This window comes from Artibeus jamaicensis, unplaced genomic scaffold (genome assembly GCF_021234435.1).
Source record: "Artibeus jamaicensis isolate MK-2021 breed Jamaican fruit bat unplaced genomic scaffold, CSHL_Jam_final contig_851, whole genome shotgun sequence".
In the NCBI taxonomy this organism is placed as follows: Eukaryota; Metazoa; Chordata; class Mammalia; order Chiroptera; family Phyllostomidae; genus Artibeus; species Artibeus jamaicensis.
The window spans coordinates 12,960,214-13,512,293 of NW_026521986.1; the positions used below are offsets into that span (position 1 = coordinate 12,960,214).

Below are 552,080 nucleotides of genomic sequence, written 5' to 3' on the forward strand. Positions count from 1 at the left end.
ATTTCCAAACTTTTGTAAAACAGTAATATTCAGTAACTTTTACAGCCAGGCAGACACTAGTGTGTTCATTTTTCCTGTCCTGGCATCATTGACAATGGGCTAATGAAAAGAGTGCTTATGGTTCAAAAATGTCGAGTCATCTCCTGCGAGCAAAAACAAGGCCTGTTTACGTCGATCTCAGACGGTGAAAATCACCCCGAAATAACACAGCGTTCAACTCTGTTTTTAAGACCTTATTTAATAAAAGGTTTAAAGATACAGAACATTCAAAAGTAAATAAGTTACATAGGTACATTACAATCACATCAGCAAGATTTTCTTTAGTGTATTAATTTTTTTTATAAAAAGCACACAAAAAATAAAATCTCCAGTCTGGTCTATCACAACTGTACAGCGAAAGAGGTAATATTTATATATATATGTACACTATTTTAATATGTAACAGTCTTTTTAAAAAAAGGGTGCCACAGGCAGCAAACACACAAAAGGCAGTGTCTGATCATTTTTTCAAAATAAGAGGAATATACTTATTTATATGCTATTAAAATATTTGTACAATAATTACAGACTGCCAAGGCTGTTCCTGTGCTGTTCCCTCCAAGGCCTTCAACTGAGAGACAAATGAGGAAAAGGTGAAACAGCTGCAAATTATCAGAGGCAAATATTAACACGGCAAAACTTGTGGAGGACATACAATTGTTTTATAAAAATAGGCATACTTCCTGTAAACCTAAGGATTTAGGCTTATCAGTCTGGTAATAAATACCATCCAAGAAAAGTGAGCCCCAGTGAAAACATATTTAAACAGCTGGGGCTTGAGTATGTGTTGTATTCCTCCTTCATCTTAACATCTGGCACATGAGAAGAAAGAGGTTAGGTCACTGAGGCAGTTAAAATAGGGGATCCCTTTAGACATAAGCAGCACACGACCTCGGTGCCAGGGGTGGAGGCGGGGTAGCAGAAGGGACAAGTGTGTACCTTAGCTTTGAGGGGGGCTGCTGAAGGCATGGAGGACAGTTCTGAAGCACTGTCTCCTTGGGTGGGTAAGAGACCTCAGAAATGGTCTGGAATACAGGCACTGGGTTAGTTTCATGCCCCTGCTGAGTGCAGATGGAGGCTGGCAGACGGTTATGTAAGATGGTGTGGGGAGGACGTTACAAAGCTGGAGGTGTTTGTCATTGAACTACTTAAAGCTAAGAGCTCTCAGTAGAAGAAACATAAGAAAACCCAAAGATGAGCCTAATGTGTTCACAGGGAGAAAGCACCATAAAGGATATACCTATGCCAGCTTCTACGGTGGTGCCCACTTAATTGGCAGGTCACAGGCCATAATTGCATCTGCTCTCTCAACATTTCAACCTTCACACTGCATTCTAGATATAAACCTGTTCTGGAGCATGAACCCTTCTAAAATACCGTGTCGGTGGGATTAATACAGAGAGGTACCATCTTGATTTTCTCCACCTACATTCACCTGGTCTGGTCTCCATGAACTTAGAAAAGGAGAATCACTCTAGTTGAAGGAGGTTTCTGTTACAACATGTCCATAAAGGGGCCCGCAACTAAATACAATTTAAATAGACAAAACAGTGGGAAACCTAAGTAGCACTTTGGGGCGAAGCTGCAAAGGCACTGATATTACACAAGTGATTTAGAAGAGAGCCTACATTTGATACCTTCCTGTCTCTGGGAGGTATACCAGATTTTTCCAATCTTGGGACACTGAGCTTATAGAAGCTTATGGAGAAAATTAACTGGGAAGTTGGAAATCTGTTAGCTGTCTGAGAGCTGGGGGGAGAATTTTGTTCCTCCCATAGCTGGGGTCCTACAGAACCATATCAATACATAAATGAATGCTGAAAAATACCTGATAGTGCATAGTTTAGAAATAAAACTCCCTCCCCACTCCCAGCTACCAACACGATGCCTTTAGGCTATCTCATAAAGAGCAGCAGAAGGAATACTTTTTGCTCCTTCCTAACATGTTGACCTGTTGTATACTTGCATTCACTTAGAACTTCTTTTGTACAACTGAAGTTGAGTAAGATCAGAAAATAACTCAGCCCTCCTGTGGAACTGGCAAGTGTAGAGGCCTCCAGAACCTTCTAGCCCTTTCACTACAGTGATTCCATGCCAAATATGGCTTCTTCAAGCCAGAAACAGAACCAGAATTCTGGCTTCCAACTAATCTCCTCAGGCAATTTGAAAGTACAGCCAGAGGAGAGGTAGCAACAAGAACAGCCTTTGATCTCCCTTGCTCCTGCCAGTCTCTGTGTGGCTTTGGTGACGCCTTCCACCCTCTATCAGCACTACCAGCATTCCTATTGGCAAGAGCTTCCAGAGCAATGAGGTGAGGGACCTCAGGGTCTTGGGAATGGGGTGGGGGGCACTGGGGCAGATGCCAAGAAGGTGCCTTGTTTTGGGGTAAATGCACTTGGGCCTCTGGAAAGCAGGAGGCCCCTGGTCCCTGAGAGGATGTTAAAAATTAAATATTAAGAATAAATAAATAGCTCCCAAATGACACAAGTCAAGGAATGAAGGCTCCTGTCCGATCTGGGTAGGAGACCTCCCCCTCCCAGGGAAGGATCCAGACATCTCCAGCACGCAGGGCTGGGGGCTGGGCTGTGGACATCAGCCCTAGACTGGGTGGGGTGGCAGCTGCCAAGGGCAGGACAGAGGTCAGCAGAGAACTTGAGCCAAGGAGGGGCAGGCTGGGCCTAGGCTAGGCTCCCTTAGCAGGCTCCAGGGCCCCAAGATTATTTGGCAAAAGGGTGGGAAGCAGGAAGAGCCAGGGCTAATCGGAACTTCCCCCACGCCCAGCCCTCCAGCTTCCAACCTCAGCAGTCCCCTTCCCTCCATTAGGCTGAGCTTGGACAGGAACACTGGCCTTTCCCCACACACGAAAGGAAAGTTTCCAGCCCCAGCAAACTGCTAACAAGTAGTACAGGGATAGGTAGGTACCTGTCCTCCGTCTCTCCCTCTGGGCATCCTGGTGGCTCCCCTCCCAGGGAGAAGGAAGCCTCTAGGAGGACAGGGTCACTGGAGCCACTTAGGCCTGGACATTGTTGTGCAGGGCCAGCACGGGAACAGGCTGAGCTCCCTGTCAGAGGTGGCCACCCCAGTCCCTTTCCCCAGGGCTCAGGGCAGGGCCTTTGAGCTCCTCAGGAGAGGGGGGATAATGCTGCAACGGGATGAGCTTGTGCTTGGCTCTCCATGGTGACCAAGGGGAGCAGAGAGAACAAAGAGGAAGGAAAGAGACTGAGCAGCGTCAGGGAGAGGCAGCAGGGCGGCTGGAGCCCCTCCCACAGGGCAGCCCTAGCCAGCAGGGTCGCTCACAGGTCCGGGAAAACAGGACAACTTCCGACAGACTGAATGCACAGGGAACTGGATCCTGCAGCCCTTAACACTGCCCCTGGGGCCTTTATAAATAAAAGAGCTGTTTATTTTATTGTCTTGTTTTTCTGAAAAAAGTCCACGTGATCTCTCCTCTCTCCCTCTGTAGGTTCCAGGGTGCTAGCTGGTGCGGGGAGCACCCGCCTCCCAGGAAGAGCAGCCGGTCCCGGGTCTGCTGGGGGAGCCTTGCACGTGTCAGCCCCTCTCGCCAGTGCTTTCCTCCCGCAGGGCCGGCTGGTGGGGGGAGGCAGCGGCCGTGGCTGCAGCAGCTGCTGCCTCTTTCTCCCTCTGCCTCAGAGCGGCAGCCTTCTTCTCCTGCTCTGCATGGCTCTTCATATGGGCGCTGCGGCTCTTCACCTTGTAAAACACTCTGCAGCCAAGCAAGAGGGGCTCAAGTAAGAGGTATGTCCCCACCGGACTGGGCCCACCAGACAAAGTATGTGTGGGGACAGGGGTGGAGGCAGGGGGCACGGGGAGGGCCCCTGACACTTCCTGACTTGCAGAGTGCCATGTGGCTTACCCCCACCCTCCAACTGGGGGAGGCATGGGTTCTAGATGCAGTGCCATCATCCCTCTTCCACAAGCTGCCCAGTGACATCACTGCCCTAGCAACCCTCTGAGCCCAGAAGACCAGGCGAAAGCTCAGACTACCTCCTCCTTCCCAACCAACCTCTACTGGAGGTGGGGGCGGGGGGGGGCACCAACCACCGCTGCCCTGCTAGGTCCCTGTGGAGATACATCTTACCTGCCACATTTTTTACAAGGGAAAGTGTTCTCCTGATTCTGGGTCTTATTAAACGTCTCTGGTTTTTTCTTCTTCTCCGTAAAAGGTAGTGCCCTTCGGGACTTCCCTGGCCCCTCCCTCGGCTTCTCCGAGGCCTGGCCGCCAGCAGACCCAGGGGCATTGGATTCATGGCTTCGAAGGATGAGGACATCATTGGCCTGGAGAGGATCAAACAAGAAGTTGAGAGATTTAGGGAGGACAGGGTCCCAAATTCTGGAATTTTAGGGGACAGAGGACTCCTCAAGGCAGTAGCACTTCTGCCGAATGGTCCCCCAGCATTCTCTTGAGTCCTTCTGGGGAGAAGGCACTCACTGCCCTTTCAGCAACCCATTCCATCCTTGGCCAGCTCCATCTGCACAGAGCGGCTGGCGTGGCAATTCCAAGGGACAGCCCTAGCAGCCACAGGACTTCTCGGTGCATCAGACAGGGGATCTGGCGTCTCAGTCAGTGACACATGTTCCTTCGCAGTCACTTGGTCTATTCCTGACTTTATTCCATAAAGGAGATGCAGGTCCATGTGATGCATAGGTGCTGGGGATACACAGGCAACAGATCGGAATTGCTGCCCCCAGAGAGCATGCAGTCTGGTGGAAGGGACAGAGGTGCAGGCATCTAGTTCGTGACAACAGGAGCCACCATGGGAAATGCCAGGCAGGTGGCAGACAGCAGAGGACACCTGGTGCTGCCCTGGAGAGAGCGGTGCTGCCCAGGGCAGGTGCCCAGGGCCTAGGGGAGCCGCAGACGGCCATCAGGAATCCTAAGTATGGGCACTGGACCGACCCTGCGGAGAAGCCAGCAGACAAAGGGCAGCAGAACTGCATGGAGCACGCACGAGGAGCACAGCTCTCACCGCAGGAGCACAGCCAAGGCTCCAAAGAAAGCAAACGGCTGTGTGTCTACCACGTGTGGGGGCTCTCCTGCCAGCATGCAGTGTAGGTCACTCTCAGAGTGGGCCCCCAACAGACCCTTCCCACCCTGCCCTCTCCTGGGGGGACCCTCCCTGACAAGGAGCAGCTCTGGCCGGTATGTCTTTCTCCTTGGCCCGTGATGTGGTGGACAGAGCACTGCCCTAGGAGGATCTGGGGAGGGACCTCAGGCAAGTCACTTAGGACCCCCAAACCCGGTTTCCTCCGTCTGCGAAGTGGGAGTTAACACATTATGGGGTTACTCTGAGGAATCAATGAGGTCAGGGGCAGGAAAGCGTTTTGCTGACAACATGGGTGAGGGGCCTTATTGTTATTCCTATGATCTCAGCTCAGTTTCAGGCACTCTTGTCGGGGTCAGTGCTCCCTCAGGGGAGCCCTGCCCGAGCTACAACTCACCAATGCTTCCCCGACATCCCACACACCACCAGGGTTTCCCTCAAACCATTCTCCCCGAGTCTCCGAACGAAAGCAGTAGGGTGTAAGGTTTAATGGCAGACTGCAGCCAGACTGCCTACTAGCTGTCTCATCCCAGGTCTCACTTTCCTCATTTGTAAAGTGGGAATAATGGCAGTACCTACCACACAGGGTTATGAGGATTCAATGAGTTAAGAGCATAAGGCACTGAGTACATTTCCTGCAATTTTGATGGTGATGATCAGTCATGTTCCTGCTCTGCCCTCCCTCCCTCCCCCAGGCCGAGCTCCAGCCCTTCTCCTGGCCCTGGACTCCCCCAGTAGAGGTCACACTTACCGACTCATTGGCCTGTAGTGTCTGGGTGGCTTTGACAGCCGCTGCCCGCCGGCTTCGCTCTCGCCCCTCTTCCTGCTCTCCCTTCTCCTGGGTCTCTGGCACCTCTTCCTCCCCCTCCTTCCTGGTCTCCTTTACTTCCCTCTTGGGCTCCAGCCTCTCTTCACATGGGGACTCTCTTCTGGGAGCAGGCACCCTGGGGAACTTCTGAGAAGTCTATGGGGCACAAGAACAAGGGCAGTGAGCCTAGCGCTCAGTCATGCAGCCTTAGTGCACCCATCCTGACCCAGCCAGGGGCTCACTCGTCCCTGCCAGTCCTGTCCTGGCCTTCTGTGTTCACCTAGCCTGCCCGGCAAAGAAGAGAGAGCTGTGCACCCTGGGAACCTTCAGGATGAGACGGAACACTTGACATACAGCCGGGACACAGAGGGAGCCTGCCAGGCCCTCCCCGCAGGCCACCTGCCTTCTTGGATGCGTTCGAGAGACACGTCCGCGGGCCAGGAGGTCTAACCAGGCCGCCGCTTGGGCTCCATTCTAAACCATCCTGTAACGCTTTCTGTGATTCTGTCCCCTTCCCGGCTGCACAATGAGGACCAAACCACTTCCCGTCAGCGGCAAGGCGCCATGTGTGGACTGGGACCCCAAAATGACCTAAAGTGATCCTGGAAACAGAATTAAGTAACAATCTCTTTTCAATTCTCTTTCGATCCTGATTATGTTAAGGACAAAGTCTCGCGTTGGCGTCAATGTGTTTTTTATACTCAGACTTTTTTTTTTTTTTTTAATCTTTAGAAGGGAAAGGAAGGGAAGGAGAGAGGGAGAGAAGTATCAATGTATGGTTGCTTCTCATGTGTCCCCTGCTGGGAACTGGCCCCTGCTGGGAACTGGCCTGCCCTGACTGGGAATCAAACCGCGATCTTTTGTTCGCAGGCCCATGCTCAAACCACTGAACTACACCAGCCAGGTATACTCAGACTTTTTTTGTATTCCCCTATTCAATCGCGGCTGCCACAGTCAGACAGTCGGAAAGCGCGAGGACCCTTTCCTGTTGCACCTGCGCTGGAACCGCAGCAGCAGACAGTGGCTGCTCCAGGTCTGTCAACTAGGTGCACACGCTTAGCCTTCAGGGGAGGTCTGGCCTCAGTTTCAGGGCCTCGGCAGGCAACTGCACCTCGACAGAATTTAATACATCATTTGATTTTCATACCCTATATTTTTTACTAGGACCTTTGGAGGCAAGCAATCCTGGCTTACTATTTATGATTGTGATATAAAGCTTTCCTTTAGAGTAAAAAAGGAGTTGACTTTTAAAAAATTAAGAAATGGCACAAGGGGTATGGGGAAATGACAAAAATAGTAGCGGCAACATACGCCAGGTGCAGAAATAGCAGGGCTCACGAAGGTGACGGAAGAACGGCTAACACTTGGGAAACAGTGTTAGAAGCCTCCTGTAAGGAGACAGCAAGCTGGTGCCGGCGCAGACGCTGTGGGAGACGTCCCCCAAGTTCTGTGTCAGCACGAGATGGCACCACTACGACACTGGCCAACAGACAGGGGAGCCAAAAGCCCACGGCCAGCGTCCAGGACATCAACTCCCACGGCTGTCAGGGACACTGCCTTCCTCTCTCAGCTCTCCAGGGACTCCTGGAGGGCGTGGCCTCAGGCCCCCAGCCCCGCCCCAGACCCAGCCCAGCCCTCAGCAGCTGAGGCTGGGAAGGGAATCACCTTAATATCCACTTCGACCTCTTCCTGGGATGCCTTATCGTCACTTGTATCCACATCCCCGAAGGTGAGCGTCCCGTTGCGGCCGATTTTCACCTGCTTCTTGTAGGTATAGTAGAACTCCACACACTGGGCCACGGTCTTGGTCTGGATCTGGTTTGAAGCCAAAACTGAGGTCAGACTTCCAGGTTCAGCTCACCTGCCTGGGGATCCTCCAGCCTTTCTCCCACCTCCCCATGAACACAGCAAACCCTAAACCCACGAACCCCCAGAATATAACCACTTTCTGACATCTGCTCTCCACAAACCACTGACCAATTCAATTGACCAAAGCTTCAGCACATTTTTTTTTAAAGCTAAAAAGGCCCTGGCTGGTGTAGCTCAGTGGATTGCGCGCGGGCCTGATGTAGCTCGGTGGATTGCGCGCCGGCTGTGAACCAAAGGGTGGCCAGTTCGATTCCCAGTCAGGGCGCATGCCTGGGTTGCAGGCCAGGTCTCCAGTGGGGGCCACATGAGAGACCACACATTGATGTTTCTCTAACTCTCTCCCTCCCTTCCCCTCTGTCTAAAAATAAATAAAATCTTTAAAAAAAAGCTAAAAAGGACAACATGAGGCCACTGGGGAAACTTAAAGATGGATTGCAGATTGGAGAGAATTACTGTACCAGTTTAAATTTCTTTGGTGATAATGACACTGTGGATTTATAGAATATCCTTGTTTTTAGAAGATATTTGGGTCATGTTGTCGTGTTTGTAACTTACTATTTAAAAGGTTTTATTTGTGAATTTTTAGACACAGGTAAGGGAGAGAAATAGAGAGAGAAACATCGATGTGAGAGAAACACCAATCAGTTAGTTGCTTCTTGTGCACCCCAACTAGGGACCTGGCCTGCAACCCAGCCCTGTGCCCTGACTGGGAATCGAACCAGCAACCTTATAGTTTGTGGTACAATGTCCAATCCACTGAGCCACATAAGTCAGGGCATTACTTTTAATTATTAATTAAAACAGAGGGGGGGGATAGGTGCATGTTTAAGTTTATATAGAGAAGGAAAGAAAGCAAACATGGCAAATGTTAAAAACTGGAACATCTGAGAGAGGGGCATAGGGGATTCACTATGCTCTTCTTTCAGTTTTTCTATAAGTTTGGAACTTTTAAAAATAAAAAGTTAAAGGGAAAAATGTCCAGGCACCCTCCACCTTCAAAGCCAGGACAGACCTTTTGACTTAAGACTCCCTTCATCGATTCAGACAGACAATTTCATTCCCCTCCAGGGAGCCACAGCTGACCAGTGAGGACAGAGAAATGTCAAATTATCAAGGGAGGCTAATAAGAAAGCCCTGGAAAACCTGAAGAGGATGCAGGAGGCCCAAGTCTTGTTCCTAACTCTGCCACCCAATACCTGTGTGGCCTTCCTTAGTCGAGTCTCCTAGGATGTAAACAGTGGGGTGAGACTGGATGACCTGCAAGGGTCTCCCGAGCTCTGCAGTCCTAGCCCTCCTGTTTCACAAATCTATTTGGCCACTCGATTTCGTGTCTGGGCTACTTTCCCACACACAGAAAACACAGAGCTGTTTTCTCAGACTCTCCTCACTCCTGCGGGCTCCCTGACTGCTCGGCCCACTGCTGAGCGGCACTGAGGTCCTGCCCGCAGAGCCCAAGGGGCCAGCGAGGGTCCTCTGGGCCTGAGGAGAAACAGACTCGCTCCGTCTCATAGGAATGGACAGATCGCAGATTTATTAATTAGATCCTGCTTGCATGTCTACTATCAATTCTCTCTGGTCATCTGTTTGGCTGACTAATGGTCTGTTCTCTTCGTGAAGGCATTAGGGGCACCTCAGTGCATTTCACAGGTATGTACTTTCCGGAAATATTGCCCAGTCAGGAACCCAGCAAATGCCTGCCCTTGTAGGAGAATTCATCAGCGCTCTGTCCAGTCCCCAGAGCCGTCTGTGGCACAGTCGACAATCCCAAGAGGAAAGAGCACATTCTCGGAGGCCGATCCACACAACACACTCTCCCACGGCTCCGATTTTGCCAGACAGGGCTAGTGGGAGGATGCAAGTCCTCAGATTAGCAAAGCCCTTTAGTCTCCCAGAACACAGGGAGAGGACAAGGTAAATCTGGGAAGACTAGGCTCAGCCCTCCTCTGCCTCATCAGCTGAGTTACTGGAGAGAGGCCTTGGTTCTGACAAGTAGGGGGCAGAGGCCCCCACCGAGGTCGGTCACACAGTCACTCGCCTCTCAGTTCGCCTCATCTTAGGGTGATCTCTCCTCCCCTGCACTGACCGCGGCCCTCCAAGCACCCCAGCCCCCTGGGGAATGGCTCATCTCCACCTCAGGCTTCCTTCTCTTCTTGCTCTCCCTTAGGCAAGTCACTATTTTACATGGGCTGCCACTATGTCCGATGCCCATTCAGGCCTCCCCCCTGGATTAAGACCCCAGAGTGTGACCACACTGCCTTAAGGTGAGGGAGGGCGGCTTAGAACCAAGGTGGGAGAGTCCCGATCTTTTTCCCTTCTTCTTTTGTTCACAAGGTTGTCTCTGAGACCACTTAGTGTACTGGATTAAGTGTTTTTTAAGAGGCCTTGGTAAGCGACTGCAGGCGCGGCCACCCCAGCAGAGAGCCCCAGACCCTGCAGGCAGCTCCTGCCCTCACTTGCCCCCAAGACAGAGCTCCAGCTCACCAGCTTCTGCACCAGGAAGAAGTCCTTCTTGTAGATGGCGATGCCCTTGTTGAACAGCTTCCTCTCGGCCATCTTCCACTGGTCCGAGCCTGTGGGGCGCACGTGGGGAGCCAGGGTAGTGGGGTGGGCGGGACTGTGAGGACGGTGGGGGCTGGGGGGGGTTCTGACCAGCTGACAAGTGTGAGGTCACCCATCCGCAGTCTCGGCAGGCTTTCAGAACTGGCTCCACAACCTGCTTCTGCCACTTACTGGCCACGTCACTCAGCCTCTGAACCTCACTCTCCTCACTTGCGAAATGGGAACTAATAGCGGAAGCTGCCCAGTTGTGGCGCAGACTGAATGAGACGATGTTCTCAGTCTCCACCAAGTGGAACACCTGGTGCCCTGCCTGGCACAGGTGTCACACAGCACTCGACAGGGACTGACAACGGTGGCCACAATGATTATGGTCACTTGGTCAACGTCCCTCTGGAAGCATAGGGCCCAGACAGGACATGGCACCCCTGCGGTTGTCTAAGTCCCAGGCACACGGTGCCAGTCTGGATGGCACTGCCTGGGGTCCCGTGCCGGGTGCCGGGTCCTGGGCTTCTTTGCCCGGACGGGCTCCCCTGCCCACGCCCTTCTCTCTTCCTCTCCAGGGCTCAGAAGGCCCCTTGAGAGTCACCCCACTCTGGTGTCAGTTCCCTCACTCCGGCTTTGGGCCTATCCACCCCTCACCGCCCCACCCAGGGCTGTGACTCAGCACTAACGGGGCCCCACCGATGGGAGACCCCTGGAGGCTCCAAGCCCTAGGCCCACCTCCGGCCAGGCCCACCTGTGTAGTGATAAGTTGCCAGTGGGTGGTTGTGGGGCCTCAGGGGCTTCTTTAGTAGCAGCTTATTCAGCGTTTCCTAAAAGGGAAGTGAAGAAAAAGTCAGGGCCCCAGCAGGGGTTTCGGTGAGCAAAACTCAGAGGGCCCCCTCAGGCAGCCACAGATGAAGAAGGCCCTCAGTGACAGCTCTGAGGGTAGGGACCCGGTGACTAGAATCAGGGACTGGGGTAGATGGCAGGACCCTGTGCTGCACAGTCTGGAACTAGGGTTCCCTGGGGCTGAGACCCTACAACTCCCAACTTGGCTACACCCCCCGGCCTGTCTCAAATCAGCACGCCCGCAGGCCTGGCTCCTGGACAGCAGAGGTGGGTCCATGCCAGCCTCCCCGAGGGGCCTTCCCTCCACCGGGCCAGTGTCTCACCAGGATGTCTCCCCTGGACTCGTGCAGACAGTGCAGGGCCAGCTCCTGGTTGGTGCCAGCTCCAGGGAAGATGCTGGAGCAGGCAGCTGTCAGCAGGTCATCCACTAGATTGTGGGAGTAAGGCGGGGAGGGAGCACAGGGAGGGAGAAGAGGAAATCACTGTCAGGGCTGGGTGGGCTGGGGGAGGGGTGGGTAGGACCAGCCGGCCCACCTACCCAGCCACCATCTTTGCTTGCCAGCTCAGGTGCCCTCTCACCTTGCCTCTGCTTTTCACGGCTGCTCTCTAAGTCCTCCCAAGGCTGCCACACCAAGTCAGCCTTGTGGGGGTCTGCAGCTGCCAGGGCACGATCCCTCATTGGGGGGATTTCCGCTTGGAACCGGGAACCTACGTTGATCCGTCTGCCAGGGTGGAAAGGGCAGGGAGTGAGGCTCACCTTGAGGGGGGGTGGATCTGGTTTTCTCCCTGGGGATGGGAGAAGATGCCAAGGGCAGCTGGCAGAGGCTGAGTCAGACAAGGCCTCAGCCGAGTAAGAAACCAGCTTCTGTGAGGGGAGCCTGGCAAGTGGCACCTAGTACCACCAGAAAGGCAAGGCCCAGATGTTGGAACAAGGAGAAGGAGCTCCAGGTTTATAGGCAGGGAAGGGGTCTCTCGGACTCCCCTTCTAATTCCCAGAGGCAAAGGCAAATCAAGCCAGCCCCTGCCTTTCCCTGCGACTTACACACAGTAGCAGGGTGAGGAGAGTAAAGCCCAGGGCGACTGCAGAAGTCCAGTGAGGCCTGCTGAGCGCTCCTCCTCGCACAGGGCCCACCTGAATGCCCCAGACACCACCAGGCCACCCTCATACCCCGGGCCAGAGGCTGCACTTACGGCTCGATGCTCACTGGGGTGGCTTCCCCCATCACAGAGAGGACAGGTGGGGTGACTTCAGCGCTATCTATGGGACAAAAGGCAGGTTGGTACACAGCACCCTGCTTCCTTCAGCAAAGCCCTTTCTCCCTCACTGTAGGTGGCTGTTCTGCATGCCCGAGAACCACAGTGGGAACTGACACAGGTTCATCCTTGGAGATCAGGAGGCACCCTGAGTCTTGGCTCGAAGTCTACAGAGGTGACAACTGTGACTTTACCAAATACGTGGATGCCTCCACTGCTCACACCTGCTAAAAGGGGCTATTCCCACCTGTCTCCTAAGGTCAAGGTGAGGACCGAATGAAATCCCACACAAAGCCCAGCCCCAAGAGCTCCCACACTAGAGTTAACTCCAACCTCACACTGTGGTTACACGGGGAAGAGGCTGAAGCTTCCAGCACACCAGTGAGGTGGTGAAGGAGACCGCTGCTTCGTAATGATCTTATCATTTCCTTGCTGGGTTTTCTGCCTCAGTTTCCCCTGAGCGAAATGATCGAGACATCCCCTTACCCCAAAACAAAGTCTTTGCTGACTCTCCTCTGCCGCGTGAGCCCAAACCTGCACCCTCAGCGGTCCCCTTCCATCTCTGCCTCCCAGCAGCCTCTGGCCGGGGCCCTGGGTCCCAGCAGACTGCTTACACGTGGCACCCCCTTTCCCTGCACACACCTACCTTCAGCCCTTTGCCCCACTCATTTCCTCTGCCTAGTGTGTCCTTCCCACCCCCTTCACAGTTTAAGCTCAGTTCTAGCCCCACCCTCTACCAAACGCTTTCTTCTCTACCCCAGGCTGGCAGTCTCTGCAGGTTTCAGAGCGTAGGGTCTGCTTCACTCGCTGACTGCCTGGGACCTCTGCTCTTCCGCGTCCTAGGCCTCCTGGTCAACTCCCTAATGACCCTGTATTCTCCTTAGAACAAACCATCATGTCCCCATACATTACTGGAGCCCTCACAGGACCCAATTTAAGAAGGCTTTACACTCAAGTGTTTGACAAATACACATACACGGACCGACCTTTTCTTTGCTGCCATTCTGGTATCTACAGTGACTTCTTCCCACACAACCCAGGCAGGGAGAGAACCCTCCAGTCTTGGAGTGGAAGTGCGAGGGCAGACAGCCGGCCAGCCCAGGTGGCTATTTCTCACCCACAGACACCAGGGGGCACCAGAGAGCTAAGCCATGGGTGAGGTCAGGATCAGAAGTTCATCTGTGCTGACGGCAGTGCCTCGCCTTTGTGCTGCCTAGGGCAGTGTTTACTCCCTCTTAAACCTCTCCACCATCCTAAGAGACAGCACTATCACATTATTTTCCTGGGGAAATGGATCCTTTTGTGGAGCGAGCAACGTTTACCAGCAATTCACCACACACACAAGCCAAAATGTCTGCTCTCAGCCAAAAGGAATTAGGAGAAAAGATCTGCCATATAATATTATGGACAAACAGGATGCTTCCGGCCCTGGGTTCCATGCTTGACATGTGTTAATGAATTTGCAGCTAAATACAACCTTGTGAGGCAGCTATTAGGATGAACCATAAAAAAATAGTATTTGTGGATCTAACAATAGTTGAATACTGGCGATTTCAGCATCAACTAAATACTACTAATATTCTCACCTAAACACTAAAGAAATTGTGGCCCAGAGAGTTTAAATGACTTGCACAGGGGATGTAACAGTGAGTGGGGCAACTGCGATTTCAATCCAAGCAGTTAGGCTAACACCCCTCCCCCACCCCCATGTGTCCTTAAACCAGGATCACCTCCCTCTCTCTGACAAAACAGAGTGGAGAGCCCCTCTCCTCACAGCATAGCAGCACCCCCAAAATGACTTTCATCCCTGCCCACTGCCTTCCCCACCACACTCCCTGCCCCATGGCCACGGAAGCAGGGTCACTCACTGGACCGTAGCAGGGTGCGATGGGCACTCTTTGGTGTGATGGGCGGAGGGGCTGGGATGCTGCTCGTGGACATGATGGCATTGAAATAGAGGCCGGAGCCTTCCCGCACGGGGCTGAGGATGGGCGGTGGTGTGTAGGGGGGCAGCTCAAAGCTCCGCTCAGAGGGGTGGTCGGCCAGGCGGACAGGAGAGCGCAGGTGGCTCTGGTATGGGGTGATGTTGGAGTAGACTGGAGGGGCGATAAAAGTGCCCGCCTTGGTGGGGATGATCAGGGGCTCAGGCCGCGGCCGCTGCTTTGGTTTCCGCACGGAAGGTTCCCCCTCCAACTTGACATTCATGTCTTCAGCCTGGAGAAGGAAAGAGAACCGAGATGGCTCAGCCTCCCTATGTCCTTAGAAATTGAAGTCTTGACCACTGCTTGCTGGTCTCACCGTTGGAACCCAGCCTGCCCACCACACCCACCGAGGCCAGAGGTCCCAAAGCCCGTCCTGCTGTCTCCTCCAGGGCAGGGGTCAGCAAGCTGTTTCTGGCAAGGGCCAAACAGTAAATAAATGTAGACTTTGCAGACCACGTGGGGTCCCCGTCATACAGTCTTCTTCCCCAGTTCCCCTCCCCCATCTTCAAAAATAATCCTTATAAATGTAAGAGCCATTCCATGTCCGACTAGCTCCTGCTGTGAAGTGTGCTGCAGGGCAGGAGCTCAGTTGTGTAGCTGAGGGGCAGGCTCTGGAGCTGGACTGCTCCGACTGGGATCCACCTCCTTCACTCACCACTTAAATTACTCAACTCTCTGTGTATCATCATTTTTAACATGGCGATAATGAGTGCCTACCTAATGGGGTAGCCATGAGGGCTAAATGAATTAATACATGGAAACCACTGAGAATAGCACCTGATACTTAGTAATTGCTCAATACATTCTAGCTGCTGTCACTACTTAAACTCTAGGCTCTGCATTAGATGGAAGCCCCTACTGTGGGACAACAACTGAGCTGGGCATGAAACCCATGTCCAACAGAACGAGCAGGACATTCCTGTCCTCGAAGAGCTTTTGTTCCCAAGGGATTAGTCCTGCTATCAGAGGCTAGCCCGCTCATGGCGTCCAAGGTCAGCCTTCCTGGCTTACACCGCTCCCTGCCTGTTATGCCTCATGGGTCACCATGTAAAATAGAAGGCAGAGCTGTGAGGAACAGAGCCAGACGCGGGTGGGCAACATCCTGACCGTCTCCCTGGGTGCACAGTCGGCCAACACGTGAGGTTGGCCCGGGGACAATGGGCTTTTTCCCTTCCCAGGCTCCTGCCCCACAAGGCCTTCCGTGGGGGGCCCCGACTCCCCGTGAGGCCTCAACCGTGTCCTTCAGTCACGAGTGCCCACCCTGCCCTTCTGCAGAATCAGACCAAATGATATTGCTCCTTCTTCCTCCCTCGGAGGAACAGTATGATTGAACAGGCAAAAAAGCAAAGTAGAGCCAAAGGTCCCTGAACTTGCTAGACCAGAAATCCAGCCTGAACTCGAGTAGCTGTGATGATGGGTGAAGGGGCGAAGGGAGGGAAGTCCTTATGTACGATGTACGTCAGATGCAAACCAAAGTCCATACAGAGGCAACAATATGACGTTTGGGGTTTGCTCCCCAAAAAAGCCATCCAGTGGCAAGAGCAAGTGGAGGTACAAATGAAAGGAGGTTGGCTACATTCTGAGGGCTACAAGTTGAGGTTCACTATACCATTCTCTATCCTTTCATGCAAGATTAAAAATGCCTGTACTACCAAGACAAATACTGAATAACTAAGACGAAAAATAAACCTCCCCGCAAAGCCTAATGTGGGAAAAGTACTCAGGGATGGGGACTCAGGAGATCTGAATTCCAGGGCTGGGTCTGCTGTTCCGTGGCCCAATGACCTTAGGTACATTCTTGCCTTTTCTGGATCTCCCTCCTTGTCTTTGAAACGGGCGTGTTGAGCTGTGTAGGTGCTCAGGCTCCTTCCTGTCCACCGCCCACCCCCCCAAGCTTCCCAGGCTTCCAGCCTCCACCACAAACGTCCCCAACCAGAGAATGAGACCCCGGGGAGCGGAGACCGTGCTGCTCACGACAGTCCCGGAGCTCCCCTTCCTGTTACACAGGACAGGCGCGCAAGCCAACTCCAGCGGAGAACAGCTGGAAAAAGAAAACCTGGACTCAACAGAAAAGCCACATTTCCGAAGGTATCAGAGAGCAAATGAGTTGGCAAAGAATTAAAGAGCCGCGATCCAGAAGAGGAGGAGCGTCAAAGAAGCGAACCAGCATTAGGAGTTGTGTTTTCCCTCGAGTGGATGCCAGGACTGGGACAGGCAACGGAGGGGATGAGAAAATGAAGAGAGCGCCGAATAAATTCAAGGAGCTAGCAGAATAAATCTTGGAATCTAGTGCGTGCCAAGGAAGCAGAGCCTAGTCAACCCCCTGGCTGTGGACTGAAGCTCCAAAGGGCGATAGACTCAGAATAAAGGCGAATCTGCCGTACACTGGTCCTCGCACGGAGTAACGCCCAACTTCAAATCATCTCATCTCTGCCACATCCCAGTCTCCGGTGGAATTAAAGTAACCCAGGATATCTGGTGCTCTCTGCTACCTGTGAGATGCAAAGATAAATTCTGTCTGGAAGAGAAGAACATCGTCCAGACTCTAATCGCCTCAATAACACTTCATATACAATGTTCGACATGAACAAAACCCCACCAAATTGACAAGAAACCAAGATGTGGTTTCCTATGGGGATCCTATTAACGAAGTTATCAGCAATGCACTTTATGGGAAAACTATGCAATAAACTAAAAGGTAAGGTTGAGAATTTCGTCAAAGAGCTAGAAACTGTAAGACTGACCCACATGGAAACTTGGTGACTGAAAAACAAAGTAACTAAAAATATGAACTCAGTGAATGGGCTTAACACCAGGTTGAGCACAGCTGAGGGGAACCAGTGACCTGAAAGATAGGTCAGACTTAAAAATAAGGAAAATGTGGGAAACTGCATGACAAACATAGGGGATACGGTGAAGAGCACTAACAATTGTGTAACTAGAGTCCCAGAAAGAGAAAATGGGGCAGAAGAAAAATCCAAGAAGCAATTACAAAGCTCTAAACAGGATAATTCCAAAGAAAACCATACTTAGTATAATGGCAAAACTACTGAAAGTTGACGACAAAAATTAAAAACCCTAAAAGCAACAAGATGAAAAGATACCTTACATTCAAAGGAGCAACAATACAGCTTCTGGGGATTTCTCAACATGAACTACAATGGAAGTCTGAAGACAATGGAATGATACCTTCGAATCTGACCAAAGAAAAAGAAAACTACCAACACAGAATTCTCTACCCAGCAAAATTATCTTTTAAAATTGAGGATGAAATAAACACATTCAGACAACCCAAGAGTAATACAGCTCATCGCCCAGGGACTTGCGCTACAGGGGACACTGGGGACGTTCTCCAGGCTGCACTCAGCGACCTGGGATGGCAACCTGGCGATCTGGGAAGAAATAAAGAGCAAATCAAAAATGAATAACTGAACGAAATAATAACGTTACAATGTCCTGTCAATGTTAAAATATAGAGAGAATGAACATACATGTCAATAATTCTACAAGTTTCAGGTTGGGGGGAAATGGAGTTAAATATATTGTAAGAACTTTGTGTTGTGTAGAAGAGGTAAAATACTAACTTATATTAGATTTCAGTAAGCCAAGAATGCACGTTTTAATCTCTAGTGGCCCTTCTCAACCAGAGAATTAAGCCTGAATGTTATGAGGCGACGTTCACTGTGTGTAATGAGTTAACAATTCTCCCTGTACTCTGGAATTGTAGTAGCTATGTACATTAATGTACGTTACCATCCCCCAGAGAACTGAGAGAATAGCCACTCAACAGTCTTTCTGTAGGGCTTAATTCTCTCACAGAAATCCAGGTAACAAAGGCTGCTAGGGTAATCACTAGGAGAGTAACAAATAAATATACTGTTAATGAGTTAATGAAGAAGGGAAATGAAATTACAAACCCATTCACTCCAAGGGAAAAGAAAAAAAGATGGGGGCACACAGACAGGGCAGGATGGGATAAACGGCAAAGAGTAGATGGTAGATTCAAGCCCAAGCACACCAATAATTACATTAAGTATAAATGGTATCAATGCTCTAGTTCAAAGACAAAGGTTACTACTAGTACAGATAATAACAAACCCCAACTATATGCTCCTTGAAAGATACACCTCAAGTACAAGGATACAGAAGGGCAGAAAGTAAAAGGATGGAAGAGATACATATCCCCCAACGCCAACCAAAGAAAGCTAAACATCCGACAAAGTAGATTTTAAAAGGCAAAAAGATTACCGAAGATAAAAAGAAACATTTCATAGTGGTCAAGCGTCTAATCCAATTCTAATGAATATGCAACTAATAACAATGCATCAAAATGTGTTACACATTTACTGGCAGAACTAAAAGGAGACATGGAAGAAAATCTCAATCTCAGTGGGAGTCTCAACATGCATGTCTGTTCCACAGAACAAGCAAACATCTCCGCCTCTCAGCGCCCAATACAGGGCCGGACCCACATTAGGGGCCCAATCAGAATTTGGTGGCCTGAAATGAAAGAGATCTACGCATGCTCAGTTTTCCTGGACAGTCTCGATTTCAACTATAAAACTGTCTCATCGCCCACAGTGCATTTGCCCAGTTTATTTTGGAAATTGTGTCTTTTCCCCACAGGGTAGCAGGTCCCAGGAGCACTCAGGTACTGGAGGTGTTTGCATGGGGAGCCTCTCATACCTGAGCTGGGGCATCAGTCCCGGGGATGCGGGTGGACCGCCTGCGGGTGACAATGACCGACGGCTTGTGTTCCGCGGGGTTCTGTTCAAGACCCTTCCCGTCGTGGTCACCTGCTCCAGCTTGGGCCGCCTCAGCGGGGTCCACAGTCCGCACGGGCACGGACACCGGGATAACGAGGGGCACCATCCCGCTGTCCTCTCGCACTCGCTTGGCAGCTAAGGAGGGCTCAGAAAACTCCACCCCACACTTGGTGGTTGAAGCCAGCACACTTTTTCGCTTCTCCTCAGAGCCACTGGCATCCTGGAGAAGGGAAGTGGGGGAAGTGGAGGTGAGGTTCAGAAGGTAAGTCCTGATTTGCTGGTCTAGGACCCGTAGGCCCACTTGATTCAGAGATTCAAATACCTATCGTGGTTCCCACTGGGCTTTGATCGCCTGGCCTTTCCCCGACCACCTTTTCTCCCACCACATTCCCAAATATTCTCTATACCCTCCTCTCCTCTCTGCCAGGCTCTGGAGCCTGGAGCAGTCGCCAGATGGCCACGAGTGCCACAGATGTGTTCTTCTTGGCCTGCACAGTGAGTGGCATGTGAAAAAGTATCTAAATATTCAAAATGTATTTCTGTAAAAGAAAGTTAAGGAAGGAACCTGTGGCAAAGTAAGGGCGGTCTATGTAGCTCTCTCCCCACTGGCAACTGGCCCAGGTGAAGTCAAATTCTGCAGCCTCCCCCGTATCAACCTGGCCCTGCAGGCACTGAGGGTGAGACGTCGCGGGAAGGAAGGGGCAAACACTAGTTTGGGGGTCAGATACGAGGCTTCTGTGCTAGCTTTGAGACCTTGGGGAATCCCATCCGGGGCTCAGTTTCTTTAGCAATAAAACAGGATAAAGGACAGCATCCCTCTCAAAGGGTTTAACGATAAATTATTTGCGATCAAGTGTAACTCCAAGGACAATATAGGTGTTCACACTCTGCTCACTCTTCCCCATTGCCACTGTCTTTTCTTTTACATCAACTTTATTGCAGTATAATCTACACAAAAAGTGCACCTATTTTGAATTACAGTTCGATGCATGTTGACAAGCATAATCACCTGTGTAACGACTACCGTAGTCTTGTCCTTTTGCATACTGGATCTGGAAACCGCCTCGCCTCCCACTATTCCCAAGCTGGCTTCAAGCCTCCGAGGCAGAAGCCAGCCCACGAGGGTATATTGCACTTCCTGCCGGCAACCCTGCATGTGTATAAACCTCATCTTCCCCCCAGGTACAGATACGCCTAGGTAGAGATTCTTTGTCTGCAGGGAGTTCAGAACTCCCTGAAATGTGTGGGTTCTTGCGTTTTCATCAATGGCATGAGCGAAGCGCCTTTGTGGACCTGGAGTCAGGTGCCCTCCCCACGCACAGTTCACCCGGCCCCCACCCCGTGCCCCTCTCACCTTTGCATTCTGCAGTGAGGCCAGCTCCACTGCCTTCTGGGCCAGGGTCAGCAGATTGGCTTCCTGGGATGCCCGGCGCCTCCTTCTCGTGCTCTGAATCACCCCGCCCCGTAGCATCTGCCCACAGTCCCCTGCACCCACTGCCCGCATGCCCTCTTCGCAGCCCATGCCAGGAGCCTCCCGCTCCCGGCCATTGGGTGCCAGTCTCTCCCCATCAGACAGCAACTGAGAATCCCTCAACTCCAGCGGGAATCTCAGACCTTCAGCATGAGGCTGTCCCAGGGGACCAGGTGGTGGCTGCTTCGGGGGCCAGTGGTGTAGGAACAGGTTGGTGGCAGGCTCTTGCCCGGGCTGGGTGCCAGCCCCATCCAGGGCCGCGGAAGGCAGGACGCCCTCCTTGGAGAGGCGGCGGGAACGGCGGGGGAAGGCGATCTGGGCCTGAGGTAGCACGGGCTGCGGGGCGGACTCCTGCAGGAGGGCCTTGCGCAGTTCTGGGTTCATGTCAGGGTTGGGGGGGAAGGGGTAGGGCACCATGCCGTGGTGCGCCAGGTGGGACTGCCCCAGCGGTCCGGCAGGCTGCAGGCCAAAGTCCTGGGGCTGCTGGGAGGGCGGCTGCTGCATGGGGTAAAAGTTCTCAAAGAGCTGCATCTGGGGCAGGGCTCCCTGCTGCTGCTGCGGCTGCGGCTGCTTCTGCGGCGGGAAGGCGGCCACGGGATTCGGGGGCGGTGGGCCCTGACGGAAGACCTGCCGGTTCACCTGGTGGCCGAACGCCAGCTGGAAGGGTTGCAGGGGCAGCGTTTGGTTTGGGGGCTTTTTGGCCACATGGTATGAGTTCAGGGGTGCTTGGGCCCTCCCTACCTCCAGCTGTACCTTCTGTGGCATCATTGGCCGCACGGCGTTTTCGTAGCGGTCCAGCGGCAGCCCCCCTCCTTTCTCTCGCTTCAGGGCCTCGGGGTGGTTATAGTAGGGAGAGACCCCCATGCCAGGATGAGGGCTCCCTTTGTGTCCACCGTAGAAGGGCAGGCTGTGGCAGTTCCACGTTGGGTGGGGCGGAGGCTGGCCTGGCTGCTGCTGCCAACCACTGTCGCTGACGCCCCCACCCCCTCCGTGCTCGGGGCCCCGCCCCGGAGCCATCACAGAGTTGGGCCACTTCGAGCCCAACTGCTGGGGCAGCATGGCCGCTGGAGTCCGCTCAGAACCATACACCACAGAGTTCAGCAGGGCCAGGCTGTTGGGGAGTTCCACAGGCTGGGAGGCAGGGGCGGCCCCCGTCGGGCCCTCGTGCCCAAAGTAAGGCTCCTCCTTCACTCTTGTGGACTGTGGAGGGCCCGGGGGCTGCTGTGGGGCCTGCAGGGGTGGGAGCTGCTCCTTGGGAGCTGCTTCCTGGTCCCCAAAGAGGCAACGCTTCCGCTTGTTCTGCCCCTTGGGCTGGGCCTGGAGGTTCATGGTGTGGCCAACGGGGCCAGGCAGTGAGACCTACTTTACCAGTCACCCATCCCCTGGGGGAAGGTCCTGCTGGGAGCCTTGCCCTGGTCCAGGAGCCAGTGGGAGCTGAACAGGGCAGAGAGAAATGCTGGACGCTGCGGTCAGGCACAGGGAGAGAGAACTGCTGGCCGCTCCTTCCTCTTCACGGAGACGCTCTTGAGTGTGTCTACTCTTCCCAGTTCATGGTGCTCCACAGGGGCCTGGAGCCTGCAGACGAAGCACAGTAACAGTGTCAGCCACAGCCCCCAGGATGCCCCAGACTCAGCACAGTGTGAAGGAGGGGCCTCCGAGGCCCTGCAGCGGCGCGTTCGGTTATGTAATTTGTGAAACACAAAGGCGCCTGCCAAGGGAGAGTAGGGGCTGCGATCCAGCCAGGGCTCCTGCAGCCAAGCTGGCAAAGAGGCGACAAAGACCGCGTTGGGTCCCCTTTCCTCTTAAGCCAGGCCTCAGCCCACCGGGCTGCCGGGCCTGGTCCTCTCCCGTCTGTTCAGGCAGTAACCTCCCACCCAGACCCAGAAGAAGCTGTGTTCAGCCAATGCCTTGTCTGACGCTCCAAGCACATCTCGGACACAGAATAGGTGGGGAGAACAGGGGTCATTCCCAATTGTGCCACCCCAGCGTCAGGAGCCCGCCAGGACCTTGCAGAGTCTGGGGCCCAGAGCTAGGCTTCCGTCCTTTGCACGGAGGTTTGCAGGTGAGGCCCCAGAAGGGTGTGTGCCATCCTGGCCCCACCCCTGGGAGGACCTGCTGGGTGGGACTGTGACTGCCAGAGTCTTCCCCAAACTACAGAGGAACCTGTTCTGCAGCCCAGGCCGGCTGGAGGCAGGATGCCACCTGGTAGCTGGCCGGCAGTCCTCACCCACCCGCTCCACTGGGAAAGAGCTCCTGGCAGCCTGAGCAACAGACACGATACTGAAGGGGTGCAGACTGCTAAAACTTCGGTCTAAAGTGTTCCCCTCCGGCAGGGTGAGGCCTTGCTTCAGTGTTTTCTAACTTGATTAAAAACCAACAAAAAAAAACAAAAACCAGGTCCCTCTGTTTATCCTGCTACAGAGCATAGAATCGAGACCAGTATAACTTACATGTATAATTTGCATGCATTTTCAAAGACTTTCTTTCTTCAGAAAGCGTTCTATTTTTCTCCCCGAGAAGCTGGAGAGGGTGGGAGCTGCAAGACCCACCTCTTCCCTGGGCTACTGTTCTGGTCCTGAGCCACTCAGTCTGGGAGGGAACGGGCGGGGGAGCTAAAGAAACCCCGGGGAAATCTGCAAGTCCGGGCCGAGCCTGTCCATGCTGCAGGTCGCTGTTAGCAGCCTGGGAGTTCCCAGGAGACCAGCAGAAAGCAGAGGAGGGCAGGGTCTGGGCGGCACCCGGCAGGCACTGGTACGAAGCCCCGAAGCCCAGGCTACACCCCGAGATGCCCCGGCCCCAGGGAGGCTCCGGTGCTATCACTCCAGTGCAGGCTTCCGCAGCTCCCCAGCCCTGCCCCTCCCAGAGCTGCGTGACTCACTCCAGGCCCCCCTGTCTGCCTTTCACTTTCACCCGGCACCCCCGAAGGGGAGGAACTTCCTCCTCCATTTCCTTCCTCAGCTCTAGCCCTGAAGTGAGTGACTCTCCCCCACTGCACCCGCTTCGTCTTCTCTTGTGCACGTCGGAGAAGGGACAGAGGCAAGGAGGGCACCCAAGTCACTCTGTCCCCAGCACAAGGGGTCAGGATTTGGACAAGCAGAGTGCAGAGGGCCACAGAGAACACCTTTTGAACAAACCCCTTTCTCTTGCTTTAAACTCTCATTCCCTGACAGCTAACCTAGTTCGGAGCAGACACCCAAAGGCTAGCCCCCAGACTGAAAATAATCCTGGGGACCACTGAGAAGCTGCAGAACAGGGCTGTCCCAGCTACAGCAGCTGGGCTCTGCCTCAGCAGCCCGCATGGAAGAACCAGGAGTACGTGTCTGCAGAAGCAAGACAGAGGCAGGAAGAACATGCAAGGGGAAGGGAGGGGAGGGGAAAAGGAAGGGGAGGAGATGGTGCCCAGAGCAGGCTGGAGGTGCACATGTCTTCAGGGGGCCAGGAGCTCCTCAGACACTTACAGGCTTGTCCCAACTCCTGCCTCTCCTCCTGCCCCCCACCCACCCCCACTCCAGCCTCCTCGCCTTGTGAACTACAGCCTGGGCTTGGAGTCTGGGGGAAGGGAAAACCACGTGGCAGATGGGACCTGGTGCACGTGTGAGTGAGTGTGCACCTGGTGGAGGGTACCCAGACACCAGGCACAGGATGGACACCCATCACCTTGGAAAGGCAGGCTCTGCACACTGGGCTGGGGGAGGTAGGGACGGAGCCTGGGAGAGGGGCTCCGGTGCAGGGCTGCTCCTGTCCACCCCCCAGGCTGGATCACCTGCAGCTGTCTGGTCAGGCCCAGAAGGATGAGGTTCAGCTGGTCTGCCTCCCACCACTGACCCTGCCCATCAAGGAGGGCCACTGGGTAAGCTTCCAAAGCTGGGCCAGCAAATCACAAGGAAGCAAGGAGGCCAGTTCTAGGGAGGCTGAACTCCTCCAGAAGCTTCTGAAGAGGCCTCTGTGTCACCCCTCCTGGGTGGGTGGCTAAGAGGGCTGAGCACGGACACCCAGAGCTGGGACCCTCAGAGAAGAAAGGTCATTACTTGGGGAGCTGGAGAGAAATGTGGAAGATGCCTGGGAACCCTGGAGGAAGGAGGGGAGGAAGCACACCAAGGCAGCAGGGCACTAAGAGTAGTAGTAGTTGATAATAATAATAATAATAATAATGTACTTGTTCCAGGCAGGTCCTAAGTGCTTTACATGTGTTTAATTCCCACAACAGCCTTATAAAGCAGCATGAAGCCAAAGCATTACTTTTAACCTCCATTTTACAGGTGAGCTAGATGAGGCTCAGAAGGACAAAGTAACCTGCCAGTGGTCACACATCAATTATGTTGCAGAGCCAAGACTTGAACCTAAGTGTGTCTGACTCCAAGACCGAGCTCTTATCTCTTATCCCCAAGACATGCCACTAAGACGCCAGGTCCCTCTCTGCACACCCTCCTCTCACAGTGCCCTCCCCAACATCTCAGAGCAAAGATTTTCTGGACATAGATGTCCCTCCTCACTGGCCCTGGGAAGCCCCACACCCCTGCCTGCACCCGTGGCAGGCAAATCTCTCCTGTTCTCCCCAGGCCAGCTAAGACCCTCGGTACTACATAAAGGGAGGGAAGGGGGGGGCCTCCTCACTGAGGGGCCAGCGAGCGTGAGGCTCACCTGCTGGTCCCCCCCTCCTCCGGGCCTGCACTCCCCAGCCCCTGCAAGCCCACCCTGCTGCAGGGTGCTGCTGGCAGGCCTTCCAGCTCCCATACCCCACTTGTACTTCACAGCCTGCAGCTCTGGCCAGGGCTGAGCCACATCCTCCCCTTTCTTCTGCCCAGCCCCACTCCTCTGTCTCTCTGTGGAAGTCAGCCTGGCCTTCCTCACAGTGAGGAAGAGGAAGGAAGCCATGCCTGCCAAAGGCTGCTGACCTGTTGGCCACCTCCCCGAAGGTGCAGGGAAGAGGGTGTAATGAGGAATCTTGCAGGCAGCTCACCCTAGTGACCCACTGCAGGGTCTCTGACTACAGAGGCAGGAACACTGTGAAAGGAAACCAACCATCACCCCGGGCCGGCACTGCAACCCACTCTGTCAACCTGTTCCACTGTCTGCCAAGGCTCCATTCACTCCTCCCGTCCTCCAGACACCGGGACTAAGGCAAGTTCAGGACCAGACCCAGGCATACCCCTGGGTAGGGGGCTGGGTCAGAGTCTGGCATCAGGGGCTGGAGCCTGAGAGGCTTTCAGGAGGATCTATGGCGAGAAGCACTTTTTCTCTGCAGGAGAAAGCAATGTGATCAAGAAAAGAAATAATGCTGAACCCACAGTGTTTTGCAGACACGTGGGGAACGTGCTGGAAAGGCCTCTGTGCTGATGGTGACACCATGTCCTCCAGGGCAGCACCATCGACATATACCGCTCCCATGTGCCATCAGCAATCCTGCCTCATGCCCAGTGTGGGCTGGGAGAGTCCAGTGAGCCCTCACCACGGCGCAATGGGGCAAGGCCATCACCATTCAGGGGACCAAGGCCGCTTTCAAGTGTGGCCACCTGAGAGAAAAGACTGTTGTGAGTCAAGGTTACACAGGCCAGGAAGCGGGTGCCCAGCTTGGTCCCAGCAGCCAAGGGCTCACCTCTGATGTGGGGATGAGAACTGACCTCCTGGCCCTCGGAGATAATGTTCCAAGCTCCTGCTATTACAACCTGGGCCACCACCACTACCTGCCCAACAGTCAGCAATAAGAGAAGTGGGCCAGAGCTCATGCATCTCTAAACCAAGGCAAACTAAATCCAAGTACGGCGTCCAACAAGGCCCTGGACCTCAGAGCCAGCCCCATCCCCTGAGCACCAAAGAGGCCGTCTCAGGACAAAGCCTGACCTCCCCTCCTGCCCACGAGTCCCTGCAGGCTCGGGCTCCTGCCACCTCTCCTAGCATGCTGCGCTTCAGCCATCCCTCAGAGCTGCTCCTGCCCCAACGCGCTGTTCTCGCTCTGTTTCCAAGTCTTTGACCAGGCAGTACTGCTGCCTGGGACACCTTCCCACCTTTGTCATCTGGCCAGGTTCTCCTCATCTTTCAGGTCTTCGGCACTGCTCCCCTTGGGACAGCTTCCTTTACCCCAAGGTTGGGCCAGGAATTTCACTATGAGCCCCTAGAAACTCCTGAATGCCCATCGCCACACGCAGCACAGTATATTCCAAGCGCCTACTTCTCTGTCCACAGCTCACGGCCAGCTGCAGAATGCTGTGCTTGGCACTTGGCTTGGATCTCTTGGGATGCTCACTCAAGACTGCACCCAAGGTGAGTCAGAACCATGCCTGGGCAGAGGCCCTACTCATGGCCAGTGGGTCCACCCTGGGCTCCTTCCCAACCCTGATTTCCAGTCTCTCTCCCTGAGCAGAGTTCCCATGATGCTGAGATAAAGTGAGAAGACCCTACCTCCTAACCCCTGGTCCCATCCCACCCCATCAGTGGCACAAAGCCCTCACTAACTTGCCGAAACACAAAGTCTCCTCCAACTGCTGGCCCACAGCCACCTGCCCCTGCCACCTGACTGTCATCTGCTGCCCCACACCACATGCAGGCTGACTGGAAAGTGCCTGGCCCTTGCCTCCCTTTTCATCTCCCGAGGCTTCCCACCTCTGCTGGTCCCCAGAGAGGGACATGATGAGCCTGCAGGTCTCTTCCTGTGTGCCCTGATACGGCTGCACTAGGCCTAAAGACACTAAGGTGTCTGGCTAGGAAGCTAGGGCGTGGTGATGGGGGGGCCCTCCCCAGAGGAGCCCAGCATGGCCCAGCAGGCCCTGCAGCCCAAGCTCGCATCCTGAAAAGCTCTCTCTCAGAGACTCTGGAGCCTCTGACTACAGCCAGCCTGGGCAAGTGGGCTGGGACTGCCATCACGGACCAGCTGGAGTGGCCCAGGCCCTCGATAACCCTTCCCCCTGGACACAGTGCCAGCCTCAGCAATGCTGCACGCCCTCCTCGACTAGAGTTCACTCAGGCTGAAGGGCCCCATTTCTCCAAGCCACTGGATACATAAGCCCTGTCCTCTGGGGGTTTGCAAACCGGTAAGGAAGGAGATGCCAGCAACAAAGAGGAGGACCTGCCTCCTAAAGTGTCACCTCCCCTGAGTATGAAAGAGGAGGCCCTGGGACCTGCCCGCTCCCGCTCAGAGAGACCCCTGGGATTATGACTTCTCTGGCCTGAACTTCAGCTCTGAAGGGCAGAGGCCAGACAGGCCAGGAGTCTCGAGTCCCAGGGGTCTCGGCTGTCATGCCGATCAGGCTCAAAAGGCTTGGCCAAGGATCGAGCCGGCTGAGCTTTCACTACAAAAATGCCAACACCGAGGGGCTTTTAAAGGGACATCTGTGAGAGGGGACTCCTCTGCCTGAAGAGGCTTTCTCAGGGCTTTGCTCAGGCAGCTGCCTTTCCTGTCTCCTCCCCCACTGCCCTGCAAATATCCCCAGGGTGTCCATGTGAAGCCAAGATAGCCAGGTCCGTTTCACTGAGGGGAAGCTGAGGCAGAGAAAACACACAGTCCTGGGCAGAGCCAGGAAAGGATGGAGCCTCCAGCTCAGCTTCCACCCACCCTGGGGTACTGCTTACCTCCCTCCTGGGCAAAGGCCACAGAGGATCACAGGCAGCCCAGAAAAGCCACTCCCAACAGAACTCTGGAATCCAGGGGCAGTGAGGTGGAAGCCGGCAGGTTTAGGCTCCCTCCAAGAGAGATGCAGCAACTGTCCCTGCAGCCAGGTCCTTAGGTGACCTTGCCCTTTGGAGGGGGGCTCACAGGAACCGGTGCGGCCCTTGGTCTCCTCACAACCCTTTCTATGCCCTACCGGGCTCACCCCACCAGAGGCTGCTCCAGTTCCTCCCCCCCTTTCTGGAAAGGCCCAGCTCCCCAGCAGGTCTAGGGCAGGGCTCTCGGGCCCAGTACCAGACTCTGCCCCGGGCCGAGATACAGAGGAGGTCACTCACAGGGGCCTCCCTTTACATGGCCTGGCCCTGTCTACTCCCTCCCACACCCAACACACACACACACACACACACACGTACACACTCTGCAGCCCTTCAGGTTTGCTCATTTCCCCTTCATCCACTCAACAAACATTTGCTGAGCTATAGGTTCCAGGGAGACACAGGAGACAAGGCACAGTCCCCACCTGCACAGAGCTCCCAGTCCAGTGGAGGAGAGACACAGACACACCCAGATTATAATGCAAGGTGGCCCATGCAGGGGCTACAGGTCACAATGGGTCACCCCAGGGAGAGTTCCCTGATTTTGAGCCTTTCCTGGAGCTGCTCCCTCTTCCTGGAACCCCTGCCCTCCCTCTGACAATCTGCCTTTCTTCAAGGCCTACCGCCTCCAGGCAGCCCTCCAGCACAGGCTGTTCTTACTCTTTTTGAATCATCATGCTCTTCTTACTCAGGGTTAACCACTATCTCATAATGCTTCTTCAATTCCCTTCTGTTCTTGCACCAAGGCTGAGAGAAGCAGGGGCCGGAGGAAGTGTGGCCCAATGGAGAGGGCAGTGGACTGGTTGCCAGGTAACTGGATGTCTGGTCCAGGAGCCACCATTCACTGGTGCCTGTCTGTGAGGACCTGAGGAGCCCAGGGTAGGGAAGGAGGGACACAGCCTGTGCCCAGGAATCAAAGAAACACTTTCGTAATGAGCACCTGCCGTGTGAGACAGTGGCCACCAGCACTGCCCACCTGCTCACTGTGTGTGGATACCACTTACTCCTGTAACCATTTACTCCCATCTGGGCACGAGGAGAGGCTGGCTCTGGAAGTGACCTGTTCCAGGTCACGGCCTGAGGTCACGAGTGAAGAGTCAGGAATTGGATCCAGGCCTGACGACTCCAAACGGGGGGGTCTCTCTCTATCACACCCTGCTGCCCGACAGTGTTGAGTGGTGGTTCTCGAGCCCACCTGGAGGGACTGGTTCACGGGTCTGGGGAGGGCCGGGGGCTGGTTCCAGGTGGGAAGTCTGCAGTGCTTCATAAGCAGCCAAGGTGTTGCCCATGGGCGAGGTCAGGAGAACAGCTAGGGGGTCAGGGGCCGGTATAAAGCAGCTTCCAAGGACCCCGGCTCCTCACTCCCTAAAGTAGCCACCTGCCAGACCGTGGTGCCCTGCCCAGGAGACCTGACAGGTCCCTGGAGCCTTGGGTGGACTTTGCCCTAAGCTAGCCCTAGGGCTGACCGAGGCCCTTTCAGTGCCTGAGGCCTGACTGAGTGCCCACACCCACTGAACACTAACCATTGGGTTTGCCAGGCACTGTGCTACGTGTACTGAAGGCAACACCCCATTTAACCCTCACCCTCCTTTGTCTCGTTTTAGGGGTCAGGAAGGGTTTACTCAAAAGTATCTACTTCACACAAACAGGACAGTAACAGGGAAACAAAAGTAAGACATCAGACAGATAGGAATCGACGAGCAGAAGGACATTCATAAATCCTACCTTATCAATAGTTACTTTAAATGTAAATATATTAAAACTCTAATCAAAAGGCAGGGGATGGGAAGATGGGTTAAAGAAACAAGATCTAACTGTATGCTATTTGTAAGAGACACACACTTTATTTATTTTATTTTTTAGAGAGGGGGGAAGGGAGGGAGAGAAACATCAATGTGAAAAACGTCAGTCGGTTGCCTCTTGTACTCGCCCTGACCGGGGACTGAACCCATAACCCAGGCATGTGCCCTGACCAGGAATCGAACAGGCAACCTTTCACTTTGCAGGACAACGCCCAATGCACTGAGTCACGCGTGTCAGGGCTACACACACTTTAAATTTAAAAACGCAAATAGGTGGCAAGTAAAGGGATGGAAAAAGGATACACCATGCAAACAACAGTCAAAAGGGAGCTGAAATGGCTATGTAAATATCACAGAGAACAGACTTCAAGATAAAAGTAAGAATTAGAGACAAGGAAGGACATTTTATAATGATAAAAGTGGCCATCCATCAAGGAGATATTACAATTATAAACATACATGCATCTAACAACAGAGCCCCCAAAATACATGAAGTGAAAACGATCACAAATAAAGGGAGAAACAGACGACTCAACAATAACAGTTGGATACTTCGATACTGCACTTTCAATAACGGACAAAAGGGCTAAACAGAAGATCAGCAAGGAAATAAAGAGCCTTGAACACTATGAAACAACTAGACTTAACAGATGTCTATAGAACACTCCACCCAACAGCAGAATACATTCTCAAGAGCACATGAAATATTCTCTAGGATATAACATAAGTTATGCCATATAACAATTTTCAATAAATTTAAAAGGGTTGAAATTATACAAAATGTGTTCTTCAATCAAAATAAAATACAATTAGAAACCAAGAGCAGAAGGAGATTTGGGTAATTTACAGGAAATGAAGGCTAAATGTAACCTGTCAAGTTCTCACAGCTCGGAAAGGCCACTCCCTCCTGACAGAGACCACTTACTCCCAACTTCTGCACGGCCCCAGGAAGCCACAGGTCTCAGACTTCTGCAAACGCCTGGGTAGCCCCTCTCCCACTCCCACACTGCTGCGCACACACTGAACCCAACTCCCAGCTTGAGGCCAGGATCAAAACAGCCAGGGGAGGGAAAAGCCGTTGGGGCTGTAACAGCTTGTTGTTCTACCCTGCTTCTCCCTGGGAGAATGGCCATAGACAAATATTTTCACTCCCCGATCCAGTCTACCCAGTCTACGGAGTATCCAAAAGTCAGACCCTTTGCAAAAGAAGGAAGCTAACTGACACAGCACTTCCCCTGCGCCGAGCACCTGACGTACCCTGATCCATGCTTACAAACTTCCCATCAAGGTGTGTTACTGTCCCCATCCCACAGAGGGAAACTGAGGCTCTGCTATTAAGGTGGCAGAGGCAAGATTCAAATCCATGTTGTCTGCCTGCAAAGTCCCTGATCTTTCCATCATCCTTCCAGAAAAATTCCACATCTATACACCTTGAGGGCCTCAGAAGGAATGCAACACGTGAGAACCCCACAAAGCCAGCTAGGGACACCCCTTCCTCATGCCCCCTCCCAGAGCCACTGTTTTTCCTGAGCGCATTTCCAAGTAGAGCAAGTATATAACACTCCCCTCTACCCGAGAAATCATCCCACTCCCAGTCCACCAGAAACAGGCTCCCCTCAAGGCTGTAAAAACCCCTGGAAGCTGGGAGAGCCCCCAGGGTCCCCAGGGGAGGGGACAGCAGAGGGGAGTTGGGAGCCGCAGGGTGAGCAGGACCTCACTCTGGAACAGGAGCCTCCACGCCACACGGAGAGAGGTGGCTCGCAGCGCCCTTCAGAACCCACCAGCGAAGCAGGGCCGGACTAAAGAAGCTGAGCAGATGCCAAACACCGAGCGATGTCAGTGTTCACTTAGTCCAATTCCTCACCCCACAGAGCAGCCCGGAGAAGAAAAGGAATTGGCCTGTGGACACATACATCAGCCAGGAGCAAGCAGGGCCCGGAAACGAGGGCTCTAATAACATTGCTTCACGTCTCCATGTAGACAGGCCCCTCTTTGGCTAGACACTGGGCAGGGCTTGGAGCCAAGGTGAAATCCCAACACCACAAAAACAGGACCTTCTACTTCACCATCTTCACCACCTCTAACATCTCTTCAGGGCGCTACTCCACGCCAAGCACACCACACACATGAACTGTTCAGTCCTTAGTGAAAGGCAGGTATCACTACTCTCGCCTTTCTCAGTGAGGGCCCTGAATATCTACGTGGTCAAATCAGTTGCCTGAAGTCACAGGACTACAGAGGCAAGGCCAGGACTAGAACCCAGAACTCTTTCTACAAACTTCCTGCAGGGCTTCAGGTTCAGCCCCCTGCTTGAGGGACCACACCAGGCTGTCCGGGATGGAGGTCAGCGCCTCTGGGCTGCTCACAACTTCTCCCTGAAGCACAGGTTTGGCTGGGTCATAACCTCCATGACGGTCTGGAAGTGTGGCTGGGTCAGGTAAGGTGGGTAAGAGAGGCCTGGGAGGAGAGTGGCTTTGCAGATGAAGAGGCTACCGGCGAACACCACCAGTGGGTCGACCTGTGGAAGGCTCAACATCTGCTCGAGAGGAAGCCACACCCCTCCAACACTTTCCAACCCCACACCCAGGGTTGGCCAACAGCTTTAAAAATAAAGCCGACTCTCCCCTTCTTGTCAGATGCTCCAAATTCCAGTGGGGCCCAGACTCCTGTCCCTTCCCCCAGCACCCTGAAGTCTGGAGCAAGTCAGCTCCATGCCTGGGTTCCCGCTGGTGTCAGTGCCCCTCCCCCAGGGCACGGAGCATCAGTCCTGACCACAGCAACCCCCTCCTCTGCACAGGGCTTTCAAATGGGCACTTACTCAAGAACTTAAGTTCCTAAATAAAAGCTGGTCATTTCGTGCCCTGAATAGAGACAGACAGTACCTGCCTACTCCAGAGGTCATTGGTCCAAATTCTATTTCATGGTTGATGGAACTGAAGCCCTGAGAGGCAGTAACTTGCCCAAGCACAGACACACAGTCACTGGGGTGGAGATGTGGTCCTCCCAGGGATGTCCTCACACTCAGCCCCTCCGACCTGGGTGCTGATGTTTGTCTCATCTCTTTCTTGGAAGGGAGGTGGGCCAGGGGGGTCTCCTAGATGCGGTGTTTTCACCAGCTCAGGTTCTCCTGCCTGACCAGCTCCAGGAGGGACGAAGACCTACTGATGGGTGGAGGTGGAGTGGGGGTTCTTGCTGATTTGGAGCAAAATGGGGACAATATGGTTTCCTGGTCCCTGCTAGTGACCGAGAAGCAAGAAAACCTGCAGCCAGCAGAGGTGGGGGCTGGGCCGCAGCACGGCTGCCCAGGGCCCCCCGAGGGGCTGCAGAGGCGGCACAGGGGCCACCTGCCTCACTTGCCCAGCCATCCAGGCAGAGTCACGCCCGTTCTCAGGCTCCGGTCAAGATCCATGGCCTGTGCCAAATGCTCCAACATTCCTTTCGTTTCTCCAGTCTCTGAGCAGCTGCTGCAGGGCCTTTTCTCCCATGTTGATTTATTCTTCATTGTTCCTGAAATACACCCAGAGGCTGCTGGCACTGGGCACTGGCAGAACATCCAGCCCAAGTCCCAAGTACACACTAACCAGACTCCCCGGGACCTGGGCCAAGCCAGCTGGCATGACGGGCCCCCGGGGTCAGACCCATCAGCCAGCAAGGAAGACCAATAATCCACCTGCCCCCAGCCCACGGTCCCAGAGGTGATCTCGAGACTACAGAGGCCGGGATGTCTGGGGGGAAGAACTGCTTGGAAGGTGTCTGAGAGGCCTCAACTAAGGCTTTCCACGCCCCCGGAGTGTGAGTGACTCTCCAGCAACCCTTCCGCACGAGTGTGTGCTCGCACGTACACACACACACACACACACACACACACACACACACACACACACAGCTGACCCCCACAGCCTGCTGCTCTCCACAGTGGGGCCAGTGCTCAGGCAGGGCTCTGGCTGCCTGTGAAATGTTTGGAGATGACAGCTTTGGAGGGTCTTCCCTTCCCAGCTCCACATACCTCCACCACCAGCCAGTCTAATGGTTCCTGAATTTCTGCCACCGGCACTTCATTCCAAGGGGCACAGCATTGTTCCCTGTGCTCGGGAAAATGGCCCAGAGAAGGATGGGAGCTGCGTGGTACAGAGACAGGGCTTCAGGGCCCGACACGATGTCCCAGCTTCTCTAATCATTAGCCTCTCTGTGGGCCTCAGTTTCCCTATTGGGAAATAGTCCTCGTATTCTCATCTCATAGTTACTGTGGAATTAAGTGAGGTTAATGTGCATACATGAAGTACCCGGCGCAGGCAGGAACCCAGTAAATGTGATTTCCTCTCCCTGCTGCGGGCAGGAGCAGCATCACTGTCAGTCTTGAACATCTGGTGGGTGGGAGAGACTGGACCGTCTGACTTTCCCAGTCCTACAGCTGGCTGAGAGCAGGGCTGGCTGGGGGGGAGCAGGACAGGAGACTAGGGGTCCCAGCAACAGCATCGGGATCTGTGGGCACGTAGGGCAACTGGCCTAGGGACCCAGAACGGGCATGCCCAGCAAAGCCCCGCCCCCCGGACTCAGCTGTACCAGCAGGGCCTGCAGGGACATGGTGGGACAAGAGTCCCCAGATAATACCTGGCAGAACTCCTAGGCCCATAATGGGCTCCCCAGCCTCCTGGGCTCACTCTGAAAAGAACACAAAGGAAAGTGATAGCACCTGAAGGAGGCTGGGGAGGGGGTGGCCACAGGAAGTCTGAACAGGAGCCCAGGAACAGGGGCTGGGGAGCCCCCCCACAGGGAGTGAGCAAGCCTGCCCTGAGGCCAGTGAACGTCCCACAAGTGGAAGTACCCGCCCGGTTATTTTTGGCACCCTTCTGCCCAAAGCCAGCAGGGAAAGGCAGCTGCTAGCAACACGGAAAGGCTGTTTACACTCAAGTGTGCAAGCACTGCCGCAGGGCACCACACAAAAGGGCACCAGCAGCCCCCGAGCAGAGGGGCCTCTGCCCCCCTTTCTTCCCCTCCTGACCATCCTGCAAGGCCAATCTGTGCACTGCATAGTTGACACAGCGTGTCAACTGGCACTTCTGCTTTCACTCAGATCTAGTCTCCCAACCGCAAAACTCACACACACATACATACACACACACACAGCACAAATAAATAACTGTGGAGCCAGCTGAGGACTGAGCCACACCCAGGAGCCCAGACAGTGTTCCTCTGGGCTCTTCCTGCACTGAAGTGGCCCTCCCAACTTGGGAGCTGGGAGGGGCAGGGATCCGGGGCAGGCCACAGAGCGCCTCTTCTTTCCACTCTCCTTCGGTGAAAGTGACAGCCAATGAGAACCTCAGGGAACTCACTGCCTCTCAGCTTCCCCATTTGAAAATGAAACAGTTGGACTAGATGTCCCAAAGGATTTTCCAGCCTGGGGTGACTTCTGGAAGCTGGGGAGCCCAGGGCCATGACCCAGGGCCAGCTGGGGAGAGCAGCCAGAGCAAGGTCAGGTGGGGAAGGGGATCTGAACTGCAGCCACATACATGCAAGAGTGGCCAGCAAGCTGGGAGGAGGAGGGGGGACAAGGAAGAAAGAGGAGGAAGGGGGAGAAAGACCAGCCTACAAGCATTCTCAGCGCTGGGAGTTACCACTTAAGTATTCCTTTAAATTCTTTTTAATGAACAGCTGTCCATTTAAAAAAGTTTTTCAATTTGTTTATTTTATTTTATTTTAAAGATTTTAAATTTATTTTTAGAGAGGGGAAGGGAGGGAGAAAGAGAGGGAAACATCAGTGTGTGATTGCCTCTCATGTGGCCCCCACTGGGGACCTGGCCCCGACTGGGGATCAAACCTGCAACCCTTCGGTTCGCAACCTGCGCTCAATCCACTGAGCTACACCAGCCAGGGCTCAATTTGTTGATTTTAGAGTGAGAGAGACAGTAAGGGGAAGAGACACACTGAGAAACACCAATTTGTTGTTCCATTTATTTATGCACTCATTGGTTGATTCTTGCCTGTGCCCTGCCCTGGGACCAAATGCATCGACCTTGGTGTATCAAGTGATGCTCTAACCAAATGAGCCACCCAGTCAGCGCTTTTCTGAGTTGCTTTCTGAGCTATGGGCCCTTCCCCTCCAATGAGCGGGCAAATTCTGGCAACAGCAGTTCAGACTAGAGCCTCTGTCTGCCCAACTGCTGGAAAAAGCTGAGAATCAAAATCCCCGTCATTTTCCTTCCTCTCCAAACCCCATTTCCCCAGAGAAGGTGGATAGCCTCAGAAGTAACCCCCTTCTGGCTGCAAGCCGGGTGTACCTCTCTCTCTCTAAGCTCTGGCTGGGACAAACCTTGCCCAGGCTGCTCCCTTTCCAGGCTTCCTGAGACTCCTGGAGAAAGAAGCACTGCCTGGAAAAAATAACCAAACGCACACTGACAGCTCCCTGCGGCCGCAGAACAACCCAGAGAAAAGAGGGAGCACCTTCCTTGGCCCCCACGGTACCAGGCTACGTTCCAGGAAAAGGAAGCACAAGAAGCACTGCCAGCCTCAGGCCCCTGGCCCCCTCCTCCCCACAGGCCCCCACGGACAACAGCCAGTAATCGTGTCACTCAGCCAGACCCCCACCCCCACCCCAGCACAACCCCAGCTCTTTCCTAACATGTGGCAACTTTCTTTTTATATAATATCTTGGTGAACAACCCCCCCGCCACCACCACACACACACACCACAAGCTATTTCAATTGGTGAAAAAGCCAAAGTGCTCTTTGGAGGGACAATTCCCACCCCGGGCTCCACCCAAACGTCTCTCCAATGAGGTTACACTGCAAGGCTTTAGTCAGGGGTGTCCAACCCACGGCCCACCGGCTGCATGCAGCCCAGGATGGCTACGAATGGGGCCCAACACAAAATCGTAAATTCTCCTAAAACATTACTTAGTTTTATTACTAAGTCTTATACTAAGTTTTATTACCTAGATATGTATGTTTTCTATAGTAGTGATCACACACTTGGGACCTGCTCGACAATTTTAAGAGATTATCAAAAGGGCTGCTGCAGAATTAGGGTTATGTGAGGACTTTTTTGCTTATCTCTGGTGGCGGATATCAAGAAAATTATGCACAAACCTTTTGTTTGCTCGTTGGTTTTCGTTAGTGTTTGCGGATTTAATGTGTGGCCCAAGACAACTCTTCTTCCAGTGTGGCCCAGAGATGCCGAAAGGCCAGACACCCCTGCTTTGGGTGAAGCAAAGGCAAGGGGACTTTTTCCTTTTTCCTTGGCCGAGAAAGCAGCCTTCCTCCCACCCACGTGAGCAGTTCAGCCTGAGGCCTGGGCGGGGAGGTTCCAGATAGCACAGTCTGATCTCTGGGAAGCTGAGCAGCGACAGAATCACTTGTAAAGATGCACAGGCACTGGGGTCTGAGCTGGTTTAGCTGAGAGTGGATCACACAGTTGTGACCAGGGCCCAGGAAGTTAGAAAACACACTTCATTTGCTTTCCTACCACAAGCAGGACGCCCTTCATTTCCTCCTCCTCCCTGGGAGGAGCAGACGGTGGACAGCTGAACTTCTGGGAACTGGTGAAATGCTAGCCATTACCTGTTGAGTACATACTATGGGGCCAGTCACTTTGCACGCATGATCTTTTTTAACCTTTACAGCAAGCCTATGAAGTATCATTATCATCCTCATCTTACAGATGAGGAAACTGAGGTTCAGGAAATTAAGCAATGCCCAAATCCACCCAGCGAGTAGAGAGAGAGGCTGGAGGATGAGCACAGGTCCACCCAGGCCTTGCTCTCTGCCCCAGCCAGGTTTCCTGCAGTCTCTGCCCAGGTGCTGTCCACACACCATCCAGGAATGACGTTCCGAGTGTGGGGGTGGAAATGGGTGTGGACAAGTTTTGCTGTTATCGTTCCCAAGTGTGTGACTGTGAGAGCCCCTGTGTGTGTGTTGGAGGTGGAGGGAGGGTGATCTGGATTCCAAATAGCAGTTTCTAACCCCGAAGTCATGCTGTAATGCTTCTGATTCATAAAATGAGCTCACAGTCTCACGGTATCCTGGATGTTGCTTTGAATGCAAGTGCAGATCCCTTAAGGAAGAATGGGGAATTTCAGGACACTCCACAAAGCCCCAGCCCAGCACACAGAGTTTGTTTAGTTTAGCCCCACTTAATCAGAGTGCTTCGGTGCTGAAGCAAGCCCTCCGACAGAACGAGACCACTGGCTGCATTTCCTGCAGACTTCGGTGAGTCAGGGAAGAATGGAGCTTCCAGGCTCCTCCTATGCTGATGTGTGCACACACACAGGAAGGGTGCCAACTGGCCTGGCTGAAGGAAATGCCCAGGCTAGCAGATTCCCAGGCAGTAGGCTCTACAGTCTTGGACCCTGAGGTACCACTGGGGTCAGGATGACTCACCAGAAGGCCAGCCACAGGGCAGCGCCAGGAAACTGGGTGCCCCAGGATCACTGGTGCGGTGCATCCCAGCAGCAGGACTCCCTGGGCCCACTACAGGCCAGGTCCACATTCTTTTGATAGAGATCTTTCATTTATCTCTCCAACTAGCACACACAGAAGAGCTACTAGATGCAGGCGTTGTAGGTACAATACAGAGCTTACATGAGAGCAGGGGCTATGACAAGGCTGAAATGTGCTTTCAGTACTTCACGTACGCTAATTCATAAAATCCTCACTGCGGCTCTAGGAAGGAGGTGTCGAGACTCCGGCTCTGAGTGGATGTTTTTGACTGCCGCTCTACAGCATGTACACAGACGACGACATAAAGTGGGAATAAGTGTCGAGAAGAAGACTGGGGCTTCTCCAAAGAAGTGGGTGGCATTTGAAACAGGACCACAGACGTATGAGGGAGAAACTCCCACCTACCTGCAGCCATCCCTACTCTACCCTGAGTGAGGTTTCCTTCTGGGAGACCGAACTAAAGGAGGGGGGTCATCCAGGCCAAAGAGTCCTAGACTGAGCCCATTGCTCTTCCAGGACCCTAGGCCCATGTGCCCTCCAACCTACCCTTCTCCTATTCTTCTCTTCTCTCGCCGGGGACCCACATGCCTTGGCTCACTGGGCAGAACTTCCCTGGGTTCTGTAGCCACAGGAGGCCCTCAGCAGAATCTGTAAGTGTATATTGTCTCCCCGCCCCTCCATTTATTAAAAGCAGTAGCCCACAGAGCTAAAGACTCAGGCTATCTTTATTTTATTTTATTTTATTTTATTTTTTATTTTTCATTGACTTTACTGGGGTCCATTGGTTAATAAACTCCAGCCATTTTTTAAGTCCCACATTTAAAAGGTGAACTCTCATCCCCACCGGCACTCCAGGGCACTGTCCTAAGCTGGGGTGAGGGGCCGACAGGGCCACAGGGAGTGAGGGCTCAGCCTGGTGCTTGGAGAGCCCACACCTGCAGTGGGCAGGCAGTCCCAGAGCAAGCTTCACGGGTGGGGGAGTGGGAGGGCACCCTCCAGCTTCTTCACCGCCTGGTCCTCTGGGACTCCTCAGACTAGAGTAACCAGCCAGAGGCCTATCCAGTTAGAGTGGACTCTGGGCCAGGGCCATTCGAGGAGATGGTTTATCACAGTAATTGAATGTTTACACCCCTGTTATTCAGAGTCCAGAGCAGAAGAAAAAAAGAGGACCCTTGAATTCTCAACCTGGAAAGGCTTCTACTTTCCCCTGAAGCCATGTAAAAGCCTGTGGAAAGGGTGCATTTCTGATTCTAAAGGGGCATGTGCCACACCATCCCTGGGAGGTTCTGGAGCAAGACAGGTGGTTTCCTCCCCGCATCCAGGCCCAAAGGAAGAGAGAGACTTCTCCTCAGAGCTACAGTTCTTCCACCTTCACCAGGCCTCCAATCTCAATCCTGAAGCTGCAGGAACAAGGAGAGGCCAGACCTGCAGGCCGCTACCAGACCAGGCTCCCCCTGCTGGAGCCAAGTCAGACCTCCCCTCCCCCCAACCACAACTGCCAACAGGGATCCCCTGCACACACGTGCCACAGCGGCCTCCATAGTCACCCAGGGCCTGCTGCTGTCCCTTTATCCCGTCGGCTCCTGAGCACGGCTCCACAGCCTGGCACACAGGTCCGACGTGGGATGGTGGAAGCAGGAAGTAGTCAACGGAGTTGTGACCAACAAAGTTTTAAATGGGGCAAGCGACTTCCCCTTTCATCCTTCCAACAGCTCACTCTGGAGGTTGGGCTGGAATACCCGTGGCCTCCCGTCTGAGTGGCAGGTAACTCCTCAACGCCTGCCTTCCTTGGGGCTGAGGCTTGAAAGCCCCACGACGGCACCAGGCCTTTATCCAGAGGCCTAGGTAAGGGCCCACAGAGGGGCGATCTGGTGCACACGCTTCTGTGTGAGTAGGGAGATGGTATGAATCCCTCCATCAAGCCAGCCATATGTAGGGGACAGAAAAAAATCCGGGCTCCCGCGTTCTGGACAGGCACCACCAAACCCAGCATAGGGTGAAGCAGGGAGAGAGCTCGGCAGGCAGCAGCACGCGGGCAAGCGGGGGCGGTGAGAGATGACAGGTCTCAGGCGCGCCCGCAGCGCCGGGTGCGCGGGGCCAGCCAGCCCGCCTAAACACTCCAGCTTAGGCCTCTACCTGTTTCCTGCCAGCCCTGCACCTCTGCCCCAAACTCCCAGCTCAGGCAGTTTCTGTGTCCACTTTCCTGTGCACACTGGAAGGAGAAGGGGCTCCCGCGCCAAGTTCCAGCATTCGAGAGCCCCTCCCCGCGCCTGGCAGGTCTGGGCTCCGTCACGCAAGCTGGTCCCTGCGGACACCACGTTTCGCTCAGGCGGAGGAGGAGCAGCGGTGTTCCTGAGCAGCCGCCGCCACTGGCCCCGCGGATGGGGAGGGTTTTCCTGCCCGGGCCCTGGCCGCGCCCGGGTGGGCGGGGGCCGCGCGCGAGCTGCGTAGCTGCACAAACACGCCGGCGGGTTGGCGCTACACGCAGCTGCGACTGGCCGCGGGGGGTGGGGGAGTGGGGGGGTGCAGGTCACGGAGGAGCGGGTTGCGGAGTGGCCAAGGAAGGTCCACACCCACGCACACAAACACGCACTCTCTCAGCCGCCCAGGCCGCAGAAGTTCACGTGCCGCGCCCCCCGCAGCCCCACGCCCCAGCCCAGGGCCGCGCCTGCAGAGCTGCAGTCCGCGCGCCCTGCCGCCACCGCTTGCAGGCAGCCCGGGGTCCCTCGGCCGCTGTGCCAGGGCGGGCTGCGCCTCGGCTCTTGCAGGCCTCGGCCGCCGACCCGACAGCCCCGCTTACCCGCTCCTGCCCAAGCTCTGGCATTGGTTGTCCCTTTTCCGCCACGGGCCGCCGCCGTCGGTCTCCTCTCAGACTCCAGCCGCCTGCATGCACTCCTCGATTTTAAAAACAAACAGGCGCCGCCGCCTCCCCGCGGCGCTCGCACGGCTTCCACCAGCCGGCGCCTCCGGAGGCTGGGAAGTTTGCTAGCGGGGCCCGGGAGGGACGCGCGGGCTGTCACCTCTCTCTGGCGGCGCAGGAGCTTCAGCGCACCCCGCGCCCGTGGTGTCCGCCTCGCGATCGCTCTCCCTCCCTCGGTGTCACCCCCAGTACTGCGATGCAGTGTCAGGATTGCACTGCTCTGACTCATCGGTTGAGCTCACAGCTTGAAAAAAAAAAAAAAGAGCGAGGGCGAGAGGCAACAGCGCAGGAGGAGGACTCTCTGAGGTGCTACAAAGGATTGCACAACTCGCGGCTGGGAGCGCGGAGCCCCAGCGGCCGAACGGCGCGCGCGGCACGGCGGCGAGCAGGAACCAGCTTTACCACTTCATCAGAACGACTGTCTCGGGTCGGCCTCCCCACTCGCAGGCCCAGCGCCGCCCACTTCCTGCGACCAAATAAGGCCGGCGAAGGCGTCTTTAAACCTCCGGCGGCTGGCCGTGGCTGGGGATTTCCAGCAGACCTCACCTCCACTGTGGAGTCCGTCGCCACCCTCCCTCGGCCCGGGCCCGCGCCCCACGCTGGCTTTGCTGGAACAGGCCACGCGGCTCGTTCCTTTCACACCAAGGTCAGGAGGAGACGGTGACGAAATGTTTGGAAACCCATCAGGCCTGCCAGGAAAGTGTGCGTGTGATGTTGGGGAGGACACAAGTCGCTTTCTTCCACAAAGAATTATTCTCTGGTTTGGGATATGGCAAATCATGCGCAGTTCTCTCCAAGGCACTTTATTAACAGTCTTCCCAAGTTTCACTTTTGGCTCATCAGCATCCTAGTGGTGTAGAGGTTGTTGAGAAACTGGCCCTGGCTCTTATAAATGACCCACGTCTCAATTACTTAGGCGATGAAAAGCTTCTGAGTTTAATTCTAGCAACTGAGGCCAGAGTTGGGGCAGCTTTTCACTGCGGGCCCATATTTCTCTTACCTTCCCCACTGTGCCCCCCACCCCTCCCTGCCTGGCTGCTGGGAAGATGGGAAGCATTTCTGCTACTGTTCTTGCTTGTGGGAGGTTCTTGCTGACCTCCCACACTCAGGGATGTTCCAGAACCAAGAGACAGTCCAGGGGCCGGAGACCTGTTTTTCCTGGTTCCTTCCATTTCTGTTTTTGTTTGTTTTTTCCAAGGAAATGAGTCAGATGGAGATCTACCTTTGAAGTGGGGGGGGGGCTGAAGAATAAACTATGTTCTGGCAACCACTACCCCCTGTGGCCAGTCCTCAGAAGCAAGTGCATCCCTTGCTTTCTTAGGGAGAAGGGGAGGGGCAGCAGAATGAGATTCTCACAGCCCCCCTGAGCCTGCAGGACAAGGGCCTGGCCCCCTCCCTCGAAAAACCCACACTTGCTCCTAAAGGTCACGACCTTCCTGTCTGTCCTCTTCCACCCTTTGCTGGTCTGAGCACCTGCACACATTGACCTCATACCCCACCCAGGAGGAAATGGGCTTATCTGCACCCTGCTATGACCGATATGCCAAAGTAATGACAGTAATGACAAAACAGTCGTATCTGCAAAATACAGTTATACCAGGGGACTGGAGTACATGACCTCTTGAAATGCCTTCCAGTTTAAAACCCATACTTCTGTGGTTATAAAGAGTGAATGGAAGAGCTGGGGTATCACCTCCAGAAGGAAGCTCTCAGATGTAGCATCTGTATGTCAGTATTGTTCCTGACATTCCCGGAGCACATGCCCCACACTGCTTCACAGCCCTGCGTGTTCGAGAGCTTTGTTCCTCCCATGTTATGGATATGAGCACTGGGGTGCAGAGAGGTTACGTGACTACAGGAGCTCACGGGGCAAACCAATTGGCTGTCACATCTCTGCCCTTATTCCCATCAACCCTAAAGAAAGGCAGAGTCTAGCCCCAAGTAGAGGCTAGACTCTCAAGCAGAGAGAGGCTCAATGTAAAACCTTTTATATGTTCTCCACTTGTCACATTTCTTCCTTCTCACTGACACCTCATCATCCAAGGGAAGGGAGCAAAAGCAAAGCCACTTGGTCTCTGGTGCCCACTGCTGCCAGGTTCCTCTGCACGCCTGTGGCTATTGTGACCTTCCTGTAGAGCCTAGTCCCTAAAGCTGACCTTGAGTCTAGCCTCTTGAGCAAGCCCCTAAGAGCCAGTGCAGACCAGCCCAGGGATGTTCCCAAACAACCAGGAAACCCAGCTGGGGAGCACATTCCTAGAAGAGCCTGCCACCATGCAGCCAGGGCCCAGCCTCCAGGGAACAAGTTGGGAGCAACTCCAAAGGGCACTCCCCAGCCTAGTCCCGCCAGGACTTCCTCCCTGTCCCACGCTGGGCTGCTGTGCCTGACCCAGAGAGCATCGCAGGAAGTAGAGATGGGTGGCAGGATGTCTGGGAGCAGAAGTCAGCAACCTGGAGGAGCTCTGCTCATGTTGGAGCAGCTTATCCCTTCGCCCCCACCCCAACTAAACTCCCAAATTCAGGCCACCTCAGAAAGGAAGAGAGGGAAGAAAGAGGGGCTTGTGGGTGTGTGCTGGGGAGGATGGCTCAAGACTGTCCCAGGTGGCCCCTGCCTGGCAGGGGAAGCCTACCTCTCAAAGGCATGCAGACGAAGATGTTTAAAGAAGGCTGCGGCTGTTCCGGGAAAGCCCTGGAGGTCAGTTTTGCTGCAGATATGACAGTGCAGAATCACTGACAATGTGAAGTGAAAGTTTGGTTTTAGAAGCTCCAGCCCTTCCTGCAGGCTTCTGGGGCAACCAAGAAGGGTGCCCTTTGGGGAAGGAGGGAGAGAGATCTTACCCAAGGAGTGAGCTTTCCTCCACCATTGACCTTCATAAACTGCAGAAAAGGGAGGGATACAGAGTCCCAGTTCACAGAGAGCATGTCTGCTGAGAAACACTCCAGGAAGCAAAGCACCCTAGAGAGGATTCCAAACTCTGGGTCCCAGTGAGGGCAGAACATGGCACTGGAGAAGCTTCCTGGGCCTGCCTCAGCTCTCCGGACTCCGCTCAGAGTGATGTACCCGAGTGGCCAGCACCAGTTTCCACTTCTGAGACAGCCTGAGACCATTAAGAAACTTCCAACAGTGAATTTTGTGGTATGTGAATTGTATCCCAAAAAAGAGGGGGATAAAAGCTTCCAAAGAAGCTAGCTCCTCACCACCTATCCACCTCCATTAACTTTCTGATGCTATCACTCACTATTTAAAAGAGGGTTTTCCTTCTTCCCCAGCCTTCCTGTCCCTTTTCCATTGTCCCTTCTCTGTCAGGACCCTTCCATTGAGGCCAGTGCACATGGGGTATTTAAGTGAATGATCAACCTTTACAGAGGTGTGGGGAATTAGGGGTGCAAACCTTTGAGGAAATCACAAGCCCACAATGATGGCCTCTGGGTCCTGCCTTACTAAAGCGAACGAGCTGTGTGATCTTCAGAAGTTGATACCTCCTCTGAGCCCATACCAGATGTACTGCAAAGGATCTGTTAACAAGAACAATGAAAGAATGCCCACCTTCTAGGGACACGGGAGAATCACAGGATAAAACACTGCCTTATGACTGCATCGTGCTTTGTTCATGTAAGAGGTCACAATGATTTTTCTTTCTAAATCCCCTTCTCCCAAAACCAGCTTCTTCTCCCTTTCAAGAACCTCATCCAAGCAAGATTTTTCTTTTCCCTCTGTAAAGAACCGGGGTCCACCCTATCAGCCCTCAGGGTGACCCTCTGCTGGGCTCTTCCCAGAGGGACTCTCCAGAATTGACTCAGCGTCCCTTCCTGGTATCCTTCCAAGGTTTCTCTTAAACTCCCTGTGTTTTGTCATCTTTCCACCAAGCTTTTCCACAGCGCTGCCTACCCAGCCTGCACAGGGACACTCCTCTGATGGCTGTGCCTTCCCTTTTTGCCATGTCCCTTCTGAGTAAGGTAGGGCTCGAAACTTAATGGGTGCAACCATCAAGTCAAGCCGCTACACACTGAGAAGTCCCTGCACTGTCTTTCACCCTCGAAAACCCAGGAGACCCTCCCTCCCTCCTCCTGCTCACTTCGCATTCACTTCACCTGTTCTGGGGTGAGGCCAGGCCCGCCACACCAGCCCACAGCTGTCCGCATCTCTCTGCCGTCCCACCTACACCCCCGACACCTACTTCTCTTGCAGGCTTGGGCCAGGTTCTGAGTGCCTTTGTCAGGCCTAAGAGGGAGCTTCTGCAGACGTCCCCAGTTGCTGCTGTCACTCTGGGAGAGACGTCTGGCTGGGCATAGGGAAAAGGACAAAACAGGTGTGGCTGCCAGGCAGGGCCACGAGGACAGAAACGGCCTTTCTTCACAGAGCCAGAGCTGCCGGCTTCCCAAGGGCCTCGTTTTATTTCAGCACAGTTCCATGCCCGCCCCCCTTGCAGAACCGACCCAGACAGACTTCTCCACTAGCTGCTCTCCGGAGCTCCACTTCCCTACCTGTGGCAGTGGGCCAGGGGGAACCGGACCCCTGAGATCCAATGGACATACTTGAAAGCATTATTTTTAAATGAAAACAAATAGTAGTATGTCATAAACTAGAACCCAAAATTCATATTCACGGGAGTGCACAGGTTTTTAAAGCACAGGCTGAGACCCAAGTCCAAATCTTGGCTCACACTAGCTCGATGACCAAAGTACTTAACCACTTGGTTTTATCATCTGCAAAATGGGGACGATAAGAGCTTAACACAGTATCTGGCACACGTTAGGTCTTTTGTAAGTGTTGGCTATCATTTTGTCTCACCTCCTAACTGCTCTCCCTGCTTCTAGTCTTGCACACTTACCATCCACACTGCCATCAGAGTGATCACATCTCTTTTCAGTAGCTCCTAACAACTACCAAAAAAAAGCTGATAGCAGCAGCCAGCAAGTGAGGTATTTGCACTTCCCACGTCCCAGAGTGGGGCCTGATCCCACTCTGCCCCACTCTCTAGCCTTAGGCCCCCCCCAGCCAAACAGCCTGAAGTTTCCCAAGATGCCTGCATTCCCATGCATGCTCCTCCTCCCTGCACCTCCATCCACAGGTCAAACCCACACCCTGATCTCCCACCAGACTTGAGCTGAACGGCAGCTCTTCCAGGAAGCCTTGCTTGATGCCTCCAAGCAAAGGCAGGGCACTGGAGTGTAGAAGGTGCCATCTCCCTACCAGGATCAGGGCCTCCGAAGGGCACAGCCTAGAGCTTACTCTGTGGCCCCAGCGCCTACGTATGGTAGGTGCTCAGCAAGTACTTACTGACCAGTGCACGGAGAAAATAATGTATGTAAAAACTGGAGGTGAGCAATACAATTTAACTGATTATTATTACTACTCTTATTACTATTCTATTTCTTCCATTCTAAAATGCACCTTTCCCCCCATTTTAAGATCTCTCAAATCAGGATGCATCTTACAACTGAGAGCATGTCGTGGTTTCATTAGCAGCATTGTCTTGTTCACAGCTGCACATAAAATAATGGTGCATCTTACAATCACAGGATTCAGTGGTATATGGCATTTTTACTGCTGCTGCTACTCCTCCCCCTACTACATTGAAGCTTGATCTCCTGGGATCTGGGGCCTGCAGGTCAAAGTCCACAGAGCTGAGAGCCCCCATTACTTGAGCTCAGTACTGTTGCACAATCGAGCTCTCATAAAATGACCTGCAATTTCCCGGGATTAGAAGGTTGCCTGTGTCCAGACACCGCTGGGAACTCCCATGAAAGCAGGCCAATGTGATATGGAACAAGCCCTGGACTGGTAGTCAAAAGAGTAAAGTTCTAATCCTGGTTCTACATGTCATTGTCTGGATGACCCCATGTGGGACCTATCGACACACTTATTGAGCATCTACTAAGTGCCCAACATGCTGCCAGCCCACTGGATCCACCCAGCACCCTGGGAGGAGGCCATTATCTCCATTTTATGGTTAAGGAGGCTAAGGTTCGAAAAGGTTCCACACCTCTTCCAAGGTCATACAGCTGGAATTTGACTGCTGGACCTCCTCCGTCCCCCTGACCGATGATGACACACTCTCTGGGCTTGCGCTCTCTCAAGAAGGAAGTCAAATGGGGAGGAGTCACAGACTGGAGGCTCACAGGCCATTCTCACCCTTCTGGATATATTTTATTTGATTCATATAACATGTTTTTATTTTAACTGCCTGGAATTTATTGTCAACATTTTTTTAAAACCAGGAGATTTAAGCTAAAAGAAAATCAGGGTTTCTGGTTTATCATGAAAGAAAAGCTGGAACACTGGCCACGCAGAGCCCACTTCCTGGGGGCAGAGCGGAGTATCCACGCCACGGGAGCAGCAACGTGGCGCTGCCCACGCTCCCACCAGAGCAGCACTGTAGTGGGACTCACACAACCCAATTTCCCCAGATCCCACCCCTCCTGGGCCCACAGGTCACTGTTGTTGATCATCTCACCTGTGCTCTTTTCATACCCACAGCCAGCCTCCGTTCCCTAGATTCCCCTGGTCCCTACAGGCCTTTGAGTGGGTGCCCCTCAGACCAGATGAACTCCAGTGCCCTCTCCAGCCCTAACGGCCTGTGGCTTCTCCCAGAATCTCTCCAAGGAGTTCGCATTAAGAACCTACTTTGGAACCACTCAGACACGCCCCTGCCTCGAATCTACTTCCTCTCTGGCCTCTCACAGAGCCCCCAGTATCTGCCCCTCACACTCCCTGTGCTGCCCCACCCCCACCCCCCACAGCATCGGGCCCAGCAGTCAGAGGGCTGATGGCCAAGTGGCTGCTTGGTAGGAAACCAGGCAGGTGTGGAGGTGGCCAGGGCCCTCCGTGGGAGGGAGCAGGGAGGAAGCAGGACTGTGTGTTTCCCAACAGAAATGAGGCTCAAGGACATAGATGGAAGTGGGGAGGCACCTCAGTGACAGGAGAGGAGCGTGGTTTGACACATGAGGAAACACGCACCGTAAATCATCTAAGGGAAAATGGACAGAATCAGCAGCGATTTAAGAAATGCAAATTAGAACACCACTAAGGATCCACTGTGGCCAGAGCTGGTGTGAAAATAAGTAAAAATAAATCAAGCAAGCAAGCAAGCTGCTGCCGGCACAGCCATCAGCACACAGCTGCACGTACGCTGCCACACTGCTGGAAACAGCTCAAGTCTTTCCAGAATGAGGTTCGGCGCTGCGTTATAAGAATTTAACAACTGACCAGGTAATTGCGGTCAGGGGACCAGATCACATGAAAACAATCTAAAATACCACCACAAAGGAATTTTCACAAAAGAGGCTCAACCACCGGTTGGAATGCATTCCGATGGTGGCATGGTACGATAACGGAATGAACTAGAGAGGGACTCACACATGGAGACACTCTGATGAAACCGTGTGATGAAGCGTTCACTGACAAAACCGGCACAACGTGGCCACAGACGTAAACAAAGCAACTATGTTAGAACTTCACACACATGCGGGCAGCAATCAGAAGAGAATCTGAACCAGGTAAGTTGCAAGGTGTAATGTTTATTCTGTTAAGTTGGAAAAGATGGTTTAAATCACCACAATGATGATGATATTGATGATAGAAGGGCCACTGAATAGGATTTCCTCATCTGGGGTCAATATACCCCAGCCCAGGTCCTGGAGGACAGGCAGGGCCCAGGCTCCAGACCTGATGAGGAAGGACGGAAAGTAAATCGGGACAGGAGAGGTTATGACTGTGGGCAGGAGGAGGGCCCCAGAGCTTCCCTTATCAGAAGAGCTCTGAGAGGTACCTCTTGCCAAAGAAACAAAGCTACACACGGAAACCCACGCCACCTAACCTTCAACGTCCTGGGTGCCGCCTCTTACTGCTGTATGTGTGCTCTCAATTTTACTAATACCTCATTTCAGCAGCTTCGGAGGTGACACCAGGGCTCTTTGTGGGCTAGCCTAGGAACACAACCACCATTTATAGCATTGTTTCTATGGAAATGTGTTTCAAGCTTCAAGAAATTGAGCTGCTGACAACCCTGGGGCAAGCACGTGGTCTCTAAATTAGGGAACTGAGAAGAACAGTTATTGCTGGGTCCTGGGCTCAGGAAGACAGCTTGTCACTTAGATTCACCAGCAATGATCTCGTTGAAGTAGGCCCGAGATCACGGCAGAAGGCCGGGATGGGATGAGAGTGGCTAGGAAGGAACACGAGCTTCTAGGGAAGCACATGAATATCCCCACCCCAGCCTCCAGACACACACTCAAGCATGCATGTCTTGGAAAATGTGGAACTGGTCTGGGTACCCCTCGTGAGTATCCAGGCGAGCCCTGATCCCACACGCTTTCCAATTTCTCTCTAATCCTGGCAAACCTCCAGCCCCAAGGCCCTATTTCAGTCCGATCTGGGAACAACAACAAAAACAATCTCCAAATCTCTGACAGCTCTGGAATTCAGCCTTAGCAGAGATATGCTCGAGATAACCAAGGCACCAGCAGGACCTGGCCATCTCTCCACACACGCTCTGCTGCAGGGGCTTCGGCTCTGCAGGCTCCAACCTGCCCCCCGCCAGGCCTGCCCAGAGCTCTCCAGCCCTTGGGACTCCAAACAGCACTTCGGAGCATCTCCTGCCCTGACTGGTGCAGGTCACAGGGACGGATGACGTGGGCCTTCCAAACAGACCCCGCACACGTCCAGAAAGTTCCCTGCTGGGAAGAAAAGGCTACACACACAGAGGCACACCCAAGGGGAAGTCGTACGTGTTCTTTGGGTGTCCCAAGGCTCAGATGCAAGAGAGTGGTCAGAAAAGGATCAGCTGCTCAGCCACAAGGCCATAGCTGCAGTTACGAGTCCCAGCAGAGCTCATGGTAAGATGGTAGGTCAGCCAGAGGTAGACTGGATGCATGTAGGGGACTTACCGAGATTAATACTATAGGGCAACTCTAAGTTTCAATGCCATAATAAATATGTGCCACACTGGAAACACCCAGACAGTAATTCACTAGGGCGCCATCTGGGTTAGGCAGGGCTGCAGGAGGTCAGTTTGCAAGGCACATCCTCCCTGCTGCCTGCTGAACAGCAGGAAAAAGAATCCCTCGCCTTCCCCTGTGCCGGTGGCTTGCAGGGCCAAGCAGCCTCAAAGAGAGTGGGCTACTCAGAGCTGAGCCTCAGGGTACACACCGCCCTGGTTCCCTGGAAACCCAGGTGGAAAAAATCATCTGGGGCTCTGAAGCCACTCAGAAGTCGCCTGTACCAGGCAGAGTCCACACTGGGAGCCTGGCAGTTACACACTTTGCTGGCTTGTGAAGTCAGATCTCCAGTTACTAAAAGACCCGAGTTAGCCAATCTGAATTCTCCAACCCCTGCAGTGCAGATGGAGAAGACACAGCAGTTCTGTCTTCGTGGTAACAGATGAGAGACTAGGAGTTCCTCCCCGGCCTCCTTCCTACCCAGATCCAAAGTCTTTGATATTTTAAGGTCTTTTTAAAGTATATATACTATATATATTACTAAAGCAATTTCAAACATACAAATACTCCATTCATAACTGCTTCACCTAAATCCAGTATTTACCTCGTGCCAATTTCTACTCTGGCCAACGCACTCATCAAGTGAACGTACAATTTTGCCCGCTGAAACAGAAGCCACTCTGCCACCAAAATTCTTCAACATTTTCCCATGAATTAGTATCATCTTCATATTACTTTAACAGTGGCACAATATTCATGTCTGAGTCTTGATATCATGAATCATAAGCCACTTGGAACATTTAGGCAATGTACAGCTTTTTGCTATTTTAAACAATGTTGCTATAAATATCTTTATGCTTATATTCTTTCTTTTCCCCTTTAGAATTATTCCCTTGCAATAAATTCCCAAGAATAATACTAATAGGTAAAAGGAAATTAACATTTGTATAGCTTCAAGTTCTACATTTTTAAAAGTATATTGTTTGGGGTGAATGACCTGGACTGTTTCTTTTCCAAAGCAGTTTTCCTGACTACACCTCCCGAGCCTATCCTATCCATCAAGGCTGGCTCTTAAAATCCACATTCCCCACTTCCCAGGGGGCTGGGCAGCTAGAGTGCACACCTTATGATTACGAGACATTGGAGGTAGCTCTGCTGATTTGCTATGGAGGGTGAGAAAGACCAACAGAGCGATGTAGGTAGGGAGGCAGAGGGCTGAGATAGGTAGGAGGGGGGGAGCAGGCCCTGTGGAGCAGAAACAAAGGTAAATCCCACATGCTGTCCCTCTGAAAACAAGCCAACACCTCTCTGGACATCAAACCCACACCCCCTGTGCCCGCCCTTCAGCTTCCCTGAGCTGCTCTTCCATGGACCAAGAACAAAGACATGTTTCAAATTTCTAAAGGCGATTTTAGAAATACTATGTGATTCCAGAGTCTGGAAACATACTTTGCAAATGACATAAGGTATGTACTTACCATTGTGTCAAGCTGGCCCATGCACGTTGTGGGCTCAGCCCTAAGGGCGGCTCCACTTTAAGAAAGTCCTCAGCAGCCTGGTGGGAAAGACGCTGTCCCACCGACGCTCTCTAAGTGGCACGCAGACCCCAGGTAACTAGCTATTCCCACAACGCACCATAAACACACTGCCTGCCAGGACCCCTTCACAGGCTTGTGGACTTTTCAAGCAGGAAAGGACCACATGCAGTCCAAGCTTCTATAAAAACAGACAAACCAAAACCCTGCCCCCGCACTCTGCGGCCACCGTAAGGAGGACCTGTTCCTCCCCCCTCCACAACAAGAGCCACAGCCTGTCCTATCAGCAGACCAAATAGGGCTTTCGGTGTAAAAGTCTGTATTTTGTTTTTCTCGAAATGGCTTTGTGAAAGCACACCCTTTAAAGATTTTATTTATTTATATACTTTTAGAGAGTGGGGAGGGAGGGAGAAAGAGATGGAGAGAAACATCAGTGTGTGAGAGAGATGTGCCCCAACTGCCTCTCACACGCCCCCAGCTGGGGACCTGGCCAGAAACCCAGGCATGTGCCTTGACCAGAATGGAACCGGTGAGCTTTGGATTCACAGGCTGGCACTCAGTCCCCAGAGCCACACCAGCCAGGGCAGGGCTTTCATTTTAAAGAGCCCCAGCCCCTCCTCTCACGGTCTGCTGACTGATTTCCCTAGTTCCTTCTCTGTGCAGAGAAGGCACCAAGCATGAAAACCAAGGAGTCCCCTCAGGGCAACCGACACTTATCCCTTTTTAAGAGTTGAGGTCTATGGGGAGAGGAGTCTCTGCTACCTTTAAACCAACTCCTATCACAGATGCCTCCGCAGAGTCCTCAGAGTGTAGGGGACCCAGGGGCCAGAGTTTCTGTCCCTGAACCCCGTTCCCACCCTCCCCAGGGTCTCCTTGGCAGTGGCTCCACCAGCAAGTGCTAAGGGAGGCCATCACTCGGACGTTCAGCTCACCTACCACACGCGTCCACCCGACCCAAGCCGAGCCCTGGTCCTGCCCACTGCTCCCTCACGTCCCCTCAGGCTGCCCATGGAACACCTACTACGTGCCTGGCACAGGTCCAGGCCAGTGAGGAGCCCGGCACTCCTGCAGCTGATGCCAGGGTCCCACAGTGGCCAAGTTCAACCACAGAGATGCTAAGGTGGAGGCTCAGGAAGGCAGCAGAAAGCAGGTGACTCCCTGGCCGGTCCCTCGGGTGCCTGCCAGGAGGAAAAGGGCAGGGTGGCAAACAACAATACAGGAGGGAGAGAGGACTGAGGGCAGCTCGCTGAGGAGCAGAGAGGATGCACACGGTGCTAGGGAAGAGCAAGTGGCAGGAGGAAAGGCGGGAAAGGGCGCTGGGGCCCCCGCAGGAGCTGCCCCGAGGAACGGAGGTTTCTCCTGCAGAAGCTGCGCAGCTCTTGAATGTGTTTAAGAGGAATGATGTGACCAAAGCTGGGCTTTAGTAACAAAACTCAGGTCTTCCAATATTTCTTTTCTGCTTCAATGCTGATTTCCTTTCATCCAGACAAATATGGGCAAGTCAGTGTAAACTGTGCCAGAGCCAACACTGGCCAGGAACACCCCTACTCTGTCCCTCCCAGGGGCCAACTTGACCCCATCCTGGTGAACAAGCCACAGCCTCAGGACGCACCTCCAGTCGGGCTGCAAGAGCCCAGCCCACGACACGCCCAACTCTGCAGAGGCAGCGGCTTCCCGCTCCCAGGCACCAGGCATCACTAGTGGTTCACCAAGCCAAGAGTCCAGTAAGTTCAAACCTGCAGTTTTTTTCTTTTTCTTTTTAAAGCAAATGAATTCCTCTGTCTGAGATTATTGGAACTGAATTACCAAGATTTCAGCCATCGTGCCCTTGCTTCACAGTGCTGCAACCAAAGCATCTGAGGCCAAGAAGTGAGTGGGGCTCATGTAGCTGACGCCCTCTTATATGAATGAGGAACCTGGACAGGGATGTGACGAAGCCCTCGTTCCTTTAGTTTGCTCGCTCAGGCAGGGTACCGGGCGGAACACCTCAGCTAGGACTGGCAGGGTGGCCAGTCCTGGAGCCTCAGCCAGCTTGGGCACCCGCGATCTCGATCATTCCGAGAACCGAGCCTGAAGCCAAAACTCCGACCTCCCATTTGAAGAGCAAGGTAGCACCTCCCAAATACCTCATGGCCCTGCCGGCCTTGCTCAACCCCACAGGGGAAACAGAATTCAAACTGTAACTCCCTGTTAGGCAGACAGAGCCAAGCCTGGGTTGCTGTCCTTACAAGGCAGTGCCGAAGTTTTCCAAGTGAAATCAAACGTGCAGGGAGGATCCGGATGCTGGGATGACCTCTCTTTTCCAGTGGAACTACTCGGATTCCAGAGGGGAAGACCAGCTGTTCGCGAAATGCTCAGTTCTCCAGAGCGTGTAAGAACCCTGAAGTATATCTAGAAGCTAAAGAGTTCAGAAACACGTCCAAAAAAGATTAAGATCGAGATGTGGATATTTTCAGTGCCCCATCTCCTCCTCCCATGTCCAGCACTGCCCAGCTGCCCCAGTCTGAGGACAGGAATGGGGTCCAGCTTCCCTGGTGGACACTTGTCCATCTGGCGTGTGCACCTGTCCTATGTCTCAGGCACCTGGCACTGCGTCCTGGTGCGTGAGAAGCAGAGTTCCACTTGCCACAGGGGAAGCTGTAACCTCCAGAGCCTCACTCTGCAGGGATCTCCAACAATGACAACATGGGCATGTGACCTAAGCTGACAATCAGATGCAGGGAGAGCTCAGAACTCACCCTGGGGTGGGGGGGGGGGGGGGCAGAGGGGCAGCAGCGGGAGGCCAGCGGCAGCAGTGCCTTGGCTTTGGTTCCAGCTACCTAACTTCCCATCATCAATCTCCGAGCCTTGTTCTCCAGCCTTCCAGGACATTCCATCAGCCACCAGATATCCTTCCAATGCATTCCTTTTCTCCTTCTTTTGGCCGGAGTCAGCTTCTGCTATTTGCAGACCTAAGACCCGGACTTCCTCACCATGCCCTTCAACCTCCACACTGACGCCTGAGTGACACATGTGCTCGCGCCTCGATCTTTTCCTCTGTGGAAAGAGTCTAATTTAAATGCCCACACATAATGATCACAGATATGGACAAATGCCCTAAGTGCTGCATATATCATCCTACCCTGTCGCTGGTTCTGACCAGATGCCCCGATCTGGGGCATTAATATTAGAAATTAAAGTTATCACCACTCCCTCGGACTCATTCGTGTTTCTCCACCAGCTCAGGAAAAGTAGAATTCAGCTCAGAATTCAGGAAACCTGGATTCTGGAACTTGCACATGTCGCTTCAACTCTGTGACAGGTGACACCTGCATTGCCCGTTTCACAGGGAGGTTAAACCAAATGAGAAGCCCCCACAGCAAAGCCCAATCACATCCTAAATCCTAAGTCAACCACTCTTTTCAGTCCTCTTTCTTGACATTCCTCAACGATCAGTTGCAATTCAGTTTAATAACTACTTATGGGGAACTTTCCATGTGACACGTGTGGTACTAGACGCACAGAACTATGGTTTCTGTTTTCATGAAATGCAAACCTCCCTCCTCCTTCAGCTTCTCTGGCATCGTGCTCTCCTGGTCCTCTTCCCTCTTCCCGGGGAGTCAGTTCCTTCTCCGTCTCTGTTGTGCACACACGAACTGTCAGTGGCTCCCCTCTCCTCACTGAGACGTGAGCTCCAAACCTCTTACCTGGCCCCTGCGGGCCCCCCTCAGCAGCACCCCTGCTTGCACTCCCCAAAGCAGACCCTGTTGGATCACACTCCACACCAGGCCTTGCCTGAGCTGCTCCCTGGGCCTAGGATGTCGGCTCCCTTTGACACCTGGTAGACGCCTACTTGTTTCTCAGGATTTAGCTCAAACACCAGCCCTTCCAGAGAGCCTCTCATTCATTAATTCCACAACGCTCACTAAGCACAGGCACCATGCAAGGTGTCGGGGCCACTGCAGGCCTTTCCTAATATTCCTCAGTCCTCTAGCCCAGCAGAAGTGACCAGTCCCTCCTCTGAGCCCAGCAGAGCCCTGAACACATTCACAGTGACACTGTGGCACTAACTGCTCTTGGCTTCTGGGCATGTGTGCCTCACTCACAAGACTACAAGCACCTTGAAGGAGGAGGTGGAATCTTCTTATTCTTTGTATTCTCAGTTCGTAGCACAGAACTCAGCACATAGTAGGGATTCAATAAGTGCATGTAGCATGAGTGAGTGGAGGAGTGAAGGATGTGAGGGAAAGGACCCCGTAAACCACGATGGGCAGGATTATCACTGTTACTGCTATGGGCAGCCTGCTTTTCTCTGTAACGGGGGAGGTCAGATCCTAAATGCCCACTGGACAGTCCAGAACAGCCTCCTTGGAGGGGGCAGAGGGAATCCCAAGCCTTTTACCACCTCTAATAGGAGTGGAAGGTGGGTGGCTGTTGGCTCCTAAGTTGTCCCAGAGCACGTACAATTGGGAGGCCACAGAAGAAACAGACCCAGATTCACATGGAAGATTCCTCGCTGGCCTCTTAGAAAAGCCTGCAACAGGGAGACTGGGGAGGGAAGGCTAGAAAGGAGAAGGAGGAGAGCGGACATAAAGGAGTAGGGCCTCAGAGCAGAGGTACAACTCCACTGCACAGGGGCACTGCGCTTTCCCGGCCCCATATCAATGACAGGTCACCCCAGGTCCAAGTCCTTCCTCCAAAATCCTGGGTGATACAACTACAGTTTAAAACCCACTCCACGGATCTCCTGCTCATCTGCTTAAGAGCTTTCTTGCTTAAATTCATCCCATCATTTCCTAACTTATAACCTGCCATCTATTCAGGGGTGAGCATGGGCTAGGAGCCCTGAGCCTGCTGCCTGCAGTACATGAGATACCTATCTCGGCACGCTTAATGAGATGGCAGCATTTAAACACACACGTGTTTAATACTCCAGAGCTCCCAAATTCAAGCCAACCACTTCATCTGGTGCTCGACCTTAGAAACTGAAAATTCTCCCAGAACTGGAGGAACAGGCTAAGATGAATTTAAGCATTTAGAGCCAGTATGTCTGCCGCCTACCTGCTGTCTTCCTAATGGACTGTGGAGGTTAATCTTGATCAGAGTCCTATTTTCCACCTTACATGCTGACTTTAGAACCTGACCCCTAAAATGTGCAACCCAACCAAATTCCATTCTCCTAGGTGACATATCCACCCTGTGTCCGTTTTTCCCTTTGGGTACAACCTATTGCGGCAGCTGGACTGCCGCTGTCCTGGGGGGAAGGAGCAGGTAGGACCCCACTTTGCACCCCTGACTGTGCCACATGCAGCATCGAGAGCACTGTGGCTGCTCCGTAAATGCCCAGTGAGGACAGTCGGCCCCGCGTTACCTGGGGACGCCAAGTCTGTGTTCCTGGACCTTCCTCTGGGTCCCTCCTGAGATGGCCAGCGTCTCAGGAACTGGGAGGGTTGGTTCCTCCACTTCCTCAGTGTTGCCCAATCCATGTTCTAAGCTTAGAAAACACCAAGTGATCTTACTGGCCAACTGAAGCTGGGTAGGAGGTTTGACGGACTCCAGAGGTTGACAGATATTAAAATCAATGATAAGTTGCCTATTAAAAAAAAATCATCCCACTTTCTTCTTAAAAACCTCCCCTGTGCCCACTGTTATTTTTATTCTTTTTGCTTGTAAGTTTCTTATTTTCTCATCTTTGTGTACTGCCTTAAGGAAACTAAGGCGTGGAATCCTTGGTTCACAAATAGTCACTCAGACACGGCTGATCATGGCAGCTAAGGTGATCAATTGATGCAGGATGGCCACAGGGAACGGAGTGTGGAGTCTGTGCTCTGACTCCTCCATTCAACAGCTGTGTGACCTTGGCAAAGTCACTTATCCTCTCTGAGCCTGAGTTCAAAATGAGAGAGCTATCCCGGCTTCAAATTCTCTTTTTCTTTTTAATTTTTATTTATTTTTGGAGAGCGGGGAAGGGAAAGAGAGGGAGAGAAACACCAATGTGTGGTTGCCTCTTGTTTGCTCCTACTGGGGATCTGACCTGCAACCCAGCCATGTGCCCTGACTGGGAATCAAACCAGCGACCCTTTTGTTCGCAAGCCCATGTTCAACCCATTGAGCTACACCAGCCAGGGCCTGGCTTCAAATTCTTAACTTCAGGGTTCTCTGAGATGGTGTCGCTGCAGTTACCATAAAACAGGGGCCGGGTGAAAATGGTCCCAAATGTCCTACTCAGTTCTCAAAGTTGATTATCTACTGAAACAGTAGGTTCTGGAAAATACTGTTTATTAAATGCAGTTTATGCATAACTTTTCAGAAAGTTTTACATGGAAATCCCAGTTTCCCCTATATATGTTCATCAAGATTTTTCAACTAGAAGTGAATCCAATATATTGACTGCAAACATTGGATATGATAACAGAAGACTAGGAAAAACCCAATGTCCTTTAGTAGGAGACCAGTTAAATGAACTATGGCACCTTCATGAGTGGAGAACAATTGAGCCATTGGAAAAAATGAGGCAGCTTTATGTGCACTGACATAAAACAATCTCCAAGATACATTAAGTGAAAAACACAGAAATCAAAACTCTGTGTGTAATATGCCAGCATTCATTTATTTATTCATATTTTCTTCCATCTGCAGAGGCTACACCCGGGAGCACAGCTAAAAAAGGACAGGTTGCAGTTGCCTAAGACAGGGACACTGAAGGGCTGAATATATGAGACCATAAGTTGACGCAAAATTTATTTTTCAAAGTTTTATGTTATTAAATTTAAGAATATTTTCTCATGGCTTCTCCTTTGCATCTTTCTTAAGATGGTTTTCCTTCCCTCAAGGATAAAACAGATATTTATTTTTCTAATTCTATTGCATTTATATATGTGTGTGCATATGTATGGTAATTTTCTTGTCTATGTTGAAATTACTTTTAAGATTTACTTTACACTGTGAACTTATCTGTTTTGAATTCTGAACTATATACTTGGACTTTCTGAATAGAAAACTGGGGAGAAAAGAATCTATCAGATTTTATTTTATTTTTTAAAGATTTTATTTATTTATCTTTAGAGAGGAAGGGAAGGAGAGAGGGAGAGAAATATCAATGTGTGGTTGCCTCTCATGCGTCCCCTGCTGGGAACTGGCCTGCAACCCAGGCATGTGCCCTGACTGGGAACTGAACCAGGATCCTCCGGTTCCCAGGTCCGCGCTCAATCTACTGAGCTACGCCAGCCAGGTATCAGATTTTATTTTTATTTATTTTTAAAGAGAGGGAATGGGTGGGAGAAAAAAAGGGAGAGAAACATCTGTGTGTGAGGTTGGGAACCTCTTGCAGGCCCCCAGCCAGGGACCAGGCCCACAGCCCAGGCATGTGTCCTGACTGGGAATCAAACCAGCAACCCTTTCAGTTTTCAGGACAACCCTCAACCTGCTGAGCTACACCAGTCAGGGCCAGATTTTATTTTAAATAAAACAAAAAAAAAATTAAAGAAGCTGGCTTATAGGGTACATTTTATGGCATGTAAATTATATCTCAGTTAGAAAAAGAATGAATTTAGCTTATATGGCAAAGTTGAGATTAACAGCATGAAACCTGGGTGGAGACAACAGAATCCTCTTAGTCAAGCCCCATGTTAGGGTTTAGCATCTCTTCAAGACTCAGTTTTATAGTTTGGCCTAGTTTTATAGGTTCGATACCTGTTTGGGCAAAACAAACCTGCAGCCAACCAGAAAGTACCTCTTTGTCTTCCCCACAAGTCTTGCCTGAGAGCTGGCCCTGTCTCTTTCTATCAGTCTGGCTCCCTTGGGAGGCCGGGCCAACCCAGGCAACCAACGCACTTCCCTGAGAGCCAGTGCTCAGGCACTGGACATCAGGGACCAGGTCACCCGGGCCAAAATCAGGACAAGGAGGAGCGAGTGCAGAAGCTGGACAGACCACTGTCTAGCACCCAGAGGGGAGAGGAGCTGGCAATGGAGTGGAACATGAATTGCAAAACCAGGAGGCAGCAGAGAGGGACTAACAGGCAGAAGGAGGCAAGGCTGGGTAAATAAATGTTCAGAATAAAGACTGGGAACACCAGTCCCTGGTGCGTGGCTTGGCTGTGAGAGCCTATGCACACTCAGACAATATTGCTATTTGTATCATTCCCGTCGTCATTTACTGGGACTTGCTAAGAGTGGAGGAGCACCAAGCTCTGGGACACAAAGACAAATAAAACAGGGCCTTCCAGTTTAGTTGAAAAATGATCATACTAATCCACTCAAAGGCACATTGAAGAAGCTGAATTAAGGGGTCTGATTGGAGCCATAGCCCCAAGAAGAAGCTGAAAATCCTTGGACCAAATTTCAAGGTTTTCTTCAGATTGGAGGCCTGATGCACGTTACTGGACTCCGGAGGTGAAGCCCACGGGGTGTGACAGGGGAATTCCTGAGAAGGGGAACATGAACAGGAGGACTGAAAAGGGGGAGCAAGACTGAGCTACATGTGGAAGAGACCAAAGAGAAGACCTCATTCCAGGATTCCAGGGAGGCGTGGGAGGTAGGAATGCTGCCGCCAGCAGTTTGGACAAACACACGGAGTAGGTCACTGGGTCAGAGCAGAGGTTCCCGCAGAAGAGCAGCGGAGGCCAGACCCCTGTGTAGAGGGCCCTGACTGTCAGCCTAGAGGTTTGATCCTTACCGTGCAGACAGTGGGGAGCCATTGAAGGTTGCTGAGCAGGAAGGTGGCTCTTGCAAACAGGCATTTTAAGTGAGATTACAGAGGAGCCCTTTATGCCAGGCTGATTCAAAGCCCTGTGTGTATTTCAAGTGGTACTTGAGACAGAAAGTGGTAAAGCATTGCCCTGTGTCATGTAGACGAGGGGAAAAAAAGGTTTAAGGGTCTCACAAAGAGATGCTTCAGTAAGAACCAGAAATGAAGGGAGGCCCATTTTAAAGAAGGAAACAAATTTGCAGGATAGGACTGCCAGGCGTCTGGAAAACAGCAGCACTTTCTTCACATTCTGGAATGCCCTCTTCTGCCTGGGAGTGTTCTGCCTCCTTTTTTGGAGGTGAGTTGTGATGTCAAAACACCAGATTGTGGTGTAGGGAGTGAGGCAGCTGGGAGGAGGCAGATGAACAGAAATATAAATATTGGGCCTGGAGAGCACAAAAGACCTCCCCTCTAAGACCACCCTCTTGCAGAGGATTTCTCCATCTGCCTCTCTGAGTGGCACCTTGGGGTTTTTGCCAGAGTTGCTGAGCTCCCTAATTGCCTCCAACAGTTTTTCCCCTTAAAGCAAAAAAGTAATTTTTTAAATCTGTCGAGGTTTGATTCGTAATTGTGCACAGCAAGGCAGCAGACAGGGCTGCTCAGGGGCCACGAACTGGGCAGCAACTTCAGGCCATAAATCGGCATTTATGTAAGGTGGGAGAGGAAGTCAGGATTATGTTTCCGGTCTGAAACCACTGCACGGCAAGCTCTGTGAATGCGGAGGCAAAGCTAAGCAAGCCAGGGGCAGGGCCTGAGTTACTACAAACAAACCCTGCCAGGTTGAACTGAAGATACGGGCAGGGCAGGCGACTGCTGCACGTGGCTCAGAGACTCCAGGGAGGCCCTTCCTTCTTTCTCAAGGGGTCCCTCTCCTTTACTACCCTGCCCCTACTCCTGGAGGGCCTTGGGGTACCTTTAGGCTATGCGATTCCACATGAACACAAAGGACTGCAAACTCAAAGCTGTTTTTCCTTTGGAGTCAGAAGGAACTGCTCCCACATCCTGTCCCTCAAGACTATTGCAGCAAGTCCTGGCCTGGTGGTTTAGTTGGTTGGAGCACTGTCTGACTGATGTTTTTTTCTCTCTCTCTTTCTCTCCCCTTCTCTCTAAAATCAATAAGCATATACTCAGGTGAGGATTTAAGGAAAAAAAAAAGACTAATGCTTGGCCCCAGCAGTCCCTTGCTAAAGCAGCCCTGGTCAGTGAGACAGCTAACCAGGACACTGACTGTCAAGTTCAGTAAAACCCCCAATGTACCCAGAATAGACGGTTGTGCAACTCCTGTGGTGCTGTTTTCTCTCTAAACCTCACTTCCCTGTGGAACTGTGTCTGTACATCCTAGAATTTCCAGGAATGTTCTCATTTCACGTGTTTTCCCTCAAGTCTCTGGAAGAATATAGGTGCCTGCCAGGGACTGTGCCTAATGTTTCAGATTGACAAAAGGTCACTGCGTTCATGCCACACAGCTGGCACAAGGCTGCAAGAAAAGCACTTCTTTTCCTTCTGGGTGAAACTCAGTTACTTGATTGGGGAGGAAGCCAGGCAGAAGGAAGCCCTAGGGTGCCAGGGCCATCGCTGCCCACCACTCTGAGCAGAGAGCTGCTGAAGCACTGCAGTGGGTGATGCCACCGAGCCACACAGTGCCCTCAGCAGGGCTGGGTGCTGCCCTGGGAAAGTCCTCCACCTGGGGCAGGGGGAGATCGGGTTGAGATTTGGGGTGTGGATGCCTCTGCATGAACCTGTATGTGCTTTTGTTTAAAATCCCTCTATTACGGTTAGCTGCCTCTGAGGCCCTGGAGGAGGACCTGCTGCCTTCTTTCCACACTGGCAGGGAGCTTCGTGGTTGTGAGGACCCCTGCCCATGGCCTGTGCAGCAGACCTTGCTCAGGGAGTGGGTCCAGGAGCTCCCCTGGAAAGAAATGACGTGAGCCGCTCATCTGACTCCCCCCACACCACCACCCCAGACCTTGTCACAGAAGCAGTCTCAAAGCCCCAGCACTTTTCCCTTTGCTCAGAACACAATAAAGGAATTAGGATCCACCTACCAAGTTTTTGCAGCTGACACCTCAAGGCTCAAAGTCTAGCTGACCAGCCAGCTCAGTCACACTCGTCTGACGTGTCCTCTCTGTAACCAGGCCCCAATCAAGCCACCATGCAATGCTGCTAATTCAAACTGCTTTTCCCGTTTAGGGAGGCTGATAGCCATGTCCTTTTCCTGCTGACGTCATTCCACATTTTCTACAGACACAAATAAGGATACAGCTCCTGGGAGAGTTTTCAGGCTGCCTAAGGTGGTGGCAGTGGTGGGATCCTGCCCGCCCGGGGTCCACTTCACTTCTGGAGCAGTTAGCAAGTTGTCCGAAGTGAAGGGAGAGGCAAGGAAATACATTACCTCGCTAAGGTTAAAAGCCAAAAAGATCTTGGCGACTGCAACTCAGGCCCAGATCTGTCCTGGATATTTGCAATGCAAATCTGCGTTTTGTTCCCTGCCACTGAGGTCTTGCACAATAGCCTGTGTATAAACATGCACGCCAACAATGCCTGACTGTGCAATCGCGCTGTAATTACAGGCCGGCAGGAAGCTGCTGCTAGAAACTGCATCATTCAACCTCTAGCCATCCCGTGTGGAGTCTCCACCGCACGGAGACACATTCCTGCACACACCAACGCGTCCCCGCCGCTGCCGGGCCGCTGCTGCTACTACAGCTGCAGCCTCCCAGCCAGGGAGCCAGGGCGCCAACCAGCACCGGGGTACTTTGCAGAGATGTCAAAAACTCCTCAGCTGTTCTTTAAAAAACCCTGCGCCACGAGGCTACCGAGAGCGGCGGGAACCACCATCAAAGTTCCCCAGCACATTCCTGCAGCCCCAGCAGTTTCAGAAAACAGAAAAGCGCGATATGCCACGGAGTCCACTGGAAGCAAGTTTCGGAGTTTTATATAGAAACCACTCACATATGTACGTGGGCGTGCTAACAGTTTTTATGGCTGAGTTGCAAAGTGTTCGGCCTTAGTGATTACTGTCAGGTTCCGGACGTGGTGTGGGAGGAAAAGCGGGACGATTTGTTTGAAGGGGGCTCGGGGACGATTCTGGCTTTGCTTTTTGGAAATGCGGAGGGTTGTTTTCCCAAACTTGTTCTGGACCGCAGAGCAAAGAAAAGTGGGGGCAAAGTTCCTTTAACTTCCTACCTGCGACCTCACAGAGGGCTGCGAAGAGGAACCGCACGCTTCTCCGGGAAGCACCCGGCAGGGGATCGGGGGTGCGGCGCCCCGCCTGTTGGGCGGGGGACCTGGGGCGGAGGACTGGCCCCAGACGCAGGCCTCTGAAAGCCCCTTCGCTGCACCCCTTCTCTCCCCAACGGCGGCGCCTGCAGCCGCCCGCCAGCAGCCAGGTCCGTCTGAAGTCCCACGACAAACCCAAGACCACAGGGGGGCAGCCTGGCCCAGACCCTGGCCGCCGAGCTCGCTCCCTGCAGCGCCCGCCGCACCCCGGCGCCCTGCGCGGCGGGCCCAACCCGGCCCCACCGCATCCCCGCAGGCGCAGCCAGCCCCGGCCCGGACGGTTTCCGGGCTCCAGGGCGGCGACCCGGCGGCCGAGGGGGCACAGATCCCGTGGCTCACCTGCGCGCTGGATCCCAGGGCCGTTCGGAGGGACGCTGGGCGCTGGCGAGCGCGGCCCGCAGACTCAAAACTTTGTTGCTCTCGGGACAGCGCAGTCGTCACTTCCTCGCGGAGCGGGCGGCGCGGCCGCGACTGTGACCCAGCTGCACGCGCGGTGGCGCGCCGAGCCCTGCAACCGCCCGCCCGCGCGCTCTGGGCCTCCAGCGCCGTCTTCCCGGCTCTGTATCCTCGGCTGCAGGGAGAAGCAGGCGGCCGTCAGCCAAGCCTGCACCCTTGTAGGGAAAGCTCGCTCCAGCCGGGTCGTTGCCGCGCTGAAAAAGTGCAGTCGATCCTGTTCCCGAGCTGGGTGGGGGTAAAAGGTGGTGTTGGGGTTCAGGGACCCCAGAGAGCTGGTGTTTCGGGAGAAAACACACCCAACTCTCAAACAAAGTGGTTGAGGAAGAAGAAGAGAAAGTTTCTCAGTTTGATGTTAAGCTAGAAGGTCATGCCGGAAAGCAAAGTGCTGTGTGTTTTACCAAGTAATGCCTAAACAGGGCCTTAAAAAACACGGGTGTCTTCCTCACATTTCCTCAAAAGGTCTGCCCACTTGTCCCTCATTTCCACTGGTGTTAAGTGTGCAGGACGCTTACCATTTACGACACTTCAGGGGGATATTCAGAGACCAAGTTAGAGCTGCGAAATAGTTTCTGTTCTAATCCTCCCCTGCGATTTCCACCTCTTCCTTTACACTCAACACAGAAGACGTCTGTGCAGCCTGACGCATTCCGTGTTTCATCACGGGCCAAAAGCGACTTAGAGGGTAGTGTGCAGGCCTGAGAAGAGGAGCTTCAGGCAACAGTCATTCTGAAAGTTATCGTTGCCCAAAATAAATTTGCTCACCCCTATTAAAAACTGCAACAATAAACCACCTTTTTGGTTTTTTATAAATTGCAAGAAAGAAATTAAACAGCAGTCTTTAAGAAATTTCTAATCCGGTAAAGCTGGAGAGAAAACGGGGTTAGTCTTTGCTGTGGCTTACAAAAAAAAAAGCAGACATTTGAAACTGCAGTTGGAGGGCTTTCATAACACAGAAACATTAGCTTCATTGTAGCCGGTTGTGGAAAACAAGGACCTTTTTAAAGGTGGTTCAAAAGCATCAGTTAGGGCTCCACAATTTTTTTCTCCCCCAAATACTGCTTCTACAAGCTCGCTGGCCAAATCACAGAACCTCCAGTTCCAATGCTTCATCTTTTTACTAAAGCACAGGCAACCATAGAGTTGAGGGAGGTCTTTGTCCAGAAAGGTGGATGTGAAAGTGATGGAAAGTGACATCTGGGAAATGGTCTGCAAGCCTGCCTTACTGCTCAGTGGGAAGCCACACACGCAGACTCCCAGAAGACTGGGGGTGTGAGAATCAGACCTCTCCTAGCAACATGAAAATCCATTTCCTAGCCTTTTCCAGCTTCCAGAAGCCACCCACATTTCCTGGCTCATGACCCCTTTCCTCCGTCTTCAAAGCCTTGCATCTCTCTGATCATTCTTACATAGTCACAGCTTTCTCTGACTGATTCCTCTCCTGCCTCCCTCTTACACTTTTAAGGATCCTTGGGATGACATTGGTTCACCTTGAAAATCCAGGATAATCTCCGTATTTTCAGATCAGTTAATTAGCAACCTGAAGCCCATCTCAACCTTAATTCCCCTTTGTCATGTAACCTAATATATTCACTGGTTCTAGGGATTAAGACACGGACATTTTGAGGAGGACTGCCATTCTGCTTACCTCAGTCCCCTCCTGAATGACACTGGACAGTCGGAAGTAAGCAAATGTAAAGGTGTGTTCAGTGACCATCTTCCCAAGCTGGTCTCTGTGGAGGGGTCGTGGAGACGCCAGAAAGAAACCAAGCTCTACCAACACCCTGACTATAGCCTGTAAAATAAAAATCTGTTGTTTTAAGCTACCAATTTTGTGGTCATTTGTTACAGGAGCCATAGAAAACTAAGGCAGTGGCATTTTCCAAATATCATGCAGTAAATACATGTGTTATATGGAGTATCATAAACCCCAGTTTCCAGATTACACCTGAGCAGGGAGTCTGACCATGTGGGCCAGGCCGAGTCCCAGGCTGCCAGCTCACCAGGAGGTTCCCAGAGTGACAGGCTGCTAGAAACTCTAAGACAGTACCTTAAAAGTTCAGTCTAGCCCTGGCTGGAGTGGTTGGTTCAGTGGATTGAGCTCGGGCTGCAGACCAAAGGGGTCCCCGGTTTGATTCCCAGTCAGGGTACATGCCTGGGTTGCAGGCCAGGTCCCTGGTAGGGGGTGTGTGAGATGCAACCACACATTGGTGTTTCTCTTCCTCTCTTTCTCCCTCCCCACCTTCTCTAAACAATAATAATAATAAATAAATAAAATATTTTTTTAAGTTCAGTCTGCATACAGTCTCCTGGTTTAGGAGTGAACTCCATTCAATTCACAAACCTTTTCTTGGTGCTTACTCTCAGACTTGGTAACTGTTAATGCTGGCAGGCCACTAAGTGGAGACCAAGTGCAGAAAAGGTCAATGAAAGTAAAGGAGAGTCGACTGTCAAAAGCTGCTGTGGAAGTTCTATGCTTTTCAGTGAGCGCTCTTCCCCAGCAAGGCTGTCCAGACACCCAATGTCTGTAAATGAATCTTTCTTTTCACAATAAATAGAAACACATGGACGGAAGAGTCAGGCCATCTGCACAGCATTCCAGGGATCCAGGCTGGTCCGCAATACTGGAGTTCGATCGCCCTGCACAGGTTGCTTTTTCCTGTTTGAGACAGGTGAGCATTTACTGGTGTGCACAGCTCAAAAGCTGGGCACGTTGCACAGTGGGGAGGAAGTTTTTTCAAAATCACTAATAAATATTGGTGCTGGCACATCAGTTGTAGCATTAATGTGGGAGGTGTCACTGAGTTCATTGGCCAAGAGACTGCTAGACATTCATGAAATGACTTCAGGTCTTATGACTTCTTATGGGAAGAAGGCGGTCTGCCTCTTCTGGGTGTGGTACTCTATGGGATGACAACACAGGGCCATATGCTGAGGCAGTACCAGAGTCCATAAGCAACTATAGCTCTTTGGGAATCTTTGTGAACTAAAATTCTTCACAGTAGCTCCAAGGAGCTATGTACAAAAGCTGTAGTTTGTGCATTGCCTGGACAGGGAAAAAGACCCCTGGGGCCCCCTGACTTATCTCCTTCTACCTCCTAATTCCAAATCGAGTTCTCCAGAAGATAATGAGATGGAAGGACCACTTTGGACAGCAAGCTCTGAATTATGTTTATGTTATATTTATACTTAGAGCAGCCTACCACACCAGCTGGAGCCAATCTGTGGCCACCCATCACTTTCAGAATTACTCTCTGAGGCTATTCCACTCCAATGGCCTTTGCCCTGCAGTGTCGAGCTTTGCCTGGTTTCCTGACATAATTTTTGCCCTTTGCCCCTAGTTGGAAGGTGTGGTCACTGACTTACCTGCCAGGCTCTCACTGCCTGACTCCAGTCCATTGATTAACTCTCATCCAATGTGGTTGCAAAGAGCCTGAGGACCTCTGTAGAATGCCACAGAATTCCTCTGTGGACCATAAAGCAGATCCTGGTATGGTTCTGGCAATATCCATGAGCTCCTGTCCTGAGCTGTACCAGCCTTGCTTTAGCAAAAGAAAAAAGGTAACAGCTTTGCAGTCTCGAGACCTGACAGCTAGAGGCCTGAATGCTAGGCCTTTGTTACAGGTACAAACTAGCTTCCTCAGAGATAGAGCCCATTCAACAAATGAAGCCTGAATTTGTGACCTATCTAGCCCTGGTTTCAGTGAGAGAACAGGTCAAGTTGGGAACCTTAGCGATTGGTGACGGGCAAACCTTGCCATATTCATTACAGCTATTGATGGACATGATGCATGAGATGGGTGTATGTCCCAGGCTAGACTGTGGTGTGTGGCCAGCATGGCTTCTCCCAGCATGCACTGTCTCCAGGAAGCAGATAATGGTGGGAAGGCTATATTCTTCTCCTTCCTGCGGAGTTTTGGAGCTTCTAGAGTTTGCTAACAGGAATAATTTGCATCGTCTAAATCTTGTTAAGGCAGTGAACTGGGGCTACATGAAGCAAAAAGTGAGACATGTACCAAAATCCACCAGCAAGCCTGCACATGCTATTTTCACAATTGAAACCAATAAGAAACAATATACAAAGGACAGGATTAGTCAACCTGTGCTTCGGCTTTCCCACCCCTTGCCTTTCGGTGTAGCCAGAGGACAGTGAGCTCAGTTGCTATATATGTACTCCGCAGTTGTTGGGAGACAATTCCCCACGGGTCTGTCGCATACCTGCATTCCTCGTGAGCAGTGGGTGACTGCCCTTTGTTACTGACTATCTTTATAAGATAGTGTCTTTCTCAGAGCAAAGTGCAGGCATGCTTGCTGTTATTTAAGATCTGGTTTCCTAAGCTTTGGATTCCTCTCTTGTGATGTATCTCACTGTGTGTTCAGGTGTCACCTGGCCCTCTCTGCATTGTTTTTGGAAATTGGGGCTCAGAGAACCAGCATTAGGAAATGTCAACACTCTTGCTACTACTATTGCTGTGAGTCAAGAAGTCCTCTGTTTCCGACCCAGAAGTCTTGAGTGTGCTGCCAGTAACCATAAAACGGTGGCGGGCTAACTCGTTAGTTTGCAAGGAGGGTAAAAATCTCAGAGCATTCATAGTTCTTAACAACCTCATACATTTTTTTCACGTAACATACTTCCTCACCCACCAGCTAATTCCCTCGTGTCTGTGATCCTTAAAGCCACCTTGGTAGTTTGGGCCAAGAAGAAAATGCTCATCAGAGGGTGGGACAGACCAAAGGATCAAATTAATGAGCAAGACTGAAGCTAGGTCAGAACTGAGATATCAGGAAGCTTGGTTTAAGCCCAAGACCAGAAGAGGATCATTTTCATTCTGGGTCGTTTCTAACTGTATTGTTGGTTATATGTTCTAGTCCACGGACTGACAGGCAATTCTAAACATACTCAGGTGAACAAATCCATCGCTTTTCTCACGTGTAAGATGACATGAGTTGGATCAGATTATTTCTGAGGTTCCTTCTAGCTATAAAATATATGCTTTATGAATTTTTAACAGGGCAGCCTATCACACGCATCAGTATCACACCTCACTTACGGTAATGATTGCAAAGAGGACTCTGGAATATAGTGCAAAGGACATAGCATTAGAAGTTTAGAGGCCTGAATCCTGGACCAGTCTGCCACTGCCTCGCTGTGTGACTTTGGACAAGTCACTTTCCTTACCTTAAGGAGCCAAGTACAGGATGTACATACCAGGTGATTCTAGGTAGTTCAGGAACAATGTGGCAATCAATTACACAGTGAAAAAAACAGTAAGTTTCTTTTCAATTCTCTTTTTATTTTTCTGATTATGCTAAAAGGAGGGTCTCTATTTACTGTTAGTGTGTCTTAAACAGCCCTTTAATACCTGCTAATCTCCCATTTTGGCAAAGAGAAAATTCTCAAGCTCAGAAAAGTCCCAGGAAGTGCTGGCTAGAGAGCATTTAATAACATTGCCCAATTGTCATTGCTTTATTTATTTTTGTTTTGACTCCCACTTATGCTAAATAATATAAGTTTTCCTTTTATGGGAACAATACAGTTTCTTTTAAAAATAAATGTGAACAGGTCACCTTTATGAACAGGTGCCTGCTGAACACTTTAGCCTCTTCTCTCTCTGGTCTTCTCTCCATTCACTATGAGCCAGTTCTGTTGACACCTGTTACAGTCTCTGAATGCTTCTAGCTGTCCTTGGCCAACAGTCGGTGTTAACCAAACAGTACTGAATGCACCCGGTCTTTGCACGTGCCATTCCCTCAATCCAAAATGCCTTTTCCTCCCAATTCTCCTTTCGGACTCTGCTTATGTGTCACCTCCTCAAGGAAGCCTTCCATGCCTTCTCACGTTAGGTGTATTTTTATGTGCTGCAGTAGTATCTTGTGCTTCCCTCTACTGTGATGAGGCAGAGCTGTAGTGAAGGAACTGGAAGCGTTGGCCCTAGAGTCAAACTATGTGGATTTAAATTCTAGGTATGCCACTCATCCTAGCTGTGTGATCTTGGGGAAGTCACTTAACCTCTCCATGCCTCTATTTCCTCATCTGCAAGACAGGAGTAATAGTAATACCTACTGATAGGGTTCCTTTGAGCATTACTTGAAACAAGGCATAGTCAATGGCTAAATGCAGTCTGGCGTATAGTGAGCACTCAATAAATATTAGCTAGCATTATCTCAGCACTCATCACAATCTATCGAAAATATCAGTTCCCTGCTTTGTCTTCCTTACTCTACATCCTGAGGGCAAGGAGTGTGTCTCATTCACCATTGACTCTCTGGGTGCCTAGCATAAAAACCAGACACATATGGTACTCAATACATATTTATTGAATAAATGAACACATGAATGAATGAATAATGAATGAATGGATGGATGTCTTGCTTCCCGGTTTAGCTAGGCTGACTTTGCCTAAAGTTCTCTTTGCATTCTCAAAACCAGTTTTCCCTGCTCTGGCCTGGGCAGGCCACAGCCTAAATCTTGTCTATGGCATCGTGGTTTGAGATCTAAATAACTAGTGTCAATGCAAGACAGAAATACCCCCAGGTGGTGTGGAAGGAAAATATCTTTCACACATTTTGTCCTCTCAACACTTCCCTTTGCACTAGTTTGTCATGACTAGGTGTGGGAAGCACCCAAACAGAGCAAGTCATTCACCTCTTCAACAAGGGTTTGCCGGGCCTCGTTGGGTGCTGAGGATGCCAGGGCGCGCAGGGCATGAGCGCTGCTTCCAGGAACTTCCTTAGGGGTGTCTGGGCCCAAATCTGATTGGCCAGGCAAGGAGACAGGTTGTTCCATTGCAAAGTACACTCAGCAGATGATAGGATCTGATCTAGCCCCGTGGCTGGGAGCCAAAGTGTGAATTCAGGACCAAGGAATCTGGTCCTCAGGATCTGGAGCAAGTCAAAGGTCAAGGCAGGAGGTTAGCCGCACTGAGAGGATGCAGAGTAGAGTCCAGCAGCTGAAGCCCAGCACCAGTGTGGGGACCACCGTCTGCTTGCTCTTTTTCTTCTTCTCTCCAGGGAGGAGCCCAGGGCAGAGAGAAAGCCACTCAGGATCTCCCACACCAGAAGGTAGGAACGAACAAAGCAGCAGCAGGGGCCACCGGCCAGTGTTTAAAAGCTTTGGGTCTCCCATCAAGACCTGCCTCAGGCAGACCGTGGCTGTGGGGCTGGGGCTGATCAGCTCCTGGGCCTGCTCGCCCCTGGACCAGCCACTGGCAACAGGACAAGGCCCAGAACCTACCACCAAAGTAGCTGTGTGACCTTGTATAAGTCATTTCACCTCCTGGAACTCCATTTCTCCATTTAGACAATGCTCAGGGTTTCCAACATTGGAATACGAAGACTTCTTTCTCAAAGCAAAACATTTCGAAGACTCCACAGGATGGCAGTGGTAATTTTGGTATCTGTGGACCCCAAAGATGCAAAATGATAAAAACTGCAGCCACTTCTGTGTCTTGTAAAGGAATTTAGATTTTATGAATTTCAGAAGCATTTACTGTCATTTACAAAAATTTGGAGTGCAACACCCTTTAGGGCCCAGAGTCACAGCCTCCATGAAAACTCCGACCCAAATCTAGCCAGTGGAGCTTTCATCTTCCTTCGAACTCACACAGATTAGTCACCTATCTCTCTGACTTGAAAAGTGTAAGAGCCGCCACAGCAAAGGCTGGTAAGTGTTTTTCAAACTTTTACTTATTATGAAGTCCATCAGTGATGCTAATACAATGGAACAAAATTCGAAAGTAGGCATGATGGGGTGGTATTTGTCATGTTTTGGCTGCCCAACCTCAGCATCCCTTCCCAGGTGTGCGGAAGACCCCACCCTATGAGTCTCGGTGGACGTTAGAGCCCACTGCTCACCTCTCACTGGGGAGGCTGCAAATGCCAGACACCTGCCTCCCAGCCTCCTTCATCTGCGGGGCTTGGACATGTGATCTGGACTCGGCCAATCAGGTGGACCATTCTGGTCTCTGAACCAGGGACCACCGAGGGAACTCCTCGAAGAAACTTTTTTTGGCCCTCACTGGTATGACTCAATTGGTTGGGCATCGTTCTGCAAAGCAAAATTCACCAGTTCGATTCCTGGTCGGGCACATGCCTGGGTTGTGGGTTCAGTCCCTGGTTGGGGCGTGTGAAAGAGGCAACAAATCGATGTTTCTCTGTCACACTGATGTTTCTCTCCCTCCCTTACCCTCTCTCTAAAAATAAATAAATAAAACCTAAAAAAAAAAAAAGAAGAAGAACCTTTTTCTGGTACAGATGGCAGCAGCTGTGGTCGCCACCAGCAGGGTCGTCATGCAGGGCCCAGCCCTGGCTGTGGCGCAGGCCTCCCAGGGCTGTGCGGCCAGGGCAGGGCTCTCTAGACAGCTTCCGTGCCCCCTCTGGCCACACTCCTGGCTGCTGCCCAGCATCCTTTGTTCTCATGCCTGCCCTGAGCCTGGCTCTCTGGCCTTCCTAGAGATTCTGTGGGCTACCCAATATCCTTTCTGTAAATTCTTCTTATGCTTAACTCCTCCACGGCCGGTTCCTGTTGCATTTTTAAGTCAGAGCCCTGACCGATTTACTGTCTTATGTCAGTCTCAGCATCCAACTTATTTTTGTATTCTGCTTGGTCACACAGCTCTAAGAAAATTCTGGTCATACCAATGAATGGTGCCTTAGTCTATTCAGACTCCTGCAACAAAACACCACAGACTGGGTGGCTGATGCACAACAGAAATTTCTCTCTCACGGTCCTGGAGGCTGGAAGTGCAAGGTCATGGTCTGATGAGGGTTCTCTCAGGAGTCGCAGACTCGTAGGTGTGCACAGTCTGGCAGAGGTAGCACCTGCTTGAGTGTGGTTGGTAAGGTAATAATATGGGCGTAATAATGTATACTTTTAATTGGAACATTTCACCCAAAATGTCATATGGTGTGCTTGAGTGTGATACCGTTCTATTACAGAATAACATGCTTGTGATTTCCCAATAAAGGTTTTTGTCATTTAAAAAGGGAGTGTTATTTGTGCCAGACCTCTACTTTTCACAGGACAGAAGAGACGAGGGAGACTTGTGGGTCCTCTTTTACAAGGGCACGAATTCCGATCATCAGGGCTCTGCCCTTATGACCTAATCACCCCCAGAGGCCCCGCCTCCTAATGCCATCACCTTGAAGATTAGGATTTCAAGATATTAATTTTGGGGGGATACAAATATTACCATAGGAGGTGGTTATAAATAACAATGATAGACACCATTACGCAGCATCCACTCCATGGCAGGCCCTATCCTACTCATTTGGTGTATATTAACTCATTTAACAAACCTTTGAGGTGGGACTGCCATTAGCACCCCTTTCACAGGTGAGAAAACGGAGTGCAAGGGGTGAAATAATTTGTCTGAGATCGACGATTTAAATGAAGGAAGTCCTGTGGCAGGATTTGTGCTCTTAACGCCTACGAACAGCCTTTCTTTTCTTTTCTTTTTACAATTTGTCTTTTGAGATTAGAATAGTCTTTAGTTAAACCAATCTAAAAGCTAGAAAGAAAAGTAGTGGACATTTCTGTTTCAGAGTTGCATGAGTTATTATCAAAACACCCGACAACTAACTGCTCTTTATCCTCCTCATCAACATTAAGAAATAAACAACTAAAACTTACGGCAAGTACTAAACGAACGAGACAATGTTGTCACTCCAGGTTCCCTGTGACGAGCCCGGTGTTTGCGGAGCCAGAAGGAGCCCCGTGCAGGAAGCACTCGGCCCCTCACTGCTCTGCCCTGTGACGAGCCATCTGCTGACGTGCCCGGGCTGGCACCGCACGGGACCTCGTGGGCACACCCACCGTCGGTGCCAGCCGGTCTCCGAGACGCCAGGGGGAGCTTGCGCCAAAGTCCGCAAAAAGTTGAGTTGATTAAAAAAACAAAACAAAACTCAGAGGAGTCAACAGAAAGCTCCCAATGGCCCAAGCTGAAACAATTTGAGGAACACAATGGATTATATTAGCTTGTAACCCAAAGCATAAATATCTATGAGTCCACACTTACATACATTTTTTTTTTTAGGGGAAACTTCACAGTGGGGAAATCAGACAAACACTACTTCAGCAGGTGATGAAGCTTAACATCCACGGTCATAAATCATGTTGTAGCCTAGGCCGTTGATACGATGTGATTAAAATGGCACTTTGCCTCTGTGATCATCCTCCCCAAACCCACAACTCCAGTCTACTCGTGAGAAAAATAGATAAACCCCAAAAGAGAGACTGCAAGCAGAGGAAGACACGCAACCACTGCTCACAAGGTCATCACAAACAAGGAGAGTCGGGCAACTGTCACAGCCAAGAGAAGCCTAAGGAGACCTGACACCTTAATGTAATGTGGTGTCCTGGGTAGGATCCTGGAACGGAAAAAAAAAGGGCCGTTAGGTAAAAGCTAAAGAAATCTGAGTAAACTATGGGCTTTGGTTAATAATAATGTCTCAACATGGATCCCTCAACTGTGACCAATGTACCATATCAATGAAAGATGTTAATAGGAGAAAGTGGGTGGTAGGGAGGGGGAGGATAATATGGGAATTCTGTGCTATCTGCTCAATATTTTTGTAAATTTAAATTTTTTCCTTAGACCTGGCTGGTGTGGCTCAGTTTGTTGGGCGTCATCCTGCAGACCAGAAAGTCACTGGTTCGATTCCCAGTCAGGGCACAGGCCTGGGTTGCAGGTTCGGTCCCTGGTCCAGGCACATGCAGGAGGCAACTGATTGATGTTTCACTCCCTCTCTTTCTCCCTTCCTTTCCCCCTCTCTAAAATCAATAAAAGAAAAACAATAATTTTTTTCTTAAAAAACAAAGTCTATAAATAAAAAAGAATAGTACAACTGACCGCCATCCCGTGGCGATGCAATTTAAACCACTTGATGGGCTAAAAGTGTTTATGTAATGCATTCATTCAGTTACAAGCTACACACTTTTTAAGAGCAGTTTTTAAAGTACTTAAACATTTTTTAATGAAATTCTGATCTTCACGTTGCATGCCCAAATCACCTCGGAGGAGCTGAGCACAGTCTGAGCCTCGCTGTGAAGGGGAAATCACAAGGGGCGTCCTCTGTCCCTGTCCCTAAACCTCTCCGGATCTCTAAGATGAAGGAAAACCTCCATACCTCAAGGCGAAGCACGTAAAAACACTGCAGTGACTTCCCTTCCCCCACCTCCGAGACACAGTGCGAGCAACTGTTTGAAGCCGAGCCTGCAGTCGTCTTTGTCCTGCATTTGCCTGTCAAGTCCAGTGCTCCCCAACCGCAGGGAAGGCAGAAGGCTGGTATGAAGCAGGGCAACAGATGGCTGGGACATGTCCTCTTACAGCTCAGCTGCCCTGGCCGGTCTGCCAAGCTGTGTACATTTCAAACGTTTGAGGTTCAACCAAAAGAGACGAGTAATGATTTTCAATCACTTACTGAGACACATGGCTAATCCTCGGGTAGCCAGAGAAGAGTGTTCTCAAACTCACTTAAACCCAGTGGGGTAAACAAGGAAGCCCTGTGTGCTTTCTCAGCTTTGTACCCAGATCAGGCCATCCCGGGGGCAGTTGGACATTTGTTCAGAACCCCAGCGTGCATCCTGCTTTCTATGCTTTTGGAAATGGTGTGATGTTTTGGTACACGTGTTCATTTGGGGTGAGGGTGGGAAGGAGAAAGGTGTTTGGTAGGTAGGTTTGGATCCTGAGAAATTATGTACCCTGGCATCGGCTGCCTGGTCTGGAATTGGGAGATCTCAAGGTCAGTCAATTCTATTTCCCTGTCTTGATTCGGGCCCTTCTTATGTCCTGGGCTATGCTAATAGTCTCCTACTATTGCTCCTCAGTCCTGCATCATTAGATCAGGGAAAGGGTATCTCAGGGAGCATATGAACATGTGTTTGTTCCAGGGGGTTGTTAGAGTTTAAACAATGGATTCAGAAATGTTCGGTCTCTAAATATAATTTCCCACTAAAGGAGTTCCTAAGAAAAATGTATTGTTCAGGTCTGGGCTGAAATGTGTGAGATGAATCTGGAACATCTTGTTACACCAGAAGGCAAAGGGACTAACAAAGACTATACTGCAGCGGCATCAGAAGGACTCAGGCCAAGTGCAGGAGGTCCCCGCTGGCCAAAGATGGGACAATGTGAGTGGCTAAGGGAGTAATAATAACAATGGATCAAAAGATATTAATGCCCGAAACCCTCAGTTCATGATACTTTAAAAAATATATTTTAGTTATTTATTTTTAGAGAGAGGGGAAAGGAAGGAGAAAGAGTGGGAGAGAAACATCAATGTGTGGTTGCCTCTCATGTGTCCCCTACTAGGGAACTGGCCTGCAACCCAGGCAGGTGCCCTGACTGGGAATTGAACCAGCGACCCTTTGCTCCACAGGCCCACGCTCAATCCACTGAGCTCCACCAGCCAGGGCCATAATGATACTTTTAAGGGAAAGAACACAATGCATTGGTCACCTCTGGGGGATGCTAGGGAACCAATTATTCTGAAAACTCATAAATAAGAAGGAATTAAGCATGTATCTTGTTTTTCTTATAGGAAAAATGACCAGACAGACCAAATAGTTGATGAGGGAAAGCTTCTCCTTGTAGACATATTCCAGCTTAGAAACAAAGGGAGTGGGGAGGTAGAATTAGATCATAATTTTACAACCTCTAGGGGAATAATCAGCCTAGCCCGTGACCTCCATCACTAGCCACTAACGCCGAAAAAGGAGAAACAGGGAGACAGTAGGTGCCCATGAGGTGTACTTTTCCATGAGATGTTCTTCTACTAAACATTATGCATTGTTTACCTTAAATTCCAATTTAGCTGGGCATCCTGCCTTCATATTCACCAAGCCTTGCAACCATAGAAGTAGTCAAAAAATTAAGGGTAGGTGCCGCCATTGTGAAAAATAATCTGGCAGATGAGGGTCACGTTACTCTGACTCCGTGCTTCCCCTCGGGTCCCATGCTTCCTGCTGACACACTAAGTTCAGCAACGCCAGACGCACTGACCGGAGGCTCCCTAGAAGTGATCTTGAGAGACTCTTGAGATAAGTCTTTTTTTACATCAGTCAGGCTGCAAGTGAAGGGGAGGAAAGAAAAAGCTAAGGTCCTGCCTTTGGGGTGGGATGAGGTGACCGGCAGTGTGGGAAAGGAGCGGAGATGCTTTGCACAGGGGATGACTGCAAGTTTTGTTGATGACGAGTGGTGTATGCCCCTCCTTTGCATGCCTTGAGAGCAGAGTGAGTTGGAAACTGGAATAGGTTTCCAATGTCTAGCAGAGCGGCTCAAGAGGTCCTGGTTACATTCAAGCAATACCACACCACATTTGGTTTATAACTCTCTCCCCATCGTAAGCCCTTCAAGGGTAGAGCTTCCAGCTTTAGGTTTCCCATTGTCTGTCATAGTGCCTGTCACTTCATACCTATTTGATGAATGAATGAGCGGATGAATGAATGAATGGATGAATGAGTATCTCCCTCTTCACACTTTGCAGGAATGGTCTTATTCTGACATAACAAAATTTGGTTATTAGACATGATTGCCTTATGAAACACTGATAACTTTTGTCATTTCCATACATCATAACGAAATATTTTAGAGTTTGAAACACAAGTTGGCTCATGGAGGCAGAACCTCGAAGTCATTCTCCAAGGCATCTTGAGACATTTTCCTCTAGGATGGAAAGCCTAGCAGCCTGCTTCCTGTTTTCACTTGCAGCCTCCACTCTGAGTATCTGCCATATTGTGACGTGTTACAGAAGCTGTGATGGGACTCACATCACAATTAGATGTCGACCTTGGAAGAAGATCCCTGGGCAAGTCAGGAGGAATAGTGAGGACAATCTAGACTCTTGTCCTGGAAAGCCCTGGCTGTTTTGGAAGGTCTGAGCCCCGCGCCAGTCACCATCTCTTTATTCAAGAGTGAGATCAAGAGGAAGGAAGGAAGGAAGGAAGGAAGGAAGGAAGGAAGGAAGGAAGGAAGGAAGGAAGGACCAACCCACTCCTCTACCTGCTTTTCTAGAACAAAGGAGAGACAAAGAAAGAAGATGAGGGAAAGGCTGCTGAGTGAGCACCTTAGGCTTAAGCTAAAAAGATCTCCTGTGACCACGATGTAATAAGGCATTCAAAAATGTCTGAATAACACTGTTCTTTCACATCACCATCTTATGAATTATGAAACTATCCTATTGGTATTGCCATTAAAATATTTTGGGTTTTTTTTCTGAGGTTTTTAGGGGGAAAACAAAAACTTAGATTTTTTCCTTTCAGCTTGACCATACATCTCATCCCACAAACAAGGCTCCGAAGGATTCTGGGTGGTCCAAAGACTCTTCTCCTCCTTCAAAGGTGGAGTAATGGCTGCCTGACTTAGAGCCGGGATAGGCTCTAAGTGAGGCAGCTGTTACTCAGTGAGGAGGCTTGGCAAGGCGTGGAGACAGGCTCAGCCCACTGGAGCAGTGTGGGGCTGCCCCTAGACTGGAGGCTCAGTGAGGCCCGAGGCCGTGTTTGTCTGTCCACCACTGGCACACAGTAGGCATAAGAGCTGAATGAATGGATGAGAAAGACTATCAATGCATATGGAAGTATAAGTTATGCACTATCTCTTAAAAACTAGAAGCCCAATATCTTCATTCAGTCTCAGGTAGGACCTGAAAATGGCATTTCTAGATGCTTTTCAAGGAACCTGAGCCCACTTCAGGGAAGGAAGAGTTATTAGAGCCAGAGCTGGGCTCCATCAGGACGGGCCGGCACCCTGAAGAACATCAGAGCCCTGACTGGTGTGGCTCAGTGGCTTGAGCGCAGGCCTGTGAACCCAAAGGTCACCGGTCCAAGTCCCCATCAGGGCACACGCCTGGGTTGTGTGCTAGGTCCCTCCATTGGAGGCATGTGATAGACAACTGATTGATGTTTCTCTCACACAGCGATGCTTCTCTTCCTCTCTATCTCCCTCCTTTCCCCTCTCTCTAAAAATAAATAAATAAAATCTTTTTTTAAAAAGAACACCAGAATCCCAGGGAATTTGTGAAAATGAAATTTATAAAAACAAATGCTGAAATTACACCCATCACATAAAGACTACAAACTGTTGTTCTGTGCACCTGATAAAACCTCAGTCTTGGGAGGTTGTGTAGGTTTCCCTGGGCTGTTGTGATCCAGCACCTCGAATTCGGTGGCTTAAAACAACAGAACTTTATTGTCTCTCAGTTCTGGACACCTGAAGTCCCAAATCAAGGTTTAATAGATCCACGCTCCCTCCAAAACCTGTGGGAGGATGCTTCCTTGCCTCTTCCTGGCTTCTGGAGGTTTGCTGGCAAACCCCAGCACTCCCTGGCTTATAGCTGCCTGTCTCCAATCTCTGCCTTCACCTTCATGGCCTTCTCCCTGGGTGTCTGTCTTCATATGACTGCCTTCTTACAAAGACACCAGTCATATTGGATTAGGAGCCCTTACTATTCCAGTGTGATCTCATCTTAACTAATCACGTCTGCAAAGACCTAGTTCTAAATGAGGTCAGACTCTGAAGTACTGGGGTTAAGATTTCAACATATCTTTTTGAGGGAAACACAATCCAATTCATAACAGATGCATTTTTGGAACATGTTACAATTAAAACAGGATTCAGTGATCCACCTGACTCAGGGAATCAAATAGTTACCTGCTCAGTCTTTACCTTCTGAAAGCCAGTGAAGCATTGGGCTCCAGCCGACCAAACTTCCCATTGTATTTGCCAGGCCTGACAGGCCCAAACTTGGCTGGCCTGCTGGTTTGTGGAACTCTGCCCCAAGGGTCATGTTACCTATAACTCACTTGTGGGAGACAGTATTCCCCACCCTTTCTTCCTGAGCAGAAACTCTATGATCAAAAAGCTGTATCACTAGGGCAAAAAAAAAGTTATTAACTCATCATTCCTTGGCCCTTCTTGGTAAGAAATAGAGCGCCAGGGCTGGCCATGCCACTGATGCCAGATCAATGCTTTTTTCATTACTTATATCATGGCACAAAGAGGGTAAAAAGGTAGCATTTGCAAAGCACTGGGGGGAAAGGACAAGGCTCCTCTAGCCACCTCTGGCCCGGCCCAGCTTTCTGAATGCTAAAGAGATTGCAATCTCAGGCTGCAGGACACCCACCTACTCGTGGACCCTGGGACAGAAGCCTAGGGCTAGAAGATTGTACAGATGTCGATGTCAACCCAGAGTTAGGCCTGGGATGACCGCCCCACTTCCCCCTTCAGTGGGTCTTCATCGGGTGACACTTGACTTTTTCTTCATATGCACGTACACCTGACTCACCTGTATGAAAGGAAAGAACTGGCCTAAATTATATCACCTCCATGAAGACTGACCACAGTTCTAATTCTTCAGGGAGGACATTGTTTACAAGTAGAATAGATCTAAGGTGTCTAAGATTACAAAGCAGTCCAGAACCTAATCCAGGATCAGAGCTAGAGCCTGCAATCACAGTTTTCTTCTCTAGGTTAGAGTCCTTCCTCATGGAAGATGAAGGTCTCGGCACAGGAAAGATGATTGGCTTGTGAGCCTGGGAGGGGCTCTTCCTTGGATCACCTGAAGAAGCTTAGGCAGCTTCCGTAAGCTGCAGCTTCTCTCCAAAAGCACAGATTCCCCTCAAGTACCTCCTCCTCCAGGCAGCCCTCCTGGACCATGTAACCTGAATCTGGTGACCCTTCTCAGGGTTCTGGCACCTACTTTCCTCATAGCACCTATTGTACTATAGAGTAACATCATCTGCCTTTCTTACCAGGCTGTAAACTCCTGGCTCTTACCTTCCTTTTATTGCCTATGTCTAGTTCCCACAAGCTTAGTGAATAAAATGAATGTTACAAATCACTTTGGGGACAGCGGATGACTACCTCCGCAAGTCAGTTTCTTTGAAAACCACATAATTTCTGCTTGATGCCCTAAACATCTCCGCTTCTGCTCACACCTGGTTCCAGGCAACTGTAAAATTGGCCTGGCCCTCATTTCTATGGTTCTGCTCCTGATTTAGCTGTCCTCTTAGTTTGCTTTTTTTTTTGGGTATGGTTCTTAATAACTGTGAGTTTGCTGTCCTTTCACTGTTCATCTTTTTTATCTTCTTTTTCTTAGGTAAGTCCCTTTAACATTTCATATAATAAGGGCTTGGTGATAATGAACTCCTTGAATTTGATCTTATCTGAGAAGCACTTTATCTGCCCTTCCATTCTAAATTAAAGCTTTGCTGGATAGAGCAATCTTGGATGTAAGTCTTTGGATTTTATGACTTGGAATATTTCTTTCCAGCCCCTTCTTGCCTGTAGGGTCTTTTTTGAGAATAGAAATGAAGATCACATGGAGGGTTAGCAACAGGGGAGTGGGAGAAGGAGAAGGGGGGAGAAGGTACAGAAAATAAGTAGCATAGATGGTAGGTAGAAAATAGATAGGGGGGGAGGGCAAGAATAGTATGGGAAATATAGAATCTAAAGAACTTGAGACACGTGGTCATAAACTAAAGGAGGGGAATGGTGGGGGAGGGGTGTGCAGGGTGGAGGGGAATGAAGGGGGGAAACAGGACAACTGTGATGGCATAATTAATAAAATATATTTTTTAAAAAATAAAAATAATAAAATAAAACTGGCCTGGCCCTTTAACCAGGGAATACCCTGGCTCATCCTCCTCCCTTCCTGTCAATCCCTCTTGCTCCATTCTGGTTTCTTCAGCTCCCCAGAGCTGCCACCTGTTAGGATTGTCCCCCTGAGAAGGGACATCTTAACAAGTACTGGTTACACTTCTACCCCAAGGGCATCCCCTCCTGACTGTCCCTCAATCCGCTCCTGACAGTCACTTGTGGGCCAGGTCAATACCTGGGGCCTGGGGCCTGCTGGTCAAGTGAAGGGGATCAGGACTGTCAGGACTGTTACCTTTTTCCCCCCGCTCTCATCTCCCCCCCACTCCCTTTCCCTCCTAATTTATTTGTGTATCTATTATGAGCTTTACTGAGATATAATCCACATACCATAAAATCCACTCTTTTAAAGTGTACAGTTCCGTGGTTTTAGTATATTCCCAGAAATGTGCAACCAATACTGCTGTCTAATTCCAGAACATGTTCATCACCCCAAAAAGAAGACCCACACTCATCAGCAGTACCTTCTGATTCTCCACCCTCCAGGCCTTGCCAAACACTAATCTTCTTCCCGTCTCTATGGGTTTGCTTATTCTAGTTATGTTGTGTACATGGAATCATACAATATGTGTTTTTTTGTGTCTGGTTTCTTTCATTCAGCATGTTTTCAATGTTCATCAATGTCGTAACATATATCAGTAGTTAATTCCTTTTTAGAGATGAATAATATTCCATTGTATGGATATACCACATTTTATTTATCCGTTCATTATTTGGTGGACACTTGGGTTGTTTCCACTTTTTGGCTATTGAATAATATTGCTACGAACATTCATGTACAAGGTCTTATGTAAACACATGTTTTCAATTCTCTTGGGTATATACCAAAGAGTGGAATTCCTGGATCACAAAGTAACTTTTTGAAAAACTGCCAGAGAGTTTTCTAAATACGCTACACCATTTCACAATCCCATCAACAATGTATGAGGCTCTAATTTCTCCATATCTGCATCAACACTTGTGATTATTTGTCTTAAGTTTAACCATGCCAGTAGGTGTGAAGTTGTGTTTCATTGTGGCTTTGGTTTGCATTTCCCTGCTGGCTGCTGATGTTGAGTAGCTCTTCATGTGCTTATTGACCGACGGCAAGTCTATTCAGTTCCTTTGCCCACTTTACAAATTGAGTTGTATTTTATCATTGAGTTTGTAAGATGTTTTATTTATTCTGGTTGCAAGTTCCTTATCAAATATATAATTTGCAAATATTTTTCTTCCATTCTGTGGGCTTTTTCACTTTCTTAAATTTTTTTTTTGTTTTCAGTTACAATTGGTATTAATTAGTTTCAGGTGTAGGTTTTTCACTTTCTTGATGGTGCTCTTTGAAGTGCAAAAGTTTTAATTTTGATAAAGTCCAATATACATGTATCTATTGTTTCTTTTGTCACCTGTGCTTTTGATGTGATATCTAAAAAACTATTACCTAATCCAAGGCCTTGAAAATATATTCCTCTGTTTTCTTCTAAGAGTTTTATAGTTTTTAGCACTTACATTTAAATTCATGATTCCCTCTCTTCATTCTTGGTTTATCATTACCAAAGACAAATGCATGTTACAGCAGATTTGTTTGGTGTAATATTCTCTGCATCGTCTGTTGCCTTTATACTGGGATGGGACACTTCCTTAATAAAGTTGTTCACATTCAGTTGCTCTGTGAAACAGACATACCTTCAACAAATTGCTCCTTGACCTTTGAGCTAAGGTAACATGTAAACAGGATAGATAATCTCTTATGACCTCAATATTGAGGAAGAAGGAGTTCAGCTGCGGAACTCTTCATCAGGGGGCCTTGATGCTTGGTGAGCTCTCACCTCACTTACTGCATCTGGGCCCTTTCTGAGTCTGGGGCTCATTGTTTCTGTGCTTCTGATGATTTCGTTCAGCCATTGTCTGAGCTATTATCTGACAAGGAGTTTGATCTTGGAAATTCTGCATTACGCTTCTGAGAAAATGATATCACATTTCTCTCTGAATCCTTCATTTGCTGGCCTTTGAGAGCTGGTAACAAAATGAGTCTCATTTGCTCTGACTTTGGTTTCGTATGGTTGTTGATCCTCTCCAAATGGTATGTTTATTCTACTTGTCAGCAAACTCTTCAACTTTCTATCTATCTGAAACTCTTCAGCAACAAGAAACAAGTTCACTGAAAAAATTCAAACTCTATTTTTCATCTGGTTAAGTTTTCTAGGCTTTAGACTTAGTACAACTAGAAGGATAATGCCAGAAAGAAAGATAATTTAAATCTGACATACCTTTCCATCCGAGGCCATCACTTTATCCTTTTGGGAACAAAACCACCCAGAGTGAAGTAATTAGTGAAGGCTACGTTCTAAATTTCTGCAATGAGATAACTGCCTTCCCTGGGGAGAAGCAACTGAAATCTGCCTGTCCGAAGCCTACTTTCTAGTAAGTCATCCCACATAATCTGCAGAGGGACAGCTTGGTCACTCTTCCAAGAGGGATTTTAAAGCTGAGCTGAGATTCTCTCCTGTTATCCAATAAATGGAAATAACATCCATCATCCAGGAAGCTGCCGTGTGGGGAAACCGACAGAACACCAGGGAGCAACATAAGCTCTTGGCTGTCAAAACTCCACACCATTAGAGGTGCGGATCCAAATATGACTTGGCTTCTTCTGCTGCTGACTTGCTCCTAGAAATGTCTGGCCTTCTGGATCAGAACAACATAACCAGACCGGAAAGCCCACACAATGGATTGGGGGTCTTGGTCCATCCCGCTCGGTGTCAGGAAGCTTTTCATGGACATGACTGGATTCATAACATGTATGTAAATTTCACTTAATGCTGAGCTCTTAAAAAAATGCCTAAGAGACCTTGTCGATCCTCTTGAAAAGAAACAGCTATAAAATGGTATGTATAATATGATGGCCCTTTTGGTAAAGTGTTTATATGTGTTTTTTAAAGTCTAGAAAAGGGATACATTAAAAATGTTTTCTCCAAATAATAAAATGATGTTTTCCACTTTATACTTTTAAGAAAGGTACTTAATATATTCAAATTTCATAATAACAAAAATAAACTGGGTCAATTCCATTTTGAAAAAAAAAGTTCTTACCCCCAACTCAAATGCATATTCAGAATTTTTTAAATATGCAGCCAAGAGTACATATTCGAACCTGCTACTCTGCAAGAAAACTTAAAAATAATCATCCTTTAATGGTGGAAAAGCAGGCCAAATGTCTGCTGCTTCAGTAGGCGGGGCCCAGTCCCAAATTCCAGGTCACAGGGCAGTTTGCCAGGGCTGTGGGCTCATGGTGCTTCTGCCCCCTGCTGGAAATATCAGGGAAGTGCTGGCTCTGGCTCCTCAAAAATTCTCCAGGGAGATGACCCTGGCAGAAAAGTGCTTATGAACCCAGTGACTCTTGGAAAAAGTGGACTTATTGCTCAACATTTCTGGAAGGTCTTGCTACAGGGAAACTAGTCATGCTTCCAAACCCCTCTTTCAACACATATATTTATTTTTGAAATGTCCCAGACTTCATTTTAAGTATTTACATATGTGTAGAACAAACAAGTAAAAACAGATTTGTTTTTGTGCCATCCCACATTTTCTAGTATAAATTATATTGTTTTATACTTTTATTCTTTGGCCTGCTTTTGTCACCAACAATATGTCCTGGCAGGGTCAGGACTAGGGTGAGGCAAGGTAGCCCTGCCCAACCCTGAAATTTTTGCGTCTGTTGATAGCACATACAGGTTGGATTCACTCTTTTTTCTCTTAATGCTCTTTATATTCTCTCTTTTTAAAGATTATTTACTTATTAGACAGAGAGGAAGGGAGGGAGAAAGAGAGGGGGAGAAACAGCAATGTGTGGTTGCCTGTTACACACCCCCCACTAGGGACCTGGCCTGCAACCCAGGCACTTACCCTGACTGGGAATCAAACCAGGGACCCTTTGGTTCACAGGCCGGCACTCAGTCCACTGAGCCACACCAGCCAGGCCTAAATTCATTCTTTTAACCCTGCATAGTATTCTATGGTATCAATAGGCCACAGTTAACCATTTCCTTCTGGGTACATTTTTAGGTTATTTCCAGATTTTAGCTATTACTAAAATGTTGTGTTGAGATCTTATAAATGCCTCTTTGTGCATGTAAGTCAAAGTCACAGTTTTTAACTTTGTGGTTTGTATGCTTTTTACCTTGTTTACAAAGCTTTTCCTACACTAAGGTTACAATAGTGACTTCCTATATTTTCTCCTCCTTTCTTTCTTTTTTTTAAATTGTGGACCTCAGGTGCAGAGTTGAGTTCATCATACTCCTTGGCTCCTCAGTTCATCCTCCACACAGCCATCATTGGTCCATATAAGACACATAAAAATTGTCCTTCACCCCCATTTTCTACTCCTATTCTCCCTGTCCACCAGACAATCTTTCTGATTGATAGGTATAATAGCATTGGTATGTTTTCTTATAAAATACACTTATGTCAATATTCCAAGCATATATATGGAATATTTATGTAAATGATATTGTGTCCTAGACCTCATTCTATTTCTTACTGTTCCCATTCAACGCTGTTTTACAAGCTGTCCGCATGGCTGGTGCACTCATCCCTTCCCCGAGTAGGGGTCCCCGGAGCCTTCAACTCCCATTACCACAAGTAACCCTGCAATGAGCAACCTCGTGCACGGTCTGCGTGTGTGAGAAGTTATCCAGGCTTTATTCCCAGATTGCTAACATTTTCTTCTAGCACTTTTATAGTTTGTTTTTTCTTCTACTCATATGCCCATCCACATTTGATTAGTCTGTCTGAGCCACATTTAGCTTTGACTTTGATCTCAAGTTAGTTCTTATCACTTTCTTTTGGCAAAGAAAAAACTCTTAATTTCCATTTTGAATATTGTTTGAGCTAGAGGTTGGGAGGAGGTGGGTTTCTGTTTTGTTACGTTTGAATCTCAGCTCCTGGATTTATGCTACATGATAATAATATAATTTAGCTTTGGTCCTTCCCAAAGCAAAACTGAGACAAGGACTTTGGTGAAAGTAGTTTGTTTAGAAAGCTATCCCAGGAATACAATAAGGAGAAGGGAGGAGTGAAACACGGAAGAAGAGAAAGCCAATGAAAGATGCATTACTGAGCTGCTTAGCACTTCAGACAACTGGCACAGTCTCCCTGGAGACCCTTTGAAGCACCATATGAAAATCACCTAGAATTGTCCCTTGAAAGGATGGGAGGTTGACACATTACCTACAAGCCTTCATCCTCCATTGGCAGAGTTGCTCCCTGAGAGCGCGCGCGCGCACGCGCGCGCGCGCGCACACACACACACACACACACACATTCCTGTGGCTGTTCCTGCAAAATAGATTGAGCAAGCTTCTAAGCTCCAAGCCAGGAGAAAATCCTGAGATGGAAAAGCTGAGTGACTTCCTGGTGCTTGAGTTGGGAAGCCATCATATCAGCTTGCTTAGGAGCCGTTGACTCTCCGCTGCCCTGTGGGTACGCGTATGTCTTTTTCTGCTAACTGCTATCTATCTAGCTTCTTTCTCTGCACCTTGCTATTCTTGTGTTGATGACATCTGACCTCTCTGTCCTGACCCTGTGGGACCTGCTCAAACCTCTCCCCAGGCAGGATCTATTATTACAGCATTCCCTCTGCCTCCCTGGGCCCAGGCCCTCTGCTCACCCCTCTGTTCAATCACTTACCTCTGTAAATTCATTTTCCTCCTGCTTTGCACATGTGCCCCTTTTATTTCTTTCTCCAACTTCACTGTTGCTCCCCCACCTTTTCTCCCACCTACTCACCTTAAGCCTGAGGATAGCTTCAGCAAACCCTGGTCACGTGCTGACCAGAGTCTCACAGAAGTGTCCACACTCAGCTAAAAGAATAAGCAGAATGATACCAAACACTGAGCACCAACTAAGTAGCAGGCACTGTTGTTTATACTGCCAGGAGAACAACCTCATCAAGTAAACGCTATCATCATGCCAATTTCACAGAGGAGGAAAACAGGTGGAGAGGATGACTTAGCTGCCCCATGGAGCTGGGCCTCCAGCTTGGGTGTCTGGCCTGCAGGATTTCCTCTTGACCACTTCAGTAAGCTTAGCCACTAAGTGCTAGCTGACCCTCGGGAAAGGGATTTCCGGTTGTCCCTGGTTTTGCCCTTTCAAATGGCACAGTCTTTATGGTTCCTTTTTCTCATGAGATTATTGAAAGTATGAAGTCAGATTTTTAAAAAATAATAAATAAAACACCTTGGGTATTTTTTCATGTTTGTTTTGCACTGTTTGCTTTGTTTGGGTTTTGGGGTTTTTGTTTGTCTGTTTTTAGTTTTCCTGGTTCATGTGTTACCGCTACGGGATACTTTTTTCTCAGGACCAATCCTAACAGATTTCTCCCCCAGCTTCCAGATATCTGGGATTCTAGAATCAGAAATTAATTCATTTATGTTGGTTCAGCTATATGGGATCGGATGCGTAGTAGTACTTCTCAGCCTTTCCCACTTTAGCATGAGTGAATTCATGACCTTTCCTGAGAGCTGGATTTGAAAGAGGAGCCTGGGCAGAAGCACGAATGCACTAAGCCTAGATTAAAGAAAAGCCACACTAGGTCACTACCCTAGAAAAGCCCTTGCACATGAGCACCAGGATTTAAGTGCAAGAATGTCCTTGGCAGCATTGTGCATAATAGGCTCACACTGGAAATAACACTATCCATCCAGAGTAGAATGGAAAAATGAGTTGTAGCCCATGCATTCATACAATGGAGTACAATACAGCCATGAAAATGAGTGGCCACAACTAACTACAGCCATATACTTCAATCTCACAAACACAGTCTGAAGCAAAGAATGTTGACAACAAAGAAGGTGTTTGGTGGGAATCCATACTGGTAAAGTTCAAAGATAAAGGTGGTAAAATTATAAAGAATAAGAAGGAAATTAATATCATGAATGTCAGGACAATAGCAGTTGATTCTAATGGGCATGGAAGGGATTGTGATTACGCAGGGGACTTTTTGGGTACTGGTAATCACTATTTCTTTACTGGGTGTTGGTTCCACAGAGCGTTGCTTTTCGATGATTTGTTAAGCTGTCCAAATGTGTTCTATGTATTTTTATACATGTATGCTTTATTTCGGTCTTTTGAAAAACTAAAAGGAGGGAAGGAAGGAAGAGAGGGAGGCAGGAATGGACTGGATTGCCCACCTCTCAAACCAGATATCACTTCTTTGTACAGCTGATCCAGGACAGGTTCAGGAGACCTGGGAGACAAGTGGTCAGGTCTGCAACAGGTGACAAAGGACCCTGTGCAGAGCATCTGGGGATATTCAACTGCCAAACAGTCTTCCAAAGTCATCAACCCAATTTATTCCCTCACCAGCAGTGTATAAGAGTTCCCATTGCTTTGTGCTTCACTATCACTTAATATTGTCAAAATTTTAAATCTTTGCTTCTTTTGTAAGATGTGTAAAGGTATCTCATTATTGTTTTAAATTGCTTTATGCTAGTAATTAATGACATTAAGCATCCTTTTAATGTATTTTTTGTCTTTTGTAGGACATCTTTTCAAGTCTTTCACTCATTTTTTTCCTAATGGTTGTCTTTCTCATCACGTTACTTCGGTAGGCATTTATTTGGGATCTTAAGGCTTTGCTAGTTGAAAATATCTTTTCCCATTCCACAGCGTCTTGCCTCTCTTCTGTTCTAGATGGATGGCACAGAGGCAGCAAGGGTTTGCCGCTTCTGAACTCCTTTGTTTACCCCTTGGGTGCCTCAGGGAATTCGCTCAGCCTTGAAGGCTGCCTTTCTCTTGCCTCTCCCAGTTCTGGCCCCACCCCCACAGCCTGCTGCCCCTCCAGAAGCAAGCTGCCCAGGCAGTAAGCGAGCCCCCGTGAGAAAAACAACGTGAGCCCTGTGCAGTTAGGGCCTGTTTTGTGTTTTCTTCTCTCATACCCTCTTCCATCAGCAGAGAAAATAGAGTTTCGGCTGTTTCTCACCATGTAGATGTTTACTGTGCACATCGGTGCTGAAAAGAATAAAATGGAAAAGGACTTAGAGGTCCGCCAGTTTCTGAAGCCCTTTGGACTAGCCTGGGTTTCAGCGTCTGGACAATGGGAGGTGATACCTGAGAGTCGGGAGCTTGACTGGGCCAGGGCAGAAAGAGAAGCTCACCTCTTGCCAAGAGGCAGTGGGCCATGCTCCTTGCATCGGCATTTGAAGCCAACATTAAGGAGGTTACTAATGGGCTGCGAGTCATCAGCCACCCTCCCCCTAATGCCTATCTAAAAACTAGGGACTGGCTTCCAGCGGAAGTGAGAGGTAATTGAGGACTATTATCCCACCCTAATTTTCTTTGCAAAAAGCCCTGACTCTGGTGAGAAGGGCGTGGTGGATCCCAAATTTAGGATCAATTTAAATAATTAAATTTCACACGCATCAGGGACAACATTTGGAAGTGGAGTTAGTCAGACCCTCCTCCTCATTACTTTACTTCCTTCTCCAACTCCAGTCTCTTGAGCATAACTCTTGGTCTGTGTGACATGGAAACGCCTTATGCAGACTTGGGATGGGGGCTAAGACAGTGAGAGACAGCCCACTGCAGTTGGGGGGGGGGCGCTGATGAGAACTAAAGAGTTAAGCAACTGCATTAAGGGTGGAACTCTGGGGCTGAAGAACTTGGATAATGTAACTCTTTCCTCAGCTGCCCACTCTGAGACAAACCAGGAAAGGCTTTGTTACTTTCCAGGATGTCTGGAGTCAGACTTGAGTTTCTCTTGACCGGCAAGCAGGCCCTCAGGCAGGAAGTAGGGGCTCAGTTGTATCTGAGTCACACCCACGTGCTTCTGTTTATCTGCACCAGCGTCATCCTATACGCAAACGACTGGTATTCTCCTTGTGGGGCTGTACAGGATGTAAAATTTCTAAAACTGTGGGGCTCCTGGGACCCCCCAGACTTCCATGGGTGCGATCAGAAACCTCTTCCAGCTCTGAGGCCAGCAGCTGCTCTGGTGGTCCCCACCCTGAACCAGCAATTAGACATTCTATTTCCCTGTACGTGGTTTTTGGAACCTTAAAGCAGATCTTCACATTGAACCTGGTCAGATTCAGTCCAGTGTTCTATCCAATGAGGTCTAGTTTAGGCTGGGTTTTCTCAGAAGCCAAACATAAAATAAGGATTCAAGTGCAAGTCATATATTTGGGAATCGTCCCAGGAAGCCCAGCAGGAGGCAGAGGCATTGTGGGCCCTGCGGCTGCCCAGCAGTAGCGCAGTCACCCGGGAGGTCGGCAGTGACGCGCGAGCACAGCGACACCCAAGCCCTAAGTGGACCTCCAGAGGGCAAGGCTGCTGCTTCTCTCCCGCCTTCCAAACTCACGCAGTTTTTCTCCTGTTACTAGGACTGACGCGTACAGTACAGGGTGGGAATTCTGCTGAGCTATGTCGACAAGTACAAACCCATTCACGATTCTCCCGATGAATGTATCGACGGTGCGATTCTCAGTCCACAAAGTTTGACATGCCGAACAGCACTTTCTTTGCTTTCCATATCCACGTAGTTTCTGCTGCCGAGACCCATTCTGACACACAGGAAAAATGTTTACCTTCGGTCATTCCCGCGTTTCCCACTGTGGAACCAGGTGAGGATTCCTCCATGTCACCCAGTTCCCAGGTGGAGGTACCCTCTGCCACTGGGTCGTCGGTGACTGTTGAAGGTTAACTCGGAGACATTGTCCCTTCAGACCGGGTGGCACCTTTGGGTCCATGCCCCTCTTGGGACATGGGCCTGTTTGCAAGGCTGGGAGCCCTGGTGCCTTTCCTCTCTGGGGTTTTATCATCTCCCTGAGGCCCTGCCAGGAAGCCACGACTGAAGGGAATCTGTCCCCTTCAACTTTTCAAAAGACATTCCACTGTAAAATCTTGAACCTTTTCCTGCCCTCCTCCTTCACAAACTTCCTCCATTCTCCTAAGGGCTTGGTAATCAAGGAACAAAGGACTGCCATCTGCCCTTTGCCATACCTTTCCTGAGGCAATAAAGCATAAAGCTCTCTGCTTGATGAGAAAAAAGAATAAACAGGGAGGAAATAAACATAAATTGACCTTGGAAAATACCATCCAGTACCTGGAGCTGTGATGGTTCGTCCTCTGTGTCCTCCAGAAGACACTAAGTGGTCATGGCCGTGGGAGCTGGACGTCAGCACCCCCCTTGGCTGTCTCCACCCTCTCTGCTCTGCCGGGTGGCTGGGATGCTTCTCCCCAGTTCTGGGTTGTGCTGAGGCAATGCCCTGGGGAGAGAGTGGCACCCTCCTGAGACCTCTGGATAGCCCCAGGGGCTGAGAGACCTGTGCTGCTGAGGGCATAGTGCATCTTTTTGCCAGTAGCACCATCCCAGTTCCTGTGAGCCCGGCCAGCCTGCCTGCCTTCCTGGCCACCCCAGGAGAACTGCTGATCACTTCGGTTTACATTTGCCAAGCAAAGAAAATACAGCCACCCAGTCAGCCACAACTCAGGCCTTGACAGAGTCAAGATCTACTAAATGAAACACACTTGCAGATTGTAAGTGACAGAAGCATAGAGAAAAAAGATGAGTTAAAGGGTAAAAAACATCCCAATGGATTTCATAAGCACAGCCACCTGGGTACCAGACCCACATGGGCTGACCGCTGGGAAACACTAAAGCAACTGGGTTTAAGACGAGTCTAGGTAGACCTTTGGGTCTCAACTTCCAGGTGTTCAGTGATGCCGACATGCATTGATCTGGACCTTGTGCTGTCCTTCCAGTCAGAGGACATGCATTATATGCACATATGTACGTTGTGTGTGGAGCCTGTGCATATGGGGACCTTAGCTACTGGAGCCATGTATGCTCTGTATGCACCACAGAGCGTACTGAGCAAGGCTGGGTGACTATCGCCTATTGAAATCTCCATCGTGTAAAGAGTTACTTACTAAGAGTTTCTTCTGGCTAAGCCTTAAACATAAAGTTCTTTCTTAAAATCTTTTTTTAAGGTTTTATTTATTTTTTAGAGAGGGGAAGTGATGGAGAAAGAGAGGGGAAAAAAACATCAATCTTGCTTTCCCCCAACTGGGGACATGGCCTGTAACCCAGGCAGGTGCCCTGAGTGGGAATCGAACCAGTAACCCTTTGTTTTGCAGGCCAGCATTCAATCCACTGAGCCACACTAGCCAGGGCTAAACAAAAAATTCTTTTTTTAAAAAAATTTTATTGCTGTTTAAGTAGAGTTGTCTGCATTTTTCCCCCCCGCCTCTCTCCCCCACCCCACCCATCCCCCCTCCCTCCCAATTCCATCCCTCTTGGTTTTGTTCATCTGTCCTTTATAGTTTTTCCTGAATCCTTTCCCTCCTTTTCCTCCATTATGCCTTTCCCCCTCCCCTCTGGTTACTGTCAGATTGTTCTTAATTTCAATGTTTCTGGTTATATTTTGCTTGTTTGTTTTGTTGTTTCAATTCCTGTTAAAGGTGAGATTATATGCTATTTGTCTTTCACCGCCTGGCTTATTTCACTTAGCATAATGATGTCCAGTTCCATCCATGCTGTCACAAAGGATAGGAGCTCCTTCTTTCTTTCTGCTGCATAGAATTACATTGTGTAAATGTACCATAGTTTTTTGATCCATTCATTTACTAACAGGCACTTAGGTTGCTTCCAGCACTTGTCTATTGTAAATTGTGATGTTCATAAAATTCTTAATAATTTACTCAAAACCATATGACTTCTAACACAAAAAAATAGTTACATTTATATTCGTATATGTTCGTCTATCCACTTTTACTATGCATCTGTCATTTAGCTATTTCTTAGGATGATGTTCAGCAGTCTGCTGCTTAGCAATCCTTTTGCAAATAGTTTCTGAAAATAGTGTCTTAATTGAACATTCTCCCTGAGACTCATTTCATACTGTTGCCAAGGACTTGGTTGCACGTTGTATTTTAGACTACTTGCACTTGACGCCCCTTTCAGTTTATTTTCATTCCTGATTTATTTATACTTTCCCCTCCCCCTGCTCTTCCCTAGGTACGTCCCCCACCTCCCACCCACCCCAGCACACCCACTTAGTGATGGTGTGCTGTCATAGATATAATTGTAATGCTGGTTTAATGGATTTTGTGTTCAGTTGACGAAATGGTGAAATCAGCTAAAGGAGATAGGTACATAACACTGTTAGTGATATGAGGAAAAAACGGGCAATGGCTATGGTTGTGAATGGGTAACTGATTAAAAACCCAAGTCTGCTGCTCACCTGACACAGGCCATTCAGTATACACTAGTGGGCATCTCCTGGTTCCAGTTGCTTTTCTCCTTGTGAATAAGTACAGGCACCATTCTGAAAAGAAAGACACCTGGGTGGTAACTTGAATACAATCTTCACCTATTTCACTCTGTATCATCCCTCTACACCTTTTTATGAAACGACCTCTTGCCATAATAAACACGGAGGCTGGTCTTGACTGCATCACCACTGAGCCTGGTCCCGATGAGACTGCATCCTGAGGTGTGGATTGGCAGCTCTTAAGCCACAAACTTTTGCCATTATTTCTTCAGTGGCCAAAAGGCAAGGAGTAGCTGGGACCATGTATTAGGAAGTCCTCTCCAGAGTATCAGAGGGTTCAGGGTGGAGCAGCTAGGGGAGAAATGGGAACTATTTAAAAGAAGTGTTTGAGGCTGTATGATGCTGGGTCTTATCTTCTGGCTTTTCACAGATTGAATGTGGAGATAGAAAAGGAAAAGGAAAAGTGTACACATCAGCATTTCAGGCTGTTCCTAGGGCACGGGCCTTTTCTCTGAAGCAATAATTTGCTGAACCCCTATTTTAAGGTTCTTGTGAAATGACAGGATCAGAAGTGAGGGTGTTATTACTGCAATAATGGATGCTTCATTTTTCCATCGCTGAGAGAGAAAACTTTATGGGGAGTGAAATTTGACACTCAATGTAACTACAGCGCTGCATACTAATTCATGCTGAAACGTAAAACCAATCTAGTTAAGGAAACATGAAATGAAATGGGCTTGTATTATGAGGATGAGAATTTTTTTCCTAATTGTCAACTAAGGTTCTCAGTACCTCTGGTGGTAAATATCAAGGCAGTCACTTCATAGGTGAGAAATCAGCACCAGAAGACTCTCTGTGACAGGTCCGGGGATAAGTGAGAAGTCACAGAGATGATACAGATGCTCAGCTCCTGGTTTCAGCTCTTGTCCTCAACTGCGTATCTAATGCTTCAAACTAACCACAGAGCTCAGAGGTTTGACCGAGATGCTGCAGACAACTTGAACTGGGAAAAAAAAAGCCCTTAGTCTTTCCATTAAATCACAAATGTATGTTGCACTATTTATATATGTTAAGGACTGTGGTAGTCACTGGGGCTCTAAAAATGAGTGAGATACAATCCTAGGTTCAAGAAGTTCAAGTCTAACAAGGAGAGAAACATACAAATAATTGTTAAATGGAGCAACAATACACTTGTACAGAACAGAGGCAAGAAATGTATTTATATGTGGCAATAACAAAATAGATGTCAAAAAACTGTAGTGTCATTTTACTCCATTATTGCAATCACCAGTTACCATGTCACTGAAATGTTCTCATCAAAATCACCAGTGAGTTTCCTGTGGTTAAATAATCTGAAGGAGAGGTAAAATAATTTTCCATCCACTCTTCTGAGCTCTTAGCTTAGACCTCTGTAATAAAAGACAGATTAACAAGAGAAAAATAGAAGTTTATTTTTTTAAATAAGTTTATTAAACTTAGCCACCCAGCCAGGGCCAAACAGAAGTTTATTAACATGTATACATCCTGTATGCATGAGAGATATCCAGAAAAACTGAGTAGCTCTTTAGGGTGGCTTCAGATTCAGAATACAATACCATCTTCATAGGGAGATGAGAGGAGGGATGTAGGCCTCCTAGGAGGGTACGTGATTTATAGGAAAGATGGATAGGCCCTTAAAAAGAATAGATGGGAGGTATGTAGCTTGCAACAAAGTTTGTCAACTATCCTGCGATGAGTCAGTCTTTCCTGGCTGATGAAATTCCTGGGGAAGGAATTTATGACGAGTGAGTTCCTTTTGAAGTATCTGTCTTTAGGCAGCTGAGGGAGTTCAGAGAACTCCTGTATTTACTGTTTTTCAAGTGCCTACAGCACAAAATAATCAATACACGCAGCACATTTTGAAGCTGCACATCCTGAAGTCCTAGAGCCATTTGGGGGTGGCATATTCTGCCACCTTTCAAATCCCCCAAATCACAACTCAGTTCTCATTTTCTTGGCCTGTTTTCACATTTTTTTAAACTCTCATCCCTTTCCACTCTCCCCCCTCAAACTTCTTGCCTCAGTTATACTGAACTTTAGTTACTTGAACATGCCTTGCTTTCTCTTACCTCTGGACTTCAAAATACAATGTTCCCGCAGTCTACATGCCATTCTGCCCCTTGTGGTGCACGGGACAATGTTCCAACCAACTGAGCCACCTGGCCAGGGCAGTACTTTCATTTTTTTTATCACCTAGTGGGTGTAGAGATAGCTTTAATCACAGAGAAAACCTTATATATCACCTGCTTAGTAAAGGATATTTGTTATCTGTTCAGTTGCTAAGGGAACAAGGAACCAAGGTTTAAAAATAGATTTTTTTAAAAAGCATTTAACATGGAGGTGCAAGAAGAAAAGAGCAGGAGGGAAATAATAGGACCAAAGAGCCCCCAGGGGCCCGGTCTGCAGCCGGGGAGGAGCCACCTCATCTATTGTGCAATACCTATGGTTTGGCAGGAATGAGACGAAAGTGCACTCTTCCCTTCTGTGAAAAGATAATTATTTTTAAAAAGTTAAAATTATGACATATAATACAAGGCTCACATGTGTCCAAGATTTTATTTAACTCCTTAATTAATTAGTTAAATAATTACAACTGATTCAAAAAAATAACCCAGAGAAGCAGACACCTATATGGACAATCAACAGTGACGAAATTAATTTGATTAATAGACGCTACACTGGTTTCTTGGGTGAAGGAAGAAAGATCAGTTGCACTTCAAGAACAGTCTGCATTTGTGTTTCCTTGGACAAGAATCATTTGCACTGCTACCAGTTTTTTGTTGTTCAAACTTGCAATTCAGTTGTAAAATAGCTCAAAGACAATGAAAGGCAGTGATAATCTGCTGGACTGGGCACCTGGTAATCATTGTTACCCAGTTTAAAGTCATTCGCCATTTTTCCTGACATGAATAGATCCCTCAACTTGTCTTCCAACATAAAAATTCACTGTGTGAATGCTTAGTGTTTCTCCAAAAAGGCTTCAGAAAAATGAAGGGTTTTTGAAGATTGCATTAACCATACAAAGTCTCTGAGCTCCTCAGATAAGACCATGGAGTGGAATAAAAATCTCAGCTCTTTCCAGCTGCTTGTGTGCTCCGAAAGACAACTCAATCCTTTTCTTCAAAATGCAACTCTTTTGTCCTCCTTAAAGTAAAATATCTGGTATTTAATTTTTTATCATGAAATATTTTATGAACACAAAAAGTTTTTGGAATAATGTAAGAAACATTCAGATACTGACCACTCGGTTTTGTCTCCCCTCCCTGATCTTATTTCTTTCCCTCCAGAAGTAACCATTCTCAGTATGGATGGGAGTTTATCATTCCCTTACATGTTTTTATGCTTTTATAACATAAGTTGCATCCATAAACAACATACAATGCTGTTTTTTTTATATTGATTGATTTTAGAGACAGAGAGAAACATAGATTCATTGTTCCCGTTATTTATGCATCCATTGGCTGATTCTTGTATGTGCCCTGACAGAAGATTGAACCCACAACCTTGGTGTACTGGATGACGCCCTGACCAACTAACTGAACTACCCAGCCAGGGCCATATAGTATTATCTTGCATGTTTTTAAATTTGGTATAAATGGAATTATACCGTTGTTTCCTTCTGTAACTTGCTTTTTCTGTTCAATATTATGTTTTTGAGATTTTGGACCTGGTATTATTTTTGTTAAAAATGATGGCTTAGAAACAAGTGCTTGGCCCTGGTCAGGTGGTTCAGGTGGTTAGAGTGTGGTCCCTCACACTGGATGGTTCTCACACTCATGTTTCTCTCTGTCTCTCTGAAATCAGTAAATATACAAACAAACAAGAAGAAACAAGTGCTTGGTTGGTAACAAGAACGGGAGTCGGTCATAATTTTGACCCATAGTCATTACGATAAAACTCCTGCTTCATACCCATAGGAGCAGCACATTAAAGGACATGATATGGGAAGCTTTGAAGAACCTTTGTTAAACCTTTATTTGCCCAGGCCCCAGGCGCCCTGGGGAGAATGATGGGGCTGTCTGGGATAAGTAAACAACGGTGCATTAGCTAGGACTGAGATTAACACCCCAGCTGTTAAAAACTGACCTTCAAATTTAGCCTTTGTACTTTACTTTCGCCTTGTAGCTAGGACTGACTTCCGCATTCCTGCTTCTGTATCTTGCTTTACTACTCCGAAGTCTATATAAACCCCAAGAATCCTTTGTTCGGGGCTCAGAATTTGGAGACTGACTTCTATGGGCTTGTGCATGTTAATAAAACCTCGTACTCCAGAAACCCTCGGTGTCTGGTTGCTTCATTTTCCTGCAACAGACAGAGTGGGTCAACCAACAGCAATAGTTTAAAGAATTTGGAAAAAATGTCCTAGGACAGGTAGCTTCTTTCACCATTATTTAAATAAGTGGTAACTTACTTTACCACGATTTAAAAATTAACAAGTTGTTTTATCTTAAGTAAATCATGTAGCTTTTCTCTTTTCCTTCCTCTGTACCAGCAATTGTTCAACCGGGGTGCTACAAGAAATTTAAAAATGCGCAATACCTGACTTTTAGTCAGGGGCACTGACCTCTTTTCCTTTAGATTGTCAAATGAAAAAAATGACAACAGCCAACACAATAGCTGTCTAGTGTAAATGAATCAAAATTATACCCATTTTTTGTCAGATCAGCAAACAATAAACTTTTTGGTATGTCAAAGAATTTTGGTAATTAGTTTATGTGTGCCCTGAGATGAAAAAGGCTGCAAATTGCTGCTCTGTAAATGAAGGAGTTGCGTTAGATCGGGGTTCTCCAGATTTTTATTTTATTTTATTTTATTTTTAGCCCATGCCTCTTTTAATGCACACAAAAACTCTCAAGTCCTTTTTTAAGATCATTTGGAATTTAAAAATAAACTAAACAGACTTCCAATTATGGACAAGTGAGGAGATTGGCAAATATACTCCCCTAAAAACTGACCATAAAGCTGGATAAAATTAACATAAACAACCATTTTGTGCTCTGGAAATGGACCAAAGGTATACAACAACTTGAGAAGCACTTATGCTTGAAGAACTGCTGAACTGGGTAAGAACATTGGGAACCTGAGGCGCTCTGGCTTGGAGCTATTCCTATTCTACTCTCGAAGCTGCTTGCTGTGCCGACCTCCCCGATCCCTGCAACCTCTCCAGCTCCAGATATGGGTTTTCTAGTAGGATGGGGCTGGCAATGCAGACTGGAAGCCTTTCTGCTCTGATTGAAGGGGGATACTTTACAGCTGGGCTTTACTAGCCTGTGGCTGCTGCTGTGGTTGGGGCAGGCATCTTTGTGGTTGAGGTGGCATATATGTATAGTAGAGACCAAAAAAGCCCAAGCTATTCACACGTTTGGCTGACCCTGGGTTTGCACATATGTGCATAGGAGACTGAAAAAGGCCCTGTAGAGCCCTGGCTAGTATGGCTCAGTTGGTTCGGTGTCAACCCCTAGACCAAAGAGTTGCTGATTGGATTCCTAGAGAGGGCACATGCCTGGGTTGTGGGTTCATCCCTGGTCAGAGTGCATGTGAGAAGCAATCAATCAATGTTTCTCTCTCACACATGGATGTTTCTCTCCCTCTCTTCCTCCTTCCCTTCCTTTCTCTCTAAAATTAATAAGCATGTCAGGTGAGGATTTAAAAAGAAAATAAAACTGGAGGCATACTTGAACACAACCTGAGTACTGTATGTGTTCCCTTAAACATACACTTATCTGTCAACAGAGGAGGAAAGACTTACTGGTTTAAGCTGTTTGACAATACTTGACATTTATCATAAAAGCAAGGTGGATCTTTGTTGTCACAAAAGCCCCTGTACTCTTGGTTGAATCCAGGGTAAGAGGACAGTCAAACAGATTTCTTCTTTAAGAAAGGTGTTAGGGTATACACAGAGAGCATGGAACTTGAATATACAGTTGATCCTTGAACAATGAGGGTTCAAACTGCGCTGGCCCATTTATATGGGTATTATTTTCAATTGACCCATGCAATTCAAACCCGTGTTTTTCAATTGCAGGCAAAAACCCTTCATTCTATCTGGTTTTGGTATAGATTAATGAATTTCTATTTCATAATGTTTATAAATCATTATCATAATTATTTTGGTGCTCAAGTTGTCCCAGAGTTAGCCAGTGGGATCCCCTTCAAGCTGGCTTCTGTGTTCCTATGACGTTCATCATCATTTTTTGGTAAAACTTCCTTAATTTCTAGCAAAAAAGATGTTACAGGATCATCTGGAATAGGGTAATTTCTCCAGAGAGCCCTAATTCTCTTTTCGTGAGCATATTAGCTATCTGTTAATGCATAACCAACTATCCCAAAATTTAGCAGCTTAAAACAACAAATAATTACCAGACACAGTTTCTTCTGAAGTTCAGGAATTCGGGAGAGATTTAGCTAGATAGTTCTGGATCAGTTTCTCTCCTCTCCTAAGGTCACAATTAAGACTCTCACTTCTTGACTTATTGGAATGAAAACTCAATCTGGGAAGAAAAAGCCCACTTGATTCAAGGAGTTCTCAGGCCCTCTAGCATCAAGAGTGCCAAATTTAATATTGCAGCTTCTGTTTTACTCTGAAAGATTGGTTCTTTTAAGATCCATTTCTAGACTACCTTGATTTTATGCTATTATTTTTAGTCTGAGCATTTTCTCTTTCATTACTTGGCTCAAGTTACTACAACAAAGGTTACTGAAAGTCTACTTGTACAAGACTAATAAAAGAGATAAGCTCTGGCCTATAGGAATTTGTGAAGTAATATAATCCTACTTCTTTCCTGAAACTTTCTCAAAGAAGTAAAAATTTCAGCACTGGCCAGGTAGCTCTGTTAGACAAACCTGTCCTGCTAAGCCACGGTTTGGATTTGATTCCTGGTCCAGGTACACAGAGCAGTCAACCAATGAATTAATGGATGAGTGGAACAACAAATCAATGTTTTTCTCTCTCTAAAAATCAATAAATTAAAAAAATTTTTTTCAGAGGTGAAGCTATTAGTAGTTCCAAATTGTTTAATGATTTTTACATCATCTTTCAGCTATTGAATATCAATATTTTTGCTGTGCTATTAGCTCTAACATGAATACAATGTAAAAAGCATTTTTTTCACCAACTCTGGGGTTCCAAAGCTGTCCTAGAAATAAATAAGCCTTGTTCAACTCAGTTCAGCACAAAAGGAAGCAATCAATAATTAATGAAATTTAGAAATCCACACACACTGGGTAATTCCTCTTTGAGGAATTTGGGTGTGTGAAAGAAAAGACAGCCCTGCTTTAAAGACACAGTGCCCTGCCTAGGCCAGCAGTCTCGTTGAGCCGGTTTTAATCACGGCACTGCCCCCAACAGCCAAAAGATGGATGGTCCAATAACATCAGTTCTCCGAGTCTGTTTCCCTAACCATAAAATAAAGGGTAGGCTTGACGGGCCCTCTTTCACTGCAATTTTCCAATCCAAGGCTCAGGGAGAGGTCCATAAAACGAATAAAATTAGTTCAAGCACTACTAGAAGTGAACTTACTGGTCAAGGATAAATGATTTGCTCTTTGGGTACAAGCAGTATGGACGGCCATAGTACAACAGTCCAGGTTACTTTATTAATACACTCCGCCCAGACATGTGACAGTCAAAGTGCAGCACCATCCCCGGCTCTCGCGGAAACAGGAGGATCTAGGAATCGCCCCTAACTTTCAACTCCCTGCCCCGTGAGACAGAAGCAACCTCTAGTCTTACGCCTGCGTGCTGAGGTCCGACGGCCGAAGGCGTACGGTGAGCCCCTTGCAGCCCCGCAAACCACGCGATATTTCCTCCGGGACTCGGCGGCGGTGAGTGACGAGCGGAGGTGCTTGGCCGCGGTCAGTCGCGGACCCTGGGGCTGGGGAACTTCTAGCTGGGTGCAGCGGTCCAGGTGAGGGAGATCTAGGAGCCAGGGTGACCTCTAGGCTTCCTCCTGGAGTTTCTGGCGTTATGCTTAGGATATTAGGGAATGCTGGAGAAGCAGAAGCTGGTGATTTTTGTTTGTTTCTTTGTTTTTGTTTTAGAATTGTTGAGAGTAAGCAACCTCAGGATTGGACATATTTGTTTAAGGGGCCTCTGAGACGTTCGTTTAACACATTTTCTGAGCACTTAACGTGTGCCAGGCATAGGGGGAGGTTATAAATCTGAACGACGGATACGAATCCCTGTCCTCTTGGCGTTTACAATCTGGGAAGGCAGACTTGGTAATTTCCGTATGAGTGGTTGGTAATGGGAGCCATAGGTTTCCACGATTTATAAATAGTCAGTTGTGGCAGAATAATTGAACGAGATCAGGATAGAGAAAAGTTTTATTAAAAGGTGTTAGGAAGCTCATGGTATGTAAATCGTACGCGTTGTGTTCGAGTGTGGATTCCAGGGTCATTAGCGGTTGTGCAACCATGGGCAAGTTATGCTACCCCTCTGCCTCCCTTTCTTGGTCTATAAAATGTGGACGCTGACAGTACCGACCTCATAGGGTTAGTGGGTGGAGGGGTTAAACGCAATGATGATATAAAGTCCCTACCCCAATTCTTGACACTTAGGAAGAGCCAGGCAAGAGGCTGAGAGACCAGAATCCCACCTAATTAAAACGAGCACTGGCACTCTGCTCTTCCTAGTGCTGCGTCCTTTCTCTTACACTAGGCTGCAGGGTAGGCACTCAAATAACAAACTATTTGTGACCTCACCAGAGTGATTTTTTTTCAGCTGATCATTGATCTGGTATTATTTTTTAATTACTTAGCACTAATTAGAAACCAGTTAATATCATACCAGGCAAAGACGGTTTGCTTAATGTCAGTTAATAAAGACTCTCCTCTATCCCCAACACACACACACACGCTTGGGATGAACTTGACACCACCACCACCACCACCCTTCCCTTCCTATCTAGAACTTGGTGTGCCATATCTTTCACTTTAATTTTGTAACTAAATCAAGTTTTTTATATCTTAAATTTTGTGTTTGTTGTGCTACTGAGGGATATTGTGTGGTTATCTGACGTTAGTTAATTGTAGTATTTGACACTTGAAAACTTTCTAATTTAATACAGATGGAGGAAACGTGAAGGTTGTACTTTTCATGCTGATAAGCAGTATTTGGATAAATCCACAGTGTATATTTTAAAGAAATGAAGCAGACATTTGAAAGTAATTAGATAAATATGAAATTTCATTTGAGAAGACTCCTTCAATTGAAAATTTAGCCGTCAGGGGTTTTGATAACCACTTAAAGGCAGTTAGTTATCTTTGGACCCAGCATCAATTTGGAAATTTCTGTTTTTCAGTACTTCCATAATGTACACACAATGTGATTCGACAGAAAACTTCCTTTAAAAAATATATTTAGCTTTATAAGATATTTTGGACTTCTTGATGTGATGAAATAAGCCGCACACAGCACCATTTTACCAGATTCTTATGTAAAAATGTAACCCACATCTAATCACAGCTCTAGATCTAACCACCAGTCAAAGGTACTGGCAGAGATAGAAGAATGAAGTAAATGGCACCATGAGGAAGCAATCCAAGGACATTTTATAGACAAAGGGATGAAGACAATGTTTCTTCAACAGTCAATGTCATGAAATAAAAAAGGAATGGGAGACTCAGTGTAGTATGTGGACCTTAAATTTTGGTTCTAGTGAACACACTGTAAAACATCCCTGAGACAATCAGGGAATTTGAATGCACACTAAGTGTTAGGTAATGTTACGGAATAACCTGTGCTATCAATTCTGTCAGGTTAATGGCATAGCATTTATGTTTCAAACAGTATGTTATCAGAGATGCATAATTGAGGAATTTTTAGGTGAAATAGGTTGATGTCTGGGATTTTTAAAAAGATTTTATTTACTTACTTTCAGAGAGAGAGGAAGGGAGGGAGAAAGGGAGAAAACATCAATGCATGAGAGATACATTGATCTGTTGCCTCCTGCACACCCCAACCTGGGGACCCTGCCTGTAAACCAGGCATGTGCCCTAACTGGGAATTGAACCGGCAACCCTGCAGTTTGCAGACTGACACTCAGCCCAGTGAGCCATGCTAACTATGGCTGGGGTTTATTTTAAGAGGAAATTGGGAAATGCAGTCTTTTAGCTGGGCAACATTGTATTCATAAAGAGAGAATGGACATTGAGGGAAACCAGCCATTAATGACACCACCAGTGAGATTACAGTGAGATAGATACATATAGATACATACATTCCAAAAAGTAAGGAAGCAAGTAGGATGCTTATACATATTCTTCATTCTGCTTTACAGAATGTCACTAACATCAGATACTTAGGTCCTAATTAGGAGCAGAGTTCTCCTCTAGCAGAGGTTACCTACTGGAGAGTTGCGCATCATTGTATGGCTTTAGATGTAAAAACCCTGTTTGGGGATAATAATAATACTTAGTAAGATTGTTAGATAAAATGAGTATATTAAATCTTATTAAATATTAAATTAATATATATATTTTATAGCACTCACAACAGTGTAACACTGTCACACTCACTAAGGCTTGTTCTTATTTTTACTGATGGGTACAGCAGGCAGGACTGTTTCCCCAAAGTCAGATAGTTCCAGCACCGGAACTTCATTTTGCTTTCATTAGCTCAAATTGTAAACCCAGAATAAACTGGTCCTTTATTTATTTAGCTATTCTATATTGCAGAAATTCTTATAAGGTGAGAATTAATAAATGCTTTTGATATATTACTTTTATAATCAGTAAAACTATTAAGACATTTCCATTTTAATAAATGAGTAAGAGAATTTTGGAAAATTTGGTTATATCAAGCAGCTAGGGTTTATATTTTGCTACCAGGCTAACTGCCTGGCTCTGGAGGAATATATGATGCTGTTCTCTTTCAATCAAGCCACAGTAGGAGGCTTAATGCTGATGGTACAAAGGTGAATGTGCTTGAATTGTGTGAGGCCAGGACATTCTGCCCCTCTCAGTCTTCAACAGGCTTGTTCCTATGAATCAAAAATTCTAATTAGACTTGGGCCATACATTTGCTTTAGGAGGTTAACTCTTTGATAGGAGACTATATCTTTTTTGGGTCTAAATATGATTTTTCTTTGTTCAGAAACATAAAGGCACTTCTTAAATTTTAAATTGTTTACTATTTCCAGACTTTCTTGTGACTGAAATTTTTTTCTATCAATAGGAATTACTTTATACAGAAATCTTGTGAGGTCTCTGTGCAAACAAGGTGATGATTGTACAAAGAGTGGTACTGAATTCCCGACCTGGTATGTATCTATCTGTGATGAATGAACAGCTGTGGGCTTTGATAATTATTAATGCACATGGAGGAACAAAAGTATCCAGATCCTGTCATGTGGTAAATTGAGGTAGGAAGATATTAACTCTAGCAGAGATATTAGAAAAAATTCTTTAAATGATACAGTATTCAGTTTTCAAATGATGACTTACCAAGCCCATTGGTTGAAAAAATAAGGTTTTTTAGAATTGTTACACTATTTAAAAGGTTATATTACAAATATGTGGCTTTCATTTTTTTGTAGTAGATAACATCAGTTCTTAAACTTTGCTTATTTTATTTTATGTGAAGAGCACTGACCTATGTCTGTGCTGACCTCTAACCTGAGTGAGTCATAGAAACAGCTGTAGAAGTAACCGGAGAGGCTTGGGCTCCTGCTGCCTTGGGATTATTATCTGTCTGGCACGTGGCCTGGGAAGTCACTTAACCTCTTCTGACCTCAGTTTTAGTAAAGTGAGCAGTTAGATTAAAACCTTTGCATTTTATTCCCACTTTAGAAGTGGGCCGATTCAATGAATAGAAAGTATACTCAGTTACAACCTGAGTAACTGAGTAAGTGTACACTTTTAGTGATGACATTTTCTTATTGATTTTTCTTTTTTAAAAAAACTGTTAACCTTTTTTTCTTCTTAAAAAATCAATTAATTTTTTTTTTTTAGAGAGAGAAAGAAACATCGATTTGTTGTTCTACTAATTTATGCATTTGTTGGTTGATTCTTATATTTGTCCTGACCAGGGATCAAACCCACAACCTTGGCATATCCAGAGGACCCTCTAACCAACTGAGCTACCTGGTCAGGGCTCAGGTTTTTCTTTTCACATTTCAAATTTCTAATTTTTAAGATTTTACTTTTTAGAAAATATGCATTTATTTAAGTTTCTGTTTTCTTCTTATAGTGAAGAAGGAAAGTTTACCTATTTTCTTGGGCTGATGTGTTTCGGCATCCTTATAAATTTTAATTTTTGTGATATTTTCAAAAGCTGGCTGTGATATTTCAGTTTTTTGAAATCCTCCTAAATTTTAAAATGGATGAGATGGTTTACCTGTAGTCATCTTCGAAAAGAAATTTTAAAGTTGACAAGAATATTTCAAAGGATCTCCTTGGAGAAAATGGACAGTCAGAACTATTTAAAGAACTTGTGTTGAGTTACAAAGAAATTATATGGATTTATTCATGCCTAAGTTAGATGAGAGTGCTTTGAACCCTAGATTGGCCTTTTAAAGAATAATAAATAATTGTATAGGAAAGTGAGTTTATTTGACATTTTTACCTAATATTTTAGGGAATAATGGCAATCCAGTGGCAGAAAATTTCCGAGTAGAAGAAGTAAATTTACCGGATAATATCACTGAAGGACAGGTACAAGTCAGAACTCTGTATCTTTCTGTGGATCCTTACATGGTAAGAATTGGGATTTTGTGACTTGGTGAAAATTCATTTTACTTTTTATATTTTTTATGTTGCATCTAAATTTTGTTGTGCCATCTTCATGATTAATAAGTATTTGATCAATTATATCTTAAACCTGTGAATTATAGATTGCCTTTTTTATTTACTAGTGTTATTAAGGAATATTATAGAAGCAAAGATTTTTAATAATTTTTTAAAAATTGATTTTAGAGAGAGGAAGGGAGAGAGAGAAATATTGATTTAGTGTTCCATTTGTTTATGTATTCAGTGGTTGATTCTTGTATGTGCCCTGACCAGGGGGGATCAAACCTTGGCATATTGGTACGATGCTCTAACCAGCTGAGCTACTCGGCCAGGGCAAGGAAAATTTGCATATTAGCACAATAGTGTATGTGATCAATTAGGTTCTTCCAAGTGTCCAGATCATTTCCCAGGAGTAAGTAAAGCTTGAAGATAGTAAATTAGGATTGGGAATTCTCTCAGATCCAGTTTAAAAGATCTTATTTTTATTACTGTATCTACAGGGGCTAGCATGGTGCTTATTAAGTATTAAGAAAATCACTTCTTTCCCCATGTGGCCCTGCATGGTATGGTGTGCCATTCCACTTGGGAATTGTAGCAATCACTTGCTTTCATTAGACATTGTTCTTTTTTTTTAAAAAAAAAAAGAACATTAAGCAACTTAAAAAAGGAATCTAATGGATATTAAATCATTCAAATTTTGTATTATTCCAAATTCACAACTAAATTTAATCACTATGTATATACAGCATTTTGCATGGTTATAGTTAATGTGTATATGCTATTTCGAGTTCTTATTTAAGTGACTTTATTTATATACATAACTTCATATGCAAAACTAGTAGAAATACCAGTATACTGGTGGTCATATAACATTCTATTATGTTGACATCATTCCCTTACCTGTAGAGAATTACTTGTTCTACTTTTTCTCTTATCTTTGTTGGAGTCAGATGCTTGGTCTGGCCAGTATCCAGTAGCTGCTGAGCTAGCAGAAGCATAGCGTATTCCCATAGAAACTTCTGCTTCAGTTTCCCATTTGCTCTTTTCTTCTGCTGAGCTGAACCAAACCGCCCTTGATCAAGCAGCCTTCCATCTTTTCCATCTCCTGGACCACACTGTAGGCCTCTGCATCGTGGCTTCATGAGAGAGGCAAGAGTGAGTCAAAGAGAGGAAGGGAACCTTGACTACTTCTCAGGAAGTCTTTAGCATTAGTCCCACGAGAGAGTGTGGCGCTGCTGCCGCTGCGGCATTGGGTCTTTGCAGAGTAAAAAGCACATCCACCAGAGGGGAGGGGAATGACGTAATGCTCGGTCTGAAGTTTTCCCTGTCCTCAGGCTGTTGTGGGAAATTGAACAGTTGGGAAGAGCTTAGAAATGCCTTGGGAATAGGGATTCGAAATGGAAGAGGAGTTCAGAAGGATGCTGATAAACAAACGTATGAAGTTTTATTATTTTATGTGTTATATCCACTGGCAAACTGGAATTGTGAGGTCAAAAGAAGTAAGTACCTTTATGGTCCATGTTACTAATTTGTTTTCTACAAAGAGTGGGCAGTTTTGTAACATTATCAGTAACATGTAAGTATACCTAATTTGCCACAACCCATTGGAACCACTGGCCCAGTAGTTTGTATTATTTTTGCTAGCATAATAATATGTAATATTACTTAAATTTCTTTAATTGTTTAAAAATTTTAACAGTTTTATTAAAATATAATACACATATAAAAAGATATGGTACATTTACACAATGGAATACTGTGGCTGTAAAAAAGAAGGAACTCTTACCCTTTGTGACAGATTATTATGCTAAGTGAAATAAGCCAGCCAGAGAAAGACAAATACCATATGTGCTCACTCATATGTGGAATCTAATGAACCAAATAAACTGATGAATGAAATAAAACCAGAGGTATGATACATGGAACAGACTGACAGATTTTAGAGGGGTGGAGGGAACTGGAAGAGATTAGCTAAAGAACATATATGCGTAGTCCAGGGACACGGGGACATGGGGTGGGGGACAGCGGGGTGAAGGGGGACAGAGAGGACAGGAAAATGGGGTCATCTGAAATAGTGTCAACAATTAAAATTTTTTAAAAAGAAATAATACACATATTATACAATTCACACTTTTAAATGTACGATTCACGGTTTTTGGCCTATTCACAAAGTTGTGGAACTATCTCCACAATCTAATTTCAGCAAAGGCTTACATTCCTTTTTAAGTGTACTTCATTACTTGTTAGAGAGGGGATATAATTTTTTCAGAATAAAAAATAACTGGAAGGAAGATAAAAGTTAAGATAAATTTTATCTGTTTGACTAACACTTTACTTCAGATTACTTATTATATATGTTTCTTTTAGTCGCTGGGTGAACTAGTAAACTAGTTCAGTATTATTAGACAGAATCATCCCTAATCAAAGTGTCTTCTTTTCAGCGTTGTAAAATGAATGAGGACACGGGGAGTGATTATTTAACACCTTGGCAGCTATCTCAAGTGGTTGATGGTGGAGGCGTTGGGATTATAGAAGAAAGCAAGCACCCGCATCTTACTAAAGGCGATTTTGTGACTTCTTTCTATTGGCCCTGGCAAACCAAGGTTGTTCTGGATGGAAATAGCCTAGAAAAGGTGATGTATTAATATAAAGTATATGATTTCCCCCCCTGAAATTCTTATTTTGTGCCTTTGGCTTTCAGTTCTGTTTGTTGTATCAAGGAAAAAAAAATAAAAGCATACTTTTCTTTTAGATAGTTGCAAAAATGTGGACTTTGTTACTTTTCCACTATTGGCTATAACTTGTATGACATTTCTTAGAGTATCAGTAAATGGTATTTTTTCCATATTTAATTTTTTTTCAAGTTTCACATATATAAAATAAAACCTGAGTTAATAAGCATTGAAAAAATATTTTATACTAAGAACCAGAGACCCATTATAATTGTATGCTTTAAAGTTTCCTGAGAAATTGACACTTTAGAAATTCCTTTGACTTGTGCTTGAAATTCCATCTTGTGTTAGAAATCCTGAGTTTGGTTTCTGTTATGTTAACCATGTGAACTTACCAATATTTGTCTTTTTTTACCTTTAAAAACTGGCAGCTTCATGTAAAGGCAAAAGTAGATTTACAGTTGTGATATGAAAAAAAAATGCAATAATTAGTAAATCATAATCCAAGAATAAACTGTGTTTTCTGTATTCAAAACTGTAAGTCTATTTTGCCCCCAAAATTCAACCTAATATGTGTCATCAAGGAAGTTATTGTATGTCTCCGAACTTCAGTTTCATGGGCAAAATGAAAATGATAGCTATCTTACAAGTGAACGTGAAAATTAAATGCTATGACAAATGTGACTAAGGTTTTATAAAAAGAATTATAAAATTTTAGTGCTTTTTATTATTACAAATTCTTATAATTGGTTAAAAGTAGCTGTTAATAAACAAATGACATGAGGCATTATGCAATCACTTGTCAACTTAATAGTACTAGTAAAATACATTTAATTAGAAATTTCTTAGTTGGAAGTGAAAATGCAGAACGCAGCAGTTGGCAGCTTTCCCTACCATTGTGTCCTTGTGGGGACTGGAGCAGTGGAGGAAACTGGAAAGTGCCCTGGAGTGGGTATTGGGAGTGAGGAGAGTGGGTTCAGGAGGGACAGAGGAATGATATTTGCCGAACACAAATTAACTCACGCTGTTTTTTATACCGGCTTTAATAATAGATATCATCCACAAGAAATATTTCTGCACACTGTAGACCTTTCTGTATAATGTAGGTTTAATGTATCCATTACATTTACCCACACACCGAATTTAACTGATAACCATTTAAAACTGCTTAATACAAACTGCCATTTTATTTCTCTGTGGCGGTTTAACTTCAGATCAAATTAAGGTAGTAAATCTTGATTACTTTCAGTGATTTATTAAATTTTTCCAGGAAAATTGTTATTATTTTTAGAGAGAGGGGAGGGAGAAAGAGCTCTCTGGTGTCTCTTGTCTGCTTATGTAAACATACTCGGATTTGGGCCCACCCTTGAGACCTCATTTAGCCTTAATTATCTCCTGAAAGGCCCTACTCCAAATACTGGGGTGGGCAAAGGTAGGTTTACAGTTGTTCTATGGGAAATAATGTAATAATTAATGAATAATAATACAAGAACAAGCTCTCTGTCTTGTGTGATCGCAACTGTAAAGCTGCTTTGCCACCCCTGTAAAGTCCTGTTAAAGGTTGGGTATCAACAAACGAGTTTTAGCAGTGTGGATGTAAGAAATGTCCAGACCTGTAGAGGGTTTGTGTAAGGATTTATTTGAGCCAAACTGATGACAACGGCTGTGGAGCAAGATTTCAGAAGTTCTAGAGAACAACAGCTTTACATTTTCTTCTATGTATTTTGAAATTGAGAAGTGAACATAATGAAAATTACAAGGAGGGAGAAAGCAAGGCAGTGATTAGATTGCAGGATAGTTAACAAGATTATGTTCTGTCTTCAGGTTGGTAAAGCTTATTTTAAAGGAGTGTTTACTTAGATGGATAAGAACAATGAACAGGGCTTGCTAAAGGCAAAGATAAACATTTCACTAAAGAAGTTACACATCTGGGTGACTACTCACCACAACCTGCCCAGTTAGGTGTTTATGAACTGTCACCCTGTGAGGTTACTTTCCGTCAAGCTGCCTTGTTTTTTCCTGCCCACAGGAAGACACAATTCAGTCTACAACAGGTTGTCTCTACCTTGTTGACATAAAACAGAAATTCCGAATACTATTTTTTAAAGGTATGTATTTCATTTTAGGTAGACCCACAACTTGTGGACGGACACCTTTCATACTTTCTTGGAGCTATTGGTTTATGTGGTTTGACGTCCTTGATTGGAATACAGGAGAAAGGTCATGTAACTGCCGGCTCTAATCAGACAATGGTTGTTAGTGGGGCTGCTGGTGCTTGTGGATCCCTGGCCGGGCAGGTAATGGTTTCTGAGAATTATTTGATTTTCTAAAAAAAAAAAAAAAAGGTATTGATTAAATCTCTGGGTACATGTATATAATTTAAAATAGGAAATTGAACAAATTGATAATATTTTACACATTTCTGGTAGAAATGATGTTATTACCTACTTAGATTCTCTTCATAACAGTATGAAAAATGTTATATTTTATCTTCTCTGTTAACCAAAAATAGACATGGGAAATGCTAGAATAATATAAGGAAGAAAATCAGAGTATCTGTATGGAATTCATGAATTAAAAAATAAAAATCTTCAAATAAAAAAGCAGTTATCAGTTCTAGAAATACAGTAAATATTATGATAGAATTTTATAAAGTGATTATATTTGCGAACAATAACCTTTATAGTATGGAACCACTGCAATAGGACATTTTATCTTAATAGTGATTTTAGTTAATCCCAGGCCTGAAAAATATTCTAGAAACATTTTTTAAAATTAATTTATTGGGGTGACTTTGGTTAATAACATTATATAAACTTCAGGTGTACAACTTTATAATTGACATCTGTGTCCTCCATTGTGTGCTCACCACCTGGTTTCGTCTCCATCTGTCACCGTGTATTTGACCCCCTTTACCCTGTTTGTCCTCCCCTTCCCTCCTTTCCTTCCCCTCCTTCCCTCCCTTCCCTCTCTTTCCTCCCTCACTTCCTTCCCTTCCCTCCCTTCCCTTCCAGTAACCATCATTCTGTTGTCTGTATCTATGAGTTTTTATTTGTCCATTGGTTGCTTTTTGTTTTATATCCCACATGTAAGTGAAAACATACAGTTCTTTGCTGGAAAATACTGAATTGCAGGTTAGTGGTGTTTGGGGTCGGACTATTCCTTTTATGAAATCAGCTTTAAATTGTGAGACTTTAACATTCAAACTAAGTCTAATTATATTCAGTCTTAATGATTTTAAGAATGATGTTGTATGTGTTCTCAGTTCTTTTGATTTCAAATTACTTTTAGATGAAAGCCCTGAAATCTAACCTAAATGTGATGAACACTCTCATATGTGGTACTTGTAATATCTTATATGCTTTCACATTTTAAACTTTAAATGTGACAATAGAAAGTTGTTTAATTTTCAAAAATTTTCCCCCTAGATTGGCCACTTGTTGGGCTGTTCCAGAGTGGTGGGAATTTGTGGAACACATGAGAAGTGCCTCTTTTTGACCTCAGAACTGGGCTTCGATGGTGCAATTAATTATAAAAAGGAGAATGTAGCAGAACAGCTCCGGAACTTATGCCCAGCTGGCGTGGATATTTACTTTGACAATGTTGGCGGTGACATAAGTAATACGGTGATAAGTCAGGTTGTTTGCTGATTTGTTTGTTATAAATTTGAATATTTTATTTGATCTGATATATCTTTACCTGATACTGAGAGAGGGCAAGAAAAACTTTATAAGATTGTAGGGTTTATTGTGGAAAATAACATAATGATCAGTACTGTTAATTCATTGATACAGAAGAATTTGTTTATATATCTCCTTCCATTTGTTTGCAGATTTGTACTGTAAACAATTTCACTTCTTTGCTAGCAATATTATAGTTCTCTACTTTGCTAGCAATATTATATTTCTCACCTGCAATTTATTTTTGTGAAAAATTACAGTCGTATTGTTCAAGTGGTGAAGTTCTGATTCCTAACTCACCATGAACTAAACACACAGCCATTGTCCCTAACTTTGGGTAGGGAAAGGGGTTTCAAAGATTGCAGGTATTTACATATTTTTGTTGACAATCTTACTAAATATAAATACCATCTATTAACACTGTGTTGTCCTTTACTACATGGAAAATTGTTTGCAACTGAGGTTGAATTATTTAAATACAAAGAAATATTCTGCTATGATTACTACTAAAAGTAGCAACAACGACAAGGATGACAACTAATGTAATTCTTTTGCTGATTACCAAATTCTTATTTACTTCCATGTTCATTTGGAGTAGACTTATTTTCTAGTGGATTAAAACTTTTAAATACATTTAATGGGTAAATCTTTAAAATGAAATCAATTGATTGGCACTAAAGGACTAAATACTAGGTCAAGGAGGGTTTCTTTGAGAGAGCCATAAAATCGTGTATAGGAAAGGCATTTACCTTAGGCTATGAGCACCAATTTTATCTGAACAGATGAATCAGAACAGCCACATCATCCTGTGTGGTCAGATTTCTCAGTACAACAAAGATGTGCCTTATCCCCCTCCGCTACCTCCTTCTGTGGAAGCAATCCAGAAAGAAAGAAACATCACAAGGTGTGTTCTGCCCCCTTCCCATTATCACCAGATTCAAGGGGTTGAAATATCATAGATGTCTGTGGAATGTATTATTCTTCATGTATAATTTTTCCTTATTAAATGAAACTTGAAAGTACACAATTTAAGCTGGTTCAGTGTTTAGGTTTTGGTCAACTAGTTCCTTGGCAGGAAATTTTTTAAAAATTGCATCTCTTCTATCAATCTTTTGCAAGTCCTTTTTTATAAGTGATAGAAATTCAGTCACATTGGCTTAAGTACAAAGAGTATTTATTGGCTCACGTATCTGAGAAGTCCGATATTAGTACAGTACTGGCTGAGATTTGGCTAAATAGAGGTTTGCACAGTGGCATCATGACTCAGTTTTTCTCCACCTCTGGGCTGTGTGTTCTTTTGGGTTGTCTGTGCTTGCTCACAGCTCTCCTCTTCCAGCAGCAAGAGAAGGACCGTTGTCTCTAGTCTTGTATTTTACCAGGTTAGCAATCCAAGCAAAAAGAGAACAGCTCTCTCCTTGTAGTTTTATCAAGCCCCAGAGCTAATATTCAGTGACTCACACCGGCCTGGCTTTGGTCACATAAGGGTGGGGAAAAGATGTTACCCACAAAGTAAAATCACAGCGCTATCACCAAATGGGGTTGTAGATGCTGGGCAGACAAAACAATAGCAGTCCACTCACTATACTTGTACTTGTAACTATACTTCTAAATCTGTATCTGACCAGACTCTGTGTGAAGTCTGAATGTTTGAAAGATTAAGAGATTAAATAGAGTTCTGCAGTGATTTCATTTTGGACTCTTTTTATTCCCTCACTGGTCTCTAATCATTATCCTTTTCTTTCCCATTATAGAGAAAGATTTATGGTGCTTAATTATAAGGACAAATTCGAGTCTGGTATTCTACAGCTGAGTCAGTGGTTTAAAGAAGGAAAACTAAAGGTAGAATTTAATTCTGTTTTTATTAATAGCATTCTTCCTGCTAGTTGACATGCTTTTGCATTATCTGAATTTATTATAGCAAATGTACTACTTTCATAATAAAACTTCATATAAAAGGGAAGTAGACTGAATATAGTGCCTCTCAGGTGATATAATCTCCTGGTTAAGAAACCCTTTCTTATTATTTTCTTTATCTAAAATTTTATTAATCTTTCACTTTCCTTAGATTATATTGTAAGATCAGTAAATTCCTTCCTTCAGATTTTAATATTTATTAATTTAACACACATTTACAGAATGCTACAATGTGTTAAAAGCTGTGCTTTCTCAAGTCTTACAAGCACCTCTTAGTACCCCACCTCTCTACCACCGTAATTCTTTCCTGCCCTCCTGGGACGTCCGAGATATCTGTTAGTTCTTGATTGGATATCAGAAGTTACTAATCTGGAATCCTTAGCCCCTGACCTAGCATGTTCCTAAAACTTGCATATGATAGGGAGAGTTGTATATATCTGGCTTATGTACTTTTTTTTTTTAAAGAGAGCATATTATATAGATTGTGCTGTTAACACTAAAAATTAGACAAAGGGAAAGTAGGATTTTATTTTTAAAAATTAATTGATAGGAAACTTTTTTGGGCTACCTACATGAAATAATATGTAATTTTTGCCCTGGCCAAAATGGCTCAGTTGGTTGGAACATCATCTCATTACCAAAAGGTCTCTGGTCTGGTTCGATTCCTGCCCAGGGCACATGCCTAGGTTTTGAATTCGATGCCCAGTTGAAAGAGGCAACTAATCGATGTCTGTCTGTATGTCTGTCTCCCTCTCTCTCCCCCTTCCCCTCTCTTTCAAATAAGAATAAAATAAACCTTAAAAAAGAAAGAATATCTATTTTTAGAAAGTGCCAAATAATTTTATTGCTGCCTTTTGCAAACATGAAAACTATTAAGTAAAAGTATTAAAGTCTAAAGAAGAGTATTAAATATAGTTATTTTGATTTACAGATCAAAGAAACTATGATAAATGGATTAGAAAACATGGGAGGTAAGATGAATGTTGATTTATTTATTACATACATGTGCTCGGCACAGAGAATCTCTTTTCTTTTAATTCTATTTCCATGGTGTTTTAAAAATTCTTTATTTTTCCTGTAAAACTTTCCTATAGTTTTCCTTAAATATCTCAGTGAAACTCCATGGAAGTTCAACTTAGTGTTATTTAAGAGGTACTTTCTTACATTTCAAATTATAAAGTGTTTCTTTGCTTTCATAAACAGCTTATTTAAAAAAAAGAATTGTGAAAGTCATTTATCATCTAGGTAACTTTAAAAAAAATTTTTTTGATTGAAAAGAAAAAGACATCCTAAGATTATATTAAGCAAATGTCAATATTTCAGTTTTGGGAAAGTTTTTTTGGCATAATTTACAGAGAGTCCAACATTCTCTTATATCAGATGTGTATTTCCCTGAGTAAAACTTTATAATTAGATTTCTGATACTTTTAACTGTTATTTAAAAATTTGTTTTGCTGACATTTTATCTTCATACTTATTTGCCTCTAGTCTTCAGACTCTGAAAACTGTGAATGTTAATGTAGGCACCAATTAAACATTTCTAGTTTGGGTAAAAACAGTTATTTAAGATGCTAATTGGGTTCGTTTGTCCTGTAATTTTGCTACTGTTTACATGAAGTTCCTTTTCATGACAGTTTTTCTTCTATACTTAATATTAAAATCACTGAAGTGACTTTTCAAATTAATTGTGTGTCTGACTTACTGATAAACATATATGATAGTGACTTTTCTGTTTTTGGATAACCTAGTTTCTCTTTCTTTTCAGCTGCATTCCAGTCCATGATGACAGGAGGTAATACTGGAAAGCAGATAGTTTGCATTTCAGAAGAAGCCTCTTTGCCATCTTCATAAACGTCTTCATGAAGAAAATACAGATTTCTTTCCATTTTTCACAAAGATTTTCAAGATGTATTAAAAAAAACCTTGGAGTACAGATAGCTTTTGATTTAAAAGTAGGTGATTATTTTCTTAGTTGCAGAACATAATTCTTTCCTATATCTTCAATATTATATATGTACACTATATCCAACATATTACTTATATTAATAAATTGAAGTCAGCATGATCTATTTTTCTTTTATTAAAACTATTAATATGATATTTTAATCATATTCTGAAACCACTAGAGATTTGATACAACTGTTTGTTAATGGATCATACAAACATTTTTAAAATTAACTTTTATTGTAAATGGAATGGTTGAGAAGACTCCTAGTAAATATTTGTAGAACTAGAAATGTTTTACATAATTTTTGAACTGAAACTTGGCATAAGAAGAGAATTAGGATGGCCTTTCCATATTGTAGATGGAAAATGGACTTATTGGCAGGGCGTTTGGGTAGGGGTTTGGGGGAATTCAGAACTATGGACAGTTTTGGGATAGGAGAGCAGATGATTTGTGTTGGAAGAAGTATGAGAAGAAAAGAGAGGTTGGTTAGGTTGATGGAGAGATTACATTTATTGCAGAAGATGATCTGTGTTATGCCAAATAGTGTACTGTCTAGCCTAAAAACCCAAATATTTATTGATAAAAGCATATGTTTATTTTAGGTTAGCAGGCACGTACTGTCAAATACTTGTCAAGATTTCCAGGGCAAATAGATATAACATCACTTGGAGTTTTAGGTGATTAAAAAAGATTGAGGCAATAAAGACAGCTTCAGAAAACATCAGGACTGAATGGGCAAATTAACAAATGGTTGTGAACATGAATGTTCAAGACCTACTAATGTACCTCTACATAAGAGAGTTGGGGATGGGGGAGGTCAAGGAAGGTATGGGGGGATAAATGGTGATGGAAGGAGACTTGACTTGGGGTGGTGAATACACAATATAGTATACAGATGATGTGTTGTGAAACTGTACACCTGAAACCTGTGTAATTTTGTTAACCAGTGTCAGCCCAATAAATTCAATAAAAAGGAAAAAAGAAATCAGTGGTTCTCAAAAAGGAGTTTGTTTTACTAATTGTAATCAACCCTTTAAAACAGTAAAATTGAGGGCAGCTTTCTGTGTCTTGATGGTTATGGTCACCTGTTTACACGCTGCAATATACCTTTGTTGACAGCATTTGTAGAAAGTAGATTTAAAGTATGTTAGTAATTAGTCATTCCAGTTGACCTCAGTGGCCTTCTCTTTCTTGTTTTTTATAGTTTTCCTATACTTTTGCCATTTCATCTCCAGAGAGGGCTTCATCTTTTGTTCGTGGATAATCCTCCAATGTACATCTTTGATTTTGACTTCTTTCTTACTAGAACTCAAGACCTTTTACCTCCATGTAAATATTCACTTAGCAACTGGGATAAACTTGCTTTGTCTGAAGAGGAATTATCTTCCCCTGAACTGTGTTTTTCTTTTGTTTTTTAAATCAACATTGCTTATTCATGTACTCAAACCACCACTACTACTACTAAGCATTTATATGCCTGTATTCAAGGCTTGTCCTCAGTCTTGAAAATGCCTCTCTTAGAGAACTCTTTAATTCCTATTGCCACTGTCTTCGCTGAGATCTTCATGTTTCAGAAATCAGCAGTATCAAAAAATTGAGTAATTTCAAGAAGTCAGTCAAACTCAAAGCTCTAAAAGTGACGGCATCCAGCCTGGAACTCAAGTGTTCTAGCCTCCAATCAGGGAACCCGAGAGCTCTTTAAATCCAAATATGTGGAACCCAGACTGTAGAGAATTAATATTCCAAAAAAAGTTTTACACTGGAGTCTCAGCTCTGTCCCTGTGATATACAAAACAGAACTAGATCCTGCAAGTTCCCTTCTGCGGCAGTGGAGCTTCGAGGTCCTCTTCACTTGAGACCTCGGCTAAATGTCTAAGTGCTGACCTTTTCTTTTGCACTCGCCTCCTCCGCTGTGTTATCACTGATCTCAGCTGACACGAAAAACTACCCCATCCATTGCTGAAGGCAAGCAATGACGTCATGGCTAGAATTAACTGACCCCGTTTTTCTGGCTTCGAGGACCAGGGAGCCCCGAAGGTCGAAAGAGAATGAGTAGGAGGTGGGAGACCACAGTCCTTTCCGTCGGGGGGGTGGGGTAGGGGGGGGCCGGAGCCCTGCGCCGCCTGCCGGCGGAACCAGCACACTGCTGGCAGTACCCGGCCGGGAGGCGAGAAAGTGGGTGTGTGCGTGGGGGGCGGCCAAACTTCCTGTCCCGGGTTCGGGCTGCTTCCGGCAGGAGCCGGAAGACGCTGTGTGTGGACGGAATTCGGGACCGACGGGCGGACGGCTGCCGGCGACTGGCAGGTGAGGTCCGGGGCCGGCCAGATCACGCTTGCTAGACCAGGTGGACCCGGAGAGGGCGGGAGCCGGTACCGGCTCCTCGGGGGCTCGGGCTGAGTTCGCCCCCGGAGAGGATAGGGAAACCGCCCCCCTTGGGCACCCTTGCGGGATCTGGCGGACCCGGGAGTGGCCAGTCTGTAGCCTCAGGGTTTGGACCTTTCCCCTTGTGGGGTTTTGAGGCCAATGTTTCGGCTCCTTTGCTTGGTTTCTGGAGCCGAAGCACGGGAACTAGACCGTCCTGAGAAAGCCGGAGTCATCGGATCCCCTGGGCGGGGGCTCCCGGACTGCGTTCACAGCCGAGGCCTGCCCGCAGACCTGGGGCCTTACACGAAGGCTGTTGTAATCGGGGAATAAGATTCCAAGGGGACTCTGCCCTGCTTATTTCATCCCAGAGCTACTGTCTTCTTTCATATATCCCATTACTTTCTGGGTCTGGAAGAACTGAGGCTGTCCATTTGGAACGGCTGGACTGCGGGTTTCTGCTGCGCCTGCGGGGGGTTGTGGGCTGTGAGTGTTTACAGCTTGTGTGCATTTTGCAGGTTGAATTTAGTCCCAGAAGTTTCTTCACATAAGAGAATCCAGTTTATTAAAGTTTATTTCTCTTGCTCCCGAGGCTCAGAAATACAGTTAAGGCACTATTGAGAAATTAAATGTTATTAACTTGGGACCTAAGAATTTGCACTTCTTCCTCTTTGGCAAAAGGTCAACGCAGCATATTTGCAAAGAGAATAAAAGAAACATTTTGAAATAAAGTCAGGGACATTTTGGTATTAAGGAGGAAATCCACTTCGTGTTATCTTAGGGTGGACAGAGCAAAGTCAACTAAACCAGCAGTCAGGAGATTTAGGTTCTAGTTTTTAAAGTTTTGCATCTTAAGTAGATGCCTAATTTTTTGGTAAATTACTTAATCTCTAGGTTTTGCCGCCCCCCCCCCCCCCGTAAATTAAAGGTTTTATCTATTTATTCAGCGAATGTTTTGCTGAGTGGTTTCTTTGTACACAGTATTGTCCTGGGTTAATGGAAGAAGGGTGAATAAACTCAACAATCCTCACCAGTAAGAAAAATTTCCATGCTGTGAAAACACCTAGGTAAATCTGCCCGGAGGGGAAGGATTAGAGAGTCTTCATGGAGGAGATGACATTTGAGTGGGATTTTAAGGGCTGGGAAGGATTTCACAAGATCAGAACTAGATTGAGGGTGTGTACGACTAGTTGAAGAACTATCCCTAGCAGAAGCCCTTGAGCACTGACAAAGATGAGTGTGTCCATTTAATAGCCAGTCCAGTGTGGGCTGGAGTAACAATTGTGTTAAGGAATACAGTAGATGCTGGTATGGGAACAGTGTTTGAGGACAGGTGAAAATGCTATGCTCAGGAATTTGACTGCCATACTGAGGCACTGAACTTTGAGTAAGCATTTCTGTGTTTTGGAAAGGTAACTGGAGTGGCTGCGTAAAAGACAATTGGCCAGGGGAATTTGAAGGGCTGGGTGACCAGTTAGAAGCCTATTTTAACAGTGTAGTTGAAAGATAATGAGAAACCTAAATAGGACATTACAATAGGAATAAATTTGGGGGAATTAGAACCCCTGGGATTATTTAAATAGGGAAGATGAGAGGGATTGTTAAAGACCTAGAATTTGCAGCTGAATGGGAGGAAGACTGGGCAGCAGAAAGAACAGGTTTGGTGAAGGGGGCGGGTGGGGGGGGGAGTCATCTGGATTTTGGAAATCGTTACATTTGAGTTGCTGTTGGATATCCATGTGGAGATAGTAGCAGGCAGTTAGAAATGCAAGTCTGAAGTTGAGAGGAGAGGTCAGAAATAAAGACAAAAAATTGAATTACAAGGTCATTCATTTATTATACAGATATTTATTCATTGCCTACTAGGTGCTTACAGGGAAGTGTGTATGGAAGCCCTTTAAGCTCGTAGTAAAGACAGCCTTAGAGCTTCACAGTATCAGAAATGACTCTAGAAGACTTAAATTCCTTACAGATTGCATAAAATACTGTACCAGGCAGTGTGCTAGGTGCTGGGAGATGCGGTAGCGAACAAGACTAGTCCTTTCCCTTGTTTATGGAGCCGACAACTTAGGGGGTAGCCAGACAGAAAATGAATATTGTATAAAACCAAGTGAAAGAATTAAAAATTATGATGGGTGGAGACAGATATAGAAAATAAAGGGGGGTATGGAGAACCTTCTTTGGGTGAGGTGTTGGGAAAGCCTTTCTAAATGAGTTAACAGTTAAACTGAACTCAGAAGGATTAAAACAACAAAAGAGCTAACCAACTGGAGAGAGGATGACCTCTCCTTTCCTAGGAGAGGAAATGGGTCATTTACAAATCCCTAACTTGAGAAACAGCTTAATGTGTTCAAGGAGCTAAGGGAGATTCATTGGGCTGGAGCTTGGGGAGCAAGTAAAGGAGGGTGACTGCAAAGTGTGGTTGGAGAGACAGGAATGGCTCGCATAGGTTCTTGCAAGCCAGAATAAGGAGTCTGGATTTTTGTTTAGACACATTGGAAAGCCTAGAGAAGAGTTTCAAGCAGGGAAGTATGTATATGATTGATGTTTGAAGATATTTATTGCTGTGAAGAGACTAGAATGGATGGTGGCAAGAGTAGAAGCAAGGAGATGGTTAGGAGGCAGTACCAGTGCTTTAGGGCAAGAGGTGATGGTGGGCTGGAGTAGGGTGGTGGCTGTAGAAAAAGAAGTAAGTGGACTTGCTGTATTTTCTCTGGTGGAGATAGAATCAATAGGGCTTACAAATGAATTGAGTATTGGGAGCAAAAGAAAGTAAGTAATAAAAATTACTCCTAAATGAGTTAAATGGTGGTCCGTGAGTAGAGGTTTGTGATTGAGAGGGGATGGCAAGAAATGATGGGAGAAAGGCTTGGAGAGAGTTTGGTTTGGATATGTTAAAATCGAGATATCAAGTTAAAGTGTTAGAGACGTTAAGTAAGCAGTCACATGTACAATACAAGTTTGCAGCTCAGGGAGATATCTGGGCTACAGATTAACGTTTGGAGACCATATTTATTTATTTACTTATTTTTCAAGATTTAATTTATTTATCTTTAGAGGGGAAGGGAAGGAGAGAGGGAGAGAAATATCAATGTATGGTTGCCTCTCGTGAGTCCCCTGCTGAGAACTGGCCTGCAACCCAGGCATGTGCCCTGACTGGGAATTGAACTGCGGTTGTTTGGTTTGCAGGCCCGCGCTCAATCCACTAAGCTACACCAGCCAGGGCTGGAGACCATATTGAAAGCCCAGGTACTGGATGAATTCATAAGTGGGAGGGAGTAAAGCAAGAAAAGCGGGCCTGAACACTATCCTGAGAAATATGAACATTTAGGGGCTGAGTGGAGGAGGAGCGTCAGAGTTTTCAAAGGAGACTGGAGAAATGGCCGAGAAGGTAGTGAAATAAGGAACACCTATTTTGGAAGCAAAAAAAGTAGTGTTTGAGGAAGGAGGTCGTGCTTCTGAGAGTCCATGCCAGTTACGCCTCTTTGGTTGCAAGTGACTAAGTTACTTCAGAAGAGAAATTTACAGCAAGGATGTGGGCAATTCACAGGACGGGAGAAAATGCTGAAGGCCCTGGCTTTACAAAGGACAGGAGTATGAGCAGCCCCCGGGGAGGCTGCTGACTGCACTTCTGGAATGGATGGGCTGCTGCCCCAATTTTCAGTCCTTAGTTTCTTCTCTGAGGATTCACGTTGAGGAAAAGTGGTTTGTTCAACATGGGTCACGTGTTCAATAGTTGGCCAGTGTAGAAAAGCACACCTCAGTCTACAGTTCTACCAAGAATGTAATCAATGGGCGAGGGAATAGATCCCCAAACAAAATGTAGATCCTGTCACCAAAGCAGGGGAAATGAATGTAGGACAGTCAAAAACAACAGTTGTCCATTGCAAAAGTCAAGGAAGATGAGGACAGCAAAGTGTCCATTGGATTTGGCCACATGAAGATCATGGGTAATCTTTACAAGAGAGGTTTTGGTGAATTGATGGAGTGGACCGTGATTGGAGGTGAGAAAGTGGAGACGATTCTCTTGATGAATTTGGCTTGTAGAGAATTAGGCTTGTAGAGGATTAGGTGATTGGAATAAAATTCAGGGCTGTGAGAATATAGCACCCAGAAGATCTTGAGAAGACAAGGGGGAAGGCCCAGGGTGAATCCTACAGTTTCTTAAACTTATTCTGGCTTCACAATTCTTCATTCCGAGTTTCTTTTGTTAGTACCTGTTACTACTTCATCATTAGAATTTATGTAATAACTCCCATAATATGCTGGGTTTGCTATGGAAAGTTACCTGATTTTTCTGTTCCCAGCACAACCAAATTTTACACCAAAATTTAAACTTCCTTTAAGATAAGTTTTAAGTTTTGGTCTTTGTAATTCAATATTAAAATTTTTGTTTTAATTTTTTAAGCATGTACAATACAAGTTTGCAGCTCAGGGAGATATCTGGGCTACAGATTAACGTTTGGAGACCATATTTATTTATTTACTTATTTTTCAAGATTTAATTTATTTATCTTTAGAGGGGAAGGGAAGGAGAGAGGGAGAGAAATATCAATGTATGGTTGCCTCTCGTGAGTCCCCTGCTGAGAACTGGCCTGCAACCCAGGCATGTGCCCTGACTGGGAATTGAACTGCGGTTGTTTGGTTTGCAGGCCCGCGCTCAATCCACTAAGTTACACCAGCCAGGGCTGGAGACCATATTACTGACTTGCTTAGGTTTACATCTGTGGTCAGCCACAGGTAGAGACAGAGGGAGCTAAGAATCAGATTGGTTCCTGATAACATGGAGACTAATCCTTTTGGTTGGAATCATGTGGTGACCAGTTGAGGGGAGCACCTCCGCCATGTTTCTCAATTTTTTTTTTTTTAAGATTTTATTTATTTTTAGACAGAGGGGAAGGGAAGGAGAGAGTTAGAGAAACCTCAGTGTGTGGTTGCCCCTCACGTGTCCCTCACTGGGGAGGTGGCCTGCAACCCAGGCATGTGACTTGACTGGGAATCAAACTGGCGACCCTTTGGTTCGTAGCCCGCGCTCAGTCCACTGAGCTACACCAGCCAGGGCTCTTTCCTCTTTTTTTTCTCTACCAATCACCTTGTCCTCCTTTCTAAAACTGGGTCAACGTGAAGGCATTGTTGACCTCCCGTAAATTCCAGCAGTACTGATAGTCTGAGCTTTGTTTTGTAGGGTGGAATCACTTTGCTTTGTAGAGGTTATACAGTGGTGTTCTGTTTCTTTTATGAAGCAAAGTAGTTAAAGCCCCTGGTCATCTTTCCCTTTGGAATACGCTCCCTTCTGTGGAGTAGGCAGGACTGAGGCAAGAGACCTGTGTCATCTCTGTTCCCCTGTTGCTTGTTTAGTTTACTGTAGATTGGTTTTTCTTCCCGGTATTTCCCTGTGTAGCCTGCATTGGTTTTAGGCCATCTCTACCATAGGGAAATGGTGTGACTGTTGAATCCTGTCTGGCATGTAAGTTCTGTGTTGGGGCTTGGGATGTAAGACTTCTTTTCTTTGCTAGTCATGGCCTAGTGTGTAGTGTTTTCCTTTGCAGATCTCATGGGGGGTGGGCAGTGGGGGGAGGGCTGGAGGACAAGATTCAAGTAATCTCAACTTCACCAAAATTCCAGTGATAATTGCTGATTGTAATATATATTGAAAGCAGATTTATGTCTATGGCTTTACACTTTATGGCTGATTCTATGCTTAACATCTGTATTTTAGACATTTCGAAGGTACTTTCATAGTGTTTTTCAGTCTGTGGAAAATAACATGTTAGTAGCTTGTGAGATCAGTTTACTGGGTTCTATCGTTTATAAAAAGACAGTGCATGAGAATAGGAGAGGTTAATATTGCTGTATGAAAATAAGTTATTTGTGTGTGCTTCTGTGTATGTTTTATGTGCTGAGTTACGATGGAAAGTATATCTTACTGTAGGTTGCAGTCAGAAGTTTGAAGACCAGTGCTTTATAGGAAATTCGGTCTCAGTAATAAAAGGCGGAGTGCCTAACCTTTCACAGAGTACTGAGCATTTGATAGGCTTACCTGTTTCTTGAGCACCTGTGCAGAACTTTATTTCTGAAGACTTTTATGATTATTTCTGTTGACTAAAATAAAAATAATCCTAGGGTAGATTTGTTTTATTTCTGCATTTCAGATGACTTTCCTAGGGCCAAGAAGTTGAGTAGCTTGTCCAGGTCTCAACCTAGTCAGAGGCAGAATTTAGATTCCTGCCTTAGAGAATCCTGTCCTTTTGTTTTTAAAAAACATATCTCAGCTTCTTTAACTTGTTTAGCAATTAGTGTTTTAATATGTGATTTGCTGGGTGATGTTGGGTGTGCTGTAGAAAAAGAATGCAGTTTATCAAACTTTACTTCCTAGGACTTGTTTATTTGGCTAAAAAATGGAAGGAGAGTTGTTCTTAGGAAGGTCCTGATAATAGAGATGCTGTTGACCTAAATCTGCTTTGCTATTGTTGAATTCTCTGATTATTTCCAAAACTTTTCAGGGCTCCTTGTTCTTTGCTTTGGTCATTGCAAAGGCTTTATTGCCTGCATTCTTTTTAACCTCTAGGCTGACAGCGGGCTAACATTCAATAATAGCAGCAGCAGGGTCAGTGGATTTCTAAATAACATATGCTAGACCAAGATTTTTTTTTAAAGCAGATTAATATACTTTGGTGGTTGGGGAGCCAGCCACATGGTAAAATGTAGTTGTTAGCAAGGGGAGAGGGAGGTAGGGTCTGGGCAGTGCTGCGTAGACCAGTCCCTGGCTTTCTGAGGCCACTTGGTTTTGTAGTAACCCTTCATCTAGAGCCAAGACGCCTTATTTATGATTTGTGGAAAATATGATTTGATGGGTCTAACCTTGGTTGCTGATGATTAAATGTCATTATCTCTTCTATTATTTAAGGAGCTAAATTAGTACATTTTTTATTTAAAAGGAAATGGGGATAAACATTTTGCCTGTCCACCAGCTACAGATACATAATAAAAATGAATAGCCTTGGCTGGATATCTCAGTTGGTTAGGGCATCTCCCCCTTTTGCCAAGGTTCTGAGTTGGATCTCCGGTCAGGGCACATACAAGAATCAACCAATGAATGCCTCAGTAAGCAGAACGACAAATCGATGTTTCTCTCTCTTGGCCTCGCCCCCACCCCTCACACACACACCTCTCTCTGTCTCTTTCAAAATCAATACATTTTAAAAAGGAACATATATTAACTGTCCATCTTAAACAACTGTGGGTGCTTCGGTGACTACTCTGTACACTGCAGTTCTGATCTCTTCATGGCATGAGGAAGCCTGGGAAGAAGTTTCCTGAGACCCATAATTTTATTGAAAATAGCTTCCCTTCTAGTAAGAGCAGTGCCTTTCACTACAGTGTCATGTAAATTGCATTTAAAGGAACAACATTGATGGGGACCCATTCCCCCATTCTGGCAAATTATTTTTATTATAAATACTCTAAATAAACATAAAGCTAGGTGATACTTATACCTCCTATGCTGAACTTTTATAGCTCTTCACTGTAACATCAAACCAAATTTACAAATCAATAATAGCAGTGTGAGGGTCAGTGGATTTCTAAAATATATATGCTAAACAAAGATTGTTGAAGCAGTCTAACTTGTTTGGCTGGTCATAGGGAACCATGTATGTCATAAAAGTCAGGCTATCAGGATATATCAATTGTCTCCATGGATTTATATCTTTATGAGTAAATATACAGATGTAGACAACATCATAAAATGAAAATTCAAATTAACATTCATATTATATGGTAGAGTTGTTTTGCTAAAATGAAATACATACTTGATGTTGAGTTTAACAGTGGAAAGATTTAGCCTTGGATTCAGTAATATATTTCATCTGTTTCTACATTTTAAACTAAGTAATACTAATGCAGAGGCTATCACACAAGGTAGTATTAATAATGTCAGGGCATTATTACACAGTTTATGATGATCAGATCTTATATTGAACCAGAGGTGACTGAGAGGTCCTCAGATGTCAATTTTAATGTGGTATTTATGATAACTTTGTAGAGTTAGAGTTGCCTCGTTCAATTGAAGATAAGATTTGCTTTGTGCCCTGACTGGTGTGGCTCAATGGGTTGGGTGTTGTATCACAGACTGAAAGATCACTGGTTTGATTCTGGGTCAGGGCACATGCCTGGGCTGTGGGCCAGGTCCCCAGTTGGGGGTGTGCAAGAAGCAACTGATCGATGTTTCTTTCCCTCTCTTTCCCTTCCCTTCCCTATACAAATAAATAAAATTAAAAGAAAAGATATGCTTTGCAAGTGAAAAGATAACACAGAATGGAAGTTTGTGTAAATCATCTATCTGATAGGGGACGTATATCTAGAATATATAAAGAACTCTTAGAATGCAATAATAAAAAGATGAACCATTTAAAAGTGAGCCACCAACCTGTTGAAGTATTTCACCAAAGAATTTGTACAAATGCCCAATAAGCACAGGAAAAGATGCTCAGCATCATTAGCCATCAGGTGATGCAACTGAAAACCACAGTGAGTCACCACTTCACCCGGATGGGTGTGATGAATGAGGCAGACACTAACAGGAGTTGGTGAGGCTGTGGAGAAATTGGATCCCCTTCATACACTACTGGTGGGATTTAAGGTGACACAACCACTTTGGAAAAACAGCCTGGTATTCCTCGAGAGATGAAACGTAGAGTTACTATATGATCTAGCAGTTTCACCCCCTAGACACATACAGAAAATATATGTCCACACAAAAACTTGTACTTGAATGTTCATAGCAGCATTATGCATAATAGCCAAACTGGAGACAACTGAAGTGTAGAAACAACCCAAATAACCGTCAACTGATAATTTGATAGATAAATGTATACCCATACAATGGAATATTACTTGGCGACAAAAAAGAAATGAAGTACTGATGCACTACAACAAGGACAAACCTTGGAGACGTCATGCTAAGTGCAAGCAGCCAGGGGTAAAAGACCACATGTATAATGCCCTTTGTAAGAAATGTTCAGGGTAGGTGAATCTACATGGATGGTAAGTAGATTAATAATTGCCCAGGCCTGGTCAGTGGAGGGTTTGAGAGAAAGTGGGTATGGGCTTGCTTTTTTGGGGTGATGAAAATTTTCTAAATTGTGGTTATGGTTGCACAACTTGAACTCTTTAAATGAGTAAATTGTGTGGTATGTGAACTCTATCTCAGTGTAGCTGTTATTTAAAGCAGATTTGCATTGCATTTTTTAAAATCTGTTAAATGGGTAACCGGAACTGGGAATACAATTAGATTTGCCACCTCACTTAGCCAGTGCTGGGTTAAAGATGAGATCCACACAGTACATTTGCCGTGGTTCCGAGTGCTTTAGTACAGATTCTTCTGAGGGTAGTCTTCCTGCTCTACCGCATCCTACTATTCTCTTCTGTTTATACGGCACACGTACAAACCTCAGATTTGGACACCAAAATTGTGTGGCTGCACTCAGTTATAGTATGGGTACCCATTTACCCAGAAAATGCTTGTGCTGGTTTTTAAGATTATCACTGAAACAAAAGCAGTCTTAGGGTGTCCAGCCTTTTGGCATCTCTGGGCCACACTGGGAGAAGAGTTGTCTTGGGCCACATATTAAATACATTGTGACATGTAATCACACACATTAAAAAATCTCGTAGTGTTTTAAGTAAATTTATGATTTTGTGTTGGACTGAAGTCATAGCCATCCTGAGCCACATGTGGCCCATGGGCCACAGGTTGGACACCCTGAAGGGTGTCATAGATAACCGAGGACCCTTGAGGGATGGTGATCCAGAGGTGGCTCTTAAACTACGAGAGCGGTGTAGCTCCCTTCTCTAAGTAGTTATCACAGCTTTGCAAAAATGTCTAAGATCTGCTCTACCTGATTTTCCCCTTGTTCAGGGCACGTGTTCATATGCTTCTATTTTTTTTTCATTAGGTAAGAAAATAAACCATTCCTGGAGCCAGCACCATTAGTTTCTAAAAAACCTAACAAATATAAAGACAGTGAATAATTGTCTAGTTTCTTAGAGATTTTACAATCCTAGAATCTCAAAATTGGAGGAAGCTTAAGGATAACCTAAGTAAACATTTGGTAATTTCTTGGCTTCTTGAGATGAGCTAGAATCAGGGGAAAGGAATTCTGAAACTGTGATTCCAGATCAAACTTAGAGAGATGTAGTCACTGTTATGCCAACTACTCATGACAGCTTGCTCTGTGGGTGGGAATCTGGCTCTGTAGTTTAATAACTTGGGCAAGTGATATATGGGGCCTTAGTCCCTCCTCTGTAAAGAGAGGGATGGATAAACCACATTGAGCTATTTATAGTGCTTGACTAAGAAAAGTGTATGTGAAAGGAAAAGTTGGGGATTTATGGTACTTTATGTGGAAACCTTAAAGATTTTTTTACAAAATCTTGTAATTTTTTTATGCTGGAAAATACGGATTTCTGGCAGCTAACAAGAGGGAGAGGGAGGAACTATTAGAGCGGTAACATTTACTCAGGTACTTCTCAGTGCTCCCTTTATAGAGTGAGCCTGTCTTATTCTAACTTTTCGCTTTACCTTGGTGTTAATTGAAAATTCCCGACCTGGGTACATTTTACACTGTATGGCCATTTTGTGTTTAATAGTGCTTACAATTTCAGCAACAATTGTACGAAATAAAGTTAAATCATTTTGCCAAGATCCTGGGGGGGAAAAAGCTATAAGAAAGTAAGAATTTAAATTATGGGGAGAAAACAGTTCAATCAGGGTCCCGAGAGTACTGGTTTTAGGAAACACTGTTCAAATTTTGACTGACTGTACAACCATTTTTTAAAAAATTCAGAAATTGAGAAAAGAAAAATAAGTCATACTAGCCTGCCACCCAAACTATCACAGCTGTGTGAATTTCTCTTACTTTTTCCTTCGTGTATTTTAACTAGTTTTAACATTGGCAGATGTGTGACTTTGTATTTTGCTTTTGTAATTTGTCATTGGCATTTTTCTTTGTTGTTGCATTGTTTTCATAACTGTATTTTCAAGTGACATAATTTAATGAACATTTCTAATTGCTGGGTATAATTTAATCAGTGGTCCCTGATTGTTGAATATATATGCATATTTACATGTTGCTTGCAGTTACTTATTATTGCAGATGATAAGATAAAATTCTTTGGACATATAAATTTTCCCATGTTTGAGACCTTTTCTTTGGACAGATTAGTAGAAGTAGAAATTCTACATCAATGTATCACTTCTTAGGCGTTTTGATACCCTTTGGGCTTGTTCTGTTTCCAAACAAATGCTTTAGGTCACATTCTTTCTTTGCTTGCTTGTTGTGGATATACGGGCATGGGCAAACGTAGGTTTACAGTGGCTTGTGTGGGAAAAGACATGCAGGTAATGATTATTAAAGTAGCTTTATTAACTCAAAGAAGGTTGCAACTGTAAACCTACTTTTGCCACACCTGCATAAAGAAGGCTTTGTTTATTTAGCTACATTTTTCCTCTATCTTAATTCTGTCTCCCTTTTTCCCCTTATTTTAGGCTACATTGATTACCCACCCACCCAGCACAGCACCTTATAGGAAAAGTGTAGCATTTCCTAGAGGAATATGAGCATAAACAGGAAGGTGTCGTTGACTCTGAATTAAAATTTGAACCTGTGCCCCGAACAGCTACAGGATTTGGAAGCTGAATCAATGTTATCAGATGAGTTAGAGTCCAAACCAGAGGTGAGCCCCTCAGCCTGTGTCTTTCCCTGTGGCGGGCCGTGTTCTGGGGTTTGTCCTGCTTAGTCTGGGGTCAGCTTTTCTGTAATAGGCCAGAGAGTAAAATTTAGTCTTTGTGGGATGTGTTATTTTGAATTTAAGTACTGGTTTATTATTTTTCTGTTACTAAGTACTTTTTCGAAGATTTCCATTTTTGCCTCTTATGACTTAATATTTGTTATTTAAATAAATGTAAAATTATATGTCTAGATAATTATATGACAAACTTCTTGTGGCATATATATGTAATGTGTGTATACGTATGTAAATATTTACTACCACAAGCCATCTTCTTATTAATTTTGCAGATATCTGAAAGTATTTTTTAATGTAATTAGAGGACTTAACTATTTTTAATTTTTAAAATTTTAAGTATATCTGTATTACATAATGGAAAGGTCACTGAGTTTGGAATCAAATTACTTAAGTCTGAAGACTGACACTGCTTCTAACTAGTCTTGTGACTGTAGAAAAACCATTTAGTGTCTTCAGCTTGATTCCTGGTCTTTAAAGCACATGTCTGAGCTTCCTGAGTTACAGCGAGGGTTAGAGGAGCCGGTACACAGAAAGTGCTTTATAAAAATGTAATTGGTACAACACGGTTGAATTTTCAATAGCCATCATTTAAAAACAATTATTTTTTATTATTTCTTTGTTTGGTAGAAGATAACAGAGGTTAAATTAATTATGTAATTCAACCTTTCTCTAGAGTAGATGTCTTGATAAAAATAACTTTAAATTCTATTTGTCTTTAATCTAATTTTTAAATGAATATGGCTGGGACTAGTGAACGATTAAGACTTAATCACATCATCAACTTTTGGTAAATGCAGGGGTTTATATCCACTTCTAACAACTTGTGTTTCTCAACGTTGTTTCCCCTCCCTCCCCGCCCAGCTCCTGGTACAGTTTGTTCAGAATACGTCCATCCCATTGGGACAGGGACTAGTAGAATCAGAAGCTAAAGATATTACTTGCTTGTCCCTCCTTCCGGTGACTGAGGCTTCAGAATGCAGTCAGCTGATATTACCAGGTAACACTTAAGATCACTACAGGTAAAATAAATGAGTCCTAAGAACTTAGCCTATTCTGTGGTACCGGGGGCACAGGATAACGGATTTTATAACTGCCTGGTGGAAACCAAACATTGGAATCATGGAGAAAAAAGAGCCCTGGGAGCCCTAAGTGCATTGGTAGTTTATGCCATACGAGTGGGTATGATAACCGTAGAGTGTGAGCCTGAGAAGAAAAGAAGGCTCAGGTACAGTGCCTGGGAGCTCCCTGTTCCAGGTACAGGGTAAGGCAGGAGAGCCTGGAAGGAGGGGAAGGGGGGAGAAGGAGGGAGGAGTAGAGGAACTCTTCAAGTAAGAACCCAAGCCAAGTATCATCGAGAAGGTCAACAAGGCCATTGTTGACCTTCGTGGGGCCTGTTCCGTGGAAAGGGGGTAGAAGGCCAGGCGGCAGTGGTTGAGATACTAGTGTAAGATAAGTATAGGTAAGTATCTACACTTTGTAAAGACTCTGCTGCTATGGGAAGGAAAAGGAGAAGGACGTAAGATAGATGGGAGATTCTCTTCTCAGATTTAAAAAACTTAAGGGTGGCTTAATTCTGGAAGGAAAGAGCCAGTCAGAGAAGCCGAAGATCTGCAGAGCGGGTAGTTGCTGGGGGGGCTTCGGGAGAAGGTGCCGGCTGTGGAGCGCCTCGGGTGGGGAAAGGGGAGCCCTGTCCCTCAACTGCCATCAGAGAGAATGCTGCTTTTAGATGCAGGGTTTTCTCTCTGGTCCTTGGTTTAAAATTTGGAATATTAATGTTAAATCTGAGGGGGCGGATTAGTATCAATCTGATGGTGACAAATAGTTATTTATTGTAAAGTCTTTTGGTTACTGTCTTCTAGTGGCCTTTTTTGAAGGCCTGTTTTCAAGTGACTTTAAAATTTGTTTAAATGTGTAAAGATTCAAGAAGGGCAGATGATATGAACCAACGAATGTCGACTGAAGGCTTCCCTGAGTAGCTCCTTGTTTTTCCACACTTTCCCCTCTGAATTCCCATTTTTTTTACTAGTGTATTGGGAGTCTTTCCAGGTACTTAGGGTTTTTAGTATGAGAAAATTTCCATGTGCCAATAAATTTTTATCTCCGTTAGGTTTTTTCCATGCCTTTTCTTTCCCAATGTTAATTCATTGAATAAATATTTAATAATAATAAAGGAAATAAAAACAGATACAAAAGCGTCTGTCTTCCTTTTCACATTACCTTCTTTTAGTTTTAATTTTGATTTAAAACATTTTGAGAACCAATAGATAATAACTCTATGTACTCACCTCCCAGCTCATAAAATACAGTATTACAATAGCAAATGTGTCTGCACATACATCCCTAATCTCATTCCCCTCCCTCTTAAGTGTGTGTGTATCGTTCCACGCATGGCCTGGGTGTTTTCTTCCCTTGGGGTATGTGGTAGATACAGAGAAGTACAAAACCATATGGATACACATGGGAGAGTTACTACTGCAAAGGGGACACCCGCCACTTACTTAATCAAGAAGTAGAACACTGCCAGCTCCTAAGCCCTCCATTGGCTCCTCCCTGATAACGACAAGCTCCGTTGTCCGTAGATCCCCACCGTCCTTAACTTTTGAGACAATGTTTTTTTGTTTGCAAGTTTCCAGGAACCGCCCAAGTCTGAGTAATACAGTTCAATTTTAGCTGGTTTTGGACTTTAAGTTAGTGGAATTGTGTGCATGTATGTGGTTGTACCTTTTTTCCACTCTGTTTTTGTGAGGTTCATCCTTGTGGATAGCTGTGGTTTGTTTGGTTTCATGAGCGCACCACAGTTTTATGCTGCTGTTGATGGATATTTGGTTATTTTTCCAGTGTTGTTCTGTGATAAACTGTGTCTCTATGAACTTTATTTAAAAAAATTTTTTTTGCAGTAAAATATACATAAAATTTATCATTTTAATGAGTTAAAATCTAACTAGTTCTATAGCATTAAGTACATTTACATTGTTGCATAACTTCATTGGGCTCTGAAATGGCCACTGTCCTTAGGCTTCCACTTTTATTCCTATAATCTTGTCTATTATCTTCTTAAAATAGGAAAGAAAGGTTGTCTGTATTTGATAAAGATGAGCTTCTGGAAACACTGGGTGTAGTGCAGTTCCTCGTCATGTTGCAGCCAAAACCTCTGTAAACCGATGTCCTCCCTTAAAGTAAAATTAGAGAGAGAATCTGATTATTTCTTTGCCTCCAATGTAAACCCAGACTGCAATGAAATGGATCGATGATTCCATAAAATTTCGTTTTTTTCCCAGGCTGTGTTTTCCTTTTTCCTTTAATGACTCACCAGAACCGTTCCGTGCATAATGTGAAAATTAAAGGAAGTGATCTCTCCCCAAGGAACATAAGTTAAAATACAGATCGTGACTTCCGCTAAGATGGAGGCCTAGGTGGAAGCACTGCACCTTCTCACACAACCAAGTTTAAAAACAACAAAGTTTTAGCAACAAAAACGCAGCCAAACCACAGAAAATTGAACTACACGGAAGTCTGACAACAACAAACCCTTCAGCCAAACTGGCAGGAGGGGCAGAGCCAGCAGCAGAGCAGGGTCGGGCAGGAAAGATTCACCGGACCGACCAGGGCGTGCAACCCAGGCGCGCCAGCAGCTGTAGGCGGATCCCAGGTGTGGAGTAGCAGCAGGCAGACCCACTGAGGGCACAAGGCGGTGGACTCACTGAGGGCTGACCAAAGTCACACAGTCGAGCAGATAAACTGGTGAGGGAGCCAAGCGGTGAGACGGACCGTGCAGGCCCCAGTGGTGGAAAGTGGCAGAGGGGACCACCATTGTCCCTCTCTGACCCTGCTCCCACATATAGCATCACAAACCAGGGACCTGGGTGGCCCCACCCTGGTGAACACCTCCGCATATGTAACAGGCACGAACAGATCAAAACATGGCTCAAGAACAACTCAGAGCCCCAGAGCCGATAAATCTAAGCAGCGAAGAAATAGCCAAACTTTCAGACGCACAGTTCAAAACACCGGTGATCAGGATGCTCACAGAACTGGTTAATTATAGTCACAAATTAGAGGAACATATGAAGGCTAAACTAATTGAAATGAATGGAAATGTACAGGAAACCAATAGTAATGGAAAGGAAACTGGGACTCCAATCAAAGAAGTGGACCAGAAAGAGGGAAAAAATGACCAAGCAGAAAAGGATGACGAAACAAGAATTCAAAAAAAATGAGGAGAGGCTTAGGAACCTCCAGGACATCTTTAAACATTCCAACATCCGAATTATAGGGGTACCAGAAGGGGGAAAGACACAGCCACCAGTGGAAAACTTATTTGAACAAATAAAGGAGAACTTCCCCATTCTGGCAAAGGAAATAGACTTCCAGGAAATCCAGGAAGCTCAGAGAGTCCCAAAGAAATTGGACCCAAAAAGGAACACACCAAGGCACGTCATCATTACATTAGCCAAGATTCAAATGAAAGAATCCTAGAAGCAGCAAGAGATAAGGGGACAGTCACCTACAAAGGAGCACCCATCAGACTGTCAGCAGATTTCTCAAAAGAGACCTTACAGGCAAGAAGGGGCTGGAAAGAAGTATTCCAAGTCATGAAATCCAAAGACCTACATCCAAGATTGCTCTATCCAGCAAAGCTTTCATTTAGAATGGAAGGGCAGATAAAGTGCTTCTCAGATAAGATCAAGTTCAAGGAGTTCATCATCACCAAGCCCTTATTATATGAAATGTTAAAAGGACTTACCTAAGAAAAAGAATATAAAAAATATCAACAGTGAAAGGACAGCAAACTCACAGTTACTAACAACCACACCTAAAACAAAAATAAACTAAGAGGACAGCTAGATCAGGAGCAAAACCATAGAAATGAAGATCACATGGAGGGTTAGCAACAGGGGAGTGGAAGAAGGAGAAGGGGGGAGAAGGTACAGAAAATAAGCAGCATAGACGGTAGGTAGAAAATAGAGAGGGGGGAGGGCAAGAATAGTATGGGAAATACAGAATCTAAAGAACTTGAGACACGTAGTCATAAACTAAAGAGGATAATGGTGGGGGAGGGGTGTGCAGGGTGGAGGGGAATGAAGGGGGAAATAGAACTGTAATGGCATAATCAATAAAATATATTTAAAAAAATACAGATCGTGTTCTTAAGTTCGTGTTCACTGTGTAACTACACTTTTCAATCAGAAAGTGCTCACTGCCGGCCTTGCCAGGACAGAGGTCTGTAGGTGCAAATGCGGATTTGGGCCTTCTTCCTGTTAGAACTTCTCTGTGTTCTTTTCTGAGGCAGATTTTGTGTTTATAAAATGAAAATGCTGTCTGTTCTTGTAAGGATGTTAGGTGCTAAGGGATGTTTAAGGGTACCAGGTGAGATCTTTGGAGGTAGGTGCTTCCTAAGTCTGTGGTGTTTTCTATTTACTAGATGATTCTCCAAATCATACTAACTCCTCCAAGGAGGTCCCTTCTTCAGCTGTGCTGAGAAGCCTGCAGGTGAATGTGGGCCCAGACGGAGAGGAGACGAGGGCTCAGACTGTCCAGAAGTCCCCGGAGTTCTTATCCACCCCCGAGTCTCCTAGCTTGTTGCAAGATCTACAACCAAGTGATAGCACTTCCTTTATTCTCCTTAACCTAACAAGAGCAGGTAATTTTTATCCTTTTCTGAACTCTGCTCTGCTCATGCCTAAAATGAAGTGAAGCTTTATTATTATATTATTTTGGAGAATTGATGTAGTCTAGGGACCAGTTCAGTGTGGAGAGAGAGAGAACGGGTGGACTCCAGGATGACTCAGAAGTCTCTTGTTTGGGAAATGAGGTGGTGTTGGTCACTGGGATAGTGAACGCAGGAGGAACAGAGCTGGGGGGGATGATTAGTTCCTGTGATGTTGAAATGCGGGAGGGACATGGAGGAGAAGGTGTCCTTTAGAGATAGAAACAGAATTCTGGGGTTCTAGAGAGGTCTGGTGGGAAATAAGTAGTTTTGGTGCTAATCAGCATTTAGAAGATGTACGAAACAGTGAGTAAGATTCTTTGTTTCAGGAATACTCTAGAATAGCGGTCCCTACCTTTTTGGCACCAGGGTTTGGTTTTGTGAAAGACAGTTCTTCCATGGACCGGAGTTGGGGGATAGTTTTCGGGATGGTTCAGGTGCATTACACTCAAGCTCACCTCCTGCTGTGCAGTGGGTTCCTAACAGGCCCGAAGGGGTACCAGTCTGTGGCCTGTAACCAGGGTACCTCCTGGTTGGGGGACCCTGGTCTAGAACATAAACAGAAAAGTAGGCAAATCTGGGACCCTGAAAAAAAAAGCCAAACATTTATGAGAGTAACAGAAAAACAGGAAGGAGTTGCTAGAGAGGGATGAAGAAACCAGAATGAGAATGATGGGTACTGGACGGAAGGGGGTGGGGAGGAGGTAGTAAAGGGTAGAGGGGTCAATGCATAGTGATGGAAGGACTCGGGGAACACACAGTGCAACACACAGATGACATTTTCCAGAACTGTGTACTTGAAACCTTTAGAATTTTATTAACCAGTGTCACCCTAATAAATTTAATAAAGAACAATGTGAGTGATGTGGGGCGAACCAAGGGAGAAAAACATTTTAAAGAAGAAAAGTTACTGAATCATACCAAATCCTTCAGAACGGGCTGGTGAGGTGAGGACTGGGAAGTGTATGTCTGGTGGCCTTGGTGAGTGCAGCGGTTTTGCAGCAGCTGAGGTGGAGGCCGGGGTTAGAGAGATGGGGAGTAGATGGCAGGGGAGAAGGTGGGTATGCGAGGTAGACGTTCCACTTGTTCAAGAAAGTTGACTTTGAAGGGACAGCTAGAGAAGTACTTGGGACTTTCTAGTCTTTAAAAAAATAAGCAAAGATGGCAGACACTTGAGCGTGATAGATTTAAAGGCTATAAGGGAGGCTGTAAGCAGCCAGTAGAGAGGAGACAGCTGAAGGAGAGGTGCAGGGATAATGGGAGGATAGGATGGGGTGATGGTTCAGGTTCACCTGGTTGCCAGGAAGGACGGCTGTGCCTGTGAAAAAGAAGGAGGTAAGATAAAGACAAGCTGGTGGGCTGGGAGTAGAAAGGTGGTAACCTAGTCTGGTGTGAGAACTGAAACTTGAGGTAAGAGGGGAAGGTCTGGGATAGCCAGAGCAGGACACACAGGGTTTCTGTACCAGGGCCAATGAAAGGGTTACTTGATGTCTAACTTTCTTATATCCTCTTGTTCTTCCAGGCCTGAGCTCGTCAGCTGAGCATCTAGTATTTGTGCAAGATGAGGCTGAGGATTCAGGGAATGATTTCCTCTCCGGTGAAAACGCGGACAGTAGCATTCCCTGGTTCCTCCGGGTTCAGGAGTTGGCCCATGACAGTTTGATCGCTGCTACTCGTGCACAGCTGGCAAAGAACGCAAAAACCAGCAGCAATGGTGAGAGCCCTGGGGTGTTTTCCAGTATTCTGTGCAGGGATTTTGGTAATGCAGTGGTTATATTTTGAATTCTGTTTTTCTGAAACTAAATTGCTCCTTGTGACAGTTTAGCACTTAGCCATGAGGTCTGTGGTGTTGTTTGAGTTCAGCATGTCTGTACTACCTCCTCTCCTACTTTCCTCCATCCAGAGATTTTCAAAGTGTGGTCCTGGATTGTTGCATCACGGAAGAACTTAGCAATGCAGGTGCTCAGGCCCTGTCCTGAATCAGACACTTGCCATCTTTTAGGAAGAAGCCCTTTTGATGGTTGTGATGGATGTTAGGGCTTGAGGGCCATGGCTTTGTGTAGCCACTCCCAGACCTCTGCAGAGCCCTTGCTGTGTAGCATGCCTGTAACTTTCTTTTGTAAATAAGATAAAGTTTAAAAGTTACAGAGGCAAAAGAAAGGCCCTTGGAGCTTAGGAGAGAGAAAGGGAAAGGTACAAATCACCTGGGGGGAGGAGAAGGGGGGGAGCAAGGCACAGGCTTGCTCCCAGCAGGAGAGTGCCTGCTGTAATACTTTGTTTTAGATTTCCCACTGTATTTTCTCATTAACCTGTAACGATTAAGGTTATTGTGTTGATCAAAAAGTTAGTTTTTTTCTGTACTGTGGCTCTAGCAGTGCTTAGTTGTCTTTAACTTCATTTGAAACAATTTTGTTAGATTGTATTGTGACAGCTGTCATATCAGCATGTGTTTAAAAAAACTTAGGAAATTGGTGGATTTTTGTGCAGCCATTTTAATGTTAAAGATGGAATAAGATACAGAGCATTTCAGTGTGTTATGTTTATTATTTCAAAAAAGGCAACTGAAATGCAAAAAAGAAAGAATTGTGCAGTGGACGGAGAAGGTGCTGTGACAGATCGAATGTGTCAGAAGTGGTTTGCAAAGTTTCCTGGTACCGTTGACATTTTAGCCAAGTAATTCTTTGCTGTGGGTCTGTCTTATACCTTGGAAGATGTTTAGCAGCACCCTGGTCTCTACCCACTAGAAGCCAATAGCAGGAGATAGCTGACATACTCAAAATATCCAAATCAATAAAGTTACTGATGAAAGTGTTATGTCTTTTATTTTATGGGAAAAAAACTGACCAGACTTTTTGGCCAGTCCAGTAGTACTGTATTTGCCCATGAGAAACAGTGTAGGGAGGGGACTTGGGATTTAGATTCCAGGGGCCTGAGATCTGTCTCTGGTGCCATCTTTTACTGGCTCCCTGCCTGGGGAATATAACCTCCCTTAGCTTCAGTTTTCTCATGTTCATAGCAAAGAGATCAGATGCTTACCTGATTGGGTTGTTACTGAGGTTGAATAAGATTCTGTCTGTGAAATGTCTTATAATCAGCAAAGCATTGTATGGGTGTTTTTGTTACTCTCAAAATAATGTTTGCTACCTAACAACTACCTGAGCACTTGAGTATAAGGTGAGTCCATATATATGATAATCTTCCATTTCTCAGTGAAATGATTTCCTAAAAGCTTTTTGGGGGGCTGTGATTTATAAACTTTTAGGCATGTAGATGAAGTTGAACATTGTAAATTGCTATGTGAGAATTTTGTTTTGGTTACACATTTTAAATTATATGGAACATATTAATTTGATGTTGCTTTTTACATACTAACATGTCATAAAATGGTTTTACTCAGTATTTTAATACATTTAAACAAATATCTTTATCATTACTAAAGCCACTTTGTGAGTCCTGTAGCACAGTTCATTAAGGCAAATTACCTTGCCCTGGCTGTGTGGCTCAGTTGGTGGAGTGTTGTCCCTATACCAAAAGGTTGTGGGTTTACTTCCCAATTAGGGCACATACCTAGGTTGTGAGTTCAATCCCCAGTCAGAGCATGTGCAGGACGCAAACCCGTTGATGTTTCTCTCACGCTATCTCTCTCTCTCTGTCGTTGTCCTCCCCCTCTCTAAGATCAGTAAGCCTATCCTCGGGTAAGGATTTAATAATTTTTTAATGCAAATCAGCTTTACATCCAAGTTTATTGAGATATAAAAATATTTTAACTTTGCATTCGGTGCTTGTATCAGGGGTCAGCAAAGGTCCGTGGACCAAGTACACACCTGTGTTTGTAAATTGCAGTTTTACTAGAACACTAGCATGCCAATTAGTTCTGTAAATTGTCTATTATGGCAACTACCGTGGCAAAGTTCAGTAGTTGAGGCGGACCATGGAGCCCTCAGAGTAAAAAATATTTACTGTGTGGCCTTCACAGAAGATGTTTACTGATTCCTGCTGTGTATGACACCCAGATGCAAAAAGTCCCCCCATAACTGTAAGACCTTTGAGGTGTTTATAGTTGTTATTCAACTTCTGCAGTATTTCACCTTCTGCAGTTTCTTCGTCTCTGGTTTTTTAATGTTTGGACCAGTTGATTCGGTGACCTGGATATCCAAAACTATCATTGGTTGAATTCATTTTAAAGCTAATTTGTCTTCTGCAAGCAATACCTTTTTTCCAAAAGCACAGTAGTTGAGGGAGCACTCCTTTAGTGATTTTATAAGGACTCAAACACAAGACCACTTGCTCTTTTCTGAGGGATTTTCTTCTGCTTCAGATATTATCAGTGTTCTCATTGTATCTGTGGAATTGAATGCGTAAAGCCCCCCTGTCTCTAGTTAGATCTCAGATTAGCGAAGGATTTCTACAGATTTTTCAGTAGAAATTAATTTGGTGGAACTTTAGAATTTGGAAATTTCCTTTACGGTACATGGTGTTTAAATTTTGCCTATGTACAGATACTACTTTTTCAATTAAACAGAAAAACTGTGGAACAATTATTTTTAAAAAAGCATATCAACTAACAGAAGGCATCTCAAATTTTACTTGGACCTTGGAGCAATTAGTTTTATGACTAATGTGTAAGCACAGCGAGGAGGATGCAGGGCCGCGGCAGGAAGACGGCCGCATTCGTAGACGGGACAGGCGCTGCTCAGCTGTCGGTTCTGGGGAGTGTGGCGGCTACACCTTAATATGCCTCAGTCTTGGCTTTTGAGGGAAAGTTGGGAGTTAAATCTTATTCCCAAGGTATAAGAAAGATAAACTATACATGCCCAGCGCAGAATTAAATGAATGCTTTTCTGTATCGACGTCCCACTGTGTCAGAAACAAAATGAAAGAAAAGGAGCACCACCTGCTACTTTGGAATTTATATAAATTTTTAATTAGCTGATTTATTTAAATTTAAGGGAGGTGCTGCACTGATGCTTCTCTCCTTTTATTTTATTGAACAGAAAACTTCAGTAGGTGTTCTCTCTCGCGTTTTACAGTGTGGTTAGAAATTTAAAGGTCTGCTGAGTGTTTACATTCTTTATTTTGTAACTGAAGAGGGGGGTGGCACAGGACATTGGAAGGTGGTTCGTACGCTTTAGAATGACAGACACACTCAAATTGGCTTCAGGAGATAGAAATCTAAGGATCCCATCTACAAAAGAAATTAACAGCTGTGAGCCCTGAACTAAGCCAGAATGACTCTTTCTGCTCTAAATACAAGATTCGATTACCTGGAACTTTAAGTCGTCTTCTCTAGTGCTCTACTCTGGGTGTTGATATACTTGTTCTCCCACCAATCTGTAATGCAAAATAGGTTTAACTCTGCTTTTTGATATGAAACCCGAGAACGGACATTTGTACTCTTGCCAAAGGAGGCCTAGTGTTGTGCAACAAAGCATGATGGCTTTGGGGCTTCACTGGAGTAAAAAAGGGATGGACTGTAGAGCACTCTCCTTTCTTTTGGTCAGTGGGTCAGAGATTTGGGGGAGATGAAGATGGATATTTGATCATTGGTCACTAGGAATAAAATAGAGGAGCTTTTATTGTTTGAACCAAAGTACCTGAGCAGGGTCATTTCCTGGATTACAAATACGTGACTCTCTCATAGGAGAAAACGTCCACCTTGGTTCTGGTGATGGGCAGCCCAAAGATTCCGGGCCCCTTCCTCAAGTGGAAAAGAGGCTCAAGTGCACAGTGGAAGGCTGCAACCGGACGTTCGTGTGGCCAGCGCACTTTAAGTACCACCTCAAAACCCACCGGTGAGCAAATTTGGGGTTGCGGCACACCGATGCTTCCAGAGGGACTCATACCCACGATTTGACAAACTGAAGGCCAGCAGGGGCTGCCGCTCTTTTGTGGTTAAGATGTCTTTTGTTCTCTAGTAGGAAGATCTCCATTGTCTCATTTCATTCTTGACATACATTTAATAAGACATTTGCACCTAAGTGAGCTGCAGCAAGAGTTCCCAAATCGCATTATAATTATAATTTCTTAGAGAACGTAAAAGAATAATTCATAAACTTGGGCCCCACCCTAAACTTATGGAATCCATACTGTATTTTGAGAAGAAGGGCCAGGGCATCTGTACTTTAACAAACCTCAGGTAATTTCAGTATATACAGGTTGGGGGTTTACTGACTGCCTCAGGAGCCAGTAGGAGCTTTGTGACTCGTCCTCTCTAGCAGTAAATGTGTTCAAGTATTGTTGCTCACACAGTTTTTTTCCCCAGGAATGACCGCTCCTTCATATGCCCTGCAGAAGGTTGTGGGAAAAGTTTCTATGTGCTGCAGAGGCTGAAGGTGCACATGAGGACCCACAACGGAGAGAAGCCCTTTATGTGCCCTGAGTCCAGCTGTGGTAAGCAGTTCACCACAGCTGGGAATCTGAAGAACCACCTGCGGATCCACACAGGTGTGTGCGACCCCAGCATTGACGTGATGAGATATTGACCACATAAGCCTTTCCGAATGCCTTCGAACGCCGCACGGTTTGGGGCAGTAACACTGAGTCACAGAAGCCTTACAGAGCCCATGCTAGGCACTGAATAGGGTAAAATGGGGGGAGATACAAAAGCTGAGATATAATACCTGACTTTGAGGAGTTTGCTTTCTTGTTAAAACTTCACAACATGAGAAACAGTAGAAAAGTGACTTGTTCTGGGTCAAACAGCATGTTAATATTAAAGCAGCAGAATAAAAACACCCCGACTCATAGTCTGAGAAGGAGACGTGAGCGGACAACTGAAGGGGAGGGCGACCTTCCAAGCCACCTGGCCCTGTACATGCTGAGTCTCTTGCCAGAGCTTAATCAGACCCCTGCCTCAGCATATGTAACTGTTCTCTGCTTTCTCACCACTTCCTTTGTCTCTGCCTTGTTCATTCTTGCATAGCTAAAATGACAGCAGGTACAATTCAAGGACATTTAAAAAGTAAAATCCAAACCACGTTTGTTCCAGGCTCGATTTCTTCTAGATTGACATTACCACTGGCTGTGTTTTAGGATGGAGTAGCGGTATTCTCACCTCCTCCTTTTGATGAATTAACTTGTTTATTGACTGATTGATTATTTAGAGAGAGAGTCATTGACTTCTTGTTCCACTCATTTATGCATTCAGTTTGTTTCTTGTATGTGCCCTGACCGGATATCGAGCCTGCAGTCTCAGTGTATCAGGACAGTGCTCCAACTGAATTACCTGGTCAAGGGGCTCAGCTGTTTCTTAAAAGAGTAAACTATACTTGCTTCAAGAAAGCAGTTTGAATAAAAGAACAAGTAAAACATCTAACTGACCAGATTAAGAAAGAAGTAGAGCTCAGCATGCCTTATTGTCAAATGCAGTGATCTTTTCACCTTGTGCCGATCATCATCTTTGTAGCATTTTATAACACCGAACATCTCAAAATGCTTTCTTTTACTTTGGAGGATAACCTGACTTTCTCTCTTCATTCTAAGTCTTACTAGTTGTCCCTTGCTAATCTTCTCATTGTTCATCAATTTCACCTGGCTTGTGTGGCTCAGTGGATTGAGACTTGGCCTGTAAACTGAAGAGTCCCCAGTTTGATTCCCAGACAGGGCACATGCCTGGGTTGTGGACCAGGTCCCCAGTAGGGGGCGCATGAGAGGCAAGCACACATTAAAGTTTATCTCCCTCTCTTCCTCCCTTCCCTTCTTTCAAAAAATAAATATTTTTTTAAAAAATAAAAATAAATGTTAAGACAAAAGATTCTACTTCCACCCCTATTTACAAGGACCTTAGGAGCTCTCTGTCAAGAACCAGGAAAAGAGACATAGCTCTCATTATTTCACTCTTGTCATTTCTGCACTGACCTCAGGCACTCTTGAGTAACAAGGCTCTGCTTGTGCCTGAAATTTTCTTCCATCCTTGTCATCTTTTAAGACCAGCTTAAATTAAGCTTCTTTAAAAAAAAGATCATAGAGTCCCTCCCCCTTCTAAATGCTAAAACCCCCTTTTGTACAAGACTTTATGTTAAATTATTTACATTTACCTTTCTCACACTAGTCTTGTGACCCTTAGAGGACAGACACTGCATCTGATTATTTTCACTTTCTATTTTGAAATAATTACAGACATACAGGAAGTTGCAAAAATAGTACAAGGAGTTCAGTGTGTGCTTTACCCAGTCTCCCCAGAGAGCAACGTCTTATGCAGTCAGCACAATATCAGACCCCCGGCGGGCCCTCTCAGTTTTTACCGTGCATGTTTGATAACAGTAATATTGTAGGAAAAAGTATAGAAAAGCAAAAAGAGGAAAATATAGTACTATTGTTAGTATATCTACTTTTAATATACCGTTACAGATATTTTTGTGTACCTCTGACTAAATACGTTTTCATTTGTTTTATGAAATGAGAATATATATAATATCTACTTTATAACCTTTAAAATGTATATTTTTAAATGGATCTAGAAACTGCTTCTTAAAGAGAATTTATATAAGGTAAAAACTCTGGCAGCATAAATTACACACTGTTAATCTTGGTACCCCAGAGGGGTCCCTGAGAAAGGTAGGTCAGTGCAGTTAGGGGTCAGCTCTCAAGCCAGGAGGGAGGCGGAAGTATGATGTCCAGAAGCAGCTGCTGTTAGAGGAAAGGGCAGCACTTTCCACCTGGTGGGTGTATACTGGGAGGTCGTGGAGAGGTGACATTGGGCAGATAGCCCAGATGAAATTATATAGTGTGGATTTATAAAATCAGAGTAAGTCACTGGAAACAGGAAATGATTGATGGGAAAAGAAAGTGACAGTTCCTCAGAAGGCTGAGTCTTTATCTCATGTTCTCCTTCTAGGAGAGAAGCCTTTTCTTTGTGAAGCACAGGGATGTGGTCGTTCCTTTGCTGAATATTCTAGCCTCCGAAAGCATTTGGTGGTTCACTCAGGTACTCAGGCCATGGTGCAGAAGAACTTCAAGTGAGAATGGTGAAGACTGTGAGAATGGTAGCAGGAAATAGGATAAGGGGATATTATGAACTTGGGGCTGGAGTCCTTGAGTATGGTATGTATCTTAGAGGTCCAGGGAAGGCTGATCTGAATGCGGAAGCAAATATTCTGTGTGGCTGCCATGGTCTTACACCAAAGATGTTTTGTGAAGGCAGCGGTGCAGTGGGTCTAGAACGGTTGGGGGGCTGGGAACAGTGAGTGTGCTGAGCCATTCTGGTGACTTTTCTGGCTTCTTCCATGTACTGAAGATTGAAAGGTGGGGGAAAGGTGGTGAGTGGGAGAAGGAGCAGCCTCTTACGATTAATTTAACGTTCCATGGGCTTCTCCATCTAGGTTGAGTCCATTTTCTTGTCAGAAACGTGCTTGTCTTTTTGGCTCTCCTGTCTTAATGTGGCCTGTTTCAGGAGAGAAGCCTCATCAGTGTCAAGTCTGTGGGAAGACCTTCTCTCAAAGTGGGAGCAGGAATGTGCACATGAGAAAGCATCACTTGCAGCTGGGAGCAGCTGGGAGTCAAGAGCAGGAGCAAACTGGTGAGGAGAGAGGGCCCGGTGGAGGGCTGTGTCTTCCTGCCAGGTAACGGGGCTGCCTGGTTGTCTGGAAACTTTCTGATTCTGTTTTGGGTAGAGACCTGGTGTCATTTGATGGGCTAGTGGTTTCCAAATGTAACTGTACAGTAAAGTCCTCTGCAGGCTTTTCAAACATGTTTTTTCATATTGCTTGTCCACTCTTCCCCCCCAAACAGAACAAAACAAAACCTGATAAATGAGATTATTTGGAAGTAAGATCCCAGAACCTGTTGTTTTAAAAGCTCCCTCAGTGAGCTGGGGGGTGACTAGTGCTGGTCCACACGCCAGCATCTGAGTGTCACTGCGATACAGACTTTGCATGACAGGAGTTTCGGTGTTTTTACACATCAGGCATGCCTCCCTTTTTACCCTAACTTAAATTCGATAGCACTTTTTATTATTGCACCTTTTCTGTGTCTTTCCTTAACCAATGATTTCATTTCAAACTATTATTTCTCAGGAACCATCCACATCATTTTATATGCTTATTATCCAGATGCTGATCACAAGCAAGGATGTTTATCCATAAGGCCCAACCCTCCCCTTCTAGGCTTACTCTTCTTTCCAAAAGTAGGTGAAATAGGAGGTGGTATCCAAGATACAGGTTAATTTTTAGTTCTGAAAGAAAAGGCCAGCTTCCTGTCAAAGAAAATGGGGACCAGGCACAGCCTGGACTGCTGTATGTCTCTCACATCCTTTCTCTGTGCAGCCGAGTCACTTATGGGCAGTGGTTTGCTTGAAGAGGCTTCAGTACCCAGTAAAAGCCTGGTGTCGGTGAACTCCCAGCCCAGCCTTGGTGGAGAGTCACTGAACCTACCAAATACCAATTCTATCCTAGGAGTTGATGATGGTAAGAGTTTTAACTCTCCTTTATTTGGGGAAAATGGGCTGCAACTAGAGACTAAGGAATGGGGTTGTCTCCAGAATGGAGGTTTTAATTTCATTTCTTGTGAGTAGCTGTGCTATGATTTAGCAGCATCAGTGTTCTTTGTCTCTGGGGCGGATAAGTAAATTTGTTAAAAAAAAGAAATCATTGAGAAGATGATGTAACAATAAAATAAAGATTTTAAAAAAATTATGCATAATCCTAGCATATTAGCCCAACTATTTCTATCTTTCCTATTGCAGTTATGGAAGAACTTAACTTTTAAAACATTTAAACAGAACATAACCAGGTTTTACAGAGGAGATATAAAGCAATTTCTCCATACCTTCAAAAGCCATATCTTCTGGAGAAAAGAAAGGGCTCTCTAGGAAACAGTTGCTCCTCTCTGGTATAGAAATGTCACCCAAGTTACACAGGCCAGGCCCTCTTCTCTGAAAAACCTAACAGGTGAGGTCAGCATGCATTTATTCAGTGCCTACTCTGTGCCTGGCACCGTGGGAAAGACGAAAGTAGAAGACAGGGCCCTTAAAATCTCATTGAGAAGTTAAAACTTTAACAAACGGGTAACAAGATTGAGTGAACAGAAGGTAGTATAGAAGCAAACATTAAATTACCTGGTATAGTTTGGAAGAGCAATTTAAGCTGAAGAGCCCCTAAAAGAAATTTAAATTTATTTGAGGGCTAAGTGGCTTATATAGAAACTGTTGTCAAAAGATCTTCACGGTGATCCCACTAATGAACATTTAATAAGTATGAGGTCTACATTTTAGTTACTCATGTCCTGCTCAGTCAGTTTGGGGCATAAGGGACCACATTTGTGTACCTTCTGCATGAAGCCAACAGAGCCCAGCTCTACAACTGAAGGCCCCTCTGTTCTGTGAATGACACTAGTGGCCGACTGAAGCGTGAGGCGCAGAAATTGCCTGGCGGTCCTCTGCCAGTCAGAAGGAATAAAGTGGCAAGGAAGGAGGGGACTCTGAGTAGGAACTTTGTAGCGAGGTTTAGTGCTTGACCTGCACAGAGCGTGCCGCTGGTGTCACTGGTGGCTGCTTTCGGGGTCGGCTCTGGTTTTCTGATGTGCCCATCCAAGCAGCTTGCACCCTGTTTCAATCCAGTTAACAGTGATGAAGCCGCATTACTCTCAAGTGGTATATTGAAAAGTGATCAGCTCCTGTATCAAGATTTTTTGCCGGTTCTTCCCATCCCCTTTTTTAAATACTTTCGAAATTCACTAATAGTGATTATCAGATAAATATTAATTTGGACTTAATATAGGAACACGGGATTCAGTTTTTCAGGGAGCAATTTTAAAATTATTAATAAGAGACTTGGTAATTCAAGTAGGTATAGGCCTGGATTCACTTTTCATTGAAACAGTTTTTCTGTTGCTTCACAGAGGTGCTTGCTGAAGGATCCCCACGCCCCCTGTCCTCAGTGCCTGATGTGACACACCACTTGGTGACCATGCAGCCAGGGAGGCAGTCATATGAGGTTTCTGTCCTAACGGCCGTAAATCCACAGGAGGTAAGACACTCTCTCTGGCCCTTACTTTGTCCTGTGGACACTAATGTGGAGAGTGATTGGGAATCTAGTTCAGGGGATTTGCAAAATTCTTCAATTCAGTTTCCTGGAAATTTGGAATAGAATATGTTCTTTTAAGCTCAGTACAAGTCTAGCTTTGAAAGGAGCTTAAGTGATGGGATTTCCTGAATTGTGGGCCTGGTCAGTTACAGGTGAGACCCTTAGCTTCAACTTTTTGTATTCACATGTTGTAGTGAATTTCTGCTCCTGCTGTTTCCTGTCTTGCTATGAGATGAGTTTGCTTTCATTTTTATGAAGGAAATAACATCCTGAGACTAAGTGGTTCTTAAGTAAAAAGGTAGTAACAAAATCATTTTGAAAAATTATTGTTCATTTTTATAGGGTTATATATATGTCCAGGAGATACCAGGCTGACCCAGCTGGGCATATAGAAATGTGTTCATTGACTTACTGAATGAGAACCATCATCTAAAATAAAGAGTGGTTTTAAGAGTAGAGATGTGTTATTAGAGACCAAAGCTGAGATCATCCACATTCTTGTATTTCCAATTACTATGAACAGATGCAAAAATGGGACAGTGAAGAAGGCTGACGGGGGGGAGGGAGGGATTGATTCCTTTGAAATACATTGTTGGAGAAAAGCTCTTGTGGATACCCTGGACCATTAGAAAGATAAGCAAGAGGGCCCCAGAGCAAATTAAGCCTGAAACATTGACAAAACTGAAGCTGTCCTACCTCACACACATCATGGGAAGACAGGGCTCATTGGGAAAGACATTAATGCTGGGGAAATAGAAGGCGGGAGGAAAATATGACACGGACTGACTGCATGAAAGAAGCCATGGACACGAGGCTGCGGGAGCTGAGCAGGGCTGGTGAGGACAGGAGGTCATGGACCTCGCTCATTCATAGGGCCACCAGGAGTTGGAGCTGACTCACTGGTATGTGACACACGTTCCTTTGGTTCCTTTCTAAGTTACTTTCTCCTGACTATTGCTCTGAAGCATGTCCCCAGTTTCTCTTGAACCTAGGCAGGTAGGTCATGGAATTGACTTCAGAGTGTCCTTGTCTAGATGATACCCGTTCACACCCTCAGGCAGACACGGGAACACGGGCCACCAAAACACCAAAACTCAGCCTTCATTCACCCCAGGAGGACACTAAGGACCCATCTAGGGCCCTAAGTAACTGTTTCATAGTGGGAGCCCCAGACACGTAATAGAAGAATATTATCAACTCAAAGTGGAAAGTGCTGCCCTTAGATGTAGCTAAAAATATTATCCTGTTGTTTTTCCTCATGGGTCCTTGTATATTTATAAACACACCTTCTGTCTTTTCTTTACTATTACCATTATTATCTTCCTCTTATAACGGGCATTTCCACTGCTCACCCCCTCCTTTTCCTTGTTAAGGTGGGCTAATCACATTCCATGATACTGGGTTGGCCCAAAAGTTTGTTTCGTTTTTTTCCGCAAGATGCCTGTAGTAGCACTTTGTCTTTAACTTCATACGAAACAGTTTTGTTAGATTGTATTGTGGCAGCTGTCATATCAGTGTGCATTTTAAAAACACATCAAAATTAGTGAATTTGGGGGTAGCCATTTTAATATTAAACGTAGAAGAAAATAAGCAACATTTTCAGCATATGCTTTATTATTTCAAGAAAGGTAAAAACAAAGTGAAATGCAGAAAAGGATTTGTGCAGTGTTATCAAGAGGTGTTGTAATTGACTGAAGGTGTCATAGTGGTTTGTGAAGTTTTGCGCTGAAGATTTCTCACTGGATGATGCTTCATCTGGTTGGGTAGACCATTTTAAGTTGATAGCAATCAAATTGGGACATTAATCACAACAGTCAACATTATACCATGTGTAGATAGCCAGTATACTCAAAATATCCAAATCAATAAGGTTATTGGTAAAAATGAAAAATGTGCTTTTTTATTTTAGGGGAAAAAAACCACATGAACTCTTTGGCCAATCCAGTACCTTCATTGTTTTCAAGCTGTAAGCCCCTCAGGGCTCCACCCTTAGTCCTCTTCCTCATCCAGGGTCTAGGTGCCAACTGATCGTTCCTCCAGTGAGTGAGGAGTGTTGGTTCCCTGGGGACTCACAGATGCTGGAGAAGGATCAGGGGATTTGCAGCCCTTAAAATGACACATGCCCATTCCAAATTCTGGCTTTGGAGGTCCCCACGCATTATATATTGACCTGTAAGAATCTACTGATGCACTGATCAGACGCCTGTAAATTTGCTCTAAAACTAAAAGTAACATGAAGACTATCACAGAATAACCAAATCAAGTATAAGACATTTTCATGGAAAATATATCAGAACTACATCTGACTCAGATGGTTCAAACTGGACAGGTCCCATTTTCCCTCCGTGTTGCTAGGTCTCCCAAGAGTCAGAGGACTCTTCTTGTGCAGGCCCACTGGGGCGTTTGGACCTCCTGCCCACTGAAGGTCATCCCAGCTGGGGTCCCATGTCATCTTGAGTTCACATTCGAGAATTTGAGAAGCAGTATGAGTGATTGCCAGCTAACTTGACTATATCTTAGAATGTTTCCCAGATAAAACAAAGAGAAACACAAATGACAAGTTCTATAACATTTCTCAGAAAGCGCCATTGCTAAGTTTGAGTTCAAACATCTGGCTTGGCCTAGATTAAAAACACCATTCTTACATCCCTAGCACACAGCATCAAATGAAACCTGTGGTTTCCTTAAATTTTTTTAAATGTCTTTAAATTCTATACTGTTAACTTCTGCTTAAATTACCTTCATCCAAATTGAAATAAAAATATATACATCTCCTGCTCAAGAATTTATCTGATTAGACTTTAATAAGTGCAATTTGTATTCTGAATTTCACTGTATGATTCCTATCTCATTTTCTTTTCATAATAAAGTGGAACCCAAGTTCATTTATTATTACACAAAACCACCTTTCAGCAGACCACCTTAAGTGTGGAGGAGATCATCTAGCTGCCACCCTGCTGCAGTCCCCCAGGCTCATCTCCCTTCATCACAGGAAGGGTGTTCCTTTAGGCCAGGCTGTCAGACTCCTTTTCACCAGGGGCCACATCAGCCTCATGGTTGCCTTCATTAATGTAATGTAATGAAGGCAATACATTAATGTAGTACACCGAGTCGAATGTAATTTTCGGACTGTGTATGTGTGACTACTCCTTAGCAGTTAAGCGAGAGCTCAGCACTGCCTCCAGGTAAAAGCAAGGTGCCAGGATGGATAAAACAGGTGGAGGGTTGGATTCGGCCAGCAGGCCTGTGTTTGCCCCCTGTGCTGTAAGCCCAGGGACTCCCTGAATTTGTTCTGAGTGGGGTCTAGTTCTCACGTAGAACTCTTTGGGAATAGCCTTCTAAGTCCTTTCACTTCTTCTTGAACTTGTAGTCTGTGCTTGGTTTAAGACTGACTGACAGGATTCTTGGTTTTACCATTTCTGATTGCCCTGCAAGTTAGATTCCCCCATCACTGACCAGTAAGTACACGACTGCACACACCATGGTTTGGTTTATAGACTTAGAGTATTTCATTGCCATAGTGAAAATGACAGCATCGAGAAGCGTCCACAGTGCTGTCTCAAGGCCGGTATATGCCTGTCTCTCAAGACGTCCTTGACTTAACCCCTGCAGTGTGTCCCCTACTCCCACTCATAAACTTTCTACTTAGTATGAATTATTTTTCTTTTATTTAGTGGTGGCCCATTCCAGATTTCTCTTGCTCTTTTTCAGTTACTAAGCCAAGGAGATTTAACTGAGAGACGGACATGAGCCTGGGTGCTGAATCCTGGAAGAGCAGCTGTACCTGATCCCAGAGTACACACCGTGGCGACGGCTGCTTCGGGCTCACCGTCCGCCAGAACCCAAGTGAACCTGCGAATGACGAGACCCCACTTCCTCCTCTGGCATCTTCCCTGGCGTAGAAGGTGAATACAGGAGAGCTGCTCTTCGGACTCATCTGGTCCAGGAAAGGGAGAGAGCCGTGGGTGTGGGCCGGTAACTGTACCTGCCTGTCCTCCCACTGCAAAATTTGGGGATGGACTTCTCCCGGAAATGAACTTGATGAAATGTTGGTTGACGTTTCCCTGTATAACTGTTGAGAGGTTTTCCAGTGAAGAGCTTTCACCCCAGACTAAGCTGTGTTTTCACATGGATGAACTGAGTCCTGCCACCAACCGTAAAACTTCACCAAGAAGTTGAGCTTTCCAGATGCCTTGTTGCTTTGGAGAAGGGAGTGGTGTCGGTTCTGTTGTGACACCCTTCCTTTAGCAACCTGAGTAAGAGACTCTCGCCACTGGGCTGCAAAAAAAATAAATAAATTACTTGAATCAATCCCTACTTGGCCCAGCTGAGGTGCCGTCATGTCCCATACCCCTCTACGTGCTCACTTTCCTTTCTTTGTTTATGGAACATACAGTAGCATGTTTAAAAGGGTTTTTTGGGGTTTTGTTTTTAAGTTAAAAAATCATGATTCAGGGCTTCAGTTGCTTTCCCTTTAATAAACAAAACAGCCCAGTCAGTTCTTTGGCTTCTCGTTTCAGACAGTTTGTTTTGTTAGTGAGGAGATTGAGAAATGGTTCTGTCTTCCCCTTTAGGGTGAGGTAGTGATGTGCCCTCAGGATCCCATGCCGATGACCCTGAGCTCAGGGGTCTTAAGGAGCGTGACGTGAACGTCTTCATCTCTAACTAGCAGACCCAGAGTGCAGTCCGCAGAGCCCCTCTGTCATCACAGGGAGGACTGTGTCTGAGTCTGGAAAGTGGGCAATAACAGATACTTTGGAATTTTTCTAGGAAGACAGAGAGAGAGAGAGAAACTTGTTCCCATTAGAGTGGGCACTCTGCTATTATCCTGTCTCTTCAGCTGCTGAGAGAGAATATCTAATTACAGTTGGTGAGAAGAAAAGTTTTCCAAGGACCCAGTACCAGTAGAAAGTCATGCCTTCAGAGGAGTTTCAGATTTAAGATGGGCCTCATGCTGACACATGCACACACGCGCACAGATCACATTCCCAATAGAGAGCGGGAAAGAACCGTTTTAAATGACACGTATAGTCATCCTGGGATGATAATGTAGATTGAGTTCATGTCCATTACTTGTAGTCTTAAAATGCCGTTTTTACTTGTTACAGCCTTTTATACTGTAACAGTTGTCTCAGCTGGGGACATTTTGCTCCCCCTTCCCCCCCCTGGGACCTTTGGCAGTGTCTAGAGACGCTTTTGGTTGTCACAACTGGAGGAGTGTTACTGGCGTCTAGTGAGTAGAGGCCAGGGATGCTGCTAATCTCCCTACACCTGGCAAAGACTCATCAGGCCCAAACTGTCAACAGTGCTGAGGCTGACAAGCCCTGGACTAGAAGTTGCAAACCTATCGACCCCCAAGTATTTTATTTTGCCCATACAATAGTCCTAGGTAATATTATTTTCAGATTTTATTTATTCACTTTTAGAAGGGAAGGGAGGGAGGGAGAAACATCAGTGTGTGAGATAGGCATCGATCAGCTGGCTGCCTTGCCCCTAACGTGCCCTGGCCCGCAACCCAGGCATGGGCCCTGACCAGGAAGCAAACTGGTGAAATTTCCGTTTGCAGGCCGGCACTCAGTCCACAGAGCCACACCAGCCAGGGCATTTTTTAAATATATTTTCTTTCTTTATTTTCTGAGAGAGGGGAAGGGAAGGAGAAAGAGAAGGAGAGAAACATCAATGTGTGGTTGCCTCTCTTATGTCCCCTGCCGGGAACTGGCCCACAACCCAGGCATGTGCCCTGACTGGGAATCGAACCTCGATACTCTGGTTCGCAGGCCCGCGCTCAATCCACTGAGCTACACCAGCCAGGGCATCCAGGGCATTTTTAAATTAGTTGCCAATGTGTGGGTTTCTGGCATCTGTTGAAAATGCAGTTGATCTAGGTCCGTATTCCAGCAGAGGCTCCTGCTGTTGTCTCACAGCTGGCCCACCTGACCCACTTACTTTCTGACCAGCCCTTGGGGGCGTTGAGGCTTGCGCCCTTCTGTCCGCACATCTGAGTGCGAGGCACAAAGTAAGGACACAACTCGGCTCTGCTCCTTCCACCCTGAGCTGCTCCACGTGGATTTACTGATCGAACCCCACACTGGCTGCTTCATAGTACTGGACAGCAGTAATTTTAAGAGCGCTGGTTAGGCAAGTGATTTCAGATTATCTAGCAATTCATAAGACAGCTCCTCCTGTTCTTTCTTGGGGCTTGTAGGCTGCTCTAGAGATTCTTCCAAATCCTGCTGTGGACCTCTGATGCCTCGTTTTGTAGTTTCATGGGTGCTGCAGAATAAATCAAAACATTATGAAAATGTTTTTAATTAAAGCATTATGTAAAGCTTACGGATGGTCTCAACATTTTCATTATGTATGATGTAAAAGGAAATTTCTAAGTGGAAAATGGGGATAGGAAGTACGGGAAGGGGCCATTAGGATTTTAAGAAACAAAACAATATTGGAGATAGTATGTTTTCTCCCTTTGACTGGTATGATCTCAGTGGTGGAGGTGGTGCTAATGACTTATTTTGAAAGAGTGCTAGAAAGGCAGTTTTATCATTTTATGGGAAGTAAAAAAATATACATGGTTTTTCTTTTTTAAAAAATATGTCTAGCCCTGGCTGGTGTGGCTCAGTAGACTGAGTGCCAGCCCGCAAACCAAAGGGTCACCAGTTCAATTCCCAGTCAGGGCACATGCCTGGGTTGCAGGCCAAGTCCCTAGTAGAGGGCGTACAAAAGGCAACCACACATCGATGTTTCTCTCCCTCTTTTTCTCCTTTCCCCTCTCCAAAAAAATAAAATCTTTTTTAAAAAATGTTTATTGATTTTAAAGAGAGAGGAAGCAGGAGAGAGAGAGAAACATCGATCAGTTGCCTTTGGTAAGCACCCTGACCAGGGATTAGACTGCAACCTAAGTTTGTGACCTGACCAGGAATCGAACACCCAACTACTGGACAACACTCGAACCAACTGAGCTACACTGCCCAAGGCTATGTGACTTTTCAAAAATGGAGTGGAAACACTTTTGACTGATGGCATTGGAACTGGAATGGAAAAAAGATGTTTCAAATTTTAGGAATCTAGTTCTTATATACAACGATGATATTTTATTCACAGCTGCACTGATCTCCAAATTCAAATGTGCTATCTGGAGCTCTCTGGATGGTATTCTGTAGTTACAGGATAGTAACTCAAAATGTGCACTGCTGTTCCGAAGGTTCCTGCTGGGGCATTAGCAGGAGTGTCGCCTGAGAGAGCTGCAGAGTGACAGCAGCAACACTGCATTACAGCACCTGCGGTAATCGTGGACTTCTGACTGCTCCTTCCGTTGCACAGCCCTGGTGCCCCGCACCTTGTTCCTCACAAAGTCTTCGTCCAGCCCCGCCTGCCTCAGGGTGTCTCGATACCGTTGTTCTGCTTCTTTCCTGGCAAGGTCCTGTGGAATGGAAATCAGTCTTCCGGAGCTGTCTTGTGAATTATTTGATATCCTTACAGTACTGCTCACACCCCCCTCAGTATCCTTACAGTACTGCTCACACCCCCCTCCCAATTAGTGGACACATATTTGCATAGAAACTACCTGGACATTTTGTTAAAGACGTAGACTTATTTGGTAGGTCTCGGAAGGGACCCACAATTCTGTATTTCTAACAGTCCCAGGAGATGCCAGATATTTATTAGAGAGCCACACCTTTGAGAAGCAAGACTTTTTGGTTTTTAGAAGACCAAGTGAGACCGAGATGAAAATGATGAACTGAAAACTGAAGATTTACAAGGAACCAAACATCATCAGGAACATTAAAATATTAACAAAATAAGCTGCACTAACAGGATAGGTGGTCTGCATGTGGACCAGAAAAGGGTTTTCACTTGTTCTAAGTGTTTGAGAGTAAAATCCTATCAAGTACTTTGCATTTTTTCTAGAGTTGTGTAAAAAACCTGTTGAGCTCTGAGCATGAGCTTGCTTAAAAAAATTAACATGAAGAGAGAGGTCAGCATGGGAATCCTTGAGCAATGCAAGCGGCTAAGTAAATCCTAGACAGTCCAGTGTGTGACAGGCACATGGGTGGGAAGGAGTGGACCCAGGAAAGGCCTAGATGGTACACTGCCTGTAAGATGGAGACAATACCCAGCATTTGGAACCAGGTCACTAGGGAACCCCAACTTCTGTCAAACTCTGGAGAGGAGAGTGATCCTCAGAATCTGATGTAGCCCAAAGCTGCCCGGGATGGTGGCCTTTCAAAGACTGTTCAGGCAGCTCCAGAGCTTCCGTAGGGGGATCGCAACTGAGTCCGACTTCCCTAAAAGTCTAGAGAACATGTTAAAATGATTCTTCCAGCCTGAAAGGCACCTACTCTGGAAAGGGCCTTGCAGGGTGCTTGTGAGCATCCCAGTCCTTGGAGACCTAGAAATGTGCCACGGATCTTGGGGCTGTGGATGCCCGGGGCACCAGCACCGCAGGAGGAGAGCCGTCTTCCCAGCACGGTGGGCAGTGGCTCCAGACAGCAGAAAAGACTGGATTTCCAGTCACACCAGTAAGTGAAAGGTGCGCCCACCAGCATAGCAAAACTATCCCCGTGTGTCTGGGATCTAACCCCTGCTCTGAGTCAAACCGAAAGCCAGACGTGAGTGAAAACTCCAGGAAGCGAAATACCCCATTATAGATGCCTTGGAGTCCAGTCTTGGGTGAAATTAGCCCAACGACATTCACTATTACACTACTCACTTTGGGGAAAGATGGTAGTAATGGGCCCAATTTAGAATTTTGCTGAGCCTCAAGGAAATGTTTAATGCTCAGAGAGTAAACTTCATAATTTCTAAGAGCCCTTTCACCAAAGACAGAAAATGAATGGTGGTTTATTCTTACCTTGGTAACTTGTTCGAAGAGATAGGGCCTTGTTTGTATTCTCTTTTTCATTTCCTCCAATTCTTTCTTATACTCTCTTACTCTTTTACGGTCATTGTTCCTGGGATTAACAAGATTTTTAAAATCGGTCTTTTTCCAATCCAGAATACCCTTCCTTCTAATTAAGCAGAATGAGACCCATGGACACTGTAAATTCCTCACTGTGCCTGGCAAAACCCAGGACGGTGCAACTGGAGGAGCTCACCCTAATAACCCCATTTTGCCGATTTCAAGGTCAATGATATGCTGGATCCCAAGACAGTCCACCCTGGACACATAGAGGACACTGACCGGTTTTCCTTCAGCTTTGCTTTGAACACCTCCTCCAGGCTCTTGTGGGGGTCCATGGCTTTCGCACGCAAGGCCACAGACTTAGACATGGCTTGACGCTGCTTTTTGTGAGCCTCCAGCCACTGAGTGCTCTCATCTGCTTTGTCCCTTTTTTCAAGTGAACTTCTGCAGGGAGGAGGCAAACAAAGAATACAGATGACTGACTTGGGTATATTTAAACGCAGTCTCAACTACTCTCTGGAGAGTAAGTGTTTACTGTGAGTGTGGTGGGTAATTCACCTCCCTGGCATTTAGGAAAGATAAAGATTCTGGCATGAAATGCTGGGGTACATGACACCTTCGCAGCACTCTGGATACAGTAATATTCTAGCCCAGAAGTTCACTCACTGAAGGGAAAAACCAGTTAAAATATCCATACTTAAACAGCCAAACGTTCCGGCTCGTTGCCTATCCTGAAGCAAAATGCAAATAGCTACCTACCACTTGCTGAGCTACCTGCCCTGAACTAATGCAGATGACCTGCACGTGCTTTATAGCCATCATCTTGTGTAACCCTGGCTGCCCTAGAAACTAGGAACCATGACTATTCTTTTTATAAGGGAGGAGACATGGCCTCAGAGCAAGGCAAGCCGCTTGCTCAGAGCCACCCAGCGTTCCAGTGGGAAAGCCGATTAGAGCCAGGATGTCTGGCTCCTGCGCCTCTGCCCCCGGTGTATAAACTGTGCTATAACCAGGTGGCTGGACGGTGCTTGGATGCATGGTCCTGTGGGAATACAAATCTGCATCTCTACAGAAAAGTGGAAATGGACCTCTTTTGATGCACAGTTTGGGGTCAACTTGTAGCAGGTGGTTTCTGTGAATATTTGATGTGGTACCATGGAGAGTTCCACCAAAAGAAAAAAACGGTCAGGACTCCTGCATTTGGGTGTTTACACTCAAATGGACAGATTAGGAAGGAGGACATTGAGGTTTAATCTGGTAATATGGCAAACTCCCTATTTTCAAGGATGTCTGTGGACATCCTCCATAGGTGGGCCAGCCTCTGGCTCCTGGCGCCTATCTCACCGGGACCTCAGGATATTGAGGCATTCAGTAGCTCTACGAAATTTGAGGAAAGGGGAAATATCCCTTGGATTCTAAGTACATTTCTACAATCTCTCGTGGGTCTTAAAGGGCCAAGCTGGATCCATGGGCTCCTGTGAGCGAGTTGGGGAAGCACTGAGATGCTGGTCCTCTCAGAGGCCTAGTGGGGGAGCCCTAGCGATCTCTATGAGAATAACACCTGGACACAGTGCAGTCAGAGTTCAAAAGGAGGAGGCACCTGGACCCGGCTGCTGTAGCTCAGTGGACTGAGCACGGGCCTGTGAACCAAAGGATCACGGTTCGATTCCCAGTCATGGCACATGCCTGGATTGCAGGCCAGTTTCCAGCAGGGGTTGCACAAGAGGCAACCAAACATTGACATTTCTATCCCTCTCTCCTTCCCTTCCCCTCTAAAGATAAATAAGCTCTCTTAAGAAATTATTTTTTAAAAAAAGAGGTGCCTGATTCTCAACTGACTTCTGATGGTTCTCCAAGATGAGCCTCAGAGAATCTCAAATACGCACAACGGGTGCCACGTCTCTGGGGCAGGGTCAGCCTCCCACCCTCAGGCTTCTCTGAACTGCTAATGGCTTCCTTCCTCTTTCATCTGTGGGTCTTCACCCATGTAGTTCTCTCCATCTGGAACCTTCTTTCTTTCCAGGCTTGGGCTTATGCCTCTTTCTCCAGCTTTCACCTTAAACATCTATTACGAGAGACCCCTGCCCCAGGTTTCCCACTGCCCCCGAGTCCCCTGTGCTCCCTCTCACTGTACTACACCGAATATGGCAGTTGCTTCTTTGCTCTTCTGTATTTCAGACTAGATATTAAACTACAGATTCCACAAGGCATCTCCAGCCTTAACAGTATGCCTGGCACAGAGTAAGCCCCTGTGGGTATTTTTTGAATGACGGCTAGGTGTTTTCCAGCACTAAGTGTGGGGGACCATGTGTATTTCTGTCCTGACCAGAGGATTTCCTTCCACCCTTTTGGGCCTTTCTGATAACAGGAGAGGAGGCCCAGCAGCAGGGTAACTTCCATCATGTGGGCCACAATCTGAGTATTCTGCTCTGTAGCCTGACCACTCACCTGACTGCAGACTCCCTCTTCCTGGTGGCATCTGTGATGTGCACGGGCAGGGTGTTGGCGGAGAGGGAAGTGAGGCCACTCAGGGAACGACTCCTTGGCCGGGGTGTGGCAGGTATCTGTGGAGAGTCCTAGAGGGAACGAAGGCTGGTGTTGGTGGGAGAGCGTGTGGGATTAGTTCGTACCTTACCTGGAATCAATTTCAGTGAAGGACTAGTCAGACAAGAATCCTTTTTCTTGGGATTAAAGCAAAGGGTAATGAGATCTCAAGTTTAGTGACTGGGACAGACCTGGATATCAATCCTGAAGTTTTTAATCAAGTGAGGAGAGTTCTTTGCAGTGGGTATAGGGGCACCACAGCTGATCCCAACTCCTTGCCTTCCACACTTGCTCGAACTTATTTCTGCAACTTCTCTAGAGAGGGGGAAGCAAAAGAAGTATTCTTGTGGTCTTAAGTTTATAGGAATTGTGGGTCTGAGGATCTGGTTACGCCTGAACTGGTGTTTTAAAAAAAATTAGAAAAATGCCTTGAGATGTGGCCCTCCTTGGATTCTGGGCCTCAGAACCCCCCACCCCCCCACACCTCCACAACTGCCTGGGCTCTCACCTCCCTCCCTCCAGTGGTGGCAGAATCACAGGTCCGCCTAGTGCGACACAGGCTGGCGGTTCTCAGCAAGAAGGGCTTGTTGCGAGTCACCTCTCGGGTGTCCCTTCCCTTGGCAGCTCTTCTCTGGAAGGCCTTGTAAAGGGCCTCATAGTCAGGGACAGCAGGATTCACCCGAGGCTGGAATTCAAAGTCAGTGTGCAGAAACGCAAGCTTTTCCTCCTGTGTTCGCGTGGCCGTGCGGGGCCGAGGGTTAGCTGTGCCACTGGGGGTGGCGAGGGGGGAGGAGGCCACCTGGAGCATGTCTAGCGCCCTCATCTGGATGCGGATTTTCCTGAGGAGCTCGGCTTCTGTGGAGAAAAACCAGGCCATTGATGAATGAGAAGGGACTGAGACTCATACCAAAAGGTTTGGGGAACGTTCTGTCTTTCAGACACTAGTGGCGATGTGCTGGAACCAATGGTTACCTTCCTAGGAATTTTGTGAGCCAGTCGACATCATGTGGGAAGCCTAAAATTGGCCACGATTGGCATATTTATGCCATGGGAAATGGCAATTGCTACAAATCAGCCTGCTTCCCCCCCCCCCCCCCCAGAGAGATGGTTAATAATCGTTGACCAGAACAGCACTGCTAAGGGCCAATCAGGTGGCAGAGTCAGCTACCATCACACTCACCGAGTGCTTTCTACAGTTCCTCCTTCAGAGACGAGCAGGATGGGTCAGTCACCTGCTCCTCTCCTGGGAATCCGGATCTCAGAGAAAGCCCCGCCACCCACCCAAATGCCCAAGCCCACTGCCCCAATCATTCTGGTCTCCGCCCTCCCTCATCTCATCCCACCTGTTCTGCCGTCTCATACTTCTTTAACCTGTCTTCAGTCCCGTCTCTTTTCATCATCCCTGCTCTTAATTTCATCATTTCTTAACTAAAAGGTTGAAATAGCCTCCTGTTAGATCCATGTCCCTCCAGTCTTGCGCCTCCCCCTCTCAGCATCTCTACAGCAACCAGAGCGATCTTCCTGAGCTGCAAATCTGGTCGTGCCCACCCTGCTGAAACCCCCAATGGCTCCTCTGGGTCCTTGGGTAAAGTCCAAACTCCCTCCCATGGCCTGCAAGGCCCCTCCCCTCCCCACGCTCCCTCCTCTCTATCCCCGCTACCTTTCCATCCCCCAGAGGGGCTCAGCTTTCTCTTCCCTCCACACTATAGCTGTGCCTGGTGCACTCTTCCTATTTGCCACATTTACACAGCTCGTCCTGCAGGGTCAGCCTCAGTGCTCACTCTCTCTAGGGCCCTAAATGCCCACTCCTCACCATGCCCTAGGTTAGGTCCCTCTGTTATGTGGAACCCCCTGGCTTCCTCCTATAATCCTTGCAAATGGCTTGTCACGGTTGTGATTACGTGTCTATAATGTCTCCGAGACACAAGTCCATTCAGTCCAGAACAGTGCCTGGGGCACGGCACATGTTACTGAACAAGCAAGCAAGCCTGAGTCTCTTCTTTGAGCTACGCTTCTTGAAATGAGCACCTTGCCAGGGTGAAGGAGGGGTGGGGGCTCTCCTCAGGGGCAGCTGCTGGTGGCTGTCTCATTGGCTCTCTGCTCTCACGTGTGTGCCGCTGCGAAGGCTTTGCATTTACTCACTCAGGGAGAGGTCAGCAGGACAAAGCTGGGGGGCCCTGCAGGACCTCTCCTCGTTCCTTGCTCCTTGTAGGGCTCCCCCTTAGATAGACAGACCCAACCCTATGCCCACGCCTGCACTGAGTGTGGGCTCTAGCAAGTCCACCTAAACAGTTCATCTCCAAGTCAGGCTGACCCCCAAGCCTGACTAAATCCCCAGGGCACCCCCAGGCAGGCAGCAGCAAGGGGGCAAAGATGTCTTTACCCTGGAGTTTGTCCCCAAGGGCTGGCTCCAGAATGGACTTGGGAATCCTTCTAGTAGCTTTCTGTTTGGAGACCTCGGCCTTAGCAGTGGCAGTGAATTCCTTCTGTCGAGCAGCTTTTCGTTGCTCCTCCTTCTCCAGGAAGCTGAAGGGTTTTAAAGAGGAGAGGAGCAGTTCCTTCCTCTTCTGGATCCCTTCCCGCCTTCGGGCCTCATTACGCTCCATGATTTCCTGGTAAAGGGGCAGGTAGACATGCGCAGGCACCGGTTGTGCCCGGAACTGCCGGTGGCACTCAGCCTCCTCCTGGCCCTGCCTCTGGGCCTGCTGCCTCTCAGGCTCGAAGGAGGCAGGTGAGGCCAGCCACCGGGCCTTTCTCCGGGCCTCGCGCACCGTCATATGGAATGGCTGAGGGACGGTGATGGAAGATGCCCAGGAGCTGATGCTTCTGTGCTGGGCAGGAGGCCTGGAGCCTGCAGGCGACTGGGACTGAAACTTGGGAATGTCGGAGGGTACGTTGCTCAGGGAGCTGCAGCGTCGTGTGGAGCCACACCTGGAGGGAGAAAGCAGCTGCCCTGTGCTTGGAGGGCAGGGCAGCCCCCTAGGGGGCCCGGCTCCTCCCAGAGCCCCCTGCCTGCTCCGCCCTAGTCCTCCCTTCCAGCAGGCTGCCTCCAGCTTCTTGGCCTAACATCACAGACCCATGGGCCTCGAAGCCTGTGCCTTTGTCAACCTGTCCACCCTCCTTCCCACAGGCCATCTAGTAGCTTTAGTAAGTAGTCTCTTCTCAAAAGTGATCCAAGGATTGCCACTCAGCACTCAAATTTATTTATTTTTATATATGGGGGACAGTGCAATGGTGCAGAGCAGGGCTTAGGAGTCAGACAGAGCCAGGTTCGAATCTTGCTCCAAAACATTACCAGCTGTGTGACCTTGAGCAAGGTTCTTTCGGAACCTCAATTCCTTGTCTGCAGAATGGCAAAAATGACAGCTACTTAAAGGGTTAGTGGGAGGAGAAAATAAATATTTAATGAGATAAAGTGTGCATACATTTAACAGGGGTTGGCCAAGGTCAATGTACCTCACTGTCACTCTCAGGAAGGTAGTGTGTTTGAGAAAGGCATCACTTAAGCAGTTCCCATACTTCAGATAACTAAGTGTTACCCAAAGTGATGGAGAACTGCTGGGTAGGAATCAGAACACATGGTTGGACCTGAAAGCTGATTCTGCTGCAGCCTGGGTAAGTGGCCACTTTCGGAAACAGTCTTGGCTTTACTGAGGAAGAGGAACGTGACTTGGGCAGAGCTGGACAGCGAGGCAGCTGTTGAACCTCAGTGCCTTACCTCGGAGCCGCGGGGTCCCGGGCCTGTGGCTTCCCCCTGCCTTTGTCTCGGAAGAAACTCTCCAGGTCCTCATCATCTTCAGAGAGGCTCTCATCACTGTCTGGCTCAGACTCGTGAGAGGATTCTGACAGGCACCACCTGCCTTTCTGCTTTAGCACTTTCAGGGTCTCATAAAAGCTCCCAGGTGAGTCAGGAGAAGTAGAATCTGTCTCCTCTAGGCTGAGGAACTCATCAAGTTTGCCAGCCCTCGACAAAACCAGCCCATTCCCAGACAGCTCCTCTTCTGCCTCTCTGTCTGAGGGGGATTTCGGGGGAAATATCTAAAATGAAAGAATAGACTGGGGTCAAACTATAATTTCAAATGCATTCAAAACAGAACCATTAATTTCACCTTGAATGAGCCTGTATATTAGGGACTTGGGAGAAACAAAGTAAAATAAGATGTGTTTGTTGCTCTAAAGAAATTTCTCAAGTTGGTGTATGGAGTACGCTTGGTTGGAGGTATCAACCCCAAGAAAGAATGTAACAGCCGAGAAGGGCTCCTTGTGGTGAACTGGGATCAAATTCATAACCAGAGTGCAGCAGCCACTGTTTACAGAGATGCACACTGAGTATCAAGGAACAGCTGCAGGCCGAGCTGCCTGCACTGTTTCTGCCATCTGAGCTGACCCTTTATCATAAGGGTCTTTATTACAGTGCTTCTAGGGCTGTAATTCAACCAATGGGCTGAAGACCTACCCTATCCAACTGGAGCTGTGCAACTATACCCTTATTTGCATATTTACTGACCCATCATAACAGGTGAAATCTATGGACTAATCAAACCGTGTACATTTGGATTCCTCATTTGCACAGTCAGGGACCAGGGAGAAGACCCTCCTCTATATAAGGCGGCATCATGCCATGGCTGTGTCACCCAGGTTTGCAAACTGAGCTGCAACACTTGAGCTGTTTTACTGAATGAAATCTCTCCTGTACTGCACCCCAGATTGGGAACTTCTGTTGGCACTGAATTGTGGCAGTGACCTTCGATTGACAAAGGACAGGAAAGAGAGAAGCGAAGAGCTAAAGTTGGGCCCCTGCTTCTTGCAGTGTGATGAGCATTTACAGAGCACCTACCTACTCTGCACCATGCATTCTGCCCCTCATACTCCAGTCCGACCCACGATGCTGGCCACACTTCGGGCCTTGTCCAACTTGGGTTTCACCAACTTTTGCCATCCTTCTTTTCCTGCTTCCCCCATCTACACCTCTGCTTTCCTCATATTCTAGCTGATTTCCACTGTGTCACTAGGAGTGGATAATTAACACTAGGCAAGACAATGTGGCATAGCTGAATGAGCAATGTCCTAGAATGTGGGAAACCCAACTGGGTTCAAATATTCCATCCATTCAGAAAATATGTATCAGGTGATTACTATGTACTAGGCATTATGCAGAGAACAAGACAAAGTCCCTACTTTCAAGAAGCTTACATTTTAGTGAAAGGAGACAGATGCTATAAGTGAAAGCCATAAAACTGAGATTACAGAGCGACAGAGTGGCTATGGGAAGCTTTCTTTATATGATGGGCTACAAAAGCCCATCAGATAGAGACTACATATATCTATGTAGAGATAGACATATATTGTGATATATGTGTATACTTGTACTATAATCAGAGTTGAGTTTATTAATTTGCTGCAGTAAACCATGGAAAATGATAGACAACATTGGGAGGGGGTAGCTTTCAGTAAGAGAGTGGGAGAGGGGCTTCTCCTAGGGTTAGACTGTCCTGGATAATTCTAATGAAAGTTAGGGGAAGCAGGGATCAACTCTGGATCAATGCTGCCATGAAGAGGCCATAGTTTAGTAAGCGGACGATTTAGCAATTTTTATTTGAAAGGTCACAAGAACAAAGTGGGACCAGTTAAACAACTGATAAGGGGTCTTAGGCATCTTATAGATCCTTGTGGTCCGATGAGAAACACTGTTTTCTGCTGATCTTGCCGCTGGCCTCATCTGTGTCTATTACAGATTGAGTTGTCCTTTCTCAGCCCCAGGATGATTTTTACTTTCTCACTGTGGAGGAGTTTTGGACTAACACCTGACTGATGAAAAGGAGCCATCCTTGATCAGATCTGGTGTGAGTGGTTTCTGGGTTCAAGGAACCTCAAAGGCCTCGAGGCAGAGACCTGAGGCAGGAACAAACTTGACTCTTGAAAGAGGACTAGGGTGGCTGGAGGACTGTGGCACGAGACACCCTCAGATGGGCTGGCATGGTGTGCCAGAACGGGACTAGAGGCTGACTGACTGCAGCTGGAAACCAGCTGGAGCAGGCTACTGCAGGCTTCCAGGTGACCTTGGTGATGAAAAGAGCACTGGACTCTGCGTCAAAGGTATGTGCTAGCCCTCACTCCACTACTGAAGAGCTTATGATCTTAGGAAAACTTCCTTTTTTTAAATGACATTGAGATATAATTCACATAGCATGAAATTCATGTAACTCACTTATTTAAAGTTGTGCAACGGGTTTTAGTACATTCACAGAGTTGTGCAGCCATCAGCACAACTTTAGCACATTTTAATCACCCCCAAAGAAACCCTACACCACGTAGCAATCGCTCCGTTTTCCCAATCCTCCCAACCCCTCCCCACCTCACCTTCCTCCTCATCCCGACACTCCCTGGCCAGCCCTGAACAATCATCACTCTACTTTCTGTTTCTATGGGTTTGGGGGCAAATTTCTTAATTTCTCTTAGCCACAGTTTTCTCTTTTACAAAATGGAGACAACAATCGTACTATTAGACCTAGGGTAGTCGAGAAGATAAGCGAAAACTGAGAGGGCCATTGATTGCTATGGTTCTACAAAGAACCTGACGTGAGGCTCAAGGGGTTCGGGTCAAGAGTTCCTAAACACTGTCAAAGCTAATCCCACGCCCCTCCGGGGCACGCCCCTGCCGTCTGTCTCCAAGGCAACATCAAACAGTCTCCTCTCAGGAATCCCTTTCCGCGGCGCATACCTGATTCCTCCCCTCTTCCTTCCCTCCTCACCTGAAGGCTCCGAGCACCGCCGGAGACTCCCGCAGGCCTCCCCACAGTCATCTCCTTGGGTACAGACACACACACAAGCTAAGGTGACAGCAGTAACTGCAGTGGCTGCGGTAGCTGTACGCATTAAGCCCCGCCCGCTTTTTAGCTTTGGGTTCTGATTGGCTCCCAGGCGGATGCATTAGCCAGTCCCCTGCCCAGGGAGCTCCAACCCATCCCGCCCAAGAAGGCAAGGATCGCTTTCCGATTGGCCTATTCTCCTTGCCTGTTCTGTTTCTGGTCTGAGTCCCCGGGTCTGGGGCGGCCAGTGATTGGAGGGCTTTGCTCTGGAAGTGCTACCAAAGGCGGAGCAGCGGGGTGCCAAGTGCGGTTGGAGTCAGCACTATGGCGGCTCTCTTGGCCATTAGCCGGTCGGGGGCTGCACCTGCAGCTACCTGGAGAGGCCCTCTAGTCTCTTGTAGGAGGTGGACGGGCGCCCTGGCAGACACCGTGTACGATGTGGTGGTGTCGGGTGGAGGCCTGGTGGGCGCCGCCATGGCCTGTGCCTTGGGTAAGTGCATCCAAGGCCAGTAGGGTTGGGGACCGGGGCCGTGGAGGAGCGGTGAGGATCGTCGGGACCCTGGCACTGAACCCAAAGTATGAGCGTTGTGGATTTTGTGCCCCATTCCCTCCAGAGACGCTCCAGGCCCCAGGGCAAGCTTTTGGTTCTTAGGCGTTCTGAAGGGTCAATAGTGGGAGGGACCTCAGGACCTTCCACCTTCTAAGGAAACAGACCTGAGGGTTATTTAGTTATGGAAGCAATAAGGCATTGTTGCGTTGGGTTAGGTGCTTTTTGTTTTTTAACAGCTTCATTGAAATATAATTTGCATACCATAAAGTTCACCCACGTGCCACTATTTTTGTAATGTTGATTTTTAGAGAGAGAGATGGGAAGAGGGAGAGAAACATCGATTTGTTGTCACTTAGTGATGCATTTATTTGTTGGTTCTTGTGTGCCCTGACCGGAGATAAAACCTGCAATCTTTATGGTGTACAGGACACTCTAAATCAACTGAGCCACCTGGACAGGGCCAGGTGGAGCCTATTACTAACAAATACCTCCTGGGATGGGGATCTGAAGACCACACTTTGAAAGTGAAAACCACTGGAAAGAGTTTAAGTGTCTTGTAATGACTTTACCTATTTTTATACCATCTTATACATATACACTTTTCATAGGCAGTCATGGTGTGTGTGTGTGTGTGGTGTGGAGCAGAATCTGGTAATCCTATCACATTTTTTCCTCCTTTTTTGACAGCAGCAACTTACTGCTTATTTTTTCACCCATATCCTCTGAGACACTGTGGAGGGACTATAATGTGCTGCAGACACCAGTAATGGACTCCCCGAGTCTCCTTTTTCCTTCTGTATACAATGTTTTAGGACCAGACTTGTAGGCACAATTGTCTTATTTTTTGCCCCCCTTTTCTTTTATAGACTCTAATTCTTTATCCTTGGTTCAATCTTGAGGCCACAGGGATTTTGCTTTTTAACTGTATTGTTCTGTTGAATAAGATTTGCAACTCTCAGCGATGTAATACTTTGGAGATTTGACATACCTGATTTCTGAATACTACAGTTTTTCTTTTTTTACTTCATTCTTCCTTTCTAGGCAATTCTGTTGGCTCATTACGGGTTTTGCCATAATTTGCTTCTTTGCAGACAGCAGATGTTGGACTGTCTGCAGAAGCCTTACATGGTTGCCAGTGTGATTTGCGTGTTGAAATGGTGGTACAGTATATGTTGTTGCTTAGGGCTCTGCATAGTGTTTCCTTTTTGTGTGCCATGTAAGAAATTTGTATCCAGTTTATTGCTTCTCTTGGAAATGAAAAAAAATTAAAATTTTGATTTTCCCAAAATGATACAAAATTTTTCTTCTTTTTTTAGGATGTGATATTCACTTTCATGATAAGAAAATCTTGTTGCTAGAAGCAGGTCCTAAGAAAGTATTGGAGAAATTGCCAGAAACATACAGCAATAGGGTCAGCTCCATTTCCCCTGGCTCGGCAACCCTTCTCAGCAGTGAGTAGCACCTCCTCTCTCATAGAACCAATCTCTCTTGGCTTTCCAGTGTGCCCCATAGGGCGGAGTCACCAGAGCATCTGCTGAGGAGGGAGCGCACTGAGAGGGCTGGGAGAGAGTGGTGGGGGTGTGTGTCTGGTGCATAGTTGAAGATGAGGGCCTCTGAAATTGTTAATGTGCCAACTCCCAGTCTAAGGAAAACATCTCTGGGATTTGTGGGTCCATCATGATGACTTCATTTGTAATGTTGGGTCATTATGAATCGGTGGATCTAAAACTGTGTGAACTAATTATGACCATTCACTTCCAGTAGCAGCACTCTCTTCATTCCCAAAGTTGGCCCTCTAGGGCGCTAGAGAGCCTGCGTAATAAATGCTTTTGGCGGGGGTGGGGGGTGTCCAACCTTTTGGAGTCTCTGGGCCACCCTGGAAGAAGGAGAGTTGTCTTGGGCCACACATTAAGTACACTGCAACATGTAATCACAAAAAAAATCTCATCATGTTTTAAGTAAATTTACTATTTTGCGTTGGGCCGCATTCAAGCCATCCTGGGCCGCAGGCAGCCCAAGGGCCGTGGGGTGGATGCCCCCGGAGATGCAGATGCACGTGTGCATGCAGACCATTGTTAGCCCATTGTCTCAGGTCTCTGCCAAGTTTCCTGCCCCAGGGTGTCCAGTCTTAGAGCCACCCTATCTAAAATGTATCACTCTAGCCCCTTATACCACTTTATTTTTCTTCATAACACCTACTGCTACCTGACATTGTATTATGTATTTGTTTCTTATTACAAACAATAAACTACATTATCCGCTACAGAAGGGAGGGGGACTTTGTCCATTTGGTTTTCCACTTTTAGCCCAGTACCTAGAATTGTATCTGGCACATTGAAGGGGCTCCATAAACACTTCCTCAGTGAATGAATCTCCTCAGTGCCATGAAGTTCAACAAAAAAATAGTCTCTATCCATAGAATTTGTAACTTCAATAGGGTGATAAAGAAAAAAGAACAGTATGGCTTTAGTTTTTCTGTTTATTTCCCCTATTTTATTTATTTGTTTTTAAAGATTTTATTTATTTTTAGAGAGAGGGAACAGAGGGAGACAGACAGGGAGAGAAACATCAGTGTGTGGTTGTTCTCACGTGTCCCCTCCTGGAGACCTGGCCCATAACCCAGGCATGCGCCCTGGCTGGGAATCCAACCGATGACCCTTTGTTTCACAGGCCAGCACTCAATTTCCTGAGCCACACCAGCCAGGCCTATTTCCCCCACCTTAATGGGATTTGACCTATTGATCATGAAAGCTGGGTCTTTTTTCATACTGTATAACCTGAACTGGGGAACAGAGTAGCTTAGCTTCAACCATCAAACAGGGCAGAAGTGGAGAGTATTTCTCTGTTACAGAGAACACGGAAAACAACCTCTAACTTAACAAGATGGAGGGACAAGGGGGGCGGGCCCTGGCAGGATGCTGTGGCCTCTATATAGATCCTTTCTTTTGTAGGTTTTGGTGCCTGGGACCACATCTGCAACATGAGATACAGAGCGTTCCGGCGAATGCAGGTGCCCCCATGTCCCTATTGGCGAGATAGCTTGGTCTGTCGTGTGAAAATACTGGAGTCCACTTCTCCAGGCTTTCTGTGAATGTGAGAAGAATCAGACAAAGTTCACACTCGGTCTAAGGAAGTGGAGGGGAGCACTCCCAAGAGAATTTTCTTCTCACCTTACATCCTGCCTGATGGACTGACAGACTGTGATTTTCCTGCTTCCGTCCCTTGGGAACGCGGTCCTCTGTTTCTCGTTGGGGTGCTGTGTCCTTTCCGTGGGTCGTAACACAGACCCCCCCTCTGTGTTTCCAGGTGTGGGATGCCTGCTCAGAGGCCCTGATCATGTTCGATAAGGATGACTTAGATGACATGGGCTACATCGTGGAGAACGACGTCATCATGCACGCGCTCACTAAGCAGCTGGAGGCCATGTCAGGTGAGCCCACCCCTCCCATCTTCCTTTCCTTCTCTGGAGGGTGAACCGCTTTGGGGTTATTCTTGGACTTACTGGAAGAAAGATCCCTGTTACAGATACTGAATGTCCACCACAAGGAAACATTCTGGTACTTCTGTCAGGGATTTTCTTTTTTCTTGTTTTTCTTTTACAGAATTTACATGCCATAACATTCACCCATTGTAGGTGTTCCACGTTGTTTATTACATGTGTAGAGTGGGGCCCCCATCACCTTTAGGACACTTCCGTTACCTCGGCAGGAAACTGCGCGCCTGATTCTGATGCTCCCCACCCCACCCCTGGTCCATGGCCCCACCTGTCCACTTTCTGTCTGTCAGGGCTCGTTTGCTCTGGACGGTCACAGAGACAGGCTCATTCTGTTTGTGTTCCTCTGTGTCTGAGTTCTCGCACAGACTGTGTGTTTGTGACTCACTCCTGTCGTAGCACGTGTCGGTGCTCCATTCTTTGTCACTGTCGAATGTGTTCCCTAGTGTGGGTAGACCGCGTCTGTTTGTCCGTCCAGTGGCTGGTGGACATTCAGGTTGCTTCCACTCCTCGGTGATTGTGAATAGAGCTGTGAACATTTGTGTACAAGTTTTTGTATGGACGTAAACTTTCATTTCTTCTGAGTGAATACTTAGTAGTGGAATTGCTGGTTATATAATAATGCTGTTTAACATTTTCATAAGCTCTGAAACTATTTCAAAGAGCCTGCACCATTTCACTTTCTCACAGGGTGGGCAGAAGTAGGTTTACAGTTGTATATGAAACAGTTTATTCTTGTATTACTAATAATTATATTATTTTCCATGTGAACAGCTATATACCTACTTTTGCCCTCCTCTATATAAGGGTTCCAATTTCTTCATATACTCACCAATATTTACTTTCCCTGCCCTTAAAATTGTTTTTAAAAATTGATTTTATGGAGAGAGAGGAAGGAAGAGGGGAAAGGAGAGGGAGAAGGAGAGACATCGATTTGTTGTTCCACTTACTCATGCGTTCATTGGTTGATTCTTGTATGTGCCCTGACTGGGGATTGAACCCACAACCCTGGCCTATTGGGATGACGCTCTAACAACGGAGCTACTTGGCCAGGGCCCTCCCCCTTCTTAAAAAAAATTATAGCTATGTTGGTAGCTGTGGACTGGTATCTCATTGTAGTTTTTATTGTATTTCCCTTATAACTGGTAATTTTTTTAAATATATAATTTATTGATCATGCCATTACGGTTGTTCTATTTCCCCCCTTCATTCCCTTCCATCCTGCACACCCCCTGTCACCACCATTCCCCCCTTTAGTCCATGTGTCTCAAGTTCTTTAGATTCTATATTTCCCATACTATTCTTGCCCTCCCCCTCTATTTTTTACCCACCATCAGTGCTACTTATTTTCTGTACCTTCTCCCTCTTTCTCCTCCTCCCACTCCCCTGTTGCTAACCCTCCATGAGATCTTCATTTCTATGGTTCTGCTCCTGATCTAGCTGTCCTCTTAGTTTGCTTTTGTTTTAGGTGTGGTTGTTACTAACTGTGAGTTTGCTGACCTTTCACTGTTCATATTTTTTATCTTCTTTTTCTTAGATAAGTCCCTTTAACATTTCATATGATAAGGGCTTGGTGATGATGAACTCCTTGAATTTGATCTTATCTGAGAAGCACTTTATCTGCCCTTCCATTCTAAATGAAAGTTTTGCTGGATAGAGCAGTCTTGGTTGTGGGTCTTTGGATTTCGTGACTTGGAATACTTCTTTCCAGCCCCTTCTTGCCTATAAGATCTCTTTTGAGAAATCCTCTGACAGTCTGATGGGGAACTCTTTGTAGGTGACTGTCCCCTTATCTCTTGCTGCTTCTAGGATTCTGTCCTTCATTTGAATCTTGGCTAATGTAATGATGATGTGCCTTGGTGTGTTCCTTCTTGGGTTCAACTTCTTTGGGACTCTCTGAGCTTCCTGGATTTCCTGGAAGTCTATTGCCTTTGCCAGATTGGGGAAGTTCTCCTTTATTATTTGTTCAAATAAATTTTCCACTGGTGGCTGTTCTTCTTCCCCTTTTGGTATCCCTATAATTTGGATGTTGGAATGTTTAAAGATGTCCTGGAGGTTCCTAAGCCTCTCCTCATTTTTTAAAATTCTTGTCTCTTCATCCTTTTCTGCTTGGTCATTATTTTCCTCTTTCTGGTCCACTCCTTTGATTTGAGTCCCAGTTTCCTTCTCATTACTATTGGTTTCCTGTGCATTTGCCTTAATTTCAATTAGTTAGCCTTCATTTGTTCCTCTAATTTGTGACTAAAATCAACCAGTTTTGTGAGCATCCTGATCACCAGTGTTTTGAACTGTGCATCTGATAGGTTGGCAATTTTTTGTTCACTTAGAGTTATGGGCTCTGGGGCTTTGAGTTCTTGAGCCATGTTTTGGTCTGTTCGTGCCTGTTATGTATGAGGAGGGGAGCCTTAGGTGTTCAGCAGGGCCGGGCCACCCAGGTTGCTGGGTTGTGACACTGTATGTGGGGGTGGGGTCAGAGAGGGACAATGGCAGTCCCCTCTGCTTCTTCCCGTTGCTGAGGCCTGCGCAGTCCGTCTCACTGCTTGCTCCTTCGCCGGTTTATCTGGGCATGAATGTGTGGCTGGGGGCAGCCTGCCGCCTTGCGCCCTCAGTGGGTCCACCCGTTGCTACTCCACACCTGGGATCTGCCCACAGCTGCCTGTGTGCCTGGGTTGTGCGCCTGGGTCAGTCCGGTGGATCTTTCCTGCCCGACCCTACTCGGCTGCTGGCTCTGCCCCTCTTACCAGTCTGGCTGAACGGTTCGTTGTTGTTGGACTTCAGTATAGTTCAATTTTCTGTGGTTTGGCTGCGTTTTTGTTGCTAAAACTTTGTTGTTTTTAAACTTGGTTGTGTGAGAAGGCATAATGTTTGCACCTACGCCTCCATCTTGGCAGAAGTCTATGAGTGATAATGTTGAGTATCTTTCATGTGCTTATTAGCCATGTGTATAAGTATGTCTTTGGAGAAAGGTGTATTCAGAATCTTTTGACCACTTTAAAACTGGATTATGTGTCTATTTTTGAGTTGTAAAAGTTTTTTGTATTTCTGGATATGAATTCTTTCTTCGATATATAATTTGCAAATATTTCAAGGTTCTAGAGAGAAAAATATCACAAGCAAATGAAATGCTTCTTGCTGTGAGACAGCAGTTCTCACCCATGTGGTGAACTTCTGAGGGGTCCCCACCAGACTTGGGGACCCCTCAGGTGGCCTGTAGTGTGTGGGTTCTTGACTTTGAGTGGGGAAGATTTCACAGCACGAGAATGGATGATAGAGAGAGGATGTTTATGGAAGCTGGGGACGGTGGAACAAGGAAGGGCTTAGGGCAGGAGAAGCAACAGGAGAGGGACTAGGCGGGGCTGCTTTGGCTCAGAGAAGTCAGGAAAAGGGGGCCCTGGGGACAGGCCCTGGGGTGAGCCTGCGAGGAGAGGCTGGTGCCCATTGCTCCCCTGCCTGCAAGTCTGGTGGGGACCCCTCAGAGTCTGTGCAGCTTTTCAAGATAATTTAGATCTAATATTTAGTCTTTTAGAAACGTGTCCCATAATATATTGGTGAAAAATAGCATGTGTCACATGCTCCCATTCGTGTGTGTGAGGGTGTGTGTGTACTTGTACGCCCCTGGGAAATTGCTTGGAAAGCTGTAGCGGCACAGCTTTAATTGGAGTTGTCTCTGAGTGGTATGATTGGGTTGTACCACTCAGAGACAACTGAGTGGTACAGTTGTCTCTGTTGTCAGTTGCCATTTGAGCTAGACCCCTGTTTTAAACCTGTGTGCAGACTTTCACAGTGAGTGCGTCTTTTTTATGATCAGGTAAGTGGGAAGAAAAATCTCATGAAACTGATTGAGCCTGTGGTGTTTCCCCGCTGTTTTTGCCAAGAGCAAGAGCACACGTGGCCTCCCTGAGGGTGGAGTGAGCTGGAGGGGCCGGAGCGGGCAGTGCCTGGGCAAGGCTGGCAGTGCATCGAGAGCTTGCTTTCTGTTTGACACTGGTTTGTCCGTCTGGGTTTTGTCACTTACCAGCTTTCAGACTGTAGCACTGATCACGAGGGGATTTTTTTGGTTTGGTTTGGTTTGGTTTGGTTTGACATCTTACTTTCTTGTTTAGGAGTAAACGACAAGAGATAGCTGCCCTGGGACCATGCTTCAGTTTGGTTAAGGTTTTTCCTCAGCCTGTGTGGACCACCTTTCTAATGCTTTGTTTTCTCTCTTCTGACCTTCCTAGACCGAGTGACTGTTCTCTACAGGAGCAGAGCCACCAGCTATACCTGGCCCGACCCCTTGTCCACGGCAGGCTCCAGCCCTTGGGTCCATGTTACCCTAGGTGATGGCAGCACCCTCCAGACCAAACTGTTGGTAGTTGAAGATTCTTATTTCACCAGGGGTCTTGCATGTCCACACCTTATCCTCAATTCTGGGACCTCTAGTTTTATACCTAAGCCAAAGTTGATGTTAATTTTAGGCAAAGCTTTTGGTTATAAGGACCAGTACCCACTAAGCCAGCTCAAGTTAAGATGGTCTTGTTGTAAATCCTGTACAGGACGCATTCTCCTGGACCATCTTAGGTCATGAAATAAAGGACAGCTGGCCTCACAGGGACAGGAACCAGAGTGTCAGAAATTGAGGCTGTTCTCTCCCTCTCGGGAGTCCTGTAAGTTCCTCATCTCCTTGCCTCTTCCATGTTTTCCTTTCCTCATCAGCTTCCCCCTTCCCCGGCAGCCATTCCTCACCTCCCAACAGGACTGTTCAGCTCTAAGCCTGCCTGTTGCTTTCTAGCTCAAATGGCAAGAGGACTTGGCTGAGTTTCTTTAACCTGTGGCTGGTACCTCATGGATCAGATGTCCAGCTGCAGTCCATTGGCTGAGGCTGGGGTCCCGTGTGTAGGGCTCCCTTTCAGGGGCTGTCAGTGAGGCAGGCATGGTAAAAAGTGGCCGGCCACAGACGGGCTTGCCCGCAGTTGGAGAAATCTTTAGGAGGCAGAAGCAAACTTCTGGAACAGTTACAGCTATTGAAAGATTGTCGGACTTAGCAGGCTCTCCTCTTCACGCAGATCGGTGCAGATGGTCACAACTCAGCAGTGCGGCAAGCTGCTGGAATCCAGAACGTTAGCTGGAACTACGATCAGTCTGCTGTGGTGGCTACTCTGCACCTGTCAGAGGTGAGGTCCTGAGCCCACCGTCTGGGGCCCTGCGGTGTTTAACGTGTACTTCTCACCAGCCCTGTTCTCTCCATGACAGGCCACAGAGAACAATGTAGCCTGGCAGAGATTTCTTCCCTCTGGGCCCATCGCTCTGCTCCCGGTAAGAAGTCCTTTCTGGCTAGTCTGCTTAAACACCTCCGGCCTTCCTCTTTTTAGGACTTCATTTTCTCTCTGTCTTGTTTGGGTTTCAAGCAAATTGCCCTATGCTAGCTTTATTTCCCCTTCATACCTTTAGGCCTGAGAGTGCGCAGGAACAAAATTTCAGCCCTTAGTGTTGGTGTTTTTCTTTTGAGGCAGCTCACAGACACCTTGAGTTCCTTGGTTTGGTCCACGTCCCATGAACACGCAGCAGAGCTGGTCTGCATGGATGAGGAAGCCTTCGTGGATGCCATCAACTCCGCCTTCGTGAGTGTCAGCTTGTCTACCTGGTGATGTGTTGCAGGGGTAGGCACAGGAAGGTGGTCTTGAGTAGGAAGAAGAACTAGCCAGCCAGCTGCCCTTTTGTCATTGGAGGGCTGGGTCTGGATTCCATGGAGGATCAGTGCCTTGTGTGCTCTTTTGAGGGTCATGCGTTGCTGTTACGCCAATTGAAACGGCTACTCTGGCGGTAGCATTGGCCTTTTTTGAAGCTGTAATACTTGGATAATCTTGATCAGCTCTTAAGTCTCAGGTACCTGAACTCTTGAAGCCGAATTCATCAGAAGGGTTTTGGAGACAGGCTGAGCACATTTCACTAGGGAGCTTGAAAGTAAGCTTTAGATAGACATGGGTTTATTACTGGTACTAACAGTAATCCAAACAATGGAAATACTCTCATCGCCCTCTCAGGGGTCAATAATAATAATTAAAGTCTAAAGACTTGAGATGAGAGACTTGGTACAGTGTTTGCAATGTACCTTGTATATTATAGGTGCTCAACAAACAATGATTATTCTCTGGTAATATGGTTTTTACATAATATGGCACAGTATTTTTGGAGTTTGCTATATTTATCTAAATTTACTATCAGTAGTAAATTGGTAACATTTATTGAGCACGTAATATGTGTCCGGCACCGGTGAAGAGTTTCACTTGTGTTTTTGTATTTAAGTCTGTGACCCTTTGAGGTAGGTACTATTAACGTCGCTCATTCAGAGATAGGTAACTTGCCCCAGGTCACACATCTAGTGCAAAGCTGGGATCTGAGATGAGGCTGGCCCTGAAGCCTGTGGTTTGAACCAGCAAACTCTGCCACCTCACTCATGACTTCACACTGAAGAGCTTCACTGCTCGGTAGTAGCAATAATGAAAGGGACTGAACGCACTGCTGTGGCTTCCAAGATAAATGGTACCCTCCTGTGGGTCACTCAGCATATAACCCTGGCACAGGCCTTTGCAGTACATTCATTTAGCAATAATTATGAATGCCTTCTATGCAAACGGGTCTAGAGATAGACAAGACACAGTCCCCACTTTTAAGAAGCGTGTAGTCACGAGGAGAAGAGTACGTGCTGATTTCGGTACAGTGGTAGAAGTGTGAGGTGAACACCCACAGGAGTTCAGAGGGGGCTTTACAAAAAGAGCTGACAGCCTCTGGTGAGATGCTGGTGAAGTAGAAGTGGGAGGACATTCTAAGCAGAGGAGTGTGTCGGAGGTTAGAGGATGTCATAGGATGAGCTATACATACACTGTGGCTAGTGCAGGTTGGCGGTGGGGACTAGTGAAAGGTCAAGCTCAGAGGCAGGCAGGGGCAGCTCAGGAGCAGTTTGACTTGACCCACGTGGAGTGCTGGGAAGCTGTGTTTTGCATGTATTTGAGGCATTTGTCACTTGTGGTTCAGATCATTTTAGGCACGTTAGGTGCCATTACCCTTGTTGAATCTTTAATTCCCTGCCAGTCACTGACAGTTTCCCATTGTTTTGTGGCTGACACTACTCAGTGGAGTGATGCTAACCACACGGACCTCATCGACTCGGCCAGCACCGTGCTGCAGTATGCTGTTGCTTTTCTGAAGCCCACCAAGGTCTCAGCTCGTCAGCTGCCTCCTAGTGTAGCCAGGGTGGACGCCAAAAGCCGAGTACAGTTTCCTCTTGGGCTGGGACATGCTGCTGAGTACGTCCGGCCTCGGCTGGCACTCATTGGGTAAGATCAGAGCAGGGCAGGGCTACTCCCCCTCACTCAGTTGCCGGAAGCCACACCTAAACTCTGATTTGTTCTTAGGGATGCAGCCCACAGAGTCCATCCACTTGCAGGACAAGGTGTCAACATGGGCTTTGGGGATGTCTCTAGCTTGGTCCATCACCTCAGTATTGCCGCCTTCAATGGGAAAGACTTAGGTAAGGATTCAGGCACTTCAGGGAAGTATCCACAGGTCATGTAGTTAGGGAGGATCAGGGCCCTGAAGTGCCCCTCAGTAGCCAGAAGTGGAGGACATAAATGGATGTGGTTTTCTAGAAGAAAAAAAACTTCACTACTGGATTACGGATGGAACCTTCCTCTTTCCTCCAGGCTCCATGAGCCACCTCACAGGTTATGAGACGGACAGACAGCGTCACAACACTGCTCTTCTAGCTGCTACTGACCTGCTAAAGAGGCTCTATTCCACCAGTGCCGCTCCGCTTGTGCTGCTCAGGACCTGGGGCTTGCAGGCCACGAATGCAGTGGCGCCACTCAAAGTAAGCGGTCAAGCACGGCTCCCTGAGAGGCTGAGTCACTCACTGAGGATGACTTCGCCGAGACCTGATTTGGTTTCTTGGCTATAAAGTTCTTGTATCTTCCCCAGTGGTTATGAGCAAAAAAGTCTCTGGTGGGCCTGTCGGTGGGAGGGCCCATCTAAGTAGTAACTTTATGTAGTATAAGGAAGGGTTTAAAATAATACATAGACACTTTCAAAGGTAAAGATGTTTCAACCCCTTTGGCTGCTTGGTCAGCCTTTTTCCCCCGGAGAAATACCCATTTAAAGACATTTTGGAGGGACTCTCAGGAAAAGCATCTACCTGGGACTTGTACTGACTTTACCACTTTGGACACTTGCAAGTGTTTTCTCCTCCTGCCCGCACACCTTCCAGTGCCAGAGGATCACTCACTTCCTTTCATTTCCCTTTAGGAGCAGATTATGGCCTTTGCAAGCAGATGAATGCTCCTCTCCTGGACGTTATGTTGAAGAGCAATGAATACTTTTCCCAAAGGCATCACATAGTTTCAAGATTTAATTTAATAAATTTACTTTTTATTATTAGTATTCTCTAGTCTCTTTTTCTCCCTTATTTCACGGGCCCATGGAGTCCCAGCAATGAGTGGTAGTTTGCTGTGAGGAGGGCATATAAAATCAAGCCAAGAAAAACTATTATGATTTTTGTTGAAAAGAGCTTTTTATTACTAAAACAAATTGTTATGGTGCTATATCATTCATTTTTATTTGTTAACAATCTAAAGATTTATACAGTTTTTTTGAAAATGCTGGTCACAAATTTATACAATTCTTTTCATAAAGAGTTAGAAATATTCAATTTATGCATGTTTGTGAGAATTGCTGTTTTAAAATTAACAAATTGCTTTAACCTTTATTATAGGCGCACTGGACTTTCTGAAAAGAAAACCAGATCTTACTAATGCTCATTATTACTTCCGTATCCCGGCACCAGATCTGTTTTATTTGTGGTTCCTCTCTGGGACTCCGTCTGTCAAGTAATAAAACAGTAATTTCACTGCACAGTTTGAAGACTGGAGTCAGGAACCACATCAAAAGGGAAAATCTACTTAGCAGCAGAATTTGTTCATTTGCTTTCAGACTGGGGGCTGCTGGGGGCGCCAGGGTATTTGAGAAGGCCTGCTTCACAGTACCAGAGAGGCCTCTTGAAGAGATGTTTAGATCCATTAGCTTCCTATACAGTAAAGAACATTTTGCCCAAAAGTCTGCTTTGATGATGAAATGAGAAGAAACAGTTTACAGGGGAGTTTTTCAGACAAATGTAGAAAATTTATAAGATACTAGAGTAAAAAAGTGACAATGTCACAAACATTCCTGGAGTCTCAGGAAAAATATTCCTAGAATCGAAGGTGGCAACTGCTGTGAAAGTCCCGTGACTACTAGTAGAGTCTAGACAGGTCATCTACAGGGGGAAAAAGGGCCATCTTCCAAAAAAACTGAAAGGTTACCCAGGTAAGGAGAACATGAACTCTCCAAAAGTATGCTAATAAAATCAGGCAAGATAGGAAGAACTGTAAGGCACACCTTGCAAGGACCTCCATAACCTACACAGGATGCCCTTCACATGAGGACGACGAAAAACACATCTACGTGCCAGGCCACGTCCTAAGGACCCGAAACACATAAACACACAGAAAAACTTAACCAGCAATATCGGACACGACAGGATTACTTAGTAAGAGGTCCAAAAGGTACATTAAGGGGCAGAAAGGACATAGAGAAGTCATTTTCTCTTAAGAAATAAAAATTCTTATTCTAAATTGGTTCTAAAATGGATAAACTGGTTAATTCTCCAAGTGCTCTACTCAAGGCTTCAGAATATATGTAGATACATTTCTGAAGTTAATGCATCTGTCCAAGAATTCTGAAAGTACCTGGAATGACCAAAGAAGTCTAAGCAGCCTGTGTTGATGAGACAAGCTTCAGAGGAAAAAAAATGTGACGACGACCAGGGACTCACCAAGCTGCAGGTGTTTTTGGTGAACACAGCTGACCTCTTGGGAAAACAGCTCGGTTTCCATTAGAGAAACTGGTCGCTCCCTACTCATGGGGAACAGTATGTAGCATGTAACTGGTTCTAGCCCTCTGCCTTTGTGACAAAAAAGGTAAGGGGTCTAGGAGCCATGTGTTAAATCAAAGAGGCCACAAAGTACTTGGAGAAATTTTCTTCAAAAGATTCAACAGCTGTGAAAGGAGGGATTCGAGAAGACCACTGAGAAGGCAAGTCCAGCTCAGTGTAGGGGGGTTTTTGTACCACCAGTGTGGTGCCAGATGGACTGAGCTGCTCCAAAATACACCTAACCAGAAGCTGAACCAGCTAGAGATGTTACAGGAATTCTGCAATACTTAGAATACTGGATTGTATCTTGAGGCTGTTTCCAACTCTAAAGATTCTATTTCATTATGTATTAACATTTTTTGAGGAAGACAATAGGTATAAAGGGGACCTTGGTATAATGAAAGTGTGAAAAGTGAAGAAATTCCACATTGAATTTTAAAAACTAAAATTTGGGGGAGGAGGATACAGAAATTTGCCTAGTTAGTTGCACATCAGATGTTAAATATTTGTTGACTCAGTGGAAAAACTTAAAAAATAAGGTTCCCAGCAACTCGTGTGAAGGCCAGGTACTGAGCATCCTGTGAGAGGGGAGGACGGGCGCTGCGGAGGCTCCAAGTGTGGGAGATCCAGTGCCCGCCGGGAAGCGGCTGCGGGTAAAGGGCCACGATGAATGAGCCAGTCCCCAGGAAGATCTTTAAAGCCCAAGAGCACTCAGGTGGGTAGGCGAGCAGGTGATGGTCATGTGGGGAAGTACAAGATAATGGATTTTGTGGAAAATAATTCACAAAATGAAGAGCTCAGAGCATTCAAACTGAAATGGCCAACCAAACCAAATGTTAGGTTATCACTGAGAAAGGGTATCAGAAACCCTGGAACTAGAGAAATAATTTAGATGTTAACTAAAACGACCCAGGGCCAGGCAGGAGGAGATACTGCTATAAGCAGAATAAAAAAACTGAAAGGAGCTGTAATCAAAATACAGATCCCTGAACGGCACAGCCAGAGGCCTCTGACCACAGACCAAAGCTAGGGTATAGATGTATTTCTTAGAAATACAAAAAAAAAAGTCTAGGATGACAAACACAGCCTGGAAGGAGGCTCTGGCACTGAACACATACTCCTGTAAGGCTGGGTGTGTTCATTAATCCCACAGTTAACTTATAAAAAACCGATTAAAAGAAGGTGGCCTCTGCCAGGCAGCCACACCCTCTGAAACCGTCCTCAGAGACTGGGTGGCCTCCTTTCTTAAGGCTGGAATCCAAGCAGGCAGAAGTTGCTTTCCATCCTCCAAAGAGTCAGGATGGCTCTCAGCTGGCTGATTGGAACTAGTACAAAGCAGGACCACACAACCTCAGAGGTGGTAACTTACTTTCCCCTTGAATTAACATGAAAAGCCAAGCCAGATTTTTCTCCTCTCGTAGGAAGGGGGTGTGATAAGGGTGGGACAGGGCAATGTGCAGGGAGGGAAAAAATACTGGTGTTGATAGGCCATGGGAATGCAATCAGTCAGCTGAGTTCAGCATGTAAGAGGAAAATGAAAATGTTCAAAGAAATGAGGCACTCAAAGGGTTGAAGTGAGTCCCTGGTTTCTCCAAGGTTAAGTTCCAAAGCTACTCATTTTGGCTCTCTGGGAAGCACAAGCATGCTCAAAGATTTAGACTCTGGTACCAGCCGTACAAGCAGAATGGTTACATAACAATTCATAGTAGATGTGTAAAATTAATTAAGCTCAAATCTCGAGACCTGTCCATAAAAGCTCCCTCCTCCTGATGTAGCCAGCTGCTGGGTTTCAATCCAGGTGGTTTCCAGATTACCTCGGAACACAACGGAGTCTTCTCTCCTTCTCCCTTTGAAGAGGTGGTTGGCAAAGGCTTGGCCTCAGTGGGAAATACCCAGAGACTGCAGCAAGTGAAAGGTGGCACCCAAGGCCCAGCCGGTCTCTATGTCATTCACTTTCTTTGTGAGCTGTTAGGGAGAGAAAAAAAAGTCTTCACATTTTCATTCAAGTTCAATTCTAGCAAGCACAACACGGGCAGAGAACTGTGCAAAGACCATCCACATGGCCAAATCAAGGCAGCATTGGGCGCAGCCAATGTTGGCTTCCCGACCACCCATCTCCGCCAGTTTCCCTCCTGCTGCCCTATAACTGCCAAGCTGACCCCCGAATCTTAGGGCCCAGGCAAGTGGTCTCACTCAGGCCTTCCAGACAGGACCTTCTGAACTCTTTCCCTAATCTTGAAACTAAATATAACAGGAGTTGGGAACAGATTTAGGGGGACAAAGGAACATACTCTGTAAGTAACTGCATCTTCTTAAACACTAATTTTTTTATTGTTGTTCAAGTAGTTTTCTGTTTAAGTATGAATTATTAATCGAACAAGGTACCTAAGGCATTCTAGGCCATGATGAGCCTCAGTTCAGTAACCCATTTTAGATCCCATTTCCTAAACTACGTAAGAAGGGAATTCGATTAGCATTTATCAAATTGTTTTCTTCAGAATCCTGGGGGTTCCTTGGAAGTGCTTCAAAGAGAGTGGGTGCCAATGGTGAAGGAATTCCAGGCCCCCACCTATGTTTCAACCAGACAGTGCCGCTTCTATTAGTTTCACTGACATTCTGCACAAGCTTCTGCAGCGTAAGGATACTAACACATGCGCGCACGCGCGCACACACACACACTTGGAAACCAGTGAACTGGTTTCCATCTTTCTAGTAACAAGTTTTTACAACACAATACTTTGTGGACCTGAGGAAATCCAGTAGAGTCTCTGTGCCAAAACCTGGGGAGAATGGCACCTTGAGGTTTGTCTGAGACACCTGCATCAGACGGGGAGTGCTCCCCACCAAATGCTCTCCGAGGCTGGGCTGACGGCCTAGGGCTGCAGATCACTGTGAAGCTATCTCAGGGACAGGGCAGTACCCACCCCAGATTTAAATTTTGCAGCCACTGAAATCAAAGAATAATAGGATGCCGGCACTGGAAATGCCAGAAACCTGTCCTTCAATGACTTGGTTACGGTTGATGCTTAAGCAGAGAATGTTGTTAACTTAGTACTATGTACTGAAGACTCAGGATAACCTCTCTAATCCACAAATCTATCCCCAATTCAGGAGGTATGCCTACACTGCTAACAATACCAATGTTAAGAACTTTTACTATTACCAGGTATTGTGCTTTGCAGGGATTACCTCAATTCATAACAGCCCTGTAAAATAGATATTATGGCAATACCTGTGTTTGGCTGAGGGACCTAAAAGTTAGAGAGGGGCAGTAAACTACCCAAGGTCCCCGAGCCAGTAAGCTTGCAGAATCAGACCCTGAACCCAGGTCCAATGGGCAACAAAGCCCACGCTCTAAATACTGCTGTGCTAGTGTGCTGGCATTAACTCTCTGAGCCGTAAATGCTGGTGTTCTTGGCAGGTAAGACACATTAAGTCCAAATACAAATGAGTTTATGAAATCTGTAGAACACAAGAAATTGGGTAATTTGAGCTCATCCGGAACTGAAGAAACAGGAAGGGGAAGTGGCACCAAGAAAGGTGGGGGAGGCGCTCAAAACCAGTCCAGTCTACTTACTCGATCACAAAGTCAGCACTGCCTCGTGCCGTTGCCTTCTAATAGACTACGTGATGTTTGAGGACAAATATTACATCTTACTCACCTCTGCGACTGCGGGTGAAAAAGGGTCACATAAACCCCGATGAGCTCAGAGGAGGCCCGCATGGCATGATGGGCCCAGAGATGGAAAGTAACCCCACAGGGAAGTCTGAACATAAACATTCCTAACTAAAAGTGGGTCATGGTGGGTAGTCATGTCCTAGGCCTACAGCTTCCTTGTCAGAGGTCAATCTTTACTTTTGAAATTGTCTTTGTGCATCTAAGGTAACATATCTTTGAAATGTCAGGGTAACTTTCTTTTCCAGACCCCTCCAAGAGACAACCGCCGGCAGCAGACCAGACCGCACAGCTGTCTTGTTGCCTGCGTGCCATTTTGATGTGCTGTAGATGTTCACTGTTCTGTACCCACCGCTGGCAAAGATGTGTCTGTCTTACTTTTATCCAATCTCAGAGAGCCCGCCACTTTGCTTTCTCCTGCCTCCCTAATCTCCCACCAATGGCTCTCATGTAACTTTCACGTCTCCTTTGATTCTAATGAATAAAATAAGCTGCAAACTTCCACCCTCCAGAGCATCTTCTCAGTCTGTTGAGATTTTGCTTCCCGGTAATTGTCAGTTTGGCTCAAATAAACTCTTGTAAGACTTTTTCTAATGCTAGACATTCTTTCATTGATGACCATAATATACGATTATTCGATTATGGCACTGAAGACAAGATAAGTTAGATGGATGAAATAGATGTTAGAATAGAAAAATAAGTTACTACAGATAAGGTTGAGCCTTCATGTTCTAGAACAGATGGACAGAGAAAGACAAAATTCAAGAGACAATCAGTATGTGAAGCACATAAAAAACATATGACACTACATATACAAAAGGCACTCAACATTCATGAGGTCTTACATAAGCCACTCATTGGTGACATCGTCTGGTCCCTCGTGTCCTCTGCCAAGTAAAACCAGCTAGCGGGCTGAGTGGGGGAACACTACCAGACATTACACCTGGCCCTGTGTCTCTCCAAACGGGGAATTTGTGTGGTGGCTGCAGGCTCCTCCTGCCCTTGTGCCCCTTAATTAAACTCTAGTTCTAGGACTTGAGACCACACTGCTGGCAGCAGCAGAGGGAGGCAGGACATTCTGTTCACCTATTCCATTGCTTCCTCATGGCTTCTTGCCATGAGTTTTGAAATTGAGTTAATAATCCATGGGACCTGGGCATCTTAATTGGGGCTGCAAGCCTTCTGCTCTATGACCTCTGGGACGGCATGCCGGGTAGTATACTCGGAAGCTCCCAGTGCGTCAAGGTAATTCCCTGCGTTCATAGCGCCTTGCATAGTGCTTGTCCGCAGCCCAAATAAAAATACTCATAATTCCACCAAAGCCACTCAGATTACCCAGCAAGTTCTTAACTCTTCCTTCCCAACTCCCAAATAAGAAGTCAGTTACGAGACTCCGCTGTACTCTCTTGCCTGTAATACGGTGCTGTCTGCAAAGCCGAAGCCATCCTTCAGCAAGGCTGTGATGTAACTGAGATCCATGCACAGGAAAGGACTGCCTGAGGTGAAGTTTTCTAAGTTGTCGCACACTGAAGGGGAGAGTGAAGAGTGAATTCAAGTTTGCAGCCAACTGAGAGGTGTATAATTTTCTCTAAACACAGACTTGGAATAAGCAAAGCAGAATGCTCCATTTGTTTGATGCCTGGGAGTCTTGGAGGCTAGAACTGTGCACTGATGGCCTCTACAAGACCACAGCTTCTTAAGAACTTGCACATTTCTGATATTATATCTTATCGACTCAAATTTACATGGGCCCTAGTTTATGTATTAAATTTCTATGACCTATTTTTCAGGCATAATTCAACCATGTCCCTTGTATATTATTAATGCTGAGGCCCAGGGGACAGGGAAATACCAGTTAGCATTACTCTGGAATCACTGGATAAGATCATTCATTTATATTTTCAATGAACTCTCTCCAGGAAGCCTCTCTAGCTATTTCCCATGTATTTTGGTGCTTGGTATTTCATTAACATTGATAACACTATTTCAATTAAAAAAACAAAAACAAAAGAGAAATGTAGAACACATGGGTTTTCACCATTTTCCTAACACCTCTTCTCTTCTATTTCTCTATGCCACTTAACGCTTTCAGCTCCTGGCAAAGACAGGAACCAGCCTCCTGGGAGGCCTTCTACTGGCTGAGGTGTGTGAGGTCACATTACGGTCACTGGACTTGGCAGGCACAGCCTTGCAGACTCTCCTTCAAGGCCTGCCACTGACACTTACCTTCCTGTGCTTTTCTTCTAAAATCTTCAACTTTTAAAACACCCCCCTTTTCATAGTCTGCAACAAAACAAAAGAGCAGCTGATGTCAAAACACGTTAAAGAAACCTGAGGCAATTAATCGTAGTGATATTTGTAGTAAAGAGAAACAGGAAATAAATGACCAGCCTTAAAGAATGGGATAAACAAATATGATATTCATATAATCTATGCAGTCTATTTATTTGCATTCTATTTTATTTATTTAACCACAGTAAATAATTTGACCCATTAAAAAATACATTAGAAAATAGAAAATAAGTTCATATCTCAGGCCATGTCAGATCACTGACATACATTTTTACAGCTCAACAAAAACATTACTATTGCAAAAAAAAGTTATAAAGGAGGAGGAGGAAACTTTGGGGTGATACATATGGTTTTAAATATAGAATTTGGTAATGATTCCATGGGTGTATACTTATGTCAAAACTTAGCAAACTGTCCACTTTAAATATGTACATTTTTATGCTAAATGAAATAAGTCAGAGGACAAATACTACATGAATTCACTTGTATGTGGAATCTAAAAAACAAAACAGAAAGACTCACAGATATAAGACATAAACTGACGGTTACGAGAGAGAGGGAGGTGGAAGGATGGGCGGTGAAGGTGAAGGGGACGGAGGCACAAACGCCCGGTTATGGAACGAATGGGCGTAGGGTGGAGTGTGCAGCACGGGAACAGAGTCAACGACACTGTGAGAACTTTGTACGGTGACATGGGTCCTAGACTCACTGTGATCACTTTGTAAGGTATACGAACATTGAATTACTATTCTGTACACCTGAGACTAACATAATATTGCATGCCAACTATACTTTAATAAAAAAAAGTATGTGCATTTTATTTTATGCAAAATTATACCTCAATAAAAAAAAAGTAAGGGGAAAAAAAGATACGTCAACTTTTTGGCCATTTTCTAGCTCTGAAAGGTCCCCAATCATATGTGCCCTTCCATTCACTCAACACCCAGGACGGAAAGGGGGTCACCTCTAAGAAGCATTTCAGATACTCCCTCTCCCCTTCCCAACACAGCCTTGCCCAGTGCCCTCCCTGAACTGACACCTGGAATGAACTTACCAATCAAGTGTGTGTCAACAGCTCGATCATAATAGTAAGAGAAGGCATAGAAGGCGCTTCTCTGGATCTCATCTGGCTGGTGAAGTTTTCCTCGGACCACCCTCAGCACTTCTGAGTAGCAGGGCTCAAAGCCCACCTCCCCTGCCAGGGCAAAGGTGCACAGGGACAGTGAGAAAAATAAGGGGAAGCGACCCCTCTCTGAGGCAAGCTCCTGGAGCCAATGAGGAAGGTGCAGGAGATCAAGGAGAGCTGAGGCCGAGACTCGGGACAAAGGGCTTACACAGCTGAGCAGGCTCCCACGGCCTCACCGTCCTGGAGGAGAGGACCTGCTTCTCTATGGCAGCTCCCTCCCTAATCTGTGTCCACCAAGAATGGCCACAGTCAGACCTCAAGTTGCTGCCTCACATTCTGTTTCATGGTACTTATGAGAAGTAGCTAGAAGGTTTGCCTGCTTCCTTTACTGGAAGAATCAAGTTTCCTTGATTTTAAGGTCTGTGACTTTTATAATACTGAAGCGAATTATTCTTTCTATCATCTCAAATTTAGGTTTTACTATAATTTAAACAGCTAAACATTTACCGGTAACTGAACCTGAAAGGTTCACCCTGCTGAGGATGCAGGTTGAATGCATTAGACCCAGGGTAAGAATGGGTCTGCTGCCACCGGACCAGGGAAAGAACGGGACACAGACTGACGGCCACCTGGTTCTCTGTCACTTCGTGTTATTTCTTGGAGGCATACCAAGATCTATTTGTAATGAGTCCCTGCAATATGAAAGTTTCTCTCGAGCTCTGGAAAAAGTTTCCCGGGGAACTTTTGCAGACTTCCAACTGTAAAAATAATCTCAATCAGTGAAAAAAATGTTACTTGCCTTCTTGGTTGCCACCATACTGGTATTTCACGCCCCCAAAAATCCAGTCTGCTTCTAACCATCTTGGTAGACAGGCACTTCGGAAAGTGTGTCCCTCAGTCTCTGAAAAATAAACAGACCACAAAACAAGAGGCAAGAGTGTGAGACAGAGGCAAGTAAGAAGCCAGTAAAGCTACAAAGAATCCCCAAGGTGACTGGGCCTTAAAAATCACATGAAATTAGTTTCCATGACTATTCTATGATGAGAATTCTTAATGAGGTTCATACAGGGACTTTGTGGGGCTGGCGAAGCCCTGAAATTGTGAGCAAATTTTTGTGCACATGTGCATTTGGTGGAGGGGTCCGTGGCTTTCGTCATATCCTAAAGAAATCCAAACCGTGGATAAGTCCCCTCCTTTCTAAAGAAAGGGGAAAACTACTGTTCTACTTTTCTCATGGTTGTTGTGAGGCTTAAATGAAACACACTTGAAGATGTTTTATAAACTCAGAAATGCTATACAATCATCATCACAATAACAGTTTACTGTGAGCCAGGTGCCATATTAAGTGCCTCAAATGCAAAAAATCCTAAAGGTGAGGAAAGGGGTATAGCTCACTTGCCCCAAATCACAAAACTGAAACTGAACCCAGTTCTGCCTGACCTCAGAAGCTGAACTCCTAATCCTTCTACCATCTGTGAAGAGATGAATGGAGTTGCTCAGCTATTCCACTTGCAAGAGGACTTTGCTGCATCTTGCCAAGACATTGAGCAAAGTCTGCCAAATTCACTCTTTGAGCCTTGAATTTCTGCAGGTTCTTTAGCCTCCTGGCCACAGACTGTTCCCCCATGCAAATAAACCTCTCTAGAAATGGCTAATCATGTACACCAAAACATCTGAACTTATAAAGGAGGAAAGGAATTTGCTGTTTTTACACCAATTGCACAACATGTGCTTCCTAGTTCGTGTAACTCTTTCCTCCCGAGCAGCACTGCCAAGGGAGGGAAAAGGCCGGCTGAGTGCTGGTTCCACTCTCACCACACCCCAACCACACAGGTACCCAGACGAACCTTCCGTCTCCAGGGCTCCCAGAGTTGCTAGTCTCGCAGCTTTCAATCCAAATCCCAGGTAACTGTAAAATACAGGATTGACTAATTCTATGCTGGTCCTAAAATTCTCCAGCCTCCAGCCACCTCTTTCAAAAATAACATGGTTTCTCTGTTTCCTTCTAGAGGGAGGAAAACTTTGTTCTCTGTGACATCCTCACCTAGTAGGGACAGTAAGTGGTAATTTCTGCACGGTTTAGATCAAGGCCATGCAGTAAGAACTCTTCACAGCTATGACTAAAGGCCAGCAGAGATAGCCCTGACTGGTGATGGCTCAGTGCGCTGGGCACAGCACCGCAGACCAAAAGGTCATGGTTTAGATTCCTGGTCAGGGCACAGGCCTGGGCTGTTGGCCAGGTCCCTGGTTAGGGTACATGAGAGAGGCAACCGATAGATGTTTCTCTCACACAGTGATGTTTCTCTCCCTTCCTTGCTCTCTAAAAATAAATAAATAAAAACCAGAGAGAGTGAAGGGTCCTCAGAAAAGCTCTCATTATCTCACCTCCCAGCCTCACTGCGATCAAATGCTAGGCTGGATTTTGAACATCTGAAGGCAAGCTCAATGGAGTTGGCACAGAGTTCGGCTGAAACTTTCTGAGTAACCTCTTTATAGAGAAAATTTTTTACTCTTTAAGTCGTATATTTGGAGGCCAGGAATGGAGAAATCCTTGAGTCCCTTGACACTGAGTGAGTGGTCTGGGTTTCAGACAATAGGCTTTCGGGGACTGGCAGACGATGCAAGGCTTGTCAGGTGCAGTAACAGACATAAAAATGCTTTGAACAGTTAGGAGACTCACATTACACAAAATATTATTCCTCCCTGCCCCTCTTCTCACCTATGTGTGTAGAGCTTATAAGTTCTGTTAAACATCTCAAAGGAAGTGAGATAGCCCCTAGGAGTTTGTTCCAGGGTTTTCTGCAAATCAGAAAAAGCAAAAAGGCTATTTAGGATCTGTGATCATCTAAGGATGTCACCACCGTCATCCGTGCCCCTCCTCCCAAACACCAGAGATGAAGGACACAGATTAAACTGCTAACCTCGTATGGCCTGGGGAACCAAAGGGACTCTGAACCATGGCAAAGAAGAGTTCACACTGTTATTAACTGACTCTACTCAGCCTATCTGTGGTGTAGCTGTTGTTTAAAAATAGAGCACCATTTTCTTAGCACCAGGCCTGCCAAGTGAGTTGCTAACAAAATCTTCCTGCTTTAATGACTCACCTGAAACTGGGGTAGGAACGTGATTTGAGTGGAGGCCCCCCCCAGGTCCAGGGTCCCGACAGTGTCCTGGCTGTGACCATGCAGCTGACCTGTGAAGGAAAGCCAGTTTGAACATCTTCTGCTTCCTGCACAGCTCAACGCGCCTCTGCCCACAGCGTCCCTCCTGCTCTGGAGGAGCTCCATGAACACTGCCCTGCTCTCCACCCCCGGACTGCAGGGGGCGCTAACCTGGAAGGGCTCTTGCTGCAGCTGAGGCCTTAAAGGCAGGTCACAAACACTAACTTCCTGTCTCTCCACTTTTCACAGAAGAAAAGAACAATACAGGAAAAAAGAAAGATAATTTTGCTCTCTGACCATGTGTATAACCTAGTCAAGAGCTTACGAAAAACTTGAGAATGTATTATTACCTGTTAGAAAATTCACAGTGATCCAAGCTAAGATGCCTAAAAAAGAGAGAAACAAGGATTACATCCCAGAGCATCTCCCGCCTCTTCCCGGCCCCATCTTTGTTCTTTTTCTCTCTAAATTTCATGCATAAAGCACACACATCCCTTCTCTCCCTCCTTCCACTTCCTGCTGCTTCAGTCCTCTGCGCTTGCTTGCTTACTCGCTCCTCCGCAGCTCCTCTTTCTTCAGCACCCCCACCCTCGGTCCCAGTTCCTGCAGTCAGACCTTTTATGAACCCTGGCCTTCTCCCCCTAGAGCATATATCAACACCTCTCCACCTTCATAGGATCCGTCCATGATGCTAACACTGTCATCTGGTACCAGGAAAGGAGACTTCTTGAAGATCTCTTTTACCTAGAGAAAAAGAGAAAAAATATGAATTCCCCAAGGCAGTTAAATAGATTTCCATATTTTAGCTGTATCCTAAAAGGCTTAGAAAATACTCTCTTTATTTTCCCTAAATAAAATCTTAGCAGAACTCATTCCTTTTCCCTGAAGAAACTAGAGAAGGAACTATGCAAGTTATTGTTGGTTTCTTTTTTTTTAAGATTTTATATTTTTATTTTTAGAGGGGAAGGGGAGGAGAGAAGGAGAGAAATATCAATGTATGGTTGCCTTTCAGGAGTCCCCTACTGGGAACTGGCCTGCAACCCAGATATGCGCCCTGACTGGGAATCAAACCACGATCATGTGGTTCACAGGCCCGCGCTCAATCCACTGAGCTACACCAGCCAGGGCAATTGCTGGTTTCTTGTAAAAACAAAATACAGGGATTCCCTTGACTTTAAATAAATCACGACCAAACCACCTACATTTACAGGTGAACTGGACCTAGGAAAGGGCATACATTCGACCCTGCCAGCTCGATCAGGATCCTGCAATTTTTAAAAACACCCGATTAATTCTACCTGGATAATTCTAGGAGGACCCCTTCTCATTGCATTTCTCCGATGAGCTGATAAAATAGGAGAGTAGAGAAGAGTTCGGCCTGGGTGGGTCTTGAGGCTACAGAGAAGTTTCTGCTCTCCTGCCAAATTCTACAGCTTTTTTCCTTCCTAGTAAAGGATCTCAGGTCCCCAGGCTTCAGTCCTCTGCGGTCAGCCCCTGTCAAATCCTGGCACACAGCTGGGGCCTCAAAAGAGTTTAGACAGACCCCAGATTTAGATTTATTTACCCTATTTTAGAACATGAAAATGAAGATCCTACACAAATGCTCTTGGCTCTCCGTAAATACAGGTCAATGGTATGGGCGTTATGTCTCATTTTTATATGATTATCTTGTGGGGCAGGGCCATTTCCAAACAGGAATAAGAAAAATTCTAGTCTGCTGGCTGTTTTCAATTCTGATAGGACAAAACACTTCATGCCGTGACCTCTGGACCCTCTTGGATTCCTGTTTTAAACAGGAACAGTCAGTTAAGTGATCCATAAACAAACATTTAAAACAATAAGTAAGCAAACAGGAATAAACATAGAGTTTCTGCTCTTGCCCTCTCCACTCCATGCCTTTGCCACAGCTTATTCTCAATACAGCAGCCAGAGGGATGCTTTAAAAACAGATATCGGATCATGTCTCTCCATAGCTCAACACCCTCAAGCGGCTTCTTAGAGAAAAAGCCAAAGTTCTTACGCTGGCCTTTGACATCCTACATGATAAACCCTTCCCACCTCTCTGACCTCATCTCTTACTTCCTCCCTCCCATAAATTCACTCTCCTCCTGCCACATTAACCTGGGTGCTGTTCCTCGAACACACCAAGGACACTCCTGCTTTAGGCCTTTGCACCTGTTTCTTTAGCCTGGAATATTCTACCCACAAACGTTTTACATGGCTTGTTTCTGCATTCCCTTCAGATCTCTGACCAAAGGCATCTCATCAATGAGGTCTTCCCTGACCACTCTATTTAAAACAGCACTTCCCCCACTCTCCCACCAGCATTCCCTATCTGCCTCACTCTGCTTTTATTTTTCTAAAGAACCTGACATACTTTGTATGGACTGTTGCTTGTCTTGGCATCCAGAATGTTAGTTCCATGAGGTATCATTTTCATTCCCTGATCTATGTTCCCAGGAACTTCACCAGTGCCCAGTACACAGTGAAGCACTCGTATAATGAATAAACGTGTGAATAAATGAATGAATGAGGAATTGAGATTCAGAATCTCATGAAGAGATTCTGGGCAGTTTGCCCTTGGACTTCAGCCCTCTGTGCTGTCAGTCAAAGAAGAATGGAGTTACAAGATTTAACACACCTGTAATAAAAAACCTTTTACTGTGATAATGGGATTCCACACATATTCTTCACAATATTAAATCTTACTAACTGTATTAATTTACATATTTTTGCATAATAAAAAGCACAATGTTAAAAATATTGAATTTTTAAAATCTGAAGTTATTTTGTACTTAGTTTTGACCTGAGAGATAGATTATCTTTAAAAAATCATTCATACTTCACAATTCCATGATTCTTCTCAATCCTTTATACTGAGAAAAAAAGTCAGACACACAAAAAAGAGAATATAAACCATATTATTCCACTTGTATGAAATGTACCAATCAGCAAAACCAATCCACAATGACATAAAGCAGATCGCTGGTTGCCTGGTTCTATGGGAGAAGAAACCGACTACAAAGGGGCACAAGGGAATGTCTGTATTTGTCAACACTCATTTAACTGTGCGCTTAAAATGGATACATTCAATTGTATGCAAGACATTCTCTACACAAGAGCCCAGGGTCACCATAATGCTTCAGCCATGGCGGAATAGTACTGGTCACGTAAGACTCCAGAGGGCTTTAAATCTACAAAAAAATATATCTGTATAGGGGAAAAGAATTATTTAAGATGAAGATTTCAAAAATTACCTCAAAGAGCAGAGCCTGGGCTTTCTCTTCTGGCAGTAAGCGCAGTCCCGCTGTTGCCTTCAAGACCACTGGGGTCCTTTTCCAGTGACTTCGGGGGACTGAGTCTTTGGCCACCTCTAAGAGTTCTTGAACAGTCGCAGCACCCTTCAAAAAGAGACGAGCCACTCATCCAGTGAACGGGCCATAGGGGGCACTGTGCACGCCCTCATCGCACTCTGGGGGAGGAACAGGAGTGAGGGGGCAGAGGGCTACCTCTCTGCTCTGCAGAGACCTAGAGAAGGGGGCTTCTTTGAAGGAGAATCCATTTCACTTTGGTTAATAATACAAATGATTCTTTTACAGTGTGGTCACTTTAATTGATTGTTATTTTGTGTTTCATATAAATTAGCATCAGGCCAGAAAGTTGAGTATAGTGAAGGAAAGGCAGGATTAGGAGTTAGCAGACTTGCTTGCTAACTCTGTGGCCCAGCACAGGGGCTTCCTGAGGCTGGGCTCCCTCAGCTGTGAGATGGGAGATAGGCCCTGTACCACCACAAACTGCAGTGTGCATTAGATGAGGCGGACTGTGTGCAGTTTCCACACAAATGCCAGCTGTAGTTGTTATTATGCCACATTTTTTATGATTTCCATAAGGACAGAATATGAGTTTCATTTTTGCATCACCAGCACCTACACGAATGGTACACAGTAAATGTTCAATTTACAATTAATTCAAAACCATTATTTTAAATCCAGTTTCCCTGAGTAAACACTTATTCTGACAACATGCTGTCTCTTGATCATTATAATTAATAACAGCAACCATAAGACAATCTTCTCCTCTAAATGGCAAATCAGTTCCCGATAATGCAGTTGCTTGCTGCTAGTTTTCTAGCACATTTGCCATTTTAAAACAGTGAGCAGAGAAAATAAACATCCTCTCAGTTCTTCAAGTTCAACCCATTTTTAACATCGGGTTTTCCTTTGGTTAATGAACAGTACCTTACACCTGCTACCAAAGATCAACATTCTGCTGTATTCTATTTTAATGTGGTCTCTGACACTTGAGCATTGTATGCTGTGGGTGCTCCAGTGTGAAACGCAGTCAAGGTGAACTCTCCATCCTCTATTGCCAAAAATTTCCCCCTCATGTGTTCTTGCCCAATTTCTTGAGTACAGGAATGGTTCTGTCCTACAGCAAGGCACCTTGAAATGGAGTTCACTGGGTCAACATTCCCTCAATGGTTTACACCTCACACCCTGGAGAACTTTGTGACCATCTCCTGCACCTGCATTAATCAATGCAGCTGAAGGCTTCAGCTCAAAATCTTGGAACAGTAAATGCGAAGAGAGCAATCTCAAGAGATGGTGTCACCCCTGCATGGCCACCATCTATTCTAGCCTCCTTCCACCAATGCCCTACTGAGAGCAGGGCACGTGGGTACTGTCGTCCAGATGAGCAAAGGGGAGAAAACCGATCTCACACCTAACCTCAGTATCAGTAGTGAACAGCATGAGATATTTAACAACAGTGGTGTGGTGAAGTTATCAAGGCACTGAGAACATGAACATCCAACTGTAACTGTAAACACTTACCTGTTTAGGTTGATCTACAAAAGCAGAAAGGCCTGGCTTCACAGAATCAAAAATTTCTCCTTCCAGAACTGGAAGTTGTCCTATTTTGTCCATAGATTAAAACAGAAGAGAGATGGCTGATTACCAAGTTAGGCTGCTTCTGATACCAGGCTCTGTCGTTTGACCTACTAGGACTGACCTGCTATTCCCCGAGCTATTCCAGGTGCTCCTGCCTCTGAGGAATGGCCTGTGGGAGTATTGAGCAAGAGGACAGAGGGTGACAGACAACCCTCGAGCGTCCCCTCTCATTTCTCTGGTGGACGCCTACTTCCTACTCCTTCCCCTAGGCTCTCTATATAACTTGAAGAGAGAACACAGGACATTAAAAAAAATTAATCTTCAAGGTCCCTCCCTCCCCTTCTCCAAGGATGGTAGTGATCCTTCTCATCAAGGCTACTCCCAATACCCTCAATATTCTGCACCCTGAAGTACAACCACCTTTAGAGAAAAGGAAAGACAAATTACAGCTATGCTTCTTGGACATGTGGGTTTCAAACCACAGGCAGCCCAGATTTCCTAATTCCACACTGAATTGAACCATATGTACTCAGTTACATTCCAAAATGTCCTCTTAAGAAAGACATTCAGTAGCTATAAGACTCTGTAATTCACATCACACACCCTCAGCATATTTGTTTCTGGGAGGAGATGCAAGAATATGGACTTATCTCCTCTGATGAGGGTACCAGTTTTACTTACCTGGTATTTTCTGCACAAAGGTGTAAACATGAATTCGTGTTCCAGTGCTGCCTGCATCAAACATAATCCCATAAAAGGTGCTGGCACTGACATTGAGGGGGCACATGGAAGACAGGAAGACACCTTCAAACCAAGTCGGCTGGCCTCCGTGGAAGACGGTGCTGCACACACAGGATGCCACCAGCATGAAAAAGGCTGCCCCCCGGGAAGTGGCCATTCTCGTCCCAAGATGTGGTGAGTCTAGGCTTTTGTTGCAGAAGCAGAGCTGCTCAAACACCTGCAGTGGCTTATAGGACAAAGACACACAAGGTCAGATCCACTTGCCTTTCTGCTTACACTTGTAAACACTGTAGAAACCCCACCCCTTTCTCTAAGGTGCTCCTTCTTCTCTAATAACCAGCACAACAAGCCAGACCAGGGCTCTTAGCACCTTTTCTGAATGCTATCTGGTTGCAAAAGGAAAATGGGATTTAAAAAATATTTTTCCATACTCTGTTTTTAAAACAAGATTTTATTTATTTATTTACTTATTTATTTTTAGAGAGGGGGAAGGGAGGGAGAAAAACAGGGAGAGAAACATCCAGGTCTGAGAGAAATATTGATTGGTTCCTCTCCCACACCCTGAACTGGGGAGCCTGGCCTGTGCCCAATCCAGGCATGTGCTCTAAGCAGGAATCGAACTGGCCACTTTTCAGTTTTGGGGACAACACTCAACCCACTGAGCCACACTAGTCAGGGATCATGCTGTGTTTTTGATTGTAGGGTGGATCTCACATATTCAAAGGCTCTCTTTTGCCACCCTGTTCCTATTATTGAATCTAATTTTCTTTTCTTTTTAAAAAGATTTTATTTATTTATTTAGACAGAAAGGGAGAGAGGAAGAGAAACATCAATGTGTGGCTTCCTCTTGCACACCCCCTACTGGGGGCCTGGCCTGCAACCCAGGCAGGCATGAGCCCTGGCTGGGAATTGAACCAATGACCCTTTGGTTTGCAGGCCGGAGCTCAATCCATTGAGCCACACCAGCCAAGACTGTGTCTAATTTTCTTCTTTCCATTTTGACAATTTTGTCTTTAGATCGTATCGAACCCCTCTTACCCATCTCCGTTTCTTCTTTTTGATACAATAAGGAGCTTCAATTTCTGAGTTAGAGTTGTTTACGGCCTTCAAAAATCAGGTCACGGAACTGCCCCGTGACCAACAACGCTGCCAATGGTTTGGACATACCACATTTTAAGGAAATAATCAACTTAATTTAAAAACACTTAAAGAGGCCACTGTGGTTTTTAAACATCCTTCACAGGTTTCAAGCCATGTATCACCATAAGAACTTTGGGCAGATGGGCAAATTACGAGAGAGGTTCAATGACTAGCTCAAGGTCATGAAGCAGGTCAGCGGTGAGATGCTGATCAGAAAACAGTCTCCGATTCAGAACTGCCTCCCTTGTGGCAAGCTACTGCCTGTATTTCCTTTTTTTTATTTTAAGTCAACATCCAATCATTATTTTATTTATCTATTTCCTTATTTAATCCTCAGCCAAGGACATGATTAGAGAGGGGAAGGGAGGGGGAGAGAGAGAGAGGGAGAGAAACGTCCATGTGAGAGAAACACTGATTGACTGCCTATTGTATGCACTGACCAGGGATCGAACCTGCAATCTAGGTATGTGCCCTGGCCAGGAATCAAACCCTGTGACCTTCTGTTTACAGGATAATGCTCCAACCAACTGGGCTACACTGGCCAGGGCTACATACAGACTCTATTTCTTTATGTGTCCTTATCAAAGGCATAAAACTTAGCACTAGTGTTCAGCATTATTTGTTTTGAATTTGTGTATTTTGGTAGGTTGGATACAAATGCTGATGAAAACCTAGAGTAAGGTGACATGGGAAAATGTCTCCTGGATAGGCTGTACCTGGAATGAATGAAGAATGCGGTACCTACCCTCTACAACACTTAAGGCTTCCTTAATTCCCCTTATGTACATTGCTCAAAACAGTTACTAAAATCATTTTTAGTTTTTCAATTACAATTGACATACAATACTAGTTTCAGGTGTACACCCCACTGATTAGACCTTATGTTACCTAGAAATCTTGTATCTATGTGAGATGATACATAATTAGAATAGTATTAACTATATTCCCTATGTTGCACTTTACATACCCATGACGTAACAACCAATTTATACTTGTTTTTTTAAAGATTTTATTTATTTATTTTTAGAGAGGGGAAGGGAGGGAGAGAGAGAAGAGAAATATCAATGTGTGGTTGCTCCTCCCACGCCCCTAGCTGGGTACTTAGCCCGCAACCCAGGCATGTGCCTTTGACTCGGAATCGAACCAGGAACCCTCTGGCTCACAGGCCTGCACTCAATCCACTGAGCTACACCAGCCATGGCCAAGTTATACTTCTTAATCCCTTCACCCTTCACACCCATCTCCCCAACCCAACTCCCATTTGGCAACTGTCAAAATGTTCTCTGCATCTATGAGTCCGTTTCTGTTTTGCTTTTTCCTTTGTTTTTTGACTCAATTGTTGACGAATATGTATTTTCACTATTTTATCGTTTGTATTTTTATCTCTTCTTGTCTTCTTAAAAAGACTCTTTAACATTTCATGTAATGCTGGTATGGTGTTGATGAACTCCTTTAGCTTTTTCTTGTCTGGGAAGCTCTGTATCTGTCCTTCAATTCTAAATGATAGCTTTCCTGGGTAATCTTGGTTGTAGGTCCTTTCTTTTCATCACTTTGGGTATTTCTTGTCAATCCCTTCTGCTCTGCAAAGTTTCTGTTGAGAAATCAGCTGAGAGTCTTTGGGAATCCCCTTGTAGGTAACTACCATATTTTTTCAACTATAAGACGCACCCCCCTCCCCCAATTTGGGAGGAATAATGGTTGTTAATGCTGCTGTTGAGTTCTGTTTATATTTACATTGGTGAAATATTATGTTATTTATGTTATTAAATATTTTACCACATTTTTTGCTTCAAAATTTTTTTCCCTATTTTCCTCCTCTAAAACCTAGATGGTCTGAAAACATACAATGATTGCTTTTCTCTTGATGCTTTTAAGATTCTTTTTGTCTTTGACCTTTTGCATTTTAATTCTCACGTGTCTTGGTGTGGGCCTTCTTGGGTTTCTCTTGAGACTGTGGTTCCTGAACCTGCATGTCTATTTCCCTCACCAGGTTAAAAAAAAGCTTTCTGTCATTGTTTTTTCAAATAGGTTTTCAATTTCTTGCTCTGTGTGTTCTCCTTCCGGCACCCCCATGATTATGAAGTTGATTACTTGAAGTGGTCCTGGATGCTCCTTACATTATCATTTTTGGGGGATTGGATTCTTTTTTCTTTTCTAATTGGGTGTTTTTTGCTTCCTTATATTCCAAATCTCTGATTTGACCCTCTGGTTCACTTACTCCATTGTTTATTCTTTGTATCTTTCACTTAAGGTATTCTTCATTTATGACTGGTTCTTTTTTGTGTTTTCTATATCCATTTTTATGTTTCCTACATCTTTGTTGAAGTTCTAAGTCACTGAGCATACCCATAACTAATGTTTTGAACTCTGCATCTAGTAGATTGCTTGTCTCCATTTGTTTGGCTCTTTTTAAAAAAATTATATTTTATTGATCATGCTATTAAAGTTGTCCCAATTTTTCCCCCTTTGCCTCCTTCCACCCAGCACCTCCCACTCCCTCAGGCAATCCTTGCACCATTGTTCACCTCCAAGGGTCATGTGTGTGAGTTCTTTGGTTACTCCATTTCCTGTACTGTACTTTACATCCCCATGGCTACTCTGTAATTACCTATCTGTACTTAATCCATTCACCTCTTCACCAACCCCCCACGACCCCTCCCATCTGGCAACCATCAAAATGTCCATATCCACAATTCTGTCTCTGTTCTTCTTATTTGCTTAGTTGGTTTTTTAGACTCAACTATTGATAAATATGTATTGTTCATAGTTTCAATCATTTTTTAAAGATTTTATTGATTTATTTTTAGAGAGAGGGGAAGGGAGGGAGAAAGAGAGAAAGAGAAACATCAATGTGTGGCTGCCTCTCATGTGGCCCCCCCACTGGGAATCAAACTGGGAACCCTTTGGTTCACAGCCCACGCTCAATCCACTGAGCTACACCAGCCAGGGCCATCTTCTTTTTCTTAAATAAGTCCCTTTAACATTTCATATAATAACAGTTTGGTGATGATGAACTCCTTTTGTTTTTTTCTTGTCTGGGAAGCTCTTTATCTGCCCTTCAAATCCAAATGCTGAGTAGAGCAACCTAGTCTGTAGGTACCTGCTTTTCATGATTTTGAGTATTTCTTGCCAGTCCCTTCTGCCTGCAAAGTTTCTTTTCAGAAATCAGCTGACAGTCTTATGGGAACTCCCCTGTTGGTAAACAAATGCTTTTCTCTTGTTGTGTTTAAGATTCTCTCTTTATCTTTCACCTGTGGCATTTTACTGATGATGTGTCTTGGAGTGGTCCTCTTTCTATCCATCTTGTTTGGGGCTCTCTGTGTTCCCTGGACTTTCATGTCTATTTCTTCACCAAATTAGGGAAGGTTTCTTTATTTTTTTCATATAGATTTCCAATTTCTTGCTCTTTCTCTTCTCCTTCTGGCACCCCTATGAGGTGAATGTTGGAATGCTTGAAGTTATCCCAGAGGATGCTTACACTATCCTCATTTTTTGTTTTTTCTTCTTGGTGTTCTGATTGGTTGTTTTTTGCTTCCTATATTTCAAACCAGTTGATTTGATTTCAGCGTCATCAATTCTACTATTGTTCCCTGTAAACTGTTTTTTTAATTTTAGTGTATCCTTCATTTCTGAGTAGATCTTTTTATGCTGTTGAGGTTCTAAGTTCCTTATAACCAGTGTTTTGAATTCTGCATCTGATAGATTGCTTATTTCCATTTTGTTTAGCTCTTTTTCTGGAGTTGTGATCTGCTCTTTCATTTGGGCCATGTTGCTTTGTCTTCTCATTCTGGCAGCCTCCTTGTGTTTGTTTTTAAGTTTTAGACAGAGCTGCTATGACTCCCTGTCTTGGTAGTGTGTGGCTTATTGTAGTAGGTGTCCTGTAGGGTCCAGTGGCACAGTCTCCCATGTCACCCAAGCTGGGTACTCAAGGTGCACCTTTTGTGCAGGCTGAGTACCCCCTCCTCTTTCAGTTGGGTCTTGAATGCTGTTGGCAGGTCAATGGGAGGCATTTACCCAGGCCCGTCAGCTGCAAGGACTGGCTGTGACCACTGACCAACCTCCACCCTCTGTGGAAGATCAGCTGAGCAGGGGCAAAGTGGTGGTGCTCTGACGTAGTCTGTAGCTGTCCACTGGGTATACAGGTTTTGGGGTTTCCCAGGTGGTACAGGCCAAGGTCAGTCCTCACCTGTGTTTTGCCCAGGGCCACCCTACCTGAGCTATAAAGCAATCTGAGATGGCTACTTGTGCTGGGATTGGGATTCCCAGAAGCCAAGCTATGAATCTAGTCTGGCTGCTGCTAGTGCTGGGCTTGGGGCCCACTTAGGAAGAAGTACAGAGGCCAGGTGCTCACTGAGGCCAGCTGTTTCTTGTTTGATAGGATTTAGGAAGTTGTAGGGCACAAGCCAAGACCAGCCATTCATTTAGAAAAGTCAAGGTTAACTGCTGGGATTGGGCCCATAAGTTGGGTGGGATGAAGTCTCAGGGGATCTTCCAGGTGCAGCACACAGTTAGCCATGTTGATGGAATCTCAGATATGGACCCTTGCCTGCTAGCTCTGTGGCTCTGTCATGCAAGGGCACAGAAAAGAGAGGATGGCCTCTGCCTGCCTTTCTGTCTGGGAGAAACCTGTCCCTGAGCTTCCATTTTGATGCCAGACACTTCAGTTCTTCCTTATATGCCACTGGTGCCTTTAAAGCTGCTACCCCAGTGCTGATGCTCAGAGGAGTGAGTTGAGTAAGTCTGTGTGTGGGTTCCTTAATGGGAACTGCTTGGGACTCCAGAAGTTTCTACCACAGACTTAATCTTTGCTGGGTTTTGTAGCCAGAAGTTTTGGGGACTTATCCTCCTGGCACTGGAACCCTGGGTTTGGGGGCCTGTTATGGGGCTAGGACTCCTTGCTCCCAAGATATCCCTCCCAAATTTTTACCCACCACATGTGGATATAGGACCAGGCCCATCTACTAGTCTGGATAAATGTGAGTCCTTTAATTCCATAGCTGTCAGACTTTGACTTGATTTATGGGAGTTCTGAGTGATGGTTGCACTATATTTTAGATGTAATTCTGATGTGATTGTGTGAGGCAGTGAGCCGTGTTTACCTAAGCTGCCACCTTGACTAGAAGTCAAGTTTAGTTCTTTTCTTTCCTTTGGGACACGTTTCTTTGTCTCCTCATTTTGGCTGCCTCCCTGTGTTTGTTTCTACGTATTATGTAGAGTTGCTACATCACCTGGGCTTGTTAGAGTAGCCTTCTGTAGTAGGTGTTCCGTAGGGTCTAGTGGCACAGCCTCCCCATTCTCCATGTATAGACAATGTACACCCTCCTGTTGTAGTTGAGCCTTGACTGCTGTTGGCATGTCAATGGGAAGGATTTACACCCCCAGGCTGATCAGCTACAAGGACTGGCTGTGACCACCAACCATGGAGGATCAGCTGTCCAGGGATCCATCCCACAGAGCAAGATTGACTTTGGCAGGGCTGTGGTGTCTGCTGAGTCCACCCTGGGAGTGTATTGCTTGTGGAGGTAGTTGGGTGGTATGAAGTTGTCCACTGGGTGTGCCGGCTCTGAGTCCCCCCAGGAGGTACAGGTCAAGGTCAGCCACTGCCTGTGTTGCCACCCAACATGAGCTGCAAAGCAACGTGCAGATGGCTGCTGCTTGTGCTGAGCTTGGATATGTCCCCAGTGAGACTAAGCTGAGAACCAGCTTAGTGCCAGGCTTGGGGCCTCTAGTGAGAGGCATGGGGCACACTAAGGCCAGATGCTGCTTATTTGAGACTTTAGGAAAATATGAAGCCTGAGCCAAGACAGGCCATTTGCATGGAAACAACTTGGGTGCACCCACAAGTTGGGTGGGGCGTGGTCTCAGGGAACTGTCAGTGTGGTGTAAACAGTGTGAGCCAGGTTGAAAGATCTGAAGGTCAGATCTGGTATGCAGCTGCCAGCTCTTTGGGGGAAGGGATGTCTCATTAAAGGAATAATGGCCTCTGCCAGCACTTTCGTCTGCCAGAAAGCTATCCCTCTAGGTCTCTCCATGATCCAGACAATTCAGTTCCTTCCCATATGTCCCTGGTTCTTTTCAAGCCGCTGCCCAGTTCTGAAGCTCACAAGGTTATAAGTCCGAGCATGGCCCCTTTAAGAACTGCCTGGGACTCCAAAGTCCTCCATCTCACTCAGCCACAATCCCCACTGGTTTTTATAGACAGAAGTTATAGGAACTTCCCTTCCCAGCACTGGAATTCTGGGCTGGAGGGCCTGGTGTGGGGCTGGGAAGTCATCCTCTGCAGCTGAGATATCCCTCCCTATTTTAACCCATCACATGTGGGCGAGGAACCAGTGCATCTTGCATCTCACCCCTCCTACCAGTCTCAATATAGCTTCTTCTTTAAATTCCTAGTTGTAGGACTTCCATCCAGTTAGATTTCAGGTGCTAAATGATGGCCATTCTGTAGTTTAGTTGTAATTTTGATGTGCCAAAACAGTTTTTTGGGGTCTTCTGATACCGCTTTCATCTCTGGATTTCACCTTGTGCAAGCCATAGTTACTGGTTACATAAGATCTAGTTCCAAAGTCCTCATTTCCCGGTCTCCTTATCTCTAACAAAATACTCAGTGTATTTGGAGTATTGATTGAGGATTTTCAATCATTAATAACTTTGTTGACCTCCTAGGGTTTCTTTTAATCAAAATGTATCACTTTCCCATAGATGACATATCACAAAAATAAAAGCAAATTAAAATTGCATTTGGAATTCAAACTATTTACAATAGAATTGTTCTGAGGTACTACAAAGGCAGAGTTAGAATTATCAGTTTGAATACTGTTTGAGGCTGAAATTCTGTTTTGAAGTTAAGAATGAGAACTACTGGTTAGAAAAGGAAAATTTTTAGAATCTTACACAAAGGTAAGTTCATCCCAGAAAACCAACCACTGAAACCAGGACGGCTGCCTGGCCAGATTCATACTCACATCTCAAATTACACCCTTTGGCTGATTCTTCTCTTACAACAAATAGGCTGGTCATGCAGAGGAAGTTAAATAACTGAAAACAAAAACCACCTTTAAGATTCTCTGAGCATTAATACATAATTTGCTACTTATTTATGCTAACTCTCGTCTCACAGTGGATAAGATCCTTGCCTTCTCCAGAGCTTAAACCATGTTCAACGCTTGGTCCCTTTTCTCCTTCAAGAAGTGTACTGTCCAGTCATCAACCCACCCACCTCTCTGTGACTGATGCCACAGCAGCTTCTTCATGGCTTATTCATGTTTTGTTTATTATTGTGGTTTCTGAAAAAACCTCTCCAGCTTCTATTTCTTTTTTTTTTTTTAAAGATTTTTTTTATTTATCTCTAGAGGGAAAGGGAAGGAGAGAGGGAGAGAAACATCAATGTATGGTTGCCTTTCGTGTATCCCCTGCTGGGAATTGGCCTGCAGGGAACTGGCCTGCAACCCAGACATGTGCCCTAACTGTGAATCAAACCTCGATTGTCTGGTTCGCAGGCCCATGCTCAACCTGCTGAGCTACACCAGCCAGGGCTTCCAGCTTCTATTTCCATTAAGCAAACATTTGTTTTGATTCCAAAAAAACAAAAGATTTCAAAGGGAAAAATGCATACTAGGTATCCACTTCATGGAGTGAAAACCACAGTCATTCCAGTTGTTCCGTGTAAAACTAAACAGATTTTAAAGGAAGAAAAGGATGAATATATAAAATGCTCCTTTTGCTCTCCCCCCACCTTCTAACACCACTTCTAATCTCATCTTTCTTTAAGATTAGCTACTTTAAGCAGGTGTTTGGTTTACAGTTTAGTTTATAGAATGGCATCCTGTTTACATAACACCAGCCTGCACAGCTTGCTCATTCACTTCGTTAGTCTTTGCCCAAATGTTATTTGATTCTCAGTGAGACCTTCCTTGTTCACTCTATCGAAAACTGCAACCTACCTAGTCACATACACATCTTCTACCTTCCTTCCCTATTATATTTCTCCACAGCACGTGTTACTTTCTAATGTGGTATACCATTTCCTGTTTTTTCCAAACTCTCTGCTCCCCATCCTCCACCCCTTTCCCAATGTGAGTTATACATAGGCAGGAGTTTGTCTGTTTTTGTTCAATGATGTGTTCCTGGTGCTGAAACAGAGCTAGCACTCGGTAGGTGCTGAATAAATACTCTGAAGGAATGAACAGTGATCCAACAGCTCAGGTACTGAATCCCACCCATTTAACAAGAATGCATAGCTGACTTCTTTCCAAAGGAAGATTACCTACCCATTGGAAGATTAATATTCCAAAACTTCCAAGGAAAGACTGTTTCTCCAAATGTGTCAATTATATAAAAAGTTTTATATGCATAATAATGTATACATTATGTATAATGTATACAGATTATAATGTATAATGTATACAGATTTACTTTGTATAAACTGCAGAGTATACAGAACTGTATTTAAATCCATTACTTTCTGAATTGTTCTCCTCAATGTTTTTTGCTATCTCCTATTCACCCCCAACAAAGCCCCATCTTCAATTCCTTTCATTGAGACTTTGGTGCCAGCCAGTGTTTGTCACTATGCACATCTCCTCCTACAGCCTTTTTCAGCTTATCTTTGTCTCTATAGGAAACACTCTTCCTCCCTACTCGGCCTCCCCAGAGCTTCACATTCTAGACTCCTACCTTCCTTGTCACCCAGAGCCCGAGAGACCACAATACCATAGGACCTGTGCCCCATCCAGGTGCTCACCTGCTTGAGCCTGTTCCCGGTGAATCCTGCTTCCACTGTGGTTTGCCTTTTGCTCTTTGCTCCTCTTTCAGCCCTTCTGAGTCAAGCTCATGAACAGCATTCACCTTTGTGCTAGTTTGCAACCAACTGTATGGCATTTTGCTATTCTCTGCCTTCTTTATCCTTCACTCCTTCCTTATATATCTTTTTTCTAGGTACACAGTAACCTGGTTCATCTGTTTTTATGGTAGTTAAGTGCTAACTAGTAGATTATTACTTGCAGGGCAGAAGTTACTCAGAAATTGAATTCTGTATTATTTTTACACAGGATATAAATTGCCTACTAATTAGTGTTTTACTGCATTATTTAATAATTTTATATTTAAAATTGCAAATATGTAACTATGTAATAGTGTTATTAATTCCGTAGGAGCTCATGTTTTTACAACATTAGCCCAATAGGAGAGAATTTAACAGTACTCCTTGATGGCTTCCATCCTTGAAATTAGTTTAGGAAGCTGGGCATTGAATCATCTAATTAATAAGCATTTACTGACTGTCTAATATATAACAGACACTGGGCTCACTTCTAGATACAAAAGAGGAATTGGATAGAGGCCCATTTGTTGGGGAGACTTCAGCTTACTAGAAGAAACAGATAAGTAAACTAACAGCTATAATGTATTATGCTAAGTTCTCCAACAGAAATAGGCACAGGATGTGACAGAGATGGACATAAAGGGCAAGTAACTCATCTTAGAAGGAGAAGGATGAAGGTGGAAGGGAGTGGTACATTCTTATGGGGTAAGAGGCCTAAGCTGAGTCCTGAAGCAGAGGCAAAAATTAATTCTTGTCGCTGGTGAAGTGAAACAAAAAGAATTCTGAGACTTTAAGTATTAGAAGAGTTCAGTATGGCTGGAATATAAAGGTGTACCAGAATAAAGAGGGCAGGTTGAGAAAGCATGGTTCCGGAGGCACCAGAACAGATTTCAAAATGAAGTGACTTACTTTTCTTGTATGTACGATTTCACAGTGCCACCTTTATTTTATGTCTATTTCCTCCCTCAGCATATATCCGTATTGGCTGACTTAAATAAAGTGACACAGTATTTCCCAACAGTGGAAAATAATGAAATGGGGAAGGGGACTAGAAAGGTCCACCCAAAAGTCTAAAAACAGTGAAAGTAACAGTACCCAGTGCCAATTCTTCTGAGCTACACAGCAAAGTTGGCTTTTATGGAGTTAAAAATTAAACACAAAGCCAGTTTAAAATGTAACTAGAATAAAATTTTCAAACAGTAAGATAAACCATGGGAATAGATTACTCAAGCCACCTAGAGCATAAGTTAGCCACGCCAAGCAAAACCAAGGTAGGTCCAATAAGGTGTGTCAGGGACTGATTTCAGCACAGTGAGCAATGACTCACTTTGGGGGTATAACTTGGGACTCACACCCAACACCAAGGGCCAGAGCCCTGGAACATCTTGCTATCGATCTGAAGGATGTCTAAGGTGAAGGTACGTGATATCTTTTATATTTATCAAGCCAAGTATTGAACCTGGAATGTGTTAAGACATCATCAGTACGTGTGTTTTGAATGGACTTGGTACAACTGGACTAATGGTATCTGCAGGAGCATTGGGTCAGAGAGTACCGCCCTTCCTCATGTCTTACTACAGCTATGTATCACACCCTCAAATCCCCATTACCCTCCGGACCAACCCATGGATAGGAGTGCTATTCTATTGCAGGAAGCCTATTTTCTGGAATAGGAACGTGCATAATAATTCAATAACTTAGCCATTCCAGAATTTATCAGTTGCTTAATGCTGCTCACAAGTACAGCACACAACAGTGAATCATCTTAGACCTGCACTTTAAGAGACTAAACAGGAAAAATAAAATACATGTTGAGTAATTACCTCTATAAACTTAAAATGTGACAAGTAGCAGTTACCATGTTCTCAGACTTGGAAGCAGGGAGAGATTACTTCCAGCTGGGATGATCACAGAATCCTTTATAAAAGAGGTGGCATTTGAGGAGCGTCCTAAGGAGGGGAGTTAGGATGGGAGAGGAGTGCTTTTCAGTAGAAAGAAACAATATGGCTCTGACTGGTGTGGCTCAGTAGACTGGGAGCCAGCCTGTGACCCAAAAAGGTCATGGGTTTGATTCCCAGTCAGGTCACGTGCCTGGGCTGCAAGCCAAGTTCCCAGCTGGGGGTGTGCAAGAGGCAACCAATCAATGTATCTCTCACACATACATGTTTCTCTACCTCTCTTTCTCTCTTCCTTTCCCCTCTCTAAAAATAAATAAGTAAAAAATTTAAAAAACAATATGAATCAAGACATGGATAAAAAGAAGGGAGAGCTGGGGGGCCCTGGGAATAGTAAACAGAGTTTGCCTAATTATAGTAGGAAATAAAGTTGGAAAGGTCAGTGCCCCTAACTAAATAGTCAGGTACAGCGTGTTTTAAAAATTCTTGCGGCACACCAGTGTGACTCTTGTGGCACATCGGCTGAAGATCACTAGATTAATGAATACCTAATCTAGTCATATTGTTTCAGGAGAAACTGTAATTTTATTTTTCTGAATCTATTAGCTCTGCAGTTAAACTGAAGTTCTTTAACTACTTTCGAAGTGTTAAATTTGTGATAAACTTTAAAAAATCTACAGGATATAAAGGATACTAAACATTGTTTACATTGTCCAAATTCTTTTCTATTCATTAAACCAATAAATATTTTAGAAGGCTGTACATTAGTTATCTACTGTTGCACAACAAATAACCTGAAAATTTAGTGGTTAAGACAATAAACACTTATTATCTCACAACTTCTTGTAGTTCTGGAATTTGGGAGTGGCTTTATTGGACAATTCTGGCTCAGGGTCTCTTAAGATACTGCACTCATCTGAGGGCTTCATCCGGGCTATGAACCCACCTCTGAGAGGGCTCGCTCAATGGTTGGCAAGCTGCCGGCTGGATGTTGAAAGGAAGCCTCACCTGCTTCTCATTCAAACTCTCCACAGGGCCTTGAATGCCTTCACAACATGGTGGCTAGCTTCCGCCACAGTGGACAATCCAAGAGAGAGCAAGGTAGAAGGAGCAATTTTTTAAAGACTTGACCTTGCTTATACGCTCTTGTTCACTCTGTATTCCATTGGTCATACAGACCAACCCTGATGAAATGGATGAGAGGAATACACCAGGGTATGAAAACTGGGAGGGGAGGGTCACTGGGGGCCCTCTTGGAGACTGGCCTACTCCAGGTTATATACAGTATTTGTATATTTTGTGTTCAGCTTTCTTTGCAGTTTACATATGTGCTGTTAACACTACTTACGTACTTCTTGCTTTAGAAAGTATGTGTTACTGCAAATATATTAACTCTTAAAAATTAAAAACAATATGAAATTTTAACTTCTCTAAAAATAATGTCTCATCACTTGAAACCTTCCATTTTTTTCTATTAGTCTCAATGTTTTACTTACTGAAAAGAATTAAAATCAGAAAAACTACAACTCATGCAATGTCCTATTTGTTCCTATGGGTAAAAATGAATTTAAATACTTCAAAGTCAAATATTTTTAGGAATGAGTTAAGAATATGAATCATTATCTCAATAACGAACCTAACAGTGAAATTAAATACTAAAGATAGAGTGAAAATATTTATATTAACAGAGTAATAACTTCCTTCATGCTACAAAACACACAGAAAAAAATTTCCAATCATACAATGGTAGCATTAACACTTAGGTACTGAAGAAATATTTGGTAGAAAGAGACAAGACTACCAACTGGCACAGATTTGAAGTAGTACTGGTCCTCAGAAAACACCTTTAAGCATTTGAGTTTATATACTACCTTCCATTCTCTCAGAAAGAGAAAGTTAAACTTACCTCTGCAACATAAATCTGAAAATTATACATTCAAGAGAGAATCTGAACAATGTTATACATTCTAACTATACAGCAACCATTTTTCAAGAAAGGTCTCCTTACATTTTGTTGACTACAACTTAAACACTTCTCCAGGGGACTTCTAGTGAAGATAGCAGAATAGGTAAATGCTGTGCTTGCCTCCTCCCAAGACCACATAAAAATTACAACTAAACTACAGAACAGCCATCACTGAGAACCGCCAGAAACTAGCCGAACAGCAATCCTCTAATTAAGGGATATACAGAAGAAGCCACACCAAGAATGATAGGAGGGACACAAAGCAAAATGGGTTGGTCCCACACCTACATGTGGCAGATAAAAATCAGGAGGGATATCTTGGCTGCCGGAGGTTCCCCCTGAGGAGCAAGGAATCCTAGCCCCAAACCAGGACCCCCAGGTCAGGGTTCCAGAGCTGGAAAGAGAAGTCCCCATAACTTCTGGCTGTGAAAACCAGGGAATCACGGCTGAGCGAGATGGAGGACTTCTAGAGTTCCAAGCATTCCTCTTAAAGGGCCTACACATGGACTTACGGGCTAATGAACTCCCTCACTCTGAGCTCCAGCACTGAGACAGCTCAAGAAGCATCAGGGACATACATGGTCGAACTGAATTTTCTGGCTTCATGGTAAGGTCTAAAGGATTAGCTTTCTCCCAGACGGAAGTGCTAGCAGAGTTCATCACTTCCTCTGTTGAGCCCACCTCCAATCTAGCCTGTAGGTGTAGGCGGGTACCAAGTCTGAGTCTCCATCCACAGGGCTTACACTGTTTGTCCCACCCTGGTAATTCCCTGAGGCCCCACATCATCAAACTTGTGGGCCTACCAAAGTGGCTTCCAGTGGCTGTTCCATACAAATAGCCTGGCTTGGCTCATGCTGTGGACTCTACTAAAATCTCTCAAAGGTTCACAAACCCCAAACAAGCAGCATCTGGCCTTAGCATGCCCCATACCTCTTGCTAAGTAGTCTGAAACCCAGCACGAGTGGCAGCTGGCCTCAGTTCGCAGTTTAGCCTCTCCCAGGTACCTCCGAACTCAGCACAGGTAGCAACCATCTGCAGATCACTTTGTAGTTCATACCAGGTGGTTCTGGGCAGGGCACAGGCAGCAGTTGACCTTGTTCCACACAAGAGCCCTTCCCAAAAGTCACCAGAATCAACACACCCAGTGGCCAGCTTCAGACCATACCAGAGCACCTGTACAAATGACACACCTGAAGGGTGGACTCGGCAGGGACCAGAGCCTGGCTAGAGCAAATCCTGCTCTGTGGGGTCAGTCCCTGCACAACAGTTTTTCCACTGTGGTCACAGCTGGTCTTTCAGCCTGAAGATCAATGTCTCCCAATGACATGCCAACAGCAATCAAAGCTCAACTATAATAGGAGGGCCACACAATCCACACAAGGCATACACATGGAGCACCATCTCAGCGGACCAGGGAGACTGCGCCACACAGGACACCTGCTACATAAGGCCACTCTACCAAAACTGGGAGATGCGGCAGCTCTACCTAATACATAGAAACAAACACAGGGAAGTTGCCAAAATGAAGAGACAATAGATATATGTCCCAAATTAAAGAACAGAACTCCAGAGAACTACACAAAATGGAGACAAGCAGTTCTACCAGATGCAGAGTTCAAAATGCTGTTTATAAGAATGCTCAGTGAATTTAGGGGAAGAGTAGATGAACTCAGAGCTTTAACAAAGAGAAAAGAAACTAAAAATGGAGATAGAAAACATAAAAAAGAACCAGTCAGAAACAAAGAATACATAAAAGGTACTCAATAGAGGATTAGATGGAGCAGAGAACTGAATTGGCAATTAGGAAGACAAAGCAGTGGAAAACACTCAATTAGAACAGCAAAAAGAAAGAAGCCCCAAAAAAAAGGATAATTTAAGGGGCCTCTTGAACAACATAAAGCATCCCAACATTCACATCATAGGGGTACCAGAAAGAGAAGAGAGAGAGCAAAGAATTGGAAACATATTTGAAAAAATAATGACTGAAAACTCCCCTAACCTGCTAAAGGAAATAGACAAGTCCAGGAAGTTCAGAGAGTTTCAAATAAAATGAACCCAAAGAGGCCAGCACCAAGATACATCATAATTAAAATGCTGAAGGTTAAAGACAGGGAATCTTAACAAACAGCAAAACAGTTAGGCCCCATCTTCGTAGCTCAGTTGGTTAGAACATTGTCCCCACATGCCCCAGTTGTGGGTTTGATCCCCAGTCAGGGCACATGCAATGAACTAGAACAACAAATTGACGTTTCTTTCTCTCTCTCTCTCTCTCTCCATTCCTCTATTTCTCTCTCCCTTCCTTTCTCTCTCTAAAATCAATAAATTAAAAAAATTTAAAAACAAGAGAAAAACAGTTAGTTGCCTACAAGGGAGCTCCTATATGACTGCCAATTAATTTCTCAACAGAAACTTTGCAGGCCAGAAGGAAATGACAAATATTCAAAGTGATAAAAAGCAAGGACCTAAAACCAGAAAAGCTATCATTCAGAACTGAAGGACATAAAAACAGCTTTCCAGACGAGAAAAAGTTGGAGGAGCTCATCATTACCAAATCAGTATTACAAGAAATGTTAAAGGGACTTCTTTAAGAGGAAGAAAAAGTTAAAAATTTCAAAAATATAAATAATAAAATGGCAGTAACTACATACCTATCAACACTCCCTTTAATGTAAATGAATTAAATGCTCCAATCAGAAGACATAGGTTGGTTGCCCAGACTGGTGTGGCTCAGTTGGCTGGAGCATCATTTTATAGACTGAAAGGTCACAGGTTTGGTTCCTAGTCAGGGCACATACCCAGGTGGATCCCTGGTCAGGAAGTGTACAAGAAGGCAACCAGTTGATATCTATCTATTTATATCTCTCTCTCTCTCTCTCTCACTCTTCCCCTGAAAGCAATGAAATAACATGTCTTGGGGTGAGGATAAATTTAAAAAAAAAAAAAGACAGAGTAGTTGAAAGGATAAGAAAATAAGACTCATACATACGCTGCCTACAAAAGACCCAATTCAGATTGAAAGACACACACAGGCTGAAAGTAAAGGGATGGAAAAAAGATATATGCAAATAGAAATGAAAAAAAGTTGGGGTAGCAATACTTATATCAGACAAAATAGACTTTAAAACAAAGGCTATAACAGGAGACGAAGAAGGACCGAGCAATTTCACTTCTGGGTATTTATCTGAAAAAACCCAAACCACTAATTGGAAAAGATATATGCATCCCTGTGTTCACTGCAGTATTACTTATAGTAGCAGAGATATGGAAACAACTTAAGTGTTCATTGACAGACAAATGGATAAAGAAGAGGTGTACACAGAGTGAGGCGAAAGTTGGTTTACAGCTATGAGTACACAAATCACAGAGTATGTTCTTGCATTATTACTAAGTATTGTATTACTTTCATACTAACAACTGTAAACCTACTTTTGCCCTACTCTGTATAAACAAGGGAATATTACTCAGCCATAAGGAAGAATGAAATCTTGCCATTTGTGACAACATAGATGGACCTAGAGGATACTATGCTAAGTAAAGAGAAAGACAAATGATTCCACTTGTATGGTGGAATCTAAAAAAGAAAATAAATGAACAAACAAAACAGAAGGAAATTCATAGATACAGAGAACATTTTGATGGTTGCCAGATGGGAATGGGGTTGGAGGGATGGGTGAAAAAGGGGAAGTGATTCAGATGCACACGTTGCCAGTTATTACGAACAGTCACAGGGAGTAAAGTACAGCTAGGGAATATAATCGATAATACTGTAATAAATACATATGATGTCAGATGGGTACTACGCTTACGGGAGTGATCACTTCATAAGTTATGTAAATGTCTCATGACTATGTTATACACATGAAATATAATATTGTATGTCAACCATAATTTAAAAATAAAGAATTATTTTTTAAAAGATTTTTTAGAAAAAGACATTTCTTCTCCAGGTATTTACTTGGAATCCTAGAATGAAATGAGTGGTAGCTACCCCTAAGCATTCAATCTTGACATTTCCATTAAATTTTCCTTTTGAAAACACTGAACTCAAAACCAGAGATACTTCAAACTGGCATCTCCAAATGTCCCCCTTCCTCGGTACAGCTGCCCCAGACACACAGAAAGGTTCAATGGATTCCCCTTCTAATTTCCTGTTTGTTAGTAGCAAATTTCCTAATTCAGAAATCAAAATCTTCTTCATCTTGGCATTCTCCTCTCTCATGCCTTCTATACTCCAATCTGTTATAAGGACTGGTGATTTTTCCTTTGCAATTTCTTTCCCATCTCTTTCTCTTTTTCCCCTCTAGATTTGGGGGGACTTTCTCTTTAGTCCCCCCGGAATCTAGATTCCAGCCTTGACTACTTCAGACTTGGACTGTTCAAGTCTCTTAATTGGTCTTTCAATCATCAATGTCTCTATTCCCAAATCCATATACTACTATCTTCCTAAAATGCTATTTTCATCATTTTCCCACTAACTTGTAACCCACATCATGTCAGGGATTCATTCATCTTTAAACACTGTACAACCTGGCATATGTGTGTACTTAATCAATGTGTGTGGAATGAATTAATGGATACATAAATTACATCATTCTCCTTCTTACAACTTATATCAATTCCCCACTGTCCTCAACAAAAGCTACAAACTCAAATATCTAAATACTTACTGGGGCAAGGCAGGAAATGTTGAGTTAAAGGTGTGTGTGAAACAACAGGAAGTGCTGGGGACTGAGGCAAACTGGAGAGCACATGCCCCATCTAAAGAGCAGCTGCTTCGCCCTGGCTGGCGTAGCTCAGTGGACTGAGCGCGGGCCTGCGAACCATGCGAGCGCGGTTTGATTCCCAGTCAGGGCACATGCCTGGGTTGCAGGCCAGTTCCCAGGAGGGGACACATGAGAGGCAACCATACATTGATGTTTCTCTCCTTCTCTTTCTCCTTCCCTTCCTCTCTCTCTGAAAATAAATAAAATATTTTTTAAAAAATTTAAAAAAAAAAGAGCAGCTGCTTCTTATCACCACAAATTGCTGCCATGATTAAATATAGGCTCGGTATTGCCAAGTCTTCTTTTTCCACATAAATAGAAAACACAGATTTCTATATAGAATCTGGCTTTTAAATAGTAACAGTCGCATTTAGTTGTTGAAAACCACTAACTCCATTTAGGTAAAAAAACAAAAACAAAAACACCCCCCCCCCCCCCCCCCCCCAAAAAAAAGACTGTGCAGGCTAAAGAAAACACATCTACGGGCCAAAACCAGCCCCTCAGGTTACAAGTTGGTGTCTAGGATAAACAAGAAACACTTCTGGCCTCACTTACTAAGTCCTTCACTGTGAATTTGGAAGCTACCTTACCAAGTTTTTTTGCCCACTACTTCCATATAAGAACCCTCTGCTCTTGATACAGCTGTTCTCAAACTTTAGCCATACATCACAGCCACCTGAAGGGCTTGTTAAAACAGATTGCTGGGTCTCACTGCCAGCACTGACAATCCAGTAAGTCTCAAGTGGGGCCTGAAAATTTGCACTTCTAACAAGCTCCCAAGTGATGCTGGTGCTACTGGTGTGGACCACACTTTGGTAACGACTGCTTCAGTTAAATTGCTCCTAGACTCAAGCACACACTGAATTTTGCTCACATTGTTCTACCTTCCCAGAAAGCCTTCCCTCTTCCTTTCAGCCCATGCCCTCCTGTAAACTTTGCCTCCAAATTCCTGTATCACTTAGTATCCATGCATCTCTCCTTTATCATTGCATAGTGTCTTTTATTACTGTTTGTGTGTAAGTGCCAATGGGTTGTATATTCTCTGAGACCAATGTCCAGGTCAGCATCTTATACACCTCCCTATAAGCCTCATAAAAAAGCAGGGTCCTGTCTTGTCCCCACTGTACTCCTCAAGCTATTAAGAGAGCCTGGTATACAGTTAGTATACTGTACATATACGAAACGCTTCTTAAATGAATGAACTTCAGACAGATCTATGAAATGAAAGTGCAGATAAGTGGGCCTGAATTTGGGTACACACTTTTTCTTAAAAGGACTGACTTTTAGTCCTGTGTAATGGCTTGGTCAGGATAGACAACTAATGAAAATTGGGTATTTTGCAAATAAATTGCCAAGAAAGTTATCTGTACCAATGAATTATGCATATAAATAAAAGTGTTTAAAAATTAATTTAAAAACTGATAAGAATAAGTCCTTGACCTCCAGGATTTATTTTTTTTATTTAATTCATTTATTTATATTTTTTTAGTGAGAGGAAGGGAGGGAGAAAGAGGGAAACATCGATGTACCTCTCACAGTACCCTAAATGGGACTGTTACTATTTAAAAGCCACTGGGGACCTGTGGCCTGCAATCTAGGCATGTGCCCTGACTGGGAATCAAACCTGCGACCCTTCCTCCAGGATTTCTTATACTGGCAAGAATGTAACCTGGTTACAAGATAATTCTATTTCACAGATTCTGTATTTGTACCATATGCAATAAAAAAGTAGAATGAAATTAATTTCCCATGATATTCAGAATTTTTTTAAATCAATGTATGGGTGCTTCTGGTGCATCCCCTGCTGGGAACTGGCCTGCAACCCAGGCATGTGCCCTGATGGGGAATCGAACTGCGATCTTTTGGTTCACAGGCCCGTGCTCAATCCACTGAGGATATTCAGAAATACTGATCAGTCCCTTCAAATATATTTTGGATAATAATATATTTACCCAGGATTCCAAAGGCTGTGTGAAAACAAAATCAAAAGCTGTTCACCTAGTTTCTTTCAGTAGTTTCAAAATTCACAGTGAAGGACTTAGAATGTTAGGCCAGTTTATCTTTTATCCTTCAGAGCAGAGTCAACCAAATTGTAACCTGAGGGCTGGATTTGGCCCAAAGTGGTTTTGGGGGGTTTCTTTTTTACCTAAATCACTGGTATAAAGTGATTTCTACTCATAAAGATGATTTATGAGTAGAAATTTGTTCTCCAAACTAAACCAGAAAAAAAAAGCCACAGAAGACTTTATAGAATAAACCCAATTTTGGAACTACTAGAAGAAAAAATGGAAAACAATGCCTATTTTGGTAAATAGGCCTAAGTTCTTATTTAGCTTTAGAACAACTCCACCACACCTGACAGTATTACAATCAATGGAATAAGAGAAAAGTTATCATTTGGCAGACAGAGAATCCAATTCAGAAAACAAAACAAACGCCAGGTGCACATGAAGTATATTTATACTTTTAAGCTATAAGATATGTTAAGCTACAAGTATGTTACCTTACATCTGGATACTTGCCCTACCTACCAGGCCCATAATGATCTTGTCCACAGGAGGATTCAGCCAAGGCACTCCACATTTCTATGTTGACCGGGAACTCTTCAAACTGGGCAAAAAAAGGAATTACATAGAGAAGTCAACAAAACACTAAGTGGCTTATTTCAAGTTTTAAAATCATTAGCATTCTAATGAAACAGAGCACATTTATTCAGCAAAATAATCCTGAAACTTCATGGTAAAACTATCTACCAGAAGTTTTACAGAAGGAAATGCTACCTGATGAATTGCTAAACTGCAACTTCCGGCTCTACTACTTGCAGCATCAGACCTACATTAACTAAGGGTAACAGAACAACAACATCCAGTTCTTTCGCAGAGAATGTGGAGACTCAGGAGTCTAGATTCTAGAACCACCTCTATGACACTATATATCTGAGCATTTTTCTTAGCTATATTTAGATCTCAACAGTTCTGACTACAAAACCAAACTCACAGTCAGTAAAAATGCTGTATAATAACTATAAAGTATATACTATAAACAAGTAAAAGGTACTATGTTCCTATTAAAAAACGATGTTACAAACTTTCTTGTTTATAAACGAATCTGTAAACTTATGTATAAACAACAAAATTCTTGGACTGAATTTCATATTATACTCTTACCAACTTTTAGAATGTATTCCAAATATAGTCCATGACAGAAGATGCCCTACCCTCTCTTTCCTGCAAGTTCATCAATAGAATACACTTTCAGAACCTTAGACATACAAAACTAATGTTAACTTTATAGATTTCATATCAGAGGAAACCCCTTCAATGTACGGTGATTCTACCATGGGCCCACTGGAGTGTGATATACAAAAGAGGGGGAAACGCACCAGAAATAGAGCAAGCCAGATGATATTTTCCGAGCTCATTAATAAACCAGCATGTTCCCTTTAACCACAGAATTCAGAAACGGAAACTGCACAAGTGAATAAAAGGGTCAAGGGCCTCTGGGAGGGGCGTAGGCATTAAGTTTTCCCCCCGGGAAATGGAAAGGGAAGATAGAGAATGAAGATTCTGAAGAAATTTTAAAATTCAGTTTGAAATGGAGGACGTCGCACAGCTGAATCACGCGATTCCTGACTCCAGTCCTGGCACCCAGAATTCCCTATCTGCCTCAAAGACTCACTCACTCTCACTGAATGAAGGCACAGTCATACAACTCCTCCTCCGAAAACGGAGAACAATACTTTCGAGTACTCCTTTTCGCAGGTGTGCTCAGGGGAAGGAAATTAAAAAAGACAAGAGCCTTCCACTCTTTACAGAAAAAGGGGCTGTGGACGCAAGAAATACTATTAGCCAATGGGCATCCTGGCCGGTCGGGGTGCGGGGGTGGGGGAGAGCGGGCAGCCTTGGCCACAAAGGGCAAACTAGGGCCGGACCCCAGGACCCCCGTCCCCCCAGGTGGCAGCACTTGTTTCCTCGCCCGGCTCCCGGGCGCCCGCGCTTGGTGCCCCGTGGAGACCGCCAGCCTCACCCCAACCACCGCCTCACCCCAACCACCGCCTCACCCAAAAATGTGTGACCCAGAAAGTCCGATACACGCGCCAGCCCTTACAGAATTAGCAAGACTGAAGAAGGAAACCAAACGAGTCAGGGCAGGTTCAGGATAAGCTAAAGCGGAGCAGGGGCGTCAGCCGGACGATAGCCAGGCGGCCACGGCCACGCAGGCTAGAGAGTGAGGAAAGGGGAGGATGCGCCGGACACCCGCTGAGCGCTACAAAACTGGAGGGGCGGGCGGACGGGTAAGGTAGCAAGACTCCTAAGGCGAGGGCGCCTGGACCTCGCGCCTCCAGAGGCACGGGACCCGCAGACGTCGCGCCGACGCCCGGGGCCAGACCGCTCAGGCTTCCCCGCCCGGCTCCCGTGCTAGATCTAGGGTATTTACCCTAGCAGCAGGCTCACTCACCGCGCGCGCCGCCCCGGCGCAGCCCCCCTCCACCCTCGGAACGATCTCCGCCCCGCCCTCTGCGTCCGCCCGCGGACCAAGCCCCAAGGAGGCGGTGTGGCGACGTCACGGCGCATGCGCTCTGTGGGCGCTCGCAGCCCCGGTCTGAACGTTATGCGCCGGGCGTGCCGGTTTCCTTAGAGACAGAATCAGACCGGAGAGGGGGCGGAAAAATCAAGGAGACAGCGGGTCTCTTGGAGAAACCAAGATGCCGTCGAAGGGAAAGGACAAAAGTAAAGGCAAAAGCAAAGAAAAAGACAAGAAGTAAGGAGAAGGCTTCCTCCTTCGGGCCTACTGTCCCGGGATTCGGGTCTAGGAGCCGCCTGAGGCAGGAGTTGGCTAACTGGATCTCTCCCGCCGGCCCCCCTGGACCTTCCTCTAGTTCTCCCCGATTCTGAGGACAGTTTACATTGTTCAGAAATTCCCCAAGTGCATGCTAACCTCGACTGCTTCAGTGTAGGCAATAGGGTGAGATTTGGGACCCTGAAATAATTTAGACTCAGCCCTATGTGTAATGCATTAATGATGGAGGCAGGTAAGTTCCTGAAAAGTAACACAGAACCGAATGAAATAGGTACTAGAGGAGGAATAAAGAACTGAGAATGAGGAAGAGTTCTGACACTAGCAATGAAGGTAGGGACAACATGTATTGGGATATAGGAGGTCCTCTAGATTAGCGTTAATAGGATAGTCACCAGCCATGCGTGGCAAAATTAAAAGTAAATAAAATTAAACATTCAGATCCTTGATCATCCTGGCGTATTTCATACGCTCAGTAGGCACATGTGGCTAGTGGTGACTATATTGGACAGCCCAGACAAAGAGAACATTTCCTTCATTATGGAATGTTGTATTGGACAGGGGTGCTCTAGACCAGTGGTGATTCTGCCTCCCTGGGGACATTTGGCAATACCTTGAGACATTTTTGGTTGTCACATCTGGGGATGTGTACTATCTGCCTCTAGTGAGCAGAGACCAAGAATGCTGTTTGACATCCTGCAACGCACAGGACAACCCCCTCATCCCCCACCCCAAGGAATCATTTAGCTCAGAATGTCGGCAGCACCATGGTTGGGAAACCCTGTCTTCGAAATGAATGTTAGGGAGGCCAACATGGTGTCCCATAATGATGACATCCTGGAACAGATGAAGTATCTGACTATCATTATCCCTAAGATGAAGACAGAAGTTTTAAACATTTATTCAGTAATTCAGTGTAAACCAATCCCCCCTTTTTTTAATATCTTGAAAGCAGTTTTTTGTTGTTTTTTTTTTACTTTAATGAATGATTATGCCTGGAACCGCACTTGCCTTAATAGTAATCATTTTTACGTGGGATTGATTTTCTCTTTCAGAGAGCAACCATTAGTTTCTTATCCCTAGCCTAAGATTTAAAAAAAATAGTCAAGCATTATATACAAATACAGAAGGGCCTACTTCAAGTAACATGAAAAATGTAACCCCAAATGATGTATGCACACTGACAGTACATCAGTACACTGCATACAAGATGATACTGGAGACTTTACACACAGATGATAATACAAAACAGTGGTTTCCAAGAAACTTGCTTAATCTGACCTTTAGGGAGCCTTTAAAAACTTTATTTTTAACAAGGGTCCCAACGATTCTAGGTTTTGATTAAAAGTGTGATTTGGGGGGCACTTAACCTCCATTGTGCCAGATGACATATACAATAAAGTTAAATTACAAATCATGTAATTGAACAAAAAAATTTATTTATTGGGTTCATTCTTTCTTGATCCTAGTCTGAGAGAACCGTACTATGAGGTTGAGATGACCTTGAACCTATAAAGTGTCTCTGGATGACCGAAGTAGCTCCTTGGGTCTTTTAGGGATTTTTTTGGCTTAAAAGAAAGAGTAAATGATTGGACCAAATTGGGTACTTCCAGATTTTTCCGAAGTGATCAGAACCAGCTCCAACACTAGTTCCTTCCAGTCTTGAAGTTGCCACTAGATTGCTACTAACCTATTGGGTGACCCTGGTAGTTCCTAAACACATTGGAGGCATGTGTGCTGCCCAACAATACTATATATGGGACCACAAGGGAATCCCCCAAACTTGTAAAGTTTATGATGTAACTTGTTTAAGAGAGTAATACTTGCTCAGTACAGAAGGTTTAGGAAACATGTAAAGTCAAAGGAGAAAATAAAAATCACCTGCAATCCCATCATCTAAAAATAACCACTACTATAATTTGGGGATATTCTTTATGTCTTTATAAAATGATAATCCATCCAATGCCCATATTTATTTGTAGCTTCCCCCATGTATTAATATAAGTGTTCTGCTACAGTGTGATTTTTAAAATATAACTACATAGTCTAGCACTTTTTAAAAGCGTCAACGGCTTATCACATTCCTGGGACTCACTAGCATATTTTCTATTTTTGATCATGCATCTACAGTATACGTAGCCTGCCTTGTTTCTACAGTCAGTATTAGTGGTCCTCCTATGAGAAATCCTATCTGATTTCTTTCAAGTTTGAGGAACTTAGATTTGCCCCTTTAGGGGGCAGTTGGATGACTGTAACAAGGCAAGCTGTCACCGCTACCTAAATCCTGCTGGAAAGGGATGTCAACAGCTATAACAGGCTGGGGGCAGGGGAAGGAGCTGACCATAATTCACAGAGAGCAGAAGGTAAGAGTGGGACTGAAAGGGAATAAAGGACCAAGAGTTGGTGGGGTTGGAGGGTGATAGTATAGAAACGTCCATATATACTTATGTATGAAAATATTTAGAAATCAAATACAGGTGAATTCTTCTTAGTTATTATCTAAATATATACCCAGTGCCTACCATTTTTAAGGCATAGTGTTTTGTTAATGCTCATGCAGTAAATCTTTATTTTTTAAAAAAACTCCCCTTTTACCACTTTAATCTTTAAAGGCATTCTTTATTATTACTTTTAAATCTCCTCTCCTTAGCTACATAAATGATTATGGTCTGTTTCTTAGCTATCCTCAAAGCCTGGTGCATTGTGGCACCAGAAGAGAAAATATTTAACATATTTGCCCTAGTGACTTGATCTTTTGTCCAAGGCCTAGCTAAAAAAAAAAAAAAAAACAACCTTAAAAACTAAAACAAAAACAAAATTGGGGCTGGGATGAGTGGAAGATTGCAGAAATATGACCTTAAAGTTACATTTACACTACCAGTGTATCATCATGGTGAAGAGGAACTAAGGTCATAGATTAGCGGTAGAGAGAGCCAAGGTCTAAAATTGAGCAAGTAGGAATAGAAAAGACAGTTCAAATATGAGACAATCAAAGAAATAAGTAAAAAGATCTTAAAGCTTTATGAAATGAATTTTACTTATTAGGCCTTTTTGTTTTTCCAATCCTTTAGAGTTATGCTCCAAAGCTCTACTCTTCCAGGAAGTGGCACTTACTAAGATAACTCCCTTATCAAGTAAATATGTATTTCTTATTTACTAATTCATCCAATAATATTTGCTTATATGTGCCAGACAATACCAAGCAACACAATAATAGAGAGCTATAATACTACTGTAGTAGAGAATAGTTACATGCTATCAATGTCCTCTTTCCATGTAGGAAGACAGTAAAAGCCGAAGAATCTGCAGTGGAGAGAGCCAAGGCCAATGCGTCCCTTTGGGAGGCCAGGCTGGAACTTACAGAGCTCTGTAGGACTGAGTATCGTGATGCTTCCTGGAGACTTGCAAAAACTAATGATGACTTAAGGAAACAGCAGTATAAAATGGAGAAAGACACCATGTCTGTATTAAGCTATCTGAAGAAGCAGGATCAGGAGAAAGATAACTTGGTAGGTAGATAAAAACCTTCCTGAGCCTCAGTAACTACCTCTGTGCTATACTTGCTTGGTTCTCTATTTAAAGGATTTTGATTTCTTGAAATCATATCACATAATTAAGACATTTCAGTTGACTTTAACTCTCCTTGAAGCAGGATGTTATTTCTGAATGGCTTCACTCTCATAACTGGATCTTTCTTATTTTCAGTTCTTGTCCTGTGTTTTCTTGTCTGAACAAATTGACCATCCTAACGGAACATTATGACCCATTTTATTGTAAGGACAACTGCATGGAATATGAGCTATATGTTTTTGATATTTATGAATACTTAGTTTTAATTATTTATAAAGCTAATCACTGATAATTGATGAACACATGATGAACCAAGCAAGTTGAATCTTGAATTCATTTTACATACTTAATTTATGTGTTGAAAAGCTGCCATTTTAGATCTGGAAGAAAAAGGGATAAACTAACATTTGGGAGCCCTTACTTTGTGCCAGGCGCTGCTGTGCTAGGCGCTTTACCTCTGTTGTCTCACCTAGTCCTTTTATTAGCCCCATGTAACTACAATATTGTCATTCCCATTTCACAGAAGAAGAAATTGACTTTCAGGACTGATAACTTGCTCAAAATCACACAGCTAGTGGGTGTTAAAAAGGTATTTAGGTGGAACTCTTCTCTTTTCCATCTGTCTCTATGAGAACCATGGAAACCCAAGGAAATTTCTACCCTGCTGAGGATGGCATGTATCATTCCCATATAGATTCTTATACTTTCACTATTCATGTATTGTGCATCCACAAACAATATATATTATAGTCTTGTTTTAAAATTTACATTAGTAATATTATACTGTACATATCTTTTGCAACTTGTTTTTTTTAATTCAACATCAGGTTTTGGAGTCTAGTCACAAAAAATCACATGATGATTCAGTTAATTAAAAAAAATTAATGAACATGCTTTATTTTTAGATTTGTACTTAACAGCTTCAAAAATTCTGTTAAATAAATAACCCAAATTTTATTTAACCATACCCCTTTGTGGGTTGGTTAGACTCATTTTTTCATTATTACAATGAACATTCATGTGTATGTCTTCATGTGCCCACACCTGGGAGTTTCTCTAGAGTAGATACTTAGAAGTTAAATTACTACATTATAGAGTATATATAATCTCAACTTTACTAGGGGGTTAAATTGAGCTACAGAGAAATACTAATTTATCCTGTCACAGGCAAGATTTTAGAGTGAACTTCTGTTTATCAACACTGTCATTAATATGGAGGTCTGTCCAGAAGGTACCCAGCAATGTAATAGGAAAAATAGAGATATCTATTGAAGAAGATACAAGATACAAGAAACACTGTACACAGGACAATGACTCCTCAGTCCCCTTCAGTGTAAGCACCTTGGGACCTGGCATGGTTCTCCCAATTGCCACCAGCTGCCGCATCATATTTTCCTGAATCTCAGTTATGGTCTGAAATCTCTTCCCCTTCAAAGGAGATCTTAGTTTTGAGAAAAGCCAGAAGTCACAGGGCACCAAATCTGAGCTGCTGTAAGGGGGCTGAAACACCCGGGTGATCTGATATTTCACAAAAACTCTGCAGGAAATGTGATGCATGAGCAGATGCATTGAAGCTGCCAATTACCAGTTGCTCATAGCTGTGGCCTTCTGAATCATCAAAATAGTTTCCACAGAGGAATGTTCAAGGTTAACACAAAATTTGATGTAGATTCATTGCTCTACTCAGTCACTTTGAATGTGACAGCCACACAGTATACATGTTCACTCAACATCTTCTACCACCCCCACTGACTAGTATACAATGAAGTCATCATTGTTCACACATGCACATTCCAGACCACCTTGGCTGTCAGGTTACATCAATGTCACCTCAACCCATACTTGTTATGTTAACAATGGCTGGACTTTTTCCAGACAGACCTCATATACTTAATCTTCACTTCATTGTATGGATTTAAATTGGGTTTTTGGTGTTTTAATTTGTATTTTCCTGGTTATTAGTTGTTTGAATATCTTTTATATGTTCCTTCACTCATTTTTAATTGTTTTTTATGTTTGCATCAGTATACATATAAACTAATTTTGGAATGATGCAAAGCATGGCTCCTACATAAGGCTGACATGCAAATTCATGCATCATTCCATAATTTTTTCAAAAGCCACCTTTTCAGTGAGACCCTTCCTCACTAACCTCTTTAAAACTAAAACCACTCCCCTATTTTATTTTTCATATTTATTACTTTCTACCATACTGTATGCATGTTACTTATGTATTTGTTTATTGCCTTTCTTTCTGATTAGAATAAAACCTCTCAGAAGTAAAGAATTTGGAGCCCTTTTTAAAATTGTTGTTTCAATGCTATATCTCCAGTACCTAGCACGGGTCCAGCATATAGTAGCCACTCATTAAAAAATTTTTGCATACATGAATGAATGGCTTGTGAATGTACTGATGCTTTAAAAAAGTTAATAGCAATCAAAACTAAGTTTGAGATAATATTGACACTTACCTGTCAGGGAAGATATTATGATCATAAGGCAGTTTTCCCACGGCAAGACTTACCCTTTGTACTCCAGATGTGCTGAGCCCTGTGATTTCCCCAAATGTGGGAAACTTGACTGCATGATTTGTGTGGTGTGGGACTGTGTTTGTACTGTCCCTTTAAAAAAAGATGATATTAGAGAAACAAAACAGCTGAACATTCATGTGGATTTCATGTGTTTTATTAAAGTATAATTTTGTGCATTAGTAGTTCTTTTTTTACCTTTTTTCCTGGGGAACCTCTGTTTTTAAAGTTACTTTTTTTTTTAATTTTTTTATTTTTCGAGAGAGGGGAAGGGAAGGAGAAAGAGTGGGAGAGAAATATCAATGTATGGTTGCCTCTCATGAGTCCCCTGCTGGGAACTGGCCTGCAACCCAGGCATGTGTCCTGACTGGGAATCGAACCGCGATACTCTGGTTCGCAGGCCCGCGCTCAATCCACTGAGCTATGCCAGCCAGGGCCCTAAAGTTACTTTTGAATAGCAAGCATTTATCAAAATTATCTTCTAAAAAGTATTATTCTAAAGTAAGTTGTTAGGCCAGCCATACAACTAATTTCTGTAATTCATTACATAGAAACTTTCTGGCCTGCACTAGCTAATTGATATTATCTGCATTTATCAGTATCACTTGTATTTCTTGATTTCCATCTGCCTCTATATCTCAAAGGTCCACATCTGGCTGAAACAAATGCATAATTTTTCACAATAATGGATGTCCATTAACACCAAAGAAATTACTTTGGGAAGAAGTAAAGCAGACTCACTATTTCCTGGTTAACTAGCTCTCCTATAATTTTGTTACTCATTCTTCTATATTGTAGAAATGCACTATTTTCCTAAGTTTTATTTAAAGTGTTAAAGTCTTATTTCATGTTAATTATAGAAATATTAAAAATAAAATGTTTTTAAATTATTATATCTTGAAAAAATTAGGATATTTTTCTTTCAGAGTGGGTTTTTGTATTTAATGCTTTGTTTAATCAATCACAAAAATAAATCTCATATCTTACACCTTTCCTACATGGCTTAGACTGTCTCAATTTATTTTTTAGAATTTTTAGGTTTTCTTTAAACTAATCTAAAATATTATTTAAATACAACAATATTTCACTTCTGTATCCTTCAATTGTATAAGCATGTCGAGGAGTTTTTAGTTTAAAAGCTACTCAGGTTCCCTACTAAAATCAGCATCCATAGAGAAATTATTCATTCCAGGACTGGATCAGGAATGTAAAAGATGAACTCAGAATATCTTATTGCACCAGAGAGTAAGTAAAAAATATTAAAGGACACAGGGACTATCTGGAAGGGGCTCCTACTGGACAAATCTGGGTCAATCAAAATGAATAATGACAGTAACAGATAAAACCCATCAAACAGAGTTAAGTCCATTAGTAGTATGTCCATATTAGTAGTATGAGTGCATACTGCTAATAAGTACATTCATTAATAAATGAGGGAGAAGAGAAAGTTCTTCCTTACAGTAGAATGCAATAAATTATTAAATTTCCAAAGGATGATGATGGACTTAGAACAGTCATCATTTGGCATCCCAGTAATAATTGATTCAGTCAAGAATCATCAATAGAAGCTAAAACTAGTGGATGACAGTTTGATGAGCAGAAGGATATTTGCATAGTCTCAAAATATCTTTCCAAAAATTGCTTAATAATTACAAAAGAAAAATAATAACTTTTAAGCAGAGAAAACTGGCATACACAATCTTGATCAACTGATTCAAATTACCATCAGTCATCTCATGCTGTGGTGCACTGGAAGGGGTACACCATCACTTTGGCAGCGTACGCCTCCCAAAAATGCGCCACTTCAGTCTACTCGTGAAGAAATATCAGATAACCCTAAGCCTGGCCAGCATTATTCAAAAATGTTGATTCATAAAAGACAAAGACTGAGAAACTTTACTGGATTAAAGGAGACGAAGATACATGACAAGTAAATATAATGCATAATCAAGGTTTATATCCTGGAGTGGAAACAAAATTTGCAATACACGATATTAATGAGAAAAGTTGTGATAAAGTTTGAATATGGACTATACATTTTTTCAGTGTTAAATTTCCCAATTTTGATCATTGTACTATGCTTCTTAAAAAAGCATGGCATTTTTCTTAGGAAATACATAATTATATAGGGGTAAAGGATCATGATGTCCTTAACTTATTCTCACATGGTCTAGAAAAAACAATGTAAAAAAATATCATATATATATATATCCCTATATAATTATATATTTAGATACATCTGTCTATATATAAAATACATAGAGAGGGAAAGCAAATGTGGCAAAACTGGGTGAAGACTATATGGGAAATCTTTGTACTCTTCTTGAAACTTCTAAAAAGTTACCAGATATATGATGCTAAGTGAAATAAGTCAGACAGAAAAAGACAAATACCATATGATTTCCCTCATGGAACCTAAAGGGCAAAATGAACAATGAAAATAGAAACAGACTCACAGATACAAAGAAAAGACTGATTGTTGCCAGGGAGGTGGGGAGTTTGGGGACTGGGTGATTAAGCAGTACAAACTGGCAGTCACAAAATAGTCCTGGGAATGTAAAGTACATCATAGAGAATATAGTTATCACTATTGTAATAATTATGTACAGTACCAGGTGGGTACTTGAAATATCTAGGGGACCACTTTGTAAAATATATGATTGTCTAACCACTGTACTGTACATCTGAAACTAATACAAGATAATATTGAATGTCAAGTGTAATTGAAAAATGAAATTTTAAAAAGTTACCCAGATAAGAGCAATACATATCAAAACAACAATGAGATATCACTTCCTACCCATGGCTACTATCAGAAAAAGAGAAAATAACAAGTGCTGGAGGGAAGGCAGAAAAACTGGACCCCTTGTTCACTGTTGGTGGGAATGTAAATTGGTGTAGTTGCTATGAAAACAGGATGGCGGTTTCTCCAAAAAATTAAAACTAGAATTACCAGATGACCTAGCAATCCCATTCTGGGGTATATTTCCAAAGAATTTAAAGCAGGATCCTGGCCAGTGAGGCTCTGTTGGTTGGAGAGTGGTCCATAAACTGAAGGGTCACAGGTGTAATTCCTGGTCAGGGCATGTACCTAGGTTGCAGTTTTGGTAACTGTATGGAAGGCAATTGATTGATGTTTCTCCCTCTCTCCCTTCTCTCTCTGGAATCGATTTTATATATATATAATCGATATATATGTATAAATCGATTATATATATATAAATCTTTATATATATATAAAGATTTTATTCATTTTTAGAGAGAGGGGAAAGGAGAGAGAGAGAGAAGGAGAGAACCACACACCGATGTTTGGTTGTCCTTCTCATATCTTCCACTGGGGACCGGGCCCAAACCCAGGCAAGTGCCCTGACTGGGAATCAAACTCATGACCCTTTGCTTCACAGTCTGGTGCTCGCACTGAGCCACACCTGCCAGGGCTGGAAACAATAAATATATTTTCTAAAAAAATTTAAAGGAGAATCTTGGAGAGGTAGTTGCATAACTCATGTTTGTTGAAACATTATTCACATAGCCAAGAGGTGGAAGCAACCCAAATGTCCACTGATGGGATAAATAAAGAAAAAGTGGTATATATATAACATATAATGGAATATTATTATGCATCTTTAAAAAACAAGGAAATCCCATCACATGCTACATACAACATGGATAAACCTCAAGGCCAATATACTAGGTGAAATAAGCCAGTCACGAAACACAAATAGTGTAGGATTCCACTCATATCAAATATCCAAAGTAGTCAAAATCCAAAAATAGAAAGTAGAAAGGTGGTTGCCAAGGGCTATGGGGGAGGGAGGAGAAGGAATTAGAGTTTCACAAGTATAGAATTTCAGTTTTGCAAGATGATAAAGCTGTAGAGGCCTGCTGTACAGCAATGTTAATATACTTTACTGAACCGTACATTTAAAAGTGGCTAAGATGGTCAACTTAATGTTCTATTCTTTACCACAATTTTTTAAAAAGTTACTTGGGTAATTCTGATAACTGATGATAGGTTTTGGAAACTAGCAATAGCAGGCCGAGAGTATGAAGTACATCCCCTCTTTTCTTCTTCCCACCATACTCAACCTCTCCAACCCTACTGGTTTTAATATCATGTGAAAACAGGTTATTTAATAAAGGCAGGATGCAGAAATTTGTTTACCTTCTTACCTGTGCTTTCATTTCCTACAGATTGAAAAACTGAAACAGCAATTGAATGAAACAAAAGAAAAAGCCCAAGAGGAAAAGGAAAAATTGGTAAGTATCTATGTACACTAATACTTCACTTACCAGGTGGTCAGGTTTCTGGCAAGCTCGTATGTAAGACACAATAAGAATAAGTAAATAAGTCCTTTGAATGGCTCACACACATGTTGTGCAGAAGGTCAAATATAACATAAACATGTTATTTTAGAAAACCATCTGATATTAGTGGTGCTTACTGATCCTGAGTTTGACATCCTTTCTAGGGCTTTTCGGTGGACCAACTTAGGAAATGTATATATTTTTAGAGATTAAAATACATTCTGAGCCCTTACTAATATTTTCAATCAGTTGCCAGTATACAGGGTTTTTACTTAACTTTATCTGTGTCTCCTTTCTCCCGCACCCCAAACCCTCGTTCTAATGATACCAGTATAATTGTATAATTGCTTTAAACTTCAGTACAACTGTCACAGAACACTAATATCAATACTACCACCAACATAGGTTAGTGGAAACAGTTTAAGATTTTGTGGGGTACTTTTCTCATTAGGTTTTATACTGATAGGAATCTACTATCAAATTACAAAGTTTAAAAACCATTTGAAATCATTGCTTTCTGCAATGTTATGCCACCAAATCAACAACACAGTTTGCTTTTGAGTTTTAGGAGTTGCTTTTGAAAAGGTTAATCATACATATAAAATTACATAATTATATAAATATTTATGATTATGTAAAATATGTGTGCTGTTCCAAAGTCCAATCTATTAAACATGGTGTATTCTTTTTTTTAATTAATTTTTTTATTGATTATGCCATTACAGTTGTTCTATTCCCCCCTTCATTCCCCTCTACCCTACCCCCCCGTCCCCACCATTACCCCCCCTTTAGTTTATGACCATGTGTCTCAAGTTCTTTAGATTCTATATTTCCCATACTATTCTTGCCCACCCATCTATTTTCTATCTACTGTCTATGCTACTTATTTTCTGTACCTTCTCCCCCCTTCTCCTCCTCCCACTCCCCTGTTGCTAACCCTCCTTGAGATCTTCATTTCTATGTTTCCACTCCTGATCTAGCTGTCCTTTTAGTTTGCTTTTGTTTTAGGTGTGGTTGTTAATAACTGTGAGTTTGCTGTCCTTTCACTGTTCATGTTTTTTTAACTTCTTTTTCTTAGATAAGTCCCTTTAACATTTCATATAATAAGGGCTTGGTGATGATGAACTCCTTGAATCTGATCTTATCTGAGAAGCACTTTATCTGTCCTTCCATTCTAAATGAAAGTTTTGCTGGATAGAGCAATCTTGGTTGTAGATCTTTGGATTTCATGACTTGGAATATCTCTTTCCAGCCCCTTCTTGCCTGTAAGGTCTCTTTTGAGAAATCCATTGACAGTCTGATGGGGACTCCTTTGTAGGTGACTGTCCCCTTAGCTCTTGCTGCTTCTAGGATTCTGTCCTTCATTTTAATCTTGGCTAATGTAATGATGATGTGCCTTGGTGTGTTTCTTCTTGGGTCCAACTTCTTTGGGACTCTCTGAGCTTCCTGGATTTCCTGGAAGTCTATTTCCTTTGCCAGAATGGGGAAATTCTCCTTTATTATTTGTTCAAATAAGTTTTCCATTGGTGGCTGTTCCTTTCCCCCTTCTGGTACCCCTATAATTCAGATGTTGGAGCATTTAAAGGTGTCCTGGAGGTTCCTAAGACTCTCCTCATTTCTTTGAATTCTTGCTTCTTCACTCTTTTCTGTTTGGCCATTATTTGCTTTCTTCTGGTCCACTCCATTGATTTGAGTCCCAGTTTCCTTTTCATCGCTATTGGTTTCCTGTGCAATTCCATTCATTTCAATTAGTTTCACCTTCATATGTTTCTCTAATTTGTGGCTATAATCAACCAGTTCTGTGAGGATCCTGATCACCAGTGTTTTAAACTGTGCATCTGAGAGTTTTGCTATTTCTTCATCGCTTAGATTTATAGGCTCTGGGGCTTTGAGATCTTCTTGAGCCATTTTTGGTCTATTTTGGCCCGTTAAGTATGAGGAGCGGAGCCTTGGACTCCCAGGTCGCTGGTTTGTGACGCTGTATGTGAGGGCGTGGTCAGAGCGGGGAAATGGTGGCCCCCTCTGCTGTTTCGCGCCTCTGGGTGAGGAGGAGAAACTTACGTGATTCACCAGGGCAGGGCCACTTAGGTCGCCGGGTTATGACGCTGTATGTGGAGGCGGGGTCAGAGCTGGGAAATGGCGGTGTCCTCCGCTGCCTCTTGCTGCTGGGGCTGCTGGCTCTCCTCCAATAGCCCTCTCCCTCGCTCGTCTATCCACACACGAATGCGTGACCAGAGTCAACCCGCAGCCCTGCTCCCTCGCTGTTTCCCCGGGATTGCTTGCTGAGTTGCCCACCAGGTCCAACCCTGCGCCTGGATTCCGCGCGCCTGAGTCCGTCTGGCTGAGTTTTCCAGTGCAACCCCGCTCTGCCAGCTGCTGATTTCGCCCCTCTTACCAGTCAGGCTGAAGAATTTGTTGTTATTAGACTTCCGAAAAGTTCAATTTTCTGTGTTCTGGCTATGTTTTTTGTTGCTAATATTAAGTTGTCTCTAAACTTGGTTGTGTGAGAAAGTACGGCATCTCCACCTATGCCTCCATCTTGGCGGAAGTCTCAAGATTTCTAAACATGGTGTATTCTGAGAAATCTAACTTCTGTCCTGTGTTCAGATGTATCAGAGTATATTGTCAAAATGGATTCTTGTCAACCTGATAGGTGGGAAGTGCTGTTTCAGTACATTTCAATTTGCACTTCTATTCTGAGCTAGGCTGAGCATTTTTTCATATGTTTAAGGGTCAATCGTATAATTTAATATTTCTTATTCTTTTTTCCTGTTATTGACACTTTTCTTCTTTTCTCTCTCTGTTTTTGTTTTGATTTTCCTCCTCCTCCTTTCTCCTCCTCCTTCCTCCTCTTACTTTGTCCTTCTCCCACCTTCACCTTCTTTCTTTCTTTATTAGAAATAATAGCCCTCCCTTTGTCTCTTAGTTTACCAATTTTAATTTAGGGTCAGGGACACTGTTTATCTTTCTTATAGATTAAAATTTGTATTAGTCTTATAATGACACTTGTTAATAAATATCTGCATTTTCTATACAAGATCAGCTCATTCTAGAACTTTCTTATTCAAGGCACTTGGTATCTTTTAAAGTAATTAAAACTTTATGCAAAAATGAAAAGGGAACATTTCTTCAATGAACAAAGACAAATGGCTTAAGGCTTTGAATGGAACATGACTCTGTGGGACTTCTGTCTAATTCATTTACCTGTTTTTTTTCCTTTTTTCGCATACAGGAACAAAAGTATACTGTGCAAATAAATGAGCTGGAGGGACAGTTCCATCAGAAAGCCAAAGAAATCGGCATGATTCAGATAGAGCTAAAAACAATAAAACAATTCCAAAAGAGAAAAATCCAAGTGGAAAAAGAACTAGATGACGTAAGTTCCTTCCTTCCTGCCTTCCTGCCTTCCTGCCTTCCTCTCTCTCTCTTTCTTTCTTTCACAAAGGGAAGTCAGAACTGACTACCGAGTCTGCAAAAGCCCTCACTGACCTTTGCTCCTGTAAGATGAGAACTGGCTCCCTTTGATGTACCATTTGTTTTTGACAGTAAAAGCACAGAACACATTGGTTTAGGGCTGGATGCAAAAGATCTTGATGGTTAAACTTTTCTTTTTCTAAGAATCGATTTCTTTGTAAGTTCACCAAATCTTAGCCAGCACACCCTTGAACATTTACCAACAGCCAAACCTTTTTAGTGACTTCAATAAGAAACAAACTACAGCCTGGTTGGTGTAGCTCAGTGGATTGAGCACAGTCTAGGAATCAAAGGATCGCTGGTTTGATTCCCAGTCAGGGGACATCTCTGGGTTGTTGGCCAGGTCCCCAGTAGGGGGCATGTGAAAGGCAACCACTCATTGATGTTTCTCTCCCTCTTTCTCCTTCCCTTCTCCTCTCTCTAAAAAGTAAATAAATAAAATCTTTAAAAGAAAGAAAAGAAACAAACAAACTACAGTTCTTCAAAAACATTAGGGGCAAAGTCTGAAAGGAAAATTTTTCACCAGTGATTTTTCAACCTTTTTCATCTGATGGCACACATAAACCAATTAGTAAAATTCTGCAGCACACCAGAAAATGTATTTTTTGCTGATCTGACAAAAAATAGCAATAATTTTGATTCATCCCCACTGGACAGCTGTTGTTGTGTTGGCTGTTGTCATTTCTTCATTGGACACTAAGTGAAAAAAGGTCAGTGGTCCCAACTAGTCAGGTATTGCATGTTTTAAAAACTCTCTCAGCGCACAGGTTGAAAAATCACTGGTTTAGACTGATGAATGATAATTTTAGAAAAGTTTAGAAGGCTCTCTAGGTAGGCGTGGGTTGGATGAAGAAAACTGAGTGATTTTTCTCCAACCTTGTAATGCTCTTTCCCTTAACTTGCCATTCCCTCAGCTCAGAATATAGTTTTATTGCATTGATCATAATGCAACAAATGTCACCGACATGAAGTCAGCTTTGTGACTTTGGGTGAGTTACTTAACCACTCTATACCTTAGTTTTCTCATCTGTAAAATGGGGGTAATAAGAGTCTCATAAAGGTGTTGTAAGGATAAAGTGAGTTCATATATGTAAAGTGCTTAAAATAGTGCATAGGACATAGTTAGAATTACATTAACAACGGTGTGTAGCTCTCTGAAAAAAGACACCCTGATTTGTAGTGTTTGCTGATTTCCTTAGAAGTAGATACTTTTGTTATAACCAATAAAACTTAACTTTTCAGGAGCTCTCAAAATAGTCATCCTAAATGGAGGAGGCAAATGTTTTGAATGAAAGTGAATTAGGAACTAGTTCATATTCTCTTGGGAAAGAACAGTGTTGCCACCTAGGGGACAAATAGATTTCATACCCCTTCAAGGAGGCTGCTTGGTCCAAGAAGACTTAACATTCAAAGGCTTATGGGGGGAAATAAGGTGGTTCTGTGGAATACGGAAGAATTAAGGCAAGTGTGGAGGCCCGTGAACTTAGAATTGTGAGGTAAATGAAAAATATTAACTATACTGTGCAATAGAATTCATTTTATAAATTTAAAAGAGGCTAATTACATTTAGATTATCAAAAGGTAGCCAAAGCATTCATTTTAAAGAAAAAAAAATTTCTGCCTACCTGATTAGCAGAAGAAGCATACACTGGTTGGTTGCAGTTATTATTTTTTAAATAAATTGTTTTGTCTTTCTTTTTTGATATAGTGATGATACCCATTTCAGCAAATTTAGCTGATAAAAAAAGACACTCTCCCCGCCACACATACCTAGGGATAACCATTGTTAATATTTTGGTGTATTGTTTCCTTTTTCTTTCTCTGCTATGTAGAAACATTTTAAATATTTTTACAGAAATGAGGTCATGATGTACAAATTGTTTAAGTGATTTTTTCACTTTATATATTGTGAATATTTTTCAATGCCATTACATATTTTCCTATAAAATCTTTTTCTAGGTACATGAAATTCCATTGAGTAGATGTATCATGATTTTTTGGAGAAAGAGAAAGAGAAGGAGAGAAACATGTGCGAGATTGATTGGTTTCCTCTCACATCCTCAACTAGGGACCTGGCCTGCAACCCAGGCATGTGCTCTGACTGGGGATTGAACCTGTGACCTTTCAGTTTGCAAACTGGCACTCAGTCCCCTGAGCCACACCAGCCAGGGCTATCATGATTTATTAATTGGTCCCTTATTGGACATTTTGATTTTTTTCTAATTTTTCACTATTATAAACTGTGATGAACATCTAAGTAACATAATATATTTTATATCTTTAGTTAGTTTTTTTAAAACACTCACCCAGGAATATATTTTTTGATTTGAGAGAGAGAGAAAGAAACACCAATGTGTGAGGGAAACACCAAGAGGTTGCCTCCCACACTCCCCCAACTGAGACCTGGCCTGTCACCCAGGCATTTGCCCTGACTGGGAATCGAACCTGAGACCTTTTGGTTGTCAGGATGACAACCAACCCACTGAGCCACACCAGTCAGAGCTCGATGTTAACTTTGAAAGTCTTCAACAATGTAAGAGGCTGACCCTCTCTCCCCCTTTTTAAACTTTGTTAAATTTATTGGGATGGCATTGGTTAATAAAGTTAGATAGGTTTCAGGTGTACAATTCTATAATATATTATCAGTGTTCACCAGCCAAAATCAAGTCTCCTTTCATCATCATATATTTGCCCCCCTCTACCCTTTTCTACCTCCTTCCACCCCCCTTTTCTTCTGGTAATCACCATAATGTCTGTGTCTATGAGTTTTTGTCCGTCTTGTTTGGTGGTTGCTTTCAGTTTTACATCCCAAATAGAAGTGAAACCATATGGTTCTTGACCTTTTCTATCTGACTTATTTCACTTAGCATGGTATTCTCAAGATAACCATGTGGTTGCAAATGGCAGTACTTCATTTTTTCTTATGGCTGAATAATATTGAGGCTGTTTTTTTTAAAAGCCTATAAAAATAAAGGGAGAAAGAAGAACATCTAAAAATGATCATATAAAACAGAGATCATAGTAAGGAAAATGGTTAAATATAAGTGGGAACAATACTAATCATTATATTAGTTACTATTCTAAGTAGTGTATTATTTGTCATTTAATCCTCGCCACACCCTTACGAGATAGCTGCTATTATTATCTTCTTTTTATTCCTGGAGATCCTAGACTTTGAGAAGTTAAGTGACTTGAACCGGGATCCGTCTGTGGGAAAGCCCCTCTCACTGCCTTTTTTCTGGCATGAATATCAGATCAGTGGTTCGTATTTGAAGGTGATAGATTGTTGCTGGTAAATACAGACTACGGGATCATAGCTTTATTAGCTCTCCTGTTTTTGCCTGGAAGAATTTCATGTCCTTTTTATTATTTGTAGTTTTAGAGGACAGAAGGAAAGGATGCATCTGTGGGAATCATAAGATCTTTTTTTTTTTTGGATTAATACTAAGAAGAGTTTTCTAAAAATCAGAAGAGTTTTCTTAAACTGCCCGTTAAAGGGCAGTTTAATGAATTAATGAGATTTAGATTAGTGACATTCTGTCTTTAAACCTTCTTCTCATAGAAGGGATTTCTGTATTAAGAGATTATAGAGTCTGACTCCTCAGGTCCCTTCCAGAACTAACATATGATTCTGTGAATCCACATTGTTTAAAATGAAGATCTTTAGAAAATGTGATTATGAGAGCACTTTGCCTGAGTGTTCTGAGAACTGTTACTCATGAAAAGCTTTTTAGGAACTCAGTATTGATCCTGTAAATCTATAGAAGATTAGGAGAAATATAGTACTCACAGGCAAGAACGTGGAGTTTTTCTGTGTGTTCAGGATTAAGAGGTAAAGTATAACAGAAAATGTTTCTTTATTGGGAGTGTTCTAAGAATATGCCTCAATCGAATCCATTTCATGTTGATCAGTTTTTCTATTTTTAATTTTAATTTTAGCTGAAGGAGAATTTAAGAAGCACAGAACGGAAACATCAGGAGACTCTTAGAAGACTGGAAAACAAGTTTTTCAAAGAGAAGGTATGAAATTAAGGTTGATTAAGAACTCTTTTGTTTGCCCTGGCGAGTGTGGCTCAGTTGGTTGGTTTTTTTCTTATAAACCAAAGGGTCGTGGGTTCTATTCCCAGTCAGCACACATGCCTAGGTTGTGGGTTCAGTATCCATGTTTCTTTCCCTCCCTCCCTCTCTCTCTACAATCAGTAGGCATGTCCTCAGGTGAAGATGGAAAAAAAGGACTCTTTTGTTTACTAGAACAACGTAAGTATTTGCATACATTTTGAGACATATCAACCTTCCATTTAGTACCTTATTAGAAGATTGCTATCAAATCATAGTAGAATAAAAAATGGGGAAATAACCCTGTTGGGTTGGCCAAAAAGTTCATTTGGTTTTTCCCATACAGTGGCTCTAGTAGCCCTTAGTTGTCTTTAACTCCATTTGAACCAGTTTTGTTAGATCGTATTGTGACAGCTGTCATCAGTGTGCATTTTTTTAAAAACTTATAAAAATTGGTAAATTTTTGCATGGCCATTTTAATATGGAAAATACACAACATTTTCAGCATATTATGCTTTATTATTTTAAGAAAGGTAAACATGCAACTGAAACACAAAACAAGATTTGTGCAGTGTATGGAGAAGATGCTGTGATTGAGCGAATGTGTCAGAAAGAGGTTTTCAAAGTTTTGTGCTGTAGATTTCTTGCTGGACAATGCTCCATGGTCACAAAGATCAGTTGCAGTAGAAAGTGATCAAATCAAGACATTAATTGAGAATGATCAACATTATACCACGCAGGAGAGAGCCAACATAGTCATAATATCCGAATCAATAAAGTTATTGGTGAAAATGAAAAATGTGTCTTTTATTTTACAGAAAAAAACTAAAAGGACTTTTTGGCCAATCCAATATTTTAGTTATCTCAATGTCTAGTCTTCCCTCCCCTCCCCCATTTAGAGACTCGAAATCCTCAACTGAAATTGTCATTTCACCAATGCTTTAGGACATATCCCCCTCAGCTCAGTGTTTCTCTGGTGGCATTAAAGCCGCGTGCACCTCATTATATAGCGGAGGTGGGATTGGAGAGGTCACTCTGGTGCACATGAAGTACATTTTGATTGTTATCACTGTTTGGAGCCCATCCTAGAATACCATCTCCATGAGAATAGGGACCCTAGCTCTTTCGTTCACCACAGAATCTCCAGTGTTTAAAAAACCTGGCACACCATCATTGCTCCATAGAAATTTGTTGAATGAATAAATGATGACTGCCATCACTCTTACAGATAATGATGCTCCTCATTGTATTTGGCATAAATTCCTCCCAGCTCTGCTTTGCCATACTGATGTGGGTTTTTTCTCCCTGTTTATGTGTCATATTCTTTCTTTCTTGGGGAAATTGGGAGGTACCGTGAGGTTCCTGTGTTCACACTCTCCTCTTTGCTGGCTTCTCCATCAGTAGTTGGAGTACTTCACATCGGGTCATGTGGATAGGAGTCTTTTATTTGACATGATAAAACAGTTCACTTTTTGATATGTAAAATTTGTTGTTAGAAATATAACTCTGCATTAAAACAGCCTATCTTCTTTTTTAGTGCCGACTGGAACGGGAAGCTGAAAAAAAGATTATAATGCTGGCAGAGAGAGCCCATCATGAAGCCGTCGTGTGAGAGACTGCTCCCCTTCTTTCTTTCTCACAGCCTCTCTTACCTCTGTGCAGGTCTGTTTCGTTCTTGTCGTGTCTTCCCACTTCTCTCTGATTCGCTTTCTTCAAATTTTCTGGCTTATTTTCCTTCACTGTTCCTAGAAAGAGACTTTGTGTCTCCCCGCCCTTTCCTTCCACCCTTCCCATGACAGCAGCTGCGAGAGTAAGAACATGGGCTTTGAAGTTAGACTGGTTCTCAACACATATACCAATTGACTGCAGGAAGATTCCTTACCTTTTTTGAAACTAAATTTCTTTTGTTAAAAACGAGGTTAATAACAGCAGCCTGGTAGGGCTGTCCTTGTCGTTAATGTTGGAGCATAAAGCAATTTTTGCTGTAGTTTGGTAACAAGTAAAACTTGGGCCTCTGCTTTGAGATCTTGTATGTCTCCATTTCAGGCAATTGAGCGACGCTGGAAAAGCTGTGTTTAAAGAGAATGTTTATCTCCAGAAAGCTCTCGAATGCCACCTGAAGGAAGCTGACGCTTTACAAAAAAATGCTGACAAGTTGCTAGAGTCTCAAACTTCCCTTTTACAACAAAAGGTTTCTGTTCTCATCTAGATTTTGTTTCCTATCTTTTTTAAAAAGGATTGGATTGGTAAATACGAAGCATCGAGTATAATTAAGACACATAAGGACAAAGGACCATTTTTCTTCTGTCTAGATGATGTTCCTTCCTTATCTGAAAATATTAATTACTGACTATGAAGCATTAGACTTGGCATTATAAAGAACGCATCAGAAACATAAATATAAGTACTATCATCTACTACTTGAGAGTATTCATTTTGCTTTGCTCAGAGTTGGTCCCTGAGTCAGTTAGGAACAGCTAGCTATACCAGCCCTGATGACAGTGGCACCGTCACATAGGGTTTAATCTCCCATCTGTCACCTGGAGGAAGTCTGGAGGTAAGTACTCCAGCGCTGGAGTAACAGTGCCACAAAGTCAATGGAGACTCGGGTTCCTTGACTCCATTCTGCAACATGTGATTTATATCCTCAAAGTTACCTCGTGGCCCACAGCAGCAGCTCTAACTGTTATTCAAACAGCAAGAAGGAAGCACAAGAAAGAAAAATATATGCCCCTCCCTTTAGCCGTCTTTCTACTTACACCTCATTGACAAGAACCTTCATGGCTATGCTGAACCATAAGGGAGATGGAATTTTCAGCTGTGCTTACTGCCTTCCTGGAAAAAATTGGGTTTCTATTACTCAGGAGGAAAGGGAAAATGGACTAGGGATAGGCAACTAGTGGACTGCCAGAATTTCCAGTATATAGTTGTTAAATTAATGTTTTTACTGTATAGTCTTATTGATTTTAGAATTACCATTTTGGTAATGTAAAATATTTAACCTTTCAGAATTTTAGGAGAAGGAAGGCTTCTTAATTAGCAAAAGTCAGTGGTCTTCACAAGTCTAGACAAGGACCCTAGCATGCTTTTCATTCTCTATATACAAAATTCCAAAATAGCACCATCTCAACCTGGCATCAGACTCAAATCTCATGAAGAAGTGGAAATTAGTGAGGAACTTTTAACTTGTGAAATTGACTAAAGAAAAACATCTCTCACCTCTGTCATCTTTCTATTTTTAGGAGATCAATGATCTGTTGGTTAAGGAAAAGATTATGCAACTCACCCAGCAGAGATCACAAATCCAAACCCTTCAGAAGAAGGTGTTAAGCTTGGAGACTGCTCTGACTTGTATGACCAAGGAGTTTGAGACTGAAGTTCTAAAACTGCAGCAACAGGCAATAGCAGATAACCAAGCCGATCAGGCTGAAATTTACAAGTTGCAGCAACTTCTTCAGATGAAGGACAGGGAAATGAATAGAGTGAAGAAGCTGGCCAAGAACATACTGGATGAGAGAACAGAAGTGGAAAGGTTTTTTTTAGATGCTCTACACCAAGTGAAGCAACAGATTGTATTTAGCAGGAAGCATTATAAGCAGGCAGCAAAAGCTGCTTTCAATTTAAAAATGCGAGAGGCATATGCAGGAAGAACAGAATATCCCAAAATTCGAACATTTGATGGCAGAGAGCACAGCACCAACAGTGTGAATCAGGATCTTATGGAGGCCAATAAATGGTACTATGAATACTTTAATATTTTATCTTTTGTGCTCTTTTCATGCCCTTTAGATAAATAAGAACCCTGAAAAGTTCAGTTTAATAATATCTAAGTATTAAGTACATTACTTAGTAAATGACTTGAGGACAGGAACTGACTTAACTCATCTTTTTTTAAAGATTATTTATTTATCCCTGGCTGGTGTAGCTCAGTGGATTGAGTGTGGGCCTGCGAACTAGAGTATCTCGGTTCGATTCCCAGTCAGGGCACATGCCTGGGTTGCAGGCCAGTTCCCATCAGGGGACAGACAGGAGGCAACCATACATTGATATTTCTGTCTCTCTCTCTCCTTCCCTTCCCCTCTAAAGATAAATAAATTTTTAAAAATCTTTTTAAAAAGATTATTTATTTATTTTCAGAGCGAGGGGAAGAGAAAGAGAAAGCAAGTAGAGAAATATCAATGTGTGGTTGCCTTTCACACACCCCATACTGAAGACCTGGCCTGCAACCCAGGCATGTGCCCTGACTGGGAATCAACTGGCGACTCTTTGGTTCACAGCCCACACTCAATCCACTGAGCCACACCAGCCAGGGCTGACTTACTCATCTTTGTAACCCCTACACTTAGTATAGTTTATGGGGGTTAACAAATATTCTTAGTGGATGCCCTCTTTTCTTCATAATAGCAAATTGTTAGAAACTAGATTATTTGTCATGTAAAATGTCATCATAGTATCTTTTTTCAGTCCTCACCCGAGGATATGTTTTATTGATTTTAGGGATGGAAGGGAGAAATAAAAGGGGAGAGAGAGACAAGTTATAAAGGTTTGATTAGAGTCGGGTTAAACATTTTTGGTAAACATAGTTTCATAAATGTTTTGTCATGTTTCCTTTACTATTCTGAGGTGAAATTCACAGGTCATACTGTCTAAACATATAATTTAAAAATCAATTTAACAATAAGTTGTAGCAATTCTTTCTTGTATAGACCTGTTCCATGGATTGGAGGACACCCAGTAGTGACCCCATAATTGTATTAACCAAAAGTCCCCACAAATTTTGAAAATACACTCTGGAGATCTACTGCCAGTATGATAAAGGTAGCAGAATGCTTGAGACAGCTGTATACTACATACAGTGATTAATCGTTTCCTTAGCAGTTGTCTGCTAGAGCACACCTCCCCCTATAAACCATGTATTAAATTACGGTGCATTTTAAAGATTATTCTTAAAATTACGTTTTATATCCCAATGAAGCTATATTCTTTGGATGCCTTAACTCAAGAAACTCAAAAGGACTCCCAGTTACCATGTACTTAACAGCTTATTAAGAGTGCTTCCTGCCCTGGCTAGTGTGGCTCAGTTGATTGGAGCATTGTCCCATAAACCGAAGGATTGAGGGTTTGATTCCCAGTCAGGGCACATGTCTAGGTTGTGGGTTTGGTCCCTGCACACACAGGTGTTTCACTCTCTCACTTCCTCCCTTCCCTTCTCTCCAAAATCAATAAGCATGTCATTGGGTGAGGATCAAAAAGGGTGTTTCTGCTTTACATTATTTTGATGGACTAATTTGTATGTCCTTTTAAATAATATAGCTTCTGGGAAGGTTGGACATGGTTATGGCTTCTGAACGATGACTCTTCTTCAAAAATGTCCATACCGTGTATAATTTTTTAACCTCCTTTCCATATGCAGAAGTCTGTAATAACACTCTATTACTGAGAGGCCCTATAATTTCCTCTTATTTAACATCAAGTTGAGTCCCTATCAAACATAAGGCAATTTTTTTACATTGTTTGTCTATTGTATACTAAGTGGTATATAAGTTTTCAGAGAAAGGTTCATAAACTAATTCCCCACATTATTATTGCAGAAATGGGACTTTTCCTATTCTGCCTTCTGTGTGACATTTTTGCTACTGAGCAACTTGTCACCTTAACCTCAGTTTCCTAGCGCCTCTACCAGCAGAGCGGAAATGGTGTTTAAAATACTACATCACATGCTTAAGAGGAAGGTTCGAGGAGGACAGTGGAAGTATATGGTGACAGGGCAAAACCATTTCTTTTTAAAGAAAACTAACATCAGTGCCTTATACGCAAAGCATTTCTTACACTAAATCTGTATGTCAGCTCGCTTTTGTAAATAGCAAGTAGGCTATAAATCTTCTGGGAAAATTATAGTACAGATAAAGACCTGCCTGGAATGCCTGCCTGCAGGCTGATTTGGAGGTAAGAAAACAGACTAGTTAAATTACATGTTATTTTCTAAATTCATCTTTTGTTATTCTCTCTTCATAGGAAAATACCTAATACAAAAAGGAATGTTAAAAGGAATTTATCAATAATCTCACCCAACAACATGTTTCTTTCTCATTCCTCTTGTCTTTGTGTATATATCCAGATAAGTTATGTCATATTACAACTTTCTGTTTATTTTCTTGATATTTGAGCACACATTTTTTCATGTTACAGTTTTTATTTTCATTTTAGTGAAATCAACATTTCAGGTTGACTAGCCTATTGATATTCTTTTCAACTTTATGACTTTGTAATGGACACAGTTTGCTTTGTAGTCATTACATTTGGAAAGCTCTTATTATTCAGTTATGGTTTGCAATTTTTGTTTTCTTATATTTACATATTTTATATTTTTAAAAAAGAAGAGATACTTTGATCATATTTTTCCTTTTCACTTTTTTCCTTTGCAATTCTTCAGGACAGATATTCAAGGAAATGTCAACATTGAAGATCTGACTTGGGAGCAGAAGGAGAAAGTCTTACGGCTGCTCTTTGCAAAAATGAATGGTTTTGCTCCTAGGTAACTTCCCATTTCTGTAGTGAAATATCAAGTTATTATCAACCTTAAAAATGGAACAATGAACTTATTCTCACTTACAATTAAAGGATTAGGAAAAAACCCAAAATATAAAAGGGTCATACTGCTTAGCTATGCAACCCACAGAGATAAAGAAATGAATGAGCATGGAAATGAAAGATGAATTAGAATTAAAGGAGGTAGAAAAGAGATTAATTTTAGGTATTTAAGGTAATGCTTGCTAAGAAGGTACAACATTGCTCTGCTGAATGTGTGGTAACTGAAGAGAAGCAAAACAATTGTTAAGATTTTCTTAGCCTGCAAAGTAAAGTAAATGATTTTTAAGCTGATTATTAATCAAGAGTATCTCTAATAATAAGACCTAGAAAGGAAAACAAAAATCCACAGATATTTAAAATAATTCTTCTAAATGAATTATTTCACTGCACTGTGTTTTATCAGTAGCTATAAACATGGTAATGAACTCTAAAGTGGGTAAAATAAATCAGTCACTTACTGATTGCTTATTACATACTTGGCACTATGTTAGGTACTCTGAGGATTCAAAAGAGTTACGAGCCCCAGCTCCTGTGGCTCAGTGGATTGAGTACTGGCCTATGAACCAAAAAAATTTTAGTTCAATTCCCAGTCAGGCCACATGCCTGGGTTTTGGGCCAGGGGGCCTGCAAGAAGCAACCCAACGATTTATCTCTCACACATTGATGTTTCCTTCCCTTCCCCTCTCTCTAAAAATATTTTTTTTAATTTTTATTTACTTATCTTTTTAGAGGGGAAGGGAAGGAGAGAGGGAGAGAAATATCAATGTATGGTTGCCTCTCGTGTGTCCCTTGCTGGGAACTGGCCTGCAACCCAGGCATGTGCCCTGACTGGGAATCCAACCAAGATACTCTGGTTTGCAGGCCTGTGCTCAATCCACTGACCTACACCAACCAGGGCTAAAAAATACATTTTTAAAGATTAAAAAAAAAACAACATTGCCCCAGAGTTTACAATCTGATTGCACAAACAAAACCAAACATAACAAGGGGAAAAAAGGTGACACAGTAAAGTGTAATTGAAGCCCTGGCTGGTGTTGCTCAGATGGTTGAGCACCAGCCTGCAAACTGACAGGTCACCGGTTCAATTCTACCCAAGCCACATGCCTGGGTTGAGGGCCCTGTGCCCAGCTGGGAGCGATCAAGAGGCAATTGATTGATGTTTCTTTCTCTTTCTTTCTTCCTCCCCTCCCTAAAAATAAATAAATAAATAAAATCTTAAAAAATAAGTAAAGTGTAATTGGAGTTCAGACTAGGGCTACAGTAGTGAGGGAAGACTTCTGTCAGGAAGACAGAAAGACTATGACTCTGTGGGGTGCCTTGTAGGAGAGTGGGATAGTGGCCAGATGGGGGGAGGGCACATCAGGCAAAGGCTTATGTTGTCGACAACATAAGCAAAAGCCCAGAGATAGGAATGGGTGTCGGACATTTAGGGCACATTGAGGAAAAGTTGCCTAGCTTGAGGAAATTTGATAATGCTAGAGTAACTAGTAATTAGAAATAAGGATTAATCTGTAGATTAAATCATGATGAGCCTTAAAAACCATGCCAAAGCCCTGGCTGGTGTAGCTCAGTGGATTGAGCGCGGGCCTGGGAACCAAGCAACCACGGTTCGATTCCCAGTCAGGGCACATGCCTGGGTTGCAGGCCAGTTCCCAGCAGAGGACACACAAGAGGCAACCATACATTGATATTTCTCTCCCTCTCTCCTTCCTTTCTCCTCTAAAGATAAATGAATAAAATCTTAAAAAAAAACACCCAAAACCATGCCAAAAAGCCTGCATTTATGCTGGTTGGATTCTAGAGAAGTGTAACATATTTTTCTTCTCTGCTTTTTTTTTTTTAAGATTTTATTTATTTCTTTATCTTTAGAGGGGAAGGAGAAAGGGAGAGAAACATCAATGTATGGTTGCCTTTCATGCATCCCCTGGTGGAAACTGGCCTGCAGGGAAGCAGCCTGCAACCCAGGCATGTGCCCTGACTGGGAATCAAACCTCGACTGTCTGGTTCGCAGGCCCGCGCTCAATCCACTGAGCTACACCAGCCAGGGTTTCTTCTCTGCTTTTAAGGAATACAAAGAGCAACAAGCCATACTCTCCATCTGAGCAGAAGGGCTCACAGGTCATTGTTCTCAGAGCTATCCTGAACCTAACAGTGACAAGTACACTGGGTTGGAGGACAAAAGTAGAGGTGGGGGACCAGCCGAAGCTGCTTCATGACTCGGGTGGTGGTGAGGGTTCAGTCAGGAAAAAGGGGGGGGAACGGAGACAGGAAGGAGAAACAGAGCTTGGTGATAAAGGGCAAAGGGGATGAAGACAACTAAGTGTACATTTTTAAACTAAGAACCAAAAGAATGGTGGCATGAAAGGCAAATGAAAGAAATCTAGAAAGCCAGTGCAAGGGAAACATTTCACTCTTATTTAATCCATCCATCAAGTCACTTAACCTGTGCATATTGAGTGGTGCTGTTTACTGAGGGTGTCGTGTTGAGCAAGTAAAGACATCAAGCCCAGTGTCAGGGAGCTCCTGATTTACATGGTAAGAAAACCAGTAGTCCAATCAGCCCACGGATATATACAGAAGTACAATTATGACATAGGCTCAAAGGAGTGTTATGAGAGGCTAGATCCGTGGAATGGGACCTGGGGAGGCCAGAAACGTTTCTAAGGAAATTAAAGCCTGAGCTGACCACTAAAAGGTAAACAGAAACAAAAGGGGAGAAAAACACATTCCAGGCACAAGAAATAGAAAGTAGTATTTTCATCATCATATTGGAGAAGATGGCAATATATTGAGGCGAAAAATAGTTAAGGCATTTATAAACAGTGATTGGAGTACAGATGATAATGATATTGTTTTGTAGTTTAGGGAGGGAGATTTGAGCATGTTTATTGAAAATTGGTAGTTGAGTTCAGGAAAGTGGATGAAGGTAAGTAAAGGGCTGAGGCTATAACCTTTAGGAATTACCACAATCAATGAACAGCAAAACAAAGAAGAGTACCACCAAAATAGAGAAGTTTAAAGTAAAGATAAATAGAAGATGGGGGACTTCGAAATGGCTTTTGTGTCTCTGGCAGCATTCCCGAAAAGTGAAGGTATACTGACTGACTGTCTCATTGTGAGTTGACTTTTCTGTATCCCAGGGACTACAGCCAGAGTTCCAGGCCTCAAGCTCCATACTGTATTGTTTTCACACTGGAGAAAGAGGAATTGCAGTGACATATTTCACACCAAAGTAATGAACTCGAACCTGGTCACAATGGAACTATGTCTAAGCCTGTTGGAATCTCATGCCAGGGTTGGATGAAGGAAAAAGAACATAGACATAAAATGGTGAAATGTTGTGATAAAGATGAGATTAAATAAGAAAGCTCAGATTAGGAAGGGATTAAGTGATAAAACGTTCTGCCAAGGCAAGAAATTAGGAAGTTGGTAAGAGTTCACAGTAGATTGTATATGACTGTGAATCCACCAGTATGATATTTTTCTTTGTGAAGGAGGGTAATCAATAAACTACCCTTAATGCATCAGCAACAACGCTGGCTATAACTCAGGCACTCGAAGTAGCTAGAGTACGTTATCAGACTATTTAAGATAGATGGATTTTGAATGTTTTTTTAATTTTGGAGAGAGAAACCTCAATTTGTTGTTCCACTTATTTATGCATTCATCGCTTGCTTCTACATGCTCTGCCCAGGGATCCAACCTGCAACGCTGGTGTGTGAGGACAATGAGCTAACCAACTGAGCTACCCGGCCAGGGGCAGGACAGCCAGATTTTGAATGGGTTTATGCTGCTTTCATAAGCAGCATAAGCAGTTGAAGGCATGTTTTTGGATGGGATATGTGTCTTTATCTGCTGGCAAATCAATCTACTATACTTTAAAAATTTCAATCCTCACCCGAGGGCATTTTTTTTTAATTGATTTCAGAGAGAGGAACAGAGTGAGAAACATCCATTGGTTGCCCTCCCTACACACCCCACCTGGGGATCGAACATGCAACCTAGGTATGTGTCCTGACCCAGGATCAAACCTGCAACATTTTTGGGTGTACAGGATGACACTCCAACCAAGCTCACTTTCAAATTAAAATAATGGATCAGCCCTGACCAGTATGGCTTAGTTGGTTGGGTTTTATCCTGCACAAAGCAAAAGGTCACTGTTTGGATTCTTGGTTGATTCCTAGTTAGGGCACACGCCTGGGATGCAGATTTGGTCCCTGGTCGGGGTGCATATGAGTGGTAACCAATTGATGCTTCTCTCTCACATAGATGTTTCTCTATTTCTCCCTCCCTTCCTATCTAAAAATAATTTTTAAAATATTGAAGTAGTGATATGTTTATTTCCTGTTCTTTAACCAGACTTTCCAAAGTATAGGAGAAATTTTTATACTGTGTCTTTCCATTTGGGTAACCTTTTTGCGTTGAGGTTCTTTCTGTGAGAAGATAATTTTTCTGGCCATGTTTTTTTTGTGGGGAGGTGAGTACTTTGGTTTAACCTTGCTCATTACCATTAATAGCTGTTATGTATCATCATCATGATCATCTCCATAAATATTTCCATTTCTTAAGTTCAACATATCTCAACTTTAAGAGGGTACAAGTTTATGTTAACTTGCCTTAACATTATACTGCCTCCGTGTGTGTAAAAAATAACTTTTCAAAACAAGAAGCCCATCCAATGGAAGCATTCATTTAGCAGTTTTAGAGTATAGTTGAAATTAGGGTACAAGGAGACACGGCCTCACTGTTCATTTTTACCCACCGCAGGAAATACAGTCAGAGTTCCAAGCCTGCAGTTCCAGACTATGTTGTTCTGGACAATGGAAAAACAGAGGAACTGGGGTAAGGTCTCTCTTGACAAAGCAATGAATGTGAGCTTGATCACAACGGTTCTTATGGACATGTTAGATGTGCTAGATTTGAATGACAGTAATGTGACGAGTCTATTGTTCTGCACCACGGTTGCTGGCAGGTCTCTTACTTTGTCATTATTGCAGGGACGAAAGCAAGCTTCAAGATCAAACCTTCATCACCCAGCAAGTACCAATCATCTCAGACTCTCCTAGTGAACTGGTGATACCCAGTACTCAGAAAGGATCACAAGAGTCTGACACGGTAAGGAGTCTGTAATTGAGCCAAACAATACATAGAACTCTTACCTTTCCCCCGCGCAGCTTCTTCCTGAGTCTCAGTTCTTTAGCTCTACTATCCAGCTCTCAGGGACCAGTGAAATGACTAATAGTACCAGTAGGAAATGGTGGACATTTTTATAACAGTATCCACACTAAGGAAGACATTTACTTAATGCAAATGCATATTTTCTGCCTCTTAGTGTGAAAAAACCTATATATTATCTTTTGAAATACACAGCCTAGCCAAGATATGTACTATCTTTTATGTAAGAATTAAAACACAGCGACAGTGTAACTCTTGGCTTGGGACAGCAGCAGGAGTCTGAGTGACTGCAAGCTGGAGGACAAAGGCATTAAAAGGAAGGACGGCACCATTTTTTTAAAAAGCCAGATTTTCTTTTTAAGAACTTTTTATTTGTAATGTGTTATTCATAATCAGTAACATGTAGAATCAGAGAAATTTCAAATGAGGCCACAGTGAGCAAAAATAAAGAAAAATACTGATTTTTAAGCTGCTACTAGCATAAACATAACTGCACAGATATTTTTCACCTAAGAAACAAGAAACTTCTGAGATCAAGTATCTAGCCGAATGAACTGATTCCAATTAGAGCAACAAGATTCTGATTGGTTCGCATTTTTTAAAAAGTGATTTCCTTTAAGTGTAAGGAAAATTGAGGGGTCTCTGTGACTCAATTCCACTTGGAATTCAGAGAATATGACCTTTTATTCAACCCAGCCTGCAGTTGTTGGATTGGATTAACTATCACTACTAGTTGCCAGCTGTGATAAGCGATAAAATAAGGGGCATTCTATAAATTTCTACTGCCTCACCTTTAGGAAGGGAAATCAAAACAAAATGAAGCCAAACAGGAAGACCCAGTAGGGCCATAAATGTATTTTATTAAAGTTCTAGTCACTTAAGTCAGTGATTTTCAACTGATGTGTCACAAGAATCTTTAAAACATGTAATACCTCACTATTTAGAAGCACTGAATGACCTCTTTTCCCTTAGATTGTCAAATAAAAGAATGACACCAATGACGCGATAGCCAGCCAGTATGCATGCCCTGTCTTGAATCATAAATATGTAAGTCATGTACTAGAGTTGCATTTTATTGGTCACAGTGCATAATAAGGTGGCATCTGATTGGTTAATTCTTGGTACCAGAAATCCTATATACATGACTATAGGCACCTGATTTGTTTAAAAAAAAAAAGTCACTTTGGAGCAAAAAGGTTAGATAATTTTATTAATATTTTTGATAAATCAATCAAAATTATACCTTTTTTGTCAGATTGGCAACAAATATATTTTTGGCGTGCTGTGAAATTTTAAAATTAGTTTATGTGTGCCATGAGATTAAAAAGGTTGAAAATCGCTGCATTAAGTGATTAAAAATTTTTACATTCTATCCAGTAGGTGGTAGTAATAAGCTTAAAATATGTAAAGTGCACAAACATTTTCAAGGTTTTCACTATCCTTAATTAATCCCATGGAGTAGGCTAGCATTATCCACATGAGTAGCAGGGAAATAGGAAAATAAGTGACCTGTGTCATCTGGCTAAAGACCAGAGATTATTCACTGGCTCGGAACCAGTTCACTGGGTGAAAACCGCATCCGAAAGACAAGGTTCAGCTGGGACGTACAACAAAAGAAAGACGCTGTTCGGTTTACCACATTGGTATCTTCTTTGACTTACAGTTTAGCTACATCAGAGAAACAAAGAGAATAAAGATAGCTGAATTAATGGTAGCAGGAGAATTTGTCAGAGCATTTCTTTTTTACACTTTATGTCATGAAAACCTTTAAAATTTCTTAGACCCTAGTCAGTTATTCTACATTAAGTGTTCTTTCACTAAAAAGTATCATTCATGAGAAATGCAGACAAGAGGAAAGAGCAACATAAAACATTTGTCAAGGACTATCAGGTCAGACTTGCTTAAGGCAAACACCCCTTGATTTCTGGGTCTAAGATAACTTTTGAAATGGGTTTCTTTAAAGAAAAAAAAGAAGGCATCTGAGTTAATCACTGAAGCATTAATTAATGATTGCTGAAGCAAAGCCTGAAATTTAACACTTGGCACACACGACGAAAAATTGGTTTATCCAGTGCACACTCAGGTATCCTTGAGAAATGGTTTTAAGAAGCAGGAACAGAGACAATGATAGAATTCAGTGGTCATGAATCACTAGGACAAAGTAGCATTCAGCAAAAGAGAGAAGCAGCTGTTGCAACTGTGGGATAAATAGAGACAGACTATAACTTGGTTAGTGTGCGGTGAGAGGCTCAGAAAAGCCTGGCACCAGGGTCTCCCCCACTGGTGTAAGCCTGTGCTGGAGGGCCAACCACCAAAGGGTGAGTTATTTCTATCCTATTTCCCCACCCAAGAGGCCCTCTTCCACTTACGGAGAATCTTTACAAACACTAATTTTCCCATCAAGTCATCAGAAAAAGGGAGAATTTTTGGAAAACAGGTCTAAGCTCTCATTCCAGATAAGCATTTCACAGTTAACAACAGTTACCTCAGAAAGGGAAGCATGAAGAGTAAGTGAAAACACAGTTTCAGAGTTACACTGGGAGTCTCCCTGTAGCAACTTTGCAGGGGTTAATGTCCCGAGAAAGAGTTTAGTTACAAGGTATTCCATTCTCAGGCATCTGATCTGAGCAAAGTTGGCAAATGAAGGCAGTCAAGAACAGATTACTTAGGGTGGACTGAGTCTGGAACAAACGCGTGTCTAACGGCCCATCGTCGGCATGACTACAGCAGGTGAAGAGAGAGTAGCATCTTCTTCTTTCCACTGAGAAGTGATTGTCTTTAGCTGAGTGTAAAAGTAGATGCCCTAAAGAGAACGGGAAAAAACCAGAATATATTTTTGGGAGGTTTCATGATTCCTCTTTTAATCGACTTTTGAAGGTGGTACTGTGAAGTGCTACTCACGCTCCCATTTAAGAAACAGGTGCAATTAATTCATGTAAATTTATCTAAAAGATTCAGCCTAATACCTGACACAGAGTAAAGAGTCAGATCTTAGTTACCATTATATTGAAACTGGCCAAGAACATTATTATATAAGTGGAAAAAATGAAACAATGTAATCTGTTAAGCTTGTAAATCATTCTGTTCCTACAGCTGAATATCATGTGCTCTCAATTTTTGAGACATGGCTTAAATCCTGCCTCTACTCCTCTGGGCTGCTGTTTAACTCTGGGCCTTACCTGGGACCATAATGCCTACCTCACAGCAGTGTGTCAGGAGAAAAGGAAACGATTCCCGTGAAGGTGAAATATGGATTAGGCCATTTCTGACCAATGTCAGTGGTAAACAGCCACACTCAAGTAGTCAAATCCACAATATCATACAAACCTAAAGTAAAATGTCTGATACACACATTCACTTCTAAATCACCTATAATAGGTAAGCCAAAAAAAGTTCGGCATATTTAAGTCTTCACATATAGTTTATTTTTGTAAGAATAGGCTTGAGCAAAGGGGACTTGACTGTACAGATCCAACAACAGATTACTAGAAAGCTAGAAAGATATTGTTAGGAAAAAACACACTATTTGATTACAGAGTGATTAAAATACTCTTCTAGAATTACTTGACAAAATTTGGGCCATGTCTTTTTTTTTTTTTTAAGATTTCACTTATTTATTTTCAGAGAGGGGAAGGGAGGGAAAAAGAGAGGAGAGAAACATTAATATGTGGTCGCCTCTTGTACTCCCCCCATTGGAAACCTGGCCTGCAATCCAGACAGGGGCCCTGACTGGGAATCGAACCGGCAACCCTTTGGTTCACAGGCCAGCACTCAATCCACTGAGCCACACCAGCCAGGGCTAAGCCATGTTAATATATTGAAGATAACTTTAGAGATTGTTACACACTTTCATTATAAGATACAACTAAAGTTTACATTTTACCACATAAGAATGATACTTTCATGTCTTCCTTCCAGGACGCAAATTAGCAATTTAATTACCTGAGGATTTAAGACTTCAAACTCTATATGAGGTCAGCCTGTTCCCCCAAGAAGCCTCACTTACAGAGTAACTTATGAAGAAATTTTGTTAATAGTATCAAACTAATTAGTTTTACAAAAGCTGTGATTTTTGTCACAAACTGTATCATGAGCCTCCAAATAACCAAAGTTCTTTCTTTCTTTACCAATTGGCCACACTTTCCTATTGTGCTATGCAATCCCAATGTTCATTTTTTATTAACCTATAAAAGGGAGACATGTATAGAAGAAATGTAATTTATTACTGAAGGTTTCAAAGTGGCTGTACTTCTGTAGAACTAGAAATAACTTCCACTAGCCCATTCGTTTGGGCACCTGCTCTGCAGGTGCTGCAGATGGAGAAAGAAAGCGGACGAGGGCTTCTTAGGAAACGTGGCTGAAACATCCCCGCAGGCAGGAATCGCCCTGCCTTCCTCTCTAGCTTCATCTCTGACCACTCTCGTACTCATTCACTCCCCGGGCTCCAGCCCATTTCTGCTGTTCGAAGAGGCCACGTCTGTTCCTGCCTGAGGACAACTGCACCTGCTGAAGGACGTGGCAATACCTCATCACCTCGGGAAACACACACACTGCTGTTCTTCCCATTTTACAGAAGAAGAAACCCGAGGAACAGAGTTAATAACCGGCCGAGCTGGGTGTGAACCCAGGCAATTTGGTTTCAGATCTGCTGTATTTTCCTTGGTCAGCGCTGTACTTATAGTGCCTAGAATAGTGTTCCGTACAAAGAAGATGCTACATAAGTTTTTTGTAAATGAGTAACCATTACGGGAGAGACACGTGCAGGGGGAGTACGTGAGGGCGCACACAATGAAGCGCTGAGGAAGGGGCTGCTGGCGGGAAGAAGTGGTGTTCTGGAGAAGTCCACTCTTTACATGGAGACTTGACAGGCGATGAAGAAGAGTCAGTCAGATGAAAACGGGGAGGCAGAAAGAGGGTCCCAGGCAGAGAGGAAAGGGCATATATAAAAGCTTGGACCTCCTCATGCCCATTCCCTAAAATTTTTTTTCCTTTGAGTTATTTGGCAAGAAGCAGCTTTGGCAAAATTTCATTAACTTTTAAATCTTTTCTAGGGAACCTACTGACAAGCACTACTGAACAATGCGTGACCCCCACAGAGGCTACTGGCAAGCTTTTCCTTGCAGAATCCTTGTTCCTGAATATGTTAAAGAGAGTTTCTTAGAGGGAAAGATATTTTTAAAAACACAGTTACCTGTTTGCCATAGAAATTGGTGTCTCCCCTGAAGGAAGATCGAGAGCCAGTGAAGGAGAACATCGGTAAAGGCACTGGAATGGGGACATTCACACCCACCTACAGCAGAACGAGTCCACGTCAGACACCCAGAAACAGACTCAAGCAAAGGAACTCTCCATTTAGAAGCATAAATGTTTGGCATTAGAGAGACTACTTTTAAATATCCACTTTCCACCCAACCCCCACCTCGTGAACTTTTATTCCTGAGGAAGAAATGGAGCATCGTGGGAGACCAGAGGGGCAGCAGCTGATCACCGTCCACCATCTCCCCAGCACAAAAAATGGCCACGAGAGCCCCCAGAAAGTTCTGTCCACAAACCTGTCCAACATCTACCAAGTGGGAATATTTCCGAGCAGTGGCCCCGTTGGTGGTGAAGATGGCAGTTCCATTTCCATAGGGGTTATCATTTACGATCTTAATGGCTTCGTCCAAAGTGTCTGTCTCCAGAACCACAAGAACTGGGCCAAAAATCTCCTCCTTGTAACAGGTCATGTTCGGCTGCCGTGAGTGACACATCCAGAAAAGGAGTCAGTATTTTATGCCTGTTTGATTCTTTAGGACCCACTGTTTACATGGACAGCTTTCATGTTAGTAATCTCTTTTCACTTTAAACCACCTATTTTTTGAAGTGATATCTTGCTGTGCTCCACCTTCCAAGCTACCAATCATATAAATAACTTGAAATTCCAATTAAGTACAATTACACTCCTCTCTTTCAAGCACTTGTATTTGTAGGTCCGACCCATCACTAGCTTTCATACTTGTATAACCTATTTATACAATTATTATGTTACCGAAAACTTACATGAAAATTCATTTTTAATGAATCAAGTATATATTTAAAACACCACAGGGGAGTTTTTTCTGTTTAAAGAAACCCTGTGCTAAGTTTTCTGTAACATAAACAATCCATTCTCATTCACTCTTTTGCCTCCCACAAGTCTGTACGTTTAAATTTTGATATCAGGTCACATTAAACATTCTAAACATCCTTTACCACTGCAGACAGTGAGCTGTGTTTATTGCTTATAAGTGAATTTTTCCTCTATGGTTCTTTGGCAAGAGATTTCATAATTTCTATTACACTTATATTCAACTCAATTATTCAGGATTATAGTAGGATTAGTGAGGATACATATATTTCAAATAAAAGCCTCTGAACCTCAACCTCATCATTAATTTTAGCTGAGAGACTTGTAGAGTTTTGATAAATAAAAAAATTTGATAAATAAAAATTCTTTTTTCTTTTGTCATTTTCTGGTAAAGATGCAGCTAACTTTAGGGTGCAGAGTAAGCACTCAATAAATACGGGGTGGCTGATATGTTGATGGAGATTCTGCAATAGCTATAAGCTAGGAAGTAAGCAGAAATGGGAAGACAAAATTAACATAAAACAAGTAAGTAGCAAGTGTAATGCAAGATAGGGGTTGAAAAAACATGGCCATTGGGCCAAATGTGGCATGGTACCTGTTCCTGTAGCGCTAATGAGCTAAGAATAATTTCTAAGTTTTTTCAATGGCTTGAAAACAAATCAATCACAACATATAAAATTATTTGAAATTAAAATTTCATTGACCATAAATAAAGTTTTATTAGAACGCAGCTACACAATGTTAATGCTTGCTTTCACACTAAAATGTCAGGAGTTGAATGAATACTTGCAACAGACTATGTACCCCTGCAAAGCCAAAAATATTTACCATCTAGTCCATTATGGAAAGGTTGCTGACTGCTGATAGAGTGAAGAGAGATTAGGAGCGAGAAAGGCTTATTCAGAGTCTAGATAAAATAACTGAGTAATCCTGGCAAGACCTGAAGTCTCCAGTCACTAAATGTTCCTCATTTACAAATCGGAGGGATGAAATTCCGTTAGCTCCCATGTTTGGGAAATAAATAATCCAGAGTTGTTTACCTTGACATTTGAGATGATGGTTGGTCCAACAAAGTTGCCATTTTCATAGCCTTTGACTTTAATTTTTCGACCATCAAGAAGGATGGAGGCTCCCTCCTTTGTTCCACTATCAATCAGATTACAGACTCGCTCTTTGGCCTGGGGGGTGATCAGAGGGCCAAGATCAGCTCCAGGCTGGTCTCCTGTAAAACAACACGGAAGTGTCCGAGAGGTCTTCAACAACATAAATTATGACTGCCAACTAAAGATGAAACCAAACACCAAGTACAGTATAAAGAGAAGCAATGGTAAGAACTGACATGATCGTGCCCATTGGCAAAGGCCAAAGTTAAAACCAAGAGCTTAGTGCCACAGATGCAGTGTAGAGAGGCAGGCAGATACCTGATTACCTGCATTGACTCTCAGGTGTTTGGCACGCTCCACCAGCTCCGGCAGCCACTTCTTAGCTTCTCCCACAAGGATCGCTGTTGAAAGAGCCATGCAGCGCTGACCAGCAGCTCCAAAAGCTGCCCCGACCAGCTGGTTCAGGGTGTTTTCCTTATTGGCATCTGGCATGACTACCCCATGGTTCTTGGCTCCCTAGGAAATAGAAAAGCACATGAATTATTCCTTGGCAAAACACAATTAGGCTAAGAAATTTGGCAAAGAATCTGAGATTCTAAATAAAAATTTAAGGTAAGGAAAGGAGAATTTATCCTTTATTGCCTTTTTTTAAAAGCTTTTTTAAAAAAAGATTTAATTTATTTATCTTTAGAGGGGAAGGGAAGGAGAGAAATATCAGTGTATGGTTGCCTCTTGTGCATCCCCTGCTGGTAACTGGCCTGCAACCCAGGCATGTGCCCTGACTGGGAATTGAACTTCAATCTTTTGGTTCACAGGCTCGAGCTCAATCCACTGAGCTAAACCAGCCAGGGCCTTTATTGCTTTTTGAGGATAGTTTATTATTTTGATACTGCTTGAGTACTGGTAACATTGTACAAGCCTCCAGGTTAACTGATACGTGCTTATCTAGATCAATATAAACCAAAACACAAGAGCCCCAATCATCACATTAAGTCAAAATGATAGGCTAAACGTTGCACCCAGGAGCCAGTGGGGAATTCCTTCTCTTTCCTAAGTTAGATAGGAAAGAATCTGTTGTCTGCTGGGTTTCCAGTTATAAGAGTAGTGTAAACAAACAGCTGCCAGCAATAATGCCAGTAGCCAGCTGAAAAGCAAACTAGGAGGTAGACCTCTCCTGATAAACAGTTTCTGGAAAGAGGTTCCCCAGACTGCATACATCTGGTCATTTCCACACATTTTCAGATGCAACTACAATTGAGTGCATGGATAAACACCACATCAGCTCCTTAATTTTATCCAATTACACACAGTATACTGTTAGACACAGAAGTCGCTCAATAAATTAATAGTGAACTGGGAGGGACTTAAGTCAAAATGGCCAAAACACATTCAGTCATGAAAAGAAATAAGCAGGCATATCATGAAGCGCCCAAGCCTGTGCATAGGTGGCTATCCCTATGCAGCATTAGACAAAGGGTGAGAGAGTAGTAACTGGACTGTATATGGTATCAAAGGATTGTCAAGTATCTGACAAGAAGCTAGTAAAAGAACAGCAATACTATGCAACCAAGTAAACCACACATCTCATAGATGGATAGTGGGCTCCTTCCAGTGCTTCAAATAGTCTGACCTTTTAGGGAAGAAGGTATTTTGACATTACTAAGTCAGGATACACCTTAAAAGAAGAAAAGGTATAAAGGGCTAGAAGGAAGAAACAGGGCTAGAACTAGAATTCGGCTGTTACCACTAAAACCCAAAGAATTTGAATAACAGTCTCAGGGGAAAATGTGCCGTTTTGGCACCAAAATTTGTTGTATAAGATAAAAGGTAATTAATGTAACTTAGACTACAACTCATCACAAGGTTCATTTGTTAAAGGAAAGCTCTTCAGGATAAAAGTGGAATAAGGAAACACAGGCATTAGAATGGGATGAGTGGCCCCTTGGCTGAAGCAATTTTAATACATCTAACAGAGTTTGAGGGGAAAAAAGGAATAAGAAGTCACCATATTGGCTTGAACTCTCTTGCCATGTTTTGACCCTCTCTCGAAGATGTACTCTCCTGCCTGGTTGGATCCCACAAAGCTGATTGCTCTGATATCCGGATGATCACAAATAAAGTTTACAGCTTAAAGAAGAAAATAAATGATTACCATAGAGGAGCAAATGGCTATGTGTTTCTCGACATCACAAATTTCCCCTTTCCCCACTGCTATGAAGGAAAAGTTTTTCATACTTTTGTGTTTCTATATTGGATTCCCATTTTGAAGTTCTCTCTTTCTCTGTCCTTTTAATTCTTTAATGTACAAATTCTATTTAGCCTCTTCCCTTTATTTATCTCATTTGCTATTCCAGAACTTCCACAATCTAACTCTGAAGGATAAAATTCCTATTTTCCTATAAAATAACAGCCCTTCAGTACTTTTGTCCTTTAAGCATGTGATATTCACTCAACTGTCACTAGACACCAGAACTCTGAGATACTATGGCACCCTCACGAGAGACAACATAGCACAGACCAGTCGTGTGTGCTTAATGACGGGGCTACATTCCGAGAAATTCAACATTAAGTGATCTTGTTATTGTGTGAACATCATAGAGTGCACTTACACCAACCTAGGTGGTACAGCCTACTACACACCTAGACTACACGGTATAGCCTGTTGTCCATAGGCTACAGGCCAGTACAGTGTGCTTCTGGACAAAACAGTATGAGATTAAATTAAACACAAGAGAAAATGATACGATCAGGAGACACAGTAAACTTGAGTCTGCCGCCGGCATGACACACTATTTTATAGTAAACTTCTTTTCTAAGGAGAAAGTGCACACTCTAAAATACCAAGAAATGTAGCACAGTAAATACATAAACCAGTTATATAGTTATTTACTATCACTATCAGCACACGTACTGTACACAATTGTATACGCTGACTTTTCTACCAGTGGCAGTGCAGTAGGTTTGTTTACGGCAGCACCAACGCAAACGTGTGAGTGATGTATTGTGCTGTAATGTTACAACGGCTATAATGTCACAAGGCGACAGGAATTTTTCAACTCCATTATCGTCTTTGGGACCACTGTCATCTTTGCGGTCTGCTGTTGATCAAAATGTTATGCAGCATGTGACTATTTAAAAGTAAAAACCAGGAGCAGCCTTCCTGGGTATGTACCTCGCAGTTTCAATAGTTTCTAGCAGTGGCAAATTACTAAATTTCATTATGCCTCAACTTTCTTATCTGTAAAATGGAAAAATAATAGCACCTATCCCAAAGGGTTCTTATAAAGATTAAATTAGATAATACATGGAAGGTACTAAGAACAGTGCCTGAAACACAGACACAATTTTTATTTTTTAAAGATTTTAGTTATTTTGTTTTTAGAGAGAGGGGCAGGGAAGGAGAAAGAGAAGGCAAGAAACATCTACGTGTCATTGCCTCTTGCACGCCCCCTACTGGGGACTTGGCCTACAACCCAGGCATGTGCCCTGACTGGGAATTGAACCGGTGACCTTTTGCTTCATAGGCCCATGCTCAGTCCGACTGAGCTACACCACCAAGGGCAGAAGCACCTTTTAATAGTAGCTATTACATGAATTAGAAGGCCTTCAGTATCTCTGAGGTCCACAGATTCTGAGTTAAATACCCTCACAAATTCTCTTAATATTGAAGTGAAAACTTTCTCTTTAATCTTATCCATGCCTTGCCCTAATCCATATTTCTTTGTTCCAGTATATTTTTTAGGACAAGAAACACTACTACTCACCAGTTAGTTACCTTAGCACGCAGATGGCAAAACAGCCAACAAACACTACCTTCAAACATGGAGGTTACTACTAGTAAACCCCTTCCTCCCTAGCTTCCTCATTCTAGAACACCCCATTACCACTCAACACTGTGATTTTTTTGGTAGTCAGACCAAGTGCCACGTTCTGAAGGGCAGTTACCTTCATGTTGTCCGTGGATGATGTTCAGTGTTCCATCGGGGGCGCCGGAGTCCTGGAGCAGCTTAGCAAGCAGCATAGCTGCTCCAGGCACTCGCTCTGACGGTTTCATGAGGAAGGTATTGCCACATACCATGGCCATGGGAAACATCCAAAGGGGGATCATGGCCGGAAAATTGAACGGAGCAATGCCTGCACACACGCCCAGAGGCAGACGGTAGGAATAAAGGTCCATGTCTTTGGTGATGGATGGCATGGTCTCTCCCAGCAAGAGGGATGTCACGCTACAGGCGTGCTCAACCACCTCTGCAACAGAGGAGAAGCAGTCAGGCCGCCAGCTGCCCAAACTGTGCACTACTTAGCTTTAGCACGCTCCAGTAAGTCCCGAGGCCAGGGCGTGGCTCAGGCCCGTGACAGAAGGAAGAAATACTAACTTGACCTTCCATGTAAAGAGATAGTTCAAAATAAGACTCTGTAAATGGGAAAAAGACAGTGAAATGTACATACTTACTGGAAGATCAGTTAACTAAAACAAAGAATGAAGTACACCTGTTTCATAGATCCCTGAGAAGTATTGCAATTTTCCATAAGTATTAAAAAAGATATCAAAGGATAACAAAATCTACATAAAGGATAAAAGCAATCCCTCATTATGGGATCTTTCCCTCCCAGTTTCCTTTGCCTCTTTCCCAAAGGTCCCCGAAACTCCTCATGAGAGACTCCCAACTTACGAAGGCCTCGAAATACATCTCCTTCAGCATCTGCTAGGGTCTTCCCTTGTTCCAGTGTGATTAACCTGGCAATTTCTTTCTAGAGAGCAAACATACAGATAGAAAATACACAGATAGAAACCAATGCAAGGATGTGCCTCCTTTCAGTTCTCAGGCAGCCGGGGAAGGACAAAACTGGGCAAGAGGTCGTGTGAGGAAGAGAAACGGCCAGGACCTGTCTCTGGATGCTGCAGAGAGAGTAGGCGGTTAAAAGGGCCCCTGTGGCATGACAAGTCTCCTCTAGATAAGTTCGGAAAATGGTATCATTCAGATTTCTTACCAAATTTTCTTTAATAAGTTGTTGATAGCGAAGCAGGACCTGCTGACGGCTTAATACTGAAGTGTCTGCCCAAGTGGGAAAAGCACGTTTGCAGGAAGCAACAGCTGCATCCATTTCAGCCTTGGTGGCCTGAGGGACCCGACCAATGACCTCATTGGTGGCCTGATGGGAAAAAGCAGTACATCATGCTTTGCTGCTGCCCCACCTTCTCCATTTTTCTTCTAGACACAAAGGCAACACTACATGCTTCGCAAGAGACACCCAGGTGTCCACTTTCCGGCTGTGTTCCCAGAATTCTAGGCTAGTCAGTTTGGGCAGCTTTGCTTACTGGGTTGTGGATGTCAATCCATTTGTCACTTTTGGATTCCACAAATTTCCCATCAATGAAGAGCTTTACAGTTGGCTGGGGGGAAAAACACACACAGACAAAACATTGTATTAGTTAACTGCTTTACTTCTGTCTCTTACTTTCACAAAGAGGAAGGAATTCGGGTCGGTAATGAACGTACAGCTCTCTACAGATGTTACCACTTGGAAAGTGATACACAATGTACTTGCTTACAGTGTTTGTTAAGATGGGGCAGAGCCTCTCAATACTGTGATGTCTCTGAAAATGGGACATTCTCAGCTAGTCACACATGGAACTTCATGAGTAAACACATGTCACTGTAAAGCTGAAACTGAAAAAGCAGCAGACTCAGTGTTAACAGAGAGGGGCTATTATGACTTCTTGGCCCAGATGATTTTCTGTCACATTATCATGATAATGTCTTACTTTTATGATCAAAATGTTTAAAAAATGTTTTAATCTGTGACTTTTTTTCTGAGAAGAAGTGTACTTTCACTACATTTCCACCAAAAAGGTAAAGGACTAAGGAGGGGGACCTCCCCTAAAAAGGAGCAATCATCTTCTGGAGGGCAGACTTCCCCACAGGCTTCCCCCTCCAGGTGTGTGTTCTAGGAACCCGGCTGTATCAGTGCACGAGCTGGCGTCGTTGCGAAGGTGTTGGGCTCCAGGGAATTTTTTTGAAGACTCTTTCAACACCTTTGCCCATTTCATGATGGGTGATTTACAAGTGTATCTGCCCACACACTCTGTTCACCTGGTATCACCCCCAGTGACTTTTTTTGTTTCCCCAGATGAAAAAACTCCTCCAAGGGAAACGTTTTGCAGATGTGGAGGAGGTGAAACAAAAAATGGCAGCAGTAAAAGGCATCAAAATCAACAAGTTCAAAAACTGTTTTGAGCAGTGAAAAAAAGTCTCGATAGGTATATTACATCAAATGGAGAGTACTTTGAAGGTGACTGAAGTTTAAACATGTAAGAATAAATATACAATTTTCAAAAATAAATCCAGTTTTCTGGGGAATACCCCCTTGTACTGTGTTACAGCGTGTGCCTGCTTCTCCACAGAAAGGACTTATTTATTAGATCTTAGACGCTGCACATGGCTGACAGATAAGGTCCATAAAAACAACTCTAAAGGCTGCCAAGAAGCACAAATCTTCTGGCAGGGTCAACTAAACTTCTAGAAGCTATGAAAATGTTTGTATCTTAGTAATCCTATTCCAGGAGAGAAGTAATCTAAAAGAAGGAGGAAAAACTATAAATAATTGCTTGTAAAACAATATGGAAAAACTGAGGCAAATCTCAATGTTATATGGAAAAAATGAGTTAAATCGGGTTTTATATATATATACACACACACACACACACACACACACACACACACATACTTAATGGAATATAATGTAGCCATTAAAATCATAACCACATATAAAGACCATCTTATTATACTGAAAATGCTTACAACATATTATACATAATATTAAATATGAAAACCAAGATAGAAAGGAAGTTTCCAACACACGCCGCTCACAATTCCATAGCGAAGGTAAAGGGGATGCCCACAAATTACACTGGATTCCTTCTCAGAAGTCTGCTTTTCACACCAAATAAACTCACCACTGAAGATGAGAAGCAGGCTGCTGGATACCAAGCGGAGTTCACCTTGGAAGAAACCTGTGAAGTAACAGAATGACTATTTTCATAACTGAGAGCAGAAAATTGTTAAAAACCCAGTAAATGGCTACTGTATGCTTAATATTATAGTCATTATTGTGGATATGTGAATAAAGAGTTGATGTTTGCTCTCAAGGGTCATATAATCTTTTTTTTAAAGATCCTCACCCAAGGATATGTTTATTCATTTGAGAGAGAGACATTGACGTGAGAGAGAAACACTGATTGTTTGCCTCCCGAATGTGCCCCAACTGGGGATGGAACCCCCAACCTAGGCACGTGCCCTGACTGGGAATCGAACCCACAACGTGCTGGTGTATGGGATGATGCTCCACCCAACTGAGCAACCCAGCCAGGGCAAGGAGCATATAATCTTTAAAGAGGAAAGACAGGAGACTGAGATACAGCAAACTGAGGAAAAAATAAACCATAATGACTGTGTCCTCAATTTCCAAACAGCTCTGATTTAAAACATTTTTTTTTCATTAACCCCTATTTTCCTCATTTTTGGCCTATACATCTAACAATATAAAAGCACTTAGCTTTTATAAATGTAGTACTATAAATCTAACAATATAAAAGCACTTAGCATGGTGTCTAACAAAATAGGGGTTGAATATAAGACAGTATGCAACCAAGTATCAAATATAACGTGCCCACATAAATATGTGAACACAAATGTTCACAGCAGCTTTTTTTATAACAGCCCAAAACTCAGAAACAACCCATGTGCCCACCACGGGATGAGTCCATGGGAAACTAATGTGGTTTTACCCACACACTGGACTTCTACTCAGCAATGTAAAATGAGCTATTTATAAATGCAGCGTGAATAATTATAGTAATTTGCATAAAAAAGTCAGACATAAAGAGTACATACTGTATAATTTATTTATATAAAACAAGAAAGTGCGAACTGGCCTGTAGTGCCAGAAAGCGTATCAGTGGATGCCTAAAGATGATGAGGGAGGTGAAGAGGAGAAGGTAAAAGAAAAACTTTTGGGGGTGTGGATGTATTCATTATTCTGATTATGATGATGTTTTCACAGGTATACAAATATTAATACATCAAATGGTATACTTTTCATATATATAGTTTATGCCAATTTTATTTCAATACAGCTAATTTTTTAATGCCACACACACTGATATGGTATAATCAGAATACTGGGAGGATCAGTTACAATAATTTTCTAAATAAATAGTTTGTATATATGTTATGAAAGTTGATTTAAGGAATATTAAAGTCTAACCAAAGTGAGCAATCTGAAACACCTGGGACTATAAAAGGAGTATAAAAGAAACCCGTGATCAAACAATCTGTGGTCTGGTCTGAAGAGAGACCATGCTCACCCCAGGGTTAGAGCCTCGTGGAGTGTAAGAACTCATGCACCTGCAGCGCTGTCCGGGGAGGGTGCTGGTCCTACGTAGGTCAGCAGAAAGACCTTCCAAATGCCCAGTCTGCTTTCTCCTCCACGCCTCACAAAAGCTGTTTTAAACCACCAGCACTCTCGTGGAGTCAACCGTATCTTATTTATAGCCATGTTCCCAATACCAACCTTGTACATAGTAGGTGTTCAACAAATATCTACTATACAAAAAAGAAAGGTCCCCTGGGCCTGACTGCCCCCCGCCCCAGACTAGGTTAGGTGTCCCATAGCAGCCAATATTTCCCCTATCAGGTTCATTTGTCTCTGTTGTAACTGCCTGGGCACTTGTCTGTAAGTTCCGTTAGAATAGGCACTGTATCTGTCTTGTTCACCAACTTCACAGAGTTATTGTGACCAAGACTGCACAGATATAAAAACAGTTGCTGTTCCTTAAATGTCATTATTATCCCATTATTACGAATAACTTATTTGTTCTCCTTGCTATTTCAAAACTTATCAATTATCTTAAAACTTCCAACTCTGCTACTCTCCCTCTTCTTCTCAAGAGCTGACCTTATTTTCCTATTGCAGAGGAAACAGAAACCGTCAGATGAGAACTTCAACTTCTACGGGCAAATCTACAACACTGACCTGCAACTGCACTCATCCTTTCCTTCTTCCCTTTTCTAATGGAGAAGGTAGCAAGCGAGCTGTAAGAGGACACAGGGACGGGGAGACAGAAGTACACAGTCAGTTCTGTGGGCGACTGAAGTGGTGTCTGTCCTCTGATCTAAGGCTAATTTCTGCACCTATGTTCTGAAGCCAACCTCTCCTGCCTCTTGCACTTCCATCAAATACCCTTTCTCTCCTGTACCTTAAACCTCCCTCTATCTAATAGCAAAGGTTGTCTATACGACTTAACATTTATTTCCTCATCTCCCACTAACTTCAATATGTTCCAACCTTCATGCTTAAAATAAACACCAGTGACTTCCTGCATCTCACAGACTCTGTAGTAATTGACCTCTCAGCAGAGGTGACCAGGTAAGGTTGAGAGGCTATCCCACGGTGTGACTGTTGTGGGACCCTGGTAGCTAGATGGCTGAATGGATCCTGGCCAAAACAGACATTGCTTCCCCATAATCCCCTCAGGGACTATCTGACTGACCTCTCCCCTACGTTCCAGGCATGCCAGCTGCCGAAAGAGGCCAGGATCTACACCCCAAGCAAACCTGCAAAGCATTTTCCCCTTATCTGGGGGAGTTCATGCGCCTGTTCCCCATACCCAGCCCTGCCCTCTAGAACCCCTCTGTGCCTGCTACACAGCACAAAGGGTACCCATACCATCTTCCCGTCACTCACGATGAGCCTCATAAATACAGGGGCTGGCACAAATAATGCCCCTGTTTCATTACAAAATCATAAGCATGTAATTCTGTAACATAAAATCACACTCAAGCACACCATGACATTTTAGGTGAAATTTTCAAATTAAAACTAGAAATTATTACACCCGTATTATTACCCTACCAACCACCCTCAAGCAGGTGTTACTTCTGTCAGACCCTGTACACAAGTTCCCTTAATAAACTTTGTGTAATGAAGGAATTGTCAGCCTCTTCTCTGGTCTCTCATCCCTAGGAAATTCTACATAACAGAGTGAACCCGGGGGTTCACTCTACTTCCTGAACCCCCTTTTCACTTGTCTTCTGTGATACCCTTGTATCTCTTCCATCTCTTAGACTACTTTTCTGCCTTCTTTGCTAGTTCATTCTTCTTTACCTGCACACTTTGGGTTAGAAAAAAAAGGTCCTGAGGACTTCCGCCAAGATGAAGGCATAGGTGGATGTACCGTGCTTTCTCACACAACCAAGTTTATAGACAACTAAATATTAGCAACAGAAAACACAGCCAGAACACGGAAAATTGAACTTTTTGGAAGTCCGTTAACAACAAATTCTTCAGCCTGACCGGTAAGGGGCGAAACCAGCGGCTGGTGAGGGGTTGCACAGGAAAACTCGGTCAGACGGACTCAGGCGCAGAATACAGACGCGTGGAATCCAGGCGCAGGGTTGGACCTAGTGAGCGACGAAGCGAGCCACCAGGCGAGCGACCTCGGAGGAGACAGCGGGGAAGCGGTGCTGCATGTTGACTGTGGTCGCCCATTTGTGCGCGAGCGGACAGCCGAGGGAGTGGGCGGTTGGACCAGGGCCAGCGGCAAGCGGCAGTAGAGGGCGCCGCCATTTCCCGGCTCTGACCACGCCCCCACATACAGAGTCACAACCCAGCGACCTGGGAGTCCAAGGCACGGCTTGTCACACTTAAAGGGCCAGAACAGACCAAAAATGTCGCAAGATCTCAAAGCCCCACAGCCCATAGATCTAAGCGATGAAGAAATAGCAAAACTCTCAGATGCACAGTTTAAAACACTGGTCATCAGGATCCTCACAGAACTGGTTGATTATAGCCACAAATTAGACAAATATATGAAGGCGAAACTAACTGAAATGAATGGAAATGCACAGGACACCAATAGCAATGAAAAGGAAACTGGGACTCAAATCAATGGAGTGGACCAGAAGAAAGCAAATAATGGCCAAACAGAAAAGAGTCAGGAAGCAAGAATTCAAAGAAATGAGGAGAGTCTTAGGAACCTCCAGGACATCTTTAAACGCTCCAACATCCGAATTATAGGGGTACCAGAAGGGGGAAAGGCACAGCCACCAGTGGAAAACTTATTTGAACAAATAATAAAGGAGAATTTCCCCAATCTGGCAAAGGAAATACACTTCCAGGAAATCCAGGAAGCTCAGAGAATCCCAAAGAAGTTGGACCCAAGAAGGAACACACCAAGGCACATCATCATTACATTAGCCAAAATTAAAATGAAGGAGAGAATCCTAGAAGCAGCAAGAGCTAAGGGACAGTCACCTACAAAGGAGTCCCCATCAGACTGTCAGCAGATTTCTCAAAAGAGACCTTACAGGCAAGAAGGGGCTGGAAAGAGGTATTCCAAGTCATGAAAACCAAAGACCTACAACCAAGATTGCTCTATCCAGCAAAACTTTCATTTAGAAGGGAAGGACAGATAAGGTGCTTCTCAGATAAGATCAAATTCAAGGAGTTCATCATCACCAAGCCCTTATTATACGAAATGTTAAAGGGACTTATCTAAGAAAAAGAAGTTAAAGAAACATGAACAGTGAAAGGACAGCAAACTCACAGTTATTAACAACCACACCTAAAACGAAAGCAAACTAAAAGGACAGCTAGATCAGGAGTGGAAACATAGAAATGAAGATCTCAAGGTGGGTTAGCAACAGGGGAGTGGGAGGAGGAGATGGGGGGAGAAGGTACAGAAAATAAGTAGCATAGACGGTAGATAGAAAATAGATGGGGGGCAAGAATAGCATGGGAAATATAGAATCTAAAGGACTTGAGACACATGGTCATAAACTAAAGGGAGGGTAATGGTGGGGATGGGGGGGTAGGGTGGAGGGGAATGAAGGGGGGGAATAGAACAACTGTAACAGCATAATCAATAAAAAAATTTTAAAAAAAAAAGAAAAAGAAAAAAGAGGTCCTAGGACTTCTTTTCTTCTCATTCTGCATACTATACTCTCCTAGAGTGATTTTTTATCACTTCCTGTGGCTTAGTTAGATCCTGATCATGCCCAAATTTGTAGTCCTTAGCCAGAATCTTCCTCTTCAGGTAGTATCTGTGCAACTGTCTCTCCTATATTTCTCACTTGTTATTTAGGTACATGTTGGAAAAGCTAAACTCCTAATTTTTCATCAACCTGATCTGCTTCCTATAGCCCACCTTGCAGTGAATGAACTACTCACTATTCACCTAGTTGCCTAACCAGAAACCTCAATGTCATGCCAAGCCCTCACAGTGAATAAAACAAGTCCTGCCGATTTGTTCCTCCAGAAATCTCTGAATATACCCCTTTTTCTCTAGCTCTCCTGCTACACCCACACCACCATTACCTCTCACCTGGATTCCAACTTTAAATCTTCTGAACCTAGCTTCTACCCCATAGCCAGGGGGTCTTTCTAGAACACAAATCTGATCAGACAACCCCCTTGTTTAAAACCCTCCAATGGCTTTCCACTGCCCTGGGGAAAAAGACTGATCTTAATGTCGTGTAGAGGACTTCAAACAGTATCTTTACTTCTCAAGTTTCATAGATTACCACATCCCTCCTTGCTCTCTGTTCCAGCCTTTTGGAACACGTTTTGAGCTTTGTCTTTGCACATACTCTTATCTTCTTGTCTGAAACTTCTTCATCCCGTTTGTTTGGTTCACTCCTACTCCTTCGCTCCCTACTTAGACATCACTTTGGCATGTAGGTGCAGGTCAATTTTGTAGGTCGGTTAGTGGGGAGTTGAGGAATTTCTCACTTCGTGGTTTGTTTCCTCTGAAGGAGAAACAAGCTTAATTCCTGGGAGTGACAGAACTGGCAGACTTGGGAAGTTTTTAAGTGTCAATCTCAGGTCTTAGCGTAGGCTAAGTACCTGTTGTGGAGTTCACACAACACCTGGATTCTTCTGTTCCTCATATCGTATTATGAAATAACATCTGTTTAATTATTAAGTCCCTTTCCCCCTAGATCACTAGATGGTTGTGTCCTCAACCCCTAGCACTGTTCCTGGAATAGAGTAAGCCCTCAGTCATATTTTGCAAAATGAAAGAATGAGTACTCACCAAGAAATCATTTGATATTAATTTTGTTTCATGTATGCTTTCTAATAGGGCAGAAAATGCATGGATCAGCCAACTTGAACATTCTAGGCCACTTAGTTTTATTTTTTTCACTTGCACTCAGCCGCCCTGCTATCAAGAAGGCATAAAAGGCACTGTATCTGGTATAAAAAAACATTATCACATAGTTTTTGACAGGTTAGATTGCCTACCTTTTCTTCATTTCCCAAGAAATAATCATTGGCACTGTTGCTGCAGAAACTATCCTACATTCCACCACATCAAAATTCTTGCTCTCTCAGTGTTTACTTTGTATTCGCTATTTCCTTTACCAGGAGCTTCCTTCTCCACTTGGCAAAAGGTGTGCTAGTCTTGCAAGACTCGAGCCAAGAGCCAATTCCTTTTGGAAGACTTTCCTGAATTGCACAGGTTGAGTTTGGGGCTCTTCCCATATGTTGCCCCAACATGCCATGCACTCCTGTTACAGAACAGACACACAGGGGCCGGGACCCCGGAGCATGGTATACTAATACCATCTGGACCATCTACTGGGTTCAATTGTCTGCTGCCAATCAGAAAAACATCTCTCAATACCAGAGATTTGTGAAAAGGAAAGGTTTATTTAATGCTATACGGACTTAAAGTAGTGACCTAATGTCTTCATTAAAATATCAAAGTCCTTTAGGATATCCACGGAGGCATACACTGCTCCCTTCTCCCCCTGCCCTAACTCAGTAAAAGAACACATGTCCGTGTTTCCAGGCCACTGGTACCATCAGCTGTGTCGCCGCCCAGGCAGGATCTCTAATTAATCCAAAGTCATGTGGCACCTTCTCATGGGCTACTGGCAAGGATTCTTTGTACCCATCTTTCCAGGCAAAGTCTCTCCTGCTTCCCAGGTCATGTGGCAAAAGGGAGCACCCCAAAGCTGCGTGGGCCTCTTCTACCAAAGCTGCAGGGGTCTGCACTCTGGCCAAAACCACGTGGTTCTTTCTTCGACCAGAGCTGCAGGGGTCTGCACTCTGACTAAGCCTCGTGGTCCTCCCTTCTTCCACCAGAGCCAAGAGGGGGTCCTCACTCTGCTAAAAGGACGTGGCTCTTTCTCTGCACTGCCACAGCTGTGTGGTTCCCTCTCTTTTAATGGCTGCCCTGTCTGGGTTTAAATCCCCCACACCAGTCCTCCTTTGCAGCCCCATTTCCGACTCCTCCTACAATCGGCTATGTTTGCCAGCATTCCTGTATTATTCCAAGTTTACTGGGCTGCCATAGTGAGTCTGGGCAGGTGTGGCCGATGTCCTGGAGCCAATCTTCTCCAAGCTCCCAGGCAGGCCGCAGGCGCTGTAACTCAGGGGACCTGCCCCCAGTTACATCTTGGGTGGAAGTCACTTTCATCCCCCTGGCTCAGAGCATGGCCACAGCTATTTAGCATATCTATGTAACCGGTTAAAGGTTATAGATATGTTAAATGACCATGCCAGAGGTTAGCTGCAAAGCCTTTGCTGTACAAAAGAGCTCTCAATGGCCCTGCTCCACTTGTCCCTTCCCCAACTCACACCTGTGGGGGGAAGGGGTGAGGACATCTTAATATATTTTGGACACCTTGAGTTCTGGATCCCATTCCAAATCCCTTTTTTAGGAGGTCCCCCCCTTGGCTTCACCCTGTTACACTCCTATTGTTTAGCACTTATTGCTGAATTCTAATAATGGATATTTCAGTAAGTATTTTATTTACCTGCCCTTTCCCAAAGCCTGGGGAAAGTGCCTGACACAGAAAGTGATGCCAAGATTTAAGTCCCGGGTCTAGTTGGGAAACCTTGGATGACTTTAGTTATAAGTGTTAGGTAATTTACTTGTTATATTAATTAACTGTACTCTTCACAAATATTCTTAAAACTAGAAAATGTTGGCCCTGGCTGGTGTGGCTTGGTTGATAGAGTGCCAGCCTGTGAACCAAATGGTCATTGGTTTGATTCCCAGTCAGGGCAAATGCCTGGGTTGCAGGCTAGGTCCTCAGTAGGGGGCATGTGAGAGGCAATCACACATTGATGTTTCTCTCCCTCCCTTCCCCTCTGTCTATAAATAAATGAATAATTTTTTTTTTAAAGAAAGAAAATGTTGGAGGTGGGATAAAATCCAAGTATGATTGTGAAGCCTGTGCTTTTTATGCATCACTGAGTCAAGTCACTGAGACTCTCTTTAAGTCTGGTTTTGGGCATCATAACACAAGGAGCATCAGTTCTAAATTTTACTAGCCACCGGAACAGAGAAGCTATGCTGAACATGCACTTTAACTGAGGTCACAAACTTTCTCCTTTACACGTCCTTTTGATAGTTCATGAATCTAAAATTCATGACTGCTGGAATCTAGACTGCTCTTTATCATGTTTCATGTTACAGTAACTACTAGTTGGATAAGGATTACTGTTTCTGTTCTTTTCCAATTCAACTCAGAAGTTTCTTCAAATAAGTAAGAAAATAGAGTGTTTCCAAAATAAAGTACACAGGAAGGGAGATTTTTCTCCTTGATGCAAAAGGTAAAAATCTTCTTAAGAATCTCTTTTTCTTGAAAGAGATTATTTATTTTTAGAGAAAGGGGAAAGGAGGAAGAATGAGAGAGGAACATCAATCCCAAGTGGGGACTTGGCCTGCAACCCAGGCATGTGCCCTAACTAGGAATGAAACCAGCAAGTTTGGTTTGTAGGCTGGTGTTCCACCCACTGAGCCACACCAGCCAGGGGCAGATGCTCTCCTTAATCACTCAGTGTGACTGAGGGGCCAGGAAGGAGGCAAAGGAAAAATTCAATTTCATTAAAAGATTTCAAGGAGACTTAGAAACACAGGGTGGAAACTTTGCATTCCTACTATTAAAAAAGGATACTAGAAAAACAAAACTGGGATGACAGCAAGAAATAGACGAATGAAGCCAGATCATCCGACAAACCTTCCAACCCATACCCCACACTTTCCCATTAAATAGCATATTTAAACGTTAACCTTTGCTGACTCTGCTAAGAATCCTAAAAATGAGTAAGTTTATGCAGCAGAACTCATTAAACCTGGTAAATACCAATAGTATCTAAAAGTCCAGCAGTATAAAGGAAGAAGTTCCCAGGCTGGATGTAATGAGTAGGAAGGGCAATGTTGTTTCTTGCAGGTTGGAGAATGTTGTCTGCAGCAAATCTTGCCTCACATTCCAAGTCCTTGCTAAACTGTGAACAAGAAGGGAAAGACTATGAACAGAGTTGAAGGTCACAGGTCTCAGGCATGAGCTCCTGTAGCTCTACCAACCCTCCTTAAGTGGCTTCCTAGAGGACCTAACCACCCCAGTCCCCATGGGCAGTGTTGAGGGTGTGTTGGCCCACTGACTTAGGAGCAAGAACTTGGAACTCAAACTTCTTGTCTTCCTTGACTCCCATTTTCTATTACCTGTTTTAGAGATGATTAGTGCCTTGTATGTGCTTGAGACAAACTAGTATCGTAAGTGTGTTATTTACTACCACCATAAACACTGTAACTTTGCTGAGAGCAAGTTTAACTGAAAGTCCTGGCAAACGAAGGGACAGCCCGTGGCCTGTGGAACATAGCTTAGCAAACGGCTGCTTCGGAGAAAAACACTTTTAGAAGACGATTCAAAGTCCACCCACTGACCTCGCCCCTCTTCTGTCCCCTCCTCCTCTTAAGCTCGGGTTGTGGACAGTGAAATAAAGTCGGAGAAGGGAACAATCTGGACGCTCCTGACAGATGCAAAAGCTCTAAAAAAAGTGACCAGACGGGAGTTTCTAGAGAGAGAGGTGGCAGGTGGAGAAGTGCAAAGTAAAGAATGTGGCGGTACCGAGCACAGGTGAGGGCAAGAGAGTGTGACAGCAGTAACGGGGCAGGGCTAGAGGAGGAGAGTGGGCCAGAGCCAGATAAGGGGAGGCTCAAAACGAAAAGTGGAAAAGGGCAGGGGTGCTAATCTGGAGCTGGACCCAATGAGTGCGAATACAGAGTGAGGTGGAAAGGACAGGGCCGCACGTCTTGTGGAAACGGCAGGGTCGGCCACGAAGGGGTTGAGTCAGAGAGTGGACGGCAAGGATCCAATTCCTAGCTCCGCGACCCCACAGTGCCACCCTCACTCGCCTGCAGGATCCGAGCCCGCACTGCTGCCGCCGCCACCACCGCCGCCATGGTTCCAGGCTGCTGCTCCTCCGCCTCCCGGGGCCTCTACTCCCAGTGACTCCCTAGAAAAACTGCGGCTGCAATTTTTCCTCTTCGCCCCACCATCCTGTCGCACCTCTTCATTGGTGGAGAGGACCATTTCCCCCAGCCAATCACTCACCGTGACTCCTGACCCCACCCCCATTTCCAGTTTTGGGGGTAGGCGATTGGTCAGAAGTGAAACGCTCTCTCCCCTCTCCCACCTCAGCAAATTCTGTTGGCGGAGGTAGGGAAGACGCTCCTAACTTGGGTGCTCTGTATTCAGCGCGCAGGGAAGACACCCCCTAACAGGGAACCCCGATTGGCCACAGGAACGACTGCGGCCCCACCCCCAATGAGGAAAGTAAATAAAACTCTCCGAGAATTTTGCAGGCGCTCCGCCTCTTCCAGTGCGCGAGGGGCTGCGACTAGCACTGGGGGCGGGGCTAGGCAAAGACTGCCCTATGGGGGTGGGGGAGAAACGAGATGGGACTGGGCGTTGAGGATGGGGTTTTTTTTTTTTTTCTTTGGGGGCGTGGCTTGTGGGTTACAGCTTTCCCGCCGACGGTTGGCCACGTCACGTGACATGGGTTGGAAGATGGCGTCTCCCACAGAGGGTAAGAGCCGGCTTAGAGATCCTTCTTTCGCCTGCTCCCCTGTCGACTTTCGCTCTCCGTCTGCCCGTCAAACTTACACTTTTTTCTTGGGCTCCTCTCTTTTCCCTTCCATTTCTCTTCCTTAGGATGCGGGTGCGTTTTCACCTCGCCGATCCTTCACAGCTGCTCCAGAGGTGCCCAGTTTCCCCCCTGTGTACCAGGCGAGTGGAGGACAGCACCCGGGAGGGACCCATCCCGGGGCCTTTCGCTTCCTTAAGCCTCACTTCACTGAGGACCGAGGAGGGAAAGACACTTTCTTTCCCCCAGTGCTGGGGGTGTCTTACTGTAGCTTTCTTCTGGGGAGATCCATTGAATGGTCAGTTCTCTTGTCTTGGACCACCTGGAACGATTCTCCCCAACCCTCGCTGGGGTTGGTGGCCGACCTCGTCCCGGGACTGAACTTGGTTCTCTTTTGTCTCGCCAGATTGGTACGGTTGTCCTGGCAGCAAGAGAAGTGGGGGACCTTCCTGGCCCCTCGCCAGGAGAGTTCCAAGAAAAATGAGAATTGAGATTTCTTTAGTCTTGCACACTTCTCAGCCTCTCTTTTACAGTAGGCGTTTTCTCAGGCTGAGTGAGTGAACGATTTCTGCTTGTATATTGTGTAAGATGTAAGTCATCCCAGCAGCTGAGTGGTTTGGTATACCCGTATCCTTTTGCGCTCTATTCTGCTTAAGAGAGTTAGGGTCTTTCAGCCATTTCTTAACTCATTTTTTGCTTCTACTGCCCCCATCCCCACGTCCATTTTATTGTTACGTGGTTTACCCTCCTCAAACCAACACATTTTGTATTTAGAATGAATCTTTCAAAGTTGATTTCAGGAATGAGGAAATCGAGGCCAGGAAAACTGGGTTGACTACTATATGAAAGGCATAATGCTAAGTGCTTTGGGTGAAGAGAAGGTGAATCAGACATGTAAACTCTTGCAGTTTCAGGTCTTATTTTAGATGTCACCTCCCGGAATGTAGTGTGTGGATTTCCCCCTCTTCACCATTGTTCACTATCTCAGTACCCTCATTGTCAACATAGTATATGTATTCTGTTAACTTTGCCCCTTTCACAGTAGGTTATAAATTCGAGGTTTGTCTTGTTCATAGTTGAAAGAATGAGTTGATATATACATAAATAATATTACTTTACCTTCTTAACTTTCAGGTTAACCGAGTCTTAAGTTTTTTGGGTGGAGGTAGACTATAAGAAATTATTGGTGTTCAGAGTCAAAAGAGATTCTTTCTCCTACTTGGGTGCTCTCCAGTTAAAATGCCCTTCCCTCCCCAGAAAAAAGCAGGAGGGAGAGAGAGCATTTAAGTAGTTAGCCAAGGGAATGGGAAATTATTGTTTAATGGGCACAAAGTTTCAGTTTGGAAGGGTGAAAAGTTATGGAGATGGATTGTGGTGATGCGGTGTTGCACAACATTGGGAATGTACTTAATGTTGCTGAACTGTACACTTAAAATGATAAATTTTGTTATGTATATTTTACCAAAATTTAGGAAAGCTAGCCAAGTGATAGAAGTATAAGTAATTTTTGTTAAAATGTTTAAGTTTACTAGGTTATAGTTTATTTGTAAGTTTTGGAGATTTTAGAGCTCTGTTCTTTGTGTTTGATTTTTCTGTCTTCTCTCAATTTCTTTTCTTTGGGTAGGAAGAGTATTGAGAATGTTATGTATTTTTTCCTTTTATCTTCCAGTCATCTTCATTGTTTCTCTCTGCATTCTTGATTCTTAAAAGTTTTCACTTTCATCTTTCACAAAGTTTCACTTCTCTGCCTAATCTTTTTTTAATCTGACATAATCAAGTTGAGCACTTTCTTTGATCTTAAATTCAGCTTCTAAATAAGTACATCATCCTAAAATATTTCCCTGCCTAGCTCTTTCACTTTTATTTTTAGTGTTCCATGTGTCCTTACATTTAAAACTGAATTCAGATAATGTTGATTTGAAAAGATTCAGTCATTGCCCTGGCTGTTGTGGCTCAGTGGATTAGTGCTGGCTTGTGAAACAAAAGGTCACTGGTTCAATTCCCAGTCAGGGCACATGCCTGGGTTCCAGGCCAGGTCCCTGATTGTGTGTGTGTGAGAGGCAACCAAGTAATGTTTCTCTTGTACATCAATGTGTTACTCCCTCTCTTTCCCCTACCCTTCCCTTCTCTCGGAAAATAAATAAACAAAATCTTTAAAAAGAGAAAAAGATTAGGTCATTTACTCATTTGCCTTTTAATGCTGAATTTTCTGGGACTTTTTTGAAAAAAAGAAAATTGTAATCAAATAAAGCCATCTACTTGAATTGTGAGAGTAAGAGTCACAGCAGAGTCTGAGTTATGTCCCCAACTGTGGTTTTCATAAGCCACCCTTGTTGGTTATTGGCTTCTACCCCCAGTAAGTTTATTTTTATTATGGTCGAGCTTCCCACTGGTAACATTCCTTAGGAATTTGAAAATTAACATTTTGTGTTACACACAGCTTTCCTTTCTTATAATTTTTGGATGCTTTAGTTAAGGAAATTTATTAGAGTTGAGTTCTTGATCAATTAGAATGTCATTAGAAATTCTCTTAGAATATTTGGGGGAAAAGTTCAATTCTGAGAAAAGTTCATGTTGAAAAAATTGATATATGTGTACATTTTCTAGGGAGTGAGTCATAGCTTTTTCCCTTTTCTGGATTTCAAAAGATGTGGCTTACCCAGAAAATGTTAAGAACTACTGTTTGAATTATTAAATTAACTAACTTATACAACCAGTTAGTATACTGAGCATACAATATGTATTTCAACAAACGTTAAATGTAAGTGTGTGCCCAGGCAAGAGTGGCGAGGAAATGGTGTCAAAGAATTGGGCTGAATCATGTAGGTCATGGTAGACACAAATTCATTAATTTAGCTGGGGAGAAGTCTGTTAAGCTGGAGAGTGACATGAACTGATTCACATTTTGTTTGTTTTTTTTTATCAGTTCTGGCTACCTTGCAGAGAACAGATTTGTGGGTGTGGAGGGGAAGGGGTAAGAATGGGTAAAGGGAGACCTGTGAAGAAGTTGTTGTAGTCCAGGAGAGAAATGTTGGTTCCTTGGTTAATTAATTTGGTTTCAGGGAATATTTTCAAGATAGAAACTAGTGGATTTACTAATATTTTTTTGTGGAAGGGTGGAGGAAATGAAGGCCTGAAGAATGGGCAGCATCTGAGTGTTGGTGCTATTTCTTGAGATACAGAGAACCAGGAGATTATGGTTTGAATGTATTTCTTGAGATACAGAGAACCAGGAGATTATGGTTTGAATGTATTAGACTCAAGGAATTTTTTTTACACATGTGAAATAGATAGAGATGTCAAGTAGCTACTGAGATATATAACTCTGAAGATCAGGGGAAGATTGGGCCTGGAAATATAAATATGGAATCATTGGCTTGGTAAAGGCTATGGGACTAAATGAGATCTGCTTGGGGAACTTTACGTGAAGCCAGCTTACGATGGGGCCTGAGTGGAAGAGGAGATTGAGGAAGGGGTCAGTGAGGAAAGGAGGAATACCAGCACAGTGGTCTTACAGAAGCTGGAAGTGGAGTGTTTCGAGAGTGGGCAGTGCAAGAATGCTGCAGAGAGATCACATAAAAGAGAACAGAGAAGTGACCACTGGGTTTAGCAGCATAGGTCATAGACAACCTTGACAACAGCAATTTCTGTGTATACAGGAATAGAAGCCTGATTGTCATGGGTTTTAAAGTGAGAATGTGAGGCGAGGAAGTAGAGACAGCATTATAGATAAGACAACTCAAGAATTTGGGGGTGAAGGAGGAGTGAGGAGGTAATGGAGTCAAGAAAGTTTTTTCAAAGAAGGAAAATTCTAGAGCAGGCTTGCTTGCTGTTTAGTTTGAGACAGTAGAAACTGATTGTGCAAGAAAGATACTATATTATTTATGATGCCTTTGATAGAACAAGAGAAGGTGGAATTCAGAATCCTAGCAGAGGAGTTTGTGGGGTTTTTTTTTTTTGAGAGCAGGGACACTGAATTGATTGTAACTGGAGGAAAGTCCACGAGGACGAGTGAAGGTGCAGGTGGGTTTGTTGGTAATTGTTACCTAACCTCATGGATAGGTTAGGAAAAGTGAAGTTTGATGAGAGAGAATGATTCATTTGTATAACACTTATCTGTAGTTATACAGACCAGATCTGTAGACTTCTAGATGAATGACTGTTCCAGTATGTTATGTTCTTTGAGACTGAGATGTTATATAAACTAACATGTTTTGTGTCATCTGGGCTCATCTGGATATTTTGTTCTAGGGACAGATCTGGAAGCATCTTTGTTAAGTTTTGAAAAACTGGACCGTGCCTCACCAGACCTTTGGCCAGAACAATGTAAGTTTTTGGTTTCTTTATATCAGAATTAATGCAGGAGAACCAGTGCTACACTGAGGGAGATTTTTGAAGAGATATCATTTAAGTGTAATGGTTAAAATTGTAATTTTACTTCAAAGGGAAGACTCTGAATTCTGTGGTCTAATATTAAGAATAGTTATTTGGTGGTTTAATTTTTTCAGGACACAATGCAACTCAGAAGATGACAGAAAGCCTTTAAAAAATAATTATTTAAAAAAATCTGTAATACAGAGATATTAATGTATTTCCTCATCTCCTTCAGTCACATCCTTTTCACCTTTTTTATACTTACATAGTTAAGCAAATAAATATATTTTTTAAATTATATAGAGCGATTTTTTGGTTTTTCGTTTTTGGGGTCATATGTACATGGTCTGCAGCTTAACTTATTCTGCTTGGTAGAAGTAATTTATTAATAGATCCTTCCATGTTACACTAGATGTAGATATACTCTATTGTTTTAAAGTATTTCATTGTATAAATATACTATAGTTTATGTATTCAGACCCTATTTTGGAATCTAAGTTATATCCAGTTTTTGATACTACAAATAATTTAATAACGACTACTCTCGCACAAATCTCTCTGGGCACATGGAAGAGAACAGCTGTGTATGAGAGTTGCTCATTTACTCATGTACTACCTGACATCGCCTGTTACTGATCTTTATTATGTTTAGTTTGTGTGTCCCTAAGTGAGATTAAACATCATTTTAGTTTTAAATACTTGTTTTTTATTTTTATGTTTTTTTATGTGGTTCTTCCTGTGAGATATTTAAATAAACAATTGGATTGGCAGAACAGCGTACCTAAAATGGAGATTGAAACTTTTATTTGGTAAGAGACATTGTATCTTGCCACTCCCCCATTCAGCTAATTCCTGATCCTGCAAAGTTTCACTGAGGCATTATTTTCTCTGAGAAGCTTTTCCTGTCCCCTCAGTCTGATTTAGATTTCCTTCTTTTTTTTTTCCTTTTTTTTTTTTTTTTTTTGGTGGTGGCAGTAGTAGGCGGGGGTCCTTCCATCTTGGAGCACTTAAATAGTACTGTAGTTACTGGTTTATTCTCACCTTCTCTCCCAGACAGTAAGCTCCTTAAAGAGGAGGCTGTTTGCTTCTTCTTATTTGAATCTTCTTTGTCTGGGACTCTAAAATGTTTATTGAATAAATAATATATTATTTTTCTTTTTAGTACCAGGTGTTGCTGAATTTGCAGCCTCTTTCAAAAGTGTAAGTAGTATTTTACTTACCTAGTAAAGTTTATTCAATGTTTTGCTCCTTGGTAAAGGCTCATTATTTCTTTGTTTTCAAGAATAATGTTATAGTCTTTAAATCACTTTGTAACTACAGCCTGGAAATCAGTTTATGTTATTATCATGTTAATTGATGGTAATGTTTTCCCCTGTCCAAGTGCCCTATTTTAGCATTTTGACCTTTGTCTATTAGCCTCTTTTCTTAGCTTGAATGCTCTCACAGTAAGGCAGCTGACATATTTAATATAACACCAGCATTGTATTTGCCCAAACTCCGATCTGCAGCTGTTCTCTTTAGTCTGTGTGAGGCGTTATAACCTTAACTTACACTTCCTTAGAGGATTTTTGAAGTTTCTCAGTGGCTCTTCAAAAACTGAAGGAAGACATCCATTAGAACCATAACTTTTCTCTTTCTAGAGGACCGGGCACTGCTAGGTGCTGTGTGTAGCTTATATATTCCCACAACCAGGAGAATATGATTGTAATACTATTTACATGGTGTTTACCATGTGCCAGGCACTGTTCTCAGCACTTTAAATATATTATTTTGTCTTCACAACACCGTATGAGGCATTTTACAGACAAGGATATAGGCACAGAGTAAGAAGGTTACCCAGGGTTACGGGCCATATGTGGCACAATCAGACTGGGAACCCGTTAGTCTGGTTACTAGCGTCCATACTCTTACCACCACACTTGGAAGCATTTTGGCCCGATATTAAAAGCACTGATGGCAGAAACACTTGGAAGAAAAGTTATTTGCCCAAGTCCTAGTAGCAGGCCAGGATCTGAACACAGGATTTGAACACAGGCCTGTCTGATTGCAAAGCCCATGCTCTTTCTGTTAAACCATAACATGAGCGATTCATAATGTAAAGCTCACAGTACCGTGCTATATGTTTAGCATTCTGTACTCGTTATTAGAGTTAAAAGTACTGAGTTAAATATTAAGGCCCCTTTGGGCCTGTGACTTTCAGGTCCATGAAAGTATTTGTTCAGAGGGAGTTTGACTTTGTAGCCTCTTTTCATTTTTTTCAAGAGCTAGGGTTGTGTGTAAGCAGGCCTCATTAGCATTAGCAGTGCTTCATTAGCATGTGGAGTTTAGAATAGTGTAGGGCTTTGGAGTCAGACACACTTGGATTTGAATCCTGAATCTGCTTCTTAATTATTTGTCATCTCAGCAACTTTTCTGATATTTTTGAGCCTTAATTTTCTCGTCTGAAACTACCTCATAGGATTCTTAGTGCCATAATGCATGTTAAACACTGTGCAGAGTACCTGGGACATAAGAAACATAATTGCTACTAGTCAGTAGCTATTAGTATTAAATCAGCTTCTGTCTCGTTCATAGAGCAGAAAGTACCTGATTTCATTTTTTTTTTTAAGATTTTATTTATTTTTTTTAGAGAGAGGGGAAGGGAGGGAGAAGGGGAGGGAGAGAAACGTGGAGAAAAACAGGTCAATTGCCCCTTGCATGCCCCCAACCAGGATCTGGCCCACAACCCAGGCATGTGTCCTGACCAGGAATCGAACCAGCAACTTTTCAGTTGTGGGAAAATGCTCAACCTGTTGAGCTACACCAGTCAGGACTGATTTAATTTTTTTTACATTCATACTGACTATCTAGTTTAGTTAATTGTATATGGTAACAACTAAGTATTTTGGTCATAAATAAGTAGTTTTAAAATAACTTTTGTTAGAGTATGTTATTTTTTGAAAATTTGGTGATCTACATCTTTCTCTAGAAGTATGCACAAACATATTGAGTTTTATTTCTAGGGGTTCAGGGTCATCCCAGGTCCCCTGCTATAATGTATTTCCTGAAATGGTGAATTTGACCTAGAACCTTCTGGAGGAGGTAGTATAGAGTGGTGATTCTGAACTCATACTACATGGATTTTGAGTTCTGGCTCACTAGCCGTGTGATCTGAGGCAAGAGATTTATAATCTTCCTGTACATTAGTTTTTTCATTTGTAAAATGAGAATAATAATATCTGCTTCATAGGGTTGATTAAATGACAATGCATGTAAAGTGCTTTGCTCGTCACATAGTGTTGGTAAATTTTTTAAAAGAACAAGGGCTCAAAGCTGAAGTCGTGTTTCCCAGCTGTGCCCCTGCCTGCACAACAGAATTGGCAGCGTGCAGTTGTGGAGCTTTAGCAATACACGTGCAATGTTTCTTGCTCTGTTCTCTCCACTGCACCCTGCCCCCGCTCCTGATATTTTAAATCAGAGCGCCTGGGCCATGGCCAGGTCATTTTTGTTTGTTTGTTTCATTTGTTTGTTATATCCTAGATGATTCTTGCTTGCAACTAGGATTGAAAACTCGCCCAAAGCTATTCTAAGAATGGGCTCTTTGAAATTTTGTAAGTTCACTTTCTGAAATGAGAAGATAACTTAAAATTCTAAAGTTTTCTAAAACATCTATCATAAAATGAAACTTTAAGCGTTGATCATTACAGTGATCTTACAAATTGAGGATTTTCTCATTCTCAGTTCTTCGTTATATCTTTGCCTCTGCTAGACAGTGCTATCTACCGGGTATTGTTTCAAACATTTCAGTTGGAAGCTTTCACCAGAACTGAATTTCAAGTAGTTTCTTTTTATTTATTTCTTGTTATTTTGAGAGTATGTTTATTAAAGCTGGGGACAGTGAAACGAAAGAAGGGCTTAGGGTAGAGGAAGCAACAGGAGAGAGTCTAGGCGGGCTCTGCTTTGACTCCCTAGAGTCACTGTAGGAAAGAAGTGAACCATGCTGGGCTGTGTGATTTCACTGAGAAGTAAAAGTCATAGTGACAGAAGTGACCCAGGGTGGGGCTGCATTTAGCACACTGAAGAGTCACAGGTTAGCTGGGATGGGCTGCTGCTGCCCACTGCTCCCCTGGTTGCAAGTCTCGTGGGGGGCCCTTTGAGTTTAGGAGAGAAAAGTAAAAATGTACACCTGAGATGGAAGAAAAGTAGGGGGCGTACTCTAGAGAGAACCTGCAACAAGTCATTTTTTTTTTATTGCCATGCTAACCCATTATGCTTAAAACAATAACAGTAGTCAGACCTAATCCTTCCACAACCATTTCTCTGAGACCAGCTCTAAGGATGAGCAGTATTATTTTGTAAGGTGACTGTTTATAGGCTATATCTGAACCTGGAGAAATCTGAGTTTTAGAAGTTATAGTTTGGCACTATTTTCAAACAACCTGAATGCTGTGTGGCAAGCTACTTGTAAGAAGGAAGAGTAGGGTCTCTTCTCACTTTGTATGTATCTGAATGGATATATTCTTATTTTTTGGCAGCCTATTACTAGTTCACCACCCAAATGGATGGCTGAAATAGAACGTGATGACATCGACATGTTGAAAGGTAGCTATGCCGAGGGCCTCTTACTTTTACCTGATATTTATGCTGCCCCACAAACCACCTTCCTAGTTGTTCTTTCAACTTTCCCTTAAAAGTGTTCTTAGCTTCAAACTGCCTTCTTAACTATTCTTGTTAATAGTTCTTCATGTCTAGATTTCTTTCTTTACTTTCCCATGTGTAGAAATCCTTCTAATTTAGGACCTGCTTGTAATGATTTCTTCTGCTACTAAATTCCTCTGCTATTACCTTTAGGTCTCTTTTGTTTGTTTGTTTGTTTTTTATTTATTTATCTTTAGAGGGGAAGGGAAGGAGAAAGGGAGAGAAATATCAGTGTATGGTTGCCTCTTGTGTGTCCCCTGCCGGGAACTGGCCTGCAACCCAGGCATGTGCCCTGACTGAGAATTGAACCACAATCCTTTGGTTCACAGGCCCGCACTCAATCCACTGAGCTACACCAGCCAGGGCTACCTTTGTTTTGTATAAAGCTTGCAGTTAACAAAAAACTCACATAAATATTCTCATTTAATTCTCACAAAGGTTCTGTGAGTTAGGTATGGTGATATCTACAATTCAAAGGTTAATAACTTAACCAAAATTGGATAGAGTGAAAAAATTTAAACTCTTATTTTTTTAATTTTAAGTTTAGTCTCTTTCCACAATAAACAAGTGCCTTATTTAGGATTTACTGCCATGTATTGTTGTCAGTACTGTTAATTGACAATCCCTTACTAGGTTAAGACCTGTCTTTTATTTCAGTACTGACAATCTATCCAATCAATTTCTCCCATAAAGCGTACTAAAGTAGTGAATGTTGTCATTTGATAAATGACTCGGAACTAAATCACAAGTGGAAATTTAAATTAAAAAACATTAATTTTCCTTGATTTTTGCCCTACTTTATTTATTTATTTTTAATCATCCTCTGGTGATAAGATTCATGATGATTGTGAAGTAATAGACTGAAATGAAGATTAAAAATCTTGGACTCTTATGCTATTTAAGCAACTGAACAGGTCAAGAAAGTCTGCTGTTTGTGCCAGACATTGACGATGAGTATGGCATGATGAGTGAGAGAAAATAACAGCTTTATTTGATTTCAAGGGTAATTCATTGTACTCCACAAAATGCTTAATTGCAGATTTCCCTCCTCCAGCCATGGAAATAATAAGTCTTAAGGGCATGTTGAGTTCATTGTTCTAATGTCCCAAACAGACGTTTATAAACTTTGCTATCAGTGTGCATTTCCTAAGGAAACTTTACATTTTTAATAAGGGATGATAGCATTATCTTCCATGTATGTTGACCCATGTCTTAAACCTAAAAGGAATTTCATGCTGTGGTATTTAAATGAAAATCTGGGAAAGTAAGTTTTTATTTCAAGTACACCGTCTTTTATAGGTATTTGATTTGAAGGGAAAGTTTGGATTAATATTCATTTTTGTTTTCTCAACTTAGGGAAATGGGGAGCCACACATGTTTTGTTACTGTTTTATTGTTCATTGCAATAATGCAGACTTAATCAAAGACAGTGGAGACAGTGTCCGTTTTGTAAGACGGGTCTTGTCTGTGGGCTTTCTCAGTGCTACGTCAGGTCCCAAGGTTTCGAATTTTAATGGTATATTCATTTTGCATGATAGGCAGAAGGAATGTTATAAGAAGATCCTTAGGATAAGCACATAATTTACTGTTGTGTTTATGCCTACTCTCTTCTCATAGTGGGTCAGCTCATCTGAGGCATTTTGCAGTAGTGGGAAAAATTCACTGCGGTACATGTGTGTATGTGTGTGTAGGGGGAAAGGTTAGATGAGAAAAGAAATAGCTTTATTTTCTGCTTATTTGATAGAAATTAAGCTTAAAAACTTTTCAAAACAAGGATTCCCAACTCGAATGAGTTGTTACTAGAGAACAGTGGGAAGAAATGGTATTGAAATAAATTACTCTGTTTCAGAACTGGGGAGCCTCACGACAGCTAATTTGATGGAGAAGGTACGAGGCCTACAGAACCTGGCCTATCAGCTGGGGCTGGATGAGTGTGAGTACCCAGGTCACATTTAATCAGGGTTGTCTATTGTGTATTTCATGGTGAGTTCTAGCTGCAATACAGAAGGTATCTTTATTATGTTTTATGAAGGTAGGAAGCCATTGTAATTTATTTTTTGTATTTTGTTTTTTAAAATACATTTTATTGATGGTGCTATTACAGTTGTTCCATTTTTTTCTTCCCTTTATTCTCCTGCATGCCCTTCCCACCAGCATTCCACCCCACCCCTTTAGTTCATGTCCATGGGTCATACATATAAGTTCTTTGGCTTCTCCATTTCCTATACTATTCTAACCTCCCCCTGGACAGAGAGACTAAAATAATGACCTTATGTACTACAACCTGGCTCTAGTAGTAGTAGTAGTAGTATACTATTCTAACCTCCCCCTGGACAGAGAGACTAAAATAATGACCTTCTGTACTACAACCTGGCTGTAGTAGTAGTAGTAGTAGTAGTAGTTGTTGTTGTTGTTGTTGTTGTCAACGTGGCCAATCTGTTGACTTACACCAACCTCCCAACCTCCCGTGATTATTTTAAAGCAAATTTCAGGCATCATATTACCTTACGGTCAAATAACTTCATATATGGTTGAAAAGACAAGGACTCTTCCTTCCTTCTATTCTCTTCTCTTCTCTTTTTTCAAAATATAACTACAATCCATCGTTATGCCTAAAAAATTTTAACAAACTTTCTCAGTGTCATCAAATAGCTGATCAGGATTCTGATTTCCCTGGTTGACTCATAATCATTTTTGTACAATTAATTTGAGTCAGGATTTGAATACTATTCATATATCATATTTTGTTGATAAGTCTCTTTTAGTCTGTCATAGTTCTGCCTCCCTTTTATTTTCCCTTGTCATTTATTAAACCTAGTTATTTGTTCTGTGAAAGTTTCCGTATTCTAGATTTTGTTGCTTACATCCGTGTGGTAGTGCTTAGTGTGTTCATCTATGCCTTTTTACTTCCTGGTAGTTAGAAAAGGTGTTGTGTACTTTCATCAGAAGGTATATTATGTCTGTCTCTCTCTGTGATGTTAAGATTAAATAGTTGATAAAGTTATTGCTAGCTTTATATATAGCGTTTATTGTAAAATTCTCCATCAGTCTTAAACCTGGAATTTTATCAGCCTTGATAACTGCCTAGGTCCACTATTTTATTATAGGTTGCAAAATAGTAATATTCTAATTATGTCATCCCTTTTGATTAGCTAGAATTTTTCAGTGATGGTTTTTATCTTATCAACTGTTATTACATTGACTAAATAAATGATTATTTCTTTTTATCAGTTTTTAGAATGTGTCAGTTACTTAAGCATCAGTAAAGTCTATTATAATGGCTTTCCACTGACTCAGAAACTTATTATGGATTCTTTTAGTTTTAGTTTTTAATCTGCACAGTTAAAACCATTATTGTTTGATGTATTTCTAAAACTTAAGGCTTTGAAATTGGGATGATTTGATGTCACCTAATGAGCCATCTGAAACACTAAAACAAAATTCTACAACAGAAATGCTGATTTCTGCCAGAAAAGTCCCATGAGCACAGCTAAGATTTTTCAAAATTATTTTCCAGTTCAAAATTCAGCCTTATTTAAACTTCTGTGGCAGTGCTTTGCAACTGATTTCATTTTCCTTGATCATAAGGAATTAGCTGACAAAGAAAATAGTTTTTAAGTTTGGAATTGGAAAGAATTACATTAATACGTATCAGACTCCTTGGATACAGTCTCTCTTTGTTTTATTGTGTATAGTGTATTTGCATAAAAACAAGATGACATTTACTTGGTACCCTAAGCTGGTATTCGATGTCTCAATCCTCTTTCCTGCATTAATTGAGAGGATGACATGGATGAAAAATAAGCAATAGGAACTGATGAATCCCCAAGGACCGGTGATCCTGTTTTCATGCAAATATCTGCACTGACAAAGATAATGGAAAGCAAAAAAATGCGAAAAATATTTGTCCTCAAAACATGACTGTTTGTCACTTCCCAGAGCATTGTGAAAACGTTAGTATGAGGCTGATAGTAACTTGATTGTGTCTTTAAAAAGACAACCTCTGCCCGTGATTTGGTACATGATTATGTCTTAGATAACCCTTCTGGTGTGCAGATTTGTGAATGCAGTAATTTTTGCATAGGCTTTTATAGCTTTTTATGCCTGGGGCCTCTTGGCTTGATTTGGGCAGTTAATTTATATGAAACTCCCATGAAATATGTAGAAATACAAGAAATTGTAAACTACCTTATATAAAGGATTCCATTTCTTTTGCTTCCATCTGAGCTCATCGTCCTTCCTGTTGTACTGGAACTGCTGGAGTCCCTTCTCACTACCTTATCCCAGTCTCTTGTTTGCCACTACTGGAGTAATTTTTCTAAAGTATCATTTCTTCTGCTGACCTTTGCTTGTAAGTCATTAGTAGTGCTTCATTACCCATATGATAAATTCAGATTCCTTTGCATGGCATTCAAAATCCTTTACTCTCTGGCTCTAGCCTATCACTGGCCTTCTTTCCTACTTCACCTAAACACTGTGCACCATTCCTGTTTGACATATTCACTCTTCCCAGAGCACTTTACCATCTTAATTTTCTTCATGCTATTCCTTTTTCTCAGAGTCCCCCCTGGGCCTGTTTCTAATAGCAGAACTTTTATTCATCCTTCGTTACTGTGCCCAGTATTTGCCTCCTTCGTCAGCCTTTCCTTTTCAAACTTGATGTGAAAAGTGAACTCTTCTTCAGTGTCCCAAATTACTCTAGTTTATTTTGTATGGCACTTTTCCCATTTGGCATTTGGGGAGATTTTTGGTACATGTCTTGTCTTTTGGATTGATGATAAGTTAAGGATCATATTTTGGGGCTTTGTAATCCATATATAACTTGGTATATAGTAAAATGTACAGTATGTATTTTCTGATTGAATGAATAATGAACTACAGATGCCTTCCAATGAAATGACAGAATTTTTCTAATGAAATTCATTGACTTGAAACTGAAAAGTTACCAAATTCTGGAAATTTTTCATGAGCTGTTTCTGGACAGCTCATGATTTAATGATGAAAAGTAATATTTGAAGGTCTTGTAATATCTGGAATTTTTCCTCTTTTGACAGAGGATGATCAGCCACACATAGTAAAGATAGTATGAAGCTTGTTGATACTGGTTTGGTTTTATCTTACACCCAAACCCTACTCATTACTATTATGACCTGGGCATGATCCGGACTTAGTTATGTAAGTTGCACAGTACATAGCTTGCTTTATTCTAAGGCCCATTGAACTGTTATGAATCTTAATGAATACTACTGATTCTTTGCAGTTTTTACCTTTAAAAAAATTATTCCCCTGTCACTTAAGGCTACAGACCTTTTTAGTAGTCATTCAGGTAACCTACTAAAGATGTTTTAGATGGGAGTATTGCCATCTAAATGTTAAGATCAGTCATGAATGTGTATGTCTTTCTCTTTACTTACATATTTTTTAATTTCTTTCGACACTATTTTTAGTTTGCAAAGTGTAAGTTTCATACTTCATTTATTAAAGTGTACTTACATAAGTCCTGCTGAAATAAAATCTTATGTTATCATTTTTTATTTTGCCTTTATGAGGCTAAAATCATGACAGACTGACATGAACAATTATGAATTTTTAAAAATTAGTCATTTTTTTCATGTATTATAAGTGAAATTATTTTCTTAATTTCATTTTCTGTTTGCTCATTGCTGCCATAGAGAAATACAATTAATTTTTATATATGTATTTTATATCCTGCAACTTAACTCATTTTTAGTTCTAATTGTGTTTCAGTAGATCACTTAAGTTTTTCAGTACACTAAATTAGGTCATCTGCAAATAGAGATAGTTTTACTTCTTCATTTCCAATATGGATATTTTATTTCTTTTTCCTGTCTAATTGCCCTGGCTAGGAAGTCTAGTACAGTGTTAAATAGAAGTGGTGAGAGTGCACATACTTGTCTTCTTCCTAATCTTGGGGAGAAAGCATTATGATGTTAGCTGCGGGTCTTTTGTAGATGCTCTTTGTCAGGTTAAGGAAGTTATCTTTTATTCTTTGTTGGGTGTTTTTTTTATCATGAAGAGGTATTGAATTTGATGCATTTGTCCTTGATTACACTTTACCATATACTATAAAATATTAAACAGATTGAGACTTCCCCATTTAAACTCGATATTTCATCCCAGTAATCTAATTGATGAAGTTGAGTGTACTGGAAACTAATTGATACAACTTTCTTTGGTGGTAACACCAAAGAAAAACTTATGCTTCGAGCTAGCCTGTGTTATAGTAGCCTTCTCTACCCTCTAGGCATGTAATTTTTGAAAAAGTGGCTGTTTATATTTAGTAGTATGGGTAAAATTCTAAAGGACATTCACTTTTAAAATTTTTTTATTTTAATCTATGAAGGAGCGCAGGGAGAGAATAACTTGCACTCTTATACCCTGAATATTCTTCACTGTGGCTCGACATCAGAGTTACTTGTCTGGCTTACTTTATAATAAGGTCTGTTCAGTCCTACCTCTGTCTAATTTGACTGGTTGAAGAGAAAAATCATCTAGCCCTGAACCTCTAGATGGCAGCATGAGTCTTACTGTACTACTAGTTTTCCTCTACCACTGTCTGTTGAACTGCTTCTTTTTCTCCTTTTTTTAAACTCTCCCTCCCCTCACCCACCAGGACCTAGAACTGCATTTCTGATTTAGATACAAAATTCTTATGACTGTCTAACTTTATTGATGCCTTGTTTGATTTTTAGCATTTTGTTTTTATTTTCATCTCTCCATCTTTTTTCCAAACAATTTCTTGAGTAATCTGTATTTTGTTTGTTTGTTTTTTATTGAATTTATTTATTGGGGTGAGATAGATTAATAAGATTATACAGGTTTAAGGTGTACGATTCTATAATACATTATCAGTATATTGTATTATTATTATGTGTTCACCAGAAAAAGTCAAGTCATCGTCTGTCACCATTTTGCTCCCCCCTTTACCTTCTTTTACCTCCCCCACCTCCTTTCCCTCCAGTTGTCTATGTCTGTGAGGGGGTTTGGTTTTGGTTGGTGATAGTGGTGGGTTTTTTGCCTAAGCCCTTTACCTTTAACACTGAGTCCCCCAATAGCACCCCCCTGCAACAACTGTCCATCTGTTTTCTGTATCTGTGAGTCTGTTTCTATTTTTTTTTTCCATTAGATTACACACATAAGGGAAATCATATGGTATTTGTCTTTCTCTGACCGGCTTACTCCACTTAATACTCACCAGGGCCGTACATGCTGTTGCAGAAGGTAAACTTTCCTTCTTTTTTCACAGCTTCTTATTCCATTGTGTAAATATACTACAGCTTTTGTATTCACTCCTGTACAATGGGTACTTGGGCTGCCTCTGAATCTTGGCTGTTACAAATCGTACTACTGTGAACATAGGGGGCATATATCCTTTCTAATTAGTGTTTTAGGTTTCTTCAGATATATTCCTAGAAGTAGAATCGCCGAATCATAGGCAGTTCCTTTTTTAATTTTTTAAGGTAATTTCATACTGCTTCCACCAATCTGCATTTCCACCCACAGCACACAAATGTTCCCTTTTCTTCTTGATAGCCATTCTGACCAATATGAAGTGATAACCCATTATGGTTTTAATTTGTATTTCTCTTTGTATTTAGTGACATTGAGCATCATTTCATACGTATATTAGCCCTCTGTATGTCCTTTCTGGAGAAGTGTTTATTCAGGTCCTCTTCCTATTCCCATCTCTTAATTGGGTTGCTTGTTTTTTTAGTTGAGTTATATAAGTGCTCTATAAATTTTGGATAACCCCTTATCAGATATGCCATTGGTGAATACGTTCCTCCACTCAGCACATTGTCTTTTCATTTTGTTGATGGTTTCCTTTGCTGTGCAAAAACTTCTTAATTTGATGTAGTCACATTTGTTTCTTTTTCTTTTGTTTCCCTTGACCGAGGTGATACAGCAGAGAAAATACTGTTATGAGCAGTGTTTGAGATTTCACTGCCTGTATTTTCTTCTAGGATTTTTATGGTTGTAAGTCTAGCATTTAAGTGTTTAGTCCATTTTGAATTTGTTCTTGTGTATGATGTACGAAGGTGGTCTGGTTTTATTTTTTTATTTTTTTGCACATATCTGTCCAGTTTTTCCCATACCAGTTATTGACTGGACTGTTTTTGCCACCTTTGTCAATTATTAATTGATCATAAAGGTCTTGGCTCTCTGTTCTGTTCCATCCACCTGTATGTCTGTTTTTATGCAGGTATCATGTTATTTTTTATTACTGTGGCCTTGTAGTATAGTTTGGTATCATGTAATGTGCTTCTTCCAACTTTGCTCTTCTTTCTCAGAATGGAGTTGGCTATTCAGAGTTTTTTGTGGTTCCATATAAATTTTTGGATGATTTGTTCTAGTTCTGTGAAATATGCCATTGGTGGCTTGATAGGAATTGCTTTGAGTCTATAGATTGCTTTGGGTAGTATGGGCATCTTTTAAAAATTAAAAAAAAATTTTTAAGGTTTTTTTTAAGTGAAAAAACTACTACTACTTGTTGCTTCTTGTATGTACCCTGACTATGGATCGCACCTGAAGCCTTGGCATATTGGGATAGCATACTAATCAACTGAGCTACCTGGCTAGGGCCTTCCTATGGTTAATTCTCCCTATCCATGAACATAATATGTGCTTCTATTTATTTGTATGTTCTTTATTTTCTTTCCTAGAGTCTTATAATTTTCTAAGTAGAGGTCTTATACATCCTTGATTATATTTATTCTTAGGTATTTTATTTCATTTTTTGCGCAGTTGTAAATAGGCCAACATTCCTGATGAACATAGATGCTAAAATGCTCAACAAAATATTAGCAAACCAGATCTGGCAACATGTTAAAAAAATCCTATGTCATGATCAAGTGGGATTTATTCCAGGGATGCAGAGTTGGTGCAGTATCCACGCATCAGTAAATGTGATATACTACATAAGTAAAAGGACGGATAAGAACCACACGATTATGTCAATGGATTCAGAGAAAGCATTTTATAAAATCCAGCACTTTTATGGTAAAAACTCTCAGCAGACTGGCAACAGAGGGAACATACCTCAATGTAATAAAGGCCACATATGACACATCCGCAGCTGACATCAAACTCAATGGGCAGAAATTACAAGCATTTCCTTTAGATCAGGAATAAGACGAAGGTATCCACTTTCACCATTCTTATTCAGCATAGTACTGGAGGTCCTAGCCACAGTAATCAGACAAGAAGAAGAAATAAAAGGCATTCAGTAAGAAAGGACGAAGTAAAATTGTCATTATGTGCAGACGACATGATACAATACATAGAGAACCCTAAAGATTCCACAGAAAAACTACTAGAACTGATAAACGAATTCAGTAAAGTAACAGGATACAAAATAAATATCCAGAAATCAGTTGTATTTTTAAAGGAATTTATTTACTTATTTTTAGAGAGAGGGAGAAAGAGGGAGAGAAACATTGATTGATCGCCTCCTCTTCACATCCCATTTGGGGACCGAACCCACAGCCCAGGCATGTGCCCTGACTGGGAATCGAACTGGTGACTTTTTGCTTTGTAGGACAACACTCAACCAGCTGGGCCCACCTGAGCCACACTGATCAGGGCAGTTGCATTTTTACACGCTAATAATGAACTATCAGAAAGGGAGAATAAGAAAACAATCCCATTTACACCAGCAGTGTATATTTTTGATGCTCGGAGTCCTTTCATTTCTCTGTTGTCAGAAATAACGTTTTGCTTTTGATTAAAGAGATTGGTATGTGAAAATTCTCAAAATGTGATAGTTTAATTCATTATCTTCTGTAAGACCCTCAAAATGGATTCAGTGTTCTCATTTTATCTTGTTCTGTTCATTGACTCTGTTGGTATTGTGTGATATTAGACAATGTCTCAGTACATTAAAGCAGGAATGGTAGCTAAAATTGATAAAATAAACTTTAAGTCCTTCGAGAAGAATTTAATTGTTCAAAAATGAAGTTTTCAGGTGTGTAGCCATTTTGAGTGCTGAAATAATAGCAAAGGTATGAAGCGTTCATTTCAGTGACTCTGCCTATTTATTTCCTGCAAGGCTCTGTAGGGCCTATGAAGATAAATAAAACAGGATCACTACCCTTGTATAAATTAAAATCTAGTAGGAAAGGGAGGTAAGACAATTAAGTAAATGATTCTTCATAGAAGGTAGAAGAGATAAGCTCCCCAAGAGTACAAGGAACTGGGAATAGGGGAGAAGAGGGCACTTACATTAGATTGCTGTAGGAGTGCCAGATAAGTTCATCTTATATGTCAGCATGGACTGATAAGTAAGGATTGCCTAGGTCTGTTTAATTGAGAAGGATTTTGAGGAGTCAAGATTCAGCAGTCAGTGTTGTCTGCTATGGACAAGGAAAAGGGGCGTGGTAGTATTGCTATTTCTGGATTGTTAGAAATATACGTTCAAGAACACATAGGATCTGGACACTTGGAAATGAGAAGGGACCATATTCCAAGAGGAATGGGGAAAAAACAGCCAAGTTTGAAAGAACCGCTATGTTCAAGGAACAGTCCGTAAGGAGCCCAGGTTATATTAGGGGTCATTAGAACTAAAACTAGGAGGGAGATAAGTGCCAGATCGAGGAGGGCCTTGAACTGTAGGGGGTGACGAGTTAGACTCATAGGTTATAGGGAGCATGTGAAATGTCTTTTGAATGTCTTAATGACTATAATATTAATTATATGTTCACTATAGATGTTTCACGAGATAGTTTACTAAAAGAGACTGGACCACAAATCTGTTTATTGTAAAGATGAAGAAAAAAGTAAAAATAACCTAGCATTACCAATAAGAGATAACCGCTACTGACATGTGATGTATTCGCTGGCCCTCCCTTTTCCTTTTATGTATGGACGTGTGCCAAAATTCCTGTGTGCCCATGCATTTAAACAGACATCTCTTTTTTTAAAAAGATTTTATTTATTTTTAGACAGAGGGGAAGGGAAGGAAAGAGAGAAGAAGAGAAAGAGAAAGAAAGGGAGAGAAACATCAATGTGTGGTTGTTGCCTCTCGTGTGCCCCCTACCGAGGACCTGACCCGCATCCCAGGCATGTGCCCTGACTGGGAATCGAACCAGTGACCTGTTGGTTCCCAGGCCAATGCTCAATCCACTGAGCCACACCAGCCAGGGCTACACAGACATGCCTTTTAACATAAATGAAACTAAAATCTGTGTATGTAGTTTTAGCCTGTACATACTTTTTCATTCATTCTACCATAAGCATTTTTTCTGTGTCATTAAAATTCATCCACTGAAAATTTCTGAGTAGGGAAGTTGCGTGCCTTTAGAAGACAGTAGTGCATGTAATGGAATAGAATAATAGAGACAGGAAGCTGGAAGCTATTGTGGGAGTTCCAGCAAGGAGAATGGAGGGTTTGACTGGTGGCAGTGAGAATACAAAGAATTCACCAACAGCAGATGTCTCAGGTCTCTCAGTTTCAGGAGTAGGTAGGTAACTGCCTGGATAGATTTTAAGGAGTAGTTGAAATGAAGAGTTTACCATAATTTTTTGAGCCTGGTTAATGACAGGGAAGTTGGGAGGAAAAGAGAAATTTGCTTAAAAAAGTCACCTGTCATGGATGGTGCGGCTCAGTAGATTGACTGCCAGCCTGCAAACCCAAAGGGTTGCCAGTTTGAGTCCTGGTCAGAGCACATGCCTAGAGGTTGCGGACCAGGTTGCAGGTTGGGAGCTCATGAGAGGCAACTGATTGCTGGTTTTCTCCCTCTCTTTGTTCCTTTCTTCCCCTCTCTCTAAAAATAAATAAATAAAATCTTTTTTTTTTTTCTAAGAAAAAAATCACCTAATTCTTTTTCTTAAAATATATTTTATTGATTATGCCATTACAGTTGTCCCATTCCCCCCTTCATTCCCCTCCACCCTGCACCCCTCTCCCCCACCATTCCCCCTCCTTTAGTTTATGACCACGTGTCTCAATTTCTTTAGACTCTATATTTCCCATACTATTCTTGCCCTCCCCCCCATCTATTTTCTACCTACCATCCATGCTACTTATTTTCTGTACCTTCTCCCCGCTTCTCCTCTCCCACTCCCCTGTTGCTAACCCTCCATGTGATCTTCATTTCTATGGTTCTGCTCCTCATCTAGCTGTCCTCTTAGTTTGCTTTTCTTTTAGGTGTGGTTCGTAATAACTGTGAGTTTACTGTCCTTTCACTGTTCATCTTTTTTATCTTCTTTTTCTTAGATAAGTCCCTTTAACATTTCATATAGTAAGGGCTTGGTGATGATGAACTCCTTGAATTCGACCTTATCTGAGAAGCAGTTTATCTGTCCTTCCATTCTAAATGAAAGGTTTGCTGGATAGAGCAATCTTGGATGTCGGTCTTTGGATTTCATCACTATCTCTTGCTGCTTCTAGGATTCTCTCCTTCATTTTAATCTTGGGTAGTGTAATTATGATGTGCCTTGGTGTGTTCCTTCTTGGGTCCCACTTCTTTGGGACTCTCTGAACTTCCTGGATTTCCTGGAAGTCTATTTCCTTTGCCAGATTGGGGAAGTTCTCCTTTATTATTTGTTCAAATAGGGTTTCCACTCGTGGCTGTTCCTCTTCCCTTTCTGGTACCCCTATAATTCAGATGTTGGAACATTTAAAGATGTCCTGGAGGTTCCTAAGCCTCTCCTCATTTTTTTGAATTTTTGTTTCTCCATCCTTTTCTGTTTGGTCATTTTTTCCTCCTTCTGGTCCACTCCTTTGATTTGAGTCCCAGTTTCCTTTTCATTACTATTGGTTTCCTGTGCATTTCCATTCATTTCAATTAGTTTAGCCTTCATATGTTCCTCTAATTTGTGACTAAAATCAACCAGTTCTGTGAGTATCCTGATCACCAGTGTTTTGAACTGTGCATCTGAAACTTTGGCTATTTCTTCATCGCTTAGATTTATCAGCTCTGGGGCTCTGAGTTGTTCTTGAGCCATGTTTTGCTCTGTTTGTGCGTGTTACATATGAGGAGCGGAGCCTTAGTTCACCAGGGCGGTGCCACCCAGGTCGCTGGTTTGTGATGCTGTATGTGGGGGCAGGGTCAGAGGACAATAGCAGTCCCCTCTGCCACTTCCTGCCACTGGGGCCTGCACGGTCTGTCTCACCGCTTGCTCCTCCACCGGTTTACCGGCGCACAAATGTGTGACCACTGTCAGCCCTCGGTGGGTCCGCCCGCTTCTCCACACCTGGGATCCGCCCACGGCTGCCGGCTCCTGGGTCTCGCACCCGGTCAGTCCAGTGGATCTTTCCTGCCCGACCCCACTCTGCTGCTGGCTCTGCCCCTCTTACCGGTTTGGCTGAAGGGTTCGTTGTTGTCAGACTTCTGTATAGTTCAATTTTCTGTGGTTTGACTGCATTTTTGTTGCTAAAACTGTTGTTTTTAAACTTGGTTGTGCGAGAAGGCACAGTGCTTCCACCTACACGTCCATCTTGGTGGAAGTCCCCTCACCTAATTCTTTTTACATGTCCCTTAGTAGGCAGGCACCTTAATTTTTGTAGTAATAAGTAAAAGCCTTTGGTATAGGTGGTGCTGTCAGTGGAATTAGAGCAATGCTCTTATTAAGTTTAGTCACATCATCTGGGCAACAGGAAATGTTTTAGATAGTTATTTTTTTCTTAGAGAAATGAATTTGTGAAACAAAATATCCGTGACTTCCCAAGTGGGTTTAGAGAGTCCCTATACTCTTTGGCAGATTATTAAGCCTCTAAATTAAATAAATTACTTTGGTATATAGTCTTCTTATATAATAGTACTTTTTCATTCAGTTACCTATCTGTAGCTATTCAGGAAATTGTTATGGCCTTTATATATAGTAGCCAACCAAATCTTTATTAACAGGGAAAAAGTTTCAGAAGTTTAAATTTGAAGTGACAGTAATTGGCCTAAAATATTTGATGTTGATGCATCTATTAATTAACAGTTCTATTTGGGTTACATGAGCACCAGGGTAAACTCCTCCTAGGAGTGAAGACTGCATTTTTCATGTAGTTGGAGACTTGTGGGCTCTCTAATGGAGGATGAAATACACTGCCAAACTGTCTTCCATGAGGGCACTGCCTACCCCTGCAGCCTTGCTAACGCCAAGTATTGTCTTTTTTAGAAGTCACTGCCAACTGGATATGCAGAATATTAGTATCTTCTCATTTAATAATTTTTATTGTATTTTTAAATTACCATTTAGTCCCCTCATACCCATCTCTGCCCCCCTGTAATAAGTATACCATTGTCCATAAAACACTATTTTTGTTTTAATGTTCATTTCTTCTCTTGTGAAAATGAAAGTTGTTCTCATGTTTCTTGATGATGTCTATTGACAAGGACTGGAAATTCAAGAAAGTGTGAATTTTAATTATTTTAACCTGAAAAGTAAAGCGAGGAAACTTGATAAAAGTCCATATGGCTCAGTGGGTTGAGCATTGGCCCATAAACTGAAAGGTTGCAGGTTTGATATGTGGTAGCCCGGGTTGAGAGTTCAGCCCTGGTTGGGGCATGTGGGAGAGACAACCAGTCTGTGTTTCTCTCTCACATTGATGTTTCTCTCTTTCTCCCTTTCCCTCTCTCTAAAATAATAAATAATTAAAAAATCAACCTCTAGTGTTGTAATTTGCATTTCTCAAATGTTAAATGAAACTTATTTTTGTTTTCTGCATTACTATACCATCTCGCCATAGTCATTAGCATGGCATCCTATTTAAAAACTCCTAGATTTTATATTGTATTACTACCACTTGGAAGAGATCGAGGTTATTTCTTATAATTAGAAATTATCAATTTAGCCTTAAGTATTTTATTTTTAAAAATATATTATGATAATGGGAAATAAAACATGCCATTATTTTTCATTTTCCCATGGTTGACAAATTAAGATACACAAAGCCTCAAATTACCTTCAAAGCCTATAAGCACTCATATTTTTTATCCATTAATCAAGTTATTTCATAAACCTAACATTGCCTCTGAAATGGCTTTACACACAAAGAGGATTTTATCATTAAATGCTTGCAGTATTTTATTCCCTTCTGAATTTTTTTTGTGGAGGGTGGGCAAGGATAGAAGAAAGTGGGCAGAGCATAAATTAATTTAGATGAAGTTGGTTTCAAAGTAACATTCTGCATAACTCTACAAAATATATGATAGGTAAGAAGATGTACATAATGAAATAAAGTTCAACATTAGGGGAATAACCAAGTGAATTATGGTACACCCATATAGTAGAAGACAATGTAGCCATTAAAAACCATGTTATAGCCCTGGCTGGTGTGGCTCAGTGGATTGAGCATAGGCCTGTGAACCAAAGGATCGGCCTTTTGATTCCCAGTCAGCGCACGTGCCTGGGTTGCAGGCCAGGCCCCCAATAGGGGGCGAATGAGAGGCAGCCACAAATAAAAAGTCATGTTATAGCATTAAAGAGCATTTAATGACAGAAAAATGCTCATTATATGAAAGGATAATTGCAAGTGAAAAAATTCAGAACACAAAATCAGCAATTTCTTTTGTTTTGAGATCATGGCTTAAACAAATGACTGAAAGGAAATACACCAATATGTTTCAATGGCTATCTTGAGGGATTTTTTCCTTTAAAAATTTCTGAATTTTCCCACTGCTAGGATTATATCCTAAGAATCCTAAAACATCAATTTCAAAGAACCTGTGCACCACAATGTTCATAGCAGCACGATTTACAATAGCCAAGAGTTGGAAGCAACCTAGGTGCCCATCAGTAAATGAATAGATCAAAAAATTGTGGTACATATACACAATGGAATTCTATGCAGCAGAGAGAAAGAAGGAGCTACTACCCTTTGCAACAACATGGATGGAACTGGAAAGCATTATGCTGAGTGAAATAGGCCAGGTGTTGAAAGACAAATACCATATGATCTCACCTTTAACAGGAAGCTAAACAAAACAAACAAGCAAGCAGAATAAAAACAAAGGACACTGAAATAGAGAACAAGGGGACAGTGACCAGAGGGGAGAGGGAAGGGAATTTAAGGGGGAAAAAGGGGAGGGATTTGGAGCAGCAAATAGGAAGGACACAGGGACGAGAACTAAGGGGGGTGGAAGTGGGAGGGAGGTGGGGAGCACAGGGTGGGGGGGGTGCCTGGGATGGGAGAAATAGACAGAAAACTGTACTTGAAAAATAACTAAATAAAATTATTAAAATAAAAAAAATTCTGAATTTTCCAACTGTCAGCAACGGACACATTCTATTCTGTTGAGTAAAAAACAAAACTAAACTAAAACTAAGGAAAAATCATATGCCATTCTAAAAATAAAATTAGTTTCTTTAGAAGATCTACTTTCTACTTCCCTGGGCAGTTAAAATTTTAAATTCTCCTATGGACTGGTTTTTAAATAAAAATGACTATATCCAATAATAACAATGGATCATTTTAAGCAGGTAATGAGTAGCAATGTAAAAGTTAATAACACTTGTTTTCCATCTCTAGCATGTTTTTCTAGAAGTAGAAATTGGGAAACAAAAGGAGTTTCCTCCTTTTGGGAGGAAGCTTTTGGGTCAAGAACCTCAGAGGATCTAGTTGGTGCAAGAGGCATCTTTTCATCACCAAACACTGGCCAGGATGTTCAAGTTTTATGTTTTCAGCCTTTCTTCTATAGTCGGAGAACTGAAATCAGTATTAACTACTCAGTGGGAGCAAAGAACTATACAGGGGTGTTCAACATGCAGCCCACAGGCCACACTTGGCCTAGGATGGCTATGAATGAGGCCCAACACAAAATTGTGAATTTACTTAAAACCTTTTTTTTGCTCATCAGTTTTCATTAGTGTGTGTGTATTTAATGTGTTGCCCAAGACAGCTCATCTTCCAGTGTGGCCCAGAGATGCCAAAAGTTTGGGCACCCTGATTCTGTCAGTCTTTTTATTTTTTTAAATATTTTATTTATTTATTTTTAGAGAGAAGGGAAGCGAGGTAGAGAAACACCAGTGTTTGGTTGCCTCTTGCACACTCCCTACTGGGGACCTGGCCTGCAACCCAGGCATGTGTGCTGACTGGGAATTGAACCCATGACCCTTTGGTTGGTAGGCCTGCGCTCAATCCACTGAGCACATCAGCCAGGGCTGATTCTGTCACTCTTAAATGAAACCACAGCTGTTCGGTTGATAAGTAAAATGGACCTAATAATTTTTTCCCCTTTGGCTTAGAATATAGTTTTCATATGACAAAGAGGAGAACCAAATAATTGCAATAGGTATGCATATGAGTTGAGTTTCTTTCCAGACATTGGGTATAAAAGAATGACGGTTTTGCCCCTAGAAAAAGTAATTGGCATTTTCTGACTTTTTGTTCATTTATTAGTTTAGTTTTTGATACTCCAGAGATTTCAACAAAATCAAAAACGTTTTTAAGTGTAATGTCAGCTCTTTTTTTTTTTTAGTTTTTTTTGTTTTTTTTGTTTTTTTTTTTTTTTAGTTTTTTCCACTGGTTTGTGTTAGAAATATGATCAGGGAGGGTGGTGATATCACATGGAATTTATAGATGATGACAAAGCACTTTGCTATAGGAACTCTAGAAAAATGACTTTTGATATGTAGAAGAGAAGTATATCTAACCTTTAAGTTTAAACTAAAAACTTGGCAAAAGCTACTAACATTTGGCATAACTGAAAAAGATTGGAGAAACATTAGAAAATATGATTTTTTTTAAAGGAAGGACTTTTACATTTAAATGTAGGAAGTCTACATTTAAAAATTGACTGGTTAATAGTGAAGAACTTCTTTGAGAGAATAATTGAATTTAATAGGTTGAAGTTCTGGATATAGAATACAAAGTGAAAAGAACACAAATGAGATTTCAGGTGATATAAAAATATTCCATTGTTCTATCATTTTTGTTATTTAATAACAAAACTATAAGTATAAGTATATAAACTTTAAGTATATTATACTTAAAAAACTTAAGTATAATATACATAAAATACACATTACAGTGTACCTCTTAATGAATTTTCATTAAATCAATATTGCCATGAAGCCTTGACCAAGAACAGATCAAGAAATAGAACTTTTCCAATATACAAAGCCAGTTTTTAGAAATCGAGTCCTAGACCTCTGGTGTTACAAATACAGACACAAAGGTCTAAGGCCTCAGGGCAGCTACACAGCTCATTAGTCACAGAACCAGGAATCTGGATCGTGCTTTATGAAGAGGGAAGGATAAGTAACATTTTTTAGCCTGCCGTGTTTCTTACATGTGGTTTCCTGTTTAATTCTCAGTACTGTTCAATGATGTTCATATGAATAGATGAGGTAACTAAGATTCACAGAGCTTCAGTAACTTGCCAAAGTCACACAGCTCATTACTTGGAAAGCTGGGACTAGAATCCAAGTTTTCTAATTCTTAATCCAGGGGTATTATTGCTTCTGAGAATAGTAACAGTAGATATGTTACTTGGTTTCACTCAAATACTTACTTGGTAAAATATGATTTTTTTTCTTTTGGGAACTGGTTAATAAAACTCTGCCTCTCTTTAACAGCTCATGTTTGATACTGGACACCAATCTGACACTTAAGAACTTTAGGAACTTTTATTAGAAGCAAAAGCAGATCAGAGACAGTGTCTCATGTGTATGGGGGTGAATAGAATTGAAATCCGTGAGCTAGATATGAACTCCTTTTTCTGTGGTAGTGATGTCTGGGTTGAAACTCTCAGTATTTTCTTAAAACCATTTTTACTCCATGGAGAATAAAATCTTAATATATAAAATGAAAATGACATTTGAGTTCTCTGAAGTGTAAAATGGACCTTAAATCATCAAGGAGTCAAGTAGGGACAAAATCGAAACCATGTCAATTGCATCCTACATATTGCTAAAAAAATTCTATTAACCTTTGTTTCTTGACAGACTCAGAATTTCAAAATCATATGAGAGCTAATTTGGTTGAAATGTCATTCTATAGAGACGCACAAAGATTAGTATTGACCTGTGTATGGCTCTGTCTACACTCTTGGTTTGGTTTAGTTATGTAGAAGTTAGTTAGTAAAATTTCTGTTCTGTGATACTGCTTTCCAGAGAGATCTTGTGTTTGGGTTGATGTTTTTTAAATCTGTTAATTTCATCTAAAGAATTGGGCGGGGGGAGTGGGGGGAGAGTACAGTAGGTGATAGATTCTTCCTTTTTTCTTTTACAGGGGACTTTATAATCTTATAGAATAGACTGCAGCTGGGTTAAACTCATTTTCACCGGGGGCCACATCAGCGTCATGGTTGCCTTCAAAGAGCCGAAATAATTTTAGGACTGTATAAATGTAACTACTCCTTAAGGAATTGAAATTACATCTGGCCCTTTGAAGGCAACTACAAGGATGATGTGGCCCCTGGTAAAAATGAGTTTGACACCCCTGAAATAGAGGGTCCAACAGTTAACTTATATTACTCTAGTCTTCAATGGTGGTGATCTATTAACATCGTCTTTAAGAAATGTACATTATTGTTTATCTTGGTATTTTTTTTTATTTGCTGCATTAGAACAAGAGTTGCACATTAATAAGCACTTATAAATTCTAGGAAAGTCTGGGGTTTTGATTTTCATTTTTCATTTAAATTTTTCCCTTCCCTTATGTAGTAGCCTTTGTGGCTAAATGAATGTGAAAAACAAAGTCGGGTAGTTGAGAGCAGGATTGCTGAAGCCACACCATTTTTAAGCTCACGCAGAGATGGTTCAGAAGAGTGTGGACCATTAATGAACTCAGTCTACTATCAAAAAACAAGTATTACCAGAAATAATTCTTATTCTAGTATCAAACATAACAGTCCTTTAAAATCTCTGTTGGAATGTTGAAAAGAGATCAAATGAAACCTTCAGAACTGTTATTTACTGAGGAAGAAGAAACCTCCAATTTTATTCATCTATTGTAGCTCCACTTTCTCATTTTAATGCTCTGTCCACAGTGGTGACGGTAAAGATGTCCTGCACCTACAGAGATGGCAGTAGGAGACGGACATAACCTTTCCATTTATTGCTTGTTGCAATTTGGCCTGTTTTTAGACAGAATTGCTCTGTGGGTGCTTCTAGTGGAGAGCGAAGGAAATCAAGGTAGCAGCAAGAAATCAGAATTTACACATGGCTGTGAATTGGCTAATTTTCACATGCAGTTAGTTAAGAAATGATTACAGCCAGAGGAGTCATGACCTCAACTTTTCATCAGCTCCATTGGATTGTGCTTCAGTTTGGAAATGAAGGAGGTATGCGGGAAGTTTTAATTGTACCTGTGTGATTTATCCCTAGTCAGCTCTTTAATTTCTTCTGGCTGTCTGAGGTTTCCGACATGCTGTAAATTTCCCCAAGTTTTTCATTATCTGCAATTTCTTTATGACTCGTGAATCGGAGTGGAGAGAGTGTGTGGATTTACAGCAGAGATAAACATGTCCATAAAGTCTATATCTGTGTCAGTAATTGTACTGCTGTCAGTGACTGTCCTGTTTTACAGGCCTCTCTTGGGAAAGGAACAGACTTCGCTACCTGCAGCACTGAAGTGCTTGCTTTGATTTGCACTAACTTGCTGGGAGATTAGGTGGGAATGGTAGGATAGGAATTGATACCGGACTGTGGCCTCTCTTGTTTGTTTAAGGTCAGATGACTTTGTGTTGGATACCTAAGTGTAAAACAGAATATGGATAATGTTTGTAAGTGAAAACGTAACATACTGATATGGTGGATGTGAAAAATCCTTCTAACTTCATTTTATACAGGGCCTTTTTGCTACTGTTGATCAACTTGGGTCTTTTTTTCATCTTTCCATTTTCCTTTTCTTAGAATTGAAACAGGATTTCTCTTTTAGAACATTCATTCCTCCTCAAGAGTGGGGCCAGCTGGAGTTTTGATGACAACCACATCATCTATGAATGGCTCTTTCCTGATTGCCAGAAGTGGTGTGAAGTGAATGTGCTCTCAGTACATTTTTCACTCATTTACTTCCCGACATGCCAAGCAGTGTTCTCCATGGAGTAAGCTTGTGAAGTTACACTGTTACCTTATTCTGGTTTGGGAAAACTTCTAGTATATGGCTTACTAGGTCCCATTTAACAACCATACAACATAACCCCAAAAAATCAACCACATAAAATCTCAAGTCATCCTCATAACTTGATGCTATAAATTCCCTATTTTGTTTTATGAATTAACAAATTGTTTTCTTTAATGAATGCCGTGTTGAAGTGCTTGACATCCTTTTTTTCCATTCTGTCTTTTATCTATTTTATACATTCTAATTGTATGCACACTAAGTTTGGACTAAGTTCAGGAGTTTTACCTCTGTGCCTATTCAATTTGTTAAAAGTAGAATGAGATGTCTAGCTAGGTCTGGTTATAGAAATAAGCTTTCTGATTGCTCAGGTTGAAAGGCTTGCTAATTCCTAAGACTGTCTCCTCTCAGAAAATGGTTATTTTGGGGCAGGGGGAGTGGAGTATTCTAACTCTGCGGGGGAAGCATTTTTGATCCTAGTTGAAGGGAAAAGAGTTTATGGTTGTCTGCTTCTGTTTCTCCTGCTGTCAGCTGTCGAATTCAGTAAAAACAGCAGTTTAATTAGCCAACAGGCCCACAGTGTTGGAGGATAATGGCATTAACAAAGAAGAGAGCAACACAAACAATTATTGGAATACAGATTTGTGTACCTGCTACTCTCTGATACAGCTCCACAGCGAGAACTGATAACTTTGTATTAAAGTGTTAACATACCAGTAGGTGGGGGAGAATGATTTGGCAACATGTCTCCAGATTGGAAAAGGACAGGTAATTTCTCAAGGTAAGGACTGTCCTTAATCAAGCTGAGAATGAAATCTTTTTTTTTTAATTTACTTATTTTTCAAGTACAGTTTTCTGTCTATTTCTCCCATCCCAGCCCAACCGGCCCTGTGCTCCCCACCTCCCTCCCATTTCCACCCCCCTTAGTTTTTGTCTTTGTGTCCTTCATGCTTCTTCCTCCAAATCCCTCCCCTTTTTTCCCCTTAAATTCCCTCCCCTGTCCCCTCTGGTCACTGTCCCCCTATTCTCTATTTCAGTGTCTTGTTTTTATTCTGCTTGCTTGTTTGTTTTGTTTAGCTTCCTGTTAAAGGTGAGATCGTATGGTATTTGTCTTTCAACACCTGGCCTATTTCACTCAGCATAAGGCTTTCCAGTTCCATCCATGTTGTTGCAAAGGGTAGTAGCTCCTTCTTTCTCTCTGCTGCATAGAATTCCATTGTGTATATGTACCACAATTTTTTGATCCATTCATTTACTGACGGGCACCTAGGTTGCTTCCAACTCTTGGCTATTGTAAATTGTGCTGCTATGAACATTGTGGTGCACAGGTTCTTTGAAATTGATGTTTTAGGATTCTTAGGATATAATCCTAGCAGTGGAATTGCTGGGTCAAAAAGCAGGTCTATTTTTATTTTTCTGAGAAAATTCCATACTGTTTTCCATAATGGTTACACCAGCCTGCAATCCTACCAACAGTGAACTAGGGTCCCCTTTTCCCCATAACCTCTCCAACATTTGTTGTTTGTTGCTTTGTTTATGATAGCCATCCTGACTGGTGTAAAGTGGTATCTCATTGTGGTTTTAATTTGCATCTCTTTGATGGCTAGCGATATTGAGCATCTCTTCATGTGTCTCTGGATCTTCTGTATGTCCTCCTTGGTGAAGTGTCTGTTCAAGTCCTTTTCCCATTTTTTAAGTGGGTTGGTTGTCTTCTTAGAGTGGAGTCGTGTAAGTTCTTTGTGTATTTTGGAGATTAAACCTTTGTCTGTGGTATCGTTGGCAAATATATTTTCCCATACAGTTGGTTGTCTTGCTAATTTAATACTGTTTTCTTTAGCCACACAGAAGCTTTTTATTTTGATGAGATCCCATTTGTTTATTCTTTCCTTTATATTCCTTGCTCTAGGGGACATATCAGTAAATATGCTGCTGCGTGAAATATCTGAGATTTTCCTGCCTATGTTCTCCTCTAGGACTTCTAATGGTTTCATGGCTTATATTTAAGTCTTTTATCCACCTTGAATTTATTTTGGTGTATGGTGTAAGTTGGTGCTCAAGTTTCATTTTTTTGCACGTAGCTGTCCAGTTCTCCCAACACCATTTGTTAAAGAGGCTATCTTTACTCCATTTTATGTTACTGCCCCCTTTGTCCAATATTAATTGACTGAAGAAGAGGGTTGGGTTGATTTCTGGGCTCTCTGTTCTGTTCCATTGGTCTATGTGCCTGTTTTTATGCCAGTACCAGGCTGTTTTGATTACAGTGGCCTTGTAATACAGTTTGATATCAGGTATTGTGATCCCTCCTACTTTGTTCTTCTTTCAAGAGTGCAGCTGCTATTCGGGGTCGTTTATGGTTCCATATAAGTTTTTGAAGTGTTTGTTCTATGTCTGTGAAATATGCCATTGGTACTTTAATAGGTATTGCATTGAATCTATAAATTGCTTTGGGTAGTATGGACATTTTGATGATGTTAATTCTTCCAATCCATGAACACGGTATATGTTTCCATTTGTTTGTGTCTTCCTTGATTTCTTTCTTCAGTGTTGTGTAGTTTTCTGCATACAGGTCTTTTACCTCCTTGGTTAGGTTTATTCCCAGATATTTTATTTTTGTTTTTGCTATATCAAATGGGATTTTTTCCTTGATTTCTGCTTCTGCTGTTTCGTTGTTGGTATACAAAAATGCCTTTGATTTCTGGATATTGACTTTGTAACCTGCTGTTTTGCCAAATTCATTAATTAGTTCGAGCAGTTTTTTTGTAGAGTCTATAGGGTTTTCCATGTACACTATCATGTCATCTGCCAACAGTGACAGTTTTGTTTCCTCCTTTTCGATTTGGATGCCTTTTATTTCCTTTTCTTGCCTGATCGCTGTGGCTAAAACTTCCAATACTGTATTGAATAGAAGTGGTGAGAGTGGACATCCTTGTCTTGTTCCTGATCTTAGTGGAAAAGCTTTTAGTTTTTGCCTATTGAGTATGATGTTGGCTGTAGGTCTTTCATATATGGCCTTTATTATGTTGAGGAATGCTCCCTCTATTTGCATTTTGCTGAGTGTTTTTGTCATAAATTGGTGTTGTACCTTATCAGAAGCTTTTTCCGCATCTATTGATATGATCATGTGGTTTTTGTCTTTGTTTTTGTTTATGTGATGTATTACATTTACTGATTTGTGAATATTGAACCATCCTTGCATCCCTGGGATAAATCCCACTTGGTCATGGTGTATGATCTTACTGATGATATATTGTTGGATATGATTTGCCAATATTTTGTTGAGGATTTTAGCGTCTATGTTTATCAGTGATATTGGCCTGAAGTTTTCTTTTTTTTTGTTGTGTCTCTATCTGGTTTTGGAATTAGGATGATGCTGGCTTCATAAAAAGAGTTTGGGAGTTGTCCATCCTTTTGGATTTTTTGGAATAGTCTATGAAGAATAGGGGTTAGCTCTTCCTTAAAATGCTTTGTAGAATTCTCCTGTGAACCCATCTGGTCCAGGGCTTTTGTGTGATGGGAGTTTTTTGATTACTGCTTCAATTTCATTTGCTGTTAGTGGTCTATTCAGGTTTTCTGCTTCTTTTTCAATGAGTTTTGGAAGACTATATTTTTCTAGAAATGTGTCCATTTCCCCTAGGTTTTCAAATTTCTTGGCATACAGTTCTTCATAGTCATTTCTTACAATCCCTTCTATTTCTGTGGTATCAGTTGTAATCTCTCCTCTTTCATTTCTGATTGTGTTTATTTGTGTCCTCTCTCTTCTTTTCTTGATGAGCCTACTTAAAGGCTTGTCTATTTTGTTTATCTTTTCAAAGAACCAACTGCTGGATTCATTGATCCTTAGAATTGTGCTTTTAGTTTCTATGTCATTTAGTTCTGCTCTGATCTTGTTTATTTCCTTCCTTCTACTTGCTCTGGGCTGTCTTTGTTGTTGTTCCTCGAGTTCTTGTAGGCGTAGAGTTAGGTTGTTTGTTTGAAATGTTTCTATCTTCTTTAGGTAGGCCTGTATCGCTATAAACTTCCCTCTCAGGACTGCCTTCGCTGTGTCCCATAAATTTGGGGTTGTTGTGAGTTCGTTTTCATTTGTTTCCAGGAACTTTTTGATTTCTTCCCTAATTTCATTCTTGACCCATTCGTTGTTTAATAGCATACCATTCAGTCTCCATGATTTTGGGTGTTTGGGGTTTTTTCCTTTGGGGTTGGTTTCCAATTTCAGTCCTTTGTGGTCAGAGAAAATGCTTTGTATAATTTCAGTTTTCTTGAATTTGTTGAGGCTCATTTTGTGTCCTATCATGTGGTCTGTCTTTGAAAATGTTCCATATGCATTTGAAAAGAATGTGTATTTAGCTTCTGTGGGATGAAGAGCTCTGTATATATCAGTTAAGTCCATTTCCTGTAGGGTGTTGTTTAATGCCGCAATATCTTTGTTGATATTTTGTTTGGAAGACCTGTCCATTTTTGTTAGTGGGGTGTTAAAAACCCCTACTATAATTTTGTTACTGTCAATATCTTTCTTGAAGTCCTCTAAGATTTTCTTTATATATTTGGGTGCTCCTATGTTGGGTGCAGATATATTTACAATGTTAATGTCTTCTTGGTGGATTCTTCCCTTGAGTATTATGAAGTGACCTTCTGGGTCTCTCCTTATGGCCCTTTTTTTGAAGTCTATTTTGTCTGATATTCGAATTGCTACCTCAGCTTTTTTTTCTTGTCCGTTTGCTTGAAAAATTTGTTTCCAGCCTTTGACTTTTAGTCTGTGGTGATCTTTTGTCCTGAGGTAGGCCTCTTGTAGGCAGCATATGTGTGGGTCATGCTTTCTTAGCCATTCAGCTATTCTATGTCTTTTGATTGGAGCATTTAATCCGTTTACATTTAAGGTTATTATTGATAGGTGCTTAAGCTGAGAATGAAATCTAAGAGTAGCCAGGGTTGAAACCAAAGGGAGGGCTGGAGTGAAAATCCTCATGTGGTGTTTTACTTCTGGAAATCCCTTCTATGAAGCTCTGGGTAAGAAAAACCCATAATTTATTTCAAATTATCTAGTAAATGGATATTAATGCCAGAAATAAATCTGGAAAGTCCCTCTTTATTAGTTTAAGAAGAATGCCAGTAAGTCTCCTTTTCTTTTAGGAGTTTATTAAGAAAAAAAATTAAATAACCAATGAGGCCCCCCCCCGTATCTCTCTCCACATATGTGCATATGTGTGCGTGCATGCGTATGTTCTGTCCAGAAAGTATCCAGCCATGTAATAGGAAAAATAGAGACAATTATTGTAAGAAGATGATACAGGAAACATTTTACATAGGACAATGGCGTCTCACCCCTTCAAAGTAGGCACCTTGGGACCTCACACATTTCTCCCAGTAGCTATTAGCTGTCCCATCATATTTTCCTGAATCTCATCAATAGTCTGAAATCTCTTCCCTTTAAAAGGTAAGTTTTGGGAAAAGCCAGAAGTCACAGGGTATCAAGTCTGGGTGGTAGTGGGGCTGAGTCACCTGGGTGACTCGATGTTTTGCAAAAAAAAAAACTCAGCAGGAGATATGATGCATGAGCAAGTACATTGTCGTGATGAAGCTGCCAATCACCAGTTGCCCATAGCTGCAGCCTCCTAAATCATCCAGATAGTTTCCACAGAGTAGTGTTTAAGCTTAACACAAAATGTGGTGCAGATTCATTGCTGTACTCACTCAGTCATTTTGACTGCAATGGCCCCATGGTACACATGCTCACTCAAGGGTATCTACCACCTCCACTGACTAGTACAGTGAAGTTGTCATTGTTCATGCACATGCATTCCAGTCTACGCTCCTTGGCTTCCAGGTTACATTAGTGTCACACAAACCATTCTCATTATTTTAACAGTGGCTGGACTTTTTCTGAATAGACCTCCAATATGTGCACACATATGCTTTTTTTTTTTTCCTTGAACTATTTGGAAGTAAATTTTAGACATCGGGCAGTTTACCTCTGAATACCTGAGAGCACATCTCATAAAAATAGAACAGTTTCCTACATAACAATAATTGCAAAATATCTAATGTCCTTTCCACATTCAGAATTCCTCAGTTGTTTCAAAAGCTTGTGTAGCTTTTTAAAACCAAGGTCCAATTAAGATTCAGGCATTGTAAATATCAATATGTTCTTCATAGGAAAGCATTTAAAACTCATTTCTGCACACCAGCTCTTTTAATAAATATTTACCAGTTTTTCCTTATGGTGAACATATATTTATTTACTCAAATGGCTATCATGTTCCTTTAGAATGCTGAGTTTCAAGTTTTTCCTCTACAACAAGCCTGCCTTATCAAGCTTGTTTAATCTATTTCTGTATTCTCTCCTTCTCCTAACCAAATTAGCTGTAGAATCGATCTTTTCTCCAATAACTGCTCCACTGTGCAGTCAGAGTAATATTTTTGAAAGTTCACCAATTGACATGTGACCTCATTCCCTACTTAAAACTCATCAATGGCTTTCCATTTCTCTTAGGATAAAATAAAATTTGGCCTTACAACTCTGCCTAATCCTGCCTTTCTCACACCATACCTTCCTCTCTGAGTGTGGATTCTACAAATTATGAAAGAGGAAAAAATAAAGAATTGGGGAAACTCCTCTTAGATGAAATTTGAAGTAGAGCTCGACAGCTATTATTTGCAAGGGGGAGGAGGGTAGACCCTTCAGACTGGGAAGCAGTTTTTGAGTATGGATGGGTTAGAGTACTAAAAGGTTGGAGAAGGGAGGAGCTAGGTTATGGAAAGCCTAAAAGATGAAACTGAGGAGTTATTTCAAAAGCCTGGTAGCAGTCCCCAGAGAGATTCGGAGGGTGTGGTGGTAGGTCCAAGAGACTGCCTAGGAAGCTGTTGCAGTCCCAGAATGCAATGACTCTTGTTCTAGGTAGGACAGTATGAATGCAAAGAAGGTGATATTTAGGGGGGGAAATAGAAATGAAATTATAGCAGACCAGAGAGACACAAGAGTCAAAAGGATTTCAAGATTTTAAGCCCCTGTAACTCAGAAAACATTTAGGATGGACATGGGGAAGTGGAGTATGTATTATAAAACCTCAGTTTGTTTGCTAAAGTATTGTTAAGGCATCTCTGCAATGATTACCGTATTTCTAGGACTATAAGACACACATAGGTTTTAAAATAGGAAAACATTTTTGAAGCAAAAAATGTAGTAAAATATTTAATAACCTGTGACCCTGCTCCACTGCCACCTCCCCCCACCCCCAAAGAGCCAGGTAAGGTACATTCGGACTATAAGACACATCCCCATTTTCTTCCCAAATTTGCAGGTCAGTGCATCTTAAAGTCTGAAAAATATGGTAATTTAAACTACTATCAGAGTTATAGGCTAAAAGATTGTGGCTATCCAGGGCTATTAGTTAAGATGAGTGCAACTGTGTATAATAAATTCAAAATAATTGTGGCTTACACAGGGTAAAAATTTTTTCCCCCACAACAATGAAGGATGGAGGTAGACAGGTTCAGGCTGGTAGGGCAGCTCCACAGTGTCATCAAGGACATTCCGCTTTCTTAGTGCATAGTTTGCACCTTAAAGGATACCTCATTGTCCAGGATGCCTGCCGGAACTCTAGCCATCAAGCCTGGGTTGGATGCCAGAGAAGGGAGAAGGGCAGAAAAGGGATTCCCACAAAGCTGCCTCCTTTCCCATTATGCAGCTTTACTGAGAGCCACACAGAATGTAGTCATCTGGACCAGCCTGGCTACAGAAGAATGTAATCTTTTATTCTGGGCTGTAATTTTGCTTGCCGAAAATTGTTGTTTTAATAAGGAGGAAGGGGAGAATGTGTATTGGGATAAGCAACCAGTCTCTGCCACAGAGAACAAGAGACCTGTGCAAGGACAATGATTGATCAGTAAAAGTGGAAGAATATGAGGTGATGGTTCTGTTGATAAAGCTCAGATCAGTGATCTTAGAGGTATGTGTATGGATATTAATGTATGAATTGGACTTCTTTCTTATAATTTGTTGATTTTCTTGTGTGAATTATAACAGAAGGTTAGAAATTGAATAAATGAATGTATGCCCAACAAATTCTTTAAGAGATTTGTGCAAGGTTTTTTTCTATTTTTCCAAAGAAGTAAACATTAGAACATCCAGTTCTTTTTAATATTTAGGGGGGCAAACTACTCAAGAAATGGTCAGCTTTTAATATTGACCATTTTTAATGGTTGGCTTATTAATAGTTGTATTTACTTCTTTTTTAAAATATTTTATTTATTTTTCAATAGAGGGGAAGGGAAGGAGAAAGAGTGGGAGAGAAATATCAATGTATGGTTGCCTCTCATGCGTCCCCTGATGGGAACTGGCCTGCAACCCAGGCATGTGCCCTGACTGGGAATCGAACCGCGGTACTCTGGTTCGCAGGCCCGCGCTCAATTGTATTTACTTCTAAGTAGAACCTGCTGTAGATATTTCAAGTTACGGAGAAGAAAAGCAGCTGGTTCCCTGATTTCCCTATATTTACCAAAACAGATTCAAACATACAAAAAAAAGATTGTTTATGTAAAATTATCTTTTATGCAGTTAGCCTGACTAGTGATTCAAGTGCTGATTTTGATTTTCACTATGTCTCATGTAGGCTTGTATACAATTGGCTACCGGTTTTGTTGAAGGAGTGATTGGATTATTCCTGAGTCCTATATGATGTAGGCTGATGATATTTAGATGTTAAAGGCAGTCTGTATTGTTTAGCATACTAACATTTGCTAGTTAAAAAAAAATGGCTAGTTAAAAATTGTGATATTTAATAGTTATTTTAATATTAATATAATTATATATTGTATGATCAATAAGCTATTTTTGTAATGGCTTTATTGCTAGTTTTTAAAAACCCAACCACTAAAGATACTTTTCAGCAAAATACGTTGAAATAAGTAGATTAATTTAGACGCATTTTGTGAAAATTTAGCTTAAAATGCCAAATAAATCTACTGGGTTTATGCTGCTTAAAATCAGCATTTTAGTCTTAATAGTTAAAGACGACCCCTTATAAAATAGCACTTAGTCTACTGTAGAATATGCATGATTTTGCCCTACTTTTGGTGACTGGACTCTCATCCTCTCAATGGGATCAATATTAAGCCAGCCTTCTTTACCTTCTCGATCCACATTAAACCTGTCTTGGAAGGAGTTCGTTTATTGGATAATATAGCTACACTGGGGCTCTGTGACAATATCTTTTGCTGCCTCATTAACTCTGGAGCATTTGAACAAGATAAAAATGCTCTAAAGCCTCTTATCTGATGTCTGGTGTAACCTACTGAAAGCAGGAGTGCCATTAGTTTATGTTAGAAATCAAATGGCCCTCTCCAGCCCAGGAAGTACTGATTAAACCTGAAGGGTCCCTGGAGGACTCTACAGCTGTCAGAGGGGTGGTGGCTGTCCCTCACCAAAAGGGAAATCTGGGCCAGAGGTCTCAGTGGGGCGGTGCTTTAAGAACTCGCACGTGGCTGCCCCAGCTGTTCTGCTTTGCCTAATGAATTGTTTTACAAGAAGAGGCTGGGTATTGTCATCACAAGCTGCCTGCCTGAGGGACTGGAGCCGGCCAAATAATAAGTAATGTTAGTGATGGTAATTGAAATGTGATGGCTCTCCTGGGAGATTTACAGCGCTGGCGCTGGTTGGCACTTGTGGATTGTCTTGTTCTCCCCAGGCCCTATTTGAAGTGTGCCTTATTATTTTCTTCTGTTCCATAACACTATTGTGTGACTCTTTTCTCCCCTCCCCACTACGGAAATCCATTGAGAGACGCAGCTTTAGAAACATTATAGTGGTTTTAAGTAGAAAGGGAACAGCTTTGACTTTTTCTTTGAAATGATCAGCACTGCAGCAGTAAAGAAAGGCTACCATGTCATCCTAGTCTCTTGGCTACCACTGCAGAGATTTCTTTTAAAGGAACATTTTAAATTTATACAAGTAATACAGGCTCTTGATTTTAAAAAAGTCAATAGTATGGACAGCTAGGAAGTGAAAAGTGAGAACCTTATCTGATGAACTTATCAGAGGTAGGAACCACCACTTAACTGTGTCTGTGACACACTTCCAGGCATTTTTCTATGCAAAACCAAGTTTATATATGCCACCACATGCCGATGAGATCATAGTATATATACTGTTTTTTGACTGGTGTTGTTTCATCCCACAATATAGCTGGGAATCTTTCCTTAGCAGTACATGTAGCTTGACCTCATTTCCCAATTGCTGCATAGAATTTCACTGGATGTACCAATTCTAGACTCTTAGTAGGTAGTTTGCCCAAGACCTTGTGAGTAAATACTTAGTATACTAACTGGGTACACTCACTGATTTGTGTTTCGTGGTTCACTTATGATTCTACATGAAGTAATTTTCCTTTCATTGCGGAACTGTTTAAAATAGGAAATGCTGACGGTGAAACTCCGGGGCTGTGGGTGGTGTGAGTTTTGTCATAGGCCATCAGCTGTGCATATGTGTAGTGACATGCGCCCTGCTGCATGTTCTAAAGTTTTTGCTTAGTTAAGTGAGAAGTATTCTGTCCCAGATAGTTGGGGGAAAAACAAATAGCGTTTAATGGATGTTAAAGACATTGACTGGAAGCTTCTGCAAAGTTGAATGAGTATTTTCTCCCCTAATTTTCTACTTCAGAAGCTCCAAGAATCAAGTTATGAATGCGTTAATGGACGTGGGAAATGATTTGTCAGCACGTGGAAATGAGGACTTAGGTTTCTTGTGTAACAGCTTGGCTAACAAAAGCAAGTTTGTGTCTCATGAACTTTAGGGGCCTTGCTGGGAGTGGCAGTGTGGTAATTGAAGCAAAGCAGTTTTCCAAGAGCACTTCAGGTCAGGGATGGGAGAAATCAGTTGTCTTCTTGGGCTAACGGAAATCTGATTTTAGTTGTACCTGTTTTCCATAGTACCCATGCAAATTGAGTGGCATAATTTTTCATTTATATCAAAAATAGGAACATTTTATGTCTTTTTTAAAAGACTTTATTTATTTATTTTTAGAGAGAGGGGAAGGGAGGGAGAAAGAAACATCAGTGTGTGGTTGCCTCTCTGTGTGGCCCCCACTGGGGACCTGGCCTGCAACCCAGGCATGTGCCCTGACTGAGAATTGAATCAGCGACCCTTTGGTTCTTACCCCACGCTCAATCCACTGAGCTAAACCAGCCAGGTCCATTATATGTCTTTTTAAACTCAAAGCATTTAGACTCATTTTCTCAACACTTCAGAGTTTTGATTTGTGCAAACATAATTGAAGAGATGTCATACTAATGAATTGTAAGATGCCAACTAATTTTATTTTAGGTTTCTTTTCTTTTTTTAATCTTCATCTGAGGATATGTTCTTACTGATTTGAGAGAGAGAGACATTGACATGAGAGAAATATCATAAATTGAACCCGCAACTTTTTGATGTATGGGACAACGCTCCAACCAACTGAGCCACCTGGCCAAGGCATTTTAGGTTTCTTTTTTTGTTTGTTTGTTTCTTTTCTTTAACATTTTATTGTTTATGTTATTATAGGTTTCTTATGTGATGTTTTTCCTTTCCTTAATGTTAGTCATTTGAATTGATGCTCAATGTTTAACAATAATTGGAGGCTATGACTAATAACAATTACTCTTTACACCTGACTTAGTTCTTGTTCGAGCCCTCAGTAGATTCTTGGGAGGCATAGGTATACAGAGATTTCAGGGACTCTTGGGAGCTGTCAGAGGTCCTCCAGTCCTGTGCTGTTCAAGACTGTAGTCACTAGCTGCATGTGGCTGTTTAAAGTTAAATAATTAAAATTAATGATTTAGTTTCATAGGTGCACTAGCAAATGTTCAGTAGCCACATGTGGCTGCCATATTGGGTAGCACAGACAGGACATTTCCACTGTAGGGCACTTCTCTAAACTAAAGGTTGGCAAACTATGGCCCACCGCCTGTTTCTTGGTTCCCTGGAAGCTAAGAATTGTTTTTACACTTTTAAAGGATTGTAAAAAGAAAGAAAGAGAGAGAAAAAGAGAGAGAAAGGAAGGGAGAGGGAGGGTGGGGGGAAAGAAAGAGGAAGGAAGGAAGGAAGGGGAAGGAAGGAAGGAAGGAAGGAAGGAAGGAAGGAAGGAAGGAAGGAAGGAAGGAAGGAAGGAAGGAAGGAAAGAAAAAGAAAAGAAAAAGTGGATGAGACAAAGACTAGGTATGACCCGCAAAACCTAGCATATGTACTCTGTGGTGCTCTACAGAAAAATTTTGCCAATCCATGGACCTATGCCCATTTCTCTTGACAACATTTCAGCTTCCTGATCAAGTTAGGTTAGGGGTTTCCTTAAACCATCAGAAGATTGTGGATCTATTAAGCAAATTGGGCAAAGTTTCTTACTATAGGTAGACTAGGAAATGAGTCCAGAGCCTACACAAATCAGTTCCCTGGAGCTAGCACAAGTGGGTTGTGCTTTGAAATACATAAAATTCTTTGCAGTATAAATGATTAACTTGCAGCAGCTTTGTGAATAATGCTTACAGTCTAACAGAACATCAGTCTGATTTTGTACAGTTTTCTGTTGTTTAAGTACTCTCTTCTTCCATCTTACTCTACCAGAAATAGAATGAATACATTTCAGCAGCACATGCAACTGACCTTCTAACAAAGAATTTACATTGCAGATTTTTAACCATTCAAATTATTTTTTTGTTCAAATTATTTTTAACTGCCAAATTATTTCAGTCAATCTCTCCTAGAAAGAATGAAGCAAAAAGATTCTTCTGTTGGTATTCTCAGCATCTGAGAGATAATCTTCTCTTGCCAAATGTGCTCTGACAATGTCTTGTTAAATGTTAGGCTTATGAAATTTGTCTGTAAAATGAGCATCTGGCTTTTCTGAAGTAAATTAAGGAGTCAACTTGTTGCTTTCCAGCTTAGACCTTGACATTTGTGAGGGAACATTATGAATTCCCAGGTTTGTGATTACCCATAGTATATAATTTTTTGCTCTAAAATGCAGTAAGGGCCCTGACCGGTGTGGCTCAGTTTATTGGGTGTCATCCCGCAAAGTGAAGTGTCGCCAGTTTGATTCCCAGTCAGGGCACATGCCTGCTGTGGGTTTGGTCCCAGGGCAGAGGGCAAGCAGGAGGTGGCCGATTGGATGTTCTGTCTCACATCTATATTTCTCTCCTTCTCTGTATCCCTCCCTTCTCTTCTCTCTAAAAATAAATAAATTAAAAAATTTTTTAAATGCACTAAAGTATGTATGGTTGAAAAGAATTAAGTTACCCCTTTTGGCTTTTTATGTAAATAATTCTATAATTAGAGGTAAATAAAGTAATTCTCCCACTAAAATAAATGTTATACTACCATATATTGAATTATTAGTAGACATTGACTTGAATTTGTCTGAAACTTCAGAGTCAAGATAGTGATGCCAGTTTATTACAGACTGCATAGTGAGATTATAAAATGTACTGAACCACAGAAAAAGTCACATTTCAATGTTAGCCTGGAGAAAGAGGCAAATGGTAAAGGAGATAAGGAAAATAATTGTGAAACAGTGTTATGAGAAGGGACCTTCACGAACTCATGGCTTCTTTCTAAAGAACACTATGAGTGGGAGCTGTGTTTTGCTTTTATTTTGCGGTACAAATTTTATTGCAAAAGCTATATTCATTGATCATAACTGGTTGTGGTGTCAGTTAGACTAAATTTATGAAAACGCCCAAATTTACTTTAATTCCTTATGTCATCCTCTTTGCCAAATCATTCTCAAGTCTCCTTGCTTTTTCATTCTTCCGTGTCACTGTTGTGTGTGTCCTCCCCTCTCTTACTGTTCACCACCAGGATGTGAAACTGTCGTGTGCAAAAGGAGGTGGTTACTGTCTCCATTTGCTTTGGTGTTTGGTGGGTGCAGACAGTGAGGAGATCCCACTTTGCATGATTAACCCTGTAAGGACTATAGATTTTTCTGTGTGTAGGAACTACCTCTGTACTTTATTTGGGTCAAGAATTAAGCTACTTTTACAGGAAATTCTAAGATTTACACGGAAATACAAGAGACCCAGAATACCTAAACGATCTTGAAAAAGAACAAAGTTGAAGGACTCACACTTCCCAGGCCCAGAACTTAATACAAAGCTACAGTAATCAAGACAGTGTAGTGTTGGCATAAGGATAGATATAAAGATCAGTGAAATAGGACTGAGAGTTCAGAAATAAACCCTCACGTTTATAGTCAGTTAATTTTTGACAGGCTGCCAGATCATTCAGTGGGGGAAAGTCGTCTCTTTAACAAGTAATGTTGAGAAAATCAAATATCCACATGCAAAAATACCCCCAAATCCCCAAACTGAACTCCCTGCCTCACATTATCTATAAATATTAATATAAAACAGACTAGAACAACTGTAAAACTTAGAAGAAAACATAGGCGTAAATCTTTGTGACCTTAGATTAGGCCGTGGTTTCTTAGATGTGATAGCAAAAGCACAAATAGAAAAAGAAAATAATAAATTGGACTTTGTCAAAATTTAAAACTTTTTTGCTTCAAAGATACCATCAAGAAAGTGATTAAGCAGCCCACGGAATGGGAACAACTTTTTAAATTATATTGGTATCGTTTGATAAGGGGCTTATATTCCAGTATATATAAAGAACTCCTACAGCTCAATAATAAAAAGACAAATAATCCAAATTTTAAGGTGGACAAAACATTTAAATATATATATCTCCAAAGCAGATATATAGATGGCCAATATGCACTTACAAGGTGTTCAACATCATTAATCATTAATCATTAAGGAAATGCAAATTAAAACCATGAAATACTACTTCACACCCACTAGGCTGGCTATAATGAAAAGATGGATAATAGCAAGTGTTTTCAAGGATTTGGAGGAGTTGGAATCCTTGCAAACCATCAGTAGACCAGAGCAAAAATGGTACAGCCAGTATGGAAAACAGTATGGTGGCTCCTCAAAATATTAAATTAGAATTACTGTATTATCCAGCATTTCTGCTTCTGGGTATATACCCAAAAGAATTGAAAGCAGAAGCTTGAAGAGATTATTTGTACACCCATTAACACAGTGGCATTACTTGAAATTGCCAAAAGGTGGAAATAACTCAAGGGTCAGTCAGTGGATGAATGAATAAACAAAATATGGTATATACATGACAATGACATTATTCAGCCTTAAAAAGGATGGAAAATCTCACACGTTATAACATGTATGAACTTGAAGATATGCTAAGTGAAACAAGCCAGTTACAAAAGGACAAATACTCTGTGATTCCACTTCTGCGAAGTACCTACAGCAGTCAATTCAGAGAGACAAAAAGTAGAATTGTGGTTGCCAAGGGCACGGGGAGAGAGAATGGGGAGTTGTTGTTTCCTGGGACAGAGTTTTAGTTCTGCAGGATGAGAGAGGTCTGGATGTTGGTTGTGCAACAGTATGAATATGCTTAATGCCACTGACCTGTATACTTAAAATGGTTATGATCACAAAACGTACGTTATCTGTATTTTACCACAATTTTAAAAGGCGAGGGCAAGGCAAATTTCATGGTATGTGAATTAGATTTCAATTTTTAAGTAAATTACATGAGACAAAGAAGAAAACAGAGACATGAAACCAGGAAGCCCCCCAGATTTGAAGAAATGTATTACAGGTCTGTTCCAACTGAAGAAGGCCTTATTTTGATATATCCTGATTTGGTATTCCACTTCTTTCAGTTCACGAATGAGTTCCTTCTACCTCTCCTCTTCTCCTTATTCTTTCCCAAAGTGGATTTGAAACGATCTCCTGATCATCCTTGGTTCTTATTTTAACATCTGACCCTATGAACAGTTCAGATGATCTATTTCTTAGGATTTAGATATTATAATAAATAAACATTTATTTATGACCCACCATGAAGAGCACTATACTTAACCCTGGATATCAAAAATACATAAATTCCTCTCAAAGCACTGATAATCTGATTTTGGTGACAAGGCCAATGTGTAAGAAAACATCACAGTACAAGAGACTATGTACTAAGTGCCACCTGAGTACCGAAGTTCAGAAATGAGAGGTCACGGGGCTGAAGGTGGATGGTAGAGTCTAAAAATATGGTATTTAAACTGGAATGAAAGAAATAAGTCCTATATATAGTCATTAGCAAATTAATTTCCTCCTCAGTGTAAGAGTCCATGTAAAATGTAACATTCTGTGTAGCAGTTACCATTTGATTAACTTGCACAAATGCTTTTTTCCTCAGGTCCATTTCCCTTGTTGGCAGCCCAGTTTGCTAATACAATAAAAGGCATCATTTGTTCGTCTGGTTTGACCACATATGGACCAGTAATTAAGTAATTAGTGAGGCAAAATAACCTTACTAGATCAGGTAATTTGGCCACCTGATCACCCTGTTGTGCCTGTAAGTGGCAACAAAAAGATAAAAAGCAACCACCACCAAACATACCTGGCCTAGGGTGGGTTTGACCTGCACCTTGACAATGATGCTGATTATTTCTGTTTTCTATTCTGAATGGATTTACTATCTATCAGAGTCTCAAAGACCCTTAATTTAAATATATATATTGATTCTTTAAGTCTTCTACATGCCAAATGTTAACATGCATAACCTCCTTATGACATGCAGTGATGATTTTTGAATTTTCATTAGGCACAACTCACTGTTAGAGCACTGAAGCAGTTGGTTACTATTGCAACTAATTCTTATTTAAATAAACAAACAAGAATTTAAAAAGACAAGATTAGCCAGAACAGTTTTTAAAATTCACAGCAGCACTGATGTACATCAGTTCTGGCTTGGCAGACGCTGACCCAGGGCTGTGCAGTGTTTTATTACTCTCAGGCACGTAAGGACACATCCGTACAGCACCACTTTTGTAGCAGATATTTTTATAACTCTACAAAACGATTAGACTGACGTAGAGCAATTCTCCAAATTCATAGGTATTAAAATATTCTGGCAGCTGTCTCCTTTTTGCCTTTAAGTTGAGCCATCATGATGAGATAAGGCTGCACCAGGCCTCATCAGTACATGAATGAAGTTAAGGCACAGCGATCTCACACCATTGACAGAAGTCTTTGTCATTATGAATAGGAGAAATCTTGGAGGAGAAATCTTAATTTCCATTACAGTAATTCCAATTTAATTCTCGTAATATTCTTGGTTTTTAGTAACCTCTTTACTATAAAACACATTCCATTTAATTGGATAGGAAGGAAGTCATGGTATAGAAATGCCTGAGTTCTAAAGGAAACAACTTAGCTTGTGCTCAAAAAACATAAAATATCCTTAACTGGGAGTTTAAGGTGTATTGATTAGGGTTTAGAGAGTGTTTGGGAGAACCTCGGTGGAAAAATTCTGCTGGTAAATTGGTATAAGATTACAGTGACATGGGTTACAGATTCTTTTCTCAAAATAGGCTTCTAGCAACCCCTGGACTCTAGGTGGTCTTCCAGGTGGGGGTGGTACAGTGAGAGTCTGGGAATGTCTCGTGTTTTTTAAAAAAAGTCACATTATAGCTCAATAGCTGTAAATTCTCTTCCCCCAAGTACTTATTACCTGCTTTCAAGTGTCTTCAGATTCTTTGGTAACAATTTACAATCATAAGATTTGCCCTTTTCTGAGAAGTATGAGACTTTAAATGGGAAGTCATTATTGGTCCAACCATTGTGGACAACTGTTAGGCAGTATCTACTAAAGCTGATCATACACACAATGAGAATGGTTTGTGCAACATCGATGTAACCTGGCAGCCAAGGGGTGTGGACCGGAATGTGTGTGCATGAACAATGATGATTCAAAATGACTGAGCGAGAAGGGCAATGAATCTGCATCACATTTTTGTGTTAAGCTTGAACATTCCTCTGTGGAAACTATTTGGATGATTCAGAAGGCCGCGGCTATGGGCAGCTGGTGATTGGCAGCCTCATCATGACAACATGCACCCACTCATGCATCACGTCTCCTGCAGAGTTTTTTTGCCAAACATCAAATCACCCAGGACACTCAGCTCCCCCACAGCCCAGATTTGGCACTGTGTGATTTCTGACTTTTCCACAAACTGAAATTACCTTTGAAGGGGAAGAGATTTTAGCCGATAACTGAGATTCACAAAAATACAATGGGGCAGCTGATACTACTGGGAGAAGTGTGTGAGGTCCCAAAGTGCCTACTTTGAAGGGGACTGAGGTATCATTGTCCTGTGTGCAGTGTGTCTTGTGTCTCTTTCAATAAATGTCTCTCTTTTTTATAGTACATGGCTGGATACTTTCTGGACAGACCTTGTATACCTTAGAAATAGAAATGCAAACATATGTATATCAAAAAATTCATAAAGAAATATTCAGAGCAGCACTATTCATAATAAACCCAAGCTGGAAACAATCCAAAAGTTTTTTGCCTGAATAATGATATATTCATACAATAGAATACTATTTAATATATAGCCATGAAAATAAGCAAACTATTGTTACATGCAACATAACATTAAGTAAATGAAGCTAGGCACAAAAGTATACATATTATACAATGTCTTTATATGAAGTTTGAAACAAGCAAAGCTAATCTATGGAGATATGAATCAAAGTAATTACATTGAGGGTATGGTGGTGGCTGGGGTACGTGAAGAGGGAGGCTTCTGGGGTGCTGGTAATGGTTCTCTATATAGACTTCTGAGGTTGTTACTCAGATATGTTCATTGTGTGAACTTCCTCACATGTATACTTATGATTTGTACATTTGTCTGCATATATGTTATACTTTAAAAAGTTAACTAGAAAAATATTTTTAAAAACAAATAGTGGCTGAGATAAAAATTGACACCAAATTCACTCTGAGGTCTAATAGCTAGTCCTTAAATTGAAATGATAGCTTTCATAGCATTTCTGCTTTGACATGGGAAGCTCTTGAAAGAAGGTTATGAAGCATTAGTTTTCCAACCAGTTAGGAAAGACAGTGTTGAGAGGAAGGAACCAGTCCCTCGGTTCTCAAAAATACTGCTTACAGCTGACTTTAAATAATTGGATAAGAATAATAGGTATTGTTTTCTGGGGTATTTTTGTCATGGGTAGTTGTGCATATATACAACTTTGTATGCCTTGAAAGTTTGCTTTTTAACAGGAACATCATTAGTACTAAAACTTTTGTTCCCAGAGAGTCATTAAATGAGGTCTCACTGTAATAGAGAAAGAATGGAGATGATTGTGATTTAGTAGATGGCACTATTCCCTTTAAAGTTTTTAGTTAAAATGTGGGTACATGGGGGTAACTCTTAGCAACTTCTTCTTATTACTCTTTAGTAATAAAGAGTTGCATGCTGGGACAAGTAGACCATAAAGAACATTTTAATCTTTTTGTCTGTTTGTTGTTTTGTGTATTGCTCTTTTGAATGAATTGACAAGATTTAGAGTCCACAAATCTAGGACATATTTTTCCACATAAAATGCTAGAATGATTGCCTGCAAGAGAAAGTTGTGGGGTTTTTTTAAAGATTTTATTTATTTGGTTGTAGAGAGATGAGAAAGGAGGGAGAAGGAGAGAAACATCGATGGGTGAGAGGTCCATCTACTGGTTGCCTCTCATATGCCTCCAGTTGGGAACCTGGCCCGCAAACCAAGCATGTACCCTGACTGGGAATTGAGCTGGTAACCCTTTGGTTGGGCAGGCCAGCACTGAATCTGCTGAACCACACCAGCCAGGGCCTTTCTTTCTTTTTAATAGAGTGTTGCTTTTATTGGGTATTAATAAATAAAAGATTCAGGCAGGATTTGGACAGTCTCTTTTTTTTTTTCTTTTCTGTCTTTTATTTAGTAATATGACTAATTGCTTTGGACAAAAGTACCAGTGGAATTTATTGATGAAGAGGCTGGGATGCACTTGAGCATAAGTTAAAAGAAAACTTAAAATGATTCACCAATCTGCTTTTATTGGTTATTTTAATACAAGTCAAGTGCTATTTGACTGGTTTCTTTTCTTTTTTTTTTTTTTTTTTTTTTCATGATGAAGTTTTCTTAGAGTAGTAGTGGTGGATGAAAGCACTGGGGTTTAAGAAGTCTTGTGGTGTACAGGCGTTTTAGTTAGCAGGAGTCTGACCTGAATCAGAGCGATGTGCCAGAGAGGTCGAGAGTTACCAACCAGAGGACCAAACATGCCTATTGTGCAGAATGGGAGACTAATGAAAAAACTGGAGTCAGTTGGAGTTAGAAGAACTGCATTCAAGTCCTCATTGCTAATTATTAACTATTGATCTTAGGCAAATCACTTAACCTGCCTGTTGTCTTTTTCTCATCAGTGAAACATAGGTGACAAATAACTGCTTTGCCTTCCCCTTCTCCATATATAGGTTGTTAAGTGAGTCAAGTGGGTACATTGTCTTCAAGGGTGGTGAGTTGATGTTAATGGGCTCAACAGAGGGACCCTAGTTGTTTCTATACTGTTCAATTTACTTCTGGATTTTTCACGTTTTCTGCCTGTGTCACCAGGTAGATGCCTGCTGAGAAACACTGATAAACATTTCTTCATGTTGATAATGCCAACAGCCATTATTAATGACTATCTACTGCTGATAGGTACTGTGCTAAGTGCTTTAAGTGCACAGTTAGTTCCCAAAGCCTCCCAACTGCACCGTGAGCAAGTCGGACCACTGACTCCATTTTGTAGTCGCAAGGGCTTGGCTAGCCCAAGAGCTGTGAATCGAATTCAGGCTGTTTGACGCCACCACCATTGCTTGTGGTGTGTCATGCTGTGCTTTGCCCTGATATGCTTTCTTTCTGATTTTTCTGCAGCTAGTATTTTAGAAGTCCAGGTCATGCTATTTTTATGTATTAGATAATTCAAATAAAAACAATGTGCCTTAAAAGAAAATGTTTTGCTTAGAAGTTATTAACAATCCTGATTCATGCCATTATTCATTTGGGAATGGGACTAGTTGGTACTCCTGTACATTGAACACTTGAGCCTATGTTTCGTCTTCAGCTAAAGCACATACAAATCCTTTCTTGATGATTCAAACTCCAGGAGAGGAACACAGTATAAAGAATATTAATATTTGGTTCGAAGATATGTTGATTTTCTTTACAGACACCTCCCATGATTATATTTTAATATTGCAACTGGTTCGCCCCTCTCTTTCTGTGCGTTTGTGTGTGAACACATGCACACTCATGTGAGCTTCGGGGGCTTCCCAATTAATAGTCAGTGAGATTTCGCATGGAGATAACATTTTCTGGAGTATACATTTTACGCTAGTAACTAAACATACTAACAACTAAATATATTTTTGCCATTTCTGTCAGGTAAAAACAAGTAAATATATGTGAGAATTTTCATTTATAGATATATTGCTTTTCAGTATTTCAAAATTAGTTTTCAATGAAAAATTATTTTTCAAAAATAATATTCAACCTTCCCTTGTAAACATAAAAATTATTCATGTTTTAGCCACCTTCTAAATAAGTTTGTAATTTGTCACTTTGTGGTTTTTAAATAAATTTTAAATTTTAGAATAGTTTCCACACTTATGGGAAGATTGTCGAGAGTTTCCATGTAACCAACCCTTAGTTTTCCCTATTATTATTATTATATTGGATGATTGAATACAGTTCATTTATTATCATTAATGAACGTCACTTTCTTTTAAACTTTTCTCCCATACGTTATTCATATTTCCTTAGTTTTTTCCACGTGTTATTTTTCTTTTCTAGGGCCCCAGCCAGGATACCATAGTTAAATTCCATTTAGTAGTCATATTTACCTGAGGCTCCTCTGGGCCGTGACAGTGCCTCAGACTTTGTCTTCAGTGACCTTGAGAATTTTAAGGAGTACTTGGTCAGGTACATTGTGGAATATCCCTCAACTGGGATTTGGTGTTTTTCTCAAGGTTGTGGTTTGCCTTTCATGGCATGTACCAGGCTGTGTGAGGAGGTTGCCCTAACCATAGCAGATTAGGGTTCGAAAGTACTGTCTGTGGATAGCCCACACACAGATAAGCATTAACAGTAATATTTGTTAGCATTGAAACACTGGCTACGTTCTTTATATTCTTTATATTTTATCACTTTCAGAAGAAGCTAGCCCTAATTCTGGCTGAAAACAAGAGTATTGGTTATATCATCTGCTAATGTCTCTAGAAGAGTTTCTCTTCTAATTGTACCTACTGGGGCAGTTAACATGGGTTTAATGTTACTCCTAAGAGCTTTATTTAATTTGTATTGGCCTCTTCATTAGTAATGGGCAATCGTGGGTGAATTGTTAATTGATTAAAATTGTAGAAATTATACACAAAGCTCTTTTGTCACTGTAGCCTAGAACAGTATAAGATCAAAGCAGGACCTGCTTTAGTTACTATTCTAAGATGAATGCTGGAAAAGTATTATTTTAGTGGTTTTGGTTAGTATTCCAGTCCGGTGTTGGTTTTAACTCTGCTAAGAATTATCGTCTTTTAACTGACTGAGGTCCTCAATTCTACTCCATTAAGGGCCACTTTTCTGCCAATCAAAAGCAACATCCCTGAGATTGATTTTTGTTACAGTGGGTAGTAATGGCTGCCTAGTGACAACATTTCAAACTCTTTTATGTAAACAGAAAGCAATCAAATAAGTACTAATCCAAGGATTATGTGGACCCAAATCCCGTGGCCAGAGAAGAATGTCCGCAGTGCACGTCCCTGGCTCTGCCTTCTGGTGCGAGCAGCCCTCTTCCTCCTGGAAAGCGCGCCGCTTCTGGAGCTGCCTGTCGGACTGCAGGACGCTAAGACCAAAACACTGCCTGCAGCTCCTGAATGGAATAAAAGACACTTACATTTCCATAAATAAATTAGGAATTCAGTGGTTTCTTCGGGCTAATCAGGGCAGGCTGATAAACCTTGCTAGCTGTTTAATAAATGAATTGTGACTGATTACCTATTAATATGGACGCCTCAGGAATTCACCCAGGGGGAAGCAGAGCAGTGAAATAGAGAGGGGCATGGCCCCTTGGGAAATCAGGGCTTCATGTTTGCAGCTTAAATATCTCTGTGAAGTATCAATAAGGAGGTAATTGAATTTTGAACACAAACATGAGCGCCGACTGGATGAAAGGGGGAGGGGGGATCTGATCATCTCTTCTCTGCCCCTTCATTCTCCCCTCCCCTTTTCCTTAGAGACCACTCGAGTAGAGATAGATGCTAAATCCATTAAATAAAGATTAGACTCTGTCGTAGTAGAAAATGGCAGCTTAGCTAGATCCCAGGGCAAATTGGGGCCTTTTGCAATATAGAAAATTAAAATATACATTTTTAACAAGTGTGCTACCAGTAATACTGGGCTAGCTTGTGAGGTTTGCTCCTCTTTCAGATGGGCTTTTGTTTGGGCAGATCACTTTCTCTTGTATTAATGCCAATCTTTTCTGTATTCCTAGAGCAGTAGGGGCTGGGTTTATTTATTTATTTTTAAAGCTTCTGTGGAGGCCTTTCCTCTAGCATCGTGCTTGCTTGTAATCAGAGGAGTGGGAAGGAGATTAGTGTCCCACGAATTGACGGTAGATAAATGTTCCCTCCCTTTAACTGGTGGGTCCAGAAGAGCCCAATCACTTGTATTTCAGGGATGATTGTAGACTGTACAGCTGAGCAAGGAAAGAACTTACAGACTGAAATAAACATTGATGTTATAGATGCAATTTTACTTGGCTTTATTTCTTCTAGAAAAGGTTATTGATTTGCTTTGTCCTCCTATTTTAAGGCATATAAAATCATATTAATGTAGAAGAAGAATTGGCATCATTTGGTTACAGATCATAATGCACAACCCTTTTCAGCAGTAATAAAAAAAACAAGCATCAAGCCTTGAATACTTTTGTTATCTTTATGTCAATACCCACTAGCTTTTTGGACTAATCCTTGTTCATATGTCAGTCTACAGTTCTGATGACACTTTCCTGTGTTCACTTGTGAAAAAGTCCATCCTCTCCTACCACAGATATATATTTAAAAACAAAGCTAATCATGTCATCATACTCCCACTGATAAAAGTTCTTTGGTTCCTTGAGTCCTACATAATAGAAATCAGATTCCTCAGGCCTTCACAAAGGACCTTCTTAACATGGACCTGGCCTCCCTCCACTTTTATTTAGAAAACTCCTACTTGTCCTGCAAGGCCATTTCAAATCCCACCCTCTCTGGGTAGCATCTGCCTGTTTCTCTAGGCAAAATTAATTTTTTATCTCCCAATGTGGGTTCTATACCACAGTGCGCTTCTGAGGATTTCCCATGGAATTAACAAATGTATGGCTTTTTAGTCTCAATAATAAAGGATTCTGTGCATCAGTTGCCACGTGGTTTTACAAGCACTCACAATTCTTTATTTCAGCTGTGGAGGTATCTTGATCAACTTTCCATTGATTTGTCCTTATGACACGACACTTTATAATTTAACTTTGTTTTTCAGCAATCTTCAGTGTTAAGAAGGAACAAAAGAATCTGTTTGCAATCCCTATCATTACTGCTATTACCTTAAGCTGTTTATCCCTGGAGAGAAGAAACCTAACTTATTTAACCTGATTGCCAGATTTCACAAATGGCCCATAATGATTTTGAACGCTATTTTTCAAAGCCAAGTAGCAGAAATTTCAGTTTTCTAGTCCTTCACGTGTGTTGTGTTGAAAGCTACGTTGATGCTGCACCCAGATGGTTACAGTTTTACTCCCAGTTCTCTAACCTTTGCTTCCTGCCCTTTTGCTGTGCCCCAGAGCTCCGTCCAGCCTTACGGACCGCACAGGTGTGCTGGCACCGGGGAAGCAAGAATTGAAAGGCTCTTCTTCCAGTGGTTGGATTTGAACTATTTAAGTTAGACCTTATTTAACATTAATGGATTGATGCAAATAAAATGGGTTTTGTATTCATAATTTTCAGTGAAGAATGTTTTCATTTAATTAGAAGAAATTATTTTTTAAAGATTTTATTTATTTTTGGAGAGAGGGCAAGGGAAGGAGAAAGAAAGGGAAACATTGATATGCAAAGAAAACATCAACCAGTTGCCTCTTGCACACTGATCGTGCGAGACTGAGTACTCGATTGACAACCCAGGCAGGTGTCCTGACCAATAATCAAGCCAGTGACCTTTTGTTTTGCTGGACAATGCCCAATCCACTGAGCTACATCAGTCAGGGCTAATTATAAGAAATTCTGCCTTGGTTGGTGTAGCTCAGTGGATTGAGTGTGGGCCTGTGAACCAAAGGGTCACTGGTTTGACTCCCAGTCAGGGCACATGCCTGGGTTGCAGGCAGAGCCCCTGTATGGGGTGTGCAAGAGGCAACCACACACTGATGTTTCTTTCCCTCTCTTTCTCCTTCCCTTCCCCTCTCTCTAAAAATAAATATATAAAAATAGTTTTTAAGAATTCTGAAATAGAAAAAGCTCACTCAAATTATCCTTGAAAATTGTTAATAAAATAAAAAATATCATTGGCTTCATCCCTTTAAGAAAAGACTCTCTTGGTAACTCCCAGAGAGCTTTCTGATGATCTTAGCATAACCTTCATTCAGTAAAATCTCTCTTTCCTGCCTCGGCGTATTTATAACACAGCACCCATAGCATTAACCTACAGAACAGTGTGTTATGTACCACTGAGTCAGCTTCGACTCCTAGAAACCCTGAATGAGTGATATCCATGATGTGCTTTCCTCAAGAGCCCTGCTCAGCTCCTATAGACACTGGCCTATGGCTTCTTTTATGGAGCCATTCTGTGTTACTCTTTACACAATCACTGATTTAAGCCTCTGTAAGTGTGTGGGTAATGGTCAGGCATCTGTTTTGTTCAGGAAGATTCTGTAGCTTTGGTTCTTAACCTAAGAGTCCACGAATCTACTGAAACTGTAAGTATCTGCTGAGCACGGTTTATAGAGAAAAGAAGATTCTTGTTCTTAAGGTTACAGTCCATTGGAGAGCACTGGGGAAAGGTACTTATCTCAGACAGGGTCAGAGAAAGTAATCCTGAGCAGTCTTTAAGGATGTGCAGTGAGTGTTGGGGGAGAATGGGAGGATGGTAATTGCTCCACAGAGCAGTGGGCAAGAAATAGTCTGGGCATCGGCAACACCACTACCCGGCAGAGGCCTGGGATTTGCTTGTTTGGGGAGCTGCTGAGTAAGCAGTGAGGATGGAGACTAAGAAGGAGCCTGATTGTTCACAGGAGCCCAGGTGTTACCCCGAAGGCTCTTGTGGCCACTGAAGAGGAATGGTAAACAGGGAGGTGGCATCGATCACCCTTTTCTCGCGGATAGCACTCCAACAGTGGAGGGCAGCAGCTGTTGACTCGTTCCTCACTGTATTCCTCGCTCCCTTTTTAGAGCCTGGCATGTTACAGGTCCTGTGACCAGCTGCGGGGCCGAGGGAGTAGAAGCAGGAAGGCCAGTTTTAGAAGATGCAGGGATGCGGGAATGCCCAGTCATGCCCAGTTTCTGACTTGACTAGTTTTTCATAAGTTTTCTTTTTATTTTTTTTAAGATTTATTTATTTATTTTTAGAGAGAGGGAAAGGGAGGGAAACATCAATGTGTGAGAGAGGTGACTGGGGACCTGGCCCGCAATCCAGGCATGCCCCCACCCCCGGCCCAGGAATTGAACCAGTGACCTTGTGATTCTCAAGCTGGCACTCTATCCACTGAGCCACACCAGCCAGGGCTAATGAATTAGTTTTCTTAACCAGCACAGAGTATGTAAGAAAAAGTACACTTTGGGACTGGGAGATAACTTTTTTCCACCTGTGGTGTCTTGTTTGCCCTAGGAACCTTGCAAGATTACTTTAACTTAGCTAACAATGGGTTTACTAAACAATTTAGACATATACAAACAAACATATATATGCAACTTACAGATTCATTGGTCATGTCCAGGACTATTCTTGTTTATTATTACCGCCAACAGCTAACATGTCCTGATCTGTCTGTTAATGTGACCAGCACTTTATCCACACCTGGATGCTACTCCTGAGGGGGTAGCTACTGTTATTCTCATCTTTGTACAAGTGAAGAAAGGGGGTCACTTGCCTAAGGTATTGAGTAACAGTCAGGACTAGACCTCAGACCTGTGTGACTCTGAGGCCTCAGCTCCTAAACTTGCTTGCTGAGCTTGGCCTAAGTCCTCTGACTGTGGTCCTTGGGGAAGGCTTTTGGTCTTGGCCCTGGGTGCTCTCCTGACCCTGACTAGCACTGCCATGAATTAGTCACTTCTTAAGGTAGATGCTTGTCTTCCCCTTACCCAGCCAACTAGTAGAGCAAACTCTAGTCTTAGCTTAAATGTCAAATTCTTTGCAAGGCCATGACCCCTGGACTAGGTTATTCCTGCCTTTACCCTCATGCCCATGACATGTGCTCTGCCATCACTGTCTGCTTCCCCTGCCCTAACTTGGTATCGCAGTCACTTGTTATACCGTCTGCTTTGTTCTCCACTGAGTCCGCAGTTGCCGACACACACAAAGTCCCAGGGAGGTGCGGAAGAAGAGGGAAGAGGCCGGACAACTTCTGGATTTAGACAATCTCTTTATTAAGGCATAAGTGATCTTTATTAGAAGTTCAGTTTGGCTATTGGCGTTACTGCTGCTCTTGCTTCTTCTGTTTTGCCTTTGCCTCTGCGTCTTTGTAAATGTACAAGTTCATGTGAAAAGGAAATTCTGGCATTAACTCAAGCTGCTGTATGATGTAGCTGTACAAAAGATTATTTACAGACCCAAATGCTCTTCTCTCGATGAGTTTGTAATCTCTATAGACAAAGGAATTAGGTCCTTCGAGGTGGCTGCTGTTCGTAGTTAACCTGGATAAAACCTTTGATTCTTTCCTGTCAATGTTAAGCAGTCTTGTGTGCATATGGAGGTTTGGGGATCACTAGGTGAAAATTACTTTGTATATTAACTAATTTATACTGAAGAGAAAGAGTTTACCTTTTGTACATCTTTCTCACTTTTTAAAATCTTTTATACTTTAGACCATGCTGGTTTTCACAAATCCCTTCTAGTTAATGTCTACTAGACTTTAATTAACTTACTCTTTACTTTCCCAAGCACTAATGGAAATACTGGATTATAACCAATCTAATACTCTGGACATTTTTACCAGACAATTTTCTCACTGTGATTTAGGGCAGTTTATAATCACTCCTAGTAGTCTCGAGGCCAGTTTTCAATTCATGAGACTCATATATCCTGGCTAGTTTTAATTAATTTTGCAAGGAAGATGCCAGGAGAAACAGTATTAAATGCTTTCTTATAATCAGGCTCTTTCATCTATTGGGTTCTTGTCAGCCACTAATCTTATAATTTTATCACAACAAATTCTAAAAGTTTCTCTGACATAGTTTGTTCTTCCTCACTCTTGTTCTCCAGCACTTAGTACTAGTCATGGTTTGGATAAGCTCATATTTTTGGCTGTCTTATTCAGAATTAATGTGGGTAAGTTTTGTAGATTTATAATAGTAATTGCCAGAATTCATGTTTACAGTAGGATTTGGGTATCAGCTTTACTCTTGGTATCACATGTGTTCTGTGTTCATTGTATTTGGTCTTTTTGTGCAATTATATCTGCAAGAATCCAGTCAGGGAGTAAAGTGGATAGGGAAATTTTTAGATAAAGAATTGTCAACTAGGTGAAAGGTAGATAGCTTCTAGAAGGGTAAGAGAAGACTTTAAGGTGTTCAGAGGTAGCAACCGCAGAAAGCTACTACACCCAGGGCTGGAGGAGAGTGCACCACAGAAGAACCTAGAAACATGGAAGAGGTCCTTACAAGGCTGAGTTTCAGAGCTCTGAAAAGAGCACGTAGCTGCCACAGATACGTGCTGCCCACGGCCACAGGGTCTCCGCTGGTGAATTGCAGGAGCAGCCACCGGTGTGGAGGTGAAGAGTCTTAACCAGAGGAAGCCCCTCCACTGAACGCAGGGCTGTGTTGCCAAGGCGAACATCGCTGGGATGTCTGTGTGTCAGCCTGCTTGTCGCTGCATAGAAAGGGAGTTTCTTCTTCCTGCTTCAGCCGTGCGATGTTCCCCCTCTATCAGCAAGCTGGACATCCAGCCAGCTGGCAGAGGAGAAGGGTAGCCTGCTGGTAGCCTGCTGCAGGGGCCAGCTCCAGAGTCACAAAGCAGGGCAGAGAAAGGTGAGTTAGGAGCTGAGAGGCAGTTAGTGACTAACTGGCACAGTGAGTGAGTACAACCTTTGTGTAAAGTCAAGCCTTACAAATTAAAAAGTTTGCTTTACATCATAAACAGTTTTTGTTTTATTTTTTAATAGGTGTTTATTGCTCTCAACATACAGCAACTGTAACTTTTACAGTTGGTTGGGTAGCATTCACCACCTAGACAGTGTTGTCTGAGCCAGGGGTTGATCTAACAGTAAATGTCGCTCAAAACTGGCTATTTTTCACAAAGGGGTTTAATAAATGTCTTTCAACCAATCGGCTTTTTTTTTTTTTTTTTTTTAGATTTTATTTATTTATCTTTAGAGGGGAAGGGAAGGAGAGAGGGAGAGAAACATCAGTGTATGGTTGCCTTTCATGCGTCACCTACTGGGAACTGGCTTGCAGGGAACCGGCCTGCAGGGAACCAGCCTGCAACCCCGGTATGTGCACTGACTGGGAATCGAACCGCGATTGTATGGTTCGCAGGCCCACGCTCATTCCACTGAGCTACACCAGCCAGGGCTCAACCAATCGGCTTTAACAGATTTTCAAAATTAAAACTATATTTAGTAACTGGAAGACAAAGCATGAAAGTAAATAGAGGATGACTCCCACGTTGAGTTCTCCTATTTCCTTTACAACTAATTTTAACCATTTCATTTTTCTTGAAATGTTCTTTTTCTCTTCCAGTTTTTTTAGCCACATTTAGCCCTCCTTTTCTTGGCTTCCTTTAGCACCCAGTTGTTATTTATATTTCTGTTTCCAGCTAAATTTTAAGATCCTTGTTGTAGGGGACCAGGCTTTATATTACTTTTGTATATTACAAAACAGTATTTTGCAGATGCCTGTTGTATCTTTTTATATTTACAGAATTAAACATGGAAACAGCCTCCAAGGCATTCAGAGAACTGATGGACACTTACTCATTCTTTTCCGCGTTGCTGCTTTTTCAGCAGCTCTCCGCTGTCTTTTGATCTCTACAAAAAGTATAACTAACATCGGGAATGTAAAGACAAGACCAAGGTGGGAGTGGGGAAAATGACAAAACAGAATCACAGAGAAAGTGCAAAGTATTTACAGTGAAAATCAAACGTGGGTAGAGAGTGCTTCCAGGTTAAAGACAGTTTTAATGTTCATTTGCTTTTCTTCCTTTCCCAAATAGTGCTAAAGCAAATTTTTTAAAAGAATATAAGCCCTCAAGGAGAGAACAGGAAAGAAGACAAAAGCAGCAAAATTTTGGAAACTAGAAAATGAATAAACTTAGCAGAGCTAAGAAAAACAGTCCTAAAGTGAGGAAAACCATGAACCAAGCTAGTTCACACCTTACAATACTCCAAAAGGCTGAAGATGGTACTGTGTGGAAGGTAGAGGTGGTTCCAACAAGGAGAATTAAAGTCTGTCTAAGAAGTCTAGATCAGCAGCTTTATTATAGTCTACAAAAGCCCGAAGTTCTCTTCTATAGAAAGGGTAAAATCAGAGGTTCCTCAGCCAGACTGACCAAGGACAGGGTTCTGTACTGAAAAGGGAGTGAATTATGAGCACTATTCGTGACAGTGAATATTATTATGAACACTATTATATAATATGTTGATATTAATATCATAATAATATGGATATAATGACACGTATTGTATTAGTGAATTATAATAATTTCTTTTCCTGATATAAGTGCTACTTCTCTGAGTATTTAATTGGATTGTAATTTAGTTGGGAAAAAAATTAAATTCTATACTAATTTTCATTATTAGGGTCTTCTAAATATTGACCTGGTAACTGGCAGGTTTTGGTGGATGGAATTTTACTTTTTAACATGGCATTGAACGGAACATTTAACACTAGGTCTGGGTGATCTCTCTGGGGAGAGTGGCATTGATGATCCCTTTCCCGCCGGTCCCCAGGGGCCTGGCTGGAGAGCAGGTGTTGCTGGGACGGCTCATGCATTCGAGAGTCATAGTGCAAATCTGATCAAGGCGTATATTCCCAAAACCACTCAGGCTAGTGTCTCTCAAGGGGAAGAAGCCAACACTGGCTTCCTATGCCTTTAAAAAAAAAAGAAAGAAAAATTAATTATCAACCTACAGCAAATGTCATTCACCTCAAATCCCTGAAGGATAAAGGCGGAGGTGACAAATGTTCTTGGAAAGAGGGTTGAGCTGTCACTTGTCTTTTTAATGGATTCTTCATGTTTGGGTATAGAATCACATGCCATTTTTCCTTATTGTGTATTTATCTGAAGAAATACTAAATATCTCTGCAAATACAAAAAGAATTATGCAGTTTCTATAAACCCCTTGGGTTTGAACAGAATCCTAGTGTCAAGGAAGATGATAAGGGGTTAGTTTTATTGCTCTTAAAGTGTTCAGGGACAGCTGTCTATTGACGTAGTTGTCCCTAATACCTCATCTATTTTTTCTTACTTTTGATTGAAGATACTTCATCCCATTTGCTCTGCATTGGCTAACTGTGGGCTTTTTCCAGAGAACAGTTACTTACAATGGGGAGAAGTTAGACACAGGTTTCTTTGTTTTGTTTTGGGCATAGTATGCAGGGGAACTTTCCAAATGTATAGAAATTAAATGGACTCTCAGGAAGCACTAACTTCTCCATCACCGTGGATGTGTAGGCAGAGCTCCGCGACCAGCTCTAGAACGTCAGAGATGCTGTTTGAGATCAGGTGGAAGTTAAGATTACATGTTCTCAAATACTCTTTTCAACCATAAGAATTAAGGATTCTATTCTTTGTTCTTTCAACGGAAGATCTACAAAATACACAGCTAGTCACCAGGTCAAATTACTCAATTTTTTCTGTTTCTTCCTAATTTTACAGTCCTCTCTGTTGTAATAGTTGCTATTTATTAATGGGAGTAACAATGCTGTTACTAGTGCTTGCCTTGAAAGCACTAGTAAATTAGTAAATCTGGTAGAGAAATTAACCAGTTTTTCAAAAATCAAATATACTTAACCTGAATGAAATATGAATTGAGTTGGATTAGATCATAGGAAGAATTTCTGGACGGTGGGATTTAAAATTTGGATGAAAAGTTTGAAATTGCCTGTTTTATAGGCCTTTAGAAATAAAACAGATTGTCATGTCTGGAATGTCTCATTGACTTAAGCCCTACTTTAGTGACCAATTCTAAAATATCTTCTTTTCCCACATTCTCAGTACAATTTTTTTCTCTTTTCAAGAGGAGTTTCCATTTTACCAGGAACACCTAGACCATCTGAAGTGGACCTCCTCCTCTGCCTTTCTCTTAACACCTGAGTCCTTTGGCTCCTTTTTCTCATTAGTTTTCCTAATTCCACGTGTTCTTTTCAAAGGATTAGTCCCCCTTTTCTTTGTATTTTAGTTTCTGTTTTCCGGTGATTTCTAAGGGAACTTTGACCTACTTTCATGTTTATTTTTCTCTCCAGCATTATATATCTGTTCCTCCTCCAACATCCAGTTCAACACATCTTTGGTAGGGAGCTGATTTCTAGTGCTAGATGATTAAAATCACCCCACTAGAATTCTCCCTCTGTTGTACTTCTCTTAATTTATAGCCATACTTGTTACTTATGATGTCAGTAGCAACATTAAAAAAGCACAAATTTCTCTCCCACATAAGTAGTTCAGTGTATTTGAAGAAATCTATCATAATCCTTTAAAAAAATTCATTCATGTAACCAATCATGTAATTCAGTTTCATAATTATTAGTTGAGCTTATATTATCCCTCAGACACTGTTAGATTCTAAGATCTCAAGGATAAATAAGACATTTGTAAGTCATCACCCAGTGAAAGACATGCATGTAATTAAATAATTGCAGTTCAGTGTAAAAGAAGTATGTTTGCAGTTCATGGCTGACATGAAGGAAGGAATATGCAACCCTGCCTGAGCGAGGGTTACAGGAAAGGCTTCAGAGAAGAGACATTTGCAGCTGAGTTTCGAGCAGTACATAAAAATTTGCCAGACGGATATAGAGCAGTACAGGAATGTGGAAGAAGGGGACAAATACAGAAGAAGCAATGGGCCAGTCTTTAATATACACAGGTACAGATGTATGAATTCACATGGTGTATTTAAAGAAATACATGTTCCTTTGTTGCTGGAGCTTTGGGACAATAGCAGGAAATGAAGTTATCAGTTAATAAGTTCCAGGAGTGACAGCACCTTGTCTGGCTCACTCCTCCTTATGGCCTTATTGCCTAGCACATAATAGATGACTAGTAAGTATCTGGTGCCCAAAGAAGTAAAGAGGTAGGCAGGGGGCTTGTAAACCATGAAGGTGGATTTAAACATTATTCCAAAGATGACTGGAAGTAATCAAAGATTTTAAACTAGGTTAGATTTGGCTATAGAAAAGTCACTTTAGCTGCTATATGGAGAGTGGTTTTTAAGAGTTAAGATGAGACTGGGAGACCAGGTAGGTTATTGGTGATAATTCTGGGACAAAATGGGGAGGACGTAATCTAAGGCAGTGGTGATGCAGAAAATGTGACTGACATGAGATGTTTGGGTTAGAGAATCAGCACGATTTAGTGATCAGTTGAAGATCAGAGGGTTAGTGAAAGACGCAACGTGACCTCCCCAAGTTTCTACCGACCCCAAGTGGTTGACTGACTCAGTAGATGTGTTCTTGTTGTGAGCAATGGGAATACAGAAGATGAAGCAGGTTTGAAGATAAAAGATAAAAGTAGATAAAACCAGCATCTTTAACTTTCCATTCTGGAACTTTTGAGATACCATGCTGGTTACCTTTCTCTGGATATAGAGTCTAGTTTACCAACATTATTCTTAAAATGTGAGAGCAAAAGGTGAATACAGCACTCTAATTGTGGACTGATGTCTGAGCAGTGTAATACTGTTTCCTTTGAGCTGGAAACTGCTTCTAATAATGGGAACTAAGATTTTTGTTTATTTGTTTGTTAGCACTTTGCATCTCCCAAGGTTTTTTAGTTATCATGTGACTCCTCCTTCACTTTTAAAAAAATTAAATGTCAGATTTTACATTTATCCAGTACCCTTTTCTATCCTTATTACTCTTTCCATACTTTTCTGACTTCTAAGAACCTGTACTTCTAGGTGGTATGGTTTCCTCTGAATCTTTATCTGTGAGTGTTTTTGAACATTGTACCTCATTCCTTTCTCCCAAAGTACCCTGTGTCTTTGTCCTTTCCTGTGACTGTAATCTGGAACGCCTCGGCCCTTCCTTTTCACTTGTCCACATCTGATTGACTCTCAAGACCTGACTCAAGCTTAATGCTGTGGATTTTCTAGTCCTTAGTAAACCTCTTTCCATTATGGGGCTCCTGTAGCACTTATTCTTACCTGTACTATGGTAAGAATTGTACTTTGTACTAATGGTTGTTTAAATGTTTGGGTTTACTATATAAATACCCTAAAATATCTTCAATTATATCAAAAGAGAATCCTTGAAGGAGGGATGCAGTTTTTGTAAGTTTCTTGCCTTGATAATTCAATAAGCTCTTCTAAAGGTTGATGAGTGAGTCACAGAACCTCTTAAAATCATTTTCAGCTGTGCAATGGCTTGCAACTCCATCATTCCCTTCACATAGGACTTCTATTACACTAGAAGGCTTCTCGCTGCCCTCTTGTGAAAACCTAGGTAATACTGCCAAGTAACGATGCTCAGAAAAGTTAAGTCATTTTCCTCTAAATATCACTAAGACCAGCCCTTTTTTTTTCATTTTTAGAATTTTTATATCTTTACAGATTCTCAAGCATAATTACTAATGGGCATTTCTTCCCTTTTTATGTGTATCCAAGATGAATATGATATACGTATTTATTTGATTGCCTGCCAGAACTTACAGTACTACATTTTGCCAATTACCAACCTTAAAGCAAAAGAAAATGAAAATAATTCTTGGTGAGGTGAACTCTACAATATCCTATTTAACATTTTAGAAGTGGCTTTGGAGCTTACTTTTTTTCTGATTAAAAAACGAGATTGAAAAGTTACAGAGAAGTGGGCTTTTTAAGTTTGATAATGTAAAACTTGATAATAAAAATGAGCCCTGGCTGGTGTAGCTCAGTGGATTGAACACGGGCCTGCAAACCAGAGGACTGTGGTTCGATTCCCAGTCAGGGCACATGCTTGGGTTGCAGGCCAGTTCCCAGCAGGGGACACATGAGAAGCAACCATACCTTGATATTTCTCTCCCTGCCTTCCCCTCTAAAGATCAGTACATAAAATCTTTTTTAAAAATGGGATGATGGATAATAAGAATGGAAAACTATACCAAGACATCATAAATTATTGAAAACCAGTGATAAAGAGAAAAATCTTAAAAGCAGGCCGAGAGAAAAGACATACAGAGGAACGAAAGATGAAAGCAGACTTCTCACCAGAAAGGGTGCAGGCCCGTGATAATGGAATAATCTTTAAAATACTGAAAGGGAAGAAAAAACCTATCAACCTAGAATTCTGTATCCTGCCAGATGTATTCTTTAAAAATCAGAGCGAAACAAAGACATTTTCTAGACAAATAAAAGTTGTGATAATTTGGCTCTAGGAAACATACACCACAAGAATTGTGCCAATAAGTGGAAATATAATAGAATACTAAAAAATACTTTGTTGATCCAAGAAAAGGCTGGAAAAAAAGGAACAAACAGTATATGGGACAAATAGAATAACTGGTAAGATGATAAATATAAACCAAACCATATCAGTAATTAAATATAAATGGTCTAATTTTATACTTGAAATTTGTTAAAAGAGTAGATTTTAAATGTTATCACCCCCCATACAAAAAAAAAAAAACATAATCATATGAGGAGATAGAGGTGTTAACTGACCTTACCATAATAATCATTTTGTAATGTGTATGCATATTTAATCATCACATTATACACCTTAAACTCACATACAGTATATGTAATATTTCAGTAAAGCCAGGGAAAATACAAGTGCCTTAAACACACCAAGTAAAAGGCAGAGTTAAAAAAAAAGCAAGACTCCACTATATACTGTATACAAGCTTAAATAAAAGAGAGAGAAGGGACAAGTTACCAGTATCAGGACTGAAAGGAAGGGACATCATTACAGGTCCTACAACAGAAGAATAATAAGGCACCTTTATTCCAATAAATTTGATAGCTTAGATGAAATGGGCAAATTCCTTGAAAGGCGCAAATTTTCTAAATTGACTCAAGAAGATACAGGAAACCTGAATACCTCTACATGTAGTAAAGAAGTTGAATTTGTAGTTATAAACATTCTCACAAACAACTGATAAATTCTACCAAACATTTAATGAAGAGTTAGTATCTGCTCTCACACACTTAGAAAATAGAGAAGGGAGGAGGCATTTCTCAGCTCATTCATTATAAGGCCAGTACTAACCTAACAGCAAAATCAAAGACAAGGAAATAAAACTACAATCTAAAGTTCTTCATGAATGTAGACACAAAAATCCTTAACAAAATATTCTTAAGTCCATTCCAGCAATATACCAAATAATAATAGTACATCATCATTAAGTGGGATTTATCTCAGGAAGGGAAAGTTAGTTTTATATTTAAAATTGAAATAATTTACTATATTAACAGAACAAAGGAGAAAAAAAACATAATCATTGCAACGGGTGTAGAAAAAGCATTTGGGAAATTCAGCACATATTGGTGGTTTAAAAAAAATCTCAGCAAACTGGAAGTAGAAAGGATCTCGATGTGTACAAAAAACCTCCATCGTCACACTTAGTTACGAATACTCAATGCTTTCCTCTTGAGACTGGAAACGAGGCAAAGGTGTCTGCTTTTGCTGTATTTATTCAGTGATTCGCCAGAGGTCCCCAACAGGAAAAGACAAAGAAAGACATGCAAATAGGCCCCGGCAGGTGTGGCTCAGGGGATTGAGTGCTTCCCGGTGAAAGGTCGCCAGTTTGATTCCTGGTCAGGGTTGCAGCCAGATCCCATCCCCATTTGGGTCCCCACTTGGGTCCTCACAAGAGGCAGTGGGTTGATATTTCTCTCCCACTCTTTCTCCCTCCCTCCCCCTCTAAATAAATTAAGTAATTAAGTAAGTCAGACATACAAACTGGGAAGGCAAAAGTAAAACTGTCTTTATTCATAGATGACATTACTTATGTAGAAATCTAAGGAATCGACAAAAAAACCCTACTAAAACTAAGAAGTGAAATATAAAGGTTGAAGGGTACAAAGTCCAAATACGGAAATCAAACGTTGTTTCTACATACTAGCAATGAACAACTAGTACATGAGTTTTTTAAAAACAGTATAATTTATAACATCAAAAACTATTAAATTCTTAGGAACAAGTTTAGAAAAGTAAATATATAATGAAACCTACAAAGCATCGTTGGGAGAAATTAAAAATCTGTGTTCCTGGTAGACATACAAGATGATACAACTACTTTGAAAAAATATGGCGATTTATTTTCGTGTTAGACATACATTTACCATATAGCCTAGCAATTTCACTACTAATTTATTTTTTACTCAGGGTAAATGAAAACATATGTCTCTACAAAGACTACATAAAATGTTCATGACAATCTTATTTATAGTAACCATAGTCTATTTATGATAACCCAAAAGTCAAACAATTGGTGGTATAACCATATAATAAAAAGCAACAAACTACTGACACATTTAGCGATATGGATGGATATAAAAAATTACAAGTAGCCCTGGCTGGTGTAGCTCAGTGGATTGAACACAGGCCTGTGAAGCAAAGGATTGCGGTTTGATTCCCAGTTGGCACATGCCTGGGTTGCAGTCCAGTTCCCGGTAGGGGGCACATGAGAGGCAACCACACATTGGTGTTTCTCTCCCTCTCTTTCTCCTTCCCTTCCCCTCTCTCTGAAAATAAATAAAATATTTCTTTAAAATGACAAGTACATACTATATGATTTTATTCATACAAAAATCTGAAAAAGGCGAATCCAAAGCATGGCGACAGGAAGCAGGTCAGCGGTTCCCTGGGACTGGGGCGGTACTGGGGTTGATCGCACGGTGTCACGGGGGGATGTGGGTTGATAGAAATAGTCTGTGTCGTGATCGTAATGGCAGTTACACAATTTTAAACATTTGTGAAAACTCATCAAACTATGGTTAAAATGTGTGCAATTTATTGGCTTAAGTTATATCAAGAAAGTTGTTCTTCAGAAAAAGTAATTAGTTGAGGTTTGGTTTGCATTTTAGGGGGAAGGTTTTGTGTGAAGGCCCCATACATGTCCTGACGGGCTACATTTCCTAGAAGCAGTACTTGAATGCAGATCTCTATTATTTTCAGTGTGTTTCCGAAAAATCCTGCCATTAAGTGAAAAATATTTTTAGCTCTGGCTGGTGTAGTTCAGTGGATTGAGTGCGGGCTGCAAACCAAAGAGTCTCCAGTTCGATTCCTAGTCAGGACACATGCCTGGGTTGCTGGCTGGGTCCCCAGTGGGGAGCACGTGACAGGCAACCACACACTGATGTTTCTTTCCCTCTCTTTCTCCTTCCCTTCCCATCTCTCTAAAAATAAATAAGTAAAATCTTTAAAAATATATTTTTCTGTTAACTTTGGTAGGAAGAACTATGATGCATTCCAACCCAACCTGAGATACCCAAACAAATTTTATAGGTAGGAAAGTATATCAACTGAACAATGAGAACAAGCTTAAGTAATAAATAAGAATTTGGAAGCAAATACATAGAGATTTATAACAAACACAGTGTAACAAAGCCGTATTGTGTTTACCAAAGGAAGAAGAGGAGATTTAAGAGTGGGCGGGAGCTGTGGCGATGGAATGTGAGGTCTGGGTTCAAAGGTGCACGCTTCTCGCTGCACTGTTTTCTTCATTAATTTTTCAGTCCTTTGGGGGCTCAAATTATCTCACACTCAAACTGCACTTAAAGTAAAGTCATAGTATAAACACAAGAGCACTTTAAATCACATGGAAATAGTGCAAGTTCCACATGATTAAAGAATTATAAGTGATACTATCCCTTCATCTCTCTTGTTTGGCATCCATACACAAAGAAATGTTTGGGGTTTCTTCAAACACAGCTCACAATGCAAATTCGGTGCCTGTTTTCACTCTGACTGGCGAATGACTGGAGAATGTTGAGTAGAATGTGCCAGTGTTGAAATAACACACTTTTATAAAACCATTATATAAAAACAAAAGTCTATTGTATTTTATACACCAGGAACAATTAGAATGTAATGTGCTTTCAAAAGGTAACCTTCCCAGTAACAACCAGAATGTATTAAGATACTGAAGGGTCTGACCTACCAAACGTTTTCTAAAGTAGTGAATAGTCATTGTGTGAGTCAAGTCTGCATTTACAATCGACTTGGAAATTGGAAAGTGAATGTAGACCAGTGTTCTCGTATGTCTTTCATTTTAATTCTTAAAACAAGCTGAAATCGTGTGCTGGAAAATTTATACCTGGAATGTTTGGACTTCTACTGAAAGCTTTTTCTTCTTTGTGGAAAACTTTGTCCATTTCCCTAGCTCTTTTTCTGTGCTCCTGTACATTCCTCTGTTAACAGCCAGTACCAACTTATAAGTGATGTATTTATCTCTAATCTGTGAACTCCTTTAGGTCAGGGACCGTGGGGAGACGACTGGAGCAAAGTGGTTAAGAGCACAGGCTCTGAAGTTATAGCCACCTGGGTTCTAATCCTTCCTCTACCACTTACTAGCTGTATAAAAACTTGAGCAAGCTATGTAACCTCTGTGTGTAAGGTTACATTTGTAAAATGGGAATGATACATGGTACCTGTATATAGGGTGTTGTGAGGATTTTTAATTATAATGCACGTTAAGTGCCTTGAATAGTACCCAGCATGTCACTAGAAAAGTAACCAGTCGTGGCTCTTAGCCATTCAGCAGCACAAACCCTTCACTGGTTGTGCTCTAAGTTTTGAATGCTGTGTGATAAACATGCTAACATTTCAGTGGTGCCAGTCGGGGAGTTCAGGACTGAGCAGCTTGTTGTGTAATGTGTGGAGCAGGTACAGCTTGTTTTGATTAAGAGGTGAGAAGCGTGCTGTCAAGTCAGCACCAGCAAAGATACCCCTTACGAGAACGAGTAGGAACTTTGCCTCACAAATGTGTCAAGAATATGAGAAACAGACTCATAGATACAGAGAACAGATTGACAGCTGTCAGATGAGAGGGGTTGAGGGGCTGGGTGAAAAAGGTGAAGGGTTAAGCAAAAAAAAGAAAGACACAGACTGCAGTACAATGATTGCCAGAGGGAAGGGAGGGTGGAGGGATGTGTAAGAGGGCAAAGGGGGATAAATGGTGGTGGGAAGAGATTTGACTTTGGGTGGTGAATTTGTGTTGCATTGTGCAGATGATGTGTGATAGAGTTGTACACTTGAAACCTGTGTGATTTTATTAACCAATGTCACGCCAATAAATTCAATTTTTAAGAAAATGCAAGAATAGCCCTGGCTGGTGTAGCTCAGTGGATTGAGCGCAGGCCTGCAAACTAAAGGATCGAGGTTCTATTCCCAGTCAGGGCACATGCCTGGGTTGCAGGCCAGTTCCTAACAGGGGGCGCACGAGAGGCAACCATACATTGATATTTCTCTCCCTCTCTCCTTCTCTTCCCCTCTAAAGATAAATAAATAAAATCTTTAAAAAGTGCAAGAATACGTTCAGATTAGAAAATGATTCTTTTCAGCCACACTGAACTCTAAAGGGCAGTGAAGTAACTACTATGACGGTTATGGAGGCTCTTTTGGACTCTGAGAAATTACACCATCAGAATCGACTGTGTTAACTTGTGCAGTGATTTTCTGAGTCTTTTAATCGCCGCAAAATGTGAATGTGAAAAGGTCAGCATTGTACCCCTATGTGAAGAAGTTGTGTTTAATAAATACATATTGAATGAACCAATTTAAAAAAAGAAACTCCGTTTTATTCTTCTTAGTGTCATCAGTGTAGCACAACAGTGAGCACACGGAAAGTCTACAGTTCAATGCTTCTAACAGATGAGGTGATCTGCCTTGCTCATGATCTAGTTAGGGTTGCTAATTTGGTTATTGCATCTAACCAATTATTTACGTATACTGAGGGTTACTTAGTTTTCATACAACTTTAATCATTTCATGGTTTTGATATGTTTAAATATATAGCTTTGTTAAAGATTATCTAATGCATTTGCATTAATCTAATATATTAAATCTAATTGCATTCTGACTTGCTGGGATGAGTAGTTAATTGTTAAACAAAAGGAACAGTTTTTGAATAATTATTCATAATATCTAAATAATCTAAGTAGTGTACTTATTTTAATTTAAAATATAGTATCTTTGCTTTCCAAAAGGGTATAATAAATACAAGTTCTGATGTTATCTGAATTTAAACAATTGAATTTATGAAGCGTATTTTCTCTTGAAGTAAATGGCAGTAATGTCCCAATGCCCAGATTTTTTTTAGTCAATTATTTATCAAGAACAAAGCCAAAAGGAAAGGACTGTGTGTGTGTGTGTGTGTGTGTGTGTGTGTGCACGCATGCGCATGTGCTTCAGGATAGAGGTAGGAACTGGGTGCCTGTGTTGTCTGTGGAGAAACTCAGGCTCTGTTGCCTTTGATCTTCATGTGCAGAGCCTTGACCACGGGTTTCACCTGAGCCCAAAGGGGCCTTTTACACTTCTGTATGTAATTTTGTATGGTTCTACAATATCACCCATTTTTATGAAAGCAGCTTTATTGAGCTGTTTTCCCCATACTATGAAATGTACCTGTCTAAAGTGTACAGGTCAATGAGTTTTTAGTATATTCATAAAACTGTGTAACTGTCATAATCTAATTTTGGGATAATTTCATCACCCAGAAAGAAACCCCATGCGTGTTACGCCATCACTCCCATTCCCCCAACTCCACTCCTCCTCCCCACTCAGCCTGAAGTATGGTGATCACCGCCTTCTGTCTCTGGACTTACTCCGTTGTGTTGCTGAATAACATTTCATTATATGGCTGTATCATGTTACTCATCCATTGATGCACATTTGGATATTTTCACTTTGGGCCTATCATGAAAAGGCTGTGAATTGTGAATCCATTTACGGTTGGCTGGCTGGCTATGGTCATGAAAAGCTGAATGACAACAATAGGTCATAGCCTCTTTTGTTATATTTCATCTCAGTCATATATTTGTATTCTTGTGTTGTTGTTATTAGTTCTTGTTTTTGCTTAGGATGAAACTGAAAGAAAGCATCTGTACACTTGGAATGCTGAACAGCTTCTGACATATAGAAATTAATTTCTGTATTGACGTAGCCTCAAAGACACATCATTGATTGAACAAATGAATGTACCCGAGTGTACCCGGTAGCTCAGGCTGAACTTGGGCAGTCATTAGGAAAGTAGTTCAAAGAATGTGATTAAAGGTAGGAATATTTAAGTGTGTTATTCACATTGTCTTCTGAACTTTGACTCAAGTCTGGATTTGGAGGTTTACGTATTAGAAATAGGATCCCTTAATCAAATCAGAGCTAAAAATAAGTAGTCAAATCAGACATAGTAGGTAGTCTCAGTTAAAATAAACATTTTAGCAAATTACAAAACTAGCTTTTATAGCCTGCCTTTAAAAAATGAGGTTTGTGCCCTGGCTGGTGTAGCTCAGTGGATTGAGCGTGGGCTTGCGAACCAGACAATTGAGGTTTGATTCTCAGTCAGGGCACATGCCTGGGTTGCAGACCAGTTTCCTGCAGGTCAGTTCCCAGGAGGGGACGCATGAAAGGCAACCATACATTGATGTTTCTCTCCCTCTCTCCTTCCCTTCCCCTGTAAAGATAAATAAATAAAATATTTTTTTAAAAAAATGAGGTTTGTAAGGTATGTTTGGTTCCAGCAGTGCTAGTTTATTGGAACCAACATGAATATCTCTAGGAAAAGTTGATGTAAGATTCAGTTATTTCATGGAGTTGGGTCAGGTTGGTCTGACAAGCACAAGGGTTTCTAACTCATTAAGGTGGTGTGCTCCAGTCAGGATCTTATAAATCATTTATTTCTTTCAAATAAGAGATAAAAACATTTAACTAAAGCTTTTAAAATAAAAGAACAGTGGTAGATGTCTCTATTTTTTATAAATCTTGTGAAAACTTCGATCTTGAGAGGAAGCTGGACTTAAGAGCAAATCACTTAATTGTGGTTTGGATGTGGCCTGTCACAGCTTTTTGCTTAATAAAATATGATGACGAACAGTTAAAATTGGCTTAGCTTCTGCCAAATTTTGGGTAGGCCTACTTTATTACTTGTGGTTTAATTTTTTAAAAGCAGGCCCATGTCTTATGGTACTGCTTTGGTATCCACAGGAAATCCTGAGCAGTCCTGGAAATTAAGGGGGTACTTTAGGCTTATTTTAAGATCTATTTCATGATGTTCGCTTGCATTTACATCAGTGGCCTAGTGGAAAGCTTTTAAAAAGTAGCAATACTTAGTTTGCCTTGGTGTTCCTCGATAGTACATTCCTTTTTGAAGGCGTGGTTCAAATATCACCCCTTCTCTAAAGCTTTTCACATCCATCCAACCCAAATCCTTTGCAGAATCAATTGTCCCCATTTCTGTCTTCTTAATGTGTTATATACTTCTCCTAATAGCTTTGATGATATTATTTGATAATTATCTGTTTTCCAGTCTGTCTCCTGCTAAGATTCTAAAAGTTAAGGATTATATTGTAACCTTAACACTAAGAACAATGCGTGGCACTAGAGGTACAGATTAAGTTTTGGTAAAAATCCTAATCCTTTGGTTGAGAATTTTAATTTCTCCCTTTGTTACTCTAAGATAGTCTCCCCTACTTTTAGCTTTATGGTAGGAAATATATGCATTGTGATAATTTTTAAGGTTTTATTTCTTTATTTTTAGAGAGCAGGAAATGGAAGGAGAAAGAGGAAGAGAAAATCAGTGTGTGAGAAACACTGATTGGTTGCCCCTCACACACCTGCGAGTGGGGACTTGGCCCGAAACTGGGAATTGAATAATCAGCCTTTTGGTTTACCAGCCAGTGCTCATTCACTGAGGCACACCAGTCAGGGCTTGTGATCATAATTTTAACAAAACAAAACCCTGCCTCCTCTTTCAGTAAAGAATTAGAATTACAGAGAACTAGAGACAAAATCAAAGAGCCTAGATAATACAGGTTAGTGGTTCGAAAACTTTAGCATGTATCGTAATCACCTGAAGGGCTTTTTAAAACATGGTTTCTTGGGCCCAGACTCTCGAGTTTCTAATTCAGTAGGTCTGGGATGGGGGCCTGAGAACTTGTGTGTCTCCCATGTTCCCAGAGTGATGCTGTTGTGGTTGGTCCAAGGACCACACTTTGAGAACCACTGATGTAGCTTATAAATGCTAACTAACCCACCTGAAAGACCTGTGCTGAAATAGGATCTGATCCTGGTCTCCCCACCTGGACCTCTCTTTAAGGTCCTGTGGGGGAAACTACTTTATAATTGCAAAGCTCTCTACGAGTATCTATCTACACAGCACAGTGAAGCTGTTGATGATCAACCACAAGTGCCCAAAGGGGAGAGGGTGTCATCCGAGAAAGATTGGTGGATCTCTCTTGGTATCTCATCATCTGCAATTATAAAGAGTATGTAATGTGCACACAGTAAGAACTTGTGGACTAGCTGCTAAAACTAGATGAGAACTCTAACCTTCTGATGTTTTTGTTTTTTAATTCTTGCTCGAGGAAAAATTTTGTTGTTGTTGTTGCTGATTTTAGTGAGGGGGGGTGGGAGGAAGGGATCGAGAGAGAAATGTTGATGTGAGAGAGAAACATCCATCCGTTGCCTTCCATGCACACCCCGACTGGGATTTGAACCCCCAACCTTCCAGTGTGCAGGTCGATGTTCCAACCAGCCGAGCCATCCGGCCAGGGCTCTGCCACCCTTCAAATTTTAGGCCAGTAGTCTGACATCTATAAAGTACTTCTTTCACCTTTACTTCTGTATTGGTTTGAATGCAAATAAAATTAATGCAAAGGATATTGTAAATGTCATTATTAAACATTATAGTAAATGTTTATATAGCATCTAATTAACCTTATTTTCCCCTCTGTTATATGTAGCCATATTGATTACCCATAAATTGTGCTTAAGACCCTAAATTTGGCTGGTACTGTCAATGAAAGAGTATTTTTTCATTGAGTACATGTTTATTATATGTTAACTATGTACAGGGTAAGCTCTGGAGTTTCAGCAATGCAGACTATTACAAACAGTAACAGTAGTTTTCTGGCTGAGAATGTTTTGTGTCCTAATTTTAAATTAATAATTGATGAGTGTTGTGAATAAGATTACTCAGATATATCAAAACTGAATATTCAGAAAAAACAGAAGGCTTACAGCTGTTATTTCTAATCACAAGGAAAATAAACCACCTGCTGAGTAGACATAGTCAAGTTCTTACCTGATTGTAATGTGCTTTTAAAAGAAATCGTAACCAAGTGCAGATAGTGATTGTTGTACCTTTGTATTACTATATGATCTTAGAAGGAAAATATTTATTAAAATTAAGGCTTATTGAACAGCTACTATATATTGTACATCTTTTCCAAGTCTGTAAGGGAAATTATCTTTAATAGTCTCTTCCATTTATGAATTATAATCTCGTCAGGTTAAGAACATGAGCCATACACACGTGAAGCCACAGTGCAAACAATTAAAAATCAAATTATCAGCTAGAACCAGTAATTTGTTTTAAATTGGATAAATCAGCATCTATGAAGGAGAAGGGCGATCAGAGCGAAGGAGGAGTAATGAGGTTGTCATCTGCACACAGTTGATAGCATGCGGCAGACTCGTGGAAATGTAGCTGGACGAGTAGAGTGTAGATTAAGCTAGTCCTTTTTGTAACTTTTAGCTGCTGGATTGTCCAGTACCTTAAAGTTAGTGTTGCTACTGACCTCCACAGCTTTTTCTGAGAAGATTCAATAAGTGAACAACCAAGGACTCAACTCATTCTCTTCAACTCCCAGAAAATTTTGTGGGAGCAACATGTTGAGCCAGAGAGCTTCCCTCATAGTTGTTTTATGGATAAATTTAAAACTGTGCTCTTAGATTTATCAGCGTGAGTTCTTAAATAATTAAGAGAGAAAGGTTGGAAGGCAGCAACTCCTTATTAATAGGCTTAAACCAAATTAGATCTGATAGACTTTTAAAAATATATAGTCCACTTTTGATTGTTTGGTTGTGTATAATTTGTTCCTCATCCAAAGAATTTAACCATGGAAGTAAACATTCACGACTTGAAAAGTCACCCCCTTTCTAAGGCTTTTCCTGTCCACCCATTTCCAAGCCCACACTTCATTGTATTTATGTTACAATAATAATGAGAAAAAGCTGTATTGCCAGAGAACATTTGGTGAGATTTTCTTTTTACTATGGACATTTTTCAAGCATATACTAACTACAGAGTGTGCTACAATGAACCCCACACTCCCATCCCCAACTTCAGTAATTGTGAACTTTGTGCCATTTTTATGTCCATCCCCTTAAATCACACTTTTTGTTGTGATTTAAGCAAACCTGTACAGTCTCATTCATAAATACTTCCGTATGTATCTTTAACCAAGAAGGCCCTTTAAAAAAACACCACCACCATATTACACAAAATAAAATAATAATTCCTTGATGACAACTAATAGCCCATGTCCAGTTTGACTCAAAATTGTGTATCGTTACAACTGATCTGTCTGGAGCAGGATCCAGACATGGGCCAGACAGTGCGTGCGGTTGGCACGAGTCTCTGGGCTCTTAATCTTCTCTCTCACCTCGCTCCCTCCTTTCTCCAGGTGCTTTTCCTTTTCCCTCTGTGCTACTTACAGGTCTCCATGCTGTTTAGTTATTGAAAACCTGAGTAGTTTGTCCTGTAGTATTTCCTGCATTTTAGATTTGGATGATTTTATCCTGGTGGCAGCATTCCACATCTTCCTTTTTCCCCCCAAGTTACTGTAATCTGGCAGACTTAGAGAATAAATGGGTTTGAATTCCGTCTTTCTCGTAAGAATGTTTCATAAGTGGGATTGTATTCTTGCTATTTTTTCACATCAGACAGCGTATGACTGGCCTCTGTTACAGCTTCAGTGAAGATCCATAGGTTAGGTTGTGTCCATCGATCCTTTTCATAATAATAATAATAAATTTATTATTTTAATAGATTAACTATTTGATTTCCCTGAAATACAGTCCACAAAGAGGAAAGGACGGGAAAATGCTAGGTTCTCCCACTTCTCCTGCCACACACACACACACTTTTAATTTATCAATTTTCAGACATAAAATGAGTTGAAGTGACTGAGGGCTTTTAAAAAATATTATAGATGTTTATTTTTGATGTGTTTCAATCTACTATAATCATTATTCTTTGACAGCCCAAACTGCCCCATCTTCAGGTAATGCACACCCCTTTGGGTTGACTCCCATGTCACTTGTTGCGACCCTAGTAATCTTGGCAACTTCCTTGTTTGCAACGTATCACGATACCATTACTTCTTCAGTTACTTCTTCAGACTTGCCACTCATCCATTTCTCAAAGGAACCTGGAGGCTTTTAGTAGAAATCCAAGCACTGTGTTCATTGTTACTGGATCAGCATTGCTTCTAGGCCTTCTCCTTGGACAGGGTTGGTAAATAAGTGTTTTTTCCAAAGAGAGAAAGAAATTGTGTTCCTATCAATATGCCCCTTTCAAATTAAAGATATTAAAGGGTTCCTAACAACTAAATTTTTAAGTTTTCAAAAAGTTTAATGGAGCTATAAATCATATAAACTGTTTTCTGGCAGACAATATGACCTGCTATCTTAACAAAGAAAATGGCACCTGTTTTATCAAAATTTGATAATTGAGAGTAAAGGGTACTGAGATTAAGCATCAGACACCAACTAAAACAAAAACAGCCCCACAAGCTTGTCACTCAAGTCAGAAAGAGGAACTTAGAACCAAGGCATAAAGGGGAGATTAAATATGTATTCCTCAAATTTACAATAAAATTAACATCAAAAGAACTAATGTATGTAACTGTAAAACACTGTATATACTTAGAGTACACTATATATACTTTAAGATTTCTCTGTGCTTCTTTTGTATATCCTTAGGATATATACTTGTAGGGACATGTCTTTTAATATTATCCACATTATGTCTTTTTAAGTTATTTAAACTTGTGTGTGTGTGATTATGCCAAATCTTGTAGATTCAAATTGTTTTCAGTTTATTTCCATTTTTAGAGATTTTTTCCATTTAATGAATTTTATTTTTTAGTGTATAAAAGATACGGTCTTTCAGAGTCAAATGTATAAAATAAGGAGGATCCAAAGGGGTCTACCTTCCATCTCTTTCCCCCACTTAAGTAACCATCTTTGTTAGTAAAAACTAATCCTAAATTTTATTCTTCCATTGTTCCTGTTGAAAATATAAATAAACCTATGTATTTCCCTCTTGTCCAAATTTTCCACATAAAGTAACTATCCATAGTAGTACATAGGTATCATTTATCCCTTTTATAGCTGAACAGTACTCCATAATAGAGTTACACCAGTCCCCTCCCAGCTGAGGGACACTTGGGTTGTTTCCTGTCCACGTATTACAGACAGTGCTGAAGTGAGTAGGCATGGGAACCCTATTTGATATTTTTGCAGCTATCTCTTTGGAAAAAGCTTTGTAGAAATGCAACTGCTGGGTCAACGGGTAAAATACACGTGTAATTTTACTAGATCAAAAATTTCTAATGCGTGGTGGTTAACTAAGAATTGAAAAGGAAGCAGACTTCCTCTTTCCGCATATGAAAGGGCACCCTAAAAAACTGGAAGTATATTCTGGAGGACGGGCCCCTTGTAGTGCAGGCTTCCCCTGCTGGGTGAGTGTATTCTAGGAACACATGTGTATCAGCATACCAGCTGGTGTTGTGAGAGACCGCATTCAGCTTCAGTGAATTTTTTTAAAGAACTTTTGACAGCCTTTGCCCATTCCATGATGGGCGATTTACGAGCGCACTTACCCACACCTCACTGGGTGTTCCATTTTTGACCACAACCAGCATGAGCCCCATGCCCACCCACCATATTCACCCATTCTTGCTCTGAGCAACTTTTGTTTGTTTCTCTGGATGAAAAAAGTCCTCAAAGAGAAACATTTTGCCTATGTGGAGGAGGTGAAATTTTTTAAAAAATGGCAGAAGCACTAAAAGACATCAAAGTCAAGTTCAAAAACTGTTTTGAGCAGTGGAAAACACATCTTGATAGATGTATTACGTCACATGGAGAGTACTTTGAAGGTGACTGAATTTTAAACATGTAAAAATAAATACACATTTTTTATAAATAAATTTTGTATTTGGGGGGTCCCCCCTTGTATATGAATAAATTATTACAATAGATATATAGTTGACCACCTATTTGCTAGGGACACAACAGGAAGTTCTGTAGAACTTCATGAAGCATGAAGATAAATAAAGTGAATTTTAGATTTTGGTTAAATGCAATGAAGGAAGTAAATGGTTTTACATGAAAGAATAACCACAAGAAGACTCGCTTTAGATAGGGTGGTCATGGAAGACCTCTCTGAAAAGGTGGCATTTGAGCTGAGACATGAAGGATAAAAATGATTAACACTGTCATTTATTGACTTTATGACTACTAAATTTTGCTGTGTATAATGCACACTTTTTTGGCCAGATTTTTAAGGGAAAAATAAGGGTGCACATTATACATGGGCAGTACTAAACCATGAGCCCACATTATACACAGGAGTGCATTATACACAGCAAAATATGGTATATACCAGGCAGTAGAAAGGATTTTCATGCATTGCTTTGTTTAGCTTCACAAGGCTCTACGATGTCCATTTTATAATTCCCATTTTACAGATGAGAAAACTGATGCTCAGAAAATTAAATTACTTGCTCAAGATCTTGAAGCTTGGAAATGGGGACTAGGATTTGAATCAAATCTATACCTGTCTAATCCCAAAGCCAGAAAAGATAACCTCTTTGTACTATATGAAATTGCTTCTCTCAACCAGAAAGAAAGCAGAGAATACTGAGTTAATGCATAAATGTTCAGAGTCTTGTTTGCACCTGGTGTGGGAACACAGTGTTAACATTCTTTCCTTTAAAGCACTGCATATTACTGAATGAGTACAAATTCAGAATACATATGCTTGTTTTATTTGGGAATATTTGTGAGATAAGAAAATAGGAAGCTCTTGCCTCAGTGGCTCAGTTGGGTGGAACGTCGTCCCACACACCAAAAGGTCACAGGTTCTGTCCTCCATCAGGGCACATGGGTAGGTTGTGGGTTCTGTCCCCAGTCCAGGCCTCTGGGGCAGGCAACCAATTGATGTTTCTCTGTCTCACTCTCTTCCTTCCTCTCTCTCTCCAAAAAAAAAATCAGTAAATGTATCCTCCGGTGAGGATTTAAAAAAGAAAGAAAATAGGGAAACATCTTATCCAAGTTAAATAAAACAATTTCAATATTTGTTGTTGTTGTTTTGATTTAAAGATGGTTGTGTGTTTAAAATACCCTAGCAGAAATATTCTTCATATATGTCTAGCTTATCAAAAGGATGCAGCCCTGGCTGGTGTAGCTCAGTGGATTGAGCGTGGGCCTGCAAACCAAAGGATCGCAGTTCGATCCCAGTCAGGGCACATGCCTGGGTTGCAGGCCAGTTCCCAGCAGGGGGTGCACAAGAGGCAACCATACATTGATATTTCTCTCCCTCTCTCCTTTCCTTTCCCTCTAAAGATAAATTAAAAAAATAAAATAAAGTAAAAATTTTTTAAAAAATAAAATAAAAGGATGCACCTTCTAATTATCCTATTTACTTATTTATGTCACAAATATTTGTTAAAATCTGTATGTAAGTTAATTTACAAGTCTGTTTAAATTAACGCTAGTAAATAAAATATCTAAAACAATGTTTAAGGCTCGGTATATAGCTCTACAGTCGATCTTAGAGGGAAGTTTTTTGTACCAGTACATCCTGAGCACTTACATGTATTATCTTAAATCTCACAACAATCCAGTCCGGTGGCTACTGATCCCCATTCACAAATGAAGGGACTGAGGCACAGAGGCTATGTAACTTACTTGAGATTGCCATCTAATAACTGATGACTCAGACCCAAGGTTCAAATCTTCTGCAGTCATAGGTGTTCTACCATAAGTGCTGAAAAAATCATATAAAACAACATGAGAGTTGGGAAATATTATTATATTCTTCTTGCTGGTGAGTTAAGTCCATACTGTTGTCCAGTGAATCACGTGTGAAGATTCATAGACATTTTCTTTGATGTCTTAAACTAGAACTGGCTGCAGGTAAAATCCAGATTCTAATTTTACAAACAAGGCAGACTCTAACAATATTAAAATAAAACGATATTCCCTGGCTGAAAGAAAAATTTTTCAGTAACTGTGGGCATGCTTGTGTGTGAAGACAGCATCTTAAATCTCTATGCAAGTCATACACAAAGTGGAATGGAAAAATATTGCAATGGAAAAATAGTGGCGTGAATAATACCTATTCGCAGCCCAAGATACTTGATGTATCTTGGGCCTCAGTATTTGTTGGATTTTGCAATTTCATGAGCAAGGTTTGTGTATTTTTTAAGTTCTATATTTCTGTGTGTTCCGCTTGATGTCAGATCTGTATTATTAGATTGTAGGGTTCCATTTTTTAAAAAAAATAATCTCAGTCCCTCCCCTCCCCCCACACACTCATTTTGTATAATATGGTAATGATATCACCGTAGCAGTAATTACGGGTCATCTTCATTTCTTTCATCTCTGCCTGTTCTGATGGCTTCATTCCTTTGACGGAAAAGATTTGGCCTGGGTGCTATGATTATTTTGTTAAGCATTATTCGAATAGACAGGAGTGAGAGAAATTAATCAATCCAAATGCAATTAGCATCATGTTTAACCCAGTGATGGACGTCTCAAGGTGAAACAGCCAGGGGAGTTTCAGACATTATTATTCAATCCAGTGGTTCTTCTCTAAATTATAATCAAGAGAGGATTTTATTGGCTTCTTGGTGTGAAGATGTAACTCTTTGCCTGCCCTGGGGGTCAAGAAGTCTGGGCTTCAACCCCGCTGCACCTTGACGTGGGGGTGTCCAAGCAGGGACCTTCCCAATAACCAAGTCATCTGAAATTATCTCTGCTGTGGTCTGGGTCTGATTTTTCTGAGTGGAACCTCGCCTGTGGATAAGATATTTAATTTGGGGCAGAATGTTTTTTTGCAACTACTCAAGTCACTTTGAGTAGTAGTTGTTCTATCTTAACCTTACATGATAGATTATTATTGCTGTTCTCACTTTATGGATGAGGAAATTAAGACTGTAAGCTACTAGGCTTTGGTCATAATAAGTGTCTCACCACGATGTATTATTATGTAAAGGCCCTGAAGCATGAATGTTCTACACAAATTTATGAGTATTTAATACAAGTTCTCGCCCCGGGGGTATTAATGCATTGCTTTGATCTCACGGCCTTTCATTCAGTTGAGTTCACCCTTGAAAAGGAGACCAAGTGGAACTCGGAGGAGACCTGTAAGGCCCTCTGGAGGGAAGCCAGACCCAGAGAAGCCGCTAGCTCCCGTTTCCTGGGCGAGGATCTGCGGGGGGAATGTGTTGCTGTTTTGAAATTTCAGTAGAGACAACAATGATTAGAAGGAGCAGATATTTGAAATCTAGTCTTGTTTTGCTCTTAAAAGAGGGCAGGGCAAGGAGAGCTGACGGAGAAACACAGGCTTTCCCTGAAGACACCATTTTTCAAACGCCTGACAATTAAGATCCTCTACTTGTGCTTTCAATCTTCAGGCATCATGGCTGACACTGCCCATATTTTATGTTCCCGCTTGATGTTTTATATTCTGAGAATAAATCTGTTGGCCAGATACTTCCGTTCTTTTTTTATTATTATTCTGTGTGAAAAGCCATTAAAATTAGTTTCCATATTGGAACTGTCCAAATTTGTTTACCTGTATGCTAAGTCCCGGCTTTTCTTCTTTAAATTACTTCTTGGATAAAACATTCTCTGGTAATGCACCTTACTATGAACTGAAGAAAAAAATGTTGGATAGAAAATGATCTTTGAATTTACTGGAGGGAGCACTGTTCTTAGCCACCTCACCTTTTTGTTAGAAAAAGTCCTGTTAGACAAGACATCCAGAATAAAAGGAATCTGGAAATGGTGCCCCAAAAAGGCTTTTTTGAGAATTGAGGATGAAGATTCGATAGTCTGTGATAGTTTGGTCACAGGTAGAGCATTCAGTTATTCTTTCCTCGGATATGTCAGTTTTCTTTTTGAAATGCTTTGCCTGAAGAACTTCAGGCAGAAACCTGAAAGCTGTTCTGCCTACCTCCAAATGCTACTTTTATGGATTTTAGAGAAAAGTGAGATTTTTACCAAACACTCTCACTTGTGTTTGCTCTTCCACAATTCCCCACAAGAGATGATTGAGAATGGCCAGTAGACTTTATTATAGTTACACCACCTTCTGAGGACCACCAAGTCTAAAGGCAGCTCCAAGAGACCCCTCTCACCCAGTGACACCAGGCTCAGTTCACAGCATCTTCTGCTCTTGACAGTGGCACCAGCACCAGCTGCTCTCACATGGGAGGCACTGAAAAGCGCTTAGTCCTTGACTTGAATTAGCGATCGATTAGCAGTCTGCTGCGTGCAGAGGTCTGGACTGGAGCGCAGTGAAGAATCTCCGTCTGGCAGATTGCCCTGGAACAGCTCTGGCGCACCCTGGCTCTACGCCAGAGTGACAGAAAAACTTTCCACGTTCCTGGGAGAGAGGAATCAGCATTATAAATCACACTGGTTTCCTTTGTTCTCCGATCCACCAACATACCTGTGAAGGGTAATCCCATCTCAAAGGCCACGTCTAATTTATTTGAATCTTCCCTAATTTAATCTGGTACATAGTGGGCACTCTGCGTGACTAACTTAACCGCTCATCCCCCCCTTTGTGCTTTTCTTCCACACGGTGCACACCCGTGACTAGGAGATCCCGCTTGTCATAGTTCTTAGAATTCACTCAAGGTTTCAAGGACCAAAAAGTAATTTTTATTTAAAGAGTCAAAGCCATAATTATAAAAAATGGCATCATTTTTACAAAATATCTTCCATGAAACTAATTAAATAAACAGCCTTGTAGCAGACTGATTTATGCTAAACTACGTAGGATTTTGTGTGTTTCTTTTTGCTGGAAATGACTGCTGGTGTAGTTACAGTAACTGCCTCTAATGCCCAGCATTATTCCAGCAGGTTTTACCTCCGGAGTGTATGTGCTGTGCAAACACAATTCATTCATGTTTCCATTTGTTTGGCACTGAGCTCTTTTTAAGAAATAAGTAGTTCAGCCTCCTTTGGCCACTTCTGGTGCTGCCTGTGTGCTCATTCAGTGAGGACCTGGTACCTCTGGTGGAGCAGCAGCCAAGGAGACTCCAGTGCTCGCCCTGGCCAGTGAAAACCTGGGCAAGGAGTTGGAACTAAGAACAGTGGTCGTATTGATTTGAAGGCGGTGGGGCAGACAGTTCTGTGGTGTGGTTTAAGATTAAGAGGCATATACCACTCAGTAAATGAACGAAGGCCTGTTATGAATGACGAGGTTTATCAATGAGGCAGATCAGATTCTAATTTGATGGGCAGTGGATTGAACCAATGGAACAGACACAGCTGCACAGTTGGAAATGGAATTTGAAAATACAGTCAGTTTGTTCTAGCAATAGACAGGTGGTTACTACAAAAGGAATCTGCTACCTTACTCCAGAACTCTTTTCCTCCAGACCAAGAAGGCATTTTCACTTAGAAAACCACATCCGGGCTAGTGTAGTATAGATTTCTCTATTCTTTCATTTTTTTCCCCTTTAATGTACATAAAGTAACTGGTGTGTGTGCCTAAGCATATTGCCTTTTTTTGGTATTGCCAAGGGGATGTTTTGAGTGACATCAAATGGACATAGGACAGGGAAGAACACCGGTTCTGTGAGAGGACCCCTTTCTCCGTTGCTGGCATGCTCATTCAGCTCTCACCTGCCATAGTCCAGGAAGTTATTTTGATCTCACTGTTTAATTTTTAAAAATTTTGCTCCTTGCATACCTTGTTGAACTGGAGAATTTTTAATGTTTTTTATTTCTCTTTGTGAACCCAAAGACAAGTTTAGCTATCGCATGTAGGGGGCAATGTGTCTTTAGGCAGGGATAAAGCGCTGTAAAAGATGCGCTCCCGTCCAGTGTCTTGTTGCTTAAACAAACTTCTGGTTTCAAATACAAGAGGCGATTGTACAGTGGCTAGCCTTTATCTCCCCTTGAACAGATGAGGAAACTGAAGCTTAGAAAGATGACTTGGGTGACTTGTCCTCAGTGGGAGTGAAGTGTCTGAGGAGCCGTTAAGTGGCAGGGTCAGTGCAGGAGCTGGGGTCCAGGGCTGTCCGGTGCTGCACGCCCTGCTCATTTTCACAGTCGCGCTGTCTCCTTTGGTTCCTGGCCCTCACGTTAGAGTCTCTGAAGGACAGCCCGGCCTTGCTCTTCGGAATGTGAGCGAACCAGTGGAAGGCAACTCTTCTCCACCTCGCTAATGTTTTTAATCATACTGAGGCACAGAAATATTTAAAATTGTTTATAATGGAATTAAAAACCAAACATTACGAGTTTCTTCCATTTCATTAAAAGTTATTTAATCTTTCCCTGGCTGGTGTAGCTCAGTGGATTGAGCTCGGGCCTGTAAAGCAAAGGGTCACCAGTTCGATTCCCAGTCAGGGCACATGACTGGGTTCCAGGCCAGGTCCCTGGTGGGGGATGCATGAGAGGCAACCACACATTGATGTTTCTCTCCCACTCTTTCTCCTTCCTGTTCCCTCTCTCTAAAAATAAATAAAATATATTTTCTAAAGTTACTTAATCTTTACATCATTCCCTTCACTAAACTCAAACAATTTTATCAGGCAGTTGCCTGGAAGTTATACTCTGGAAAATCTTTCTGTAATGAAACCCACCCTGGCCTGGCAGAGAGGGCTAATCTCATGAGAGTTCTGCACCCAGTCTCGTTAACCAGGGTGCCTCTGTGGTAACCCCCATCCCCTCACTGGTGGGAAATCTGTATCACTGAATCTTTTCCCACCAGCCACCGGGAGATTTACTGCAGAGAAGGCAGTTTGGGGACACTCGTTGTGGAAGGGGAGCAGGAGGCAAGGCTAAGTGTGGGCTGGAGGAGCTGGAGGGTTCAAAGAGGACGCTATATTAAACCACAGCACACCTTCAGCAGCAAGCAGGGGGCAGTCCTCCCTGTGGCCCTGACCTCTGTAGGCACCCCAGGCATTTACGGCTGCCTGGAGCCTGACAGTCCTAGGGAAAGTACGAAGGGCTGATGGAAACAGCACAGGCCTGGAAGTTGATTGTGCTGGTTGATCCTTTTGCTGCTTTTACATGTGTACAAGTGGCACCCTCACCCACACTCGGCAGCCATTCCCTGTTCCCCCAGGGCGACAGTCTCTGTTGTGGCTCTCAGTTCACGGGCTTGCTCTGCATCCGAGGGCGTGTAAATCACGGCCACATGGAGGCCATGCTTCTCTCCTGCACAGCACACACGCTGGTGGCTGATGACCAGTGGATCCCTCCTGGCATAGTTATTAGAATGTGGAAGCAGGTTGCCTTCCCGTTAAACCTGTAATCCTAGGGAATTACTCCAGAATTAGAGAATAGTTAAGAAATTGTATTGACTCTAGATAAAACTCTCTCTAGCAATTTTCCTGTCTCTAGGATTATCTTCTAGCACGTTGTAGGCAAAAAGAAACAGGAGAGAAGGGAGAAACTAGAAGTGCCAAACTGAGGAGTGTGTACTCTTACCCTGGCCAGTAATTTGAGAATATACCAAGCTGTAACTATTGGAAAAGAAGGGATGGAAGTAGTCAGGGGGGTGGGAACACCCTCCTCTCCTCTGTAAGCAAACTGTAGACATCCCTTAAGGTTTTCCCCAAAGGGATTTGAAATCCTTGGTGAACATTTGTTAGTAAAATGCATTTCCATATAAAACCCCACTGGAGGGTAGGGGTGTGTGTGGAAGAGTACAGAATAGTAGCAGAAGGCGGTCTGCCTACACCTAATGGGATTTTGTAGCAGCATGTGCGAGTTTGTTTCAGAAGTCAAAAATGAACAGATGTTGGTATAAATTACCTCTGTGTCTGATGTCTTGCAAATTAAAAGCGCGGTTGGCATCACTAAACAATTTCACTAGGTGTAGGCGGCGTGCGGTTAGCAGGCAGTGATTGCTGTATCAGGTCGGTAAGAATCTTCGCACTGCAGGAGAGCAAGGAGAAGGAAATGAGGAATAAAATAAGGGGTATGTGAATTAATCAGAGATGTTAACATCACTGATGACAAGTGAACAGGAGGGCACGTGCACTGGAGCAGCCCCTGACCCACTGCAATTTCTCTGTGCACAAAAAGGGGTTGGTGCTTAGGGTGTGATTTATAGGGCACAGCCCTCTTTTAGGGAGCCGCTGTGTCACAGATTCGTATATCTCCTATATAGGACTGGCGAGTCGGGAAACTTTCTCCCCTCCCATGCAGAAGATGATGTCTTTTGAATTACTTGTACTTTTACAGTGGCTTCCTGCAGCTCTGTGTACTTAGATTAGGTCAGAGGGGGAGGAATGATTGAGTGGAAAAGGGGTTGTTAAACAGGATTGGTTAAATTCAAGGAGAGCTTGCCACTGAGAGACTTTGGAATACCCATTATTTTTCCTGCTAAATCCTTTTGATCACTTGATTTGATTATATTGAGTCTTTTAAAATTTTAAGTCTTAAAATCTGGGTCATTCTCCAATTTGGGGAAAAAATAATAAAGAATCAGGAATCTGAAGAACAGCAGGCAGAAATAATTAGTAAGGCCAGTAGAATGTTCCTGGCCCAGGATTTTTGGAACACGGCTCTGTTTTCCCCAGCAGTTTTGTGTTACCCATGTCTGGTCTCCAGAGCGGCTGCTTCTAGCCAGGTTGCAGGGTCAGTTGGTGCCGTCCCGAGGCCCTTAATGAGAACTGGAGAGTAGGCAGAAAACCCACCCAGCAGAAATAAGTGATGAGTCCCACTCAGGCCAGAAGTCTAAGTCAGTCTCTGTAGGATCAGGCTGAGGGGAAAGATTCCAAGGAATGGATTTTTGAGAGTCTTAGCCTCCCTTACCACAGTTAGTTCATTTATTCGTTCAGGAACTACTGAGTGCGAGAGAAGCAGCAGGCTGCTTACCTTCCTCTGAAAGGTGTAGTTAATGAAACCGCTATACCCAGCGTGTTCACCGCTCAGTATCCAGAAGGGCAGGCAGGAGACATGAACATGCTACTTACTGCACCGATGAAGAGCCGAGGCTCTAACTGCCCTTGGTGTCGCCCAGCTGCTGAATGCTCGAGCTGGAACTTAAACTGAGTTCAAGTCCTGTGTTCTCTGGAAGAAGTCATGTGACTCCCATGAGCAAGAAAATTACCTTTTTAAATTTATTTTCCGATTATAATTTACTTTCAGTGTTGTTCTGTCTTAGTTTCAGGTGCACAGCGAAGTGGTTAGAAAGTCACGTCCTTCACAGAGCGGTCCCCTACTACTTCGAGTGTCCCCCGGCCCCATGCCTATTGTTTGGGTTTCCTTCCGGATGGTTCTTGTTCCCCTCCACCACCCTGTCCGCCCCAGTCTCCATGAATCCGGCATTGTTTCCACAGAGGGAAATTATTTTCCTTCCTAGACAAGCAAGGTAGACTTAGAAAGAACACACATACAGAGAATGGAGCACCGAGGGCCACTAGCGAGCCCTGTTGTTTGTCAGTGGAAGGAGAGAAACTGTGTTGTGAACCTGTGTACTTGTGGTTCTTCTCTGTATCATTCATCCAGCCAGTATTTATTCAGCAGATGCTAGGTCTGGCACTATGCTAGGTGCTGGTGACACAAAGAATAATAAAACAGCCAGGCGGCAGATTTGATTGGAGTGTCATCCCGTACACCAGAAGGTTGTGTGTTCGATTCCTGGTCAGAGCACATACCTGGGTTGTGGCCTCGATCCCCAGTCGGGGCATGTGCGGGGGGCAACCAGGGGGTGTTTCCCTCTCACATGGATCTTCTCTCTCTGTCTCCCCCACTCCCTCTCTCTCTAAGATCAATAAACAAATCCTCAAGTAAGGATTAAAATATAATAATGACAATAATAAAAACAGTGTCTGCCCTCGGTTTTTACACTTCAGCGAGGAAAACAAGTATATACACAAGTAATTGCAAATCTGATAGGAACTTTGTATGTATAGGGTTTGGTATAAATCCACCAAGGAAGGGATGGTCGGTGTGATTTGAGACAGGGTGGGGTTGTGGGCACATGAGGCGAGACCCAGCACTGAGACTTTTTATTCCTAGTTCACGGGATTCCCGTTCTCTTTGTTGGAGCTCAGGAACTTGTGAAGGATGGGGAGTGTGTATAGACTGCTGAGACCCAAAGCCTTCCTGTAGTTACAGAGTTGGAATTGTTTTACTTCTCCGTTGTACAAATTAACCAAGAACTGTTAAATGTAGGTGGTGGCTGGGGGGCATGGGAGCCCATTCATCTGCACCACTTGCTCTGGACTTGGGAAAGGCAGCAAGGAGGCCAGAGCAAAGGTCCTCGGCCCTGCAGGAGCCTCCCTGGCCACCTCACTTCTTTGGCCAAGATGGAGATGTTCTTGGGAGACCACGGGCCACAGCCTGCTGTGTGTCCACTACCTACTTCCAGACTTCTGGCCTCCAGGGCAAGCCATTGGGAACTTTCCTGCACTGTTAAATCCATTTAAGAGGTCTAAAAAGATGGGCTTGTGGCGATGGGGATGAAGAGGGGTTTAGGTTACATACAATGTTTGAGGATTTGCTTGCCAGAGCTAAAACAGGGGCTTCTGGAGGGACCCTTGTATACTTTCATTTTGGAGCCTCATATGCAGGAAAGTAGCTGCATAAACCCTCCTGTAACTACAGCATTCAGAGATTGATAGTGCAGAAAGTCAAAGAAAGATGCGTAAACCTTGCCTGGCTGTATTAAATATCTAAGGACTGACAATGCCAAGAGAGAGAAGACCAAAGCTCTATAAACCCTACTTTATTACTCCATCCACAGATGAGCTGCACCGAGGGAACATAAACCCTGGTATATTACAGTATCCAGAGGCTGCCACTGAGGGCAGGGTAAATGATTGCTAACTTTGGTTTGAGATCGTAAATGTCCAAAGACCAACAGCCCAGAGAAGACTGTAATCTTGGTTGGATTGTAGCTTCCAAGAACAAACCCCCTGAGATAGTGAACGAGAGTGTTAAGTTACATTCTTGAGAGAGAGGTTTGAGGGTAATTCCCTGGTGACTTTTTTTAAGGGTAGCTGATCAAGTCTACCCAGCTGGCCTGTGCTTTATAGCAATTGCCAACTTCGGACCGACTTCGTGCAGTCTTAGTAGTCAGTAGTAGTTTGTTGCAGTCTTAGTAGTCAGTAGTAGTTTGTTTTCCCTTCTCTTTTGGAGGTTTGTGGTGATTGAATCTGTTATGGTCCCCTGCATACAGTGCAATCACCCTGCACTTTTAAACTAAGTTTTCCTATAATCCTGTTTTCAGATTTTAGGTCTTCATTGGTCTTTCATATGCTTTGTGATTTCAGCCAGAGAGATGACACGGGGGAAATTCCTCAACATTCTAGAGAAACCCAAGAAGTAGCAGCAGTTTGTGGACACGTCCTCCTGGGGGCTGGAACCACGCTCCCCTCCCAGCGCAGCTCTGGCGATGCCCACCTCACCGCTTCCCGGGAGAGGCTGGAGGGCGTGCCTCCAGGACTGACCCTCTCTCCTGCTCCTGGTACTCCGCGCCGCTGAGGATGCTCGGCAGCTGGAGAAGAATCTCTTCTGCCCAGGGATCCGTGCAGTTACTCGGTCAGCTTCCAGACCTCGACCACCTGCTCCTCAGATGCTGGTGATGCTGGTGACAGCAGAGGGCATGCCGTTCTTAAGGGTCAAAGTCCTGCTGCCTCGTGTCCGGAGGTGATCAGGAGCCCTGGGACCCTACAGTTGATTCGGTTCTGTGATGGCAGAGTCCATGGTGGCAGTGATTGGATGGGTTTTTGTGAGTTGTTCTTAATCTCTAAGAAGTATTTATGATGCGAGGAGCCCGGAGACCCATGAGATTCTGGACCAGACCATGTAGCTTGACCTGGGAACTCTCCAGTGTATGCTAGATTCCAGGAATCCCCTGCTGGAGAAACCAGAATCTCCTCAACATGTATGCCTGCTTTTAAAATTCCACACCTCTCATGACAGTCCCATACCCCGATGCCTTCCACGCCCCGCTCCAAGCCCCCACCATCCATTCTGACTCCCGGGAAGGGGATCCCTGTGCAGCAAGTCCCTCTTGGGATTAGCTCATACAGTGAAAGGCCCATGCAAGGTTGCATCGACTCCTAGACCTCAAGACTAATTTAAAGGTGACAGAAAGGACTTTTGAGTTCTGGTGAACGTGTCACAGATTCAGGTGAGACAGTGTGGCCTGAAGACAGGAAGGGGATTGGTTGCAGGAGTTTCATTTGATGAGAAACTGGAAGCTCTGATTGACCCTAAGGGAACGTGTGTGCTGCGGAACGGCAGTGATGGTTTTGCCCCCTTGTCCCCTTTCTCTCTCAGCGCATATCAGATGTTTCCCCCATAGGACAGAAACACACACATGAAAGAAAAAGAATTTCCTGACCTCAATATGTAATCCTCACGGAACCCTTCGCCAGTTACCTCTCTGTGTTAAAACCCAAAAATCCAGCCTGTGGGTAACGCTGATGACACACCTTCTCCTCATTTCATCTCACAAGGTGGCCCCAGCCTCCGATGTGTTGAGAAATACCCGGGGTTTCCCAGACTGTGAAAAGAGCGTCTGTGTGGCAGCAGTTGGGCAGCGCTTGGAGGCGAGGAGAATTGTGGTCAGGGGTTCGGCCCCGGGCGTCTGTGGGAGGGCACAGCACTATTCAGTTTAATAGCTGGCCCATTGACCGTTCTCTGGCGTGTGCTGGAATTCGCATTGGATTTTTCTCTTTTTTGTGCCATTTGACCATCCATGCGATTTTACTTACGGACAAGAAGGAGAAAATTGAGCACAAGACACAGAGGATGAGTATGAGAGGAAACACATTCTGCTTGGGTGCGGTGTACAACAGAGTGGCGGGCCGTAGGGGCTTTGATTTTAAGTTAAGCTTATATTGACATTCCTGTATCTTAAACATGGTTGGAGAGAGTGTGTGTGCACAAAAAATAGTGCCCGAATGTGACATTCTTCCTTTGCTCTAAGAGTCGATGACATCAAAAGGGGAATTGAGAAAACCATGGAGTGTATTGGGATGTCTCCCCGAAACCAACTCATCTGTAACCCGAAGCTCCGCAGTTGGTTTTTGGTCCGCTGTGGCCTCTTTCTTTGACTGTCATCTTACTCACCAGCACTTAATGTAAGTAGATGTTTTAGCATTGCGGTATTTATTGGTTTTATATTTGTTGTCCTCCGAAAGGCTAATAATGTGTTTTTATATTGATAATATAAATTTATGTACAGTGTGCGCATGTGTGTATTTCAGGGTGTTAGGAGATTGTACGTGGTATATGATGGTTTTTTTGTCGTCATAATAAATATGTCGCTTTTATAGGAGAGTGAGTTTTTCTTCAAAGGGCCAAGTTGCATACTTAAAGCATAGACTTCATCAGAAAGTGCAACTCTAATGACAGATATTCCACTGTCTCCCCTTCATGCGACAGTGGGTGGTGGGTTGTGTGGTCATCCACTACGTGGTCTCCCAGCTGCCAGTCTGTCCTACCTGCCATCTAGCTCATTAGTCCCCAAAGCAGTATTGAGAAGCCTTTAACACCTCCCCTGTCTCCTGGTAAAGTCTGGACCTCTTCTCCTGCCCTCTAAAACTCTGCACGTCATCCTAATTAACCGTCCATTTCGGTTTCCTTCCTCGCCAACACGTAAGTCTCTGTTCCAGTTCATCTGTGAACAGTCCCCAGTTCCTCACTCAAATGCCTTAGCCTAAGCCGTTGAGTTCCTAGAAAGTCTCACATCCCTTTGCACATGTTGAACCTGCGCATCCTGTGAACCCCTGATGAGCCAGCTGGAAAGGATCCTGCCCCCTGCGTTCCTGCAGCCTTTGTGCACACCGGCCTCGTGACTTACCACCGCGCCTTGTGTTGAAGGGATCCAGGTCCGTGCCCATTGCCCTGCTAAGTGAAGTATAAGCTCTCGAGGTCTCAGCTGTCTCCTCCACATCTAGTGCTTCGGTGTCTTCTTTGAACTGAGCATTCAAACCTATTTGCAGACTGCCAGTTAAATATGATGGATTGAAAACAAATATTTCTCTGCCACCTATTAAAATTCTCAGTATGAGGTCCTTCTCCACTCTGTTTAAGAAACTAGAGAAGAATATTAATCGGTACTACTGTTTTCACCCCTTGATAAAACTATCAATGCCCCTTTAGAGAAAATATTTCACTTTAAGGAAACAAACTGCTAAGCATCACTGGCTCATCCCTGATTTTCAAGAAAACATCTGGATGGGCCATAGGTTTCTGGGATCTGGGCAAGCATGGCCTGCAGCTGACTTACCAAAAAGGGCTAGTGTGTGAATATTCTATTCTAAATCTTTAGAGGTTATTTTTCCAATAACTAACCATTTGCCCACGGGCTTGGTTCCCCTCCCCGGGGCCCTCCCCAGTACACCCTTGCAGTGCCCTGTCGGCCGTGACACCCTGTCCCGAGACGCAGAGCGCTCGTTCCTGGAGGCACATGTTAGATTCTTCAGTCTTTCCCCACAGTCTCGTTGCTTCTTGCTCACTTCAGCCTCTCAGTTTGAGGCCTCTGCTGATTTGCCGGCTCTCCTTCCAATGTTTGAACACTAAAACTCCCAGGCTATCAACTGCATTGGTACCACAATGCCATCATTAAATCTTCTTTACCTTTTGTTACCATTTATCGTGTTTTTAAAATGGACACTTTCTAACTGCTCCTTGCTTGGGTCTCTAGTTGCAGTTTATTGTAACTCCTGTCTCCCAGGAGCTAGCTTCTGGCTCCAATGGCTCCTCCATTGCCCCTGTGGCTTCCAAAGGGTGTTTGGACTTCCATGGGACTTTGTAATAAAGGCAGGATCCTTTCCGATGGGACGCTTTGGTCCCTTTTGTTTCCTCCAGGATCGAAGCATTAGAAGCAAGTCAACCAGCAGAGCAGGAAGCGGGGAAATTGGCAGACGGTTCAAGGTAGATGGTCCCAGGGGACAGATAAGATGGTTTCTTAGAAGCTCTCAACTTCTGCACCAGCTCCATGTCCCAGCACTTGGTCGTCTTCTCCAGTTTCCATTTTGTTCATCCTTTGAGAGCTGCAGGACTGCCTGACGCCAGCAGGGGCTTCATTTCCCCAGAGGAAGCTGTGCCTTCAGGGAGTAGGCACACTGGGCTCTCTGAGTTTGTAAGCTCCCACTGTCCTGCAGCTGACTTTTCCTGTCTGCTTAGGCTTTGGGGCATTTGGGGGTGTGTCCCTGCCTGTGCCCAAAGGGGCCACTGGCCTTCCCGCCCTTTGCCCAGCACTTTTTCCTCATGAGCAGGGGGTTTAGGGGCATTGGGTGGCACCAGGTGCGGCTGTAAGGCTCCTGGTTGTCCAGTGCTGGCGGAGCCTGTTAATTAGCACATGGACACCCCAGAGCTCCATTAGCCAGGCCAGGCCCTCGGAACCTTCCCCTCCCGGGGGCCCCTTCCTCCTAATGAGAGCTGATGAAGGGCCCTCACAAAACAGTGCCCCAGAATAATATTCTGCTTTGTCCCCACCAGTAACCAGGGCTGACAGGATCACTCTGTCCACTTCGTTTCTAATTAGCACAATTCCAGCGTGGCCTGAGCCAGCAAATGGAGAGAAGCGATCAGAAGCGATCGGACAACCGTACCGAATCACAAACACAAAGAGGCCGGTACCCGTAATTAGTGAGACAGTTCTTCAGTCTTTCTCGGCTGGAGTTTGCCGCTAAGACTCTTGCTGTTCGGGACCCAGCAGCACAAGTTACATGTCTCCCTGGGACACTAATAAGCCCCAAATTGTCTTCCGCTTCACACAACTAACCAGAGGGCAGATGCAGGAAGGACGGCGGGGAGTGAGGGTTCAGAGTCTCTGGACAGCTGCTGCCATGTTTCCCCAACTCCAAGAAGCAGACACTGGGGCTGTGGGCTGGGGGCCGCGGGCTTGAGAGAACGGCTCCAGGCACAGCCTAATTCCGTCACTCAGCCGCTGTCCGAAGCCCTGAGAATGCCTGGCGCTCGGGGAAGCCAACTCTCTGCTACTTGCCTCTTCCTGCTTATTCACCACCTTCTGCCTATTGCCCACTATTGGTCTCCTCATCCCTTCTCCCAATGGTGGCATCCTGGACAGCATGGAACCAGCATGCCAAGTTCCATGGCAACCATCTGGAACTACAGTGAAGCCCTGTAAACTAGTTGTGATCACAAGGAGAACATATGGATACTACTCTCAGAGCTCATGACCTGGAAGGGGCCCTTGCTTCCAGCACTGTCACCTCTATGTCTCTGCCTCTTCCACAGCCCTTGCCTGCTGTCCCCATACTCTCCTGGACGATTTGTACTTTGTAAAACTGAAGAGGGCTCCTCAGCTGCCAGGGCAAGCAGCCACCACTGGCTGCACTCCATGTGACTCAGAGGTTGGCCATTAATAAACAGAAACAGCTCCCCCAGGATTGCAACCCATTACAGGGATTACTGGGGGTGACGTAGCCTTGAACTTGGTCATAGCCAGGGACAAAGGAATGCAGGACAGAGTGGCCGTTGGAATCTCAATTAAACTCAAGTTCCGAGCTCAGTTGGACTCACGTATTTTCATCTTTACCCTGTCTTCTGCTTTCCGTGTTGATCTGTCTGTACTTGATGCTTCTGTAAGTTGCCCCCAATAGCAGAAAACACTCGGTTATATAGAATCCAAGGAGCTAGAAAACAACTAATCGGAGTTGCTTAGTTGGTTTTCCACCCTCCTGTAATGTATTTCAGACACAGAGATTATGATAGATTTGACTTTTAAATAACTTCTGGGAGGTATCGAAGAATTGATCCAGATTTGTTCAGTCTCCTATAGTTTCTTTGGTTGAAACAGAGCTTAGAACAGTGTCTTGCACATGGCAGGTGCTTGGTAAGAATTTGTTGAAAGGAAGGATGAACTGCACTGTGATCCTCAGTGTTCCCAGCTGTGTTGCTAGTCTCTAAGGTACAGTAAGAGCTTGGGTTTTCAGAGTGAGGTGGGGATGAGCCAGTGGAAGTCACTTCTCTCTGAGCCTTAGTGTCCTGAGACCTAGCATCGTGGAGAAGGGCATTGACCCTAATGTCAAGCTGCCAGGGTCTAAATCCTGTTCTTGCCATTTACTAGCTGTGTGTCTTTGGATAAGTCGCTTAACCTCTCTGTGCCTTAGTTTACCTGTCTGTGGAGTGAGTCCAGTATTAGCACCCAACTCCTAGGGTAGTTGTGGAGATTGAATTAGTTAGTACTTGTGAGTGTTAGAACAGTACACAGTATATCTTATCCATTATATAATGGCTTGATAGATATATCTTTAAAATTGGGTTCAGTGTGGTATTTAATTACTTATTATATTCACATTTGTTAAAATTTTATCGTCTTTGTAGGGAATGTATGATAACTTTTAGTCACCTTGACAGGTCAGTTCAGCAGAGCACCTGTTTCTCTAACTCCGTGGCAGAGCTGACAGTTTACTAAATTCCTCTCCTGCCCCCAAACTTCCACCCTCTGAAGCAGCCCATGGGCCTGGGCCATGTTGCTAATTAGCAGCAGGGAAATGTATTCTTTGTGACATTGTCAGGTTTCCGAACTGATAGTGAGTTTGACGTAAGCCTCGTGTTGTAATGCCTCTCTAGCCTCAATAATACCCTTCCCTGTTTTTCTCTCCTTCCTTCTTCCCCTTCCTCCCAATCATCCTTCTTCCAAAAGCTCCCTTTCCAGGGCTGAGCAGAGCCCACTCAGGCCTGGCTACCCCCACCCCCTCCTCTATGGAGAGCAGCCCAAGCCCTCAGGGTCAAGCAGGGCTGAAGGTCGCATCCCAGGGCCTTCCCAAATGCAGCCAAGCCCCAGGAGCCAGCGGCTCCACACAAAGGAGCAGCCGAGAAGAGTCAAGTTGGAAAAGTCAGTGACTTGAGGCTGAGTTGAAATGAGAAGCAGTGACTGCGGCTGCTGGCAAAGCCCCGGGCAGGGCCTCAGGGAAGCATGGGGGTCAGAACCAGAAATGGTGTTGAGGAACCAGTGGCTCTTGGCCTCTGCTCCCCCCAACTCCATCTGCCTCTGCAGTTGCCGCTGCCTCCTTCCAACCACTGATGCTCATCCCTTCCTTTCCTCACAGCCCCATGTACCCCAAACCAACTAGCCCAGAGGTCCTTTGAACACCTGTCATATAAATTATAGTACATTCACATAGTGAACTATTCCACCTAGTACGATAGCATGGGAAAATTGGAATATACAAGCCCAGGCACCTGAGTAAGACTTGGAGGGTCCTAAGGAGCCTTGCTCCCCATTATCCCTCAGCAGAAGTAGATGTCATGAGGAGGAAGGAAAATTCTGTGCCTGCCACACCCACTCCCTCCTGCACTTCCCCGGTGCAGGCACTCATCCATCCTGTCTCCCGAAGATGCGCTGCTTTCTGCCCAGTTCAGGATAGCAAAACAAAGGGAGGACGTCAGCCACGGGCAGCTCTGAATCCTGCCTGATCGTTGAGTGAGCCTGTGGGGCTTTCAGCCAGCTGAGCTGGGGCAGCCAGATGTGCTAAGCCCTCCAAGGGAGAGAGGGGCACTCCAGGATGGACAGCTAAGGCTGCTGCTAAACGTGAGGATTGCAGGGCAGGCGACACTTCCCAATATCACCAAAGATTGATGCAAATTGGTTTGGTTCTGACCCTGTCACACCAGGAAGGATAATGATTCCAGCAGCACCAGGCATGGGAGGGAGTACGTGGCTGAGGGTTGAGGGGGGCGTGAGGACTGGTGTCTCACTTTGCATCTTCATTAATGATCTGAAAGACGGGTAAACAGCATGCTAATGAAGCCTGCAGATGATTGGTATTACAAAACCCAGAGAGGACAGAGAAATAGCACGGCGAGGCCCAGATCGCTTAGAAATATGGGCCGGAGATTGTCAAATGAGATTGGTCCGAGGAAAATGAAAGTCGACGTGTCAGGAAGGAGTGATGAAGGAGTCTCTGGGCGGGGCCTTGCAGACCTGGAAAGCAGAGGTGCACAGCAGGGTCAGGAGGCTGAGTGAGGGGATGAGGTTGGGGGCGTGTTGGGGAAGACAGAGGAGTGGACCTGGAGGACATGGGCAAATGCCCAGTGCCTTCCTGACTGCAGCCGGGACGGACTGCGGCCAGAAGACTGGAGCTGCAGGCCCCGGGCACCAAGCAGGCCGCACTGGCCCACGGCCCATGTCAGACCCTGGAGCTGCAAGGCCAGGCTCTGCCTTCACAGACACAAGGCTGTGCCTATGTGCACTCGTTGTTCAGACTAAAAATTCTGTGTGAGCTGAATTACTGAGATTAAAAAAAGCAAAACAAAACAAAACAAAAAAAAAAGCAAAACACAGTCTTAAAACTTTGCCCCAAACAGGATATTCGGGAGCAGGGCAAAGAAACTTGCCTGCCATCTTCAGTGGTTTCCTGGTCAAATCAGCGCGGCTCGGAAGTGTAACACTTTTACATTAAGTGCACAGATCTTAAGTGTACATACAACTCAGTGATTTTTTCCTGATTGTTTTTTCCCTGAACAAACCACTTAAACTCACTCTCAGCCTTGGTCTTCTTGTCTGACATGGGCACGACACAGTGTGTCGCTCTGAGCTGTTGGCTGTGGGTCAAACGAGATAGGATATGTGAGGCCCCAGAACATAGCGCTTAGAAGCAATTATTATTTACTGTTTTCCACCCTCTAATTTTATTTCCTAAGCTTTACTCTTAACTCCCCAAGTGAATTAAAAACTTTTTTAAGCCTGGGAGTGTCCTAAAATTCTTTTACAGTGCATGAATGCTGACAAAAACCCTTGTTTGGTGGATTGACAGGCTAGAATTCCCTTTTAATATAAATAATTTTGTTTCTGCCCAACTCAAGAGTTACTTTCAACGAAATCTCTCTCTCTTCAAAATGGAACAAAACCAAAAACCAACCGAACACACAGAACCAGGTAAAATCCTGATATCACAGTTCCCACGAGATTGTGCTAATAAGACACACCATCGGATGAATTCTTGAGCCCAAGGAGGGGAACCCAGTTCGACAATTCATAGTCCAACTTTTTAGTCCAACCGAGTGACCAACCATCCAGGCTGCTCGGGACTCGGGTTTTCCAGGACAAAGGACAATCCTGTTGCTGGGACAGTGGGTCCTTCTACTTTGAATCCAGGCTCTGCTGCTTCATGGTTTTGCAGCCTCGGGCAGAGTTCGTAGCCTTGTTGTGTTGAGTTTGGCTTTCTCCTCAGTAATAGGATAAAATACCCACCCCACCCGGTCACTGGAAGGGTCAATGAGCTATCATTTGATTGTATTTTGCAACGTGTTTGACAAAAGTCCACTGAGACCTTTAGGTTTCTTCCTTGTTTCTTTTTTACCTACTCCGCCCTATAAAATCTGTATTTACCTGTCCTCCCGACCTGCATTCAGGTAGACACACTTTTGAGGTCGTTGTCATCACGGCCTTGACAGTTGAAAGCCACATTGTGGTTCACGTGGCTCTCTCCCTGGCCCTTTTTTCCTTAGGAGCTACTCTCTGCCCTCCACACATGCCAGGGGCACACAGTTCCGCAAGGGGACTTCCAAAACTGACCCCCCCCCCACCTCAAGGCTTTATCGCTCATAAGGTAGAGTCACCAAGTCATTGTGACCCTCAGCAATACACAGTCTCCATTAATTCCACTTCTCAGTATAGACCGAGTTGGCCAAAAAATGTGGTGTTTCCATACAATGGCTCTGGTAGAGCTTAGCTGTCTTTAACTTCATTCGAAACAATTTTGTTAGCTTGTGTTGTGACAGCTGTCATATCTGTGCATTTTTTAAAAACATCAAAATTGGTGAATTTTTGTGTGGCCATTTTAATATTGAAGATGGAAGAAAATATGCAACATTTTCACTATGTTACGGTTTATTATTTCAAGAAAGGGAAAAACAACTGAAACACAAAAAAAGATTTGTGCAGTGTGTGGAGAAGGTGCTGTGACTGACGGAACCTGTCAAAAGTGGTTTGCGAAGCTTCGTGCTGGAGATTTCTCACTGGATGACGCTCCACGGTCAGGTAGGCCAGCTGAAGTTGATAGTGAATAAATCAAGACATTAAATGAGAACAATCGACATTATACCATGTGGGAGATAGCTGACATACTCAAAATATCCAAATCAATGAAGTTATTGTTGAAAATTAAAAAAATATGGCTTTTAAAATTTTGCAGAAAAACCTGTATGAACATTTTGGCCAACCCAATAGAAAAAAAGAATTTAGGGTTCTCTGTGACTGGCATAGCTCTCTGAGTTGGATGTTGTCCTGCAAACTAATAGGTCACCAGTTCGATTCCCAGTCAGGGCACATGCCTGGGTTGTGGGCCAGGTCCCCTATTAGAGGCATGAGAAAGGCAACTGATTGATGTTTCTCTTGCACATGATGTTTCCCTCCCTCTCTTTTTCCCTCTCTTCCCCTCTCTCTAAAAATAAATAATAAAAATCTTAAAAAAAAATTTTAAAAAGCCCTGGCTGGTGTAGCTCAGTGGATTGAGCACTGGTTGCGAATCAAAGGGTTGCTGGTTCATTCCCGGTTGGGCTACGTGCCTGGGTTGGGCCAGGTCCCCAGTGGGGGCCACTGGAGAGGCAACCACACACTGATGTTTCTCTCCCTGTCTTTCTCCCTCCCTTCCCCCCTCTCTAAAAATAAATAAAATCTTAAAAAAAAAAAGGAATTTAGATTCCTCTGAGCCTCTGAAGGGAAACTTGACGAAAGCTAGCACCGCCCCGTGGAGGCAATTCAGGGCCACAGCACAGGAGTTAGAGGACCTCACACTCATCCCGGCTCCTGGCTGTGGAGTCAGAAGGAAGGATGGAGGGTGGTCAGCATGTGCCCCGGGCAGCTGCCATCCATGCTCCACCAGCAACGGAGCCTAAGGGCTGGGGGCCCTGTTTTGTGCCCTCACTGTGTGACCTTGATATGGTGGCGGGAGGAGGTTCTCAGCCAAACTCCGAGGGCCCCAGACCTTGCCCAGGCTCTCTTGTGAGGGAGCATCATTCTCTGTCCACCCCTCTCTGCGAATTCAGCCTCGAGACCGGGCTGCTCCAAGGCTGGGGCCCGGCCTGTGCTTCCCCGTTCCCCCGGAGCCTGGCACATCACAGGCCCCCGGTGCAGAGCCGCCAGGTGGACGCCTGAGTCCGTGGCCTCCAGGCACCTGAGACTTTTAAGTGAGGTCTTCCCGGCTGGAGCTGGCCTCTGGCCTCAAAGCCCAAGGCGAGCTTCTCGACTCACGGGTCTTTCAGGGCCTCCATTCCAGGTGAGCTGCCGACATCTCTAACACGCCTCTGTCCCGACCTGCAGTTCCACAAGAGTCGTTCTGCTATGAACTCAAATTTCAAGTTGGATTTCATCTGTTTAAAAAAAAGTGCTGTTGGTTTTTAATTCTAAAATAGTTTTTGAAGAGGTAAAAAACACAAACCATCTTTAAAATGAGCAGATTGTGGAAAATACATCTCCTTTCTGCCCCTGACCCTCCGGCCACTGCGTACCAGCCTGTGGGAGCTACCCCAATCCTACAGCTTGCTTTTTCCCCCGCCTAATTTATCCTGGGTCTTGTTCCCATGGGCTTAACAGCCACATACCTCCCACTGTCGGGATGTACCGTAATTTACGTAGCCAGTTCCTGGGATGGACATTCGGGCTGTTTCCTGTCCTTTGCTACTACACTCTGTGTTCGGATGTACAAGTACACTTGTCCGTAAGTCTTGGTGTGTGTACAAATATATCTGTAGAATAGATTGGTGGTGAGGGAATTGGTACCTCAAGGGCAATGTACATTTCTTATTTTACTATGTAATATTTCCTATATACTTTAATATGTATTGCTGAATTGCCCCCTAAAGTGGTTATAGCAATGAGGCCTCTTTACACCCTCAGCAATGCTGTTACCAGGTTTTCTGCAGAGAGGGGCTCCTCTTGGAAGGGGGCCTCCTTTGCCCCTCACAGCGCCACCCACCCACTTACTCCCTCTTCCCGTCACTCCGTCCTGCTGCCGGGACGTTTACTCGGGTGTTCACCAGGCCCCTGGGTACTGGTCTACACCCTTTACTTCAATGGACTCTTCATAACAATCTCATGAGGTAGTGGCTTTTGTTATTCCCGTTTTACAGATGAGAAGTCCAAGGCTTAGAGATGAGCTAACCCATTCATGGTCATCCAGCTGGTTAGTGGTGGAGCTGGGGCGCAACCCCAGGTCTGTCTCACTCCAGAGCCTGTGTTCTTTACCAGCGGGCTCCCCGCACAGCCCCCTCCCCCTGCAGAGACTCGGGGTGTTCCTCTCCCCATGGTCATTGCCCCACCTCTCTTCAGCCTTTGCCCCCATGCCATGAGCCCTCCATTCCTGGTCACTCCCTCCTTCCTAGGGTCAAGGTCACACACCTCCATCCCTGAGCCTTCCCCTTCACAGCCTTGGTTCCCTCCATTCAGGGCCTTGGGGTGCCCCACCTGCACTGCGGCCGCCCAGGCGACCACCACCTCAGCCTAAGAGGCTGGAGAGGGAGACGCAACGACCTCCGTCACCTAACCCTATTCGGCCAATTCACGAAGACAAGATGTCAAGTTAATGAGCTTGTGGGCCTCTAATTAGCTGTCAATTACCTCAAATTAATCAACTCCTCGCCTAATTAAGCATTATCGGCAGGTGGGCACAAAGCCGGCCATTGTGCAGGAGCCATGAGAAAAGCCGGGCCTGGCAAACTTGGTTAGGATCAGGCCGTGCACCAGGCCCGCCTCCCCACCGAGCTCAGCTTCCAGCCCGGTGAGGGGCACTGACGCCGCCTGAACACCGCTGGCCCCGGGCCCCGGGGACTCCGTGGGCCTCCTGGGCCGCTGGGTGGACTTCACCTTGTGGGAGGGAGGTGCAGAACTTGGAGGCAGGCGGGACAACTGTGGGGAAGGGGCAGCAGGCACTCTGTGGCCTGGCAGAGGAAGGCCTCGGCCAGGGGAGGCCTTCAAGCCGGGAAGCCCAGCTCCCGGCTCGCGGGAGCCAGCTGGGATCTGGGCCCAGGGCCGGCGGGGTGGAGGCCAGGTCAGGGCCGGGTGGGCAGGCAGAGCTGGCCTCCAGTCCTGGCCCTGCCGTTCCTGAGCTCTGTGACCCCGGGAAGCGACTTCGCTTCTCTGAGCTATAGTTTTCATCCCTGAAAATCGAAATGAGGATAATTTTTTAAGAGACCTTATTGGGTCTTTGTGAGGATTAAATGAGATTCTGCCTGTGAAGCACCTGCCACGTGGTAAGTGTTCAGTGGCTTTAGTAGTCGTGACAGTGGAGTAGGGAGGTGCCCAGAGTGCCTCACCTAAGAACCGCTTAAGCTCTGTCATGTGTCCCCACTCTCCGAGCCCCCAGGCAGCCTACAGGCTGCAGTGCACCCCTGAGAAATATGCACGGGCTGCCTAGGACACACAGGTGCTGGAGGCTGGGCTGTCCCGGCTCCAACCCCCTCTCGACCCCTCCCATCTCCAGCACCTCAGAGGGCACAGGGCGTGGGCATCCCTCTCCTTCATACAAGGGACCTGGGTGCCATATGGAGGTCCCACATGAAGTGACCACACATCCCTAGCCAGCGAGAAGAGGGTGATGAGGGGTCCTCCCCCCTCAGGTCTTGGGCTGCAGAATCCAAACAAGAGAAGGTCTCCAGGCAGCCCACGGGCACTGAGTTGATGCCTCCCAGCCATGGTTCTGGACCTGAACAGGGTGCCCACTCTCTTGGCACAAAGCAGGGTAAGGCTGGGGGCCAGCTGGGTAGATCTGTGCCCCCGGTGATGGTCAAATGCCTCCATACCCATGCCGGTTCTGTCCCTTCTCCCCACCCCAACCACCCCTGCAACCAACCTGCCAAATTTCTCCCTCTCCCTGCCTCCTGGGACAATGCAGTCAGCTTCAGCTCTGCAAGCCAAGAAACATCTTCCCCTTCCTTGGTTAAACCCCTCAGTCATTTAGCAAACAGATATTGCGCCTACTAATTAAAGCTCACAGTGTGAAGGGAAGATGGCTGGGTAAACACTACTCATCATTAATGCATGCTCTGGAGATGTGGGGAACAGAAGAGAGGTAGGATATTAAGTACCTACAGTATGCTAGCGGGAGTGGCAAAGCTAGATGTGGACACCATGAGAGATCAGGTCTTTGCCTGGGGTCGGGAAGGTAGAGATGAAGTAGATGCTGCCTCCCCGAAAAAGGCAATGCATCCCAGGCAGAAGGAACAGCATAGGTAAAGGCTCGGAGGCATGCAGGAGACAGGAGAATTCCAGCAAGGCCCTGAGTAAGTACACTGTCAGAACCACAGCAAAAGATGGTGCCCCCTGTGCAGTGAGCAGGGTGGGACTTCAGGTGGCCTTCAATGTCGTGCCAGGAAACTTTTCTGTAGGGATCTGGGAACATTTTGCAAGAGTTGCCTGAACTTGAAGTGCTCCTAGGGGAGCTGAATTCCACAGGGACCGAACCCATAATTCAACCAAATGAAGTGGATTTCCAGGAGAGGGAAGCCTTCCTAAAACCCATAAAATCACACCCGTCTGTGCTCTGCCTCCTGGGAAACAGGCCTGCTGCTCCCTCTTTTGTGTCCCCAAATGTCTAGGCTGGTGCTGAGTGCGTGGCAAGCCTGGGACATGTCTGTGAGGGGTAGTTCCTCCCTATTGTGTACGGACATGTATGTGGAGACAGGTATGTGTATGAAAACTTGCACATACCTGCAACTTGCTTTAAGCCCAAACATGTTTATCCCTCTGGAACTGTTGGAATTGGCACCAAGAGTTCCATCTGGGCTTGAATGGAGGAGACACACATTTGGGAGCTGAGGGGGCGGCCTTGGGATGGACATGCTTAGCCAGCCAGGCAGGCGGCAGGGAGGGAAGGCGGCAGCACTGGAGAGAGGCTGCACTTCCTGCCTTTCTGGGGCCCGTCCTGACCCAGGTCCCACAAGACCCCCCACATGCTGCGGTCCCTGCCCGCCTTTCTTACTTAAGCAAATCCAGGTGCCCGTACATACCTGCATCCTACCTAGAACCCACCCACCCATAGCACCCCGGCACATACTGACCTGCGACAGAGCGGGAGCCCCAGCCCCCAGGGTGGAAAGGCACCTTCCAGACCAGGTAGGCCACTGGGTCCCAAAGCGCCACAGGAGCACCGAACTGCAGAGACACCCTCGCAGACTCGGGCTGGTGGATGACTCTACTATGTTGACAGTGTGGGGGCGCAGGAAGTGAGCGGTGCAGTGAATATATTACACCTGCATGTGCTGTTTAGTGAACTATGTACCAAGACAGGTAATGCCTACATTAAAACTAACTAACACAGAGGGTACAGAGGACGATGTACACGTCCCTCACGCCCCTGTTCTCCAGCCACCTGGTTTCCTTTCCCATAACTGGCCAATGACCAGTTTTTCAGACACCTTTTTAGAGGTTAAAAATTGTTGATATGCTTATTTTTCACAAGTGGAGGTAAAAGATACTGTCCTGCGTCTTCCTTTTCATACTATTCTTGTCTTGGAGATTGTTCTGGCTCAGAATGTGCGGTAATAGCAGGTCAGCATTCCATTACATGGGTGTGTGGTTCCTTTTTCTTCTTAAAATTGCATACTCTTCCCAGGCAAGAGGAGACATGATGACTAAATGTCTTGTGGGATCCTGAGCAGGAACAGAAAAAAAGACACAAAGTAGTTCTGGCTGGTGTGGCTCAGTGGATTGAGAACCAGCCTGTGAACCAAAGGGTCGCCAGTTCAATTCCCAGTCAGGCCACATGCCTGGGTTGCAGGCCAGGTCCCCAGGAGGGGGTGCACGAGAGGCAACCACACATTAATGTGTCTCTCCCTCTCTCTTTCCCTCTCCTCTTTCTAAAATAACTAAAATATTTTTTAAAAGGCATGAAGTAAAAATGAAGAAAATATAACTAAAGGACAGACTTTAGTAAATAATGATGTGTCAGTCTTGGTTCATCAATTGTAACAAATACACCATATTAATTTCAGATGCAGATCACAGGGGAATTTGGATGTGGGGCAAAAGAGAACTGTGTACTGCCTTTACAGTTCTGTACATCTATAGCTGTTCTAAAGATATTTACTTTAAAATAATTTTAAAATTATTAAAAGGCTGGTGTAGCTCAGTGGATTGAGCATGGACCTGTGGACCACATGATCGTGGTTTGGTTCCCAGTCAGGGCACACGCCTGGGTTGCAGGCCAGTTCCCAGCAGGGGACTCACGAGAAGCAACCATACACTGATATTTCTCTCCTTCACTCCTTCCCTTCCTCTCTAAAGATAAATAAATAAAATCTTGAAAAAATAATTGTAAAACACATAGATGTTGAAAATAATGAAGTAAAAGCATTTCTGAGTACCTAACAGCTTGGGGCCAGTATGTAGGTCCCTTCATCAAATGGGAGAAATAGAAGCGCCACCGTGGGGGAGTCTGGGGATTGTTTTACAGGTACAAGGGTTATTCCCATCGACACGGTAAAGCCGCTGACCCAGTCCACCTGTCAAATTACAGCCTCTCACCTCCGAGGTTCTTCCACGTCCCACTCAGCACCTGCTGATTGGCGTTCGCTGTCCAACCGAGGTCTGCTGGACTCCGGCAGTGGGTAAGATGTTCCGTGATGAGCTCCACTCCTAGCATTTCCATTTTCAAAGACGGACATACCAGCTAGAGGAAAGCTGCCCTCTCGATAGAGTCAGGCATTTGTTAGAAGGGGAAGACTTTTAGGGCCCTTGGCATCCCTCCCCCGGCCACCTGCGAGGAAGGCGGACCTGGCACGGACTCCTGTGCTCTTCCTGAAGATGGGCTTCCACGCCTTCACCACTAGAGGGAGTCGGGAGCGGCCTATGCAGCTCCCTGCGGCGCTTCCCCCAGGTAGGCCCTTCGAGGTTCCAGCAAGACGTGACCCCTCCAATTGTTAGGCCTCAGGCCCTCTCCCTGTGTGCCCCCCAACCTCGGGGAGGTGCCCAGCACCCTGAACTCCAGCAAGGGTCCGACGCTGTGCCCCGCTCCCTGCCCTGGCCTTCCCTATGAAAACCCTGCCATGCTATGCCCCCACGTTACAATTTAGGACAGAGAGAGACTAACAAGACGTGTATGGCATTGCACAGCTAAGGCTTGGCAGAACTGGAAACCCAGGGGACCTGGCTCAGACCTCCATGCCTCAGGGGTTCTCCCTCAGAGTGTTTCAAGCATTCTTACTGTAGCCTTCTATCCAGGTGGGGAAACTGAGGCACGAGGCAATGCTAGGGTGTACTCTGTGTGGGTGGCCCAGTCTGCCAAGGGTAGGCAGGAAGCCAAGGCTAGCAGGCCAGCCCCTTCACAGATGATCACAGCAGGAAAGCCTGTTGGGGCAGAGGGTGCCAGCCTGCCCAAGATGGGGGTGGGGGAGCTGCTGCTGTCTCTGTCCCCAGGGATGGGTGACAGCTGCAGCCTCTGGTGGGCGGCCAGAGGCCCCACACACTAATAACTTTTACTCGCTGCCCGGGAGGGCTAATCCCATTACTCTGCCTGGACCCTCCGGGACCACCCTCCCTAACTGCCTCTAATCCCCTGCCTCCCTCTGGGAATGGGCCAAGATCCTCCCCACCGGCCCCTGCCAGCCTGTCACATGCAGACCTTGCCCCCCACAGGCCCTATCGGCCACCTGTGCCCACTGGTGCCCAGTTCCTGGGGCCCCAAAGGGACAGCCAGCAGGCCTGGAGTTTAAACCTCTTTCACCCACCTCCCCTGCAAGCCCTGCCCCTGTCTGCCAGTCTCCAAGGCGCCTTCCCCAACTGGCCTCCAGCTGGGCCCAAGGCTTCATGAGCCTCCTGCACTTTCCTAAGAGAGCTCAGGCGCAGTATTTCATCTGTAAGGTGGAGACAAGAGCACCCACTTCATGCAGTTCTGATGACTCAGGGATATGCTGTCTAGCAAGCATTTTGCACAGCGCCTGGCCCAGAGGGAATGCTCCAAGGTGTCATTGCTGGCGTGATTATTATCAGTGGGAGGGACATGTCAGCTGTGCCGAGGAAGTAGGTTTATTGTTACTGTGGATGCAGCCCCACGGCCGAGGGGCAGATGTTAGAGGTAGGCAGATTTAATTGGCATACAGAGTCCTCCACTAGTGGCAGAAGCCATGGTGTGTACTTGGTATTGAGCTCTTCCTCAGCACCAGGTTCTTAAACCTCACTCCCCTCTCATGAGAAAGTACCAGTAATAGCCCCAGTTTGCAAACTGGGGATTAAGGTTAAGAGACAGCCACCTGTGACGGCTGTTGAACACAGATGTGACTCGAATTCTCCAGGGCATTCTATACCTCTCAGGATCCATGTCCAACAAGGACAGCTGATATCTGAGAGCTGCCCCCCAAAAGCAGCAGGTTCCCCATTTCCAGAAGCATTCAAAGCAACGCTGAGGGAGAATAAGTCAGGAGCCCTGAGGCCCCATGACAGGTCCCATTCCCCCTGCACCCTCAGCCGCCTGTTCCTAGGCAGGACCAGTCACTGCCCCTCCGCAGCCTGGCACAGGAGGGGCCCTCTCCCCTACCTTCTGCTGCTGCTCATTTACATAAATTATCTCTCCCCAATTATCCATCCAGCTGTCCCAACGGTGATCTGTGAATGAATTAAAAATGGAATATAATTTAATAATGGCTGATTAGAAGAAGATTAGTTGTTATATAAAAAGGAAAAGCCAAGAGCCAGCTAGTTGCCCTTAATCTGAGCCAATACCATCGTTATTCAGGAAGGGCTCCCCTGGCCGCCATCGGGCAAGGCGGGGACAGGAGTTAGGAGAGAACCAGGGGCCGGGGCAAGACCACCCTACAGAGACGATCAGGGCCCTGCGAGCCGGGAACTGAAATCCCAGGCAACTCCTGCTAGTTCCCTGGGCCTCACTCCTTCCTTCTCAGTGGGCTTGCGTGGTTTCTGGGAGCCCTTCCTGCTCTAGATTCTAGGTACCCTCAGATCAAACCCCTGGGCTTCCCCGAGGCCACTGCTGCCGACCAGACAGCTCCAGCCCAGGCCCTGCTACGCACAGGTTTAGGGTCCTGGTGCTCAGGCCCTGCCTTCGGGGAACACACAGGAATTGGGGACAAAGAACTCCCCAGAAGGGGACCTCCCTGTCTGGGATAGGTGGTCCGAGAAGGGGCTGGGGTTGGCTGTGCCACGAAAGCTCCATGGAGGAGAAACTGGCTGAGACAAAGGGGGTGCGAGTGCCTAGTGGCACCTCTGGGCCCCTCCCCCTCACCCCAACGACTAGACCTACTGGAGGGGGTGCGTCTCTGAGATTCCCATTCATCCTTTCAGTCTCAGCGCATGTACACCTCCTCCAGGAAGCCTGCCCTGATCCGCCTAGCTTCGGGGTCTCCCCAGTGCTTCCATAATGCCCTGTGATTCCTCCGTCAGGGCCCTTATAACACCCACTGATAGGTGTTCATTCCCCAGTGTGTGAGCTCCCCGAGTGCAGGGGCCGTGGCTGTATCGCCTCTGCATTACTGGTGCCAGGTATGCAATCAGTGCCCAACAATATAAAGAAGCTTCCTCCAAAAAGTCTCCTGTGATTGCCCTAGTGCAGGCTCAGTGCTCCTGTCTGTGTTCCTCAAACACTGTGGTTATGCCTTTAAAAATAAGGCAAGTCACTTACGGAGGTGCCATATACGTAAACAAATCGCCGTGGCTGGAGAGGCCTGGAGCAAAGGGGTTCAAAGGTCAGGCTCCAAGTCCGACTGCCTGAGTGCGAATCCCTGGTCCACCACACATGACTGTGACCTTGGGCATGCTACGAATCTCTAGTGCCTCAGTTTCCCCATCCATACAGTAGATACATTTAATGATATTTCCTACCTCGTAGGGTTTGTATGAGGATGAAATGGGCGAATAGGAGAAAAGCACTTACAACTGTGTCCAGCATATAGTGAATGCTGCTTGTCACAGCACGTGTGTGGTTTTCTCCCCAGCTGTGGACAGGGCCTGAACTTCTCATCTCTGTGTTGGTGGTGTGGGATGGGCAGATGGGCCTGCACTGGGCTCTCTCGGCGGTCCCGGCTGCCGCACCCTGAAGTCCCAAATGGGCACACGCTGTGACGATGTTTCACCCAACGCTGACAAAAGTGCTGCTCGGGGCCAGACCTGGAGCCCGACGCTCCCCAAAGAGGCTCACAGCTTCCAGGGGCATGATGTGCCCGTGACAGGAGTCTCACCCCACAGCTAGGGTCTGGCCCGTGTGTCCCGTGAGGTCTACACCAGAAGCTGTCTGCTGGGCCTGAGCGTGCACAGAAGTAGGCGGGGCCAGGCCCCAGCAGGCACCCAGGAGGGAAGGAGGAGGAGCCCTCGCAGCAGCTGACTCAGTGTGTCCAGGGCCACCCTACGCAGACAGCAAAAGGAATGTGGTCTGCGGTGCCAGGGGCTGGGGATGGACGGGGTAGACGCCAGAAGCTGGTTTCCTCAAAGCATGAGGAAGTATCCATTGTGTAAGGGTTTGCTGGTTGGATAACTGAGCTACTCCAGAATTTTTCCAACCTTTCTGGTCATGAAAATCTTGATTCCTTATGTGTGGGGAGGGAGCCTGGGCATCTGTACAGCTGACAAGACCCTAGGTAAGTCTCATAACAGGAGCTTCCCATGCCCTTCCCCCAGGCCTGGGAGGTACAGCACCCTCCTGGAATGGGGGCTGACTGTGACCTCACCTTCCCCGGCACCCTCTGTCCCCTCTGAGTCTCCACTCCAGGCACACCCAGCCCAGCTGCAGCCTCAGTCACTCCCATGCCAATCTTCAGCATATTCATCCGTATTTCGGCTGGGGGAGGCCTCCCAGGGCTGTGGGATAATTTGATATTCAAATCCTGGCAAAGACCCGCTTCAAATTGCTGCAAATTAAGCTGATTTTGTCCCTCCGAATGAGGGATTTGCTCCTGTGGATCAACCCTTCCAGGGACTTGATGAGGTTCGGGATTAGAGCGGAGGGGCAGGGAGCAAAGCCTGAGGCTGCGGGCTGGAGGACTGGGCCGCTGGAGGGAGGGGGAGCCCAGGTCCTGTGTGTCTCCCACCGACCCTGAAGTTGGGGAGCTTCCCAGGCTCTCAAAAATCAGCTCTCCCCAGTGATGGCAGGTCCTCAGAGCCCCAGATGGGCCCAGCTCATCAGCCCCCATTCTCCCAGGAGAGCCTGACCTCACTGTTTCCAAAGCTGTTTGTGGACCTTGTCTAATTTTTCCAAGTGCCCGTGGGTCAGGGTGGCGCTGGTCACCCATGTCACTGGTGAGGCCACGTGTGATGAGCGAGGCTCCACCAGCCAAGGACAGCCTGGACTCCACCACTGCCACCAGCTTGCTGTGTGACCTTAACTGAGCAAGGGGCCTCTCTGAGCCTCCTGGGCTATGGACATTGCACACACAGTGGCAGGCACAAGGCCAGCACTCCATTAAACATGGGCCAAGGTTACTGCCCACGCCCTGACGCTGGGAGGTGACAGAACAGGCATTGGAACCTGGGCCTCTCCGGGCCTCTCTGAGCCCCCCTGGGAGATACTCTCTACCTTCTCCTGGAGGTCTGTGCCTGCCCCGAACTCTACCCCTTCGGGCAGGCCCCCTCCCCAGCAGACCCTCACCTCCATCTGTTTTGCTGAGGCCTGTACTGTATACTGCAGCCATTTCAAATTGCACCATTAAAGATTTTATGCTGGAGACGTTAAAATTAAAAAGATCTATGTGCAAAGAGTCACAACAAGTTTAATCAACTTGATTTAATAGAAAACAGCAAATGGGATTTATGATGCTCCAAAAGACAAGGGAATTTTTTCCCGACAAAAAAATAATAAAAAGCACTTTGTGGAAAGCAGAGAGTGGGGTGGGGGGGTCCCCATCTGAGAGTTTATCAGAACCTAATCCACGGTGAACGGCCCCCATCAAGGCTGTGGGCTCACTAATCCCAGCTGCCATTAAAATATTAAAGATAAATCTAATCGTCTCTTTATCCAAAATAAGCGACTTTTGTGTGGGGAGAAAACATCCGACCCTTTGGGAGGAGAATTAGTCCTAATGCATCAAGTGGAATTCGGTCCAGGCTGGGGGAAAATAGGGTTTAGAGGCAAATGAGATGGTAATAGAAGTAAAACCCAGAATAACAAATTAAAAACCCTCATTTACACGAATTAAAAGGGCTCACAATAGGACTGGAAGCCCAGCCCTGCCCTCCTCAGTCCCCAGGCCTCCTCCCCTCCCCTGGTCTCACCCACCCAGCTCACCACCCACCCACCCGGCAGGCACAGGGCCCAAGGCCCAACCCCCTCCTCTCCGCTGGTGCCTCACCCCTTCCTGCAGACCCTTCCCAGCCCAAGCTGTGTGCCTCAAGCCTCCAGCTGAGATGTAGGCATCTCCCACAGCCCCTGCCTGGGTTCTGGGCTCAGAACTGGGGTTCTCTGCTCAAGACTGTCCCTCACTGCAATGAGGTCTTGGCTTCGGCTTCGTTTCTTAAACTCCCCGAGCCCCTGTTTACGTCACGGGAAAATGGGGATAATATTAGCCCCCACCTTCCCACAGCCGCTCTCCCAGCCTTGGCCTCATTGCCCCCTGCCTTAGCTCCATGGATTCAGAGACGACATCAGGACAGGCCCCTCTCTGTGCCTGATCCATGGAGACCACTCGTCCCCTGAAGGTTCCCCAGGCAGTTTGGCTGCTAAGGGACCATGGGGAAGTCAGGCCTCTGTCCCTGGGGGGCGGGGGTGGGGGAAACTTAGCAATAACTCAGGCAGGGGAGCAGAGATGGGCAGACAAAGCCATTTTGACTAACTATGCAGGGTCACCCCCTGAGTCGCTATGGAAGAGGCTCTGCCCTAGATCTTCGGGCTCTCCCTAGGTTGCCCCAGGGCTGGCCTCGTGGGCGCTCTTTCATGGGGGGACTTTAGGGGCCCTGACACACACGCTCCCCACACCTGGGAACACCACCACCCCACCTTCAGGTACAAGTCTGACTCCCCCACGTTAAAAGCACACTCTCTGCCTCAGTGACCAGATGTTAAGAGACACACATACCCCAGCGGGATAGAGCCCCTCTGTGAGACACCACAGGTTGACAGGGACAGACAAGTGTGACAAACCCCTTCCTGAAAGCCTGTTTGGACTGCAGCAGAGAGAGGGTGAGGAGGGGGGCCCTGGTCCACGGGTGTCCCCCCCCCAGGAGGGCCGGAATACACCTCTGACCTCCTGCAGCCTTCCTAACAAATCCACTTGAACAGGAAACTCGTGTTGACAGCACTTCATAATGGGATATTAAGTGGAATTGGATTGTGGGGCTAAACCTTTTTCGGGCTGGCTTTCTGTGCTCAGTTGGCCTCTTCCCCGCTGTGCCCACCACAGTCCCTCCTCCCTCCAGGGAGTGCTGGGAGGGGGGTCTCCCACCTCCTTCAACGCCTCCCCTCTTCCCACCTTGGACAGGCAGGAGGAAACTGGGATGAGCTGGAGGACATTCCCGGCTGGTGGCAGTGGGTGACCCTCCCCTCAGAACGACTGAAGGGAAACGTAGAGAGGTGTGTTGGGTGGGTGGGACTTCTTCAGAGGGGTGTTCTAAACCTGTGGTTCGATAGGGAAGTGTTGAGAAGGGACGGTCAAAGGAAAGGGTGTTGAAGGGCCCATTGCTGTAAGCTATGGTGGGACATGGGGAAGGGCTGGGTTCCCAGGATGACCCACGGTTCTGGGTCAGCAAACAGGAAGGCACCAGAAAACAGGGCCGTTGCAGGGTCAGAAGGAAATACAACGTTTGTGAGCACCCACCATGTACCCAGCACCATGGTGAAAGCTGGGCAGGAGCAGGAGCTCCACTGGGGAGCCTCCAGCTGCGGCCTCTTCGGGATCCCAGTGTTGTTGTTCACAGCCCTCCTGATACTGACACATACCAGTGCGTCAGTTTCAGGTGCACAGGTGTTGAGTGGATATATTTATAAATTGCAAAATTGTTACCACCAATAGTATTAGCTACCACCTCCACTGTGACAGATGGTCACTTTATGTATTTATGTATTTATTTTAGAGATGGGGAGATGGGGGAAGGGAGGGAGACAGAGAGGGAGAGAAACATTGATGTGAGAGAAAAACATCAACTAGTTCCTCTCGAATGTACCCCAGTCAGGGGCTGAACCCATAACCAAGGCATGTGCCCTGACTTGGAATCGAATGGGTGACCCAGGATGACACCCAGCCAAGCCACACCTGTCAGTCACTATTTCTCACTATTTCTTTTTTATGGTGAGAACATTTAAGATCTACTCTCTTTGCAACTTTGTTATTTTAAGATTTTATTTATTTATTTTTAGAAAGAGGGGAAGAGAAGGAGAAAAACATCAACGTGTGGTTACCTCTCATGTGGCCCCCACTGGGGACCTGGCCCGCAACCCAGGAATGTGCCCTGACTGGGAATCAAACCAGCAATCCTATGTTTCCCAGCCCAGGGTCACAGCCCACACTCAGTCCATTGAGCCACACTCAATGGACTCTTTGCAACTTTCCAGGGCTCTTTGCAACTTTCAAATACATGATACAGTGCTATTTGTTGTAGTCACCCACTGCGGTGGGGGTCACTGGGCGAGGTCAGGTACTAGGGCCTGGTGATGTGTGCCCAGCTCGAGGGCGGGCTCCTTTCATAGGCGATCCTGGCTCCCGAGCTCCCTGTGAGATGGGCTGAGACTGTGTCAGGTCTGTACTGTGGTCTGACTCCCTGTCCAGTCTATCCCCCCCCCCATTACCTTCCACGGCTGTTACCCACCCCACAAACAAACCACTTCCACTCCTAACTGCCTCAGCTTCTGCTTCCATGGGGTCCTCGAACCGACGTGGTCTTACTGCTACAAAACCTGAGTCCCACGGGGTCACACACTGACTGCCAAATCATTAGCCGCACTGTGACTCAGTTTCCTCACCTGTAATAAGAAGATAACAGAAACGCCCATCTCACAGGATGTTGGTAAGTATTGAATAAGAATCCATGTGGGGGGCGGAGCAAAACACCTGGCACATAGCAAGCACTCAATAAATGTTAACTGAGATTGCCAGGCGTAGCTGTAAATGTCAATGAATAAGTGCTAGCTCTATATGGGTGATATATAGTAAAATACCAAGCCATAGGATATAAATCTAGGGTAAATCTTAAAAGACTGAAGAGTGAGAAAGGTGGGCAGATGAGTTGCAATTGTGGACAAGTATAAAGTAGAAAAATAATGAAAGCTTGCAAATGAAATGGCTGATATATTCTGAGCCATCATTTGTAACCAGGAAAAAAACCCACCAGAATTCTATGTGATCCTTCACCATTTTCAAAAAGACTTTCCTGCGTATCTGTCCCCGAGCCCTGTCCCGGAAAGCCCCAACAATCCCACTGTCCCCATGTTATAGGTAAAGGAACCAAGGAGGCACTGAGAAGCTAAAAGCCTCACCCCAGAGCACGCAAGTAGGTACCGGAGGCAGGACCAGAACCATGTCAGTTCATTCTTTCCCTGGGCAGAGAATGCTGGGCACTGTGAACAAGCATTAAAAAAAAAGAAGAAGAAGCAAGGGGCTTCCCTGCGGCACAGTCAAGGTTGGAAGTACCCAGACCAGGACAAAAATTGTTCTAGGGGCACCATTCAAAACACTGGAGAAGGGTCTCTAGATGGGAGGGCAAAGAAGAGGGCCAAGCGAGCATCGCAGTCCTTGAGGTTGGAGAGGAGAGAGGCAGATTTCTGCCTGTCAGATCTTGGGGATAAAGCAGATCTCTGCTGTGATAGGAAGCCCTTCAGTCTTCCTCCCAGGTCAAAACATTTGATTTCAAATGCTTCTCCAAGGTATCCGTGAGGAACTACTGTGGCCTCTTGTAATGGAAACCAGAGACCAGTGGTTTAAACCTCGGTGGAAGATGGAAATTTATCTTTTCCTATGTAAAAAACCTCCATGGCTGAGAAGGTGGCTCCAGGTCTTCAAGCACCAAGACTCCTATTCTTCACTCCATCTCCTAATCCTGGCTTTTGTCTCCGAGCCCACCTTATAGTCCAAAACAGCTGCTGAAGCACTGGCCATTAAATCTGTGCTCCAGGCAGGAAGCTGGAGGAAAGGTGGAATAAGCAAAAGGCTGTGTGCTGAATGTCTTAGGACTTCTGCTCACATCTCATTGGTTGGAACTTCATCAAAAGGACCCTCCTAGCTGCAAAGGAGGTTGGGAAATGTAGTCTTTTATATATGGACATCACAATCCCAAATAAAATTAGCGCTCATCACTAAGGAAGAAGGAAATCATGGACATTGAGTGGGTAACCACCAGTCTCAACCATACCCCTAGATCCAAAATTTGTAAAGAGATCTTTCTCCAAAGACTTTCTCTTATAACCCCACACTAATCATAGCTCAATTTCACTCCAATTATATTTTTAAGGGGAATTGAGTTCCCAGGTTGGATTGCTATAGGAAGTAGAGTATGTACTATACTCACATCTTCTAAAAGCTCAGATTCTGGGTTATTCACAACTCTGGTTTGACAATAAAAGGAATTCACTAGAAAGATACTGGACAGCCCAGAGACTCTCCAGGAGGTTTGGAGACCAGACTCAATGCCCAAAAGCTCATCACAGTACTGGTCTCATGAAGAAGCCACTGCAGTTACTATCACTTCCACTGGACCCTGCACGCTGGAGCTACCACCACCAACTCTGGACAAGAAATTCTGCTGCTTAGCCTGTCATCCTGAAACTTGGTCTTGCTGCACCACTGCTGCTACCAGAACAGACTCTCACATGGCTCTTGCTTCTTGTGTCACTGGCTCCAGATTCAAAGTCCAGGACAGCTGCTTCTGATTGGTGGAACCCAGGTCACATGGTCACATTCTAGCTGCAAGGGAAGCAGGGAAAGCAAGTGTCTGGCATTTCCAGTTTTGTTGCAGAAATGAGGGCTCTGTCTTCCAATAGGACTCATAAGTTGGGGAATTATCCCAGATAGGAATCAGGTCCAGATGTTGGACAGCCCACAAAATAATACCTATTATAGGACTTTGTACATGTTGTTTCATATAAACTGTACAACAATTCATTTATACATGAAATATGAAAGTTCCAAGAAGTGAAGTCTTGACTTGCCCAAGGTCATGCAACTAGGAAGGGCCAAGCTGCCCAGCTCAGAGGAGAAATCAGGAAGAATTCTGGAAATGTATTTTTGAGATCAGACCCTGGTGATACCTCTGCACCCCCACCCCCTTCCTTTCCTTGACTGTTTGCAGCACTGTCATGGTTCCCAGCTCTTACCTGCCTCCCAGGTCTCTGGCAAAGCCACCCTCCAGGACTTACACCTCCAGGCCCTCTTGCCTTTGCACCACTCACAACAGCTGAATAGGAACGGCTGCAGTGGGCTGCTCCACTGATCATCGGGACCTGCTTGGATTCTGACCTCCCCCGTGACTTGATAAACAGACGGAGGCTGGACTTCCAGTTCAGGCGAAGGGAGAGGCCACAGAGGCCCCTGAGCCAGGCTTCCGCATCCCACAGGAGAAGCCCCGGGCCTGACATGGGGGCTGCTGGGACTCTGTGCAGAGAACAAAGAAGTGGCTGTCAGAGAGGTTTCTGTGATTCACACTCTCTGAGCCTGAGGAATGGCCCTCTGCTTTGGGAGAGCACTTGCTGCTTTCAAATTTCTTTTATATCAATCCCAAATCCATTCTCTTTTCTCCGTCTCCGCTAAACCAACCACTGCTGTCGCTGGCCTGGCCCACACAGCCACCTGCTGAGTGGACTCCCGTTCCCCAACGGCCAGCAACTTCCCTTCACCTTAGAGAGACCAGCCGAAGTCCTCACCTGGCCGCCAGCCGGCGGAGCGCCTCTCGGAGGCCCGCCGCACCCTCAGCTCCCGCTGTAGCCTTCCTCACCTGCTCCCCGCTTCCTCGGAAACACCTACCCGGCTCCTCCCCAGGGAATGGACACCTGCTGTCCCCCTGACCCCGCCACCTGCTTCAGCCTCCCACGTGGCCGGTTTCTTGCCACTCTGGTCTCTGCCCAAACGTTGACTCCCCAAAGAGTCAGTCTTGTGCCGCACCCCAAAGCAGCCCCTCGCGCAGTCCGCCTACATACAACCCCTCACCCTGCTTTCTTTTCTCCTAAGCCCTTTGTCCTTCCTAAATCATCTTGTGTGTTGGTTTACTTGCCCGTTTGTTAACTGTCTCCCACAACGAGAATTTAGACTCCATGGAATGGGCTTTGCTTTCCTTGACCTCACAGGACTCCCACCCACAGCCCCTGGCTCACAGTCCATGATCAGTACGGACGTGTCGAAGCTACTTGACTGAGCCGTCTTGCCACAGTCCTGCGGGATAAAACAGCACAAACGCCCTCTCGGGGTGTCAGGGCTGTGGTCACTCCCACCACCCGAGCTACAGGGACACTGAGACGCAGCCCAAGACGCAGCCCCGGGGCCTGCAGCGAGCCGATACGGGAGCAAGTCCCCTGAGGCTTGCTGTCCCCCACTGCTCCTGCCCACAGGTGAACACGGGGAAGACGCAGGAACAACACGTGTGGGAAGCTCTTCTTTTCCTCTGAGAGGCTAAGGGAGGGTTAACGCTGAGGGAGGCTGGGCTGGGGGTTTGCAGGCAGCTGAGACCTGCTGGGTGGTGCTCTGCTGGGATGAGACCCTGGGGGACCTGCAGGTGGCACCTGGAAGGTGACCGCAGGAGACAAGGCCTCTCCAGGGCTGGCCCGGAGCCAGTGCCACGAGTCTGTCCCCTCTCTCCCACTCACTTGGCCCTTCCAGGGAAAGTCGGCAGGAGAGACCATTCCTTGGGGAGACAGGAGAAGGAAACAGGCCCGCGGTTGAGGCCGGATGTTTTTAGCAGCCCTGGGTTCGGGGGAGTCAGCAGCCTCGCCCTCCGTAGGCCTTCCCGGCCGGCCCGCCGCTGGTGCCCCTTCCTTTCCTCCCTCCCTTCTCAGTGGGGCAGCTTGGTAGCTGGAGCACTGCAAGGCATAATGTGCCGCCCTGTTTCCAAGGAGGAGGAGAAAGCAGGACCCTCGGGACTCTCAAGAGAATTGCTCAGCAAAATAAAAGGTAAGATTCGCTCTCAAGGGATAAGCCCCCCCCAAAACAGGAGCATTAAAAAAAAAGTGAAACACAGTCATGGGTGACAGATGCATAAGGCGACTTGATTCAAACACAGCTCCTTTCTCGTCCTTGCATTTTCAGCCCTGCCCGTCCAAAACTGGCCGCCGCCGCCTAGGCAGTGACTCAGGGAGACGGCTAGCTGGGGAGAGGGGCTCGGCTGCGGCTGATGCTAACAATGACCAACGCCAAGACCAAGGAGGGAGATGGCACCCTGCCTCATCCCCAGGCTCCCTCCCTGAGCCTTATTTGTAACAAGGGGGACAGAACCCCCGACCTGCAGAGGGGTTGAGTGGATTAAATGCGATAAGGGGTCTCACACCCATTGGTGACAGTAGTCAGAGCCATGAGGTACTGAGTCCCCAAGGCCAGGCACCACGCTCAGAGTTTCACAAACATCCCTCCTTCCATCACTGGCCCAAAGTCCACGGGGGCAAGGACTGGATCTGTCTTGCGGCCACCATATTGTTCCCCCAGGGAGTGGCAGTAATAACCGATGCTCACAGGACACTTATTCTGTACACTCACAGTGTAGCCTAACTACCATGTTCCGTGCTGTACATTTCTAATCTTTACGATAAATTTAAGGGGTAGTTACTACCCTTACCACCATGACCACTGTCAAGAAAGTGACGATGTGGGAGTCTGAACCAAGAGGCTCTGGCTCTAGAGTCCATGCCCTTGACCCCTGTGCTAACTCAGGGGGCCGGGGCATGCCGCAAGTCTGGTGTCAGGCTGTTTTATGGGTAAATAAATTGAAGCTAAGAGAGCAGTTGAATGGTAGGCTCAAAGGCACAGCGCCGTTAAGACCCAGGATTTGGATCCAGTGTGGCCAAGCTAAGTGACTCTGAAAGAGTGCACTTTACTCCCAACCCCAGCCCAAGCTCTGGAGCCAGGCTTTTCCCATAGCCTTCCCCTCCCACCCCCGGAGTCCACAGATGTCTTGAGCCTGGGACTGGACTAAGTCAGGCAGCTGGGGCAGCCGCAATGGTACCCAGAAGCTCAGAGACAGCCCCCCGGCCAGGGCTCTGTAGGAGTCTGGTTCCAAGCGTGAGGCTGGCTGCAGGTGGTGCCCACACCAGGCCCTCCTTCCACCTGCAGCCCCCGGCAAGGGTGCTTCCGAGGGCCTGGGGTCGTCCCCACCCCTGACCTCCTGGGGCAGGCTGGTGACTATCTTCCTGGGAGTGGAAACCGGCAGCTTCAGTCATAGGGTTTGGTCAAGAGGTTTTTCATCTTCATCTCTTGGCAAGAGCGGAGCTTCCATCACTCACACACCGGTTTCCCATCACTCACGTCCTGGCCCGTCGCGTGGCATCTGGCTCATCGAGGGTGTCCCGTGATAAGTCAGGGACGTGACAGACACCATTAACATAACATCCCTATTCATCCTTCCACCGCAGGCTGGCATGGAGAGGAGGCCCAGAGAGATGGAGTCCAAAGAGAACAACTTTTGACACCAGACTCATATGAGGTTGAGTCTGGCCTCTGCTGCTTTGCAGGCTCAGGTAGCCTAGGACGAGTCACCGAAGCTCTCTGAGAACCTGTTTCCACCTTCGAAAAGTGGGGATAGAAATTCTTACGTGGGCCCCGGCTGGTGTAGCTCAGTGGATTGAGCGAGGGCCTGCGAACCAAAGTATCACAGTTCGATTCCTAGTCGGGGCACATGCCTGAGTTGCAGGCCAGTTCCTGGCAGGGGATCCAGGAGAGGCAACTGTACATTGATATTTCTCTCCCTCTCTCCTTCCCTTCCCCTCTAAAGATAAGTAAATGAAAAATCTTAAAGAATACAAATTTTTAAAAAAGAAAAAGAAATTCTTATCTGGGATCGAAGCCACTGCTTTGCACAACTCCGGGGGGTACCATTCACACTGCTGTCTGTGTGACTGGTGCCACATGAAACCCAGCTCCCTAGACTACGGGGCGAAGGATGCCTACAGACTGCAAACCCCGGAGTCTGCACCTCGCAAGTAAGAGTAGCTATGCCATCTTTCAGGTGCGGAAGCAAGTTGCTAATGGAGTTCTTGTGAGGACCAGCGATTATGCCGTGCAAAGGGGCTGGGGCCTCAGAGGTGCACAGTAGGCCTGGCATTGTTACGGGGTGAGAAGGTGGCCCCTGAGATGAACAGTTCGCCACGCCCAGATGCCTCCTGCGTGGGGAGATGCCCAGGCCTAGTTCCGGCTCCTGCGTGGACCGGCGGCAGTGAGCAAAGCCCCAGGACACAGCAGCCTGCCTGGCAGGCTCTCGGTTTCCACATCCGACAGGGCCTCCTCTTACTCCTCAGTTTGGCCCGTGGTAACCACAGTGTCAGACTTCGTGGCAGTGAGGTCGGGGTAGTTAGGAGGTTTCACTCTCTGGAGCTTGTCACTAGCTGACTGGTCAGGAAATCCTGAATGGGCCCTGGCTGGTGTGGCTCAGTGGACTGAGCGCCGGCCTGCCAACCAAAGGGTCGCTGGTTCGATTCCCAGTCAGGGCACATGTCCCCAATGGGGGCCACGTGAGATGCAACCACACATTGACGTTTCTCTCCCTCTCTTTCTCCTTCCCTTCCCCTCTGTCTAAAAATAAATAAGTAAAATATTAAAAAAGAAGAAGAAATCCTGAATGGAATCTCCTCCCCAGCCTGGTTTTCCAGTTTCTGCCTACAGCAGCTGGCCCTGACTCAGTCTCCCCTGTTAGGGTGTCTTCGAGGCAAGAAACACGTTTGAAAACCTGCGTATGCTTGGCACGGTGGGGCCTACCCCTACTGGCCCCTTTATCATTCACTTACTTACTCGCTGGGCCCGTACGTACTGAGTCGCTCTTCTGGCCCAGGCAGTGCATCCTGTGCTGGGGACGAGCCTTGCGCTTTGTGCACATCCTGGCCCCTTCTCTTCTCACCAATGTCACCACACCCTCGGTCCAAGGCACCTGCCCTCCCTTGCTCCTCCTTTCGCACGGGGGTCGCGTTTGGGCTTTCTTTGGCCCTGCGGACCTCTGAAGCAGGTGAGGGAGGGTGGAGGGCTGGCAGCTGCCCCCAGCCCACCCTCCCGCCCGGCTCCAGGGACATGGCTCAGCCAGGCTCTGGCCGGGTCCGAGCCACCCCGCCTCCTGGAACCGCCCTGAACTTTGTTGTTTCCGCTCAGACTCCGGGGGTCCCTGCTCCTGGGCGTCCTGCCCCCAGCGCCCTGGGCCCTGGTGCTTGGTGCCGGCCGCGGGAGCTGCCAGCTTTTTGGAATTCCTAATCGCTCCTGGCCCCGGTGATTGGCTGCTCAGCTCTGACCCCACTTGGGCTGCCGCCTGGTTGGATAAAAGGGGAATCTCCTTGGGGCTCCAGAGCATTAGACACCGGAGGGGGCACCTGGGACCAACTTCGCGAAGCGGGGAGCCCGGCGGGGGGGTGGGGGGAGCTAAAGACCCGCGGCCTCGGCCCCTCCAAAGAGCCGGGAGATGACGGGAAAAGCGGGAGAAGCGCTGAGCAAGCCCAAATCAGAGACAGTGGCCAAGAGTACCTCGGGGAGCGCCCCGGCCAGGTGCACAGGGTTCGGCATTCAGGAGATCCTGGGCTTGAACAAGGAGCCCCCCAGCTCCCACCCGCGCGCTGCCCTCGACGGCCTGGCCTCCGGGCACTTGCTGGCGGCGCGCTCCGTGCTCAGCCCCGCGGGAGTAGGCAGCATGGGGCTGCTGGGGCCCGGGGGGCTCCCCGGCTTCTACGCGCAGCCCACCTTCCTGGAAGTGCTGTCCGACCCGCAGAGCGTCCATTTGCAGCCGCTGGGCAGAGCGTCGGGGCCGCTGGACACTAGCCAGACGGCCAGCTCGGGTAGGTGAGGGCAAGGCTGCGTGGCTACCTGACTCGCGGCGAGAGCCGGGACCCCACGCCGTCGGCTCTCGCTTGCACCGCAAGGCCTTCTCTGGGAGCAAAAGTTCACGCCAGGCTGAAGGGTCGCAGCGCGGCCTGGGGCCCGCGCGCCCGGGCGAGGGTCGCGGGGATGCTCCGGGCGCCTCCCGGTTTCCTCCCCAGCGTTTCGGGCCGCCGCGCTGTCCTCTCGTCCTGGCGTGGGTCCCGGCTCTGATGTGGCGCCAGTCGAGGCCCCACTGGAAACAGGGCTGGGAGTGTCGGAGCCCGCGAGGCGGGCTGGCGGCCCCCGGTGTCTCCACTCCACCGCCGCCCCAGCTTCCCCGACGACCCGGGAAAGCTGGGCTCGGTTCCGTGCGCCGGCGGCCAGGCAGCCGGTGCCAGCTTCGGCTCCTGCCCAGGTGCCCGAAGTGATCTTTTCCTTTCTCCTTTTTTCCGGGCCGAACTCCCCGCGTTGGTCAGTTAGGATTTATTTTTCGCCCCACGAGCTTGGACAACCCGGCCAACGCGGCGGCTGAATCGGCCTCGATCGGATTCCACCGAAGCGCCACAGTGAATAGGGTCCCGGCGCCTCCGGGGTCCCCGGTCCCTTGGGTGACCCCGCCGCGCCCTCCCCGGGCCAGTTTCCCCTCCTGGAGGCCCCGCCCGCTCAGTGATTCCCCCGATTTTTCGATACCGTTTTATTTATTTTTATTCGGAGGGGCAACGAAAAGTGTCGCGCCGCAGTGTCTCCAGTCTCCAGCCGGGGCGCGTCGTGCGTTCTCTGAAAAAGGGGGCTGTGCCGAGGGAGACCCCAGCCCTTCCCGGCACCCAGCTCCCTGCGCCCCAACTCCGCTCCCTGGGGCCAATTTTGGGGCCCGGTGCGATGGGGCTGCAAGCGCAGGGCAGGGCGTGGAGCCCAGAGCGCCTCTGGGGGTCTCCGCGACACCCCTTTGGGCCGCCTCGTTCCCCCTCTGTCCCTGCTCCTGCAGCGCTGGGGCCTGTGCCTCTTTTACAACGAAATCTGCTCAAAACCTCCGGACCGGGCGCCGGCGTGGGTCGGGCCGGCCCGGGCTATGAGACGGGGGCAGCCTCGAGGAGGCCTCCCCGGGCAGGCGGAGCGGGTCCCCGGCGCCGCTGGAGGCGGTCGGGGCTGGGGCCCTGGCGGGTTTGGGACGCCTGGCGTCCCCAGCGTTGCCCGGCGCGCCCCCCATTCTGCCGCATGTGCCTCCGCCCGCTTTTCAGATTCTGAAGATGTTTCCTCCAGCGACCGAAAAATGTCCAAATCAGCTTTAAACCAGACCAAGAAACGGAAGAAGCGGCGACACAGGTAAGGCCCCCATGGCTCCTCCGCCACTTCTGCTCGCCCACCCCTGCCACCCCCGTTTGGGGGTCGGGTCTCTCGGGCCCGGTGTCCGTCGCCTCCAGATGTGAGGTCCAAGGCTGCGCCCGGGCGAGGAGAGTGGCCGTTATCTGGGGACATTTTCCCGGGCCTCGGCGCCCGGCTGCGCCCGGCCAGGATGCCGAGAGGCCGCCGGGGAAGCGGCACCGAAAGGAAAGGCCCCGGCCCGAAACCAGAGCCATGGAGGGGCTGGCGGACCCCGTGCATGCCCGCATCCCCGCAGCGCGAGAGCCTCGCACACCTAGCGGCGGGCCCCGGGCCCCGGGCCCCGTCTCCCACCCAAGCCGGCTCCTCTGCCTTCTGCCCGGCCCCCGTCCTCTCCCGCGGTCCCTGTGCTGACGACCCGCTGCCTTTCTGCTCCCACCGTCCCCGAAATCTCGAGCGTGATTTCTGCGTTGATGGGAATTTCCCCGTTAGGCTTCTTCTGTTTTGTGGTCCTGAAAAGGTAGCTTTTCTTCTGTGAGCCTCAGTTTCCTTGTCTGTAAAATGGGGAGAGACAGGGGGCCGTGTGGGCCGGATGAGCCCACCAGCCCTAGTTGAAGTGGAGTGGGCTGCACTGGGGTGCAGACTAAGTAGAGAGGTTTTGGTTTTTTCTAAACATGTCTTTAAACAGGCATTACTTGCACAAAGTTAAAATTCAATCCGTGCGGAGAGGTGTATCCTGAAAAGAAACCCCCTGACCCCAGATCCGCACCCACACCCGTGGGCTACCAGTTCCTCGTGTAAATTTACCAGAAGCTTCTAAAGGAAATAAAAGGGCAAAAACCAAAGGTCTCCCTGACTTTCTGCAGGCGCTGCCCCCGGGACGGTACCCCAAACCTCTCGGTGTCTCCCGACCTTTCCCGCCCCCGCCGGGGCGCCCCCTTCCTGCCCGCTCCTCTCCCTCTTCGCCCCGGTTTGTCCTCAGCCCCTTGGCACCCTTTCTCTCGGGGCTTTTCTGTGGACCCCTCTTCCTTAGCTCTTGGAAACCCCACTGTCGACCCCCAACTGTGCAAAGGGCTCTTCCCCTTCTCAGACGCCAACGGGCCCCGGCTCACATGAGGGTGAACTTGGATGTGGTTGCTCGGTTTGCTCCTTTCAGACAGCTGTCTGTTTTTGTTTAGTTTGTTTGGTTTTAAACGGAATTTTTTTCTAGTCGCGATCCTGGGTCCCTTTTTACATTCATTTTCCCAACGAATATCCATTAAAACCTCTTAGGCTCCCATCATCTGCTGGCCCGGGGGTGGCTAATCTTGCCAGCTCCCGGCCGGGGTCCGGGGACCAGGACCAGACCACAGGTGGGCGCACAGGTGCAAGTCGGGCTGAACCCTGCTAATCCCGGGAGTGGGGGAGGGGTTCCCAGGCAAGACGGGCGCTTGGAGCTGGCGGACCCCCAGCCCGAAGTCCGTGCTTAAGCTTCCTGACCCTCTGTCCTCACCTGCCACCTTCTCCACCGGGGCACCCAGCGAAAGCGGACAACAGCTTGCCACCTGCCCTGCGTTTGGGGCTAGTGCTGGGGCACGAGGGGAGCAGATTTGTGCGGAGAGGAGGATGGCCACTGACTACCAGTGCGGTTTCTTTCTTTCTTTCTTTTTTTTTTTTTAATGTGTGTTCCTGAGCTTCTCTCCTTTGGGGATTTCAGAGAAGAGCCCCTGGACTCTGGGGGTGAGAGCCGGGCATCGTTTCATTGCCCAGAAACACAGGAGACGAGGCTGAGGTTGGGGAGGGAGGAGAGGGCGGGCCAGCAACCGAGGCAGCCTCGGTTCTCCTCCTCGCTTTCCCGGGAACGCTCAGGCGGGACATGGTGGGACCCCGGTCGGCCTGGGTTCCTGCTGACTGCCAGGAGCAGGGGTTCGGGGTCACACTGTGGGAGCGCAGGGAGGCCCCCTGGGGAGTGTGTCGGCACCATCAGTACTGGTGTTCGGTCTGAGACGGGAATGAGGGGAGGTTGGGGAGATGCAGGCTGTGTGGTGTTTGCAGCGTGGGCTCCCTGATCTGAGGCTGGCACCTGAGTGGTGTTGAATGACCTATCCTCAGCCTTCTGTTTGGATCTGGCCGAGACAACTAAGTGCCTCAGTTTCCCTCGTTTTGAAAAGAGCTTGCATGTTTGGGTTGTTTGTTTTGACGACCCGTCCCGGGGCCCTTCAGTAAGGGGCAGGAGAAAAATAGAAAGCAGCAGGTTTTCAAAATTCTGAAGAAATAACTTTGTTTCCACAAGCATTTCATCTTGGGCCCCCAGGAGAGGAGGAGAAACAATTCAGAATCAAACCAGTCATTTTCTATAAAGAGCAGAATCCTTCTCCCTCACAATCCCCTGCGTTATCCCTGGACACCAGCACTAGGAACGGAGGAGCCTAACTCGGTACATCTTCCTGCGTTTGGTTGAGGGTGAGGGTAGCAGTGGGGGACCCCAACCCCCTGTGCTGGTCCCAGGGTCCAAATCCCAGAGGCTTAGCAAGGGAGGCACCAGATTTGTAAGTGAGTGTGTAGAATCCGGACTCTATTGCCTGTTGGCTCGTTGATGGGGGAGCAAGATAAAGGTCCCTTAGAACTTGGTGAAATTTAAGATCTGAAAAGAGAAGAATCTGTGTCTGTGAGCGGGTGTGTAGTGTGTTTATTCCAGAAAGGAGGTCTGTGAGCCCCTGATGTTGGAGGAAGAATTTTGCGTATCAGAGTATACTCGTCTGCACGATTTCCTGGGGTGAGAGGGGGTAGCTTTTACCAGCTTCTGAAAGCAGGTCCATGCAAACTGCTCTGTGGGGTTGGGGGCTGTGGAGGGACGTCCTCTCACGGCGACCGAGTGCCCCCCCACGGGTGGGCCACTGAGCGTGTGTAGTGGTTGGTTGGAATGTGGCCCTTGCCTCCTGAGCACAGGAAGGCATGGGGTGCCTTCCCCTTCCCGCTCCCCACCCCCAGCTCTGGGAGCAGCTTTAAGAAGCTGGTGGACCAGGCGGGCAAGGAGGGCGGAGTGTCGGGGTGGGTGAAAGGGTGGTAAACTCACCTCTCAGGTGTGCCACGCTGGGGTCGCAGCGGCACTGGATCCCCTGGTGAGGCTTAGAACTTGGAGTGCCATTTGGAAGGTCCACTCTCTGTCCCACAGAGGAGCCCAGGGAGCAGGTCCCCTCGGGGGGAGGCGTTTGGCTACCTGGCTGCCCTCACCCTTGGGAGGGAGGAGGAAGAGGGGGTCTCTGAGGTTTTCTGAAATTCCTATATTAACACCATTCCCCCAAAAGCACTTTCAGAGAGAGATTCCTATAACGAAATGCCTCCTGGGGCTGAAATAATGCCCCCCCCCAACATCACCAGGAGGGTAGTGTGGGCCCTCAGCCTGGAATGAGGAAAAGTCAAGAGGGTTAAGCTATGAGTGTGTGTGTGAACATCTGTGCATGCATGTGCACATATGAAAGTGTGTGCACATGTGTGTGCAAGGGAGTTTGTATCTGATTGTGCGAGCCCCTGGGTTTGGGGCCTGTCCAAGAGGCGTAGGGAAGGGCCACTCTGTCCTATCTGGGACAGGCTCGTCCCGTTTCCAGGGCCCTGAGTGTCTGGTTTTGCCTCCCTCAGGACAATCTTTACCTCCTACCAGCTGGAGGAGCTGGAGAAGGCATTCAACGAGGCCCACTACCCCGACGTCTACGCCCGCGAGATGCTGGCCATGAAAACGGAGCTGCCAGAAGACAGGATACAGGTAACAGAACCCCAAGTCCCTCTCTCTCCCATGTCCCCATTCTTGGGGATGTGGATGGCCCAGGCTCCAGCCCCCTTGCTGTGAGTGCCTGCTGGCCTGTGGTTACGTTCTCATGAGTAGTTGGGTATTTGCTGAACACCAACCTTGTGAGGTGGGCACCTCTGGGGGACAAGAGACTCAGTAGATGTGGCCTGGCCCGCTGTTCCAGACCACAGACTTCCTGAGGGGTAGTTCTCACAGACTCTGCGGCCCCGTGGTGGGAGAAGGAGCTCCGGGGAGGTCCTGGGGTCTGAGCGCGGTCTCCGTTGTGCCAGGTGTCCCCTCTGCACAGCTGTCTGCTCTAAGGCCAGAGGTGGCTCCAGGCCTCTTGGGTCCCTGGGAAGAGTGACTTCTAGCCCTGACCCCAGTCCATTCCCCTTCCCTCTGCTCCCCTCTCCACAGGAAGTGGTTGCCTCCCCTTCCTGCTCCCCTCACCTCCATCCCCCTGCGGCCCCTTCCTCCTCTCACAACTTGACAGCTGGCCCTGCCCCGAGCTCCTGCTCCTTCCTTCTCCAGGTCTGGCCCAGAATGTGGCGGGGGACAGGTGCTTGCAGGTGCGGCTCAGTAAGCCCTCATGCTCTCCTGGAGGGTTCTGTCTGTACGAGCACACACTGATCTGGACCTGGACATCCTCGGCCGGGGAGGTGCAGGGCCTCCTTTCATTAGTGACAGGACCTTCCCAAGTCCAGAACCCCCACCCCCACCCCCAGCTGGGCAGGACCGGGGCTGCTTCATCCTTTCTCTGGGAGAAGATGAAGTCTGATGATTTCTAGATGGGGCCTCCACAAGGAGGAAGAGTGAGTGACGTGGGAGGAACATTCCCCAAAGATTTGGGTTGGCCTTAGCGGGGTCACAACCTTACCCAAAAGATGTTCCCGTCACCTCAGTGGTCCAGAGTAGTTCACTACTGAGGCTGGGAAGTGGGGGGCCTGACTTCCTGAAACCCCTCTGCTCCAAGCTCCTCCCAGTCATGGTCCTTTTTTGTCTCCAGGTGGGCGGTACTGGGGGCAGGGGGCGGAGCTAGAGAAGGAGCCACAGAAGGTGTGGTGGGTGCCTCTGTGCCCTCTCCCTGGAGAACCAGAGAATGGAAATGAGGCATGAGCTGCTTTTCCAGAAGAGCCTTCCTCTCGCTTGGAAGTCTATCTGGAATTCCAGTCAACGGCTTTAGGCACCGACACTAACAATAAGCTCAATTATTCGTAATCAGATTATCTGCGCATCACCATGCATCATGGCCCGGATCCCTCACTCCCGCCCCCCGCGGGGTTACTGTAGGGTAAGGCTGGGTGTTGACTCTGAATTTTGTGTGTGTGTAATTTTGTCTGTGTAAGCCAAGGCCCAACCCCGCTGATGTGTTGGGGGGACCTCTGCCTGGCCTCCATTAGCACAGAGTTGGCTATTACAAGTGTCTGGATGGGGTGGGTGCTTACACACTCCCTGCTGGGAGACCCCACCTGGGCACTACTGACCAGAAGGAAGGAACGAACAGCTTGTCCCTTCCCATTCAGTGGGTTGTCTTAAAACCTGCGTGGCCCTGGCAGTGGTGGGTGGGAGTGCTTGTAACTGCTGTTAGAGATGCCTCGGCACATGGGGGCTGGGCTCCTTTACGTTCCCCGGGGGGTGTCTGTGGGCTGGTGTCTGAAGCCACCAGGGCCAGCAGGGAGGAGCGGGGCTGAGGGTTAAGCGGTCGCCCCGGGGCTGTGAGTTTGGCTGTGGAATGTGTGGCTGCGGGAGAACTGAGGCAAGACTCTCTCCACGTCTTTGAGCACCGCATGGTTCTTTGGCCAAATGCTGTCCCCAGAAGGTGTTTGTGAGCTGTCAAACAGTCCTGTCCCTAAATGTTTCACCACGTGGCCTGGAAAAGGTCTTAGCGTGTATCAGCCACAATCACAGCTATAATTTACACAACAGTTTCCAGGCACTGGCTGTTCTAAATGTGCTGTGTGCACAGGCGAGGCAGGGAGGTCTGGCGGTTATGGGGCACCCGTTCTCGAACCAGACACCAGACTGCCCGGGTGTGAGTCCTGGCTTCGCCACTTGCCAGCTGAGTGACTCTGGACCAGTCACTTACCTCCCAGAGCCCCCAACTCCTCATCTGTAACATGGGGTGGCAGCGGCTCCTGCAGTCGCGATGAGCCGTGTGTGTGCTGCGTTGCACATGCCCAGTGCTCCCTCGGTTTCAGCATAAGTCCTGGTGGCAACTGGTGGACCATTAGCCTCCTTTTGTTACTGAGGAAACTGAGGCATAGTAATTTGCCAAAGCCACACAGCTAATAAGTGAGGGAACAAAGGGACCTAGGTCTGCATCTGAAACCCACTTGTTCACCACCTCCTGCTCGGGTCTGAAGCCTGTGCTTTGACATGAAACGAGGGAAAAGAGATAGTTTGGGGTCAGGTGGGAGGCCTGTGTCAAATATCTTCTTTTTAAAAAATTTTTATTTATTTATTTTTAGAGAGGGGAAGGGAGAGAGGGAGAGAAACATCAATCTGTGGTTGCCTCTCATGCGCCCCCGACTGGGGACCCAGCCTGTCACCCACACAGTCTGGGAATCCAACTGGCCACCCTCTGGTTCGCAGGCTGGCACTCAATCCACTGAGCCACACCAGCCAGGGCAACACTTCTTTATAAAAATAACCAACATTATTCAGCACCAGGTACTATTTTTAAAAATAAAAAACAAAAAACCTCACTCATAAAATAATTACTTCTTCGACGGGGTGAAACACGAGTCTCCCCACCGCCCACCAGCAGCCCCTCCAGTGGTAACCGGTTTCCTTTGTTTTTTTCTAGAGACAGTTTTCGTTTGTTGCCAGGGAATCAGAGCACCCGTGAGCTAGGTGCCACTCCTATTCCCATTTTACTGATGGGGGCAGAGGCCAGAATGCAGACCCGAGTCCCTGCAGAGTCCAGAGCAGTTGCTTCACCCCACGGTCACCCGTCCAGTCATTTCCTCTCAAAGTGCTGAGGTGGGAACAGGTGTCTGAAGATGGAAAGCCACCACTCCGGAGCTGGTCCCCACCCCCAGCTATCAGCCAGAGGCCTCTGTGTGTGTGTTAGGGGACGTGGGGGTGGGGGTGGGGAGGGCAGTTATGAGAAGCTCCATGTCTGGAGTCAGGCGTTCGCCAGGTGGGTGCAAAAGTTACTGGACTGGCTGTCAAGGACCCGAATCTTCGTTCTGGCTCCGACACCCACCAGGCTTAGCAGAAGCCAGGTCACTTCTCATCTCTCAGTTTCCTCATCTGTTAAAAAACTAAACCCCTGGCCCTGGCTGGTGTGGCTCAGAGGACTGAGTGCCGGCCTGCAAACCAAAGGGTTGCTGGTTCAATTCCCAGTCAGGGCACATGCCTGGGCTGCAGGCCAGGTCCTCGGTAGGGGGCATGCAAGAGACAACCACACATTGATGTTTTTCCCCTTCTCTTTCTCCCTCCCTTCCACTCTCTCTAAAAATGAATACATAAATAAAATCTAAAAAAAAAGTAACCCCCTGGGTATTTCTGAGGTCTGCAGCCTAATATCTAATGAGAGCCCAGTGTAGACACGAAAAGTCCAACACAGCCACTTCTGTGCTGTTTCCCTGCCAGCAAGCCAAGCTCTGAGCCTCTAATTACTCATTGGTAAAATAATAATAATAGTGTTTCCCCAAATGCCAATTTAACAGAAGCATTCTTCTTCTTATTATTATTAAAGATTTTATTTATCTTTAGAGGGGAAGGGAAGGAGAGAGGGAGAGAAATATCAATGTATGGTTGCCTCTCATGCGTCCCCTGCGGGGAACTGGCCTGCAACCCAGGCATGTGCCCCGACTGGGAATCTAACCATGATGCTTTGGTTCACAGGCCCACAGAAGCATTATTATTACTGGCATTATTAAGTGTTTCCATTGACCCAGGTATTAAGTGCTTTCTATGCCTCATTCCATTAAGTCCTCGCAGCAGCTACATGAGTTAGATGCTCTTCTCACCCCCACTTTCTGGACGTGGACAATGAGGGCCTGAGAGCTGAACTAAGTGGTAGATGCACTCAAACCCAGTGCTCAGCGACTGTCACGTGAGAGCACCTGAGGGAAACAGGGAGGCCTCGCTGCCCAAACCCGGGTGATCAGTGCCGGCAGCTGTGATGACCCGCTTCCTCCGCCATAGGCTTGGACAGCAAGCAGCTCCGCTGGCAGCTCTCTGGGTGGGGGAGGGGAGGCACCGTGTGCTGCTGGAGGAAGAAGAGGTTCCGAGTCTCTCTACCGAGCTCAGGCACGCCATCCTCTTTGTGGCTCCAGAAAGTGCTGAGCTCGGCCTTGCGGAAGCCCCTGCCAGGTGTCAGGTCTGGGGAAGAGGAAATAGGTTTCCAGACCGATGTTCATTCCTCTGTGAGATCACCTGCTCCTAGAATTATACAATCAGGGTGTATGTGTATATTCACTTACTCGTTTACCATATTCTTTTCTGATAAAAATCGTACTTACTAAAAATGCCTGCACAGCAGAGATGTGGACATGCAGAGTGGGCCGAGCCCGCATCTCCCCGCCAGGTCTCACAGCTCCTGGCTGCCCGGCAGAGTTTGGAGTCTCTGACCGGCGCTGCTGGATTCCGCCTTCTTTAAAGCGGGCCCTGCCTAAGGGAAGGGAATGAAGTTTCGGGAAATTATATTCCAGAAGTAAGAAGATAGGCACCCAGATGGGAAAGGGTTGCTGTGTGTCTCAGCCTGGGACATTTATTAGAGTCACTAAGCCACTTAAAAATTTTTGTTATTTTTCTATTACAGTTGGCATTTAATATTCTACTAGTTTCTGGTGTACAACCTAGTGGTCAGACATTTTTTAAAAGATTTTATTTATTTGTTTATAGAGAGAGGAAGGGAGGAAGAGAGGGAAAGAAACATCAGTGTGAGAAAGGAGATACATCAAACAGTTGACTCTCCCATGCCCCCAACTGGGGACCCGGATCACAACCCAGGCATGCGCCCTGCCTGGGAATCGAACCAGCAACCTTTTGGTTCACGGGCCAGCACTCAATCCACTGAGCCACACCAGCCATGGCTAGACATTTAAGTCTTGCACTCACCTGACACCTTATATAGTTACTACAGTACTATTGAGTAGGTCCCCCAAACGGCACACATTGGCAGTCACAAAATAGCCACAGCGTTCTCACATATCCATGCAGGGCTCCCACGCCCGGCAGTTCTGATGTAACTGGTTTTGTGTGGAGCCCGGGCACCCACATGTTTTTGAAGCTCTGCAGGTGCTTGTGCGCAGCCAGTGCAAAAACGCCGCATCAGAGACTCAGGAAAGGAGTTTCTGTGTTTTGAGTGGGTTAGGTTAAGTGGGAGAAAGTGGGGTTTTGGGTGAGGAGATGGGCTGGGGAATAAGATGACCTCTCAGGGGTGCAGGGAAGGATGCTGCCTGGGGCTCACTAACAGGAAGAATGGGCAGAGCTGCCCCCTAGTGGACATCGGGGGCTGCGGCCAGGCCAGGTTTCTCAGCCTGAAGCTGGGATTGAAAGGGGTGTGCTGAAGTACAGTGTCAGAAGTGCTGAGTAGATATGGAATGTGAGGTCGTTAAATCACACCAGCAATGAGCCCAAATTAATCAGCTTCCAGCTAGAGGAGAGGAGATGCCGGGTGAATGTGACAGAAACTGCCACATGGCCGACAAAACCAGGCCTGATGGCAGGAGCGAGAGTAGGGGGCTGGGTCTGGGGTAGCCAAGTGACCAGAATGTGGAAAAAGCATCCTATTGTGCAAGATGTCTCCATGTCTCCTGGTGGGGGGCACAGTCCTGGAAGGTCTGCAGAAGGTTTTTGGGAAAATCCTTAAGGGAAGGAGCCCTGGGCATGCCGTCCTGGGGAGATCCAGAGATGGGGCTATGCCAGACGGGAGCTGTGAGGTGACCACAGAGGCCGTGGCCCAGCCGCACCTGCTCGTACAGGTGAAAGAGCTGGTAGAGGTGCCTGGGCTGCCTGATGTGCACCCTTGCAGCAGACAAGCCCAGCAAGGAGCCCTTCCCCAGGTCCAGTCCATCCCTGGAGGCACAGGCTCTCAGGATGCTTTGTGCCAGCCGTGGAGAGAGCAACTGCTGACGGGCAGGGGCATTCCACCTGGGCTTCCTCAGAGCCAGTGGGGCATCACCTTTGGGGGGAAATGCACCAGGAAATCCAGGCTCTTTCCAGAGCCAGAAGATCTTCTCAACACAAATTTGCCTGGGGCTTCAAACCTGGTGACTCGGTGTCACCTTCTCAGGAGCTCAGAGCCCTGACTTGTAAGGCAGGGCTCTGATCCTCACTGGCACCTCGACGCAGGTTCTCCCAAGAAGAGGGGCAGTCTCCTCTAGAAAGTGGGCAGTCAAGGAAGTGAGGGGGAGAGGGGCTGCAAGAATAGTTTGGGCCTGTCAGAGCCACGAGATCAAGTAGGGAAAAGGGCCCAGATGCTGCCCAGGGATCTCAAAGGTGAGAGATGGGGGGACCGGGCTTTATGCAAAAAAGTGTCACTGACCATTTGTTGGAAAGCAAAGCGTCATCTCGTTGCACATTCACCTACAAAACTCATACAGTGTCCAGCCAGTTTTCTAGTTCTTACTACACGCCAGGCATTTCCCATGCACTATCTGTTTAATTTTTACAACAAACCTGAGGAAGCGATATCACAGGCAGATGAGGAACTGGAAGTCAGAAAGGTTAAGAAATGCATCCAAGGTTACAAAGGCAACTAGAGACCGACAGGGTCCCCAGCCTTGGTTTTCTAGCTCCCTACTGATCCCAGCTGCCTTGCAGTGAGGGCGGGGCTCTGCCTGGTGTTCTCTTGCTTCTGTGCCTCCAGGGTTTGGAGTATATTAGAAATGTGGGAAGAGTTGCAGGGGCGTTTGTTCGACCCTCCAGATACCTAGAGGGGAAACTAGAGGCTATCTGTATTAAAATCTTAGTCCGAAGGTTAGTTCTGTCCTTGCTCCCCACACTGCCTCCCCCCCCCCCAAGTTGTCGTTCTTACTGTCATCCAGCCTTACTAAAGGGCATGTGGAGGAGGCCAGCGGGGCAGGTAATGCCGATGATTAACCCGTCCCTTGGGTGGAGACTCCCGCTGATTTTCTGCACCTCCACTGAAATAAGTAGCAATTATTGAACACCTTCTATGTGACAAGTACTGCTTTTAAGCACTTTCACTTATTTCATTAACCCTCAAAACAGCCCCGAAAAGCAGGTATTCTTATTTTTATATCTAAAAAGACCGAGACTGAGAGAAGGCAAAGTAACTTGTCCAAGATCGCATAGCAGTTTTTGTCAAAGCTGGGGATTCTGGTTCAGGACAGGCTGACTTCAGTGCTTCTTGCAAACTTTTAAGTTCTGTTAACACATGCTGGTTGCTTCCAGGAAGGGGAGAGAAAGGCAAATGTGAAGAGTGGTTAGGGTTAATTCTAATGCCTTGTCTGTTCCCCTCCAAGGCACCACCGCCACAGCTTCCCTGCCAATCGTCCTAAAAAGAAATTGTTTTGGCTGTACAGGTTTACTCCATGAATTGGAGCAGCATCTGGCCTTCGCAGAGAGCCAGGCATTCCAGGAGCCCATAACCCAGGGTCCGGATGACTCCTGATTTGAGTGACCAGCTGGCGCCAACTCCCCTGGGGGTGTGCAGGCAAAGTCTGGTCTGCAGACCAGTTATTCATTTCCCCAAATTAGGAGACCCAGGTTCATCTTAGGGCCCCAGCTACGAGTTGAATCCCAAGTCTGCAACCCTTTCTTGAGTGTTCGGGTAATGACAGTGTTTCTATTTGAGAGCCTGCGCCCCCACCCGCCCATCTGAAGCACTGAGGCTCACGAAATCCCAGAGAAGCAGGGGCAGCACACCTTCCCGGGCATCCACACTGGGGGAGGGGTCGCTGCCTTTGTGTGTTCCACAGACCGGTCTCCAGAATCCGTAAATCCAAACTGTGCTGCAAGTGAGTTTGGAATCAAAACTCGTTAGTGGCATGACGCCGGACAGGACCCTGTTTATACCTCTGAGCGTGACTATGTATAGGTTTTGCGGCAGGAAGCCAGCTAATGGATTTGATTATAATGTGCTGCTGCCGCCGCCGCCGCTGCGGGGTGTTATGTAACACGTGGTATATGCGTCACCCATTCTTTCCGAAATCCAAAACATTCTGCAGTCAGGTTCCAGTTAAGGGGTGTGGCCTTGTCTTACGGTGCACTGTGTTCAAGCAGGAAGGTCATCTCCTGACTAGGAAACAGATGGCTGGCTTAGACTCATAAAGAGAGCCTTCCCAACCCTCTGTGGTCGGAGGAGGCGCCTGGAATTCCGTCCCCCAGGAGTTCACTCTTTGCTGTCTTCTCTGAGAGGTGGATGAAACCAGAAGTCGCTTATATCTGTGTGTGGCTTAGTCCTTTTAGATTGATCTTCCGTGGGAGAAGACAGCTTGAGACAAGTGGGTACTCGGAGAGGGCGACCAAGCGCTAATGGAAAGGAGGATGGAAGGGACAGAGGTCTCAGGCAGAGCCAGGCCAGGACTGGGGCCAAGTCAGCGCGGCTCATCGCCCTGGCTCTCTAACTTTAGTGCACGGAGTGCAGCCGTTTAATGGCCCTCGAATTATGGACAGTCTTTCCTGGGCAGGGGTCAGTCAGGGCTGTCTGGGCCAGGACCAGGGGAGGCCCTGCACATTGGCTTTCCAGCGCCCCCAGGACCCGGTGGTATCAAAAATATGTCCCACCCTAGAGGGGGCCAGCGATCGTTTTCTAATGGTTCTGGCCAATGTCCTGATGAAAGGCTGGGGGCATCTGAGGGCAAGGTTATTTACTAATGGAGAAATGCCAAAACATGGTTACACACGTGGGTCAACTTAAAGTTGTGCGTGGACGGCGCGGTCTTTCCGCAATCCCGCACAGCGAGTCTGTGACTGCTGGTCTGTTTGGGGCGGTGGGGGTGTGAGGAGAGGCGGCTGGGGCGCCCCCTGCCGGATGCGGCCCGCCGCGCTCAGCTGCAGACTCGGGGCTGCCGTGAGCGTCGGGGCGCTCACTCCGCCACCTGGCGGCAGAGGCGGGAAGGGCCGGGCGCGCCGACTCACAGCCCCGCGGGCCGAGGCAGCAAAGGGTTAAGCTGTCAGCGGCGCGATGTTAAACAGGTGTCAAAGGCGCCCCATATATCTGCAGATTGAAATCAAATTCTTTGCCGTATAAAAAGATAAATTACCCAGGCGCTGCTGCGCGTCCCACTCATCACGCCAGCGCCAGACGGCAAGCAATTTTTTTTTTTAATGTGCTAACGACCTAATCAAGCAATCAAGTCTGAGAAGATTGCAGAGTGACCGGGGCAGCCATCTGCCGGCGAGCCCCGCATTCATTTCCCGCGCCCCCGCGCGGGGCGGAGCCGGGGAGGGAGCTGCCGCGGGGAAGAGGGGAAAAATCCTAAACAAATTAACACCCAATTTTCCCCGTCTAATTAGTTAAATGAGAAGTGTTTGGGGTCCCCCGGGGAGGGGAGAGGCGCGCGGCGCGGCTCGCGCTGCCTCCCCAGCATTAATTAGTGCGGGTCAATGCCACGGCTCCCGGGAGAGCAGCCGCTTTAATTTCCCGTGATATTTCAGTGCCTGAGGCCCATCGATTCAAACTGAAATTAACTTATTTTTCAATCAGCCCAGGGCTGCCCCTGGGGGCGACTCTTCTTTTGCCGCCTCCTGAATAGAGCTGGAGCAATTTTTCATCAAAAGCTGAAACCTCCGCTTCCGAGGGCGGGGGAGGGGGCCGGAGGGAAGGGGAGGACCGGGCGAGGCGAGGGAATGGAAATCGCAGAGGAAACTAATAGATTTCTCCAAAGCACCTCTGCCCTCCCCTCTGCTCCCCACTTCCCGGGGCTCCAGGGCCAGAGGGGCTGCGAAGGGTCAGGTGGGGCTCGGCCCGCCTGGGGTCCTTGCAGCACCCACCAGTTTCCTGCGGGCCTCACACCCACTTGAGGGACAGTGCAGTGCCCCTGGTTCTGGCTCTGGCTCCTGTCAGCTGCTGGAAGTCTCAGGAAAGCTGCTTTGGGAGGCCCAGAAATCTCCCCTCCCCCAGGCATGGCAGGGGCCCTGGAAGCTCCTCCAGGCAGGGCTGGAGAACTCCAGGCACCCCCAGGTCAACACCCTTCCCCATTCACACCTGGCATCAGTCGGTTTAGGGGCCAGAGAAACCTTCCCCGAGAGTGCCCCCAGCCACGCTTTCCTAGGTCCTCACTCCCATTTGCCTCTCACACCACTGAGAATTTTGGCTTTCTTCCCTGACTCGGGGACGGCCCCCAAGTCCCCCAAATGCCATTCGGAGTTAGGTCCATAACTGAGGAGAGCAGACAGACGGACGGCACTGTGGCCTGGCAGAGCGCAGGGCTGGGAGCCTCCCCGCCTCTGCTTTGGGACTGGGGCCGTTCCCAGGCTCCAGGATGTCAGGATGCAATGCCCTTTGCTCCGTCCAAGGCCTCCCTCACCTGGAAGCCTTCACGGGACTGCTGTAGGCCCTGGAGTCCTGGTGGAGCGGGAGCTCTGGACACCACCATTCCGAGCCCTGGAAAGGAATCTGTCCCTTGGCCAGTCAGAAAAGAGATGCTGTTTATTTCCAGAAGGTGTGAGCTACCTGTCACAAGACAGCCACCAGGGTCAGGCCTCTCAGCTGCAGACTGAGGACCACACTGGGAAATGTTCACCTGCAAGAATCTGTCCTAGAGGCATCCCCATCCCATCCAAAAAAAAGAGAGAGAGAGAGAGAGATGGAGAGGGAGACCCACTCCACCCAACGTGTTCTCACGTGTCCTCATTCTGGTGGGCTCCGCTGAGCCTGGAGGAAGCCCCTGGGTACCGTGGGACAGGTGAGCTTGAGTAAGGACAGCCACCTGGAGAAACCAGGAGTCACGAGCTCCACAGACCTGGGGCAGAGCCCAGGCCCAGTGCCCCCCGGGGCACACCCCTGACCTGGCCATCTGCACCTGCAGGTCTGGTTCCAGAACCGCAGAGCCAAGTGGAGGAAGCGAGAGAAGTGCTGGGGCCGGAGCAGTGTCATGGCGGAGTACGGCCTGTACGGGGCCATGGTGCGGCACTCCATCCCCCTGCCCGAGTCCATCCTCAAGTCTGCCAAGGATGGCATCATGGACTCCTGTGCCCCGTGGCTGCTGGGTAAGAGCCCACACCCTCCTTGGGGCCCTGCCCCCGCAGCAAGGAGAGTGGGCTCCATGGGGGAGGGGACAGAGCCCTGGAGCAGAGACCTGGCCACAGCAGCCGATGGGAGGCGTTCCAGAGCAGGCCTCTCCTCTCCCTTGGGCGGCTCCAAGGCCAGGCTGGGCCTGGGGCGTGGTGTCCACCCCTTGTACCCACCATCTATGAGTGCCTAGGACCTTCGTCCTGGACAGGTCCCGACTGTGGGTTCTTCTGTCCTCTGAGGAGAGTGTGACTGTGGCCCCAGGGTCTGCGCCCTTTCTTCCCTTGTGGGAGGTGGGCTTCTGATGAGTGAAATTGTCCCTCTTGGACTTGGGGGGCCCCTAGGTCCCTTTGGCCACCATTCTGGCTTTGCCCGGAGGACTTCTTCCCACTAAATCTCTCCACCTGCTGTCTTCCTCCACCTGCCATCTGGGAGCAGCACCAGCCTGTCTGGGGTTCTAAGATCTGGAATCCCAGGAGGGAGGGATGGGGGGGGGCAAGTGCGGGGCTAAAGAAGGGAGAGAACCGGCTGCCAGGGGACCAGGCATCCGGGGCCTCGCTGGGAGGAGCCCTCTGCAGCCCTCCCGCTGCCCCGCCGCGCCCTGGGACTTGCGTGACTGCGGTGTGTGAAGTAAGGCTTTCTGCTCGTCCTTAATTCTGGCCTCTCTCTATCTTTGCCGTTTTCAGTTCAAGATGGCTTTCCCAGGCGCTTTTCTAAACCCGAATACCAACAATTCTTTCTAGGAATGCACAAAAAGTCGCTGGAGGCAGCAGCCGAGTCGGGGAGGAAGCCCGAGGTGGAGCGCCAGGCCCTGCCCAAGCTGGATAAGACGGAGCTGGAGGAGCGGGGCCCCGACGCCCCAGCGGCAGGCATGTCCCAGGAGGAACTGAGGGAGAACAGCATCGCGGCGCTGCGCGCCAGGGCGCAGGAGCACAGCACCAAAGTGCTGGGGACTGTGTCGGGGCCCAGCAGCCGGTCCCGGGGCGGAGAGGAGCCAGAGGAGGAGGCCGTGGACGAAGACAGGCCGGCAGAGAAGCTGAGTCCGCCGCAGCTCGAGGACGTGGCTTAGGTCAAAGGCGCGCTGCCACTGCAGCCCCAAGGACTCTGCTCTTCTCGGGGCCTGCGGTGCCGGGTGGTGCTCTCCGAGGGAGGGCCCAGCCTGGCCTTGGCCCCCGCCCCGCCCCACAGGCCCTCCATGACCCCAGGTGACTTCAGACACAGCTCAGCTCTGGCCAAGGCTTTGGGCCGCGCTGAGACACCCCCCTCCTAGCCTTGACCTCTTCACATCCTCCTCTTCCCAGCAGCCCTGCCTCAGAAGCCTTTTTGCTGCCCGAACCGCCCCCTCAAGCCGCTTTCACTCAATCCCCTGGTGACTTGCACTGTCCAGACCATACCCCACTGTGTTCTCCAGCCGGGAGCCCTCTTCCCAGCTCTAACTGACTGCGGTTCTGCTCCTCCTTCTCCCCACCCCCAGGCTCAAAGCCCATTGCCTGCCACCGCCCTGTTAGGGATTGAGGACCTGCACTCCAGGGCCAATGTCCTGAGCACCCCAGTCCTCTTCCAAACTCTGCTCCCTCAGCCTCTTCCTTCCTGTGGGCCTGGGTGTGCGTCTCTACTGTGCGAATGTACTGCCCTGCAGGCCCTTTGCTCTACCCCATCAAAGGGGCCCGGAGTCCAGGGTAAACTTGGGAAGGCTCAGCCTGGGCCCCTCGGCCACCCTCCATCTCATGCCCTCCACAGTCACACCCAGGAGCCTGCCCTCTCCACACGCAGCCTGCCCCAGTGTTCCTCCCCGCACAGCTGCCAGCACTGCATGTGCTGGTTGTACAACTCCTGTCATGAGTCCAGGGCCCGTGCCCTGCTGCCAGGGGCACTGCTCACAAACACCGAGGCTCTCTGCACTGTTGGGGCAGCCAAAGGTTCTCCCCGGGCCCTCGTGGTTGTGATCTAAGGCATCCCAACCCCCCTGAGATGCTGCCTGGGACCCTGGCCCGCTGTGCAAGGCACCCTTCCCTTAGAGCTTCTCGCAGATTCCCGGTCTGCATGTGCCCTGCCTTGGAGCAACCCAATCTAGCTGTTTAATGAAACCCTGGGAAGCCACAGACCTTGACTCAAGTTCATCCAGGCTGTCCTTAGGGAGCCCAGCCTGGAGTGAGCCTGGGGCTATACACAGTCATCAAGGGTTGGTCACAAGAAAGGTATAAGAAAAGTCTTGAAGGAGAGCAAAGCAGGAGCTGGTACTAGACCCAAAGGAAGCAATGGGCACGCACCTTCACGCCAGGTGCACCTCCAGCGGAGTAAGGCAGACGGTGACTGTGCTGGAGCAGGGGCGGGCGGCTTCTTCTGTCCGCTGATGAGAGGGCCCGTGCGTACGGACCGCAGCCGTACTCCACCCCCACCAGGCACATGGCCCCTCAGCCCCATGGCATTTCTTCACCCTCCCACCCACTTCTGCAGGGGACACCTCAAGAGAGAGAGGCTTGAGACGGTGAATTGGGGCTTTAATTCCCCATGAGAAGTTGATTTCTTCCCCATCAAGTTCACGGAGCTCTCCCCTGTTCTTCTCGTCTTTGTCCCCGGTTGGTTTGGTGTGTTAGACTGTAGCCCCTGGCGTGTAAATAATGTACATAGAGTGAGAAGAAAGAATCTGGATATCGAGGTGTTTGAAATACGGAACTGTAATGACTTCTAGGTATTCTAAACCTGTGATTTCTGTGCCATTTTCTGTAAAGATCCAAGTAAGAATAAAATTGGTGTAAAAACAGCAGGGGAAGGGTCCAGGTGTCCTCCCTGGGTGAGGAGGGTTTGTGTGTGTGTGTGGGCAGCAGAGAAAGCAAATCCATGAAGTCATTTTTAGGTCAGAATTGCTAGACTCTTTTAAAATTGCTCCAACTGTAGAGGCGCTGTGGCCTGCCTTTCTCCACTGGGTGGCATTTGTCATCTTTGAGTGGCATTTATCACTGTGATAGGGGACCCTCCTCCACTGCAGGCACATCTAATGTCCCAGCCCTTGACTTCCCTCCTGCTCCCCACACGGGGGATTACACCGACCTTCCCCTCTGGTACTTACCTGCAAACGGCCCTCACACCTTAGGTGAACCCACAGCCTGCCTTGGCCCCCAAGAGTTCCGACCCCCTTCCTTTTGTGTACATGTGTGCACTTGAAGAACTCACGTCCCGACATTAATTCCACAACAGCAAATGGGACAGGCCACGCTCTCTGGAGCCGAGCGTCAGGGGAGCCTCTGCTAGGTCCCTGTCACAGAGAAGCGAGAACGTAGGATAAACAGCCAAGGAAGACCGCCAGGGTTGCTGCAGACTTGGGGGGCCGCCTGCTGGGCCGTGCGCTGGATGGAATTACCCACTGGACAGCAGGGAGCAGAATGGAGAGGGTACGTTTGAGAGTTGGCTCAAGAAAGCTCCTAAGATCATTTCAAACTGACTCAGAGGTGGAACTCACTGGCACCCCTGGGCTAGGAATGCCCTGGCCTCACCCGCTCAGCCCCAGCAGCCACCCTTCAAGGCCTGTCCGCCAGGGAGGGCTCAGACCCTGTTGTCCCAGGGCCCACGGGACAGTCCTCTGTTAAAGCATTTTCTGCATTGTGCTGGGACTTACAAGTCTGTCTACCCCTCAAGGCTGATTTCTTCAAGGGCGGGGATTATATCTTCCTCATCTCTATCCCCAGGGCCCACCAGAGGGCCTGGCACTGAATCCATTGGTGAATGAATGAATGAATCATCTTCCCCTAACTCATCCATTTGTCCACTAATTTAAAAACACGGAGTATCGGTGTACCAGCCAGTGGACAAGGCCCTAGGATCAGGTGGTGGGCAAAGTAAAGGCAGATAGAAGTCAAGTAATCACACAAATAAAATACAAAACTGTAACTGTTCTCAGGTGTTGGAAGTGTGAGCTAAGGGACTGTGAAAACAAAACCAGGGGCCCTGCCCAGGCACCTCGGCTGGTCAGGGTTGTCCTGCTGAGCCAAGGTCGCGGGTTCAGTCTCCTGGTCAGAGGACATGCAGGAATCAGCCAATGTGGAGGGAGTGGGAGGAGTGGGGGGAGCGGGGGGGGGAGCGGGGGACGTGGGGGGAGCTGGGGGTAACATTAGGACACTGTGATAGCATAAACAATAAAAAAATTGAACTAAAAAAAAAGAACCAGTCAATGAATGTAATAATGGGTGAAGCAACACGTTGATGTTTCTCTCTCTCTCTCCATTCCTCTCTTAAAAAAAAAACCAAAACGAAACACAAAAAACCCCACATAAACTTGGATCAAGGTGTTTAACCTTTGAGGCCTGTCTCTCCCAAGCTCTAAATCACGATAACATCTGCTCAACCGCTCTCGCCCAGTTGCAAGGTCCCACGTGAGCACAAGGGAAGGATGGCCACACCAAGGCAGCCTCGGGCCCGGGGAATGTCCTTGGCAGCTGCCCACCCTCAGATCTGGGGGACAGTTGGGACACTCGGAGGCTTGGGGGCTGCCAGCAATCCTCCCGGGCAATCACCTCAGGGAATTAAGCCTGGGAGGAGGCATGCAGCTCTCTGCAGAGGGACATCACGGAGGGGAGAGGCGAGGGTACTGCAAAGGGAGGACGCTGGACGGGAGAGGAGGGGCCTGGACAGCAGGGCCAGACAGGGCAGCACAAGCAGAGCCCTTGCAACGTGCTGCCTGTGCTCCCGGGGGGCTTCTCGGGGTCCCAGTGCCTGGAAGGGAAATGTTAGTCCCGGCTCCGCGGGCCCAACAGGCTGAGTGCACCAAGAGCAAGAGTGTAAAAGGGCAAGGAGCCCTGATTTATGAGGGCTGTGCGGAGCTGCTCAGCAGGCCTGGCAAGGACAGATGAGCAGGAGTCAGGCGAAGAGGAGGCAACGACAAGGAAGGGTGGGGGAGACCCTGAGGCCCCGTGCTGTGGCCTGCAAGGAAGTGGGGCCATGACCAGCGGGGGGTGAAGGGGGTGCTCAGGGACTGGTCCATGTGGCCTCCTGTCTCCCGCACCCCGGGCTCCCTGGGGACCTGGAGTCTTCCTCCTGCACCCAGCAGAGCTGCAGTGCCCTTTCCCCTCAGACTCCCCCAGGGAGTGGAGGCGCGGCCCACCGGGTTCATCGGTTGTAGCAAAGTTTCCAGCTATTTGGTAGAAGTTAGTCACAGGGGAAATGGACGGAGGGGTTTCCTGGAACGCTCTGTGCGGTCTTTACCATCCTTCTATGAAACAGAAATTGCTATAAAATAAAGTTTATTTAAAAAATAAACTACTTTAGCTCTGACCCGGTGGCTCAGTTGGCTGGGCACTGTCCTGCAAAGCGAAAGGTCGCCAGGTCGATCCCTGGTCAGGGCACTTGCCTGGGTTGCCAGTTCGGTCCCGGGCGGTGGGGGGTGGGGTGGGGGGAGAAATGTGCGTGGGGAGAAATGTGCGTGGGAAAGGCTGGGAGGAGCAACCGATTAGATGTTTTGCTCTCATGTCGATGTTTCCCTCCCTCTCATTCTCCTTCCCTCCCCTTCTCTAAAAATAAATAAATAAAATCTTTACAAATAAAATAAAGAACTAGTTCTTTTCTAGAGGGAAAGAACAAAGGAATTTGGGGGGTCAGCTCCTTCTCGTCTCTCACCCCAGGGCTCTGTCTGCTGAGTTCCCGGTTCAAACTCCTCAGCACCACCCAGCACCGAGACCCACCTCTGGGGAGCTGAGACTCGTTCTGTCTCCTGGTAGTTCCTTGACGCCTCTTTCTTCTTTTTTTTTTTTAAGACTTTATTTCTTTATTTTTAGAAAGGGAAGAGGAGGGAGGTAGAGAGACACTAATGTGAGAGAGAAACATCAATTGGTGCCTCGTGTACACTCCCCAGCCAGGTACCAAACCCGCAACCCAGGCCTGTGCCCTGACTGGGAATCGAACTGGTGACCTTTTGCTTTGTGGGAAGACTCTCAACTAACTGAGCCACCGGGTCAGATCTTTTCTTCTCTAGGTCTCTCATCCTCTCCTCCTGCCTGGCTGTTCCTCAACTCAGACAGCGGTGAAGTCCCTGCCCGGTCACAGCCCGGCCACAGCCCGGCAGGCCCAGCAGCCCCTGCTCCAGTAACTGCTCACTCTCATTCAGACCGATCCCTCCCAGTGCGAACTCTTCGCCGTGGCTGTCAGCTTCCCACACCCCCTGCCCCCTGACTCCTCACCTATCAGCCGAGAGCCCCATCTGATTGTGGCTCTGCTCCCGGGGTGGACTTCAGGGAGTCTGTGTGTGACAGGGAGGGGTCAGGGTCAGGGAGTGATGCGGTGGCCTCCCACAGCGATTTCCAGTTTCTCCTGGTTCAATTCTACTGTGCTGGCTGCACTTGCTGACTCATGCCACATTGCATGTTTGTGTTAAGTTTCAACAGTTTTTTTTTACTGTGAGGAACTTGGCTCGCCTACGTATTTTTTCCAGCCCTCACCTTGGGCCTGGTCTTCCGTCCCTGTGTGAGCATTTAAAATGCAGCTGCCTGGTCTGTAGTCACCTGCTGGCCCCGTGCAGCACCACTGCTCTGGCTTCTTCAGTTACGCGTGAAATGTGTTGTTATTACACTTTATTCATCTCTAGGAGATTTAACGAGAATGTTTTTCGCCAGCCTGGTCCAAGGCACTTTGTGCCCTGTAAGGGGCTGTAAAATCCAAACAACATGATCACCTCTCCGGCCCTCCCATCAACCATCCCCCCCGCCTGTTCCCCGTGGGGACACTCCCCCGGTTCTGATGTCAGGCTTTCCAATGGGATCTGTTTCATCTGGTGCCCATCAACCCCCTCCTATCATGGACACCTTCCTCTCCATCTGTCCTCTCCATTCAGAAATGCCAAGGAGGCCGTGCCGATACGTAATGGTTTGGTTGGGCAGGGAAACCATGAAAACGTGAAATTTTCTTCCGGCCTTTGTTCGGCTGGATGCAGTTGTGGCTGGAACAGAGCAAGTTCTCCCGAGGGCAGGTGGCAGTGGGGGGGCTTGTCCTGCCAGTGGTTCCTTTGTAAAAACCTCTTACTTCTGAATTGTTACCGTAAATTTTTCGGACTATAACCCCCTAAATTTGGGAGGGAAAGGGGGTGTGTTGTGTAGTCTGAAAAATATGGTAATTGTCATCTTTTAACTTTAAAATCAACAGCTACTACCTTGCCTTAGTCTATTTATGAAGATAAACGGTCTGCTTTGCTAAACCACTGGAAAGCAAGCTGAGGACACAAGGTCCCACCTCTCCCTAAGACTTCTGCTCCCTTCCCTCCTGGCTCTCAAACACGGGTCTGGAAATTCAGTTCGAAAGATCGTCTTAGAATGGAGAATAAAGAGAAGGGGGAAAAGCAGCAAACTTTTTAAATGTTTCTCTTTTATTAAAAAAGTTATAAAATCTAAAAAGCTGATTCAAGTTAAAAATCCATTGTTGTGCAATTTAACCGAATAAAAGGATTTCTGGGTCTCTGGACCCAAGTCTGACGTTCTCTCACGCTGGCCCTTCATTCACTGTAGGCCCCACACCGGCAGGTTCCTTAGAAAACAGCCGGAAGCCACGTGGGAGTGAAGAATTGGCACAACTGCAGAGAGCGCCGGCTAAGGCAGCAGCAGGTCTGGAGGGACTGAGCGCCCCCTGCAGGCCATGCCCAGCCGGGCCCACAGTGCCAGCGCTCCCTGCAGAGAACCTGTGAGGTGAACCAAGGCCGTGGGTGTCTCCCTGGGCCAACCTGCCGCGAGCTTGGGCCTCCTTCTGGTGCTCAACCACATCTTGGCTTCATTCCTCTCTGATTCTAGTCAGTTCCCACCTTCCTTCTCCACAGAGCTTCAAAACCAAGGAGTGAAACTAGGAGAGATCACCACCACGCAGAGCTCGGGCTGCCCTGGCCACAACACCCAGCCATCAACCCCGCCCTCTCTGTCACCCCCACTCCCCATTTTGAGGGGCCTCTGGAAGACCCCAGCTGTTGGGGTCTTCCTCCCCCTTGGCTGGCCTGTGAGCACGGGTACCTTCTCCAGGCTGCGCCGGTGTCCCACGCTGACAAACGTCATGCCTAGCTGCTGGCCAATGCGGTACAGCTCGCTCTCCACCTCCTCGGTCAGGGCGCTGGTGGCTTCGTCAAGCACTGAGGGCGGAACCGGCGGGAGGAGATGGAGAGCTGCCCTGTCCGCGTCTGCTTCAGCCACACAAGCTGGGGGGCAGGGGGGGGGCCTGCAAGGTCCCTGGCCTATGGGAACCCTGCCTGAGGGAGACGATGGGCCAAAGGAGCAGAGGCCAAGCCCCATCTTGGAAGCGTTTGGCCAGCAGCAGGACAGGACCCCTCAGCTTCCTAGGTCAGCACCAGACACTGCCTAGCAGCACTCGATCCAGGGAGTGCTGGTTCCCCCGAGGATGTCAGTCCTTGGAAGAGTCCACACCTGCCACCCCTCTGCTAGGCACAGCTGGGGGGATGTCCGTTCATGGGTCACAGAGCATAATATCACCAGCCTTCCCAAGGCAGCACCAATGGCTGAGGTGGCAGAAAGCTTGTAGCGCCACACCCAGAGCCTGAGGATGCCACGCACTGCCGCCTCGTGGGCAGAGCCCTGCCGTCCTCTCCTGCAGGGACGGAGAGGCCCGGCCAGGCACAGGTGGGCTCTCCTACACTACCGACACCGCCCCAGGTGCGCACGAGCACACGCTGCCGCACCTGCGGGCACTCACGGCACCTGGCAAGCACACTGACGGGGCAGACCTCACCTGCATACTTCGGCTGCAGGTAGAAGAGCCGAGCGAAAGACAGCCTCTGCATCTCCCCCGGGGACAGCACGTCATACCTGGGGAGGGGAACCAGAGAGGACCACTGCAGGGCAGAGGGGATGTTTCGTTTGGCTTCTGCCTAGAGAGGGTCTGGGCATGAAAAGGTTCTTGCTGCAGAGAGGCTGGCCCAGGACAGACGAACGTCACTTCCCTTGTCAACCACAGCCCTGCTGCCCACACAAGGGGAGGCCAAAACCCTGCTGCCCGGGGCGTGTAACCTGGACTCAGGGTCAGGAGCCACTCTACCCCCTCACTGGACCTCTGGAACCCACTCTTCAGGGAAATGGCTCTGGAGCACCGCAACCCCCTCCTTACCAGTTCCAGTCCACCTGGTGGTCCAAGCCCTCTGTTCTTGCCACCAGGTCGGACTGTAACACAGCCAGAGAAAACAATGTCCATCAAGGTGTCCATCCCCAACCTCAGTCCCCACCCACCGCACACAGGCCTGGGACGGATCTACAACCCCAGAGGTGCACCCAGGTGGGGGCGGTGGGGGCGGTGGGGGCAGTACACTGGGGCGGAGAGGAACAGCCTGTCAACTACATTGTTTACGCTTGTTGGAGCGTGGTGACAAGAAGACCCACGTTGTCTCTGTAGTAATGGTTTTACTACCGTGTTAAAGTCCACAGACTGTGTCCCCTCTGTGCCCACACCCAGCCACCGGTCCCTCGGCCACTCCGCACTCCCATTCCCCTCGCCCCAGCCCAAGGCTCAGGCGCAGTGGTCAGCGCTCCTGGGCGGGCTGGGCCCTGGGCCTGCCCCACTCACCAGGCCCGCCAGCTCCAAGAACCTCACAATCCTCTCATCATCGGTAGAACCTGCAAAACAGAGAGCCCTTCTTCAAGACGCCAGCTCCTTCGAGGTAACCAGACAGACGGCAGGGCCTCTGACCCTGGGCTGGGGCTCCGAAGTGACGGGCACAGACCCGCAGAGGAAAGGGCCAGGTGGAGAGAGGAACCGCTTCCCTCCTCCAGTGGCGGTGGCGGGTCCTCACAGAGAGGGAGACAAAATGAGACTTGGTCAGGGCACAGACCCCAAGGAGTAAACCGGCAGAGGAGGAGGAGCCCCAACGTGAACCCCGCCTCCTGGCTGGAGGCTCCTCCCAAAGGCACGGGTGAGGCCGAGGTCAGGAAGGAGAGGGACCACCGAGGTGGGAAGACAGGCCGTGAGGAGACCCTGCTCACCTGAGTCGGGGTAGATCTCCTTCAGGGGATATATCACCTGGTGAAACAAAATGCCACTGACTCAGGACTGGGGCCCCCAGAGGCAGGGACGCACACCACCCACCGTCCCCGAGGAACAGCCCTGAATTGCCAGAGGACAGGCTCCCACCCCCATGTGGAGAGTGCGGAGCCCCCTGGCCAGGGCTCTGGTAGGAGGCTGGGCCGGCAGACAGTGGGGCGGGGTCACTGAGGCCTCCAGGCGTGTGTCTGGAGGGGGAGTCTGAACTTCCTGCGGGCAGGGTCCCTGGAACCTGACCTTGGTGTTCAACAAACCCTGTGACCTTTCACTTGCAGCCCCCACAGGGTAAATGGCGCCAGAGTTGCTCTGAGTGCCTGGCCCCAACCCAAGGATATGGGTAAAATACAGGGCGGGCGAAAGAAGGTTTACAGTTGTGAGCACGCCAAACCCAACTTACTCTTGTGTTAGTACTTATTAACTATTGCTCTATTTATTTGCACTACAACTGTAACCTACCTTTGCCAACCCTGGCAATCTTACAGCCAGGGAGTTCCTGGGCCGGGCTGTTTTATTACCCTCCTTCTGTCCCCTAGCTCCCTAGGGCCAAATCTGTCACACTGCCAGAGGTCCCATTTGGGGGGCGGGGTGGGTTCTGAGCTGACCTGCTCCCGAAGGGTCCCGTCGGTGAAGAAGGGCTTTTGGGGCAGGAACAGCACCCCGTGGGGTCCGAAGTCCATCAGCATCTGCACGGAGCCTGTGGAGCCCGTGAGACCTCTATTTTGGGACCTCCCAGAGGAGGTAACGGCTTCTTACCCTTTTCCCCCAACAAAAAAGGCTGGGTTGCGTGCACACACACACACACACACACACACACGCACACACCCCGCCCAGCCAAGGCTCAGAGACAGGGCGGCTGGTCCTCACCCCGTGCGCTCGCCCAGAGGCCGCCCAGGACCCGGAGCAGCGAGGTCTTGCCGGTGCCCGTGTTCCCTGTGATGAGCAGGCTCTGTCCCTCGGAGATCTTCAGGCTCAGGTCCTTGATTAGGAGTTTGTCGGAGGAGGGTGCAGAGACGCAGACCCGATCGAGAAGAAAAGCCATGTCTCCTGGCTCTGTCGCTGGCCGTCCTGGGGCCCTGGGGTTAGAGAAGGGAGCAGGGCACGGGGCAGATACAGGGTCAGTACTGCCAGAGGGAAGCTCTTCTGGGGACATCACCTCTGAACCGGGGCAGTTCTGGGCTGAACTGCGGCCTCAAATTCATATGCAGTTCCAGCCCCTGGCACCTCAGAATGTAGCACATCTGGGACGGGTCTTAAAGACCCAGGGGCAACTGCATTAAAGCGAGGCCCTCGTCCAGTGCACCCAGTGCTCCCTCGGGAGGAGAGAGAGATGCCGGTGTACCTGCAGAGAACAGGCTGCATGGACTCAGCCAGAGGACAGCCACTGCGAGCCAAGGAGGCAGGCCCCAGGGCAAACCACCCCGAGACACCTTGACCTCCAGCCTGCAGGACTGTGAGAAATTAATGTCTGTTGTTTAAGCCGCCCAATCATTTTTTGGTTAAGGCGGCCTGAGCAAACTAACACCGAGGTGGAGCTGGGGCACCTACTCTGCGCCGGGCTGGGCAGAGACCCACACATGGCTGATGTCAGTCAGTCTTAACATTCATGATGGCAGTTATCAGCGCCACTTGGCAAACGAGGAGACCGAGTCAGGCCACTAAGCAACTTGCTCAGGTCACAGAGCTGAATTTGTCTCGTCCAATAGTTTCCAGGGCGTCAGAGCGTGTCAAGAGGATGAGAACGGGGCGGTGATACAAAAGGGTTTTGGAGTTTCTGGCTCTCCACAGATGCCCACCTCCCCGAGAACGGCAGCCCTGGCTGCCCAGAGCCCCAGCTCAAGCACACCAGCCTCTGGGCTCACAGCTGCACGAAGCTCGAATTTTAAACAGGGCAGCCGGTGAGGCTTTAGTGTCTAAGAAGAAAGTTGAGTCCTGGAATTCAGAAAATCCCCGTTTTCAGAAGCTTACCCTGTAGCCGCTTCCTAAGCACTTTCTCTAAGGCAGGGCATCCGGCACCCACAACCCCACGGGGAAGGCTGAACACTAATGTCCTCTGTTAGAGATGAAGACAGTGAGGACGTGGAACAGATCTTTAATGCCCAGAAAGGTCAGGAACACAGCCTGCAGAGATTCATGGGAAAAGATGTCTCCGGGCCTGAGTGAAGCGTGGGGACAGAGGCCAGACGAGCCATGGGGCAGGCATGGGGCCGGGCTCAGAGGGAGGAGGAGGAAGGAAAGGAAGAGGAGGGCTACTCGTTAGATTCTTGTTTTATCTCAGGCTGAGGCTGGCGTGGGCACTTTGCTCCCACCAGCCAGGGGGGTGGGGGGTGGGAACTAACACAACGAATGCCAGAGCAGCCACACCCATAACGAGTGTTTGCAACACACCTGGCACAGGGCATAGTGTCTTCCATTCGCTCCACACAACTCTGTTGCCCAGCCGGGAAGGCGCAGGGCTCTTGGCCGAACTGCACCCGGGCAGTTCCAGAGCCTGTGTTCTCAGCCAGTGCCAACACTGGCAGCCCACTGCTCACCTGGGTGAGTCCCACTCACGCTCGTCCAGGATCTCACCATCTTGTGACTCCAGGGACATGTCCAGCAGGGTCTCCTGAAGCTCCCCGATCCTGGGAAAGAAGTGAGAACCTGAGGCAGGGGTCTGGGGGCTCAGACAAAGGTAAGAATCCTTCTTCTCTTATGCCCGCTGGGACAGGGGGAGTTTTCCTGTTCCTTTTCTCATTCGGCCATGTCTCCCAGTGCACACACTTTGTTTGTGCGAGAACTAGGGGGGTGGACGCAGCCTCACCTGTGTGTGTAACCAGCCACATCTGACAGCGTAGTGGAGAGGTCGATGAGGCGGGTGAAGCAGCTGATGAGGTAAATGCACACGAAGGCGTTCTGGATGGAGTGGGGGGCAGTGAGCACAGGCCCGGGCTCCCGAGCCCTGGGCTCTGGGCCGAGGGGTGGGGTATGGCTCCAGGGGTCACCAGGAAGGGGTCTCACCTTGCTGACCAGGGTGCTGAGCTCTGTGGGGCTCAGGTCTCCATAAACACCACTGAAAATGGGGATTGCGATCACCACGTAACTCAGGATGCTGCCCAGATAGTCAAAGGTGTTGACGCCCACTGTAGAAGACATACGTGTGAGACCCGGGAACATTTCTGCACCCCCAGGGAAGCGGGAAGCCAAGCAGGGCCATCCATTCCCTGGACCCACATGCTTCTGAGGACACACGTGGCAAAGGCAATGCCCCCCATGCCGCCCCCAGGTTAATTCCTTCCTCAGAGCAAATGTATCTGTGCAGAGAGGAACTGGGGGGAGGGGAGGGGACTGTCCTGATCCTGTGGCTGCTGCCTGCCTGGGTCCCCCGCTTACTGTACAGCCAGAGCTCCTTGGACATCAGCTCCCTCTGGGTCTGAAGGAGCCTCTGCAGCCTGCGGTCAGTTCTCATGTGCTCCACGTGCCCGGCTCTGACGAGAAAGGCTGGGATGTCCATGGGGCTGGAGAACCTCGGCCAGGCTGGGGACCCTGTCCCTCATCACGCCCTCCTTTAGGGACCAAGCCCACCCAAACCATCTTCACCTCTGACCTTCCTAACACCAGCACCCATTTATTGCTTCATTCATTCAACATGGTCTTGTCTGCGGAAAGAACCTGAACTCCAGACTGGGCGGACCTGGTTCTAACCCTTGTTCTGGTCAGTTACTTAGCTGGGTGACACTGACAAATTACCTGTATTTTTCAGACCATAAGACACATCCAGGTTTTAGAGGAAAATTGGAAAAAAAAATTGAAGCAAAAAACGTGGTAAAATATTTAATAACATAAATAACATAATATTTCACCAATGTAAATGTAAACAGAACTCAACACCAGCATTAACAACCATTATTTCTCCCAAATTGGCGGAGGCGGGGTGCGTCTTATAGTCCAAAAAACAGTACTTAAGCTTGGGAGTCTCAGTTTTCTCATCTGTGAAGTGGAACTTACAATAACCTAGGTAATAGGTTAGGGTGAGAATTTCTGAATATAACGTGAGCGGCATAAAAGGGGCCCCAATACACAACGGCTGCTTTATCAGACAAATGGACAGGGAGCGGTCACTATGTGGCAGGCTGCTCTAGTCGGCCAGTGTGATGAAGAGGCGGTAACACAGTCCCCGTGCTGGAGAAGCCCCCAGTTCAGGGGCGTGGGCAGGCGCTCTGCATTCTCCGCCTGGAACATGGGAAGTGTTACACAGAATCTTCAGGCTGTGGCAACAGACAGGCTTGACCACTAAGGAAGTCTGGGAAAACTCCCAGGAGGAGGCGCCTGGGGGCTTCAAGGACAGGCAGAAATTCTTTAGGCAGAAAAAGCAGGAGGTAAATAGAGGGGGTATTTCAGATTTCGCATAGAGATGGGCAGAGAGGACACAGAAGAATATACCCAGCCCTGGCAGGTGTGGTTCAGTGGACTGAGGGCTGGCCTGCAAACCAAAAGGTCACTGGTTCGATTCCAGGTCAGGACACCTGCCTAGATTGTGAGCCAGATCCCCAGTTGGGGGCGTGCAAGAGGCAATCAATTGTTTCTCTCCCACGTCGATGTTTCTCTCCCTCTCTTTCTCCCTCCCTTCCCCTTTCTAAAAATAAATAAATAAAATCTTGGAAAAGAAGAACATACACAGAGCTCCAAGAACCAGCCTGCTTTCCCCAGAGCCCAGAGTATCATGAGCAGAGGCTGCAGAATCCAAAAATTTAGCACAGACCCAGGCCTACCCACTACACAACCAAACCTCAGCTCAGCCCTAGTGTTCTTGGCGCCCCCAGGTGGTGGAAGATGGAAAATGCCAGAGACTGGCAGAAGAGCAAAGGTTCCAGGGCTCTTGGATCCAGGGGGCATCCAAGCTGCCCTGGCTGGTGTAGTTCAGTGTATTGAGCATGCGCTGAGAACCAAGGGGTCACCGGTTTTAGATTCTTAGTCAGGGCACATGCCTGGGTTGCGGGCCAGCTTCCTCTCCTTAAACACAAACCTCGGGGCCTGCCGACCCTATCAATCCAAACGATGACTCTGGAGGCCTCGGGGGATGCAGCAGAAGGCTGCCCAGCCCCAGGGGAAGGAAGGGGACTTCACAGCGCTGCTGTCAGGGGACCAAGCACAGTGCTTGTGAGGAGCAGGGCTCCCGACCCCATGTAGGAGGCGCTCGTTCCCTCCTATGCAACAGAGATGAAGGGGCAGCCTTGGACATCAGGCGCTGGCAGAAAGCCATTTTACGGAAAACAGAGGCACAGGCTGTGCCTTACAGTCCTCAGCAAGGCGACAAAGCATTCACTCGTTTCATTCTTGGGGCCAATTTAGGCCCTATGCTGGGCTACTAAGAGGAACCCCTACCTCCAGAAACAAGTTCCTGGACCCAAGAATGAGGCAAACAAGGATGGTGAGAGATACGGGGAGGGTCGCAGCCCAGCGTAAGGACGCCCGGCCTCTGATCTCGGAGACGGTGAGAGGGTGGTACCCCGCAGCTTTCCCTCTCTGCCATCTCCACCAGTAGCTCCCATGAGGCAGAGGGGGACTATTTCCCCTGACTCACCTGTAAAAAGCAGCAGGCTCAGCATTCACACGGATCTGCATGTGCTTGAACCTGGACAGACCAAAGGAAAAGGTGTGCTGACAACGGGCAGTGCCGACCCCCCTCCTGGAGGCCGGGTTCAAGGCCTCCAAGCTCTGGCCAGGGAGCTCAGCTGGTTAGAGTGTCATCCTGACATGCCAACGTTGGGAGTTTGATGCTCAATCAGGACACGTACAAGAGTCAACCAGTGGATGCATAAATAAGTGGAACAACAAATAGATGTTTCTCTTTCTCCAAAAGCAATCAATCAACCAATTAAAAAGTAAAGCCCTGGCTGGTGTAGTTCAGTGTATTGAGCATGGGCTGAGAACCAAGGGGTCACCGGTTTTAGATTCTCAGTCAGGGCACATGCTTGGGTTGCAGGCCAGGTCCTCAGTGGGGGGCCACGTTAGAGGCAACCACATATTCATGTTTCTCTCCCTCTCCTTCTCCCTCCCTTCCTTCTCTCTAAAGATAAACAAATTAAGTCTTTAAAAAAAAGTTAAAAAAGACCTCCAGATAAGGGCGAGTCCAGCTCCACCTTGAAACTTCAGCTGCCTCAGACCTACCCTTCTGTGGAATGTCACGAGGGGCGGTTGGGGGGAGTCCCAGGCCTGGGCCTCCAGAGAGGACGGTGCTCACAGCACGTTCTCCTCCCAGGGCTGGGCCTGACGGAGACCACGAGGCACAGGGAAGGAGAGGGATCCTTCAGCTGATTCGAAACGGTGCTTAAAACAGAAGCACGCACCACGGCCAGGGTGGCTCAGTGCCAAAAGGCCACCAGTTTGATTCCTGGTCAGGGCACAGGCCTGGGCTGCGGTTTCGATCCCAGCCGGGATCGTGTGAGAGGCAACCACTGGATGTTTCTCTCTCTTCCCCCCCCCTCCCTCCCCCTCTAAACTCAATAGGGCATGAAGCACCTGAGAAGGCCAGGAGATGGCACCATGATGGCCAAACAGACACTGTTCTCAGGGCTTCTCCCGTATAATCCCATCGATTCTCACAATTCTCTTGGAGGCAACAGTACCGTCCCTATTTTAGGACAGGAAACCAAGTTCAGGCAGGTTAAAGACCCCAGCCAAGAGCACATGGCCAATAACTGGCATAGGTGGGATCTGAACTTACGTGGCCTTACTCCAGACCCGCTCCTAGCCATTAGCCCAGCCTAGAAATCTCAAACGCGGCAGACTCACCTGAAATCCCCCTCCAGCTTTTCCTGCTGCACCAGCTTTGCCACGATGGGCCCCATCAACATTTTGTTCACCACGGTTCCCAGGATGAAATACCCAAAGATGCTTACAGGCCCCAGCCAGCCTGTGCTGAAAGACAGAGGGAGGGATGGTGGGAGGTACCACATCTCCACGCAGGCCTCGGCCCCCAACTCCCGCCCCCCTTCGGGAAGCCCCTGCTCAATCTCAGCAGCGACCTGAGGCCTCGGCTCCTGCGTGGTGGCCGTCAGAGCGCCAGGTCCCTGTGACACTGAAACACTGTGGGGCCGACGGGAGCACAGGGGCCTAAGCACACAGGATGACGAGACTGGCGGGAGGAAAAGGGGACTGGCCTCTTCTGGACTCTGACCTGGGACAGTCCGTGTGAGTGAAGGACATTTGGGGACACCCCTGGTGGGAGAGGAGGGGCTCTGGGAAGAGAGGCCTCACCTTTGGAAGCACTGGTAGGTGTAGTAGACGAGGGTGAAGGGGGAGACGATCAGCTGCCTGGCCATGCTGCTGAGCTGCCGGCAGAACCGCTCCACGTCCTGGCTGATGCGCTGGTCCCTGGAACCAACGGCACAAACTAACTGGACCCAGGGAGCCAGGCCCAGGGTAAGGCAGTTCCACATGACCTTGCCTTTCAGAGACCTTGGAGGAAGAAGGACCCAGCCAAGGGCTGGTTTCTCAGAGGCAGTGAGGCCCTTGGGACCTCAAAGCAGGGTTCTGGCGAGCTGCTTCTTATGGTGCTTCGGTTTACCACTCAGAAAAAGTGACAACCGAAAGGTTCAGCACCCAGGAGTCCTGATCCAGTTCTGAGGGTAGGCAAGCGGAGCTGCTGACCGATCTGGGAAGCCACCCCACGATGCCACTGATCTCACCTCCCCCTCTCTCGCAAGCCTATCCCCATTTTATGGGGACTGGCTGTGGAAGTTTGCACAGGTTGAGCCATAAAGAGGCCCAGGAGAGGGAGTGGGCAGCGGTAGCAGCCTCCACAAAATCTTGCTGCAAAACTCAGCTTGAGCTGAGGGAAGGTCACCTCAGGCAACAGACTGCTTGGGAGGGTGGAGAGGGAATGAGTACGGGGACAGACCCCATATGTTCTATCGCACCATCAGGGCCACACTGACTCTGTTTCCAATGAGAGACGTGACCTTGGGCACGTCACTTGCATCCTCTGGGCCTCGGTTTCCTCGCCTGTAAAATCGCAATGGCTAACTAACATCAGAATGCTCGCTATGTGCGAGGTACTGTCTATGAGCATTGCATGAATATTATTTCATCCTCACTAAATTCTTTGAGATAGGAACTATTATTGTCCTCATTTTACAGAAAGTGAACCCGGGGCTTAGCGAACTTAGGGCCTATAAACTTGGAGGTGCCAGTTTTAAGATTTAAATCCTAGACCGAGTCCTACACAACAATATTTTACTACTGAGACTCTGGGAGCTGGTTTTTCAGCTTTTTCTAGAAAGGAAACTCCCTTCAAAGGGGCCTGGTTTGGAAGACAGGATAGGAACTGACCACAAGGGGGCTGCTCCTACTCTTAGGTCCCTGTTCTCAGCCCTGCAGCCTCTCCAGGCCTCCTCTGCAGACACCTTTCCCCACCTGCAGATAACTGCAGATAATCTCCAGGCGATCTGCCCCAGAAACCCTCCAGGGCTGACCCAGACAGCTAGCACCGTGCAGCAGGTGGTGAGGGCTGCAAGGGGAGGCCTACGGGTTATCGACGTCATCCCGCAGCACGTTCAGGGTGTAGTACACGCGGCCGCGGAAGTAGAGGCGATGCAGGTGCTCGGTGAGGTCCTTCCGCCAGCTTACATACAACAGGTTGCAGGTGAACTGGTCAAAGCTCTTCAGCTGTGCAGTGGGGGAGGCAAGAGGAAGGGAAAGTGACTTCCTGCGAGACTCAGCTCAAAGCCCAGAGCTAGCAGGAAGCATCTGCTGTCCGGGCCCAGCCTGCTCCGAGCACTCCGCCCACTCGGCCCTTCTGCTTGTTTAAACGACTGTCATGGGGCTGGTGCCTTCCTCACTCACGAGTTCATTCCTTCACCAGACACTGAAAGGCTTACCAAAGTCCTTCAGTATCTAGTCCCTTTCTAACATTCCACTGTCTTAATCTGAGAGCAGATGAGCTTCTGGAGATGGGGGGCAGTATTTTCCATTCTATTTACATTCTTACTTTTCTGTCCCAAAACACAGAACAAGGTTCTACATACATAGGTACTTACTGATCAGAGATCAGTCAAAGGGCCAGCGTGTGAGAAGACATCTCTAAGTACCATGACAACAACTGGTGCAGCCTGCGGAACCCTAGCAGGGCCCTGGTGCTCATCAGCCCCCAGTTATGGAGCACCCGTGTGCTAAGCTCGAGGGAAACAGCAAAGAGCTCAGTCTAGCCAGGCTACAGACAATTGCAACAGTGTACAGTGTGGCGGCAGAGGTAAACTCAAAGCCCTAAGTATCCCGAGAAAAGGACAGAGCTCAGTGGAGGAAACATGGGGGAGAAAGTTGAGGAGGACTTGAAGGTGACAACAGAGCAACCCTGAAAAGGGGGCCGGCATTAACCAAGTGGATGACGGGTCGGGGAAGGAGGCCATTCCGCAAGAAAACTGCAGGTGCAAAAGCTAGGGGATAGGACAAGGTGCCCGCTGAGTCACAGCCTCGGTCCCACACAGGGAGAGCAGCTCTGGCTGCCGATCCCAGGTTTTCAAGGGCTCGGAGCTTCCGGAAGCAAGAGTTGTGGGAATGAAAAGAACAATGCTCATTTTCACTAAACGCTGAATTAAACCAGAACTCGTGGCCTAGGCCTGGAAGCCTGAAACAGTCAAGGAACTGGTCCGTGTGGGCCAACAGCAAGGTCAATGCCCTAAGTAGGGTTCTGACCTCAAGTTCCTAGAAAAGGGAGGAGACGCACACCCACAGCTCAATCCCAGCCTCCCAGTGGCCAAGCTCCACTGAGCAGTCCGCTCAGGACGGGCGCAAAAGCAGGACAGGCACAGGCAGAGGACCTTACCATGGAGTTGGTCACGATGAGCACGATGGCCAGGAACGTCAGGGCCTTAAACCCACCCAAGTCCTTGTTTCCCAGGACCCTGTAGTACTGACTGGGGATCAGGCCAACCTGGTAGATCACCAGTTGTTCTGGGGGGAAGGAGAGAAGAGTCAGAAATCAGTGCTGGGGGGCAAAAAGAAGCAGAGAGGCTTCCTCTTGAGTCCTTGCCTTAGCAACACCCTAGAGAGAAGGGAAGGGATCTGGAAACTGGGCTGCCTGCCCCGTCTAGCCTGGGCTCACTCACTTACCCAGCAGGGCCACACCCAGCAGGGTCAGGAACATCACAGCATTCTGTGAGGAGCAAGAGGGGAACAAAATCCTTTGTATCTGCAGGAACCGCTGGAGGAATTGCAGGTCTAACCTGGGCCTGACGGAGAGAAGGAGAAGCAGAGAGAAGCCTAAGGGGGCAGCTGAGCCTTGGAGGGCAGTTACCAAGCTTAGCTACATTATTCTGGCAGCGGGGAGGAGGGTGTGGGGAAGGGGGAGGCTGTTTGGGCCATGCAGATGCTGGGCTAGAAACAGACCAGGGATAGAAAGAAATCTCTTTAACTTGAATGATGCTATAAAAGGTTATTCACCAAAAATCTACAGTAAAAAACATAGTTAATGAAAAAACTTTAGCCGCATCCTCTTTATGGTCACAAACAAGACAAGGAAGCCCAATTCATCAAGGATTTTAAGGTCCTGGCTAAAGGAATAAAGCAGCCCAGACTGGTGTAGCTCAGTGGATGAAGCACGGACCCGTGAAGAAAAAGGCTGCTGGTTCGATTCCCAGTCAGGGCACACGCCTGGGTTGCAGGCCAGGTCCCCGGTAGAGGACACATGAGAGACAACCACACATTGATGTTTCTCTCCCACTCTTTCTCCTTCCCGTCCCCTCTCTCTAAGAATAAATTTAAAAAATATTTTAAAAAAATTAAGGAATAAAGCAAGCAAAAGAAATGAGGTAAAAGGATTGAAAGGGAAGAGACTAAACTGTCATTACTCGCAGATGATGTGATCATTCACAAAGGAAACACAGCAAATAAGACAAAATGCTGGAAATTAAAGAAATTAAGGCAGATATAGAGTTAACATACAAATATCAATAGTGTTCTGTGCCAACAATCACCAACTAGGAAACATAAAGAAAATATCATTTACAAAAGTATAGAAAAACCATAAACTATCCAGGAATTTTCTTTCTTTTTAAAAAAATTTAAATTATTTTATTGTTGTTCAGGAATTTTCTTTAAAAAAGAATATGTAAAATGTTTTGGAGGAAAAATGAAGGACTCTGTTATAGGATGTGAAAGAAGACTTAAATAGAGTTGGCAGGACTTAAGTTATAAAGACCTCATTTCTAACAAAAGTAGCCTATAAATTCAACATACCAACCCAAAGCCAGACTTCTCTGAGGATCTCTGTATGGAAATAAAGGTCCATGAACAACTTAGGACAATTGTGTAGAACAGGAAAGCAGCAGGAAAAGACCCAAGTCCTCGTTATTAAGACATCGCACTACAGGGCTGGAGTAGACACGAAGTGTGGTATTAATAGGGGAACAAAGAAAGCAATGGAACGGAGACACCAAAAAAAAAAAAAAAACCCAACCAAACAAAAATAGCCCTATGCTCACACGGGCACATAACAGAGGTTGCATCACAAGAAAGAACATAGTAACAGTAAAGTTGTCAACATTTATTAAAATGTACTATATGCTCAGCACTGTTCTGTACCTGTTTTACATTTACTTCAAGTCATTTACAAAAATAAACTTTAGAAACTCCAAATGAATTAAAAATCTACGTGGGGAAAGTAACACTAGTATTTAGTAATAAAAGCAAATGTTGAAGAATATCTTAATGCAGATATAGTGGGAAGGCAATTCTTAAAGAAGACCTCAAAATCACGAACTATAAATGGGAAAACTAATGCATTTAATTTAGAAGTAAACATTTTTGTTCAATAAAATGTCATAGGTTAAATTAAAAATTAGAAAAGGTAGCCCTGGCTGGTGTGGCTCAATGGACTGAGTGCCAGCCTGTGAACCAAAGGGTGCTGGTTCAATTCCCTGCCCAGGGCACATGCCTGGGTTGTGAGCCAGGTCCCCAGTAGGGGGCGCGTGAAAGGCAACCACACATTGATGTTTCTCTCCCTCTCTTCTTCCTTCCCTTCTCTTCTCTCAAATAAATAAATAAATAAAATAGTAAAAAAAAAAAAAAAAAACAACTAGAGAAGCTATTTGCAGTGTAAAACCAACAAGGAATAAAAAATCCAGAGCACAGAAGGAATTCCTACAAGTCTGGAAAACAGGAAATCCATAGAAAAGTATACAGGCAATTGAGAAAACAGGAAGTCCAAATGCTTAATACATGGAAATCAATACAGCCGGATACCATACCACCTTACATGCAATAAATATCAGAAAACCACAAAAGTTGGGCAGTCAGCACCAGAGGTGGGGGTTAGATAAGGGGAAAGAGGAATCTTTACTCCATGCCCTCGGGAGTATAACCTGGTGTGACCTTTCCAGAGAACGATCTAGCAGAATAGGTATGACCTAGCATCCTACCCTACCTTGGGGTGGCTAATCCAGAGAAAAATCACCCCTACCTACATGGAGACAAGTGCCAGTACGGTTTGTGGTGGTTAAGAATTGGAAGCAATCTAAGCACCCATCGCTAGCGGAATGTGTTAAGTAAAATAAGATCTAATGCATTCGGTGTGGCATCATGTAGCACTCAGAGGTGAAAACTATATTACTATAGCATTTACGATCTCAAAAACACAATACTCAAACTTTTAAAAGTTTCTTTAAAAGTCACAGCATATTATCATTCATATGAATTCAAAACCAGTATTTGCCATGGTAACATATACGCAAATGTATGTAAGGTGGGCTGTAAAGACACTCCTTTAATACACCAGAGCGTATGTCTGAGAAGTGGAGTGACAGCAGCTTGAAAAGAAGGGACGAAGGGCAGAAGGGCAAAAGATGATAAAACATGGGAAGAGCCACGGGCCACAGTGTGCCAAGAACCGAGAGGGATGAGCAACTCAGTTCCGTGCACTTCAAGGAAAGACAGGGAGCCGGGAAGTAAAGAAAGGGCTAGTTCTGAGGGAGAGGATCCCAGATCCAGGGTGCAGGAGATGGCAAGAGTTCCCGCGAAGCTGGAGGGCGACTTCGAATCGGAAGGAGCGTGGGCGCCCCTTCGCGAGCTCGACTTTCGCGGGGACCGCGGCTCTTCAAGCGCCGCAGACGCGGGCGGAATGGAATAGAGCCGCTTTCCCGCAGAGCCCCGAGTAGGACGCCCTGAGGGCCGCCCTTCCTCCCCAGCTGCCCTGCTTACCTGCCGGCAGCTCCCGGTGCCGGCTCCGGGACTGCCATGACCCAGATTCCAGCCAACCCCTAACCCCACTGCCCCGAGATCAAGTCCAGCAGAGTCCAAGCGGCTCGCTGCCGCCCGGGGAGGGGCGGGGCCCCGACGACCATAGATACGGGCGGATAGAGAGGACGGCGCTGGGGAACGCGGCCACTCCCGGAAGCCGGGATTTAGATTTCTCTAAAAGAACCAAAGAGTGCCCAGCACTACATTCTGTCGAGCCGCTGCCTAGAGCGTCCTCTTCTGGATATGGGAAGTTTCCACTTTCACAAGAGGTAGCTGAGAAATGGGACTTAAGCTTTTTATGACAAGTATTTTAAACTCTAAATATAGTAGATATTTCATACATCCTCCCCCCAAAACTGCAGTGATATTTTAACAACATAAATCAGCCTTCCGATTGCAGAATAAAATCCAAACCTTTTCACGGCATAAGTGATCAGGTCCACACCTTGGTCTGCATTGAATGGCCAGCCACTGTTTCCAACTCAGGGCCTGTGCAATTATGATTGCCTCCCCCTGTATCACCCTTCCCCCAGGCCTGACGCTTTCCATGCCTGGTTCACTCATCAGTGCAACAGTCATCTGCTCACCCTACCGAGAATATGTCATCCAGACCCATCATTCTATGTTTTTTTCATAATATTTATCGCTGAAATTATCTTGTTTCCTTGCTTGTTGTTTGCCTTCCTCTGTAAGAATAAACTTCAGTCCTGGGTGGTGTGGCTCAGTGGATTAAGCGCCGTCCTGCCAACTGAAGGGTCGGTGGTTCAATTTCAGGTTGGGGCACATGTCTGTGTAGGGCCAGGTCCCCAGTTGGGGGCCTGCAAGAGGCAGCTGGTTGATGTTTCTCTCACACATGATCTCTCTTTCTCTTTCTCCCTCCCTTTCCCTCTCTCTAACAAATAAACTTCATTTGATTAAAGTTCGACAATGGCTTGTTCGTTGCTATATACCTAGTATCTAGTGTCAACTCCCAAGAAAGAAACTACCTACCAAGAAGGGATCCTGACCAAGAAGGGCTCCTGTTGGCTAATTGGGCTCAGGTATTAAACACACACATCCACAAGAAAAACCAGAGCCTAGCAGATGTTTCTAAACAAGGGCCTCTCAACAAAAGCCACTCTTGAGGGAGCAGCCAGCAGTAAACTGTGTGACATCCACACTGAGCTGCCGGCCTTCATGGTGTTTCTACTGGTGAGCCTACCTTTATAAAGAAGTTCCTGGAATTGTATTACTACCAATAGTATTTTTTCCTGTCCAGTTGGAGCTGCCCAGTTGGACAGACTTTGATGAGTCTGCTCCACTGACTCATCAAAGTGGCTCCATTCCGATAAATCGAGGCAGTTTTTTTTGGACCAATGGAACTGTGGGGATTTGGAATTCTCATTTGCATAAGAGAATGAACCACCCATCAGGAACAAGGGGCAGGGACCTCTCTATATAAGTCAGCAGGACTGGAGCTGAAACACCATAAACCAGAGCAGACCAGAGCAGAGCTGCAACGCTGTTGTGCTGTTTCTAATTGAGCTGTAACACTGTCCAGCCGTTCCACAGCCATGCTGTCCTGCTGTTTGCACTGAACAAAGTCAGCTCTTTCACCACAACCCAAATTGGAGATTTCTGGTGCCATGTTAGAATACTACTAATATATAATAAGTGCTTAATAAGTATTTGTTAGATATTGAAGAATGAAATGCTCATCAACGGACTCATTATAGTACCCAAAGGGAGATGGGAAATGGTTCAAGAAAGCATGCAGCATGATCTTGCAGGTCCCTAAGTCTGAATCTAGATGTACCTTCCCATCTTCCTTCAGTCCTCATTGTCAATTACTCACCAACATTCCCACATCACCTGTCTTCACAGTGCTGGCTGTCTAGCTGAGAAGGCCAACTAGTTGGCATTTACAGTTGTCTTTATGAAGTGCTATGCAAGTTTTCTCAGCCTCGGCACTGCTGATTTTTTGGGCCCGATAATTCTTTGTTCGGGGAGTGGGGAGGTTGTCCTGTGTATTGTTGGATGTTGAGTAGTACTACCCACTAGATTCTTCCCCGGATCCAGTTCTATCAACCAAAGGTTTCTCCAGACATTGCCCATTGTCCTTGGTGGTTGGGGGTGAGAATGGAGAGGAGCAAAATTCCAGCCTTGCCCCACCCCCCCAGCATTAAGAAGCACTGTCCCAGAGCCACAGCGAGAGCCATCCAACTCAGGGGCAGACAAGGGGAGTCAAGACTTTGTGGAAGACAAGATAACGGAGTGATTCCTAGAGACAGCAAGAGCTTAGCTTACTCCCAAGTGTGATTTCCCAAGTATGTCTTTGTTACTTTGTGTCAAGATGCAATTTCTGAAAAATTAACGCGGCCACAATGCAATATGATATACAGATAATGTATTATAGAACTGTACACCTGAAACCTATATAATTTCATTAACTAGGTACTTAACTAGTATCACCCAAATAAATTCAATAAAAATATTAATAAAGCAACCAAAGAATCAAGGCAAGCAACCTCACCTCTCTAGGGCAGTCCAGGTTTACAGCTCTTGTTGCATTTTACTCTCAAAAGTGTTCTGCCTTGGTGTGGAGGCACTGCTGCCCCAGGGCTCCTGGACACTGGATGTCACCTTCCGCTTTCGAAAGTACTGCTCCTATACCAACTGAATTTAAAGTATGATCTCAACTATGAAAATATAGATATAAATATATGTGTAGGAAATACTATAGTGAGAAACAACAAAATCATGGATATATATCATTCATTAATATATCAGCTGAAAATTATCTTAATTTAGACAATTTCCAACTCTTTAGTTCTGAAGTGGGGGTGGTGAGAAATCTAATGAAACACTTAACATTTAAGAAAACAATTCCTTGTCCTGGCTGGTGTAGCTCAGTGGATTGAGCACAGGCCTGCAAACCAAAGGGTCACTGGTTCAATTCCCAGTCAGGGCACATGCCTGGGTTGTAGGCCAGGTCCCCAGTCTGGGGCGCACAAGAGGCAACCACATATTGATGTTTCTTTCCCTCTCTTTCTCCTTCCTTTCCTCTCTCTCTAAAATAAAATAAATAACTCTTTAAGAATAACAATAATTCTTTAATATCAAATAACCTGTGTTCAAATTTCCAATTGTCATGATTTTTGTTGTTGTTGCTAAAATTAAAAACATCAGAATTCAAATAAGGTCCACACATTGCAGTCGATTGATACTCTTTTGAGACTCTTTTAATCTATAGATTCCTCCTCCACCAGTTTAGGCCAACAAATATCATCTTTGCTGTCCTTCTGCAAAACCCTCCCAACTGGTTTTCCCACTTGCATTCTTGCTCCTGTTAACCCGGTTCCTGCAAGGCAACCAGGGAGATCTGCCAAAACGTAAACCAGATTGACACCTCCCCCAAAACCCTGCAGCGCTTCAAAAGGCTCTGCTGCCTGGCCCCACCTACTGCTCCCATTTCTTCAGGGACCAGGAAACAGCCTTGCACCCCTCCACCCTTCTGTGAATTTCTACTTTTCCTTCTGTCCCCAGAAAGTCCTCTCCTGACCACCCTCTCTGAGAAGGGCTGTATTATTCCTTCCCATAGCACCCCATTTTCTCCTGATATCACTTATCGGGGCTTGTTATCATATATTTTTAAAGGTTTTATTTCTTTTATTTTTAGAGAATAGGGAAGGGAGGGAGAAAGAGAGGGAGAGAAACATCAATGTATGGTTGCCTCATGTGGCCCCCACTGGGAACTGGCCTGCAACCCAGGCATGTGCCCTGACTGGGAATCAAACCCGGGACCCCTTTGGTCTGCAGCCCGAGCTCAATCCACTGAGCTACACCAGCTAGGGCCATATTTCCATTTTGTGTGTTTACTTCAGTTAGGCCCTCTCTCTAGATCATCAGCTCCATGAGGACATGCCCTGCTTCCTATATTCACTGCTACTGTGTCTCCATTGCCCAGAAGCACTTAGTAAGGGCACAGTAAATATATGTACTTTTAAATTTTTCAATTACAGTTGACATACTCCATTATATTAGTTTCAGGTGTATAACATGGTGGTTAGACACTTATGTAATTTATGAAGCGATCACCCTGATATATCCAGTATCCATCCGACATTATATATAGTTATAACAATGTTATTGACTATGGTTTTTTTTTTTAAAGATTTCATTTATTTATTTCGAGAGAAAGGAAGGGAGAAAGAGAGGGAGAGAAACATCTATCCTTTGTGTTGGCTCTTCCAGGCCCCAGCTGGGGGGACCTGACTGGCCACCCAGGCATGTACCCTGACTGGGAATTGAACCCGCAACCTTTTGTGTTGTGGGACAATTCCTCAATCCAGGGTGACTATGGTTTGTTTTTAGTTGACTGGTTTTTTAATTGAAAAATCTGAAAACACACGGTAAAAAAATTCCACCCACACGACAGGGCACATAATGGAAAATGAGCCTGTGTTCCACCCTGGAGGCAACTAATGTTTACTATTTCTTAGGAATCATTCCATAAACGTTTCACTCATGTGCAAGCTTACATGTGTGATTATTTTTCACACACACACACATGCACACTTATCTTTGTCCTTCTATTTTTAAGTTTTTTATAATTTATTGATTTGAGAGAGAGCGAGAGAAAGAAGCATCAGTTGGTTAATGCTTGTATGTGCTCCTACCAGAGATCAAACCAGCAACCCTGGAGCCTCAGGATGATGCTCCAACCAACCGAGCCAGTGGCAAGGGCTGTCTTTTTCCTTTGAAACACTCTGTCTTGCAGCTTTATACTTTGTAGTCTAGTTTGGAGATTGTTCCATATTATATAGCCCTACCTCATGCATAGTAATTCATTGCATAGAGGAACTAGTTATTCAGTTCCTTGCTGTTGAACATGTTAGTGGGTTATAATCTCTTGCTTTTACATAGAATGCTGCAATGAATGCACTTGGACAGAGCCAGCACATGATTACATTTAAAAGAAGGCATATTCCATGTTTTTTAAAGCATGTATGTGTGTGCATGAGTATGGACCCACTGAAAATTACTGAATCTGTGAAAATTAGAGCTGTAAGAAGTGGAGACAGCAAAAGTCAGTTTGAACAAAAGAGCCTGTATGTGGGAAGTGCGTTTTTAAAAAGTCACCTACATAATAAAACCTCCCTAGAAGTTGTGTCCCAGTGTGGAAACAGTCACTTAGTCCCTTGGCCCTGCCAGTGATGTGGAAAGCTTTGGAAAACCTTTGCTCACCCAAAACCCCAGGCACCCTGGGAGAGTGACAAGGCCTCTGGAAAAAGCAAACAGCAGGATAGTCACAAGGACTGGGGCTAGCACCTCTGCTGATAGATCTAATTTTCACATTTAGCCTTTGTACTCTGCTTCTGCCCCGTAGATAGACCTAATTACCGCATTCCGCTTCTGTATCTCGCTTTGCTACATAGACAGGAAGACCCCATAGGCCATATAAACCCCAAGAATCCTTTGTTCGGGGCTCAGAATTTGGAGACTGACTCGTCTGGGCTCGTGCACGTTAATAAACCTCGTACTCCAGAATCCCTCGGTGTCTCGTTGCTTCATTTTCCTATAACATTCCTACCTCCATTATAGCTCCTCCTTCTCTGCACAGCAGCCACCAGAGTAATCTCTTTAATTCACAAACCAAACCTTGTCACTTTTGTTCTCAGTCCTCCACTAAACATACCACCCAGTATCCTTGCGATGGAGTGCAAGCCCCCGTGTCATCTGGCCCCTGCTCCTTTCCAACCCTGGGTCCTGGATCATTACTCTCCAGCCATGCTGATTTCTTTGCTCTTCCTCGGACCTGTCAAGACCATTCCCTCCTGGGACATTTACACTTGCTGATTCCTTTATTAGGAATGCTATCCCCCAGAGCCTGCATGGCTCCTTTCCTCACTTCATCCCAGTTTGCTGTCTAAACTCCCTCGGAGAGGCCTTTCTGGAGCAGCCTGTCTCAAGGCACCCCATCCCTCTCTCCCTAAACCCTGTGTGATGGACACATGCTGCCCCTTATTTGACAAAGGACTTGTTGGGAGTGCAGTCAACAGACAACCTCCAGCTGTCAGTCCCTTCAAGGATTGCCTTAGCCAGAGTGAACTTGCCTAAGGTCATGACCTTCCCTAGGTAACCTATATCCAAGGACTGATTGAAGCCAAGCAGAAAGGCAGCAACTGCCCTAACTAGTATGGCTCAGTGGATTGAGTGCCAGCCTGAGAATCAAAGGGTCACTGATTCCATTCCCATTCGGGGCACATGCCAGGTTAGGGCCAGGTCCGCAGTAGGGGGCATGCAAGAGACAACCACACATTAATGTTCCCCTCTCTTTCTCCTTCCTCTCTCTAAAAATAAATAGACAAAATCTTTAAAACAAAAAGGCAGCAATGGGCCACTTGAGCTTTGGAGTTCCCCACAGCATTGACAGAGGCTGTGATCAGCCCTGCGTCTCAGCGTGATTTCTCCCTCCGCCCCTCTCCCTTGCTTCCCACCCCTCCCTTCCACGAGTGTGGCCCAAGAGCATTCTCTACGGCCCCTGAGCAGGCCGAACATCTCAGGGTGTGCGTCCCCGAGGACTCCACCCGTGATGCCCACTATAGTTTGTTTTGTCTTGTTTTTTAGCACTATGACTAATATTTAATATCATTTTATTTGTTTATTGTGTGTATCTGCTTAAGGTCTATAAAGGCAGGGACTTTGTCTTGAAACTGCTGTATCTCTAGCACCTAGAACAATGCCTGGTACATGCAGAGTAGAAGCTCAGTGGATGTTGAATGAATTCTCATTGCCACCATGGGCAGCTGGTGGGTGTGGGGAAGAAGTCTCCCCAGAATGTGCCACCCTGACATGCCGATCGTTTAAAGCTGAAGACAATTAAAGTCCAACAAATTCAGAAAGAGTATTTTACCTCCCCTTTCCTGCTTAAAGAGATTTAGAAAAAACTGCCCCAGGAAGGAACCTTAGCATATTCACCTCAGCCCATATGAATGAAGTATGGCTGAGAGGGAGAAGCCAAGCAAAAATCTGTTCCGCTGGAGTCTCCTTTGTCCCATTATTTCCAGGGGCCCCAGAAAGAGACTGTTTACCAACTGTTTGCTCTTTCTCCCCTTCCTGAGTCCAAAAGGATACATATACCTAATTTTCCCCACTGCCTTTGGAATTTCCATGTTTCTGTGAATTCCGTGCACACATACTAAAATTTGATTGTCTCCTCTATGTCTTCTGTTCGTATTTCTGCTGGATGTCACTTGAACTATTCAACTGGGCGGAAGAAACAGACAGGTGAGGGAAAAGTTTCCCAGGCCCTGACGCTACCCTAAGATCACTCTCAGTAGTCACAGTGTCCTTGAGTGATTTCTAGTATAAAAGCTCCAACCTAAAACAAAAATTAAGGTTTTATTTGTTTAATTTTACAGAGAAGAGACAGGAGGGAGAAAGAGAGGGGGAGAAATATCAGTGTATGGTTGCCTCTCATGCGCCCCCCTACTGGGGACCTGGCCTGAAACCCAGGCTTGTGCCCTGACTGGGAATCAAACCAGCGACCCTTTGGTTCACGGGCTGGCACTCAATCCAAGGAGCCACACCAGCCAGGACATTATTTACTTATTTTTAGAGACTGGGGAAGGGGGTCGAAAGAGAGGGAGAGAAACACCTGATTGGTTGCCTCTCAGGGGGCCTGGCTCACAACCCAGGCAGGTGCCCTGACTGGAAATCGAACCCGTGACCTCTCAGTTCGCAACCCATGGAGCCACGCCAGTTGGGGCAAGGCGCCAACTTTTTAACAAACATGTAGCTCAGGGACAACGTCTTTCTAAAGGGTTTACTTCTGGAGTGGGAACAGGCCCACATGGTTTTAGCTCTAGAAGACGTGACAGCAGGAATTTCTGCTCAGCTAACAACTTCATTCCTCCTGCTCTGTCCTCCTTTAGTCTGAGAACAAACTTAACAGGCTGGTCTCCTATGTGGAAGCTGCCATGGTCTTTGAACCAGTGATACCTCAGGGGTTTCGACCTGGCATCCCTAAGGAAAAATTTCAGATGAAGTCCTTATCGTTGAGTATTCTTGTAACAGAATAAAATGCTGGCTTTCTCTGGCTCTGTCTGAATCCTAGCCTGCATTTTTCTCATCGCCTACGGGTTAAATAGCTCCTGCTATAGATATGCTAATCAGAGGAATTCTGCTTGGGGCTTGAGGTTTTTTGCAAGAACAGCCCCTTGTCAGAAGGTGCCTCTCCAGCAGAAGTGGAGAAATATGTTCAATATAATGACTGTTTATCAAAGATTAGCAGGGTCCTCCAGACTAGACTCAGGTCAACAGGGGTCAACGGACGGGGAACAAAGAGATTTAGAGATTCTGGGCCCTTCCTTGACGCTCTCTTGGTGCCTAGATGTCTGCGTTCATCACTCACCTCTTGCCCCCTCATTCTCCTCCCCTGACATAAAAGAAGCCTGAATTCCAGGCTCTCTTAAAGTGGATTTGAGGAAGACCTAAGGCCCCACATCTTCTCAGGCTGGCACCTTCTCAATCAATAAACCTTTCCTTACTCCACACTCCAATGGTTTAAATATTGGCCTTTGAAGTGTTGGACACACAGACCTGGAATTGGTAACATTTTTACATAGTTTAATCTTTTTCAGTAATTTCTCACGATGACCGTAAGTTGTACCATCCTAATTATATGCCCAGGAAACTGGGGTCAGAGGAGTAGCTTCATTGATCCCCAAAGGATTCTGTGAACATCACCTGTGCACCAGGCACTGGGCTGGGGATGGCAGGGTACGAGGATGAGTAGACAGGGTGCAGGAGGCAGGCAGGCAGAACTCTGCGACTGAGCTGTGAATCCAGAGCTGGTGTTATAGGAAAATGAAGCAACCAGACACAGAGCGATTCTGGAGTATGAGGTTTATTAATGTGCACGAGCCCAAATAGGTCAGTCTCCAAATTCTGAGCCCCAAACAAAGGATTCTTGGGGTTTATATAGCCTACAGGGTCTTCCTGTCTACGTAGCAAAGTGGGATACAGAAGCAGAATGTGGTAATTAGGTCTATCTATGGGGCAGAAGCAGAGTACAAAGGCTAAATGTGAAAATTAGTTCTATCAGCGGGGGTGCTAGCCCCAGTCCTTGTGACTACCCTGCTGTTTGCTTTTTCAGACGGCCTTATCACTCTCCCAGGGCGCCTGGGGTTTTGGGTGAGCAAAGGTTTTTCAAAGCTTCCCACATCAGGAAAACCAGTTGGGAGGCTACTCTTGTATTTCAGACAAGAAAGACTGTGGAGTGATAGCTGTAGAGAACTTGTTCTTGACCAGGGTGTTTTTGTCCCACCTTCCTCACATCCATGCCTCTCACCCAGGGAAATTTGGCAATATCTGGAGACAGTCTTTGTTGTTACAACCAGTGGATGTAACTAGAATCTAGTGGGTAGAGGCCAGGGGTGTTGCTAAGCATCTTACAGTAATACACAGGACAGCCCTCACAACCAGGAGTTTCTGGTCCAAAATGTCCAAAGTGCTGAAACTAAGAAACCTTACTTTAGAGGAGGTAAAAAGTATTAGATTTGGGATATATTTAGAAACTAATGCCAATAAGATTTGAGTTTGGATGTGGGGAATGAGAGAAAGAAGAAGCAAAAGTGATTCTAAGGTTTTGGCCTGAGCAACAGAGTCAGTGACGGTACCATTGACTGAGATGGGGCACTCTGGGGGAAGAACAGATTCTTGGTGGGGGGACAGGTGATAAGTCAAAGTTAAATATGAGATGTCTATTGGATACCTGCTGGTGATGTTACATGGGCAATTCATTGTTTGGGCCTGGAGTTCAGGGGAGAAGTCAGAGCTAGAGCTGTAAGTGTGGGAATCATTAGAAGAAAGGTGGGACTTTACATTAGTTGAGTGCAAGAGATCACTGAAGGAGTGAATGTAGAGAGAGGAGAGGACTAAGCATTGTGATGTTAGTGGAACTCAAGAGAAAGATTTTAGCTTCAGTTATAGTTGATAGGCTTAAGGGATACATGCTGGTGGAATGCTGTTGTAACAAAAACTAGAATTCATGACCTGCGTGACCCCAGGAGGTTGACAAGTGAGTCAACCTTTGTACCCCAGGGGGTCTGCAAGCTAAGCAATTGTGTTCCAAGGAGGGAATGTTTGTGATGCAGATAAAAAATTGTTGCTCGGCAGATAAAGAAACACTAGGAAAATTGCCACCTGACTGCAAATTCTTACTTGATTAACCCTTTTCCAATCTCCTTATTTACCTATCCTTTCCTTCTCCCTAAAAATATGGTTCACTTCGGATGAAATGTTAAGACCTTTTTTAAAGGTATATAACTTGCTGTTTTCTCAGACTTCCAGCATCTGAATAAAACTCCCATAAAGATTCAATCCTTGTCTCTACTTACTGATTCTGGTAGTGACAGGAAGCATGAACGCTAACTTTTCTGGTTTCGGTGACACTCCACCATCTAGTGGAAGGACCAGGAAAGGAGGAGGAAGATCCAGCAAAGGAGATGATGGAGGCGAGGTAGCTCAGTTGGTTGGAGCGTCATCTTCATACGCCAAGGTTGCAGGTCTGATCCTCAGTCAGGGCACATACAAGATAAAAACCAATGAATGCATAAATAAGTGGAACAAAAAAGTTGATGTTTCCCTCTCTCCCCCCTCTCCTCTTTTCCTTGCTCCTCTCTAAAAAAATCAATAAAAAATAAAAGAAGATGATGAAGGAGCAGTAGGGAGGGAGGAGACCCATGTGAGTGTGGGGTCCTGGAGGCAAGCACTTCAAGAAGCATGGCCAGACTGTGTCAAATACTGCTGAGGGGCTGCAGATGAGGCTGGAATTGCATCATGCAGCTTGTAAGTGACCTTGACAAGACCAGGCTCCATGGAGTGGGTTCAGGAGAGAGGAGTTGAGGAAGTGGAAACGAGGGCTCTAGGCAATTCTCTCAAAGAATTGGGCCATAAAGGGGAAAGATAATCTACCAGGAGTTAGAGGAGTCTATGAGATCGAGGGTGGAAAGATATTACAACACATTTGTAGGCCACAGGGAAGAACTAGTTGAGAGGAGGAAATGGTTGGTCTCCACTGTGTGCTTCCTATGCCTCAGGAGCTGTGTTAGGCTTTTTTTAAAGATTTTATTTATTTAATCTTTAGAGGGGAAGGGAAGGAGAGAAGGAGAGAAATATCAATGTATGGTTGCATATCTTGGGTCCCCTGCTGGGAACTGGCCTGCAACCCAGGCATGTGCCCTGACTGGGAATTGAACCACAATCCTTTGGTTCACAGGCCCGCACTCAATCCACTGAGCTACACCAGCCAGGGCTGTGTTAGGCATTTTATATGGACTATTTAATTTAACCTGTACACCAGGCCAATGAGGTATATAATAGTTATTCCCATTTCACAGGAGACAAAATTGAGGCATGAAGAGGAACAATTGGTTACACGGCCATGGTCATATGACTAATAAGTGGGGGAACTTGGATGTAACCAGGACATTTGGCTCTGGAACCCTGTTCTCACCTTCTTCATCATTTGCATTCATCTCGCTGCAAATTGTAAGCACCAGCTAAAGTTATATCCATGATCACTCATTCCTCCCTTCAGAGGAAAACAAAACTACTAACCGTGTAAGAATCAGTGGAAGCTAATCTCCTAGAATTTGTATGACTGCTCCCACCCCACCCCACCAGCTCTGCTTCCAGAGCAAAGCTCTCTCTTGGTCTCGATTATGCTACTTCCAATGTACCCCTCATGGTAACATGTCTGTACTTGTCAGTCTCCTGCAATGGAGTGGTTGCTCCTCACAGGCAGGAGATGCCTCTAATTCATCTTTCTATCCCAGTCCGGCTGGCTGGACAGGCCCTCAAACAATAAGTATTTGTCAAGGAGTTAAATGGATGGATAACCGAATGAATATAAAGAGTTACTGAGAATATTCAAAGCCATGAGACAGCTGAATATGGACATCTAAATTTACAAGCTGGATACATATAAAATTGTTGTCAAAATTCAGAATGCAAAGGAATCCCTGAGGAGTGAGGGGCAGGGGGGCAAAGGTGACGGTGCTTGTTAAGAAGACTCCACCCCCAGAAATCTAAGCATTGATATTCAAGGAGTTTCTTTTCCAAAGAATTCTGTGCAAGCACTCATGGTCTCGCTGCTGAAAGGCCAGGGAACCAGAAGACATGGATTCTAGTCCACATTTCCCACCTACCATCTGGGTAGGGCTGCCGGCTGAAATAAAATACTGCATGTAATATTTGAGATATGCTACACTAAAAAATTACTCTTTATGAAATTCAAATTGAGCTGGGGTGCTGTAAGTTTATTTGCTCAATCTGTCAGCCTTCCAGCTGGGTGACCTTGGCCGAGTTGTGTAATGGCCCCTTGAAGCTCCAGCTTCCTTATCTCTAAGGTGGAGGAATTTGATCTTTGCTGATTGTCCTGAGGATTAAATAAGGTCTTCCAGCAAATTGCTCCACCAGCAAGCGGCGCATGGTAAATGCCCAATAAACCAGCTAGTAGGACTCATAACATTTCTTTTAATTTCCTTCTTTCCTAGGGCATTAAAATACAATCTATCAAATTATATTTATGTCCGGCGTCTCAGAAAATGCATAACTAAATGTCAGTTAACGCGAGCCTAGGCAGCTGGCTGGGACGGTGACGTACAGAGAACATGAGTCAGTCCTGGGCCCCGAAGAGAAGGTTAATGGAGGACGTCCAAATTCTCAGTCAGTGGTGCATTTCTCAGACCTCCCAGTTTCCCCAAATCAGCAAACCAGTAAAAGAAGGATGTGATTCCTGAAGGAACCAGTAGGGGGCGTGCGTGTGCGCATTTGGGGATAGAACTGGGGTACTTTAGGATCTGGCCAAACAGCACCAACTACAGGTTCTCGCTTTTATTTAGAGAACAATGGAGGGGCGAAGAAAGCCCCTGGTAGTACTTCGATCACAGGGAAGTCAGTTGGCCCCTCAAAATCTCCAAGTAAATCAGCCTGTACAGAACCAGCCTCCAGGGGCAGCTCTGGGCATATACTGTGTAGAAAGAAAAAGAAGTTGGACGTTGTCTGACACCAAAAGCCAAAACTGCAAGAGACAGACCCAGATAAAACATTTGTAAAATGCATAACAAAGAATCCCAGAATGTATAAAGATGTTCAGCTATGAACAAATTGCATAATAAACACTAGTGGCCAATAAACATGAAAAACAGATTAATGTAGCAACAGGGAAATACAAACCTAAACAGCACTTTGGAGAACCTCTGCCTTACTTTTCTTCATTTATTAAGGGGAATAACCTAACATTCACTGAACTTCTATTCTGTGCCAGGCATTGAGCTAAGAGCTATCTAAACATTAACTTGGCATTTTATCTGCACGAACCTTGAGAAGCAGGAACAAATAGTATTCCCATTTCACCTATAAAAAACTATACTCAGACAAGTTAGGAACTTGCTTGGAATTCACTCAGCGGGGGCGGGCAGAGCAGGGTTCGGGCTGGCCCAGGTCTGCCTGGCTCCAAGTCCTCCCTCTCCCCACAGTGGTTGTTCTAGCATCTCAGTCCAAGCAACATGTAACGCTTGAATGTGGTGCTTTGGAGAAGACCCTTCAAGCTGCGTAACCCACGCAGCCAAAGAGGACAGTAAACAAACAAAGAAACAAACAAGCACCTGAGAAAGTCAAGCCACCTTGGTAGTAGGTCCAAGGAAGTGCTGTGCTTTGGCAGAGTGTGGAAAGCCGGGATTTGGAGATGGGGGGGTGGGGGGGATGGGGATTAGAAAGGCCAACTGGGGGGCTGGGAACCAGTTCATGGCCACATTTTAAGCAGAACAGGGTCTGGCTTCCCTGAAGGTTCACAGCTTTAGAGGCTGGAACCCAAGGAATTTGTTTGTCAAACAAAACTGCACGCTGAGTCGCAATTCCCATTTCTAAACTTTCCAGGCTGAAGTCCGCAACTCTCACCCCCATTCTCACACCTGCTGGCAGCAGGGGCGCCAATGAAAGGACAAGTTCCAAGAATTCTTGCCCCTTCCCCCACCTTTTACAAAGCCAAGCGCTGGGACAAAAGGCGCCCGGGGTCTGGGGCTCCTTCCTCTAGCTCCTGCCAGCTCCGGTGAGTGCCAGACAGCTGGAGCCGAGCTCCACGCTGCATCATTTACATTTCTTACAGCTCCCTCTCCCTCCGCACTCTCCCTCATGGCCAAGGCCAGCACCTTCATAGTTCCTCGGAGGCTGAGGTAGTTGCCTGTGAAACAGATAACCAGGCTGCAGAAATACCCATAACCTTGGGCCCTGTGTCCAGAACAAAACTAACCACCCACCCAGCAGCAACTGAAAGTTGCTTCCTGGTTCTTTGTGATTCTGATTCCGGCCCCACGTGGTGGCTGCCCCATAGGAAACTGGTCCCTAACCAGTTTCTTGAATGGCTCCCTAACCCACTGATAAATGCAGCTACTATTTATGGAGCACCTACTGTGTGCCAGGGACAGTGCTAAATGCCTTTGCATCAGTTCCATCATTTTATTCTGACAACAATCCCAGGTGAAATAAGTAAAACCCCCATTATGCGATGAGGAAAGAGAGGAGAGGTTTGTCCCAGCCTCCACACACAGTCAGCCAGCAGGTAGCTGGCAGCGGTGCCAGCATGTGGACCCAGCTCTCCCCCAACCCCACCTTGGCTGTGAGTCTGAGGGCTGACCCGGCGACTGCTTCCTCAGACTCTCCTGCACAATCCCCCAGTCCCTGCTGTTTACCTATTTACCAACTGGCAAATAGGCAAAATCGGACAGGCCACCATCATCCTGACCTTTCAGATCCCAGGCCAGGCCCGCTCCCCACCCCCAACCCCGTGGGCTCCCCTCATCCTCCTAGGTGGCCTGCTGCAGAAACCTCTATTTTGTTTCAAACGCTAATTCAGCAGGGCAGCCCAGGAGAAGGGACAGTTATTCCTGGGAGATCTGTCCAGATTCAGGCCTGGCTCACACATTTGCTGCTTCCCGACCCTCCTCCATCCCTCGCACGCCCGGCCCCTGTGGACTGGGCCTGGCTTCAAACGAAACTAGTGCTGGTTGATTCTGTCCTGCTCCACCTCCACTGATAGCCTCCCAGAGCACTTCCAACTTCCAAGGTTTGGGGCCAGCACATCAAAAGGCACCCTGTGGAGGAGAAAAAACCCTCTGTGCCCTGGCCACCTCCAGCTTTAGATAGAGAAGCTGAGATACAACCACGGAGATGGCTGCAGTTCTAGCAAGCCCAGCCAGCCCTTGACCCCAAAGGGTCCAGTGGATCCCATCCCTTCCAGGGCTCAGAAGCCACTTTGGCCACAAGAATTCCATGCACGTGCCCAGCAAAGGACAATACAAAGTGTTTCTCTTGTTCACTTACCAAAATGCAGGAGTAAATACATAACTATTTAAATACCTACCCCTTATGTGCCTTGACTAAGCAATTCCACTTCGGGAGTTGTACAGAAATGTTTTCCTGTGCGCAAACATGCCTCCTGCACGTTGTTTGAGATAGTGAAAAACTGGGAATTGGGAGGGGTTGCTTATACATTATTGTGCATTCCGACAATACAGTCAGCTGCAGCTGCCAACAGGTGTGAGGCAATTTCCTGTGTACTGACAAGAGATCCACGCCGTATTGTCGAATGAAAAGAGGCAAATAGCAGAACAATACATAAAGGTCTTTCCGTTTTTGTTTTTAAAGTGTATGTCTTAAGGCAGAGCTTAGACAGATAGTTTTTTTAACCCTAGAACTTTGGGCAGTAGTTGGCGCCTTAACTGCACATTAGAATACCTGGAAATTTTTAAAAATCCAGAGGCCCGGGCCACACTCCAGACCAATCACACCACACTCTCTTGGGGTGGGAGGGTAGCATTGTTTCACCCTCCGCTGGCGATCCCAGTGAGCGACCAGCTCGGGAAACACTACCTTAAAGAAGCAGAAGGAAGGAAAGGTGGATTCAAAAAGGAAAATGAAGTAGTATAGTCTTCAGTCGACATAAAATCCAAACATATATGTATATTTTTAATGCTTCAAAAAAATTCTTAGTCGAGGACATGTTTATTGAGAGGAGGAGGGAGTGAAAGAGAGAAACACTGATTGATCATATGCGCCCTGAGCAGATATTACACCTGCAACCTAGGTATGTGTCCTGACCAGGAATCGAACCCACAGCCTTTGGTGTATGGGACGACGCTCCAACCAACTGAGCCACAGTGGCCAGGGTGAAATCCAAACATGTATTACCTGCCTTGCTCTTTAGTGTAAAGAAAGGTTTTGAGGTTGCCTCAAGTTATCACTAGACTGTAAGCACTGAGGTGATTGATGTATGTATAGCCCTTCATGATACCAAACTTTTCTTTTTAAACCTTCATTCAAGGATATGTTTATTGATTTTAGAGAGAGAAGAAGGGGGAGAGAAAGAAAGAGAGAGAGGGAAACATTGATGTGAGAGAAAAATATCTGTCGGTTGCTTCCTGTATATGCCCCAGCTGGAGATTGAATCTGCAACCCAGGTATGTGCCCTAACCAAGAATCGAGCCAGAGGCCAGGGTGGGGGGCATGGTGGGATGAAAACTGAGACAACTGTACTTGAACAACAATAAAAAAATCAAAAATAAAAAGAAAGAATTTTTATAAAAATTAAAATAAATTAAAAAAATTAAAAAAGAAAGAATTGAACCTGCAACCTTCCAGTGCATAGGACAATGCTCCAACCAACCAGGCCACTCAGCCAGGGCAACCAAACTTTCTGATGACATCTAAGGTGTCCTAGAAGTCAACCACTTGTCTTCAGGAAATAAGTCTTCGAGGGCAGGGAGAACAAAAAGAGCCCATGTTGCTGCCGAGACCTGAAGGACGTGGGCCACAAATACAGCACTTTGCACAGCTCTGACACAGCTGGGATACTCACTAAGCAGCAGCTGCTTCATTTCTGAGCGGTGAGCTCAGGGCTGATCTCGCTTCTGCCGAGTACTGGACACGCACATATACCTGGTGTCCCGTCACCCTCCCAGACAAAGCCCTGAGATAAACACTGATATCCCCACTCTGTAGATGAGGACTCTGGGGCTTACCTGGGTTAGCGCCTTTGTCAGAAACAGGAACTGAAAGCTAGTTCTGTCCAACTTCAAATTTTGCCCTCTGCTTACCACACTGCCACCTCTTAGGGACACCTGGGGCAGGGGGTTACCTGTAATTCTAGGCCCCTCCTTTTCAGGCTCACTCTTCAGAACCTCTGAAGGAGAGGCGTGTGTATCTGAAGTTATCTGGGATGGCTCTGCTTAGAGGTGATAGGACACCTTAAAAGATTGTGTCCCATAGCCCTGGCTCGGTAGTTCTGTTGGCTAGAGTGTCGCCCTGATATGCCCAGGTAGAGAATTTGATCCCAGTCACGGCACATACAAATCTACATTTCACTCTCTCTTAAATCAATTAATAAAAACCCAAATAGCAAAACATTGTGCCCGAATGTAGTTCTGGGAGGCCTGAAGTTGAAGCCAACCATGAAAAAAAAGGAAAGATTTATCTCTGAGCCCCCGGGGCAATGTCAGGGGCTTTGGGCCTTTGTTCCTTGCGCAGATGGACCAGGGCAGCAGCCTCTTCCCTCCCCTCCCATTCCCTCCTCCCTCAACGCAGCTGAGGCTCACTGGTTTTCACACCTGTTTCCTGGCCTGCTGGGGAGTTTATCTTCCCACCCCAGAGGATTTGGTTCTGCTCATTTTTTATTATTATTTTTTATTTTTATTTTTCCACTTCCCTTAAAAAAAGAAGATGCCTCTGGGTATTGTCCTTTTGTTTCTTCCTACCCATCTTCACGCTGCTTGAATCAAATAATCAAAAACAGGGAGCCCTGGCTGGTGTGGCTCAGTGGGCTGAGCACCTGCCTGCAAACTGAAAGGTTGCCAGTTCGATTCCCAGTCAGGGCGCATGCCTGGGTTGCAGGCTAGGTGCCCAGTTGGGGGTAAGAGATAGGACACTGATCGATGTTTCTCTCATACATAAATATTTCTCTCCCTCTCTTTCCCCTCCCTTCTTTTCCCTCTAAAATGAATACAGTCTTTAACAAACAAACAAACAAACAAACAAACAAAAAACAAAAAAACAAAAACAAACAAACACAAACAGGGATTTTGTGAGCATTCGCTGTACCCAGAGGTGTAGGCAGGCAGCACATCAGCCCTGGAGAGTCTGTCTTGGATCACCCACTGCTGTCACCACCTGGAATCTCTGTTCCGTCGTCCTTGTCACCTGGGTGGCCTGGCTCCCATGCCACCTTCTCCAGGAAGGCTTCCTGGGCCTCAGCTACTTCGTGTCCTCCAGGCGCTTGGACGGCTCTACTGCGTGACGTCCCCTACTCTGCACTTGGGTGATGGCTAGTTGTGGGGGCCTTTCCTTCCAGGCAGAAACAATCTTTTCATTATTTTTGTGTTCTTTATGAACCTAACACAGTGCCTGGCATATTAAAAATAATACTTATACAGTCGTTTGCTCATACTCTTTCCTAGAAAGGATTTGAAGCACCCTAGTAAAACAGCAGAACGAGGCTGAAGAAAAGCAAAGGTAAGAGAATCGTAGGAGGAGATCTGATTGCAGTAACAACATAAATAATATTGGAGTGCTTATATGTCAGGCACTGTTCCGATGGTTTTACCTGCTTCTCAGTTGTAGCTTTATAGTCATCCCATGAAGTAATTACTATGAAAATTGTCATTGTAGTCCTGGCTGGTATGGCCCAGTGGGTGGAGCACCAGCCTGTGAACGGAAAAGTCACTGATTTGATTCCTGGTCAGGGCATCTGCTTGGGTTGTGGGCCAGGTCCCCAGCTGGGGGCTGGCAAGAGGCAACCAATCACTCTTTCTATCACACATGGATGTTTTTTCCCCTCTCTTCCTCCTTCTTTTCCCCTCTCTCTGAAAAATAAATAAATAATTTAAAAAAATGATCAGTTTAGCCCTGGCCAAATAATTAGAGGGTTGACCTGATATGCCAAGGTTGCCGGTTTGATCCCTGGTCAGGGCACATTCAAGAATCAACCAATAAATGCATAAATAAGTGGGACAACAAATTGATGTTTCTCTCTCTCTCCCTGCCTTCCTCTCTTTCTCTAAAAATAGATAAATAAATATTTTATTTTTAAAAAAATTTTTATTTAGTTATTTTTCAAGTACAGTTTTCTGTTTATTTCTCCCATCCCAGCCCACCCCGCCCCATGCACCCCACCTCCCTCCCATTTCCACCCCCCTTAGTTTTTGTCCATGTGTCCTTCATATTTGTTTCTCTAAATCCCTCCCATTTTTTCCCCTTAAATTCCCTCCCCTCTCCCCTCTGCTCGCTGTCCCCTTGTTCTCTATTTCAGTGCCTTTGTTTTTATTTTGCTTGCTTGTCTGTTTTGTTGTTTAGCTTCCTGTTAAAGGTGAGATCATATGGTATTTGTCTTTCACCGCCTGGCTTATTTCACTCAGCATAATGCTTTCTAGTTCCATCCATGTTGTTGCAAAGGGTAGTAGCTCCTTCTTTCTCTCTGCTGCATAGAATTCCATTGTGTATATGTACCACAATTTTTTGATCCATTCATTTACTGACGGGCACCTAGGTTGCTTCCAGCTCTTGGCTATTGTGAATTGTGCTGCTATGAACATTGTGGTGCATAAGTTCTTTGAAATTGATGTTTTAGGGTTCTTAGGATATAATCCTAGCAGTGGAATTGCTGGATCAAAAGGCAGGTCAATTTTTATTTTTCTGAGAAAATTCCATATTGTTTTCCATAACTGGTGGGGTTGTACCAGTCTGCAATCCCACCAACAGGACCCCTTTCCCCCACAACCTCTCCAACATTTGCTGTTGGTTGCTTTGTTTATGATAGCCATTCTGACTGGTGTAAAGTGGTATCTCATTATGGTTTTGATTTGCATCTCTCTGATAGCTAGCGATATTGAGCATCTCTTCGTGTCTCTGGATCTTCTGTATGTCCTCCTTGGAGAAGTGTCTGTTCAAGTGCTTTTCCCATTTTTTTAATTGGGTTGGTTGTCTTCTTAGAGTGGAGTCGTGTAAGTTCTTTGTATATTTTGGAGATTAAACCTTTGTCTGAGGTATCATTGGCAAATATGTTTTCCCATACAGTTGGTTGTCTTGTTAATTTAATACTGTTTTCTTTAGCCATGCAGAAACTTTTTATTTTGATGAGATCCCATTTGTTTATTATTTCCTTTATATTTCTTGCTCTAGGGGACATATCAGTAAAAATGTTTCTGCGTGAAATATCTGAGATTTTCCTGCCAATGTTCTCCTCTAGGACTTTAATGGTTTCAAGGCTTATATTTAAGTCTTTTATCCACCTTGAATTTATTGTGATGTATGGTGTAAGTTGGTGCTCAAGTTTCATTTTTTTGCACGTAGCTGTCCAGTTCTCCCAACACCATTTGTTAAAGAGGCTATCTTTATTTCATTTTATGTTATTGTCCCCTTTGTCGAATATTAATTGACTCTAGAGAGTTGGGTTTATTTCTGGGCTCTCCGTTCTGTTCCATTAATAAATATGTATTTAAATGATCATGTTACATTTAAAGAAACTGAAGCACAGAGTTCACACTCACTTCCTGTGTTCAGGTAGTGAGTAGGATTTGAACACAGGCAGCGTGGTTCCAGAAGCTTCACTCATAACTATAGGCCTCAGGATGCCAACCACAGGCATTCTGTACAGAGAACTGGGTTAGGAATTTGGCTCTGAAGTTCCTAGCAGCCAAGGCCAAGAAGGAAAGGCATTTGATGCCAAGAGAGATTTTATGCATTAGCAACAAGAAACCTATTGCTCGGGAGAAAGGCAGCATTTTGTTACCTTAAGTCCAAAACAATTTCTAAAGGAGACACTGCTTTCCAAACTTCCACGGTTAACATTCCATGGGCGAAAGTGGTTAAACTCCCCAATGTAGGAACATTTGTTTATAAAGTATACATATGCACTGATGAAATAATATATCACATACGTTGTTAACACACAGAAATAGAAATGGAGAAGAATGAGAGGAAGCACAAACACACACGGAAGTTCTGCTGAGGATCCTCTTCCTTACTCTCTGGGAGATGCCAGGTCCTCCCTTCCCGACTTCCCTGTACAGAGGGTGGATCTCCGCAATAGATAACGGTGGCAGACTTCACGTCACCCTTTCTCAGAATGACCCTCCACAGAGGTCCAAAGCACGACACAGAGTAAGTGCAGCAAGGACAGCATTTCTAGAGGGACCAAAGTCACGCAGCCCAAGTTTGTGCCACCCGGGTTGACTGGTCTGAGCTAATAATAACCATTTCAAAGGCTGGCTAATGTTAATTGAGACCTTTCTGTGTGCCAGGCACTGTACTAAATGCTTTACTTGTGTTTCCTCATTCAATCCTTACCTTAGTCCTCTGAGGGAATTGTCATTATAATCACCATTGTGCAGGCGAGGAAACTGAGGCTTGAAGAGGTTAATTGGTTCAGGGAATAGAAGGGATAAACTTATGTTGATTAGATTCTGAAGCTAGCTCTCTTAACCTCCATTCTCTACGGCTTCAGAAATTTGAATGCAGATGGTCTTAAACAGTAGTTTCCCTCGTTTTACAAATCTTTTTTATTTAGAAAAAGAATGCATTCTTGTGGTAAAAAAATGCAAACAAAACTGAAGTGTCCAAAGTAAAAAAAGCCTCTTCTCTCCACAAACTCCCTCACCGGGGCTCACCTTGCAAGTTTGTTCTGTTCAAAAGTCTTCCAGACTCCTTTCTAGTCGCACACATGCATATATACATTTCAATGAGACTTTTGTGAAAGTGGGATCATGGAGATACTTCCTCTCAACTTCCTCTTTAACTTGCTCATCTTTCTAGTTTGATTCCTGCAGCTCTTGTCACATCTTAGGATCAGGTAATGCAGTTGACTACTCACTTTCTTCTTAAAATATTCTCTCTTGATTTTCGCCTTTGCTTCTTAGGTTTTTGCCTTCAGCTGACTCTAAAAGGCGGGCCCTTTTTCTCTTCCCCTCTTTTGCCTCCTCTCTCCTCCTTTATGTCCTCCACTCCCTTGGCTTCAGAGCTTACTGAACTGCTAACGACTCCCAGATTTACTTCACTCTACCTGGAACACTGAAGCTTTCCGTGTTTTCACTTTGTCTTGCCGCTGACCTCAAGCCCACTCCAAACATTTGTATTTGCTTGCACTCACAAAAAGAAACTCTGGAAGGAAGCCAATAAAAGTCACCACATGTGTGTGGTGGTGAGAAATGGAGGGAATTTGGAATAAACCAATCAAGATCAAGGGCACCAGGTCCAAGATTAAGAACAGAGTAATTGGGAGACTTCAGGTTTGTCCTGTTGTGGTCTTGTTTCCCCTTTATGGATGAAATAGAGATAACAGGAAAAAAATGCAATGAACTTGGGGGATGGGGACCACGAGCCCTTGAAACCTTGTTTGACTGTTTGAGGCTTAGCCGTTCCCCTATTGGGGTGCCTGTTTCCTCAGGGAGGGGTGGGGGGTGGGGAGGTGAGAAGGTGGGGGTGGGGCTGGGGTAGGGAGGTGGGGATGTGGGGGTGGGGTGTTACTTATCCACAAGATTTCTCTCCTCTCCTCCTGCTAAGTCCTCTGAGCCGCTGTGTGAAGCTCATGTCTCCGCAGACAGCTAGCAAAGGCCCTGCAAACAAAGTAGGCATCAGTCCTGGTGGCCAGAGACTTTGCCCACCGGGCACCTTTGGTCGCTTTCCTCCTGGCTAAGGACAGGGGCTGCCTGCTCTCCGTCCAAGAGGGGATGCTGCTCGCAGGTAAGTCTCCTTCCCTCCTGCTTCATCGCTAATAAACGTTCAACCTTTCTATTATCTAAAACTTATTAGATACACCAGCATTGAGAGAATGGCACAATGATCCATCCGGAGTCAATGGGAAAACAAACTCCTGAGATTCAGTAATGATTGACATTTTGCCATATATATTCTTTACCTTTTCTTCTTCTTTTCCTCTAATGTTTAAAAAGCAAAGACCTGAGGTCCTATCATTGCATCCCTAAATTCTTACATGCATATCTGAAAATTTAGGACCTTTTCTTACTTTTATCACTTTTAACAAATTTTTCATTTAATTGCTTAGTAAATGCCAATACCCAGTTTATATTCAGATTTGCCACAAAATTAAATCACTTTAAAGCCACGAATAATTCCCGGTCGGAGCTGCAAATGAAAACAGGAGCCGGCATGAGCCATGCCAGCGCCCGGGAGGGAAAGCCTCACTCCTCTCCTTGGTAACAGCAAGTCATGGCAGCTCCTCCTGAGTGCTCACCATGGGCCCGTCTGGGCCGCGACCGGAAGAGACTGCATTAGCATTTGGTGTGCCTTTCACAGCACTGAGCATAATGCCCGCAGAGTAGACGATCAACCAATTGTGATTTCAATTGATAGTCCTATCCTTGGTAGTAAATGTTTCTGCCCAGTCAAGGAGTGCCATCCCTGTTTAATGCAGTCATTTAGTGAATATCATTATCCCTGTTTTATAAATAGGGAAAGTGAGGGTCAGACTGTCTAGTTCTCTTGGACACATCTGAAGTAGAGAAGCTCTGGCGGGTTTGACTGCACTCTGAGTGGTCACCGGTCTTTCGCTCATCGCCACGGTATCCTGATAGTAAAGACCTGAATCCTGGGTTAGAAACAAAGGGAGGGTAAGTGAGGGGAGTGGACGGAGGGATGGGTAGAAGGAGAAAGGGATAAGGAACAAAGAAAAAGAAAGGAAACCAGGAGATTATGATGTCATGGAAGTAAAATTAGTAGCTATTGGATGTAGGGCTTTTGCGGACAGTAAACACAAAAGATGTGTGTTGTGTTGTGGAATGAATGAGAAGCTTTTGGAGCCTCAGCTCTCAGGCGCTGAGATGTGGGTTTGCAGACAGCGCCGTGTCCTCAGGCCTGGCCCAGGACTCTGGCACACATTAGGGTCTCATATCTGTTGAATGAATGACAAGGCTTGAGTGAATGTGTGAATGAGTGAACAACTGAATGAGCAAATGATTGATAAAGGATGAACTAACATATATTAATATATATAAAGGCACTGAGCAAATGAATTAATTGAATGAACAGATGGATGAATGTTTTCCATCTTCGCAGAAGGACAGTGAGTAGGGAAGGGAGCTAAATCTGATAGCTGTGCGGTCCCGGCACCGAGCATTGGGGCACGAGACCTGTGCCAGGAACTTCATGAGCAGTTTTTCACTTAATCCTCAGCAACTTTTGGAGTATTACCATCTAATCATTTTTTAAGCGGGGAATTAGGTCTGGAGATGGGAGGGACCCTGTTCAAGGGCATGCGGGGCAGAGCTAGAATTTTGACCCTGTCGCTGTCCTGCCAGGCTGACCCTTCCCGCCTCGGTCAGGGCTGGCTGAGCACTTCACTCATTCCAGGACCTGGTTTTTGCAAATGCAGGTGAAGCCCCACTTACATCACCCCTGGAAAGCTGTACATTTGAACAGTTAAGTACTTATCGCAGCTCATTAGTTCAGGGAAGCTTTTCCATTGTGTGCCCCTTCATGAGTGAAGGATTACCCTGACTCATCTGCTTCCTGAATCTAAATTTTGTTCAAAGCAAGGCACATATTAACTAAAGAGGATCCTTGTAGGGGTGGGTTTAATTATTGCTGGGAATCTGGGACTTTTGATGTTTGGACATCTAGTGACCAGGCCCTTAATTTTGTGACACCTCATCTTAATAGTTTAAAAGCAAAAGTAAATTAAAGTATATCATCTTCGGGATAAAAAAAACACCATAAGCAAAGTCCAATTATAAACCACAAACTCAGAAAAATACATTTCTAATTCCTATCATAGACCAAAGGCTGTCTTTATACAAAACTGTCATTAATCAATAAGAAAAGCATCTATAATCCAATTAGCAAATGGGCAAAAGATATTCGCAGAAAAGGAAGCATAAATGGCTCTTAAATGTATGAAAAATGCTCTCCACTATTCATAATACAATATGTAAATGAAAAGCATCCTGAGAGACTAAGTTTTCACCTATTAGATTGGCAAAGATTTTTTAAAATGATGCACACAGTCCTGGACAAAGGTTAAAAGGAGACTGAACTCTCATACTTTGATTTGGGGAAATAAACCAGTACAACTTCTAAGGATGGACATTCAGCAAAATCTGTGTGAATTACTACCACACGTCCACCTACATGTGTGCAAAATTATGTATGTGTGGGGTTACCATGGTAGCATGGTTTATGAACAAATGTTGGAAACGACCTTAATGGCCATCGATAGGGCACTGGAGAGCACATTGTATTCATTTACTTGATGGGTGGCATGCTACAGCTGGGTGTCTGGCGTGTGCTGGCACATTTGCCGCCAGCTACATGTGGCTCTGAAATGTGGCTGCTTCTGACTGAGATGGGCTTAGAGGGGACAGAGCACATTGGATTTTGAAGGAATGTGCACTATCTTATTATAATGTTTTATATTGATTTCCTGTCAATGATCATATTTCAGATATATTGGTTTCACTGAAAAATCTTGTTAATGCTAGTTTCACGTGTTCCTTTTAACCCTTTTAATGTGGCTACTGGAAGATATAAAAGCACGTGTGTGGCTCTGAATAAACAAAGTGAAAAGGGCAAGGGGCCTTCGAGTGCTTGGTATGCTACCATTTGTACTTTAAAGAAAGGAAAAGAGCACTCTGAGATATTTGCTTTTTTATACATAATGTATTTCTGGAATAGTGCCCTAGAAGCGATATTGGCTGCTTCTGGAGAAACTGCAGACAGGTAATGGGGCTGAAATCTGAACCCTGAGTCCTTTTGTAAATTGCTGAACCAAAATTTACACACATTTAAAATAATATATTATTATTTAGGTATCATCTATGTATGTGATATGTAGCATGCACCTACAATATATATTATTTGGTCAAAAGTAGTTTTGAAAATGTTTAACAGGACAAAATTATTCACAGACCAGAAATGTACACATGTGTATAGGCACGGAAAAAGGTGAGAATCACAGACAGAAAAACTGGCAGATAAGCAGTGAGGAGACTGTGTGAGGGACGGAGCAAAACTTGCTCTATTTTTACTCTGTGCCATTTGACTCTTTTGTAAAAAGAATGTTTAACTTATATAAGTCAGTCTAAGGAGAAAAAAAAAACTGGATTAGAAAGAAATATACCTAAATGTTCACAATAGCTGTCCTTAGATAATAAGATTACAGGTAACTTTTTCTTCCTTTTACTCTAAAGTTTTCCCCAATTATTCTAAATTTTCTCAGCCTATAAATAAGACTTACTTTGGTAACGGAATCACCAACACATCTTCTTATCACTGCAATTTCTTTTAAAAAATACTTTTAAAGATTCTATTAACCTTTAAAAATTTTAAATTATCTTCATTGCTTTTTAAAATGATAGCAAGTGATGCAAACTCCTTATAAAATGTCAAACAACGAAGAAAGATAATGCTGCAAGAAAAAGTGTCTCATAGTTCCATTTCTTTCTGCCAGATAGTCACTATTCTCTGAAGCTTTTAAAGTACTGCATTTATATTAAGAACTTAAAAAAAAACATTTCAAATTAAATGGAGAGGCTGAGAAATGGAAGCTACTGGCTTTGTGCCAAGCATAGCCCTAAGTGCTTTAAAGGAGTCATTTCATGGAATCTTCCCAGTTAGCTCTGTGGGGTCAATGTTAGGCCCCAATAACTTCCAAATCAGGGTCCTGAGAGTTTAGACAATTTGCCCAAGGCCATCTAGCGAAGGACAGGGCTGGCATTCAAATCCAACTCCAGGTGATGTCCAAACCACTGCCTCAGGGACTGCCATTATGGTGGGTGGGGCTGGAAATGATTATAATGCAGAGAGACTGGACTTGAACTCGCTTCTGGTGGCTCCCCAGTCCAGTGCTCTGGGGCGGTCGAAACAGGGTTTTTGATTTAGGTGATTAAGTGTAGAACTCACGATAGGCAGAGAAGAAAAGGGTAATAGTGGAGCTGGAGCACAGCTGACATGGGGGCACATTTCCTACTGGGTTGCCAGGGGTACAGCGGTAAAGTGAAACCGGAAGTCAGGGAGAGAAGCAGCCAGCCCCAGCACTCCAAAGGGTTAAAGTCGGGCAGGAAAGCCCCTGGGGGAAGACACCACTGAAGGCTTCAGTCCCTTGGCTTTTACCTCCCCCACCGGCGGGGACCAGACTGGGAGATAGGACTGGTTCCTCCAGGATTATCTGAGGCTCCTGGGTTGAGGTGAGCTTCGGGGACAGAAGCCCCAGGGACTGCATGTTCACCCACCTTCATCTGGGGCTCAGAGAGCCAGGTGCCCTGGCTGAAGCAGCTCTGGCTCAGGCACTTTGAGAGTAAGAGGTGCCCAGCCTGGAGATGCTCAGAAGGTGGGGAGGGAGGCCTCGAAGACAGTGAAGCCTTTCTGTCAGGGAAGGGGTCTTGCACCAAAGTGAGGACATGCGTTCTCCAGCCTCCCCGACTTGCAGGGCCTGGGAGGTGGCAGCTGCCTTGGGCAAAGATGCAGCTTGGAGGTTCAGAGAGCCCCAAAGTATCTAACCATTTATCGCAGGCCAGTTTCTGGGCTCCACCTTTGCTCCTCCCCACCCCCTCTCCCTCTTCTCTTAGCTTGGCCATGAATTTTCTTTCCTTAGGTCTTTCTATCTAAACCTTCTCTTCCCCTCCCCACCCCAAACTCGTTGGAAATCTTTAAACACTTTCAAGTTTTTTCTGGGCAGTTTGAGGTCGATTTCAGAGCTAAGTCAGAGCACTTTAACACCCCAGCTGGGTAGAGTGGATGGGACAATAGCAGCTATCACTTTACCATTGGAAGTGACCCCCGAATTTGCACTTCTTTCATCTTGGGACCCGAGCACTTGAGGGTAGGCGATTTCCTTGGGGGGAGTGGCTTAAGCTGATTCTCCCTCGGCCGGTTGGCTGTAGACTGGTTGGCTGTAGACGTCCTTGCTCAGTGGGCAAATCTGAAACCAGTTCTGGAGTGAGAGTGGCTTTCAGCTGGGGACCTGCCGGCAGGGTGACTTAAATGTCCCAAGCTGAAAGGTGGAGAGAGAATTGGATGCTCCCAGGGCTCTGGGTCACCCTCGAGGTCAGTAACCTAGAAAGTTAACTCAACATTAGGGAGGGCGGGTGACTGTACAGCCTGGTGTCCCCAGGGAATGAGGGCTGGCTTAGGACTCGGAAGGGCCCAAGGATGGAGGAATGACTCTGTGACGATGTTGCAAGCGTGGATGTGTTCCGGGCTGGGGCAGAGAGGGGAGGTGAGGCATTGTTTCACTTTTTTTTGTCCCTACAAGCACCTCCAGCTCCATCCCCACCCCCACCCGCCTCCCTCTTTCTGCCTATCTCTCTTCTCCTTCCTGCAAAATGGTGTGGTCTCGACCCCTCCCACAGCTTCCTGGGTTGGGTCTCATCCCAGATGCCCAGGCCAACCCGCTCTCTCCCCAGCCACCCATGGCCTCCTGGCACACCCGTGGGTAACCTGTTGCCTGCAAGTTCCCCTGAGTGGGCTGCGTTTCCCCTACCCTTCCAGACTTGGGGTCCACTAGAGCAACTGACCTTGGGAACTCCCAGGCTGACTTGCTAGCCTCAGGGCCTACACGGAGCTCCCAGGTACTCCTGCTGCACTTGGTGGTTGGAAGTTCTTGGGAAGTCACCGTCCCCCCCCCCCACAGGCTGCTTACCACCAGCAAGCCCCCGTGCCCCCAACTTCAGGGCCTTCTGGCCACCGAGGAGGGAGACAAGACAGGATGACTAGCACTCCCTCGAATCAGTGGCCAGTGGCACGGCTGGGCAGGTGTACAGTTGGGCCAGTGTGATGGGGGAAGAAGGGGAGAGTGCTGGTTTATCCCTGTCTCACTGAGGGCTGAGGCCTCTGGCCCTCCCTCTGTGCTTGTTGGGCCTGGTTTATGAGGGGTGAGTGAAAGAATGGGGTTGGGGAGAATGGGGGTCTGAGCCCCATCGGCTTGAAATGAGTCTGGGAAAGGAGGAAAGCTGGCCTTGGGGAAGTGAGGTTTTGAATCTCCTGCAGAGGTGCCCACATCTTCATTCCTTCCCTGGCTCCAGAGCCCTTCCCAGACACTTGCAGGGCTTCCCCATTTTATTCCCTTCCAACCTCAAGCCAGAGGAGCCTGTGCAATCTGAGGGGGTCTTGCCTCCTTGGTTTCACTCCTTTTCAGATCCCTTCCAAAAGTCGCCAGGGGAGGCCAGCTGGGCAAAGCCTCGGTCAGCTCTCGGTTTCTGCACCTAATTCATGAATGCACCTGACAGTCGCCAGATCTGCTTTGCATTGCACTGCCAGGAAACCGCTGCTGAAAAAGGCCTGCACCTGAACCCCATTAACCAATTGTCTACTTAGGGGTGATTGGCTGCCCTGTTAGGGCCGATGGTCTTCCCCCACTACCCAGTTCTCTGGGGGTTCAGACCCTCTGGAGCGGACGGGGCATGCAGAGCCCCAGGGAGCTACTTTTTCTCAGCAAGCTTTTGAGGAAACAAGTGGGTTATTGCGTACTCACAAGTCCTCACCCCTCTTTAGGGAAGGAGGGAATGAGATAGCGTGGAGAGGGGGGGACTGGGTCTGGTCAGCGTCTGGGCCAGAGGTGGGGTGGGAAAGGAGACCGTGGGGAGGGGTGGGCTTTGTTCAGGAGGAAGTGTGGCGTATCTGGACATTCTGTTGGATGGTATCTGGATACTGTTGTATGAATTCAGGTAAGTCAATTTTATGTTTCTGGACCTCAGTTTTTTTTTTTTTTTAATGGCTGGTTTGTCTCAAAGTTCAAAGAACCCTTGTATCTCAGGGTCCTTTGGATGATGCACATTTTGGGTGATGTATCCCCTGGATGGTGGATCCCAGGATTGGCAGGGGAGCTCTGGGGTCGGATTGCCCAGGGTTTTGTAATTTTCATAGCTGTGGTCTCGGGGAAGTTAATTAGTTTAACCCCAAGCCTCTGTTTCCCCAGCTGAGGGCTGGGAAAAACCACCCTGGCAGGGGTTGCAGGTGTGATGGAGGTGTAGTTCACTTGCAGGAAGAGGGAGAACCGCATTGTGCGTAAACAGAGCCACCTCTGAGACACCGGAGATCCAAATGCTCGCTCACCCCGCGGGAAGCCCACGGTAGCTCGTGGCTCACAGGGAACACTGTGCTCTCTGCTCAGGAGATATGGCTCCCTGCGGAGCAGGGCAGAAAGAATCGCCCACGCACTATTCTCTCTGAGTTTTTGGTTGAATTACCTCGGTTAAATGCACAGAGTAAGCACCAGGTAGGTAGGGGCTATTTTCATAATTTTGTTTGCACAGTAGCCAGCAGGACGCTCATTTACATGCGCCGTTGAGCACCATTTGACAAGCCGCATGGAGACCCCGCCCCCAACCCCAGCATCTTTGTCAGCCTGAAAAAGCCCGTCCGTGTGTACAGTGTGTTCTTCGGAGCTTTTTTGTTTTAACTGCACATGGAAATAGTCTCTTCGATAAGAACCTGTAGGAAGTTTATCCTCTTGTTTTCCAAAGAAAACAAATTGTTTTTTTAAAAAGCAGATTTAAAGCACATGGAAGATGAACAGAGTTTAAGAGCCCAAATCCAGGGCCAAATAATATGGTCCAAAAACAGATTTGGTGAGAGATTAGACCAGATTTATCACAATATACATGTTTTTAAAAAAAATCTACAGCTGAGAAATTTTAGCCAAAGGTGTTCCCGATCACCAGTTTTTTAAAAAGCTTTCTTTTTTATGATTATCAAGTAAAATTGTGCTGATGCTTCTTCGGTGCTTTAAAAAACTTTCTTTTCAACTTGACTGAACCGTAACGTACACTCAAACACAGTCTTTTTCAGTCTGGGGTTTGATTAGTTGAAAAATGGCTACACCTAAACACAATTTTTAAATCGAAGACTAATCGAAAGCTATGTATTGAACTCCATATCATCTATGAAAACAAAGATCTGAGAAAGGATAATGGTTTCCTTTGAATTTTAGAAACAGTACCCACCAAGGAATATTACTTTGCTTTGCAAGACAATACTGAAAATGTACCAATAAATAAAATGATTGGTTTGTATTGAAAAGGTGGCTGGCAATGGAACCGAGGGATCGTGGGCCCTAAAGAGTATCCCGCTGCACCCCTGTGTGACCTGGGGCAAACTGGGTGAAGTAGACTAATACCGATTGTCTTGGTTTCCTCACCTGTAAACTGGGGACAATGGTATTGCCTTAAAGTGTGGCTGTCAGGATTAGGACAGTGGGTGACAAATGCTCAGTGAATCGCAGGTATGAGATCCGTGTCAGCACAGAGTGACACGCTGTGACAAGACCGACTGGCTTTCTTCCAGGGCAGCAGTTCTCAAAAACTCGTTGGTCTCAGGACCTCTGTGTGCTCTTAAGAATTGAGAACCGCCCCCCCCCCCACGAGCTTTCATTTCTATTGATTGCATCTGCCCACGTAGATTGTATTCAAGATGAAAATGGAGACATTTATAGTGCGTATTTAAAAACGGCAAACTTGTTACGTAGGAACAATGAATAGTTCTTATGAGAAATAACTTTTCCAGATAAAAATTAATGAGAAAAGTGCATTCTTTTACATTTCTCCAAATCTTTCATGTCTGGTTTAATAGAAGACGAGCACATTCTCATATTTGTCTCTGCGTTCGGTCTGTGTGGTACATCGTTTTGGTAGAAGTATCTGAAGGAAATCCCACTTCATCTCGATACATAGATGAAAAGAGGAAGGGTATCTTGATTGCTTTTTCAGTGGATATTCTTCGATTAACTACACCAAAACTCGACGCGTCATTTCTCAAAGCTCAGTTATAATGTAGAATCTGAAGCAACACCCAGGCACTTTTGGAACCCCACTATATTAAAATCTATTGCTTTCTTTTATACTTTGATGGGCTCTTTTACCAATCAAAATGCATAGCTTTGTAACAGCACCCAGAGGGTTTTGGGGCAATAGAATTCATGGAGTGATACAGAGCTTCACCTGTTGGCAATTCCATTATGTGGTATAAAAAGTTACATTCATAGTGTCACCGCCGGTTCCGTGAGAAAAGCCTTTAGGTATGGAGAAGCTGTTGAACTCCCTGGAGTGGGTACAGGCTTCCCTAAATTTTAATTTTCAAGTGAGAGCTCAACATTTCACTGGCAATTTTTCTTGAAGTGACAGTCTCACCTTATTCACTACTGACAAAATGTTTACTAAATACACTTAAGTCCAAGTGATGAATGTCTCCCAATGTTCCCTCGAAGTACAATGGTGTTCGGTGATAAAAAGTGGCCAGTCCATCATGCAGCCCGACAATTGTCCTGTGAGCCCTTCATCTGCTTCCGTGTCCGGTAGAAAGGTTTCTCCTGATATTGAGAAGTCGTGTTTTTTAGGGCTGTAATTTAAGAAAAATCTTTTTTTTAAAGCCTCTAATTTAAAAAAATATTTTATTTATCTATCTTTAGAGGGGAAGGGAAGGAGAGAGGGAGAGAAATATCAATGTATGGTTGACTCTCCTGGGTCCCCTGCTGGGAACTGGCCTGCAACCCAGGCATGTGCCCTGACTGGGAATTGAACCGCGATCATGTGGCTTGCAGGCCCGCGCTCAATCCACTGAGCTACACCAGCCAGGTGCTAAGAAGGATGTTCACTGTGCTTCATCGAGGATGTTGAGGGAAACTACAATAGCTTTTTGTGTTTTCTTTTTTTTTTTTTTTATTTTATTTATTTGTCTTTAGAGGGGAAGGGAAGGAGAGAGGGAGAGAAACATCAATGTATGGTTGCCTTTTGTGCGTTCCCTGCTGGGAACTGGCCTGCAGGGAACCGGCCTGCAACCCCGGTATGTGCCCTGACTGGGAATCGAACCGCGATCGTCTGGTTTGTAGGCCCGCACTCGATCCACTGAGCTACACCAGCCAGGGCTTTTTTGTGTTTTCTTATCTGCCGCTACATGGTGGTAAGGAACACAGTGACTTCCAGTACGGTTTGATTCATGCCAAGTTTACCACAGTGTTACCCAGGTGTTTATACAATGGAAAAGGCAACTATCCCAGTGTCAGCTTAGGATAGTTTAGTTTTACTGTGAAACAGCTTAACTTGCAGACCCCCTGAAAAAGCCCCAGGAACCCCAAGGGTACTGGGACCAGACTTTGAGAATCGCTGTAATAGGGGAAAGACAGTCCAGTGTTGCCTTTTCCAGGTACAGAGGTACAGCTCTTACAGCTGTGCTGTCTAATACGTAGAGTGCTAGGCAAGACTCATGCGTGGTAGCTAACACTTCTGTAGCACTTCACTCTGTGCCAGGCACTATCTGAAGGATGGATATATAAGTGTGTCTGTATATCTGTATGTCTCCATCCTTTTCTTTCATTGTTTTTGCTTATACCTGCAACAACCCTGTAAGGTAGACACTTTTTTATTGTCCCCTTTTTCATGGAGGAACCAGAATCCTAGCGAGGTTCAATGACTTTCTTAAGCTAGTATCAGAATCGAGAAGACCAAGGTCTTAGTACCGCTGAGGGACTGAGTTAACCCCAGGAGGCACTTGGCCATTGTTTGCAATGAAGAAATGGGAGTGGTGGACGTCATCTCAAGGGAGAAGGTGCAGGAGTGGATAGGGCAGGCACCACTGCTGGGCGTCATTGGGGTTCCTCATCCTGACCTCTGCTCTCTGTCCTTTGCCCCGGCAGGATGACATCTAGGGAGCAGCTGATTCAGCAGGTGCTCCTGGAGCTGCAGGAGGCGGTGGAATCCGAGGGCCTGGAGGGTCTTGTCGGTGCTGCTCTGGAGGCCAAGCAGGTCCTGTCCTCCTTCACTCTCCCCATCTGCCGGGAGAAAGGCCCTAGCCGCCAGGTGCTGGAGGTGGACTCGGTGGCCCTGAGCCTGTACCCAGAGGATGCTCCCCGGAACATGCTGCCACTGGTGTGCAAGGGTGAGGGCAGCCTGCTGTTTGAGGCGGCCAGCATGCTGCTGTGGGGGAACACAGGCCTCAGCCTGGAGCTGCGGGCCCGCACTGTGGTGGAGATGCTGCTGCACAGACACTACTACTTGCAGGGCATGATCGACTCCAAGGTGATGCTGCAGGCTGTGCGCTACTCCCTCTGCTCGGAGGAGTCCCCCGAGATGACCAGCCTGCCGTCCGCCACGCTGGAGGCCATCTTTGATGCGGACGTCAAGGCCACCTGCTTCCCTAGCAGCTTCTCCAACGTGTGGCACTTGTATGCCCTTGCCTCCATCCTCCAGCGCAACATCTACTCCATCTACCCCATGCGCAACCTCAAGATCCGGCCCTACTTCAACCGCATCATCCGGCCCCGCCGCTGTGACCACATGCCGGCCACGCTGCACATCATGTGGGCCGGCCAGCCCCTCACCAGCCATCTCTTCCGCCACCAGTACTTTGCCCCTGTGGTGGGGCTGGAGGAGGTGGAAGCTGAAGATGCTACCAGCCTGGCCCTGGCTCCCCTGGCCCCAGCTGCTCTGCCACTACCAGCCAAGACTCCGGAGCTGCTCATCCAGGACCCTTGCCGCAGCTACTCTGAACTCTGCAAACGCTACAATGTCACCAAGAACACCTTGTACCGCTGGCGGCGGCAGTCCCAGGAGCACCAGCAGAAGGCGGCCACCCTCTACTCGGCCAAGCATGTCCTGCAGGAGAGTGTCCACCATGGGGGGGTCATGTCGCTGCAGCAGTTTCTCCAGAGGTTCCCCGAGATCTCCCGTTCCACTTATTATACCTGGAAGAACGAGCTGCTGGACACTGACCCCGGCCAGCCCCTGGCCCCCAAGGAGGGGATGGAGGACTTGGAGAAGGCGGAGAAGCCGCCGGAGGAGCAGGTTGCCAAGGGGCTGGGATGCCCTGTGCTGGCTGAGGCAAGCCCTGCAGTGGTCCTCATGCAGCGGGCCAAGTTGTACCTGGAGCACTGCATCTCCCTGAACACACTGGTGCCCTATCGCTGCTTCAAACGCAGGTTCCCCAGCATCTCCCGGTCTACCTACTACAACTGGCGCCGGAAGGCCCTTCGGAGGAACCCCAGCTTCAAGCCCGCCCCAGCCCTCTCCATAGCCCCGGCTCCCCAGCTGGCATCTGTTGGGGAAGAGGCCCTGCTCCCAGAGAAGAGTGAGGAGGGAGAGGGGACAGGGAAAGCAACAGATGGGGACCCACCCGCCCCCCGGGAGTCCGTGCCCCCGAGGATACCCCTGTCCCGTTGGCAGAGGCGCCTGCGCAGGGCCGCCCGCAAGCAGGTGCTCCGTGGGCATCTCCCCTTTTGTCGTTTTCGCCTCCGCTACCCCAGTCTGTCCCCCTCCACCTTTTGGGTCTGGAAGAGTCTTGCCCGGGGCTGGCCTAGAAGCCTGTCCAGACTCCAGATTCAGGCCCCTGCCTTGGGCAAAGCTGGGAGCCAGGAGGCTGAAGAGAAGCGAGAGAAAGAAGCTGGCAAGAATGTGATAGTTTCTGTGGCCCCAGCAACAGGGGCCCCAAAGGTGGCAGCTTCTCCAGGAGAGGGTCCAGAGAAGGCCCAGGGAGGGTCTTCCAGAGAGAAGGTTCTGCAAGAGGGGGCCATGGCCCAGGGAAGGCCTCCCAGTGGATCCTGGTCCAGCCCCTCTGTGGCCATGGCAGCAGGCAGTAGGGACAGCCAGGTGCTGGTGATGGACATGCTTGCCTCCACCAAGTTCAAGGCTGATGCCAAGCTGTTTTTGCAGAAGTGCTTCCAGTCCAAGAGCTTTCCTTCCTACAAGGAGTTCAGCGCCCTCTTCCCGCTAACAGCCCGCTCCACCTACTACATGTGGAAGCGGGCCCTGTATGATGGTCTCACCCTGGTTGATGGCTGACCTGGCAATGCAGAGGGGCTGGGAGGATGGGGGACCAATTCGGAGAGGGTCAGGGACCCGAGTTGCCCCCTGGCTGGGCTAGGACGCCCTTTGCTCCAGTTTGCATGGCGTCCACCCTAAACCCAAAGGCACATTTGTGCAGTGTCTTGGCTCCAGGGCAGGGCGAACCTGAAACCAGCCATCCGGTCTGCTGCAGAGAGTCACAGTTGTTTGCCCTTCTTATTTTTATGTGTATGGATTTTAGTTTTTTGTTTTGATTGAAGTGGGTTGGCTGGGCCCACTTGCGGGTACTGGAAGCTGTATGTGTGGGGGAGGGGCCGGAGGGGAGCTGGTTAGCTAAAGCTGCTTTCCGTTTTTTTCTAGGGACAAAAGGAGTATTATTATAGCATGGCCATCTGTCCCATTGGGCAGAATATATATCTTCAGTTCCTTCTGGGGTTTGGCATTCTCCTTACTCAAATGTATTTCCCTAAGGAGCATAAGAAATCAAATGTGGAGTGGGTCAGTGGCTTCTGGTTGGCACCCGCAAAGGAAAGGCAGTCAGGCCCAGCGTGAGCAGAAGCAGGAAGTACAGGAAGAACCAAGAGCCTCTGAGGGAGGGTCCTGAGCCGCACCACCGAGGGCTGGTCTGCTCCTGGCCACTCAGTGTGGAGTGGGGGCCTGAGGGCTCTCAAGTCTCTGCTCGCTGCTTGGTCCGTCTGCAGTCCTCTGCCAGTATGGCTTGCCCTTGGGGACGAGACCTGTCTTTCTGCCGAGTCCTCAGAGCTTGTGCCCCGTCGTCAGTGAGGCACCACACAGTGGCCAAGCAGGTGAGAGACCGAATTTTCATTGCCCGAGAATGAAGCTGGAAAAGCAAAGAAATAAAATGATGTGGTGCCCGTAGCCCTTGGTCTCCCGGTGTTTGTTCTGCCAGGATAAAGCTGCCCATTCCCACATGCGCCTTGGATTCCAGTGAGTGGAGAGAGACCTCTTCTCTGTCTTGCTGGAACAATCCTAGGTCCAGGGCTTAGGGAATGAAGGGGCTTCTTCTGGGGATTCTATTTAGGATTGGACTGAAAAGTGACCTTGGGTGTTCTTCCAGCCGGCAGTGAGGCTTGGGGCTGCCTGGGAACTTGCCTCTCATCGATGGGAGTAAACTGGCTGAGTGTGCTCAGGAGCCAGGCTGGCACACACAGTCAAGCCTGCCACGCACCCGGGCAGGCTGGGCCCAGTCTCAGATAAGAAAACAGCCTCAGTGTGTTCAGTTCGCAGGCTGCTCCCTCCTGAGGGGCTGAGCTCTCAGGCCAGGCCTTTGCTGTTTGGGATGGGCCGTCACTGGGGAAGAAGTTCCCTTACAGCCTTTCTCCTCCCGTCTAGTTTTCCTGTGGTGGCTGTTATCCTTGGTTCTATTTTTTCACCCCCACATCCAATCCATCAGCAAATCCTGTTGCCTCTGACTCCAAAATATGCCGAGAACCCCCATCCTCATGCTGCTGCCATCATCTTCTCTCCTTGCCCACACCCCAGCTTCCTACCAGGCTTCCTGCTTTTTCTCTCTTGCCCCACACCACCCTTCCCCAGAGAGTGGCTTGAGAGATCTTTAAACAAATTCTGATTCTGTCACTTTCCTGTCTATAAAATGTTGAGTGCCTTCCCTTTGCTCAGAATTCTTCGCACTGCTGTATAGGCCTTCATAATCTGGCCCTGACTCTCTCCAGCCTTCTCTTGCCCTAACCACCACGGTGGCTGCCTCTGACCTTGAACATGCTCCACCTTAAGTGCCTTTGCATTTGTTCCTTTGCTCTAGAATGCTTTTCCCTGTCGTCTTTACATGCAGGCTCCTTACCACTCAGGTCTCTGAGAGTCACTATGCCACGAACATTTTATTTAGCATCATCTGTTGTTTTCCTGTACGTGTGACTGTTTTCTCTCCTCCCCATTAGAACTAGGCTCCATGAGAAGTGGGGCTTTTGCTTGACTTGCTTTCACCACTGTGTTCCCAGCAGGTTCGTTAGTTCCTGCCACGTCATACGTGCTACAATTTGTTCAAAGAAAGGACGGAAATGGGGCCACTATGATTTCCTGCCGTTACTCTCTGAGCTGTGGTTTTATCACACCCAACCAATCCTGCTTTCTAAATCTCTCTCACTGACTGCTTTTCTCCATCCACACAGCCACCCCTTAACCTAGGCCAGCAGCTGCTGCTCTTGTCTGGTCGTGAGGGGTTTTCAGATTGACTCTGGTCCCCCTCAAACTATCCCATTCATCCTCCTGGCAGAGGCCAGAATGTTCTAACTAAAGCAAATCTGACTCGTTGCTGGATTTCCCACTGCCTTCAGCACAAAATCCAGATTAAGCAGGCCCAGCAGCCTGGCCCTGCCTACCTACGCCTCAGGCTTATTTTCCCCCACTGACCCCTCCCTTATCCACACTGACTCTCCCCACTTACTTTTTCTTTCCCATCATGCTAAACATGTATTGTCATTGCTTGTCCATCACACACTGTGAGGTCTCCACTGAACCCCAAGCAATGTTACCTTTTGGTCCTTTAGGACTAATGTTACCTTAGTCCTTTACCATTCGGTGAAGGGATGGGTGTGATATGTATTCCCACCTAGCTGGCAAGGCCACCTGTAGCCAGCAGGTGGCAATCTGGTGCAGCAAGAGACAGTCTGGTTTCCCAGCAGTGCAGCCCTAACTAGCAGTTTCTGACCCCCTGTCAGAGGGTGGCAGCAAACCTGCTCCTGAGATCTGCCCTGCTTGGGACTCTGGATTTCTCTGTTCCCTTCCCTGCTCTCCGAACCAAAGCAGGTCTGATGTTAGGAACGGTGCTTTCAAAACAGGGTCAAAAAACCACCTGGAGCCCCTGCCTGGTGGCTCGGTTGGAGTGTCCTGACGTCCTGTACACGGAAAGGTTGCCGGTTTGATTCCCAGTTGGGGAGTGTACAGGAGGCAACCAACTGATGTTTTACTCTTACGTTGATGTTTCTCACTTTTCCCCTTCCTCTCTCTGTGAAAATCAGTAAACATATGCTTTGACGAGTTTTAAAAATAAGTAAATAAAAAGCACCTGGACCAAAGTCCCTGCTGGAGCTTGTTATTGGTGTGGATTCCGGGGCCCTGCCCAGATCTGATCCTCACCTGAGACACTGGAGAGGCAGTACACACGTGTGGTGAGTCCTTAGCCTTGCTTTCTCCATCTGTAAAATGGGGATCACAGTAATGCTTACAGTACAGGACCTTACACATGGAAGTGCTAGATGGGCCTTTGCTATTGGCAACGATGATATCTAGTTCAAGAACTGCTGCGCAGCCAGCCCTGGATTTCTAGGAGGAAGCTAATGCCCAAGGAGACTTGCTCAGGATGGGCCACCCTCCAGATCCAAGATGCAGACGCTCCTGTCTTGAGACCAGAAGGCCTGCACTGAGCCCCAAACCCACAGGGGGAAAGTTCAGCACCTGTTGGAGAAAGTTAAGATCAAAATGATATGTCAATATGGATTTGGAAAGTGTTTTATAAGTGTGGTTAAATTATTAATTAATAGAAAAGCAGATTTTTGCCCTGGTTGGTGTAGCTCAGTGGATTGAGTGCTGGCTTGCGAAGCAAAGGGTTGCTGGTTTAATTCCCAGTCGGGGCATGTGCCTGGGTTGCAGGCCAGGTCCCCAGTGATGGGGGGGGGGGGCATGCAAGAGGCAACCACACACTGATATTTCTCTTCCTCTCTTCCCCTCAAAATAAATAAGTAAAAAAAGCAGGTTTTTAATAATTTGCTTAGAGAAATACCTAAGCCGTGACCATATTTGCTAAAAATATTTCATGCTGATTTTGGAGGTGACATTTGTTGAAATTACTAGGTTTTTTTTTTTTTTGGTATCAACTTCTCTCTCAGATGCACATCTAGAATTCACTGAAATGAATAAAGGGAGAAAACTATGTGAAGTTAGCTTTATGTTCCCCAAACTTTTGTGTTGTAAAGTTACAACTGGTTCTAAAATTATTTATCTATTTTTAGGGAGAGAGAAAGACAGGGAGAGAAATATTGATCAGTTGCCTCATATGCGCCCCAGCTGGGGACTGAACCCGTGACCTACGCATGTGCCCTGACTGGAATCGAACTGGTGAATTTTTCTTTGCAGGATGACCCCCAACCAACTGAGCCACACCAGCCAGGATGTGGTTCTAAAAAATTTGAACATAAAACTTCACCCTCAAAAAGCAACCAAGTGAAATGGGAATCATTAAAACAATGTGTATGCATTCATCCCCTGGGCGCGGGGGCCTGTGTTTGGCGGAGGTCATCTCGTCTGCGTGATGCACGAGGTTGCTCCTTGACTGTTTCTCCGGAGTCTGACACTCAGGTCTCTCGGTGGCTCTTCGGCCCCAGGCGTCCACCTCATGTCTCAACTGACCCTTCAGGATGGATGTTCTGTTAGCACCTCAGTCTCACCGTCTGGCAATTGGCTCATTCTCCTGTTCCCCACTGACTCCCTCCTCTGTTTTTTACCCTGGCTGCTGCCTGCATTAGGTTGTCCGGGGAACTGGCTGGAAAGTGGGGTATCGTCCTGGAATTTTCTCTCCTCCACATCTCCAATGTTAGGAACATCGCAGGTTTCATAAGGTTCCACACCGCTGGGTTGTCACAAGAAGAGAATGGGTCCAGGTCACCACCTGACCCCCACCCCCATCCTCTGAGCATAGCTCTCAAGCCAGGTCATAACTGAGGCCACTCCTGCCCAAGCCTGGTCCCTTTGTCTGGGGCTCTGGAGCAGCTTTGCCCACACGGGACTGGCGGATGTAATAGGCTCCTCTCCAGCAGCCCCTGGCGGGCTGCGCCCTGTGCTGTGAGCCGAGGATACAGAGCCATTTGGCCCTGACTCTTGTCCTCACAAGGGCCTCGGTTCACTGGCAGCTGTGGTCTGACACGGCACGGTCGGGCTTCCCTGTGGAATGCACAAAAAGCACCTGGGAGTTGTGGGGGAGCATATGCTGGCTTTGACATCTGCTCCATCATGCTCCACCCCTCCCGATGCATAGCCTCCCTGGGTCAACTCTTTATGAAAGGTAGGCTGCCTGAGGGTCTCTGGGAAATGCCTCAGTTGCTTCCCAGAGGATCCTGGGTTGGTCACTGGTTGTAAAACGCCCCAGGTGGGTGGTAGTCACAGAGGATGGGAAGCTGAGGGAGAGGTGCTCTGACACCAGGCAGCTGTTACCATGGGGCTGGAAGGCCCAGAGAAACAGCTTGGGGAGCGTGTTCCAGGGGAGCCTCTGCCGGCCCTGCGTGCTGTCTGCCCATCTCACCAGCCTGGCTTCTGATAGAAAGGCGCTGGTGTGATTTCTCCATTCCGACCCAGGTTAGTGACACCCTGGGATGCTGTAGGGTGTCGGTAGTGGGTACCTACATGTTCCCATAACTGGGTTACCATGGAAGAGGAGGAGGAAGCTTTCAGGGAGATAACAAGCGTCAGAAAGTAGGTATAAAAATTTTTCCGTAGAAAATGACTTTGGAAATAGCATGAAATCTCCTTAACTCCGTTGGGGACCTAGATAGGAGGGCAGCCAGGAAGATGCTGGGCGGGCAGCTGCTCCTGTATCATCCTCGGCCTGAGGAGACCATGGGGTGGCAGACAACGGGTGGGCTGCTCTGGATCTTCCCCGCTGCCTCGCCTGTTGAGAGGCAGCCCCCGGGGTGCAGGCTGGTGGGAGGCCAGGGTCAGGCAGGAGGGAAAGCACAGCCCGTGGGAAGTCAGGTGGTGTTCGGAGAGCACCTGAATGGCTTTGTGGTCTACCTGCCCCTAGCCCAGCCTGGCTCAGGAGTGCCAACGTTGTTTTGTGGCTTGTGCGTGTTGACGGTCAGCTGAGGTCAGTTTTCGAGGCCCCCTGACCTCAGGCAGAGTTATCTATTGTCATTTGATACAGAATTTGGGGAAAGTGAGGATGGCTTAGCTAGGCTGCCTTGCAGTACTCAAGACAGTTACCGTGGATTCCACTGATCCTCAGACCTCACCTTCATGGAGACAGGAGGGAGGCTGGTCTGTTTGGGGTAGTTAGTACTTCATTCAGTCTGCATTTATTGAGGCCTGAAGGTGAGAGAGAACAAGGTTATGAAGCTCGGTAAGACCTAGCGCCCCCTAGAGTTGTTCATAAACATTGACTGTAACTGGTTCTCGATCCTAAATTCAAGAATTCTCAGGGTCCAGTAAGTACCGTTTGCAAGGCCCACTGAGCCACACTAGCCAGGGCAGAATTTTGGTTTTTAAAGCCAGTCTCTTGAACCAGGGCCTTGCCACATGTTACCAGCTGTAACGGGAAGGCAGTGGTGCTGTGGAGTACAAAGGAACAAGCCTGCCCCTGCTGTAGGACTGGGGAAGGATTTCTGGAACAGCCTCTTAAAAGACTTATAGAAGCCGCCCTGGCGGGGTAGACCAGTTGGTTAGAGCGCCATCCCCATACAGCAAGGTTGTGGGTTTGATCCCCCGTCAGGGCACATACAAGAATCAACCAATGAATGTGTAAATAAGTGTCGATGTTTCTTTCTCCCTCAGGAAAAAAAAAATTCTAGGAGCACCCTGTCATGGTGAGAGGGGAAGGGCCTGAGGATAATGAAATCTGAGGAAAATGAAGCCGGGAGCTGGGAAAATCCCCCAAAGAGTAGAATTTTGATCCAGCCATCTGACCCTGCCATTTTGATGAGGACCAGTATTATTCAAACTATCAGCTTTCTAAAAATTACCACGTCATGTTGGTAGTTTAAATTTGGCCACATGGAGTATTTCTGCCATAGGAAACTGGCAAATCCTACAAATCAGCAAGATGTATTGGAGTGTCCCCAGATGTGCCCGTCCGTGACAACCCTGTGGCTACTCCATTCCCTGAATCGCTCTGCCCTAAACCTTTACAGAACCGGCTCTTGTCGGTCCTTCAAGTCAGTCATGCCACCTGCTCAGAGAGGCCTTCCCTGACCCCCCACCTCGAGTGGGTCCCAGTCACTAGTACCCCTCCCTTCATGGTCATCACCACCAGCCGAAGCACTTGCTTTCTGCGTCATTGTCCACGCCCACCGCCAACTGGAACCCAAGCCCCCAGAGAGCAGGAACTCGTCTGACTTATTTACGGCTTTATGCCTCTGATTAGAACAGAACCTGGCACATAGTAGGCACACAGGCATATTTATTGGATTAATAAGTGAGTGGGTTTGGAGTGGCAGACTGGCGCCGAGTGCTGGCCTGCTCTTGGCTGGACCAGACGGCGGGGGGTGGTGAGAGAGAAGGAAGGGGGGGGAGCCCCTCTTGGTCTGGAAGCTGCTGCACTGGATGGGAATGGGCCAAACCCATCAGATCTTTGTCTTGGGGATGGAGTAGCCAGATTCAGCAAATAAAAAAAAGAAATACCTAATTAAATTAGAATTTCAGATAAACAAATAATGTTTTAGGATAAGTATGTTCCAGGCAATATTTGAGATACACTGAAAATAATTACTCATTGTTTACCTGAAATAAAGTTGAACTGTATGTCCCGTGTTTTCACCTGGCAACCTGACTTGGAGACTCAGCAGTGGTGGGCTGTGAGTGCTCCCGGGCCCTCTGCTCTCCTAACGTTCTCTCCCCTCCCAGCCAGGAGCTGTTGTCAGCCGTCTCTGGGCTGTGGGAGGATGGCAGGGGACCCCAGGCCCCTCTTCCCTGTGCATGCAGACAGACACTGAGCAGCTTGTCCACTCCGAGTGGTTCTCAGCTGAGGCCCATCCGGAGCAAGCCATGGGCTGGCCCTGGCCCTCCGTCTGGCTGAGCATTGAAATCACCTGGGTGCTTTTAACGACTTTATTTTTAGAGAGAGGGGAAGCAAGGGAGGAAGAGGGAGAGAAACATCAAATCAGTGGGTTGCCTTTCACGTGCCCCCAACTGGTGACCTGGCCTGCAACTCAGGCATGTGCCCCAGCTGGGAATCAAACTGAGGACCTTTCAGTTTTCAGGCCAGTGCTCAATCCACTGAGCCATGCCAGCTAGGGCCCTGGGTGCTTTTAAAACGAATTTTGCCCAAGCCTGAAGTCAGAACCTGTGCGTGGTCTCATTAACCTGCCCTATGACTGTACCTTCTAAATGCCACTAAAATCTGTCCATCTGTCCCTACCACCATGATCACATAGTGGACTGCAATGTACTCCGAACCAATCTTCCCCATGGAAACTCTACTGCCTTCTAATTTGTTCATGCTGCAACCAGGAGGGCATTTTTGAAACAAATCTAAATGAGCTACTTCCCCTGCTCGAAATCCTTCAATGCCGTCTCTTTTTTCTTAGGGAAAAGATCAAAGCAGTAGCTTTACAGTGGAGAAAGCTGACAGATACCAGTGAAATCAGGTGATCAAGGTTAATACCCATGGTAAGGCATAACTGCCGTGGAATTCTTGCCAGAAATTTATAACCTCAATCTAATCCTGAGAAACTAAAATTGAGAGGTATTATGTAATAAGTGACTAGTATTCTTTAACAGTTTGAAGGTCATGAAGAATAAAACTGAGAAACTGGTGCAGATTGGAGAATACTAGGAGAGGTATAACAGACGAATGCAATGTGGACTCCAGATTGGATCCTGGAAGAGAAAAAAGATATGAGGGGGGAATGTAAAATTCGAATAAACACTATGGTTTAGTGAGCAGTATTGTATCAATGTTATTTTCCTGGTTATGATAATTGCACATACTTATGTGAGTTATTAATCTTAGGGGAAGTTGGGTGAAGGGTAGACACAGGAATTCTCTACTATTTTTGCAGTTTTTCTATGGGTTTAAAATCATTTCAAAATAAAAAGTTACAAAGAAAATCCTAAACATCCCCTCAAAGACCCAATACTGTGTAGCCCCTGTCCACTCTCCCTCTTGTAGGAGCCTTTCACACGCTCTGGCCTCTGCCCGAAACGCTGGGCGGACCCCACTCCCTCTGCTCAGCCCTCAGAGTTCAACCAAAGCCCCTTTCTGGTTTCTTCCTCCAGTCTTGCTCAAGCCTTGTCATTACGGGCTCTGACTCACCTGGGGATTGTTTAAAACTTCTGGAGCCTTGATGGGAGTCTACATACCTATGTATACCCACTTTGGGAAAGTGTTTAGAGATATCTGTTAAAGATACTTAGTAGATGAATATCGACATCCCCTAGAATTCCCTATGGGAATTCTCTGTGAGAATTCTACTAAGTATCTACTAAGAGAATATAAACATGTGTTTAAGTATGTTTATCCCAGCCCTTTTCATAATAACCAACCACCTGGAGATAACCTGGGTGCCCATGACCGGCAGAATGACCGAGTAACCTGTGGTGTGGTCCCATAATGAAATACTCCGCAGTGAGGAGGGCGCGTGATCTGCACCCAAACTCAGAACATGGATCAGCCTCAACAGACGATGTCGAACTGAAGAAGCCAGACAGAAAAGAGGATACACTGTGGGATTCCACTTATGTGAAGTACAGAAACAGACCAAACTAATCCAGGCTTTTAGCAGTCAGGGTGATGGTTACCTCTCTAGCAAGAGTGAGTGAAAGGAGGCACAAGGGGAGTTTCGGGGTGCTGGAAAAGCTGTTTTCTGAATTGGGTTCTGGATGTTCAGCTTGTGCGAATCAGGCAAGCTATACTTTTGTCCGTGTACTTTTGTGTGTGTGTCTATTTCCATAAAAAGATGATGAAACACAATTGAGTTGAAAAATACCATTAAGAAAATCAATAGTTAGGCTACAAATTGGGAGAAAATATTTGTAAACCTATCTGACAAAGGACTGATATCCAAGATATAAAAATAAGTTCTCTAACGTGATAATAAAGACAAACAACCCAAATAAAACAGAGTGGACAAGAGATTTGAACAGACACTTCGCAAAAGAAAATATACAGTCAATACACACAAGAAAATGTGCTAAAAATCATTATACTTCAAACCCAATTAAACCACGACAAGATGCTATCCCACACCCACGGGGGTGGCTACAATTTTAAAAAATTGTTAGTATAAATATTACCAGTCTATATAAATATTAGCGAGGATATGGAGCAACTGGCAATCTATATGGCTGATGGGAGAGGTCTGACAGCTCCTTAAAACATAAATCTATGCCTCTGCTATCACTTATTTTACTTCTGGTGTTTATCCAAGAGCAATGAAAACATCAGTCCACAAAAGATTTGTACAAGAATGTTCAGGGAAACTTTATTCGTAATAACGTCGAATGGGAAACAGCCAAACCATCTAAGAAGAAAATGGATAAACTGTAGTTTGTACAAAGGACAAACTACGCTGAGTGTGTACTCAGCGATAAAGGAGGACAGACTACTGACAGACAGGACATGGGTACATTGTTAAAGACCTTAGGCTGAGTGCAAGAAGCTGACATAAAGGAGTTGTCCTGTGAGATCCATTTCTATGAAGTTCTGTAACAGGCAAACCTCTCCTATGGGGGTCGGAGTCCAGCAAAGAGATCGCCTCTGGGAGGGAATGGGGCAGGGACCGGCAGGAAAGGAGCGTAAGGGGACTTTCCGGAGTGAGGGTAATGTTCTATATCTTGATAGAGTTTGGGTAACACAGGTGTATGCAGCTGCCAAACTCAACAAATGTACACTTAAGGTACTTCTTTTGCAGTTCATTATAATATAATTTTATATAGAAAAAACTCCAAATGCTGAACTTCAATTGATAACATGCATGCTAAAGTATTTAGGGAGAAGTGAATAGATGCCTGCAATTTAGTTTGAAAGACATTGAGAAACTAGGATGGATTGATGAAGAGCGGAGGGATGATAGATGGGACAGGGTAGTAATGGTGGCATCTAGGTGAGTGTCAATTGTAAAATTTGTCCTATTTTCCTGTATGTATAGTTTTTCATAATAAAATATTGGGAGAAACAAAGTGTTCTAATGGTCAGCATTTGTGGTTCAGTGGTGAACAAAGCTGCCTTCCAAAGTTTTCTAATGAAGTCCCTTCTGAGAAGTATCAGATCTTGTTTCAAATATGCCAGTTTGAAACATTTAATATCACAGATGGTGATTAAATGTCACAGAGGATCATTGATCTGTCTTATTTAATCCTGCTAGCTAAAGATGGCATAGTCCATACTGGTTAATACATAAGTAACAAATAAAATAACAAATTAAACGGTTAATGGAAAATATAGCATTAATGTATAGGTCCTACCCCGAAAGCCTGACCTTTTATCTCGGCGGTAGTTGGAAATTAGGACTTTTTAAAACTTCTTTAGGTAATCATAACAATAAGCAGCCAGGATTGAGAACCACTGTTTTGAGGACAATGTTTTGGTTTAGTCAGAGGGCCCATCAAGGTCCTGGCACACAGTAGGTGCTCAAGAAATACTACAACTGTTAGTTGAATGAATGGTTGAAAGAGTCCATGGAAAATGGATATAAATGTGCTACAAGCAGGGTGAGGATCTCGGCCATTAATAAATGATGCTTTCAATATAAAAAACAAATACAATAAAATAGCCATCACTGGCATGATGTTTTAGGATGGGAAGCAGAGAGAGAGGCCCTGGAGGTGAAGGGTTAGGTGAACTGGAGTAAAGGTGGGAAGTAAGGAGGTTCATTTTCCTGTTAGTTACAAATGGGTTTTGCTGTGCCCCCTCAGGAACCCCGCAGCTGGAGGAGGAGGTGTGGACAGGGTGACATGGGGAGCTTCGGTTGGCTCTGTGATGACGGAAGGCATTTGATATGACCCGAAGCAAGTTTCGGAGAGGGGGGGATGGGACTAGTGTTTCTGTAGCACTGTGGTCATTGGCCTAGGCTGGAGGGTCAAAGTCCCATTCCCTTCCATCCTGGACCCAATTCAGTCCACAGCACAGTATGACCCAGAAAACCCACTTCTAGAGGTATATCCAAAAAACCCTGAGAACATACTCATACAGACATTTGTATGCAATTGTTCAAAGCAGCATTATTTACAGCATCTAAAAGGTAGAAGCCACCCAGGTGTCTATCGACAGCAGACGAATGGGCAAACAATGTGGTATATCCATCCAATGGAATATTGCTCATTGATAAAAAGGAACGAAGTACTGGTATGTGTTACAACGTGGATGAACCTTGAAAACATGCTGAGTGAAATAATCCAGACACAAAAGGGCAAACAGTGTACATCTCCACTTACATGAGGTATATGGAACAAACTTATACAGACAGAAAGTAGGTTACATGTTACCAAGGGCTGGGTAGGAGGGATAAAGGAGAGTAAATGTTCCATGATTGGTATGAAGTTTTCATTTGGGCTGATGAAAAAGTTTTCGGAAATAGTAGTTGTGGTTGCAAAACATTATGAGTAACAATGCCAGTGGGTTTATGCTTAAAATGGCAAATTTTATATTATATATATCTTACCACAAACAAAGGCATGCAGTTCTGAGATAGACCACTGGGAACACAAAGGGATTATTACCTCAGCAAACCTGACAAACTGAAAATAACGGTATGTTTTGATCATAAAAACAAAAACAAAAAAAATCCTGAGAGTTTTGGCGGGAGGTCAGGTCCTGAGGCCAACATGGTAGACTAATCTGTACCTTGAGCAAGTCCTGTCTATTGTTTTGGGGCACCTGGAATAATGTAAAATGTCAGAATGATCTCTTCTCTAGACTTTCAAAGGTGATCACCTGTACGTGATGAGACAACCCCAACATGCCACATTGCCATTTTTACCTGTGCGCTTCACCTATCCTGCACCCACCAAAGGAAAGAAACACCTCTCTCTGTATTTTGCTTTTTATCCAGCTCTAGAGATTTCTCTGCTTTACTTTCTCTTTCCTCCTTAATCTGCCACCAAGGGATTTTATGTAACTTTTCTTATGTCTTCTTTTTTTAAAAAATTATATTAATTTATTCTTAGAGAGCGGAAGGGAAGGAGAAGGAAAGGGAGAGAAACATCAATGTGCAAGAGATATATCAAGAGGTTGCCTCTTGCATGCCTCCTACTGGGAGCCTGGCCTGCAACCCAGGCATTTGCTCTGATTGGGAATTGAGCTGATGACCTTTCGGTTCACAGGGCGGCACTCAACCCACTGAGCCACACCAGCCAGGGCATTCTGGCTTCTCCTCTGATAGTCTAAAATAAACTGCTATTCCCTCAATCATTATCTCAAGCCCCTGAGATTTTTCTTCCAGGACTGGTCCCCAAAATCTTGGCTCATAATAAACTCTTTAAGCATTTCTTTGGGTTTGGAATGTTTCTCTTCAACATTAAAACTTGGACAAATCCCTAGAACATGATGCTAAGTGACAGAAGCCACACACAAAAGGTCATATATTGTACGATTCCTATGAAATATCCAGAACCGGTAAGTCCAGAGAAACTGAGAGCGGGTTGGTGGTTGTCTGGGGACGTGGAAGGGTGAGGGGGAGAAGGGGGCGTGGTGGTTTAATGGGTACAAGGTGTTCTTCTGGAATGATGAAAACATTTTGAAAGTGGAGAAAGGTGGTTTTGTACCTAGTAATGCACTACATGCCATTAGATTCAACACTTTAAAATGGACAATGATATGTTTTACCTCAATTTAGAAAAACCTAATCCAGCAATTTCAGTTCTGGCTACTTGCCCAAAGAAAACGAAAACGTTAATGTGAAAAGTTATCTGCACCCCTCCGTCCACGGAGGCATATGTACAATAGCCAAGACGTGGAAATTCCACCGCTGGCTCCGGCGCCTGCGCTGGCTCCTGCCAAGGCAAAGACTGCAAGTGCACCTCCCGGGACAAGTGCTGCTGCTCCTGCTGCCCATGGGCTGTGCCGAGTGTGCCCGGCTCTGCTTCTGCAAAGGCATTGGGCAAGGGCAGCTGCTGTGCGCAGTGTCGGGGAGAGCCGCTCCCAGATGTAAAGAGAGCAACGTGTACAGACCTCCACTGTTTGTGCAACCCAAGTCATGCCTGCTACAGTCATCTTTTAATGTTTTTTTTAAAGATCTTATTTATTCATTTTTAGAGAGAGAGTAAGGGAAGGAGAGAGAGAAACAGCAATGTATGGTTGCCTCTCACGCGCCCCCTACTGGCCAGCACTCCAGACAAATCCCCTCACTGGGAACCGAATGGGTGACCCTTTGGTTTGGAGGCCGGCACTCAATCCACTGAGCCACACCAACCAGGGCCACTTTCTTCTGCAAAATACATGAATGGTAATAAAAGTTGTTGACTTTAAAAATAAATAAATAAGTCATGGGGATATAATGTACAGTATAGTGACCATAGTTACGGTAATAATGCTGCGTTGCATGTTAGAAAGTAGCTTGCATTTTGAAAGTTCTCATCACAAGAAAAAAATGGCCCTGGCCAGGTGGCTCAGTTGGTCGGAGCACAGTCCCAATATGCCAAGGCTGCAGGTTTGACCTCCTATCATGTCTGTCTGTCTGTCTTTCTCTTTCTCGTTCTCCCCCCTCCCTCCTTCCCTCTTTCCCTCTAAGAAGAAAAAGAATGTTGTGACCATGTGTGGTGAGGGATATTAACTTACCGTAGTGATAATTTTGTAACATATTCAAATATCAAAACATTATCTTGCATGCCTGAAATTAACATACCGTTGTGTCGATTGTACCTCAATTAAAAAACATTCTGGCAGCCTTACCCCTGCAGCCCCTCCCCAGGCCTGTGCCTTGTCGTCCGCGGGCCCACAGTCTGGGGTTTGTATCTGGGAACATGGGCTGAGAGTCGATTCTCACTGCCTGTGCGAAAGGTAACATTCCTACCAGGTTGGAACACGGTCCGACATCCAGCCACAGCCCCTAACAAACCTGCTCTGGGTCGGGGGTTGCTCAGAAATAGGGGTCTCTTCCTTAACTCGGTGATCTTTGGGTTCATTCATTTATCAGGAACCCGGTATACCTGTACCAGACTAGGTCCCGGCCCTCGGGCTGCAGAAAGCCTGTGTGGGCGAGGAGATGGGAACAGATCAGATGCAGAAACAAACCGTGATGATACGCAACACTTCCCCGGGATGTCTGTGCTAAGTGGAAGATGAAGTAAATCAGAGAAAAGCAAATACCATATGATTTCACATATATGGGGAATCTAAAAACAAAATAAACAAACAAAACAGACACAAACCCATAGATGCAGAGAAGAAACACATGGTTGCCAGAGGGAAGGAGGTGGAGGCTTTGGGCGAAAAAGGTGAAGGGATTAAGAAGTATAACCGGGTAGTTACGGAATAGTCATGGGGATGTAAAGTACAGCACGAGGAAGAGAGTCGATAATATTGTAAAAACTATGTCTGGTGCCAGGTGGGTACTAGACTTATCAGAAGGAATTCTTTACAAGTTATATAAGTGTCTAACCACTATGCTGTATACCTGAAACTAATATAATATTGGATGTCAACTGTAATTGAAAATAAGAAGATGGAATTAAATATGCCCAGTGGAGAGAGACAGCTTCTGAGTTCTGAGAAGGAGGGGGGAGGGGAGGGGGGAGGAGGTGGGGGCGGGGGGGGGGATTTCCTGAGAGGGAAAGGGGATCCTAGGATTAAAAACACCTGGCTGAAAGCATCAGTGCACACGGCTCTTGGGAAATGGGGGTGAGCTGGGCAGAGAATGAGCTCAGAGCAGATGATGGGGCCAGACTATGAAGGGCAAGTGGAGAATTTGGGCCACATCTTGTAGGTCACAGGGGACCATTACAGCAGGTTTTGGGATCTGGGGTGGCCTCAGGGCTCTGGGAATGCCTTGAAGTTGTGTATAACATTGTGTGTGCATTTTCCTGGGGAGGGTCTTCAGCTGCCATCACATTTTCAAAGGGGTCTGTGTCCCATGTGCAGTTAAGAAGCTAATTATCAGCTCTGGCTTAATTATGCAGTTAGGAAGTTAATTATGTGGCTCAGTGAACGGAGTGCTGGCCTGCGAACCAAAGGGTCACTGGTTTGATTCCCAATCAGGGCACATGCTTGGGTTGCAGGCCAGGTCCCCAGTAGGGGGTGCATGAGTGGCAACCACACACTGATGTTTCTCTCCCTCTCTTTCGCTCTGTCTAAAAATAAATAGATAAAATCTTTTAAAAAAGAAGTTAATTATTGGCCACGCTGGTCATTGCTGCTTTCCCCAGGCGGCCTGGGCTCCGGCCAGGCCCAACGCCTCTCCGCTCCGCAGCACAGGACTGCCTGAACTGCCGTTCTGCCCCTGCCTGCCTGCTTGCCCTCCACACCTCCGAGTTAGTCACGGGTGTTTGGCTCCCTTGTTTCAGTCCGTGGGCGCTGTCTCCATAGAGGGCCACGCCCACTGCCTCCCACTCCGAACCCGCTGTCATCTTGTTCTGCCCCTTTGTTCTCCTGGAACAGCTCTCGAACGTCACCGAGGAGTGATGAGCCATGTCCCTGGTGCTAAATCTGAAGTCACCGTAAGGTACTGTCTCTTCCTTCACCTCCTCTTCCTCCTCCTCATCTTCTGAAAAGCAATTCTCTCTTGACCTCCCTGACATTGCACCCTGCATGTCTGGAATCTCCTGTACTTCTAAGATCACTTGTGTGCTCTTTCTCTTTCTGGCTTTTCTGTGTTTTTCTTTACCTTAAAAATTGTGTGTGTATATTTTAAAGATTTTATTTATTTATTTTTAGAGAGAGAGGACAGGAAGAGTAAAGACAGGGAGAGAAACATCAATGTGTGGTTACCTCTTACAAGCCCCCTACTGGGGACCTGGCCCACAACCCAGGCGTGTGCCCTGACTGGGAATTGAACTGGTGACCTTTTGGCTTCCAGGCCCACACTCAATTCACTGAGCCACACCAGCCAGGGCAAATTGTGTGTTTTAAAAAATAGGTAATGCAGCCCTGGCTAGTGTGGCTCAGTGGATTAAGCACAGGTCTGCGAACCAGAGAACTGCAGTTCGATTCCTAGTCAAGGCACATGCCTGGGTTGCAGGCTGGTTCCCTGCAGGCCAGTTCCCAGCAGGGGATGCATGAAAGGCAACCATACATTGATGTTTCTCTCCTTCCCCTCTAAAAATAAATAAATAAAATCTTTAAAAAAAAAGAAAGAAAAAAATAGGTAATGCATACATGTGAGAAAAGAATTGAACAGAGCAAAAGAATATATAGTGAAAGTTACTTCTCCCTCCTCTGATTTTCAATTCCCCAAAGCTTCTCCCCAAGGGTAATTATTATTACCTCCCTTGGAAATCCATCTGGAATTGTGAGTCCCACTATTTATATGTGACTATGGAGCACTGTAAATATGGTTAGTTCGAATGGAGATGTGTTGTAAGATAAGATACATGCCGGATTTTAAAGATTTGGGACCAAAAAATATATATATATATAGTAAACTATCTAATTAGTAATATTTATATATGCAATTATAACTTAAGCTAGAAAAATATTTTTGAAATATTGATTAAATGTTAAAATACTATTTTGGATGTACTGGGTTAAAATATATTAAAATTAACTTCACCTTTTTCTTTAATCGTGTGGTTTACCTTTGTGGCTAACATTATTGCATATTGGACAGCACTATTTTAGAGCAAGACTTTCTTTATAAGCATTTATGTTTGCATGTGTTCTTTTAAAAACACGATACACTGATAGCATAGTATGCAGAATTGTGTATATTTTTTTGTACTCAACCACCAGATATTGTACCATATTCTTTGCAATGTCTGTATAACATTTATGTAGCCAGCCCTCTAGTGATGAGCACAGTTGGTTGGAGTGTCATCCTGATGCGCCAAGATTGTGGGTTCAAACCCCACTCAGGGCATATATAAGAAGCAATGAACGAATGCATAAATAAGTGGAACAACACATTGATGTTTCTCTCCCTTCCTCTCTCTTTCTAAAATCAATCACTAACTTAAAAAAAAATCTCAGATATGGAGAGGTTCTGAGCTGAAAGGGCCCCACGTTCACTATATATTTGTTGGTTTCACATTTTCTGACCTCCCGTGGGCCTCTGATAGGTTCACAGACGAGCAGATGGGGCCTCTGCCCTTGAAGAGCTCACAGTCCAGTGAGGAGACCTGGCAGCGAACAAACGACTGGAGGCAGGCGCCGGGACGAGCGTGCACGTGAAACCCAGTGCTTACAGGTGATGGAACTGACGTCCCAAGCTGAGGTAACATCTGTGGCCACAGGTGTGGATCTCTTTAGAGTAAAAGCTTTTGAGAGTCAGGGTCTAGCTTATGGTTTACATTCTTTGCAAGCTTGAGTTTCCTCCTTCTGCAGCCAAGGTCTCGGGGTCATCGTGACGTAACAGTCACAGAAATATGCATTTTCATACCTGCTCTGATTCAAACATCCTAACAACCTTAGAGGTGGGTGGGTTGCCTCCACCTGACATCAGCGTTCGGCACACTCCCACCTCAACCACCGAGCGCTTGTCTGCTCCTCGCATCCGGCCCCTGGGCATCAGTGCTGCTTGGTAAAGTGTGGCTGGGGAGCCAGCTGGAGTGCCCCGGGCAGACAGCATACCGGGTGGTTAAGGGTTCGTCCTCTGGCTGCAGAATCCAGGCTCAGACACTAACTCTGCCACTCTTACCTGGGTGACCTTGAGCAAAATATTTTATCTCAGTGCCCTCATCTGAATGAGCCCTAACGATAGTCCCGAAGTCAGAGATCTCGAGGGATGAAGAGACGGAGCACATTCAATGCCTGGACTGGTACCTGGCCCACTGTAAATGTCCAGAGATGGAAGCTGTGTTCGGGGAGCTGACACATTGTTTTATGTGGAATCATGGAATCGGGCCCCGAAGTCTGTACGCACCCCTTTTGTTGTATTGTCCTTATTGTCGAAGCTCTTGTCTGCCACGCATGTGTTAGTCAGGTGGTGCAGTCTCACCGCCGCTGTGGGAAAGCTTTAAAAAATAGCTCACGGTCTCAGTGGACAAATGGATAAACAAGTCACTGTGTACCTGTACAATGAAATAGTGTTCAGCCATAAAAAGAACACGTGCACAGTGGAGGAACCTTGCACACGTTATGCTAAATGAAAGAAGCCAGACACAGAAGGGCATGTGTTTACAACCCTATTTATACGAAGCATTCGCGTTAGGTAAGTTTGCAGAGTCAGAGCCAGGTTGGTGGTTGCCAGGGGGTGGGGGGCCAGGGAGGATGGAAAGCAATTGCTTAACGGGTAAGAGAGGTCTTTTGGGGGGAGTGAGGACCATGTTTTGGAACTAGACAGAGGTGGCATTTTCAGGACATTGTAAATGTACTAAATGCCACTGAATTGCTCACTTTAAAATGGTTAATGTTGTTATGAGAATTTCACCTCCATAAAGAAAATAGCTTGTGGACTCAACCCTCCTTCCCACTTCTCCCTTTGATGACCCTGAAGGACTCCAGTGAAGACCCCAGTTAAAAGCCACCAATCTTTTCACATTATAGAGTGGAAGCCTCGGCTCTGGGAGGAGGGGCAGGGTGGAGGCGGAAGGTCACAGAGCTGGTTCCAGCTGGAAGTGAAGAAGTGTTTCAGGCAACAGTGGAGGCTCACGCCTGCTCCTGTGATTTTATTTCACTTTCTAACTCACCCTTGCTGGGTCCATGGGATTTGAGGACACAGGAGCTTAATCTGGAGACTGAAGACCCAGCAGTGAATTTTAAGGCTCCTCAACTCCCCAGCTAGTTGGGTGATGTAGCTGCCCTCTTTGAGCCTCAGATTTTTTGCCTATAAAATGTGGGTTAATACAATAAAGAATGAGCCCCGTAGCCGGCACAAGGTGGCACTCAATAATTCAAGTGTAAAACCCCGAAGTTGCCTTTCATTTCAAGTCTGTGGTTGAGAAGATTCCCTCTTCGTCCCACCTGAGCAGGAAGCTCTCCATGGGGACCTCTAACTGCAGCACCTTCCCTCCCAGCTTGGCTTGGCAACACACAGGTCACCTTCGCAGGTTGGGTGGCAGGGAACCCACCACTCGGGTAAAGGCAGCGTGGTGGGGAAAAGTACCGCAGCGAGGACCTGCCCCCATGCCACGGAGTCAGCTGCCACCCCCACCCCTGGCATGAGCCACCCCCTGATGGCACAGTTTCCCAAGATCACTGCTCCTCCTTTAGGGGTGTCTGTTCGGATCCCACCTCAACGGGCTTTGAGGTCCTGTGGCTCCGTCCTCCTCACCTCTCGCTAGCCACTCAGGGGAGGGCGGATAGCTGTTCTGTCTTCGCTGCCCACCAGGTGGTTTGACAGGGGCCAGGCAGGTTTGCTGGGCCTTTTAAAATATTTTTTACAAATATTTTATTGTTCCTGGCTGGTGTAGCTCAGTGGATTGAGAACAGGTCTGTGAACCAGAGGATCACGGTTCAATTCCCAGTCAGGGCACATGCCTGGGTACAGGCCAGTTCCCAGCAGGGGACACACGAGAGGCAACCATACATTGATATTTCTCTCCTTCTCTTCCCCTCATAAAAATAAATGAATAAAATCTTTAAAGATATTTTATTGTTTATGCTATTACATTTGTTCCAAATGTCCCCCCTTGGCCCCCCTCCACCCAGGATCCCCCCACTCCCACAGTCAGTCCCCGCACTGTTGTCTGTATCTACGGGTCATGCTTATACGTTCTTTGACTTTCAACCAGTCTCCACCTCCCCCCGCCCCCTCACAGCTGTCAGTCCGCTCTATGTTTCTGTGCTTCTGCTTCTATTTTGTTTGTTTATTTTGTTCATTAGATCCCACTTGTAAGTGAGATCACATGGCATTTGTCTTTCACCAACTGGCTTATTTCACTTAGCGTAACAGTCTCCAGTTCCATCCATGCCGTTGCAAAAGGCAAGAATTCCTTCTCCTTTACTGCTGCGTAGTGTTCCCCTGTGTAAATGCACCACGGTTTTGTTTTGCTTAAAAGTTTTACCACTCATCCACTGAGGGGCACTTGGGCTGTTTCCAACACTTGGCTATTGTACGCAGTGCTGCTGTGAACACAGAGGTGCCTGCCTATGTTCTTCTGAACTGGCGTTGCAGGGTTCTTAGGGTACCAGCAGTGGAGTCCCTGGGACAAAAGGCTTGCTGGGCCTTTGGATTACAGGGAGCAAATATTCCCTAAACTGCATTGACGGTAAAGCATGTGGTCTGTGATTCTCTCTCCATGACCCTTACCCCTGCCCAGTATCATTCAGAGAAGGGAAGAGAACAAAGCAATCGGGGAAGTGAAGGGGGCAGGGATTTAGATCTGAGGCTCTGGTGGCATGGTCAAGGCATGTTGGCTGGGGAGCCAGGGAGACTGGGTTCAAATTCCGGCTTTTCACCTGCTAGCGGTGTGACCAAGGGCGGGTTGTTTTATTGCTCCAGACCTTAGTGTCTTTATCTCTAAAACAGGGGTGCTAATAGAGCCAGCCTCCGAGGGATGTTGCAAGGATTAGTATTTGTAAAGTACTTAGCACAAGGCTCGGTACAAAGTCAGTACCCAATACTTTGTATTATTACGAGTCCATGAAGGGAAGAGCAGTGTTCTGGGCAGAAGGAAAAGCATATGCAAAGGCCCTGCCGGCATGAAGGCAGGTCTGGGCCGAAGGCAGCAGACCCGGTCAGGTGCAGAGGCGGGGGCTGTGTGGTGTGGGGTGGAGCTGGAGGCGGGGAGGGCTGGTAAGCAGGTAAGGAGCTCGGTTGTGGTCTGAGAAAAATGGGTATCATTTGAAGGTGCTGACCAGGGGAGCTAACTGGACCAAATTAGCCATTAGAAGAGTTTGCTTTGCCAGAGGGAGGCAGGTGAGCCATTTAGTAAGGGTTTTGTTTTGTTTTGTTTGCACTGAAATCTTCTTTGGAAAGACACCAAACAGATTTATAGTAGAATTTTTCCTTACAATAATAACAATTATTACTTGCCCCAGTCTTAAAATGAATGTGATGAAAAACATAACATGAACTTTGTCAGTTTATCCACTTTTAAAGCGTACAGTTCACGATGTTTGAAATATTCATAGGGTTGTGCAGCTGGTCTTCGGAACTGAAACTCTGTCCTGTTAGGCCCTAACTCTCCTCTCCCCCCTCCACAGCCTCAAGAACCGCCATTCTGCTTTCTGTTTCTATGAATTTTAAAAGATGTATGTTTTTAAATTTATTCCTTTTTGAGAGAGAGACCAATTTGCCATTCCACTTACTAATGCATCCATTGGTTGATTCTTGCGTGTGCCCTGCCCGGGGACCAAACCTGTGACTCTGGTGCTTTAGGACAGCACTCCAACCAACTTAGCCACCTGACCAGCACTGTCGCTATGGATCTGACAACTCTAGGTACCCCACAGAAGGGGGGTTGCACAGTATTTGCCTTTTTGTGACTGGCTCGTTTCACTTAGCCTGACTCGTTTCACTTAGCCTGACGTCCTCAAGCCTCTTCCGTGTCGCAGCCTGTGTCAGGACACCCAGGAGGCTTTCACAGGAGCCTGAGCTAGAGTGGGTGGGGGCTCAGACTAGGTCCAGGCAGCAGAGACGCAGAGAAGTAGATGGGATCAGGGAGATGTGGGGCAGGCGGAGTCACAGCACTCGGTGCAGGATGGGAAGGTGGTGCAGTTGAGCCAGGCACTGCTCCTGCCTCTGGCTTTGGCCTTCAGAAGTGAGCATGGACAAGCCGGTGGCACTCAGACCTGCGGACTCCTCAGAGGATAGGGTCCGAGGGGCTGAGCTGGGAGCAGAGGAAACTGAGAACCTCTTCTCCGCCCTGTGCCCAGGGCCTCATGGAGACCAGAGGGGACACGAGGAGCAGGCAGCCACTCTGGCTGTTTTATCTCCTTGTTTGTATTTTTCTGCAGAGCGGGACCTCGGTTCCCCAAAAAGGTGGGTCTTCATGGCACCCCGGATGAAAGGCAGCTAAGAGCTCCTCAGTCTGTCCCTATTCAGATACTGCCAGGCCGAGCACCACAGGGGCCCACTCGCTGTCTCCAGTTGGTTTTACCCTCTTTGGAATTGTCAAGGACCTCCCCGTAAACACCTGCTCCTGGCTCCTATCTCCCTGAAGAGGTGGGTGGTCCTCCCCTCTGAGAGGGATATCACCATGGAAAGAATGTTGACCCCGCCTGTCTCTACCTGCGTGGCAAGTCACTTATTCCCCAGGACTATGCTTAGTGAGTCCATGTGGAAGGTCTGCAGAAAGCCCCGCTCTCAGAACAGCAAAAGGCTGTAGATGTGGCTATGATATTAATTCAAATGGGTATGTCAGTGGCTCATGAAAGAGGGTGGGTAGTTCTACGAGGCTCTGGTGCCAGAGGGCAGCTGGGGTGCGGAGGGTGGCTGTCCGGGATAGAGAAGATAAGAGTTTCTTGGATTGTGTCTGGGTAGACTTTTATCATTTCAGAGAAAAGGTCAGGGAGTGGAGGCAGATAAGGGGATTCCAGGCAGGAAGAACCAGAGAAACAGACACTTGTCTTCAGCTGGCTGCCAGCCATCGCAGGGTCCGGGTGCACCAGGGCTTTGGCTTTACCCTTTCTCTTCGGCTGTGGGAGGGGTGGTGCTGGTCAACAGGAGATTATTAGAAGCATTTTTCACTCACTAGACACCCAAAGCTATTGTAGGAGGCATGCGAGTATTAACTGATGTAGCGTCCCAGCAATCCTACGTGGCAGTTGCCGTCACAATGCCAGGTGAGAAAACGCAGGCCACAGGAGTTGACCCAGGCAGTCAGTGTGGCTCTGACTCTGCTGTCCGCCACTGTGTCAGGTCGCCTCTCCCAGCCAGCTCTGAGCGGAAGTGTTGGGACGGGGCTGGAGAGGATAAGGAGGGAGAATGGCCAGGAACTGGCCTCAGATGGGATGCGGTCCCAGGGTGAAGATGGAGCTGTGGGACCAGGAGGAAAGAGGGCCTTGTGGGCTTTGGTCTCACCATCTGAAAACAGGTTCAGGAACCTGCCTCAGTGGCAGAGAGGGCTGGTGTGAAGGGGCTTTGTGCATTGAAGTTGCTCTCTCAATGGAACCTGCCCCTGCCATCTCCCCACTGGTCTTGCCCATGGTCATACACATGCCCACTGTCCCCTCTGTCCCCTTTCTGGCTGCCTCTCGGGCACCCTGCCCTCTGGAGATTTTTTTTCTTTGTTATTTCCTCATAAAGCCAGAGGTGGCTTTGAAGCCCTTTCAGTTCTTCAGAGAGAAAGAGAGAGAGAGAGAGAGGTAAAAGCAGTTCAAGGGATGTAGGTTGGAGGAATTTGGAAATGCAGATGGGCTGCCTGAGGACTTTTAATTTTTGTTCAAAACATCTGAGGGCCTCCGTGGGCCTCCCACCCCCCAGAGTAGAGCCGCCCCTATTACGGGGGAGGATGTGCAAGCACCTGTGGCGGAGGTGGGGGCTGCTGGTTTGGGACAGATAAGTGTATTACCCTCCCGCCCCACCCCTGCCAAGCCACCAAAATGGAAGGGTCGAGAAATCAGCCCCTGGGAGGGGCTGGCAGGGAAGCCTTTGAAGCTGGAACCAGCCTGGGAGGGAAGGCTGAGGGAAGCAAGTTTGTTAATATTCACCCCGCAGCAGCAGTTGCCCCGGGTTTTCTGTTTCCATGGCAGGCAGAGGCATAGCTCAGAAACCCCAGGGCCCAGAAGTCAGAGCCGGGGCTTGGCTCAAAAATCCGCTGGGTGTCCCTGGGCAGCTCACCTCCCTCTCTGAGCCTCAGTTGTCTCATCTGTAGCATGAGTGACTGTGACTAGATCACCTCCCAGGTTCCTTCGTGCTGCAACATTTAAGATTCACATCCTCAGTACTTGGCCACGACCCCTGCCTCCGCACACCCCCTTCTGGGTGGGGCTTGGCCCAGGAAATGCGCTAAGACTGTCTACCCCCCAGGCAAGGACCTTTCCCTCGTCATTCCACCTGGCCAGTGGGGGAGAAGGCTGAGGCAGGGTTGCAGGGTGGGGGAAGCAGGAGCAGGTGCAGTGTAAGGGCAGCTGGTGGGGGGAGCCCCGGCTTCCTGGTGCAGGGCTCCTGCTCTGCCAGTTGCCCTGACATCCCTGTGCAGCAATTTCAGTTTCTATTTTAAACAGTTTGGGTTGGTTGCTTTCTTGCCTTCCTGCTGGGTGTTTATAGTGAGGAAAATAATTGGTAATATTTTCACAGATGTGCTGGCACTGCAGCTCATCAAGGGCACCTTTACCCAGGGGACCCTGCCTGCCATCAGCCTCTCTCTGCCAGCCAGAGGACCCTGCAGGCGGGTAACGCAGGCCCCTGTGCCTCCTAGGAGCCCCAGGCGGTGAGGCGCAGGCAGAGCTGGGAAGCAGGAGGCCCTCAGGGCCCCTGGCAAGCCCAAAGGCAGGCCTCGGTGTGATGGGAGGGGGGCTTGCCTGCCTTGCAGAACTGGACAGGATGGGCCCTTCCTAGGGGGCTGAGGGAGAGGGCTTCTAGGAGCTGGTTTCTGATTCCATTTTCTCTGGCAGAGCCTGAATTCACAGCCAGGGGTAAGGCATGGGGGGAGTGAAAAGGGGAAGGGAGCAGGACCAGGGTTAAACACAGGAAATCACTGGCTTCCCCCTCTCCTGGAGGCCTGGAGCCTTATCCTTGAGGGCCAGGAAGGAGGCCGGAATCGTCCTGGCTGAGTGGCAGCCTGCCCACCCCAGCACACGGCCTGAACTGGAGTATGCACTGCCCACTGTCCGTTCCGGGGCCCAGCCAGGCTGGTGACAGGGTGACGGTAGGGTGGGCCAGCCACAGTGTCTTCTTCACCCCTTGAATGTGCACACACTGCATGTGTGGACACACATGCTACAGTGTGCACACAGTATTGGTACATGTATGTGCTGCTCGTGTGCACACACATGTGCGCACACACAGCTGTATGGCTGCATGTACGAGCACGTGTGCAACATGTTTGTACACTGACACATATGTGCTAACATGTGCGTGCATGTCTTGGTTTGGATTCTCCCAGAAGATGACTCAAGATTCAATTGGGAGTGAGGGAAAGAGAGGAGAGGAGGCAGCATCGATGCTCTTGAGCAAATTACTGCTGTGAGCAACCGAAGCTCCATCCCGGGGGAGGACCGGAGCCAGGGTGGTCCATGACTTCTCCCTCCAGAGGGCAGGGAATCTGGGGCCCAGATGTGGGCCTGTCGTCTCAGGAAGGCCGCTGCGGGCCGGAAGCAGCAGAGAGGCACAGGGAGAGAGGGGACATGGCAAAAATGGAGGCAGGCAAGGACAGTAACAGGGCACCAGGTGGTAGAGAAATGTTTATTACAAGGAGAGATATATATACAATAGTGGAACATTAAAACTGCTGATCCTGGGCCTGTGGGACTTTAAGGGATGAAGGAGATGGAGGGCTGGGTGACACCGGGGCTGAGGGAGGACGGTGGGACGAGGTGAGTCCGTGCTGGAGCCGCAGCCCCAGGCTCTGGATGGGGCCCTGGAATGACCAGACTCCCGGAATCATGCACAGTGAGGTCCTATAGCTTGAGCCCTGACAGCCTCATCTTTCAATGTGCTGCCTGCCTGTATGTCCCTGAAATTCTGGATGTTCCCTAGTGGCTGGGGTGTTGAGAGCAGCTCTGTATGGGGGCATCAGCAAAGAAGCCCCAAGGCCAACCAGGGGCCCACCACTGAGCCCCAGCATTCAGAGGTGGGAAAACATCACTGGTCTTTGAGAGACAGAGCCAACCTTCTTCTCTGAGTTGGTGGAGCCTCAGAAATGGCTGCAGTTTGGGTCCAGCCCACATGCTCTGGGCATAATTCAAACAGCTTGGAACCCGCCTCGAAAGGTTCCTGTCACACCACTGTCCATGAATAAGAAGGGTTATGGGAAAACACATCCCTTAGATAAATTCCCCTCATCTTTCTAGACCTTGCCAAAGGGACACCTCCTCCAGGAAGCCTTCCTGAGCCCTGCTGGCTGGCTCCTTAGCAGTCATGCCAGCCCTGTGTCCCTCCCCTCGTTTACACCTACTATACCCAGCGAGGGTTTCTCATTGCTAGTTTCCCGTAAGATGTAAGGCCCTGGGCTCAGCGGCTGGTGGGCTGCTGACAGTACTCTCTCTCCATTTATCTGGGAGGGTGCCCTCTCAGGCCCCCGAGAAGGAGCCCAGAAAAAAGTGAGGGGAGCAGGGTCCGGGGACAGAGTGTGGAGCCCCATGTGGTCTGGCCATATTTTGGGTCCTCTGTCATTGCATTTACCTTTGGTTCCTGCAGAGAAGCTCCAAGAACCTGGCCTTAGTACAGAGTTTCCATGCCTGAGACTCCTCTGTCTAGAAACTATAGCATCTTACAAGCCCTCGGGAGAGATAAGCACCGCCCAGGGCCAGAAAGAGCAAGGGGCCCCTGTGTCTCCATGTATTTCCCTCCTGGCTCGCTGGGGTTTGGGCGTCATGAGGCCGGAGAGTGGAAATGGGGAAGCTTATGCTGTCCCCGGTGTGGAGACTCGTAAGAGCTGAAAGGACTGGGTCAGGTCCCCTGCCCCAGGTATTGCTTTCCCTCCCTATAACCTCCTGCTCCTTCTCTGTGGAGAGGTTGGCGGAGTTGGGGAGTGGGCTGCCTGAGGGCAGAGTCATTCTAGGGAGTGGGCAGAAGGGGCTGAGCTCCATGCTGGCATGAAGCGAGATGTGGGCCTGCCTGATTGGTGTGGGTGGGCAGCCTTACCCTCTCCTGCTTCCCGACACAGCCCAGGCTGGAGAGTGGTGCCCTGGCCCTGCTCTGGGGCTTGGGGCGGTGGGCAAGAGGAAGGAAACTTTGAGCCCTGCAGGCTGCACCCGGGGAGGTGTCCCCAAACAAGCCACCTTCACGGCTTGTCTTCGGGGGCAGGGCTTTCCAGAGAGTCTGCAACCTCAAGCCCCGCTGCCCCCTCAGGTGGAGCAGGGGAGTGGGGATGCTAGACGAGACTGGCCGCTAGCCATGACCACTGTGGGACATGTAAGCTGCCAGAGCCACCACCACAGCCACATAGAGACCGGCGCCCACAGCAATGGAGAGTGTGGCCAGGAAGAGGGCCTTGCGGGAGGTGGTGCTGGCCAGGCGGAAGTCCCCCTTGGAGATAGCCTTGCTGGTCTAGGGAGAGAGATATGGTGGTGAAGGGGAGCACCCCCATGCCCACCCAGCAAAACAGCCCCAGCCCACCAGGCTCCTGACCCCCTCCTACACGAGCTTCTGCTGAGCCCTCCAGCGGGGGAAGCTGGTCCGAGCGGAAGGCCTGGGCCCCACATGCCCTTACCCCCTGGGAGAAGTAGAAGGCAGCGATGCCCAGTGGCCAGAAACAGCAGAGCATGGAGAAGATAGTAAGCCCCAGGTGGTCCCTGGGCGGCAGTGCGAGGAAGTCGTCTTCACTCTCGCTCTCCGTAGAGGTTGCATCGCTCTGCAAAACAGGAGTCGGGTTTGCGACCGGCCCGGATCGCCCAGTGGCAGTGACATGGGGCCACGCGCGGTCTCTTCTGTTGCCGATGGGAGTGGGCAGGCTCGGCGCTCTCTGCCTACAGCCTCAATAATGACCCAATGATTCCATCTTCAGGAATTTGTCACAAGGAAAGAATCTAAGTATATACGTACAGGCATGTTCGTCACCGGATAATAATTACAAAAGGTCAGAAGCAATCGTGATGCCCGATGTCCAGAAGGGTGAGTTAACAAGTGATGGGACACCATGTAACCCTTTAAAATCACCTTGTAAGAAGATTAAATTACGTGCAGCAATGCTGAAATATGTTGCCAAGGAAGAAAAATCAGGTTATAAAACTAGGTACAGCAAGATCTCTCTTGGGGAGTAGGATGGAATAATAACATGAATATAAAAAGACTAGAAGATCATCCACTAAATAGGAATGTTATCTTCTGGTGGTTTTCTGTATTAACTTTATATTACTTATGTAATTTAAAAACCAAGAACAACAAATGCTATTTAAAAATTAAATAGTCAGCCCCAGCTACTGTCTCTCAAAGTGTGGATAGCACGTGTCAGAAGTGCCTTTCTCTGTGGCACACCGACTTCTGGACCCCACGCCAGGACTAATGAATCTCAGCACCTTAAACCCTGTATTTGAAGCACACACTCACCTCCTCCTCTTCCTGGTCATCCTCCTGTCCTTGTAGCTCCTCTTGAACCCCATAGGACACAGTCTGGATGGTGACATCTTCTTCTGCTTGGCCAGGTTCTGTGGGCCCCGCCTGGAGCTCCCGGCTCTCTGTGAAGCTGGTCTCACAGCTGTCTGCTCTGGGCTCCTTGACCGTGTCCCTCCCCAAGAGGCAGCTAGGCCTGTACCAGGCCTCCACGGCCAGCTGCAGGGACCCTGGGTCCAGGAACTGGTGGGGGTGAGCAGGGCCAGCACCTCCCAGCAGGAAGGAGTAGAGCTTCTCCTGGCATGACCAGCTGGGCGAGGCCTCAGGGTAGGGGTAGGGGCCGTGGAGGTGGGCAGGGCTCCGAGGCAGCAGCGGGTTCTGTAGTTCACTCAGACTCTCCATGGTTCTGAGGGCAGCTCTGGGGAAGGGACGGTGGGCTGGCGGAGCAGTCCTCAGGGAGCCTGCTGGAGCGCAAGACAGACAGACTCTGAGGCCAGGGCACCGGATGCAGGACTGGCGTGGTTAAGAGCACTGGTTCTGCAGTCGGACATGCCTCAGACCCTGCCTTTACCACTGGCCAGCTGCGGGACCTTCAGCCAGCTCCTTAGCTTTCCAGAAACGTCTCCATTTCCTTGCCTGTGATTTGGGCATAGCAGCTGTACCCACCTCACTGACTTGGTTCGCTCATTCCTCTGGTCAACACAGATTTATTGGGCACCGTCAACTCTATGCCGAGCACTATGCAGACGCTGCGGTGTGATGGCGAGGAAAGAGGGAAGGAGGGGAGGAGGGATGCCCACTTTCTCTTCACGGAGCTTAGGCTGCTGGAGAAGACGGCTGCCCTGAGGAGGTACGGCAGGTGGTGTGAGAACATGCACTGGACTCACACGGAGGCGCAGGGAAGGCTTTGGGGCTGAAGGAAGAGAAGAAGTTGACCAGGTGAGGGGAGGGAAGCTCATTTTCCGCAGAGGCCAGATAAAGCAGGGTAGGTCTGAGAGCCCGGGGGACGGCTGGCGTGGCTCAGCGTACAGAGGGAGGTGTGAGACGGGGTGCAGGGCCAGACCACGCAGCCCTGCTGGGTTCTAAGGGGGCTTCACAGGTCTTGGCGGGTGCGATAGGATGGGATTCGGGTCCCGAAGCCTTTCCATGTCTTCGTGTGGGGAGCGGCTTGGAGAGGGCTGGGCTGGCTGTGACACCATTAAGAGGCTTTGCCATGGCTTCGGGTCAGCTGAGGACAACTGAAAGTCAATGGGGAGATAAGGAAAAAAGGACGAGCCGTGGGAGATATTGACAGGACTCAGTGGCGGGTGGGACACTGGGTTGAGCGAAGATTTGTTCTAGGGTTGCGTGGGACCATGCTCTGCTCAGAGCGCGGCATGTGCCACATGCTCACAGTTGTCAGGTCTTCCGGGGGGGGGGGGAGGACGCCTCTCCCCAGGTGCAGTCTCAGGAGGGTGCACCTGTGGCTAATCTCCCCTCTAAGGCCAAAGTCTGACTTTGGGAAGCTCCAGTGGAAGCTAAGGCAGGGCCTCCCATGTGCTGAGATCTGGACTTGCATTCCTTCCTGCAAGTACAGACACTCAAAGGCTGGAATGTAGACACCCTCGAGAGCTGCCTGTTCCTCCTCCAGGCAGCCCTGAGCACCTACTGTGTACCTGGGAAGAGCGCACAGTGGGGGGTCAGGGCTGGCTGAAGGAGGGAAAGGCAGCCCTTGATGGTGTCTACACCAGACCCACACAGTGCTGGAGTGTGTTAGGGACAAGATGAGTAAGGAGAGAAAGGAGGGGCAGGTCAGGTGGCCCCAGGGACCAAGCTCTCTGGCTCTCGGTCACATCATGAAGCTGGATGGTGACAGGGTCATGTGGTCATGTCTTGCCCTAGATTTCAAACATCAGAGTCAGTCCTGGCCTGGATCCTTCAGTCAAATATTTGGGCTCTTCTGGGTTCCCTGATCTGCCAACTGCAGATGATAGTCCCTGCCGGCCCCACAAAGTTGTTTTGGGGATCAAAGGAGATGGCGAGGTTTGGAAGCAGCCCAAGTGCCCATCAGTAGATGAGAGGATGAAAGAGCTGTGGCACATTCACACAATGGGACACTACTGGGCTGTAAGAAAGAAGGGAGCCCTTACCCTTGGCGACAGAATGTGTGGACCTGGAGAGTATTGTATTAAGTGAAATGAGCCAGTCAGAGGAAGACAAGTACCATATGATTACGCTCATATGTGGAATCTAATTAACAAAATAAACTAACAAAATAGAAATAGATTCACAGATACGGAGAACAGACTGACATCTACCAGAGGGAAGGGGGCTGAAGGGGTTGGGTAAAAAAGGTGAAGGGATTAAACAAAAGCAAAAACAAAAACACAACTCACAGACACAGATTACCGGAGGGAAAGGGGGGTGAAGGGGAGGTGGGGGAGGGGAAAGGGGTGATAAATGGTGATGGAAGGAGACTTTACTTGGGGTGGTGAACACACAACATGATATACAGATGATGTGTTATAGAACTGTATACCTGAAACCTGTATAATTTTATTATCCAATGTCACCTCAATAAAGTCAGTAAAATAAAAAAAAAGATGGCGAGACTCAAGTACATTGTGGATTATGAGAGGGGAGGGCTGCTGCCCTTGCTTCTAGGCTTCAGTCTTCGTCATGCAGGCTGTTTCCGGCTTAATGGTGAAGGGGAAAGTGGGAGATATTTCTGCCCCTAGGCTGGATTTATCTAGGGCCCCTACCCCGTCTTAGTCCCCATCAAGAATGCGGCCTCTGGAGCTGGGGCTTCAAGAATGTCTAAGGGAGAATCCTGCAGGGGCACAAAGAAGAGCATATGGCCCAAGTGCCTCCAACTCAACATCCAGGAGGGGACAGACGGTGCTGGAGACATTGGGCTGCCATGCGACTGGGGGCTGTGTTGGTGCATTAACCAGTTGCAAGTTCCGTTTGGGCTGTCACCGGTCATGGAGGGAGCTTCTTCACAAACAGAGATGGGCACACAGGCTTGGGAGGGGGTGGAGCTTAAGTCAGGGCTCTCCAGTGAGGGCAAATGCAGGGGCCTCACTACTTCTCCCTCCCGCCTGCCCTCCAGAGGTCTGAGGGACAGGGAGCCCCTTACACTACAGTGATGTGGAGGGGCTCCTTGCTGCAGGTGGGGAGCTGGGAGTGCCCGGGAGAGAGGTCTTGTGGGGCAAGGCTTGTGTCTGGGCCCCTCTGGGCAGATTCCCAGCAGGACTTGTGTCTGTTGACCCCCAAAGCAGCTTCTGAGCCCCTACACCACAGCCTCCCCTACACCAGCAGTGTGACCCACAGATGTGGAGTTGAAGGGCATGTGACCACAAGGCTCATGGGCTTGGTAGTCGGGTACCGGGCTTCCTTTGCTGACCCAGCCCCACAGGCTTTTTGAGCTGGCACCTTGGTTTCCCATCTGTATAAGAGGGGTTGAATTAAGCGGCCTCTGATGTCAATGAGGACACTAACGTTCCATGATCCCATCGCCTCAAGGAGCTGCACAGCTGTGAGATCCCCCCACTCTGTCCCCTTTCAAGAGTCAGGGGTAGATGAGCAGGCTCGGAGCCCAGCCAGGTACAGAGCCATCTCCTTCCCTATCGCAGCCCCTCAGAGCAGGTTGAGGGAGGCAAAGGAAAGGCAAGGCGTCTTCTTGCCAGATGAACAGTGGAGCCGTGGAGTCATCTCCTGGCTTCCCGACTCCCCCTGGGCTGCCCTGCCCCCAGCCCCGCCTGCCCCAATCTTGCCCACCCTCTGGGATTGTAGGACATGCTTCCCAAAGTCCCCCAGCTTCTCCACCAGCTGGTCTTAATTTATCCCCTACTACTTACAGACTTGGGTGTCAATTGCCAGCAGTATACAGGGCCTTTTAGCAGGGGCGGGGTGGGGAGGACCAGTGCCAGGGTCCTTAAAGCAGATGAATGCATCCAACTCAGCCCTGCCTTCGGCCCTGCTTCACCAGGAGGCCTTGGCTCATCACTGGTCACCTGTCCAATGCCCCAGAAGGAAAAGAAGGAACTGGGTCCTGGGGCTCTGGCGACTATGAGGGCGTTGCCGGGCACTTGTCCAGGGCGGGTGGGGGCAGCTGCATTCCAGCTCACCCTCCTGCTTTTGCCAAGCACCCTCTTTTGGTTCTGTCTAAGCTTCTGGAACCCAAGTCACACAGTTTTTCCTGGATTGCCGTTAGGCGAGGCTTCTCAGCACATCATTGCACAAAGATGTATGATCCCGGGTTTCCCACAATGGGGAAAAACTGAAAGCCACCTGAACATCCAATAACCAGGGACAAGTTAAATACGTTACGGTACAGCAATGCAAGGCGGTACACGGCCTTTAAACAGGTGTACAAAGAGGAGCGACATGAGACATTGCTCACTGCAGATCTAGTGAGAAGGCAGGAAAGCAAACAGTGTGTGTGTGTGTGTGTAATCTCGGCTCCAGCAGGATGTCAATAGCAATTCTCTCCCGGGATGGGAGCACAGGTGTTCCTACCATTTTCTTTTTTACACCATGGTTTTTTCAGTTTTCCACATTTATTCTTTTTACAATGAGCATGCACTACTTTTAAGCCAGAACAAATTCAGTGCATAGATTTCTTCTGAACCAAATGATCTAAAATCAGTTTAAAACTTCCCTAGGCTGGAGGGCTCCTTCTGGGCCTAGAGGCTGAGCACGGCTGCAAAGCCCACCCCGGCCCACACGGACAGGCACACGTATGCGCACACACAACCTTCATAGAGAGACCCAGCCAGTGGCTGCAGCCCCTGTTCCTGGTGGCAGCCAAGGGTCACAGTTCTAACAGGTCATGTTCTCCCCATAACCTGCTAGGGCCACCGAGAGGTCACTGAGTTGATCTCAGGGGCCTGGCACCGAAGGAGGCAGGGGCAGGCCCCCAGGGGCAACCCTTCGGCCTGTTGCTTAGGGCTGCTGCTCCCGGTTCCCTGGAGTCGCAGGTCAGTTTCTGCTGCCTGGTCTGCCCTGGACTGTGTGTGCCTACTCTGCGTGCAGTATTGTGCGCCTGCCTACTTGCTGGTGAGCATGCCTGCAAGAGAGAGAGAGTGTGTGTGCATGTGTGCACATGTGTGCACTCTGCTCCAGAGGATGGATGTGAGCTGTCTGGATTCTGAGGCAAAAATTACTCCAAAGTGCGTACTTGGGGCTGCATGTCTGGGCCCCACAAAAGGAGAAGGAGAGAAGATGAATCTGGGAGGCCACAGCCCCTGGCTTGTCTTCTTCACAGCTGAGAACTGGGCTGGCCGCTGAGGTTTCCAGTCCCTGATTTGGGGGTGAAGAGCACACTGCTGCTTCTCAGACCAGGGACTGGAAGCCATCGAGAACCCCCTAGGGTCCAATCACAGCCTCCCAGTGGAGTCCGACCGCACCGGAGTCCAATCATAATACAGTATAACACCAGTTTACTTCTCCATAAATTGTATGAGATGGGTGAAGGCGTTGATTTTTAACAGCTTGGCTCACTATGACCCTGGAATTCTATCGGGAGAAGAAGAAGAATAACTTAACACGTTGAGATTTTTGCCACATGCTAGACACTGAACTGTTCTTAATGCTCATTTCGACTCTGTAATTCCAGTGGGAGAATAAAAATAGGGGCTGCTTCTCCTAGCTGTGGTAGACAAACTCATGTCGCACTAAACCTGCTTAAAATAGAGAGAAAAGCTAGGGGGAAATATGGGAGCATCGAAGAATCACCAAGGGAGCAAGAACTCGAGGGGTCAAGGTGCCAGGATCCCAGGGGAAAGAGGGGCACCGAGGGGTGGGCCTGGCCCTCGACGCGACTTTCCCCTTCTTCTAGCAGTATCAGCGGCCAGGAGAAAAACTGGAGTTCAGGGCTTGTTAAGGAAGAGGGGACCCAGAACACAGCCCCAGTGTCCAACCACTTTGGGACTACCCCCGGAGTAGGAGCAAACCAGAAACCAGACAGAAAGCAGGCTTTGAATCAGCTGGGTCCCTAATTGGATTAAGGTGATCTGCACACAACCTGGCTGCCTGCCCGAAGGCAGAGGTGTCTCGGGGCTGTGCGTCTGAAACCTGAGTGTGCACCAACAACACCCAGAGGACTCGTTAAACCCAGACTCTGGCTTCCGCCCTCACACTCTACGATTCTGGGATAGACCTGGGCACGCACGTTTGTAACGAGTTCCCGCTGATGCTGATGCTGCGGGGCCAGGGACCACACTTTAAGACCTACTGCTCTTGCCCTGGCTGGTGTGGCCCAGCTGACTGGGCACTGACCTACAAAACTAAAGGTCGTCGGTTTGATTCCTGGTCAGGGCGCATACCTGGGTTGCTGGCTGGTCCCCAGCTGGGGCATGTATGGAAGGCGACTGATATTTTTCTCACACATCGACATGTCTCTTCCTCTCTTTCTCCCTCCCTTCTCCTATCCTCTCTTTAAAAATAAATAAATAAAAATCTAAAAAAAAAAAAAAAAAAAAAAAAAAAAAAAGAACTGCTCTGAGCCCTGGCCAGTTAGCTTAATTGGTTAAAGCATCATTCCTATCTGTGCTGTATGTCACATTCCTGTGACTATTTAAAAACTGTTTTTTAAAAAGACAAAGGCTGGTCCTGGCTGCTGGGGCTCACCTGAGACCCAAAGGGCTGTAGTTCGATTCCCAGTCAGGGCACATGCCTGGGTTGTGGTCCCGGTCGTTTGTTGGGGGAATGCGAAAGGCAACCACACACTGATGCTTCTCTCCCCCTCTATCTCCCTTTCTCCCAATCCCTTCCCCTCTGTCTAAAAATAAATAAATAAAATCTTTAAAAAACAGAGAGACAAAGACTGGATTTTTACAATAACAAAATTCAACTGTATGCTGCTTGTAGTAATACACCTTGAATATAAAAATACAAAAAAGTTCAAAGGAAAAGAATGAAATAATAATAACAATGCCTCACACTTACTAAGTTTTTATTGTGTTCCAGGCACAGCTCTAAATGCTATGTATCGTCTTATTTAATTCTTACTGTAGCCCTATGGAGTCTGTGCCATTAATACCTCCATTTTACAGATTAAGACATGGGGACACAAGAAAGTTTAAAGTGCCCACAGCTGAGTGGTGAGCTGGACATGACCCCTGGAGACAGGGCTGCAGAGTCACTGGGCTCTGGCGCCCCTATGTGGCAGCTACCATTTACTGCTTCTTTGCTCTGAACACCAGCCAAGTGCTTCAAATGCAATTGCTCATTCAACCCGTTCTCCTTCACACGTGGGGGAACTGCAGCACGGAGAGGTTACACAGGTGTGTTCTGAGTCCACTCAGCTGGATCACGGCAGAGCCCCATTTGGCCCGGGTCCGTCTGCCCCGAACCCCCGCTGGCCTGAACAGCAGGACGTTCTCCCGGTGAGCTGCAGGGTGAGGCCTGGAGTTGGCCTGGAGCACGCAGTACCTGGTGGGCTCTCGGGTACGTGGGAAGAGGCATCATGACCACTGCTTTAAAAAGTGCCAAAGGGACAGTGTGATGTGTGACTAGAGCTGGGTCGTATCCTCGGGATGGGGCCAGCCCTTATCAAAACCCTGTAAAATTGTAATTAGCTACTACGTACTGCATGAAGCTGGCTATTATTGTTTCCCATTTTTCAGATGAAAAAAAAATTAACACTCAGAAAAGTTAAGGTAACTTGCTCAGGATTCGGCAGTGACAGAGACTGGATTTGAACTCAACTGTAACTGAGTCCAGGGCCTGGGCTTCCATTCCTGTGCCTCTCAGAGCCCACCTCTGCGTAGAGGGTCGTGACAAATGGTGTCGGTGGGAGAGGGTGAGGATTTGGTCCTGAGTGGGTTAAAATCAGAGACCTCAGTGAGGGCAATGGGAAAAAGGAGCCTTAAGAGAAGATGAAGAGATCTGGGGTGATTTAGCAGCCCAGGGGCGGCTGCCTAGATAAACTTAAGGTCTGGATTCCTATAAACACAGAGCCATTGTGAAAAGCTCAGCTACTCACCGTTATCTCTCAGTGCAACAAGAGAAACTGTCTTTCAACTGAAAGATAAAAGCCCAGACTACCTACTAAGGCAGAAGATTAAACATAGATGATTAAAATCGAGGGGAAAGGTGAAAACCTTTAACAATAGGCGCTAGACTACCCTCTGGTCAGATGATATGTAAACTGTTGTACAGACTGTGAAGTGTGTACAGTGATGGTTCGTGGGTGGCTTGGGGCTGCATCTGATGGTTTCTGGCCTATCAGCAAGGGAGCCGCCAAGTCCGAGTGGGGTCCTGGCGGCAGCTCCTGCATCTGTCAGTGAAGAGAGGAAGTCAGGGGCAAAGATGGGGAGACGGGGAAGCCGGCAGGGTCAGACTGGAGGGAAAATAGGGGAACTGAGCTTTTCCTTGCTTCAGTTTGTCTCGGGAAGTGGGCACAATGAATTATCCTTTCTTTCTCCTCTGTCTTCCACCGCTCCTAATTCCTGATCCTTCCTGACAAGCATTTAAACACATTGTTTTTCTTCCTTGCTTAGAAAGTAAATCAACCATGGTGATTGTAAAACCTGGCTGAAAATGCTTCGGCATTTCTCCGTTGAGAAGAGGGGGTCTATGTCCCTCCTTTCAAATCGGAGTGGGTTGGTGACCACTTCAAGCCCAGAGCACAGCAAAGGCGATATTGTGTGGCTTCAGAGGCTGGGCGACACAAGGTCACGCATCTTTCACCTTGCTTGCTGGAACACTCGCCCTTGGAAGCCTGAGCTGCCTGTGTGTGGGCGGGCGACTCTGAGGCCGCCATGCTGGTGAGGCCACGTGTGCAGATCCCCCAGCTGATGGAGCCTGCTGGGCCCAGCGTCCCAGGCATCCTCGGGACGGCAGATACAAAGCCATCCTGGACTCTCCAAACCAGCCCATCTGTCACCCGAATGCCACCAGGTGACCTCTGTGGGTGCAGGAATTTCCGACCCCTGAAGTCCTGGGGTGTAATGAAACGTCTTTTTTCAGCCACTGAGTCCTGGGGCAGCAACAGGTAACTCAGTGTCATTTCCCCTTTTCGGCCCCTGGCCCCTCTCTCTCCTTCGCTTCACAGCCGCATTTCTCACAAGTATCGTCTCTGCTCACATCAGATCACTCCAGCTCCGGGCTCCAAAGCCACTTCCTCAGGGAGGGCATCCCTGTCCCCTGGGCCTGGATTGAGGTTTGCAGGTTATCTGCTCTCCAGGCTCCAGCTCTGCTTCTCCAGGGGCTTATCACAGTCTCCACTCACACACGAGCGTGATTCATTGATCACTGTCTTTCTCCCTCGCCAGACTGGGAGCTTCAGGAGGGTGGCAACAGCATCTGTCTTCCTCCTCCCCACAGCCCCTTGCCTGGCATACAGCAGGCACTCATTCAACCGTTGATCTCATGAGGGGATGAGTGAGCTGGGCGTGCTGAGGCCCCCTCACAGGACAGTACTTTCCCGGATCTGGGATGGATGGAGCACATCTGGCCAGGGCACAGTGAGTTCTACACCACAGACATTTCTTCAGCAGTTACTTGGAGTGCAAAAAAATACACAAGAGACAGTACCTGCTTTGAGGAGGGCTGGGGAATACAGACTAGCGGATGCAGACTTTCAATGCAGTGGACTCAGCGGGGTTAGCAGCGCGCAGAGCGCTAGGGTACCCTGATAAGGGAGCCCCACCCGGGAAGGGAGAGGAGGCAGTGGCGGGAACTACGAGGAGACTTTCAAAGCAGGTGACATCTGAAGTGAGTCTTGAAGAAAGAAGACGAGTCATCCAGGTGGGACAATGAGGGGAGGGCATTCCTAGCAGGGCCGCCAGCACAGAAGCACGTGGTAGGGGTAGGGGGGAGACGCCAGGGTGCTTTGGTGTGACAGCATGGGGCAGGAGGGTGGGGGAAGGTCTTCTACTCTACACAGAGAAGTCTTTTCCCGTGGGCAGTGGGGAGCCAATGAGAGCCGTAGTGAGTGAGCAGTATGGTCACAACTGCGTTTGGAGCACTTGGGTTGGCAGCAGTGGACAGAAAGGACGTGAAGTGAATGAGAAGGGAGGCCAGGAGCACTGTAAAGAGACCATCGTGAACACGGAGGCGGGAGAGGATGAAGGCCCGAACCTGACCTATGGCCAAATAGATGGGGACAGAGTCTTACCCCAGGAAGAGTTATGAAGCCAAATAAACGCGACTTTGTGCTTAATGAGAAGCGAGGGAGGAGAAGGAGCCAGGAACGACTCCTAGGTTTCTGGCTTGGTCAGCTAAGCAGAAGGGGATTCCACCAGCTGAGACAGAAAATCTAAGGGGAGGCTGCTGGTTCAAGAAGGCAGCCTGAGCACAAATGACCCCCTTTTCTTCTGCAAGTTCTATTAAAATGGCAGCGCATACCTGGCTGGTGTGGTTCAGTGGATGGAGGGTCAGCCTGTGAACCAAAGGGTCCCCGTTCAACTCCCAGTCCAGGGCACATGCCTGGGTTTCGGGCCAAGTCCCCAGTGTCGGGGGCCAGGGGGGCACAGGGGAGGCAAACACACATTGATGTTTCTCTCCTTCTCTTTCTCCCTCCCTTCTCCTCTGTCTAAAAATAGTAAATAAATAAAATCATTAAAAAACACAAACGTGACAGGACATACATATATTCTTAAAGAATACAACCATAAATTTGGACAAGAGAAAAGAAAAATATCAGTGGGCTAAAAATGTTGAGGACTGTCTGGGACATACAGAGCAGATGAAACTCCTTGGTGAAGAAACCTGCAGCCCCCAACCCCAGGGGGAGAACAATCCCCATTCAGAGGGGAGGCCTGTTAGGGAAACACACGTGCCGGCTTCCAAGGAAACCCACGCCAGCTGCCCGCGCTAGTCAGCACCTTCTTTTATTAATAAGACTGAATGGGCACAAAGCAATAATGAATACAAGAAAAGAAAAAAGAAAACGTACAAATAAACAGAACAATTGACCTAATAATACCAGGAGCATCCGAGTTGTAGGAAGTATCTTTCCATTTTTTTAAAACTATAGTTCATAATTTTTAAAATTAATTAATTTTTTTAGAGAGGGGGGGAAGGGAGAGAGAACATCAACTCTCGTATGTGTCCTGACCAGGGATCAAAACTGAAACCTAGGCATATGCCCTAGTTAGGAATTGAACCAGCGACCTCTCACTTTGTAGGGTGATGCTCTGACCGACTGGGCCACACCATTCAGAGCAAGATCTTTAAATTTTTTTTGAGTTCATAGTCTCACAGATATGAGGATGTTTCATCTATAAGATAAGAACAAGTTGCTATATAAAAGGAGCAAAGAACATGAAAGTAGTTGGGAAATTGAAAATAATTGTCTAAATTTTCAAAAATTTAATGCAGAAACTTGGTAATAGAATGGACACAGTGAAAAACTAACTTTTTAAAAAAACCAACTTTTTAATATAAGAGAAAAAGTTAATAAACTTCCCCAAAATATACAGCAAAAAAAGACAAAAAGATGGAGCCTATGAAATAAAATTAAGAGATTTGGAGGATAGTCTCAGAGGTCCAGCATCCACCGAGTACGAGGTTCAGAATAACAGAACAGAAAGACTAGAGGAAAATAATAATTAAAGGAACAGAGGCAGAAAATGTTTCCTGAGTTGAAAGGCAACAGAATATTTAGATCAAAAATGCCCGCCAAGTTTCGAGCTGGAAAAATGAAACACACACATACGTATAAGAGCAGGATGGGAAGGAGCAGTGGATGAGTTTGGGCTTGAAGTGTCTGTGGGCTCCCAGGGTAGAAATTCCACGGGGCAACGGAACGTGTGGAGTTGAAGCCCTGGGTAGTGGCTGGAGAGAGACTTGAGAATTACTGAAGGACTGATGGAGCGGGAGGAGAGGAGGGCTGAGGAAGGGAACCCAGGAGAGAGAGCAAACAACCAGAACACTTCTCAGCTCCCACGGAGAGGTGTCTTCTGGGAAAAGAAGTCGACTGTGTTTTCTATCCAGGGCCGCACCGGCTTCCGTGGGCTGGACTGGCAACAAGTCACCTGCCTGGGCCATGGGGCAGTGGCTGACAAGGGTGAAAATTGCTGGGAGGATCGAGGTGGCACCACTACTCAAAGTAGTTCATTTTGTGGCAGAAATCAGATTTTTATTCTCACTGAAACAACCTGTCTCTCCACTGAAGCAGCTCATTCCCAACCACTTACAAGGAAACAGAGCATCTGATGGCAGAAGACAGTGCACATAATGAGTTAGAGCATCAGGCCCTCACTCCCTGCTTGGTTTGCTTGGGGTGAGGGGGGGCAGTAGCAGCTGCAGGGAGGAGGAAGAAGAGAGAATTAGGGAGGAGGCAGAACGTGGATCCAGAGAGTAGGGATGAGGTCAGTCTTCACTGTCTCTTGGCTTGTAGCAGAAGAGACCTTGCTCTAGGGGAAGAGAGGGGGTTGGAAATGCCCAAGGTTTAAGGAACTGAAATGACTCTTCTTGCCAAAGTGAAGCCTATTTCCTCTGCTTCTTCCTCCCTGGGTGCTGTACTTTGGGCCTGGAAGTCCCTCCGGGATGCACAGATGAATGTGCCTTTGAACCTGAAGGTAATTAATGATGTGCAGATTTCTCTATTCTCTTCCTGTCATTTTGTGTGTGCCACCCAGGGGAAGGGACCTGCATCTGTGTATTTCAGTGTTTCAATCTTTCTTACATACACACACATACATACACACAGGCCATTTCTTAATGATATTCATGTCTTCCTCTTCCTCAGACCTCCCTAGCCCCCAGCCCCAGATAACCAAGACTACCCAACCACGTGCCCCCAACCACTACCTACTGACTCCCTTCTTCCCTTTGAAGCCGTGCAGGGGGGTCCAGAGTGGCAGCCTCAGCAGGGAGGGACTGGAGGGGAACACAGGAAGGAGCCAGTAGGTAGTTTTTCCCTGCTGGGAGAGAAGCCAGATGTGTCTCTCTGGTGACCAGAGATGCCCCGAACCCTGACAGATTTGGGGGTGGGGTGTCCAGCAGGCAGCCATAGAAGGAGAGGCGGTCCTAGCCCCAGCAGCAGGCCAGCACCCCCACAGACCAGTCCTGCAGAACATAAAGGCCCTCTCCATAGTTGCTGCTGCTACTGCTGCTGTCACCTTGTTATGAGGGTTAGTGACTGTCCATTAACTCTGAGGAGCTGATTCTTGCCAGTGCTGCACCAACAGCTGAGAGCCAGAAAGCACTGACATGGAGGGAGGGGCAGTGATAGGGAAGTTGGGGGGTCGCTGGCGTGGCGTACTCAGTTCTACCCAATGCCAGTTAGTTCAGGTTTTTCTGCACATCAGCCCGGCCTGCCACGGTTGAGGAAAATTATTGTCACAGAAGCTCACTTCATTTTTATATTTAAAAAACTCCCCAGAGATGGATCTTTCCAGATTGTCCCCTCCTTCCGTCATATTAGGAGGGGTATCCCAGGCAGGCAGGGCTCCTGGGAAGAGATGGCCAAGGACTGGGTCCCTAGCCTTTGGCTACTCCCAAGGGCTGTCATGCGGGGAGAGCTTTCCTGGCCTCTGGGCTTGGCGGCAGGAGCCCTCCCAGCTCAGTAACTCACTCCTGGGCTTTCCCAGGAAAATAGGGAAGAGTAGGGGAGCTTAAGAAAATGCAAAAACTATAAATGTCTTTTCCTAGATCTTATGTCTCCATTTCACTGCATTCATTAAACCCAGTTCTTCATTGAGAGGACATTGACTTACTCTTCAATCAGGTTTATAAAGCTCATATCCTGTATTCAAGGAGAATTTAGGGATTTGCAGGCTCGGAACAGCCCTCAGGTTGCCCCACAGAAATTGGGAATAAAACACGTCTAGTGCAACCCTCTTTTACAGATGAGAAGACAAACGCATACAGAGGGACAGCCTGCCTGAGACAGTCGTTGAAGATCTGGGACTAGAACACGAGGCTTGTATTCTGAGATATTTTAACACTTCATTCTCTTATTTTACACCAATTACTGAGTCCTTACTACTCCAGGTGCCATGGAGGAGAGGAGGTGCAGAGGGAGGCAAAGAGATAAAAACAACACAATCTTTGCCTTCAAGGAGCTGTTTCCCTAGATCTGTGATTCTTGGGGGGCGGGGTGGGGGGAGGAGGAAACCAAAACTGTGAGTCAGACTCTCACCCTATATTGTCTTCCATAGGTGAGGATGGAAGGGGAGAGACCCTTTTCGCTTCTCCAGATTTACAGTTGGGTTTTACTGACTCTGGGACTTCAGGGAGGCCAAGGGCAAAGGGAGCCATAGCCAGGCTGGGAGAAAAGTGGGTAAGGGTGACAGCCACAGGTCACTGACTGCAGGGCTGGCTGGTGGATGGAAGCAGTGACAACAGCTCACACTAGACTTCCATTAGGTACATTGTTTCCTTGAGTCCCAAGGCAGTTCTCTGAGGCGAACAGAGCGCCAGCTACCTTACCCTCACATTAGGGATGCGGGAACTGAGGTTTGGAGAGCTCAGGTAATTGGCCTAAAGCCAATAAATGCCAGCGCCCAGCCAGGAACTCCTAGTCTGGTTGGTGCTCTGGCTACCGCTCCGGGTGGGGAAGCTGTGCTGGGAGGGGATGATGGGGCAGAGGTCAGACACAGCGATAGACCAGCCTTCTCTACGCAGTTTTATTTTGATTGCTACATTGTGGTGCCTGGAGAACTCTGCTCTGAAGAACTGGAAGCACTTTGCAGGCCTGAATGAGCTCATTTAGCTCACTCTTGCCAAAAGAAGAAGGACTCCAAACAGAGTTTCCGTCTGGGGCGACCAGCCTTTGGGCGCATCGCAGAAAACGGGATGCAGGTCTTCCCGCTCTCTGCCCTCATGCACCACGCTGTGTGATGGGAAACCAGTCTCCTTCCACGGGAGTCAAGGGGGCCACGGGAAAAAAATCAAGGCATCTTCTGGTAGCTCCTTCCTTCCCCGGAGAAATGGGTTAACAGGTCCCGAGGGGCCTGGCGCATCCCTTGGCCCAAGGGTCGTTTCCAGGGCAAAGAAATCTTGAGGCGGTCACCCTGAGGAGCGGGCTTGGGGAAGGAGAGGGAAGCTGTGAAGCTGGTTCAAATTTCCCTAGTGTCACACAGCCCTGGTGGGGACAGGGGTGCCAGGAATCCGGGGGACTCTCACAAGCGTTCCTTGTGAGCAGGGTGTTTCAGAGCTGCCTGAGGTTGGGGTCAAGGCCTGGTGGTGTGGGGTCAGAGTGCCCAGGTGCCTGTCTGGGCCCCAGTCCCTCGGGTCCCTGTCACCCTGTAGGGTGAGGGGCAGGGTAGGACTTGGCGCGTTCTCTGGTGGAGTGCGCAGCCCTGAGAAGGGCCCCGCTGTCTTCCCCAGCTCAGTCCCAGCTCAGCGCCCAGCTCTGCGCTCCCGATGCGCCCCAGACGTCCCCTTACCTGTCCTGTCGAGGACGGTCCCGCCTCCTTCGCGGGGCTCGGGGGCTCGGCATGGGCCGGTGAGCGACGGCGCCCCGCCTCGTGGCCTCGGCGGAACTCCCAGGAGGGCACCTCTGCGCCCGGCCCCGGGTCGCCGCCGCCGCCGCCGCCGCCTCTGCCGCTTCAGCACAGCGGACAGCTCCCGCCCGCCGCCCGCCGCGGCCGCCCGCCCCGCCCGGCGTGGTCCCGGGAGCCCCGCATCCCGGCCCAGCCCCGCCGCCGCGCAGCCCGCAGCCTGGCCCGAGGCGGCTCCGCGCCGACTTGGGAGAGCGGCCAGGAGGGTCCCCCTCTTCCCCGCCTCCCGCCGCCGCCTCCCTCTCGCCTCGGCGCTTCGTGCTCCCTTCCACGCTCGGAATCAGCCCACCGGGCGCTCCGGACCCAGCGCCGGGGCGGGGCGGGGCGGGGCACGAAGCCCGGGAGCCCGGCGGAGGCGGCGGAGCGAGGGGCGCGAGGCTGCGACCGGCTTCTCCGGCTCCCGGAGCCGCGTCCCTTCTCCCGGCCCTTCTGCCCACCTTGCTCCCGTGCTCCCGCAGAAGCGATGCGAGGTCCTCCGGCTTCTGGAAGCATTTTTGGAGCTCCTAGGCGCCCGAGCCCTGAGTTTTAATATTGAAATGCCCTAAACAGAAAAACGAGCAAACAAAAAACATTTTATTGGGGGCCTGCTATTATTTATCAAACACCACGCAGGTTTTTATGTTTGTAACCCATATAATCTCATTTAATTTTTAAACAAATCTATGAGGCACTAGCCCCTCCCCCCTCATTTTACTCACGAAGACCCTGGGGTCATAGAGATTAAATCTCTTCAGATGGTGGCAGCAGCGCTGTGCTGGGAAATGTGTGGGTGTTACAGACCAGGGGCCTAAATTCTGGTCCTGGTTGTCCCACTTATTAACTGCATAATCCTGAGCAAATTACTTAACCTCTTGGAGCCTCAGGTTTCTCATTAGCAAAATGGGAGAGCTGTATGCACCTCATAAGGGGTCATATGAGGACAAAGCGAGATGATATATGTGACACATTGGCTCCAAATAGGCTGTCAGTGGATAGGCACTGCCCGCAGTCCTCCCAGAGAGATCTGAGCTCCGAGCCCAGGCCCCTGGAGGCTTGTCTCCCCCACCGCAGGGCTCTTCAGCACCCCCTCACTCCAGTTTTCTGTTTGTAGCATGGAGACACCTCTTCTTGAGGTCTATGAGTGGATGAGGCTATTTTTCAAGCTCCTCACAAGGTCTTGAGTCTCACCCCAGTACCAGGAGGTTGGGAGGGGAGAGCATTTTCATTTTATGAAGGTAAATAGGGGCCTGCAAAGTCAACCCTAGAGCAGGGGGAAGCGGGGACCACGGCTGGCATCCCGTCCCAGGATGCCGTAGCGCACTGAGCCGCGGGCTCCCGTACCTCACTACCTGCCACATGACATGGGGCATCTGGAGCCATTCCACGGAGCTCCCAACAGGCGCGGTCTGAGCCTGAAGCCCTGCCTGCCCCGCCCCGCCTGTCATGGAGCTTGGGTCCCTCCTCTTCCAAGCTGGGCAGAGAGCTCCCTCTGCCTTGTGGTCTGTCTCAGGGCTGGTACTGGTGTTTAACCTGTTGGGTGTTAAAAGTATTCTTGCTCTTATTACTCCTGCCACATTACAAGGAAAGGCCCGGGGTTAGAAAGGCTCTTGGACCACTCAGCCGAGGCCCTTTCAGCAGGTGAACAGGCCCCGCCCCCCCAGGACACTATTCTCTTGTGTCCATGTGCCCTCTTGCACCTTCGGTCCTCTCCGGCATTGCTCTCACAGGGGCTCATGGTCCCCTATTTGGCCTTGGCCTTGGCCTCCTTCTGTTTCTTCCCTCCCTGTCTTGGCTTTGTTCCACGTCTGGGCTGCATACCGAATTACTAATCAAAAGGATAATAAAAAAGCCAGTGAAGCAAAAGCCGCATGTAAATTCCCAGTACTAATGTTCATAATTATATGCTGTTGCCCGGAGGGAAAACCTGAAGAGAGGCCTTTGGTACTGTGCCAAGGGCCCTGGCCTGGGCACAGCGAGGCCTGAGTTCTAGTCTGGCCTTTGCCATTAGTCGGCTGTGTGGATTTAGGCAGTCACCTCATCTCCCTGGACTTCTGCTTCTTTAGGGTTCTAAGCCCTTCAGCAGCTTTGAAGAAACTGTGGGGTGATTGGCACCTTGTGAAATGTGTGTCAGAGAATGGTGGGTTCATGCACAGTAAGAGTGTCCTGTGGGAAAATAGCCTCTTATCCCTCACGAGTTAGAGGGGGTGGCTCAGAAACTGAAGAACCTGTAACTCGGTAAAGTTTTCATTCCATTTTCCACTCCCCTCCTTTCTCCATCAAGCATTTCCTGCTTCGTAGGGAAGGTCAGTCTCCCACTAGACTCTAAAGAATGCGAAGTATGAGCCAGAGTCTGGGTCCCTGGAGGAGCGGCCATGAGGGGTGGTGGGTTAGGAAGACAGGCTAACCAGCAATCCCAGCACCTTGCGGGAGATGCTGTTTTAGGGTAAACGAAAGTGCACAGAGAATGAAACAATAAGCTCTGCCTGGGAAGTCCCCGGAGACTTCTTGGAGGAGGTGGCACTTGAGTTAAGTTTTTCTAAAGGATGAGGCATTCACCAGGAAGATCAGGAAAGGAATTTCAGGTAGAAAGTCTGGAGCGAAGAAAGCCTGGTGAGAGAGCTGCAGCCGTGCCCAGGAAAGAGACGGCGAGAACAAGGCAGGGTCTTTGGGACGGAGCCCAGGAGACAGGCTTGAGGTACTTCTGGGGGAGAACAGAGAGGAGAGACTGGTTGTGGGGGAGGGGCAAGGCAACGAGAGTAACGTCGGGGCCTCCTGTGCCCGGGAAGCGGATGCTGCCTCCCAGGGGCACAGGGAGGGGGCAGATCCCCGCTCGCCCTGCGGTGTGGTTGCGTGTCACAGACCTCTCGGTTGCTAGGTTTTTACACGGTCTGTTCTGATCTTATTCCGCCTTTAGTTTCTAGGAATTTTTCTTAAGCCTCCCCCAGAACCTCCCACTTTATCTCGAATGTATTAGTGAACCGGAAAAAGGTTTAGGCTTAGGCCAGGATTGTTCGGTGGGAGCAGAGCAGCCCTGGAAGTCTTCCTGGAGGAGATAGCTGGTACCCTGGCTGGGACCAGAGCAAGGTCCACAGAAAACGGATAGAGTAGACACTGGGTGAGAACTGTGTAGAAGATCCTTTTTTAAAAAAAGGATTTTATTTATTTATCTTTAGAGGGGAAGGGAAGGAGAGAGGGAGAGAAATATCAACGTGTGGTTGCCTCTGGTGCGTTGTCCCCCAGCAGGAACTGGCCTGCAACCTAGGCATGTGCCCTGACTGGGAATCGAACCGTGATCCTTCGGTTCACAGGCCTACACTCAATCCACTGAGCTATACCAGCCAGGGCTACAAAAGATCCTTTATGTCCTGTTCTGCTGTCACCTCTCTGATATTCCCCAAGCAGAATCCAACACTATGGGCTCTGATTTTTTTTTGGAGTCAGTTTTGGTTGCTAATTTCTTTCCGCCTAGGGATTCCCCTTCAGAAGCTTTTTCATGCACAGACTTCTAGCTCTTTCTATCAGGGATTGATTTGCTCGCAGTATTTCTTAGGGAATATAAATCAGTGTGGGGATCTGCTTCGCCGCCGGCACCAATAGTCCACACGCTGGAAGAGATGTTCCCCGTAAGGGAGAAGTGAGCCCCACCCCAGCTCAGTGAGCTCAGTGCCTCCAAGTCAAGCTCGTGATCAAGGCCACATGGATTTCTGGGTATGAGCAGGTAGTGGGAACCAATTCTTGACTCAGGACTCAAGAGAGAACCCTGGTGGTTCTCTCTGCTTCTGAGTCAGAACCTTTGGTTAGAGGCAAACCCTTTCCCACCCAACCCAGAGATAGGATTTGGAGTCTGCCTCTTAAACTTCTTCAGAGGGCTTTGGGAGTATATTACCACACTGACTCAAGCCTGGGAAAGAGGATGGGGAGAGTTCTCAGCACCGGTCCTGCTCGGCTCCTTGCTCTCCCACTGCACACAGGCTCACTAGAGCCAGAGAAGGAGAATGGGGGAGTTAATGCAACGTCTAGAGGCGGATCCAAAGCATGGAAACCCTGGACTGCAGAGCTCGGAACCCCATCACCACTGATTCCACAGGCTGCCTCCGGGGAACGTGAGCATTTGCTCACTGGCACAGGAGCCTGCACTGTTGGCACTTCCCCACTTTTCCCGGGGCCAGGATGTGTGATGTTCATCTGTGGGCACGTGGGGTGTGAATTAGCAGCAGGGGCTAGCAGACTGACTGTGTCTTTCACCTGATGTAATCATGGAAATAAAAATGAGTGGAAGAAGAATGCTTTGTATCTGCCTAGCACTCTGTCGCTCCTGAAGCATCTACTCAGACGTTATCTCATTCGATTCCCATAAACCTGTGTCAGTCCCAGGTTACAGGTGAGGAACATGTGTCCAGAGAAGTTAAGTAACTTCCAACCTGGAAAAATCATCAGAGATCAATACCCAGTCAAAGGAAAGAGACACGGAATTGATGCATGGTTCTGCTGCTTTCCTGTCCTGGAAGCTGGCCAGCCGGGAAGGGGGGGCCTGCAGCGGGGGTGCTGTTGTGATACAGGACCTGGAACTCTGTGTGTGTGCGTGTGTGTGTGTGTGTGTGTGTGCAGAGCACCGAGTGCTTGTCCCAGCAGTGACTTCCTGAGGACAAGACTTTTCTCCCCCTGTGTGCAGGAAAACACTTCCCACTGATAACCACTGACCAAGCACTGCGTGTATTTAGCGAACAGAGTAGCTTCTGAAGGGACAGAGTTAGAGCATGTGGCCCTGGTCATCAGGGACGAGATTATTTTACCTGTGGAATAAGGCCAAATATGTACAAATACAAAGAGGCGACAGGCCTGAGTTCTTTAACAGTGCGCTGCCCTGCCTTGTGTTCTGTGTCCTCGCAGTCACCAGCCACACCCACCCAGGTGTCCCCAAAATCTCAGTTCAGTGTCTCCCCCTCAACCGGGGCCGCGTTCACCTCCACGAGCTTCCCTTAATGTCCTGTGTTTCCCTACCATAGCACCCAACAGACTGTACTTCTGTTTTTAATTCTTACTTGAGGATATGATTTTAGAAAGAGAGGAAAGGGGAAAAGTGAGAGAGAGAGAGAAACATGGGTCAGTTACCTCCCGTACACACCCTGGCCAGGTGTCGAACCCTCAGTCTGGGTATGCGTCCTGACTAGATTGAACCTGCAACCTTTCTGGTGTCTGGGATGATGCTCTAACCAACTGGACCACCCTGCCAGGGCTCAACACACTGCGCTTTTGAGTCTTACTTGCCTCTCTCTCTTACCTGACTCAGCTCCAGGGAAAAGGGTAGGGCTGCACTGTGCATCCTTAGTATGCAGCCTGGCATAACCAGACACTTAATAGGTATCTGTTGAATAAAGCAAAGCGGCCATCCTGCTGCTGCTGCCTCTAGTCCATAAGCTGGAAGGTCCCTTGCAGCTCTCACATACCGTGGCTTTATGCCACACTTGCCAGTTGGGGCACTGTTTTCGACGGGACTAGATGGAAATGACTTCACTTAGTAGTAGTAAAGGAAACCGCCTCAGTCCTGCTCTTCTCCCCTCAGGGACCTAACGAGAATGCCAGCAGGAACAGCAGTGGCAATCTGGGGCTCACTGCGTCTCTCTTTTCTTGGAGTGACTGGGGCTGGCAGGAATCCATTGGGAACCTCATGTCCACTCCTAACAAGGTTTCTGCCTTGTTACCTGGTTGTCGGTGAGGGGATCAAAGTTTTGCTACCCCAAAATGTGCCCCTTAATCTGGTTATTGAAAAACAAATTGACATGGAGAGAAATTTTGGCCCTCCCCCTTTCTGCCTAAAGCCATTCAGATTTTTTTAACCTGCTTCAGGAAGGGAACCTTAGCATAATCCCCTGAGAACATATGAATTAGCACATATGTGACAGACAGGAAGAAACCTAGCAAAGCTCATTTCCCGTGTCCCATTGTTTCTGGGTGGCCTGATAAGAACTTGTTGGCTGCATGTCTGCTCTTTCCACTGCCTGTGAATTACCCATTTTCCCTTGGGAATCCCAGCCCCCTGCCCTGCTTCTCTCTGGTCTAGAATGGCACCTCAGCCTCAGCTCTCCAATGTGTTTCTGAGTTCACATTTTATGACGCTCCTAACATGTACATCTATAATAAATGTACATTTTCTCATGTTAATCTGTCTCTGTTCATTTGGTTATGAGCGCAGCTAGAAAAATGCATACATTCATTCATTAATTTTTCTAGGGGACAGTGCAAATGCAGTATCCACCCCCTCCACCCCCCCTCCCACAAACTATGCAGATGAGTTTCCCACTTTGGGGGAAATCGCAGGGATCAGAACATCTGGAGTCCAGTGGATAAGCCTGGCCCTGGGAGAACCACCTTCGTGACCGTGGTATCTTCCCTGCCAGGTAAGTATACCAGCTGGAAGACTTTAGAAGGTGGATGAGTTATTTATTTATTTATTTTTACACCCCACACCGGGCAGGTGAGGCCGAGAAAATCCAGGGGCTAGGCAAGACAGAATACTCAGGAAAGGAAACCAGGCCGATGAATTCGCAGGTTATGAAGGCAAGGAAACTTGATGAAAACAAACATTCAGAGTGTGCCAGGCTTTTAATGGTGTCAGAGGAGAAGAGCCTGGAAGACAAAGATAAGGAACACATTTATTTCCTCTGCCCACACCACACCAACTGTCTTCCTACTCCTGCCCCCATACCTGTGTCTGAGTACTAGGAAACGAGGCTGGCCTTTCTCAGGCAAGCTGCATTGTGTCAATCCTACGGGTAGGAAACCCGTCCAGGAGATTAGGACATTTGTTTGGCAGCTCCCCTGGGAAGTGCTGCTGTCCGCAGTGCTGAGTTCCCAGGTGCGCCCGGAGGCCTCTGAGTCTCAGCCAGGTTCCCCTGCCCGCACCCATGACCTAGCCAATGACGGATTGGAAGAAGTTGGGCCGTGGAACCGGAAGACTTGAGAACCTGACTGGAAAGATAGGCTTACAATACATTATCTGAACCCCCTGGAGCCAGACGTTTTTCAGAATTCAGAATTTTATAGATTTTAACAACGTAGTGCGGTGCATCTGCCATATATGATGTAAACTCCTTAGTGAGGTCCCCAGCAGCACCACATAACCAAGCTATCAATATTTCCTCCAGAAAACGTGTGACGAGTCACCCCAAGTGTGATCAATAGAGACGGTACATAGCCTCACGGCATTTCAGGGTCCTCCTCCGAATAAATTCGTCCACCTTAGACTTACAGAAAAGCTTTTGGTCCTACAGAGTTTGGGACTTCAGAATTTAGGTTTCAGGATTGCTGTCCTGTTACAGAACAGACTGGGGGATGGGGCCGAATGATGTAAAGACCCCCCCTTTTTCTCGGGGGTTTCCTCCCCTGTGCTAGATTCCCTTTGACCGTGGCCAAAGGAAAGATGTCTCTCAATGCCAGAGGTCGGTGAAAAGGAAAGGAATGACCATTTATTGAAAAGTTATACAGACTAAAGTTCTTTAGAATACCCACAAACACACACACAGTCTTTCCTTCTCCCTCTGCCCAGTCTGGGGGACTGTATCTCAGGAAAGAAGTAGAAGTCCATTATTCAGGCTTCCAGCACCATCCATGTGGCAAAGGGAGCACTTCCAAAGCTGTGTGGTCCCCCAAAAGCTGCCAAAACGCGTGGTTTCCACTCTGCCAAAGCCACGTGGCCCCAACAAGACACCCAAGCCACGTGGTACCCCCAAAGATGCCAAATGTCTGCCCTGCCTCCATTTAAATCCCAGCGCCAATCTTCTTCTGCAGCCTCATTTCCGGCTCCTCCCACAATTGGCCTTGGCTGCCAGCATTTGGGCAGGTGTGGCTCTGTGGGGTGGAGTCAACTATCTCCAAGCTGTTCTGGATCCCATTACAAATCCCCGTTTGGGGCCCCCCTCTTGGCTGCACCCTGTTACAGTCCTACCGAGGTTCCAGCCCTTGGGTTCCACTTAGGGTCGAACTGACCTGCCGAAGTTCCTGTGGTTGATCTAACTTTCTAAGCTGTGACTTTCCTGACTGGGGTGCATAACAATGGCTACTAGCCCTGTTGACGCCCCACTGCCTGTCAGACTCCATACTAAGTGTTTGACAAGAGTTTATCTCTCTTATCCTAACTACTGTCCTAGGAGGCAGGATTGTCCCCATTTCACACATAGGGAAACTGAGGCTCACAGAGGTTCAATAACCCCCCTGAAATCATAAGCTGGTAGGTGGTGGAAGCAGGGATCTGAACCCTGATTCCAGTGCCTGTATCGCTCTACTTCTCTTCTCTTTGCCTTCGTTTTGAAGGGAGTGAGTCTGAGTGTGAATTAGGAGATTGAAGTGTTGCCGGTTTGGTTTGTGGTGGGTGTTTACTTAACTACACTGTGAAATGACATGCACTTACATTTAGAGTAAACGTTGCAAGTTTTAAAAAGTTAAACACATAATAATAGCTCATGAAGTAGGGGAGCGAAGAATAAAAGGCTGCCTCCTGTTTTTTTCCCTATGTTCTTAAAAAAATATTTTATTTATTTATTTTTAGAGAGAGAGGAAGGGAGGGAGAAAGAGAGGGAGAGAAACATGGATGCGTCGTTGCCTCTCGAGTGCCCCCCACTGGGGGCCTGGCCCACAACCCAGGCCTGTGCCCCGACTGGGAATCAAACCATCGGCCTCTCAGCTTGCAGGTAGGTGCTCAGTCCACTGAGCTACACCAGTCAGGGCTCTTTTCTATCTTCTTTTCATTTTTATTGTTATTTATTGATGTATTTTGGCTGCTTCCTGTTTATGACTTCCCCAGGCCCGCTTCCAACAGATTAATGGCCGTCATAGAGACCATCTTTGTATACGTACTTTTTAGTCATGTAGAACACACACACGGCTCACCATAGATTTTTTTGTCTTAATAATATATCTTCCCATATTTGAACATACAGAATATATCATTTTTGTTTTTGTTAAACTAGTTGTTCAAATGAAATGATAAATGTATTAGGCAAACAGTGGTGAAAGAAATGTTTTTAAAAGAAGTTAGTATAAGGTTTAAGAGCCTAGACCTAGAACATTTAATTTTTTATTTATTGATTTTAGAGAGATAGAGGAAGGAAAAGAGAGAGAGAGAAACACTGATGTGTTGTTCCACTTAGTTGTGCATTCACTGGTTGATTCTTTTATGTGCCTTGATGGGATTGAACCCACAACCATGGCCTATGAGGACAACTCTCTAATAAACTGAGCTATCTGGTTAGGGCCAATCTAGAGTGTTTTGGGTTCAAATCCTTACTCCGTCCCCCATAAACTATGTAACTTTGGATGGGATAAATTATTCCATCTCTCTAAGCCTCCGTTTCTTTATCTGTAAAGTGAACTTAATTGTGGTTCTTCCCTGGAGTTGGATAATGCAGTCTATGGGTTTAGCAGTTTAGTAACTTGCCTGGGGCAAAACAAATTATATACCTACTATCTGAGTAGATGCACAGGGGTACCCCTAAATTTGCTTATAGGATAGCCCTACTTGATAACACTGAGTTCTTTTATTCTGGAAAGTGATAACAGGTGGATCCAGGCATCACTTGCTTTCTGCTCCTCTCCCTCCATCAGGAACTGACCACAGTCAAAAAGGTCTGGAGGCCGCTGCTCTTGGCAGATCAGACCTTGGACCTTGGACACTAAGCTCCTGACCTGGGAAAGGAGGCAGGATGGATACGGTGAATTCAGGGTGGAAAGCACTGACTTTGCAGTTAGAAGTTCTAACCTTAAATCTGCCGCCATCTTGCTGCCTCTTTGGACAGATCACTGCTCAGCAGCTGATTTCTGAATCCCATCCAACTCCAGGACTCTGAGATTCTGTTCTGATTTCCAGGATTCTGTTTTTGATCTCCAGGACTAGGCAGCTGCAGCTGCAGGAACGCTTGTCCTTAGAAAGCTGCTGGTCAACCCAGTTTGGGTATTCGGTCCACTTGAAAAATAGAATTCTGCTTAAGTGAGACAGGTTCTGGGGTCAGAAAAGCAGGTCCAAAGTTTGACTCAGTCACTGCTTAGCTGGGCACATTACTTAACCTCTCTAAACCTCAAATTTTTTTTCATTATGTAACATGGATTAATAATAGTGCCTGTCTTAAAAATAGTAGCTATCTTTTTTTGATCCTTCATTCTACAAATGCTTGCAGGGTGCTCACTGTAAGCCAGGCACTGGGCACCATTATGAGAAATAGCAGCTGTAACTTACAGTCTAATGCAGAACACAGACAATGATTGAATAATCATACTAACACATATAAAATTGCAACAGTGACAAGTGTGGCTAAGAATGGCAATATGGTGCTTTAAGGACCTATAATAGAGGGGATGGGATAAGAAATTTTGGATAAGGTTTTTCTGGCAAAGTGGTGCTTGAAATGAGCACTAAAGAGTGAGGACAGCTAACTAGCTAGCTAGCTAGCTAGAAATAGGATGTGCAAAAGTCCTGTGGTGCAGATAAGGAAAAAGACCAGTGAGGTTGGAAGGAAGAGAATGAAAGGGAACCAAGAATCAAATGAGAGGGGAGAGATAATCATGGTCTCACAATGTGTTGTTTTTAATACTAAAATCAGTGGCAGGACATTGAGGGTTTAAGCAGGGGCCACTATTATCAGATTTGCTTCTAAAAGAGACCTTTGGCTAAGTGTAGATTTGGGGAAAAGTGGTAAAATGAGTTTAGGTAATAGCATACCAGCTATTGTGCTCTGGGTGAAATAAGATGGTAGTTTAGAATGGTGTGGAAATAGAGAGAAGTGAACACGTCAGCAAGCTATTTAGGAGATAAAAATGGACAGGATTAGAAATAGACTATATATATATATATATATATATATATATATATATATATATGTATATGACAGGGTGAGGGTATTGAGGGAGAGGAATTTGCCAGGAATAATGCCCAGATTTCTGGTTTGAGCGATTGTATGGCTGCTAGAGCCCTTCTCTAAGAAAAGGGCTCCCAGAGAATCAGCAGCTGTGGAGAAAAGAACCTGAGTGACTGTGGATTTGTTGGCTGTGGCGCCCTTAAGATATTCGAGTTGAGTTGTCCAGCAGGTCGCTTGCCGGATGTGTGAGTCTGAATGGGAAATACACATTTGGGGAAAATGAGCAGAGACAGCAATTGATGCTGTGCATATGAATGAGATGCCCCAGGAATCAAGAATAGTATAAAGAGCCCTGGCTGGGTAGCTCAGTTGGTTACAGCAGCATCCCATTATGCCCAGGTTGCAGGTTTGACCCCTGGGCAGGGCACATACAAGAATCAATCGGCGAATACATTGATGAGTGGAACAACAAACTGGTGTCTCCCTTCCCAAACCCCTCAAATCAATACATAAAAATTATTTTTAAAAGGGTAAAGATGAGAGGGCCTGGGTTTCAACCTTAGGAAAACCTAATGTTTAATTGTTCAGTAAGAAGCATGAACCTGAAAAGGGGACAAAGGGGAGGGGGAGGTGAAACCAAGCCTAGAAATTGGGGTTACAGAAGCGAAGGGAAGAATGATGCATGAAAGGAGTGCTCAGCCATGTGCAAAGATGATGAAAGGCCCAGTGAAATGAGGACCAAGAGATGCTCACTGCATATAACGACACAGAAATCACGGGTGACCTTGGCCTTAGCTGTAGATATGGGGTGATGGGGTGGAAGCCAAGGCTGAGGAGTGAGTGGGAAGTGAAGAAATGATCTCAGCAGGTAGAGAAGTGTTTCACAACTGTGAAGGAGAGGAGAGAGATTTGGGCAGTAGCCTGGGGTTCTTGGAAGGTGCAAGTTGTATGATGGGTATGAAATGCTTGGGATAGTCCTTCACCCAGATTGAACTGAAACTGAGGGTGTTAGCCTTAGAGACAAAGACATGACTTCCTTGAAGGGCCTGGGTACCTGCCTTTAGTGCTTACACATGACATCAGTGAAGCGTACATTCTAGAACTACAAATGAACTCAGCTCTCAAGAGAACACCTGGAGTACAGCTGGGAAGGGAACAGACAACAGCTACTCCCTTCAGGAATCACAGGGTCCCCAGGTCAGGCAGGGTGAGTAGGGTCAGTAACTGTGGTGGAGGGTGATGGGTAGGGAGGACTGATTTCCCCGTGAAGGTGCAAACCTCTGGAGCATCTCCTGTCCTTCAGTGTAATTCAGTCAAAAGCCATGAAGCTTTTACCAACTACTCGAACTCCCTGAGTTCTCTCAACCCCCCGATGCACTTAGGACCCTGCATAATTTATCAATTGTTTATGTGAGGCCCTGACAGATAAAATGCTATTTATTGGAAGAAATTTATAAGTTCAATTTTTGTTATTTATTGTAAGATGAGTAAATGAAAAAAAATGAGGCTGTCCTGATAATGATTTTTCTTTAAAAAAAAAAGGAAATGGGGAGTTCGTTTGGCTTCAGAAACCAACTTGTTTCTTTATTTTGTTTTGACTGCGAAACAGCCCCCACATCCTGATTTATTCAGATCAGTAACGGCAGATAACAACGTTTTTACCTTGTAATGCCAGGATATTTTTTTAATTAATCAAAAATGGCAGAAGGACATTTATTCTAAAATGCACAAAAATAGGCTAGTCGAGAGAATGGCCTGGCTCACAGTGTGTTAATGTGAGCCTCTCACACACCCCCAACTGAGTATCTGGCCTGCAACCCAGGCCTGTGCTCTGACCGGAAGTCGAACCCGGGACCTTCACAGGCCAGTGCTCAATCCACTGGGTCACACCAGCCACGGCAAGAAAATATTTTTAATGCACCAGTTATTTGGCAAGAAAGTAAGGAATCTGCAGAGTAAGGAATTAAAAAATTGAACAGATTCCTGAAGCTGGCTATCGCCCTGAGGATGTCTCTCAACCTTAGTAAATTTAAGTTTGAGATTTTACAGGCTTCCTAGCCTCAGGAGACAGAGCCTAAGTGCTCCAAGGTTTTTACGGAGAAAGGGTAAAACGACTAACTCACTTTAGAGTTCAATAATTGAAACATGAAGAATTTTCCTAAGATAATCACCGAAAGAATGGTACAGAATGTATCCTCCAAACTATAACCAGAAACAAATGGAGTGAAACAAATTTCAATTAACGTAAAGGATGTCAAGAAAAATGGAAAGAAAACACAGAAAGGATAGACAATAAAAAGTACAAAATACAACATAGAAATTAATCCAAATATCGTTGATTGCTTTACAATAAATGTACATGGACTAAATGCTATAGTAAAAGATTCTTAAACTATATTAAAAAAGCAAACCCCAGCTCTATGCTATTTAAAGGAGACACATCGAAAACATAAAAATATAGCCCCAGCTGGTATGGCTCAGTGGATTGAGTCTGGCCTGAGAACCAAGGGGTGGCTGGTTTGATTCCCAGTCAGGGCACATGCCTGGGTTGTGGGCCAGGTCTCCAGGTTTCCTGCCAAGTTGGAGCTGGAACCCACAGTCCAGCAGCCTGGTACATTGCAGTGTTCATCATTCAGGGCTGGGTGAGCGCAATTAAACTTCCCAGGGAGGCACTGAGTGTCCCAGCGACAGGATTCCAGGAGCCAGGGCCAACCCCCTGCATGAGTCACCCAGAGAGTCACCCAGAGAGATCTCGCAGTCCTTAGACTCGTGCTGAGAGGAGGAGAGGGCAGTCCAGAACTATTTGCCATGAAGCCTCCCCAGGCAGTTTACACTTTTGCAAATGGCACTTAGATGCTATCAGGAGGCGTATTTAATGGGTTTTGGAAATTGGCTAATTTTGTCGCAACTGTCTGGATGTTGTCTGATGCATGCTAAGCATCTAGCACCAGAGTGGGCTTGTGAGTACGGCCAGGGTGTCCAAAGCCTTCAGAGAGAAGTGGCAGGGGGAGGGCAAGGCAGAGCTGCGGGTCCTTTGTAGTTGCCAGAAAGACCCCAGCTAACCTCAGGCCACCAAGCTGGGTGTTGGGTCAGAGCCCTCAGCTGCTCCACAAGGAGTCACTCCTCTCTCTGCCTGCACTCCTCTCCCTTTCACACTGGTCCTCTCTCACCCCTCCTCTCTCCCTGGGCTTCCCTTCCCACCTTGCCCACAGTTCCTGCTCACCCCGCTCCCAGCCATCCCACCCCTCCTCCCTGCCCCCGCCAACCCTGAGCAGAGTTCTCCTTGCAGTCACCCTTTCCCCGTGCCTTGGATCAATAAACCATCAATGCCCTGCACTGAGAAGGAACATGCAGCTCCTCGCACGCCTGATTCACCAAGAACTGCTTTCACAGCTGCTCCCGGGGCCCCCTGGCACGCACTCCGCGTCCTCCGGGCCCTGCTTTTCCTCCTCCAGAGACAGTGCCATCCATCAGCTCTCCGCCTCGCCGGTCACAGTCACTTTCTCTGGCTGTCCTCAGCTTGGCTGTTTATGTCTGTCCTCTCCCTTCTCCCCACCCCCTGTTCTTCCATTTATTGCTGGATTTGGGTTTTCTGTAGGCTGCTTGTTAGGGTTGTCCTGCAGAACGGGGCAGAGAAGAGACCAGAGCAAAGCTCATTTCCCCTGCCCAGGTGTGACTGCTTCCCCACTCCAGAATGTAGGGTCTTCAAGGAAAGAGGCCTGCCATTGCCTGTAGAGGTGCGCTGTGTGAGTTAAAGGGCCCAAGACTGGAATCGGAAGACTTTAGCTTTGGGGCTACTTCAGAGAGAACTTGGGGTAGGTCCCTCATGTATAAAATGGAGCTGTGATGACTGAGTGAGAAAAGAATAGTTGTCGTTTATGGAGCATATTCTGTATGTCGGGCTCCATCTGGGCGTTTTCGAATATTGATCGCATGTTTCTGAAAGTGCTTCGCAAATGCCAATGATTATGGAGAAGCTCAGTAGACCACTACGGCAGCCACGTGGTTCTCCTTCATACCCGGAAAATAACGAAATGGGCACTTCTGAACAGTGCTGCTAATAAAAAGTCGTACACAGACATCATTTTATTGATCTTCCCATGACTGCTCTGAAGTAGGTAAGCAGACAGGATTAGGCCCATCCTGCAGATGAGGAGATCAGACCCAGAAAACGGAGTCTGGGGAACTCTCCTCTCTCCACGTTCCCCAAGACCTCTCCCCGTCCTCCCTGCCCTCCACTCCTCCGCAGTGGACTGGGGAGCATACTTCATCTTCCCGCTGGCGAATGGCGGGGGCCGGGGGCAGTGTGTGCGAGTGTGTGAGTGTCATGTGCTGTGGGCAGCATCTTGAAAGATGCGGCGCAATGCCAGGAAAATTTATTTGGGACGGTCAGGGTGGAGCTCTGAGTGCGGCAGGGCGCCCCCAGCTGGCCGGGGCAGCACATGCAGCAAATTTCCAGAGAGAAGGGGACACGGTGGGGACCACTCCCAGGGTCAGAGTGTTGGCAAACTTGCTGTCGGTTAGAAACCACCAGGAAATGGGGCCACCTAAGAGAAGACACAGCATGTCATGTGGGAGCTTCTGAGCGTGGGTCTCTAAGCCCTAGAGTCTAGCGAGGACTTGTTTTCACTCTTGGCTAAACTTGGGCCAAACAGATCACCTCCCACACCACACCTGGTACCCTGCATCCTCAGGCCACAGGGCAGACTGTGGCCCAGGAGCCTGTGTGTGAACCTGAAGCCCCTTCCAGGCAGCCAGTGTGATTTGGCCCTTGGCTAACTCTTTCCCTCCAGCCACCAGAGGCCACTGCTAGCTCCTCCTCCCTGTTCTGGCACCACCCTGCTCACCCGGACCGGGGAGCCCTCGGGAGCATGAAAAATCAGGGCTGCTGCGGGCCCCTTTGGAGAGGCTCCACTTCTCCCAGCAGCAGTAACTCACTACCCATGTGGATTCCTTTAAAAACTGTAGCCAGCTAAAGCCACCGGGACCCCAGGATGCAGTCCCTTCTGTAAACTAGGCTCTTTCTTACTCTCATCCTCATCTCACTGAGCTTCCTCCTTTCAACTCCTTTTCACCCCCTTCCTCCGAAATGGGCTCTCTTCTGCCTCACTTCCGGGCAGATGCTCTGTGACTTGGTTTCCCTTTGGGCCATCTCAGGTGGAAGCTGCTCTTCTCTCTCGGCCCTCGGCTCAGGAGATGGGATGGTGGCCTCTGACTCAACAAACCATCAAGCCCCACCCTCTCTCACGAAAACCCAGCTGCTGTGGGTTCCTGCTGCCTGCTTCACAGTCAGCTCTTCCTTGGTGCTGTCATGGGTCCCCCTCATTCATGGAAGACATTGCTCTCCCTCTTCTGGGGACAACGTTACCAGCTGCGAGCTTAAACGTCATCATCACCTGAATGACAGCATATCTACACAGGCCACTCCTTCAATAGCTCGGTCTATTGCTGCGGCCATCCACGCCATGGCCACCCCTTGAACCTAGTCCTCTTGGACCTGCTGCATCTCTGGAGTGTTAAACCCAAATGCCCTGCCAGCGGGCCACGATCCTGCACCTCGAGCTCTCCACAGCCTTTCCTGTGATGTTCTGTGGTATTCTCGGTCCTTCAGTTCCTTAGCTTTTCTTCCCTCTCTCTGTCTCAGCCCCTCTTGTTCTCCCTTCTGTCTTGGGCCACCCTGGGGTCCATATTCCACTTCTGCTAACAGCTCTTACGCTAACAGCCTCACCTCCATTGCCCTTTTTTCTTTTTGTGACACCCTTTGGACAAAGACCCAAAGTTAATTCAAATATTTGCCTTCCCTGCACCTCTGTCTAAGCTGTTGGGCGCTGTTGGGGAAAAGTCAGGCAGCTGCAAAGACCAGGGGATCTACGCAGTCAGAGCCCGCGTCACAATCGGACCTTCCAGAGCCCTGAATTTCTTCCCGCTCCTTCACCGACTCCCTCTCTAGAGCTTATCATCAGCTCGTTCAGACTTTTTCCACTCTCCTCAAGACACTGCCTTCCCCATCATCTCCCTCCACAGTCTCGGCAGATAACCTTAGGGAAAGTAGAAGTCGAATCATCTGGCGGAAATTCCACCAGCATCAGACAGCCTTTATCTTTTCCTGTTCTGTTCTCTGGTCACAAGGGAAGAGGTAGGGGTCCAGATGTCCTCCTAAGAACTCGGGCTAATTCCTTTAAGTGCTTTGGATAACTCTCCCTTCCCACCTCCTTGAAACCTCATTCAATTGATTTTCCATTCACTTCTTATCTTGCATTTTTTCCTCTCTACTGGCTCCTTTTCATTAGCATTTAAATATGTTTTGAGATTCACTCCTTAAAAACAAAACAAAACAATCCTCTCTCTTATCTCCACATTCTATCTCAATCCCCCGTATTCATTATTTATTGCTTGTGTAACAAATTTACTGCAGCATTTCAAAACTTAAAACAGCCAGCACAAAACAATACATATTCATTATTTCACCCAGTTTCTGAGGGTCAGGAATCTGAGATCAGCTAAGAAAGATGTCTTGCCTCTCTTATGAGGGTGCAGTCAAGACGAGGCCACAACTGCTTGAAGGCTGGACCAGGGCTGAAGGAGCTGCTTCCACCGCGGGTCACTCACGGTTGTTGGCGGGTGGCCTGCACTCCCTGTCATGTCGGCCCCGTGATGTGGCAGCTGTCTTCCCCCCAGAGTGAGTGAAAGAGGCTAAAATGGAAGCTGCATTGTCTTTTATATTAGGATCTTGGAGGTGGCGTTTCATCACGTCTGCTGTGTTCCATCGGTCCCACAGACTGACCCCTGATACCACGTGGGAGGGGACAGCAGGGTGAGAATGCCAGGAGGCGGGGGTCGTGGGGCACCACCTTGGAAGCCGGCTCCCATACCTCACCTCACAGCTTGACTTATCTGAAGAGTGGCCCACACTGGCTGTCCCCACATTTCGCTGCCGCCTCTTCACTCAGGTGTTCTCTTTGAGTCCCCAGGGACTTCCTTATTTTGCAGTCCAATGGCTGCCTCTCGGTCCTTGTCTTAGGTGGCCTCTCTGCAACATTCCATCTTGGTGAGCCCACCTCCTTCTTTCTTTTTTGCGTTTTTTACTTACTGATTTTTTGAGCGAGCAAGAGAGAAATGGATTTTTGTTGTTCTTATTTATGCATTCTTTGGTTGATCCTTGTAAGTGTCCGCCTCAGAGATGGAACCAGCAACTTTGGCACCTTGGGACATCACTCTAACCAACTGAGCTACTTGGCCAGGGCTCCTCCCTCTTTTTTAAGCATTTCTTCCTTGGCTTCTGTGATACCACGGCCTCCTGGCTTTTTGTGTGTTTGTTTGTTTTGTTTTATTTTCTTCTTTGTTTTTTTAACTCTGGCCCTTCTCAGTTGTATTCATAAATTTCTTTTCACCCATCTGTCCTTTCCTTAGGGTCGTTACACCTCAAGGTTCTGCCAGAATTTCCTTCTTTGAAAGTCGTTTGGCCCCTGCTAACCTCATTACCCGCTGCCCGCTGCGTCCCTGTGCTCCACCTGCCAACCCTACAGAACGTACCGTGGCTCCGGCCCACTTCCACCTCCTCGGGGCTACTCTTTGTCCAGTCTTGGGTTCCTCAACTGAAGGAGGAGGGAGAGGCCTGGGGGAAGTAAAGGTGAGGCCATAAATTAACGGATATAGTAACTGAGATTCATCAGCCCCAGGTGGAGAAGCTTAGGGGTGGTTTGATTATTGTTTTTGAGTTTATGGAGGCCCCTTGCTCTGAAAAATAAGACCATTGCCCTGTCTCCTCCAAAGACCAAACAAGAAAAGGTTAAGTTTTAGTAATGACAGAAATGACAGATCCGGGTTAGAAACAGAGACGTTTTAAATGCCAGGAATTAGCTAGAGCTATGTAGAATCTGATCAGCAGATTTCTAAAAGTAGGTTAGCATTTTGCACAGCTGAGTTGATTCCTGAGGAGACTGAGCTAAGATTGGGCAGGTGGATTGGGTAACCCACTACACTCTAATATCCACACCTTCCATGGCTGCATGAGGGGCAAGTCCACGGTGGAAATGGACTTGGAACCAATCTCTTGTCCACTTCCAGAAGTGATTGTGGCAACCCCTGGGCTGCAGGATGGGTTTGTTCTGGCCCCCAGGGTCAGGGTCCCCCAGCTACTACTGCCTGGTTGCACCAGCCCCGAAAGAGGCCAGAGCCTGGGGTTATAGACAGGGAGAAGTGCAGTGAAGACTGACTTGGTTTGGCATTTAGAAAAGAAGCACAATCAGCAAGAATGGCTAAAGAAACTGGTTGTTGCACCACCTCCTCCAGGAAGCCCTCTCTGATATCTCCAGGCTGCCTTAGGGCTTTTTTTCTCTGTGCTCCTATCTCCTCTCTGTGCTACCTGGGCTTTTAAATGAACTTTGTGGCACTGAGATGATCCAAGGGGTTGTCACTTTCCTCATAAAATTATTAATTTTTTGATGACAAGAATGATGTTTTATTGACGGATGTGTCTGGGACCTGGTACAGGGCATAGACCACAGGAAGCACTGGGTAAATCAGTCTTGGACTAACTGACCTAGGGGACAAGCCCTTTGGGGGACTTTGTCCTCGAAGGAGACTTTAGGATAACCCGGGAGAAAACCTCGGTTTTTTGAAACCATGTTCCCATAGGGTGACTGAAGAGATGACCGGAGGAAATCTGGGGTCTGGTCCCTGCTCAGCCAGTTATTAGCAGTAGGAGACTTGGTTAGCCCATGACAATCCCTTCCCCATGCTTCAGTTTTCCTCATCTCTCAAGTGTGGGTGATGACCCCAAAGACTCACACAGTTGTCCTGAAAATCAAACGAGGGGATGGCTGTGCAGATGGTGACAACCTCTGGAGAAAGGTCTTTAAGACTTATACAGAGGTAAGCGGTTATAAATAGCCTCATTATTATTCTTACCCAGAATCCCCGTGGAAGAGAAGCGTGTGGCAGCCCCAGCCCCTGCATCCCGCCCTCCCGTACTATTTCTGTTCCTGGAAAGCAGGCTCTTGGATTGGCAGTCCCCACTTTGCCACTGTGGGGAGGGGGTGGACATCAGGTAGAGCTGTAGCCCTCTCCAGCTCTCCAGCCCAACCCCCATGCTGGCTCCCACCCAGGCACTGGCACACCAGCCACCTGGAGGGCTGCAGTGTCTTGTCTCTGTGGTGGTATTGGAGGGGTGCTCAGGTGACCGACCCCCCCACCCACCCAATTAGGCCCCAGTACAAGGGGAAGCGGCCTTCGTTCCTCGTCTGCATTTCTGAGGACAAGTGAGTAGCTCTGGGAGGCTCATCGATCTCTCTTCCCACTTTTCTTCCCACAGCTCCTCCCACTGCCTGCAGCTGACCCTGCCTCGGGGGTGGGAACAAATCCAGGGTTTCTCCTTCCCCATACTACTCACTTCCCTGCCATGATGTTAGTGTGCGCGTCAGCGGGCTCGTGACTAGGGAGCCGCAAAGAGAGGCCCGTGGCCCAAGGACAGGGAGAAGGAATGCAGATGGGTAGGATCTGATGGTGACTCCATCTTCGTAAAGTTCTGAAAACAATGTCCAGGTTCTGCCAGCAGCAGAATCCTCCAAATCTAAGCCCTGTAGACTCCCCATGGAGCACCCGGGCCTCATCTCTATTTTGCCGGCCCGCACACGAACCTGTGACCATCAGCATGAGGCCAGGGCAGATATGTACAAGTGGGGTCTTCACTGCCTTTGGGAATAATCGAAGCCACAGGATCAAGGAAACAGAGGGGATGGAGGAGAAAGTCGGGAGAAGACTACTGATGCCCAGGGAAGGCTGGCATGTGGGTTGAGGGGTCAGACTGAGGCTCCGGCAGCCCTGTCTGGGGCTCTGTCTGCAGCGGGATTCCAGCTGTGGCTACTGCCAGTCTCGTGGGATCGGGCCTTTATCAGTGAAGCGCAGCCCAGCTCCTAACTCAGCTTAAGCACCCCCTCCCCACCCGGCCAGGCAGGTCTGCTCCATGATGACTTAAAACGCTGCCCTCAATTCTATCTTTAGCTCCGGTTGCTGGAAGCCTGAGTGACAGGCAGGGTGACGGCTTGTGCTGGGGTGGGGAAAATGTGCAGCTCCCAGGTTTGCTGAGAGGTGGCACGATGGCGAGGGGCAGAGCCTGTGCCACGCTTGACACTGCAGCTGTGGCCAGTGCATGGCCTGTGCCCGGAGACCCCTGGTGCTGGTTCCATGGAGGGCTGATGGAGCAGGGGCCCTCAGAGGGGAGGACCAGAGCAAGGCCCAGTGGCCATAGACCAAGTCACAGACCCTGACGGAACTCTGCATCATCTTGGGCAAGTGACTTCCTTCCTGACCTCAGTTTCTTCCTTTGTAAAGGGTTCTAGATAAACAGTTTTCAGACGACCTCCATGGACCACCACTGCCACCGGCAGCACCACCTCTCTCCCCACCCCCACCCCCCAAAACAAGGCACTGCTGCTGGGCTGGACTCGGACAGAAGGGAAATCGTGGACTGGCTGGGCTCTCCCACCCCTTCTCCCGGGGTTAAGTCACTTTTTATCAGTTCTGGAAGGAATTCTTTAGACAGAGGGCTGCTCAGTGGCCCAAGCACATCCAGACTTGAGAAGCCGCAATAAAACGGCCTCTTGCAGCAGGTGTAGTGAACAGCCCCGCAACTGCCTCTCATCGGGGTTGACAGGAAAAGCTCTAATCTAAGCAATAAAACAGCGGCGTGCTCCCACGCAGCTAGTTCTCCTTTCCAATAAGAGAAAGCCAAGTGCCCAAGAACGGATGGGAGGGCAGGGCAAGAGGAGGCCCTCGCAGGGCAGTAGAAGGGTGGATGGGAAGGGTCTGACCTGAGGATGATCCAAACCCACGGCCGGACCCAGGGGAGAGATGAGCCCACAGGGAGAGTTCAGAGGAAAGTGCTGGGAAGTGCCATGAGTCAGATCCCTCCTTCCCTGTCTGTCCTGAGGAGGGAGGGCATGCAGGCGTCTGTCTGAGGTCCTCGGGGCGACCTAGCAGCCTAGTGTCCTGGGACCTGGATGCCTGGGGATGCTGACCCCGTGGAGGCCAGGGAACAAGGTTGTGAGCAAGGCAGGAAGGCCCCTGTGGAAGGGGAAGCCTGGTCCATGGAAGCTTCCGTTCCCACACTTGGCCTGCCTTCCAAAGGGAACGGGATGTGACTGGGGCCGCAGGCTAGTCACTCTGATCCTATTGTCCCCTTTCCCCCACGGGTTGCACAGAGATATTGTTTGAGCTGCATCCTGGAGATGTTCAGATCAAATCAGATTACAGATGTGAAAGGGTTTCTTTCCAAACGTTCAAACTGCTTCCCAGGTATTACTCAGTGGCCAGAGGGCTGGCCGTGCTTCAGCTGGTAGGTCACTTTTCCCTCCTGCTTTTAGAAACCTGCTGCAGTGAACCCCAGGGCCTGCTTCTCTCCCTCCTTTGAACTTCCTTCCCTTCCTTCCTCCTCCCACCCCATTTCTTTCTCTTTTTTTTTTGTCTTTTTTTTTAGAGAGAGAAGAAGGGAGAGAGGAAAACATCGATGTGAGAGAGAATCATGGTCTAGTTGCCTCCCATGTGTGCACAGACCAGAGACTGGACCAGCTTGCCAGAACCAGGGATTGAAAGTACCTGCCCAGTGTATGGAACCAGCAACCTAGGTACCTCCCCTGACTGGGTATTGAACCCACAACCTTTTGGTTATGGGCTGATGCTCCAACCAGTTGAGCTACACTGGCCAGGGCTATTTTGCCAGTCTTTACTCTGGTGTGGCTTTACTCTGTGATAAGGCAGAGTTTCTGCCCAGAAATCCTGTTCCCAGCTCCAGCTCATCTCGTGCACTCTGGCTGGACCCATGACCTCCCTGCTTGGAAACCTGCTGCGTGTCCGGGTGTGCACCCCACATTAAGCCCGAGTTACTCATCGAGGAGTGGCCTCGGCCCACTCATTTCTCACTGACCTGGCCATCCCAGGCACCAACGCGGACACGGCCCTTTTATAGACAACCAGCTTTCTACATCCTCCTGCCTCCAAACCGTCCCCTCACCCACCACTTGGATTTCCTCCCCTTTTTCTGTTAAGGCAACCAAATACACTTCGAATAATTGGTCAAACATCCCCCGCCTTCCAGGAAGCCTTCTCCAAATAACCTCATGAAATTTGGGCCTCCCTTCATGCAACCACTTCCTAGACTAGAACAGGATTGGCATCTCTGTAGCTTGTGCCTATTGAGGGGTATGTCTGTGGTTCTGGTAAGTGCTGTGAGGGCCATCCTTCCCAAAGGCACCATGCCCACTGGTGCCCCTCGGTGCGAAGGGGACAGGCCACTGACCAACTGACAGACCATTATGTGGGATGATGGCCAGGTCAGGTCTGGTGTTGGGAAGATGGCAGGGCAGTGTCAGGTGCAGAGGCTGCAGGGACCTTTATCACAGCCAGACTTCCCAGAGCCTTTTCACTAAGATGGGGCCACAGGGCACGTGGCGGGGACTGGAGTGAGGTGCAGACATTAGCCTCCGCCCCCAGAACGGCAGGCTGGTTGGTTTGGGCTGCCTGCACTTTGCTAAGGGGTGAAGGCGCTCGGCTACCTATGTGCACACATCGGCTCAGCACATCGGGCTCTCCTGGCCTGGTCTGCCGCCTTAAATTCAGAGATGGCAGGGAGAGGGCTTTTTTTTGCTGCTAGGTCTCGCAATTTAACTTGGGTAGCCATGAGATGCTTTTCAATCCTGCAACTTCTTTTTGTATTGTATTGTTGGAAAATGACAACCTTTTCTACTAGCAATTAATGTACCAAAATAAACAAGAATTGCGCTTTTCGTGACAAAGATGGCCCCTGAATGCCAATCTCAGGGCTGCCAGATTGCGATTTCAAGTGGGCACAACCGGCACGGTTACAATTTGCCGGTGATTTATCACAGGGGTTATGAAGAAAATGCAGGCAAGAGGGAGTAGAGGCCTGGCTGGTGTGGCTCAGTAGATTGAGTGCCAGCCTGGGAACCAAAGGGTTGACAGTTCGATTCCCAGTCAGGGCACAGACCTAGGTTTCAGGCCAGGTGCCCAGAAGGGGCCCATGAGAGGCAACCACACAGGGATATTTCTCTCCCTCTCCTCCTCCCTCCCTTCCCCTCTCTCTAAAAATAAACAAATAAAAAAATTGAAAAAAGAGGGCATGGAGAAGGGCTACCCAGTTCTCGCCTCATCTCTAACTTCTTTGGAAACAGATCTTGTGCCCATGACTATCACTGTTCTCCCTGCCCCCGCACCTCTTTAAACCACAGATGATTCTCGTTTTTCCATTCTGTTCTATTCTTATTTCCAGCCTTTTCCTGACATTGGTGCAGCTTGGTCACTCCTTCCAAACCACATCACTGCTTGCTGGTACTGCCCATGCACTGGTCACCCAGGACCTTCTGCCAGCTACATTTTGCCAGGGGGTCTGATCCGTTCTTTGGAGAGCTGCTTCTGGGGTGATTGATTAGATAAACTCTTGAAACAGTATCCAGACTTCGAAGAGAGAAGCTCGCCCCTTCCCTAACCTCAAACACTGTGCATTGGGAAGGGAGGGCACAGGCGGGCTTGCATCCGAGATAGAGTTGCTGCAAAGCTGGAACGAATTTGCTCAGGTAGGCAGAGTGGGGAGCCTGGGGGTGGAGACTCTGAGTGGCACCAGCCGGGATGCATTCGAGATTACATTGGGGGAGTTAAAAGCAGCGATTAAGTCTGAGAACACTGTCTCCTCCATCTCAGCCCCTGTGGAGAATCAGTCCCAGTAATCACCATTCCTATTTCCACTGCCGCTTGCCAGCCTTCCTCACGCACATACTCTTCCAACTTCCTGCTTCCTATTGCCTACCTCTGAGAACTGGGCTCGGCATGCAATGCTGGACCCAGCTTTGCCATGTGGATGGTTATCTTTACCACGGTTCTATCCACTCAGACCCCAAGGGGCCCCTGCACTGGGCAGTGAACATGTCTTTGTTGTGCATGGTTCCAAGGCTGGGTTTACAAAACAGACGCAACTCTGACTTCAAGGAGCTCATACTTTCTCCCGGAGTCAGGGTAAACAAGATAACAATGAAAACGTGCAGAGAAACTAGGGGATGATTTCCTATGCACAACGGCAGGAAGTTGAATCCTCTTGTACTTTTCACTTTCATCTCAGTCTTGCTGCCTCCTCCTGTGCCCCCAACGACTCCCTGGAGCAGTTTGGACATAATACTCCACAAAGCCTCTCTATTTAGAGCCTCTTCAGAGAGACGCAGAAGTGGTCCCAACTCTCGCTAGAGGAGGGGATGGGCAGAGCCATCTCAATAATGAAATCCAATGAATAATTCACAGACCAGAGTAAGACTTGTCTGCTATGGAGTCCGTTCAACTCAGTGTGCAGTGACTCTGCCTGCAGGGTACTGGGCTAGGTCTTTGCGGGAGTGGTGAGTGGTACAAACATGAACAAGAAAACTCTTGCTTTCTGGAGAGTGTGTGCAGCATGCATTTCTAGCAATATTCGACTCGCAAAGCTTCAGTCATACAGGATCCTTTGGAATATAGCACTTTGTGATACTAATGTTTCTCAAACTTCCACGGCACTACTGCTGAAATCATTAATGTCGTTAGAAGTCTCATGAATTTTCATAATCATACGAAATTTATATTTTACTTATTGGAGTATTGGTTTGAATAGAAAATGATGCTTCTTTCCTCTAACCCCTCATTCCTCAAAGTCTAGTTTAACCGAAACAGTAGAAGAATGGGTAGTTATCTTGTTTTTGTGTACCCACTGCACATGACCTTACACCCCAGGGGCACAAGTGCCCTCCGAGGGACAATTAGAGTGGCAGATACTTGGTACTTACCGATCAGCTCTTCCTCCCTCCCAGGACACCTCCTAGATCGGACCTTGCTAGGCAGCTCTGGGCCCTCCACTCCTTCAAGCCAGGAGCCTGCTAGTCCCAGGACACCCCACCCCTTGGTGCCTTTTTCTTGTGTCTCTTATTGGAGGAGGCTGCCTGTTCAGTTTTGGTCCTAGTGTTCATGTTTGGTATTGTGTTCAGTTTTGGACACACAACCATTTAGGCCTAAGGCAACTAGTGTCTAAATCACTATATTATTCCGTTAATTAATTCATTCAAAAATATTTATTGGCCACCTGCTCCTTAGACTAAGAATGATTAGACACAGGGAATACAATGATGGGCAAAGTAGAAATGATGGTTACAAGTTCCTGGGAGAGACAGGCATTAATGAGATAACTCTATCAGCATGGAACCCAAAATTGTGCCAGGAAAGGAGAGAACTGGAGGCTATGAGGATATAGAGCAAAGGACTTGATCTGACCTGGGCGAGGCGGTCAGGGACGGCTTCCTGAGAGAAGTGCGGAGGCTGAGTAGGAGCCATCTAAATGACAGTTCACCAAGTGCGGGGGAGCATTCCAAACAGGGGACAGTATGTGGTTGGAGTCCCGTGGTGGGGGGAAGGGAGCACAGCCTGCGTGAGGAACTGAAAGGAGGCCAGTGTGGCTGGAGCACAGACAGAGAAAGGAGAAGTGGGTCAGCTGAGCCAGAATTCTCGAATCCAGATAGATAATTTTAGCTGGAGAGATTATATATACACACTGGGTGCATAGTCAGGACATAACCAAATACGCTTACTTACTTCCACAGAGAATTAAGTAGGAGGAACTTTAAACACAAATTCACCCAGATCAGCAGTTCAGGAAGAGGTAAGATCATGACAACAAATAGGACCCCCAAAATTTCAGAAAGCAAAGGTCAGGGACACACATGTTTGTTGAATGAATGAGAAAATCATAAATGATGGATGAACAGAGAGGTAGGGACAATATCAGGCATCTCCATCCTCAGCCATGCTTTCAGCAGAACCCCTGACCTGGCTCTGCCTGTCACAAGCAAACCGCCCCCAGGGCACTGCCTTCTGGTTGTCATGGTATTCCATACGTGTGACAGTCACGGCATTGTCCCACTACGTCACGGTGATGGTTTGCTGCTTGCCTCTCCGACTAGATGCTGAACTCCTTGAAGGCAGGGACGTTGCCTTACTTATTTATTTCGTCCCCTGGGCCCCAGCATGGGGCCTGGCACACAGTAGGTGCTCAGCCAATGCTGTGTGAAGGAACGCCCACAGCCCTGCCCATACAAATTCAACCAGACTGCGTGGCGATCAGGGTGACAGAGGTCGTTGCCTAAGCTTCCTCTACCCTCCGGGCTGATAGCAAACATGTCAGGAGAGCCAGCTGCATTAGACATTGTTTTATGGCCAAAGCTTAAACTCATTCTTACAGGGCTCAAACCTAGGACTTTGCTTTTCTTGAGGGTTTTTCTGTGGGTGTGTTCAGTTCACCAAGTCAACAGGAACTAAACAGGAAAATCCAAAGGATGCATTGCCAGTCTTCTTGGCTAGCCTATGATATTAATATTCTGAGTGCAAGCAGCCTTTGCATTTCCAAGCTAACAGGCGCACACCCATCATTTCCTTTTGTTTATACAACACTTCTATGAGGTATTTAACTAAAAGTGGCTAAGTGATTCATCCAAGGTCACGGCAAATCAGTCAGGCCTGGAGGCTTTTTTCCTGCATTCACTCCACTGCCTTTATTTTTTAAATATTTTATTTATTTATTTTTAGAGAGGGGAAGGGAGGAAGAAAGAGTGGGAGAGACACATCACGCTGTGAGAGATACATTGACCGGTTGCCTCTTGCCCACCCCCAACGGGGGACCTGGCCTGAAACCCAGGCATGTGCCCTGACCTGGAATTGAACAGGTGACCTTTCAGTTTGCAGGCCAGCACTCATTCCACTGAGCCACACCAGCCAGGGCATCATCCCGCTGCCTTTACTCCTTACACAGCACTTTCCCTGTTACCCACCTTGCAAGAGGATGGTTCTCAGTGGTCACAGTCTGGGAGATGCTCGGAGAGTTCCCGGGGCCTTGTTCCTTCAGAGAAAGTTCTGGTGGGAAGCTGAGGGGGTCCTGCGGGGGTCTGCAGAAAGTCAGCATACCAGAGAGGGGAGAGAGTTGGGTAAACCAATGCTGCTTTCTCTCACCCTCTCAGAGAGAACCTGATGCAATGTGCGGCTACAGAGCTACGACCCGGCCCAGGCCGGAGCAGCCAGGGATGATGGGGAGGCAGCAGGCTTGCTGAACTGAACCGGAGATAGGCAGCAGCCAGGAGGGAGGGGGAGCCATTTCCTACTGAGCCCAGGGCCAAGGAACCGGCAGGCTGGAGACCAGCTAGTGTTGTTGATGAATCCTAGACGCAGATGACAGCTGGCTTCTACAAGATGTGAGCTCAAGTCCCACTCTAGAGCTACCCACCCAGGGTGGGGCACTGTGTGCCCTTCTTCAGAAGTATGAAACCAAATCAACTGTGAGCTTTGCACCCCTTTGGAGACCAAGGCTCCAATAGGGCTAAGTGGTCAGATTCAAAATCTCAACAACTGTGACATTTTGCCATATTAAAAAAATGCACTAAACAACTGCTGAGTTCTAGGCATTTACTTAAAGATGAAAGGCAGTCTCTATTCTTAACATGTTTATAGTCTAGAAGGCAGGTGAGCTGACACAAAAATTATACATGAAAATGTGGTTGCTCCGGCTGGTGTGGCTCAGTGGATTGAGTGCCAGCCTGTGAACTGAAAGGTCACCAGTTCAGTTCCCAGTCAAGGGACATACATGCCTGGGTTGTGGGCCAGGTTGGGGGTGTGCAAGAGGCAACCAGTCTAAGTTTCTCTCTTCTTTCTCCCTCCCTTCCCCTCTCTCTAAAAATAAATAGAATCTTTAAAAAAATGAATATGCTTCAGTGTCATGAAGAGAAAATTAGAATCTACCTTAATGAGGGTAAACCACAGGAAGGGCTATCAGGGTGCCTATCAGTCTTGAATGGCACCTGGAATTAAATCTGGAAAACAAACCCATGGCAAATGCCTGTGACTCGGGGCCACTGAGCAGTCTCCATGGCTGCAGCCTTCTTTTCTTATCTAGGTGGGTAGTAATAATCAGGTGCTTGTTAGAGTCGGGCAGGGCACTGGGAACTTCCTATACGTCACCTCAGGTTATCATTAGTCCTTCCCAGGTGGGTGTTCTTATCCTATTTTACAGCTGAGAAAATTGAGGCCTGAAGAAGTTAAATAAGGAGCATAGATCTTAAAAGTACTCATCACACACACGTGCGCACACATGCACACACAAAGATGTTAAATAACTTATTCAAAGGTAATCAGCTGGAAACAGTTTTGGGTGGGATACAAAGCCAGCTTATATTGAAAAATTTCAGTGTTACTGAGATCTATGCACAACTGCTATGATCCAACAGTGGAAAACTCCCCACGGACCCTGGGGCCACGCTCAAGTGCCTATGGAGCGGTCCAGATTCCGGGTGGCCTCTCTCTCTCTCTCTGGGGCCAGCGGCCTCGGATCCAGGGCGCCCTGGAAGTGGCAGGGACCGACTCCAGACAGGAAAAGGCAAGACTAGAAGAGAAAGTCAAGATCATGCAGTTTATGTATTTATTATTTTAAAAGATTTTATTTATTTATTTTTCAAGAGGGCAAAGGGAGGGAGAAAGAGAGGGAGAGAAACATTGATGTGCAGGAGATACATCGAATGGTTGCCTCTTGTGCACCCCCAAACAAGGACTTCGCTCACAGCCCAGGCATATGCTCTGACTGGGAATCGAACCGGCCACCTTTCCTTCACAGGCCATCACTCAATCCACTAAGCCACACTAGCCATGGCTTATTTATTTATAATTTTAAATGCTTTTTTTAAAAAAGATTTTATTTAGTTTTAGAAAGAGGAGAAAGGAGGGAGAGGGAGAGAAATCTTACAACTATTGTGACAGAGAAACATCGATTGGTTGCCTCTCATGCCTGCCCCAACTGAGTACTGAACCTGTAACCCAGGTATGCGCCCTGACCTGGAATTGAACTGGCGACCCTTTGCTCTGCAGGATGACACCCAACCAACTGAGCCACACAGGTCAGGGCTCAAGACCACACACTTTAGAATTCCGGAGAATCAGGTGACAGTCCCATGGACCAAACGTATCTGAGACGTTCTCTAAATGAACGCGTTGGCCTCCATCTCAGCCCTGCACCCTCTGGCCCCCAGGGACTTCCTTGCTCCCACAGATGTGATTGGTCTGTGCCCACTTCTCTGTGGCGTCCAAACTTCCCTTCGGTGTCTTGTGAATGAGAAAGGGACTATGTAGCAAACCCGGGGACTCAGGGTGCTACCTGGCAGAACCGACAAGCTGAGGGACCAAAAGTAACCACACAGGATGGTCTGGTCAGAAATCTCAACTGGGCAGACCACTGCAGGTAGTCACGTCCCAGGCCTACAGCTCCCTGTGCAAAGGCCACTCTTGACCTTGACTGAGCTCTGTCCATTGTCCTTGTGCATCTAAGACATACCTTTAAAACGAAAAGGGTCATCTTTTTAGTCCCCTCAAAGCATGAGTACAAGACCACAAGACCTCTCATTGTTATCTTGTTCCCACCTGCCATCTCTATGTGCTACACTTGTTAAATGTTGACTGCTCCTGTACCCACCAATGTGGTAAAAGTGTGTGTTTCTCCACTTTTCTTTTAAATCGACTTCCACAGATTCCCCTGCTTTGCTTTCTCTCGCCTTCCTGATCTACCTACCACCAGTGGGTTTCGTGTAACCTTCCTTAATGTTCTTCTCCTTTGATTTTAATGTATAAAATAAGCCACAAAACTGCCATTTCTGGAGCATCTTTTCCACTCTTTGACATCTTGATGCTGGGCATGTGCTCAACATTTGGCACCAAAAAACACAAATAAAGCTTTTTCATACCTGGAGGTTCTTTTGCAGACAGTCTTGGTGAATGGCCAGCTGCTAGTTCTGGTAGAGACTGTGGGGATTACCTAGTCCGGTCCCTTCCCTGTGGGCCACACACATCGACCACAGCTAATGGCAGAGCCCCTGGAAGGTTTCCTCTTTGTCTCAGCAGGCCACCTTACCACTGACCACTGATGTGAATTATTCCTCTTCACGGCAAAACCCAGAAAAGAACCTTCTAACCGTTGTGCACAGCCACTGAGAAGCTCCATCAAACCTCGTCTTTCACACGTACGCCATCTGCGGTACCCGCTCTGTGGTACAGGCATGTAGATGGGTAGGGGGTTTGGGAGCAAAGTAATGCGTTTCTCTAATGCTGACAATAGACACTGTGGTTACCTACCTGTCCCTCTCCTTCTTCACCTGGAATCCCAGCACCTCTGCCATGTTCAAGGCCAGCATCCATCCATTTTGTCTGCCAGGCTCCATATCAGTACGACCCACTGGGGGTCAGAACTAAGCTGATTCTTTCACCTGTTGGCTGCTCATCTGAGACACGTGATGTGTGGAGAACAGGTTGCCATGCAGAGAGGAGTTAAGACTTTCCCTCTCAGAGCCCAAGCAGATGAGGGGTAGCAGCACTGACTTGCTAGGTCTGCCTCGGGACCTCATGCCCTTACTCTCCATCGGGGACAGCGAACACCTGTGCTGTGGGGCTGCCATGGGGCGATGAGCAGAGAACAGGTGGGGAACCTGCAGGAGGCAGAAAAAGTCACTGCTCTTCTACCACAGACCTAAGGAGCTAGCCAGGCTCCCCACGTTGCTCACTCTCTTTGGGGACCCTTGAGCCAAATATGCAGCCCATCTCCAGGGCTCCACCCTCTAGCCTCCCCTGCACTTTTTAGGAACCAAACCCCTGGTTTGGAGAGCATTGTAGGTTCCCATAGCAATGGGCTTTTAACTGTTTCCATGGCAACCAACACCCAGACCATTTAGTTGCTAGTCAACTGACAGCTGTAAATGAATAGGATTCAGTTTAAAATTTGAGGGATAGGCCAGGGGATTCTCTTCCTAGAAAAAGACACAACCACCCCAAATGACTCAGTTCATCTAGAGATTCTTTTAGGCAGCATCTGTGGAAATCCAGCGCTACTTTCAAACTCAGGCCACCCAACAGGGCCTATCCCATTCCCAACATGTGCGCACAGGTGCACACACACACACACCCCTAAACCAAGTATCCCGGGACTTGAATCTCCCAAGCCCTATTTCCCGTTCTGTGCCCTTCCCAAAGGGCCCTTGGGAAAAACACGTGTTCCCAGTGACTGCCACCGTGGTGCCGCCTGTGTCCGCCTCTTCCTGCGGACCACGACCCTGTCCTCGCACCAGTCCAGACATTTAGGCGGTGTTTGCCTTTTAGATAATCCGATGTGCAAGGCCATTTCCAGATTCTCTCCCCTTAGCCTGCACCTCACCTATGACCAGCCCCTTGTCCCACATCCGTGGGTGTTTTCAGAGAACAGGTCGTTTTATCAACCTTTGCAAAGTATAATTAAGATGAATTTGTTTCTTCTAAGAAGTCAACTAAGAGTTCAAAACCAAAGAGGATCGGCAGTTACTTCACGCTTTCTGATTTTTATTGTCCTGATTTGACTAAGTGCCAGGCCTCCCACCCAGCCCTCTACCAAACTGGGGACACTCGGTATTGTGCTCCCTCTACTCTTTGAGCAGGGGTGCCTCTCTCTCTCTTTTTTTAATGGCTGAAGTCTTGAGTTTATGCAAGAAAGATGTGTCTAAGCCTCCACAGCTCGCTCAGTGGACTAGAAATAATATGAAACCGTCACGAGAAAGAACATGACCTTTCTTACTCAGCCGAAGTTCAGTGCTTCTCAATGTTTTAATGACTCGGGGGGCGCCTGTGAACCGTCTGTGCAGAAGACGACCTTTCAAACTAATCCCCCCACAGGAGCCCTGGCCAGCTCCCTGCTGCAGGCCCCATGTAGCCTCACATTGGCCGGTGAAGTTATAAGCTGTTGCGTTACCCTTCTGTTCTGACTGAAGGGCACACACTAGCTGAATTGCTTTTCTGCCATCATTGCACATACGAGGGCAGGAGTGGGACATGCAGGGCAGGCAGCTGCTAGCCTCCAAGGAGCTCGATGACATGAGGGGTCTTCTAGGGACAGGGAGAGAGCAGACACACATGAGAACGGAGCTTTTCCAGGCACCTCAAAGTTCTGTGCACAGAGGACGGCCCCCTCTTACTGAGGCGACACACCACACGTCAGCTTGAATTTTGATTTTCCTGATGTTCCTGGATGAAGAACAATGTCTGTCTCCTGGAATAACTGCTAACATTTACTGGGTCTGTGCCGTGTGCCAGGGGCCATGCTAAATGTTTTACGTGCATCATGTCATTTCAGCCTCGTGGCCCTACCGCTGTCATCCCTATTTAACAATGAGGAAACTGAAGCACCAGGCAGGTTAAGGATTTAAAGACAGCACCGGCAGTCCTCTTTGCTGGGGAAGCCAGGATCCTGGCAGTCTGCACCCAGAGCCCACAGAACCCTTCAGGATTTATGCAAGTCTGATGTACCCAGGGCCCCTGGCGGGAGACAGAGTGGGCTGTCCCTCTGGACACAACGTGATGGGGTGCACAAAGGTCTCAGCTAAGGAGCACAGTGGCTTCAGGAATTGACTAGTCCATGTGGGCGATTGATAACTTCATTCCCCGTCCAGGGCTGTCCCCTGGTGGTCTTTCTGGGAAACTCCAGTGAAAGCAGTGGGATGAAAAGAACTGGACCAAACCATGTGTTTGCTGTGTCAACAGCCTAATCAGAGAGGGCCTTTCAAAGTCTGCGTTATTGTGAGAACAGGGCTGCGGTCCCTGTGACTGGGTGAGAGCAGGCAGTGACGTACATGCCCCAGGGCTGTACTTGGGC

General features: G+C 45.8%; 13 protein-coding genes, 2 long non-coding RNA genes, 3 other non-coding genes and 1 pseudogene across 47 annotated transcripts; 9 read left to right on the forward strand and 10 right to left on the reverse strand.

The window, feature by feature from the left end:
- Positions 1 to 256: 256 nt before the first annotated feature.
- MIDEAS (mitotic deacetylase associated SANT domain protein) lies at positions 257 to 64,401 on the reverse strand. Of its 6 annotated transcripts, none has more exons than XM_037127864.2 (14): positions 41,379 to 42,038; positions 21,396 to 22,217; positions 20,526 to 21,299; positions 19,092 to 19,391; positions 14,292 to 14,637; positions 12,361 to 12,427; positions 11,749 to 11,891; positions 11,493 to 11,596; positions 11,075 to 11,150; positions 10,261 to 10,349; positions 7,576 to 7,725; positions 5,854 to 6,066; positions 4,139 to 4,335; positions 257 to 3,763 (listed from the first exon to the last, which is right to left on the reverse strand). In XM_037127864.2, exons 2-14 carry the CDS (start codon positions 21,969 to 21,971, stop codon positions 3,589 to 3,591), a joined length of 3,210 nt encoding a protein of 1,069 aa, XP_036983759.2. In that variant the 5' UTR covers positions 21,972 to 22,217; positions 41,379 to 42,038; the 3' UTR covers positions 257 to 3,588. The 6 variants fall into 6 exon arrangements, with proteins under 6 accessions (XP_036983759.2, XP_036983753.2, XP_036983747.2 ...); XM_037127858.2 differs by having other exon boundaries at positions 21,384 to 22,217; XM_037127852.2 differs by lacking the exon at positions 41,379 to 42,038 and adding an exon at positions 64,314 to 64,401 and having other exon boundaries at positions 20,526 to 22,217.
- LOC119036595 (small nucleolar RNA SNORA31) lies at positions 6,830 to 6,962 on the reverse strand. Its single transcript, XR_005080035.1, has one exon. It is a non-coding gene; the product is annotated as a small nucleolar RNA SNORA31 (small nucleolar RNA).
- A 25,250-nt stretch (positions 64,402 to 89,651) lies between the features above and the next one.
- LOC119036215 (uncharacterized) lies at positions 89,652 to 101,962 on the reverse strand. Its single transcript, XR_005079947.2, has 5 exons — positions 101,885 to 101,962; positions 95,119 to 95,329; positions 94,297 to 94,380; positions 92,157 to 92,319; positions 89,652 to 90,064 (listed from the first exon to the last, which is right to left on the reverse strand). It is a non-coding gene; the product is annotated as an uncharacterized LOC119036215 (long non-coding RNA).
- An 88-nt stretch (positions 101,963 to 102,050) lies between these two features.
- On the forward strand, positions 102,051 to 118,292 carry PTGR2 (prostaglandin reductase 2). 2 transcript variants are annotated; one of them, XM_037127891.2, is made up of 10 exons: positions 102,051 to 102,188; positions 105,541 to 105,625; positions 106,942 to 107,060; positions 109,535 to 109,726; positions 111,892 to 112,062; positions 113,194 to 113,403; positions 114,228 to 114,349; positions 115,197 to 115,284; positions 116,291 to 116,330; positions 117,125 to 118,292. In XM_037127891.2, exons 2-10 carry the CDS (start codon positions 105,589 to 105,591, stop codon positions 117,208 to 117,210), a joined length of 1,065 nt encoding a protein of 354 aa, XP_036983786.2. In that variant the 5' UTR covers positions 102,051 to 102,188; positions 105,541 to 105,588; the 3' UTR covers positions 117,211 to 118,292. The 2 variants fall into 2 exon arrangements, with proteins under 2 accessions (XP_036983786.2, XP_036983778.2); XM_037127883.2 differs by having other exon boundaries at positions 102,183 to 102,271.
- A 1,231-nt stretch (positions 118,293 to 119,523) lies between these two features.
- On the forward strand, positions 119,524 to 153,701 carry ZNF410 (zinc finger protein 410). Of its 3 annotated transcripts, none has more exons than XM_053673304.1 (12): positions 119,524 to 119,611; positions 131,217 to 131,404; positions 132,338 to 132,473; positions 136,899 to 137,117; positions 138,706 to 138,897; positions 142,825 to 142,975; positions 143,446 to 143,627; positions 146,020 to 146,109; positions 146,575 to 146,700; positions 147,446 to 147,586; positions 149,019 to 149,146; positions 152,915 to 153,514. In XM_053673304.1, the coding sequence occupies exons 2-12, from the start codon at positions 131,372 to 131,374 to the stop codon at positions 152,951 to 152,953; spliced, it is 1,437 nt and encodes a 478-aa protein (XP_053529279.1). In that variant the 5' UTR covers positions 119,524 to 119,611; positions 131,217 to 131,371; the 3' UTR covers positions 152,954 to 153,514. The 3 variants fall into 3 exon arrangements, with proteins under 3 accessions (XP_053529279.1, XP_036983813.1, XP_036983806.1); XM_037127911.2 differs by lacking the exon at positions 119,524 to 119,611 and adding an exon at positions 128,403 to 128,713; XM_037127918.2 differs by lacking the exons at positions 119,524 to 119,611; positions 146,020 to 146,109 and adding an exon at positions 128,385 to 128,713 and having other exon boundaries at positions 152,915 to 153,701.
- A 936-nt stretch (positions 153,702 to 154,637) lies between these two features.
- On the reverse strand, positions 154,638 to 167,487 carry FAM161B (FAM161 centrosomal protein B). Of its 2 annotated transcripts, none has more exons than XM_037127929.2 (9): positions 167,405 to 167,487; positions 164,371 to 164,690; positions 163,036 to 163,583; positions 161,161 to 161,507; positions 160,557 to 160,684; positions 158,388 to 158,552; positions 158,058 to 158,157; positions 156,484 to 156,626; positions 154,638 to 155,476 (listed from the first exon to the last, which is right to left on the reverse strand). In XM_037127929.2, exons 1-9 carry the CDS (start codon positions 167,453 to 167,455, stop codon positions 155,338 to 155,340), a joined length of 1,941 nt encoding a protein of 646 aa, XP_036983824.2. In that variant the 5' UTR covers positions 167,456 to 167,487; the 3' UTR covers positions 154,638 to 155,337. The 2 variants fall into 2 exon arrangements, with proteins under 2 accessions (XP_036983824.2, XP_053529278.1); XM_053673303.1 differs by having other exon boundaries at positions 155,383 to 155,476; positions 156,543 to 156,626.
- Positions 167,488 to 167,719: 232 nt separating this feature from the next.
- Positions 167,720 to 179,921, forward strand: COQ6 (coenzyme Q6, monooxygenase). Its single transcript, XM_037127955.2, has 12 exons — positions 167,720 to 167,951; positions 169,328 to 169,462; positions 170,963 to 171,021; positions 171,318 to 171,441; positions 175,725 to 175,855; positions 176,550 to 176,657; positions 176,737 to 176,799; positions 176,997 to 177,104; positions 178,618 to 178,820; positions 178,899 to 179,014; positions 179,187 to 179,353; positions 179,785 to 179,921. Exons 1-12 carry the CDS (start codon positions 167,786 to 167,788, stop codon positions 179,812 to 179,814), a joined length of 1,410 nt encoding a protein of 469 aa, XP_036983850.2. The 5' UTR covers positions 167,720 to 167,785; the 3' UTR covers positions 179,815 to 179,921.
- Positions 179,922 to 180,037: 116 nt separating this feature from the next.
- ENTPD5 (ectonucleoside triphosphate diphosphohydrolase 5 (inactive)) lies at positions 180,038 to 220,446 on the reverse strand. Of its 8 annotated transcripts, none has more exons than XM_037127994.2 (16): positions 220,376 to 220,446; positions 218,449 to 218,527; positions 205,438 to 205,510; positions 197,273 to 197,558; positions 196,535 to 196,614; positions 194,960 to 195,103; positions 192,371 to 192,446; positions 192,053 to 192,088; positions 191,646 to 191,734; positions 191,261 to 191,340; positions 190,389 to 190,450; positions 189,341 to 189,442; positions 188,470 to 188,610; positions 187,350 to 187,406; positions 186,534 to 186,649; positions 180,038 to 183,412 (listed from the first exon to the last, which is right to left on the reverse strand). In XM_037127994.2, the coding sequence occupies exons 4-16, from the start codon at positions 197,487 to 197,489 to the stop codon at positions 183,326 to 183,328; spliced, it is 1,287 nt and encodes a 428-aa protein (XP_036983889.1). In that variant the 5' UTR covers positions 197,490 to 197,558; positions 205,438 to 205,510; positions 218,449 to 218,527; positions 220,376 to 220,446; the 3' UTR covers positions 180,038 to 183,325. The 8 variants fall into 8 exon arrangements, with proteins under 8 accessions (XP_036983889.1, XP_053529296.1, XP_036983859.1 ...); XM_053673321.1 differs by lacking the exon at positions 220,376 to 220,446 and adding an exon at positions 220,025 to 220,323; XM_037127964.2 differs by lacking the exon at positions 205,438 to 205,510.
- BBOF1 (basal body orientation factor 1) lies at positions 208,541 to 255,608 on the forward strand. Of its 3 annotated transcripts, XM_053673320.1 has the most exons (12): positions 220,527 to 220,678; positions 223,995 to 224,223; positions 231,007 to 231,072; positions 234,353 to 234,496; positions 238,534 to 238,614; positions 240,188 to 240,258; positions 240,697 to 240,841; positions 241,893 to 242,386; positions 245,084 to 245,185; positions 250,009 to 250,083; positions 250,239 to 250,356; positions 255,468 to 255,608. In XM_053673320.1, the coding sequence occupies exons 1-12, from the start codon at positions 220,623 to 220,625 to the stop codon at positions 255,477 to 255,479; spliced, it is 1,593 nt and encodes a 530-aa protein (XP_053529295.1). In that variant the 5' UTR covers positions 220,527 to 220,622; the 3' UTR covers positions 255,480 to 255,608. The 3 variants fall into 3 exon arrangements, with proteins under 3 accessions (XP_036983927.1, XP_053529295.1, XP_036983936.2); XM_037128032.2 differs by lacking the exons at positions 220,527 to 220,678; positions 223,995 to 224,223 and adding an exon at positions 208,541 to 208,711; XM_037128041.2 differs by lacking the exon at positions 255,468 to 255,608 and having other exon boundaries at positions 250,239 to 250,371.
- On the forward strand, positions 226,748 to 226,909 carry LOC119036628 (U1 spliceosomal RNA). The gene has a single exon (XR_005080042.2). It is a non-coding gene; the product is annotated as a U1 spliceosomal RNA (small nuclear RNA).
- ALDH6A1 (aldehyde dehydrogenase 6 family member A1) lies at positions 251,580 to 274,979 on the reverse strand. Of its 3 annotated transcripts, XM_037127940.2 has the most exons (13): positions 274,838 to 274,979; positions 264,584 to 264,640; positions 262,946 to 263,020; positions 262,618 to 262,779; positions 262,299 to 262,377; positions 261,571 to 261,873; positions 259,631 to 259,752; positions 257,952 to 258,141; positions 257,563 to 257,744; positions 255,969 to 256,148; positions 255,608 to 255,706; positions 253,082 to 253,219; positions 251,580 to 252,084 (listed from the first exon to the last, which is right to left on the reverse strand). In XM_037127940.2, the coding sequence occupies exons 1-12, from the start codon at positions 274,883 to 274,885 to the stop codon at positions 253,115 to 253,117; spliced, it is 1,602 nt and encodes a 533-aa protein (XP_036983835.2). In that variant the 5' UTR covers positions 274,886 to 274,979; the 3' UTR covers positions 251,580 to 252,084; positions 253,082 to 253,114. The 3 variants fall into 3 exon arrangements, with proteins under 3 accessions (XP_036983835.2, XP_053529294.1, XP_036983842.1); XM_053673319.1 differs by having other exon boundaries at positions 251,580 to 253,219; XM_037127947.2 differs by lacking the exon at positions 274,838 to 274,979 and adding an exon at positions 266,662 to 266,720 and having other exon boundaries at positions 251,580 to 253,219.
- A 453-nt stretch (positions 274,980 to 275,432) lies between these two features.
- On the forward strand, positions 275,433 to 368,402 carry LIN52 (lin-52 DREAM MuvB core complex component). Of its 2 annotated transcripts, none has more exons than XM_037128054.2 (6): positions 275,433 to 275,511; positions 279,820 to 279,894; positions 281,105 to 281,142; positions 284,457 to 284,523; positions 286,469 to 286,552; positions 366,393 to 368,402. In XM_037128054.2, the coding sequence occupies exons 1-6, from the start codon at positions 275,481 to 275,483 to the stop codon at positions 366,446 to 366,448; spliced, it is 351 nt and encodes a 116-aa protein (XP_036983949.1). In that variant the 5' UTR covers positions 275,433 to 275,480; the 3' UTR covers positions 366,449 to 368,402. The 2 variants fall into 2 exon arrangements, with proteins under 2 accessions (XP_036983949.1, XP_036983959.1); XM_037128064.2 differs by having other exon boundaries at positions 281,111 to 281,142.
- Positions 290,100 to 290,200, forward strand: LOC119036591 (small nucleolar RNA SNORA69). The gene has a single exon (XR_005080034.2). It is a non-coding gene; the product is annotated as a small nucleolar RNA SNORA69 (small nucleolar RNA).
- A 30,060-nt stretch (positions 368,403 to 398,462) lies between the features above and the next one.
- Positions 398,463 to 417,938, forward strand: VSX2 (visual system homeobox 2). 2 transcript variants are annotated; one of them, XM_037128077.2, is made up of 5 exons: positions 398,463 to 398,915; positions 400,176 to 400,260; positions 403,876 to 403,999; positions 414,976 to 415,156; positions 415,865 to 417,938. In XM_037128077.2, exons 1-5 carry the CDS (start codon positions 398,546 to 398,548, stop codon positions 416,245 to 416,247), a joined length of 1,143 nt encoding a protein of 380 aa, XP_036983972.2. In that variant the 5' UTR covers positions 398,463 to 398,545; the 3' UTR covers positions 416,248 to 417,938. The 2 variants fall into 2 exon arrangements, with proteins under 2 accessions (XP_036983972.2, XP_036983980.2); XM_037128085.2 differs by having other exon boundaries at positions 415,922 to 417,938.
- Positions 417,708 to 421,744, reverse strand: LOC119036341 (uncharacterized). The gene is made up of 3 exons (XR_005079973.2): positions 421,349 to 421,744; positions 418,353 to 418,434; positions 417,708 to 417,785 (listed from the first exon to the last, which is right to left on the reverse strand). It is a non-coding gene; the product is annotated as an uncharacterized LOC119036341 (long non-coding RNA).
- A 761-nt stretch (positions 421,745 to 422,505) lies between these two features.
- Positions 422,506 to 438,497, reverse strand: ABCD4 (ATP binding cassette subfamily D member 4). 5 transcript variants are annotated; one of them, XM_053673359.1, is made up of 19 exons: positions 438,363 to 438,497; positions 435,279 to 435,397; positions 434,992 to 435,119; positions 433,696 to 433,835; positions 432,426 to 432,542; positions 431,961 to 432,086; positions 430,750 to 430,800; positions 428,559 to 428,653; positions 428,187 to 428,308; positions 427,990 to 428,081; positions 427,721 to 427,810; positions 426,054 to 426,262; positions 425,792 to 425,883; positions 425,132 to 425,168; positions 424,716 to 424,765; positions 424,263 to 424,315; positions 423,888 to 423,964; positions 423,158 to 423,273; positions 422,506 to 422,993 (listed from the first exon to the last, which is right to left on the reverse strand). In XM_053673359.1, the coding sequence occupies exons 1-19, from the start codon at positions 438,398 to 438,400 to the stop codon at positions 422,925 to 422,927; spliced, it is 1,821 nt and encodes a 606-aa protein (XP_053529334.1). In that variant the 5' UTR covers positions 438,401 to 438,497; the 3' UTR covers positions 422,506 to 422,924. The 5 variants fall into 5 exon arrangements, with proteins under 5 accessions (XP_053529334.1, XP_053529335.1, XP_053529336.1 ...); XM_053673360.1 differs by lacking the exon at positions 435,279 to 435,397 and having other exon boundaries at positions 438,363 to 438,467; XM_037128128.2 differs by lacking the exons at positions 422,506 to 422,993; positions 423,158 to 423,273 and having other exon boundaries at positions 423,949 to 424,037.
- A 26,988-nt stretch (positions 438,498 to 465,485) lies between these two features.
- On the forward strand, positions 465,486 to 477,261 carry VRTN (vertebrae development associated). Of its 3 annotated transcripts, none has more exons than XM_037128142.2 (2): positions 465,486 to 465,634; positions 472,075 to 477,261. In XM_037128142.2, the coding sequence occupies exon 2, from the start codon at positions 472,076 to 472,078 to the stop codon at positions 474,212 to 474,214; it is 2,139 nt and encodes a 712-aa protein (XP_036984037.2). In that variant the 5' UTR covers positions 465,486 to 465,634; position 472,075; the 3' UTR covers positions 474,215 to 477,261. The 3 variants fall into 3 exon arrangements, with proteins under 3 accessions (XP_036984037.2, XP_036984040.2, XP_053529381.1); XM_037128145.2 differs by lacking the exon at positions 465,486 to 465,634 and adding an exon at positions 465,953 to 466,493; XM_053673406.1 differs by lacking the exon at positions 465,486 to 465,634 and adding an exon at positions 468,033 to 468,112.
- Positions 477,262 to 500,324: 23,063 nt separating this feature from the next.
- On the reverse strand, positions 500,325 to 519,024 carry SYNDIG1L (synapse differentiation inducing 1 like). 2 transcript variants are annotated; one of them, XM_037126979.2, is made up of 4 exons: positions 518,966 to 519,024; positions 503,086 to 503,552; positions 502,250 to 502,390; positions 500,325 to 502,086 (listed from the first exon to the last, which is right to left on the reverse strand). In XM_037126979.2, the coding sequence occupies exons 1-4, from the start codon at positions 519,018 to 519,020 to the stop codon at positions 501,928 to 501,930; spliced, it is 822 nt and encodes a 273-aa protein (XP_036982874.2). In that variant the 5' UTR covers positions 519,021 to 519,024; the 3' UTR covers positions 500,325 to 501,927. The 2 variants fall into 2 exon arrangements, with proteins under 2 accessions (XP_036982874.2, XP_036982881.2); XM_037126986.2 differs by lacking the exon at positions 518,966 to 519,024 and adding an exon at positions 518,415 to 518,544.
- Positions 519,025 to 524,735: 5,711 nt separating this feature from the next.
- On the reverse strand, positions 524,736 to 524,913 carry LOC119036622 (uncharacterized; annotated as a pseudogene).
- Between the last annotated feature and the right edge of the window lie 27,167 nt (positions 524,914 to 552,080).

Coding starts and splice junctions, on each gene's coding strand:
- FAM161B (XM_037127929.2), bottom strand. CDS start 167,455: ATGACTGTGGGGAGGCCTGCGGGAGTCTCCGGCGGTGCTCGGAGCCTT. Junction 158,158..158,387: donor GCAAAGCTGAAGGAAAACCG/GTCAGTGTCCTC, acceptor TGTTAATCCCAG/GAACAATGACCGTAAAAGAG. Junction 155,477..156,483: donor GAAGTCCACGATTACCGCAG/GTGCTGTAATGC, acceptor TTTATTCTGCAG/CACCCATGAAACTACAAAAC.
- PTGR2 (XM_037127891.2), top strand. CDS start 105,589: ATGATTGTACAAAGAGTGGTACTGAATTCCCGACCTG. Junction 113,404..114,227: donor GTAATACGGTGATAAGTCAG/GTTGTTTGCTGA, acceptor TTATCTGAACAG/ATGAATCAGAACAGCCACAT. Junction 115,285..116,290: donor TTAAAGAAGGAAAACTAAAG/GTAGAATTTAAT, acceptor TTTGATTTACAG/ATCAAAGAAACTATGATAAA.
- COQ6 (XM_037127955.2), top strand. CDS start 167,786: ATGGCGGCTCTCTTGGCCATTAGCCGGTCGGGGGCTGCACCTGCAGCT. Junction 176,800..176,996: donor GGCCCATCGCTCTGCTCCCG/GTAAGAAGTCCT, acceptor CTTTTGAGGCAG/CTCACAGACACCTTGAGTTC. Junction 178,821..178,898: donor CCTCGGCTGGCACTCATTGG/GTAAGATCAGAG, acceptor ATTTGTTCTTAG/GGATGCAGCCCACAGAGTCC.
- BBOF1 (XM_037128041.2), top strand. CDS start 220,623: ATGCCGTCGAAGGGAAAGGACAAAAGTAAAGGCAAAAGCAAAGAAAAA. Junction 231,073..234,352: donor AAGAGGAAAAGGAAAAATTG/GTAAGTATCTAT, acceptor TTTCGCATACAG/GAACAAAAGTATACTGTGCA. Junction 234,497..238,533: donor TGGAAAAAGAACTAGATGAC/GTAAGTTCCTTC, acceptor TTTTAATTTTAG/CTGAAGGAGAATTTAAGAAG.
- ALDH6A1 (XM_037127940.2), bottom strand. CDS start 274,885: ATGGCGGCGGTGGTGGCGGCGGCAGCAGTGCGGGCTCGGATCCTGCAG. Junction 261,874..262,298: donor AGATGTATTTCGAGGCCTTC/GTAAGTTGGGAG, acceptor CCTCTGTTGCAG/AGGTGGTTGAGCACGCCTGT. Junction 253,220..255,607: donor CCAATTTCTATGGCAAACAG/GTAACTGTGTTT, acceptor CGTTCTCTTTAG/GGCATCTACTTTTACACTCA.
- ENTPD5 (XM_037127964.2), bottom strand. Junction 195,104..196,534: donor TTGTAGATCAACCTAAACAG/GTAAGTGTTTAC, acceptor CTCTTTTTGAAG/GGTGCTGCGACTGTTCAAGA. Junction 191,341..191,645: donor CGTTCCTACCCCAGTTTCAG/GTGAGTCATTAA, acceptor TCTGATTTGCAG/AAAACCCTGGAACAAACTCC.
- ABCD4 (XM_053673359.1), bottom strand. CDS start 438,400: ATGGCAGTCCCGGAGCCGGCACCGGGAGCTGCCGGCAG. Junction 425,169..425,791: donor ACGGGACCCTTCGGGAGCAG/GTCAGCTCAGAA, acceptor TTGTTTCACCAG/GTGATATATCCCCTGAAGGA. Junction 424,766..425,131: donor GGAGATCTACCCCGACTCAG/GTGAGCAGGGTC, acceptor TCTGTTTTGCAG/GTTCTACCGATGATGAGAGG.
- SYNDIG1L (XM_037126979.2), bottom strand. CDS start 519,020: ATGCTTCCAGAAGCCGGAGGACCTCGCATCGCTTCTGCGGGAGCACGG. Junction 503,553..518,965: donor TGCGGGAGCACGGGAGCAAG/GTGGGCAGAAGG, acceptor CTTGCGCTCCAG/CAGGCTCCCTGAGGACTGCT. Junction 502,087..502,249: donor CCTTCTACTTCTCCCAGGGG/GTAAGGGCATGT, acceptor CTCTCTCCCTAG/ACCAGCAAGGCTATCTCCAA.
- ZNF410 (XM_053673304.1), top strand. CDS start 131,372: ATGTTATCAGATGAGTTAGAGTCCAAACCAGAG. Junction 147,587..149,018: donor TATCCTAGGAGTTGATGATG/GTAAGAGTTTTA, acceptor GTTGCTTCACAG/AGGTGCTTGCTGAAGGATCC. Junction 149,147..152,914: donor CGGCCGTAAATCCACAGGAG/GTAAGACACTCT, acceptor GCTCTTTTTCAG/TTACTAAGCCAAGGAGATTT.
- VRTN (XM_037128142.2), top strand. CDS start 472,076: ATGACATCTAGGGAGCAGCTGATTCAGCAGGTGCTCCTGGAGCTGCAG.
- VSX2 (XM_037128077.2), top strand. CDS start 398,546: ATGACGGGAAAAGCGGGAGAAGCGCTGAGCAAGCCCAAATCAGAGACA. Junction 404,000..414,975: donor TGCCAGAAGACAGGATACAG/GTAACAGAACCC, acceptor CTGCACCTGCAG/GTCTGGTTCCAGAACCGCAG. Junction 415,157..415,864: donor CTGTGCCCCGTGGCTGCTGG/GTAAGAGCCCAC, acceptor TGCCGTTTTCAG/TTCAAGATGGCTTTCCCAGG.
- MIDEAS (XM_037127852.2), bottom strand. CDS start 21,971: ATGAACCTCCAGGCCCAGCCCAAGGGGCAGAACAAGCGGAAGCGTTGC. Junction 19,392..20,525: donor CCTCACTGCAGAATGCAAAG/GTGAGAGGGGCA, acceptor TCCCTTCTCCAG/GATGCCAGTGGCTCTGAGGA. Junction 11,597..11,748: donor CCGTGAAAAGCAGAGGCAAG/GTGAGAGGGCAC, acceptor CCCACAATCTAG/TGGATGACCTGCTGACAGCT.
- LIN52 (XM_037128054.2), top strand. CDS start 275,481: ATGGGTTGGAAGATGGCGTCTCCCACAGAGG. Junction 279,895..281,104: donor AGACCTTTGGCCAGAACAAT/GTAAGTTTTTGG, acceptor TTTTCTTTTTAG/TACCAGGTGTTGCTGAATTT. Junction 281,143..284,456: donor TTGCAGCCTCTTTCAAAAGT/GTAAGTAGTATT, acceptor ATTTTTTGGCAG/CCTATTACTAGTTCACCACC.